General features: G+C 44.7%; 1 protein-coding gene across 2 annotated transcripts; it reads right to left on the reverse strand.

Annotated features, from left to right (window-relative positions):
- Nucleotides 1-2,635: 2,635 nt before the first annotated feature.
- Nucleotides 2,636-380,870, reverse strand: SYNE3 (spectrin repeat containing nuclear envelope family member 3). Of its 2 annotated transcripts, none has more exons than XM_069208251.1 (19): nt 380,740-380,870; nt 294,810-294,926; nt 190,353-190,513; nt 187,534-187,706; nt 184,875-185,184; nt 173,793-173,951; nt 152,465-152,809; nt 143,362-143,498; nt 140,924-141,098; nt 140,446-140,628; nt 136,833-136,976; nt 135,310-135,444; nt 109,060-109,221; nt 96,660-96,832; nt 70,068-71,232; nt 66,501-66,656; nt 44,808-44,963; nt 28,919-28,957; nt 2,636-3,492 (listed from the first exon to the last, which is right to left on the reverse strand). In XM_069208251.1, the coding sequence occupies exons 2-19, from the start codon at nt 294,811-294,813 to the stop codon at nt 3,298-3,300; spliced, it is 3,972 nt and encodes a 1,323-aa protein (XP_069064352.1). In that variant the 5' UTR covers nt 294,814-294,926; nt 380,740-380,870; the 3' UTR covers nt 2,636-3,297. The 2 variants fall into 2 exon arrangements, with proteins under 2 accessions (XP_069064352.1, XP_069064353.1); XM_069208252.1 differs by having other exon boundaries at nt 3,025-3,492; nt 70,341-71,232; nt 380,740-380,850.
- Nucleotides 380,871-576,716: the final 195,846 nt, after the last annotated feature.

The following is a 576,716-nucleotide window of genomic DNA, read 5'->3' on the forward strand; positions in this document are numbered from 1 at the left end:
GATATGCAAAACAGGATATGTGTTAGGCAATGGTAAAGCAAGCAGCTCTTTGCTTCAAAAAGCTGAGCTATTGGCTGTGTCAGTGCTTTTTGGCATTGCCATGTGAACGCACGCATAAGAATCATGATGCGCCTGTTGTGATGAATGCAGGCATTTAATTTACCACTATAACATGGTGGATGGGCATATTAAAATAGTACATAAAAATGTTTAAAAAACTGAAATTAGTCCAAGGTGTGAAAAAGAAAGTGAGCAGACTTGCAGTACTTTGCAGCTGCCAGTCTTTCTAAATAAATAAAATAAAAGAATTTAAAGGTAGGGAAGGCAGTTGGAGAGGTATCATAGGCGGAAGGACTGAGAAGAGGGAAATACATAAATAAACAAACATTTGCAATGCAACAGGTCTTGCATTATGTTAAGTTAGAGCTATTAGCATTGTAAATTCCTAACCAGACTTTTCTTGCCACATTAAATGGAAAAAAAACAAAAAACGAGCACGATCACGCTGTGTAAAACACAGCGCGATCGCGCTGTGAAATAAAGAGAAAAAGTAGTCCAGAAACTGTACAGAAAACATGGAGCCTCGTATGTTTCCAGTAGTTTACCGGTGCTCTCCAGGAGGGCCAAACACCAGAAAAAGCATGACATATGCATGCCTTTCACAAATGAAAACAAGCGGATTTTAAAAGGCAAGCCCACGAACCAATGAAAGTGACTAACGTAACATGGCTTTGGTTAAAATCCCCCTAACGAGAGATTAGAAGAGGGATCGATCGCTTTGCGCTCGCCCCTTAAAAAACAGGGGAAGTATATTGGGGAACAGGGTGGGAGCATCCAGGGCACCAGAAAAGAGTGTGATGGTGTGGGACTGGCTGGGAGACTGCAAGGCAAAACATGTACTCTAATGGAGTGTTCAATGACAAAGAAAAAAAGTCGCCTCATACATGCAGTGGAAGAATGCAATTCCGTCAATCAAAACAAAGAATGACAGTAATTCACTCAGGGGAGACAAACATAAGGATAGGGAAGAATGTCATTAAATCAGGAGCAGGAAAGTAGGACAGACCACAAAGCCAACCAACCATGAGCAAAGGCTTAACCCGAAGCACATTCACTCTAAGCATTTGTATACATTCAAAACAATGGGTCTTGCTAAAAGACAGGCAGCTGAATCTGTCTGTGGCCAAGATATAAAAAACTGAATTTTAGAAATCTGGAAGTTTCACAGTCAAATAAAAATTTATCCTTACACTGCTCCCTATATCTAAGAGTAAAGGTAGAGTGGGCATTTATGGCCAAAGTGATGTAGGGATCAAGCCGGGAGGAATTATTTTCAAAATGAGGAAGATGGGTGTCAGCTGAAGCTACCTACCCGATAAGTTACATTTTTTATTTGAAGATCATATTTTGCATTTACTAAAGACTGTATTAATTGCTGAGCAATGTTTTTTGATTAATACATCTAATAGGACTGCACTTTAAGTTTCACAGCTGATCAACAGGACATGATGGGACATGAAACTCAAATGGAATAGACAAACCGGAAAAATACGTATGGTTATAGTGGATTGTCAAACCCATTTGTTTAGATTTCTAAAAAGGCGGTGCAGCCTCTGCAACTGCAAACTCTAAAAGCATCTACAGAGTGGATAGGTCACGTCCAACCAGGGGTGGCTCCTCCAGTAGGGCGGAGGAGCGTTGGCCCCCACTAGCAGCAGAAGCTGCAACCCTTTCAACACAAACTAGGTTTATTATCCCTTTGTGGTGAAAGGGACGGGGCACTGGGGATGACGGCCATGGAGGAGAGTGCACAGAGCACTCCCCTCAGAGTTCATGGGTGTTTGGCCGGCCGTCTCGGGCTGGCCAAACACATATTAGCAGTAGGCTCTTTCAAGACCGGCAACAAAGCATTCACATAGCATTCTTTAACAACAGATACTTGAGCAGTCCCAACCAGAGGGCCCTTTAAAGACACACACCATGTACATATTTACCAGAAGATGGTATTAAATGTCGAGAAATTGTTTACTTGTAAAGGGACCAAATGGGACTGCAGCTTAATCTTGCACAGTTCCTCACTCAGGACACCGTTTTCTAGGCTTTGCTTTCAAATAAATGCACTTAGCATGGCTTCAATCTGCACTTCTTTCTAGCATATAACTTGCTGATGGCCATGAAGTCTCTGCTTTGTTCTTGAGATGACAAAACTACATTATGATGCCCTATGATTTGCCAGCCAACACATTAATGTTGGTTGCCAGTAGCATGTTATGTGGGATGTTCAACTTGTTACTGCACATTGCATTCTGGTACTTGTAGTTTCCAGCATGAAAAACTGAATGTGCTGAATGTGCTGTATACAGCAGAGGGTCTCGTGGCAGCTACGGATTATTAAAAAAATCACAGCAGACCTTGGTTCTGGCAAGCAGTGGGCTGCCTAATCAGTCTCCTTGTACGCATGTCCAGCTTGAGTACATCCAGTTTGCAGGTCTGTTATAGAGCGATCCGTGACCTAGGGAAAGTTAAAAAGTCCAGTGGAAAATAAATGAAACAATGCCCGCGATTTAAACCAAGTGTCTGCAAAAGGAAATGTAAATCAAAAGACATAAAGATACAGAATAAGATGATAACGTGATGATTTATGATGGGAATGCTTTACTTAAAGGGCAAACAACTGCAGTGGAATGAAACATGGCCTGCTCAATCAACTGAACAGGGTGAAATGTTAAGTCCTGCCACCGTTGCCTCAAATGCATTGCTATATATTTGTCACTTGTAAAACGCAGCAGGGCACACCACAGTATACGAATGCAACCCACAAATATGCAAGTGCACGTTTATACTTAAAAATATACATTTGTTTAAAATTGTGCAGCGTCTGCCTTTCTTCCTCTGGGTTGTTAATGCACCGTTCTCCAGGTCAGTTCAGGATGTACAACACAAGGAAAAAGGTAGCACAAAAGTACATTTGAAATAGGATCCAGATTAAGTAAAATAGAAGACAAGTTTTGCAAATGTAATTTTACAGTGGTTGTTTTGCTGTCCATTTATCTTTCCATATACAGTGTAAATATATACATGTATTTCCGTAGATGGGTAAATAAAGTATTGCTTACATTGTAATATGGGTTAATTTAACTTGAATACAATATTTATACAAAAGAATGGATTTAACTCAATTAACAGTTGACGTGTCTCCCTTCCTCAATTGTTAAAAGTGCAAGAAAGGCTAAAAACCGTGATGACGTCAAAAGAAAGAAGCCCTCACTCTGCGCCGAATCTGCAAGCGGTGAGGTGTTATGTTGGTGGAGGCTTCTCATACCGCAGCATCAGGCTGAAGGACCGAGCGAAGTTGTTGGCCAGGGTGCAGCTCTGATTCTCATCCGCCAGGGGGAGCAGGAAGGCCAGGAGCAGCAAAAGCAGGAGCAGGAGCTGAAGAGGAAGGGCGGCGCAGCATACTCGATGCAGAAAAGAGCATATGCCGAAAGCTTCCTGTCAACAGAGGAAATAAAAATACAGTTAGTCATTATGCAGCACAGGTAAAAACGGACCACAACATCCTGTGCAATAATTTCATCTTTCAGGTGAGGGAACATTTGCAGTACCATTTTAAAGATCTGCAATACGGGCCAATATATCTCGTAGAGAGTTCTGGTTGGAAGAACCTTAAATGAAATAATTACCCAGTGGCAACTCACAGAAACCCTCTTGAGGCCAAACACTACTGAACTATATGTTAAGTCTTTAAAAACGGGGACACGCAGAAACAGCTGACAGCTCAAGCTGCCTGGTGCCCGCCAAATAGTACTGAATGTAAACTTGAAATGTTTGTCACTTCCTTTTGAGTTTCAATCTAGATTTGTAATTTCAATGGCAACATTTCAAGTGGAATTCAGTATCTAACAAGCTTGGTACTCCCTTTATAGAGAAAATACTCTAAGGGTGACTTTTCAGACATTAACAGGACTAGTGCAAAATATTAAAATAAAATATATGCACACAACGCTTCAAATTGTAACTTTAGCTGGTGAATATTTATAATCACAAATACGAACTGCATCCCTTTCACCATTACCATTTTTTTCTGCAACAGTGAATATCAAAGGTAGAAAAAAGGCTTAGTGAGAGGTTGAGAGAGGCCAGGTAGTAGGTACATGGACATAGAGAGATGAGGCAAAGATAAAGATGAGGTTGTGTAAGAAGTGAAGTAGATGGAGGATAAAGACATGGATGCCAGATGAAACAAGCATTTGCAATGCAATGGGTTTCGCATTTGTTCGAGTTAGAGCTATTAGTGCTGTAAACTCCTAGCCGGTCTTTTCTTGCCACATAAACTGATAATGAAAAGTAAAACGGTTTCACATACGCGAGCCAACGGTCGCCATGAGCGTGAAGGAGACACAGAAGTTCACTCGCAGTGAAGCGTGTCAGCAAAAGTAAAATTATCCATGTAACAAGATTGATGTCACGCAAAGCGCTCTACTGCCCAGCGAGATTGCACTGCATAGGAAATAAAAATAAAAAGTAGTGCAGAAGCCATTCGGAAAACACGGAGCCTCGTATGTTTTCAGTAGTTTACAGGTGCTGTAGGGGAGGGCTAAACCCCCGCAAAGGTGCATGCCTTTCACTAATGAAAAAAAGCGAATTTGAAAAGGCAAGCCCACGAACCAACCAAATTGATAGGTGTGACATGGACATGGTTAAAAGCCCACAGAGAGATTACAGCAGGGGCCAAACCGCTTGGAAGCGCTCGGCCCTAAAAAAAGAGCAGTGAGGTATTGAGAGTGGGATTCACTTTACCAGGGGGCCCCATGGAAGGTGGTGTCCCTGGGAAGTTGCTTACTTTGCCTATGCCTTAAAATGCCAGCCACCAAAATGACTCAAGACCATGTGTAAATCTCTGCTTTACAACTCATCCCATTTGCCACATGGGGTTCCACACTACATGTTAGTAATTTTAATATATCCCTACGGGACCCACAATGGGGCATCAGAGGGCTTAACACAGTGCTTAATTTGAGCCGGTGATCACCTTTAGGGCCCACTGGCACTTATTTTTGGGGACCAGCACTTATTTTCCCTCACCAGGCACTTACCGAGGATAACATAGGGAAAAACAAACACAGGATAAAAGAAGGAGGAAGATAAAGATGGAAAAAACTTCTGCCACAAATGAAGAATGCAGGAGTGAGTTAAAGAGGCAGGGAGTGTCTGATAATGGATTAAAGAGGTCTGAGGTGGATTCATGACTAGCAGCCTTGGTATTAGGCGTGCCAACGTTTATTAGGACAGGCCACTGGCTTCTAAGCATAGTCTTGGGCAACAACACTTATTCTTTCACAAATTAAGTACTGGCTTAATAGCAAAGGATACACTTCTACAGTATTAGGACCAACATCTGAACATACCTTACAAAAATGAGAGTGATAAAATACCTATTCAAAGCAATCCAAGTGTGAGTAAAGTCAAATAAAGCATATGTATAGACTACTTGCTGAGCAAATACAGAAGTTAACTTAATGGAATTATGTGAAATTGAGTTTAGTTAGTAAATGCATTTTAACCTTATCAGTGTGTGTGTTGGCCAATGGCCAACACACGCACACCCTCCCTGATGCGGGTCATGACCAGTGGCCTACGCCAGGGAGGGATTAAAAAAATTCTCCAGTGCAAAGCATTGCAGGATATTTATTGTTTTTAATCCCTTCGGGAGACGTGGAAGAACCTCAGCATCACTGCGGTGCACTGACATTACAGTTTTCCCCATCTGAGGCTCGGAGGAGATGGTAAGCTTCCTCCCTCTACTCCATTGGGGAAAAAAGTCCAAAAAGGCCTCCACAGATGCCAGGGAGGCATCGATGGAAAGGGGAGAGTCTTCCTGGTACCATTTCCTGGTCGTGGACCGCGAGCCACAACCAGTAAACAGCACTAGGCCCCAGGGGTTACTTTGAGGAGGGGTGGGGACTATATTAGAAATAAAAAATAAGGATTCCCCCCTCCCAGGGGGGGGGGGGGGCGATTGCCCCCAGGTGATAAAAATATTGTGGGTTAGCCCTCCTGACACGGGCCGACCCATATGGGGACATATATATATATTTTTTTTAATAATATGTGTGGTTTTCCTGGGGGCAGGGATATGCCCACAGGGAAACCACATGTATATAAAACAAGCATTTAAAATACAATAGGTATATTTTGAACAAGTAATTGTCCTCTTTTGACAACATTGCCCACAAGCAAAAACAAAAGAAAAACATGAGTGGAAAGTAAGAAAAGACGACTTGGCGGAATAAAAGAAAGTTAGCTTAAAAAATAAATCTTTGCAATTTTATTTGTCCTGCTGTGTACATTTTATGGAAGTCACAAGCTTTATGTAGGCAGACTTTGAACCCTTTACTGAACACAACAGATTCTCGCAAGCAAGACCCATGCGCTAGCGCATGCACTAGCAGACTCGATCCTAAAACAAAATATATATATATATATTTATATATATATATTTTAAAATATATAGATACGTATCTATGAGGCATAGATAGCTTTTAGGCATCAATACAAATGTCCAGATAACTATTGTGATTATGTTCCTGCTAGAGAAAGAGAACGGACTTTTGACTTTCGTCTACTGGCAGTTTTGATGCCATAAAGTAGTGCAGAAGGTTTGTATGCCTGCTGCAAGGAACATGCTGCATTATATAGGAGTAGTTGAGTGGATTAGTAAAGCTAGCCATTACCTGTGCTTTAAAACAAGTGAATGTATGTGCGAGGGGCTATGGAGAAATGAAGGGCACTTTGATGAAGGGCACTTTTTTTGGTTGTTTTTTCAGTGTCTTCAGAGAATCTACTGATTTAGAGAAGAAACAAAGGTAAAGGGACTGACATTTACTGTTGCACACATCATACACATAAGTACAAGCAATTTTGTGACTATCTGCCTTCTCAGTAGACTAGTGCTTTAGGGGGACAGTTTAGCCAGTAGCAGAGATGGTGTCTTGTTGGATGACTGTTGCTAAAGCCATAACTTAGGTTACAGCAGACAGCTTTGAGGCAGGTTTAGAGACTGAGACAGAATCTGAGGGAAAGTACAACGAAGCAGACTCTGGGAGTGATTTTTGAGTCGGAGGAGTCCCATCCGACAACTCCTCTTCCAGTAATTCTGAGGGAGGCGATGAGGACAGTCGTGCTGTCCCTTCACAAGCACAGTCTGTGCAGCAGGACAACAGCAGGTTAGCACAACCAAGAGAGCCTGTGCGTAAGGCGGCAAGCACAGACAGAGTGCTCTCTTGGCAGCTCCCTAATTCAGTTCAGCCCCCAAATTCCACGTTTGACTGGTGACTCCGGATGTAAAGTTGATAACAGCTAATATTTTTCCAGTCAACTACATCCATCTCTTTTTGGATGTTGACTTCCTTTTGCAAATTGTGCAGCAAATAATGTTGCATGCATAACAATTTCTGAGGGAGTGTGGAGGCACTTTAGGGCCCAGTTCTAGGACATACAAGTGGACTCCCACTGCGCTGGCGGAGTTGAAGATATTTTTGAGCCTTACGCTCAAAATGGAGTTAGTGCAGAAATCCACCTTGCAGTCCTACTGGACGACTCACACGGTTTGGGTAATCCCCATCTTCACACAGGGGCGTGACAGGGAAGGGCCAAAATCATATGGTGGAGACATCAAAATTATCTATCACAAAACAATATGGTTTTGTAAGGCAGGCACCTGCGTTTTTGGTCCTTTGCTCAGTGGCTATAAAGAGAAACCTACCAAACCCAAAAGTTTCTGAAAACTAGACACCAGGGGAGTCCACAGAAGTGTGGCTTGTGTGGATTCCCCAAAGTTTTCTTATCATGAATACCCTTCAAAGGTGAAATGTTGAATACAAACTCTATTTTTCCTTGCATTTCTGCCACACAAACTCTAGGAATTAGCAGGAATCCACAAAATTCCTACCACCCAGCGCTTCCCCACTTGCCCTGATAAAAATGTTACCCCACCTGTGTGCCTGTGCCTATTGCCTGTGTCGGGACTGGATCAACCCACGGTCAACAGTTACCCTCGTGTAAGGACTACCATAGACTGTTATGTGATTAATTCGTGTCACAGGCACTAGGCTGAGCTAGAGGCTAAAATCTACAGCTAGGCGCTTTGCAAATAACACATCTGTTTTCATTGAAAAAATTTGATGTGTACATGTTGTTTTTTGGGGCATTTCCTGTCACGGGCACGAGGCCTACCCACACATGAGGTACCATTTTTATTGGAAGACTTGAGGGAATGCTGAGTAGATGGAGGTTTGTGTCTCCCCTCCAATTCCGGAACTTTCCATCACCGAAAAGTGAGGAAAAAGTGTTTTTTTAGCCCAATTTTGAGGTTTGAAAAGGATTCTGACTGACAGAACCAAGTGAGAGTCCCACAAGTCACCCCATCCTGGATTCCCCTAGGTGTCTAGTTTCTAAAAATGTATAGGTTTGGTAGGTTTCCCTAGGTGCCGACTGAGCTAGAGGCCAAAATCCATAGCTAAGCACTTTGCAAAAAACATATCAGCTTTCAATGGAAAAATGTGATGTGTCCATGTTGGGAGACTTGGGGGAACTCTGAATAGAAGAACATGTGTTATTGCCAAATGTTGTTCTCCTCTTTTTGCCTTCCAAATAAAAGACAGTGTGTAAGAAAGAAGTCATTTTCAGAAATACCCTGTAATTCACATGCTAGTATGAGGACCCCCGAGTTCAGAGATGTGCAAATTACACTGCTTTTAAACTACTTATCTTGTGCCCATTTTGGAAATACATAGGTTTCCTTGATACCTACGTTACAATCTTTATATTTTACCAAATGAATTACTGTGTAGTCACTAGTCATTTCACTTTATTCGATTTAGCACAGTAAATGATAAAAGTATATAGATATCACTATTTAAGTAAAAACATCTAAAAAACAATACGTCATATCATAAGATAATTAAGAGCTAAGAACTCCCTGCTAAATAACAAGTTAGAATGCATTGTAACTATGTAAGAGTTGAATTACATTAAAACAAAGACTTTACATGAGTTAAATTCTTCTACAGAAGCAGGGAACCAGTAGGCTTGTAATGTAAACTTGTACTTTTAAAAGATATGAGTGAGGCGGCAAATAAAGTGATCAGTGCAACCACCCTTATGCTTGTGCAGTCATCTCCAAAAGTATGTTCCGCCCAAATGTAGACTGAAAAGGCTACAGTGAACTTAAAACTGGCTTTAAATACAGCTCTGTTATACACACTAAGTCCACCAGGACATGATAAGCATAAAAGACTTTCAATCCGTAAACTTCGGCCCTTTTTACTTATGGCTACGCACAAAAGACTTCTTTGACCTGCCCGTAGGTCGCATTTGGCTCATTTAAATACAATTCATAAAGGGCAAATCATATAAAAACATGTCAGAACAAGTTGCTTAAAAAGTAAGTAAGATAAATTCTAAAGGAGCAGTAAACGTAAAGATTTTACAATGAATAATCATTTGTCAGGTTACAGAGTTATTACTTGACCGCTATCTCATGCGTGACCTTCTTGCGCTAATTCATGCTTTTTCTAGCATTAAGTACAGAACATAGATAATTTGCAAGGCAAAGCATGTTTCAATAGTCAGGAACGTTTGAAGATATAAGTATGCAGGGCGACATTGGCGAATATGAAAAGATCTAAATAATGGTCTGTTATGTTGCCTTCTCTGTCTAGCATAGAATTTACAAAACAAAAAAACATGCATTGTGGTTTGTGATGAAACACAGTCGCAAGGACAGTTCCTTAGAATCGCACTCCAGTCATTCATAATAGGAAAGCTGACCAGGCGGTGGAATGCATCTGATCTTAAACGGGTAAGAATGAAGCAGGGCCTTGCTTTTGTTACAGATGTGAAGTACGGTTGCATACTATCCTCAGTCAACATAAGCTGGTTTTTCATGACAGTATGTTTTTGGGCTTCCGCTGACCACCTTCAATCCATTAAGTGCTTAAGGCACACAGATCTCAAGTCTTAATTCTGGCTTCTCATAATAATCCAAGTGTCCCAAATCACTGAAAAAGTTCTTAATGTACTTCAGCCAGGCAATTCTCAAAGACATTCTGGAGGTCAAGCAATCCCTTAAGATGGCACGATTCAAACCTGCATGTTCCGATGTCCAAACTTTCTGCCATAAAAGAATTGGCTGTACCACTATTTAATCTCTAAAGTAGGTAACCCCCAATTCTGCATGACATACATATGATGAGGCGCCTTTTGGGAAAGATAGCAGAAATTTCAAAAAGTAATTCTCCAGTATTTACAACGTGTTACAGTTGATATAACCTAAAATCCCAGCCCCATATTTGACAGTGGGAACACATTTTTCTCTGTAAACTTTTAGCATATCCCTAGAGAAAATCATCCCTAGTCATTTGTAGTTCTTCAGGGCCATATTAGTCTTTATAAACTGCAGTTTTATCGCATTAACACACCGTGACCAGGAGCCTTCTTTATCAAACAGAATTCCCAGATATGAAAAAGACGCTATGGTGTCTACTTTTGCACCATCCACTGTAATTTCGTGGGACCTAGCTCTCTTATTGCCACATTTCATAAAATACGTTTTTGAGCGATTGACTCTAAGACCCAGATTTCACATGTGACTGACGAAAGCTGTTAAAAGTCTCTGAAAGGCTAGTGGGGTCCGTGCCATAAGAATGGCATCGTCTGCCTACAGAAGGGCCGGAATCAGCCAATGACCGATTTGGGGAAGGTCTTTACATTTACTTACTAATTCCGCATCTACCTTATTTATATATATATATAGGAAGAATAGGTAAGGTGCTAATACACAACCTTGACAAACCCATCTCTGGATGCTAAAAGGCCTAGTACATTCCCCACTTACCCCATATCGCCCCTTCGCTTTGCATCCTGAATACATTTCCCTTATGAAATAGATTATTGTCTGATCTACCCCCAGATCTTCCAAAATAGACCAAAGTGTATTGTGAACTACACAGTCGAAGGCTGAGGACAGGTCTACAAAAGCCAGGTACAGGTTACCTTATTTAATCTTAGTATATTTGCCAATTATAATGCTCAAGTTCAATCCCTGTTCCACTGTTCCAATGCCTGGGCGTCAGCCATATTGTAATTCTGACAGGGTGTCATTTGTTTCCTCCCAGACTTGCAGTCTATTCAAAATGATCCATCCAGCTGTTTTAGCCAGTGAGTCAAGGAGTGAAATGGGTCTGTAACACGCTTGATTACGGCGATCATCCTTTTTAAATATGGGAACGATGATAGATTCTGCCCAGGATGAAATAAACCCTGTGGTACAGCGGGCCGTCAGAACTTGGGTCAGCATAGGGGCCCATAAAGAAATGTTAGCCTTATTCAAATCTGCTGGAACGCCACAGGACCTGGGGCTTCCCCCATTTGCTTGCCTTAAAGGCCTCTACAACTTTCTCTAAGCTAAACAAGGGTGTAATGCTGAGGCGGTTGTCTGTGTGGCTGGTTACATCAGATACGGGCTCCTGAAAGTCCAATGCTGGTTTAAGGCTATATATATATCAGAAGAATAGTCAATCCATTCTCCCTCCATTATGGCAATCTCCAAACTGGGGGCTTTCCCCGCCCCTAACAATGGGGAGTTAATTACCTTACAGAAGGCGATATTATCATTTTTGAGGCTAGCTTCCTGGAGTAATTTCTAGGATTCTTCTTTCAGGCGATCTTTCCTTTTTTTGACTGCGATCTTATATTCTTACCTAAGTAGACGAACATCATTCCTGCACCTGAGTGGTTTACTTAGGGCCTTCTTTAACTTTTTGAGTGCCTTTGTACATACCGAATCAAACCAACAATTATTTTTGGGCTACCCAACCTCCCCCTAGTTTAGTAAGGCTCCCTTTTACACCTTCAGCAATCGAAACATAGGCACTAATACATTTCAATGGTTCTACGTCATCTTCAAGGCATACCCCAAAGTAGGTGATGTGCTCACTGATCAGCTGTTTCAGAAGACCTTGTGGCTCTATCTGAGCACATCTTAAGGTGTACCCATTACATGAGGCTAAATCAATATTGTTAACCAGGTACGGAATTTCATTTTGACTTTGTTTGCCTATTGAGAATGAAAGCTGTATGCTCTGGGGATAATGATTGCTAATTGCTATATCATGTGTTTGGTGACTGCGTAGACTGTGAGCAAAGTTGGTAGAGATGAATATAAAGTCTTTCACAGTACCAGGGCCTCTACCATTAAAGGTGGGTTTAAATTGTGAGTTATTGGTGTGTATCTTATTTGTGAAAGACAAATCAAGCCTATATATTAATTCGTTCATGGCAGTACTGTAATGATTATGTTGAAAATAGGCTACATTCGCAGTACCTTGTTCGTTTAGGCCGCAAACCTTTTCTGAGGATTCCTTACATAAGTAAGTGTTAAAATCGCCACCCCATAGTATAAGTCTCTTTCTCCTAGTCTTTGGATAAGCTTTCTCTAAATCATCTCCCAGAAGGGAAACAACACTGGTAGCCTCAAGCGAAGAGACATTATTATAAAAATTCATGATCACTAGGTGGGCTGACCTTCCTATGTTACAGGCGATCATTTGATAGCAAGGATTACAAGCTATCATGCTTTGACTGTGGGTTCTTGTTTGAGATGTATGTGCATAGGCCCCCTTTTGGCCTACCATGTCTTAAGAGGATGGCTGGTGTGCGATATGTTCTATATCCATTAATATGAATGTGTTCCAGAAGCAAAGTCTCCCGGAAACACAGAATGGAAAAGCCTCCTATAAAGCCCATCCAGTCCCTATTGAAGATCTTACTACGTAGTCCCACCACATTCCAAAATAGTCATTCTAATTCTGTTCCTGTATATCCCCTTCCCCCACTATGGGTTCCCTATTGCACCTCTTTGTTTTTGCTAAATTCAGTTAATGTATATTCCCTTTCCCCTCTTTGGGTTCCCTATTGCACCTCTCATCTATATTTATCTCAGGTACCTCAATTTTGCGCGTCCCTGTGTTATCAGTACTCAGTGGGTCCAAATCTTCTAAGGATGAAAGGACTTGAAATCTGTTATGGGTGGGTACAATGTTACTGGTCTTGGCTATTTCCCCTGAATGATGTATCCAAAGTCTATGGGGAATTTGTCCTTCATTTATTTGATAAAAATATCCTAAGGGGAGTAACGAAATTAAGTGTGGGGATACTTGCCCTGAGCTGACCTTTCAGATGATTCTTTCTACTAGGCCTGGGGATTTAAAGGAGATAACCACACAGTCTCCTAAAAGTAATTTCCGGCTGCTGCCTATCCAGTTAATTCTCCTCACCATTTTTATGTCTTCAAAAAGGGGCTCAACCATGCTAGGTATCATTCTAGATCCAATCTACTACAGGGACTTATTACTCAGGCCAGTCCATGATTCCTGTTTCTGGTTGGCCAGAACAAAGCCCAAATTACTACATAGGGGGTCGCGGCAGGAAGAAGTTGTAAAAGGTCACTTGGGTTGATGGGTGTATCCGATATTGGTTGAGAAGTAACCTCCCTACCAGGATTGCTCAATCTTATATTTATAGGGGTAGGCCGTTGCGCCCTACCTGGACAGTCCTCTTTAGTATGCGTCTCTACTTATGATAACTTGCAGAACCAGATATTAGTGGAGTTGTGTGTCACCTATGATAGGTGTTTAGGTCTGGAGTGTGCCATTAGTTTGTGTAACTGTACTGATTCCCCCTGCCATCAGAGATTTTAAAAGATCTGAGCCAGATGCAACCCTGTTCTCTACCTGTCTTAGGCGAGCCGATAAGGATTCCAGTGACCTCTTAACTGTAATTTCCAGGGCTTTAATAATTTCATGAATATTTGTTAGATGTTTTAGGGTACTTTCCCGCTGTTTTTTTGGAAGTCCTATTTGGGCTTTTTTTTTATTTATTTATGGACAGTCTGGCTAATGATTTGTACAATTTTTCCTTCGTTTCTAGCTGGACTTTCCCCTTGTTTGAATCAATGCCCTCTCGGTATATCCAGGGCTTCCTTATATGTTTCGGTGAAGGGGGTGAATCATTTTAAACTGGTATTGCATCTGTGATAAATTGGATGCACCCGTTGTTATGGTTATAGTTACTAAGTCCATCAGGTTCCACCTCAACAGGGTCTGGATCAAGGTTAATATGTCCATTCTGCGTTAAGGGGGCCGGTGGAGAGCCCCCACGTAACAGCAGCCTTTCTTCCACACATGACATTTGTCTATCTAAGGCCCCCATGGCACCTGAGATATATTGTAATATAGATGTGTGACCTTTGGGGGAGGGTTTCGAATTTGGATGTTTTCTCTTGCCCATCCTTGGGGAGAGCTTAGGATATAAGTAGGGGCCTAGAAGGTCCACTGGGCCTCGCAATTCTTCCTAACGGGTTCCTATTTGGATTATCGATGTGGTGTGCATAAGCTGTACCCTCAGTAAGTACTAGTGTTGTCTATCTGTAATACTTATGTGGGTACTGTTAGGGTAACCAAAAGATGTGTGTACACATATATAGAGATGATAATTGGGGCAGCCCTATATTAAAATAGGCTACTAAACTCCACTTTACCTTTTCTTTTTGCTTGTCGATGTTAGAGGGGTGGCCCACCCAGTCTCCTCTGGGCTCCAACAGGTATGGACGTGCCTTCCCTTGGCCCGGGCTTAGCCTGGGCACAGCCTTCGCGCCTCCCACGCTGCAAAGTGCCATCACTCGCTTTATAGCGCTCGTTGGTCTGGTCAAGTGGAAGCAGGTGCTGAGGGAAATGGCCGCCTCCTGGGGCCACAAAGCAGTCTGGGTTATGTAGTCCCTCTTACAGTTCTTGGTGCGTTTACCCGGTATATAATGAAAACCCATTGCAAGGTGCAGCTCATTTATTTGGCTCTAGGTACCTTGGATTTTTGCTGAACCTACAAGCCCCCTATATTCCAGCAACCAGAAGGGTCCAGCAGACCTAACAATATATTGCTTTAACCCCTTAGCTGCTAAGCCTTTCCCTCCACCCCCCCCCCCCCCTCCCAGTGCTGAGCCCTTTTTTGGCTGTATGGGGTAGTTTGCACTTAGGCCTTCATAACTTTTTGTCCACATAAGCTATCCACACCAAATTTGCATCCTTTTTTTTGCAACATCCGAGGGATTCTAAAGGTACCCAGAGATTGTGGGTTCACCTGGAGGAGACCAAGAAATTAGCCAAAATACAGCTACAATTTAGTTTTTTCCCAGAAAAATGGGAATGGGGGCGGCAGAAGAAAGCATGTTTTTTTCCCCTGAAAATGGTATCAACAAAGGGTTTGTGGTGCTAAAGTCACCATCTTCCAGGAACAGACAGACTTGTATCAGAAAACTACATTTTTCAACAGAATTTTGGCATTTTACTGGGACATACTCCATTTTTACTATTTCTTGTGCTTTTAGCTTTCTTAAAGTTGGTGACAGAAATGTGTGTGAAACCAATGCAGCTAAACATTTCTGAAAAGCAGACGAAAATTCTGAGTTCAGCAAGGGGTCATTTGTGTAGATCCAGCAAGGTTTTCCTACAGAAAAGAACAGCTGAAATTAAAAATATTGAAATTGAGGTGAAAAAACTGCCATTTTCCTCCACGTTTTACTCTGTAACGTTTTCCTGCGATGTCATATTTTCAAAAGTAATATTCTGTTACGTCTGCTGGACTCTTCTGGTTACGGGGATATATAAGGCTTGTAGGTTCATCAAGGACCCTAGGTATCCAGAGCCAATAAAGGAGCCTCAACTTGCAATGGGTTTTCTTTGTATACCGGGTGTACAGCAATTCATTTGGTGGAATATAAAGAGTGAAATATAGGTATCAAGTACACCTTTGTATTTCCAAAATGGGCACAAGATAAGGTGTTGAAAAGCAGTGTGTATTTGCACATCTCTGAATTCACGGGTGCCCATACTAGCATGTGAATTACAGGGCATTTCTTAAATAGACGTCTTTTTTACATACTGTCTTACATTTGGAAGGAAAAAAATGTAGAGAAGGACCATGGGCAATGACACTTGTTCTGCTACTCTGTGTTCCCCCAATTCTCCCGATAAAACTGGTACCCCACTCGTGTGGGTAGGCCTAATGCCCGCGAAAGGAAACTCAACATGGACACATCACATTTTTAAATTGAAATCTGATGTGTTTTTTGGAAAGTGCCTAGCTGTGGATTTTGGCCTCTAGCTCAGTCGGCACCTAGAGAAACCTAGCAAACCTATATATTTCTAGATGCTAGGCACCTAGGGGAATTCAGAATGGAGTGACTTGTGGGGCTCTCACCAGGTTCTGTTACCCAGAATCCTTTGCAAACCTCAAAATTTGGCAAAAAAAACACTTTTCCCTCAGATTTCGGTGCAGTGAAGGTTGGAATCTGAGAGGAGCCACAAACTTCCTTCCACCCAGCATTCCCCCAAGTCTCCTGATAAAAATGGTACCTCACTTGTGTGGGTAGACCTAGTGACCGCAACAGGAAATGCCCCAAAACACAACATGGACACATCACATTTTCCCAAAGAAAACTATCCTGTTTTTTGCAAAGTGCCTAGCTGTGGTCTTTGGCTTCTAGCTCGGCCAGCACCTAGGGAAACCTAGCAAACCTATGCATTTTTTAAAACTATATATTAAGGGAAATTCAGAATTGGGTGACTTGTGGGGCTCTGACCGGCTTCTGTTACCCAGAATCCTTTGCAAACAGCAAAATTTAGCAAAAAAAAACACTTTTTCCTCACATTTCGGTGATGGAAAGTTCTGGAAACTGAGAGAAGCTACAAATTTGCTTCCACTCAGCATTTCATCAAGTCTCCCGATAAAAATGGTACCTCACTTGTGTTGGTAGGCCTAGTGCCTGTGACAGGAATAGATCACAAAACGGTCAATGTTGCTCCTTACATGAGGGCAACTGTTGACCCTGGGGTGATCCATTCCTGACGCAGGCACTAGGTACAGGCACTCAAGTGGGGTAGCGTTCTTATCAGGACATGTGGGGAAATACTGGGTGGTAGGAATTTTGTGTATCCCAGTATATTTCTTTAATTTGTGTGACAGAATTGCAAGAAAACATTTTGTTTTTATTCAACATTTCACCTTTGCAGGGTATTCTGGGTGGGAAAACTTTGGGAAATCCACACAAGTCACACCTCTGTGGACTTATGGCATTAAAACTGCCACTAGACAAAAGTCAGATCCTTTTGTTGCAAAAACATAATCACAAGACTTACTTGACTTTTTTTATAGCTGCCTAAAAGCTACAGTTGAAACGCGCCAGTTGAAGTATGTGCATTGCTTTGAAGACGCAAGCTGCAACTGCAAGAGAACTGGTGGCAAATACATATATATATATATATGTATATGTATATATATATATATATATATATATATATATGTGTGTAAAGAGATCACTTTTATATATGGGGGTGGTTTTCCTGGGGGCCGATAGCAGCCCGCAGGGAAACCCACACGCTTAGACAAAAGTGATGGCTATATATATATATATGGAAAATGTCACTTACCCAGTGTACATCTGTTCGTGGCATGTAGTGCTGCAGATTCATATGCACCCTCCCTCCTCCCTGGAAGCCTGGACATCTCTTACTTTATACCTATATACTCTATCACTCCTTCCTTTACCCTCTGCAGGAAAACAATCTAACAATGGAGTCGATGCCCATGCGCAATGGAACCGAAGAGGAGGAGTCACTCAATCCCGTGACTTGAAAAGACTTCTTCGAAGAAAAACAACTTGTAACACTCCGAGCCCAACACTAGATATCAGAATCCATATGCACAGCATGTGTATCTGCAGCTACACACGCCATCGAACACATATATATATATATATATATATATATATATATATATATATATATATATATATATATATATTTTTTTTTTTTTTTTTAAATAGCTGTATGGTTTCCTTATTGCCCCCACAGGGTTGTTTTTTTAAATAAAAAAACTTTTAAAAACATTTTTTAACCCTCTAGGGGCGCTATTGGGTGCAATCGCGCCCCCCATGGTAAACTTACCTTTTAAAAAAGAAATTGCCCCGGGTGGCAGTGGGGTGTTTGTGGCCCATTTTCCGAGGAGGCTGGCCCCCACCAAGTGAAATCCTTGGTGTCTAGTGGGGTTTCCTGGCCCTCGATCGCAGCACAGCTTCAGGATGGCCTCGTTTAAAAAGGGAGAATCTCTCCTTTCAAACGAGGCCTTCCCGAACATCAGGGAGGCCTCTTTGCGACGTTTTCCCCAACAGAGCAGGAAGCAGCCTTACGGGCGCCTCCTAAGCCAGTGGGGAAAGCAAATAGTGACATCGCGCACTGATGACACAAAGGGGCAGGGACACTGGGTTTTTCAAATTTAAAAAAAACCTCCAGTGGCTGACGTCCGCACCCAAGAGGTAAAAAAATCTGCCATAGCTAGAAAAAGTTAAACGTAGACAGAAATGGCTGTTTTTTTCAACTCAATTTCAATATTTTTTTATTTCAACTGTTACTTTCTATAAGAAAACCTTGAAGTATCTACACAAATGACCCCTTGCTGAATTCAGAATTTTGTCTACTTTTGAGAACTGTTTAGCGGTCTGGAATCCTCCATTGGTTTTACACCAATTTCTGTCACTAACTGGAAGGACGATGAAAGCACAGAAAATAGTAACAAGTATTTGCAATGTAATAGGTCTTGCATGTTCTTGAGTTAGAGCTATTGGCATTGTAAATTCAGAACTGGACTTTTCTTGCCACATAATTTGGTCAACCCTGTCTCATAATTTTGTCTTTTCCTGCCATGTTTTGGTGGTCACTGGAGGCTAATGACATCAGAAACGTCTGAACAGAAATTGGGAAAAAAGGCTGGAAAAGTATTATGTATTTATTTTAACAGAATGAAAAGTCTTGCAAGAGTTCTTGCCTTGCGTTTCAACAAAGCTCTAAGGAAGTTAACAATAGCAGAGCAGGGTGAGAAGATTTATGGCCCCAATAAAGGAGATAAGCAATGCACTGGAGAGAAAGAGACTGCGAGGCAAAGCAATTTTCACATCACTCCTTCTACGTTTAACTACATTATTGCAGAAAGGGCATACTGGAGCCTTCGTGAGTAATGAGCAAAACAACAGTGTGTTTCTTTTGTAAAATAAGTTCATTTTAGGAGCCAGAGGAAAAGAGGACAGCACTGGAATAAAGCCAAAACATGGGAGGAACGGAATGTTGTAATAAAATAGGCAGCTACCAGCCTAAAACACCCACAGTGAAAAGGTAGCAACAAAGAAATAACAAAAAAGTCAGTCACAGCAACAGATAAAGAAAACAAAGTGGAATAATACAGTCGTTGGTCATTTCTCTGAATCAGAAAAAGGAGGGAGGTAAAGGCAGAAGTGACCACTAGCAAGCAAGATTTTGTAAACTACACTGCAACCAACAAATTAAATCGCCTTAAGCCATGAGAAGTATACTAAAAGTATACACAAGGTCGAACGCTTATGCACGACCTAAAAATGGAGTATGTGCCAGTGAAATGCCAAAACTGTGTTGAAAAATTTAGTTTTCTTATTCAAGTCTCCCTGTTCCTGAAAGCTGGGAACATGGTGATTTTATCACCGCAAACCCTTCATTGATCCCATTTGCAGGGAAATAAACAGATGCTTTCTTCCGCAGCACTTTTTTGCTATTTTTTCCCAAACACCCAAATTTTAGCTGTATTGTTTTCTGCTAATTTCTCAGTCTCCTACAGGGGAACCCACAAACTCTGGCTACCTTTAGAATCCCCAGGATATTGGAAAAAAGGACACACATTTGGTATATTTAGCATATGTGACAAAAAGTGGAGGCCTAAGTGTGAACTACCCCAAATAGCCAAAAAGGGCTCAGCACTAGGGGAGGGGGAAAGGCCAAGCAGCGAAGGCGTTAAGATGTCTTCTGCAAAAAGCTGCTGAGGAGGCAAGTTTAATGTTCACTGGGAGACCGTTCTAGGTAACAGGTGCACTGCACCATTGCCTGAGAATCCCTTTTTCTGAACCAAGTGTTTTCTCTAGATAGAATTAGTTTAATCCTCTGTTCTCATGAACTACTATAGATATTTAGCTTCTGTGTCAATAACTGGAGTTATTTTGTGTTTAGATTTTTATGCGATTCATTCTCTTTTAAAGCCACTTCTAGATTCTATAAGAGAAGGTAGAACAGGAAACATACAAAGTGTTTATTAACTCTGTTTAATTAATTTTTAACTGATAAAATCTGAACTTGTTTGTAATGCACATTCACTTGCACAGTTAATTGGCTAATGTTAATCTTCATTACTCTGATATGCTTTTCTCATCTGAGTAATTAAAGGATGAAGGGGTGGCTAGTTCGTCTAACACCACGTGTCACAAGCCCAAAGAAAAAAAATCTTTCTCCTCTCACCAACTGCCATGCCTGAGAGTCCTGACCTAGAAGGAGTAGGTGCAATAAAGCAGAGGCATATCCCCATGAAAAGTCCATCACAAAATAATAAGTATATGCTCTCAAATGGCTAGGTGATAGCAGGTTCCTTACAGGAGAAATAAATTAGCCAATCGCCTAAGTTTGGGGATGTGTGAAGATAGTGTCAGGACATTGTCAAGTGTTAAACCCATCAAATTTAATTCCATAGACATAGAAAGGAAGAAATCACCTAGTTTCATTTCATCCAGGGATGCCAACATGAGTCTGTTTTTGCAAGTGATAAGAAGAAATTCAGTTGTTTGTTGGTCTCAAAAAATCACTACTGAATTTTTATGATATCTTCATGAAACAATATGCAAGATTGTATCAGGTTAATGCTCACAATTCAGACATCTATGCAGAACATTTTCTAATGCAGCATTATGAGGTACTATGCAGGTGTGCAAGTCTAAAGATAGCAAAGGCCACCATGTCTAAAGATGAAGCATTTTTCTTTTGCACACTCTCATATTTTGGGCTATCCCCAGAAAGCACCTCCAAACAAGATTTGCTATAGTTACCCCAAAATGAGCATAACATAGAAAAATACAAAGGCAATCCCAAGGGCAGGTCAGTCGATTGGTGGGCCATTTTGTAACAACAATGACAGCAATCAATACAGACACATGCCTTTTGGATGTTATAACAAGAGGGCAGGGGGTTCTTAAATGAATCTGACAAGAATCCATGAAAAAGACATGTGGAATACAATTTGCATTACAGTCCTTCTGCAAATGAATAGCCATAAATCAACAAAACATCTACATGGTGAAAGAGAGGGAGAGGGCACACTCCACATTTTTTCTAAATCCATTTTATTTGGCAACTGCAGCATTAGTTCCACACATTCCACAACATGCCCAATCAATGCTAGCATCCAGTCATTATTTCTGCACAGGAAATCCAGACAAATATCTGCTGTTGAAAACCGGTAAGGTCTACACTCAATTGCCAGTACATATATCTTTGTTTGGAATGGATTTTTAGGTCCTGATAGAAGACACTAAGATCCACCCTTCAGCTTATTCCAACCTACATGTAAGAAAGGGGTATGGCCTCATTGGGTATACCATACCCAAAATATAAGAAGGGGATTGCCATGGCAAAGACAGACCTAAAAGACGCTTAGTTTCATATAATCGTACCTCTCAAGTTAAGAAATACCTGCACTTTACCTACTCAAACAACTGAAAATTCTTCAATATGATACAGAAAATTGCTATTGCTATAATTGTGTAAGCCCACCAACAAAACATTCCTGGAGTAATAAAAACACACATTACAGTGGTCTTCTACTAAAATCAGAAGCATTGTAGAATGAAAATGTCACTTACCCAGTGTACATCTGTTCGTGGCATCAGTCGCAGTAGATTCGCATGTTTTGCAATAGCTCGCCATCTGGTGTTGGGCCGGAGTGTTACAAGTTGTTTTTCTTCGAAGAAGTCTTTCGAGTCACGGGACCGAGTGACTCCTCCTTTTGTCTCCATTGCGCATGGGCGTCGACTCCATCTTCGATTGTTTTTCCCCGCAGAGGGTGAGGTAGGAGTTGAATTGTAGTAATAGTGCCCATGCAATGGAGTGACTAAGTATGTACCTATTTAAGGTTGAGATGATACATATACAAATAGTTGAAGGTAACTTCCAAACTGCTACAGGCTCCCGGGGAGGCGGGTGGGCACATGCGAATCTACTGCGACTGATGCCACGAACAGATGTACACTGGGTAAGTGACATTTTCAGTTCGATGGCATCTGTCGCTGTAGATACGCATGTTTTGCATAGACTAGTAAGCAGTTATTTCCCCAAAAGCGGTGGATCAGCCTGTAGGAGTGGAAGGAGTTTGAAATAATGTTCTTAATACGGCTTGACCCACTGTGGCTTGTTGTGCAGATAACACGTCTACACAGTAGTGCTTGGTGAATGTGTGAGGCGTAGACCATGTGGCTGCCTTACATATTTCTTGCATTGGGATGTTTCCTAGAAAGGCCATGGTAGCACCTTTCTTTCTGGTTGAGTGTGCCCTTGGTGTAATGGGCAGCTGTCGTTTAGCTTTAAGGTAGCAGATTTGGATGCATTTAACTATCCATCTGGCTATACCTTGCTTCGATATTGGGTTTCCTGCATGAGGTTTTTGAAATGCAATAAATAGTTGTTTAGTCTTTCTGATGTTCTTCGTTCTGTCAATGTAATACATCAATGCTCTTTTGACATCTAATGTATGTAGTGCCCTTTCAGCTACGGTATCTGGCTGTGGAAAGAACACTGGAAGTTTCACTGTTTGATTTAGATGGAACGGTGAAATAACCTTTGGCAAAAATTTGGGATTGGTCCTTAGGACGACCTTATTCTTGTGTAGTTGTATAAAAGGCTCCTGTATTGTAAACGCCTGAATCTCGCTTACTCTTCTTAGGGAAGTAATGGCGATGAGAAATGCCACCTTCCAGGTTAGGAACTGTATTTCGCAGGAGTGCATGGGTTCAAAAGGTGGACCCATAAGTCTAGTTAGGACAACATTTAGGTTCCATGAAGGAACAGGTGGTGTTCTTGGTGGTATAATTCTCCTAAGGCCCTCCATGAATGCTTTAATGACTGGTATCTTATATAGGGAAGTTGAATAGGTAGTCTGCAGGTATGCAGATATTGCTGCAAGGTGTATTTTAATAGAAGAGAAAGCCAGGTTAGATTTTTGTAAGTGAAGCAAGTAACCCACTACATGTTCTGGAGTTGTGTGTAATGGTTGTATTTGATTAATATGGCAGTAGCAGACAAACCTCTTCCATTTACTTGCATAGCAGTGCCTGGTGGATGGCCTTCTGGCTTGCTTTATGACTTCCATACATTCTTGGGTAAGTTGTAAGTGGCCGAATTCTAGGATTTCAGGAGCCAGATTGCTAGATTCAGCGATGCTGGATCTGTGTGTCTGATCTTTTGGTTGTGTTGTGTCAACAGATCTGGCCTGTTGGGCAATTTGATGCAGGGTACTACTGATAGGTCTAGCAGCGTTGTGTACCAGGGTTGCCTTGCCCAAGTTGGTGCTATTAATATGAGTTTGAGTTTGTTTTGACTGAGTTTGTTTACCAGGTAAGGAAGGAGAGGGAGAGGAGGAAAAGCGTAAGCAAATATCCCTGACCAGTTCATCCATAGGGCATTGCCTTGGGACTGTTTGTGTGGGTATCTGGATGCGAAGTTTTGGCATTTTGCGTTCTCCTTTGTCGCAAACAAGTCTATCTGAGGTGTTCCCCAGAGTTTGAAATAAGTGTTCAGAATTTGGGGGTGAATTTCCCATTCGTGGACCTGTTGGTGATCTCGAGAGAGATTGGCTGCGAGTTGATTTTGGATCCCTGGTATAAATTGTGCTATTAGGCGAATTTGGTTGTGAATTGCCCAACGCCAAATCTTTTGTGCTAGCAGGCTTAACTGCGTGGAGTGCGTCCCCCCTTGCTTGTTTAGGTAATACATTGTTGTCATGTTGTCTGTTTTGACGAGAATGTATTTGTGAACTATTATTGGTTGGAAAGCTTTTAGTGCTTGAAAAACTGCTAGAAGTTCTAGGTGATTTATATGCAGTTTTGTTTGATGTACGTCCCATTGTCCTTGGATGCTGTGTTGCTCGAGGTGTGCTCCCCACCCTGTCATGGAAGCATCTGTTGTTATTACGTATTGTGGCACTGGGTCTTGGAAAGGCCGCCCCTTGTTTAAATTTATGTTGTTCCACCACAGAAGCGAGAGGTAAGTTTGGCGGTCTATTAACACCAGATCTAGAAGATGACCCTGTGCTTGAGACCACTGTGATGCTAGACACTGTTGTAAGGGCCTCATGTGCAGTCTTGCGTTTGGGACAATGGCTATGCATGAAGACATCATGCCTAGGAGTTGTAATACCATCTTTGCTTGTATCCTTTGTGTTGGATACATGCGTTGTATGATGGTGTTGAAATTTTGAATTCTTTGGGGACTTGGAGTGGCTACTCCTTTTGATGTGTCTATTATGGCTCCTAGGTATTGTTGTACCTTGCGCGGCAGAATGTTGGATTTTGTGAAGTTGACGGTGAACCCTAGTTTGAAGAGGGTTTGTATGATATGATTTGTGTGATTTGAGCACTCTATTAACGAATGGGCCTTGATTAGCCAGTCGTCCAGATATGGGAACACATGTATTTGCTGCCTTCTTATGTGTGCAGCGACTACCGCTAGACATTTGGTAAAGACTCTTGGTGCGGTTGTTAATCCGAAAGGCAGTACCTTGAATTGGTAATGTATACCTTTGAATACAAACCTTAGGTATTTCCTGTGCGATGGGTGTATTGGTATATGGAAATAAGCATCCTTGAGGTCTAAAGTTGCCATGTAGTCGTGCAGTTTTAGCAATGGTAATACTTCTTGTAGTGTGACCATGTGAAAGTGGTCTGATTTGATGAAAGTGTTCACTACTCTGAGGTCTAGGATTGGTCTCAGCGTTTTGTCTTTCTTTGGTATCAGAAAGTACAGTGAGTAAACTCCTGTGTTTATTTGTGTGTTTGGCACCAATTCGATTGCATTCTTTTGCAATAGTGCCTGCACTTCTATCTCCAGAAGATTGGAATGATGTTTTGTCAAATTCTGTGCTTTTGGTGGTATGTTTGGAGGGAATTGTAGAAATTCTATGCAATAACCATGTTGGATAATTGCTAGAACCCAAGTGTCTGTAGTGATTTCCTCCCATGCTTTGTAATAATGACCTATTCTTCCCCCCACTGGTGTTGTGTGGAGGGGGTGAGTGACATGTGAGTCACTGTTTAGTAGTAGGGGTTTTGGGGCTTTGAAATCTTCCTCTATTTCTAGGGAATTGCCCTCCTCTATATTGTCCCCGAAAACCTCCTCTATACTGTCCCTGGTAACTGGACGGTGTTGCTTGTGAGGTGCTGGCCTGTGTGCTCTGACCCCGAAACCCCCCTCTAAAGGGTGTTTTACGGAATGTGCTGTAATTCCCTCTGCTCTGCGGGGAGTAGAGTGCACCCATGGCTTTGGCAGTGTCCGTGTCTTTTTTGAGTTTCTCAATCGTTGTGTCCACTTCTGGACCGAACAGTTCTTTTTCGTTAAAAGGCATATTGAGAACTGCTTGCTGAATCTCTGGTTTAAAGCCAGACGTTCGGAGCCATGCATGCCTTCTGATAGTTACAGATGTATTAATTGTCCGTGCAGCTGTGTCTGCAGCGTCCATGGAGGAGCGGATCTGGTTGTTGGAAATGGTCTGTCCCTCCTCAACCACTTGTTTTGCCCTATTTTGTAGGTCCTTGGGCAGATGTTCAATGAGATGTTGCATCTCATCCCAATGGGCCCTGTCATAGCGCGCAAGTAGTGCCTGGGAGTTCGCGATGCGCCACTGGTTTGCAGCTTGTGCTGCGACTCTCTTACCAGCTGCATCAAACTTGCGGCTTTCTTTATCTGGGGGTGGTGCATCTCCAGATGTGTGGGAGTTGGCCCTTTTCCTAGCTGCTCCTACAACGACAGAGTCTGGTGGCAGCTGTGTAGTGATGAAAACCGGATCTGTAGGAGGCGCCTTATACTTTTTTTCCACCCTTGGTGTGATTGCCCTACTTTTGACCGGCTCCTTAAAGATTTCTTTTGCGTGCCGGAGCATACCAGGGAGCATAGGCAGGCTTTGGTATGAGCTGTGGGTGGAGGAGAGTGTGTTGAATAAAAAATCATCCTCGACCTGTTCTGAGTGGAGGCTTACATTGTGAAATTGTGCTGCTCTAGCCACCACTTGAGAATACGCAGTGCTGTCCTCTGGTGGAGATGGCTTCGTAGGGTATGCCTCCGGACTGTTATCTGACACTGGGGCGTCGTATAGGTCCCATGCGTCTTGATCTTGGTCACCCTGGCTCATGGTGGTGTGAGCTGGGGAGTGTGATGGAGTTTGTGCTGGTGAGACGTTAATCACGGGCGGAGGAGAGGGTGGTGGGGTAACTCTTTTCACCACTTTCGGTTGTGGTGTCTGTTCAGTTTGGAACTCCAACCTTCTCTTTCTTCTAATAGGGGGAAGGGTACTTATTTTTCCTGTCCCCTGCTGTATGAAAATACGCTTTTGCGTATGGTCCACATCAGTTGATTGTAGCTCTTCCTCAAACCTATGCTTTTGCATTTGGGAGGTTAGCGAGTGCTCTTCTGTATAAGAGCCTGAAGCTGGGTCGGTTGCAGTTTGTTTCGGGACCGAAACTTTGTCTGCGTCCCTTTTCGGCTCCGAGGTGACTTTTTTCTTTTTCGGGGCCGAAACCTCTCGGCGCCGATCTTCCTCGGGGCCGCTGTCTCGGCGTCGAGCCGTGTCTACACCGGCATCTCGGTGTCGATGCTTGTCTCCAGCACTTTCTCGGTCCCGAGAAGGCTGCGTGCCGGTGTCTCGACCGGAGTCGGACGATCTCGGCACTGTTTGGGCCTTTTTCGGTGCCGACGGTCGGTCACCGAATTTATGGGTGGAGCCATGGCCTGGTGGCAGTGGCGTCCCCTGGGCCTTTTAAATCTTCCTCTGAGTGGTTTTCGACGTCTTACTCACGGTTTGTGTATCGTCGAATCCTTCGGAGTCTGAGTCTTGGATCGAGAAGGTACCTTCCTCTTCTTGTTCCTCGAACTCTCGGTGGGCTGTCGGCGCGGACGCCATCTGAAGTCTTCTGGCTCGACGGTCTCGGAGTGTTTTTCGGGACCGGAACGCACGACAGGCCTCGCAGGTGTCTTCACTGTGCTCAGGTGACAGGCACAGGTTACAGACCAAGTGTTGGTCTGTATAGGGGTATTTATTGTGGCATTTGGGGCAGAAACGGAACGGGGTCCGTTCCATCGGCGTTCTTCTGCACGCGGTCGGGCCGACCAGGCCCCGACGGGGGATCGAAAAAACTACCCGAAGGGCACCGGAGCTCTTCGATCCTTCGACGCGGTGTTGAATCTAACTACGCCGATCCCGAACGCAACAATACCGACGAAAATCTTCCGAAATTAGCTATCTTTCCGTTCCGAAACTCGGAGCGACAGGAACACGTCCGAACCCGATGGCGGAAAAAAAACAATCGAAGATGGAGTCGACGCCCATGCGCAATGGAGACAAAAGGAGGAGTCACTCGGTCCCGTGACTCGAAAGACTTCTTCGAAGAAAAACAACTTGTAACACTCCGGCCCAACACCAGATGGCGAGCTATTGCAAAACATGCGTATCTACAGCGACAGATGCCATCGAACATACTTCTTATGATTTTTCAAAATGATCAATGAGAGCACAACCAAGAAATTTCCAGTTTGACATAAACCCAGTACTAGGGAACTCTACATCAGGTGTCTCGGCAGAGGTGACCCGCCTCAGTTGGACAATACTTTTCATACTTGCCAAGTGCCTGGTAGAAACCTGTACTTCGGTAATGTGCATATGAGAGACCACCAATAAAACAGAAGTACCACACATTAATGTGTTCACAGGCACCTAAGAAAGTTAAAACATGTCCAAGCCAGATGTCTTTACCTGTCTGGGAGGGACATCATCATTATTGTGAAAGCAATGTCAGCATGTCTGATGGGAACGTTTGTGTTTCTACTGGGCGTGATGGCATGCTGCCCAATGCTAGTTGTTACTAAATATGTACCACCCCTTGAAGAAATGCCTCAACTGTTATGGGCACAATGAGCATGGCATTGAGCAGATCTAGTGGCTGTGTCCCAACATTTAAAGGTGTCCACTGGGGAATAGACAAACAAGAGGAAACGCTGTAAACAACCACTCCAGCAGGTAACTATTGTTAGAGGCACTTCCCAGCCAGACTGGTGGGTGTACAAACAACGGAATAACAGCACAGGGCAAATAAGCAACCAAAATAACTAATGCATCTCCTCAAGCTCAAGATATTCTTACAAGCCTTTAAGTTATTTGAAATCTTCATCAACAAAAAAAAGAACAAGAAGTACCTGGAGGCTAATGACATCTTCATATGCACTTTTCTAAAAAAAAGCAATCTTATGCTTAACGTGTTTGTCTTGCACTTCTATACATTGACCCCAACCCCCCATCATTTCAGGTTTTCTCTGGCGTGCTATTCCAAATCCAAGGGCACTAAATAGTGCCCATACTGAAGTGAGTGTTGTGAATCTGATTGTGGTTCACTTGCATATTGTGAATTGGATCTCATATGTATCAACGTATTTCCCCAAAGCTAAGAAAGAGTAAAACCCTTTGATACTTGAGGCTTCACATCCATACATGTGACCTGACATCAGCAACATAAAAAATAAATAGTAAAATAAAAGTTTACAGTTCTATGAGTTTATAATGCCACATTCACACTCGGGCTTGTGGCAAAATCTCGTATTATGGAAATGTAGTTCAGAAATGATGTAGTGGTACATAATTTGTTTAAAGTTTCACAGTACGTCACGTCAATGTTAGAACACAGAAGATAATTTGGTATACTTACTTTTTGTAATCGTGCTGGTTTCTTCAGCGAACCCAGAGCCTGTAAAACACAAATGACTGAATGTAAAGGGGAGGAGACTCTACATAACAACACACTTATAAATATTTGTATTTCTGTTAAGTTATATATGTACGTTTTGAAAAAGCGAATTATTCTGGAGCAGAAAATGAAAATGAGCTGAAGCACAATGTTGTTATGGCAAGCAAGCTCTTACCCCAATTACTGACTCAACTTTTGTTAATTGTTACGTGTTGTGCAAGGAAAATTTTAAAAAGGAAGTCCTGATCAGACCATCACAATGGAGTACAAGGTTCCTGACCTGTTCTGGTTTTGCCCATGGGAACCACTAGCACTTATTTCTCGAGCACCAGTGCACTTCAAATGTTTCACTGATTATGCATTTAGGTAGCAACCTTATAAGTCTTGAGCAACCCATGTTATCAGCACCACTTGAGGTGGACGGATAGAGAGGGAAAATATGTGACAGAAAGTCATAACTCTTTGCCTTTTGTGAGTTTCAACTCCACTCCCAAGATACCTTGATATAAATGGACATGTTTTCCTAATATTTATTACAGTGAAGTTTATTATCAAAAATTACAATTACAGTAAATGTGATTATATAAAATTATAATAATTCTAATAGTAGTTATGATTATATTAAACTACACAAAGTGAAATGTATACATTTTTTACATTAATTTATGTTTTCAGAGCTAGGGGTGAATGACCGAGCAGCATCATGAAGAAGACTGAAACAAGCGCATCCCGTCCCTTTGCTCCCCAGAGTATAATTCATTTACGGTCAAAAGTTCAACATGGAGTTACGCTGATAGGACCATGGACTACTCATCATGGAAAACTTTGTAAGAGGCAGCTCAAGTAAGGAATCACATTCCACTGTTAGACATTGAGAGAAATGTGGAAGCAACACCGAAGTGCAGGAGCCTGTTTACTCTGAAGAGAGATTTACAGACTCTAAGTGAATAGCTGAAGTAAGAATCAGTGATGGTGCAAGAACAAGTGAGTGCATGAGTAAGTGCTTAAACAATAGAACATCATTAAAGTAAAACATGTATGCTGAAGAATGTATATGTTGTGAAAGATAAAATATAGCAGAACTGCAACGTGTGAGAAATTAATCGATGCTACGAAGTTTAGAGTTGACAAGAGGCTTCAAGAGTGTGCAATCATTAATTGTGACTCAAAGATCTTAGCAGTTTGTAGTAGGGACATAGTGGCTGCAGAAGCCCATTGTCATGGGTCTTGTTATAGGAACTATACAAAGGTTAAAGCAAAGGAGGAAGATGATGCACCTAGCATTCAAAACAATGATCACTACAAAAATAAGAGAGATGAAGCAGATGATGAACCATTTCAATAGATTAGAATTGTGATTATTCCTAACGAAAGGATAAAACGTGTGACAACTCTTACTAAGAGGCTTGAAACCCTAACGACACGCAGAGGAATACAGGGAATAGACAAATTAGACATGAAGCATAATAGAAGAAAATTGGACTCTGAGTTCATTGACACCCTCCACATATTCCCAGACAACCAAGGAAAATTATTGGCCCGACCTGATAGTGTCATGCTACAGGACGTTGTAAGTGAAAACTAGAGTTTGAAAAGAGAATTATCAGTTTTAAAGGTTAAGGCAACCAACATGAACAAATTCAATGATCAAACATCATCGCAAATTAAGAACAATGATTAAAACAAACTTGTCCATCAAACGTACAAAAATATTAATTTACAGTGCCTGATTACTGTAAACAGTTCCTATTAGGACTTCTGACTGGAGATCCAGAAAACACAAAGCCATCCAAAAGGGTCATTTTACTTATGCAATCATTTAGTCAGGACATTATATATGCAAGCATAAATGGCCTGCAGAACCCCCCCCCCCCAAAGCAATTGTTGCTCCCATACACTGTAAAAACACTGACAGGAAACTTTGAAATCATTCCCACTCTAAACAGACTTGGTCATGGGAGTTCATACTCACAACTGGAAGAAAATGATACCGCCTTGTGTCTTCAGAAACCTGCTGCTACCTTAAATGAGCAAATTGTTCTTCCAGCCGACATTCAGCCTCATGTCTTCACTTAGCATGGGATAGCACTGAAAGGCTGGAAGATCCTATTACTGGTAAGGGAACAATTCATCAACTCAACAGTATAGCTGTGCAGCCCAAGTTGTTTGGACCACAACCTTTTAAAGCTCCTCTCCCAAGCATTGAGAAACAAAAGCTAAGACCAATGGCCACCACAAATACTGAAGAATTCTTTATGTATGTTTCTGGTGAACGAGTTGGGCCTCAGCCATTGATGACAAGTACCAACGTAATGCTGGAATGTGTTGTCCAACTGAAGCTTGCACAATATAAGAACATAATCTGGGTTGTTACAAGACAATAAGTGATCCTCGCACAGATAATACCAAGTTGGACAGGGTTTAACATCAGTACTAGAGACCTAGTTAGTGTATCACAGGATTCCACTGGCTACTTGCCCGCCATTCATGTCCCTGCAACTGAGTTGACAACTATTTCTGAAATTTTGATACAGTCAGAGCTAATAAGGGAATCACTGAATTTGGCAAAAATTGTAGTGGTCAGAGATCACGCTCTCTATGCAAAAGCAACCAAAATAGTATGGAAGAATAAAGCAATGTACGACAGAATAATTCTTCAAATGGGCACCTTTCACACCATTTGCAATGACATGATGTAGTGGTGGAGTAGAAAAACACAATCCAGGTCGGAATGTAAATCCAGAACAATGTTTATTCTAACATCGTAATAACAACAAACCTATGACAAGAAACATCCCATCAGCTCTCCGTCCACAGGAAACTGTCACTGTGAAATGAAGAGTCCATTGCACGCTCTTAGGAGAGTTCCAAATTACATCACACAAGAAATTCCCTTTCCAACATATACTAAATACGTATGTTACAAATGTTGATTCTTGGAAAACGCTTTCAAGGCGCTGGCCTTAGCGACCTTTGCAATGAAGCAGACATGATAGCAGAAGGATCAATATCATCAGTACTTGAAAGTCATATGTACAGTCATGCAGTTCAAGTACACATGTGCGTGTATGAAACTATGTTGAGACTGGCTTGGATGGAATTTATCCCATTGGTGGAGAAGTATTATGAAAAGAACATTCAGGTAATCTACTCCTTCACTGAGGATGTTAATGATTTTGCCAAAAACCTATGCCAACAGAGGTTAGATGACCTCATGAAGAACACTTCCTTTGCCGAAGTAAAACAGTTTTGAGATATATTCCTGGAACATCTTCATCATGACAGTGGAGATCTCTGAGCATTTTGGATGTTGCTTGTGGATATTGTTAAAAATATCTTGAAGACTGTTGTGTGTTCCTCGAGAAGGAAATTGGCATTTACATCTTACCACCATACGCACTATGATACCATGGTGTTTTTCGTATTACAGGATGAACTATGCTAGTTATCTTCCTGTATTCTATGCCAAAATTATATTACTTGCAGTGAAACAGAGATACACTACTACGTCAGATGTTAGTTCGTTTGGATGAATTCTGGTTGATCAAGTGATAGAGGTAACAATCAACAAAGACACAAAGACTCCCGGTGGTACACATCAAGGCGGGTGCTGTGAAAATATATTATATGATGGCTGAACACAGAAGCACCTTTTTGGGTCAGATAAGGGAAATTATTTGTAACAGATCAGATCTTACTCACACAGACCTACATAAGTTGTGAATTGAAAAAGACAAAGATACTGTTATGAGAGCAGTTAGTCTGGTTCATAGCTGGATTAATAAACCCATTTGTTGGGCGACATGATCTCATTAGTCTCCTCACAGCAAAAAAAGCATCTCAAGACAACTTTGGCGGTCTTGCAAAAAGACCGCCGAAGCCGTGGGCGCCACAATACCAGTGCTGGCGGTATTGGTGGCTCCCTATTTTGACATTTCTGCTGGGCCAGCGGAAGGAAACAGCGTTTCTGTCCGCTAGCCCAGCGGAAAAGTCACATCAACTTTGAAGCCGGCTCATAATAGAGCCGGCGGCCATGTTAATGTGCAGTGGGTGCAGCAGCACCCGTCGCGCATTTCACTGCCTGAAATTCGGGCAGTGAAATGGACAATGGGGCTGTGCCTGGGGGCTCCTGCACTGCCCATGCCAAGTGCATGGGCAGTGCAGGGGCCCCCAAAGGCACCCCGAGTCCCCTTTACCACCAGCCTTTCCATGGCAGTGTTTACCGCCATGGACAGGCTGGTGATTGGGGAAGCCTGCCGGTATAGTGGAGGGGTCGGTGGTATGGCCGTGGCTAATGCGCCACAGTGATAATACACTGGCGGAACACCGCCAGCCTGTTGGCGGTGTTACCGTCAGTGTACCGCCGAACTCCAGGGTCGTAATGACTCCCATAGTATCCGACATAATGAAGGCACACATAACATAGGTGAACAGAGCTATATAGACTAAAATTGAGCAACTTGAGAATAGTCCACTTATTAAGAAGTTTTATGACCCAATGAAAACGAACACACTAAAAACCGTCACTAACATGTCCAAGAAGAAGGCAGTTAACAGCAATGGCAGGACAATCATTATGAAAGCAGACAAAGTACTATTTGGTTGAATCATTGTGACAGCACAGAATCAGAACCTTCAAATGGCGGATGTACTCTCTCATCCCTTAGGACATTTACCATGGGCTTAAGCAACTCCAGAAGGGCTGTTGTGAAAGACAAACAAAACAGTTTTAGCAACATACTTGCAGAAAAATGTTGCCCCTGCTGAGCAATACCTGGAAACTCAGCCATGCTGATTGATGGTGTGGTTCTTGTTCAGAGAGTGAAAGGATAGGAATCAAACTTTGATGAGGTGACTGTGTCTGTCTTGTCCATGGCTTTGCAGAAAGGAAACAAAGGTCAAGGAATTGATGTTGTCTTTGATACGTACAATGAGACATCTATTAAGAACAGCGAAAGAACAATCAGAGGGGAAGAACTCAGGCACCAGTTACAGCTTCTCACCTTCCCAGATCGTTAGACAGTGGGGAAATTTACTAAGCCACGTGAGGAATAATACAACTCTCATCGCATTTCTTGTTAACAAATGGAGGAAACCAGAGTATTTTGTAAAACTTGAGAATAAAACACTGTTTGTGAACTGTGAAGATTAATACTACAAAATTGTATCTGAAGGGAGCCATGAAGTGCCTGATCTCAACAGTACTCCAGAAGAAGCAGATGTTTGTCTGCTGCTGCATGCTGCAGATGCTGCTAATGAGGGTTATGAGGTATTAATGATAAGCTCAGATGACACCAATGTGTTTATAATGTGTTTGGGATTCCATGACAGATTGGTGGCTAAATTGTTTTTGAGATGTGGTACTAAAATACGCGTGCAAGTCCTTGACATTGGGAAAATAGCATCAACTCTTGGTGAAAATGTTTGTCGAGCTATGATAGGTCTCCACAAGTTTACCGGATGTGACACAGTAAGCGCATTTGTGGGAAAAGTAAGTGCATTCAAAATCCTGTCTGCCAACAAACATAAAACATTTTTGCAGCTTGGAGACTAATGGGATCTCTCTGAAGAACTAATGGACAAATTGGAGCAATTCTTGTGCTTGCTGTATGCACAAAAATGTTCGGTTCATCAAGTGAATGACTTGAGATATCACTTATTCTGCGCAAACAAGAGTGAGCTAGACAGTCATCAACTTCCACCTTGCAGGAGCTGTCTGAAAAAGATACTGAACGTGTGGGTTATCAAGCCGCTACAAGCAAGAGATGTTTTCTGAATGATCCACAGGCACCTAGGCCAATTGGGAGAAGTATGAAAAACACGAGGGAGCAGAGCAACTGGTGGTGGACTGGATGGAGTGGCAGCCCGCACCTCGGGTAGTTTTAGATCTACTAGCTTGCTACTGCATTAGGAACTGCAAACTGAGAATAAGTGTCTGCTGTCTAAATTATCTCAAGTGCACTGACGTGCAGACTTCCTGCCATTGAAAATCAAACAGATGCAGAGAATGATGACACATAATCAGAAGAAAAAGAGGGTGATGATGAATGTGAATGATAAAATTGTGTTTATGTTCGCTCATGACATACATTGCCTATGGAAGATGTAACAACTATTATTATTTGAAATTGTAAATGAAAATTATGCATATAATCTCTATCAATCTATGAGGAATACAATGAAGTGTTATTGTTATTATTTTTAGGACTATATTGTTATTATTTCAGTTAATAATCATAATTATTTTAAAATTATATTGACATTAACCAATCTGGTGAAATTAGATTTATTCTTCCACATATTATAATGAATTTGTATGTTATTTATCAAAAATACAAAAACCAATATTTTTTTTCGGCTATGGTTGCTAATCCAATAATATCAGACAAAAGGCAAAGAGTGATAACTTGCTTTCATGTATTTTCCATCTCTGTGCATCCATACCTCACAAAAAAATCATGTTTGAACTCATCCCCCCGAGTGGTACCAATGGTCTTAATTTTGGGTCCTGGCTCATGGCCTAAATTTGTAAACAAGTCCACCAGGATCAGGCTGAGGCATGCTGCTGTGTTAGTCGCGTCATATGACATACAACATACTGACAAGTAGTCAACAGAGCCCATGGCACAACAGACAGCAGAATGTCCACGAAGAAGGAGCGAGCCATCATTATCCTGGTGATGTGCTGGTCCACCCATGCTTGTGGGTTGCAGCTGCTGGGATGACTGCTCGGTGAGGAAGGTCAAACACAGATATATCGATCTGCCCTTCACGGTCGCACTTCCCATGCCTGGTGCAAGCTAGGTCATCAGCCAGACCCCCTGCCGGACTCCAGACTTCACTCAAGTGTTGAACCCACAGTCTTGGACCCTGATTGCAAGTACAATTCAAAATGTTGACTCGTGCAAATCCCTGTTTGGGCAATAATGGGACTTCTACGTTGAATGGCATTTGCAACATGTAGTCAGTACTGGGTATGGTAAAGTTCGCTGTAGAAAGCACCAGGTAAGGTAAAGCCAGCATGTCTGCAATTTTGAAACAGTAAATATCAGTTGGTCAAACCAGCCAATATAGTATCATGGGAAAAATCCTAGTAAACACTGGGGCATGCAGTCTTTGGTGTGGAAATCACCAAAAGCCACATGTGATGACATATTTTGTAGGGCTATTAGCCAATAGTTATTGCACCAAATATATACTATACCACCCAGGTAGCGGCCTCAAAGTACAATGGAAAAGACAGAAGCATCATCAAAACGTAAGCAGTGGGCAGAAGTCTTCTGTGGGTGGCATCAGCGATATTGCTACATTGCAACTATCAGACAGGTTTTTCAATTTTTCCTGCATTCCTAATTTAGACAACTCCCAAATCGTTGCTGTGAGGTGCATCTCCCTGCTTCACGTCATGCATGCTTTAGTGATATAGGAAATTGATCATGGAGGCCTATCTGATAAATGTTATATTGCCCATAAAAGCATCAGGGAGGTCGCAATTGGATTCAGTAAAGCACTGGCCCTTTGTTTCTAAGTAGTCTACCACCATGATATCACCTCACTTCCCCTCGGTAACGGAGGTGCATAAGACATCAGCAGACAAAGCAGCTTCTACAGTAGTGGTGTGGAATCCGGAGGAAGGTCAGACACAGATGACCTCTCGCCCTTATTGTGCATGCTCTTATTTATGGAGGGAGTGAAGAGTTTGAGAAGAACCTTGTGCTATTGTAATATTGTAGACATATGCCGCTTTTCACGAAACATTTGTTAATCTGTTGAATTTTGACATATGCTTTGCTTAAAGTGACAAACTTATTTATATAACATTTATTTCACTGTCCAGTAAGGCGAAGGCTGGATACTTTAAACGCCTCACCTACTAATGATAAATTCTCACTTAGCACCTGAGTAGTGTGTGTCGGAAAATTAACTGCTTGCATGGGGTCAGAATTCCAAGTCGTGCAGAAATTATCACTTGTAGTCTTAATTGGGTGCGATAATGTCTTCATCTTCCGATAACGTTTGGCATGTCAAACCTATTTAAATTTCAAGGGGAGAAACAGTCCAGTGGTGCTTGCACCAAAATCATCTTAAACCCAAGTAAATTGAAAAAAGGTGGAATTTATAACACCTGATAAATTCTGCAACGAGGTGTATTATTTTTTCATCAAGCGCAACAAAATCAAAGCTCCCATCCGGTGCACTTATATTCAGGCCCTTAGGAGTAAAATGAATGTGACATTATTTTACCCACCTCAACATGTATTCTAGTCAGAGTAAGACACAAACACACAGTAAATTAACCTGTGCTTGCCCTCTGGTAGTTTGGCACACAGCAGTCAGGCTCAACTAAAGAGGCAATGCGTAAAGTATTTGGGCAACACTTCAAACAGTAAAACTGTGAAAACAGCATCAAAAAGATACCAAGCCTGGTTATAAAAATAGAACTTAAGTTAAGAAATAAAACAAGACTAAAATGACAAAAATCCAATAAGTAGAACTTGAGTTATGATTTTTTTGAAGAATAAACTGTAGAAAAACGCTTAGAAGTAAAATGCGCCAACCAGGGTATCTGGTTGTGCAAGACCAGGACAAAGTCAAAAGCTCATGCCGACCACAATGGACCGTGGGGTGGCTACAGGGACCCAGTTGGTCCCAAGGAACAAAGTACTTTAAATTCAAGTGCGGTATCACTGAGCTGGCCCCGAACCACTCCATTGAGCAGAAGCATCGATTTTCCGCACGCATTCGAGATGCGTTGAAGTTCCCCACGCAGCAGTGATGAGATGTCAGAGATGAGATGCGAGGGAGCTCGGGTGCCAGTGGTGGCTGCGTCAACGTCGAGGCTATTAGCTGATCTGACGAGTGCAGGGACTGTAAAGCGGAGTTCATCTTTGTCATTGAGGCTGTTGTCAATGGAGATGTAATGACCTTGCGCAGGGGGAAACACCACAGTGCTGGTTCAGAATGTGGTATGCTGGTCCCAGATGTGATGTGCCAGTTTTATCCCCGCAACAGCAGAGATGCGCCAGTTCTGTTCATGCAACGATGGACATGTGGTGGTTCTGCTGGAGCAACATCTGGAGAGCTGCCTCTAAGGGCCCAGGACTGGAGTGACACCACTTGGCAGGTCAGGCTCATAGCTGACAGAATCCAATTGCAGTGAGGGGGGTGGTTGGTAATCTTTTATGTCCCTGAGCCTTCAGATCAGGAGACCACGCAGCTGGTCATTTGAGTCAATCTGGGTTGGAGAGCTGCCAGCCCAATCCTTCCCACCCAGGCAAGGAGGGAAGTAGGCAGCAGCGCAGCAAAGCCAGGTAGCAGTTCTTCCAGAACAGCAGTCCAGCAGAGTGGTAGTCCTTGTAGCAGCATAGCAGTCTTTCCTGGCAGGGTATCCACAGGTCCAGAAGTGTACTCAAGTTGTACTCTTATACCCAGTGGTGGCTTTAAAGTGGGGGAGACTTCAAAGAAGTCTTTGAAGTGCACAGAAGTCCTCCCTTCCTACCCTAGCTCCTGACCCACAAAAGGTTTGTGCAGCCCTTTGTGTGGGGACAGGACGTGGAAGGTGTAAGTGTAAGGCCGTGGTCAGCTCCTCCGTCCTATCCTGTCAGATTGGCCGATTAGGGCCCATCAAGTCACATCTAAGCTCCCCTTGTGTGTGGCTGTCTAAAGGGAACACAATAAGGCCAGCTGTCACCCATCCCAGACAAGTGGTCACAGACAGGCTCCAGGCACACAGAGCTAAGAGCAGGAAAATGCCAACTTTCTTTTTATTCACTGGGTCCTATTCACTGGGTCCTCCAGTCACGAGAGTCACGGCATGGTGTACAATCTAAGCCACGTTGGGCAACGAAACTGAACACATTTCTTCCCTGTTGGTGCTGATCCAAATGATGGTTGTATTATTTGGTACTCAACAAGCTGAGTCAATGTTTATTTGAACAATTCATTGATTATTCTTGGTCCACATTGGATATACAGATGTTTTAATTAAGTTTTCAGCACAATGACTTGTCCACTCGTTCTGTGCCCTGATGAGAACGCTTGAACTGTTATAGGGTTAGAAACACATTGACTCTACACACCAGAGAGCACTGTTAAAAAGACTGGATAAGCACACAAGAAATATTGGACTCAAATTTATAGCAGAGATTATCCCTGATGGTGGATTAATTTTGATTTGTGTTTTGTGATGCTCTTTTTGGTGTTTCCCATTGATGATGGACATCAAGTGGATCATATTGGAACCCCTGCTGGGACTTGAATTCCAGAACCCGTTCACATCCGTTTGACCATTACAAATGGTGTAATGTTCATGATGTCTTGTTCATAGTCAATGTATTGACTGATGATTTCTCTTTCATACAGTATCTTTTTACCTGAATTTGTTATAGGTGGTGGCTCTCCTGTTGATGACAAAGCATCCTTTAAATATGGTATATCACAATGCATCTTTTAAATATAGGATATAACGGATTCAGATTACTTTATTTGAGTCACGTGATCTTGGGTATACAATATTACCAAATAAGTTAGGTGAGCATTGGCATTTTTCTTGTTGCTTTGATTTTTGTGGCTCAGGCCTAATGATCATAAAACTTTCTAAAAATGGAATTTTCAAAACTGTAACAATAAATCCGACTTTAGCATTAAAGATGATTTATCATTACAATTCCATAGGTACTAAACATGACAGATGTACCACCTCTCAATCAGAAATGTCAGCTTATTAAATGTATAAGGAATCCACAATGTTATCCAATGATAGGTGTAGATCTCACAGTAGTGAACAATGAGTTTGGGAGTTTTACTCTACCAGGACATGTAAAACTGTTAGGCACATGCCACACCTTTTAATTACAAACAACCCTTCCCTATGGGCTAATTAGGTCCTCCCTTAGGGTTGACGTATATGTAATAAAAGGGAAGTTTAAGGCTTGGCAAGGGGTTTTAAATGCCAAGTCGACATGGCATCAGGACATGTTGAAAGGGCTACTTAAGTGGGTGGCACAATCAGTGCTACATGCCCACTAGTAGCATTTAATTCACAAGCCCTAGGCACATGCAGTCCACTTTACTAGGGACTTATAAATAAATTAAATATGCCAATTAGGTATATACCAATCAAACCATGTTTAGGGGAGTGAGCACAAGCAATTTAGCACTGTTCAGCAGTGGTAACGTGCTTAGAGTCCTGGGCTAACAAAAATGATTTCAGCAAAAGTGGAGGCAAGTAGGCAAAACGTTTGGGAGAAGACCCCAAGGCTGACAGGTCTAACACAGTACCTGAGAGGCACATACAAATAAACCATTATATAGGGTAGTAAGAGGATTATGTCTTCCCCTGCATTTGTAAGAAACCTAGATATGCCTCACTACAAACTGATAATTATACAGTTGTAAGGAGAGTGTGATGTTATGTTCTAGGCATTTGTATTGTATATTTTTGCCATTTATAGGGACCTGCAGCACCCTGCCACAGATACTCCATGCAGGGCCTTGCTGATAACTGGACCAAATGCAGGCAAGAGTGGTGCCCACATGGACCCCGGGCAGTGAGATGGACCAGTGGTAGAAGGGGCAGCCTGGTAGTGGCAGTTGGTGATGCCCTCTTCAGGAAGATTAGGTCCCTGTCACATATGTACTTGTACACTCTACAATTTAAGCACTGATGCTCATCTTATTAAAAGGCATCGTTTTCTGCAAAAAAACGCTAGCTAATGCTCCTTGTTTCGTCCGTAAAACTCTAAAAGTGTGTTTGTACAAAGGAAACAGTGTAAAGAACATAAGGACTGACATAAATTAGACAGTTACAACAACCAGTCAAAAGTGTAATTATATTTGTGAAAGTCCATAGTTTAGAAAATAAAACTAAATATTTCTGTGTACAAGCCACAAATGCTGCAACACAGATGCTTAGTTATTTCCAATACAGGCAGTCATTTCTAAACCAATAAATGTCTGACACACTTAGGATCAAATTGACTGAATTAGGTCAAATAAACAGTTGCAAGAACACAAGGACCGAGTTCACGCACAGGTTTGTCCTATTTGACACCATACTGCTAACTTTCCATGGAGTGCTAACTCTCAAATTTATTTGTAAAAAATTAAGTCTTACTTTAAAAAAGTGTTTTAGAAGCAGCTGAGGTGTAATGTGTTCCTTTATTTGTCACCCCTTAAATAATTTGTTCTTTTGCGAAGTGTGGGCAGATAGAACTGTCCTTTCTCCCCACATCTTATTTTAGTAACAGGCACACAGAAACTTATCTTCCCAGTAACAATTGAATAAAATTATCTTTGGACTGATGTCAATCAGCAAGATGAACATATGGATGATTCCTCTTTCCCTTTAAACCACTAAATTATTTCACAACAACTATCTAAGATGTAGGACTTTGTCCACCATTTTACACCTGTTTTTTTCATCTATTTATAGTTTTTTTCCTTCTCCAGGAAATAGCAGATCAACAATTGTATGCAATTTAATGAAAAAACATAGCAGTTTACAGTTGCCCTCATTGGCTTCACTCTCTCTTCCAGCCTGGATCTTGCTGTACTCACTCAAATGAATCTGCTCTTTTAACTTCTGCAGGCCAGTTCCTCTCTACTCTGCCACCATGCCAGCCTCTCTCACCACCTTCCTAAAGAATGACCTGTTTTCTTTCACATCTCCCATTCTTGATTTTTGCTGTGATGTTTCATGTTTATGGTGACATAACATCCATTAATCCAACTGTTTGTATTACATTTTTAATGCTGTAGTTAATTTTGGGGAAAACGCCCTACATTCTTATAACATCATTAAGGATTTTCTTTTAAATTAGTCTGCTCCACTGTAGCAGAAAAATAACAATTTACATAAATACACAGTAGTACAATGACCGATATTAAAAATAAAAAAATAGAATGATGTTGGATAAAGAACAAACGGCTAGGATGTAGTCATAAGTGGAACCTCTGGATGGCTCATAACCCATTACAACAGCTCACTTAAACACAACATGAGTGGAATTGGCTTCAGATATTGTTTAGGCTGTTTCAATTTAGAAAGTTAGTATTATGATTAGAAACACCTATTTCATTACAACAGTGCTTAATTTGAGCTGGTGGTTGCCGGGGTGGGGGTGGCGGGCAACAGCACTTCTTTTTGTGGACCAGCACTTACTTCCCGCATCAGATGTTTACAGAGTGCAAAGTAGGGAAAACAAAAAGATCGGAAAGAAATGCTTACAGATCAGAAAGACGGAAAAAGAGAAAGACGGTAAAACAGTCACAAAAGGAGAAAACAGGACCCTGCAAGAGCGAGAAAAAGGAGCAGGAAAGGTCTGGTAGAGGATTAAAGACTACTGCCGCTGGTATTCAGTGCGCCGACATTTAATTGCACCTTTTTTCGGTTTCTGAGCAAAGCTTTGGGCACTTGTACTCTTTCTTTCACAAATTAAGCACTGATACATCTGGGATAAATACTATTGCTTACCTTTGGTAGAGGTGGGCAATCCCCCTGAAGCCTGAGTCTGGCTGGAGCCAGATACTTGGCTCTTGCTCACCTTGAGGTCCCCTTGGACGAGAAAAGCAGAGTTTGGTCCCTCTTGATACAAAGCTACAGTGGAGGCTGTGTCAGTGGTGGGTGCAGACCTACCAACTCACACGATGCCACCATGTGATACACGGTATTGGCTCCTTTCACGCGGTCACTCAAGTAGGAGCTGATATCACACAGTGACAGGGAAAACAAGCTGAAAACCGCTGTGAGCTGACGTCCATTAAGGGGTGTCACAAAACCCCAGGACATATGCAACAGCCTCAGCAAGCTTATGTTCTTCGTTTCTTTTTTTTGTTTTTGAGGTGAGGGTTTGGGAGCAGGGTGTGATTTTTTTTAATTAAGGGGAGGGTGTGTGTGTCTGTGTGTGTGTGTGTGTGTTTCTATGTCCGCCTAGCCCAAAAAAGCGTAATGAGCACACAGCATGCATGATGAGTACTAACGGCTTCAGAGTTCTTCAAACCCAGACGTAAATCAGTTGAACAGTGCACACATCGGCTTTACATATCTCTTAATTTATTGTATCTGATCAGAACACCTCCACAAAGACTCTAAACGAAGGCTTAAAATCGTGAACATTTCACAATCACTTGTAAGAACATGCATAATGCACTAACATGAAGGCAGCGAGCTAGATGCAGCAATGCTTTGTTTTAAGTTAGTGGGAGATTATCATCTCTGCCCGGTCAAAAACTACCTGGACTCCACTAAACAGCACAAAATAGAAAATAGTACACATATGCTAGTGATTTGTGCCTCAAAGATTAAACCTGTATGAATGGAGTTAAAATAACTCCAAACCTCCCAAAGAAACCAGCTATATTTTTGTTATTTCATGAAATGATGATTCAGAAGCTGAGCTGCTGTACATGTGCTTTTCTAGTTCCATAGACAATATTTGTCTATGTGTAGGGCTTTAAATGGGCCGGTATTGTCAGGTACTGCGTACCTGCACTTCTTTATTCGGAGAGGGAGAGTACCTGCACTTCTCAGCAGAACTGGAATACTTTTATTTAAAAAGCACATGCACTTCTGAGAAGAAAGCACGTACTCTGGTACAGGGCACCTGCAGTTTCATTTTTCCATTTCAAGCGCTGTGTATGTGTGTTTGTTTGTATGAACAACTTTACATTATAGATTTGCAGAACATAGTCTGTGCGGAGATGCTTGGGTGAATTGAGACATTACATGACATTTATTTGGAGGGGGGTGCAGACTTGTGGTCGAGTGCACTTCTGAGGTTCAGTTCCATACCGCCCTCTTCTAAATAAGCATTTAACTCTTTAAATTATATAGATCTCACTGGACATTGGGCCTCATTCACAAAGGCATGCAGGGCTTTAAAACCAGTAAACTGCAGTTCTACCGCCCCTTTCCTGTTCTTTTAAGCAATATCACTCCAGGCGGTAATACTTGGTATTATCCACTCTAAAGGTTGATCTGTTGCGAAAAAGAAACTCTTTGTTTTGTGCAATTCCTTCCTGGTCACGATGTCAGCATATTCTGCCACTTGCATGCTCCTCTTCACAAGTCAAGTTCAGTGCCCCGTCTGGGGACCCACAAAACACTCAAGGCTTCACTGCCAGCCCATTTGCTTTTCATCCTTTGATTAGCAGCTCTGAGAAAATTTATTTCTCTACTTAGAGGGCTTCTAAAGTCAATGAGCCTGCACCAGTGGCGTAGCGTGGGGGGTGCAGGGGGGGCCGGCCGCACCGGGCGCAACATCTTGGAAGAGACTAAATCCACGGGTTAGGGGGCGCAAATTACTTGCCTTGCCCCGGGTTAGGGGGCGCAAATTACTTGCCTTGCCCCGGGTGCTGACAACCCACGCTACGCCACTGGCCTGCACCATCCCGTGGCAGGCAAAAAACAGGTAATTTGGTGCCTCAGTCTAGTGGGTGTGGGAATTGGGACAGACCTGTCTAATGCAGGACACACCCAGTGAGCAGCTGCTCAGTTAAGACTGATGACATATACATATGTGGCAATGCTTAAAACCTTCACATCTTAAAGTACTGACCTTACTGAAAGCAAACTACAGCTATTGTCAGTGAAAGCTGAAACACATATATTTAGTAAATATATTTTTAAGGAGTCTTGGTTGATCTGCACATTTAATTACCACGACTTCCAAAATTTCAATAATTTGCATTTTTTTCAGTATTCACACAGCCATTTTTGGCCGGCTTGGCTCATAAATTGTTTATTTCCTCCTAGATCCAAGCTGGACCTCTGGCTCAGCTTTTTCCATTAATTCTTTGGCTTGCCCAGCTCTAACCTTAGTCAATAAAGCAATGCTCATTATTTTCTTACCAAAATATTGTTGGAGTCTTTCAATTTAGATTTATAGAGCATCCAGTGGTACCGCAAATCTTCCAACCGCAAATCCTCAGTGATCCCCATAGCTGGGCGATAATGACGCAGAGCTTCAAAAAGACGCTGCCCTTCTGGAACATGGGACTGCAGTACCTGAAAAATGAGATCAAACATGCTTTACATTTTATTGCTGTCCCTCTATCCTTAAACATCCAGAGGGCCTTTAATTTTGATTGTTTCATGTATAGCATCTCTTTGTGGACTTCTTTACAGTTTTAGCTACTTGAGGTTCGCCATACTGATGAAAGAAACACTCTCTGAATGATCAGTCCAAGCAAAAATAATAGGCTCTAGAACATGGGTACTCGCAAACATTTTCTCAGGGGACAAAATGTTGGACCAGTGGTGTGACCGAGGGCCGCATTAATGCCAGTAGAGGGGTTTTGGGGTGGGGCTGTTTGGGAGGGCTTGGTTGTAAGGTAAGTGTAGGGGAAGCGAAGCATATTCATCTAGTGGCTGAACTGCACAATATGAAACCAGGAAACCTGGGATTAGTCCCGGCTTCCCCACTTTAATAAATTGTGAGATCCTAGGTGATTGTTTTATTTCATTTTCCCTCATTTTTCTTCACATATGAGAGGACCCCGAGATACATGGCTTCAAGATGTGCGCTTTAGAAATCCTTCCATGGAATGCACATAAGAACTAACTTGCCTCTTGGTTCACTATTGGCATTGACATCAGGGAGGGGAAAAGAATGTTTATAAATTCGAGCTTGAAAACTTTCACTTTAAAAAAAATATTTCTCACCACACAGATATAATCTAATTTATATCGGTAAAAGGGTTCGGCATGTTAATAAAATACACTTTTGGAATTTTGAAGAGAATTTATCATATTTCTAAACATTTCCTGGAAGCTAGTTTTAAAAATGAAGGTGTTCCTAAAGGTAAATGGTGCAGGCAACACCCTAGTTACATCCTTCCTCTGAATTCAAGTTACCTGACGTTAACCTTAAAATAAATGCTTGCAAGTTTGGATACCATTTTGTTATTGGTGGTGAGTAGATATACAGCAGGCCTGGTGCTACTGTTGACCAGGCAGGTGGATGCATGTAAAGGTCAGGAAGGATGCATGCGGCCCCCGGGCAGACTTTGAGTATCACTGCACTAGAACATAAATGCAACGCTACTGTCACAATTCTTAACAAATGTGGTTACTTTTGTAACCTAGGAGAAGCATTGCATAATTTTTTAGTTCATCCCCTAAATTGGAAAAGGGAGGAATCCATGTGCAAATCATGTTAATTCTGCCACAAAAGTTGCGGACTGCCACAAGTGGGTACCCCATGCCGCTTCTCCATGACTTAACAAGCAATCCCAGGCATGTTTTTCCATCACTGGTCTTCATCGGGGAAGTGCAATTTGGGTCCCTGAACGAGTAAGTTGTATTACTTTATTTCACTTAAGAAGATACAATAAAAAAATATAAAATCTGATGTAAAGACAGGGTAGAAAAGTAATAGCACAATAAGTTAAGAACTGTTGGGATAAGCGGTTACACACTGCGAGCATATTATAGGGTGCCAAATAAAAAAAGTACTTTTTCAAAGCGAAAGTAGTTATTTTGCCCTGGAAATTTAAGTATGTGTCTAGCGAGTTATTATACCAACGTGGTTCTCTGCTGTCCCAAATAAGAATAACAGAAAGGTGAAATTACTACCGGTGCCACAGTCAAAAATTAATTTATTCTTGGGTCGCCGCAAAAGATTAAGTTTATGCTTTACCTGAAAATGGCATCATTTAATGTCTCCTGCTGCTGGCACTTTGAAGTAGGTGCCCTACCTTAACATATGGATGTCCAAGTCCGACAAGCGTAGTACAGATTTACCACCAGAATATCAATGTTATTATTATTGACTTGTCAAAATATTAAGCCAAAATATTGATGACCAGATTATTGTGAAGTTATATATATATATATATATATATATATATATATATATATATATATATATATATATATATATATATAGTTAAGGTTGGGTTGACTATACTTAACTGTACATGTATGTGTCTTGATAAGACATATATCTTCACGGTACGTAGGTGTGGAGTTAAGAATAGTAAATCTAAACCTAACTCAATATACTTCAATTCATGATATTTTGGTAATCAACATTTTTGCCACAATATTTCTGCAGGTCAATAATTTGTTTTCGATATTCCAACATACAATTGTGGTTAATTTAGTAAAATCTAGTAACATTGTTTAGCTGACTACTGATCAATCAAAAAACAATGTAGAAAAAAGTATATGGGCTAATTATATTGGCTTACAACTTTATTACAAATGTATAATGGCCAGAATGCTTCAAGAGATAATTACCATTGTGCCAGCATGTTGCCAGGGATTACTACCACAGTGCCAGTTTCAGCATGCTGCAAGAGATTACTAACAACTGTAATACCACACAGCTAATTTGAGTTCACTATTTTTGACTGTTGACGCATTGAACTCTGGGGTTGCTTTCATGCCATAAATCCTGTACTCAGGGAAGAAGCCTATCACCCCAACATCTGAAGAAGATAGTGAACAAAAAGGCCAGGGCATACCCAAAGTAAAACTCCGTGTGGTGGATCCAAGTGGTAATTCAAGAATTGAGTCGAAGTCCAACGAACAGGTGACACTGGATATTTATTACAGGTGAGAAAAAGTGGTCAGTATACTTGCCTGTTAACGACGCGACCGGCATGGTGCTACTCAGTGCTTGATAAGGCTTATCATGGCCCTCTTTGCTACCTGTTTTCCATATTAATGATCTACCTGGAGATCGACATCAATCATTATTTTGGAACTCCTTTTAATTCTTTCTACTTGCATATGTCTATGTCTGCATAGCTGAAGCCTTGACAAAGTCTATGAGACGAAACACGTGTTGGCTGTTTGCTGTTTGGACTTGTGTTTGATGTGGCCATTGACTGGAAAACTGACCACTTTTTCTCACCTGTAATAAATATCCAGTGTCACCTGTTCGTTGGACTTCGACTCAATTCTTGAATTACCACTTGGATCCACCACACAGAGTTTTACTTTGGGTGTGCCCTGGCCTTTTTGTTCACATTGTACAGGCAACCACTCACTGGTTCCAGTGTGTGGTCCTTTGACACCTGAGGTGGCAGGTGCATGGCTAGCCTGGCAACCACAACTAGCTGTTGCTTGAAAAAGACTACTACTGATGGACATTAGATGAAACCTGAGTTGATGTGCGAGCGCCTTTGGCATTCTCCACGTTCTTTCGCTTATATTCTATCTGAAGAAGATAGCCTGGAAAACATCAGGACTGGCTAGGACTCACTCACAGTGATTGGCTAGTTTACTTTGGAAAATACTGCATTTCACCCGTCCCAAGAATATAAACCTGTAACTGAAGAGAAGTCTTCCCCCACTGTTGAATTCCTATTTACCTAAGTTTGGAGAGAGTAGCTTTCATTTCTATTGTGAACTTCTGTTAAACCATTTTGCTACAGGACTTGTGGCATCAGTTGTAGGAAGCGGTTCTATATATTCTATACCAAAGTAAGGTATAGTGTGCACAGAGCCCAGTGGATCCCCAGAGGATTTACAGAGGCTAATGTAGATAATGCTAATGCTCTCTTTTGTGGTAGTGTGGAATAGCAGTAAGGTTTATCAGAGGGTAGTGCTAAGCATTTGTTGTACACACAGAGTCAAGAAATGAGGCACACGCTCAATGACTAACTCCAGTCCAATGTTTTATGTATAAAAATATACTTTTTTACTTTATTTCTAGAACCAAAAGTATCTCTGTTGCAGGTAAGTACAGTTTCAAGAATGTATCAATTTCAACTATAAAATGCAGTTAGTTTGTAATTCACAGTTAAGACAGTTTTCAGGTATGTAATACTTTTCAATATCAAAAGTAGACAGTGCAATTTTCATTGAAGACAATGTAGTTCTTGGGGGAACTACATACACAGTTTACATGTAAGTGCTAGACTTACGGTCCAAATCTTCTGGAGTTAAAGAGTCCACAGGACAAGGTTCGATTTGACACCAAGAGTGCACCACCAGCAACACAGGGCCGGCTGGGTGCCGAAGTTGAAGCTGCTGTTGGGCGCCCAATGGAAACCAATGGAGAGTACCCCCAGGGTTGGGTCATGGGATCAAGGGGGTTTAGATCAGCACCGGGGGGGGGTAAGCACCAACCTTACACTGTCAGTGGCACAGGGGCAGCTGGGTGCAGGGTGCAAACACATTGTCAGGCACCCAATGCAATCCTATGAGGAACTCCTGTTTCCTCAAAGAGGCTGCAGGCTTGGTCCAGGGGGTTGGCTGAAAAGGACCAATGGCTGGACAGGCAAGTTGAGGCTCCCCTACATGTCGAAGGACTGTCATCTGGGTTCCCCAAGGCCAGGGGACTGCGGGTGCAGGGGTACCTTTAGGCGTTGGGTATCTTCACTGGAGCCAGTCCAGGGGGGTCATCTGGATTCAGGCTGCAGGCACTGTCATGGTGCCCAGGAGAGGTCAACTTGGTCAGGTGGGCCACCTGTACTCAGGCCATGGGCATTGGGTGCAGAGTGGGCAGGACTCACGGATCTGAAGGACTCTGGAGTCCTGGTTTGAGGTTTCTTTGTGGACAGGGCCGCTGTCCTCAACAGATCCAGTCTTTAGGGAAGGCAGGCAGTCCTCTGAGGGTGTAGAGGTTGCTGGTCCTGCAGAACAAGTGGTCTTCTTGTAGAAGGAGTCTTGAAGCTGCAAACAGACCGGTAGAGCTGTGGCCAAGTTAGTTGTCATCTGGGGACTTCACTGAGGTGCGGCTATTCAGTCCTTCTTCTTCTTTAGGTTACCAGGAATCTGAAGAGCAAGTTTCAGGGTTGCCCCTAAATACCCAAGCCACTGGCTACTGACCCTGAGGGTGACTACACCCTTCCTGTGCCCACTCCCTTTGGGGAGAGGGGGCACATACCTAACCCTATTGGCTATCTCTCTCCAAAACAAGATGGATGATTCTGCTAGGAGGGGTTCACCTCAGCTCTGGGCACCTTAGGGGTGGTCACAGCTGGTGTGGACACTCCTCCTGGTGTTTACTAACTTTCCCACCAGACCTGCCGCCAAAAAGTGGGGCTTGGTCTGGGGGGCGGGCATCTCCATTGACTGGAGTGTCCTGAGGCATCATAACAAAAAGCACGAGCCTTTGAGGCTCACTGCCAAGTGTTGCTGTTCCTGCAGGTGGGAGGTGTCAAACACCTCCACCCAGAGCAGGCTTTGTCCCTGACTCCTGAGAGCACAAAGGCTCTCACCCCATGGGGTGAGAAACTTGTCTGGTGGTGTCAGACTGGCAGCGACCGGTCAGCCACACACTAGAGAGTTGGGTGAATTATGGGGGGCATCTCTAACATGTCCTCTATGTGCATTTTTCAATAAATCCAACACTGGCATCAGTGTGGGTTTACTGAGCTGATAAGTTGATACCAAACTTCCCAGTCTTCAGTGAAACCATCATGGAGCTGTGGAGTTCATAATGACAAACTCCCAGCCCATGTACTCAATATGGCTACACTGCTCTTACAGGGTCTAAGAATGGACTTAGACATTGTAGGGGCATATTGGTCATGCAGCTATGACCTCACCTGTGGTGTAATGCACCCTGCCTTAGGGTTATAAGACCTGCTAGAGCTGTGACATACCTTATCTATGCCACAAGCAGTGTTTTATAGGCATGGCACCTAAGGAGGGATGCCATGTCAACTTTACCTTTTTCTCCCCACCAACACACATAATCTGCAATGGCAGTGGGCATGTGTTTGGTGAGTGGTCCCTTACGGTGGCATGATACATGCTGCAGCACGTAGGCACCCCTCTCTGGTCACAGGGCTCTTGGTACCGCTTGTACCTTTTACAAGGGATTTAGCTGTGTGCCATCTGTGGAAGCAATGATGCAGTTTAAGGAAATAACACAGGTGCTGGTGCCTGGTTAGCAGGATCCTAGCACAAACTCAGTCAAGTTAGCAGCAGATATCAAGCAAAAAGTGGGGTGGTGACCATGCAGGGCACTTTCCTACATCAGTCTCTTGCTAACCCACAGGGTTATAGAGTATTAAGGTAGTGCAAGAGAACAGCAGTTGCCCATATGAAACTTCCCTCAGATGGTTTTAAGAAACAGAGGATGCTGGTGCCTATCTGGAAGAATTCCAGAGGGCAAATTGGAAATGGCATCAACAGCCATGCTGTGGAACCACTATCCTTGAATCATTCATTGCCAAATCAACCTTTTGTACAAAAAAACAGGAACTTGTTGAGTGCATCCATGTGTGTCTTCTGAGCACAACACTGGTGCTAACAGTTATGCAGATGCAATCTGTAGTGTCCAGGCCACCTCAGATGCATACTTGGCTGCATTCTGGCCACGCTCTACTTTTTGGGCTAGTGAGGCTTCGATATCCCCCTGGGTGACCGGCAAGATGCCACTGGCCAGTCTCATTGCATGTCAATGCACCTCCCCAAAAGGCAAAATGTGTTAACTGATCTAAGTGCTACATTAGTTAAAAACAATCTCTTTCAGAAAGCAGATATTTTTTGCAATTCAATATCTAGAGGGTCGGTTGGAAAGGAATTTAGATTAACCTTACTTGTTGAAGCTTGATTAATCTGGCTCCCTGATGAAGAGTTTTTACATAGGAAACCCAGGTCACGGGGTCAGTCTATGTCATCTAACCACAGGTAGACTGACTGGCAAGCATGACTGAGCAAGTAGCATTTGTTATGGGGCCAGGAGCAGAACCCCTGCCAGACGTCCAGCTAGATACCTGCAACTCCATGAGGCCCAAAGGCATGCCAGAGAGAAACAGAATCTCACTGAAGATCTGCAACATGGCCTCTTCGAAAGCAACTATTTTCTGCGGGGTCAGCAATGGTCCTAGAAAGTCACATCACACTGGAATTAACTGCAGGATTGGTTTGGATTACACTGGAGGAATTAGATCTTTATCTTGATGCCCTCACACCTTCCCACTAGAATGGTGGTATGGAGAAGAGTCCAGCTTGACTTCTTTGTGCTTCTGTCAAGACATCGACTTGGAGTTACAGGAGGACTTCTAATGGAGAAGTGGAGTTTTCATGGGAGGGTCCTCCAGGACAGGACAGTGACCAAGCCCTCATCCTGGACTGAGATTATGACTTATGCTTCAAATGTGACCTCTTCCTGTGTTTCACTTCCTGGTCCTGAATAGGCTTGAGGAACATGAGAGCCTGTCATGCCTGGAACCCATCCACCACATACATTCCTCATGCAAATCTGTGACTTACATCTGCTTCCTGCCTTCCTTGGCACAGCTTGAATCCTGTAGTTTTTGGTTTGGACATCATGCTCTAGCATACTGTGAAAGGTTTTATAGTTGTCAGAAGACAAAGTTAGAAGAGCCTCTGATCCGCTCATAAGGCACAGAACGAAAGGTATTGACATCAGCACATAGGCATCATACTTATATGCTGCTCAGCTCCATCACTTCTGAGGTGTTACAGTGTCACTGCATAGCCACACTCCTCAACCTACCAGCTTGAGGAGCATTTCTGAAGAATTTGCTGTATCTGTTCTGGCTTCTGCTGATATTCTAAGGTGAGGAATCAGCATTTAAGAGTATCACTCAGACCCCAAAAGTTGGAAAACCTAATCTCCTATAGCGGTGTTAGGGGTACAAATTCTTAAAGCTTCATCCCCACCTATGCAGCCTAATTCAAGAAAATATCTATGGTGGAAGGTGGTTTCAAAATGGAAAATATTAGATCCGGACCTAGAAACCAAAATCCTCGATGACAAGTACATTGTGATAACCAACATACCAAAAATGCCAAGAGCCATATAGGAATAAAGTATAGCATGGTTGTAAGATCATGTTGGGCCAGGGTTAGTGTGGTGCAAGGACTTGAGGAAGGTATAACAAATTCAGATTCCTTGTTGGACTGACACTGGGAGTGGGTCAAGGTATATCAATCAATTTCTGTGGTGTAAAAGTGATACAGTTAAAAAAAAAGTCTATCATCTGAAGATGTCTATGGGATGTGAAATACATTCAATATTCCAAATGTAGTAAAATGCTGTTCTCTGTTACCAATGTTTTAGTATAAATTAGTCAGTGACATGATATTTTTACCGAAGACTCCCTTTTTCATCATGTTCTATTTTCTTTTACTTACATTATGGTATCCCATTTCCTCACATACCTTTTTGATATCCCGTTATGCTCTCAGTCTTTCGTTTGTCAATTTAAAGGACAACATGTTTTGGAATGCAACTCCTATACACTTCCCACAATTCACTTTCCCAATCCAACTTATCATGAACTTCCTTTTCCTTTAACTTTTTATGGTTAATTACTTTAAGTGCTCTGTTTTTTAACTGTTGCATGAAAGGCAAATCTGATAAAATAAACTTGAAACTTGGCTTAGAAGGGCCTTTCACCCAAACCCATTTATCCAAGTAACCAACAACATCTTGTGCCTCCAAAACAACATACCACACCACTTCCTCAGACTCAGGCCTAGACCAGGCACACATTCATGTGACACTCATATGGCAAATATACACAACCTTATTTAAATCCTAATCGACAGCAAACATAACTGTCCAACACAAAACACTATCCACTTTATGCTCACCAAATCTCATTCTGCAATTCCCCATACCCCTGTGACCTCAGGTATCATGCAGTGCAACCTGGATGCAATCATCAGCAAAAACTAGCCGGAACCCACACATACCTTAAACGCCTTCATGCCATAAGACTACAGCATCAATCTCACTGACCATACACCCAAGACAGGAGGAAGACTTAACATAATACACAAGTCCACCTCGCCTTGCCCCTTGAGGAAATCCAGCAACATTTAAGTCATTCCATGTCTTCACCTACCACTCTCTGCATTACAATCACCCTCAGTGTCATCTTCCAGCCTTTTCTGAAGAAAGATGTAACAGAATAAATATTAGACTTAATCACCTTCGTCTCCGTTCACAACTATTTTATATTGTGCAGAGACTTCAAGCTCCCTGCAGATACATAGTGTAAAAAATGAAAGTATCCCTCTGCACACTTCACAACAACCTGGACATCAATCAAGTCATCATTAAACCTGTCCACTACAAAGCAGCACACCCAGCTTCATCAAACTATCTTTGCCATTAACAAATTCGGAGCTTTGAAATGAACCATTCCCTTGCCCATCTTCCATGCCACAACAAACCAGTCATAAAGCCACAACAAACCAATCATAAATACAAATGCAATATACCACTCTTTCATGGGCCTCTCCATAAGCTCTCTCAAAGACTGCTCATTAAGCTTTCCAGCTCCCAATAGTCCACATCAGATGTCAACAAACTCCTCAGCATATGCAATACTATGCTGAAAAACCTTATAGGTGCCCAATCATCACTAAAAACATGATCCTTCAGAACCAAACCTTCAGTACTAAGGTACTCCAAAGTGCTCCACAGACAATCAATACAAGAAACAGTGATGTGGACTGTGCTAAACTTTCAACTTTGGAACATGGGAACCTAGGTCTAATCCCAGCTTTGGCATAATATTGAAAATCATAAGAATCTGATAACATCCCTTAATCTCATCGCTTCTTAAAGTTAAACTGTTTATTGGAACTGTAAATACAGGCATGTAATTTAAAATATTCTAAATCTCTGCTTTATGAACATGGTCTTCTACTGCCTCCTAACACCGCCTGTTATGGATTCTACAATTTTTGACCCGTCAACCCTACTCTCTGGGAATGCTATATGAAATGTTTCTTTACTAATGAATTTATAAAGTAAAAATATTTTATTACCAAATAATTGTCATTTGCTTCTCCATATAACATGAACATATAGATTTTTGTACTATTATTTACATTCAGAAATATTATATGCATGCCTGCTATTGCTGATATTAACATGCACTATCAATGAATTACTCTTTGAGGTAATAAAGGCAGATCTCATGCTTTCAAAGTGAAAGAGTGCATAAACACCAAGGACATTAGTGGCTCAAAGCGAGTCCTCTGGGTTTCTGGGGCACGCTTGTCCCTGAATCTTGAACAGTAGATCAATATAGGCTGCACTTACTATCGCTGACCAAAGGTGAAGCATGAGGACATTTAGGCCCTCATTACAACCCTGGCGGTCGGCGATAAAGCGGCGCTAATACCGCCAACAGGCCAGAGGAAAACAAAATGGAATCACGACCGTGGCGGAAACCGCCAACATAGACAGCCACTTTAACACTCCGACCGCCACGGCGGTACAAACAAACAGCGCAACGGTCACCGCCAACAGACAGGCGGAAGACAATGTACCGCCCACACTATTATGAGAGGCCAATCCGCCACCTTTTCCGGGGTGGAACCAACACGAACAAAAACACGACGGAAACAGGACTTGGTAGGGAAAACACTCACCACTCCACACCCCACGAGGAACCAGGACACCTTGGAGCCAGAACTCCAAATACTCCCTGCAATGGTATTCCTGCTCCTCTTTCAGGAGCAACAAAGACAGCGGCGATGACCACGGTGAGTACTGCACCTACAACACAGGGGAGGAGGGAGGGAAAAGAGAGTGATACACACACGCAACACCCCCACCCCCACCCTCACCCACAACAACATACACACAAATACATGCTGCAACATTACATTTACACCCCCTCACTCCCCTTTCAAGAACGCAAGAACAAAAGGAAATGAGTTGAACGATTGTCATCATGGAAAAAAACAGTAGTCAAAACTCGAAATACAGTATAGACAATTATGTACACCAACTACACAAGTCCGGATAGTGCACCAATAATTGTCCGTGGACCACTAGGCCCAAAATGCATGGGCGAGGCCCACACTCGATACCAGACTTCAAATGTAGAGAACACTGCAGGGGCATCAGATCGAAATGAAACAGGCAGCCCAGGGGGAAGTAAAAGGGGGGCACCTAAGCCGGATGAGTGCACAATGCCACTGCTCCACGAGGAGGCTCCATGCCCACTGCTTTATCCTGGGTAGTGCAAAGCCACAGTATCTCAAGTCTCTCCAGTAGATGGTTTGCCCATTGCTTTATCCTGGGGAGTGCAAGGCCACAGTCTCTTAGGTCTCTCCAGTGGGTGGGTTGCCCACTGGTTTATCCTGGGGAGTGCAAAGCCACAGTCTCTCAAGTCTCTCCAGTGGGTGGTTTGCCCACTGCTTTATCCTGGGAGTGCAAAGCCACAGTCTCTCAAGTCTCTCCAGTGGGTGGTTTGCCCACTGCTGTATCCTGGGGAGTACAATGCCACAGTCTCTCAAGTCTCTCCACTGAGTGGTTTGCCAATGCTTTATCCTGGGGAGTGCAAAGCCACAGTCACTCAGGTGGATGCCTTTCTCCACTGGTTCTGGAGGGGGCTTTGTGCCCAGAGTGCTTCATCCTGCCAAGGACAGAGGTAGTGGATGTGATTCTCCAGTGGTTCTGGAGGGGGCTTTGTGCCCAGAGTGCTTCATCCTGCCAAGGACTGAGGTAGTGGATGCCTTTCTCCACTGGTTCTGGAGGGGGTTTTGTGCCCAGAGTGCTTCATCCTGCCAAGGACAGAGGTAGTGGATGTGATACTCCACTGGTTCTGGAGGGGGCTTTGTGCCCAGAGTGCTTCATCCTGCCAAGGACTGAGGTAGTGGATGCCTTTCTCCACTGAAGGTGTTTCATCATGGAAGCTGCCCAGGCTCCTGGAACTGACCACCAGGCTCGGTCGACTGACCACTGGGGATGGCAGCCATGTCTGCGGTGGTGCCACTGGCTCAGGATGTCGCAGGGCCGCTGGCGGTGCTTGCGGCAGTGTCAGTAGTGGCGGTGCTGGTGGCGGCCTCTGTGGCATCGGTGCTGGTGGTGGACTCTGTGGCATCGGTGCTGGCGGCGGACTCTGTGGTGGCGGTGCTGGTGGCGGACTCTGTGGCGGCGGTGCTGGTGGCAGGCTCTGTTGCGGCAGTGCTGGTGGCGGGCTCAGTGACTGCGGTGCTGGTGGCGGGCTCAGTGACTGCGGTGCTGGTGGCAGTGCATGTGGCAGTGCAGGTGGCGGGCTTCTCCGCTGTACCAGTTGGCGTCGACGTGGACAGAAGGTGTGACACTGGTCCCATAGTCAGTGCCACCATGCCCTCTCCTGACCTGCCCATGATTTTCTGACCCTTCCACACCTTGGATGGTGGCGCAGCTGTCTTGCCACTATCCCCTTTTGTTTTCCCTGAGCCCTTGGTGGCAGGTGTTTTCACCTTCTCCCTCCGGGTTATGGGCAACTTTTTTACTTTCACAGGTGGCGGAATGTCCTTGCCCTCGCTCTGTGGCACACTGGCTGCCCTGATGCTTGGTGCACTCTAAAAGCCCGCTGTTGCTGGGACCACTGTGCCCGGTGATGTGGTGGCTGAGGTGCTGGGTTGGGACCTGGAAAGCCTGGCCCTAGGGGACGGACGGGGAGGGAGGTGTAGGGAAGAGGTCAATGTTAGCCAGGAGTTTTTTTTAGACACAATGGGACGGGTAGATGGAGTGGGTTTTGGGTGGAGGAAGAGGTAGTGGTTGTAGGAGGTGTAGGATTGCTGAATGTGGGTGTAGGTGCATGGGCTGGAGGCTGTTGTGAGGTGGATGGCTGTTGGGTGGTGTGTGCCTGCGTTGTGTGCTTTGGGAGGAGGGCTCACAGACACACTGGTAGAGGACACGGGATGTGTGAATGGTAGTGGGGGTGGTGAGTGCACGTGAGCAGTGTGTGGTGATGGGCGTGCTGGTGATGTAGGTAGTGGCTGAAAATGTAGTGCATGCAGGTGTGAGTGGAGACAAGACAGGGAGTGAGGAGGACGACGTGGAGGAGGGGGAACACAGTGGATGCAGTGGATGTTGGTATGTCTGTATGGGAATGATGCTTGTCTGAGTGCCTGTGGGATGTGTGGTGCTTATGTTTGCCTGAGCCACCCTTGTGTGATGAGGTGTGTGCATGCTGGGCTGATGGTGTGCTTGGGATAGGCTGAGGCACAGGGGATTGGGTCTGGGTGGAGGAAGTTGGAGGGGGGAGGCTGGACACAGGGACAATGGCTGCCTTCAGTGCTGAGGCCAGAGCCTGAAATGCTCTCTGTTGGGCTGCCTGGCCAGAATGAATGCCCTCCAGGTATGCATTTGTTTGTTGCAAATGCCTCTCGACACCCTGGAAGGCATTCAGAATGGTAGATTGCCCAACAGTGAGGGATCTCAGGAGGTCAATAGCCTCCTCATTGAGGGCAGCAGGGCTGACTGGGGCAGGGCCTGAGGTGCCTGGGGCGAAGGAGATACCCACCCTCCTGGGTGAGCGGCCACAGGACAGACGCTGAGGTGCTGCTGGGAGGGCAGTGCTGGTAGGGGGGGTGGCGGCTGTACCTGTTGATGCGGGGGGCACAGAGGGGCCCGCCACCACAAGGGAGCTCCCATCAGAGGAGGAGTCGCTGTCGCAGATGTCACCTCCTGTCCCTGCAGTGGAGCTACCCTCGCCGTCCATCCCACTAGTGGCTTCATACTCCGTTGTCTTGCCCTCCAGGGCCAAGTGGGATGCAGCTCCCTCCTGCTCTGGTGCCACTGCTCCTCCGCCTGATGATGCTGTTGCACACAAGAACAGGGAGACCACAAAAAGGGTGGGGGAAAGACAGAAGAAATACATGTTCAATGCATGAAATACCACTACCGTTGGCGGACACTAAAGACACAGCAGCCCTCTGCACTACGCCATGCACTTAGAGTTCCTAGATTAATCACATGCCCATGGGGTACAAGGCCTATGCCCGATTGCTGCACACATGGAAGTCACAGGGGCCTGACTAGGTGTAGATGGCTCTTACCACTCGTAGGGTAGGGGTGCCACATATCCTGCCTCACAAAGGGTCCTTGCCTACAAAGCTCGCCTTGGCCTAGGGTAACCCACTGCCCACCTCCCCCACCCAGACACCTCGTAATGCGCACAGAGTCAGAGGGATGTGACGGTACTCACCCCATTGTGGCTGCTGTGATGCCCTCAAGCGCCCATCCAACTCCAGATACGCCACCCCCAGGATCCGGAACATCAGGGGGTTCATGGTGCGACAGGCACCCCTCCCACATTGGGAGGCCATCCCCAGCTGGGTCTCCGCCGTCTTCTTGCTCCAGCGGCGAATGTCCTCCCATCTTTTCCGGCAGTGGGAGCTCTGTCTGTGGGTCCAGACGTCCTTGGCGATGGCACGCCAAATATCCTTCTTCTGGTGGGCGCTGACCTAGAGGAATAGTACAGGGGAAAAGGAAAGCCTTAACCGTCCGGACCATCACAGTCATTGGCCCACGTTCCCACCCTTGCTCTGACGCACATACACTCACACACATGCAGGCCTCATTCCACCCCCCCACCATCTATCTTCCATCCACACCACTCCAAACAGGCATTGCCCAATCAGCATGCTCACAGTGTACTCTCCTGTTTGTCTGGAGGACCGTAGAGTGGCGTGTACTGGGGGAGGACCCCATCCACTAACTTCTCCAACTCCTCCGAAGTGAAGGCAGGGGCCCTTTCCCCAAACATATCAGCCATCGTCGCTTCCAGACTGAGGTCACAGCAGCACTTGCAGTGTAGGTCATCTCCTGTCGAAGGTCAGGTATCAAGTGAGTGAACAGACAGAAAATGGCAGTCACGTCCGCTGCGGTGCGTACCGTCACCGCTGACGTACATCGTCATTGGCACCTGGGATCCATAGGGTCCAATGTTAACCAATGCAGGATTGCGCTGCGGCCTTCAACCACCTACCGCGACGGTGTAGAACACCAGCGTAGTTACCTCATATCCCCTTGTCCCACCTTACAGGTCAGGTAGCCACCATTTCAGGGGGCCACATGGCATTAATATTAACTGCGTCACACCTATCTAGGCCTTGCATACACACAGTAACAGGCACATTGCGGATTTACAAATGTTTGCAAATGACATTTAGTAAAACCTGAGTGTTGGCTGACTCTCTGCTCGCTGGTCTCCTCCATAGGGCACATCCGCTGGGGCAGGTGGTGAGATGGTGGCATCCTCCGGTGTACAGACCGCTGGTGGACCTGTCGACAATGGAAGAGAGGCACGTAATAGTCACCTACAGACTTGATCGTGCAACAATCCATGAACTGTGTGCCCAGTTGGAGCCAGACCTGATGTCAGCAATCTGCCATCCCCCCTCTAGTGAAGGTCCTGTCAGTACCCCATTTCCTGGCAAGTGGGTCTTTTCAAACAACAGTGGCCATTGCACCAGGGATTTCCCAGCCTATGTTATCAAATGTGTTGTCCAGAGTGTTGTCTGCCCTGCTTAAACACATGCACAGCTACATCGTTTTCCCTCAGGTGGAGGATTTGCCTACAGTGAAAGGTGCGTCTATGCCCTGGGACATATCCCCAACCTCATAGGTGCCATTGATGGAACACATGTGGCCTTGGTACCCCCCGCAGGAGTGAACAGGTGTACAGGAACCGGAAGAGCTACCATTCAATGAATGTGCAAATGGTGTGTTTGGCCGACCAGTACATCTCCCATGTGAATACCAAGTTTCCTGGCTCAGTGCATGATGCTTACATTCTGAGGAATAGCAGCATCCCTTATGTGATGGGGCAACTCCAGAGGCACCGTGTGTGGCTAATAGGTGAGGACAAGGACCCTATACCCTGTGAATAGTTGTCTGGGGTTGTCCCTAACGGTTAGTGTGTGTCTAACAGTTGTCCCTCGACATTTGCAGGTGACTCTGGTTACCCCAACCTGTCATGGCTACTGACCCCAGTGAGAAATCCTAGGACAAGGGCAGAGGAACGCTACAATGAGGCACATGGGTGAACTAGGAGAGTGATCAAAAGGATCTTCAGCCTCCTGAAGGCAAGGTTCCGGTGCCTCCATATGACAGGTGGTTCTCTCTACTACTCACCAAAGAAGGTGTGCCAGATCATCGTGGCCTGCTGTATGCTGCACAACCTGGCTTTGCGACAACAGGTGCCTTTTCTGCAGGAGGATGGTCCAGAAGGAGGTCTTGTGGCAGCTGTGGAGCCTCTGGACAGTGAAGAAGAGGAGGCAGAAGAAGAGGATATCGACAACAGAAACAACGTTATCCAGCAATACTTCCAGTGAGACACAGGTAAGAAGATGTCACTGCCTCACACCTCTCATACAATTGTTAGACCTATCATATGTCTGTCACTTTCACCCAGTGTATGGACCTTGACTTGTCACTTTGCCTTTCCATTTCACAGATGTGGGTCCCACTGTGTGACCTCTGCTATATTACCTCATGGACTACAGCTGTGTTACATCGGTATGTCGACATTGCTATATTCCATGGTTATTGCAAATATACATTTGTGAAAGCACAGACTGTCTCCAGCTTGTTTTGTGATTCAAGGGTGTTTATTTCAGTGCAAAATAGTGGAGGGGATGTAAAATGGGCAGGGGTGATGGTGGAGGATTGTCCATGGCAGAGTCCAGTCTATTTGTTTCACAGGTGCATCGTCCAAATGGGCATAGGAAGTGGAGCTAGGGCAGTTGAGGTATAGTCAGGGTGACGATTTGGGACAGAAGGATGACATTCAGGGGGGTCTCATTTCCTGGCGGGGGTCTTGGCATTGTTCTCTGTCTTTGTCCTGGATCTCAGGGACTGTTTGCGGGGTGGTTCTTCTTCTGCAGGGGGTGGGGTGCTGGTGTCATGGTCCTGGGGCGGTGTCTCCTGTCCACTAGCGCCGGCAGAGGTGGTGGGCTGTTCATCATCCAGCCTAGTGTCAGGGGCCCCTTGTTATGCCACAGTGTCCCTCCTAGCGTTCACAAGGTCCTTCAGCACCCTTACAATGGTGACCAGGGTGGTGTTGATGGACTTAAGTTCCTCCCTGATCCCCAGGTAGTGTTCCTCCTGCAGCCACTGGGTTTCCTGAAAGTTGGCCAGTACTGATGCCATCGTCTCCTGGTAATGATGGTACGCTCCCATGATGTTGGAGAGGGCCTCGTGGAGAGTGGGTTCCCTGGGCCTGTCCTCCCCCCGTCGCACAGCAGTCCTCCCAGTTCCCCTGTTTTCCTGTGCCTCTGTCCCCTGAACTGTGTGCCCACTGCCACTGCCCCCAGGTCCCTGATTTTCTTTGGTTGGTGGGTTTGCCTGGGTTCTCTGGAGTGGGGGACACACTGCTGCTTGATGTGTCCTGGGGACAGAGGGGTGGGCCGGCTGGGTGGGTGCTGTGCTGGTGTTTCCTGAGGGGGAGGCTCTGTGGTGGCTTGTGCCAGTGTCAGGGGAACCGACTGTCCCGAGGTCCCAGATGTACCGGGCTGGTCATCTTGATCCAGTTGGACAGAGCTGCTGTCGCCACTGTGGGCCTCTTCTTTGGGGGGAGTGGACATGTCTGGAACCTCCTGTCCGGTGACGTTGGGTAGTGGGGTCCTGCAGGGGTGTAAATATTCATGCAGGGGCATGAATATTGCATCTGTGTGTGCCATTGTGTGCAATGGGTGAGTGACCCTGTTCTCCACTGCTTGCATTCTTGTGTAGGACCTTGTGTGATCATTGGTTTGGGGTCTGTGTGGGTATCTGTAGTGGACATGCTTTGGTGATGGGTGTCCATGCTTTGGTGTTGCATGCAGGGCTTGGTGTTGGGATGTGTGGGTTGTGATAGTGGGACATTTGTGAGGTGTTGGAGTGATGGGGGTGAGGGTGGGGTATGTGATAGCATGCAGGTAGGGTGGGGGATGTAATAGTTAAGATTTGCCTTACCAGAGTCCATTCCTCCTGCTTTTCCTACGAAGCCCTCAGGATGCAGTATAGCCAAGACCCTGCTCCTCCCATGTTGTTAGTTGTGGGGGAGGAGGTGGGGGTCTGCCGCCAGTCCTCTGTACTGCAATCTGGTGTCTTGAGACCACGGAACGCACCTTCCCCCGTAGGTCGTTCCACCTCTTCCTGATGTCATCCCTAGTTCTTGGATGCTGTCCCACTGCTTTGACCCTGTCTACGATTCTGCACCATAGCTCCATCTTCCTAACTATGGAGGTGTTCTGCACCTGTGATCCGAACAGCTGTGGCTCTACCCGGACGATTTCCTCCACCATGACCCTGAGCTCCTCCTCAGAGAACCTGGGGTGTCTTTGCTGTGGTATGGCGTGGTGTGGGTGATGTGTGAGGTGGTTTGTGTTGTGATGTGTGAGGGGATGTGTTTGTGTGTGTTGTCTGAGGTGTGTGGATGTTGTGTGAGTGATGGTGTTGTGTGCCTGTGGATGCTAGTATTGTTGATGGTGATGTCTCTCTCTGGGCTTCTTTCTCAATTTTTGTCGTAGGGGTTTGTGGGTGATGTGGATGTGTGTTTTATATTGTATTGAGTGTGTGGGAGTGGTGTGTGTATGTGTATCACGTATGTGTATTTGGAATTGTCCAATGTGGTTGTGTTTGTAAGTGTGTGTGTATTTTCAGCGCGGCGGTGTGTACCGCCAATGGAATACCGCGGCTGAATGACCGCCACGTGGATTCGTGGGTCGTGATAGTGTGGCCGTATTCCTGTTGGCGTGACGGTGTCAGTTTATCACCGACCTTTGGTGTGGCGGACTTGTGTGGGTGTCTGGTTTTTCGTGGATTCTGGGCTCTGGGTCGTAATAGCTGAAGCGGTATTCCGCTGCCGCCGCAGTGTGTTGGCGGTCTTCTGCACGGCGGTAAGCGATATGTACTGCCAACGTTGTAATGAGGGCCTAAGTGATGTACATTTCTACCAAATCTTGAGAAACAAATACAGGCGATGGAAGCTCTTAACAAAACATTAGGGGGGTCATTCTGAACTTGGCGGGCGACGGGAGCCGCCCGCCAAGCGGGGACCGCCAGAATACCGCTGCGCGGTCAAAAGACCGCCGCAGTAATTCTGAGTTTCCCGCTGGGCGGGCGGGCGACCGCCAGAAGGCTGCCCGCCCACCCAGCGGGAAACCCCCTTCCACGAGGATGCCAGCTCCGAATGGAGCCGGCGGAGTGGAAAGGGTGCGACGGGTGCAGTTGCACCCGTCGCGATTTTCAGTGTCTGCTATGCAGACACTGAAAATCTTAGTGGGGCCCTGTTAGGGGGCCCCTGCAGTGCCCATGCCATTGGCATGGGCACTGCAGGGGCCCCCACGACACCCGTTACCGCCATCCTGTTCCTGGAGGTGGTAAGGGGGTCGGAATCCCCATGGCGGCGCTGCAAGCAGTGCCGCCGTGGAGGATTCCCTAGGGCAGCGTGAAACCGGCGGGACACCGCCGGTTTCCCGTTTCTGACCGCGGCTGTACCGCCGCGGTCAGAATGCCCATGGGAGCACCGCCAGCCTGTTGGCGGTGCTCCCGTCATTTTAGCCCTGGCGGTCGTCGACCGCCAGGGTTAGTATGACCCCCTAGTTGTCTTGTACTCATGTGTTTCTAATTTCCATAATAATAGCCTTGCTTTTAGTGACTTCTAGGTCAATTATAGTGTTGAATAAGTTATACATTAAAATGCGCTTGTTTTGACATCTCAGATTATAGTATTGGGTCCCATGAATCACAAGGTACCCTGCTAAGTCTCTGGCAAGTCTGAGGCAGTCTCAAAACTAACTCATCCGTGTGGACTATGCTCACAGGAGCACTCCTGCGACCCTTGTCTGCTTTTCCTGCTCTTTGGATGCATAGACTTCATAGACCTCTAGGGGAAATCACTTAAGAAGAATTCACTTAAAACTGTTAAAAGCTCTTTAGGTTCATGTAACATACAGCTGTCCTTAGCTCCATAGCTATGTTTGTTCTATAAAAATACCAATACATTTATGCATACAAATAAACATACAACAATGCCCCCACCAATCTCACCCAACTCAAAACATTTTGTTCTTATCACAGTCAAAACCACCTTTTACAGGAATACGATCAATGAAGTGACCAAAGGATTTGGAGGAGTCATCAAGACAATGAAGCAGTACACCAATGATCTGCCTACCCCCCCAAGCCTTTTAAGTTGACAAGTGCAGTGTCATCACTCACTTCTTCACTGAAAAGATAAATGGCATCAGAAGCCCTCTTAACATCAAACAATCACACTGCCTACAATCTCCCATTATTCAGTCCCGAAGTGGACAGCATCATCCACATCTAGCACACTAAAATCAGATATCGTGACCTCCAACAAGGCCACCTGCTACAAAAAAAAGCATTCTGCCATCATTCATCATGAAATCACTCAATGAAGATGCCTTCAACACACAACAGGACAAGTTCCACCCCTTCTAAAAAGTCCACCCTGAGCCCAAACAATCTCATTCACTATCTATTTTGAGTGAGCTGCGAACGAGGCCCAGGCCTGGATCTACCACACCCTTTATACTTACATTGTTTTCCCCCCTCCCGTTAATTTTAACAGAAAGTTTTGTCTTTGCTATAATTCTTGATCACTGTATCTGTGTTTTCTTTATTTTATGAAAATGTACTTTTATTTCTAACTTGGTTTGGGGATTTATGTTTTTGTTTTTAAATTTCTTAAATATATTGTGGTTTTGGGGTTGTTGCACAGGTACCAAATCCATTCTATGAGAAAAGCCAGACTGCTTGATCAAGGTTACTAAACATAAGCTAGGTAGTCCTCACTGAATCTGCTTTAGGAGTCACAATCTGTTTCACCCTCGTGGTACAAAAGTCAGAACTCACATTAAGGGTGTGGCTTCTCTCCTCATACACTAGGAATCCAATTTTGTGCAGGAGGAGCATACAGTATTACTGCTGCCCCAAGGGTGGATATAGTGGCCAGGGATATGCAGATATTTTGCTGTGGGACAAAACAGATGCACTTTAGGCACAGATGTTAGGCCTGTGCAGGTTGCAGCATGATATTTTATTATTTATGGAGGGTGCTCCCAGCCTGTGCGCCTACTCCTACAACTCCTTCCTCCCACCTGGCCAACAGGCAATTTGCCACCCGCAACTGCTGCCTGAATATTACACACTGCATGCGGGTGATGAACTGCATATTGGCAGGAAAGCACAGCACAAATGTTGCAAACAACCAGCAGGACCTTGCCCAGATGGCAGAAGATCTCAAGGAGATCTGCCAAAGTCCCCTTATGTAAATAAGAGCGGAATAAAAGAATACAAAGCTGCTCTATTTACAGGTGGTGTATTGGCTCTCACTTCTAGTTGCATAAAGCTGATTTGGCAATAGATGACAGTGGTAAAAGAAGTAAGGACCAGATATGGAAATGTACTCATGCAAATGAGGTGCTGCTCACCCATCTGCATGTTGGTGTAAAGGGCAGACGTAGACGCCAGTGGACAATTCCCACAGGATGTGTATCTCAATAGCCGGGAACCTTTGTGTAATATATTGGTAGCTCATATCGATGGTACCCTTGCCTTCCACTGGATGGGAGAGTAACAAGAATATTTGCCTATTCTACATGTCACAAAATAAAAACTGTATTGCACCCAGAATACTTAAATGATTTCCATGACAATAAATTGACAACGACAAGTTCATATTTTGCTTCTTGGTATATCTAAAAGTCTATAAGTGCAGGTTATGACAGAAAAGCACGAAATTGTCTCTAAAAAGTGTAAAAGACCTGATCATAGTATGTAATGGAATTAAAGAGGGCTCGTTAAATTCAATTTATGCCAAATATTTCAAGAGCATGCCACACGGCTTGACATACCAGCAACTTTCGGTGCCTTGCTTCCATATCGTCATCACTTGTGGAAGTTCTTGTAAGAATTTTGTTCAGTTTGGTATTTTCCGTTAGTAACCATTCCTCAAACTCTTTGATGAGTCTACTGTAATCAGCACCATCTTTCACTTCTGGAAGAGTCAACTGTAATATAGAGTAAAAGAAAAAAATTGTTTACGTCAGCCTTCTACACTCTGTCAATATGACTGTGCATTTTCATGACATAAGTGAGTTGGATTACTGTGGCTGCCTTTATAATGATGAATTATTCAATGTACTAAACAGTAAAAAAGTAAGTATTAAGCATGGAGTACACCTACCAAGTACATGCTCCAACACACATCCCTGGTGCCAAATTTTAAATAAGTGAAAGGTTTCTCAAATTCATTTTCAGGAAAAAACAGGATAATTAAAAGTGAAAATTGTTCTAGACTTGAAGTGATTTTGAAAGGTTTTGTCAAGGCGCTGGGTAAGAAAATATGTAATTGGGGATTATTGAATATAATGTTATGAGGCATGAAGGTGTTAACACTGACAATCTTTTAAATTATGCACCTCATTCATACATCAGTACAATTCTGCATATGGGTGTAGCATGGAATATGCTCATTACAGTGTCTATATCCTAACAAACGAACCTCTATGATCTCCATACGTGTATAAACGTAAATGGGAGATTGAAATAGAGCATACCTTAAATTTGTGTGGAAAAAAAAAACACTACACTGCGCTTTTGTTAGAATAGAAATAAGAATAGGAGAGCAAAGGGGGATTTACTGAATAGAGTTTGAAGATATATACATGATTACTATGAAAAATCAGCAACGTCTATTGATAATTAGTGCTTGTCTTCAATGGAAATGCAGCTGTAATTACACAATCACCTTGGTGGCAGGATTTCAAAATCTATTCTTTATAGAAAACAGGTTAGTATAGCAAATCTGCAAGGACATTTTCAGGTTACGAGAATATCAAGGATTTACTATCAACCTGCCAAAATATTGAGGCTAAAAATATTGGCTACCAGAATATCATGAGGATACGCTTACACAAACACATGTTTACCACAATTAACTCCATAAATATGCTTGCTGTGCAGTACTCCATTTACCATGCAGCAGATATTGCATACCTCACCGCCTACCAAAAGCCTGACAGCTTCTTCAAAACAGAAACATGATTAACATTCTCATCCACACACATCTTAGACGTTTGTTTTCCTCAGGCTACAGCATCCACCATGTGGACCATGCACATAAAATGGGAGGAGGCCTTGGTGTAATCCCCAAGTCCTCCTGGTCCTACCATATAGGCAAGCAAGTGACACTCCATGGAACTACTGACATGAGACTTCCCACTCTCTGCAACTCAGACCACCATCTCCCATCCAATCCACAGGTCTCCCGGGTAGAACAAGGACTTCACTGATGAACTTATGAATTCGCAGAGCTTCTTACCACATCATTCACCCAAGACACACACACAACACTCTTGGTTGACTTCTACCTCCCACACACCACAAGCTAAAAAAAGATACACTCTTAAATCTCATTAATACTGTCAACGTGCTACTGCACATCACCAAGACATCACACTTCTAATGTCACATCCTTGACCTAGTTTTTTCATCATCCCCAACAATCCAATGCAAATCACCAATACCCCTTCACTGGGCCAAACAATTCGCCATCCCTGCCTCTCTTCTCAGTATCCTTCCGAAAAACAGAGGTCAACCCAAAAGAGAAGAGCAATCATTCAGATCTTTTAAGCACTGCTCCACTGACAAACAAAGGCATGAACGTATCGCTTGCCCTGCCAGCTCCAAATCCAAAACCAATACCCTTCTAAATAACTTTGTTTTTGGAAAACAAAGTGAACATCCACGTTCCAACCAAAACACACCTGAATAAGCTAAAACCTTCAGCACCTTGCTAATCTAAAGACCTTGCTAACATTAAATACTCCATCCACTGACAGGAAAAAATGGGAGAAAAATAGAACTTCAAATGACCTCATGATACTGAAGCCTCTTCTCATCAGCCAAAGCAAAGTACTAAACCAACAACATCCATGAGGCCACCAAAAGAAGTAGTTAACTTTCCAAGACAATCAATAACTGCATCAACAACATGCCTGACCCACATAACACACACTCCAGACAAGTGCAATGTCATCAGCTTCCTCTTCAGTGAAAAATAAAAAGATCCGACAGCACATCAATAACACTAGACCTGCTTCTCCTCTTAGACCCACCCTGTCTCATGGAATGCTACAATAGTCATCTTTCAAATAATTTTCTCTCACAGATCTTGCCTACACATACTGAAATCCCTTAAAGCCATCTCCTAAAAAATGATGCCTCACACTAGTCTTTCATCAATGCTCTTTCTTGGGAAACTCTCTCACCCCTACTCACCATTGACAATGCCTCATTACTCAACATATTCTACCAGGAGTTCTGAAGCCAGGCAATATTTGTTCATGCCTCAAGAAACCTACATTAGACATTGATGACTTTGCCAACTACAAGTCCATCCCTCACCTGGATTTCATTGGCAATATCATTGAAAAAAGCAGTCTATGCTCAATCCCAAGAACCGATCAGTGCTAACTATATTTTTCTTGATTTACATCGTGGCTTCAGATCATGCTGGAAAATGGACACTACTCCCTTACACCACATAACCAATGCCCTCCTGAGCACAGATGACGATGACCCCAGCCTCCTAAAGTTGCTTCCTTTGACCCAGTTAATCATCCAACCCTCTTCCACATGGTATGGTATTCATCGTAAATGGCCTTCACTGGTTTTCCTCCTACCTTTCTCAATCAACATCAAGTTATTCACATGAACACCTACAGGTTCCAAAAGATCGCTATCGCCTGTGGATCACCCCAGGGTTCTGTGCTGTCTACTGTCATCTTCAACCTCTGCAAACAGCTGCTTATTGCTCTAGACACAGATAACAGCATCAATATATTACCAGTTGTTCTGGTAGTCAATATTTTTGCCACAGCATTTGGCCAGGTCAGTATCTTTGGATTCAATATTCTGGCATACAACAATCTTAGTTAATTGTTCAGTTTTATGTCTGCAAAGCATGCTATGGTATTATTCACTAAAAATTCGAATCTATATAATTTTATTTAACATATTGTGCCATTCTTTTTCTTACATCTAAAAAAGCTACCATGCTTTGTCAATGGTAATTACAACTTTAGCTATTTGTTTATTAGTAAAATGAAATGTAACCATGAATTGTTTTGTTAAGTGCCAGTGGATTATTCTACTGCTTAATACATTTCATCTATAGGGTGCTCAACCAGATTTGTTATCAATAATTTCAAGTGGGGGCATTGGTAGATTATAGTAATGACTGGTATCAAATATGCCTATGTTAATGAAAAGTTTGATCCAGTGTCAAAGTGTACACTAAAGTGACTTTTTAAACACCTAGGAACTTTTAGGGGTGTTATGTAATCACGCTTTATTTTATGCATCACATTTGGCAGGGCTCTGATGAAAATACGGTAGAGCAAGGAAAACAGTTCCACCTTTTGTGTTCCTTTGATATGTCCAGAAAATGCAGACTTTCCTTTTCCAGGATAAGAAGGAAACTGGATTGTCCATTTACTTTTCTCTGCAGCCTCTGAGTAAGGGGTGAACGTATCTGCCTCTTCTCCATTAGCTACAGGCATCTTCTCTCTAGCTGACAGAATATTACCCTCAGTGTGAGAAGAGTAACTGGCTTGCTTTCGCACCCTTGTTCCCATTCGATGTCTAAGTGCTATCATTTCATCATCATTGAAAAAGGTCAATTCCTGTACCTTTTCTCCTCTTGCTGCTTCTATAGTCGTGTCTGATTCTGTTGCTGCACCACCATGGGTGTCTTGCTCAATTGTCCTTTCAAATTCACCTTCATCAGTGTCTTTTTCAGGTGTGGTTATATCCTGAAGAGAAGAAGAGGATATCCCCTCAGTGTATCTACTTCCATGTGACACATTTTTGTCAGCTATTTCATCCTCAGCAGTGAACCCAAGTTTCCAGTTATGTCGAGCTGCAAACATTTGCTTCCCAGGTACAGTAACACCATGGTCTGTGGAAGAGTTTAACCCTGTGTCTGGATTAATACCTCTTTCAAGAATGTTATTTTTAGATAATTTACTCTTTTCCACAGAATGAGATTTTAACCCAAATGTCCTTTTCCCTATATCAGTTTCATTCCCCGGTGTAATCCTTTCATCCTCTGAGAAAGATGCCAAACCAGTTCTATGTTCTTGTGTACCGGCAGCCATTCCCTTCCCTGTTCCTTCAATGCTGTCTCCTAAAGAGATGAAAGCAGTTCCTTGTTCACTGCTTCCTATTGTAATGATGTTGCCTATCCTGTCAAGGTCATCCACAGAAGGTGTAGATCCAGTTTCCTTTTGTCTTCTCTCAGTAATCATTTTCTTCCCTATTCCACCAATGTCAACATTGGAAGAAGTTATTCCTCTTCCATGGTCTCCTCCTCTAAAAGCCACCCTCTTCTCAGTTCCACTACGGTCATTACTGAAAGAAGTTATTTCCATGTCCTCTTTTTCTCTTTCAATATCCAGTCTTTTGCCAGTTTTGCCACTGTCGTCCGTTAAGAAAGAGGGAAAGGTAGACATTTCTTCACATTTCACAACAGTTTTCCCAGCGTCCATCTCAATGTGGTCAGGCTGACTTCCTTTGTGAAACCTAGTAAATAACAAAGCAGAGAAATGCATTTTAAAATTTATAGATGGGGTGAATTAAACAATGAAAATAATTTTCTGATCCCACAAAAAATATATATAAATAACCTGCATGCTATTTTGGCATGCTATATTTGAATTTAGTTCATAATTTAACAACAGTATCGTATTTTCTAAAAGAATTTAGGGAAGAAATAAAGGTAAAAGTTTAGAAAAGATCAAAGTGAAAGCATGACACTAGAATGTCAAAAATGTAAAGGCAAGAATGAACAAGAAGTGTGATTCACCATTATTTGACATAGAAGCTAGGTATATGCAGCTATGCATAGGCTTCATAATAAAGGAGTCTTTCCTATGTGGGTCCCATTCTTGTATGCACTAGGTTTCACATGACACTTGATTGGACAGTCTTAGTCCTTAGCAATAATAAAAAGAAAACATTAAACTAGTGAGGTGGTGATGCACTGGTGGAAGCCTCCTGGAATGACTACCTTGGGGTTAGGTAAAGAATGAAGCTCTTCTTATAGCTGAGACTCAATGCAATGGTGCAACATGGAACACACATTTGCATCACTATAGCTGCTGGTATAATGGAATGTTGCTTCAATTCCGGGGCAAGATCAACTAACATTTGATCAAATACCTCAACAACCACCAACTCCTCAACACCACTAAGTCTGGTTTTGATCTAATCAAAGCATGTAAATTGTGCTCATCTCCGCCATAGATGACGTCCGCATGACTCTGGACAGAGGAGACATGGTACCGCTCATCCTTCTGGACCTTTCCGCAGAGTATGAAACAGTCTCCCACTGCACTGTCACCCCATGCGTACACAACATGGAATCTAAGAACAGGCACTCCAATGGACCTGCTCCTTCCTCAATGGATGGGCCCAGTCAGTGTGGCACCGTAGATCTCAGACACCAGCGAACTCATCTGCAGAGTTCTCCAAGTATCCTACATGAGGCAGAGCCTCTTCAATGCATACATGTCCCCTCTAGCTAGCATCATTCACTCTCACATCAACTTTCTGTCTTATGCTGATGACACAGAACTAATTCTTTCCCTTGCAGAAAAGACACGCAGATCAACGTCAATGCCTTCATGACTGAAATCGTCCACTGGTTGAAGACCAACTGTCTAAGGGCAATCAGACACAAGACCGAAAATTGTGATCTTTGAGAAGGGCACATCACCGTGGGACTCCACCTGGTGGCCAAAAGACCTAGGACCACCCACGCCAAGAACCTGAGGATCATCATCAACACCAAACTCGACATCGCTGTCCTAATCAATGCTTACATACCCTGGAGATGTTGAGGAAGATTTTCAAATGACTTCTTCATCAGCACCCTGAAAACCGTCATGCATGCCCTGGTCACAAGCAAGCTTGATTACTGGAACACCCTTCTTATGCCAGGATCAACAAAATACTCACTAGAAGGCAGCAGATCATTCAGAACTTACAAGCCAAAATCACTCTCAGTCTCCCATGCCGCAATCACATCACACCACACCTGATGAAGATTCACTGGCTACCCATTCACAAACAAGCACAATTCAAGCTCCTCCCCCACACTTTCAAGGCACTACATAACACTGGACCATCATACCTCAGAAGTTTCATCTGCTTTCGCAAACCTTTCAGACACTTCTACTCATCCGGACTCCTACTTCCACAAATCCCATGCATACAGAAAACCAGAACTGGTGGTCAAGCCTTCTCCTACATTGTTCCTAAAGGAATGACCTGCGGCTATACATAAGAGCCTCCTTCTCACTTCCTAAATTCTGCAAGAAGCTGACAACCTGGCTTTTCCAATAGTCCAACTAGACCACAGGTGTTTGTAGACACACATCTGCTTAGTACCAATATACACTACTGGGAGACAGTGCACTCAACAAATTTGCATAGTCTAACATAACACAACATAACATCAGAACTCTCTCCGGTTCTTATTATAGAAAGATTTTTTTGCACAGGGACAAAATTAGAGGTATTTGAATGTCAAACAATCTGCTGCTTGTGTTGGTTATAAATCATTTTAAAAGAGTAACAATGTTTAAGATAAATAAATATTTGTTACTACTTTTAAAAGAGGGAGCAAACATATTTTGTAGCATTTTTTCTTCTTTTCTTCTTGAAGAGATAAAAAATGGAACAAATTGCTTTTGAATCCAAGTTTCATGTGTCCTCTTTAAAGCACGAAGATGTGTATGTTCCACTGACTATTATGAAACTGCATTAAGTTGTTTAGTTACATGGAATGTTTGATTAGCAAGCATCCATGGAATGTTTGTGTTCAACTATGTTAGGATGTTTGGCGTCAGTTGAAGGCTGGACACGAGAAGTGAAGATGTGTTGAGATTGTTCCTCAGCTACAATAAACACTATTACTGATTCGTAATCTGAGTGTTTCATACATAACACTGGCGGCGAGTGCTGAGGAGTTAGAGGACCTACGCGGCACTGGAAACACTATTTCAAGATTACCGACTTAAGGGAACCACAATGGAAGCATACTACATGCAACAACGCTGGATATAGATACAATTAAGATTAATTATTTGAGGAATACACTTGCCGTTAAATAAGGATATCTAGTTTTGACTGTTGGAGAATCTACACGCTATTTATATTTAACGCACAGCTATGAGCCACTGCAAACGATTTATGTTTAACACGCAGCCACAAGCCACTGCACCCAATTTATGTTTAACAGCAAGCCACAAGCCATTAACTTACTATATTCAAGCGAATCTTCTTTATTACGCAAGCTCAAGGAGTGTGCTAAATACGTGACAATGTAGAAGTGACGACGACATGGCAGTGACGACGTGGAAGTGACGACCATGTGGCAGTGACAACTTGGAGCCTCGTAAAGAGCATGCACGTTAAAAACAAGTACCATCTCTTATAAAAAAAAACGAAGTAAACAACATACTGGCGGCCTTTTTAAGTTGTTGGGCCACTTCATATTTAATCAAATCTAAAGCACGACTACAACATTATAGTTGCCTGGGGAATTCAGCGACAGTCATGCTTGATTTAACAGCATTAACCATGTCTGCGAGAATTCAGCAACAGTCACACTTAGAACACACATAATTATTATCTACACTACTGTGCTTTGGAAGTCCAGCGACAGGCCCACTCCCTTTTCTACTTCTTGTTGTTTTATTCAACTCTACGGAAGGACTAAAATCATGTGATACAATCGTAGTAAGAGGATTTTTTTTTAGTCGTTTTAGCTTCATTTATTTGTTTTAAATTGATCAATCTATGATTCTGTGTGTGGTAATCTTAGCGTCTTCATATGGCTACTGTTGTATCTACACACAATTATAATATTAGTCCTCCATATGTGTTTTGGTCATCTGGATCAGAGCCTTCCTTGAAGTGGCAAGAATGGAAGGCGTACTTCATAAACTATGTTGATGCTATGGATGAGTCAGGCAAAATGGCTCCAGACCAAAATAAAATAATTCTACTGATCTAAAAGTGTATAATCAAATGTCTAAAGTGCAAACGGCTGGTGACATAAATGTGTATAATCTAACATTATTAGATCTAGATAACTATTTTGCACCAAAGGTCTGCATGGGTATCACAAGATTTAAATTATTTCAAAGGAAACAAGGTAAATCTGAATGAATAGATAACTACGAATCTGAGTTAAAAAATTGGCACAAGATTGTAATTTCGGTACTTTGCATGACGAACTGATATGGGATCAAGCTGATATGCATCCATGTAACCCTGCGATACAAGACAGACTTTAGGTGAATGGGGATAGCTCATTAGAGGACATTCTTGCCATTGTAAGTAAAGCAGAGATTTCTAGTAGATGTGCTATAGCTTTCAAACATGGCACTGTTGAACATGAATTAGTGAGAAAAGTGAATGTGAGTACAAAGAAGAAAGGACTTTCAAAATCTAACATTGATAAAAGTAAAATGATCAAGCAAGACAAACAAGTAAAAGAACAAACAAGATGTTATTAACGTGACAATAAAGACCTTTTAGCTTCTAGTAGAAATTGTTCTGCAGCCAAAATAAAGTGCAGTAATTGTGGTATTATAGGCCACTTTGCTAAAGTATGTAGGAGAAGGAAGAGAAAAGTCAAATATGTGAATAACATAAAGGCAGAAGGGGAATAATTAAGCAGCTAAGACGAGGAGGTGGATAAAGATATAAATAATCTTGTCATGAATGTTAAGAGTAACATGAAATTTGATGGTTGGCCGAAGAAAGGTCAAGGGTTGGAAACCATTTGGCACATTTTAAACATGTGACTTTCGTTAATTCTGGGAAGGGGAAACTTATCTATTACAATATTATTATTAAAATGGCGCAAATCCACACACAATGTTATCTTCTTACAAGAACTTCTTGTATATGTAGTGAGTGGTTGGCCAAGGAAAGGAAAGATTCATTAAATCCAGCCGTTAAACCGTATTGGGAGATAAGATCAGAGTTGACAGTTAATAAAGGAAACTTGTCAAGAACAGAAAGGATTACCCCCCCAGAAAGTTTACGTGGAAGTATCATGGAGTTATGCCATGAAGGACATCCTGGTATTGATGGAACAAGTCGATTCTCAAGAATCTGAACTGGTGGCCTGGGATGGATATACATATTGAGAGGAAAGTAAGAGAATGTGGTGCATGTTCTACCACTGATAAATCCTTACACTACGCCCACCTATAAGCGAGGGATTTTTTCCTAAGGAGCCATGGGATAATGTTGCCATTGACAGTATCGGACTAGTAGGGGAAAAGCAAAAATGTTTGTTAGTATTAATAGACTTATTTTCTAGATGGCCTGTGGTTAGAGTAGTGGACAAGGCAGATACTGATTCAGTGTTAGAATTCCTAGATAGTATGTTCAAATACAGTATGAATTCCTGCTTCTATAGTAAGTGATAATCGAGTTCAGTTTTTAGCTAAAAAAGCTAAAGCATATTTTGACAAACTAGGCATAAAACATAGAAATACCTCTTTATATAATCCCAGTGGGAATGGTATGGTGGAAAGATTTAACTGCATGATAAGTGGTACCATTCAATTCAATATAAGGAACAATGAGGATTGGGTTAATATGATGGGAAAAACTGTTTGGGCACATCGCATCACATGTAATGAAGCTACTGGGTTACCCCCGTTTGTGATTATGAGAGCTAGGAAACCAAGATCTAAGTAAAATCATGGATGGTTATTTTCTACTGGGGTAGAATTTTGGTTGGAAGAGGAGGTAAAGAATAAAATACAACTTGCCTATGACAAAAGTAAAGTATATTATGATGCTAAACATGGTGTGAAATCAGCAAGAATAGAAGTTGGAGATTGGGTACATGTAAAAAAACAGGATTGGTACAAAAGGGGGAGAGTCAATTTTATGACCCTGAGGAAGTGGTGGATGTTCTACAAAATGCTGTGAGATTAAGGAGAGGCAAAGTGTGGAATTTAAACAGAATAGCAATTGGAAGAAAGATTGAGTTTAAGAAAGATGGAGAGTTTGAATGGCTTCAGGATGAAGTAGACACACCATGTACTTCTGGAATAAATGAGCAGAGGGATGCTATTAATTCATTTGTATATGCAGGAGGCTAATATAAATGAACCGCAGGGCCTTTTAAGGAAAAATAAGGTGAGTGTGAACACACGATGTACTCAAGATGACAAGTCCAACTCAAATGTTTTGGGAGACCAGGATTCCAATCAAAACACTAGTTGACAATAATAAGTGATTTTATTCCACACTCTATATAATTTGCATTTTCTTTAGTATTACAATTATAATTTATATGTATGTTTAATGAGGAAAAGGTGGTGTTATGTTGCTTAGTTTCCTTGAATGTTTGATTAGGAATGTTTGAGTTCAACTATGTTACGATGTTTGGTGTCAGTTGAAGGCTGGACACGGGAAGTGAAGCTATGTCCAGATTTCTCTTCAGCTACAATAAACACTATTACTTATTCCTAATCTGAGTGTTTCATACATAACAAGATGCCATAGACTCGTGTACATCAGCCCGTGCCATATTTGCCCTTGTGAAAATCCATTGTTTTAGCATCCCTTTTCAGTGAAACAGCAAAATCAGTGCAAATTGGCTTGTTCTTTTATTTGTACTAGTGCAAAGATTCTGTACTATGGCAACTGGGGTAGGGGCTCCGAATTTTTGGGAACAAACATTTTTCTAGCACTAGCACTAAACAATCCCTGGAGTTGAGTTACTACCTCTGCATGTGTTTCAACTTAGTATGAGTTACAGTGTTATTATGTTACATTATCTATTTTCTGCACCTGGGTGGGAAAGTGTTTCTTGCCAAAGGTATTGATCTTGTTACAAAATAGACTTTATTGACTCTTTAGGATTGAAAACCCTGAGGAATAAATGAATGGAATTTATAAAGCGCTAAATGGCTGCCCCAAAGGGTGTCCTGGCGCTACCTATCATAACCTGCACTGACCCTCCTATCTGTGTTACGGTGTAGAAAACAACCAATTTGTAAGCTTTTTTCTGAAAGTTCTTCACTGTTTATAAACCAAAGATCAAGGGGCACTATATTCCATGCCTTTGCTGCTAAAAAGTAAACAAATGTCTTCCTCTCCTGACAAGTGTGATCTTTGGAATGTAGAAAAGATTAGAGTTGGAAGATTTCACGTTTCTGTTTGTGGTATAATCTTTAAACTTTTCAGTGCAATATTTGGGACTTGTAGAAAGCTGGCTCTGTATATACTGTATCAAAATGAGATACAGAGTCCAGGAGTTCCCCCAGAGGCTTACCATAGGCTAAAGTAGATAATACTAATGCTCTCTTTTGTGGTAGTGTGGTGTAGCAGTTAGGCGTATCAGAGGGTAGTGCTAAGCATTTGTTGTACACACACAGACAATAGAAGGAGCACACACTCAATGACTTAACTCCAGACTAATGTTTTTTTATATAGCAAAAATATATTTTCTTAACTTATTCCTAGAACAACAAGATTAAAGTTGATAAATTATACAGTTTTTGAAATATTGGCACTAATCTGTTTTAAAAGTTGGCACTTTATTGGAAATTTTTCAGAAACAGTTCCTGGGGGGTAAGAAAAGTTAGACTGATTAAAGTACAAAACTTACAGTTCCAGTCTCCGTGGTTTAGGAAGTCCACAGGTCAGGGTTCAAGCTAACCTCAAACACCCACCACCAGTAACACAGGGCCATTCGGTGGCAGAGGTCAAAGTGGAGGCAAATTTTATAGGGGCTCCTATGGAGACTGGGGCACTCGGTTTCAGATCTGCAGGCAGGTAAGTACCTGTGTCTTCGGAGGGCAGACCTGGGGGGTTTAGAGAAGCACGGGGGCCACAAGTAGGCAGCAAACATACACACTCAGGCTAGGTGCAGGGTGGCCAGGTGCAGGGCGGCCAGGTGCAGGGTGCAAACAAAGCATTGGGTCTCCAGTGATTCTCTGAGGGGATCCCGAGGTTCACCCAGATGCTGCAGGCGAGGTCCAGGGGGTTGACTCGGGTGAACCACAGGCTGGACAGGGAGGAGGGCAGCCTGCTGAATGTAGCTGCACCGGCGGATTGGTTCTTATAGGCCTGAGGGCTTCGGGTGCAGTGGTCTTTTAGGCATCGGATATCTTCGTCCAGAGCTTTTGCGGTCAGGGGATCCTCGGGATTCCCTCTGAGTCGAAGAAGGATGGAGAGGTCAACCCAGGATGGGCACTTGCTCGCAATCGCCTAGGGATCCTCTATAGTTGGTTGGGCAACCTGGATACGGGCCGTGGGCGTCAGGTGCAGAGTGGGCAGGACTCACGCATTCGGAGTGGTATTGGAGTCCTTGGATGTTGTTTCTTCTTGGACAGGGCTGCTGTCCACAGGAGATCTTGGTCCTTTTGGGTGCAGGGCAGCCCTCTGGAGCCTGGTAGAGATCGCTAGTCTTGTTAGATGCATTGCAGTTCTTGTGCAGGTTCTTTGAAGAAGGAGACAGGCCGGTAGGGCTGGGGCCAAGTCAGTTGTCGTCTTCCTTCTTCTCTGCTGGGGGTTCAGCTTAGCAGTCTTGCTTCTTTCTTGTCAGGTCACCAGAAATCTGATGATATGGGTTCAGGGATGCCCTTAAATCCTGGATTTTGTGTTGGTACAGGGGGTCAGAGGGCAGTAGCCAATGGCTACTGTCCTTGAGAGTGTCTATACCCTTCTTCTGCCACTCCCTTTGGGGAGGGGGACACAAACCTAACCCTATTGTCCCTGTCCTCCAAACCAAGATGGAGGATTCTGCAGGGAGGGGGTCACTTCAGCTCTCGACACCTTAGGGGTGGTCCCAGCTGAAGTGGTCACTCCTCCTTGATTTTCCTAAGTTTTCCACCGAACTTGCCACCAAAAGTGGGGCTTTGTCCGGGGGCGGGCAACTCCACTAACTAGAGTGCCCTGGGGCACTGTAACATGAGGCCTGAGCCTTGGGACTCGCCACCAAATGTACAGTTCCTGCAGGGGGGAGGTCTGAAGCACCTACACCCAGAGCAGGCTTTGTTTCTGGCCTTAGAGAGCACAAATGCCCTCAACCCATGGGGCCAGAAACGTGTCTGCTAGTGCAGGCTGGCATAGACCAGTCAGTCCTACACCAGAGGATTGGGTAAAATGCAGGGGGCATCTCTAAGATGTGTGCTTTTTAGAATAAATCCAACACTGGCATCAGTGTGGGTTTACTGTGCTGAGAAGTTTGATACCAAACTTTTCCAGTAGTTAGTGAAGCCATTATGAAGCTGTGGCGTTCATAATGACAAACTCCTAGACCATATACTTAATATGGCCACACTGCATTTACAATGTCTAAGAATAGACTTAGACACTGCAGGGGCATTTTGCTCATGCAGCTATGCCCTCACCTGTGATATAGTGCACCCTGCCTTGGGGTTGTTAGGCCCGCTAGAGGGTGACTTATCTTTGCCACAGGCAGTGTTTTGTCGGCATTGCACCCTGAGAGGGATGCCATGTCGACCTTGCCTTTTTCTCCCCACCAACACACACAATCTGCTATGGCAGGTAAAGGAGGGGTCCTTTAGGGTGGCATAACACATGCTGCAGCCCTTATAGATCCTCCCAGGCCACAGGGCCCTTGGTACCACTGGTACCTTTTACAAGGGACTTATCTGTGTGCCAGAGGTGTGCCAATAGTGGAAACGATGGCACAGTTTTAGGAAAAGAACACTGGTGCTGGGGCCTGGTTGGCAGGATCCCAGCACACTCTCAGTCAAGTCAGCATCAGTAGCAGGCAAAAAGTGGGGGGGGGCAGTAACTGCCACAAGGGCCAGTTTCCTACAGGGCTTCTATGAAAACATGCTCTGTAAGCAAAAAACAGACCTCAGACTTTACTAATTACTTGCATTTAGCAGCTTTAGCATAGCAATTGCATTCTCAATAGAATACACAGGAGTGCTGCTTCAGGGACACCCTCACAATAAATGCTGTTTTGGCTTGAGAATTGGGTGTAGGGGCATGAGTGGAGTCTTCTATGCCTTTGTTTGTTATTCTGGTCATTCTTGTTTGACTAAAAGGTTGTTATTTTTTTATGAACTTAGACAGAGGTCCACTTAATGCAAATAAGTATTTAACTTGTTCCCCACGGGGACAGCCTTTCCCAAACCTTGGTCATCCCTCCACCCTTTGGCATACTGTTTTTAGTTGGGAAATGTGCAATTTACAGCCCATGAATCTCAATGACTAAGCTGCCATTTATCCACATTGTTTATCAACCTAAAGGGATGTTCAACATCCCATGCCATCTGCAGCACATTTCTCTCTGAGGCCCATTCCTATTCTAAAATGATTTGCTAATAGGGTTGCAGCCCCATCTAAGCTGTCTCTTCTTGGAATATCACACCTGCCACTCTATACGCTGGGGTACTCTAAACTGTTTATTTTCTCTCATTTGAAAGTCACTAAGGCTAATGCAGGCATCTCCAATGAGTAGCTTTTGAGCTACAGATAGCTCTCCAGCTAGCTGTAAGCAGCTCTTCTATGTGCAGCCCAGCCTAATTTATTTTGAATCCTTTGCTTGGCTGAAATATTATCTATGTCAACACTGAGAATGTATACTCAAGATGAAAATGTGTGTATTTTTAGAACTAGTAACCTGATGTTTGAAGAATTTTCAAAATATATTTAAAGTTGATGTTCGAGTAATAAACTGTGTTTTGTCTGGGAGGATAATTACTAATATTATTACCTTGGCGGCACAGCTGGTATATATCATAAAGCCATTCCAAATTGACAAAGCTTTTTTTTTTATTTACCTTACTGCTGGCAGCTCCTACTGGATGCAATGAGATGATCACTTCTAGCAAACTCTTATATGGTGGCTACTAATGTATTCTTGTCTGATGTGGTCACTATTTCAACATTAATATCATTAGTAGCTCGGGATGATTTACTTTGAACACAAGCAGTTCCTATTGAAAGAAAGGCTGGAGAACCCTGAATGATTTAAATCAGCTGTGGTATAACAGTTACTGAAAAAGAACACACCCAACATCTTCCTATGAATACTGTTCAGTAGGATCCTTAGCTGCCTCATCAGTAATACCACATTGCTTTTCTGGTCCTAGTTCTAGTATCTTCATTGAAGAGAAAATGCTCTTTTATATGTCACTAACTCCATCACCACAGCTCGTTGCAACAAATCTTAATTCTAGTTAGCACATGGACATGAGGTCTGGATTTTGAAGCGTGTCAACACTTCTGATAAATTGGAGGGGTACATAGATACGTTATAGGTGCCTTTCTGGTCCAAGTTGGATATGGCTATATTTGCCTCTGTAGTTGCAAACCTAGGTGGTTCAGATTAGCTTAGGCACATTGGTAGTTCTTCTTAAGGAAGAACAGCATACGATCTTAACAGTGTGAGAGATGGGAGCTTGGAAGAATATTAGAGCCTATTAGGTTAATGGTTCTTGAAGGGTTAGCATGGAACTGACAGCTGCCCAATTTAAGAAATTGGTTTGGTCTCCTAAGGATGCTTGCTTCAACAGATTGCATTTCTCTACTACACAAACAAACCATTGTGAACTATGCCTATTTTTGAGATGACACGAGTGTCTGATATTAGTGCCCTTATTTATATTTAGGCCTTCCTGCTAAAGGATGATGCATGCATATTGAAAGGTACTGCAGTCAGCCACCTGAATTATTCTCTTCCAACCACTGAATTTAGATGTACCCTTAATCATGGCTCTTGGCAACTTCACTCTCACCAAATCGCCTTCCTTCCACTCACTCTTGTGGTTACACGTCTTCTGTGAATTTGACGTATATCTCTGTTGAGCAGTCACACGTTTCTCCACCACGCTATCAACTTTGTACCATGGTACACTAAAATGACCCATCCATTCTCTGGATAGTTTTGAGGACGGAATGCGACCACGTAATAGAAAAAACAGTGAAACATGTGCATCAGAGTTATTCGTGGTGCGCACTGCCCACAACACTTTTGCCAATTCAGACTTGTAATGTAGTCCACTCGCCTTAGACAACTGAATGTTGTCCTTTAGGACCCTGTTGAACCTCTCCACAAGGCCATTACTCCTTGGATGGTACAACAAGGTTTTTGAGTGTTTGATGCCTAAAAACTGCAGAAACTTTTCAAATTGCTCAGAAGTAAATTGAGGACCATTATCGGTCAAAATTTCATTAGGAATGCCCTCTCTAGCGAAAATACCTTCCAACCATTGAATCACATTGCTTGAGTCAGGGATCTTCACAAATTTCACTTCAGGCCATCTGCTGTAATAATCAATCAGTACCAACCCATATTCTAGGATCCCGTTAGACAACTTCATTGGCCCAATGATATCAATTGCAAGTTTACTCCACGATTTGTCTGGCACACGCACTGCTTCTATCGGGGTTGGTACAGTAACTTGGGACTTGTCACTGGTGGCACAATATATACAATCTCTTACAAAATGTTCTATACACTTATCGACCCAACGCCACCAAAAACCTTCTCTTATCCGCCTCTTCATAGCTCGCATCCCGATGTGACCTTCATGTGCCAAACATAAAACTTTATTCCTCATACCACTTGGCACAACTATCTGCTTGGACCTAAATAATAAACCCCTAATAACTGACAACTCGTCGAAGACATGTTTATACTTATTCCTTAGTTTACTTTCAGAGGACCATTGTGACCACCCGAGACCACCGCATTCATGACCGATTTCATATCATGATCTTCTTCACAAGCTTCCCTCCATTCCTGTTCACTCAACGCACCATCCAATTGTTCATTAACTGAGCATACAACGATATCACCATCATCATCCTTAAGGCCACTATCGGAAGAAGAGTCTTCTAAAGGATCAGTGTCAGGCAATCTAGACAGGCAATCAGCCAAAACATTTTATACCAGGTACATACTCCATTTTAAAATTGTGTTCTCACAATCTATATTGCCACTTAGCAATCCTAGGAGTGGCTTTCTTAGCCCCCTTGGCTGTGAACAATTGAACCAATGGGTTGTGATCTGTTCTCACAGTGAATCTTGAGCCCCACACAAATTGTTTAAAGTGATTAATACCCCACCAGCATGCTAAGGCCTCATGTTCAATAACCGAATACGTCGCTTCGGCACCCTTCAGACTCCTTGATGCGAACGCGACCACTTCTTCCTTGTTGTCCCTTCTTTGCAATAACACTGCTCCCAACCCTTTTTGGCTAGCATCAGTCATGATGATGGTATGATCCCTGGTGTCAAATGGTTTCAGGGGAATTGCCTGAGCTATTTCACGTTTAATAAGTTCAAACTCACAGTTACAGCATTCATCCCACACAAACTTAACATTCTTCCTTAGGAGATTCCTTAAATTATACATTTTTTCTGAACAATTTGGTACAAATCGGGCATAAAACTCTACTAAACCCATGAAAGACCTCGATTGATCCTTGTTTTCTGGGCACCCAAAATCTTGAATGGCTTTCACTAAACTTCCTTTGGGTTTGATGCCATCAGCCGACAATTCAAAACCTAAGTAGTTGACAGCTGATACTCCAAAACGATATTTAGTAGGACTTAAGGTTACGCCTTTCAATTTCAACGTGTTTAATACACAACCCAATCTCTCATCTCTTCCTGCACATCCTTCCCGTAAACCAAAATGTCGTCCTGGAAAGCTTTCACACCTCTCAGCTCCTTAAACATACTTTATACTGCTCTCTGAAAGACTGCGGATGCAGACGCCAACCCAAATGGCATGCGTTTAAACTGAAAAAGAAGGTGTAATAAAAGGCTGTGTAATGTCTAGAATTAGTGTGTAGACTAATTTGGTGGTATGCCAACATCATGTCGAGCAAAGAAAATACCGTAGCACCTTTAATAGAAGATAGCATTTCTGATATGTTCGGTAAGGGAAATTGGCCCACCCAAATCTGATCATTAAGGTCACGTAAATCGACACACATTTGTAACAGACCATTAGATTTGCGAGCCAGGACTACAGGTGCTACCCAGTCAGAAGACTCAATTGGTTCTATTATATCTTGAGAACACAAATTATCCAGGTCTTTCTTAAAATCATCTCTCAAGGTGAAGGGAACTTTCCGTACCTTATGAACTTTAGGTTGGGCATTCTTATTAATTTTAATTTTATGAGCGAATCCTTTGAATAGACCCACATCACCTTTAAAAATTTCAGGATAACGCGCTTCCCATTTATCGCTCATGACAGTAGACACTTGCATGAACTCATTTTTCAGTATAACTTGTTCCGGATTATTCGGATCCAGTATTAATTCTAATTTACCTTGATCAAACCAACCTAAAAAGCATGCATCATCTTTAGCTACGTACAAGGTTGCTCTTATGACATTGACCTTTATGACCTTTAAACAAATCGTTCCACTTATTCTCACTCAAAAGTGTGAATGGTGACCCAGAATCGGCCATCTTCTGGACTTGAACACCATTTATTTCTACCGAACAAAACGGTCTTTTCTTGTAAGAATTCTTTATCTTGTTCCCTTGCACCATAAATATTTCCCCCTCATCGCTACTGGAAGAAATGCAATTATTAGTAACCACGCTGTTGACCCGGTTGGAATTAGCTCATTCAGCATTATTAACCTTATTTCATTTGCACACTCTCGCAAAATGACCTTTTTTGTAACACTTGGCACACATTTTATCAACAGCCGGACAATATTTAGCATTGCCTAAATGGGAAGTGCTGCCACATCTGTAACATTCTAAAGGTTTCTCAGTTTTTTCTCAGTTTTTCCTCCGGTAGATTGTAAAGTACTCTCACTCTTCTTGTTACCTTTTTTGAATTTAGATTTTACAGCAAATACATCTGATCATGGGGGTTGATTCCTGTTGTCTGAGACTGACATTTGTTCCATGAAGGAAACAGTGCTTTCTATTCTGGTGGCAATCTCCAATGCCTTTTGTAAAGTAAAATTTGGCATAGATAATAAGGCCTCCTGTACTTTCTTGTTGTAATTTTTTTCTACTAGCTGATCCTTTATCATTTCTTCTTTATACTCACACGAAACTGCCAAGAGTCTAAAAGCTCCAACGTAACTGGACGCAGATTCTCCTTAGGCTTGGTCTCTTTTGTAAAATTTGTGTCTTTCTAGAGTGACGTTTCTGCACTTTTAAATCTTACATCCAGAGACTTAATAGCAGTAACATACTCATCTTCAACCCCGTCACCTTCACCTTCAATAGTTAATACAGTTACTTTAGGTATAGATTTTAAAATGTTCCGCCCTTCGTTACCAAGGCAATGCCTTAAAATTGCATATTTTCTCTTGTGGGTGAAAGTTTCACGCTCAAGAGCGTCTAAATATGCCTCATATGCCTCTTTCCATTGTTCCCAATATGCGTCAGGAGAGGCCGGATTGGGAACAAAAGGAGGTGGCGGAGAAATAGATTGCTGCATTAGTGATGCAATTACCACAGCGTTTAAATACAACAATGAAAATGAAATGTGCACCCAAAACCTAAAACAAAAATGTGAACGTGACGATACGGACTGAAATTTTCACTCAACTAACTGACAACGTGTGCCACACAAGGATATATTAAAATAACAAGATGAACTCGTCCGGTAAAAGTTAACAAAATATGTTCACTTAAGTGCCTCTCTTTTCTTCTTCGTTTTTTTTTTTTTTTTGTGATGTGCGTATCACCGTGGACACGCAATTCCTATTGAAATATATCAATATGGTGAAAAATTCTGTGGAAATATCACCAATAGTGCTTAAGTTCAGGAAAGGTGTGCGTATCACCTTGACACGCAACACAATTCCAGTAAAGTTCCAGTAAATGCACTCTCCCGTATGTAGATGTGCTTTGAAAATTTTGAAAAGCAAGGTGTGCATGCCACCGTGACGCGCTGTAGTTTACATGATGTGGCCGATTGAAGATGCGCGGTCTAGTTTTTCCTCACGCAGTGACTTCAAAATGGCCACTGAAGGTGTGCGTGTCACCGTGACACGCTGTCCCAGGCATACAGTAATATGGTTGCCAGTATACGCGCGCACTAGCCGTGCGATGACGCGCGATGAAGTACTTACATAGGGGTGGGAGAGAGTTTCTTGAAATGCTACTCTCTCCCTGAGGCACGTCAACAGCGGGAAGCAGTTCCACTTTGAAGATGAGAGGCACGTCAACGGCGGGGAGCGGTTCCACTTTAAAGATGCCTTTGTAAATGAAGAGGTAACACCAACAGAAGAAGAAGCTGAGAAGAATTCTTCACGTTGCTGAAGGATCCTTCACATGTAGTCGATACTTCGACCCTCGTCGCCACTGAAAGGTACTGCAGTCGCACACCGGAGTTTGGTGAAATGTTGTTTTATTTTTCAGTCACCGAATAACAGCTTCGACCTCCGTCCTCCCGCTTCAGCCACCTCGTTACAACTGACCTGTAACACTCAAAAACACACCAACATTCTTTATTCGCCCATTCCACATTCCCTTTGTCCTGTTGCGCAGAGGCGCCCGAAGTACACATCCCAACACATATGGATTTTTTGGAAGAGAGCATTTTTAGAAAGGGAGAGTATCCCCTTTTCAAAATTAGGAACACTTGGTCCAAAATCCCTGAAAGGGCAGGAACGAGCCACTTACATGGTGGCAGGTAACAGTATTCTGTTCTACAATGTGTTGCTTTTATATCTAGCAAAAGACTATGGCGGTCATTACAACATTGGCGGTAAAAGCCGCTTACTGCCGTGCAGAAGACCACCAACACACCGCCGCGGCCGCGGATTTCCGCCACAGCTATTATGACCCACATTTCAGAATCCGCCAAAATTCAGACACCCACACAAGTCCGCCACACCAAAGGTCAGTGATAAACTGGCGAAAACAAAACCTCCACCGTCACGGCAACAGAAATACGCCCACACTATCACGACACACGAATCCACGCAGCGGTCTTTCAGCCGCGGTATTCCATTGGCGGTACACACCGCTGCGCTCAAAATACACACACTCCTACAAAACACAACCACATTGGACAATTCCAAATACACACACCTGATACACATACACACACCACTCCCACACACCCACACCACTATAAAACACACACCCACATCACCCACAAACCCCCACGACAAAAAATTCCAAAAGAAGGCCAGAGAGAGAGCACCAGCAAGAACAATAGCAACCACAGGCACACAACACCATCAACCACAGAACTTCCACGCACCTCACACAACACACCACTACATATCAGCACACATATCACCACACACTCCACCCCACACATCACCTACACCACCCCATGGCACGGCAAAGACACCCCAGGTTCTCGGCGGAGGAGCTTAGGGTCATGGTGGAGGAAATCGTCCGGGTAGAGCCACAGCTATTCGGATCACAGGTGCAGCACACCTCCATTGCAAGGAAGATGGAGCTATAGCGAAGAATAGTGGACAGGGTCAACGCAGTGGGACAGCACCCAAGAAATCGAGAGGACATCAGGAAGAGGTGGAACGACCTACGGGGGAAGGTGCGTTCCGTGGTCTCAAGGCACAACCTGGTGGTTCAGCGGACTAGCGGTGGACCCCCCACCTCCTCACCCACAACTAACAACATGGGAGGAGCAGGTCTTGGCGATTCTGCATCCTGAGGGCCTTGCAGGGGTAGGTGGAGGAATGGACTCTGGTAAGTCAAATCTTAATATTACAACCCCCACCCTACCTGCATGCTATCACATACCCCTCACCCCCAGCACCCCAACTCCTCACATATGTTCCAATATCACAAACCACCCATCCCAACATCAAGCCCTGCATGTAACAACAAAGCATAGACACCCATCACTAAAGCATGCCCACTGCACATACCCATACAACCCCCTAAACCATCCTCACACAAGGTCTCACACAGGAATGCAAGCACTGGGGTACACGGTCACCCACCCATTGCACACCATGACACACACAGATGTAATAACCATCCTTTTATACCCCTGCAGGACCGCTACCCAATGTCACCGGACAGGAGGGTCCACACATGTCCACACCACCAACAGAAGAGGCCCACAATGATGACAGCACCTCTGTCCAACTGGATCTAGATGACCAGCCCGGCACATCGGGGACCTCGGGACGGTCGGTTCCCATCACCCAGTCACAGGCCACTACAGACCTTCCACCCTCTGGAAACACCAGCACAGCACCCACCCAGCGGGCCCACACCTCCATCCCCAGGACACGTCAATCAGCTGTGTGTCCACCACTACAGGGAACCCAGGATAACCCACCACCTGAATAACAACAGGGACCTGGGGGCAGTGGTAGTGGGCACACAGTCCAGGGGACGGATGCCCAGGAACACAGGGGAACTGGGAGGGCTGCTGTGCGACAGGGGGCGGACAGGCCAAGGGAACCCACTCTCCACGAGGCCCTCTCCTCCATCATGGGAGCCTACCACCACTCCCAGGAGACGATGGCAACGGTACTGGCCAAGTTTCAGGAGACCCAGTACCTGCAGGAGGAACAGTATATGGGCTTCAGGGAGGAACTCAGAACCATCAGCTCCACCCTGGCACCATCGTAGGGGTGCTGAAGGAAGTACTCAACACCAGGAGGGACACTGTGGCACTACAAGGGGCCCCTGACACTAGCATGGACGATGAACTGCCCACCACCTCCGCCGGCGCTAGTGGACAGGAGGCACCGCCACAGGACCACCACACCAGCACCCCAACCCCTGCAGAGGGAGAACCATCCCGCAAACGGTCCCTGAGATCCAGGACAAAGACAGAGAACGATGCCAAGACCCCCGCCAAGAAATGAGACCACCCTGATTGTCATCCTACTGTCCCACTTTGTCGCCCTGTCCATACTGAAACTGCCCCAGCTCCACTTCCTATGCCCATATGGGCAATGCACCTGTGAGACTAATAGACTGGACTCTGCCATGGACATTCCTCCGCCATCACCCCTCACCATTTCACTACCCCCTCCAATATTGAGCACTTAAATAAACACACTTAAAGCACAAAACAATCTGGAGTCTGTCTGTGATTTCGAAATAGTGTATTAGCAATTACAGTGACAAAATGCTCTTTCAAGTTTAATGTCAACATACCTATGTCACACAGCTCTAGTCCATGAGGAATCTAGCAGATGTCACACAATGGGACCCACATCTGTGAAATCGTAAGGGAAAGTGACAACTCAGTGACCATACATTGGGTGAAAACGACACACAGTAGAGAGGTAGTAGTGTTAAAGTACATGTAGTAGGCAGGTTTGTATTCTTACCTGTGTCTCACTGGAAATATTGCTGGATCACTGAGTCCCTGTTGTCATTGTCTTCTTCCCCTGCTTCCTCGTCTTCACTGTCCACAGGCTCCACAGCTGCAACAACACCGCCATCTGGACCATCCTCCTGCAGAAAAGGCACCTGTTGTCGCAAAGCCAAGTTATGAAGCACACAGCAGGCCACGATGATCTGGCACACCTTCTTTGGTGAGTGGAATAGGGATCCACCTGTCATATGGAGGCACCTGAACCTGGCCTTCAGGAGGCCGAAGGTCCGCTCGATCACCCTCCTAGTTCGCCCATGGGCCTCATTGTAGCATTCCTCTGCCCTTGTCCTGGGATTCCTCACTGGGGTCAGAAGCCATGACAGGTTGGGGTAACCAGAGTCACCTGCAAATGGTGAGGGACAACTGTTAGACACGCAGTAACCTGGAGGGTTATCCCCGAACCCAGACAACCATTCTCACTGACTTGCTTCCAGGTGCTCACCTAATAGCCACGTACGGTGCCTCTGGAGTTGACCCATCACATAAGCGATGCTGCTATTCCGCAGAATGTAGGCATCATGCACTGAGCCAGGGAACTTGGCATTCACATGGGAGATGTACTGGTCTGCCAAATATACCATCTGTACATTCATAGAATGAAAACTCTTCCGGTTTCTGTACACCTGTTCACTTCTGTGGGGGGGTACCAAAGCCACATGTGTCCCATCAATGGCACCTATGATGTTGGGGATGTGTCCCAGGGCATAGAAATCCCCTTTCACTGTAGACAAATCCTCCACCTGAGTGAAAACAATGTACCTCCGCATGTGTTTCAGAAGGGCAGAAAACACTCTGGACAATACGTTGGACAACATAGGCTGGGGCATCCCTGATGCCATGGCCACTGTTGTCTGAAAGGAACCACTTGCAAGGAAATGGAGCACTGACAGCACCTGCACTTGAGGGGGGATTCCTGTGGGATGGCGGATTGCTGACATCAGGTCTGGCTCCAACTGGGTACATAGTTCCTGGATTGTGGCACGGTCAAGCATGTATGTGATAATCAAATGTCGCTCCTCCATTGTCAACAGGTCCACCAGCGGTCGGTACACCGGAGGGTGCCGCCATCTCCTCACATGTCCCAGCGGACGGTGCCTATGAAGGACAACAGCGAGCACAGAGTCAAACAACTCAGAGGTACGTACCCACAGTTTACACAGAACACCTATCATACACAAAAGGTGGCCTTTATGTGTGTTGAGTCTAGGCCTAGGTATGAGTGACGCAATTGGAAATGAAGCCATGTGGGCCCCTGTACGCACCGCCACTGACGTGACCGCCATTTTCTATCAGGAGAGGACCTACACTGCAAGTGCTGCTGTGACCTCGGTCTGGAAGAGACAATGGCTCTAGTGTCTGGGGAAAGGGCCCCTGCCTTCAGCACGGAGGAGTTGGAGAAACTCGTGGATGGGGTCCTCCCCCAGTACACGCTACTCTACGGTCCTCAAGACCAGGTAAGTACACTGGAAGCATGCTGTATGGGCTATCCCTGTGTGGAGAGGGCTGGATGTAAGAAGGAAGGGGGGAGAGTACTGCGTGCATGAAAGACGGTGAATGCATGTGCCAAATGGCAAGGTTTGACGGTGAAGTTGGTAATAACTTCTCTTTTTGCCCTGTACATTTCATGTAGGTCAGCGCCCACCAAAAGGAAAGATATTTGCCGTGCCATCGCCAAGGACGTCCGGACCCTGGGGGTCTATCACAGACGGAGCACCCACTGCCAGAAAAGATGGGAGGACATTCGCCGCTGGAGCAAGAAGACGGCAGAGGCTCAGCTGAGGATGGCCTACCAACGTGGGAGGTGTGCCCGTCGCACCATGACCCCCCCTGATGTTCAGGATCCTGGCGGTGGCCTACCCGGAGTTGGATGGGTGCTTGAGGGTATCACAGCAGCCACAAGGTGGTGAGTACACTCTCATTCTGCTGACTTTGCATGCAGTGGAGGTGTCTGGGTGGGGGAGGAGGGCTGTGGGTTTCCCTAGGCCAGGGCGAGTTCCAAAGGCAAGGCCCCTCCGTATGTCAGGCCATGTGGCACCCTAGCCCACCTCTGTAGAGTGGCAAGTACAGCTAGTCATGCCCCTCTGTCATCTATGTGTGCAGATGTCGTCCATAGCCCTGTGGGCCATTTCCCAGGAACTGAACAGTGGAGCCCAAGAGCGCGGCGTAGTGCAGGGGGCTTCTGTGTTTGTCGTGTCCGCCAACGGTAGCGGTAATGCATGCACTCAACATGTCTTTCTTCTGTCGTTCCCTCCCCTTTTTGTGGTCCCCCTGTTCTTGCGTGCATTAGCATCATCAGGCGGAGGAGCAGTGGCAACGGAGCACGAGGGAGCTGCATCCCATATGGCCCTGGAGGGCGACACTACGGAGTCTTAATTCACCAGTGGGACGGACGGCGAGGGGAGCTCCACGGCGGGGACAGGAGCTGACACCAGCGACACAGACTCACCCTGTGATGGGAGCTCCCTTGTGGTGGCAGCAACATCTGTGCCCCCCGCATCTACAGGTACAGACGCCACCACCCCTACCAGCACCGCCCTCCCAGCAGCCCCTCAGCCTTTGCCCCGTGCCCGCTCACCCAGGAGGCTGGGCATCACCTTCGCCCCAGGCACCTCAGCCCCTGCCCCAGTCACCCCTGCTGCCCTCAGTGAGGAGGCCATTGACCTCCTCAGGTCCCTCACTGTTGGGCAGTCTACCATTTTGAATGCCATCCAGGGTGTAGAGAGGCAGTTGCAACAAACCAATGCATTCCTGGAGGGTATTCATTCTGGTCAGGCGGCCCTTCACCGATCTTTTCAGACTCTGGCCTCAGCACTGATGGCAGCCATTGGCCCCGTCTCTAGCCTCCCCCCTCCAACTTCCTTCACCCTGACCCAATCCACTGCACCTCAGCCTATCCCAAGCACACCTACAGACCAACATGCACACACGTCAACACCCAAGGGAAGCTCAGGCAAACATAAGCACCACACATCCCACAGGCACTCACACAAGCATCACATACATGCAGACACACCAACATCCACTGCCTCCACTGTGTCCCCCTCCTCCTCGTCTCCCTCCTCCCTCCCAGTCTCATCTAGACTCACACCTGCATGCACTACCTCTACAGCAACTACGTCCCTCTCCAGCACACCCACCAGCACACCCCGCTCACGTGCAGTCACCACCCCCACTACCATTCACACATCCCCTGTGTCCTCTCCCAGTGTGCCTGTGACGCCCCCTCCCAAGATACACAAACGCAGGCACACACCCACCCAACAGCCATCCACCTCACGACAGCCTCCAGCGCATGCACCTTCACCCAAAGTCACCAAACGTACACCTCCTACAACCACCACCTCTTCCTCCACTCCCAAACCCCCTCAAGCTACCCGTCCCAGTGTGTCCAAAAAACTTTTACTGTCCAACCTTGACCTCTTTCCCACACCTCCCCCACCCCGTCTGTCTCATAGGTCCCGAACTAGCACCTCAGCCACAACCTCTCCGGGACCAGTGGTGCCTGTAGTCACCGGAATCGGGAGTGCACCGGCCACCAGGGCAGCCAGTGTGGCACGGAGCCACAGCACAGACAGTCCCCCACCTGTGAAGCATCAGAAGTTGGCCAGTGCCCGGCGGGAGAGGGTGAAGACTCCAGCCACCAAAGCCGCTCCCAGGGGTCCCGTTGGGAGTGTGGAGTCAGCTGTGACACCTTCCAAGGTAGGGAAGGGCCACAAGAAACCCAGAAAGTCTGGGAAGAGCAGCACGGCGGAGAAGGCGGCCATCATCCCCGCTTCCCAGGAGGCCAGCACCAGCCCAGCTGCCCAGGAGGCCACCGCCAGCACAAGCCCAGCTGCCCAGGAGGCCACCGCCAGCACAAGCCCAGCTGCCCAGGAGGCCACCGCCAGCACCAGCCCAGCTGCCCAGGAGGCTACCACCAGCACAAGCCCAGCTGCCCAGGAGGCCACCGCCAGCACAAGCCCAGCTGCCCAGGAGGCCACCGCCAGCAAAAGGCCCGTTGGGCCATGAAGGACCGCCAGCAGCTGAGACCCTGCAATGGAGACCACTATCTGAAGCACCGCTGAACAGGGCACCGCCGTCTGAAGTACCGCTGAACAGGGCACCGCCATCTGAAGCACCGCTGAACAGGGCACCGCCATCTGAAGCACTGCTAGCCCATGAGCGGCAGGGGCACTGACGCAACTGAGTCCGTCACGGGGTGAATGATGCACTCTGGGCACCATGCCCCCTCCAGAACCAGTGGAGACTGACATCCACTACCTCTGTCCTTAACAGGATGAAGCACTCTGGGCACCATGCCCCCTCCAGAACCAGTGGAGACTGACATCCACTACCTCTGTCCTTAACAGGATGAAGCACTCTGGGCACCATGCCCCCTCCAGAACCAGTGGAGACTGACATCCACTTGAGGGACTGTGGCTTTGCAGTCCCCAGGATTGAACAGAGGGCAGACCACCCACTGTAGAGACTTGAGAGACTGTGGCTTTGCACTCCCCAGGATTGAACAGTGGGCAGCCCACCCACTGTATAGACTTGAGAGACTGTGGCTTTGCACTCCCCAGGATTGAACAGTGGGTAGACCACCCACTGTAGAGACTTGAGAGACTGTGGCTTTGCACTCCCCAGGATTGAATAGTGGGCAGCCCACCCACTGTATAGACTTGAGAGACTGTGGCTTTGCACTCCCCAGGATTGAACAGTGGTCAGACCACCCACTTGTGAGACTTGAGAGACTGTGGCTTTGCACTCCCCAGGACTGAACAGTGGTCAGACCACCCACTTGTGAGACTTGAGAGACTGTGGCTTTGCACTCCCCAGGATGGAACAGTGGGCATGTGGCCGCCTCGTGGATTTGGCATTGTGCACTCATCCGGCTGAGGTGCCCCCACTTTCCCTCCCCCTGAGGTGCCTGTTTAGTTGCTCTCTGATGCCCCTGCAGTGTTCTCTCCGTCATGGTCGGGGATCTTGTGTGGGCCTCGCCCATACCGTGTGGTCCCAGTGTTCCACGGACTATCTTAGTGCACTACCTGGACTACTATGCTTGGTATTTATTTTGTACATGGTGTATATATCTATTTCTGCCTACTTGTTTTTAATATATTACAATGGTTAAACTAATTTTCTATTGTCTTTGCATTCTTCTGGGGGGTTTGGGGGGTGTTACTGTGATGTATTGATATGAATTTGTGTGCGTTGTAGTGGGTGAGGGTGGGGGTGTTGTGTGTCCCTGTTTTTTGCCTCCTCTCTCCCCTGTGTCATAGGTGCAGTACTCACCGTGGTCTTCGCCGCCGGCGTTCGTGCTCCTGGTAGAGGAGCAGGAAGAGTATCGCAGGGAGAATTTGGAGTTCCGGGTCCATGGTGTACTTCTTCCTCGTGGAGTGTGTAGAGGTGAGCGTTTTCCCTTCGAAATTCCTGTTTCCGCCGAGTTTTTATCCGCGGTGAATCTGCCCCGGAAAAGGTGGCGGATTGGCCTGTCATAATAGTGTGGGCGGTACATTGTCTCGCGCCTGTCTGTTGGCGGTGACCACCGCGCTGTTTGTTTGTACCCCCGTGGCGGTCGGAGTGTTAAAGTGGCTGTCTTTGTTGGCGGTTTTCGCCACAGTCGTAATTGCAATTTTTTTACTGCCGGCCTGTTGGCGGTTTTACCGCCGCTTTAACACCGTCCACCAGGGTTGTAATGACCACCTATGTTATTATAGCCTCACTGGTCAAATTGATTGGTATTGACAGTCCAAGGGATGAAATGTTGTCAGCACTGTTGAAATTCCGTAGCCATGGATTTGCATTACAATCTCAACATATAAATTAAATATATCTTATATACATCTTCCCCAACAAAGACTTCCTTGACAAGAACATCTCGAAACAGATCTCCCTTATCTGTTTATTGTTGGTGTGAAAAAACCAACTTACTAACAGTGCAACGGAGTATGGTTCTCGTCCTTATTCTCTTTAAAAATGCAGTTAATGGTTAGTTATGCTTTCTTCTGCTTATAACACATTAACATATATTTTTTTTTTAAAGCTCAGAAATTCCCCTAAAATTCACTGTTCAAGTGAAGTTAAGAAATGAAGAGAAAACCTTCCAAAGTTGGCCAGTTATAGTTACCTACACAAACCGAAGCCTGAGGCCTCATGATGGAAGCCATAACGCACTGCACAAATCAACTGTCCATTATATCATAATATTCATCAAAATAGGCGGCAAAGCTTAATCAAACATGATAATGAAAAAATAACACATATCAAAAGAAATAACACTGCACCCACAGAACTGAAACTGACACTGTCAAGTGAAAGATGATATCAAATAATATATGACAAAATTAAATACTTTCCTGTGTTGCAACAAAATCATAGTTTTCTTATGCCACACTTAACCAACATGTAGCCATAAAGTGTGAACATTAGAAAGGTTGTTAGGAAATCCATATCTTTAATAACATCTTACATTTCAGGTGACCATAAAAGACTTTGGTTTAATGGTTTATGTTGTCACCAGATCCCCCTAAAGGTTAACAATCCTGTCATTCACGCTCATGTCATTAATTCTGTATACACTAGGACTCATCAATTTTTGCATGTGTATGAATATTAGCCATTGACGTAAAAGTTTACCTTGCCAGGGTTCTAGCTAGCTGCAACAACGAATCCCAGTAAGTATTTAACTGTTTCAATTCTGATGCAATGTGATCCGACCCCTCAACAGATGAGTTCTCCATCACCCTGTGACCTTGATTTTCCAAATGATGCAGTTGAACCTCTTTCTCTGGGAATCCATCAAGGAATCCCTAAAACACAAATGTTCAGAATGCCACTCAAATTAATGAACACACAGGATAAATAATTATAATGAAAAGAATACAGAAGTCTATGGTATAGGAGAGCTGGAAGCCCTAGGTGAGTCTGATGATGGTGTTAAATGTCAATTTCGTATTGTTAACATTTTGCATTTCAAGAGTGATACATTTTTTGCTATTCCAAACAAAATAAATAAAGCCTGAAACTATTTTGTCAGCCCTCTGGAAAAAGTGCAGGCTCAATGACAACGAACCAACTAGAGACAGAAAAGAGAGTAGACTATGGCTCAAGAACCACCTGAGTAATATATGAGGATTGTGCATTCTGGGCAATTTCTGTCATGTGATACTCACATGATTATCTGTTGTTAGTGAGCTCAAACCTCATCTCACCATGAATTAACATTCATGAATACACACCAGGAATACTGTTAGAAATGGGTTCTCTAGTTGGCAGTCAGTTTACACCCTGTCCAAGTAGGGAACCTCACTCTAGTCGTGTAAGGGAGTCACACACCTAAGATAACCCCTGCTGACTCCCTTGGTAGCTTGGCACAAACAGTCTGGCTTATCTCAGAGGCAATGTTTTAGGCATTTGTAACCATATGCAGTAACACAGTGGAAACGCTACAAATGGACACCACACCAGTTTAGAAAAATAGCCAATAATTATCTAATTAAAACAAGACAAAAACAACAAAAATCCAACATACATAATTAAATATATCACTGTTCTAAGTTGAAAGAGTCTTAATCCATAAAAGTCAATGGTTGCGTTTTTTTAGCACAAAGTACCTGGTATGCGTTCAAAATAAAGCCACAGGAGGCATGATGCATCGGAAAAGCAAGCAATGCATTTATTCCTTACTCGCAACTGAGGCAGTTGGACGATTCTTTCCCCGCCAGGTAGGCAATGCATCGATTCTTTCCCTGCAGGAGAATGATGCGTCAATTTCAGACGTGCAGCCTCAGCTCCATGCGGTGATGTTGAAGATTTGACGCCCAGAGACGATGTGTGGAAAATGCAGACGCACGCCAACAATGGATCTGCGCTGAAGCAGGCGATGCATCGATTTTGCAGCCACAAGACAGGCACTGCATAGATTTTTCAGCCACAGTGGAGGCGATGCATCAATTTTTCTGAAAGCAGCTCCAGTGCGTAGATTTTTACTCAGGTTACCAGCTTCCATTTCCATGGCCCCAGGTTCTGGATTTGGCACCACCTGGAATGCCAGGACGCCCAGCAGAGGAGCCCAAGCACTGGCAGATGGAGTCTTTGATGTCCCTGAGACTTCACAACAGGAGGCAAGCCCAGTCCATGCCCTTAGAGAAACTTCACAAGCAGGATACAAAGCAAAGTCCAGTCTTTGTCCTCTCCAAAGCAGAAGCAGCAACTGCAGGCCAAGCCAGCAAATCATGCACAGCAAAGAGGCAGTACTCCTCCTAACAGCTCTTCTCCTTGGCAGTCTCCTCTTGAGCCAGAAGTGTTCTAAAAGTCTGGGGTTTTGGGTTCAACACTTATACTCATTCCTGCCTTTAAAGTAGGCAAACTTCAAAGGAAAGACTTTGTAGAGCACAAGACCTTGCCTTTTCTGCCCTGGTCTCAGACACATTCTAGGGGGTCGGAGACTGCATTATGTGAGGACAGACACAGCCCTATTCAGATGCAAGTGTCAGCTCCTCCCACCACTCTATAGCTCAGGAAGACCCATCAGAATAGGCAGGGCATACCTCAGCTCCCTTTGGGTGACTGTCCAGAGTGAATTAACAACCAGCCCAGCTGTCATCCTGACCGAGTCGTGTATTCCACAGCCAGGCAGAGGCACTGAATGGGTAAGCAAGAAAATGCCCACTTTTTAAAAGTGGCATTTTCAAACAGGCAATTAAAAAACGCCTTCACTAAAAGATGTATTTTTAAATTGGGAGTTCAGAGAGCCCAAACTCGACATCTGTATCTGCTCGAAATGGGACATCACACTTATAATATATTTCAAGGCAACCCCCAAGTTAACCTACGGGAGAGATAGGCCTTGCATTAGTGAAACCAAATTTGGCAGTATTTCAGTATCATGCCATGTAAAACACACCAGTACATGTCCTACCTTTTAAATAAACGGCACCCTCCCAATGGGGCTACTTTGGGAATACCTTAGGGGTGCCTTACATGTATTAAAAGGGAAGGTTTGGGTCTATCAAGTTAGTACACTTGCAGGTCGTCATGGCAGTTTACAACTGCACACACAGACACTGCAATGGCAGGATTGTGACCTGTTTTCAGGACTACTCATGTGGGTGGAACAATCAGTGCCACAGGCCCACTAGTAGCATTTGGCTTACGGGCCCTGGGCACACATAGTGCACTTTACTAGGGACGTACTGGTAAATCAGATATGCCGATCACGGATAAAGCAATTACCAATCCAATTTAGAGAGAGCACTTGCACTTTAGCACTGGGCAGCAGTGGTAAAGTGCCCAGAGACCTAGAAACAACAAAAAGAGGCCATAAACAAATAGGAGAAACAAGGAAAAAGTGTGGGGATGAAACTGCAAAAAGGGCCAGGAACAACACAGACCCCACAAGCCTCAAGCCAGGGGAGACCAATCAGTACCTTGATGGACTTCCCTGATTGGGGTGATAGAACATCTAACCTTGCAGCAACAGCAGGGGTACGTTCCTGTTCTACCACGTTTCTGAACCCAGCTAGACCCCCTGTCCATACTCTCAGGGCACACTAAGCCAAGCCAGGGGGGACCCCTCTCCTCACCTGCGGATACCATCGGTGCAGACTCCTAACTTTACTTCACTCATAGATGTAGACCAGTGGGCAGACAGTACCCCCTCCCATGACTAACACAGCGGTGTGGCCCACTCCACCTCTGGGGTGTGATTACTGCCCCCCCAGGACAGCAAACAACAATGATCACTGACAGCTGTCAGTGATGAGAGCCAGGCCCTAGGCCTTTCAGGGCTCTCTAATCACTGTGACTTTGGCGAGTTGGGGGCAGTAGCCCCAGGTGCCATGCACCCTTTGCCCACTCTCCCTACCACCAGGTCAGGGATGGCAGCCTGACAATAGAGATCTCCTCTGAGGCCCTGTACCCTCCCCCCAGCGTCCATAATTGTCAGGGTGTTGGTAGAAGCAGTCCAGTACAGTTCTCCCACCAGTGCAGGGATGACATCCTGCACTGGTGGGCCTGTATCCATATGCTGGGCAGGAGTCAAGGGCAAGGCTTCCATCCCCCTGCCCCTCTCTCTGGAGCTCTGCATCCTCCAACCCAGAGTGGTACTCCCAGAAGACAACACAGTAGGGACACTGTTAGCAGTTGCCTCTCCCTGCAGGTCGGGGGACACCTTAAACCTGGTCCTCCAACCTAGGGTCTGTACCCTGGGGTTGGACCTATGCTTGGCAAGCCAGGACACACAGGAGGTTAACCCTACACCCCACCAAGGGAAACAGCTTCCTCATGTGTTGGGTAAGAGTTGGCCTGGCACAAGTCTCCTGCTCCTGTCCATCAGACAGTGTATGAAGATTCCCTAGGCCAGAAGTGGCCTCAACAGGGTCATCCTTGGGGTTCTCTGACTTCAGAGCTGGTAGCCCCTGATCCCCCGGTCCTCCCATTTGAGACTGTCTCACCCATCTCACCCCTTTCGCTGGACTCCTGCACACTTCCACCAGGAGCGGTACTGCCAGACACCAGAACTGGTGGGACGCTTGTGACAGCCATCCCCCCAAGATCTCCTGAGATTAAGGGGTCCCCCTCTGTAGATGGTCTCCCGGTACAGACTAGGCTTCCTGCTAGTGTTCCTTCATTCAACCCTCCAGGCTCTGGGACTGGGTCCTGGGCAACCTGAGCCTCTGCCCACCACCACTCCCTCTCTTCTGAGACAGGACATGGGACCCCTCACCCATCCCTCTACACTGCGACCTACCTGGGTCACTGCAAACCTCCCCCACCTCCCTTGGTTGAGGAAAACCTGAGCCACTCCCTTCAGGAGCACCCCAAAATATCTCTGCAGACTCTCTGGTACTCACCCAAAGGTCTGTCTCCAGTGCAAGTTCCCTGGGGTCAGAACTCATACTCCACCTGGTGTTGGTGTAGCTCTGGGAAACAGGGACTGAACATATGCTCTGTAGCAATCACATCACACGGCCCCTCACATGTGCTAACCAAACTACCCTCCACATTACCATTCAGTGTCTTGAAAAAGTACTGGTGAGACAGTATCTGACTGTCCCGACACTCAACTCAAGCTCTTCTGTGATGTCTCCATACTTCACAACCAGGACTTCTACCAGGGGAGAACCCCTCTCCCTGTCACCTAGAGCCAGTGAAGAGTCCCTCCCATCACTAGAAATATGACTTTCCATGCCAGTTCCCCAATCCACCTAAGGGATCCTGTTCACCACTGGAGCTACCTCATAAACCTGGACCTCCTGATGTATGCCATCCCCCTCCTTCAAGTTAGGCACCAAGTCTCTGGCCATGTGCACTTCTCCCTTAGTACTGGACGTAACACTTTTGCTGCCACCATCTGAAATGGACTCAGCACTCATGGCTTCTAGCTTCAGGTCTCCAAGGCTCAGTTCATGAGCTACAAACATTTCTTTTTCCTTGTCTAAGGCTCTCCCAGCCTCCGCTCTCTCTCGGCATCTTCATCCAACTCTTTCAGCCTCTGCTCATGAGCTAGAAGCCATCCCTATTTCTCTGTTTCCCTCTCAGGGCCACTGTTCTCACTTTCAGAGCAGTCCTCCTCAGAATCATCTAGCAGTGTTGCTTGCCAGTGTTTCAGCTCATAACAAAACAGGACTGTCTTAAGATCCTCCCATGTAGATCTTTTCTTCACAGCCAGCTTCTTTTCCCTTGCAGAAAACGTTTAGCTCCCTCATTCTATAGATGTACAGGTGCCAGAAGTTGATTTCTATTTTGTCAAGGCCTCACTGGTGTAACCACTAACCAGAGTCCCAAGTATCAACAACACATCCAGACGGACACCAGAGAACTTAAAAGGGAAAAACAGTATGTAGCTGCTTAATGGTCTGCAATAAGACAGTAATGCACACCAATCACTATATATCAAGTACAAATACAACTCCTATCCCTCCAGTGCCACCAATGTTAGGAATAGGGTCTCTAGTTGGTAGTCAGTTTACACCCTGTCCAAGTAGGGACCCTCACTCTAGTCAGGGTAAGGGAGTCACACACCTAAGATAACTCCTGCTCACCCACTTGGTAGCTTGGCACAAGCAGTCAGGCTTATCTCAGAGGCAATGTGTTAGGTATTTGTACCTACATACAGTAACACAGTGAAAACACTACAAGTGGACACCACACCAGTTTAGAAAAAAAGTCAATATTTATCTAATTAAAACAAGACCAAAACGACAAAAATCCATCATACACAATTAAAGATATCAAGTTAAAAGAGCCTTAATCCTTAAAAGCGAATGGGTGCGTTTCTTTACCACACAGTATCTGGAATGCTTAAAAAATAAAGCAGCAGGAGAAGTGATGCATCAGAAAAGCAAGCAATGCCTTGATTCCTTACTCTCAACTGAGGCTGTGCGCTGATTCTTTCCTTGCCAGGTAGGCAATGCATTGATTCTTTCCCCGCAGGAGAACGATGCGTTGATTTCTGGACACGCAGTCTCGGGTCTGGGTGGTGACATTGAAGACATGATGCCCATGGATGATGAGTGGAAAATCAGGACGCATGACAGTGATGGATCCACACTGAAGCAGGCGATGCATCAATTTTGCAGCTGCGAGCCAGGCACTGTGTCAATTTTTCAGCCTCAGTGCAGGTGCTGCATTGAATTTACTGTCGCAGCAGCTCCAGTGCATGGATTTGCACTCAGGTTACCAGCTTTCACTTCCAATATACCAGGGACTGGATTTGGCACCACTGAGCAAGTCAGAATTCACAGCAGAGGAGTCCAGGCACTGGTAGATGAAATGTTTGACATCCCTGACAGGAGGCAAGCTCAGTCCAAGCCCTTGAAGAAATCTCACAAGGAGGATACACAAAAAAGTCCAGTCTTTGTCCCCTCCAAAGTAGAAGCAGCAACTGCAGGCCAACCCAGCAAAGCACACACAGCAAAGGAGCAGTACTCCTCACGGCTATTCAGCTCTTCTCCTTGGCAGAAGTATTCTCAAAGTCTGGGGTTTTAAGACCAATACTTATAGTCATTCCTGCCTTTGAAGTAGGCAAACTTTAAAGGGACGCCTTTGTAGTGCACAAGACCCTGTCTTTCCTGCCCTGGTCCCAGCCACACTGTAGGGGGCTGGAGACTACATTGTGTAAGGCCAGGCACAGCCCTATTCAGGTGCAAGTGTCAGCTCCTTCTACCACTCTAGCCCAGGAAGATCCATCAAGATAGGCAGGGCACACCTCAGCTCCCTTTGGGTGACGGTCTAGAGTGAATTCACAACCAGCCCTACTGTCATCCTGACACAGTACTGTATTCCACAGCCAGGCAGAGGCACAGTATGGTTAGGCAAGATAATGCCCACTTTCTAAAAGTGGCATTTTCAAACACTCAATTTAAAAACTACCGTCACTAAAAGATGAATTTTTAAATTGTGAGTTCAGAGACCCAAACTCCATGTCTGCATCAACTCCCAATGGGAAATTACACTTAAAATATATTTCAAGGAGATCCCCTTGTTAACGTATGGGGGAGATAGGCTTTGCAAGAGTGAAAAACTAATTTGGCAGTATTTCACTATTATGGATAAAGCAAAAACCAATCCAACTTAGATGGAGAGCACTTGCACTTTAGCAGTGGTAAAGTGCCCATAGTCCTAGAACCAACAAAAATAGGTCAGAAAAATAGAAGGGAAAAAGTGTGGGGATAAACCTGCAAAAAGGGACGGGTCCAACAAATTTGTTTTATGATTTTGATTAAAAGCAGCATCCTACCCTAGGTCATAAAATGTGTATAGTCTAACTGTCAGAAATGGGGTCTTTGGTTGACAGTCAGGTTACCCCCTGTTCAAGCAAGGACCCTCACTCTAGTCAGGGTAAAAGAGATTCACCCTCAGCTAACCCCTGCTTACCCCCTTGGTAGCTTGGCAGAGCAGTAGGCTTAACTTCAGAGTGCTAGTGTAAAGTATTTGTACCAACACACACAGTAACTTAATGAAAACACTACAAAATGACACAACACCAGTTTAGAAAAATAGGAAATATTTATCTAAACAAAACAAGACCAAAACGACAAACATTCCACAATACACAAGTCAAGTTATCTATAAAAATGCAAACCGAGTCTTTGAGTAGTTTTAAACACACGCTAGCGCTGCTAGCGTGAAAATGTACCTGGTGCGCATAAAAAATAACCCTGCACATGCAGGTGTGTGTCGAAAAGGGCTTGCGGTGCATTGATGTCGATCGCGAGTGAGACCTTGCGTCGTTTCCCCCTTCTGTCGAGTCGGCGTGCATCGGTTCTTCTCTCCACAGGTGAGCGTTGCGTCGATTCGGTCCGCACACGGGTCCAGGCAAGCCTTGCGTTGTTTTTACACAATGGTTCACGTCAGAAATTCAGCTGCACGATGATCTGAAAACCACGCAGCGCGGGTTGCGATCTCCCAGCCTCCGTCAGCGATGCTGTGCGTTGTTTCTCCTGTGTCGATTCTTCGGTCGTATTTCGGGCGAGCGTCGATTCTCAGCCGCGGAGCTGGCGGCACATTGTTTCTTCAGCTGCAGATCGGAGTCACGTCGATCTTTTCCCCGCAAAGCGCTATGTGCGTGGATTTCTTCCTCTTAGGCTGCCAGCTTCTCCTTTCAGGGTCCCAGGAACTGGATGGGCACCACAGGGCTGAGTAGGAGTCTCTCCAGAGACTCCAGGTGCTGGCAGAGAGAAGTCTTTGCTGACCCTGAGACTTCAAACAACAGGAGGCAAGGTCTGAATCAAGCCCTTGGAGATTTCTTCTCAAGATGGAAGGCACATAGTCTTTGCCCTCTTACTATGGCAGTAGCAGCAACTGCAGGATAGCTCCACAAAGCACAGTCACAGGCAGGGCAGCTCTTCTTCCTCAGCTATTCAGCTCTTCTCCAGGCAGAGGTTCCTCTTGGTTCCAGAAGTGTTTCTCAAGTCTGTGGTTTTGGGTGCCCTTCTTATACCTAATTTCTCCTTTGAAGTAGACCTACATCAAAGTAAAGTCTCTTTTGAATGTGAAATTCTGCCTTGCCCAGGCCAGGCCCCAGACACTCACCAGGGGGTCGGAGACTGCATTGTGTGAGGACAGGCAAAGCCCTTTCAGGTGTAAGTGACCACTCCTACCCTCCCTCCTAGTACAGATGGCTCATCAGGAATGCAGACTACACTCGAGCCCCCTTTGTGTCACTGTCTAGGGTGAGGTGCAACCAGCCCATCTGTCAAACTGACCCAGGCAGGGAATCCACAAACAGGCAGAGTCACAGAAATGGTATAAGCAAGAAAATGCCCACCTTCTAAAAGTGGCATTTTCAAACACACAATCTTAAAATCAACTTTACTAAAAGATGTATTTTTAAATTGTGAGCTCAGAGACCCCAAACTCCACATGCCCCTCCACTCCCAAAGGGAATCTACACTTTAATCAGATTTAAAGGTAGCCCCCATGTTAACCTATGAGAGCTATGAGAGGGACAGGCCTTGTGTAGGAAGTTGGCTCTGTATGCACTATTTCAAAGTAAGGAATAGTATGCACAGAGTCCAAGGGTTCCCCTTAGAGGTAAGATAGTGGCAAAAAGAGATAATACTAATGCTCTATTTTGTGGTAGTGTGGTCGAGCAGTAGGCTTATCAAAGGAGTAGTGTTAAGCATTTGTTGTACATACACACAGGCAATAAATGAGGAACACACACTCAGAAACAATTCCAGGTCAATAGGTTTTTGTTATAGAAAAATATATTTTCTTAGTTTATTTTAAGAACCACAGGTACAAATTCTACATGTAATATCTCATTTGAAATGTATTGCAGGTAAGTACTTTAGGAACTTTGAATAATCACAGTAGCATATATACTTTTTACATAAAACACAATAAGCTGTTTTAAAAGTGGACACAGTGCAATTTTCACAGTTCCTGGGGGAGGTAAAGTAATGTTAGTTTTTGCAGGTAAGTAAACCACCTACGGGGTTAAGATTGGGGTCCAAGGTAGCCCACCGTTGGGGGTTCAGTGCAACCCCAAAGTCACCACACCAGCAGCTCAGGGCCGGTCAGGTGCAGAGTTCAAAGTGGTGCCCAAAACACATAGGCTTCAATGGAGAGAAGGGGGTGCCCCGGTTCCAGTCTGCCAGCAGGTAAGTACCCGCGTCTTCGGAGGGCAGACCAGGGGGGTTTTGTAGGGCACCGGGGGGGACACAAGCTCACACAAAAAGTACACCCTCAGCGGCACTGGGGCGGCCGGGTGCAGTGTGCAAACACGCGTCGGGTTTCCAATGGATTTCAATGAGAGACCAAGGGGTCTCTTCAGCGGTGCAGGCAGGCAAGGGGGGGGCTCCTCGGGGTAGCCACCACCTGGGCAAGGGAGAGGGCCTCCTGGGGGTCACTCCTGCACTAAAGTTCCGATCCTTCAGGTGCTGGGGGCTGCGGGTGCAGGGTCTATTCCAGCCGTCGGGATATTAGAGTCAGGCAGTCGCGGTCAGGGGGAGCCTCGGGATTCCCTCTGCAGGCGTCGCTGTGGGGGCTCAGGGGGGACAACTTTGGTTACTCACAGTCTTGGAGTCGCCGGAGGGTCCTCCCTGAGGTGTTGTTTCTCCACCAGTCGAGTCGGGGTCGCCGGGTGCAGTGTTGCAAGTCTCACGCTTCTTGCGGGGATTGCAGGGGTCTTTAAATCTGCTCCTCTGGATACAAAGTTGCAGTCTTTTTGGAGCAGGTCCGCTGTCCTCGGGAGTTTCTTGTTCCTCCTGAAGCAGGGCAGTCCTCTGAGGATTCAGAGGTCGCTGGTCCTTGAGAAAGCGTCGCTGGAGCAGGTTTCTTTAGAAGGCAGGAGACAGGCCGGTAGGACTGGGGCCAAAGCAGTTGGTGTCTTCTTTCTTCTTCTGCAGGGGTTTTCAGCTCAGCAGTCTTCTTCTTCGGTAAGTTGCAGGAATCTAAATTCTTAGGTTCAGGGAAGCCCTTAAATACTAAATTTAAGGGCGTGTTTAGGTCTGGGGGGTTAGTAGCCAATGGCTACTAGCCCTGAGGGTGGGTACACCCTCTTTGTGCCTCCTCACAAGGGGAGGGGGTCACATTCCTATCCCTATTGGGGGAATCCTCCATCTGCAAGATGGAGGATTTCTAAAAGTTAGAGTCACTTCAGCTCAGGACACCTTAGGGGCTGTCCTGACTGGCCAGTGACTCCTCCTTGTTATTCTCATTATTTCACCTGGACTTGCCGCCAAAAGTGGGGGCTGTGTCCAGGGGGCGGGCATCTCCACTAGCTGGAGTGCCCCGGGGCATTGTAACACGAAGCTTGAGCCTTTGACGCTCACTGCTAGGTGTTACAGTTCCTGCAGGGGGGAGGTGTGAAGCACCTCCAACCAGAGCAGGCTTTGTTTCTGTCCTCAGAGAGCACAAAGGCTCTCACTGCATGAGGTCAGAAACTCGTCTCTCAGCAGCAGGCTGGCACAGACCAGTCAGTCCTGCACTGAACAATTGGGTAAAATACAGGGGGCATCTCTAAGATGCCCTCTGTGTGCATTTTTTAATAAATCCAAAACTGGCATCAGTGTGGGTTTATTATTCTGAGAAGTTTGATACTAAACTTCCCAGTATTCAGTGTAGCCATTATGGAGCTGTGGAGTTTGTTTTTGACAGACTCCCAGCCCATATACTCTTATGGCTACCCTGCACTTACAATGTCTAAGGTTTTGCTTAGACACTGTAGGGGCATAGTGCTCATGCACATATGCCCTCACCTGTGGTATAGTGCACCCTGCCTTAGGGCTGTAAGGCCTGCTAGAGGGGTGACTTACCTATGCCACAGGCAGTGTGAGGTTGGCATGGCACCCTGAGGGGAGTGCCATGTCGACTTACTCGTTTTGTCCTCACTAGCACACACAAGCTGACAAGCAGTGTGTCTGTGCTGAGTGAGGGGTCCCCAGGATGGCATAAGATATGCTGCAGCCCTTAGAGACCTTCCCTGGCATCAGGCCCCTTGGTACCAGGGGTACCAGTTACAAGGGACTTACCTGGGTGCCAGGGTTGTGCCAATTGTGGAGACAATGGTACATTTTAGGTGAAAGAACACTGGACCTGGGGCCTGGTTAGCAGGGTCCCAGCACACTTCTCAGTCAAGTCAGCATCAGTATCAGGCAAAAAGTGGGGGGTAACTGCAACAGGGAGCCATTTCTTTACACCTTGCAACAGAGAAAAACGAATTTAGCAATATTTCACTGTCAGGACACATTAAACACATTACTATATGTCCTACCTTGACCATACACTGCACCCTGCCCTTGGGGCTACATAGGGCCTACCTTAGGGGTGTCTGACATGTAAGAAAAGGGAAGGTTTAGGCCTGGCAAGTGGGTCACTTGCCAAGTCGAATTTACAGTTAAAACTGCACACACAGACACTGCAGTGGCAGGTCTGAGACATGATTACAGAGCTACCCCTTTGGGTGGCACTACCAGTGCTGCAGGCCCACTAGTGTTATTTGATTTACAGGCCCTGCCACCTTTAGTGCACTTTACTAGGGACTTACTAGTAAATCAAATATGCCAATCATTGATAAACCAATCAACAACACAATTTACACAGAGAGCATATGCACTTTAGCACTGGTTAGCAGTGGTAAAGTGCTCAGAGTTCAAAAGCCAACAGCAACAAGTCAGAAGAAATAGGAGGCAAAAATATTGGGGATGACCATGCATAAGCAAAAAAGCCCAACACTAACTCTAAAATTGAACAAAACAGGAGCAATCAAAATAGAGGCAATAAACATTATTATAAATCAAAATATTAAAAAGAACTGAAACAGTTATATGGAAAGGCTACATTGCCTGTATTAAGGACTGTGATGCAAATGCTGATTTTGGAATATACAATGCACAGGTCATTGTCTTCATTTTTTGTTGACAGTGTAAACAACACAGTCACTGAGAAAAGTATACTACAAATTCACTCCTGAACTGGGAATGTCAACAACAATGCACACCTGCCAGTGTTCTCTGCTCTGCACTGTGCTAAGCCAAAGACAGTTAAACCTACAAAAATTCCAGCAGGCATCACAAGGCATTTTTACCTCAAAATCAGACTCTCGGTCCTTGAAGGTCCACTCTCCATTGACACTTTGGTAAGATTCCAGCTCTTGCTGCGTCGCCATGATCCAGCTCTGAAAGTCCAGTAAGTTGGTATTGAGGATTCGGTGGTCAATAATGTACTGCCTGCTCTTTTGGATCGTAGTCTGCAATAAAGGCAGTGTTTGGTATAACATATTACCAAGAGGAAAACACCCACACAAGGACTTTCTATTAGTTCAACCTTCAAAGTGGACAACTGAGAGCACCAATGCAGAGATTGGGTGGAGAAATACATTCTTCTCTCAGTGTTAATACACAACTGACTTTCAGAGCCTTGATGCAAGGGATTTTTCTAAGAATCCAATACGATATTTTGCAAAGTCAAAGCCCTGCTCTTTAGGAGAGTCTTACACTCTATTATAGTTTACTTTGAGGACACTGGGCAAAACTGCCTTTTGAAATGTAGATTTTCTGTGAAATATGCAAGTAGTACATAACACATGCTTTCAGGCATGCTTTCAGCTGATTATGGTATATATTCACTGGACCGGCTGCCCCCTCTGATTCAGGGGAGGAAGAACTGCAATTTTAGGCCAGTGGAAGCTGTAATTGTATTACTATAGCACTTACTACCCCTGACCAGGAGTCAAAGCGCTTTATGTGACTAGTATGCTACTCTGGAACCCAAAAGGATTAGTGGTGGGTTAAAATAGGAAAATATGAGTTACTTTGATCGGTGGACATGTGAGACTCTTAGTTCAATATGAGATAATAATGGACAGATAAAAGAGGAAAGAGTCTAGTAAGTGTTAGTTGGGAAATCATAGTAGTAAGATGAGGTTTGGGATGAATAAAAGGAGAGATGGAGGAAGGAAGAGTCTGTAGAAAGATATTAGGGAGATTACAGTAGTAAAATGAGGTTTTGGATGCGTTGAAGGAGAGATACGTGAGGGAAGAATTTAGTAGGTTTTGTTTGGGAGATCATAGTAGTAAACTGATGTTTGGGGTGAGCCAGGAGGGATAGAGGCAAGAAGGGTCTAGAAAGGGATATTTTTGAGATCATGGTAGTAGAATGAGGCTTAGGATGAGCCAGAGAGTGGAGATAGAGGACAGATTGAGACAGGTCTAAGGTGAGGCAGAGTAGTGCATTGCAGAGAGCGATTTATTTTCTTTTGTACAGTAGACGTAAAATATTGAATAGATACATGATTACATAGAAAGGGAATATATGTAGAAGGTAGATAATCTACTAGGATTTAAAGTTGTATAAATTCTGACTTTCAGGTGTTGCAGTATTTGGAGGTAATTTATTTGTGTATTTTTTATAACTCACTTTATTTTCTTAATGTTTTCTTTTCTTCAATATTTCAATAGCGACATGCTTGTAGATAAATAGTTATGATAATGTTTATCTATTGTGATAGATACATAAAGCAAAGACCCATATGCATCTACTCAAACAACTTATATAAAAATATGCAATGACCTATGAATGTTTTAAACATAGAATAAAATGTATGTTTATTTTTAACCATAAGTAATATACATTTGCTAAGCAGGTCTAAAGAGTATCTATATACTTTAAAACCATAGTAATATACATATTTGTACAAAGAAATTCACATATCTAGATATATACATATAATTAAATTATAAATGTTTACATACACAGGGATATGCTGTACATTACTGTTTGAGTATAGAGGAAAGAGCCAACTTTTGAGTGGTCTTCTGAAGATAAGATAGTTATCCATGGATCTTATTTTTGGGGGTAATGAATTCCATAGCGAGGCAATTTGAACAGAGAAAGATGTACTACCTTTTGTTTTTTATCGTGAATGGTGGGGTTTTGAGGCGAGGTGCCAATCTTGAACAGAGGTTCCTTTGTTGAATGTATTTGGTGATTTTAGTCCTGATGAAAAGCGGTCCTGCTCCATGTATTGCTTTGTGGGTGATACAAAGCAGTTTGAAGGTGGATCTTCTGGCAATCAGTAACTACTGTAGGGCCCTCAAGGCAGGGGATGTGGGCATGTGGCATTACATGTGGGAGTAGTCTAGCAGCAGAATTCTGAATCCATTGTAGTCTTTTCAGAGTTGATAGAGATGTTCCGTGGGAGAGACTATTGGTGTAACCCAGTTTAGACAGTACAAGAATGATAGCAGCCTGGATCTTGTGTGGAAATCCATTGTGGGGGGAGATGTGTCACAGAGTTTTCATGGTGATGAAGTTGATCTTGATACCTTGTTCACTTGAACATCCATTGTTAACTTGGAGACTGTTGGTAATTCCAAGGTTTCTTACTTCCTTAGATATTTTAGGAGGTGGCACCAGATTGTTAGGCACGGGGCAGATTGGGTCATAATCTTTCCAATTGCCAAAAGTGAATATTTCTGTTTGGAAGCATTCAGTTTGAGATGGCTCTATGTCATCCACTGATCAATGGGTCAGAGGCACCTGAAGATTTCTGAATTTCCAATGTCTTTGTACCTTTCAAGTTTGAGGAGTATTTGTGTGGCATCTGCATAGTTGTAGCATGTGAGCTGAAATTCATTGATCATTGCCGGTAATGATGTCATGTAGATGTTGAAAAGCATGGGTGAGATGATTGAGCCTCGAGGGACCCCTGCTTTTGTGAAGTACGGTTTGGCGAGAAATGGGGAGTATGGTTGACATTTGTTCTGTTTTGAAGGTAGGATGCAATTAATTTGAGAGCAGTTACCTCTTTGCCAGCTTTGTGGAGTTTTTGTATTAGGGTGTCATGGTCAACTATGTCAAATTCAGCTGAGAGTTCCAAGAGAAATAGTACAGCAACTTTATTGCGGTCTGCACGTCATCCCAAATGGCGATAAGGCCAGATTCTGTGCTTCTTCCAGGGGAGGCCCCAGTTTGGTAGTCTGGAAGTATGGAATTATCTTCAATGAATTGTAACATCTAGGCAAATGCTGCTCTGTCTATCAGATTGCCCAGGAAAGGTCCATTTGTAATTGGTCCATAGTTGTTGAGGTAGTGCCAGTCCAGTTTGTTTTCTTTAATAATGGGCACATGTATGCCTTTTTTAGTTCTTCTGGAAAGATTCCTGTAGTAAAAAAAATATTGATGATTCTTCTTACTGGTGTGGCAGGAGACGGTAGATAATAGAATGTTGGATAAGGATCAGAAGGTCAACTGGAAGGCTAGCTTGCTTTTACCAGATCCATAAACTCACTTTGTGATATTTGTTTGACGGAATGCAGAGGCTGGGTCGGCTTACTCTTGGAGGGGATTTTTGGAAATGGGTTGGTGCTGGTGGTTTTCCATTGTTTTAAGTAGGAGTCCAACATGTCACCTTTGGTTGTGTAATGATTTACCAGTTTGTCTGTGGATTCCTGAGTAATGGGATGAGTTCCTTCTGTGCATTTTATTTAGGTTAACGAAATTCAGTGAGAATTTGATAAAATTCTTTATTTGCACACTTAGCAGTTTGAATTCTGTCGGAATAGTATCTTTTTTTCTTCTTTTTTTAGCTTTTTTGAATGTTGATGTGTATATTCTGTTAAGTTTGTGCAGAAAAAGTATGTCTTCAGTGCTGTTTGTTTTGAGCCTGGCTTATTGCAGCTTTCTGATTTGTTGTTTTATCTTTTTTACTTCTGCATTTCTCCAAGTAGCTTGTTTTCTTTTTTCCTGTTTTGTTGTTCTTAGTGGTATTAGGATTTTGAAAGTTTCCTGTAGCCACTCAAAGTTTATATATGTATATATATAAATATACATATATATATATATGGAAAATGTCACTTACCCAGTGTACATCTGTTCGTGGCATGTTTCGCTGCAGATTCACATGCTATGCATTATCCTGCCATCTAGTGTTGTGCTCGGAGTGTTACAAGTTGTTTTTCTTTGAAGAAGTCTTTTCGAGTCACAGGACCGAGTGACTCCTCCTTTTTGGCTGTATTGCGCATGGGCATCAACTCCATCTTAGATTGTTTTCGCGTAGAGGGTAAGGTAGGAGTGATATAGTGAGAATAGAAAGATGTCCATGCAATGGGATAGAGATGTATGTACAAAGTTTAAGTAAGGAATGTGTATATACATATGTACAGTTTTTATTATAACTTAAACGGCTACAGGCTCCCGGGGAGGAGGGAGGGCGCATGTGAATTTGCAGCAGAACATGCCACAAACAGATGTACACTGGGTAAGTGACATTTTCCGTTCAATGGCATGTGTAGCTGCAGATACACATGCTATGCATAGACTACAAAGCAGTAATCCTCCCCAAAGCTGTGGTTAGCCTGTAGGAGTTGAAGTTGTTTGAAATAGTGTTCTTAGTACAGCCTGTCCTACTGTGGCTTGTTGTGTTGCTAACACATCTACACAATAATGCTTGGTAAAGGTATGAGGTGTGGACCAAGTAGCTGCCTTACAGATCTCTGTCATTGGTATGTTTCCCAGAAAGGCCATTGTTGCTCCTTTCTTCCTAGTGGAGTGTGCCTTTGGTGTAATGAGTAGTTGTCTTTTAGCTTTTAGGTAACAAGTTTGTATACACTTAACTATCCACCTGGCTATTTCTTGTTTGGAAATAGGATTACCAGTATGGGTTTTTTGGAATGCGATGAACAACTGCTTGGTTTTACGGAATGCTTTTGTTCTGTCAATGTAATACATTAGAGCTCTTTTGATATCTAATGTATGCAGTGCTCTTTCTGCCACTGAGTCTGGCTGTGGGAAGAAGACTGGGAGTTCCACTGTTTGGTTTAAATGAAACTGTGAAATGACTTTTGGCAGAAATTTTTGGTTTGTACGGAGAAACGCTTTATGTTTGTGTACTTGCATAAAGGGTTCTTCAATAGTGAAAGACTGTATTTCACTAACTCTTCATAATGAAGTGATTGCTACTAGAAATGCCACTTTCCAAGTTAAGAATTGGATCTGACAAGAGTGCATGGGTTCAAATGGTGGAACCATGAGTCGTGTAAGTACAATATTAAGATTCCACGAGGGTACTGGTGGAGTTCTTGGAGGTATGATTCGTTTTAGGCCTTCCATGAAGGCTTTAATGACTGGTATCCTAAATAGGGATTTTGTCTGTTTATTTTGCAAATAAGCCAAAATTGCAGTGAGGTGTATTTTGATGGATGAAAAAGCTAGATTTGCTTTTCGTAGGTGTAGTAAATAACCTACGATGTCTTGTATGGACGCATCTAAAGGTCTGATATGTTTTGCTTGGCAGTAGAAAACAAATCTTTTCCACTTGTTAGCATAACACTGCCTAGTGGTAGTGTTTTTTTGCCTGTTTAAGTACTTCCATACACTCGTTTGGAAGATTCAGATAGCCAAATTCTAAGATTTCAGGAGCCAGATTGCTAGATTGAGCATTGCTCGATTGGGGTGTCTGATCTGTTGTTTGTGTTGCGTTAACAGATCTGGTCTGTTTGATGTGAGGTACTACTGAGTAGTCCAACAGTGTGGTGTACCATGGTTGGCGTGCCCACGTTGGTGCTATAAGTATTAGTTTGTGTTTGTGTGGGAGAGGGGGAAAAGCGTAAGCAAATATCCCTGACCAGTTGATCCATAGAGCATTGCCCTTGGACTGAGGGTGCGGGTACCTGGACGCAAAGTTTTGGCATTTTGCGTTTTGGTTTGTGGCGAAAAGATCTATGTCTGGTGTCCCCCACTGACGAAAGTGACTGTGTAGTATCTGGGGATGTATTTCCCACTCGTGAGTTTGCTGGTGATCCTGACTGAGGTTGTCTGCTAGTTGATTGTGAATCCCTGGAATGTATTGAGCTATTTGGCGAATGTTGTTGTGAATTGCCCAATGCCAAATTTTTTGTGCTAGCAGGCAAAGTTGGGATGAGTGTGTTCCCCCCTTTTTGTTTAAGTAGTACATCGTTGACATATTGTCTGTTTTGACAAGAATACATTTGTGAGCCAGAAGAGGTTGAAAGGCTCTTAGTGCCAGAAAGACTGCTAGCAGCTCTAAGTGATTTATGTGTAGCTGTTTTTGCTTGTTGTCCCACTGTCCCTGTATACTGTGATTGTTGAGGTGTGCTCCCCACCCAATCATTGATGCGTCTGTAGTCAGAATGGCTTGAGGCACAGGGTCTTGAAAAGGCCGCCTTTTGTTTAAATTTGTGGGATTCCACCACTGAAGCGAATAGTGTGTTTGGTGGTCTATCAACACTAGATCTTGAAGATGACCCTGTGCCTGAGACCATTGTTTTGCAAGGCACTGTTGTAAGGGCCGCATGTGTAGTCGTGCGTTTGGGACAATTGTGATGCATGATGCCATCATGCCTAGGAGTTTCATCACAAATCGGACTGTGTAGTGCTGATTTGGTTGTATTTTTGGCACCATAGTGTGGAATGATTGCACCCTTTGTGGGCTTGGACTTGCAATCGCCTTTTGACTGTTGAGTGTAGCTCCCAAGTACTGTTGAATTTGGGATGGTTGCAGTGTGATTTTTTAATAATTTATCGAAAACCCTAGTGTGTGTAGGGTATCTATTACATAACGTGTGTGATGTTGACACTGTTTTTGAGTGTTGGCCTTTATTAGCCAATCGTCGAGATATGGGAATACATGCATGTGTTGTCTCTTTATGTATGCTGCTACTATGGCAAGGCATTTTGTAAATACTCCGGGCTGTTGTTATTCCGAAGAGTAATACCTTGAATTGGCAATGTTTTCCTTGTATAGCAAACCTGAGGTATTTCCTGTGAGCTGGATGGATGGGTATGTGAAAATACGCATCTTTTAAATTCAGTGTTGACATGTATTCTCCCTGTTTCAGTAATGGGACTACATCTTGCAGTGTCACCATGTGAAAGTGTTCTGATTGAATGTATAGCTTGAGAGTCTTGAGATCTAATATTGGCCTTATCGTTTTGTCCTTTTTGGGAATGAGGAAGTACAGGGAATAAACCTCTGTTCCTTTTTGTTGATGAGGTACTAGTTCTATGGCTTGTTTTGTTAATAGTGCCTGCACCTCTGTTTCTAACATTGCTAGATGTTGCGACTATAGTTTGTGTGCTTTTGGGGGAATATCTGGAGGAAAATGTGTGAATTCAATGCAGTAACCATATTGGATAATTGATAGTACCCATGAGTCGTTTGTAATGTGGGACCATTGATTGTGGAACATTTTCAGTCTTCCTCCCACACGGGATGTGTGTTGGGGGAATGTGATGGCAAAGTCACTGCTTGTTGTTAGTGGCTTGCTTTGTTGATTGGAATTTTCCCCTGGATTTGGGAAACTGCCCTCTGAAGGACCCTCGAAATCCCCCTCTTTGATACTGTGGGGGTCATTCTGACCCTGGCGGACATGGACCGCCAGGGCCAACGACCGCGGAAGCACCACCAACAGGCTGGCGGTGCTTCCTGGCCAATTCTGACCGCGGCGGTAAAGCCGCGGTCAGAAAAGGGAAACCAGCGGTTTCCCGCCGGTTTTCCCCTGGCCATAGGAATCCTCCATGGGGATTCCGACCCCCTTCCCGCCATCCTGTTCCTGGCGGTTCTTACCGCCAGGAACAGGATGGCGGGAACGGGTGTCGTGGGGCCCCTGGGGCCCCCTGCACTGCCCATGCCACTGGCATGGGCAGTGCAGGGGCCCCCTAACAGGGCCCCATAATGATTTTCAGTGTCTGCTTAGCAGACACTGAAAATCGCGACGGGTGCCACTGCACCCGTCGCACCCCAGCAACTCCGCCGGCTCCATTCGGAGCCGGCTTCATCGTTGCTGGGTCTTTCCCGCTGGGCGGGCGGGCGGCCTTTTGGCGGTCGCCCGCCCACCCAGCGGGAAAGTCAGAATGACCGCCGTGGTCATTTGACTGCGGTGCGGTCTTCTGGCGGCGGAACTTTGGCCGGCGGCCTCCGCCGCCCGCCGAAGTTGGAATGACCCCCTGTGTTTGGTATGAGGGCTTTGTTTGTGAGGTGGATGGTTCTGAGGGTTGTGGCCTGAAACTCCCCCTATACTGTGGCTTCTGAAATGCCCCTATATATTGGGAAGAGTAAAGCACTCCCGTCGCTTTAGCTGTGTCGGTATCCTTCCTCATCTTTTCTATGGCTGTGTCTGCCTGTGTGCCAAATAACTGCTGTTGGTTAAAGGGCATGTTGAGGACAGCCTGTTGGATCTCAGGTTTAAAACCTGATGATCTGAGCCATGCATGACGTCTAATGGTTACTGCGGTATTTATGGTTCTTGCGGCTGTATGAGCTGAGTCTAATGCTGACCTTATCTGGTTATTAGTTATTGCTTGTCCCTCCACTACTACCTGCTGAGCTCTTTTTTGGTGTTCTTTGGAGAGATGTTGGATAATGTCCTTCATCTCATCCCAATGAGCTCTGTCGTATCTTGCGAGGAGGGTCTGTGAGTTTGCTATGCGCCACTGATTGGCCGCTTGTTGCGCTACCCTCTTTCCTGCCGCATCAAACTTTTTACTTTCCTTATCTGGAGGGGGTGCATCTCCAGAGGACTGCGAGTTCGCTCTTTTCCTCGCTGCGCTGACCACTACCAAATCTGGGGGCAGCTGTTGCGTGATAAATACTGGGTCAGAAGGTGGTGTTTTATACTTCCTCTCAACCCTAGGGGTTATGGCCCTTCCTTTAACAGGATCCTGGAAAATCTGTTGAGCATGTTTGAGCATTCTCGGGAGCATGGGTAGGCTTTGATATGTTGTGTGTGTTGAGGATAACGTATTAAAAAGAAAGTCTTCCTCTAGTGTGTCAGTATGCATGCTCACATGGTGGAAAGCTACAGCCCTAGACAAAACCTGCGTGTAGGAGGTGCTATCTTCTGGTGGAGAGGGTTTCGACGGATAGCACTCTGGGCTGTTGTCTGACACAGGGTCATCATAAAGATCCCATGGATCTGTGTCCTTATGTGACTGCATAGTGTGTGTGGGTGACTGTGCAGTATGTGTATCAGGTGAAGATACAGGTCTTTGAGGAGAGTGAGGAGGAGACTGTTCTGGAGAAAACTGGCGTGGCGAAGTTTGCTCTCTTGGCACTTTAGCCTTTGGCTGATTAGTGTCCATACGTCCATGGAATGCCAGCTTCCTTTTAAATTTGAGGGGAGGTGCTGTTAGGATCTTTCAAGTATCCTTGTGGATCTTTATCCTGGCTTGTGTTTCATCAAATTCCTCCATTTGTTGAAGTTCTTCCTCAAATCTATGGCTTTCTTTAAGCTGCTTAGAAAGTCCATGTTCCTCAGTATATGATGCTCTTTTCGGCTCCAAAGCTGTTTGTTTGGGTACCGAAATGCCCATGGTGATAGTAGGCCTCAGTTCCGAAAGAGTCTTTCGGGGTCTTGACTCGACGATTCGGTGTAAAAAAAATTCGGAGACTGTGTCTCGACTCGAGTCCGAAGACTTCAATGTGGGTGTGGTCTTTTCGGTGCCGAAGGTGTTACTTGGTCACCGCTTGATTTTTTCCGAGTAGAGCCATGGCCTTCTGGCAGTGGTGTCCCCGAGGCCTTTTGTTTGGTCTTGGTCTGGGTTTGGGTCGGGGCAGGCGTACTCACATGCTGGCCCGCTGTCGGTGGTCGGTCGACCTCAGATTCATCCAAATCAGATCCTTGAACAGAGATGGCAGTGTGGATCATCTCCTCTTCTTCCACGTCGAGGTGTTCGGTGCTCTTGGACGCCATTTGTAGCCTTCTTGCCTTCGTTCCCTCAAGGTCTTCTTAGAACGGAAGGATCTGCAGGCCTCACAAGTATCCTCTCGGTGATCTGGTGACAAGCACAGATTACAGACTCAGGCCCTCATTCTGACCCTGGCGGTTTGTAACCGCCAGGGCAGAGGGCAGAGGAAGCACCGCCAACAGGCTGGCGGTGCTTCCGGGGCAATTCTGACCGCGGCGGTAAAGCCACGGTCAGAAAAGGGGAACCATCGGTTTCCCGCCGGTTTTCCCCTGCCCCAGGGAATCCTCCATGGCGGCGCTGCATGCAGCGCCGCCATGGGGATTCCGACCCCCTTCCCGCCAGCCTGTTCCTGGCGGTTTACACCGCCAGGAAGAGGCTGGTGGGAACGGGTGTCATGGGGCCCCTGGGGGCCCCTGCAGTGCCCATGCCAGTGGCATGGGCACTGCAGGGGCCCCCTAACAGGGCCGCATTAAGATTTTCAGTGTCTGCAAAGCAGACACTGAAAATCGCGACGGGTGCCACTGCACCCGTCGCACCCCAGCAAATCAGCCGGCTCCATTCGGAGCTGGCTTCATCTTTGCTGGGGCTTTCCCGCTGGGCCGGCGGGCGATCTGCTTGAGATCGCCCGCCGGCCCAGCGGGAAATTTGTGATCACCGCCGCGGTCATTTGACCGCGGTGCGGTGTTTGGGCGGTTTCCGCCCGGCGGGCAGCGCCCGCCGCCCGCCGGGGTCGGAATGACCCCCTCAATGTTGATCTGTGTCGGGATACTTTGCGTGGCATTGAGGGCAGAATCGGAACGGAGTCCGGTCCATGAGACTTCGACGCTGCTTGCGGTTGGGCAGACCCGCCGCAGGTTGGGCACGGGTGCCCCGAAGGGCAACTGAAGGTATGTGTCCGCCGATACTGTGGTTTCGATGCAAGATGGGGCGCGATCGCAAACAATACCGACGAATGTCAGTGATTTGTCTAAGTTTTCTGAATCGAACAACCGGAGTGAAGGGGAACACGTCCGAACCCGATGGCGGAAAGAAAACAATCTAAGATGGAGTCGATGCCAATGCGCAATGGAGCCGAAAAAAAGGAGGAGTCACTCGGTCCTGTGACTCAAAAAGACTTCTTCGAAGAAAAACAACTTGTAACACTCCGAGCCCAACACTAGATGGCAGGATAATGCATAGCATGTGTATCTGCAGCTACACATGCCATCGAACATCAATAAACAACAACAAGACAATATCTCAACTGTCCCACTCTCTCTCCCCTCCCCCAAGGAGGAGAAAGCCACAGCAACTATCATTAAGTGTCAAGTAAGTTCTGGCAGCAAGTTAGTGCAAGAAGGTTCAATAGAAATACATCAGGTACATGCACATCATTACAAACATCATAAGAATAATGATACACGGTTAATCTTCTACAAGTCATCATCTTCTTCTACCTCCGGAGTGTTCATGGTCTGTTGTAAGTGTATCTCCACTAGATCCCATTCCATCCTCCCATCTTGACCTTGACCAGTATATATTAGTTTGCGTCTCACCCCGCATTCAGCACACACCCATATAATGGGTTCCCACAGCCATTGTTTACCAGTGGGTAATCTGGCTGTGATCCATCTTTTAGCTATAGATTTCTTTGCCACCACCACCAGCCCCAGTTTAGCAATTTTTTCCGCATACTTGGTGTGTTTGGCCCAGGATACCAAGCCCAAGAGGCATAGTTGGATGGAAGGGTGCTGTCTCAGTTCAGTCAGATCCTTCAATACTTTAATGGCATCCTTACAGAAGTATCGCACGCCTGGGCATTCTCACCACATGTACCAAAAAGTCCCTATTGCAATCTTACATTTGGGGCAGCACTCAGGCTTAGAAGCATCTATCCTATGCAGCCAGCTCAGAGTGACAAAATCTCCGAAAATGCATTTATAATTTATCAATTTGAGCTGCGCTTTAAGCGCAACCCTCCTGCAATTACCAAGAATGTGGGCCAAGTCCTGCTCCTGTATCGCTTCATATGCATCATTTTCCCACTGTAACCTCAATGAACCTATACGGGAGTATCTTTAGGCATAAGCAATGTGTATAATCTACTGATTAATTTACCTTCCTCTCCTATATGTGGTAAGACTTGATTCAACATATGTGCTTCTGGTTCCTGTGGGAATCACTCCCAGGTCTTGCGGCCAACCCCGCATAAGCTAGAAAACATCCCCCAGTCATATCCCATTTGCAACAGAAGGCTGCATAACTCATTAGTCTGCCGTCTTAATATAAATCGCCCAATGTTTGCAGAGTATCGTCCCTCTATGTGGCATAAACAGAGGCATCATTGGGTTGTTTCTAGTATACCATGGTATCAGACACTGGGAATACATTCAGTCATCTCTTTTGCCTTTCGACGCCTGCTCCCATGTACTCAGTAGAGTATGGATCTGTAGCAGGAGTAATCCTCTCTTTTGTCTCTGGACTAGCAGTAAAGCTAAGAGCTTGCATGGCGTAACCAATCTCGCCAGTATGTCAGTGGCCGGATCAATGTGCAGTTCCATGAGCCATGCTTCACATGCTGCAGATGGGATGCCCAAACACTGCAGAAATGCGGACCCTGTAGCCCTCCACTATCCCATGGTATCTGCACCACCCTTAAGTTGATATGCACTTTCCTGTTATCTCAGTATAGTAGCCAAAGCAGTTCATACAGACGCCTGAAGCATGCAAACAGTATTCACATCAGCATATGCTGTAGCACATACATCACTTGAGAGAAAACAATAATTTTGCTAATTACTAAGCCACTCAAAGTTTTTGAATGGAATCTATTGTGTCTAGATCAATGTTGGATGTTAGTTGTGCTTCCAAGTATTCAAAATTGAGTTTGCTCCATGGTCGATAGGTGGATGCATGTAAGGTGGTCTTGGGCGTGTTGATTTGTGGTGGTTTATGTTGGAAAGCTACTAAGTGGTGGTTTGACCATGTGACTGGAGTAATCCTTTGAAAGGTAAGTAGTTCTGGATTTTCTAAAATGACATCTAGGATGTGTCCAGTGATGGGTTTAGGTTCAGTATGACTAGGCCACTGATGGCAGTTTTTAGACAGAGCATATTGGGTTTGCCAAACCAAATATTTAGGTCTCCAACAATGCATAGGTTGGAGTGTAGTGTTACAAAGTTTGAAACGTGTCTGGGAATGTTACATTGCTAGATGGCGCTCTGTAGAGTTGGAGGAAGTAGATGTAGGGTTGCATTTGGTCATTAGGCACTCAAATCCTTGTATGGAAATGTTATCAGTTTTGGTGAGACTGCTTGAATATAACAGCTAGTCTACCTCCTCTTTTGCCTATATGATTTTGCTTTATAGTTTGACATCTTCGAGGAATGGCTTCTTGCAACATTGGGGCCATGTTACATCCCAACCATGATTCAGTTATGAAGAGTAAGTCAGGTTTATGTGTCAGTGAGTAGGTCGTAGATTTGGTGCTTGTTTTATAGAGAGTGATCGAAAATTCACTAGTAGGCAGTTTAGAGACTGTGTTTTGGTGGCAGTGTGACTTTGTTTTCTAGAAGAGTGAAGCAAGTGTGTCCTTAGTGCTGGTATTAACTGTAGGAGAGCTGCAATAGTGTTTCTTTTCTATATCATATTCCTCGTCCAGCAGGCTTAGACGCATTTTTGGGTATTTGGGATTGTGTGTGTCGGTGGTGGAGAAAGTGGTTGAGAGTGAGACGGTGGGTTGTGTTGATATTGTAGAGTAGCTTTGTTGTGTAACAGACTTGGAAATGCAAGGTTGTGAAGAGAGGCATGGCATTTTTTTGGCTTGAATTTGTTTAGGCTGGAAATTGTATAGGTTAGGGGTGGTGGCAGATCATGCGCATCATATTTTAAGGCTCTAAATTATACAATGGATGAGAGGTGGGTGAATGGGAGTTGTTGTGTTGGTGTATTTGTTGTTGGTGAAGATAGAAAATGTGGGAGCAAAGATTGTTTAGAGTGTGTGTTATTTGGGTAGTCATAACAATGGGAGTGGGTGTATATTTCTAATTTGTATCAGTAAGTATTATGAAAGTGCGTGTGAGATTTTGATGTGTTGGTGTGTTATGTGTTGTTTTTGTGGAGTAGTCATAGGAAAGCTTAATGCAGTGGTTTTCTGAGAAGGATCTGTATGTAAAGGACTGCTGGTGAGTGGATTTTGAATGGTACAGGGCTGGTGATGTGTTTTGGAGAAGAGTGTATGTGGTGTGTAAGAGGGAATGGACAAGCGTTATGAGTGTTTGTATTAGATTTGATATTGCACGAGGTAATGTGTGCGTTGGAGTGGAGTGTAAGGGTTGTTCAGTTGTGTGTTTTTGTTAAAAGGAGGAGGAGGGTGTTGGTGGATGATATAATGGAAGGCTGAGTATGGGTTTTGTGGTGATAAAAAGGAGTCTGTGAAGAGGAAGTGGAGGCTAGAGCTGATCCTGCACCTTGCTCCCCCGACTCCTGCTGGTCTCTCTGAGCTCTAATCTGAGCTGAGTCCGTGCCCTCTGCTCTCTCTGCCCGCTTGTTCTGTTCGATTTGATCTGTGCCATTCTGTGCCCCTGTATTGACTTTCTCATCTAGTTGTCACCTACTGCCTGTTTGCTCTGCTCATTTTGTTCTGTGCCCCTGTACTGTCTATCTCATCTAGTTGTCACCCTCACCTATTTCTGTCCTTCTGTAGTTGTTGCTTCTGTGTCCCTTCACTTTTGTCTGTTCTGTTTCATCTCTTTAGTGCTGTATTCCTGCGTATTTGTCCCCAGGACCTACCTAATGGTGGTCGCTGCGCAACCCCAATGAGCATTTTCTGCACCTCGCTCCCCTGCTGCTCCTGGTGTCTCAGAGGTTTAATGTGAGCTGAGTCTGTGCCCATTGGTCTCTCTGACTGTTCTGTTCTGTGCCTCTGTATTGTCTAACTCGACTAACTCGACTAGTTGTCACCTTCTGCCTGTTTCTGTCCTTTTTCGATCTGTGCCATTCTGTGCCCCTGTATTGTCTATCTAAACTAGTTGTCACCCTCACCTGTTTCTGTCCGTCTGTAGTTGTTGCTTTTGTGCCCCCCTAGTTTTTGTCTGTTCTGTTTCATCTGTTTAGTCCCATTTTCTTGGGCATTCATTTGATTCTGCCACCTCCCTGCGTTCCCTCGGCCCTGCCACCAGTTTCCTGCCATTTCTTGTTTTGCTGACCTCACCCACCCTCCTCCCACTGCTCCCGCCCTCCCCAGGACCTACTTAATGGGTCGCTGAGTGACTCCACTGGCACGCCAAAGGTAAGCCTGTCTACGCCCCGCAGCTGGGGCGTGCCCAGCAACAGAAGCCCTGGTTCTACAGCCCTCCACTGGTACACCCCGATGAGATCCGAAACCTCAGGCCGAAGACTCCAAGCACCGACTGCAGGCTCACTTCACTCCACAAAAGGCCCCTTCTCCTGTTACTACTGCCGTTTCTGCTGCAATGTAGAAACTACAGCAACCCCCACACAGCAGACCCCCAGCCACAACTCCACTGTGCTCTACTCAATGCCTGATCCCTCTGCAAGCACACCATAGCGATCTGGGACACCATCTCCACCCTCATTCCCAACTTAATGTTCAGCACAGAAACCTGGCTCTCACCCACATCTACTCCAGACACCACCACCGTGACACCTCCTGGATTCAAGATGATCCACCACAATCACCTCAACAGACACGGCGGAGGCATTTCCATTACTTATAAGGATTCACTCCACTGCACCGCCTCGTACAACAAAACTACACCGATCATGGAACACCTCAACTTTCAGATCAAACCAGACACCAACACCACCAAAAGGGGAACCATCACCTACAGACCACCGGGCCCCCGACCAACCTTCTGCAACGCCATACCGGACTTCATTGCCATCTTGCCAGTCGACTCCAACCACTAAATCTTCCCAGGGGACCTGAACTTCCATCTAGATGACCCGAATGACGCCAACTCGACCTCTCTTCTAGAAAACATGAGTATCATCGGCCTCACTCAGCTAGTCACCACCCCCACCCGCAGTGAAGGACACACACTGCACCCCCTCTTCTCCACCAATGACAGAGCCAAATTATCCCACACCAACTAAGTAACATGGACAGACCCCTACATCATACACTTCACTATCGACATACCGCAGAACATCTGCAGTATGACCCTCCCCTGCTGCAACTGGGGAAAAGTCACAGAATCCCACTGGATCGCCAGACTCAAGGACACCAGACCCTGCTCCACAGACACCACTGAACTCAGCATACAGAATCTCTCAAACTGGCTTTCATCTGCCAACGACACTGTGGCCCCACTTAAAAGCACCACCAGCAACAAACCCACCAAGCAAGCCACATGGTTTATCCCACAACTCCAGACTCTCAAACAACATTACAGGAAACTAGAGAGACAATGGTGCTCCAACGAAACCCCTGTCAACCATCAAGTCCGCCCTCAAGGCATACCACCACTGATTCAGGGAAAGCAAGAAAGAGGCACTCGAGGCTAGCTCAACCATACCAGGGAACTCTTCAGCATCATCAGAGAATTATCCAGCCCTTCTGCCAAGACGAACACAATACATCCCTGTGACAAGCTATTGGACTACTTCCACCACAAGATCTCCAACATCTACACCAACTTCGAGACCCAGCCCACGACCTTGAGCCTCCTGCACCCTAACCCACAACACCCTCCCCCAGGTCTCCAAATTGAAGCAGCTCTCTAAAGAGGACACCATCGCCCTCATGACCTCCATCCACTCCGGATCCCTGCGTGGGTCCCTGCCTGCACCACTTCTACAACTTGGGAAAATAAGTAATCGGAGCAGCCCTCAGAGAAATCCTCAACACCGCCATCATTACAGCCACAGTCCCCAACACCTGGAAACACGCTGAGGTCAAGCCACGACTGAAGAAACCCTCAACCAACCCCAACAAGATCAAAAGATTTCACCCAATCTCGCTCCTCCAGTTCCCAGCCAAAGTCCTGGAAAAAGCCATCAACCGCCAGCTCACTGACTAATCCAAAACACAACAATCTGCTTGACCCATCCAAATCTGGCTTCTGGCCAAATCACAGCACCAAGACTGCACTGATCGTAGCAACCGATGACATCAGATGCCTCCTCAATCTCGAGGAAACAGAGGCCCTTATCCTCCTCAAGCTATCTGCAGCTTTCGACACCATCTCCCACCACACTCTGATCACTAAACTCCACACTATCGGCATCCAAGGAAAAGCACTCAACTGGATCATCTCCTTCCTCACCAGCTGAAAACAGAGGATTCTCCTCCCACCCTTTGATTTTGCCCCAAAAGACATCCTATGTGGCGTACCCCAGGGCTCCTCCCCCAGCCTCACCCTCTTCAACACCTACATGACGCCACTAGCCGACATCACTCATACCTACGGACTCAACATCATCTCCTATGCCGACGACACCCAGCTCATCGTCTCCCTCGCGGACAACACCATATCCACACGAACCAACTTCCAAAACACCATCACAGACATCGTCGCCAGGATGAGGTCCAACTGCCTCAAGCTAAACTCAGCCAAATGGATACCTCATCTTCAGGAACAAGCCTTCTCTCTGGATGACACGTGGTGGCTCGCCACCCTCTGTCCTCCACCAGCACCCACAAGCCACGCATGCAACCTTGGGATCATCCTGGACACTCATCTGACCATGAATCAACATATCAATGCTGTTTCCTCATCCTGCTTCAACATCCTTCACACGCTCTGCAAGATTTTCCGTTGGATACCCATCTCCACCAGGAAAACAGTCACCCAGGCCCTCATCTCCAGCCGCCTTGACTATGGTAACACACTCTAAACCGAAACCACCAAGCAGCTCCTGAACCACCTTCAGGTCATCCAGAATGCCACAGCAGGACTCGTCCTCAACCTTCCCAGAAGGACCAGCATCACTCCCCTCCTCCGGGCCCTCCACTGGCTCCCCGTACAGCAAAGATGCCTCTTCAAACTCCTCATGCACGCACACAAGGCCCTCCACGACTCTGGACTCATCTACATCAACAACCACCTCACTTTCCACAGACCATCCAGAGAACTCCACTCAGCCACCCTCCCCCTGGCTCACATCCCCCACATCCACTGCAAACACTTCAGAGGACGCTCCTTCTCACACCTCGCCACCAAGTCCTGGAACGACCTCTCTCTCCACCTTCTCACAGCCCCCTCCCTGAAGGACTTCAGAAAACATCTCAAGACCTTGCTTTTTGACCACCACTAATGTCAGCCAGATGAGTCCCAGAACACCAATCTAGCATTTGAAGACACCCCGGCGTGACAAGCCCGCGCTCTACAAGAACCCCCTGACTGATTGACTGATTGATGTTTTGTATGAATAGGGAATATGTGTCTGGGTGCATGAAAGTTATGTATGCTATGGTTTTGTATTGTGTTAGTTATGTGTGGATTTGTTAGGGGTATGGACAAAGTGGTATTTGGTGTTAATGAAGATGCCATAGTGTTGCAGTTGGGGTAGAAGGGTGTATAGGTACGGTTTGAGGCCCAAAGCTCCAGGGGTTCCCCTTAGCTAAAGTGGTAAGTGGTGGGCAAGGGAGGGGAGCCCCCTCCATGTACGTTGCAGGGGCCCCTCAAGTTTCATTACAACACTGATTTGTGGGGTTTAAAAGTGGTTGCTGAGTCATGGAAACCAGCATGAGATTTGTTTGTGGTATATGAATATTTTTCATTTGCTGAGACAGTGTTACTATGTTTGTGGATCTGGATGGCTTAAGGTGTTTGCTGATGAATGACAAAATGGGCAGCATTTCGGGTCCTAGGCCCGACCTGGTCCAAACGCACAACTGCCCTAGGCCTCCAGGCTCAGGCTGAAATACCCTGAACCCTAGGCTTATATTGCCCTATTGGCCAATGGGAATCCTAACCCTAATGCTAACCAAACAGAACCCTAACCCTAAACCCTAGAGCCAATGAAAGACCTGGCCCTATTAACCAAATACAGCCCTAGCTCTGGCAGCCAATCAAAATCCAAACCCTAAGACCATAGCCCAACAGAAACCCTGTTCCTAGCAACCAGTCAGAAACTCTAGCCCAAACAGCCAATCAGAATTCAAACCCTAAGCCCTTAGTCCAATAGAAACCCTAATCCTAGCAACCAATCAGAGCACAAGATGCAACAACAAGGAAAAACTAATATAACAGAGAAGAGACCTTAAGCACAGGCTACTGCAGCAGGGAGGTGCTCCTGAATGCAGAATCTCCTTGGATACAGAAAGGCTCAATCCAAACTTTGTAGCTGCCTGATTCAGCTCTTCAGGTAAGGTCCAATTATGAAGCCACTAAAATACTGCTTTTTTATGCATTTAAACTAATCACTTTTTCAATCCAAATATGAGTGCTGCACTTTCCAAAGACAGTTAAAATCGTAAAGCGATTGAGAAGTCTTTTAAACACACACTGATCAGCCACTAAGGTGTATTTTGCCTTTTTTACCTTGCCGGGCACGGGGGATGGGAGAAGGCTTAGTACAGTGTAGGGGAAAAACTAGGAGAGAAATGTAAACAGTCACAGGTAGAACAAACAGCAGTTTTAAAGTACAACATTTGCAGAAAGCAATGCCCAGTCTTTCCACACTGGCGGTCAAGTGGCGGTACGACTCATAATGAGGGCCATATTGTCTCATATGGTATGCAAGCTATGCCAATTAGTTTAGATACCCCAAACCCCTGGCTGTGGCTCATGGAATTGTAGCAAAACATCTTACCCATGCATACATCTCTTCTAGGTCACACTGTGCATCAGACCTCACTTCACTAAGGACCAACCCTATGAACTCATCCGGGTTTTCTTTACTCAGTGCTCCAGCTGCTCTGTTTTTCACAAGGTCTGATCTACCTCTTTATTCTGGGATGAAGTGATATTTGAAAGGTATAGCCAAGAGAGCTGCTATTGTGTCATTCCCAAAAGAGTGTCAGGGTATGGAACTACTAATACCTCCCTCAGCCACACTCACTCTCAAATGTTGCTTTATTTTCAACTACAATGGTCAATTTCTGAAGGTCAGCTGATAATTTCCCTCTACTCAATCCATGTTGGGTCTGTGTCTCGAAAGTCTATGCTCCGGATTTATTGAATTTCCTTTTCATGATTTTACAGCCAATCTTAAGAAGGTTGGTCAATGGTGAGTTGGGGCCTGATTAGTATCCCCTCCGCCAGGGTTGTAATCAGGCCCTTAGTGTCTTAAAAAGATTTGGGGTTGTGATCTTCATATCTTCCATAGCGGAAGTGCCCTGAAGTTTAGCAATCTATCACTTTTCTTGTAATGTAAATGTTTATTGTCTTCTGAAAAACAAAACTAAGGACACCTTAAAAGCTTTAAGGATGGCCCTAATGGAGGGTGGAGGTACTTTGATCTAGCATCTGACTGCCCTCGTCTTCTGGGATCAGGAAATATGACAGTACTCAAATGATCAATACCCTCTTCCCTAATGTGATTTAGCTTTTTTAAATTAGGCAGCCATATTCACATGTAGTCCCTTAAGCAGTGTAGTGTCATCTCGACCAATGTGACTATAAAAAGGAAACCTTTTAGTTGAAAATCTACCATAAGCCCTACCTGTTAATGAAAGAGATGAGACACTGTGCATATCTCTAGAGCCAGGATGGTAACCAAAATCAGCCCTGGCAAAAATGTCCAAATCAGCCTTTTACTGGAATAGGCCTGCAACCAGGATGGGACCACGAGAAGTTTCATGGATGGGTCATGGCAGTCCATCTAGCTCTGAAGGCAGCCCTCTCTCCAGCAGCCCACCAGGAAAAAGTCGGAGTGGCAGAAAGGCCAGGACAACTGTGTATATCTATGAAACAGATCTGGTGAAGGAACTAAATAGGTACTGGTGTTAAGGCAGAAGTTGCATGATCAGAGCTGTGTTAAGCTTTTGTCCAGAGCTGAACTAAATGTATGGATACAGAGAAGAAGAGAAGAAAGACCCCTGCACAAAATGACCAATCACTGGTTAAATTATACAATTACGACAAAGGTGGTTTATGAGACTGCGGGAAGGATGAATACGAAGGGAATTAATTATTTGATCTGCAATGGTTAGGTAATATGGTTCAGAGTTAACCGGATATTCTCTCATTCCTATTATCCACAAACATCGGGATAGATAATAACTTTAAATACAGCGACTTGAGGGTTATGTCATAGTTCGAGGTCTTCTAGAACAAATGCGCACTGCTGTGAAATACCAATATATTAATAGTGCAGATCTCTGTCTGGACACAAGGTGGGGCTGTATGAATAAGAAATGGATCCACCACATAAACGCAGCAATGTAACCCAAAAATGGACCATAAGGATTTGTCTCTTTCCCTTCCCCTGGAAGTCAGTGTCTCCATCATGGACGCCAATCCACTAAAATTCCAGGAGTAGTTCAATTACGCAAACGTTATTCCCGATAACTTCAGAGGTTTGGCGCCGTTTCACAGATCTAACCACTAAAAATTCTCCCATTTGCTGCTGCGGGGGCATGGGGAAAGCAGGGTACAGAAACTAAAGCAAGTTAGCTTGGCTACCCCTAATAACGTCCACGGTCACCATGTTATGTGTTGGCATATCAGTGACAATAAAAGGGAGCTTCAGATGACTTAGAAGAGAACCCCTACCATGCACCCGACCTTGAACAATGCTATGTACAGTGCTTCTCGGTCTCAGATGTGCACCAGTTATGTTCCATCACATAAGGATGAAACTTGTTCCTCAATCAATGCAAACATGTTAGTGTTCTACATTACAAGCCGCAGAGCCCCCGCATCAGCTCCTACCTTATAAGCCCTGGGTTCAAGGTTGGTCGGCAACAGTGTTTAGCACTCTCTGTGGTCTGTCACTGTATGTGCCTTGCTAGTGTGTCGTAATTAGCTTTTGAATCGAGCTCATCCATATGTAAGGGTCCATAAGTGAGACTTTAGAATGTAAATATTTGACTTTTCCTATTCATTCATGAGGGATATTATGGTGGGAGACTGTGAAAAGGGAAGGCTTTTCGTGACATTATTTTCAAAAACATCTGAACCAAAACCAGGGAGACAAAATGGAATGCTAGTGGAAAAAAGGGTATGAATTTATGGGAAAATAGGATGGGAGTTCATAAAAATACCAGCATAACTAGGTAATTTACCTTACAGAGATACTTGGGGCCTTCATTATTGAAAGCGAACATTGCTATCCATTGATGATTATCACGTTTAACTCTTGCAGCTAACAAACTATTATGAAACCAAATTAGGCACTGCTTCCGATTTAGTGGAAGGGAGTTATGCTTAGGCGAGACAAGTTACTAGACAGACTATGAGTGCTAGAAATCTCAAATGTTGGTTCTGTCTATAAAACCACAATGTCAGAATGATAAACCATAACAGAAGAATGTTGGATTAGTATGGTACTGTGTGCCCACACACTCCCAAGCATTGAAGTGACCAGTTTCTGAGAAGTAAAAACCAGAAGAGGCCAGACATAGAAGTAGGAATAAGGGCTGACAAGATATATATATATATATATATATATATATATATATATATATATATTCACCTATTAGAGTTATCTCAAGTAACTATATCTCATGCCCGAAGGTAGCTATAACTCGCGCACCCTCTATGCACATTGTTTTCTTCAAACAGTTTACTGCAAATATTATATTGATATTATCGATGATGTTATCAAATATGTAAGGAGTGCCGTAATTTGTGGGGTGATTAGCAGTGCATGGCGAGATAACTCTAACTTTAACAGGTGAATTTCTATAGTTTTGTACGTTTAAAATGTGAGTCTAACTAAAATGTCCCTGTAATCTTTGGATTTTTAAGTGAATTTCTATGGGTTTTTTAAAAAATTCTATTTCCTAACTATAACGTCCCGGTAACCTTTGGTGTTTTCAGTGAATTTTTTTTTTTATGTTGTCATTTTCATTACCATACGTTAATCCAACCACCGCTGCACAGTGCCTTTAGCCAGGCCCTGAAGTCAACCCCCTACAATCACTCAACCTTGCATCATGTACAGCCTTTGGCCGTGCGCGGTGGGGATGGATGCAGAGCATGGCCTGTGGCCAACCCCCCTAACCACCTGACCCCACCCTGCTCATGGCCTTTGGCCATGCACAGCATGAGTTGGGCTCAGATCCACGTGGCCCCCCTCCTCCAGCTGATTTTGGCCCTGAGGACCCCATCCTCCTGAGAACGGCGATAATATATGTATTGTTTGGGGGAGAGGGTCAATCTTGGCCGCAGGGACCCCATCCTCTGGGGCCCGCATCAATATATATTTTTTTAGGGAGAGGGGTCGCATGGCTCCCCCTCCCCATGCCGAGTTTTGCCCCAGGGACCCCATCCTCTAGGGCCCAGTGTTAACATATGTTTTTTTGGGGTGAGGGGGCCGTGTGGTCCCACCTCCCCATGTCGATCTCAGCCCAGGTGTCCCCATCCCCCGGGGCCTGGCAATTTCACCTAAGTGCCCCCCAGGGTACCCAGTCATCACCATTGGGGACTGGGCGGGAGCCTGAAGGCCCTCCCGTTCCCAGCCAGATCCCCACCTCCTGGAGGAACAGGCACTGCTGTCACAGACAGGGAGCTGCTAAACATGCAGCTTCCTGTCTGTGAGAGCATTGTTTCATTTGTTTCCCTGCCTGCAATTGTACAGGCAGGGAAAGAGAGGAAACCTCCACTTGAAGCAAGTGAGAGCTGTTTGACAGCTATCACTTGCTGGAACCGGAGTGTTTGCTTTGATTTAGCAGGAGCTGTCGAAGCTCCCATCAAGTCACTGTAAACAGCTATGTCCCAGGGGTGGGCACCCCAGGCCATAGCAGGAGCCGGCCCTGGAGTGTGGTGGTCCCCAGGGCCATTGTTGGCTCCAAATAGGGGCCGTGTGGGCTTCCTCCAATCCTCCAACATTTCAATTAACCCCAGGGAGCTGGTGGTCCCTGGTGCCAGGGGTCTGCAACTGACGTCCCCCATTCAAAATTTCAATGCCCCTGGGACCTGGCCCACCTGGGATCTGTTTACAAAACAAGCTCAGGAGCCTGTGATTTATTTACTTATTTATTTATTTTTTAATTTACACCAGATCTGCTGTGACTGCTGCTGATTTTGTTTTTTAATGCTTTTTTGCTCTGGTGGAGGTCACCAGCACCAGAGTTAAGGGGTCAGGATGTACCTACCCTGCCCCTTTTCTTTTTCTTACATTTTTTTCTGGGACTCAGCTGAAGCCAAGTCCCAACATAGCTACCAACACTTCCTTGTTCCTTATCAGCCAATCAGATCTCAGCATGAGATCGGGAAGGTTCTCGGGGCCTTCACATCCCTAGATATTTAATTTTTGTTTTTTAATTTCTCAAAAACTACTGAATGGATTTACACCAAATAACAAAAAGGGTGCTTTCCGGACCAAGAGCTACCTTTCTGCCAAATTTGGTGTAATTCCATCCAGTGGTTCGGGCGCTATCGCTCTTCAAAATCCCTATGGAAAAATGAATGAGGAAACCATGTTTTGGGAGCCCCCCCCCCCTTTTTCTCAACCCCTACTTGACAGATCGCCATGAAACCTTCTAGACAGAAGCTGAATTGAGCATCATATTTTTATGGAGAATTTTGTGAAGATTTGTAGAATGGCGCCAAAGTTATTAGCAAAATAAAAAATGCTTTTTGTATAGCAACTAGGTCCTAACTATAACTACCTACTGGTGACCGCCAGTAAGTTATATATATATGTATATGTATATATATATAAAATATATATGTGTGTCAAAAGAAATTCACTGCACTCCAGGAATCCAGTTTTATTGCCTTTATTGATGAATGGCAACCACCAACGCATTTCAACTCTTGTGAGTTCTTTCACAGTATATATATATATATATATATATATATATATATATATATATATATATATATATATATATATGCACATATATATACACACACACACACACACACACACACAATCCATCCTGCCATTTAAGAGGCATTATGGATCTTGTAGTTTTACAACTGTAACACCAATTAAAACAACACACAATCCCATTCCATGATGGTTTTGCCCATATATCCAAAAGTCAGTATAACCTAACCCAATTTTCTAGTTATGATGGGTTTTCATATTGTAATACATACATGACCCTTTCAATACATTTTGTAGGTTGGCAGTCAGTAGCTGACTGACACCTCGATGTCATGTTATATCTGACTGCCTGATAACATCATTTATACATTCTGCACCCGTGAATAGTCTGTACTTTTATCAATATTAATTTAACTATACTTTCTTGAGCATGTGTACACTGTATGCTTAATTCAGTGTAGATTACATCACATTTTACTATATATATGCCATAGCATACCCACATTTGCATATGTTAGGGCTGAGTGCCCTTTCATTATCATTGTATCGCAGTAGGGCTGGACCTTACTGAAGCATTCATTATTTATTTTTTTAACTTTTGCCCTGCAGGCCTATCCTATTCCACCTTCTCCATTTCAACATAACAAGTCAAACCAATTTTCTTGAAAACCCCAAGTTTTTTCGTATAGACTGGATATAGCTGAGGCAAACTGAAGAATAGTTCATAACACTGCATCTTCTTATACAATGTCAACAGTTCTGGAATTAAATCACAGTTTTATAGGGGAGCATAAAGCTCCTCATCAGTGTTCAATCCTGAGGGTGACTTTGTGCATAACTTAACAACATATCTGCTTTCAAGTTGCCGTAGTTTCAAAGTTCTGTCCCGCCGCGTTCAACTTTGGTGACCTGAGCTATGCCAAAGAATTCTTTAGTACTCGAGTCATTGGAATGTTCGTTCATATAATGTTTTGCAATAGCATAGTTCTGGTCTTGATGTTGTAGTGCACTTATATGTTCTAATATTCTTTTCTTTAAAGAGCATATTGTACTACCTATGTACTGTAGTTCGCATTCACATTCTATAATGTAGACCACATATTGGCTGGTGCATGTTATTCTCTGCATGATGCTGGTCTCTTTACCCTTGCCATCTTTACTTTTTTTTTTACATTTTTGGCCACTTTGCAAGCTTTACAATTGCTGCACTTGTAGAATCTCTTGTTGTCAAGTGTCAACTAATTAGAGACCATCTGCCCGAGTCTAATTTTAACATACAATAAGGAGAGCAGAGAAATTGTAAAGATCTTTAAAAAACACTGGAATATCTTAAATAGTGATGTGGATATTGCACAAATCATGAGCCCCAAACCACAAGTGCCATATAGAAGATCAAGGTCCTTAAGGGACACGCTTGCTAAAAGCTACTGCTAATTATTGACATCTCAGAAATGGTTGACACATGACAATGGAGGTTTTACAAGTGCAAGAATTGTAAAGTTTGCAAAGTGGCCAAAAATGTCAAAAAATTTAAAGATGTCTGGTTTTCATTGTCAATGGAGGGTGATCCACTTGACGGTGTGCACTGTGACTCACAGATTACTCATTTGCAACAATGCATACTAAAAATACTTAACCCGCATAAGATGAGTTTTCTTCAACAACAGGATTAACATTAGAGGTAGCACAGTCTATGTCAACAATGTTCAAAGCTGAATTTGCACACTGACAGCAATTTTACCTCCAAAATTCTCTTTAAAGCCAAATAGTCTGAGGACAACTGGTTCATTTTATGTTTGTGGACAGGGCTGCGTTGAGCAATGGTCTCCAGCTCTTCCATCTGAAGTGCTAGTTTCATTAAGTCTTCATGGAGCATCTGAAACACACAAACCATATTGAACATGAGATATATGAAACAAAGACATATGTCTCACATTCTCCAACCACTGACACTTATCTCATTCATGCCTGGAACAGGCAGATAATTAAGGGGGGTATTGGGTGTGAGGGAGCAAGAAAAAACATTGAAAGTTAAAATGAAATCAAAGGGCTTGACTGTCACCATCTGAAACAAATGGGGAACTCCTGCAGCTCATCATTTATGTCTCATACTGGAAGAAGGTATTTAACAACCAACCAATGGGTCAACTACAATTGATGGCAGTACACAGATCCAATGGCAATGTTGCATAACCTGCAACTCTTAACAATAAAAGGTCCCACTAGAATCCAATGTACCACTGCAGGTAATAATGACACACACCCCGCTGATGCTAGGACAGTTGTGACTGAGTGTAATGAGCAAAGTGGTGCAAGCTGTGTATTAAAGTAAGTGAACACTGCAGCTGACCAAGTCAAGTTTCTACTACTGGATTCAAAGAGGTAACATAGCACCTTGATTGTTCTTTTAAACACTGATGTTAAGTTCCGCATTTCTCTCACCACCTTAGTAAAGTACTGTAAAATGGGATATGTATCGACCTAAAGAACTTAGGAAAAAACTGGCACATCTGCATTAATGTTATCGATGAATCAACGCGCAACGTCCCAAATGTCTTAAAGAAATTTTGCCACGCGTATGTAAATTACCTGTAAGCAGAGCATACATTTGTGCACATAATAGTGCTCATTAGTATGAATAATATTGTGCTGCGTAAATTTCTTTGGTTGCACAGGGTGTGGTTAGGTCTCACATCATGGCAGTGCACACAAATGATATCAAATGTGTCAAGCCACACAAATGATATCAATTTGTGGATGTTCCATGGTCACGGTATTGGCATACATTCTGAATGTTATTACCAGGTCGCAAACCATTGATATGGGCTTAACATACATATCAGGATTTCACTCCATCACTCTTGACATTAACACATCAACAAGAGAATTGCCCGTTGTATTTTCTATTCTCCTTTGCTTCCTTATACATCGTTCATCAACCAGCACAAATACAATACAAAAGCCCAAATAACTACTTCAACAAGTTGTAAACTTAAATATCAACTTTGGGTACAGTGCTGATTTTGGATCGCTTAGATATAGATTCATTTTTATACACAAGCAGATTACCTTTTCTTCAAGAAATGGTGCCAGTTATTGAACGAAGTTACCATTTACAAACGTGGATTAGCCTTGTCCTTCAGTTCATTCATTCCTTTTGTATAAAATATGCTCGTGAAACAAAAGATATCTCGACCAACAATACAATGAGAATATAACCAAAAAACACTTTCTTTGAGGAACTGTAAACCAATACAAACTCACCTGCAATCTCTGAAGTTGTGCTTCTTTACCGACCAGGTCAGGCTGGGGTTGATTCTCTGCTGCCACTTTTACTCTGATGGCATACAAACTCTTCTGAAAGGGCTGGAACACTGCATCAAAGTCTTCACTCTGCGACACTGACATCTACACAGGTAAAGAAAGAATACAAGGTAATAAAGAAAACACCTCTGGCACCATCCGATTATTCCCCTACTTCCAGAACTTAATTTGTAGATAAAAAGGTGCCGGTGCTCAAAGCCCTCCTCTTAAACACGCGGCTGCTGCAATTAAATGTGTGAACATGGAATACTGAGGCAGCGTAATCCCAAAGCCATCTCGGCCTTTTTAATCCATATAAAGCCACACTCCGCCTCTTCCGCTCACTCTTGCAGCTTTCTGCTTTCTCCCTTTGTGACGCTTTTTCGTTTTTCCCGTCATCCATCTTTCCCATATGGGTCTTTTGCTCGCAGCAAATGCTTGAGGCAGAAGACTAAGCGCCGGCCCTCAAAAATAAGTGCCGGTGCTCAGCGCCGGACACAAGCAGCACAAATTAAGCACTGCCTACTTCGTGTGCTGAATGAACCGACGCTGAATATGTAACCTTAAGGGCTGTTATTGTAACCAATCAGATGAGAAGCACACAGGTTAACTAGTCACACATTTTTTATTACACTTGTAAGCCTTCCAGGACAACACTGCAGCCCGCTCTAACTGCATTTTAAGGTATTTACAAGTACCTTACTCTGTCCATTTTAGTTAAGTTATTTTGTACAGTTTACATACATACCGTTTCGTTAACAGCCTGCCCAACAGGCAGGGCAGGGAATGAAAACCGACTGTGGCAAAAAACTTAACATCAAACCCGCAGTGGAGGGAGTGTAGTCAATGAGCCCTCCCCAGAAACGAATCTTTTAGAAAGAATGCCTTCATGGCGGGTCCGTCCCTGTCTACGGAACTCAAAGAAGACTGCTATGCATTTTCACATTAAAGACGTTATATTACAATGGTTCTCTCTAAAGGATATTATTAGGTAACGGATAATAACACCAACTAAAGGTATCTCTAAATAAATAAAATGAATGAATGGTTTGAGGTTTGGTAAAGCTACCACATAGAAAGTTAAATGCTATGCAAAGCGTTCATCTCGCAGCAAATCATGTAGGATAAATCAGGTGGATGCTTCCGTTCATTTCACCACAGGAGAATGCATGCAATTAGCTTAATTTGAGCCATTGGTTTCCGGAAACAGGAAGCCACACGGTGGAGCTGTCTGTCTAATTTAGAGACAAGCACAATAACCATTGTTTATAAACTCAATATACAAAGAAATGACTAATACTCACCACCAAAGCTATTCTTATAGCTTTGGGGGGCTGGAACAGTCAGAACTGTCACACTTTCAGGAGTGTGATGGTTAGTAGTTGTGTTGATACTGTAATAGGCAGCTGTGACACCAGCAATGAGTGGTGCAAGTGGAAGTGGCCTCCTGAAGAGAGCCTTGACACATTTATTTATTACAAATAAAGCACTTGGTGACTGAATCCCCACCGGAGTGTTTTAAAGCATGAGGACGGGTCTTGTAGCAATGTAAAGGAAATCTTACACCATGCTGGAGACAGAACAGTCACAAGCTGCATATTTTCATAAAGAGTTCATCTTTGTCAGGGCACAACCATTTTCAAATTCGAGACCCTGACTTAATCTAGAAGCTGTAGTATACTATTCCACTTAGTGCCAATATTCCCCTTTATTTCAGGTAGAAAAAAACGAGTTGTTTTCACAAATTGTTCAAGGTCTGTGTTTCTTAACAAAAAAACATTGCTGCTGATGAGAAGGGATGGCTCAATGGGGAATGTTAGGATTTATGAAGGAAATTACCATTTGCTGGCGTTAAATAATTGCAATATGAACAAAAAACGGACGTGGGAGACTACAACACATGCTCCATACAAAACCTTTGATTCCTAGAGAAACAACACAACAAAGAGACACTTTGCGTGATGAAAGAGAAAGTGCGTTTTAAAGCGGCCATGACACCTTTTCACGCTCCATTTAACATTCCAAGTGCGCTGTTAAGGGCTTCCCAATAGAACACGTTCCAAGGTCCTCCGTTCCTGTTACTCTTTAAACAAAGCTGGGGATCCGGCCTCCCCTTGTCAGTCTGCTGAGAAATGATTAACAGACACCGAGGAAGGAGGTAGCTGGCAGCAGAAATGTACGGGACCAGGAAAGAGCAAGAGCATATCTATGCAAGTACCGACTTGCTCAATACAAACGCACTTGGTTCATTGATTAAACCATAATTATTTTAGTTTTCGCGAGCTGCTAATCCTGGTTAGGCTAAATGACGCACATACGTGTAATGCAATGAAAAACGCCTCCACAAAGATGCAAGACTATCAGCTAATATTTCAACGATATTCCTCTTAACAATACTTTGTGTGTGACTGAAGATCAAGTGCAGCAGAAGGACATGCTACTGAGAAGGGAGCAAAAACAGCACATTCCTTTACATTTCACCAGAGGCGGCTTTCTCGCTATGACGAAGGAGCGTCGCCGTCCTGGCCAAGGACCAATAGATTAAAAATAAGTAGCACTAGTTGCACTATTGTTTTATTTGTCATCTCCTGGCTCAGCCAACAGTAGAGGGAAGGGCAGGGCCATAAGAGGTGGGAGTGGGGAGGAGGGAAGAGTACACCTAAGTGTGCATGTGTGTTTGGCCTGCTGTCTCGGGCTGGCCAAACACATATGTGCACTTAGGTTTCTCAAGCCCGGCTGTATTTAACTGCCGAGCTGGAGAAACTGCACAGACCCCAGGGCACTGTCTGAGCAGCACTGACTGCCAAGACCATTCCTGATGCTGCTTTCATGCTATGCTTAGCATGAAAGCAGCACCAGGATTGCTGGGGAGCCCGTGCTGGTGTCCCAGTGAATGCTGGGACCCCACATGGAGGGAAGAGGAGTGTGAGGCGGCAGGAGACGGAGATGGCAGTAAGGTAAGTTTATTTATTTTTTATTTTCCCCCCTCCTTCCCCGTCCCCTCCACCCCGCCCCTCCCCTTGAGAGTTGTGGCAGCCAAACAGTGGAGGTGTGCTATTTGCTCCTTTATGGCAGGTTTCACATGCTGCAAATTGCAGCGGCTAATAACTGCGATTTGCCCCAACACCTCAATTTCCTTTTGGGTGCAAATGCTATTTGACACCCCCAAATGGGATTAACTCCACCATAGCAATTGGGATATATTCTACATGGATGGCTTGTGAGTTCTGGCAGTGGATCTTCCATGTCATGCTCTCCTACAACACACCAGCTGGTGCTCTTTTTTACAGACAGAGATTCACACAGCAAAATAAATCTATCATCATATATTGGGATAAGCAACATTTTGCTCCAAATGCACATCCTTAGAATAATTTACAGCACTGGATCATACAAATATTAAATCAAAATGAAGCAGTTTCCCAAGGTGGTTGCTGTTGCCAAAATGTGAACCCACTGCAGCGTGCTCTTCACTCCCAGAGGGCCAGCAGGCTTGCGAAGAAATCCACATTTCATTTTGTGTATATGGAGGTGTGATTATAGAAGTATAAAGCAGGAAAGGTCTACCCGTCACCTTGAAGCTGTTTCTCCTTTGCAGAAGGCTGTTGTGCAGGGCCTCCCTCTCCTTCGCGGCATTCACAACCTCATTCAGGAGAGACTCTGCTTTCTCATCATCAAAGATACCTCTCACGAAATCCTTGTTCAGCTGTACCATCATCAGCCTCTCCTTTAGGCGGGAGCTTTCTTCCAGCAATATCTGCAACACAGAAGTTTGAGTGTCACAAAGTAATTGTAAAATGCAGTTTAAGATTTGCTCATTTGATTTGGGGCGTATGGCTACATTCTTTGTACACATCTAAAAAACTGACCAACACTATATTGCCTCCTTAGGTCATAATTGTGATCCCCATGCTCAGCCTATATTCACCCTGCCAACCTTTCTATAACTTTTTCTTAGGCTACAGTAGTTTGACAAGACAAGCCCAGAACATGGGAGCCCTCAACCAGGTAGTATCTTAGAAGTGTATAAGATAAAACAGTTTCTGCATTACCTCTATCTGTGCGGAGAATTCCTGTATCATCGGAAGGTCAGTCATGTCAGTGGTGGTGTCCAGGACTTGCTCGGCTGCTGGCTTCCACTGGTAAAATTCTCGCAGGGGGTTTTGAAAACACTGTCTGAGTGTAGATTCGGTCTCTGTACAGCGCTTGAAGGCCTTGTTTTTAACACTGGAGAGAATACACATGGCGTCAAATGGAATACAAAGAGTAAATCGCAGGTCACAGTTTAAGATTTGGATTGGATATATTCTGCTGCACACAGATTGCAAAATATAATTTCCACATTGTACCACACCGATTTTACAATTATTATTTAGAACTGCTGCAGTATTTTGGCAGCAGATTTCATGGAATCTAATAAATAAGAGGTGAATAAATTTTGATGAGTGAAACATTGTATTTATCAGAAGGAATGGCAAGAAGTATTTTTTTCTAGTATTTACATATGCAAATATCTCACAGTGTGGCTGTATCAGGAAACTAATAATGCAAGATTGATGAGTTGGAATTTAATTCCTTCATGGAACCTTACTTTGGTCACTGGGCCAACAAGACAGGAAAAGTCAAGCATTTATTTTGTGAACAGTAGCCAAAATCTTTTGTAACACCATCTGACACTATATACCAACATCAGTTCAGAAGACTGGTGTGGATCGAAGTCCCTCTTTGAAAATGCAAAATACTGTGCGTGGTCTGGTATGTATCACTTTGGCATCTGGGCAACATTATTCAAGTTGTGTCAGTGGTTGCAGGTGCTTGGCACTGGTGCTCATTTTTGGGAAGAGGGGTCTCATTTTTGGGGACTTCTTTTTCATCACTATTCTTTAATCACAGCAAGACAGGCAGAAAAGGTAGAAAGGGGAGAAAGCAGGGATTAACAGTCATTTGCAAAGGAGAGAGAGAGAGAGAGAGAGAGAGAGAGAGAGAGAGAGAGAGAGAGGGAGAGAGAGAGAGAGAGAGAGAGAGAGAGACAGAGAGAGAGAGAGAGAGAGAGAGAGGGGCGTTCAAAGAAAGGGGCAACATTTGAAATTAAGACTTAAATGATTGCTGCTCAGAGAAAAAATATCTCCTGTTCTCTGCTGGATTGCGATGGAGAAGGTCTGACAACAGGCAGAAGAAGGGAAGTTTTGAAGATCTAAAACGAGATGTTTTGCCAAGGCCTTTCAAAATCATCCATGCCCTGGTCAGGGCCCGATTTGCAAACCTTCACGGAAAAAACAGAGTTATTTACTCCTGAATAGTTACTCCTGTGTTTTGAGTATGTTTATGTGCTTTTTGTTTTTTGTGATGCAAAAAGGATTCCAGAAGTACTCCTAGTTAACAACGCAAGTCATTATTATCTACAAGGATTTAAATTGATAACTTGTTCTGCATTCAGGTGTGTAACACAAAAGGACATGCATACTTAAATGTACAACTTTATTCCCTCCATCCTGAAAACAGGCTTCCCCACGCAGAAACCTTTTTTCATACATACCATGAATTGTGGCTGTGTTTGCTCTGCCTTCTACCATGATATTGCATTTACTCAGGTATTAATAAACATAACTTTGCATGGCAACCACCAGCAAATGTTTGGGGAGTACCCAAAAACTTGGAAATTTTGCTGGTTAACCCAACCTGAAATACCCACAAGTCACACCACTGCAGCTAGATTTGCTCACGCTAGGATTTCTGATGCACAAATTGTATTTGTGAGGCTAAAAGCCTACCATTCCCAGTTCTGTTCATCAGACATGAGAATTTGCCTATGCACATGTACCTATTTGCACATCCAAGGTGACCTTAGGTTCAGTCATAGCTTTGTGATAGAGTCCTTTGTCCCTATGTCAGAGGCATGGAACAGAAATTAAATGATCAGTCTTAACATTCACTTTTGCACGTACTCTTTGCTATTGATAACGGGGCCAATGTATTACATTTTGTGCTAAGAAATGGATTACCCCATCTTAGGTACATCACAAATCTTTCCCTAAACACACCTGTGCACGTCAAATATACATAACAAGGACAGGGAAGTCAGTGTTACTATAGTATTTATTAGCATATTTTGTTAGATGAAACACAGCTAGCAGAAGGCAAGGTAATTAATGTCACAATTTTCGGATCTATGAAAACAACTGCCCACACCAGCACAAACTTCATTAAAAAAGAAAAGAAGTCGAGAACCTATGTGTCTTAACTGCAAGTTACCTTTGTCATGGTCAAATAAACAGAAAACCACCACCAGTGTCTTAACATGAGCAGTAATCCCCATGGCAAATTCTCTCATCAGTTCATGTGAAATTTCTAGATGCTGCATACAACACAGCTAAATATGTGTTTCACTTGAAATCTCCACATACTCATTACTTTTGATAGCTTGAAACTGCAGATATACAACAAAAAAGCGCACTATCTCACTACTCTGATTACTCCATAAACGGATTACCTTTGATACTCTCGTATGGCAGAGATGACGCTGTTAGAAGGGTCCTGTACATCCTGTGAAAACCTGAACAACTCCTTAAGTTGTGACTTCAGTCCCTCTACTCTGGGCTCCTCTGCTGCAAGGGCTGACCTGGTGGCCTGGGTAAATGAAATATATATGTATATAAATGTATATAAATGAAAAATATATATGTAAATCTATGAAATAAATTCATTTGATACTGTAATGTGAAAAAATAAACAGGATGTGCGCATGACCCCTCCCCACTTTTTGAAATGCCCAAAAATCTTCTCCAGCACCACGATAGCTTACATTTAAAGAACACTCATGTTAGTATATCTGCAGTGCTACAAACAGTACTATTTGACTAATTCATAATTTGTACTTCCTCTATTCACTGTGATTTTGTGTTATGTTTTAAGTACAATGGCAATGTGGGTGGAGGCATGTTGTGAGGGTTCAATGGAATGTGGGGATGGTAACTGGGGGGGACACTCCCTGGCGCAGCATTTGGGGATGGACGCCGTTAGCTGATGGTCATCAGTGTAGTTGTGCTGTCTTTCATTATGGAGAATAGATCTACATGATCCAATCAAACTACAAGTTTGATTGTGTGTCCACATTGAAAGAGCCCTATACAGAGTGGCGATGAGTGGGTCCTCCTGACAGCACCCTTCAACAATAGTGAAGGTAACGTTTCTATTGGTTTCGGCAAGACAAGGTAAGAGAAGGCTCAGCACCACATAATTAAATACATGACAGAAGCTGGGAACTGCTTAATCTTAAAGGACATGGAAAGTGGGCTAGATTTTGACGTGTTTAAATAAACAGGAAAATTCAAGGCTTAATGCTTCGTTATCACCAATCTGACAGGCCCAAGGCTGATGTGGAGGATCTGATGAGTTAGTGCGAGGTGTGCGCATGCATGTGCTCAAGCCTTTTAGCACTGTTTGTTACTTCAGAGCAGCTGTGAGTCACGCTCACTCAATATTTCAGCAAGTTAAAGGATTAACACACAATGGTTGCCATATTTTCAAGGATTATCAGTGATACACACACTACTAAGCAAGTGGGGATTTAAAAGTGTATTATCCATTGATACGCACACTAAGAACTGCATATTGTGATATTTCACGGTACTCAATTGTGTGTCACTCAGTGAAATGCACAATAGTAATTTATGCGCAGCTTTCAGTGATACGCACACTCACATATCAGAAACTACTATTCTCCAATACTAGGAAACACACATGGGTTACCCCTAGAAGCAAAGATCCAATGAAAAAGCTGTTGCTAGGCATATTTATATATAAGAGAGATTAACTTATACAAATTGTAAAATGACATATTGATAGTTTATATGTTATATTACAGTGAATGTGCATATAATTAATCCCGATGATTGAAATGCTACAGATTATTAGCTCATGCTATTGGATTGTCGCAGCCAAGAGCACTGAATACTCACCATGCAAAACACACATTGTCCTACACAATTTTTAGCAGAACCTGGAGTACAAAAAATAAAATGGAAGCAATAGTACAAAGGTTTTGAAAACTATTTATATGTAATTGATTGAGCCAAATTTGAACCAGTCCGGAAGTTAGCACTCCTTTCCAATTGTTTAGCATCAGAAGGTCAACACATATTTGACCATTTACATGTGACTACTAGAAATGCTGAGGTGGAATGGAATGTATATAGAGAAGCTGTCTCTAGATTGACACAACACTTTAAAGAAGAAACAAGCGTGATAGTTGAGAGGCACAGATTCAATAAAAGATGAGAATTTCAACATGAATCCATAGACATTTTTTTAGCTGAATATGATGTTCTAATATCCACCTGTGAACTGGATGGAAACACTGACCCATATTTGAGAGACCAAATATTATAGAACTGCTTTGGTAGGAACATTTAAGAGCGAATATTGTGCTGCAGAGACTGAAGTTTATATGAAACATTAGAAATTTCGAAAGGAATTTAAAGAACTGTAATGGCATCAAAATGTCTAAGTAAAAGCATAGAGGACTCTGACAATGTAAGTGCGATAACAGTTACGCCAAAGGCATTAATTTCAAATATGACCAAAAACAAAAAACAAACAGGTGGGCTCAATCTCATCAATTCTCAAAGCAAAGACGCAAGTAATTGCTTTAGATTTAAAACTAGCGCACACATAGCGAATGCAAACAAATAATTCAGGCATTGGGAAAACATGTCTCAAATGTAAAAATGTTGTCAATAAAAATGCTGGAAAAGGATCAGAAAGTCGGTGGGGATCCAGTATGCACAATTTCAATTTGTAAAGTGCAGGTCCAAGTCACTGTGGATTCAGGTTCACCTATTACTTTTGTAACGGATGAGCTGTATTACAAGGAATGGAGTAACATACAGTTGTCACCACCAGATGTTGCGTTTGGTGAACATAACATATACATGATGGATTATTTTTCAGAAAATTTGTATTTTAAAGACAGATCCATTGTCATATGTGGCCAAGAAGAGTTAAAATATACAAGGATGAGATGATCAAGGCAAGTTTGGAATGGTGTTGAGACCAGGCACGCCATGTCCTATTTAATTGATAAACATGCCTTCTGCAAAAGAAAACCCACCTGCACTGCAAACTCTGCAACAGGTCCTATCAAAACATGAGTCATTATTTGAAGACCTGTTATGCACGGTAAATTGATTTGAGCATAATAGTTCTTAAAAAGCATGCTGTGCCAATCATTCACAAAGTGAGGAATGTGCCTTTAAGTGTTCGTGATCAGTTTAAACAACATTTAAATAAATTTTGTACAGACAAAGTCATTGAGCCAATTGACTCTTCACAGTTGGTGCATCCATTGTAATGGCTAAGAAGAAAACAGGTGAAGTCAAACTCTGTGTTGATCTAGGGTCTCATAATAAGAACATCCTGATTGCTCGTTTCCCATTGCCAAAAATCCAGGAAATACTAGCCCAATTGGGAGATGCTAACATCTGTTCATGTCTTTATTTAAGAACAGCGTACCACCAAGCCAAACTAGCCAAGGAATCATGCTCACTTACAGCTTTCAAACCACCATTTGGAGCACTTAGATGCTTAAGAATGCCTTTTGGGTTAGCTTCAGCAGCTGCAGTGTTCCAAAAATTGATGTTCACACTGTTTGGCAACAATAAGCACGTCCTAGCTTACCAGGATGACATTTTGGTATTCACAAAAGATTCTGAAGAGCACTTAGATGTGTTGAATGAAGTTTTGAGCACCGTAGAGTAACATGGCCTTACAGGCAAGAAGGAAAAATGCAATTTCATGGTAAAAAGCTTGGATTATTTAGGGCACTAAATTATCGAAGAAAAAATTCAATTTAAAGCTGATTTAGTGAATGCCATTTAGAACAGTCTGAACCCTGAAAACAAGAATCAACTGAGATCCTTTCTTGGCTTATGTGAGTATTATTTGAGATTCATTGACAATTTTGCCTTACAAACTAAACCTCTTAGGAAAACGCTCAGGAAAGGAGAACAATTTGGATTGGACAAACAAGAAGAAATAGCATTCGTGAATTTAAAGAAGCTAACAATGGCAGCACCTACTCTACAAGCATTCATTGATGACATTCAGTCCATCATAATGGTGGACGCCAGTAGATTTGGAATGGATTAAGTACTCTCACGGTTCAAGAAGCACATTATAGCATTTGCATCAAGGTGTCTATCTTCAACTGAACGCAAATATAGCACGATTGAGAGGGAGGCACTAGCTTGTGTCTGGTCGGCAAAACATTTTGAGACTTTCCTATGGGGTAGGAAATGTATTTTAGTGACTGATTATAAGCCTCTTGTATATCCACAAATGCTCACAATAAGGTTAGCCCAAGATTGGTGACCTTGTTGTAAAAAATGTTTGAAGTTAATTTTGAAATCAAGCACGTCCAAGGTGGTAAAAAACTCCTAGGCAGATTTTCTTTCCAGATGTCCCACTGCAGATCAAGAAACCTGATTGAGTGAAGAAGTGGAATGTGTGGTGGGGTTGGTGGATAGATTGACAGTGATACAGGGAGTGATTGTAAAGCATGAATGCAAGGAATGCTCTAAACATGATGATTGCCAGAAAAGAGTTGAAGAGCTCATTGTTGCAGGACGGCCAGAAGAGAGAAAAGTGAATAAAGATCTTCGGTCCTTTTACAAAGTTAAGGATGAGTTACCATTGAGGATGATATCATATTAGGAGGCAACCTGTTAAACCCTCCGCTTGAGTCGAGACATAGGTTATTTGAATTTGCGCATCAAGGACTCCTTTGGATGACAGGCACAAAGAAACTGTTACAAATGTATCACTGGTGACCTGGTATGGATGCTGAGGTAGTAAAGTGTAAGTAGGTGCAAAGAATGTCAAGATGCTGTATGAAAGTCAACCTGTGCAACACAACTCTTCATCCTGTAGAATTTCCTGATAATCCATGGGGAAAATTAGGTATGAATCTTCTCAATATATGATCTTGAGGCATAGAAGAGGTATGTTTGGTTTTAGTAGATTATTTTTAAAAATGGGCAGAATGCGCCATACAAGCATTGTAAAACCCAATAGCTCAGACTTTTGGAGCCCAAATCTCTTGGCTTTGCCATTACTTATTATAGTCAAATACATTACCAATAGAAACAAATTATTTTCTTATGGCAATGTGTATATATATTTTTAAACATATGGCTAAATCCATTGTCAACCCCAATAGGTCACAAAAGTTCTAATATTCGGCTTTGCCAATGCTTGTTACACTATGTTTGCATTGAAACTCAGTCCAGAGATTTACCCATCTTAACAGCAGTTATAGAACTGCCATTGGCAGAACGGGAATGGCAATGGCATGACGGTATACTCCAAAGACACAATACCACCAAATATCAACCTTAAGGAAGATCAGATGTTTAGAACCATATAGAACATATGCTGTTATCTTCTCGGCTACTTTTTATCTGCAAGTCAGTTGCTACAATGTATCGAGCTACTCCACTGAAGTATTTTGCTGGTGGTCCAGCTGCCACAATACCTTCACAATAGCTTTTAGAAGGAGTTAATAAATCAGTGGACTTCCCTAAGGATTTTTGACAAATAACAGCCAATTTGTTTTAAGGAGCAAATCTCAAATGCATAAAATGTCAGCGCTCTTCCTAACGTGATCTCGTAGATGTTCCTATAACGAGGTGTTTCACGCTGCAAATTAACGAAAATAAGAAACATAGGGCCTGATTCTCCGCCGTCCGCCAAGGTTCCGCCGCCAAAAGACCGCACCGCGGTCACAAGACCGCAGCGGCCATTCTAACATTTCCTCTGGGCCGGCGGGCGCTCTCCAAAAGAGCGCCCGCCGGCCCAGAGGAAATGCCCCTGCAACGAGGACGCCGGCTCAGAATTGAGCCGGCGTAGTTGCAGGGGTGCGACGGGTGCAGTTGCACCCGTCGTGTATTTCAGTGTCTGCATGGCAGACACTGAAATACTTTGCGGGGCCCTCTTACGGGGGCCCTTGCAGTGCCCATGCCATGGGCATGGGCACTGCAGGGGCCCCCAGGGGCCCCGCGGCACCCCCTACCGCCATCCTGTTCCTGGCGGGAGACCCGCCAGGAACAGGATGGCGGTAGGGGGTGTCAGAATCCCCATGGCTGCGGAGCGCGCTCCGCAGCCATGGAGGATTCCCCCGAGCAGCGGAAAGTCGGCGGGAGACCGCCGACTTTCCGCTTCTGACCGCGGCTGAACCGCCGCGGTCAGAATGCTCGTGGGAGCACCGCCAGCCTGTTGGCGGTGCTCCCGTGGTCGGTGGCCCTGGCGGCCACCGGCCGCCAGGGTCAGAATGACCCCCATATTCTGCGATTTTAAATTACAAATGTGTCAGAAATATAAAATAAAACTGACAAGTGTAAGGTGCTCCACCATTCATATGAAAAATTGAACTATTACTTCCGTCATTAAGAGGAACTTATCACTAGTTGATTACCAAAAAGTATGTCATGCTAACAAGAAAGGAAGCCATTTAGGTCATAAGGAGCATAGTAACATGCCTTTTAATTCAAAGGAGTTCCTTCTGAGGACAAAAAAACGGTTTATTATTTGGTGTAGGACAAGGACACAGGTGTGAAAAGGCGGTTATTCTAGATCCTGGATTTAGTATTTATAAACATCCAAATTAGATGCTTGGCCACCTTTCTTAACAGACACACAGCTGAGAGGTGCATACTCATCAATGCATTTTTGAATCAATGTGGCTTCAATGCGTTGAGTTATTTCAATTGGGCAAGGCACATTTCTGACTTCTGTGTGAATATATTGATCTTGTTAAAGGTTTCTAGCAGACGTGTTTAATGACGTGAATGTTTAATCAGGTGTTGTTGCAAGAACCTAACCACCAGGCGGACATTGTAATCACGGAAGCTCCGAGCTGTGGGTGAGTTTTAGTGGTGATTCTCTTAATAGCCTATGATTACATTGTTTGTGGTACGACAGAGAATGAGTGATGGATGTCCCCAGTTAGAGAAGGTTGCTTCCTCAGCAGCGGGCTGGAATGAATGGGTGGACTGTTCCAGTAAGACATGGTGGAAGCTGAGGGCCCTTACTTCCAGGCACTGGGAGGACACACAAGCAGGATATATGCTGGTATTCAAGAGGCAGCACGAAGCAGTCAGATCAATCCTACCTGCACTTTGCTCAATACTTTCTCTATAAAGTTCTAGTTAGGCTTTCCGTTCAGTGGCATGATGGTACTCATATACCTACCCATGAGCCCGCTCCCTGATTTAACGAGAGAAAAGGAATCTGTGCTCATAAATACTGCTATATAGATGTCCATTTGGTAATATTCATCTTAATCTCAGGATGTTTTTTTCGGAGCTGTTAAAAGATGCTTACTGTTTGTCAACTCAATGTACACATGTGGCCACACCGTTAAATACAGGCCCACGTAGGAAATGCAACTGGATGCTGATCCACCAGATTCCCTCACTATCCACTTTGAGTAAAACTTTCCTAAATGGGGTGAAGTTTTAGGGGAGGAATAGCTGGGTGCAGCAAAAGGCACTATCAAATAGGCGTGAGGCTCATTCAGTGGGTCTTCTCCGTGCAGCGATCTGAACCTGACTGCAGGCCACTCTGAGGTCTGCTAGAATCCTTACTGCAATGGATGTAGAGATATGGCAGACTGGGCACCTCCTAGTTCATCACATCCCAGCCTTGCCTGCCTCCCCTACTAATGGTGCAGTTAATAACCATGTATAAATCAAGGCAGCAGGCTGAACCAGCAGCTGGAGCACTGCGAGTGTAATTGGCGCAACAGAAAAAAAAATGTTTATTTGCCCATGTTGCAATTCCTTCCTTTCTATTACGATTAGTTTCAAAACATTTTTCAAGCACGTTTTAGGGTCGAGTGGGCATTTTATGAGAATGAAATGCCATTTTGCATTTAGAAAAAGGCTGAAAACGTGTTTTTATCCTAAATGGTGTTTTTTTAGCTCTGTTATTGCCGGTATCAACTTTGGATGTGAACACCATCACAACACTGAGTAACAGTGCGCTCTAAACACAACACAACACAACTCAGTGATATGCAATTTAAGTATTAATGTATTGTGGAAATCAGTAATTCTGATCTTGGGTTGGACTATACTGTGCACAACGGCCTGTACCTTTAAGGAGGTTACACCATTTTATTATCGTTTTCCAGCATTGTTTTTTTTAAGCATAGCAAAGAGGCGATTATTTGATTCAAAATCGCCTCTGCCTTCTGTCTTTAACAGGAACAATTGCAATGAGAGCTAGAATTATAGATGGGTAACTGTGAATAATGGAGAGCTGTTCACACCAAAGAGCTAGAAATGTGTTTTGAAGCTCTGCCCGTGATCTTCAAAAAAGATAATAAAAGCTCTCTTAGTGGTCACATATGCTGTCACTACCTAGTAGGATTTCACTACACAATCATCTGGAGGATATGTAGACAGAGGGCAGGATGTGGGATGACTTCCCTCTCCCCTGACATAAAATCCGGTAGTGTCACTGTAGTTTCAGTTTTTTTGTAACTAGCATTCTTCCCAAAACAGATATGCAATATGCCTTGTAGATCTTGAGAAGAGGTTGCTGCCAGGATAGAATGATGGTCTTTACAATGTAGCAGGTGGATTTCTGGCAATCAGCCTAGAAAACACTAAGGACCAGATGCTTCAAGCAATTTTGCATTCGTAAACGGTGCAATTAGCAAAATTCGGCCGTTTGCGAATGCAAAAATGCTTTCAAGATGTAAGAAAGACATTTGCTGGGCAATTTTAAGGAATCATAAAAATAGCGATTCCTTAAAATTGCGACCCCATTTAGAGAATCGCAAATTGCGATTCTCTAAATAGGAAATCGCAAATAGGGAATTCCTATTTACGATTTCCAAAGCACATGTATCAAGCATTTTCTAAATGCGAATTGGGCATTTAGGAAATGCAATTACCACCAAAACAAGCATGTGCAATTTTTTAAAATGCATAATAAATGCATTTTTTTAAATGACATGTAGCGCACACATGCCCCAAGGGCATGTGTGTGCCTCACATATCCGCAAATATTTTTTTTGGGTGCATCAGAGGGGGCCTTAGGCCCCCAGCACCCTGGGGTTTGCATTACCTAATTTGCAAATTCCTAACTGTAATTCGCAAATTGGGAAATGCAAAACCATTCACACCTATGGGCCTACAGGCCCATAGGGATGAATGGGGTCCCATTCTCTAATCGCTATTACCGAATCGCAAATTTCATACATCCCATTATGTGTTTCTTAAATAGCGATTTCGTAAAATTTGCTATTTAAGAAATGCAAACCGGGAGCTTGATAAATCTGGCCCTATATGCTTAATATACATAAAGAGTTGCACTCCTAGAAGGCTCGATCTACCTTTCTCATTTTCATCTAGACACCTCACGGAAGACCAACCACCACCAGAAGAGTAGTAAAAGCATTAAATATGTCAGACCAGTAAGTGAATCTAACTTAAAAGATTGATCAATATATCTATAAAATGTCTATATCCAGTAGAATTTGCCTTCTCTGAGTCTGTTTGCAGTAAACAACTTTGCCTCCACAAACTTACTGTGTATTTCCTCCACCGGGCTATCAGCTCCTCTTCAGTCTTCGCTCTTTCTCCTGTTTCCAAGCTACTATCCAGGTTCTCAACCACTTTCCTCAATTCACGGATATCAGCTTCAAGCTGCTGAAGCAAGGCCTGGTAGGCGCTCTCAGACTGATGAGCCTTCATAAGATCGTCAACTTCCTTGTCATTCATTAATTTTAGCTGTGCCAGTGCTTTTCGGAGATCTTCCAACTCGGCCTTGATTTTTTCAGCTCCTAGTGGTGATGTGTGTGTTATCACATGCGCAGACTGACCATCCAACCACTCCAGTTTCTGTTCGCCGGTTTTCACATCATTAGCAATATCCTAAACACAAAACAAATGGAAGAGGGATCACACAACAGAAAATATTTCTAATCTACCCACTAGTTAGACGGCCAGTACTGTCAGTGCTAACATTGTTGTCTCATTTTTGATAAAGGGTAACACAGTACTCCTGGCTTGAGAAATGCTTAAAAAAACAATTCTGGGAAACGATTATAAAATGGTATAACTTCCTTAAAGGTACAGGCCGTCGTGCACAGTATAGCCCAAACCAAGATTATACTCACAATAATGTATTTTTAACAAAAATAAAATATGAATATTATTTAAACACATTCATATACTGAAAGAACACTGCAAGTACAGCACTAAGTAGTTGGTCAAACAAATCATAAAATACAACAATTTTAATGCTATGCAGTATCCTCGAGTAGGATGTTTATGGATTTGTTTTTCACAGCATAAATCTTGTCATGAGGGCTACTCAATTTTGTACAGTGTAAAAATTGCAAAATTAAGATTATAAAATGTATTCGTAGTATACATGGTTATACCATATATTACTGAACCAACAGATTAGACATTGGTACTTACACCAGGTATTCTACAAGAATTTGGTAACTATATACGCATGCAGTTATACACGGTGCTCAGTCTTTAGGAAGCTGCATACACAATAGTTGCATGTACACATTATAATAATGACGTTGTAGCATAAAAATACTTTGCTTCCCCTGTATTTCACACGCGATTAATCGAATGTCTGAAATCGACAAAAGGGAATATGACGTCGCAGCTAAGCTCCCACTGTCCATGGCCAATCAGGATTTACAAAACTTTGATTTAAATTTTCACACTACGTAGAATCAGTTTACATGTATTTCATGAAGGTTCTATGTATTTTATGAAGGCGTTAAAATAGGATTTAAATTTACCACACTTGAAAAACACACTGACTTCCTTTCTGAAGAAATGTGAAAAGTGAAAATAGTTTTACATTGAAAATACTTATCTATTCAACGAAGTGTAGGGTCCATCCTGCTATATACCTCAGTGCTTGAAGTGGGTTGAATTTAGTGCAGGGGAAGGGAGTTAAAACTACACGACAGAAAATAAAACTAGGAGGAGAGTCGTAGGTAACTAGTGGAGTTGCCTAATATGTGTGGACGAGAATTCTGTTTGATACATTTCAAAATAGAACTTTAGTTGTAAGATAGTTTAGAGGAAATAGGCAAACTAAACTATGAACCTTATCTTGGGACGTTTTCAAAAAGTGTTTTCGGCCTGTAGTGAACCCTGTAAATAGGAATAATCTTGCATATTACATTACTGGGATTCACCTCCAAATAAATCAAAGGGCCCCAGAACTGCATACAGTTGGCTAAAACACCAGGGATTACTCACAGTATGAGTTATGTCTATTATTGTGCAAAAAGGCAATGCCCATTAATGTGATGGGAAAATGATCAGGAATACTAAAGTAAAGCAGACAATAAGATACTGTACTTGGTCAATACATCGTATGCAGATACCTCTATGATAATGTATCCACCTACTACCAGAAAAGTGTTATGGTCTGCTGCTGTGATAATAACAGATCAATCGTGGCAAAACTTTTGCACACTTAAGTCAAGTTTACAAGAGCAGAAAGGGGTGACTGTCAATGGAATTCACAAATCTCAACACAGAATGAGGTGTTTCCATCCACATATTCCAGATACATATGTGAACAGTAATCAAACACATGAGATTTACTGCTGTGGTGAGTGAGCTAGGCTTCATGGTATCAACGAATCCAGGAGATTGTCACGGTTGTAGAAAATGCATATTAACAGCCATAAATCTCAGGCTTCGAGAATATTCATAATTACTTGCATTAACTTCACCCTCACTAACTGCATTCCAACAGAAGACCACAGAATTATTGTATTGCACTAGGGCATTCCATAACACTTGTAGGAATCCACCTCTCCACAGGGAAAATATGCTTCATGTTAAAAAATACATATGCTTTTTCCCCAAATCTACTGCAGAGGATTTTCCACTCAGTGAAAAATCTGTAGGAGCAAATTTAGGGGGAAACACGCAACATCAATCAATCAGGAATTTGTAAAGCGCACTACTCACCCATGAGGGTTTCAAGGCGCTGATGGGGGGGAGAAAAAGGGAGGGGAGATGCTGCTACTGCTCAAACAGCCAGGTCTTGAGAAGTTTCCTGAAGGTAAGGAGGTGTTTGGCCTGGCGCAGGTGGGTGGGAAGAGTGTTCCAGATTTTGGTGATGAGGTGAGAGAATGATCTACCACTGGTTGTAGTTCTGCGGACGCGTGGGACGGTTACGAGGGCGAGGTTGGCAGAGCGGGGATGCCAGGTCAGGGTGTAGAAGGAGAGTCGTCTGTTGAGGTATTCTGGTCCGGTGTTGTGCAGTGCTTTGTGGGCGTGGGTGAGGAGTTTGAAGGTGATATTCTTGTTGACTGGAAGCCAGTGCAAATTTCTCAGGTGGTCTGTGATGTGGCAGTGGCGGGGAATGTCCAGGATGAGTCGTGCGGAGGCGTTCAGGATGCGTTGCAGCCTCTTCTGGAGTTTGGCCATGGCTCCTGCGTAGAGGGCATTGCCGTAGTCCAGTTTGCTGCTCAGGAGGGCTTGGGTGACTGTTCTTCTGGTTTCGGTGGGTATCCATGTAGATCTTTCGGAGCATGTGGAGGGTGTTGATGCAGGGGGAGGAGATGGCGTTGACTTGCTGGGTCATGGATAATGAGGAGTCCAAGATGAATCCTAGGTTACATGTGTGGTCGGTGGGAGTCGGAGCATCTCCGAGAGTGGCAGGCCACCAGGAGTCATCCCATGCGGAGGGGGTGGAGCCGAGGATGAGGACTTCCGTCTTGTTGGAATTGAGTTTGAGGCAGCTGCTCTTCATCCATTCAGTGATGGCCTTCATTCCTTCATGGAGGTTGGTCTTGGCGGAGTCCTTGGTGAGGAAGAAGATCAGCTGGGTGTCATCAGCGTATGAAATGATGTTGAGGTTGTGGGATCAGGTGATGTTGGCGAGCGGGGCAATGTAGACATTGAAGGGGGTCGGCCTGAAGGACAAACCCTGGGGTACGCCGCAGATGATTTCAGTGGCCTCCGAGCGGAATGGGGGGAGGCGGACTGTCTGGTTTCTGCCGGTGAGATAGGAGGTGACCCAGTCCAGGGCTCTGTCGCGGATTCCTGCAGTGCTGAGGCATGTGCACAGGGTGTGGTGGCAGATGCTGTCTAATGTGGCCGAGAGATCCAGGAGGATGAGGGCCGGCAATATATTTTGATTTCCAGGTCGCTCACCTGGAATATATGGGAATTCAACATCTGCATAGATCTCACTGAGTTTTGCAAACTAGGCCCAACTTTGTGTTTTAGGAAGGTGCAGTACTATGCAGAGATGCTGGTTACGCCTCACTGTGTAACACTTTCACAATACCACAAAGACAGTCCCTCGGATTCATAATAATAAATCTTTAGCGGAGTCCTGGTAGTGTGGCAAAGAGCAGACAGGCTTTACTAGAGGAAAAGGTGTTAAGCATTTTAAAGTACAAACAAGGGCAATAAGTAATTGACACGACTCAAACAAAATATGACACCAATTTATAAAAATATAGCAGGGTGAACTCAGAGGAACACACTCAAGGCTAAGGTTGTGCAGGTCCCAAGACCAAGCTACAACAGTCAGACCAATTTTACCTGGCTTGTGGGGTCCGGGTGCAGAGGTGTCCTGGCTGTCCTTGGTGCTGAACGTAGGAACTGTAGGTGCTGAAAATAGATACTTGTGACATTCGGTCACCTGAAGGTCTAGCTTGTGGTAGCCCACTGGACCTTAAGCTTTAGTGGGCTCTGGGACCAGGATTCACCAGGCAGAACAATTCACCAATTTGAGCATCTAGGTGCAGAGGTGTGCTTGGCTATCCTTGGTGCTGAACAGGAGCTGCAGTTACTGGCTTTAAAACTGAGATGGTGAGGGTGAGGAAACAAATGCAAAAACTCGACACCGGAGCCACAGGTGACGTTGGTTGAAGGTGTTGCAGTGTACCCTTGAAATGCAGCATCAAGTAAAGGTGGTGATGACTGGACTGGCCACCAAGAAGCCTTGAAAAATGTAAGCTGGAGGAGAAGTTATCTTCCCTTCTGGAGGTCTAATGGCAGCCAGCTGTAACTTATCAGGGAGCTGGACTACACTTCTCACCATGTACTGGACAATGTCTCTTTGGACAATCCCTTAGAGGGCCCGATGGCCTGCGCTTCTTCAGTTCCAGTGAGTACTTTTGAACCTGCAGTATGCAGGGAACTAGTCCCACTAGTCCAATGGAGTCTGTCCTTGCCTTTGGCTCACAAAGGGTTTCTTCTTGCTCAGGGAAAGAAGTCTTTGGTCCGCAACGAGCCGCAGTCGAGCAGTTCCAAGGAGATGCCATATGTTCAAGGTATCACACCATTTTTTGTCAGGTCCCTCTTGTCGTTGATGCAGACTTCGTTTTGTCTCTTATCGCAAGTTGTTGGAGTTCTAATGTTCTGGTGCCAGGGGAGCCCCTTAAATCCTAGATTTATGGGTGTTAGGGGTGTGGGTGCAAGAAGCCAGTGGGCTAATAGCCCCAGCAGCTTATCCGCCCCTGAGGTGACAACATCTGGTAGGTTGTGACACCTTTTCTACCCAGAAGCCTCAATTCTGCCTCTCTCCAAGGTAGCAGAAGTCTTCCCGGGCAGTACAGATCAGGCTGTCCAGCCTAGAGATTTGGCTAGCCTCCTGGGAGTTTCCCCCTTCTGACTAATTAATTTCTCCACATGCACGGGTGCAAATGTGCCTGGGGCATGGAGACGGCTTTGTCCTCACCTGGAGGACAGCCAGCTTGCATATCAGAGACGGTGTGCTCTTTGAATCTCACTGCCTTGATTTGCTACTTGACAAGCCTTCCTGGGAGGAAGGGAGGTGTGACCTCCTTCCTGTCCAGGCCATTGGCCTGACTCCTGGGAGTGTTTGCACCTCCTGCCCAGGGGATCAGAATTCTGTCTTTGTGGCAGTAGATGCAAGCTGGCAGCCAGAGCACAGGAATACAGGGGTAACTTGGTGGGCAACCTACGGAGCTAGTGACCTCGGGTTTTCCCAGGTGCCAGCCCATGTTATTCTATGGACCGTTGGTCACTTATAGTAGTCTTTAAAGGGAACGGTCAGTATATAGCTTGCGCTTATATGTCCACATCCTTAATATTATGCACCCTGTGTCCTGGGCTCTGGAAGCCTACCTTAGGGGTGTCTTACATATATTAAGGACAGTACTGGGACTGTGCCACACCCATGTGGGCACAGTCGAATTCGAGCAGTTTGCACGGCTTCTGCAGTCTGCAATAGCAGGCCTGCTGTCTGTAGTTTGCTTGGGTCATGCAGGATGGCACAATTATTGCTTCACGCCCTGTTGACCCCTTTAACATCCATATCTTGGGTTCCACTGGTACTATATTCTAGAGACATATAAGGGGGTTTAAAGTACTTGCCAATTGGGGATACCAATTTACAGTTACCAAGTTAGGGAGAGAGCACTGGCACTGAGGCCTGGGTAGTAGGCTCCAGTGCACTTCAGAGTCATTACCAACCGAATTTAGAGCAAAACATGGGGGTGATCATCTGAAAAGGGCACTATCCTACATGTGTTCTGTTTTGTCTATCATACCTATTACCTTCTATATAGAAAGGCCATGACAAAAAGCTGAGGGTCTGATTCACAAAGGGCCTCCGCACTCGTGGTGGAGGCCCGCAATCATGGCAGAGTCTCTGCAATTGTGGCGGAATCTCCACAATTCTCTGCACTCAGGCAAAATCGCTGCAATTCTCATTGCGGAGATTACGCTTAAGTGTAGAGACTCTGCCAGTACTGCAGGTCCACCACCACGAGTGCAGAGGCCCTTTGTGATTCAGACCTGGACTGCAGGCAAAGACCACCATTCTCATTACGCCTGTGCATGTCCTTGTCCGCTGAACACATCTAGACTCTATTTATTCTCCAATGCTGTCATATTCTCACAGTAGGAATATACTTTCAATAGAAATAATATTAATAGTACTACTAATAAAAATAATACAACATGTAAAGTGCATGGCTACTTCTAATGAAGTGTCCCAGTGCAGGGATGCCGACTGCTGGAAGAAAAGTTGCTCAGTGACTGGGAAGAACTTAGACAGTTTCAAAGAGCCAAGTTTTCAGCTTTTTACTGAAAAACGTTTCAGAGGGGGTTAGTTGAAGTTCAGAGAGTTCCAAATTTTTGGTGTCAAGTGGCTAAAAGCGTAACCACAAATTCAGACTTTTTTAAATTTTGGAATGGAGGCCTGTTTTGCAGCAGCCAATCTAAAATTTCTAGTTGTGGCATAAGGGGTGATCGTGGACTGTAAATAAGCAGGCCTTGAAGACAGGTAGCCTTGGAACAACAACAAAGAGCCTTAAAGGTAATTCTTTGTTTCACGGGCAGCCAGTGTAGTTTGTTCAATGCTGCGCTAATAGAGGCACATCTAGGAATTCCAAACAGTATCCAGGCTGCTCCTTCTGGACCCACTGAAACCTATTCAACTGTGATTGGGAAATGGCCAGGGACAGAACATTACAGTAATCTAATCTGGATCTAACTAGAGCCCAGACTACCGTTTTTTGGGAGGAATCAGGGAGGAGATGGAAGAGTTTCTTAAGAGATGTCAACATACCGAAACACTTGGGCATTGATCTGGGCATCTAAAGAAAGTATCTTGCCAAAGCAGATGCCCAGGTTCTTAACCTTGGGATTAGGAGGTGGCAAAGGACCGAGACTGTCGGGCCACCAAGCATTGGACCGGATTTTAAGATGCTTGCTCAAAATCAAGACTTTTGCCTTCCCGGCGTTCAGTTTCTAGCAATTAAGAGCCATCCAAGTAGCAACCTCTGACAAATGCATGGACAGAAGAGGCCATGAGCTCCCTGTTCTGAGATATGGTGATGGCAAGTTGAGTGTCATCAGCATATGAAATGATGGTAAAACAATAGCACTCAATGAGCTCAGCCAAAGGGCTACCTTAAACATTAAAAGGGGTTAGACGCAGTGAAGAGCCCTGTGGCACTCTTTGCTGCAGAAAGCGAACCGTCGACTGAAATTGTTTTTGTGAAATCTGAAAAGTGTGTCCCTGCAAGAATGAGGTCAGCCAGTGCGCTGCTTTGCCACCGATGCCACTGTTCCACCGCTGCTTGACCACCGTATTATGGGATGCAGTATTGAACGCATCACTGAGGTCAAGCATACAAACAGCTGCAGTGTAATAAATAAATAAATAAATATTGATAGCAGATTGCATCAAAGGATAACTTGGTCTGGCTGCTTCAAGTTGGAACACTGCAATCAGGCCCATTCCTTTCCTTAGTCTTACAGTACAGAGATGATAGATATATTAATGCTCCTGCAGACAAATAAATAATATGTATGCCGAAGTGCAGTGTAATTTGGTCTTTATTACCACTGTTCAGTGTAGGGAGGGGCTATGACTCACCAGAGGGGAAGCCTTGAGTGAGTCATGATGCCACTCCATCACACACAACAATTTTAATGAATACCATATTATAATCTGCACATAAGCATACACGGTTTATGCCACAGGGTTTGTGAAGTGTATTTGTTTTAGGAAAAGGTACTTTTAAAAAGTGTCTCCAAGGGGCTAAATTTGTGCAGCAAGGTAAAATCACACTACAGGGATATTTTGACAATTTGGCAAGTTGTTTCTCTAAATAAATTATTGTTAAGTGCAATCTGTGTGGCAGGAATGGACCTTTTCTCATGTAAGTTTGCTTTACTGTGATAATTGATTGGAATTTGACACTTGCGCTGTAGAAATAAAGGTGTGCATGTGCGTTCTTTAGTACAGTTGTTCTAAAGCACTTATTTTCACCTCCACGCCTCTGCAGAGAAGGACCACAAGGCACCACCTTCCTCCTGTCCAGCTCAGTGTATACCGCACAAGGTCCTTTAGAAAACAGAGCTGGGTGGAGGGGAAGTGAGGGAGCATCAGGTTTAATCCTTGGTGAGCCAGGACACCAAGGACCCTCTTTCTTTGCATGACAAACACACATGTGGCACTCTGCAGAGTACAAACCGACATGCAGTCACACTCTGTAAGAGAAGCCATACCTCCTTCATTTTGTCCACCGAAAATATGCTTACAAGTCTATTGCTAGGGTTAGTGTGTACGTTTATTCTGTGTTCATACTGTAAGGGAAATAGAGTGAACTGTGTTCACAGTGAAGAAAAATCTCTACATGATGTTATTTATATGGCACTGTGTGCCATCTTCTTCTTGCTTCTAGGTGATTTAATATAAATTAATACTATTATCGAACTCAGTGATGCGCAATTTATCAACTTCAGAAGGATGACAGGCTATTTTGCCACTGCTAGATTTTAACCCTATAACTGCATGCTGCACTTAAAACTTAGCGGGTTTAGTGGGAACTAAACTTGCTAATTTATTTTACTGTCTTAAATGATCAACAAAATAATAGTTTAAAAAGACATCTGTATTTATATGTTTCAACAGCGGTTTATTATATTGTTTATTCACTGTAGGAGCATCATGACGGAAAATCATCATATTCCAAACAGGTATATATCTGCAGTGAAACCTTAAACGCAAGTTAGCTCGGTGGGTTATTCACTCTCTGCTGAGGTCTGTGTTTCAATGCTGGCACGGCTTCTAAATCTGCCATGGTGAAATGTATCTTTCGTCGTTCGGGAAACAAGGGAATACGAACTAGCAACAATGGCTAAGTGATATTTGTATGGTAAGCAATTTTATTTTTAATAAATGTACTCTATAAAAAGCATTTCTATCATTATAAACTAAAGGTAGATTCTCTACACTGTGAAACCTCTGTGCCTGGGTTATAACGAGGACCGGAATTTAAGAGTTTTCGGTGCCTGTCGCAGCACAACTATTCCATTTAGTTGCCAGAGTCCCTGCAACCCACTACCATTGAGAATACAGCCTTAAATTAAATTAACTATACTATCAATAAAACCAGATACTGGGAGGAGAGGTCATTCGGCGCACGGAATTAAGAAATACTGAAACGGGACACTCCTTTCATTAATATATTTTGTTGGGATTTAAACATGCTGACTGGGTGGGGGGGAGCCAAGATGGCGACCAGGATGGACGGCTAGTGCGAGCGCTCCATCCCGGACCCACCGTAAAAATCCTGTAGGGCGCCCCCAGTCTGGGGTGACGGAGGTGTGGAGTCGGCCCTCGGCGAACCGGCGAGAATCGATGGAGCCCGGCGCCACCGAGCCTGGAACCGCCAACCCGTGTCCTCCCCCTCTGTCCGGGAGCCGGCGCACGGGGCATCCGCCATTTTGGGGCCAGGAGAAGGTACGGAAGGCGTCCAGAACCCCGGGACGCGAGTGCTTGGCTCGCAGGGCCAGGGAGCCGCCTCGGTGCTGTTAATGCCTACAAACCACTGTCAAGCACGACGTGCCGGGATCGGGTGGCGATCCCCGCCCGGACCCCCGCTGGGCGGTCGCTAGAGTGTAGGCGGTCGGCGAGGGTCCCAGAGTGCCTCGGGAGGAGTAAAGTCAAGGCGGGCGGATCCAGACGCCTCTAGGCCCCCCACAGCACCGGAGTAGAGACACACAGAATTGACTACCTGCAGCACGGTGTGGAGGCGGATGCCCTGGGACCTGCTCTCTCCCCGACTGCTGGACCGAACGCAACGCAGCACATGGCGGTAAGATGGGGCCTGATGTGACTACCGCGGCCCGCTAGTCACGGAAGAAACAGTGCGGCCGAGCCCGCGCTTCCCCCTCACCCCCCCCTGCTTTTGGCCCTCACCTGCGGATCGTCTGCCCCAGCGCCGGCCTCGGCCCAGCCGGGTGCTGGAATCGGGGCCCCACAGGGAATGGACTTGCTCACAGGGGGAACAAGCACCTACATCGACCACCCTCAGCCAAACTAGACTAGACACTCTTCTCCTGAATTGGGGGCCTCTGGACTTTGCATGTCCCCCCCCACTGAAGCCCACAGATATTCCAACTCGGTCCCACGGGCGCTCCCGCCCTCACCGGATACGGTGCGCCAGCCGGGATCGCTATCATCCTGGAGGGGCGTCGGCGTCGCTGGGTGATAATTAATTAGGGAAATTGGTGAAGCGCATGTGGTAATTCCAGGGAAAAATCAACTGGGATTGCCCGTCTGATTTGCGGGCTCCCCACAACACCCCGTGAACAAGCTGGGATAAGGCTAAAGATACCAAGTACGTAAACCCATCAACAGGGGCCCACACACTGGATCAGTATAGAGGGGCAGCTCATAAGACCCCCCCCCTGAAAGAACATAATGGCGGGCAGGCTTAAATCAGACAAGAATCAAGACCGATCTACGCATGGCCCAGCGCTCACCGATCAACAGACAAACCCGACCCTACAAACACTGGAGAGTACACTCGCGTCACAATCCGCGCAACTGGAGAAAGTACTACAGGCGATAATGGACACTAAAACCTTCCTGGAAAATAGAATAGATGCGATATCGCAAGACTTGAACCTACTCCGTTTGGATCACCGCAAGTTATCAGAAAGAGTCAAAACGGCGAATGAGGGGCTGGCCGAGCTGTCTCCCACAACCCAGGACAACCAAAAACAGATCCAACGTATTGACGCAGAATTGAAGGCATTATGGAAATGTGTGGAAGAGGCCGAGAGCAGATCACGCCAGAATAATATCCGTTTCCTGGGGTTCCCCGAAAATACGCAACAACAAAGCATGGAAATATCTCTAGAACAATGGCTAATCAAAGAGGTGCTAGGCGTGGCCCCCTCCAAGCTTTTCACGGTGGAAAGAGTGCATAGAATTCCGGGTAGGCCCCCGCTTCCTGGACAACTACCTCGACCATTGATTGCCAGATTCTTAAATTTCCGGGATCGAGATGCAATTCTACAACAGTTTTGCAACAAAGGTCCATTCAACTACGAGGAATCAATCATCAACGCATACCCAGACTTCACTCAAGAGGTGCAAAGAAAACGTAATTCATATGTTAAGTTCAAACAACGCCTACATGAACTCAACATTAAATATGCATCACTGTTCCCCGCCAAACTGAGAGTGATGTCAGAAGACCGCACTCATATATTTAACTCCCCGGAAGATGCCTGGACATGGCTACATGCTAAAGGCCTTGCGCAAATGTCCGATGACGCGGAATGAGAAGAGGAGTGGACGACCACGGCGTCAAGGAAACGCTCCAGGAGGCGCACGAGGGTCCAACCGTCTGCTCAACAGGAAGCTGAAGAAAGAGCAAAAGTGCTGAAAGAAACCCCCCTGCTAACACAAAACAACTTTGAAGTAATTAAAGAACTACCCGAGATTAACTTGGACTCAGACACGACCACCTCTGCCTCTACTATAACGGATGAATCAAAAGGCCCGAGGGTCACCCCTAGAGCAGCGGACGATCTCTGACTACGAGGCACAACACCATCCTTGCTTCGTCACTCAGGGGAGAGTTGGCTGGACGACCCGGGGAGCGCCAGAACTCGCCACCCGATCCCGGGACTCTCACACCGGCATTGCTAGTAAACCCAGCAGCTCCGGCTGTTTGGGGTGGGGATTTTAATAGCATCCCAGACGTCACCTTAGATAGATCCAGAGCTCAAGCGAGCTCAATAGCGAGAAGGAACACCACATCTCCAATGCAAAACTGGGCGGGCGACTCGAGGCTCTACGACATATGGCGCATCAGACACCCCCTTCAAAGGGAATACTCATTTTACTCAGCCCCACATAGAATACACACTAGAATAGATATGATATGGGGTACCCAGGATATAGCCGCTTTGGTAAATAGAACGGAATACCTAGAGAAGACAATATCAGATCACTCGCCGTTGAGAGTAACACTAGGTTCGGGCAGGACCCGACAGGAGATCCCAACCTGGCGCCTACAAGTAGTTGCGCTTCAGGACCCGGCATTTGTGGACACTTTGAACACCACACTATGTCAATACTGGGAAACCAATGATTTAACTGCAAATTCACGTGCCGCGGAATGGGATGCCCACAAAGCGGTAGGCAGAGGGCAGTGTATCACTACAAGCTGGGGAGTAAGGCGCACCCTACATTCTGAAATTTTTAAAATGGAAAAGGAACTAAGAAACGCGGAAATAGCAGTCGCACGGGGGGAAACCCCTTACACAACACTAAAAGCAGCCCGTGTAAAATATGACGAAGCAGACAGTAGACTTCGGTGCCACGATCATAACTATCACTTAATGCGGTTGCAAATGGAAGGCGACAGGTCGGGTAAAATGCTGGCTTGGTTATTGCGTGAGGACAGACAGCACTCTCCCATAGGTACCATCCGGGTTGATACTCATACCACGGTCACCACACAGGTAGAGATAAATGAAACGTTCAGAGACTATTATAAGAATGTATACAACAAGTGCACCTCGTGCACGCCCACACAATTTGAGTCTTTCCTAGGGGGCTCCTCCCTACCAAAACTATCCCAGGCAGACAGGGACACACTTGAAGCCCCTCTCACGGCAGAGAAAATAGAGCTAGCTTTAACACAGATGCCCAGGAATAAATCGCCGGGTATAGATGGCCTCCCAATAGAGTATTACTCCGCATTCTTGCCCCCCTTTAAGCCCCAACTACTGAAGGTATTTGAGGAGGCCTGGACTGCTGAACTGCTGCCCCCATCTCAAACAGAGGCCATGATAGTGGTACTCCTCAAACCGGGACGCGACCCCACGGATGTCAAAACTTATAGACCACTCTCACTTTTAAATTTAGACTGTAAAATACTGGGCAAAAAACTGGCCAACAGACTTGCTCCCATCATCCATACCATAATCCACGAAGATCAAAACGGCTTCATTCGGAAGCGTAACACTTTTTTAAATATCCACAGGCTACTGAGCGTGATAGGGGACACCCCCCTGACGCATATGATGAAATGGTGCTGTCACTAGACATTGAAAAGGCATTTGATACGCTGGAGTGGGATTTTCTCTTGATTACAATGCAGCAGATGGGAATAGGTCCTAACTATGTGCGTTGGGTCCGCACACTATATTCAAATCCACGAACCAGAGTGAAAACGGGCAGAGTGATATCTGACAGCTTCCCGGTATTGAGGGGTACGAGACAGGGCTGTCCCCTCTCCCCATTATTATTTGCCATAGCAATGGAGCCACTAGCAGCTAAAGTGCGCTCCATGGCAGATAATTGGGGAATATCCAGGAACGGAGCATACCACGCGATCTCGCTGTACGCAGATGACGCTCTTATATACACTCGGAAAGGCACGGAGTCGCTACCCTCCATAATGGCACTCCTAACTGAGTTCAGAAGGATATCTGGCCTAGCAGTAAACTGGGATAAATCGTGTGTGCTCCCACTAACTAAATGCCACCAGGAAGGCAGGAAGAGGCACCACGCGGGCGCCTGAAATGGTGATTTGAAACATTTAAATACCTGGGGGTTCACATATATCACAGCGCAAAAGACCTCAGAGACGGTAATCTTGGGAGAGCACTAGCCTCCATGAAGGGTTATTTACGCTTCTGGAACAAACTGCCACTTTCCCCACCGGGCAGGGTAGCAATTGCAAATATGCTGATTCTGCCCAGGCTATTATATTACTTTGCGGCTTTGACAATTATCCTCCCACGCAGCTTTTTCAGCAACCTAAACACAACGCTGCTACAGCTTATATGGGGGGTGGCAGAGCGCGGGTGGCATTATCCACACTGCAGCGACCGGTAGACTCGGGTGGACTGGGAGCCCCCAACTTCGAGCTTTACTATGCAGCAGCACAACTACAGTGGCTGCAGCTCTGGTTTCACACACCGACGTCAGCTGAAGGTGTATGGATGCAGACTCAGATAAGAGGAATCCAACTGTTAACATGGCTGACAAACAAACACTCCAAAAGTGAATTTATCAACCCATTACTAGCTGTGGTGCATGCATGTTGGGGGAAGTATGTCCAGAAGGGACACAGAGCAGTCCCATACACCCTGTATATTCCGCTGGAGTATCTCTTGGGGCAGCAGACGATTGCGCCACACTCATCCTTAGTGTGGTCAGAAGCGGGAATACGACTGGTGGGCGACTCTTTTGAAGATGGCAAACTAATGCCATTCGTAGTCATCCAGGCCCTCACTGCTGTGAACCCAGGACAATTCTTATTGTATCATGCTATGTGCCACGCAATTAAAAAAGCATGGGAAGCAGGGACCCTAGAACCAGAGACCTCCCCCATAATACATCACATACTACAGAACGACGCTCAAACTAAGGCTATCTCTAGCCTATACAAAATACTTAGCAAAACTCCAGAACCTTATCTAGAGAAAGCTAGGGAGAGGTGGAACACTGTCCTCCCCGCCCCGATTCCCCAGGGAGACTGGATGAGAGCACTGTCCTATGCCTGAGGGGTATCAAGGAACCCCAGATTCCGCTATACAGGGAGTGCAGAATTATTAGGCAAGTTGTATTTTTGAGGATTAATTTTATTATTGAACAACAACCATGTTCTCAATGAACCCAAAAAACTCATTAATATCAAAGCTGAATATTTTTGGAAGTAGTTTTTAGTTTGTTTTTAGTTTTAGCTATGTTAGGGGGATATCTGTGTGTGCAGGTGACTATTACTGTGCATAATTATTAGGCAACTTAACAAAAAAAAATATATACCCATTTCAATTATTTATTATTACCAGTGAAACCAATATAACATCTCAACATTCACAAATATACATTTCTGACATTCAAAAACAAAACAAAAACAAATCAGTGACCAATATAGCCACCTTTCTTTGCAAGGACACTCAAAAGCCTGCCATCCATGGATTCTGTCAGTGTTTTGATCTGTTCACCATCAACATTGCGTGCAGCAGCAACCACAGCCTCCCAGACACTGTTCAGAGAGGTGTACTGTTTTCCCTCCTTGTAAATCTCACATTTGATGATGGACCACAGGTTCTCAATGGGGTTCAGATCAGGTGAACAAGGAGGCCATGTCATTAGATTTCCTTCTTTTATACCCTTTCTTGCCAGCCATGCTGTGGAGTACTTGGACGCGTGTGATGGAGCATTGTCCTGCATGAAAATCATGTTTTTCTTGAAGGATGCAGACTTCTTCCTGTACCACTGCTTGAAGAAGGTGTCTTCCAGGAACTGGCAGTAGGACTGGGAGTTGAGCTTGACACCATCCTCAACCCGAAAAGGCCCCACAAGCTCATCTTTGATGATACCAGCCCAAACCAGTACTCCACCTCCACCTTGCTGGCGTCTGAGTCGGACTGGAGCTCTCTGCCCTTTACCAATCCAGCCACGGGCCCATCCATCTGGCCCATCAAGACTCACTCTCATTTCATCAGTCCATAAAACCTTAGAAAAATCAGTCTTGAGATATTTATTGGCCCAGTCTTGACGTTTCAGCTTGTGTGTCTTGTTCAGTGGTGGTCGTCTTTCAGCCTTTCTTACCTTGGCCATGTCTCTGAGTATTGCACACCTTGTGCTTTTGGGCACTCCAGTGATGTTGCAGCTCTGAAATATAGCCAAACTGGTGGCAAGTGGCATCGTGGCAGCTGCACGCTTGACTTTTCTCAGTTCATGGGCAGTTATTTTGCGCCTTGGTTTTTCCACACGCTTCTTGCGACCCTGTTGACTATTTTGAATGAAACGCTTGATTGTTCGATGATCACGCTTCAGAAGCTTTGCAATTTTAAGAGTGCTGCATCCCTCTGCAAGATATCTCACTATTTTTGACTTTTCGGAGCCTATCAAGTCCTTCTTTTGACCCATTTTGCCAAAGGAAAGGAAGTTGCCTAATAATTATGCACACCTGATATAGGGTGTTGATGTCATTAGACCACACCCCTTCTCATTACAGAGATGCACATCACCTAATATGCTTAATTGGTAGTAGGCTTTCGAGCCTATGCAGCTTGGAGTAAGACAACATGCTAAAGAGGATGATGTGGTCAAAATACTAATTTGCCTAATAATTCTGCACTCCCTGTATAGAGTTCAACTTTATACACCAAACATACCTATCACCGGCCAGGTTAAAACGTATGTTCCCCGACACAACACCGACATGCCCCAGATGCGCGGAACCAGTGGCCCACTTTTACCATATGGGTTTGGGAATGCCCCCGGGTGCAATTAGAATGGAACAAGGTGCTGAAGGATCTATCAGACTGGACGGGGCTAGAGTTGACAGTGGACCCCAGATCCTGCTTATTGGGAGTGAGGACAAGGGCAAAAAAACACAGACACTTACACAAATTTGTAGACCTAGCCTACGTGATTTACAAACGGTTGATAGCAATGCACTGGAAAGCACCAAACGCCCCGGACCTGAAATCCTGGCATACCCTCACATTGAGGTGGGCCCGCACAGAACATCAGGTGCTCGTAAAATTGGCACGAGACGGCCAAACGCACACGGGATGCGACACCTGGGAAACACTGGTATCCAAGCTAGAAACAAAAAATGACGACAAACCCCCATGAAGGGGGCTATATATTAAGTAAATTGCATTAACCAGTAACCCACCCAGACACAACATCGCAGGGTATCATCAGGACAAGAAAACCGCTGAAGGGGCACACACCTCCATACCCCTCAAAGAGGGCCCAACTCGTGTGAACACACTACCATAGGAGTATTAGTAAGGGCACTGGGCAAATCAGGCGCACCCATTACTTTCCTTTTCCGAATGCGAGAGAGAACACCTTAACCCCCCACAGGGGCGAGATCACAATAGGCAGAGGTCCTTTAGCTACTATAAGTGCGGCCTCCTTGATATGCAGCGTAAGAGCAACATTTTTGTGTAAGGTAGTGGAAGCAAAAAAAATAAAAAATAATAATACTGAATGTAATAAATGGCTAGTTAAGTGTGTAAAAGGGGGGGGGGGGGTTGGTTGTTTCAACGTAATATTAACCAGATAAACGTGATCCTGTAGTATTTCTGATTTATGCCTGTACTGTGTATGTACCGTATAAAACCAATAAAAAATATTTTAAAAAAACAAAAAACATGCTGACTGGGTGGTCCGCTCATTTTAAAAGGTTCATGGGGTCGTCGTAAAATACTTGAAAGATAATAAACTTAATTTATAAGAAGTGTTGTAAAGTGCAGCTACTTCCTGTAAGGAGTACAAATCCTGGGACTTATGGATTTTGCATCCTGTTAAGTATGTGATAGGGTAACTTTGCTTGTTTCTAGCAATCGTTTAGCTTCTGTACAGGGAAGTCCGAAGGGATACTTCTTAAACATGTTTAAAGGATTTCAATATAATTGTAAATAAGATGTCGTTAATATAATTTGGTGTGTGATTTATTTTAACTGGAATGGCTTTGATTAATCATCAGTTTAAAAAAATGAACAGTAGCATTGAGTGATGATGCATTTGTGCCTGAGTTGGTTGGTGCACGACCACTCCCTATCGTGGTATTGCCCCATGCCACTGAACCATCCTTTCCTCTGAAGTGTGAAAAAATGCGCATCAGAATCTCACTGCAGCTACTGCGGGGAATCTCTCTCTTAAATAGCCCAGGCACCCTCAACTTTAAGAACGCTGTCCCAGAATGCATCGTGCTGTAGGTAAACAGGTAAGGCTGTCTGAGGGTCTCTCGCCTGACACAGGCCCACCCGGGAGCTACTACTTGTCACTGGTTACAAGAGAGCCAGGTATTCTGACACGTGTGAACACCTCTGTTTGTATAGGAGTTGAAGCTATGAGTTTTTTTGGGTTAGTGAACCTTGTAGTTAGCGGTTGGGATAAAGTTCGCAGCCCTGGATTACAATTTCGACAGGGCCAACCTGCTGAAATTGAACGTGGCAAAGGGCCTTTTATTTTGGTGTAGAAAGCGCCAAAACCTCCACGTTATAACCCATATGAAACGGGGACTACTCGTTCAATCGGAGGTAATTATTACATCCCATAAATACCGAACTTCACAGTATCTATTTTTATCTGTCTGATAACTATATCCAAACCCTTGAGAGCACTCGAACTTAGCGCCTTACAGAAATATTTGTAATATTTCTTGGCTAGACTCAGTCGGTCTTCTGCAAAATGCTAAGATTTCAGAGAACAGCTGCCTCCTGGCAACTAAGCGGCCGGTTGTAAACGAGAAATGGTACAGGAGGGAAGAGGGTAAGGAAAGGGGTTAGGAATTAGGGAAGGGAATCAAGACAGAAAAGAGCCGGAAATCATGCCACGCTGTTAGAGATATATTAGGACAGGCCACACAAATGGCCACTGTTCTGTTAGAGTACAAAGTTTCAGTTAAATACAGTAGCTGCTGTGCCTCACTAAGGCTGCTATTTTTTCATAATGTTTCCACTTGGGTGATAAACGTTTGCTGCTGCAGAGGAATAAAGCTAGACCGGGTCAGTGGCATCACAGCAAAGCGCTCCCCTCCAACACCGCCCGTATGTTTTTTCAGTCAATCTACTTTAGCACTATACTTCCTATTCTGCCATTTACTCCACTTTCTGAGAAATCGTTGTAGGGCGTCCATTTTTGTGGCGCTACATAACCATTAAGTGATCCTGGGACAGTCTTTAACCACTGGAATGACTACACACCGGAAACACCTGCTTCCAGTGAAAGCCTATGAGAGGGACCTGCACGGACAGGAACACCCGGCCAGCTGCGCTGATTGATTAATAACCTCAATAAGATAATATGTTTACGGTGTCGCTATGGTGGCGTTTTCACTAGTAAGTGACACGTGGATTACATTAAACACATGATGCTTGGTCCATCTTGCATCAAACTGCCATGCTGGAACAGGGCCGGCTGTAGAGTTGGTGGCGCCTGGAGCGATCATCTTTCTTGGCGCCTCCCTCCCCCATACAAACGTGTTTATTTATGTTGAGAGAATGTTCGATGCATAGTGCATGGAGGTGTGTGCATGTGTGTTCATGTGTATGTATTTAGGCATGCGCTCCATGTGTAGTAGTTACGTGCGTGTGATCGTGTTATGTGCGTGAGAGGGTATGTGCACGTGTTTGGTGTGTGGGTGCCTGTGTATTCTTAGACACGTAGGATTGCAACATTAAGATCGAGGGTTTGAGTGTTACCGTACTTTGCCAGTGGTGCTAACTTCACTACCGATACAATTTAGGCATCTCTTGGTCAGACTTGGGGAACTCTCGCTGGATGATTAGCGTAATCCTCTCTGTACGTGCAACACAAGTGTGGGGACAACGCAGAACATGTGAAATTGAACCCAAAAGTGGACTCATCTACCTGATGCTACAATTTCAAGTTTTATAAAACACTCATTTTGTACATTTATATATACAAAAATATGTGTAATGATTAACACAACATCCTTCAAAAATCCGCAATAACACAATTCGCTATGTTTCCACACGTAGAAGTAACCATATGAAATAAGACAACATTGCTGCAAAGATTAGACATGTTTACTCGCGGAAAATAAAGTGTATGTGAGCTTTTATGTTGGTACCACACGTCTTCCTCAGTGTCTGTGTACTTGATAGTCCGTTTGTGTACCTTAGTGGACACACCCATCTACAAATGTTCTTGTTCACCCATGTACTTTTGTATGGGTGTGTTTGCACGCGTGTACATCTGGGATAATAACTGTAGGTATGTTCGCAAGAGCATGATTGTGTGATCGTAAGTGAGATTGTGTGTATGCACACAGCAGCAGGTGCATTAACCCAGCGGCTGCACTCTTTGTAGGGAAGAACGGCTGCGGCGCTGCACAGACACTCGCTGTGTTCAGAGAAAACGCTCAGCCGTCTATTCTCATCCCCGCAGGACACGACTTGCAGCCCACTGCAGCACGTGGATGCATGCGGAAACCGTGGCCTGTACCTGCCCAGCTGCTGCTCCCTGTGTCTCCTCACATTCTATCCGGAGACTCCACAAACCATATCCCTTCTAGAAATGTGGAACTTAAAACCCAAGCAAACATTAGGTAAAAGGCTCGGACTGTCTAAAGGTGTCACACATGACAGAGCCACCTATGCAGCAATTATATATGGTGTACGGTACCACCTACTGTACAGGCAGCAGAAAGGTATTTCCAGTCAGAGGAGTTCAGTAAGCATTCAAAGGCCCAAGGAAATAGGCCATATGATTTTATCTGTCAATGAACACAAGGGGAGCAGTACCTAGGATGGTGAAAAGCATTTTGGGGGGGGGGGGGGTAGTTCATATAATATGTAAGGTTTGCTCTTTTCCCGACGCACTTCGTAACTGTCAAATGTGTAACTTCAACCCCACCCTTCCATCGGGCATGACCAAGCCCACGGGAATTAAGCAGTTTTGCGGTTAAGGTGTTTTCCGCATAATTATAGATCTTCCGTCATCTTCAGACTTTAATACAAAGATGTTTGTAGCTTGAATGGCTCAAGAGTTACTAAAATGCAGCAATGAATTTGCTGTGCTGCGGGAGGGGGACTAGTCATCTTTCTTTGGCTTATTGCTGGACTCGGGGCTTAGACAAGTACTATGAGGTTAAACCTTTGCATAGCTAGTGTTAACATGTGTGAAAATAACAAGATTATGAGGTAAAACAATCACAACCTTGCCACATAAGTTGGTCCTCAAACGTCCACCTTGGCATAATTCCAGTGGCCCTGCGTATGACACCTTCAGCCAACCCCAGCTTTTTAGCCAACAGGACTTAGGATGTTGGTTTTTTTTTAGGTCATGCTTCCAAGCTTGAAAGCAAACCTACATGTCCCAGAATGCACCGTGCTGCAGGCTAAGCAGGCACGACTGGCTGTATGTGTTACACATGACATTAGACCACTGGGAAATTAAAAGGGAGGCTTTCCTCTGATAGACCCTCTGGTCTCACCTGTGACATGAGTGATGACTGCTCCGTGTACAGGGCAGCGCAGCTGCTTCCTGGAGGCTTCCTACGACTGCTTGCTTTCTGGAGATGCTACAGCAAGAAGAAGCGCCATAACACTCAACAAGAAGTACCTGTAATACTTTCAGCCTGGCCTCCGCTGACTCGGCCGTGGCTCCTACGCAGTTCTTTAGCTTCTCGATCACGTCGTTCAGCCAGGCTCGGAACTGGTCGACATTGCCCTGGTACTCCTTGTGCTCCGACATGATCCTCGCGAGGAGGTCCACTCTCTCCTGTAAACACGGAAGGACAGTCAGAAGAGCAATGGCTGCAGGGCTTGGGCTCCCCACAGGTGACGGTTGAGAGACAAACCACCCCTCCACCCCTGCCTTATCAGAGGCCTCCAGCCGCTGTCTGACAACGCGTCGCACCACTCAGCCATCCTGACGCCCATTGCAGGCACGCACTGCCAAAAACGCATTATGTATTTTGTACATTACTCTCGTTTTTATTTGGTGAGGCATGACAATATGTTTTATGCTTCTGTTTGAAACAAGAATGATTTACCTCATAGCAGTGTTATACCAAATGTCATCGGCTCTACTCCCTCCATAGTAAATTGAGTGCACAGAATTAGATTGCAGTATGTTTCCTTCATTGACTTAAAAATAGGCCTGACGGCTTTGTTTTAATTGTATGGCTTGGTTCTGTTTTTTTCACAAGGTAAGAAGAAATCAAAGTACAATCAAAATAACTGAAAAAGAGGAAGATTTTTAAAAAAGTACATACACAATCTTCTTTCTACTCAAAGCAATATTCAATTGAACGAGATCAAAGGCAAGGAGCATAAAATAAGTATTTGACCAATGCATCCTTCCCAACATCAGATCTATGCAAATCACAGCACCTCTGGTCTTTGTAGAATTTTATTTAAAAAAAATACACAAAATCCAAAGAAGTGTCTTTTTGATTACCTAATCCGGCTTTACCTGTTGTCAGTTTTAGACCAGACGAGTGACTTCTTTCTTCTGAGGGCAGGTCACATTCATGGAAATGACTTGAGAAGGTTCTGTCACAACATATCATGTTCAGAGTTCCTAGCTGCCTAAAATAAACTTTCCAGCTATATAATCAGTGCTTAATTTGTTCTTGTTGTGTCCGGTGCTGAGCACCGGCACTTATTTTTTAAGGGCTGGCGCTTATTTCTCTGTCTCAAGCAGTTACTGCGAGCAAAAGACGCACATGGGAAAGACGAAAAAAAAAACGAAAAAGCGTTATATTAGGAGAAAGCAGAAAGCTGCAGGAGTGACCTGAAGGGGCAGGGAGAAGCTTTAAATGGATTGAAGAGGCCTGAGATGGCTTCAGGATTATGCTGCCTCAGTATTCTGTGTTTGCACATTTAATTGCAGCAGCCGCGAGTTTAAGAGGAGGACTTTGGGCAAGGCACGTTTTTATTAACAAATTAAGCACTGTATATAACCCAAGATTTTCTAACATTAACCACCTTTTTGAATACCTAACTCAGATCCCTGGGCAATTCATTAACTGTCCAGCCTTTGGTTTTGTAATGTATGTGGACAACATGCAAAGTTAATTCAGATTTGGTAAAAACAGCCTTGATAGTATAAATGACTGGCTGTCCTGGATGACTTTAGTAATTAATGAAGTATAACACCACCTGTGGCTCAGTAGAAAAATCCTATACTTTCGTTTCCCACTGTTGCACTTCATAGGCCTGATTTAAGTTATTAATGGCTTGCCTTTTGGAATTACCTGTGTTCGAAATGTGTTGGTGTTTGCCTGTGTGCATGCTGTAGGTGTTTGCATCCATGAACTGTATGCTTCTGTCTGCTGACATGCACTATACAGCCCTCTGATTTTGTCAAAGCTTGTTTGTTTTAAAGAGAACTCATATGTTCCTCATTCTTACTTACATTAATGCGCAACATGAGGAAAGCGGGAGGCAAAGGGAGTAACAAACTTTATTTGCATATAAACATAAAACATACGCTTCTATGTTTTGAAAATCGTTAGTTGTTGAATTATGCACGAAACACATGATATTTTGTGGCTAGCCTTTCACACATCGTTAGCTGTCTCGCCAAGTTGTTTTTTTTTCCAAAAACCTATACATCAGATGCATGCAAAGAGGGGCTTTTGGTTTGTGGGCGTCTCCCATTGTCCTTTGACATTCACATTTTGCTTCTGCCTATTTGCAGCATGTTGAATGGAAAAATAGGTCAGGCCCCTTTACCCAGTAGCTCCCTTCACTTTGAGTGACTGCCCATCACATCTGTCTAAAATAGTTCCTTTCTTTTCATTGACACACCTGGTTCAAGTCGTGCTTTATTTTATTTATTATTATTATCAGGTTTAAATACTGGCTAATTATTTTGTCTACGAGTTGGGTGCCCAGTTTGATGGTGACCTATTTTCCGTCTCCATTTTAAAATTTCCGAAATAAAGTGTTTAAGTGGCATTGTGAGAGCTTGGTCTGATGGTGACTTATTTTTGTCTCTTTGACAAATAATAATAATGATAAAAAGAATGGCACAACAAAAAGGCTATTTAAAAATCATCACTAGTAAAGCGGCCACCCCAGTGAATACTTTCTAATTTCAGCATTTGTATTGCAAGCATATGGCAGCCACATTTAGGTGGCTGCACTTTTTTCATTTTTCTTTTTGTGCAATATGCTGGCAGTAACAAAAACATTAATGCTGGCACAAGCAGAGGCAAGATCTTTGTCATTGTAATGATTCCGGGAATGGAGCAGGAGTGAGCAGGGTGGGGGTTACACGTTTGACAAACATTTGAAAAAGTTCAAAGTCCTGGGATCTACAGAAAGATAAGCTATCCTTATGTGATTAATTACTGAGCAACCCTCTCGCCTTGAATTCGCTGTGAGGGAGTAAATATTAATGGGACCATATGCTTCAATTAATCCACCAAATACCTACAAATATTCAGTCTGACTATGCTCTTAAAGCTAATGGCTATTAACTTTAAATATATAATTTTCTAGAGTGTCCTATGTCACTGTTTTGGATTGTTAACATTTTGAGACATGTGCAGCAACACATTTTTGTAAAAGACCAGAAATATGGTCTGGAGACATGCACCGTCCACAGCCACCCGGCAGCTTCAACTTTTTAGGTCTGAGGGAGAAATGCTAGGTCCCACTCAGAATGCATACTTCCAAAAACTTAGAAATATGCTCATGTCCAACTATTAGTATGCTTCCTACACATTTTTGACTTTTCAGGGATTCCTAATGAACGGTTGCAGTAAACAAGGAAATGTACAACTTACGTAGATTTCAGTTAATACTCAAATTGTAAATACATTTACCCATGTATATATTGCATGAAGTGGAGTAACATCCATGTGCAAATTAGATATGCATATTTGCGCATATTAACATTTTTGTTTATGGAAAATGTTTCCTCATGGATAACCCTTTCCCTAACTTCCCAATTGATTTTTTGGTTGTTCCTAAAATGGACATAAAGCAATAAGTAATACGCAGCAGCTCAGCGATTTGTGATCTACAATCATTGCGAGGGGCTCAGAACCCCACCAGAAGAGTGAATCACATTTGCTTCTCTATTCATACAAGAAGCTCAGATAACCCTATCTTGTATGGACAGGTCAAGTGGTACTCAGATAGGCATTAAAATGTTACTAGTGCTGTAGGTAGCCGTGTAGTTTCCTAGCATAAACTACTGTGAATTTCGAAGACTCAGCACACAAATTTAAGATTCCCTAATTTCCTCAGAATTAAAATACCAGGTTGTCCTCCATTGCCATCTATTTCCCCCATAGTACCAGGTTCACAAATTTAAGTGCATCATGTGGTAATGACTTGCACAACTTCTATAAATTCAATTGGGGAAAAAGCAGCATTCTTAATATTAATGTAATATTTGTATGTGCAGAGGACCTAGCCTGTACTGTTAACTGGAGTTTAAAGAAGGGGATTTAACAGCTTGCAGAATATTTTACATTCCATGCAAGCGATCCATGTTCTGCAGATCCTTACCTTATATCAACAGAAAATTGGTCAGGAGTCTGTTCACGCTAGGGTATGACTTTGAGACTTCAAATATTTCTCAAGTGTATTGCTTACTTCCTCTTGTAAGATAAATTTAATGAGGGCCAAAGCTGCTGTGATGGACTGAATGATAAATTCATTAAGATCACCTAAATTGCATTTTAGAGATCTGCTGTTAGAGGTACCTTAAGCTCTTTTAGCAATATCATTACATGCTATGTTCAGTTTAAGCTGCAGATAAAGAATCTAATGAATGTATCCAAGTATGAATAGATGTTGAAAATCTTGAACCCCAAATCACACTTCAGACAGAATAAAGATATGACCAAGTAAACTAGCTTTAGTGGGGAAGCCATGGTGGCGAACTGATAACTGACCGTTAATAACTGAGGGGGCAACTGATGGTTATAGTTTGAAGCCGATCACTACTATGTGAAAGACATAAGGAAAATGGGAAGATAAACTTCAAATGGCCCTACCTTTTTTACATCAATGCAGATCATGAGGATACAATTAGTAATCTTGATATGTATAATTAAAATCACCCACCAAAATCTGTATAGTTTCTTGGAGCTGCTGACGCTTTTTAGTGTCGAGCTCACAAGCGCTACATCCCTGTTGTAATCTCTCTTTGAGCTTTTAACCACGGCCATGTCAAGCCTGTCACTTTCATTGGTTCATGGGCTTGCCTTTTAAAATTCACGTGATTTCATTAGTGAAAGGCATGCATACGTCATGCTTTTTCCCGTGTTTAGCCCTCCTCGAGCGCACCAGCAAACTATTGAAAACATACGAGGCTCCACGTTTTCAGCATGGTTTCCGCATTACTTTATCTTTTAACATAGCGCGATCACGCTCAGTTTTTTAATTTTCAATTTCAGCTCAATAATGCTGCGTTTTACATAGCGCAATCGCACTCGTTTTTTTTTCTTTTAATTTGTGGGGCAAGAAAAGTCTGGTTAGGAGTTTACAACGCTAATTGTTCTAACACGAGCAAATGCGAGACCTGTTGCATTGCAAATGCTTGTTTAGATTTGTAGTATAATACTTTTATACAAGAAGGAAGATTGTCTGACCTCAATTTGCAGAATTGTCATTAAGATTTTTTTTTTAAACGTATCCATGTTTCAACGAAAAATTTAAATCCTGCTTGAAACAGACCCCAAAGTTGCTCTGTTTTGCCTTTTTTAAAATATCAGTTTTGGGACTTTCTCTCTCCAGTTTTTTTCTATGAATGGAATATGACGGGCTGATGGTGTGGCTGGGATTTCATGTGTAGTTTCAAAGTGATGAGTTTGCATAGTATCAGTAAGTATTTTTTTTCAAGCATATGCTTTTTAAACTGCACATGCAACCCACTTCTCAGCTTTACATGCAGGAAAAAGACTGGGGAGGGGACAGTTGTAAAAATTAGAGAAACAAGCATTTGCAATGCAATGGGTCTCGAGTTTGCTCGAGCTAGCGCTATTAGCATTGTAAACTCCTAACCGGATTTTTCTTGCCACATAAATTGAAAATGAATAGTAAAACAGTTTCACATAACTAACCAGACTTTTCTTGCCATATAAATTGAAAAGTAAAAGTTTCACATAAGTGAGCCGATGGCTGCCATCAGCGCAAAGTAGACACACAAAGGGAAATAAAAGTTTGCTCGCAGTGAAACCTATCGGCAAAAGTGCAATTATCCATGTAACCGGCAAAAGTGCAATTATCTATGTAACCGGCAAAAGTGCAATTACCTATGTAACAGGATCGATGTCATGCAAATCGATCGATTACTGCCCAGCAAGATCGCACTGCAAAATAAAGAGAAAAGTAGTCCAGAAACCAGACAGAAAACATCGAGCCTCGCATGTTTTCAGCAGTTGGTCGGTGCGCTCGAGGAGGGCTAAACACCAGAAAAGGCATGATATATGCATGCCTTTCACTAATGAAAGCAAGTAGATTTTAAAAGGCAAGCCCAGGAACCAATGAAATTGACTGACGTGACATGAGCATGGTTAGAAGCCCAAAGAGAGGGACAGGGGACGGAGCGCTTTGCGCTCACCCCTAAAAATGGTGGAAACTGAATGCCTTCAGAGGTGAATTAAGGCCCTCTTTTGAACAGGAAGTGTATGTCTGGTTGAAAACAAGGTCCAAAAAATGTTGCCAGCCCTCTCCTTCAGCAGCTTACCTGGCTAAAAAGGTCACAGCAGTCCAGTTTTCCACATAGTGTCTTTTGATGCTTATATAACCTTCTATGACTCGTGTATACCTTTAGGTTTATGTTGTTTGCATAGGTCAACCTCTAAAACTGAATTGCTTCTAGGCACACGAGTGAGGTGGGTAACATAAGCATAAATGGGACAAGATTCTTGTTTTATATAGCCCTTAGTGATGTAAACTTCGCAATAACCTGAAGGGCAATGTGGCTTACAATGACCGTAACTGGAACGAGTAAAAAGGTTAGGAGTGTTTGATGTATCTGGGGTTCACCAAGAGGGTTCAAATGTGTCAAAGATCACCACAGGGTAGAATACAGGCCTCAGTAGACTCTTTGGCCTTCAGTCTTCGGCTTCTGGGAAGACACCGAGCCCACAAGTGTCTCTTCATGACAGGTGCAATGGTGGTTTTAGTGGCATGGCCTTCTAACCTCCCACTCTTTTTTCAAAAGCCAACAAAATGTGATCGGGTTTAATTAATTGTGTGATACTTCCCCTAGCTTACTGCCGGGTCTGGCATCCTGGATGTGGAAGTGCTGAGTGTCTGTTTCAAATCGAGAAGACATCTATTCCAAGAAAAGCAGCAAAACAAGCATTATTGCTTTCACCCTTCAAAAATGACCATGCTACTTATCTGAATTATTTTTAAGGCACATATTCCCTAGAGTCATTTGTTATTGGGGAGTGTACTCAGAAGTAATTAAGTTGTCTTAAGTAGTTACATTTACAAATCTGTACCTCTGTAGTGCCTCATGATTACTTTTTAACCAGTATTTGTTTATTCACGTGCGTTTAGCTGCAGTTTCCCAAGTGCATTAATCAAATCAGACTCATGGCACAGCTTCAAAAGGGGATTTGTGCTTTCAAAGGGAGAGTTGGGTCTATCTTTTATTTTGTGTTAGTAATTTCGAAAGAAATGAAAATGGTTAATACATCTCGTCCTCGTTTGTATATAGGACAGTGGTGACTCACAAATGTCATTTCTAGGACAAAGCTGAATAAAGTACATAAAACTCACTTTAGTTGGTATATAAGAAGGCTTTGATCTATGATATCTGCAAAGATTGCAGAACTCACACTGTTCAAATATACTTCATAGAGCAAGGCATTGTTAGGAAATTCATCCTGGTAAGGCTCATTTACCATTCTTCGAAGGCCCTATTCATACAAAAGGTCTCTGGTTTCTGCATTGAGTAACATAACTCATTTATAAATGGATATGACGGGCAAATGTTTGGACAGGATCAAATGAAATGTACAAGTGATTAACACAAACATGGCCATCTGTCTCAACGAATGCACCTATGATTCTGGCCCTCTAGAGCCTATCACTGCTACTGCAACGCTTTTTAAAGTTAACTATATTCAGTGTGCTCTTATGCTGTAGTATTATTATCTGGATAGTTAATCCGGATAGTAAAATCGGTAGTATTATGATCGCGAATGGAATTAGCCACCTGAGGCTTCACTCAGCTGTACAGTTCTGAAAGCATTTTAGTGTGTAATGAAATTTGAATCGCACCTAGCTGCAGATTCCATTGTTATTAGTGCACAAGTCATTGGAACCCATTTCTTGAGATCAGTAAGATAAAAAAAAATCTAAATCAATCTTAATCTGTCAGGATTTCAAACAGTTTGTGCATTAATCCACTGACCTATGTAATAGTTTTACTGGGCTATAGTAGCTTTTTGTGGTTAAATTAAAGATTCTGGATAGGAAAGATCATACCTCCGGTCTTTCAGACAAGTTTGCAGGCACATTCATCTGCGGCAGCGTTTAATGACATAGAGAGATCTTGAAAGTGCAAGTTTTCCCACTTTTTAATATTTTACAGTAAGGCTATACTCACATACATTTTGACAACCAACAGTGGCAGATTCCAGCAAAATGCATACTTAAGCCACACATTAGTTCCATCATTTAGTCTCAGCCTGGCATTCTACCTCACTGAACAGTTTTCATGCGCTCCAGCACCCAGTCCACCAAACTATAAACAGTGCACATGAATGGCGACATTCAAATATGTCCGTGTATTACAGTCTCTTCATTCCATACCCCCACAATGAAGCAAACCAAGTATGCCTCAATCTTGCAACATTTAGGACCCCATTTTTCTTCCAAGTTGTGAATTAGTAGATCTATCAATATTCTGCAACTGTAATCTAGTTGCAAAACATTAAAAGATTATTTACATTCAAGCAAGGTTTTTTAAAGCATTTGCAAAAGAAAAGGGGTCCCCTTGCTCCCTCCCCAACCCCCCACCTTGTGAATCTTAAAAAACTTTGTTTGGGAATAAGCATTGTTCTAATAGACAATTGCCCATTCTTAGACAATTAAAGAAAAAAGGGAATGGGCTGAAATCTAAAAAAAAATTTTTGAGTGAAAGGCAATCATACGGTAGTCTGCAGACTAAAGCAGGCCACCATCCCTGTGACTGCCTCCAAATGGAATGAGTTTTAATTTGCAAACTACGCCATGTTTATTAGTGAGGAGGGCAGATTGTGACATACTCTGAATCCTTTATGTGAAAACAGGCCTACTCATACAAAAGTTAGTTCGTAAAAAAGTTGTTTTAGTTGCAAAAATATTGGTCACAAATTGCGACCAGTATCTGTGAACAGAAAAAGCAGTGACTCATGCCCAGGTTTACTAACAATAAAACTCTTGCCTGCTGACTGTGCTTATTATGAAATATGTTTTCTGCTCTGGAAACTAACAACTATGATATTTTCTGTCACAGCTCGCCAACCTGTAAAGGGACGGGCGGGTGCAGCGTGCAGAGTGAGGGTGGGGGGTAACATTTAACTAAAAAAAACAACAACAAAAACGTATCTTTGCCGCGCCGCTCCTCTCTCCGTCGTCGTCACTGCAGGCAGGCACAGGCTCCCAGATTGCCCTGCGGCCAATCCTGACACTGCTCAGAGCAGCATCAAGATTGGCTGGGAGCACCCTGGCTGGGCGCTCCCAGGCAGACTGGGAGCCTGTGCAGGCTCTTTCCAGCTTGGCAACACAGTGCCAAGCTGGGGAGAGCCTACTGCGCATGTGTGTTTGGCCGGCCCGAGACAGCCGGCCAAGACCACACATGCGCTCAGAGCACTCCCCTCACTGCCCATCACCGCCATGGCCACGCCCCTTTCACTACGAAGGGATGATATACCAATGATAATAAACCAAGTTTGTTATCCCTTCATGGTGAAAGGTTTGCAGCTTCTGCTGCTGGTGGGGGTGGGGGTGGGGGTGTGGGGAGCCGCCCCTGGCAGAGGCAGCTGGTGAACTTTGAAAGTTGAGGGGTGTAAGTAACTATCTTAACTCGGCTTTTATCTTTCTTTAAAATATATATATATATATTTTGAATATGTGCTTTTTAGAGATCCATCCACTCATAAAAACATTTTTAGCTTTTCCTTTAACATAAATTATGAAAAATGTTAAAAGAAAAGTGTTTTGCACTCTCCTCCAGCAACTCCCAGCAGATAAGTAATTCAAAACGCCTGATCACAACTGCTAACATTCATCTTGCATTGCACGCTGACACATGTTTTTATACAGAAGTTCACTCCACACATTTAGCACACAGACTGCTTACCTCTCCCGATGTGCACAAAGTGATTTTTGAACGTTAGTTTATGTCTCAAGGTTGCCCCAAGCAGTTTCCAGTTGAGGACCTAGCGCTGGCCAACGGGCCAGACAGTGCTAGGCCTCACCTAGCTACCAGTGCAAATAAGAACGGCTGTGACAGGGAGTGGGCAGGGGGGTTGTGCGGTAAGAGGTGATAAGACTCTCTAAGGGAAATGTTATGGGCCAGAGGGGGGAATAAGGAGCTGATGAGCTGGCCTGAGGGGGCTGAGGGCTGCAGAGGATAGAGAGCTAAAATGCGAACAGGAGGCAAGAGGATTCAAAAACGTTATGAAGGTACATGTGAAACACTTTGTCCTATCAAAATTCTGTCTCCTATTATCATAGGCTGACCGTATCAAGGGTCAGCCAGTCAGAGGAGGAGGCGGGATCTTGGAAGGATACACTCATAGCAGATCCGGGCGAGCCGATTCTCGACTGAAGGCCTGGAAAAACTGCTGCTTTAGGCAGTGCCTGACTGCCCTAAAGTCTGCCTCACAGACACACACTGCGCATGCAGGGTTTGAGTGATACTGAAGTCATCCACCCCACATGTGCAGCGGGTTTGTACACTGCTATGCTCTACTGCTAATTCCAGACTGGGCAGTACGTGTGTCTCACACCAGTCTTCCAATCTCCTTCTCCTTCCTCCAAGACGAGTGGGCCCGCCAACAATGCTCTCATACAGGAACCACCCCATGAAACACTTAAGTATTATTGGAGTTTTGCAGATTATCAAAATAGAGGTGATGTAGTCTATGCGTCACCGAGCGAGATCCATAAAATACGAGATAAGCAAAACAAGTCTAGAGTTAACATAGAAAACAACTGATAAATCGTGCACTTTTGGGACTTGATTAGATACAAACATGGCTCTAATGGACATCAACAGGAGCCGAGGCCTAATACATACTCTGCTGACCTAAAAGGAAACACTCTGGAACCCAGACACGGAGCAAACACAGCTAATAATAGAGATGTCTGACATTTAAAAAAGAGATTCATTAGCCTAGCATGTGTTTGTAAATACATACTCCATGCCAGCCTATGTGTGTGTTCTTGGTTCAAACATAACTCAGGCTCTGCCATATACCATAAGTTATAATTTTATTTTGAAAATCCATTAAAATTGAAAGTAAACAATTAATCAATATAGCCCAAATAACACTTTAAAACCCACATAACATTACAAGTTGTTAAACTCAAAGAACAAAAGACTTATTGCATTATTTCTATTTCCCTGCACCTATTTTTAATAAGCATTTAAAACAAGTATAATACATATGTTGATACTTTTTTTGCTTGTTGCTTCCAGTTTCCACACACAGACACCTTCCAATCTCACCTGTGCTTTTTTCTTTATTCCTTCATAATCGCTTTTCATCTGGCTCTGTACCGCCTCATCTACGCTCGGGTCCCCAATCCGATTGTATAGGGCGGCCGCCTCTTCCAGGAGCCGGTCTAGCAGTGTGGCCTGGTTGTGGACATCTTTAAGCAGGACCTGGGCATGGCTCAGCTGCCATTGCTTCTCTTTCAAGCCAAGCTGCAGTTCTATGTCTGGTTCCAGGGTCAGCCTCATGGTGTGGAGCCACAGAGCGAACTCATCGCGGGCTTTCAAATACTCGCTCCAGTGGAGCCACACCCACTCGATGCGGCTGTAAGGGAAATGGATAACTGATATGTATGTAAGTATGTGCAGTAAGTAAATAAGAATATGGAATGATAATCCCAGGTGGGGCCCAAGTCACTCAAATGGGAGTGTATACAAATTGGAGAGTTCCTATACAAGAAAGTAAAAGGTTTGCTAATTTGGTGTGTTCTTGGAGATAAATGCACTACTCTCATAGCAACACAAACCACAATAAAGAAACATAGAGCAAAAGGGAAAAGTCGAGTTGCCTACTTTGCAGACCACCTGGTTCTGTTTACACACCCCTGAAACGGCATCGTAATGAAAGCTCCAATGACAAGTAAAGTATATGACAATAGAAAGGCTAAAGGTTTTCAGATACGTGAGCAACCAACAGTGTAAAAATGTAGAAACTGCTGTAGAATTTGCAGAGTCAATTTTTCTTAACATTACATAGTTAAACTCCAGATTAAGGTCTGATCGTTTCCAAATCGAGATTGACTCCTTAATGTTAGAGCATCGGGGTTATAGCAGTTGTTATGTATTTTGTATCTCAGTAATCATAAACTCAGTATTTTAAGATAGATCTATTAAAACACATACATGTAATACTAACAATATGTGTTGGTAATAAATTGATGAAATTAGAAATTACTCCGGACATACTGTACATGGTATCATAACATACATAATGAGATTTGCAGAAGATTGATGGCATATTGAGTGGTGTAGAAGACTGGTGTGGAGTGGTGCAATAGAGTGCCACTTAATATTCTGACATTTACAAGAACAAGTTTGAATATGCAAAGTAAGTGTCTCCAATGCTGTAAAAAAGTATGAGAGTAATTTTGCTTGACACATCCCTGATAACATCAGTAGGACTGCTTCAGTGAAACTTATCAAGGAGTTTTAATATAAGAGATTTTGATGTCTATTTTGGTACAGTTGGAGAGATAACTTAGTGAGTTGCAGGGGCGGCTCCTCTGTTAGGGCGGAGGAGCATCGCCCCCTCCACCACCCCATCAGCAGCAGCAGCTGCAAAGCCTTTACAAGAAAAGAATATTAAACTATGTTTATTATTGTTTTCTTGTAAAGGAGCAGGACCACGGGGTGACGAGCAGTGAAAGGGAGTGCTTCAGTACGCATGTATGTTTCGTGCCGGCCAAACACACATGCGCAGCAGGCTCTCTCCAGCCCAACAACACAGTGGCGGGCTAGAGAGCATGTACAGGCTCCCAGTGTGCCTGGGAGCGTCCTGGCTGGGCACTCCCAGCCAATCCTAATGCTGCTCTGAGCAGCATCATGATTGGCCGCAGGGCAGGATGGGAGCCTGTGCCTGCAGCAGAGGAGCGGATGGAGCGGTGCGGCGGCGATCGAGGTTATTGTTTATTTTTCAAATGTATTAATTTTATTTTTATTCGCACCGTGCACTGCCCTGCCCCTTCCGCACACCACGGCTGGTGAGTTGAGTTTGTGTTGCTGAGATTTTGTGTATTGCACAAGACACAAGTTTTAACAATATAAAGTCTGGCTCACCATTTTCTTCTTCTTAGCCCAATAAAATGTATATCACTGAGATGGACATTCCTCTGTGGTAGGTGGTGCATTAAGTTTTCACTTGCTTCTAAAACACCTGGAGTTGTGCAGGTAATTACTTTGCATCTCACCAAGACGACTCAGCCTTAAATCCTTCCAAGGTAGGTAAATTGAGTACCACTAACTAGGATAACCCTAACATTTGCTATTTACTGCACTCCAAAATGACAGCGTGTAGCATGATTCGCTTTATAAAAAACAAGACATTGTTAAAACCAAAAAGTGAAAAATCAGTTTTGGGGTCCTTTATTTCAATGGTCAATATAATTATAAGCTGTGTTGTTTATAACATGAGGTTACATCGTTACTCGTGTAGTCATATTTATATTTCAGAGAGGAAAGCACTTCAGTTGCTCATTTACTGAGACCATTTACTTTTCAGTCACGCTGAAAGGCTTCTGAAGTTTGGTGTTTTCAGCTTAGGTCACTCTAGAAAAGTTCACCCGTGTTCTCCAGACCAGGCGTTCCCAACCTTTTGACTTGAGTGGACCCCCAATTTATCATTACTGGAACCCAGTGACCCCCACTGAATCATTATTGGAATCTGGGGACCCCCCCACTGAGTCATTACTGAAAGCTGGGGACCAAATCTGTTAAATTTTCTAAGCAGTTGCGGACCACCTGAGGAGGCTTCGTGGACCCCCAGGGTTCCCCGGACCACAGGTTGGGAACCTCTGCTCCAGACTATTTGATAACAGTCTGAAAATGAACTAGGACAGTCTTTCACTAGCATTCATCTCTATCAATTTGAGGTTTTCCCTAATTTAGAGGCACTTACCTATGGCAGTGAGTCATGTATGTTGTGGTGTCTTCGAACATGGACTTGATGTGTTTAAGCTTGGTCTGTATCTCATGCTTCTCGTCCTCACTGCTCTCCTGAAGAAGAACCTCAGCTTTCATTAGTACCAAGTCCATCTTAAACTGCCCTTCAGGCTCCAATTCACAAATTCTCTGTAGCATAAATAAGAAGAAAGAGGCAACTAAAAAAGTTCATTACGCTGAGTATCCGTAAATATAACCTCTCATTATATATCAGCAGTAGTACTCTACTGATGGACGTGCACAGTGGTTAGGGTTGGGATCTGGATTTGCAGGTACATTGCAAAGGGAAGCTTTATGTCATGTTAGTTACTTAATATGAGGTGACAAAATCATACTGTTAGTTCAATGGGTTCCTCTGTTGACAACTTTGTTGGATTTCATGAGTTTTAGTGTTTCAGGATTAGAAAGTGTGCCATTGCACCTTAAAAGAAAAGCATTTTTAGGACAATAGGTCTGGCTTTAACATATCAGTGTATGTGAGCATGGCTTTCACAAATATTGTTTGCATGTATTGCATGCTGACATGCTGCCTATTGTGTTAAAGCAGGCTTTGATGTCTTTGACAATGCTGGGGAAGTAGTAGCAAATGTGAATGCTGTCTGTGTGGAATACACGCAGGAGATAATGAAATGAATGTGCCAACAAGTGTAAAATAGTCCCTCATGTATTCCAGTGCAAGCACTCCCCGGAAGGAGCAATGATACACCAACAGCACGTAACATGAGGTCACACAGCAATTCTCCTCAGTGGTGTCAGAGACCATTCTATGTATATTTTGAAGAAGTGGTAACAATACGCTCTGTAGAAAGTTACGTTGTCATGCTAGACCTAAGTAAAAGAAGACTGGGAGGGCCCAAGGAGTGCATCTTCATCTATTGGTCTATTATTGAGTCATTCACTTTAAGCTTATACCCACTACAGCATACAGTATGGGACAGTTAGCTAACTAAACTGTGAGTTATGGCATTCTGCACTTTCAAATGGAGAACGTAGACAGAAAATCGATTCCTTAAGAGCCAAGAAATGGACAGAAATGGGTGCTCTTTAGGACTAAAAATAATTTACTTCTACCCATTTTTTTCTTTTTTAGATTAGAGACTGACAGCTTTTTCACCAACAACGTTTTGCAACATCCATAGCACAGAAAACAAGTATTGACAAAGCCAAAAGGCCTGTAACCAACAACTGAGCTAATGTCTTTGTCAGTGCAATTATGTGGTGTAGGGAGTGGAAACAGTCCCACAAAGGACATATGGCAGACCCACTTATTAGACATACATAATAAAACAGGTAAAGCTCACATTGAGACACTTCCCATATTCTCTACCTGGGAATGGTGGGATTATTATCTAAGGAAATTAGTTTAAACATTAGAACTACCCCTCCAGGTAAAAGATACTAATGCTCTCTTCACATTCACATCAGAAGAGTCTGATAATTAAAACATGGCCAGATTTTTGTACACACCACCAAATTATCCTACTTCAAACTCCTCTCAATATTTGCAGATGAGGGAACAGATGCATAGGAAGCTTAAGGATACCAGGTCCCAAAAAGTCTTGCAAACCAATGTTTTAGCTCAAAATGTGCAATCTCCTAATGTGCATGAACAATCCTGGTTTGAAGATCAGGATCTGTGGACATCTACAGATAAAGATGAACCTTATATGTGTGGAACATCCACCCGGGACACAAATCTTCTGCAGCTGTAATTGAACTGCAACACAGGAGTTAATCCAGAAACAAATGAAGTAGGAAAGTAAAAGGATTTCTTCACATGCAAAACAATTTTCCAGGTGGAGAAAAAATCTGGGGAAAATTAAATTTCCCCTAAAGGTAAACCCTTAGATTGTTACCCCGTGAACAGTTCTCAGGCAGAAGTTTAGGGAAATGAAAAGGATGTTTAAAATGTTCATAGGTTTCCAGGAGCATTCCGGGGAATTTTAGCAAATCACCCAAAAGTATAAATCCATTGAAGATGAAAGCACAAATCTATGATGCTTAAATTGTACAACTTCTTAGAAATTGGACCCAAATTAATTTTACCCACATTAAAGGAACTTGCTCTTTGGAGAAGATGGGTTAAGATTAATGGTCTGCTGGTTTCATAGTGAACAACTTGCACGCTTTCATACACCTAGTTTTTACACCTGTACTCTACTAGAATCTTTTTTATGCCATTGACTCTGCTTTTATAATTCAGACAGGAACTGCAGATATTAAAACTAATGTTAACCTACAGACAAAGCAGATGTTTGCAGAACAGATCAAATTAGGAAAGCAGGGTAACTGCAATCCTGGTAAGTTAGCACCATAAGGCCCTATTTACGAATGGCATTTTAATTCCAGTTGGCCTGCTAAAAAAAGCGACAAGGTATAGAAAAGGAAAATGGCAGCTATGTGCCCATCTGCAGTGTGAAGGCTCACCCTCTGTGAGTGAAGACAGAGATGAGTAAGATGGCGGGGTTTTTTATGGGACAGTTAGGAAATTTAAGAAAGTGAATAAGAGTAGTAGGAAAACGGACAAGCTAGAGTCCTGTGGGGAGAGACATGGAAAAACCTCCCTCAACACATCAGAGCCTCTTCCTCACTTCCTGAGTTCTGCAAGAAGCTGAAGGACCGGCTCTTCATATAAGCCCATTGGGGACCACACACCTGTCCAAGCCCCTGGAAGCCCTCTTTGATTGATAAGTGCGCTATATAAATCAACATAACAAGGCATGTGATGATTTATGAGAAGCACCTTCAAACAGGGTGAAGTCCACATTTTCTTACCTCAGTCTCCCTCAGCCTGGCTTCCAGCGCCGACCTGGGCCCCTGGGTGTTGTCATTCAGCCGCAGTCTATCCTGGATGGCCTTCATCCATGCTTCAGCACTCTCCATACTGCTCTCAAACTCATCATGCGGCTGCTGGTCAGTCATCTCATTGGAAGACACTGGAAGGACAAAATTGGACAATGAAAAACATTCAAGAAACAGTTGAAACCTTCAGGCTTAAATGCCTAGTTCATGGCTCACAATGGAAGTCGGTGGTAAAGTGAGGAACACAATCATGCATGACATAAATATGTATGCAGATATTGTTCTACATATTTAGTATGCAATCAGTCGTTTTCTACTACCATGTCATTCTTGTAGCTACCATCTCCACTTTGTCAGATTATTTTCTATGATCTGAGCCACAGTTCCCATGTGGGATTCCAAAGTGGCTTATTTGAAAGATAGGACTAGTGGAAAACAAACAACATTAACAATTTTGAACTTCGAGCTGCAGCAGTTCTAGTCAACCTACAGTGGCTAACAAACTTCTCTAGAGTTCATTGCCGCATCATTCACATCACCAGCAACCAACTGTCTCACAATAAGTCACCTGCATCCTCCCACACATTCTCAGGTCAAGGGCCTATGATTGGAACACCAGGAAATACATGCAAGATGTTCTCAATGGAAAACTGTTCTCCATACTTCTTTCTTTCAAAGAAAAAAAGTGACAACTCTCTCTTGCTCCAGAGTGTGTTCACTCAGAGAAAAGGAACAGTTTCTTCTTTCCAGAACACAAATTCCATTATGTATGGTCCCAGAGATTTATTTCACTAGCAGGAGCTCGCAACCGGAGACTACCTAAGTGGCATGTCAAAAGGAATGATTCTTTTACATTTATAACACAGTGCAATTGAAAAACATACCAGCAACTTCCAGTAAACTTTACAAAACTTAAAAGTTAATCATAGTAGCAACAACTCTGATGAAGCTCTGAGAAAATAATGTGTATGCTTGTCAGTTGCGCACTAATTCACCAAACTGTAAATCTTTATAAGCCCAACATGCATAATCCCAAAAAAGAAGGAATCCTCGAAAACTATTTACATACGAAAAAACTCTTCATAAAAGTTCTTGACAATTTTGCAGAATAAGCTCAACAAGTGACTATTTGGGAGAACGGTAGAGCATGACTAAAACGCACAGCAGAAGCCTGGGTCACAGAGTGAGTTTATAACATGATCCTCAGGTGGCAAATGACACTGGCAATGGCAAGTGTGAAGGTGTGGCTTCACACTTCTTCATTTTGTAATGGCAATGCCTGCCCTGTTAACTTAAGTTTCAGTAGCAGAATGATATAAATTAGCATGTTTTACATATATTACATGCAAAGCATTTACTTATCATAGCTGATCACACTGAACAATTGGGGTTTTCAGAAACTTACTCTGTGAATGACTAAGTCCAAAATTGATCAACCCAAAGAAGAACGGGACACAGGGAGGAAAGACATATATATGTGTATGTGAGTGTTTGCTTACAGCATCCGTGTCTCTGTGTAAAAGTTAACTTTATGGCAAAGGGTCCTCCACCTTGGGGGAGCCGGACATATGGCAGAGTGGGGATGGTGATGACCTGGAGAGGGCCAGGCGATTAGTAGCGCACATTAATGGCACAGTGAGAGGTCACAGTAAGCAGATGACCGCTGCTTTTGTTGGGGGGCACCACTGGGAGCAGTGAGGTGCTACCAGTGATTGCTACAACCCCGTCATGGGGGATATGTGGGGGTTGCTCCTGTGGTTGGTGTTGGTGGGGCCCCTTAGCTAGTGGTGCAGGTACCTTCTGCGCCAAACGCTGCTTTGGTGGGCTGTGCGCCTAGGGGCCCGACTGCGATGGTGACAGCTCCCCCTACTCAAGAAATCATGACTACAGGTACAGGAGCTCCATTACCGGCCATTGGTTTGGGTGATGTATGGTCTGAGAAGGAGCAGCTGGGCAGGCATGCCTCAGTGGAGGTGAAAGAAAAATTCTAGAAGGGGACATACATAGACATTTTTTAGTTGCTTGTGGACAAGCCAGAGAAAGAGGAGGCCAAGTGGTGCAAGGAATGTTCTCACTGTAGGGACTGTAGTCACTGGCTGTACAGAAAGAAGTTAGAGGAAACACTGGTGAACTAGGTGAGAGGTTTCTCAATATACCAGGCCATTCTAGCTGAGCGCTTCAATAATTTGGATGCCCAACAGCGCTATCAGAATAGAATTGTGTGTGCTCATGATGAGTATGGTGATTTGGCCTTGAATAAATATGATAAAGAATTCTGAAGGTTTAAGGCCACAAAGCCATCATTGGCCTGGGATCTGATTGTCGTCATCATGTGCCTGCAGTATATGAAGCCGCACAGTCCTGACGGTACAGCTGATCAGCCCCTTCACATGGGCTCAGAGTCTGCTAGCAGCCGGAGGGGGGGTAAGAAGGGTGCCTGTTGGGACTTCAATAGGTAGACCGGTACACAGCCTGTAGGGGCGTGTAAATTCAAGCATTTTATCTCATTCTGTGGCTTGGCCTCACACCCTGAATCTAAGTGCTTTAGGAAGTCTAAAAAGAAAGATAGCAAAAAGCAGGATCGATCAACCAAAATTTGACAAGGTTCCCTTACCAGTTAATTTTTGTCAGTGGTTCCATGGTTTAATGTGTACAAAATTCATCTGGCAGCGCAGACTCTGTATGAGGGTTTCAAGGAAGGTTTCAGGATCCCAGTCGAAGGATATGTAGGCCAACAGTCACTCAGGTCTAATCCGGGTGTAGCTAGGGCTAAGATCCTTACGGAGATGAGTCTGGGAAGGGTGGCAGGCCCTTTCAAAGCAATTCTGCTTGAGGGTTTCATTTGCTCTTCCCTGAGGGTGGTACCTAAAAATGAGCTTGGCGAGTTTAAACTTGTACACAACCTATCAGCTACAATGGGTCAGCCAGTGAACAAGGCTAGTGACAATGCTTTTTGTTTGGTTAAATAAGCTTCCCTTGACCAAGCAATTCAGATGCTACATAAACTGGGGATGGAGACTGTTGGCAAAGTCTGATACTGAGACTGTCTTCCAATTGCTTCCTGTACATCCACAGAATTTTAATCTGCTGAGGTTTCAATTTGAGGGTGCATTTTGTTTTGATAAGTGAAAGTCCTTGGGCTGCTCAGTATCTTGCTCCTACTTTGAGAAATGCAGCATGTTCCTTAAATGAGTCTTTAGGTGGAAGTCAGGCCATTAGTGGGTGTTGCAATACCTCAATGACTTTCTCTTTTTAGGGCCACCTGGAACTGAGGCTTGTGCAAAGGCCTTCTGAGCCTTTATGGGAGAATTTGGGGTTCGACTGAATCAGGGCAAGACACTGGGGCCTGCAACAACAACTGAATTTCTGGATATAAAGTTGGATTCTGTGGCAGGGATCTTGATGCTCCACAATGAGAAGGTTTGTGCCTTTTCACAAGCCTTACTGGGAAAGTCACACTGCATTAGTTACAAATCTTGCTGGGGCAGCTTAACTTCACCCTGCGGATCATCACCCTGTGCATTCCCTTTTCCCAGTCCATTGCCCAAGCTATGTCTAGCCAGAGGGAGAAGCACCATCACACCAGGTTGTCTCGTGAGGTCACGTAGGATATGAGGATCTGGGAGACATTCTGACAGGAGTCTAATGGGACAGTGTTGTGGCCCAGCCAGTCGAGAACCAATGAGGAGATCAGTTTCTTAACTGATGCAGCAGGCAGCAAAGGTTTTGGTGCTATGTTGGGCACTGCTTGGTGGGCACAGCGGTGGCTCAGTGAGTGGCTGCAGACTGAGTTGGTGGCTAACATTGGTTTCCTAAAGCTGTTTCCAATTCTGGTACCACTGTCAATTTGGCCAAAGAAGTTCTGCAGCCAGTCAGTTTTCTTCTGGTCGGACAGTATGACAGTAGTGGAATGCACCAATCAGCAGGCAGCAAAATGCAAAATGATTCTGAGGTTACTGAAGGAGATTGTATTGCATGGTTTTAAGCTGAATGTGCTGTTTAAAGCCAAACAACATGTCCCTGGCGTGTTAAATAACAGGTTCATTCACCCAGGCGCAGTAGCTTTTCCTATGCCTTTCCTGGACCATATGTTGCAGCTCAGGGCCCAAGCTTACAGGCCTTGTGGCAGCCAGCTTAACGCCCAAGACTGGGCATTGAACACATACTGCAAGTTTGTGGGGCACGTCGGGTTGGTTTGCTTCCACTTCAGTCCTGACATTCCTAGGTTCGCTAAGGAGTAAGAGATGGTCAGTGGCCTGCACCAGGTGCCACACTGCGGCGATATCCTTTCTTGCAAAAATGTTGGGTCGCACAGATATGACCAAGTCTTTCTTGGTACAAACAGCCTTGAGGGGTGGCAATGTCTAGAGGGAGCCAGGCTAGACTACATGTACCCCATCGACGCAGGAAAGCTAGCTGCAATTCTTGGATCTCTGAGGGCCATCTGCAGGTAACAGGATGAGGTCTGACTCTTTTGGTGGCTTTTATCCTTGCTTTCTTTGGGAACTTCAGGGTGAGTGAGTTAGTGGCCATGAACCAGAGGTTTTTTTGAGAGGGTTTACAGCTACCTGATATTCAGTGGCTGTAGGGGTCCCTGACGATTAACGTCCTCCATTCCAAGGTGGCCCAGTTTGGTAGAGTTGACTACATCTTATTGCACGTGGCCTGGGAACTCCATGTTGCCCCTTGAGTAACGTGAGTAATTTCTAGCTCATCGGCCCCAAGGTGTGGGGGCCCCCTCTTGGTCCATGCTGATGGGACGCCTTTGACCAAATATCAGTACTGCAGGATGCTTGACAGAGCCCTGCGGATGGAGAGTTATGAGCTGGCTGAGTTTAAGTCTCACTCCTGTAGGACAGAGGCAGCCACCACAATGGCAGCAATGGGGTTCACAGCCTCTGCAGTGAAAAGATTTGAGAGGTGGTCCTCTGATTGCTACAAGCGCTACATTATATTGCACGTGTTGTAGCATTTGTACCTAATCGCAGTCTCCACTCCCCCAATTCTTTTTTTGTTTTGGGTGCAGGTCGGGCACGGAGTTTCAAGCCAGCTACTGGGTTTCTTGATGACCCCTGTGGTCACTGAGGTGACAGAAATCACTGACATGCTGGTTTTGGGACATTCGTATGCGCAGCGAGCTAAAGAGGTTTATTTTGTAGGTGGTTTCGCAGCCAAGGTGCAGCAGGCAGGTTACCGCCTGTCCTTTTATTGGTTGCGGTGGGCTGCTGCGGGCCCAATTGAGGGCCTCCTTGGACACAATGTTACCAAGGGTGTACGCTCCCCCTGAGGTCATCATAGGGCAGCCCGGTGGCAATGATCTGGTACACATTGGCAAGAGGGATCTGTTTGAACAGTTGATCTCTGAGATTAGTTAGCAGGCAAAGAGGTTTCCTCAGGCTGTGCCTGCATGGTCTAACATCATCCCAGGGCTGCAAAGGAGGAGTCATAACTCACTCAGAGCTCTGAATGAATCAGTGAAACATTAAGTTGTTCAGGTCACCCAAGTTATAGTCCATACCTCATGGCTTGATTAAAGGTGAACATTTTTTCCTACGAGACGGAGTTGATTTATCGAAGATGGGTAATGAAATGTTCTTAGAAAATCTAGTGGCCTGGTTGATTCACCACCTGCGGTACTAGCATTGATCGGGGGTCAGATAGGGAAACTATTCTAGTCTGTGGCAGGTGAGGTCATGATTGGTGGGACAGTTTGGATCCATATAAGGCATACCTTATCCTTACATAAGCCTAACAGCGGTGTCACGGGCCCTCCAAGAGGTGCTGGCAGAGAGCCGAAGAATCTCTTTACCCCAGGCCCACATTTTGTGCGGCCTGGCGCTCTTGTTACAAAATACATTTAAATAAAAACAATGCAAAAAAGAATTGGCAAAGCCAATAGGTCTCACCTATACAAGAGCTATTGGCTTCGACAATGTGTTCTGCCATGTTGTACACTAGTATGGCTGCTGTTCAACGTGGCTAAAAGTTAGTGGCATGAGTGTCAGAGTGGAGCGGAGTAGCAGACTGTTGTATACTGGATTTGTTGGAATATCGTAAACTAGAGTAGGATAAGTACACTGTCATAGAGTTGAGGGGAGTAAACTTCAGTGGTTCAGTGACAGAGGGTGTCATAGAGAAGAGTTGGTGGGGTGGATTGGACTGGGGCAGACTGGAGTGGGACAGATTGTTTTGGAATGAAATAGGGTGGAATAGGGTGGAGTGGGTTGGAGTGGATTGAGGTAGCGGGTGGACTAGATTGGAGTATAGTGGGGTGGATTGGCGTATACTGGGGTGGACTGAGTGGAGTGGGGTGGACTGGATTTGAGTGGGGTGGATTGAAATGGGGTGAGGTACATGGGATTGGGGTAGATTTGAGTAGAGTGGATTAGACAGGGGAGGGTGGTCTGGACTGGAGTGCTAGGAGTAGGTTGGGGTGGATTGGACTGGGGTGGGTGGAGTGGGGTGGATTAGATTGGACTGGAGTGGGGTGGATTGGTTCAGATTGGATTGGAGTGGGGTGGATTGGTTTGGGTGGAATGGATCGGTTGGCATGGGGCGGACTGGATAGATTGGAGAGGGGTGGACTGGGATGGGATGGGTCATTGGAACAGAGTGTGGTGGATTGGAGTAGAGTGTGGTGGATTGGAGTGAGTGGTGTGGATTGGAGTGGGGTAGGGTGGACTGGAATGGGGTCAGTGGATTGAAATGTGGTGGGTTTGATTGGATTGGGATGTGGTGGACTGTAGTGGGATTGAATAGTTTACAGTGGGGAGGGGTGTGTTGTGTTGGATTGGGGTGAACTGGAGTGAATTGGGGTGGGGTGGGGTGGATTGCATTGGGGTGGGGTGGATTGGAGTGTGGTGGGTGGATTGGAGAGGGGTGGGATGAACTTGGATTTGGTGGGGTGAATTGGATTGGGGTGGTGTAGATTGGGGTGGAGTGGATTGGAGTGTGTTGGAATAAAGTGGGGTAGCCTGGATGGATTTATTTGGAGTGCTGTGGACTGACCTAGGAGGGGGTAGGGTGGATTGGGGCAGAGTGGGGTGGAATAGAGTGGAGTAGGGTGTACCGGAGTGGGGTGTACTGGAGTGGAGTGGAGTTGAGTGGAATTAAATGGGGTGGGGTGAATTGGGTGGGTGGATTGGATTGGGTGGGTTGTGGTGGATTGGGGTGGGGTGGATTGGAATGGGGTGGTTTGGACTGGGGTGGTTTGGACTGGGGTGGATTGCACTGAGGCGAGGTAGATTAGATTGGCATGGGGTGAATTGGATTGGACTGGACTGGACTGGACTGGGGTGGATTGGCGCAGGGTGGACTGAAGTGGGGTGTATTGGATTGGGCTGGAGTAGAGCCGAGTCGATTGGAGTGAGGTGGATTTGATAATAGAGGGGGTTAGGGTGGGGTGGATTAGACTGGAGTGAAGTGGACTGAACTAGGATATGGTGGGGTGGATTGGGGTAGAGGGGTGGATTGGAGTGAAATGGGGTGGACTGTAATGGAGTAGGGTGGAGTGGATTGAAATGGGTGGGGTGGACTGTATTGGGTGGTTTGGCTAGGGGTGGAGTGGATTAGATTGAATAGGGATGGGGCAGGGTGGAGTCGATTGGAGTGGGGTGGAGTGGATTGGAGTTGGGTGGATTGAAAGGTGTGGGGTGGATTTGATTTTTGTGGGGTGGAGTGATTGGAGAGCAGTGCACTGGATTGATCTGGGGTACATTAAAGTGGTTTGGAGTGGCGTGGATTGGACTGGAGTAGGGTGGATTAATACGAACTGGATTAGACTGGAGTGGGCAGACTGAAGAGGGACAGATTGTTTTGGACTGGAATGGGGCAGACTGTATAAGGGTACATTGGGTCGGAGTGGGGTGGATTCGATGGGAGTGGAGTGGATCGGAGTGGAATGAAATGGGATGGAGTAGGGTGTATTGGATAAGGTTGAGGTGGATTGGAGTGGGGTGTATTGTTTTGGATTGGTGTGGGGCAAATTGAAGTGGGACAGATTCTTTTGGATTTGAATGGGGCAGAATGGAGTGGGGTGGATGTGAGTGTGACAGATTATTTTGTATTAGAGTGAGATGGATTTGAGTGTGATAGATTGTTTTGGATTGAAGTGGAGTGGATTGGAGTGTGGCAGGTTGTTTTGGATTAAAGTGGGGCAGATTGAAGTGAGGTGGAATGAAGTGGGGCAGAATGTCCTGCATTGGAATGAGGCAGGCTGTTTTGCATTGCAGTGGGGCATATTGGAGTGGACCAAATTGTTTTGGATTGTAGTGCAGCAGATTGCAGTGGTGCAGTTTGCTTTGGATTGGGGCAGACTGGAGTACTACCGATTGTTTTGGATTAGAGTGGGATACATTTTTTTGGATTGGAGTGTGGCAGATTGGAGTGGGGTAAAAGGGAGAGGTGCATATTGTTTTGCAATGGAGTGGGGCATATAGTTTTGGATTGGAGTGGGGCAGATTGTTTTAGATTAGAGTGGGGTGAATTGGAGTAGGGCACATTAGGCTGGTGTGGGTTGGTAGGATTGGAATGGGGTGGGCTGAGGTGGATTGGATTGTGGTGAGTGGTTTGGATTGGAGTGGGGTGGATTGGTGTGGTGTAAAGTGGGGTGGATTGTGTTGGATTGTAGTGCAGCAGATTAGAGTGGATGGATTGGGCTGCACTGCATGATTATGTGTTAAAGCATAATTTGAGAAATTACACATAAAGAAACAATGCCGCATTGCAATATTTCAAAAAGTTAATTGTCATCTTTTGAGAAAAGCGCCCATGAACAAAAACAAAAGATAACATGAGTGTGAAGTGAGAAAAGACGACTTAGGAAAATAAAAGAAAGTTAGCTTTAAAAACTAAAAATTTGGGGCCAGATGTATGAAAGCATTTTGCATTCGCAAACGGTGCGAATGCCCGTTTGCGAATGCAAAATGCCATTTCAGAATGCATGAAATACATTCTGAACGCAATTTTAAGGAATCACTAAAATAGCGATTCCTTAAAATTGCGACCCTGTTTAGAGAGTCACAAATTGCGACTCTCTAAATTAGAAATTGCAAATAAGGATTCCTTATTTGCGATTCCTTAGCACATGTAAGAAGCAATTCCTAAATGCGATTTTGGCATTTAGGAATCGCTAATTACCACCAAGTTGAGCTTGGTGGTAACCATGTGCAAAATCTTAAAATGCACTTAAAATGCATTTTTAAATTGTACATGTAAAGCACACATGCCCTTTTGGCATGTGTGCACCTTACATGTCCCCAAAAATGTTTTTGGGGTGCAGCAGAGGGGGCCTTATGCCCCCAGCACCCTGGGGTTTTGCATTTCCAAAATTGTAATTTCTGGTTCAGAAATCGCAATTTTGGATATGCAAGGCCCATAGCTGCGAATGGGGCCGGTATCGCAATTTGCGATTCGGTAATAGCATTTGCGATTTTTAAGAAATCGCTATTACCGATTCGCAAATGTGATACATGCCACTTTGCGAGTCGGAAATAGCGATTTCTTAAAAATCGCTATTTCCGATTCGCAAATGGCCTTGATGATATATCTGGCCCCTAGTATGTTGTTTATCCTGCTGGGCACGTTTTTTCCAGCCACAAGCCTTCTGTTTGAGGGGCAGTAGTAATTAAAAAGAACAAAATAGTGCCTCGATCACACTGGGAGCAGCGGACGGGCACTAATTATTATTATTTTTTTATTTGTTTTTATTGATTTTCAAGAAATGACAGACAGACAATGAATGCCAGCTAGAATATTCCACATCATCCACAGTCTACAAAGAGACACATTAGCCGTACTCAAAAACAAGCACCGGTAACAAGGCAGGAAATAGCAGAAGTCATACATGACAAAACTGTAATGAAACAGTGCAGGGAGGTGTATGAACCAGCAGATGCAGTGGGTGAATGGACATAGCTAGCCCGAGAAGCCAGGTTCAAATGTACAGAGGTAGTCTCAAAAAAGCTGCCAAATGTCAATGGGTTGAGATGTGGGGGGTTGTAGGAGCGCATAATCTTCGCTAACTTTATCAAAACATGTCATGCTCCTGAGCCACTCCTAAGAAGTGGGGACCCTGCCACTGCCCCAGCGCAGTGAAATCTCAAGCTTGGCCAACAGAAGGGCCATGGAGGCGTGATGAGCGTGGGACATCTCTGGTGTAACCCACTAGAGCAATGAGAGGATCTGGATACAGGATGATGTCCAGCATAGTGGAGACGTGTTCGAAAACAGGGGTCCAATAGGAGGAAATCTCTGGGCAGGACCAGGTGCAAAGTCTGCACCAGGGGAGCGGCACTAAGGGCAGCTGTCTGATCTATCGGGGTCAAATTTAGCAATATGAGATATTGAAAGATAACAAATGTGGAGAAATTTAAAGTATAATAGTTTGTGTCGATAGTTTACCGATATGCGCTGGGACCAGATGCTAAAATAATTCCACATCTTGTCAGTTAGGATAACGCCCAGCTCCTCTGCCCACACCCCTCAGACTTGAATCGTCATATCTGGTTTCATAGTAAGGCACATCTGATACAGCCTAGAGATCAGTCGACTACCACCATCATCCGTCACTACATGTGGTACCAGAGGAAAGCCCTCAGGGGCTAGTGGGTATAATGGGAGAAAGGACCTAAGAATATTGTGCAGTCTGTGAAAAACAAAGAGGTCCATGTGTGAAGCATTCTGTTTGTGCTGATCAGATGTGGGCTGCAGAACATGGCCATCAGGAAAAACATCCCCCAATTTATGCAAGTTATGACAGAACAGCGTGTATCGTACCAACGCCTCCTGGCTGAGGGGGAGCCACGGATTATTAAGCAGAGCAAGGGAAGCAGATTAAAGGGATCCGCTACCGAGCATCCGGTGCAGTCTGCGTCATGCCCAGCAAGTCGTGGACACTGTTTGAATGTCATGGGCGTTTAGCGAAATACCCTTAAGTAAACGCTGAGAATGGAGAAGCCTCCCCAGCTGACCACACTTCAGCCTCAAATATGGGACACAGACATTCGGGTGGTACCATCGATATCAATATTGACACTGGGCAGTGAGATAATAAATATAAAAGTCGGGAATACCAAGACGCCAGGTTCAACAGGGAGAGTTAGAGTATTCCAGTGGACCAGGTTGCGACCACCCGCCCAGACCAAGTGCAAAAGGTGTCCACATAGCATTTGAAAAAATGCAGACAGGCCCTTATTAAGTTGAATCAATCAGTTATTTGTCCCTGCTCCACACAGAGGGACGAAAATTATGCCAGGCCTGTCTTGTCTAATTACGAGGCTGTAGAGAAGAGTACCACACAAACCATAAAATAGTGAGTGACAGGCGGTCCTCCAAGCCCTTGCTTTCACACCATTAGGTGGTGTCAAATACTATGTTCTCTCTTTGCACAGTAAACATTTTTTTTTTATTACAAGGTGTTCGATAGATTATGAGGGCCTGCATGAGTTTTTGCTAGAAACCCCACACCGGTGTTTGCAGGGTATAAATGAAATAATCCAGTTCTAGGGAGGGCAAGAATGGCAAGCATTTAGACAATCGTGGCAGGTTTGTGGGTTAAGAAGGACCGGTTTAGTAGGTAGTCAGACACAACATCACACAACATTCCTCCCAGCTTTAGTTTCGTTTTTAAAACAGAGTGCGTGGTCCCTCTGTGAGTGACACACCTACACATCCTGCTCGTGTGCGGAACCTTTGATGAAACCGCTTGAAACAGCCTGAAGGAGAAGGCAGAGAGGTGTATATGACCTTGGAGACATTTTCTTTTAGGTCGCACTTCAATTGTGTTTCTCTATTGTTTGCAGTTGCCATTACACAGAAGGTGTTTCGGTTGCCCACGATTCAGCATCCATTAGTCTTAAACAAAGATACTAATTATACTGTATGCGTGCTGCTCACCCACAAAGCGCTCCAGATTTATCCCAGGGGTTGATAGCACTATATGAATGTTAGTACACAAAGCATTGTCTTTCAGAGATGGTTCATAAAGGTGCCACCGAACTGGACCTTGGTATCTGCACTTATTTGGTATGTCTTGGGGATGTGCTGGCCTCTTCAAATTTTAATATACATTATTTTTTGTAGATCCTTGACCATTCTATTTTACTACGGCATTAATGTGTAACTGATCTGGTGACCTCTTTAATGAGGTACATTGCGGTATAATGTATTCTCGAGTGGGGGTGTCAAGTTATTCAGATTTTAAAAAATGTTATAAATTTTGACTGCTTCGAGGTTGAAATAGGTACGCAGTTGTCTTCCACTTATTTTACACAAAAATTTGTTTTATTGATGTCCTTATAGCTGTCAAATAAAAAGGAAACAGCGACACCTGTTTTCAAGGTGGTTGGATTTCAGGGCTAATATATTCTTAATAAATTACAGCAATCGCAGGCGTAGAGTGTAAACTATAAAACATCAACATTGTAATGACACGGGCAAAAAGAAAACATCCCACTGCATAACAGACTGCTCCAATCTTACAATATTGTGCCAGCCAGAGCTAATGTTGGTTATCGACAAGAAAAAATGTGCACCTAATTTCTTGATTTGTCTTTCTTCTGATTTTAGTCTTAGGCCTATGCCAGTGTTTTCTAAGTACGATTTAAATGTGTAAAAGTGTATTACTTTTGGAAGAAAAAGGGATGCAAATCATTAAATCACCAATAAATGTCCCGTTCTTTGGTTAATATTCTATAACTCAATAGGACGTGAACTATTCTCTTTGACATCAACCTACATTGAGGTCGCACTGAGATGTTAAAAGGTTCGCTTTGTGAAAAGGATGCAGTGATCAACCACTAATGACATATTTACTTCAGAAACTCGGTACCACACGGTGTCCTGCTAGAGAAACAAAGGACCACAACACTCTACATCCGGTATAGAGACTTCAGTTAGGCTTCTAACCCGCTGCCCTTCCAGCCCCGGCACTTTACGACCTGTCCAACCACTAAAACACTGACCCGGCTTCCTCCAAAACCTCCCATTATATGGACACTCTCACCAACAGAAGGACACTATAAATCCATGTTTTGGAATCATCTACTATGAACCCTTGTACACAATGACACAAACACATTCTTCCTACTTTTTTAGGTCTGGTGTTAACAGATAGGGGCTTGCAAAGACAGCCAGGGGATGTATAGACAGATAGTGTTGCAAAGATAGTGCTGCAAAGACAGTGTTGCAAATATAATGTTTCAAAGATAGATAGTGTTGCAAAGACAGATTTTTCTTATACCCAATACAGCGTAAAGAATGGGACAGCGGACCAGCCACTGGCTAACTTTACTGGGGGTGACTTTCCCAAGGAGCTCACCCACAAACAAAAAAGTTTCCTTCTGTGTCAGGGACTACACTGGCACTGTGTGTTTTTTTCAAAACAAAAAATATTTTTTACTTTTAACTATTTTTTGATAATGTGGAGCGCTCCACAGCTCTCCTAACAAAAGTTACAAAAAGACAGTGACAAAATAAAACCAGCATTGACAAAACCAAAAAAATCGAAACCAGTGCCACACCTATTTGTTTTGCGAGTTCTTGACTGAATAGGTAGAGGGCCTGTGACAGGCAGATGCTAATGAATCTCTGAATTTGGGATTTCTGCCAATACTTCTGCAAACTCCCAAAACACTGCTAATGCAGAAACGTGAGAAAACAGAGAGGGAGACCTTGAAGAACAGGCACATTAGAAAGGCTCCAAGTTTGAAATGAGATTTTTAAAAAAAATGTATACAAAACTCCATTCTATGTCGTCATTGAAATATAAGCCTCGTCAGTTTGTGGTTGTTGTGGGCGGCTGTGAGAAACTATTGTAGGGAACAGGCATTCACTGTTCAAGAGATGCATTAGTGTCTGCCAGAACAGCACTTAAGTATTGGAAACTTTTTGTGGACAAATATTTTCATTAACAATGTGAGGACTAACGTGGTGTGGATCTGGCTGGTGGCTGCAACATTTCAGAATCTGGACATGCCAGTGACGCCTCCTCACAGTGGTGCCTCATTACATGAGACAATCTGTAACAGGCTTGTCACTAGCAAAGATGAAAAGCACTAGCTTAGCCACTGCATGGAGCAAAAAATGATGTCCAGTTGTCTGCAGGCCTTGCAAGTAGGTTACAACACTGCAGTAACCGATGCTTTACATGAAACCTAGTCTTGAAAGGACCATGCAGGCCCATCTGAGTGTCCACGCCTCTGTCTGAACGAGCCAGAAATCAGTATATGTTGGAAAACGCCTGGCTGCAGACTGAAAATCAGTACCTCGCTCATCAGCTATCGCTTTGTCTTTCTGGAAAGGATAAAAGTCAAAACCCACGTATTTTCATAAACAATCCTTTTACAGAGGTTTTAGTGAATGTGTCTTCATCTTTCCACCTTTACACAACAGATGTCAACGAGGCGGGCTAAAAGCTTAGCGATATGACAGTTTTTGGGGTAGGCTATATATAACATCTTTAGTATATAAACATAAAAATACACAAAAACACAACATTGTTTATCTATCAAAAATTAAGTCCATGATAGTGTGTGATGGAAAGAGAGAGCGAGAGAGAGAAAGAGAGAGAACATATGTAGCGGGCTTGTTGTGGTCTTTAGAGTCAGACTTTCATTTTTCATCTGATGTGGTGGCAAAGTGGATCAATATCATTGTGTGTGAGAAAGTTGAAAGACGTGCCGATAGAACTCGGTCAAGGACACCTCTGTAGAACACAACTAGCACTGGAACACGCCAGAAGAATAGCGCACTGATGCGGATATGGCCTGCTTTCCCAGCTGGACTAAATATTTACAATCTTGCAATGACAGAGGCATGCAGGCCACTCTTTTACTGCACAGGTGAGACCTCGAGATGCACAAGCCAAATTTCCTACGTGATTACATTACAGAAGTCTCCACTCTCTAAATTATGGCGATTTAGTCTCATGACTCCGAGCTACTTGGGTTTGAATTGTTTCCTGGTGCTGGGCACTCAGACCCCTGGGCCGCCATGCTACTGCACCTGCTTCCTATTGGTAGCTTGTCCCTGGAATGATGCATACATCCAAGAAATCTTCTGGTGAAGCAGAGACTTTCATTTACTGTTTCTTGTCTAAACTGTATTTTTATCTAGCGGAGGGCGTATGAAAAAGCGCCGCAGTTCGAGAAACCAGTTAATGGTTCTCCAGTCTTGATATCTCTGCAGATATTCTATGCACCCAGGAGTGTCTCAGTGCATAGAAGAGCTCTGTACCTCAGTGAGATACTATTATGCATTACTATGCAAGCAGTGGAGTAAGAGTATGTTGTTTAACAGAATGGGGGAGCTCGAAGTGCCTTTCAAGCACTTCCTATGCCTGCATACAGCTTTTGGCATATAGGGTACCAGCTGTCTTTGTCTCGCTCCAAAGAAAAAAGTTTCCTTTGCCTCTGCTGTGGTTGCTGAAGGAAACAAATGTCATGCTTTACCAAAAAAGGGAGGGAAACAGAATTAGGCAAATAATAACTTTTCCTGTGAAACACCACCTTGTGTGCAGCATAAAGATGACTAAGACAGAAGTGTAGAATATACCTAAATACGTACGATCATATATTTATACATATGACACAACAGCGCCCAGGTGTACACAATGGGCTGCCAATGGAGAACTTAAAAACTTAAAAGACGTATGCTACTACTAACCTTTATGGTTAAATAATCAAGGTTATTTGAAATTCCCTAGATTATTCACTTACAAGCCTTAGATGCAAGGCAGAAGATGGCTATATGCTACATACAGTGTGGAGTTAAAGCGCCATGCAAGGGTTCTGGAGGGCCACTCAAACCATATGTAAAGAGGTATTAGACATTCATGTTACTCTTACTCCACAGATAGCTCTTATGAACATTCTAGGACATCGACCCGACTAAATATAAAAACATATTCCTGGGTAAAGCTCAGGTAGTGGCTGCTGGAAATGACCCTCTCTACAGGGTCACCCAAAAACGTTTTACCTTCCTCCTCCTACTTTTTGCAGGATTTTTGCTTTGCTGGCCTTAGGACTTTATGCACTTTACCACTGCTCACCAGTGCTAAAGTGCTTCTGCTCTCTCCCTAAAAGATTGGCTTATACCCAATTGGCAAATTTTATCTACTTATAAATCCCTTCTAAAGTGGTACACCACATTTTTGGAGCAATTATTGTGCCACCTACTTAAGTAGCAATATAAAACATGTCTCAGGCCTGTCTGTGCAGCCTGAATGCAGTGTCCTACTGCCATGTCGACGTGGCATGTAAAACCCCTTCCCAAGCCTTAAGCTCCCCTTTTATTACTTTTAAGTCACCCATAAGATAGGCCCTAGGTAGCCCATAGGGCAGGGTGCAGTGTAATTAAAAGGTAGGCTATGTACTTTTAAGTTTTTCATGTCCTGGTCACTACTGTGAGGCCTACCCCTGTTATAGGACAACAATGGGGATCTCTTATTACATTTAATAAGCTATAATACCCAAATGAGAAGAGGAAGATATATCATGTTTTGTACCTATGAACTTGTAATGATAAACCTTCTTTAATAGTAAAGTCGAATATATCATTACAAGTTTGAGAATGACACTTTTAGAAACTTCACAACAATAAACGTAATACCAAGGCTGACCAAGCTTTTAATAGCAGTCTTTAAATGCCACCTCACATGACTTAATCACGGTGATCTACGTACTTTATGTTTTTTATATGAAAAAACAGATACTTTGTCAATAACAAAAGAACCACCACCTACATAAATTCATATACAATGATATATGCCACACAGGAGGCAGAGGATCTTTGCCTGGGGGCAGGATGGACTTCACAACCCAGGAGCATCTGCAGTAGGAGGTGGCTTCCTGCACTTTTTCGCTCCAGGAGGCGCATAAAGCTATTCTCGCGCCCCTCCTATACATGACGCACCGGGTGAAGAGCGAGCCAAGACTGGACCTGTCTTCCCCCATCATCGCCTGGAGGAGGACAGGCTAGACAACCCTCTTAATATCTGAAGCTGTCCGGGAGTTTGCTGTAAGTGGCGTTTTATTAGTATTTTGACTTCTGCTGAGTTAAGGTGTTTAATCCCAACTACTTAATCTTGGAGCTTGTTGTTTAGAATGGGCAAGCGCAAACAACCTCCAGAAGCTGATAGGTCAACTAAGAAAAATACCTTAGATGGGTTTCTACAGAAGGCGGTGAGTGTATTTGAAAGGGAAATTGAATCTGTAGAAAGGCGTCTTTCTACCATTGCTGTTGCTTTGGCATCCGCATGCTCTTTGGCCCCTTGACAAACACATTTGAATTTGAGTGGCCAGGATGCTGCTCAGGGCAATTCTCTGCAGGGGATTGCTGCCTCCATCATAGTTGCACCTTTGACTGAAACCTTAATAGAAGAGACTTGTTCAGTAATCCATCAGTCTGACAATGCGGACACCAAGGGAAGGGAAAACGAGTTGAAAAATCTCTAATGTAACATCTATAAGGCAGGGAAATGATATAAGGGGTGCTGAGGTGCCTCTTCAGGACATTGTAGAATCTTTGACTGAGAAGTTTCTAGAGGAGATTTAGAGGAGGTTGCAACCAGTTGTAAACTGTTTAATGGCTATTGAGGAGACTCTGGGGAACCTTGCTAAAATGTTCACTAATGAACCTTTGCCAAAGCCTGTGCCTCATTGGTTGTCTACCCTGCTTAGGCCTGCTTCAGCATTGACATCTTCTAGAATCCCCCCTTCCCTCAAATGGAAATTAGGTTCATCTGATGGTCAGCAGTTATGCTGATCTTTTTGCTCTGGACACCGCTGCTGAGGCTAATGTAACTTCAGCTGCTATGTTAAATCCAGAGCTCAGGTGGTCAGTTCTATTCGATCTAGGTCCGGTGGTGAGGGAGGTAACCAAGGTGATAGTAGAAGTATGTGTGTTACCAATGGTAAGGACGATAAGGCCAATAAGGGGAAAGGTAATAGTGAAATACGGCCAAGTGCATTTAATCTTCCTCCTGAAGCTAGCCTTTTAATGGCAGTGATAGTAAATGCTCCTAGTTTGCATTTGAACAGTACAGAATCTTTTGTGGAGCTAAAAAATAAGGGTTTACACCTGCTGCATTCTAGGGCTGACTTCCCTTACTTTCTGACATCTGTTATACTAATGGTGAAGAGCATGGCATGGATGGACATTCTGCACAAACAATGTGAGGGGGATTGTAATATTGTAAATTTTAATTCACGATTAATTGTTAATCAGGTTTTTCTAAACTGCCAAAAGGTGGGCTTAAAGCCTAGGAGTCCATTTTTGCAACCACTTGTGACATTTTATCCCATCCCAGGCTTTGTTCACCCTACTGAGGCACGGCAAGTAACTTGGGAACCTACCATACTCAGAGGTTTTAGACGTGCACCAGCCTACTAAAGGAATGGCCGAAGGAGGGATTTTCCTTCACTGCCTGAGGTGGATTTATGTCTGGGGTTGGAGGGCAGAGGGCAACAGGCAGGGACCATGCTTGTGCAATCCACTCCCTTATATTAATGGGGGGATGTCTCTGGGGTTATCCCAATCAGGTATTAGTAGCCTTCTGATGAGATCCAAGAACTCCACACTTTGCCCCTAAACCAATCTCTCCCGGGGGAAAGCCCAGGCTTCAATTCAACAATTATTCCTCAGGCACAACATCAAAGCACTTGTGATGACTTGGTAAGGATCTTAAGTTGGAACATAGCAGGAATAGGGTTGAAGCTTACCAATCTGGACTCGTGGGATTTTGTTGATAAATATCAAAGCTGTATCTTTCAGGAAATGTGGGCTTTGGAGTCCAAGTACATACCAGGTTTTAAAGGTTTCTGGATTTCTGCTTGTGGGTCAACAGCAGGGAGGGCTTCATGTGGTTTATTAATTTGGCTCAGTGGCACTCTTAAGTGTAGCGTGAGGGAGTTGAATTTAGGTTCTGCTGATATGCAGGGCCTTGTCTTTCAACTAATAAAGAGATCCCTCGAGTGCTGATTAATTTGTATTATAGAAGTGTAGGAAGAGTAGTGAATCCGAAACTCTTCCTAAGCTAGACAATCTCCATGAAGGGTTCAAAGGAGTTTATCATGTTTTAATAGCAGAGAATTTTAACACCACCTTTGGGCCTTATTCAGAAGGCCCAGGACTGCTCTTGGGAAGAGGACAGATTGTGGAGTGTACTTGAATTGATAGCGCCTAGTAGGTGCAGGCCAACTACAGTAGCGCTACAGGCCGTGGACATCACACTGCCTCATTGCCTCCAGGCAGGTAATGGTCGCTCAAGCTCGGATGCCCAATTAGCCCCCACACTTAGACACGGGTTGTACGAGAGCCGTACAGATTATATACTTTTAGATATCCGATTGTGGGCCCATATGGCTGATATGGATGTAGTGGAGCACATAGAGAACAACTATGATCTCTTCTACTCCCCATCAGCAATCATTTTCCCTGTTTTGCGGCTTTTACCCGAGGTGACTTTGCTCAGCAACTTAAGTTGTCCAATAATAGGCGGAATGTTAAATGGAAAGCAGTAGAAAGTTCTCCCTCCACTACTGCCACTTTGTACCAATCATTGGCCAAGCATATGGAAATGATGACTTTATACTGTCTGATTACAGAAAGATAGTTGATGAGCATTTGAGTTTTTATGATTTTCTTAAAACACTATTTGTCACAGACTTCAGACAAGTCTTGGACTAGACTGAGCAGTGGGTGGAACACCAATAAATGTAGAGATACTAAGACCACTTTACTAAATGCAAGAAAAGGAGGTGATAGATGTGACCTAAGACAAACTAGGGCAAAATACAGACAGGAGCTATCACAGGCATGTAGGCAGTGGGAGGAGAAACAATGGGATGACTTACTTGAAGCAGCTAGGAGAAATGACCAGAAGCGTTTCTGGAAGCTGGTGTGCAATTAGGATAGAAACTCCATGTCCCCGACAGGGTTGTCAATTTTGCAGGGTGAATGGGTGTCACATTGTAGTTCCCTTTATTCTGCCCCTGGTGAGTCTATGTATGAAGAGGTTGGTGTTATTGGGGCCGAGGCAACATTCTCCCTCGAGTTCACTTTAACTTAAACTTTATCAGCTGTTAACTCGCTTAAATGGGGTAAGGCCCCTGGCCTTGATAAAGTACCGGGTGACCTATATAAATAAAAAGTGAATATTTGGGTACCTTAAATTAATACTGTGTGTACCGCGGTAGCTGCCGGCGCCCAAATTCCATCAACATGGAGGGGACTGAGACAGTGTTTTTTATAAAAAGTGTAATCCAAGCGAGCCATTCAATTTCTGGCCGACAGCCTGCTAGACAGTCTGCGGAAGATTTTATCCAGGCAGATTTTAGATCAGCTATTGGAATGGACTGAATAGAGTGGTGCTATTTCAAGTCTCCAGGTTGGTTTTAGACCTGTGCCCTGTGCCCTAGACCAAGTACTGAGATTCTTGCTGATCAAGTGGAAGATTGTGGAAATTGTTGGGGCAGACTTGTTTGTGGCCTTCATAGATCTTCGTGCAGCGTTTGATTTAGTACCCAGAAAGAAGCTTGGGTGTACGTTGCAAAGGCTGGGAATCCTGTCAGAACTACTAAGCCTTATTATTTGCCTACATGAGGATACATTTGCACGAATTAGGACTGGTAATAAGGGGGAGTTGACAGATCCAGTCAGGGTAGAGAGGGGGGTGCACCAGGGCTGTGTCCTGACGCCCACTCTCTTTGGTTTGTATGCTAACAATTGCATTGACTATTTGAACAACTGTGTGAATGACTCTCTCAGTCTGGCTGGGCAAAAAATAACCAGTTTTTTTTACGCTGGTGACACCCTTTCATTGGCCAAAACAAGGAAGGGCCTACAGAATTTAGTAAACAACTTTTGTGTTTTTTGCAAGGATTTTTGGCTGCAGACTAATGCAGTAAGAACGAAGCTGAGGATTTGTTCTAGGAGGAGGAAGCTGAATGCTAAGGTGACCCTGAACACTGTTAGCTTAGACAGGGTTACTGAGTTTGACTATTTGGGCATCAGACTAACAGACTCTGGTGACTGAGGAGCTCAAATAATGAAAAGCTCACACACTATTAGCCACAACCGGGGTGCGTTGGGCAGGATGGCCAAAAAAGCCCAGTATTTCCCAGTTAATACCGCTATAGACATATACAAAATCAGGGTAAGGGGAGCAGCACAATACGGGCTGAGTTCTGGGGTCTAAGTAATTTAAGCACCCTTGGTGGTAAAGAAAATAATTTCCTTAGATATATCATGGGGATGGGGAAGAGCGCTCCGTTGGAGCTCCAACCAGTAACAGATCTGGCGACCTTAAGGATCCTATTGTAATGGATTCACATCTGGAGAACTGAGGAACTGGGAGTCCTAAAGGGTTGGGCAGGGATATACTGGGGCGAGCTTATGCTATATAGTTGATAGGCTGGTTAAGGAAGCGTAGGTCCACTTGGGCAGAGCTTGCTTTCTTACAGTTTTGGGACACCCCTGAAGCAATTCCGTTGAATGCCTTCCTTATTGTCAAGCAGAAATTTTGAGAGGAGGTGTCAGCTCAGATTTTTACAAGCCGCGATTATGGTTGTCTGGTTAGTGTTTTTTTACAATTAAAGCAGGAACTAGTAGCAGAGCCTTTTATGTATGTGATCAGACCAGCCTGTGCTTGTTCTCTGTTTTAACAGTTCAGATATGGTATCTTACCTACATCTGTTTTAACTGCCCATCGGGCCCATGTGGGGGATGGTGACAGAAAGTGTAAACTGTGCTGCTTGGCTGATGAAACAGATGAGCATTTGCTCTTTTATTGCCCTAGATATGCTGCTCCTAGCCGGAGATGGATTGTGTCCTTCTGTGGACATTTTTTAATATTTGATCGTGCAATAACTTTTAGAATATGTAAGAGTGATTCGTCCCCGGTGGTCGTTATAGCTGTAACTCAATTTATATATGTGCCCTGGACCATTAGACAGAAAAAACTTACGGCACTAAAAACACACCTGATTGAAGCACGTGGGTCATCTTAGCGCTGGGCTGTCAATTGATCTGTTTGGGCATTAATTGTGTTTCATGTTTTATCACGCTGTTTGAGAATTGAATTTTGCATTTTATAGAACCTCTATGCATTTGTTTTGCTGGTATGCACAATGTATGACGATGAAATTATCTATTTCGAACAGCCAATAAACTTTGAACTCTGAAATGCACACAACCAATTATTAACAACCTACATAAAACAACCATTTGCCAAACACGTGTAAATACAGAACATTGACAATAGAGAAGCTGTCAAAGACGTTTTTGATTTTAAACAATCTAACAAATGTATGTAGGTTCTGGATTTTCTAATCCAATTGGGGTATGAATGTGATTCAATTGTCATCCCTCATCAATGGAGAATTACCAACCAGAGGGCCTTGTGACCCAATTTAAGAATATATCACTAACAGGGATAGTTTCATTAAGAAATTCAAGTTCATTGTTCCTGTATATTGATCAAATATTGATGAAAAAGAAGCTGGCGCTTTAGAGGACGGACATTCAATTACCACGGATCTCAGCCACTGACATCAACTCTTGCTTCATTGACTGCCTTTCAACCACAAAGGCCCTCATTACTACACATATCAGAATCTATTGCATCTACTTGCGCACAAATACACACAGAAGTCATAATTCACGAAAATCCCAAAGGAAATCCAAAATAACTCTTTGGGGCTGCGGAAGCAAAGTTTTCCATCTGCTAAACCGCTTCTAGCATCTCAAAGGCATGTCGTCTCAGGGGAGGTTAGAATGCCCAGCTGTAAGCTCCAGGCATTGTGGCAATCACTGCATTCCCAGACTCGGGCAGTGTGATCAGGCTTCCTTCGGGATCCTGAAAACAACTATGATTCACTGCAACGAAAAATGAACCAATAGTGTCTCAGTGTTTAAGGACGGTGGCCTTTACAGCTGGAAATAGGGCTGGAAACCGCTGGTCCGTCATCATTGATGCTTTGCTTACGCTTAAATTAAAGAGATGCAGGTCGAGTGGTTAAGCAACTGTCAACCTAACAAGGATAGCCGAGTTCCAATCCCAGCTTCCAATCTACAAAATGTGTGAATCTGGGCAAGCTAACTGATTTTCTTTTGTCTCCGATCACATATATGCCAACAGTATGACTTTTTAGATTAACAGCTAGGTAAACAAGTTTTGGCAAAGCCACTAGGTCTGGCACTGGCTTCCAGCCTTTTGCCTTTTTCAGTACTTGCTTTTTCCTCGTTCTCATAAAACTTTATGGTTGAGAATTCTGTGTGGTTCCTCAACAGTAATATTTTTGGTCTCCAAATACCTGCACTGTCATAGTAGAAAATAAAGGGAACTACTTTCTGCACCGACTGACTCCTTATGAAAGAGCCCAGCATCGCAATAATACCAGCTATGCAAATCAAGAAATACAAGCTCCAAAATTTCTCTCCAACATTTCCAGGGTGTCCCACACCCTGCTAGTGTTCAACTTGGATAGCCGCGGTTCCAGGAAATCAAATGAAAGTGGCAGAATGCAAGGCACATCGTCTGAAAAAAGGAATATGAAAATGGACTGTGAAACAAGCAAATATTTGAGGAGACACATATTTCAAACACTTCAAAAGCATAAATCACTCTTTCTAAAAACGAGGTCCTATATGCAGACAACCTATTTTGGCAAAAAAACACGTTAGAGAAAGCGGTCGAAAGACAAGATGGGAGCCCAAAAGAAGGATTTAACCTCATCCGTGCCTGTGTACTTACACCACCATTTCACTGTTTACTAGGTCTATGATCTTGCAGCTTTGCTTCCCTTTCAAACCCTGACAACAAAACTAATAGCTAAAGGGGGAGCTAATCCCATACTGCCAGACTTAAACCTGCCACATTACTCTTTTATATTCATTGCCCTTATCTAGCGACCTAGTACAAAGTGCAGAATACCCTCTCCTCCCCAGCCCATAGACAGGATTCTATAAAGGTGTAGGAATCACCAATCCTATCATTGCTAGGTGACCAGAACACAAAATTACTACTTCCCCCCTAGCCACACTCTTTACTTTTCATATGTTTATTCCAAAAAAACACTGCTGTTAACAACATAGTTCAAGTATGAGTCTCTTCCATGTGTGTGACTCATCCATTGCTTACATTTGAAAAGAGTATAAGGTAATGGGACCTGAGTTCCTTAATGCATAGATATCACAAACCAGATGAAGTAACAGGCACAACACATTAATTCAAATAAAAGGTGCCATCCTAAGATGAGGACAATGTCCGAGAAAGGGTAAATAATAATTCTAAAAGTACCTCACCCATGAAAAGGATCAGACTTTCTCAGGTGTAGTAAATATCCGATTAGTGGAGTGAGAGAACCTGCCAGGCGGAGCAGTGCAAGGCACCACTGACAAATCAAGAGCTAACAAACAATGTAGAAAGTGTAAATGTTTTACTGTGGAGCTGCAAAGTATTGGCAAACTATACACTTTGCGAAGGATTCAGAGTTTCCTAACTTTGTCTAATACTACTTTTCAAGACAATTCTTCCACATAAAGTGATCTCCTGCATTATTTTGCACCACTCACCCCTCTTCATTATGCTAATTTCACAAAACTCACAATGACTGTGAATCTCTACGAAACACCCCTATTTGTGAAGGAAAAAACTTCACACACCCATAATCCTACAGGGCAACACACACAGAAGAAAGAATACAAATTAATCCCAAATTCACGTAGCTTCACATTCGCTGGCTTGGGCATCAAATCTAATGAAAGCAACTTCACATTATTTTTTATTAAATTAATTTAAATTGTTTTGTAGGTCTATATGGCTAAAATATGCTATTTAAATAAAGGAATGCCGCATAAAAGTTAATATTTCCATTTACACTCACAATAAATGTACGTTACAATTTCATTTCCAATAGATTTTTTATGGAACCCATAAAAATCCTCCCTCCCCCTCCCCACTCCGCTCCTACTCTCTTCCCGCAAGGAGATTCAAACTTTTATCAGTTGCCGAATATGGGAGTTTTTGAAACTGAATGGTTAGTCGGTTTTCAGTAACTTTATCATGCTATGCTGAAAACATACTCCTGCACAGAGAAACCTCTCATTTGCAAGGGTCAGCCTGAATGTGGTCCAACTATGTGCAATTTACAAGACAAACATAAAGAACTGATTGGACATAAAGCCAAATGTTTTCTACCAGAAAGATCCTGTCAGTAGCTCTAATGAAAAACCTCTAAAAGATAAATCTCGGACAATTGCAGCAACGTGATAGACAAGAGGTGCTTGTAAATGAAGGAAAACGGCATCCAGGTGCAGTTACTGTTCCTGGCACTGCCTGGCACCGGTGGAACAGTACAGTGTTGGCTCATTAAAAACCTTGAAGCCTTGTTTAAAGGTCTCTCTTTAAAGTGTAAAACAATGCAGGTACTTCGAGCCAGGCTCCCAGGCCCTACGAGTGTCTGCAGATTTAAGTCTTCTACTTCCCAGACTCCTACCTTCCCTACTACTGTAGTCTGCACTGACAGAAATCTTACTATAGGATGGAGAGTAACAGAAGCACCAAAGGAATTTCTATTGCGGCCAAATCATGATAATAATGTCATTTAGTTGGACCACCTGCACTCTGGTGAAACTTGTGGACAGCCTTCTGAGTTCTCCATCACCTGTGTGATGCTAAGATGTGCCCATGCAGACGGTGATGCAAAAGTCTTCTTGTTGTGTCAGTGAGGAAGACAGTGTGGCCACAGATGAGCCAGATATAGTGTGCCTTCACTGATACAATGGCTATTCTTAAGGCGGAGCAAGGGGAGCAGGTTGGCCCTCTCAGCACAGTACACTGCACAGGCGGCAGGCCCCTCACTGGGTCCAGCTTGGAGGGGGGGGATCCCTCAAGGTACTATAAACCCCCTCAAGTTTCATTAGCCACTGCTTCCAGTTTTCTGTTTTTACTGATTTTTACAGATAAATACAGACAGAAAAATATCATTTGTCCTGTCTGTATTTATTTTTAAATGCAGATAAATACGGAAAATATGTTTTCTTTTAGACAATACTCACTACTGTTAAATCATGTGTGCAAGGTCAATAACTGTTCAGATCACAGAGAGGGAAGTAAAAAAATGAAAAATATTTCAGACTGAAGCTTAATTACCTGCAGCACTTCAGCTGGTTAAGTTGTTCCACAATGCAGATGGTTTCCAATTACTGTATGGTACTGTGATTCCTTACGTTTGAATGTCCAATGGATTTTAGCCAAACACTTGTTGCTAAATAACTGTGGACATATACTAGTTGCAGATATGTTTTTACACTAACCACTAAATGTAGATAAATACTGCTAAAATTAACAGAAAATAAATATAGATAAATACAGAAGGAAATGTCAAAAAATAAATACCATAAAACCGGTAGCCCTGGTTTTACTCAGCCCTATATCAGAACTGTTGCCAGACTAAACATGGTGGTAAATAGCATTTCCACCTCAGTGCTGTGGCGCAGTTATGGACAGTACTTCCATTTAGTGAGGCCAGCCTTATGGCAACAAGTGGTGCAGGTGCCAAATGGCAGGAAGGCTAACAAGCACTGGCAAAGCTAATAAGTCTTGCCTAAGCAAGCGCTATTGGATTTGCCAATAACATTTAGCCATGTTGTACACCAGCTTGGCTGCTGTTCAGCATAGCTAAGAGTTAGTGGTGTAGAGGAGAGTGGAGTATTGTAAAGCAGAGTGCTGTGGAGCGGCATGGACTGCTGTAGAGAGGAGCTGAGTAGCGTGGAGTGGAGTGAAGTGGAGTGTTGTATAGTAGAATGACACAGTGTTGTTGAGGGAGTAGAGTGTCTTAGAGTGGAAGGGTGTAGAGTGGAGTACCGTGCCATAGAGTTGAGTGGTGTAGAGTGGAGTGGCATAGAGTGTTGCTGAGTGGTGTAGAGCAGAGTGGAGTGGCGGAGAGGATGTTGTGTAGAGTGTTATAAAGTAGAGTGGTGTAGAGCAATTTAGACTGTCATAGACTGGAGTAGTGTAATAGAGTGGGGTAATGTCGTACAGTGGAGTAGCATAGAATGGAGTAGTGGAGTAGGGTAGGGTGTCAAGGAACAGAGTGAGTAAAGTGGCATGGAGTGGCATAGAGGAGTTGCATAGAGCATCGTAAAAGTAGAATAGTGTCATATAGTGGCATGAGTAGAATGTTGTAGAGTTGGGTGGCATATAAAGAGTGCAGTAGAGTTTTCTAAAGTGGTGTAGAGCAGAGTAGATTGTCAGAGTGGAGTGGCATAGAGTGCAGTAGTGTAGGTCAGTGGAATGGCATAGAGTGGGACAAAGTGGAGTTGAGTGTCGCTGAGTGGAGTGGCATAGAGTGTCAGAGTGGAGTGGCACAGTGAAGTGATACAGAGTTGAGTAATGGAGTGGTGTAGAGTGGAGGAGTGTGTTGTAGAATAGAGTGGAGTAAAGTGGCATAGAGAGTTGCATGGAGCATCACAGAGTGGAGTAGTGTTGCAGAGTGGCATATCGTGGAGCAGAGCTTAATAGAGCAGAGCCTCCAAATGGAGTGTTGTGGAGTAGAGTGGCCTAGAGTGAAATGGCGTAAAGTATAATGGTGCAGAGTAAATTGGCATAGCGTGTAGTCACTTAGAGTGCAAAGGTTTTCAGTATTTCAGTGTAGAGTGTATTGTGTAGACTGCAGTGGTGTAGAGTCTAGTTGCATAGAATAGAGTGGTGCAGAGCAGAGTGGCACAGAGTAGAATGGTGCAGAGTGGTGCAAAGTGCAGTGGTGCAGAGCAGATTGCAGTGATGTAGAGTGCAATCACGTAGAGTGGAGTGGCGCAGAGTGGAGTTGAGTGGTGCAAGATAGAGTACAGAGTAGAGTGGAGTAGAATGCAATGGTGTAAAGCCATGTAGAGTGCAGTGGTGTGGAGTGCAGAGTAGATTAAAGTGGCATAGACTGTAGTGACATAGAGTGCATTGGCGGAGAGGTGAATGGTCCAGAGTAAAGAGCAGTGTCTTAGAGTACAGTGGTGCAGAGAAGAGTGCAGTGGCAGAGTACAGTGGTGCAGAGTAGAGTTCAGTGATGGAGAGTTCAGTCTTGCAGAGTAAAGTGTCTTAAAGTGCAGTTGTCTACAGTGCGGTGGCGTAGAGTAGTGTTTCAGAATAGAGTGCTGTTGAGAACAGTGGCATACAGTAAATAGGTGCAACTTAGAATAGACTGGCACCGATTGCAGTGACGTGGAGTGCAATGGTGAAGAGTGGTGTGGCGTGCAGTGGCATAGAGTGCAGTCTTGCAGAGTGTCTTACAGTGCATTGGTATAGAGTGCAATGGCGTAGACTGCAGTGGCACAAACTACAATGTTGCAGAGCAGAGTGCTCTAGAGAGCAGTGGCATACAGTACAGTGGTGCAGAATAGAATAGAGTGGCATATAGTGCAATGGTGTTGAGTGGTGTAACATGGAGTGGCATTTAGAGCTGTGGCAAAGAATGTTGCAGGGTAGAGTATAGCGACGTAGAGTGCAGTGGTGCAGAGAAGTTGGCATAGAGGGTGATGGCATAGAGTGCAAAGGATTTGTGTAAAGTGGTGTAGAGTACATTAGGTAAAGTGCAGTGGTTTAGAGTAGAGTGGCATAGAGTCCAGTGGCTTAGAGGCGAGTGGTGCAGAGTGGCGCAGAATAGAGTAAAATGGAATAGAGTGTAGTGGTGTAGAATAGATTGCTTCAGAGTAGACTGAAGTGGCACAGAGTGGTGTGGTGCAGGGTAGAGTGGAGTGGCGCTGGATAGAGTGGAGTGGCACTGAGTAATGGCATACATGGAGTGGTGCAAAGTAGAATGGAGTGGCCTAGACTGGCACAGTGAAGAGTGCAGTGGGGAAGAGTGCATTGGTGCATAGTAAAGTAGAGTGCACTGGTCTAGAGTACTGTGGTGCAGAGTAGAGTACAGATGCGTAGAGTGAAGTGGCATAGAGTGCAGTGGTGCACAGTAGATTAGAGTAGTATACAGCACAAAGGCACAGAAAGGCAGAGTGCAGTAGCACAGAGCAGAGTTGTGGAGAATGCAATGTGGCAGAATAGAGTGTCATTGGACGCAGTGTGAGAGTAGAGTGGCTTAGAGTGTACTGACATAGAGAGCAGTGGCATACAGTAGAGTGGTGCAGAGTAAAGTGGCAGAGAGAGCAGTATCGTAGAGTACAGTGGTGTAGAGTAGAACAGAGTGGCATAGAGTTCAGTGGCACAGAGTGCAATGGCATAGAGTAGAGTGTTGCAGAGAAGTAGAGTACAGTGGTACAGAGTAGAACAGAATAGAGTGCATTGGGTTAGAGTGCAGTGGAGAAGAGTGCAGTGGTGAAGAGTGGAGTGGCGTAGAGTGGAATAGTGCATGGTGGAATACACTGGCACAGAGTGCAGTGGCATAGAGTAGATTGGTGTAGGGTTCAGTGGCAGAGAGTGCAGTGTTGCGGAGTAGACTGTTATAGAGTGCGGTGGTGTACAATAGAGTGCACTGACGTGAGGTTTTGTTACCGTTTACAGGATGTATCTACCTCCCAATATAAAATCAACCCGGGGTGTGAGACGGGGTGCATTTTAGCTCCTTTCCTATTTCTCCTCTACATAAACAGGGTTTTCAAACATCTTTCCCAGGTAGGAAAGGACACTCCCTGAATAGGTAGCCAACTCATCCCAGTTTTGTTGTATGTGGATGATGCCATGTTGATTGCCTGTACTGCTTTATTGAACTGTGCACCACTCCACTTGATGCCGCTTCTCTCTACACAGGAACCATGTACTTTGCACCACTCCACTCTGTGCCACTCCAGTGTGCACCTCTCTGTACCTCTGCGCTCTACTGTGGCCACTGGACTCTATGCCAATGCAGTTTATACCACTTTAATCAGTTCAATTCAGATCTTTATTCGGCAGAATCCATAAAAATCAGTAAAAACACAACTAAAGAATAAAACATTTTCATCTAAAAATATACATTTTAAAAATATCAATGCATTGGCCTGTGCAAATGTTATACAGTGTGTAAGCAGCATAGTGAGAGGGTCAATAATACAATTACAAAAAGAAGGCCTCAGACCTTTTTCTGATTACTAATGCCTTTCTAATAAAATGTAATACCGCATGGCATGCCTCTATAGTAAAAAGATTCTGTAGGAACATCAGGCCTTCCTGGTGGGCTCTTAGTTTTGATCTATCCAGGACTGGGATCAGAAAAGAGTGTCTAAGCTCTGCATATAGCGGGCAAAGCAATATAAAGTGATGTGCTTTGTTTTGCAATGTTGTTACAACGACATGGAGATAAATCATGTGACCATAAACATTGTAGGTGGAAGGCAACCTTAAAATGTATCACGTTAAATCTCTAAAGAGTTGGGTAGCAGCAATACAAAGGATTAGTAATCCAAATGAGGTATGATTCTAAGTTAGTAAGGTAAGTTTGAAGTCATTACATATCTTTCATCTGTCACCATAGACTGCACCCTGTGTAGCTTTAAATCCGACCAGTGGTTAAGAAAATGTTGTTTACCTTCCTCTTTACATTTTGAAGCAATCATAAAGGGGTTATCAAACAGCTCTATCATGCTTATTGACTTAAACATTTTCTTCAAATATGCCAACCAGGGGATCCAAGCAGCCCCATTCAAAGATAAACAGTCAGTAATACAAGATCTAACCAGAGCTGCCTCCGGATTTACCAAAGGTTTGACCCACAACAAGAATCGGGGCAAGACCCATCTGGTCCTCGAGAAAGGTGATACCTCATTCCTCATGGCATATCAGAGTAGCGGTCCCCGAGAGAACCCCAAATAGCTGCTGTAAGAAACGGTTCTCCACCCATTGAAGGATTGTCACATTTGCATACCCCCTGAAACCTGCTCCATAAAGCCGCAGCAATACATTTAGTTTTATACAAGTAATACAATTCTCTGACGGTTTCTGGACTACCTTATGCAAAAACCTGAGAATAGCTTCTAATTTCCTACTAAACTGCTGTGCCCTGGTAATTAAGAGTTAATTCCATTTAAAGTAAGAACTAAAAAGAATCCCTAAATAATTAAAATCATTCACCTTCTCAAGAGCTGTTGCACTGTGACAAAAGTTCTTGATTGTTTGCTACGGGCGCTGCATGTCATTATAAATTATTTGGAATGGTTGGCCTTTAGATCCATATCTTCCATATATGAGGAGGCATTCCAAAATCATACGACACTCACTTCAACGTCTGTCTGGAACGTTTCAGGGTGATCTGTCAATTGGGGGCCAAGAAAAAGGGAGAGTCCCAAAATGCTTCTTTCCCATGCATTTTTCCATTGGGATTTTGAACAGGAATAGCGCCCGAACCACTGGACAGAATTACACCAAATTTAGTAGAAAGGTAGCTCTTGGTCCAGAAAGTCCCCTTTTTATTAATCCATTTAGTACTTTTTGGGAAATTAAAGAAAAGAAAAAACTAATTTGTATATATCGGGACGCAAAGGCTTCACAAACCCTCACGATCTCGTGCTGACATCTGATTGGCTGACAACACTTTATTAAGGAAGTGTTGGCAGCCGAGTCCCCAAAAAAAGATTAAAAAAAGAAACATGGCCAGGGTAGGGACACCCTGACCACTTGCTCTGGTGCTGAGGTCCCAGAGGGAATCCCCCCCCTCGAAGCAACCTACCCATGGCAGAATGTCTAATAAAAAGTGGGGGGCCATCTGGCCCCCCCATAGTCCTGGGATCGCCATCTCCCTTGAGCTGCTATGAAATGAAATGCAGGAGGGGCGGCCACCCCCACAGCCCCGGGGACCACGACCTGCCTGAGTCTAATATGTAATGAACTGCAGGGGGGAGCAAACAACCCCCCCACGCAGCCCCAGGGACCACCTCCTCCCCAGGGCAGAATAGCTAATGAAACCTGGGAGGGTTGCCCAGCCACCCCACAGCCCTGAGGACTGCCACCTCCCCGGGGCTAATAGCTAATGAAATGCTGGAGGGCCATCTGCCCCTTCCCCTCCTCCCTCCTTCCCCAGCAGGCCTCAGGCACCGCCACCTCCCCAGGACGGCAAATGATGGCCCTGGGGACCACCACCCCCCAGGGCCGGCTCATCCTATGTCCCAGGGTGCCCACTCCCGGGACATAGCTGTTTGCTCATACTTGGCAGGAGCTTTGACAGTTCTTGACAAGTCAGACCAAACACTCCACTTTATGCAAGTGGGAGCTGTCAAACAGCTCCTGCTTGCAGAAAGCAGAGATTTTATCTGTTTCCCCTCATGCAAATATGCGTGCACAGAAACAGATGAAAACATTTATTTTGCAGGATGTGGGGAGCCGGCTAAGACCACAAGGCCTTGAGGCTTCCCCTGCTGTCCTGTCACTCTCTTTCTCTACCATAATGGGGTGGAAGGGAGAGAGACACTATTATTGCAATGGTCTATCCATACATGACTACAAAGTATCACACGTTTTGGTAGACAGCAGATCATGGTCACTTCTGGCCTAATGGTAAAGCTCTTGGACTGTCATTCAGAAGGCTGAAGGTTCAAATCATTGTATCTCGTGGCAGTGTGACTGTTTATTATCCAGTGTTTTGACTGATGAACAAAACTGTATTGTTTGCGAATCAAGCTGGGTTATGGGAATGCATGGACTTGGAGTTCAACTGTTATAGCATAAACATTAGATTTTTTCATGTCATTGGCGAAAGGCATTAAACAGGTTTTATCCTCACAGATGCTAAGATAGGACAGGTTGTTTCTGTAACTTACAGGACGCAGTCCAGAGAAATTCCGACCTGAAAGAAGAAAGTGCGTTTTTATAATTTCCCAAATTAGAGCCAAGATCATCTTTACCTAAAGACCACATTAGCAACTGTCGAATATTTTATGTGAAAGGTGTCGATGCCCAGCCATGATGCTGACTCCAACTGAAGATTTTTGCCCAGCCCTTTTGACATTTTTATCTTCCTCTCTGCAAGAGTAGTACAAAATCGGGGCACTGGGTGCGTTTCAAGCCTTCACCAGGTTTAGATGCTTCATTTCTGACTATACGGATAGCAATAATTTACTTTTCTGATGAACTGAGCTCATGTCATTGACCTGGCGGACCCAGTTTCGAAGGTGTTTATGGTTGGTTTCCCGAGGTGAAGTCTGTACTATGCAAGCAAGTTTTTAACACTCAGTTAATATTTATTTGTATTGCTCCATTTACACAAAACCAAAGCATTATTATTATTAAAATAAAAATAAGTACATTTATTCGTTTCATTACAAAGCTATCAGTATCATTTTATTAAAAAACAAGCAAATATACCTTTACAAAACAACTACGTAGCTACCATGGCCTGCCTCCAAAATGGCGATTCCCCTTCCACAAAGTAGAAAAACACATCCAGTTTTCCAACATAATAAGTGTCACGCATATTGTATTTGGCTCTCATGTTGGCAAAGCAACTGTAGGGTGATCTCCTCCTCTAGTGTCACAAAGCATTTCCCTCGCCACCATCACCATGTCCATCCTTTCCGGTAGGTAGCAATCTTCACGAAAACAGACCCAAAATCCTCAACCTTACACGACAACGCAAATGCCGAGGTGACTTATAAAAAGTAAATGAATAACAATTTGAAAATAGCATCAAATGTAGCGACCTTCCCTAGCATATTAAAGGTAAATACCATCTCAAGAACATTCTATAGACACCAATGCCGTAGGCAATGTCAATGGGCCTGGCTTCTTCCAGTGCAAAAGTATCAGAAAGACATTGCCATTTGAAGAGTCTTTAATTTCTCATTACACCACTCAAATAACAAGGCCTCCATCCCAATAGCACCCCTCAAAAGGACATATAGTGAAGCTGAATAGGAGTGTAGTATAATCATAAAGTACTTCTTTGGGCACTCCTATAAGACTGATGCACTAACGCTTATTTGAAGGAAAAAAAACATTACAGTATCAAATTGTCACTTACACGCACACACAATTTTTTTCATATATTACACACTGTCTGCTTTGGTCCTATTACCTTTAGAATGTATTAGAACTTCAAATGTCTTTCTAATACCGAGTACTAATTCAGTTCTAGAAGAAGAATACATATAGGTTAGTGTATGTATAAAAGTAAAAACAGGTGAAGACCCAGGCCAGTGTCTAAACTGCAGGTTGTGGATCAGAAAACCTGAGGTGAGATTCCAACTTCCCATGCTAAACGAGACTGTTTAATACTAGGAAATTCACTTTGCATTTATAGTCCTTATTTTTTTTAACTGCCAATCTGGAGAAGAAGTGATTCCATTCACATATTTTGAGCTATAACGAAGCACCACTAATATGTTGTTAAGAGGACTATAAGGGTACTCTATATATGGTAATACAATTGCATGCTTTTATAGCACATACTATGAAATAGATTATCTCGTGGCTCACTCACAGCAACGTCACATAATGATCTATTGGGTTAAATCATCTGTAAATGTTATCAATTAGATTATTATCAACAGCATGAAATATGCACAATCAACAAATACCTATTTGTCTATAATTATAAAGCTCTTTATAAGGCCCCGTGGCACAGGCTCTCCAGGAATGGAAAAAAACGAGATGGGACATCAAAAAATAAGTATTTCGCCTATGTTGACATATTCTCTTGAGCTAGCCCTGATTACAGAAAGTTGTTGTTAGAAGCATAATTTACCTCACAATTTAGTGATTCTTCTCTTGCTCCATGTCCCATCATAGTGTATTGTTGTATATTTTCGCTGCTGGATGATCTCATGCTACAATAAGGATTTTATACCTCCTTCTGAATCTTCTCGCGCACTCATCTGTGCAGATTTGAACTCACAGATGCAATGGGCAATAGTTCAGCTGAGTCTCCGAACCTACTTGGCCAAGATTGCTATTTCATTCACATTGTTGCCTCCAGGGACAGCCTTTTCACAGACAGGGCAGATTTGACACCACTCATGGTCCTCCTCATCCATCTCTCCTCCCGGCCCCACTGATGGTCTTAATGAGGGCTCTTTTGCGCCCATAGGTCTGGTCCTGGCTGATTACCTTAGAGCAGTGAACCGCCTATGAATACACATTCCCACTCATCTCCTCACTGTATCACGTATTCAGCTGCCAACTGGAGGTGAGGGCCCAAGGGAGGAGGGGAAAAGCATCACGAGACAAGAAACATAGAAAGGCTAATGAAAATAAACAAAACAATTCGATTTTATAGACTAGAAAAAAATTATTCTAAGTAGCTGTTGAGGTCAGCTCCGTGTGTGCCCTTTTAAATCTAGGCACTCGGGCCTGGCCCCTGCACACCCATGCCAAAAGCCGATCCCATTTGCCTCACAAATTGTTGCAAATTGTGAATGTAGGAAACACAGTGCCCCGACACAGCAAAAGAAACACCAGCCTAAGAGGGTCATTTACAGTTGGATATTTGAAGATTTAAGTACTGCATGTGGAAATTCATGGTAGATCCTGAAAGCATGCATGGAACTGTCAGCAGAATCCCTGGGCCGTTTTACGTACAGCGACCCGAGGGGGGCATAATGGGCCTATGCATCCTCTCTCTGCACCCTGGGGCACTTTGGTAGTACAGAAGTGTTTTTAGAGACTTGTTTGTCCCCTACTGAAATACAAATAGCGCAAGCACACTAGTAGCACTGGCACTCTCTTAACAGGGCATTCCCTCATTCGCAAATGAGCGACACACACCTTGCATCTGCTCCAGTGTTCTATCATGATCCAGGCGCAGAGGCAGCTACGCCACTAAGAGGCATACTGACTTTGCATAAGTGAAGGCAGCTTTCTGGAGGTACAGACAGCCCCCAGCAAGTAGTTCCAGTCACTCACTAGCTCTGTTCCCCATTTGAAGTGTAGGCGGATGCCCTTGCACAGTGAAAAACAGAGCAGCTGCTTCAAGTAGCCACTCTGTCATTTACTAATACACTACTCCCAGGGCAGCCATGAATTTGGGTCTGCCCTGGGGGCAGTGCATTATCAACAATTGGGTGCAGTGTCCCTATTTATTCACAGTGTACCAATTTGAAGGTGCAGCACAAACAGGGACAATTTACTCCTTATATAAGGACTTGTACAGATGTGGGTGATTTGAGGTGCCAAGGTTTGACATAGTGGTACATTTTGTAATTCATTTTACATCCATCAGACACTCCCTTTAGCCAGCAAACCAGGTCTTAATAAACCTACAAGAAAATGTGGCATTGGCATGCTGCATGTAAGCGATTGTGTTAGAGCAGCTCAAATGAAGCCCACACTTGATGGGCCTTGTTTGACCCATGCTAAGCCTGGGGTCAAGGTAGTACGGATCAGAACACATACCTCATTGCAACATGTACTATAGCTCCCGCCTAGATTTACATAAACCCATATATTGGTAATAATGCTGCTGGAACATTAGATTGTGAAGGTGAGGAACATTTGGGCCACTTCCTACCCCTCCCTGATGTCCCCATCTTCGAAAACCTGGAGTTTTCTTTTTCACTCATGGAGTTTCAGAATTCACCACACACACACACACACACACAGTGACATGCTTATAGGTGGTGAATTAATGGGGAGTTAAACAAGCTTTCTATCTTTCTCCAGGGGATAATTATGGGCTGCTTCAAATCCTCCATTGGGCTAGGAAAGAAAAATGCAAAATGAAAGGTGGTAGAGACAAGACAGAATATCCAGGTTATATGCAATTCGACATAGCCAGACTGAAGATGATAAACATAATCATATGTTTAAATGGGAGGCAAACCTGGGCGAAGAGGCGCTGGATGATGTGTGGGCACTCATATGTAGAAGGGCTTCCGTATGCTCCCAACACAAAAAAAGCTCTAATAAGCTTTTAACACTGCTATTTCAAGCTAATCAAACTACAGGCGATGTTCAAGCAATGTTGGAGGGGATGCCAAAACAAAGGAACGATGACCCATGAGTGGTGGCGATGTATCGATATTCAAATATAATGTATATCCATATTTAGCAAATATATAACCGCCATAGTTTTAATACCTGAACCATTCATTATTTTGTTGGGCTAGTTTGGGGGTGACAGTTCTTATGCCTTACAATCTCCATGGGGAAGCTACTCACACCTATGCTCCTAGATGCATGGCCCTAAAGCCACACACTATGCCACCATTGACTATTTGGAGGACTAAACTATGGAATGTTTACCCCATGGAGAAGCTCCCAGCGATAACTTGCAACGCTCAACAAATCTGAGAGGCTGTGGGCCTCATTTGTTAGATATGTGAAGAAAAACTCAGTGACAAATGCGGCAGCCTTATTTATTCCTGAAATAAGGTTAAGTTTGTGGAGAATGTTCACCACATACATTCTTGACTCTGCAGTACCCTCCTTTGGTGTGGGTGAGATAAACATGCTGTTACGACATTTACGCATAACACCCCTAGCCCTATTAAGAACAGAACTCAACTCCGTAGCACACTTGGCTTAAGGCGTCAACAAATGAGACACCTCACGGTGTCTGCACCTTCAATCTTATCACAACAATCTGATCCCCTTCAGTTGGATCCCAAGCAAAGCCAGAAATCAATTCAAAGTAGCAGGTATAACTCACCAGTAAAAATCCAAAACTACCTAGCCCACAAACATATTGTTTCAGGAATCACAAACTCTCAGAAGTGTGAACGAACTATGGGCCTCATTCCGACCCTGGCGGTCATAGGGTGGAGGCCGGAGGTAGCACCGCCAACAGGCTGGCGGTGCTACATGGGCAATTCTGACCGCGGCGGTAAAGCCGCGGTCAGAAAAGGGCAACCGCCGGTTTACCCCTGCCCAGGGGAATCCTCCATGGCGGCGCTGGGATTCCGACCCCCTTCCCGCCATCCTGTTCCTGGCGGTTGTTACCGCCAGGAACAGGATGGCGGGAACGGGTGTCGTGGGGCACTGGGGGCCCCTGCACTGCCCATGCCACTGACATGGGCTGTGCAGGGGCCCCCTAACAGGGCCCCATTAAGATTTTCAGTGTCTGCCTTGCAGACACTGAAAATCGCAACAGGTGCCAGTGCACCGGTCGCACCCCTTCAACTCCGCCGGCTCCATTCGGAGCCGGCTTCATTGTTGAAGGGGCTTTCCCGCTGGGCCGGGCGGGCGGCCTTCTGGCGGTCGCCCGCCGGCCCAACGGGAAAGTCGGAATGACCGTCGCGGTCTGTTGACCGCGGAGCGGTCTTCCGACGGGGTTACTTTGGCGGGCGCCTCTGCCGCCCGCCAAAGTCGGAATGACCCCCTATGTCTCTAAACACCTCTCTACAAACAAACGTTGCTAACTGACCCAGAAACACTTCTGAGAAGTCATCTGACGTGCCGTCTTCCACCGTGCTCCAACTAAAGCTGTCCCTTCGACCTTCATATAGCACACCCACTACTTCACAAGCCTCAAACAATAGATGAGCTCAGATTCCCTCTGCCTGTGCTCTGTCTCCCTGCACCTGATATCGTTTCGTGCAAACATCTCCCTTCTGTGTAAACACCTTTTACATTTCTAAATTTGTATTTCTATTTAAAGTTCTATTTTAGTGTATAATCACTCTCTTACATCAACATCTCAGTCACTACAGAACGCTTTGCGTTTTTACCTTTTATGTATTTATACACCTTGTTTAATGGGAATAAAGTGCTCTGATACCCAATTGGGCCTGGTTCGGGCTAGATAAAGCAGCACATAAATAAGATTGACGATAACAAAGTACGCTTACCACCTAATGATGACGATAACAAAGTACTCTTGCCACCTACTGATGTTAATGGACCCTTCTGATGCAAACGTAAGCAATATGACATTGTGATGAACGCTTTCTCTGCACCACAAAACCTAATAAAGATAATAGTAACTCTACTGTAATGATAACAGCCTTTAACGTAAAAAGCAGAGGGGGGATCTGAGAACTTTCTTACTTTAATGTACATCCAGATATTCCGCAATTCACATGCAATCATTGCAAACTACTTAACTGCAGTTCTAAGCACACTTTAGAGTTTTGCTGGTATCTAATTTTCTAATAAAAGCAAAAGCCAGCAGTTTTAAGTCTGCACAATACCTTTGAAATGTATTATTTTTGCGAAATAGATCAAATACACTAAACGTTGCCCATCCAATGTTATCAACTATCTGGGTTAAATATATTAAGACCTTCAATGCAAAAAGAAATATCTTTCAGGTAATACAAATGCATTCTTGTAGGCGCAGCGCTTAATTTGTGCTGAAAGTTGCAAGTGGCGACCATTAACATTCATTTTTGGGGCCCAGGAGTTATATAACAACATCGACCTTTGACCCAGAGCACGAGAGAGAAAGGAATAAAAGGAGAAAGTGAAATATAAGAAAACGGGGCAAATGAAGGACGCAGGGATGAGAACGGACCTGCAAGAGTGTAAAACGAAGACAGGAAGTGTAGGGTGATGAAAGAGGGGGCATGAGGAGGAATCAAGATTAGGTAGCCTTAGTACTTGGCGACCAGATTATTTGTCAGCAATAGCTCCTAAGAAAAACTTTGCTCCCCTGCACTTGTTAAAAACAAATTAAGCACTTTGGATGGGGTGTTTCTCGTGCAAAGCACTCTCTTCTCTGGAGAAGTAACGAGGTATTCTTTTCGAATGGAAAGAAAAAGAAGTTAAGCCAATGCAAAGTTTGAAACAATGGAAACCTGAGAAAGGTACATTTCAACTTGTCTTGTGCTCCGTGTCCTGGTCAGGTAAAAAAAAAAAACTGCGGTGCTCTGGTGTATATTCAGGCTACCACTATCATTGCAAATAGGAGCCTCATAATTAACCTGAAAAAAACATGTCAGTACTTTTATTATACATTTGTAGATGTTGGGTACATTGAAAAAAGGTCCCAAACCTTTACTCCCAAACCTTCCTTTGAAACAATGCCTTAAATGTGATTTCAATGAAAAACAGGGCTAGAGTACTGTATATGAAAACACAGTTGTAAGTTTTGCAAGTCTAAAAAATCTTTTACACATTTAATGTCATTATTTTTTATGAGCATTCTGCAACACGTACTGTTGCGGAATTATTAGACAACGGCAAAGTAGTAATAAAAGCATTAAGAAGCAAAAGTGACTGTCCTATAATTAAGGATGTGCAATTTGGAATCAGTCTAAAGCGTTGAGTCCCTATTTTTAGGTAATAAGTGGTTTAAGGTTGTTTAAATGGTCTTATGAAAGCAACAATAAGCTATTAATAAAATAAAAAAAAATACGAACATCGAAAAAATATGTAAATATAGTTGTGCTAAGAAAAAAAAAATGCCTTTTGTTCCAAACCGTTGGATTGAAGCAAGCCCTAAAAAAGACTTTAATGCAAAGGAACTAGCTAAAAACAAGGCATGAAAAGGGTTGTAGATTTGTAATAGGACAAAATTAGTATTTGTCACAAAGTCCTAAGGCATGCTACAAAGAAGTGGGGTGGCAAGCATTGTAGTTTGTAGTCTGCTTCCTTTGTGGTGGACATTGGGCGGGACACACTGAGCGTGTTTGCAAGGCTTCTGATGGAGGATCTGTCCCCCTGAGGATCGTATTTTTTTGGCGGCGGGGGATATTTTTGGAAGGACATAAAGTGGGCAGCTTTCCTGTGACTCATTTTATCCTGTACTTTAGCAGTTTCCACTGGTTAGTCATTCTTCCTCCTGCCTTTTTTCCGTTATATAGAGTGATTGTTTGTAACTGAGAAGGCATCTGGTTTGCGAACGGATTTTATAATCGAATAAGCCAAGCAAAGAGATTCCATTGGCTGAGCAACCATGTGAGTCTTGACTGCCCTGAGGCATGCTGGAAACAGTGGAGCAAACGTTTGGATGCAGAAATTTGTATCCGAGGACAATAATAGCAAAAAAATATGGTTTCACAACCTTGTTTTTAAGGTTATTTAAGACACTCGTGCAGACTGCACAACATTGCATCTCGCCCCACACAACACAAAGTTAATGAACTGCGAAAAGAGTGACAAAGGTCTTGGAAGAAGCACTGTGTTCCTCTTGCTGGCAGGGACTCATCTGGCAGAGGCGGCTGTGGGCAAAGGCTCTTGTTTACTTTAAATGCTTTCCAGCTGTTGGTTAAATTGAGATCCATTCTCCAGGATGATGGCCGCTGGGCGGCTCTGGACTAATAAGGTTACTCCAGTTACACTTTTGCTACTCCACCCAAAAATGTTTTCATGAAGACAAAAAAAGGATAAGCATTTTTCAACCGATTTACTTTTACTGTGTAGCGAATAATCTATGCATCGACAGTGCACTGGAAAATTACAACAAACTGCGGAACATATAAAATAATTTTCATAAATGATGCTTAATGTTAACCCCAGTTAGCATTTACATCTTTGAAATCCGTGGGAGTCAAAAATCTTTTGTCCTTAAGCACTGCTAGAATGGTCAGCCGGGCCACCCAGGTAACCCCCAGTAGGTTGCTTGCTGGAGGGTTGCTTCCTGCATTAGGTCTGTTCATCTTCTTATCAAATAATCCATTCATTCAGCTCGCCCAGTCCGGCTGATCTCCCCACTGCTCAGTTCTGGTGCGGATATGACACTTATATCTCCTCATGATAGAGCCGTGGGCCACTTGGCCAGCGGGGACGTACTGTAGGATCCAAAGCTGTGGCGTGAGGTGGCACCCTCTCTGCATGCATGTTTGCTAAGGGTAGGTCATGTGTGGATGATCCTGCCCGGCCCCAATGTGAATTTGATGCACTGCGCAGGAGGCAAGTAGCGGCATCGTGCAAGTGGCAAAAAAGGAGCACTGTGGGGCAGAGAGGAGAAAAGAAGGGCTCACCAACATGGTGGAGAAACATAAAGTCTGGTTTGACTACAGATGTTTACATACGGGGGGCAGTGTGGACCTGGTCCGCATATGGTGCTAAACATAATGTTAAAATTTAAATTGTGGTCTATGCTGCATTATGTACTAGGATAATCTGGAACTGGCCTGGTTAGTGTACTTTCAACATGACAGCAAAGCAGACCTAGCTAAGATGCTTTTCCTGTTGGGATGATAAAGAACTTGAATGACTATGGTGCTTAACATACTACGTCTGTGTTAAAAAAGACCTGGATATTTTCCAGGCAAACTATCCTAGTCCTGGTGCTTTCCACACTGAAGCTTTATTTAAACTAGCCTGTTTAAGATGCAATACATAAATGAGCAATACGCACCAATCTATGGTTCTTGCACACTGGAGCAATGTGCTTTATGTATTGAGGCAAACCTGGACTATATATACTCTTCATATTCTCATGCACTGTGAAAACTGGCCTGGTTGTGTTGCCTTGCATTCAGATGAACTGCAGCATTGGGACTGGATAGGGTGCTTTTCATACTGAGCAACTAGGATATGTGCTTGACTATGGTTTCTGTACATTTTGGGGCAATAAGAATGTGACTGGAGTCTGGCACTTTAAATGCAAGGGTGATGGAGCAACCATGGCGCATTCCACACTGGTAAAAAATCTAATAGATCTGTCTATTGAGCTTTACATACTGATGCATCTCCTGGCTATGGTTCTTTACTTAAGAAAAACTGTGGAAAGTAGCCCTGTTTAGTACTTCTTTACATAGCACCCCAATAGCAACAATGGTTCCTTCAGGGTTGAATTAGGCCTGTATGCAATGGGGGTTTGCCACATGTGGTGGGTTGGCCATTGGGCCTGGCCAAAAGCCAAGCTTAGTGGCCAACGTGTGCTGTGTATAGCAGAGGTTGGTTGCTCGAGGCAGATTGGGTGTCCCTGGACGAGGGGGTGGCAGATTTGTCCACTTGGCACGTTTCAAACAGTATTTAGTATATTATGAAAAAACTGAAAAAAGCGTAGTTAAAGTGAACTTTACATAACTTTGGTTGTAAGACCGTAACATAGGCCACTCACGTTTCAAATAAAACACATGAATTCACCTAAAAACACATTTAAAGGGCGGTCATAATTACAGCTTATACTCGTCAGTTGCGGTTAGCTCCACAATCCATAACTCACACAATGGCCATGACCCTGGTTTGGTGGAGATGTACGTCTTTGTAGTCTCGTTGGCCTCTCTATAGGAGGATTCATGTTATCACATTTTTCTGGATAAAGAAGCACCAGGAACAATCATATTTCCAAAACACACACTTTTCCTTGCGCTTCATTATGCAGCTGTTGTGTAGAATACATACTGGACATTTACCCAGGGAGTCAGAAAGAAGCCCACTTGGGTAGATATTTTGCGCAAAACTGTGGACTCTTGTTGGATAAAAGGGCAGGTGAGGTTCTTTTGTAGCTGAGTCACTCACACAGCTACTGACACACCCACACAGATACTGATGCACCCACTCACAGACCCACTCAGGCACTCATGCACCCACTCACAGACCCACTCGGACATTCATGCACCCACTAACATATCTACTCAGACTCTCATGCACCCACTCACAGACCCACACAGACACTCACACATCCCTCACAGACAGACTCTGACACCCTGCACCCAGAAACTCCCTCTCACATCTACTCTCACACCCAGACAGACATTCCCACCCACATTGACCCTCTCACACCCTGACACTGTCCCACCGCCTCTCACACCCAGAGACACACTTTCACATCTATTCTAACACCCAGAGAGACAGGCCCTGTGGCCAACCCCCACCAAGCACAGTCAAAGTCTGTGTGCGGTGCGGGGATGGGTGGTTATGGGCATTGGGCTGCAGGCCAGGCCCTGTGCCCAACCCCCACTGCACATGTCCAAAGGCCGTGTGTGGTGGTGGTTGGATTAGTGTATAGCAATTACAATTACTTTAGTTAAAAAAACATAGAAATTCACTGAAATAACCAAAGGTTATGAGAACGTTATAGTTAGGTACTGAATTTACTCGCACAGCAGTTATTGTTAGAGTTATTTCAAGAAACTATAACTCGCACCCTAAGATAACTATAAGTCACGCCCTCCCTATGCACTGCTAATGACCTCAGATATTACAGCACTCATGAGAACTTTTATGTCAATAACAAATATCAATGAAACAATAGTAGTCAAATTATTATTGAAAAAGAAACTGTGCATGGTGGGGGTCCAAGCTATAGTTACCTTAGGATGCGAGTTACAGCTATGTGAAATAACTGTAACTATAACTGATGAATTTCTATGGTTTTGTGCGAGCTAATTCAGAACCTAACTAACGTCCCTGTAATCTTTGGCTTTTGCATCCGGGTGCAATGGTTGTGAAGTTTGGTGAATAATTACAGACTCTATTAGGGAAAGGTAGTGCGATCCATGCAGGGTTCAGATGGGAAGGTGCAACTCACCATTGAGTGGATGGGGAGCGGTAGGTGCAGAGTCCAGAGTGAGCATCACGGGGCTGGGGGAAAGTAGCATAGACTCTGGAGGAAGCTTGGAGGGTTCAAAGGTGGCAATTGTACATGGTCCAAGAAGGAGTGACACACAGAGTCCTGAAGGTGGGGAGACACTAACAGTTCAGAAGTCAAGTGGGTGTAAACAGAGGGTCTATATAAGTGGCTGGCAGTGCATGGTTAAGGGGTTGAGAGAAGTGCAGGGCCAAGAGGGTCTGGGACAGTGTTGGGAAGAGCACATGTGCAGGGAAGTAGCAGAGGTGTAGAGAGTGTGCAACATCTGGAGAAAAAAGTGCAGAGCCTGCAAGGACGGGAGTGAGCTGCAGCAGCATGGAGTCCAGATGGAGGAGCAGCACAAGGTCTTCAGGAATAAGTAACAGTGCAGGCTCCAAAGGACTGAAGGGCAGGTGAGGGTCGAGTGGGCAGAGAGAAGGGCAGGCAGCAGGGGAGGTTCAGAGGGCATGGAGTAATGCAGAATCTGAGGGACGTGCACAGAGTATCATGGATAAGCAGGGGGTCCAGTGAAGAAGAGGTAATATAGGGTCCAGAGTGAGAGCAGTGCAAGGGCTAGAGGGGAGGAAGCACAACCCAGTCCAGTGCGGATAAGCATCTAGTCCAAAGAAGAGGCGCTTCACACAGTCTGGGTGAGATGAGCAGTGCAGGCCGTGGAGCGGGAGGAGCAAGGCAAGGTCTAGTGGGCAGGAGCAGGGTAGGATCCCCGGTGAAGCTGCTGCACAGAAATCAGGGGTTAAGAGTGTTGCAGTGTCTACAGTAAAGCACAGTGCAGGGGGCAGATCGGTCGAGTAATGAAGGGTCCAGAAAAGAAGGGCAGTACAAATTCACGTCCGGGAAGCAACAGTGGTACCTTAGGATGCGAGCTGCTCTGGGTTGAGTGCAGCGCTAGCCTGCACTGGTGAGGAACCAACTCACTAGGCAGCAGAAGTGTAATGCTCCCTCCCTTGCCAAATAGGTACCGCAGGGTATCATCTGGTCAAGTGTGTCTCCCTCTCAGTAAAGGTACTTGAGCTGCAAGAACAGTGCAAGCTTCCTGTCATTCTCAAAATGGATACAGTTGGCAGCAGTGGTGCAACCTTTCCACCATCCAGATCCATCTCTGCTCACCGGGGTCCGGACGATGGCCAGGAGCTGTCTAGAGATGGGGGGGACTGCATATTAACCAGTTAAGGGTTTCAAGCCATTTCACTGCAGGGCTTCCCATTTCTCTTTGTAAACATCAGTAATGGTAGGCGCGTATCTGAAGTTAGGTTGTGGCCTACGCGCTTGCAGTAGTGCAAGCATCCTTCCTCTGGGCAGGGTAAGTCAACAAGCAGCAGCAGACAACTTTATATTTGCTGGCACAAGTTTCCTGTGAGCACTGACACTTTGTTAGGCAACTGCAATATTCCGAAAAGGTTCCGCGTTAATCCCCGACATCTGTGATCATCAATGAGATGTTATTAAATATTCATAACTGTAATTTCATACTAGGTTGCGAATTGTTAAATCTCTTAACCAAAAGCAATATATTCAACTGTAGGGGCTTAGATCAGTTAAAAAAAACAACAGCTGCAGTGCGACTGTGCCAAACTGACGAGCAGAAGGAAAACAGAGAATCCCCCTGCCTTATCGGAACTATTCTATCGCCATGAAAGCGGCAGGTGCCTAACATGTAGCTGTCAAATCATCCACAGAACTGCTCTCACTTTGACCTAACCACAAAATAATTTTGGACAAATCGACTTATTGTGGATCAGCAAAGAATGACACAGAACCCTCCCCTCCCCCCCAACGCATACCTGGTGTAAACCAATTAGGATGTGGTGCTTACTGTTTCATTTAGCCTCCGCCTCCCCCCATCCCTAGCCACCCCAACATACATAGGCCTTAGCAAAAAGAAACAAGGCATGAGGGTCCAAGCTAGCACGAACTTGTTTATGAAAAACAAAAGTCATGGTGGCTTATGTTTAGTTTTCTCTCAGCTCGTGGGAGTGCATTATTTGTTTTTTCCTGTCCAGTTTGGCCTTGAGATGCACAGCAGTCCAAGAAAGAGAAGCCACTTGGCATTAGAACACTCTTCCCTATATAGGGCAGGCCTCCCATGGCCATATCAGATATATCTGTTGGGCATCGGTAAGGGAGTTTCCAATAGTAGGAAGAGCTCCAGCTTGGCTATCAGAAAAAACATAACTTTTATTGCCTGTTGAATGAGGCTAGGGTTCAGTAGGGTTAATGAATGGAGCATCTGACAATTTCAGGCAGATGCCTTGTGAATGTCAACATCTATATGAAGCCATTTATATCTACACCTCACCGACCGACATCTTCATTTTGAATCAATTAGGACAACAACACATCAACATTTCTCCAACCACCATGCAACAACCCCAGCTTAGACCTCCATTCATCCACTATCACTACATTATGCATCTCACCTCCAATCAAAAACACTAGTAACACCTCCATTCATCTTCTATCCAATTGCTCTGCTCCACATCCACAAGTCTCCAACCATATCACCTAACTTCTACCAGTTTTATCAAGTGTCATTGAAGCAATCATGGCAATAAACAGTTTTTAAACTAGCCCATCTAAAAATCTATTTCTACTTAAAAACAAGCTAATACTCAAACACAAATTATCGCAGCTTTTTATCTCACAAGCTAATCTCACATTAACCTGTCATTCTCAGAACGAATTATCCCAGACAAATGTACAAAAGTATGGGCAGCCCTCTGCACAAACACACAAAAACAAATATAAAAAATCCTAATACACCCCAAAACCTTCCCCTTCAGGTCACTACTGAAATGTCAGAATAAACAAGCATCTGCAATGCAATGGGTCTTGCATTTGCTCGAGTTAGAGTTATTAGCGTTGTAAACTCCTAACCGGACTTTTCTTGCCACATAAACTGAAAATTAAAAGTAAAACAGTTCCAGATAAGCGAGCCGATTCACAGCGCCATGGTCACTATGAGCATCAGCGTGAAGTGACACACAAAACAAAAAAGAAGTTCACTCGCAGTCAAACTTATCGGCAAAAGTGCAATTAGCCAAGTAACAGGGCCGATGGCCAAGGTGGTAACAAAACCTCCCCAAGGAGGGACAAATATAAAGCATTTACTAATGTCATCATAGGATTTTTGAAGGGCAAGCCCAAGAACGCGTGAAAGTGATGGGCATGAGGTGGGCGTTGTTAAAAGCCCAGATACAAACCAACACGTCGGAAAAGCAGCACTTGCGCGCTTCCATGCTCGACCTAAAAACAGTCCCACTAATTATCCTCTTTACTCACACTCATTATCAGAATCTGCAAAACCGACATCTATCTCATACACTATGCAAAAATACTGGAACTCATTTTTGACTGCTTCCTCTTCGCCACTGATAATGACACTAAAGAACATACAAAATTATAGATTTGTGGCTGGAAAAAATTAGGGTTGTTTTCCACTGAAGGCCTCCAAGTGACATCCAATGGACAACAAGAATGAAGCTCGAGTTATCTACGATGTCACTTGAAGCCCCGAGATGGAAAACAACATTATTGACAGCTACCAATGTTCAGAACTATGTACGGCTTTAACTTTTTTGAGCCCCTATTTTCTAGCTTCATATTAAAAACAAGCATTTGCAATACAATGGGTCTCGCGTTTGCCTGAGTTAGAGCTTTAGCGCAGTAACTTCCTAACTGGACTTTTCTTGCCACATTAATTGAAAACGAAAAGTAAAACAGTTGACAGAAGCCAGTCAATTCAAAGCACCACAGCCGCCATGAGCGTGAGCGCAAGAGTTATTTGCTCCCTGTGTGAATGTCTAGAAAGTATTGCGGCTGGGATGAAAGGCAAACCAGAGAAGGGGCCATCATACATTATAAAAGGAGGAAGCGTGACGTGGTGTGAGGCCCAACAAAAATGCTCACTTAATGAAATCGCCTGGGAAGGAACTCTGCACACAAAGGAGGGACATTTCACAAAATGTAGCAATAAAAATGAAGCATTTAAGACACTCACAACAAAGAATGAATAGCGAGAGTGGGCGGTGTTAAAAGACCACAGGGAGATTACAACAGGACAGAGCGATTGCGCGCTCGACCCTAATGATGCATATCTAATGTGCTGCCACCCTCCCACATGACACTTCACATTAGCCTACCCATTCCCATCAATGTATACAAAAAAACAGAGCTTAATTTGGAAAAGAAAGAGTTCCGGTAGCCGAAGCTCTGCACATAAACCAGAGCAATATAAGTTTGTCGCAACAAGTACCAGGGCTGGTAGTCTTAAATCCACCTTATGCTGCTTTGATCCACTACCCCAGATTCCCTGCCCCTTTATCTCACTCTTGCAGGCTCCTGCTATCTCCCTTTGTGACAATTTTTCTTTCTGATTTGTATATTTTTCACATTTCTTGCTCTCCGTAGATATATGATGTAAAAAATAAGTGCTATCCCCAAAAATATGTGTCGGTGGTCCACTCTGACAATGACCAGCTCAAATTAAGCACTGCTAAAAAATCTCTAGCATCCTACAAAACAAATACCTGGCTTCCTATTAGCTTCAGTAACTCCCCTCGCCATACTAGGATAAAAATAAATAAATACATGTCACAATATCACATTCCTCCACCACTTTCGGGGCATTGTCTCTACCTCCATGCCCGCAGCTAATCTCTCCACTCTCTACTGGAAAACAAAGCAGAAGCTCCTTCTCAGTCTCGATCTGCCTACCCTGTGGTTAATGGGGCAGCAATAGTTGATAGCAAGAGCCCCATCTGCATTATGTCAAATTCCTTCAGGCTTCAGAAGGTGCTGAATAGTCAGAGCACCCTCGTTGCAGTCCAGGTTTTTTGCTGCTCTGACATCTGAGCATTGGATAACCTGGTTTCTAAGCTTTGTTCATTATTACAGATTATTAAGGAAGCCACACATGAAAATATGAATTCATTACACTCCATCTTCAGCCATTACTGTCATACACTCCTTATTTACATTATCTAATGACTATCTCCAACTACTGACTCCTACAATGCAGAACAGCCAGCTTAATGACAGGGATGTGGAATTCCTATCGCCCGACGCCCGGGACATCTTGTTTGGGGTCAAGGGCAACAAGTTTTTATGTTTACTTTGTCCTTGGGACAAGTAGACCCAACCCTCTGCAGCACAATCCCTTTGGCTGCCTGTTTACAGAGAGTGGAACTCTCTGCAGTTGAGGTAATGTGTTTCCAAAAGATAATGCTGTTCGAACTTGTATTTATGGTTCATTATTTGAAATCCTTCATTATTAGGGTGAGTGCTGTAAATAAATGTTTTAAGGTCACACTTCACTACTGATTGGTTCCAGTACAAAAAAAAAAACGTGTATACAGGTTTGAAAAGTTTAGGCTATGAGGCTAAGTATAATGCTCCCAGAATGCTCTCTGATTAGATGCAAATGAAGTGTCATTTAGTAAAATGTGTTGGTGCATGCTAGTTTTTCCCAAAAATATTTCTAATGGAAAATCAGTGTAACCATTTTCAACACGATTATGGCAAGCATGAAAATAAACAAACACTGACAAAGCCAACTGATCTGACATATTTTTAAAAGTCTTTTAGTTTCATCAATGCATGTCTTGTTTTGACATGGCTTTTGTAACACTTTATTGTTGTGGGAGCTATCAGGCCCTCAACACTGTAACAAACACTGGCAAAAAAAAAAAGAAAAACGTTTTTGAACTCTAAAAGCACACGTTGCCACCAGTGGCATAACAAAGGGCTGCAGCCGCCCTCCTGGGGGCCCCTTCAGCACAGCACCTGGCCTGAGTGAGTCTGGAGAGGGGGCTCCTCCATGTTCTTTGCAAAGGGGCACCCTCCAGTTTCGTTACGTCAATGATTGCCACTGTAGTTCCTGACACTGAACAAAACTACTTTATGTGCCAATATGCTCCTTGTGGAAGAGCAGAATGCGATCGCTCACAGTAAAGCCAGCCGAAAGAGAGAGAAATAGAAGTTTAATAAAAACAAAATGTTTTGTTAACACCAGTCCTAATTAGGAACCAAGACCCACATGTAGGTAGCTTTTTGCACATTGCGATGCACAAACCCAGTTTTGCCATTCGGTAACCTGGTTACCGAATCGCAAAACGGGTTTGCAACTCGCAATTAGGAAGGGGTGTTCCCTTCCTAATTGCGACTCGCAGTGCAATGTAGGATTGTTTTGTGACCGCGAACGCGGGCGCAAACCAGTCGCAGTTTTCACCCATTGTGAATGTCACTGTAAACATTTTTTCAGAGCAGTCAGTGGTCCTGCGGAACACTGCCTGCTCTGAAAAAATGAAACGAAAACGTTTCATTTTTCGTTTTTGTAATGCATCTCATTTTCCTTTAAGGAAAACGGACTGCATTACAAAAAAAAAAAAAAAAAACAGCTTTATTAAAAAGCAGTCACAGACATGGTGGTCTGCTGTCTCCAGCAGGCCACCATCCCTGTGAGGGCCGCCATTCGCAAGGGGGTCGCAAATTGCGACCCACCTCATGATTATTCATGAGGTGGGCATTTGCGAAGCCCTTGCGAATCACAGATGGTGCCATCCTACATTCGGATTTGCGACTCGTAAATTGCGAGTCTCTCTGACTCGTAATTTGCGGGTCGCAAATCTGAACCTACTGACATGTGGCCCCAAATTCTTAAAGAAAGTCACAAAAGTGCACCCATGGTATATGTCGTACCCCTATAAAATATTTGTGAACTGTATTTTAGCATGGGTAAATACGATGTGTAGATTTGCTCATGTGAAAATCTATTGAGCATTTGCAAGTTCATTTTCCCTCCAGCCACTTTCTTCCCAACCCTGGAAGAAGTTCTGATTCTGCCATTGTCAGGAGTAAATGTCCAACCTTTCTTATTATGGGAAAATATTAGAGAGAAGCTGGTGAAAATCTTTAAAACATGCAGGTTAGTAGGTTTGCAGACTCAAAGGCATTTCAGCCCTGGAACTATTGCTTACTGCTTCCTCCAGCCCCAGTATGCAGATCTGCAGAAAGGTGGAAAAATAAGGAAATTGCTACAGTAGGGATTGAAACTGCAAGTATTCAAGCCCTACTAAGGTAGTAGCCCTGGCATAATCAGAGAGGCTATTATCAGAGCTCTTACATAATGAGATTGCTGCCATATTTGTCGCCACGCTACATGGCACCAAAGGGACAAGTAGATCTTTTTACAGGACAAGTAGATTTGAGAAGCAACCTGTCCCCTGGACAAGTAGATATTTTAATAAATTCCACACCCCTGAATGACAAGTGCCATTAAGTGGGACACCATTATATGGAGCGTCAATTTCAAAGGCTCACAGTTGGATAATGGAATGAATTCCAGAAAACTCACTTAAATCTATTCACCACAACCCGGGTAGCCCTTTGTAGATCTTCTAGAAAGTACCTCTACTAAAAAAAAAGCCCATCAGCAGAGCTCTACATTGCTCCTATATTGATGATCTTTCAAAACCATAATGAAGCCCTTAGTGCTCACTTAGACCTTCAACATTCAAGAGAAATGGAAGCTTTTCATGACCGACCATCACCTTGTCTTCATGCTCATGGACCGCTCATGGGCCGATCATGGTTAGCACTGGTTTATATGTGGTCTGGCATGGATGACCAAACTGAAACATACTTTGTGACCACAAATTCGATCACTGTATTATTATTACTATCTTTCATAGATTTTAAAGTTTAGCTTTATCCACCTAATCCCAGAGCATTAGACTGAACCAATATTTGACACTAATTTACGCCGAACAGATTGTCCTGATATTTATATGTACTTGACAAGCTACCTGACATTTATACCTCATTGGGTTATCTTCAACAGAAATCGATGCCCTTATCTCACCCGGGACTTGACTCAGAAATGGGCGCTTTCAATGTGCTTATAGCAGAGACACTTCACTTTTTTCAGAATTTCCAGTGCCACCCCAAGCAACTTACCAACTCCCCCTGCCAACCTTAACCTCTTCATGGCTTCACTGGCCCTCTTACCCGTCTTTCCCAGTAATCCACAAATTCCCTCCAAACAATCGTTTTCGACACCAAGTTTTCACACATTTACAACGTATGCACAATAATTGCTCATATGTTATTACAAAAGCAAAATATTTAACCTAACTATGTAGGAAAGACAAATGGGCTCAGCAGAAGCATGTGGCAGGGTAGACACACTACGAAGAGCAAACTGTCTGCTACAATGCCAAGAAAAGTCTCTCTGACTCCTTGCCAGCCGCCCATCTGTTCACTGTAACTGTGTTAAACGCTTCCTACATGGATCACTATATTCATTCATCATTCCTGATAACTGCCAGTGTGCTAAAATTAGCAAGATATAAACCTCTGAGTGCTGCATTTTATCTCTGAGACTCGTGCCTCTGACAATACTGATATTGCCTTTCCTGTAGAACACTGGAAGTAACAAATGCGTTTGACCACCTAAAAAAATCTCAAGTCAAAGTAGGTTATTTATATGGTGGAAAATAAAACTCAGGATTGCAGGTCCATGACTCTGATGAAATATCTGTATTTATTTATTACTTGGTGTATTTATTTAATGGATTTATGCAGTGCAGTACGCAGATAGATATGAGATATGAGAACACTATAATAGAATAACCCAGGAGCTTAGTCAAATGTGAACAGTGCGTAGAACAAATACTTCTTCAGAAAAATTGGCAGATGTGCCACACTTGGCAGTCTGCTTTTCTCAGCCTTACATTCTAAAAACCTTGTTGATTTTAAGTGTAATACAGGGTAAAATGTTCTCTCATTCATCTTCATCTAAGCCAATGTTACAATAAACAATGGTAAGTTAGCATTTCCCCAGGAGCTCCCATTAGGTATATTAGAGATGAACTAGTGCTGTGCCATCTCCTTCCCTTCAAAGTTTATTTATAGTATAATTTTAAACAATACCAAAGACCAACTCCAAACGAACTTGAATGAAACAAAAGGTAACTCAAGTCTGAGACAAACTGACTGCATTGCCAGGAAAATACTACAACATACCACATAACTATCCACTTTTATTTAGCATTTGCCAGTCAATTCCGGGAAATAAGACGTTCTGAATTATCAATAACTGTGAAACCACAACTCATTCACCACCACGGCAGGGGCTCCAATAACTGAGGAGAATCTATTGAAGATGTCCAAGGTCAAGATTCCCATTCGGTATCAATCAGAATATGCCTACCGACATATACCAGAATATATGTGAACATACAGCTAGCTGCAACCACCCCTTACATACAAATACCAGTGCATGTCATCCTTCATCCAGTTATCACAAAAGAAAACCCACCAATTTCAAACCTTTAAATAAGACTCTTACCAACATTTTAATTTATTTGCAAAAATAAATACTACAACTGAAGTACATTCCACCCCAAAACACCTAATCAAACGAATTATCTGGTTGATACACAACCATGTGTGAACTCACACAATACAAATAGACTTTCCCCTCTTTAACCAACCGCAAACCGCTTATTCTGAGACGGATTAAAAAACTAACTTAAAAACTAAGGGGGTGATTCCAACCATGGCGGTCGGTGATAAAGCGGCGGCCAACCCGCCAACAGGCAGGCGGTCCAAAAAATGGAATTCTGACCCTGGCGGGAACCGCCAACACAGCCCGCCACCTTAACACTCCGACCGCCACGGCGGGACACACAAACAGTGCGGCGGTCACCGCCAAAAGGCAGGCGGCAGACAATGTACCGCCCACACTATCACAACTCACCAATCCGCCACCTTTTCCGGGGCGGGAGCCCCGCCGATAAAAACACGGCGGAAACAGACTACGAACGGGAAAACGCTCACCTATACACACTCCACGAGGACGGAGAACAGCATGGAACCCGAATTAAACATCCTACCAGCTATTGTCTACCTGCTCATCTACCACGAGTACGAACGCCGGCGCAGACGACAACGGTGAGTACTGCACCTACGACAAAGGGGAGGGGGGAGGAGGAAAGCTTACGGGCACACACATATGCGACCCCCCCCCCCAACTATCTACACACCAATGCAGAGCACCAAGTCACAGTGACACCACCCAAACCCCCCGGAATAATGCAAAGACATAATTAAAGTGAGAAACAAAATTTATGTATAAAAGAGGTTCTTTGAAGTCATGGTAAAATAGCAATATGAATTGTAAAAAATCAAGTAAGAACATTGCGAAACCGATAAACATAGGCAATAAGTCCTGCACAGTCACTTAAATTTCCACTGTCCGTGGGCCAAAGTGTATCAACACATGGGCAAAGCCCACACAGGAGACATGAGTCCGTTGGAGAGAACACTGCTGGGGCATCAGATGACAAAACTACAGGCACCTCAGGGGGAAGGGAAGGGGGGGCACCTCAGCCACATGAGTCCACGACGCCAGATCCACGAAGGGTCCACCATGCCCACTGTGCCATCCTGGGGAGTGCAAAGCCACAGTCTCACAAGTCTCTACAGTGGGTGGTCTGCCCACTGTGCCATCCTGGGGAGTGCAGAGACACAGGCCATCAGGTGGATTACAGACTCCACAGGTAATGGAGGAGGCAGGGTGCCCCGAGTGCAGCGTAAACACTAGCTCGACACAGAACCTGCACTGTCAATGGGCCAGCGGTGCTTGACAGGAAGGGCCCAGCAGAGCGGTGCTTGACAGGAAGGGCCCAGCGGAGCGGTGCTTGAGACGGCGGGGCCCAGCGGAGCGGTGCTTGAGACGGCGGGGCCCAGCGGAGCGGTGCTTGACAGGAAGGGCCTAGCGGAGCGGTGCTTGAGACGGCGGGGCCCAGCGGAGCGGTGCTTGACAGGAAGGGCCCAGCGGAGCGGTGCTTGAGACGGCGGGGCCCAGCGGAGCGGTGCTTGACAGGAAGGGCCCAGCGGAGCGGTGCTTGAGACGGCGGGGCCCAGCGGAGCGGTGCTTGAGACGGCGGGGCCCAGCAGAGCGGTGCTTGACAGGAAGGGCCCAGCGGAGCGGTGCTTGAGACGGCGGGGCCCAGCGGAGCGGTGCTTGACAGGAAGGGCCCAGCGGAGCGGTGCTTGAGACGGCGGGGCCCAGCGGAGCGGTGCTTGAGACGGCGGGCCCAGCGGAGCGGTGCTTGAGACAGCGGGGCCCAGCGGAGCGGTGCTTGAAAGGAAGGGCCCAGCGGAGCGGTGCTTGAGACGGCGGGGCCCAGCGGAGCGGTGCTTGAGACGGCGGGGCCCAGCAGAGCAGTGCTTGACAGGAAGGGCCCAGCGGAGTGGTGCTTGAGACGGCGGGGCCCAGCGGAGCGGTGCTTGACAGGAAGGGCCCAGCGGAGCGGTGCTTGAGACGGCGGGGCCCAGCGGAGCGGTGCTTGAGACGGCAGGGCCCAGCGGAGCGGTGCATGACAGGAAGGGCCCAGCGGAGCGGTGCTTGAGACGGCGGGGCCCAGCGGAGCGGTGCTTGAGACGGCGGGGCCCAGCGGAGCGGTGCTTGACAGGAAGGGCCCAGCGGAGCGGTGCTTGAGACGGCGGGGCCCAGCAGAGCGGTGCTTGACAGGAAGGGCCCAGCGGAGCGGTGCTTGAGACGGCGGGGCCCAGCGGAGTGGTGCTTGAGACGGCGGGGCCCAGCGGAGTGGTGCTTGACAGGAAGGGCCCAGCGGAGCGGTGCTTGAGGCGGCGGGGCCCAGCGGAGCGGTGCTTGACAGGAAGGGCCCAGCGGAGCGGTGCTTGAGACGGCGGGGCCCAGCGGAGCGGTGCTTGACAGGAAGGGCCCAGTGGAGCGGTGCTTGAGACGGCGGGGCCCGGCGAAGCGGTGCTTGAGACGGCGGGGCCCAGCGGAGCGGTGCTTGACAGGAAGGGCCCAGCGGAGCGGTGCTTGAGACGGCGGGGCCCAGCGGAGCGGTGCTTGAGACGGCAGGGCCCAGCGGAGGGGTGCTTCACAGGAAGGGCCCAGCGGAGCGGTGCTTGAGACAGCGGGGCCCAGCGGAGCGGTGCTTGAGACGGCGGGGCCCAGCGGAGCGGTGCTTGACAGGAAGGGCCCAGCGGAGCGGTGCTTGAGACGGCGGGGCCCAGCGGAGCGGTGCTTGAGACGGCAGGGCCCAGCGGAGGGGTGCTTCACAGGAAGGGCCCAGCGGAGCGGTGCTTGAGACAGCGGGGCCCAGCGGAGCGGTGCTTGACAGGAAGGGCCCAGCGGAGCGGTGCTTGAGACGGCGGGGCCTAGCGGAGCGGTGCTTGAGACGGCGGGGCCCAGCGGAGCGGTGCTTGACAGGAAGGGCCCAGCGGAGCGGTGCTTGAGACGGCGGGGCCTAGCGGAGCGGTGCTTGAGACGGCGGGGCCCAGCGGAGCGGTGCTTGACAGGAAGGGCCCAGCGGAGCGATGCTTGAGACGACGGGGCCCATCGGAGCGGTGCCTGAGACGGCGGGGCCCAGCGGAGCGGTGCTTGACAGGAAGGGCCCAGCGGAGCGGTGCTTGAGACGGTGGGGCCCAGCGGAACGGTGCCTTTCTGCACGGCGGGGCCCTCTTCAGCTGTGTCTTTCTGCACGGCGGGGCCCTCTTCAGCGGTGCCTTTCTGCACGGCGGGGCCCTCTTAGCGGTGCCTTTCTGCACGGCGGGGCCCTCTTCAGCGGTGCCTTTCTGCACGGCGGGGCCCTCTTCAGCGGTGCCTTTCTGCACGGCGGGCCCTCTTCAGCGGTGCCTTTCTGCATGGCGGGGCCCTCTTCAGCGGTGCCTTTCTGCATGGCGGGGCCCTCTTTAGCGGTGCCTTTCTGCACGGCGGGGCCCTCTTCAGCGGTGCCTTTCTGCACGGCGGGGCCCTCTTCAGTGGTGCCTTTCTGCAGGGCGGGGCCCTCTTCAGCAGTGCTTGTCCAGTCATTCAAGGGAGCCAGACCTGGCCAGGACTCCCTGCTTAGTCGCCCTCCGACCGTGCAGTTCTGTGACGGAGTCCTGGGCCCGTGGGTGTCCTCCCTCACACCCGGGATGGGGCTTGTCGGGCCCTCCTGGTCCGCGCCCCTGCTGGCTGACTTCTCCGCCCTGCTGCCCTTGCCCTCCTTCGATGAGGCTCTCTGGCCCTTGCCTCCCCTGGATGTTGTGGCAGGTGACGGCCCAGGACTTTGCTCCTTGGGGGCAGCCGTGTCAGTCTTCTCGCGGCGGCCCTTGATTTTACGGGTCCTCTTTCCAGGGGGGGGGCTGGCTGTCCCCTTGCTGCTGGCCGATGTATCAGTGCTGGGAAAGGGTGGACTCCAAAACCCGTGCACAATGGTGACACTTGAAGCAGGGCTGGTGGTGGCTGAGGTGCTCTTGGGACTCTTAGCAGATGGAGGGGGTGGGTCAGGTGGGGCAAAGAGGTTAAGTTTGGAGAGGTAAAGTTTTTTAGGACCAATGTAAAGGGCAGGTGTAGTGGGTATGGGAGTGGAGGAAGAGGATGTGGTTGTAGGAGAGTCAGGTGTGCTGTCTTTGGGTGCAGGTGCTTGTGACGTAGGCTGTCGTGAGGTGGTTGGCTGTTGGGTGGGTGGCTGCCTGCGTTTGTGTGTCTTGGAAGAGGGGGTGACAGACACAGTGGGAGAGGACACAGGGGACGTGTAAATGGCAGTGGGGGTGGTGACTGCACGTGTGCGGACTGTACTGGAGGGTGTGCTGGTGATGGAAGTACTGGCTGATGGTGGTGTGCATGCAGGTGTGAGTGGAGACATCACAGGGAGGGAGGAGGGAGACGAGGAGGAGGGGGACACAGAGGTGGTAGTGACTGTTGGCATGTCTGCATCTGGGTGTTGCTTGGGTGAATGCTTGTGTGATCTGTGGTGCTTATGTCTGGATGAGCTGCCCTTGGGTGTTGAGGTGTGTGCAGGCTGGTCTGATGGTGTGGATGGGATAGGCTGAGGAACAGGAGACAGAGACAGGGTGGAGGCAGTTAGAAGAGGGAGGCTGGAAACAGGGACAATGGCTGCCGTCAGTGCTGAGGCCAGAGCATTGAACGATCGTTGATGGGCAGCCTGACCCGAATGAATGCCCTCCAGGTATGCATTGCTCCGATGCACCTCCCTCTCTACCCCCTGGATGGCATTCAAAAGGGTAGACTGCCCAACAATGATGGTCTGTAGGAGGTCAATGACCTCCTCACTGAGGGCAGCAGGGGTAACAGGGGCAGGGCCTGAGGTGCCTGGGGCGAAGGAGATGCCCGCCTTCTTGGGCGAGCGGGCATGGAGCGAAGGCTGAGGGGCTGCTGGGAGGGCGGAGCTGGTGCGCTGGGTGGCGGCTGTACCTGTAGAGGCGGGGGGCCCGGATGTTGCCGCCACCGCTAGGGAGCTCCCTTCCGAGGACGTGTCGGTGTCGCTGGTGTCACCACGGGTCCCCGTTGTGGTGCTCCCCTCGCCCTCCGTATCACTGGTGACCTCGGTGTCTGTACCATGGCCCACCGGGGCCTTGTGAGTTGCAGCTCCCTCGTGCTCCGATGCCAATTCTCCTCCGCCTGATGATGCTAATGCACACATGCACAAGAAGATAAAGAAAAAGGGTAGGGGGAGAAATAAAAACAGGTTGAGTGCATGCATTGTCAACACCGTTGGCGGAGAGGACAGACACAGGAGCCTCATGCACTACGCCGCGCAATCTGGGTACACTACTCAGTACTTGTGACTAGGCCAACAGGTCTATGGACAACAAATGCGCACATGGGTGATGCTGGACCATGGATTGCTGTACTTGGCACCCTACAGAGGTGGGGGGCGGGGGCACAGGGCCATGCCTAAAGGAGGGGACTACACTACAGAAAGCGCCCTGGCCTAATGTCACCCACAGCCCTCCTCCCCCACCCAGACGCCTCCACTGCGTGTAAAGATAGCAGAATGTGCTGGTACTCACCCCCTTGTGTCTGCTGTGATGTCCTCACGCGCCCATCCAAATCGGGGTAGGCCACCACCAGGATCCGGGACATCAGGGGGGTCAAGGTACGACTGGCACCCCTCCTACGTTGGGAGGCCATCCCCAGCAGTGACTCGGCGGTCTTCCTGTTCCCGCGGCGGATGTCCTCCCACCTCGTTCGGCAGTGGGTGCCCCGTCTGTTGTGGACCCCCAGGTCCCGGACTTCCTTGGCGATGACACGCCAAATGTCGACTTTCTGATGGGCGCTGACCTATTTGACATGTACAGGGTGGGAAAGGAAATTAAAAAAAAATTCTGCATGTTAGATGTGATTGCCCCCCCCCCTCCCCAACCCTGCCATGTGGCACATGCTCTCATCTGTCGTGCCTTGCACTCCTCATTCGCTCCCCACCCCACCATCTTACATCCACCATACACAACCCAGGCATAGCCCATTCAACGTGCACCCAGTGTACTTACCTGTTGGTCTGGAGGACCGTAGAGTAGCGCATACTGGGGCAGGACCCCATCCACAAGTTTCTCCAACTCTTCTGAAGTGAAGGCAGGGGCCCTTTCCCCAGTCGCAGCAGCCATTGTCTCTTCCAGACCGAGGTCACAGCAGCACTTGCAGTATAGGTCCTCTCCTGTGGATGGTCAGGTCTCGAGTGGTTAAGCAGATAGAAAATGGCGGTCACGCCCGCGGCGGTGCGTACCGCTGCGGTGCGTACCGCGACCGGCGGCGCACATCGTCATTGGCTCCTGAGACCCATAGGGTGCAATGTTAACCAATGCGCCTTCGCACAGCGGTCTTCGACCGCCACGGTGTGCCACGCCAGCGCGTTGACCTCACATCCCACTGTCACACTTCTCAGGTCAGGCAGCCGCCATTACAAGGGCCCACATGGCTTAATTGCTACTGCGTCTCACAGGCCTAGGCCTTGCATTGCCACTCATACAAGCCTTTCAATGCATAGCGATTCGTGTACTGTGCAAGCTGTGTGAACGAACCTGTGGGTTGCTTGACTCTGTGCTCCATGTTGTCCTTCCTAGGCACCGTCCGCTGGGACTTGCGAGGAGAAGGATGAATCCTCCTGTGTACCGACCGCTGGTGGACCTGTCGACAATGGAAGAACGACATATTATACTTCGATACCGACTTGACAGAGCCACTATACATGAACTGTGTGCCCAGCTGGAGCCAGACCTAATGTCCCCCATCCGCCAACCCACAGGGATTCCCCCTCTGGTGCAGGTTCTGTCAGTACTCCATTTTTTGGCAAGTGGGTCTTTTCAGACAACAGTGGCCATGTCATCAGGGATGTCTCAGCCTATGTTTTCTAAGGTTTTGTCCAGAGTGTTGTCTGCCCTGATGAAATACATGCGGAGATACATTGTTTTCCCTGAGGAGGGTGATTTGGCCACTGTGAAGGGTGATTTCTATGCCCTTGGACATATCCCCAACATCATTGGTGCCATTGATGGGACCCATGTGGCTTTAGTACCCCCAAAAGACAATGAGCAGGTGTACAGAAATAGAAAAAATTACCATTCGATGAATGTCCAGGTGGTCTGTTTGGCTGACCAGTACATCTCCCATCTAAATGCCAAGTTCCCGGGGTCAGTGCATGACGCGTATGTCATGCGAAATAGCAGCATCCCTTATGTGATGGAACAGCTACAGAGACACCGTGTGTGGCTAATAGGTGACTCTGGTTACCCCAACCTGCCTTGGCTATTGACCCCAGTGAGGAATCCCCGGACCAGGGCAGAGGAACGGTACAATGAGGCACATGGGCGAACTAGGAGGATTATAGAACGGACCTTCGGGGTCCTGAAGGCCAGGTTTAGGTGCCTGCATATGACAGGTGGATCCCTAATGTACTCACCAAAGAAGGTGTGTCATATCATCGTGGCCTGCTGTATGCTTCACAATCTTGCATTGCGACGCCAGGTGCCTTTCCTGCAGGAGGATGGTCCAGATGGTGGTGTTGTAGCAGCTGTGGAGCCTGTGGAGAGTGAAGAGGAGGAAGACGACGGGGACGACACGGACAACAGGGACACAGTTATACAACAGTATTTTCAGTAGCACACAGGTAAGAATCACCCACGCCATTTTACATTTACTTCTGGCCTCCTGCATCTCTACTTTCTGTGTTTCCCCCCAGTTCCTTTTAACTGATTTTTGACTTTCCCTTCCCTTTTCAGAGCTGTATGACCCACAGCGTGACTTCTGCTTTGTTTGCCCATGGACTAATGCTTATTGACACTGGTATGTTGTCATCACAATGTAAATGAACATTATTGCACCGTTATGTGTAATACATTTGTAAAGAATACAAGCAGACTCCTGACATTTGAAGTGCAATTGGTGATTTATTTTAAGTGCTGCGTATAGGTCCTTGATAGTAAAACGGTGATGGGTGGGGGTGGAGTAATGTCCATGGCAGAGTCCAGTTCTCAGTAGCCCAGGTGCATTGCCCATATGCCTGTGGAAGGATGGAGCAGGGGCAGTTCAAGGTTGGACAGGGTGACAATGTGGGACAGTGGGATGACATCAGGGGGTATTGTTTGCTGGCGGGGGTCTTGGCATCCTACTCTGTCTTCTTGTGTGATCTCAGGTTCCGCTTGCGGGGTGGTTGATCTTCAGCAAGAGGTGGGGTTCTGGTGGCCTGTCGTTGTGTGGGGGCCTCCTGTCCACTAGCGCCGGCGGAGGTGGTAGGCTGTTCGTCGTCCGGGCTGGTGACAGGGGCCCTTTGGGGTGCCACATGGTCCCGCAATGTGGTGACTATCTGGTTGAGGGCCAGGACGATGGTCCCCATTGCGGTACCGATGTTCCTGAGTTCGTCTCTGAACCCCATGTACCGTTCCTCCTGCTGTGCCTGGATCTCCTGGAACCTGGCCAGTACCGTCGCCATCGTCTCCTGGGAGTGGTGGTATGCTCCCATGATGGTGGTGAGGGCCTCTTGGAGAGTGGGTTCCCTGGGCCGGTCAACCCCCTCTCGCACAGCAGCCCTCCCAGTTCCCCTGTTTCCCCGGGCCTCTGTCCCCTGGACGGTGTGCCCACTGCCACTGCCCCCAGGTCCCTGTTGTTGTTGGGGTAGTGGGTCAGCCTGGGTGCCCTGTAGTGGCGGACACACCGCTGATTGATGCGTCCTGGAGACAGAGGCATGGGCCCGCTGGGTGGGAGCTGTGCTGGTATTCCCAGAGGGGGTTGGGTCTGCTGTGGCCTGTGTCTGTGTTTGGGGAACCGACTGTCCAGAGGTCCCCGATGGTCCGGGCTGGTCATCAGGTTCTAGGTCGACAGAGCTGCTGTCATCACTGGGGGCCTGTTCTGGGGGCGGGATGGACAAATCTGGACCCTCCTGGCCGGTGTGTTGGCGTTCGGGCCCTGCAGGGGTAAAAGAGTATGGTTATTGCTTCTGTGTGTGCCATGGCGGGCGATTTGTGGGTGCCCTTGTCCCCCAGTGCTGGCATTCCCTTGTGGGAGGAGTTGTGAGGGTGGTTTGTGGGGGGGGATGGGTATGTGCAGTGGTCATGCTTGGGTGATGGGTGTCCATGGTTTGTGTTGGCATTCAGGGATTGGTGTTGTGTTGGGTGGGTTGTGCTGGTGAGACATTGGCAGGGAGGATGTGTGCTGGGGGGTTGGGGGTGAGGGTGGGGGTGTGGGTTGGCATGCTGGTGGTTGGGGGGGGGTGAAGTAGTTGGGATTAGACTTACCAGAGTCCATTCCTCCGCCTACTCCAGCGAGGCCCTCAGGATGCAGGATGTTCAAGACCTCTTGCTCCCATGCTGTGAATTCGGGTGGAGTGGGTGGGGGTCCGCCGCCAGTCTTCTGCACAGCGATGTTGTGTCTTGACACCATCGACCGCACCTTCCCCCGTAGGTCGTTCCAGCGCTTTCGGATGTCTTCCCGGTTTCTGGGATGCTGTCCCACAGCGTTGACCCTGTCGACGATCCTTTGCCATAGCTCCGCCTTCCTGGCTATTGTGGTGTGCTGCACCTGTGTGCCGAATAGCTGGGGCTCTACCCTAATTATTTCCTCCACCATGACCCTGAGTTCTTGGTCCGAGAACCTGGGGTGTCTTTGGGGTGCCATGGGGTGGTGTGGGGTGGTGTTTGTGGTGATGAGTGTGGTGTGTGTGGTGGTGTGTGGTGTTTTGTGCGTGGATGTAGTGTGGGTGATGATGTTGTGTTCCTCTGTGTGTTGGGGTTTTCGATAGCTGTGCTCTCTCTCTCTCTCTCTCGCCTTCTCTCCGAATTTCTAGTAGTGGGGGTTTGTGGGTGATGTGGGTGTGTGTTTTATAGTTGATTGGATGTGTGGGTGTGGTGTGTGTATGTGTATCAGGTGTGTGTATTTCGAATTGTCCAATGTGGCTGTGTTTTGTAAAGGTGTGTGTATTTTGACCGCGGCGGTGTGTACCGCCAATGGAATACCGCGGTTGAAAGACCGCCGCGTGGATTCGTGGGTCGTAATGGCATGGGCGTGTTTGTGTTGGCGTGACGGTGGAGGTTTGGTCATCTCCAGTTTATCGCTGACCGCTGATGAGGCGGCCTTCCGTGGATGTCGGGTTTTTGGCGGTTTGGCAGTTGTGGGTCAGAATGACCGTGGTGGTTTACCGCGGCCACGGCGGTAGAATGGCAGACTTCTGACCGGCGGTAAGAGCCTTTTACCGCCGAGGTCAGAATGACCCCCTAAGTGTTTGCCACTATGAAACAGCATCATTCTGTTGCAGTTGCACACCCAATGGTGCACATCAAAATACTATTCTAATTCTAAACCTAACAGTTCGAGATACTAGAGAAAGCTGTTGTTGCAGAATTTACAACCATGGTCCCTCAAACATCCAGGTCCTCATCAACCTATAAATTGCAGTGTACACTATAGATAAGTTCACACTAGGCAGGCCTACCACAGTCATTGACATTTTCAACTGCAACAGGAATGTGGATCCCCGTCTTCCTCTATAGGGTATTTCCCATCTCACAGATGAAGTGCACAGCTCAACCATGTACAAATAAAACCCTGATGTCCCTAAACATCTTGTCTTCCCCTTTCTACTTTTAGCTTTAAGACTAACCCCGCCTGCTAACCATTTCTTAATAGTGTCTGTATTTTTTAGCCTCATCGGGTTAGCCAACAAATCGAATCAGGACATGTTCACCTCAGTGAAGGATTTAAAGAGCATATTTTTTCAAGGCACGTCCGTAATCGCCAAGTCTATTCACAAGAAAAGCCAACTCTACTCTCTTTCCCACCCTTGACTTTAGTAGTATCTGCTATCCCACCTCACAAGCAGCAACATCTCAAAAGGTATCTCTGTATCTGGTTTGTTCTTCCATGCTTACAATGCTGGCCCAGATTCACCTTTCAAGTCTGAGTCAGTTCATGTTCATAACTATATTTCAACTGTGAATAAAAACCGCACTGGAAGCATCTGCTCTCTAAAAAGGTTGTCCATAACAATTTATACTGTGTACCTTTCTCTGAATAATGTCATATATATGCATTATATAATGATAAATGATCGTTCAGACACTCTTATTTGCAACAGCAACTCTCAGTCTGAGCTGATGGCCTTAGTCTCCCAGAAAATCCAATCTTTAGTGAACATATGTTGCGTCCGACTATATGTATCCATCCTCGATTTACTTTTCATTGTAAAAAACAATCTCCAAACGTGAACTGTTACAACCATTCTAAACCCTCTGCCTAATCAACACTCTCCACCACCACCACACAATCAAAAAATGTGTAGCTGGACTAGATCTCCAGCATGAAGAGCTCAGATCACAAAACAACCACATTAAAACCACATGAAACAACCATCTTCTATTTGGGAGTAAGGCAAGAAGATTCAACAGTGAAGTTCAACATTTATCTTGAGATCAGACAAAAATGTCACATATCACCTTTCAAGGTAAAAAGAGCTTTGTAACACGTATGCACACTTTTTGGGTTAAGAGTTCCAGAAGCTTGGAACAAGTAAGACTGAAAGCTGACTGAAACAACAAGACAATTACATGCAAAACCAAAGGTTACAGGAACGTTATAGTTAGGCTCACATTTTAAACGTAAAAAACATAGAAATTCACCTGTTATAGTTAGAGTCATCTCAAGTAACTATAACTTGTGTCCGAAGGTAACTATAACTCGCACCCCCGCCATGCACAGTTTTTTCGTATTTTTTTTTATTTCAAGTATTACATTGATATTGTCAGTGATGTTATCAAATATGTCAGGAGTGCTGTAATTGTGGGGTAATTAGCAGTGCATGGCACATATCACTAAACATGCACATACGCATGACATACAAATAGGATGCCAATGCAAGGTTGAGCCTCTGCACACTTGCTAATTTTAGCATAAAGGAAGGACAAAAATAAAAAGTCAGACATGCAAACAGTGGGGAACTCAGAGCAAGGGAACATACTGTACACCTTGCAGGAGACATTTCCACCCCAACAATACCCTACTCACTTAGCCCACAACTTTTATTGTAACCTCCCAATGGCAACTTAGTGCAAGACAAAGACACTCCCAACAATCACGAGTCTCTCCGACTCCCAGTATCCTTATTTACTTGCATACATTTAACATCAAAATAGACTAAATCTACAATATGTATGCTCATGTAAACAGAAACTCGAAGACGATGTTCACTAGAGTTGATAAGCCAAAGTAACAGCAATCAACATCCAGCATGCCCAGAGAAAGGCGTGTTCTGCACCATAGGTACCCTTCAGCCAAAAGATACAATTAAGATGTATATTCATGAAAGCACACATAGACTTTGGCACACAACATACAGGAACACCAAAACTTGAACTTTTAGCACTGAAAGTCATGTAGAATTGTGTTCATCCGAGACCAACATACCTTTAACACCCTTAATGTGCCCGTTCTCTACTACAGCAGCAGAAATCCTGCTCTTTAACTCTTGTTACCAGGAAGTACTTTAATTTTTTCTATAAGCATGGCTCCCACAGTGCCAACTTCTTGACTTTCTGATAACATTCTGTATACAAGTTAGTTCTCCTTAATCATCACCTGAGCAGGAGCCGCGATTCTTAAGAGGGGATGCAGCTCCAGGTCACTCTCCCAGGGCTGACACATGGAACTAAATCTAACCAAGGGCTGAGCAGAAGAAGCACTCTTGTATCTGAAAGTCCTGTTACCTCGCACATGCCAAGGATAACCCAAAATGAGCAAAGATGCTACTGTATCACAGTTGCTTGTCTAACTCATGACCCCAACTGAGAGAGTCAGAGGGCACAACCACATTACCCTCAACGTACTGCACAATCACTTTAGTAAGGGCTAGCAAAGACGGACAGGGTGTAGCCTCCTACGACAAAAACACAACAACGAAAGATGCAACAGTACTGTCAGGAAGCCAAACGTTGAAGTGTAACGTTTTCTATGGTATCTATTGTAAATAACAAGAATAAACCGCATAGTTCTCCTAGATACACTGCTAAACACATCGATAAAAACTGTATGACTACATAATACATGATTTAAATTTAAGATCACTTTAGCAGAGTGGATGGGAAATTATTTTTTTTCATGGGAGAGAAAAAATGAAAGTACACCAAAATGTTACGTTTCAATATACACACGCAGTTGCAATGAAATTCCCGTGCTTACAGCACTTCCATATGGAAAGGTGAGAGTGGCAAAGTGTGGGCTTTTAAAAATCCAGTTTGTTGGGGACGAAGGGAAAAGGAATTGTTTACATGGATACATGTGTTTTTTTACATGAATATTAAATAAGACAGTGCAATCCGATATCTTCCATGACCCCAAATTTGTGGATTTACCATTCTCTGGACAATGCCTAAGAATTAGATTAGGAAACTTTCAGAATTAGGTGAAACTATTGTACATGGCAGAAACTCAGGTACAAGTCTATGAGCAGTGTCCCACTCCTCAGACATAGCAAATATTGTTCTACTTGAATTACTTATTTACAAAGTGAAAATGCAACGTTCGCCTAAAGGTACCTCCTCTTTTCAGGAGATCCTGTTTTTTGGTCTGCCTTTCAGAAAATACCTTTCTGGTGGTCCTAATGTTACTAGAAAGGTTCTATTATTTTATTTTTATGAATTCATATTTATTTTGTTTTAGGTTCCAGTCTAATGTGGATCATGAACTGTGAAATGATGGACTTTAAATAATATAATCTTTTGGCCTAAGAAGGCTGGAAAGGGGAACATTGCTTAGCATGTGCATTTTATGAAAAAGAAGGCACTGTGCGCTGAAAGTAATTAACCATGCATTACAAAAGCACCAGGCAGCTCAGCCAGAGCTGCCTTGCACTTCAAAACTCCCCCCACACTGTCATTAAATGTCTTCATCTTTCCTGATCTCAATTGCTTTTCATTCGCAGCTAACCACAACAGACTTCGATGTTAAGCTTTCATCTTGGAAAGGGATTTCTTTATACTGTGCCTATGGGAAGAGCACGTGAAAAACAGCCGCTTTGTTGATGTCTATATACAGACTAATGCCTATACATTCATCGGATTAATTCAGTTTAACACTCAATCTTCCTATGATTACATGTTGTCAGTTCTTTTAGTACGTTTCCAGCTGGCACAGACAAATTAGGATGAGACCTCCAGTACAACAGATCAACTGATGAGTGAATTGCGAATGATGGACCTATGCTACGATTGAGCTGTAGATATGCCTAGCACTCGTTCCACAAAAAGACAATGTGTCAGGGACTTAAGCTCAAAATAGAGAAGCAATGAAAAAAACAATAGGTCTCACCTATCTATGCAAGCTGTAATGGCTTTGTCAATATTTTTTAGACATGTGCTGCTGTGTAACATGGCTGAAAGAAAAAAAAGAAAGCGTCAAGACTCAGTCAAAGCAGGCTGTGTCATAACACTTTCTTTTTACATTGTTAGGTGTGCAGGAGTACAACATTGCTAAAGACACCTTTACAATGCGTATGCAAGAGCTATGTGGCTTTGTCAACATTTTCTTTTGACGCAGGATGGGAGTGGCAAGCAAAGTGGGATGAGGTACAGCTGCAAGGGACGAGCAACAGAGCAGGACAGGTGGAAGGGGGTAAGCAACAATGAAGCAGGGTGCTGCAGCTCAAGTGAAAACAAAACAAAAAGCATATTTTTTTATAGTGGGTGGGAGTGGGACAACACGGACAGTGAGAGGAGGGCTGGAGGGGGCAAGGAAGATGAGAGACAGCTTGAAGACGGCAGGAGAGCGCAGCACGGTAACCGACAGCAAGAGGACAGTGGGAGGCGGCAACAAGGTGAAGGACAGCAAGTAGTGGGTGTGTGCAAACAATAACGCAAGACTGGGAATGGGGGAGTGGGAGAGAGAGAGATGGCCTCCAAACAAATGCACTATTATGGAGTGTTGCCACTAATGTCTTTCAAATGCTGACCTTTGTCTAACATCCCAGATTTCCTCACTTTTTTGTTGCAGAATCTGGGGGATCCACAAATTTTCTAAATCCACCCCAACATTTCTCCAAATAAAAATGGGAACCCACTAGAGTGTGTGGACATACCATCCGCAGCTGGAACCAATCAAATTTGTGACCATGCGAAGTCAATGTAATATGAATGTGGACTTCACCTGGTTAACGTTTTGGTTTGTTCCAATAACATGTATTAGCTCCGCCCACATACAGAAGGCAGAATTTCAACTGGAGGCAGAGGGGGAATGCAGGGTGCTTAGATCTTGTCCCTCGTTTGGTGTGATTGAGTCTTCTATCACCTAAACATGTAAATAATAACCTTTTTTAATATACTTTGATATTTGAAGGGCATTCTGGGTAAGAAAATGTGCTTGAATCCATTGAAGCCACACCACCCTGGATTAAATTGAACCTCTAAGTTAAAGATATGCCCAGAGTTGGTAGGGTTTCCTGACTGCTGGCAGGCCCCAAGCTTGTCTAGTGAGATGAAGCTGGGGTTCCTATGCGTGTAGTTTTGATATATCTGCCAGCAAGGGAATAAGCTCCCCCATTCTGCCACCCCTGACTGGCAGAAATAATTTCTGGTGCTAAAATGTTAGAGAGTGTTGTCAAGGTAGTGCAGCCCCTCCCAACCCATTCCTTTTCTCACTATTTCCCCTTTAGTCTTGTGAGCTTTCAGCTACCCCTGTATGGGCAGAATGGGGAGTGTATCACCTCTCTGACCATTCCAGTGTTGTCTGAAAACCCATCAGTCCATGGAATATGGAATGGAATAAGTGAAAAACAAACTAGAGTGCTGATTTGCTGTTCCAGACATTGCACTAAACCTTTTCCCCTCTGCACTAGTCTTTCTGCCACATATGGGAGGCAAAACGAAGATGTTAACCCATTTGTCAAAACTCTACCCAAAGGAATACAATTTTCCTATCAAACACCATGGGGAAGGGGATGCTCTAGGCCCCAAAAGAGCAGAAAGATTGTGGGGTGCTTTAGAGGTTACAGCACAGCCTGATGCCTGGATGGGCCAGCTCCCAGCACCTTTTTTCACAAATATAAAAATGTATGGTGTTTAGAGGGATTTCTACCTCCAACACCTCCACTGTGGAAGGACATGTTGAGAGTAACCACACATACATGCCCCCGCTATGGGCCACAAAGACACTTGGGGCCTTTAGGGGAGGGTTTAAGGCCTGAAGTCTGGACGGGCTGATGACCACTGAAATTATTTTTTATATTTATAAAAATTCCTGATGTCAAGTGACCTTTCTGGTCTCCCTTCCTTGGGCAGGGCTGTTTGGGTGTAAATTACCAATATGCCCCACAGGTGAGAGGGTGGGGGAGTGGAGCCAGAATAACTATTAGGGTCTTTAGTGGTCAAGTATAGTCTGTTGTCTGAATGGGACAGGCTACCAACCCATTTATTTTCAACAAATATGAAAATCACAGGTCTCTAGAGAAGTTCTGCGCCCTGGGTGAGGTCAGACAGATGTTAACCACTCAATCTGCCCCACAGGGTGGGGAGAGGAGAAGGGGAAAGGTTGATGGTGATATATATAAATATATATATATATATATACATATAGTAATGTATAATAATTTTCATTACTATACATTAATCCAACCACCGCAGTGCACCCAACCTTCCACCGAGCACAGCCTTTGCCCGTGCCTGGCAGGAGTTGCCCGCAAGGCCTGGCCTGCAGCCAGACCCTGCGGCCAATTCCCCTAACTACCCAACCATACACTGCACACACTCTTTGGCCATGCGCAGCAGGAGTTGGTGGCAGCCTGTCTCTCTGGGTGTGAGAGTAGGTGTGAGAGGGTGTATCTGGGGATGAGTGTGGCTATGAGAGTCTCTGTCTGGGTGTGAGAGTGCGAGCATCAGTGCCTTAGTGGGTGCGTCAGTGTCTGCACAGGTCTGTGAGTGGGTGCATGAGGGTGTCAGTGGGTCTGTGAATGGGTGTGTGAGAATCTGAGTGGGGTTGTGAGTGGGTGCATAACCACCTGAGTGGGAGAAAGAGATTGAGAGAGAGAGAGAGAAAGAGTGAGAGGGAGAGAGATAGAGATAGAGAGTCTTTTAGGCCTTGATGGATGATTTACTTAGAATGAGATATTTCTTGACAAATTGAAAAGAAAAAATGTATTTGTATTTGTCAATTAAAAAGAGTGAGATCGCCTTTCAGTATGAACCTTAAACTTTTTAAGTTTAAAAGAAATTAAAGGACGGAAATGAACAGAGACACACCTGGAGTAGAACCCTCAACTGTCAGTGTGATGGTCTGAGACCTTAACCATTAGGTCATAGGTGACTCCTTATTGTGCTTTTTCAGACATTACTTTGACATTCAGTCCACACACTTCAAGAAGAACGAAACATGAATGTTCCATTACTAGGAACGTTTATCAGTATAAACAATAGTAAATAAACAGACCCACTGGCTTGAGATACTAGGCTTTGAACCATCAACCTACTGAATGACATTCTAAGACCTTTACCAGTAGGCCAGAAGAGACTCTGTTCTGCTTTGCATCAAAAAGTAACTATAACATTATAACCACACATCTTGCTAGTCTAACTCTTTGCATGGAGATAACATGCAATAACAATCTCTCTCTCTCGCTCTCTCCTGCATCCCATTATAGGATGAGAGGGAGAGGGAGCGGGAGAGGGAGAGAGAAAGAGAGAGAGAGGGAAAGGGAAAGGGAGATGGAGAGGGAGGGAGAGAGAGAGAGAGAGAGAGAGAAACAGGACTGCAGGGAAAACCTCAAGGCCCCTATGGTCTTAGCTTGTCCCCACGTACTTCAGGAGCCAGCACTGCTGCCAGAAGAAGGGAGCTGCTTCAAGTAGCAGCTCTCTGCTTGTGGGAACAATGTTTTCATCTGTATTCCCTGCACGCATATTTGTGTGCAGGGAAGACAGATGAAAACTTGGCTTTCTGACACCGAAGTAGGCACCCAAGGACACAGCCCCTCAGGTGTGGGGGTCCCTAGGGCCATCAGTGGCTCTCTGAGGGGGGCCGTGCTGCCCCCCTCCAATGTTACACAGCCCCGGGGAGGTCCCCAGGGCTGCAGGAGGGCTATGCACCGCCCTCACATCATAGTTCAGTAAGGCACGTGGGGAGGTGATGATCCCCGGAGTTGGGGGAGGGGCCATGCGCCCCCCCCCCCAAACCATATAATAGTAAACCCCTGGGGAGGTGGAGGTCCCCAGGGCCATGGTGGGGGCTCAGTGGTCGCCGCATCATAGTTCAGTAAAGCCCCAGGGAGGTGGTAATCAACGGGGCTGAAGGGGTCCACGCAACCCACCCCACTCAATATGATAAAAGCCCCAGTGAGGTGGCAGTCCCCGGGGCTGCGGGGGGGAGCTGGGCGGATGCCCCACATTAAATTAACAGTGTCCCCCGGGCTTGGCCCACCCGGGGGCTTCCGATTTTTATTTTTAAAAAAATTTCACCAGATCTGCTGTGAATCGCAGTGAAAACATTTTTAAAAAGTGTTTTTAGCTCTGGGGGGAGGAACCAACAACATGTTTAAGCACAAGCCTTGGTCACTTAAAACGGTTAGTTCCTCATGAAATTAAACGCTATTTACTTTATCCCTACCTGGGTGCTGACCTCTTATTTACCTCATAGGAGTTTGGAGAAGATGTGACATATGCATGCGGGCACATTTGTGAGCACCGCTGACAGTAAGCAGCACACCGGCACTGCAAAGAAGTATTGGATATATATATCTGACACTGGTATGTATACTGCTGCCCTTCCTCCCAGGGAGGGTTGGGGGTAAGCCACACAATCTGTCTCTAGGGGGTGGGGAGGGATCAGAAACACTGTTTGGGCCATTAGATGTGGGGGTACAGCCTAATGCCAAGATAGGCCACCCCTACTTCATTGTGGGTGTAGTGGGGTTTCTGCGCAACACCTCCCTCTCCCGGGGCAGAATGAGGGTAAATCCACCAATCATCATCCCTGGGGAGGCAGAGAGACTGAATATGACCCATGTTTTGGGGGAGCACTTCATAAAATACCCATCCCTGGTGGTTAGTGGGCGGATCCCTGCTTGGGGATCAGACTCCTGCGGTGATACATAAGCAGGGATCAACCAGGGAGAGGTACCATTCTCCCCTTTCAAACGCTATTCTGCTACCTTGATTGGTTCTCAGGGAGTTGATATATGCCCGCCAAGCAGCAATCACAATGAAAGCAGCCGGAGGCTAATGGCTCTGGCTGCTTTCACTTTCACCTATTATACTTGTGGTTGTAGGGAGATTGACCCTGGGATACGTTCCAGTCACTCTTCCTTTATTTTTCACTCATAATGTAAATCTTGGACACCTTAGAACATTTCAAATATAATCCCTTGTCATCCTCTTTCCTCCTTTTTTAGGGTCAAGCCTGCGAGAGCATGCACTAGCCAGACACTATTGTTTACAGGGCTTGGAACCTGCCTATTGCTTACCTTTCATTGGCTTCAGTGTCACTTCTTCCTTGCTGCCTCCTAACTGGACAGCGCAGACCAGATGTCACTTCCTCTTTCTTCTCTAGCGCATGGACCAAGCACAGAATGATTCTTCTTAATTAGTGTCTCTCTGTTGGCTTGTGCTGAGATTCCGGTACTAGTTTACTTATTTATTTCTTCCCCTCCCCCCTTTGTTTGTGTTTGCTTTTGCCCCTCCCTCTCTCCTAGCTCCGTTGGGCTTCCTTCCATCCCAGTGCCCCTTGACCCACCCCGCTCCATGTTATTCCTTCACCCCATGCAACAAGATGAAGTTATACTATAGGGAAACTGTGTGTACATTTTTCACAAGTCCGAAGACTCGCATGAGGATTCACGACTGTGGCATACTATCGGGGTACAACTTTATTTCTTCCACTTCCACCCCCGCCTTCGTCTGTGTTTGCTTCTTCCCCTCCCACTCTCCTATCTCTGTGGTGCTTCTTCCTATCCCGGCACCTCTGCCCCCCCACGCCACCCTTCGCGTTACTCCCCTTCACTTAGTGAAAGGATGAAGTTAAACTATAGGGACACTGTGTATACATTTTCCTTGAGTCTGAAGGCTCACACGAAGCCTCACAACTGTGGCATGCGATCAGGTATTGTCTTGTGCTTGTGTGATCAGGTATTGTCTTGTGCTTGGCATGAGATCGGGTATTGTCTTGTGCTTGGCATGCGACCCGGTATTGTCTAATCTTGGCATGCAATCAGGTATTGTCTTGTACTTGGCATGCGATCCGGTATTGTCTAATCTTGGCATGCGATCAGGTACTGTCTTGTACTTGGCAAGCGATCAGGTATTGTCTTGCGCTCAAGGGTACTTGATGCATGGCCCAAGTGCAGAAACGGGGTTTGTTGCATCGCGATGCAATTTACTGCCCGTGCATTGCCGCTGGTACTGTTGGGCTTTTACACGCCTGTGTGTAAATTTTTGTCCCTCGGACATATCTGAAAATAAGCACGCATCTTGTGACTTCTGTTGCACCACTACCCAGGCAACAGAAGTTTCTGGCTGGTTAACAAAGCATGCATGCATTAATGAAACAGCCATGTTAAACGTAATGCTTGCATAGTTTCTACAAGAACCCCTGGCATTTATTACTGAGTCAGGGGCACGTGGGAGCCTCTGCAAAGCATAATAGTGGGATGACTATAAAAAGCACAAATTAAAAGCCTCTCCATCACGCACCATTCTGTGTTATTGCATTGTACGAAATGATATAAATTCTGAATATGTAAACCCTATTTGGGGATTAGCAGGGCTGGCACGAGTTCGTTTCTTTTCTTGTTTTTGTCTCAATTGTGCTGGCTTCTTCCTGCCAGTTCAACGGATTTTCCCTGTTTCTGTCTTTTTTTATACTCTACACAACCCACATCCAACCCCCCTCCTGGGTTGATCCCTTAATCTGCACCGCCAACCGAAACCCCGCCCCCTGTGCCCTATTTTTGCCGCACCTTCGAGATTGGTCTTCCTAAATAATCTTTACAGCCCCTACCCATCTCCGCCCTTGCACCCCCGCAGTCCCTTGCTGTCCCACTCATCAGCATTAACTTTCCACGCTTCATGATTGTGCCCTACACAGATTGGTGGAGCCTTCCCTGAAACTCTAAGAGGCATCTTGAGTCTGCTGAAGCATTCCTTATATTCAGCGCTGTTTTTATTTTTTGGTCTGTTTTTTTACATAAGGCCAGTCTATTCGCCTGGGGCTATAGTCGGGAGTTCATGCTTGTGTTACACATCCGTCACCCAATTTCAGTGACTATATAGTGACATTTGGTGTGTATACATAAAACACAGCTGTGGTGGGAGATGTGCACACATTTTGAGCAAGCAGCACATGTGCACATAGATATATATAGAGAGGAAAACAAAGGACTCAAACTGAGTGCAAGGCACCACTGCAGCCCTTATTGTCTACTGCTCGCGTCCCTTCCATTCTCCATCCATACCTGTGTAACAGCATCTGTGTGTGGTTCTCAGAATGACTCACTCGGCTAGATACGCTCACTCTTCCGTGAATATGAGTTTTGTTGGCATGAGACCCGCACCGTTCTTGTTTATTCTTACTCCGACCAGCAACCTTGTATTCACAGGACTTGACAGTAAGACTTGAGGTAGGAGACTGACCTGTGGTGGGGTTTAGGAGGGGAGGTGTGAGTGACAGTCGTTAGTACAAATCCAAGATGTATGAAAAATGACATGACAATCACCACAAGTAAACTGCAGACTGTGGAACCGGGAATCAGGTTTGAGTCTTGGCGTCGCCTCAACACAGTGTGATTCTGGGCAAATCACACAATGTCCCCCATGCCCATAAAAACAAAATACATATTGTGTACCTGTGTAATGTAACTGGTGTTAATGTAAAGCACTACAATACTTTTGGGTCAAGTTTTCACTATAGAAAACTGAAGAAAAAAAACACGTTTCCAACACACTGCAGCTTTGAGTGTTTTCAAACCAACATTTGCAGAGGATGCTGTTTAATTTCACTCAAAAGACAACTTTATGGCTCGTACAGAACATAACAGTAACCAAAAGACCACTTCAATTGTAGGGAGATTACACTATTTTTAGTGGTTTGGTAGTAGATTCATCCTCTGTCTGGGCCGTAAGAAGATTCTTTTTTTTTCACTTTTCCACCGATATCATTAAGAAGCTGTGTGAAAACTCCTTTCATTCTTTCTAGTAGGCCATAGAGATGGGAATACTCCCCCGACTATGCGTGAGGTGAAATATGCATGCTCCTTATACTAGGGGGCAATGCAGATAACCCAGCTGCCTACAGACCCGTAACAATGATCAATACTTATGTCAAGGTACTGAGCAATGCGCTGGCCAATCGACTGACACCCCATATGCCGCTATTGATCCACAAGGACCAATGCAGTTTCATACATGGTCGCAACACTGGCATCAACCTCAGATGCCTGACTCATATTCTATACGAAACCAAACACTGCAGAAGAGATCTTGTGCTCGTGTCGATTGACCTGGAAAAGGCGTTTGACACTGTGGACTCAGGTTATTTGCTCCAGGTATTGCGGATCATTGACTTCTGCTCTAAGTTCAACGGATGGGTTCAACTCCTCTATACTGAGCCAAGTGCAAGAGTGTGAGTGAGGCGTCATTGCTCAGAGGCATGGTCATAGGCAGGGATACACAACAAGGGTGCCGATTGCCCCCACTCTTGTTTGCAATAGCAATATAGCCACTAGCCATATGAGCACATGAAAAATTAAAGACCTGGGGAATACAGGTTGGTGAGTCTTGGCATGTCATCTCACAATATGCTGACAACGCCCTGTTTTAACTCTACTTTCCCAGGATCGCTTTGCAATGCCTGCTTCAACTATTAAATGATTTTGGCAACATATCTGGACTTCGCCTTAACTGACACAAATCTTTGATATTTCCACTGGCCTCTTTAGTGGGCTTGCCACTAACACAACTGCCGACCTTGGGCCTACGCTGGGAGCTTGAACAATTTAGGTACTTAGGGATCCAGGTGGCACATGAGAAATGGTTGAAGCTGTGAGTAAATGCAGGAAGAGTGATGGAGGCCCTGCAAGTGTCTGTGGCCTTTTGGAACACACTGCTGTTCTCCTTCATGAGCAGGATGGACATAGCAAAAATGGTGCTTCTCCCTAGATGCCTGTACATGCTGCAAAATTCACTAAGCCCAATCCCACTCAAGTATTTCAGGCAGCTGGACACACTCCTCACCTCACTCCTTTGGGCGGGCCGATGCAGTAGAATTGCGCTATCTACACTGACAAAATGACTTTAAGATGGGGGAACTGGAAGTGCCACGCCTTCATCTATACTATTGTGTATCACATCTTCAACACGCTGCTAAATGATTAGATGTCAACGATAACTGGAAGAAAAGATTGCTCCTAGGCAGAGTTGAGGTTCCATGTCTGCCTGCATTATTAATGGAGGGCATGAGGATATCTAGGGTCCTCCCTTACACAATCCAACATACAGCTGGAATCTGGCAGCACTTTGTACAATCTGTCCTGAAACCGGCACCCGTTCACAGAGAACTAGAAGTATGGACACTGAAGCCTATTACACAGATGATGGAACACATGTCCTTTCAGGCGTGGCAGGAGGGTGGTTGCTCTCCACTAGGGGACTTATATACTGGCGGCTCGCCAAACATTTGAAATCACCCCAGGCTATTTCTGAAAATATGCTGGCCTGGCTGAGGTAGCTGAGACAACCTGGCCCACTTATCCGGTGGCCACTCCAATCACATATACACTCAGGATATTATTGTGTGGCTCTGGCTGACACCTAATAACACTCCTGTACAGGGCTATGAATCTTGATGCAATCAGGCCCCCATCTCGAGCATGTGTGGCATGGAATCTAGACCTTAACACTTGAGTAGACGAGGCAGACTGTTGACGGGTCACAGAGTTAACACACACTGTATCATGTAATACCCGCTTTAAATTGATCCATTATAACTTCCTTCATCGACCTTACATCACACCCAAGCCCATAAAACATCTGGCATCTTCCCACACAGACCACTAACCATGGTGTGGAATCAGTGTTACAGACTTTTTGTATATGGCATGGCACTGTGGCCCGGTCCAAAGCTTCTGGAGGCAAGGAGTTGCTGACATAAGATTCACACGCTTACTACTACCACTTAACCCCCAAAGCTGCCTCTTAGTCAACGTTAAGCATCCGAGAAAGGGAGGTAAAATTAGGTATAAGTTGCCACAACTAGCTTTGGTATTGGCACAAAGTAGGATAGCCATCATCTGGATGAGACAATGGGCCCTGACGCTGTACACTGGCACAAAGAAGTCTCTGAATGGTCCCTGTCTGAGGAAATACACATGAAACTCTCTAGGAATGACAACCAAGTGTATGAAGATCTATCAGACTGGAGAGATTTATGGGACAAATTCTTAGACTCAAACTTACAAAACAACATCGTGAAAAGCGACTGAACTATAGGATGGGCGAGGGGGGACGCACTGACAGAAGATCTCAGCTCAACATAAATATGTTCCGGAGTGAACCCTCACACACTCGAAGTGTGATTATTGAGTACATAGTGGTGTACCCACAGTGCTCAGGACCTGTATAATGCAAAAATATGTCAACACTATGTACGCAAACCTCTGCTGTATGCACTATTGCTTACTGATTTCTTTAATTTTTCTGTACTGTTTTTTCTGAGAATTAAAATAAAGGTTATTTAAAAGAAGAAAAAAAATCTGTGTGAAATTCTGTGGCACTGTAAATGCCAGGGAAACAGTTTGCTGTTCAGGAAAACTTTCTAGATTTCATGGAATCTGTTCACTTCTGAGTCACTTCAATATTTGCAGCTTGGCAGTGTGGCCTTTTTAAGTGTGCAAGAAAAGAGAAGCATGAAACTGAAGGCAGCCACTGATAGCTGCCGGGGCCCATTTGGATAACGCCGTCAGCCCCAGACACACACTTTAAAACACTTAGGGCATAATTTAGACATTGGTTGCTACCTTACAATGGTGACAAATATTCTGTCTGCTGAAATATAAATAAGATATAACGGGATTTAGATTATGGCAGACAGGATACCAGTCACCGTTGTGATGGAGTTACTCATCTGCCAATATCTAAATTAGGCCCTCAATGATTTAGATATTGTGCCTCGATGTGCTTCGAGTGAACCTTCTAAGCCTAACACTTTTAAAATGCCCCTCAGTGATGTATATAGCAACTGCCTCCTGTCATTAATTACTTTCAGCACCAAACCCTGTAACAACTAGCAGCCCCTATCTCGCTGCTCCCACCCATCAGTAATACCACTAAAATGAATCATGTCAACATCAACACAAATGCCTTTCACGATTCAGAAGTTTGTATTTGCTGCCAAGATAACCCATTAGATTCATGTGCCTGCTGCACAGTGCTGACCCTAATCTCCATACTTAAAAGTTGTATTTCAAAATCTGTCACTACCCTTTAACCATCGTTTGCAGCAACCTATCCCATGTGTTTTTTGCAGCCCATGAGAAAAAAGAGGAGATGGGTGACAGAAAGGAGTCCTGGTTTGAACGATACCAAACTGATGCATGCATTTTGAGGGATCTCATTAATATTATTTTCATGTGCAAGGCCTATTAAGTTAAATGGAAGGAGATGTTTGGATTTGGTTTCAGCTCACATCTAGTCCTGTCCAGATTGTGGTAAGTGTTATTTAAAAATTCATTTGACATGTTATGATGTAGAATGTTGTGCAGCAGCTATGCAGTATGGTTGAAAATAAACAAAAAAAAGTGCTACGATCTCGTCATACCTGTGCTATACAACATGGATAAAACATTGAAGACCCAACAGCTGTCACATAGTTGAGACCTATTGGTAATGCTTAATTTGTAAATAAAAACGTGCTGGTGCTCAGAGCTTTCCTCTGAAACATGCAGCTGTTGCAATTAAAGGTGCGAGCGTGGAATACTGAGGCAGCATAACCCTGAAGCTGTCTAGGGCATCTTTAATCCATTTAGCGCTACTCCCTGTCCCTTCAGCTCATTCTTGCAGCTTTCTGCTTTCTCCCTTTGCAACGCTTTTTCATGTTTTTTCTTCCTTCTCCTTTCCCATACGTCTCTTTTGCTCAAAGTAAATGCTTGAGGCAGAAAAATAAGGGCCAGTGCCCGCACCGGAAACCAGTGGCTCAAATTAAGCACTGCCTATTGGTTTTTGGTATGCATATTTTATTATTTTTCATCTCCCACAATCAATAACCTTCTCCGACCCCACCCTTGGAAGCATCTCCTGGTTCTCAGGTAATCTGTGAGGGATGTCCTCTCAAATTCATTCAGGAGTTTGATACTCAGCATTCTGTTGAAGATACAAGGCTACTAAATATGGGATTGTACCCTCTTTAAATTCTGAATTGAAAAAAAAGAAAAGAAAGAAAACCTATTTTCTGTGATAGACCAAAACTCATAAAATCCCTTTCTTGTTGGCCTCCACAAAACCGATAGACTCTCAAAATCAGGCATCAAATCGTGAAGGTTCAAAAGTTAATCAAAGGACTTATTGACCTTGACCCAGACTTTTTTTTATAGCATATAGAATATATGAGTGGATAATATTCTGGTTGCACTAGTTTCTAATTCTATATGTAACTAAAGAAATGTCAAGACCATGGGAAATGTGAAATGATGACGGACCAAGAGCTGATGAAATGAGGAGCAAATATTCGTGATATTGCTTTTAATTCTACTCACAATTAACATCTGTAGGGGGCATTCTGGTTCTTTTAGAAAACAAAAAGTAAACTGCAGACATCGAAAGCCTAAATCATATAACTGATAGTTTAAAGACCTTTTATTTAGTGTGTCTCTCGTATACCAAAAAGTGTTCTGATGCTGGAGAAGGCAGTACTGTGCATTCAGCAGTGCTAAAGTAACTGGCGTACAGAACCTTCCTTTAGCTCCTGTGTGAGCAGTTTGACATAGAGCAGGCTTTATTGTATAAGATTTGCCTAAATGTCTCCTAGGTCTTAGCTTCATGGCTAAGACAGATACCAACCGATAATTCTAATTAACTGGAAAGCTCCACTCTTCACCCTGTATGGTGTCTTTTTGATGATGTAAAACTGGTAGCAATGTATGAAATCCTTCAATAAACTGATAACCGAAGATATTGCCCTGATATAAATGTTTTTCTCAACAAATGGTGCCCTCTTTTCCAGTTATGCTCTGGTTTGTGCTCCATACAGTGTCAATGGGGGCATAAACTAAGGGGTTGGAACTAGAGCACTCATTAAACTTCCTGCACGCCTTTGCTCTGGTAGCACTTTCCTTGTTAGCAACTTGGTAATTTAATTTTCTCTAATATTGACAATATGCCTTCTCAGAGTATCATACATGAAAACATTAAATATTTCCTTTGCTGAAAAAATCAATAACTGACCTAAAACATGCCACTATAATCAATATTCCTGTTTCACTGAATGCCCCTACATAAGGTAGACTTGGTGGAGCTTTGCACATTCACTGCACAACGCCAGTCCCTTTTTTCTGAGGATCTGACACTACTGACACGGCACACGAGGTGCCTTGCTGGATGCACAGACTAGGACCTTGACTACCCTGATGCTAGGTGAATCCACTCTCATGAAAGTTACATACCTCCAAAACACCTTTGTATTGTATTGTATTGTATTGTATTGGTTCATTTATAGAGCGCATTCCGGTAAAAGCATCGAATCGATAATCAATCCGAGAGCAAGGGAAAAAGCACAAGCTACCAGCAAGAATGCCTATTGAGCAAAGAGCCAGGTTTTTAGGCTTTTCCTAAAGGTAAAATGAGTCACCATTTGTCAGAGCGTAAAAGGCAGGGCTTCCAGAGCCTAGCCGCTTCCACCGTAAAGGCACGGTCTCCCCACCTAGCCTTATTGCAACGAGGAACTGTGATCAAATATTTGAAAGAAGATCTCAGATATTTAGTCGGTTGATAAAATTGTAGAGCGGACTTCAAATAGTCACAGCCATCCGATTGTAAGGCTCTATGGGTAAGACAGAGTGTCTTGAAAATGATTATCTTTTTAATTGGTAACCAATGGAGAGATATCAAGCAGCCGCTAGCTGATGTGGACTGGGGGAGATTCAAAGTGAGGCGTGCTGCCGTGTTCTGAATAGACTGAAGTTTGTCAAGGGATGTTTTGTTCGCATTTAGCAGCAGCGCATTATAGTAGTCAAGTCTTGAGGTGACTAACGCCAGCACAACCGGCCGCCTTAAGTAATCCTCTAGAAGGTGTAAGATTTTCTTGAGCGTTTTTAATATCCAAAAACAGACCATGACTGTATGGTTAATTTGTAACTTGAAAGAGAGGGTGTCGTCAAAAATGATGCCCAAGTTTTTAGCAGAGGGCACGGGAGAAGAACAGCCCCCACAAACCAGGGGCCACCAACTGTTCTTCCAAGGAGAATTATTGCACCCAAAACACATAATCACCGTCTTGTCCCCATTGCGTTTAAGCCAATTATCGGCCATCCAGGTGTTGATTGCTGTCATGCCGCATTGGAATTTCTCCTTTGGGTCCTCCCAGTTATGTGAAACGGGCACAATCACCTGCGTATCGTCTGCATAAGAGACAATCTGGAAGCCAAAGGAGCGTACCAGATTCGCCAGAGGCACCATATATAAATTAAAAAGCATCAGACTGAGGGAGGACCCCTGCGGAACTCCACACGGAAGATGAAAAGGAGAAGCACGATGGTCGCCACAGGCCACCATGATCGTTCTATCCGTGAGAAAGGAGCTGAGTAACTTCCAAGCCTTCCCTCTCACTCCAGCCTGGGACAAACGATTAAGCAAAATGGTAGGAGAAATAGTGTCAAATGCTGCAGACAAGTCAAACAGAACTAAAATCGTACCTTCTCCCAAATCACCTCTTCGGTGGATAATATCTGAAGTAGAAATTAATGCCGTTTCCGTGCTGTGAGCACCACGAAAGTCGGGCTGTGACGGGTCCAGTTTGCCATTCCCTTGAAGGAATTCGGACAGCTCATGATTAAGATGTTTTTCTAACATTTTGGCAAAACACGGCAATAACGAGATCAGGCGAAGATTTGTGAGGTCAGCAGCATCTTTTCCAGGTTTTTTAATGAGAGGAATAACTGTTGACTGTTTCCAGACAGCCGGGAAATTCCCTTCCCAAAGAATTTCTGCAAACAGTGGCTCCAAAGCAGCGGCCACCGGTGAAGGGGCTAACTTTAAGATGCGAGGCGGACAAAGATCCGTAGGTGAGCCTGATTTCACTGCCATAAGAAAATCAAAGATTCTATTGGCAGAAAGGGGTCGAAAGCAGTCTAGCGAGTTAACTGACTCTGCATAGCAAGAGGGCGCTTCACCCTCTAAATCAAGAGGGGGGGACTGAAGTCCGTCAGCAATTTGGTAATTTTATTATTAAAAAAGTCCACCACCAATCGACAGTATTGTGGAGAATTTTCTAAAGGGGAGAATCCTGGGCTCGTCCTAGAAGACGTCAAGGCACAAACTGTATTAAACAATTCTTTAGAGGAGTTCAGGGCCCCTCTAATCACTTTGGAAAAATACGTGGTTTTCGCTATCTTAATGGCCACTTTATACTTCCCAAGGGCTTCCCTGAGTTTTCCTCTTTCCAATTGGGTTTTATTTAGTAGCCATTTCCGCTCCTGCCTGCGATAGGTTCTTTGTAAATCTTTCAGCGCCTCCGAGTACCAAGGTGCAGACTGAACACGTCGGGCTTTAGTAATTACCACAGACTGTGGTGCAAGCACATCAATGGCCCTTTTCAGACCCTGGTCAAAAATCCCAAGATGTGAGCCTTCTACTGACTTCGCCTGGACCCAGCCTGCTTTCAGTGCCTGTGAAAAATTAGTCTTATTAATTTTGTGCCATGGCCTTTTTAGGACGTTGCTCGGAGGCAATTTAGGAGCAGGGGGCAGCCAAGATAACTTAATAGATAATAAAAAGTGGTCTGACCAATCAAACTCCCTGTTACCATTTCTCGAGATCAATCCTGATCTAATAAAGATAGCCTTTGAAGTACCACACCTCTCACTTCATCCTTCTGGCCACTTTTTCAGCAATGGAATTGATATTTGAGTCCAGTAAGAGATGTGTTTCTACTTTTTTTGTATCTGAAGATGTATAATCATACCAGGAACTGGTTAAATATGGGAAAGCACAGGAATCATGTCTATCTACATTAGTTGTTTAATCTGTATGTTGAACCTGTGTTGTCTGAGTGTAACATTTCACGTTTCTTTTGACTTTATACTGATGTTTAGGATCAGTATACAGCTTCAGAAGAAATTATATAAATCCAACACATGTAGAGGTATCAAGAATAAATAAAATTCAAATGGTCGGATTTGAATATACCAAACAGACTTCAACAGGATGAAAAAGGTCACCACCGCTAACATCGATAGCCAAAACTCTTCAAAGCCCTGAGAAAATCCTGGATACATCACTACACATCTACGGAGACCCAATATTTTGAGGGGTTTTGGCCCTCCCTACATTATCTTGCGGATTTTCAGCCCATTCTTGGAGCAAAGCGCTTGATCTAATATTGCTTGACTTAATTATTTGCTCCAAGCTTGTGTACTGCAATTCTTTGTAACACACTATACCAAAGGTTAGCACACTTCCTGAAAATATTAAAAAACTTGGAAAACAATAATGTTATGAGCAAAAGTACGACCGCCTATATAACATCTGCTCCTTGTTGAACGCACTGGCACCTGTTTTTTAAGAGATTGAGTTCAATGTATTTACCCTCAAGCAAATAGTTCACTGCAATGCTCCTATGTACATCAAGAACAAACTGCCAGTACTAGTCTGACTATAGTGCTTTAAATACAACATGCACGAGCCAGTGAAAATCCTTTTTGCAAGTAGTTTCAAGACTCTGGACACATTAAGATGGACATAAAAAGTTGAGCAATTCATAAGACTTTTTAAGACTCATATGCTCTGTTAATTACTCAATGGAATCCCCCTTTTATACACCTATGAAACTGCAATTTTCACTCAAGTGATGCAAGTGAGGTATGCACCTGATAAATATAAATCTAAATGGAAATATGATGTTTCTTTCCAATGCATCAAAACAACAAATCTGGAATTGAGTTCTGCTACTAGCCTAAAGGGAGCATGTAGTTGAGACCCTCTTTTCTTCCATTTCCACACAGTTTTACATAGACCAACGAAAATACCAGGACTGCTGCCGATATAACACAGTCTTTAACCACGAGTCCTAGGTATGATGTACCCATGCAAGTTTGCTATGAGTTAGTCCACACTTTACCATAACACCAATCACAATGGTACGAAATTCAGTGCAAACCTCCAGTAAATCCTATCGTAAGTCTGTCTTATTTCTATTGGTACTTAATGTCGTTTCTAGCTTCTTGAGCAATGTAAATTTAAATTGATCCCTTCACAAGAGAATAAAAAGGATTGAAAGTTGTCAGTAGGAAAAGGTAAATAAATGCAAATATTTATTATTTATATAGCTCCTAATCTGCTATTTTTTTTTAATGTAATGGAGCATAAGCTAGGAATCCACCAACACTTGAGCGCCATTGGAAAGACAATATGGGTGACCATAGATTACTAAAGGTTACAATGGCAAAACAACGAACATTCTCTAAGGTTAGTAAACTCCGAGTGGCAGACACACATATAAAAATATGGATACCAACAAATGGCCTTTAGGAGGCATTGGTCATACATTGGTTCCAGAAAATTAGTAAAAATACAAATGAATTGATACATATTAATTTAAAATACAAATCCTATAGAACGCTTAAAAAACTCACGCAGACTACACCACAAACCAATAATAGAAGGCTGGGTAGAAAATTGCGGAATACCGGTGAGAGAGGTCCTCGGCTTTAACCCTGAACTGGGAGAGATTTCTGGGACAAGTGTAATCTTTTTAAAATTGAAAGGAAGTAGATGGGAACTAGGATACAACAGCACCAACCGTGAACGAGCCACATCTGACTCAACGAAAAATGTAATTAAGATGGCGATTACAAACTTAAAAGGAATTAATCATTTTTTGACTGAATTCGACATGTTATTTTGTAAATGTAAGTGGTGAATTCTAAAGTGAATTAAGTAGCACTTCAGACTATTTTTTTTGTTAGATGCAAAAGAACAATGTTAGATCAAGCACGTAATGTTAATCGCACATTTAAATTAAACTACATGTTTGGAAATGTACACGGTGAAATGTGATTGAAATGAAATCTATGTAGTGAAATCACACCCACATTTGAGGGTACAGATCGATTTCACTGTAAGAGAGTATCTATTCTTGCTTTGTCACCTCTTACAGAGATAGAGGGTAGAACCATGAGGAAGCTTACAGGGCATAGACGAGTTCCTGGGGAAGTTCCTTCCTCAAGCTCGCATTTCTATTACATAGCCTCAAGTCATCAAAAATGTTAGAAGGTGTAATCCTGGCGAGCAACAGAGTGGCCATCATCGGTCATGGATAAAATGAGATCGGACGTGTCTAGATAGAAGTTTATGAAATATATCCAATATCACCTGTGAAAGCGGAAAGAGAGAGGTCATCTGAATGGCACAGGCAAATGGCACGGGACAGACGGAAAGACTTCCCCCTGTATGTTGCTCTTTGCATTGACATCCAATCACGAGTGGCCAAAGATCATTTCCATTCGGCAGCTGTTTGGAGTCCAATGTAAAACCGCTGAGTTCCCTTTAGGAAAATATGCCCACCTCACAAAAACATCAATATATTTAGGAATAATTAATTGATTAAAGAAGTCCCCCCAGCCTTGGTCTGGAGGCAAAAGAAAAGTAAGAAATGGATTTTGGTGGGCACTCTTCTGTCGATCCTGACTCAATCCAGAAGCAGCCGAGTCTGACGAACAAGGAGCAAACCAACATTAAACAAACATTGGCAAAGCCAAAAGGTCTCGTCTATACAAAAGATATTGGTTTTGGCAATGTGTTTTGCCATGTTGTACACTAGTGTGGCTGCTGTTTAGCATGGCTAAAAGTTCGTAGCATGGACAGTCAGAGCTGGGTGGGGGAATAGAATGTCAGAGTGTATTAGTTGGAATGTCGTAGAATGGTGTAGGAGAAGTAGAAAGTCATAGAGTTGAGAAAAGGGGAGTAGAGTTAAGTGGTTCAGTGGAAGAGAGTGTTGTAGAGTGGAGTGGAACAGAGATGAGTGGGTTGGAGTGGATTGAGGTAGTCGGGTGGATTGGAGTGGGGTAGGGTGGATTAGATTGGAGTGGGTGGATTGATGTGGGGTGGATTGGACTGGAGTGGGTTGATTGAAATGGGCTGCAGTGGCTAGAATTGGGGTGGATTTGAGTGGGTGCATTAGACTGGATGGTGGTGGGTAGTTTGGATTGGAGTAATGGGCTGAGGTGGGGAGGACTGGACAGGAGTGGGGTGGACTGGATTGGAGTGGGTTTGATTAGATTGGACTATAGTGGGGTGGATTAGATTAGAGTGGGTGTATTGGATTCACTGGATTGGAGTGAAGTAGGCTGGGCTGGATTGAGGTGGCTGGGGCTGGAGTGGGGTGGATTGGAATGGAGTGGGTTGGATTGGATTTGAGTGGGGTGGACAGGATTGGAGTGGGGTCGGGTGGGATGGATTGGATTTGGGTGGCTGGATGGATTGGGGTGGGCTGGATGGATCGGAGTGGAGCATGCTGGAGGGATTAGAGTGGGGTTGACTGAACTGAGATGGGGTGGACTGGATTGGGATAGAATGGGTGTATTGGAGTAGAGTGTGGGGGAATGGAGTGAGTGGAGTGGATTGGAGTAGGGTGAGTGGATTGCATTGGAGTGGGGTGGATTTAATGGGGTGGATTAGATTGGAGTGTGGTGGGCTGCAGTGGGATGGATTGGGGTGGGATGTTAGATTGGATTTGTGTGGATTGGATTGGGGTGAAATGGACTGGATTGGAGTGGGATGGATTGCATTACGGTGGAGTGGATTGGAGTGCAAGGGGTGGATGGATTGGTTTGGAGAAGGGCGGACTGAACAAGGATGGGGTGGATGGATTGTATTGGGGTGAGGTGGGGTGGATTGTGATGGAGTAGACTGGAGTGAAATTAACTGGATTGGATTGGAGTGGGGTGGATTGCAAAAGGGTAGGTTGGATGGATTGGAGTGTGGTGGACAGAACTAGGATGGGATAGGGAGGATTGGGAAAAAGTGGGGTGGATTGGGGCACAGATGGGTGGATTGGCATGGAGTGGGGTTGATTGGACTGGTGTGGAGTGGATTGAAATGGGATGGGGGGATTGGGGTGGGGGTGGGGGTTTGGATTGGAGTGGGGCATGTTGGATGTTTCAGAGTGGGGTTGACTGAACTGGGATGGGGTGAGGAGGGACTGGATTGGGATAGAGTGGGTAGCTTGGATTTGAGTGTGGGAGATTGAAGTGAGTGTGGTGGATTGGAGTGAGATGGGTGGATTGGATTGAAGTGGGGTGGATTAAAATGGGGTAAGGTGGATTGGCTTGGGGCGGAGTGGGCTGCAGAGGGATGGACTGGAATGGGTGGAGTAAATTGGTGTGGGGTGTTGGATTGAATTGGTGTGGGTTGGATTGGGGTGGGATGGATTGGAGTGGAGTGGATTGCATTGAGGTGGGATGAATTGGAGTGTGGTGGGGTTGATGGATTGGATTGGAGTGGGGTGGACTGAACTGGGATGAGTGAATTGGATTGAGGTAGGGTGGATTGTAGTGGGGTGGATTGGAGAGAAGTGGATTAGATTGGAATGGGTAGGATTTGAGTGGGGTAATCTGGATGGATTGGAGTGTGGTGGCCTGATGGGGTGGGTTGCAGCGGAGTGGGGTGGATTGAGTGGGATGGAGTGGAATGAAATGGGATGGAGTGGGTTGGAGTGGACTGGAGGGGTGGAATTAATTGAATTGGGATGTATTAGATTCAGGTGGGGTGGATTGGAGTGGGATGGAGTGGAATGAAATGGGATGGAGTATATTGGGGTGGGGTGGACTGGAGGGGTGGAATGAATTGAACTGGGGTAGATTAGATTTGGGTGGGGTGGACTGAAGTCTGGTGGGTGGACTAGAATGGGATCGACTGGACTGGGGTGGATTGCAGTGAGGTGGATTGGATTGGGGTGAACTTGAGTGGGGAGGACTTGATTGGGGTGGTTCGGTTTGAGGTGGGGTGGGGTGGGGTGGAGTGGAGTGAGGTGGATTGGATTGAGAGGGGTGGATTGGACTGGATTGGAGCAGGCTGGATGGATGGATTGGAGTGGGGCAGGCTGGATGTTTTGGAGTGGGGCGGACTGAAATGTGGTGGGTGAGGACTGGATTGGGATAGAGTGGGTAGATTGTAGTTGAGTGTGGTAGATTGGAGTTGAGTGTGGGAGACTGGAGTGAATGGGGTGGATTGAAGTCAGGTGACTGGAGTAGGGTCGATTCAAATGATGGATTGGCTTGGGGTGTGGTGGGCTGCACTGGGATGGATTGGATTGGGGTGGGGTCTTGGACTGAATCTGTGAGGGTTGGACTGGAATGGACTGGAGTGGGGTGGATTACATTGAGGTGGAGTGGATTGGAGTGTGGTGGGGTTGATGGACTGGATTGGAGTGGGGTGGAATGAACTGGTAAGGGGTGTGGTGGATTGGATTGGGGTGGATTGTAGTGATGTGGATTGGAGTGAAGTAGATTGGATTGGAATGGGGAGGATTTGAGTGGGGTAGGCTGGATGGATTGGAGTGAGGTGGACTGCAGTAGAGTGGGCTGGATTGGAGTGGAGTGGGATTTATTTAAATGGGATGGAGTGGACTGAAATGGGATGGAGTGAAATGAAATGGGATGGGGTGGGGTTGCGGGAGTGTACTGGAGGGGTGAAATTAATTGAATTAGGGTGGATTGGATTCAGGTGGGATAGGGTGGACTGGAGTGGGGTGGGGTGGACTGGAATGGGGTGGATTACATTGAGGTGAGGTGGATTGGAGTGGGGTGGATTGGAGTGGGGTGGGGTGGGGTGGGATGGACTTGATTGGGGCAGATCGGATTGGGTTAGGGTAGAGTGGAGTGCACTGGAGTGAGGTGGACTGGATTGAGAGAGGTGGATTGGATTGAGGGATGTGGATTGGATTGAGTGGGGTGGATTGGACTGAGTGGAGTGCATTAGGGTGGGGTGGATTTGATTGGAGTGAGGTGGATCTGATTGGTGTGGGGTGGACTGGATTTGTGTGGGGTGGACTGGATGGGAGTGGGGTGGATTGGATGGGCTTGAAGTAGATTGGATTGGGGTGAATTTGGATGGAGTGGGATGGGTTGGAATGGGGTGAGGTGGAGTGAACTGGTGTGGGGTGTATAGTTTTGGATTGGAGTGGGGCAGACTAGAGTGGGACAGATTGTTTTGGAGTGGAATGGGGCAGACTGGAGTGGGGCAGATTGGAGTTGGACAAATGCCTTTGGCTTGAAGTAGGGCAGATTCAGGTGGGACAGATTGTTTTGTATTGGAGTGAGGCAGATGGAAGTAAAGAGAATTGGGGTGAAGCAGACTGTTTTGGATTAAAATGGGGCAGATTGGAGTGAGGTGGACGGGAGTGGGGCAGATTGTTTTGGGGTGCAGTGGGGTGGATTGGAGTGGGGCACATTGTTTTAGATTGGAGTGCAGCAGAGTGCAGTGGGGCAGATTGTTTTGGAGTGGGGTAGATGGCAGTGGGGCATATAGTTTTGGATTAGAGTGGGGCAGATTGTTTTGGATTGGAGTGGGGCGAATTGAAGTTGGGCAGATTAGCTTGCTGTGGGTTGGGAGGACTGAAATGGGGTGGGTTGTAGTGCACTGTGGTAAGTAGCTTGGTTTGACTGGGGTGGATTGGTGTGGGATAAAGGGTGGATTTTAGTTGGGTGGATTTGAGTAGGTTGGATTGGGGTGTACTGCCCGATTATGTGTTAAAGCACAATTTCTGAAACTACATATAGTAAAGAAACAATGTTGCTTTGCAATATTTCAAACAAGATAATCCTCATCTTTTGAGAAGAGTGCACATTAGCAAAAACCGTAGAAAACATGAGAGGAAAGTGAGAAAAGACAACTTGCTAAAATAAATGAAAGTTTGGTTTGTCCTGCTGAGCACATTTTTGCCAGTCACAAGCCTTCTGTTTCCATGGCATTAGAGGTTAAAAAGAACAAAATACTACATCAATCACATTGGGAACAGTGGACGGGCACTGATTAAGATGAATCAATCAGTGCGTGGTCCCTGCTCCACAGAGAAGAACGAAAATTATGCCAGGCCTGCAGTGATGAATTACAGGACTGTAAAGAAGAGTGTCACACATGCCAACAAATAGTGAGCAACAGGCGGGTTCCAAGCCCTTTACTGTACACAACAGAGTCTTGCAAGCGAGACGCATGCACCAGCACATGCACTCACAGGCCTGACCCTAAAAAAGGGTAAGACTGAATGGGCAGGTCAGAGCCTGGGAAGGGACGGAAAGGTAACAGAGAGAGAGGACTTCTGGGAGCACACAGAAAAGGCAGAACAAGACTGTGGTTGAACTCAAATACTGCTCAGAAGGGAAGGAGACAGACGAGAAGGGTCTGAAAAAGGATGAGAGCCCCCATTAAGTGAAGCGGGGATGTTGCATTATGTCAAGAGCTGCCAACTTTAGAACTGATGAACCAGATTTGAGTCCCTGCGTCCGCTCAATATATTATGATCCTGGGCACATCACAAAATCCCCCCTTTCCCTCAAAACAAAAAAGTTACCTTTTGTACTGTAACTGGTGATCATGTAAATTTCTCCAATACTCTAAGGTCAAATTTGCGCTATACAAAACTGCAAAAAAAAATAATCAGATAATACAGTGTCAAAAGGCACAGCAAATGGCCTACCTCCTACAAAAAGGAAAAATGGCTTAACCTGATCTGGCAATTCAAGACACTTTTTAACCTATATACATTAGGATGAACATTTGTCAAAACCACATAAAATTCATGAACAGAATCAGGAGTTTAGTTAGGAGACTTGGGTCTCCTCACAAGATACAAGACTTCAGTTTCTTTTTAGAAGACCATCAGAAGATACCACGACAAAGACAACTTGCAAAAAGGGACCATTCAAGGACATCATGGTGGAAGACAAGCTCCACCAGTAGTAAAAGAAGTACAAGCGAGAATATGGTAAAAATAAAGAAAAGTCTAGCAGTTTCCAAGTGTTTGTGGCCTTCTTTTGAATGGATCCCAGATACATCATCTTCCTACTTACCTGTTCAGCGTGATAGCTATCGAGAGACGCTCGATCAGCTCTGGATAAATACAACCAGGGCTGGCTTTAGGGCGGTGCGACCGGTGCGGCCGCACAGGCACTCACCTCAGGGGGTTGCTGTGTTTAGCAATAACTTTGAATTTAAAAGCACCTGCTGCAGAGTTCCTTGTACGTCCATCTTTGAGAAAGCAATAAAAACGTCAAGATAACTCTTGTGATTAAAGTTTCTGTTAGAAGGAGAGATCAGAGTTTTGTCTGGTGGCAGTTTTGACTCGCAGTAAAGTAGCACAGAGGGTTAATGTGCCTGCTGCAAAGACCACATCTGTATTTGATGTGGCTAGCTTGGTGGATTAGTAAAGCCGGCTTTTACCAGCGCTTTAAAATAAACGAAATGTATGTACGAGAGGGGCTATGGAGAGGTGAGGGGCACTTTTGCCAGGTGGTAGTGAGAAAATCCAAGGGGAAGGTAATGGGGCGGGGGCGCAAAAAATATTGTCGCACGCAGCGCCACCAGTACTAAAGTCGGCACTGAATCCAACAATAGTTTAAGGCAAAAACTATGCAGCTGCAAAATTACAATTAATCCTGTTTTACCGTCAAAACCATCCGTCGCTCTCCTCATCATTCTAATACCGAGTATGCAGCGAATTCAGGACTGGACAGTGCTCGGACTTGTTCAGCCATTCCTTTTGGAAAGTTCTGAGGTTGCTCAAATATTTTTCAAATCGCGTTAAACTGTTCTGCCGACCGAACAAGCAAGATTATCTTGCAAAGAGTAATAGAAGCACTGTGAAAATACCTGCCCAGCTGCACTCTGACCTCACCGCAATCCAGCAGACCCCGAGGGGACGAGACACCAGATGGAAAATGCAAGAACAGGGCTCAGGCACGTACATTTGACACTTCAACAAATCATGCGTTACTACTTTCATCTCCAGCGACAGTAAATAGTTACCAGGGGCTTGCAAATGAACCTCAATTCACCAAAATGCCAGGGGTAGCAGGAAGTGACATCAAAAGTCCTTTGAACTTCAACTTCACTCATACTCACATGCTTACACTTACACACATTCAAACTTAACACATGTAAACACACTAACCCGCAAGCATGCACAGAACATATATTTAAAAGCATTGTGTTATTGCCAAGGAAGGTCATATTCCAGTTAGTTGTACACCATTTTATTACACTAATGGTGAAAAATGTTTCATTATTCACTATTAGTGTAATAAAAAAAAATAGCTAAAACAGAGTGGAGCGCCAGCCGAGCCGTAAGGACTAGGGACAGGCTTCCACTGTGCTCCTGGCACTGAATATGCCACCTCTGAGGCCGGGGTCACCAGTGCCAGAGGTCGCAAGGGGCAAGTTAGGGGTCGCAGATGCGACCTCTGGCAACCCCTAAATGACTTCCATGGATATTTCTGGTGTGCGTCTTCAAGTCTTAGCTTAGTCATATTCTCTCAGTGTATTTATTCTTAGACAGCTCGATATTACCACTGTCTCACTTTTTGAGGTGGTGCAACCCGAACAGGGAGCCACGTTGCATATATAATCATATACATATATTCAAGATAGCTTGGACGGTGTGTAGAAAACTCGCGAAACCTTTCAATATATATAGATATATTTCTACACAGCTTCCAAGCTATCTTGATTACATTTCCAACACACCAAAACATGCATATTTCAAGGAAATGCAACACAACATGTGAGTGCAATGAACCAAGAACAACTGACCTGTGTCGAGAACCATGAGCACCTGACCTGTGTCGAGAACCAGGAACATGAGAGGTGTATGAGTTATCTTCCATGTGAAATGCTCTTTATATGTCTGCTGACATATTCTTAACAATTATTTGGGCTTTGGCTCCCCAGAGGAGTAAATTTAATATTACTAGTAGTTGTATTGTTGTGGTAGTAGTTGAGTAATATTGTTGTCATATTGCAGTAGCTGTAGTAACAGCAGCATTATTAGTAGTAGTAATGTTATTACATAGAAACTATATTTCAGATGTAAACAGAATTATTTGTAAAACTGCTTCCCTTTCCTTCAACAAAATGACAACACCAGGGTTTCACCTCTAACATAAAAAGACAACCACAGTGGTCACAGGCCTGGAATGGGGTGGGTGCAACAGGGTACCCTTTGCCAAAAAATGTAAGTGACTTTTAAATGCTCCTCATTTTGATACAGACGAGAAATGCAGCACTGGGAGACAGAGTGATAGGTTCAAGATCACCCACATTTTGTCATGGAGAAAGTCAGGACTAGAGGTCAGACCTTTGCTCGCTGTGTAGCGCTCAACATTGGGAGTCTTCCCAGAGATTAAGTTTTGGTTTATTTTTGGAGAGTAGGCCCATTGAAATCAATGGGCATTTTTTCTAAAATCTGGCATTGGCCAAGACATTGGTCTGTTACTGTGCTGTTCACATTTTTCTCCCACCCACTACGGCATTTATCATAGGTCAATGGGTCAGCCCACTGCAGCAATTGGCTTGCATCACCGTGAGTTAAGCATTCTGCTCTTTCACACAGAGTACATTCATACACAAAGTAGTTCTATTCAGTGCAGAAGCTGTTACAGGAATATGTGCTTTCTGAGACCAAACTACAATTTTGGTTTTAGCCAATGTTTTTTAAGATTGTTGAGGGCCCAGCAGCTTCTCTACATTAATGGTTTGCAAAAAACATGACAAAACAAAACCACTGACAAAGCAAAAAGGCTGGCAGCCAGCACTAGACATTTGATTTGCCAATGCTTGTTTCTTTTGAAGGGTGAGGCGGGTTTTCAGGGTGAATATTCCCACTGAAGTCTGTGGGGGTGTTTTGCTTGTCTGAACAGTGAAAGTGAATCCAAGGAAGGCTACACTTTCCAAATGAAGGGGAGTCAAAAGACATGCCTCTGTAACGTGGAACAGTCTGGACATGGCCATGATGTTCAAAGGGTGTGGCTTTCGCAATGCCCATGCTGAAGGGCAAGGACAGGGCAATGAACTAGGTGGTGAATGGCCTCACATCTCTCCTAGTGCTGTTGGCACTGTTGCCATTCATAAGCCCCTTTGAGTGTTAGGATTTCAGAAAGATTAGCAGGTGTTGCGGCAGTGTTGGACAGTTAAGCAGGAGAGTAGCTTGGTCAGTAAGACTGTGGGAGTGAGGTTCAATTTTTCCAGAAATCACGCTGGCATATAATATTAAAATACAGTAAATGACAAGCAGGGCGCATGAAAAGGGCTTAATGGGTAGTGGAGAGGGAGAGAGGGAGAAGAATGCGGATTGGTAGGAGTTCTGAGAGAAAAAAAACAATATTTTGTAAAATAACCAACATTTTTAGGACTTTCGAATTAGAGAGAGGGAGAAAGTGTGTGTGTGTATTTAGTCTCTGTGTATGCAAAACCCCAGGTGAAATCCAACAGACACCTCACTGTACCCGACTGAAAGCACCTGGGCCCAACTTCTGATCAGAAATACATTTATTAGGGAGGTGCAACACCCCAAACACCCCTCCTGAAGCTACGCCCCTATAGTTGAGGTAGAGACACACGTTAGGTTGTTCATCCAGACAATTTACCATTCGAGTGAGCACACTCAGTTGGATAACATCCCCAGCATGTCGTAGTTGAAAAAAATAAGTTTTGAAGAAGGCTATTATTAGCTTACATCAACCATGCACCTATGTGGGTAGATTACTACTCCGTAGAAAATAAGACTAGATCACTTAGGTCTGCGAGGACAAAGGGCTGGTAAACTCAGTTAAAAGGGCTAGGAGAGGAGAGCAATTAGTAGCCCCAACATAAAGTGCTGATTGGCTGTCAGTTCAAGAAACTCTAAGGGTCCGATGGGAGGAGAGGGGCTGTTGCTTAAAAAACAAAGACCAGCCAAAGATGTCCCTGATGCTTTAGGTCCACTCCAGTTAAGAACGGCGTCCATTTGTAACAAATGCGGCCTTTTCGCATCCAAACCTGTGGCACTGCAGTGCCTTTCGATATGTAGTATACCCTAGGAGGCCAACGCTTCAAAGAGCATATCTGGATGTCAAAATATAGATTTCAAAGAGGCTTTGCGCCTTTATTGAACACTTACAAAAACGTTCTCCACAATGTAGCACATCACAACTTATGAAGTAATAAACCGCACTCATACCAGGGCTCCGTTTTCAGAATTCCAAAACCGCAAGTGGAACATAGTTTCCCGGCTCAACTGCATTCCTTCCCATTGGTTTCGTTTGCCGCGTTTTACAGTCTGTGTAATGGAGCTTGGTAAAGGTAGATGTTTTGCTTACTTTGGCCTCGAGCGGCCATTTGTGAATAAGATAAACAAGTCGCGTGATCGCGGTTCGGTGTCCTGTTCAACAACTGTCTTTACTGGATGGAAAATGTCTTCTCTAACAGAAAAAATAAAGATTTGACTCGGGAATGTAAGCGCAGAGACACCTCCGGTGAGAGGGACATACAGAACAGAGATGGAGAGGAAAAGAATCGATGGAAGGAGAAATGAGAAAAAGAGGGACAACTTTGCATGAGTTGGAGAGAGAACAAACACAATTCGTGACAAGGAGAGACACAGACCAGACAGAAAGAGAAAAAGAGTGGAGAAAAGTATGAGAAAAAGAGGGAGAACACAGAGAGGGGGGCTCAAGTGAGAGAGGAGGGATTGACACCCTCAGCAGAGCAGGCGGAACCGAGAAGACAAAATGAGCGATAAAAAAGGGCGTGAAAAAAAGGAAAAGATGGATAATGTCATGACAGAGGCCGGAGGAGAAAGTTCATGAGTAAGAGAGGAGTGAAAACGCATGCACAACGTGGACTTAGTAAAAGGTGTGTGCTTTGTGCATGCTTTGGGTGCACTGTGTGCTCCTTGAGTGGTGTATGTTTTGTAAATCTGTGCGTGTATTTGTGGGCTGTTTGTGTTGTGGGGACAGGTGTCATAAGCTTTGGTTTGTGAGTGCACGCGGCGTGGGGTTTGTATATGTATGCTCGGTGTACATGTCTGCGTCCTTCGCTCTTCGTTGATGTCATATGGTTGTGTGTTCCATATATATATTTAGGGATTGAGTGTGTTAGGTTTTTATTAACGTAGTGCACACTGAAAAACATAATGGCTTTTAGGCGCAGCCTATGTTGTTATTTTTTATTTCTGAATGTTGAGTATGGAGTGCATCATTGCGTGTATAAATAGATTTTGGTTTGTTGTGTTTGAAAACACACATCTCATCTCTTCGCGGCAAGACGAAAGAAATGTTAAGAAGCCATTGTCATTGTCACACAAGGTATAATTATGTTCGTTTGGACATACTGATGTCTTACTCTGACAAAAGCCGCATTGAGCCAGTTATTGGGCGAGGCTGACGCGTTAAAGTGTAGACACAAATGAGATGTCGCATGCCAAACCACCCATGTTTACAATATAGAACAGAAAGCTGCGCGGGTGGCTTCCCCCCAGCTGCCCTGGCAGGGTGCCCGCATTCATTTCCAGCAAACAGACTCACAGATCTCATAAAACATCAGCGTCTGCCAACAATGGGCCCTTGACGGAACCCACACCTACCGAATTCCTTACACGAAATCAGATATATCGAGCGCACGTGCGTTTCTTCAGAAAGGCTGTAAACCGTTCAATGAAATGTACCCGCTGGGTGAGTACGCAGCCGCTGCCACGCACGGGCCCAGGGGATTGAGACATTACGGAAGGAGACACAGTATTCAACCAGGCAGCAACTGCATAGTGAGCTCCGAGGGCCGCACCCATCACGAGACAATCGCAGCTGTAACAGCCTCAATAAATAAAACATTTGGGAAATTAATATCCATCAAGAGGGAATATAAAGACTGGTTACCGTCACCCGGGCAGCTTCAAGTGCCACAAATAAAATGTTTAACAGTGGGGTTGCATCAAAGCATAAAACACACTTCTTAATTGCTTTTGTCTAAATGAACAAGCATTGACAAAGCCAATAGGTCTGGCCTTAGGAAGCTGGTTGGAAAGTTTCTGCAAGGCCTTTGTCACACACAGACTATCAAATTTGGTACCAGAATGTATTCCATCACTTTGACCGTCCAAAAGTGTTGACCCTCTAAATTAATCTTGGACACTAGATGGGTTAGATTGTAGACAGGTCCAAACATCAACATTTCCTATGTATAAAGAAAAAAAATGTTTAAAAAAAAAAGAAAACAGAAAAGGGGATCTAAATTCCAATAAAGAGATGAGGTGTTATGGTATGTTTGATTCATTTTGGTAAATCCCTAAAATTAATATAACTACAATGCAGTATAATACATAAAGCTTCTATATATTTTGTTATGTTTGGGTAACATGCCATGACATATATATACACATTACTAGATGGAAAATATTAGCAATAAATAAAAAAAAAATGATGACCGCAACAAAGATAGTCTTGGTCTGAAATTCCAAGCTAAACATATATAATTCAAGGTTCTGAGTTGGACAGCCGTATCGAGGAATCTTACAATCTAAGAGCCTTGCTCCTAGACCACACCTCATACATTATATGGCTAGGTACTGCTGAGGCCTCCCGCCAACCCCACAGTCCTTCCTCCCAGGGGCCCAAAATCACCTTTAGACAATAAAAACACATCTTTTAGTTAGGGGTCGTAAACCCCTGGCCGTATTTTATTTTTAAACAAAAAATCATATATCAATCATCACATTTTACGCGTTAACCCCATCATATTTATAGCTTAATTTACATTTGTAGATGTCTAGCCTTAACAGAGTACTCTAGTACATCCGGTTTCCTAGCACTATCTAAAAATTCAGTTCCTGCATATACACTTTAGTTACTGCTGATGAGATCATGACTGTTTCCCATTGAGACACCCCAGTCCCTGTTCCACCCACAGCTAAGTGGCCCTGGGTAGGCCCTCCATATGCGAAAACCCTCACCCGCACCTCTAACCTTCAGGGTACAATCTCTGTGCAGGGGGTCTGCCTTCCCATCAGGATGCCTACCTAGGGTGCCCCCTTCACCTCCGACCCACACCCCACCCAAGGGCCAGTGCTAGCCTTGTGCCTATTGCATATACGCAGGTGGTTGGCCCTAGAGACCAGATGCCAGTGATCGCTTGCAACCCTTTGCACCCAAGGATGTCACCTTTGATTCCCAGCCAGCACCCCTTGGAGGCTTCCATGACCTTGGTCTCCGGTTCAGGTAAGAAAGGTAAGTCAAATTGCCCCACCAATCATGATCTCACCTGCCAAATTACATAAAATATTACAAAACAAATTTTCATGGCACAGCCATCCGCACTGTCAGGGAGGAACCTTGGTGAGTAGCATGTAATTAGCAGTTCTAGACAAGCTAAAGAAAAGCACGATAACAGCACAACAGGATCTGACCAATTGCCATGGGGAGGTGGGTGGGTTTTGAAAGTTTTTGATAGGGCACAGCAGAGATCCTGTTGCAGTCAGCGAGAGGGAGAGAAAGACCTGCTCACCGACCATGACCCCTTATATGGGCGGGGTCAATGTGCATGTTTCGTTCGTGTGGCCCCGAAGCACTAAAAGTTCTTCCAGGGCCACCCCAGCACATTCTCCAATGGCTGGGATTCTTGTCGGGATTCAGAGGAACGTCGTGGCCCCACCCTACACACAAGGTGCTCCTGGCGTGGCCGCCATATGTGGGCCCCCTCTTATGGGGGAGCCCTGTACAATAACAATGGTGTAAGCCACTGAGATCTAAAGTGATCTAAATCTCTTGCAATACGTACTACGTACAGAAAAGTAAAAATGCATTTCATACTCCAGACATGTGCCTCACAGGCACAAAGCCCCAAAATATCCTTATTTCTCTTTTAATCAAAACTTCTAAGGCAAAGAACACTTAGACATATTTTAACATAAAGAGTTTGTAAGTATGATGGGGAAGTAAGATAGCTTTCCACACACACTCTTACACTGCAAATATGCTGGATCCATTTAGGTGCCCAGTAATTTATTGCTTTCAACAATTTCAATCCAGTCTCAAAACCAATCACATACCAGTTTGAGGCCAGTTCCTATAATTCATCTTGGTTCAGCCTACATGTTTTGAAATCTCAGAAATATCAATGTCTTGCAAATGTGTGATTTCCATGGTTGGTGGTACACACTTTCCATTCTCAAAATGTCTTGTAGGCCACAGTGAAGGTAGTTTGCAGCCAGGCTGGTCCATAAAGCATCTTAAAACAATAGGTGTGACAGCAGGTTTGGTTATGAATGTTGATCCTTATTAACAGCAGATAAAGGCTTAAATGAGGCTAATAATTCAACCTTCTCAAACATTTGTTCTAGGGGTACTCATAAATAATCAGCTTTGGAAGAGCCCCATAACTCTACTCGAATACATTCCAGCTTGAAATGTGTTAAATGCAGCTGATCAAGGGTACTCTTAGAATTAAAGTTGTACAACAAGAAAAATACATTGAGTGCCAATAATGATCTTCTTATGGGCAAAGCTAAATATTACGACGACCAACATAAAACGGGTGAATTGCTGTTGAATTCTGTACAAATTATAAAATAATGCAAATTAAATAAATCCATAATTACTGACTTTGATAAATGTGTCTTAGATTCAGATAATACTATAGCAAAAATATTCAAACACTATTATAAATTCCTGTTTCTGAAAGAAAGTCATCCCTTACAGCCTACCCTTGATCACAGTTTAAAACATTTCTCTATTCAACTGGGTATTAATACAAAACTTGATGGATGGAAGGTTATATTACTCCATAAGATTCTTGTAAGGAAATGTCTCTTTTTGTATGGTCACCCTCAGGTTTCTGAACTAATGCTGCTGGTTTTTCGACTCTGAGAGAGCACAGGGACCTGCTAACCAGACCTCAGTGCCTGTGCTCTCACCCATAAACTGATATGCTAAATTGGCTTCTACCCAACTGGCTGAACTAGCTTACCTGTAAGTCCCTAGTAAATGGTACTTAGGGTACCCAGGGCATGTAAGCTAGATGGCCCTCCAGAGATTGCAGCACTGGTTATGACACCCTGGGTGTGACACGATTAAAACAAGACTCCCAGACCACCATTTGCAGGCTGGAAGGGCAGTTGTACTGCTGGTCTGACTCTCCCATTTAAAGCAATGCAAAGCCAGAATTCCCACTGGTATATGTGTAAGTAACCACTATGGCAGGTGTAGCGGGTCCTAAGGCAGGTTGAACCATATCTCATGGGCAGAATCTTAGATGTTCTGGTAGTAAAATCAGTAAACTGTTTACTATGGAAAAGCTTGGTTGCCCTATTGGTGAGTGCAGAGTTAGATGCTGACCACTCAGTCTGTGCTGACTCTGGCACAGTGTGACCAAAATGGGTCATCCAAGGTATTAAACAACTTGTTACATTAAGCTCGATCTGATTTTCAGGTTGAAATTAATGTAACAAGCTGCAGTGTGCAACGTTAGTAAAGTGGCCACTTTGCTGCCTTCAGTCACCTGCTCATACTGACTGCACATGGGGACCTGTAGCTGAGACAGCTTTCTGCCCTCCTAAGGAGACATGCTAACAACTTCCAGTAAAGGATACTATAGGATCGGCCCTGGAAGGAGGTGTCACCTCCCTCCTGCCAGAAACCACATGGGTGTTGGCCCAAAAGACAAGCTTGAAAGGGACGCTGCCTTTGAAGGCAAATGGTTAACACTTGGGAGAGGGGCAGCACCATTTTTCAGGCAGACAGGCTGTCACTTGGGACAAGAGAGGGGGAACCTGTTGCCAAACTGGTTTACCTGGGGTGTTTAGCCCCCTTGGTAGCACACCTCTGGGTTGGGCTAGGGATTTCCACACGTCAGGAAAGGGACCCTCCCATATCGGGAGTGGGAAGAATGGTGCATTCTGGGATGCCCAGATGTCACAATTGTCAGGAAGCGGTCATCAGTTGGAAAGGACCCTGGTAGACCATTGGCTACCAACCGCATCCTGCCCTAAAGGCATTTTCTAAGCATAAATAGGGCACACCTGACATGTGGGACTCAGATCACAACTGGACTGAAAGAAGGACCGAAGAAGACTACCATGCTGCACTGTGGAACATGCAAAGAGAGACCCCACTGGTGTGGACTGCACCTGCTGAACTTGGTGACTAGCAAGCAAGCAGGGCAGTTCCTGCTGTGTTGTGCTCAAGGAGAAGCCATATGTAGAGCCCTGCCAAAGCCTAGGGACTCCAAGGGACAATGAGCTGGCCTCCTGGTCACAGCACAAGGACACAACAGCTGAGAAGCCTGCTGAGGCAAGTTGGTAGTCCAAAGTCTTCAAGACACTGTCAACTATCGCCATGCAGCACCAGGGACCAGGACCTGATGAACAAAATTTCACCCAAGATTTCTGAGTCTGGGAGTGTCGTCAAGGTGCAGCATAGGTCCACATTATTCAGAGTTTCCATATCTCGTGTTGTTCGGCCCATCTGCTAACTTCCTGAATTTTCCGAAAGAGACAGGCAATATGGGGAGGCACTACACAGGCTTAAATCCTTTCTGCATCTGCAGAATTAGCAACCATAAGCACTCTTGGAAGGCAATCAGTCTTCAGACTTCTTTCAAGGATTTTTGCTATTGCCATTATTGTTTTAGTTTATTCTTCTCTTCAAGTGCATGAATGAGTTTGGCTACTATTCACTATAAATATGTTTTATTTATTTGTCTCATCATTTATCCAGCACCATGCACCAAAAATTCAATGTTCCATCTTCCCCTCTGCCAGGCAGTGCTCTACTTGTATCATCCCCCAATTTGAATAAAGTCCTTCTCCTTCCTCTGCTGATTCCGCTTTCAGAGTTTAAATAGCAGAGGCAAAGATGCGTGGTTGAATCATTTACCAGAGGCCAAACACGAACACCAGCAAACATAGGATCTCGTGCATTTTTAAACATCTGGAGTACTCCAAATAAATGACTCAACCACTAACAAAAACGAAAGAAAACAAACATTGGAAACCCTGGCTGCCATGGTAATAAGGTTTTACTTATTTACAAAACTGCATGTATTTTCTATTTTTAACCGCAATGCGTTATAATAAGTATCTGTTTTCCTTAACCAGTAGAATTGAGAGGGTGATCAACAAAATAGTTGCATTCCAGAATAGAAAGTGTGGGGTCCGTCCACAAAAGTATTTATGAGTATGGGAAGTAATACTACAGGAGTACTCTTTTACATATTCTTTCAAATAGTTTGTTTTGGCTCCAAGATGTTCAACTCCATATTAGCAACAGAGCAAACAGGGCAGCGTCCTAATATCTGTACAATCTCTATAGGAACAATCCCCGTTTATTCACATATTGTTCCCATGTTGGAAGTTTTGGAGGCCAATTCATAAAGGCATGTAAGTGTACTGAAAAAGCTATATATGAGTTCTACTGTACAGTACTCGAAAACCCTTTTTTGAATTGGGCTCAAAATACTTTTTTGGTAGCCAATATATTTCTCAGTGAGCCTCGAGACACCAAAATATTGTCCTTACAATATCTCAACAGTACATCATGACAAAATTACACTGAATACGAGAATTGTGTATCGTTGACTCAGTATTTGCATTGAGATTAGGTAGGTATTTTAGCGGCACAAAAAGGATTTCGACTTCCATGTCAGGTGATGACAGTGAGCCGAAGTGACATTTTGTGCAATGCAAAGAGATAGTAAATGGATAAAACGTGTGAGGAGTTATATCACGATGTGAACTTCACACTCTCTAATCCCTTGGTTTGTATTGTACTTGTGTGTGGTGCCTCCGATTAGGAATCATACTTTAAATGCTTACTGGCACTGTCACATGAAAAATGAGATTGTACAATTTATGGTCATTCTAGTGTTCGGATCATCCAGATCACTGGATCTTGTGCTTCTAGCGATCTGCTGTCATGTTTCTGATTTTTGAAGTCATGTTGTTAAATCAAGTTGGAAGTAGCTGAGCTCAGGTATCTGACCTGAAAATTGTGTTTTGCCAGCATCTGTACATCTCCTAGGCCTATGCACCAGAAAGCTTTGAGTGTGGTGCACAAAATATTGTAATTATTCCTTGACACCACAGGGAGTCAAAGGAGTGATTTTACGGCATGTTTCATGTAGTCTATTTTTCACAGTCCTGCTGCCCAGCTCCCAAAATAAAAATTCCAGAGCCCTGTTAATGTCAAAGTCCAAATAATTACAGCCTGATAGCTACATCTATCAAAGCCTGAATGTACCTAAATTATTCTGATTAAACTGTATAAATAACCATGATAACTGAAAATATATATTTCTTTAGCTTCTGTATTATGACAGCGATCACTGGAAATAACAAAATTACAGTATCTTCTTTGGGTTTGGTCTTCATTTACTGATATTTTACAGAGCATTTTAAATTTCATTGTACTCCAAACTCATTCATGCTCTATGATATTTAATCCTTAGAACTAAAAATGTAACTACTGTACACCTCTCTCGCCAGCCAAAAATAGCATAAAATCCCAGGGTTTTTGTAAGGCTAAGTTATCATCCATTAATACATTTTCAACTGTAGTCAAAAATCTTAGTGTAAGTCTTTGAAAACAGATTATCATACCCATTCCACAGCAAGGATGAATATGTGATCGGTCTTCCCACACGCCACTGGATGCTTACAGTAAGCCACTCCTTATTCCACAATGCATATCCAGGTTACTGCTGTTGTATGGGAAGCCTAAAAATTAAAAGAAGGAAAAGGTTTGAAATACTGTAGATACAGTGGAAAACATTCTCCTTGATGCTGGCAAATCAAGAACCCTTCTAGCAGGAAGTGATTAAGACACATTTATAGTGGTTCCCTGAGGCCATTTCATAAACCCCACACCTATGCTGAGAGATCCTCTCATGACAAAAAGGACAACCTGAAAATGTAAAACTGCATTCATAAAATCATCCAAGGTGTATGCGTTCAGGAATGTCAATGTAGGCTTTAAAAATCCCAGCAACCATCTGTTTATTAAATATTAGAAGAAACAACTAGTGTTTCCGAAGCACAGCTTCTTTCCATGTCCATTATGTAGTCGGGAATTTGAAAAGTCACTCTAATTGTAGCCTCTGTATAACACGCATTGGCGAGTAATGTCTGGCTTTATGTGCTAACAAACGTAAATACAGGAATGTTTAATATTGTTTCCGTGAATTACTCCTCATAATCCAGTTCCTTTGAGAAGAGACAAATATTTAAATCCTGTTATCCCATTTGTAACCTTTATTGTAACCATGTAAATCCTATTTAAACTGAGGGCCCTGAAAACTTGAGATGTTTAATAAATCTTTTCATTTCATCCCCGTGAAGGTAAGACTAACAAGTATGAGATCTATGTTATGTATTGTCAGATTCAGTTCACAATATAATTATGTAGCAGAGCTCAGTGGGTGAGGAGCGCTTATTTAGCTAACAACCTCCATTTTTTAAATCAGGAAAATACCTTTCAGTTTTTGGTATGGCATTTGCAAATATTTGCTATATTTCGTAAATTCACTTACTCAACAGGGCACTAGGAAAATAATGTAATTAATCATTGATGCCACGAGTAAAGGATGGCCATTATCTGAAACAATTTGTGCACAGTGAATTATCTTCAAGAAGAGAAACACAAAATCTCAGAAGTGAAATGCGCTGGTTAAAATAGGCTCTTGCCCAGAGACACCACTCCGTGGGCGAGGTCACTTAACGCAGAAGGACGAATGAAGGGCATGGGAGTTTTATCACTGTTTGCCTTTGTATAGCAGGAAAACCAAGATGAAGAGCGTGATGCTGGTACAGACTTGGGAGCCGGTCCATTACTTTAGAGAATTGAGCACCGCAGAGTAACCATAGCCCTCAAAAGTACACACCGACTATAACTTGATGTGAATGTTTAAATATCTAGTACAATTATCATATACACTTGTGCAAATAGCACACCTCGATTGTGGACATTATGAGGACAATAGGCATGTCTCAATGGGCGAGATAGTGGGATAAAGCTACAGTAACAAAGACTGACTTCAAGATGTCTGCATCACAACCTTCAAGCATTCTTCGTACCAAAACAATTTACAGTTTAAATGCCTCCAAGCTACCCAAGCACTCCAGTGCAATAATCAGCATCAGAGAGCCTCAAGTACAATTGCACAGCAAGGAGTAGTGTACTTCAACAGTCGAAACAGAGCACAGAACTACGAAAATAGTTGTGTGATGTGTGGAACTATTCACTACGGAAAAAATGATGGATTTCAGTTCCCATTAGTCCCCACTCACTTAAAAAAATATATATATATTTTTATTAGTTTCAAATAACATAGGGTTACAAGACAGTATCATTGCATCAGTGCAAGGGAAAAAATCACACGGTAACAGTAGGATACAATTTCTCAACTATAGCAAGAGAGATGTTATCAGATATCCATGTGTCTGTGACACCACATTCAATTGCTTTCGCTTGTGTATCTTGATGGGGTTGTGGGCCTATACTATATTTGAAGTATACATTGCCGCTTATCAGGTGAGTCCAGCCTTACTCCAATGTCCCCAGTCTATTATTTTCCTTCACCATGCAGTTGGCGGTTTCATCTGAATCAGGCCCTTATACAGGGAGTGTGGGGGTAAGAGGGCCCAACTGGGTGATGAAATGGGGAGAACGGGAACTATAAAATTTTAGAGAACTTTAAGTCGTGCTTGGTGCATGTGGGGCAGACCAGACGGCGCTCCTATCTAATTTCCAGTGAGATTACAGTTCCTATATCTAAAGGTGCTCATCAGAGGCCGGTGGGGGGGGGAGACAGGTGATTCAGGGTTTATATTCTTAATACTGGCTTCAGTGTGTAACTACTATAGGCATATCGGGTCCCTGAGTACCAGAGTCATGGCGTGATCCCCAGATGTTACCTGAAATCTCCCCACAAGATTATTTGATGCCCAGATGGTGGGAGTTGGGATTGGATTGGATGTCTGTATATGATTAATTGTAGGAACCTGCTATTCAGTGGTGGTACATGTGGTGGGCGTATCTAGTACTGGCTGGGAATTTTGAGCTGCTACAATACTTCCGGCTTTTTTGTGAGGTCAATGTATCTTCTAGTTTCCCTATGTAGGTGTCCCAAAGTGTTACCTCACCTCTTCCTCCCTGAGTACTTCTATCCTGTTCCATTGCACTAGCTTCCGCCGTAGCCCAGCGAAGCACCATTCGTAGCCAGTCCTGTACATCAGGAGGTCGGGATTCCTTCCATGACATAGCAATAAGGCGTTTGAACAGCGCTATGGCGAGGTCTACAAACTTCATATGGCATTTGGTCTGTTTGTTCCTCTTGGTTACCCCCAGCAAGCAAAGGTGTGGGTCTAATGTCAGATGTACATCTATGATTTCCGATACATGTTGTGTAATATGGGTCCAGGAGCTGCATATATCTGGGCATTCCCATGTCACGTGTAGGAAGTTGGCGTCCTCTTGACCACATCTGGGGCATGCCGGAGAGGTGTTTGGAAATATAATATGTAGACGGTGGGGGGGTCAAGTATGTTTGGTGAATATAGTTGAGTTGCGTATATTTCAGCATAGTATTGCAAGATACATATCTCACCCGTTCTAGAGTCATTTTCCACTTGTGGTTTGTTAAATCAATTCCTAACCCAGTTTCCCACCGAGCCTTACTGCGGGGATGCGGTATGTCCTGAGTCTCCCTTAACAGTACATATAAGTTAGAGACTGCCCACCTTTTCTGTCCCCTTGGTAAGATATAATGGAGTCCGTGGTGTATTGTGGGTTCTAGGGGGCCCGTCTGCCAAATTCCACCCACGACCGCACGCAGGGCCGCATGAACAACAAACTGTCCAGGGTCTAGTTTAAATGTTGCGCTTAAGTCTGTGAATGAGCGTAGATCCCCCTCCACATATAGCTCACCGGTGTGTAGCAGCCCACCTTCTCTCCATGTTCGAAAGTCATGTATTTGGGTAAGATCTCGTATCTGAGGTATTTCCCATAGTGGGAGTTTGGGAGAGTAGGGTGGTAGTCGTCTCCGATGGATATATCGAGTCCATGTCGCCCCTGCTGTACGCAGTAACAGTCCGGAGTCTTCCTTGTATCTGTCTTGTGTAAGAAGCCATGTGAGTGACCCCCCATCCCCTGTTGCATATTGCACCATAGCTCCTTCTATTGTCTGATTCCCAGTTAGCCAGAACATAATCCATTGTAGTCGTGCAGCCACATAATATCGCTCCATGTCTTGGATCGCCATACCGCCGTCAAGCAGTGGGTACTGCAGCACGTCTAGAGATATCCTCTTACATCCTGAGCCCCATATGAGTGCTATCAGTGTAGTACGGGCGGCCTGGAAGAAGGCCTTTCCAGGTGGGATCGGTAATGCCAGGAACAAATAAAGCAATCTAGGGAGTATCAGCACTTTGATAATAGCTGCTCTACCCATAAGGGAGAGGGGCAATCGCGTCCAAAAGGGCATTGACCTACGTATTGAAGCCAATGCTCTGTTATAGTTGCCTTCTACTAGGTCTATCTCTGAGCGGTGCACATCTATCCCTAGGTAACGGAAAGTTCCTGTGGTCCATACCAAGCGCCCACCGTCAATCGACCGGTTTAGTGTGTCACCGGTCTCACGTAGGGGGAACGCACAGGACTTACTCCAATTTACTTTAAGGCCCGACACTTCACTAAATTGCTCCAACAGTGTGAACAACCCAGTGAGGGCACAGCCAGGTTCCCGGAGATAGACTAATACGTCATCTGCATAGATAGATGCAATATGCCACCGTCAGTCTACCTGCAATACCCAGTCTAGGTCTTTCGTTCGGAGGCGTGCCGCTAGAGGCTCCATGGCCAGGGCAAAGAGTACTGGGGACAACGAGCAGCCCTGACGTGTCCCTCTCTGGATGGGAAAAGTGCTAGATATTTGATGACCAGTACGGCCTCTTGCTTGGGGGAGCAGTATAGAGCAGCTGTATCCACTGCAAGAATCAGGGGCCTAGCCCAAAGCTTCTCAGTGTCCACATCAAGTAAGCCCAGCCCACTGTATCAAATGCTTTTTCGAAGTCCAAAGACACCGCCAGTGGGTGCCCCCGCCTTAAGAAACTGCATCTATGATGTGGCATAGCCGTCTGGTGTTATAGTAAGTAGCTCTGTTCGGCACAAAACCACTCTGGTCAGGGTGAATCAAGGTGGAGAGCAGAGGCAGTAATCTATTTGCTAGTGTTTTACTTAGGATCTTATAATCTATATTAAGCATAGACAGGGGTCGATATGAGCCCACTACCAGAGGGTTCTTACCAGGTTTCGGAAGTACTACAATAAGGGCTTTATTTAGCGAAGGAGGGAGTTCCCCTTGCCGAAATGATTCCCTATACATTTCTAGTAACCTGGGCACAAGGGTGGTTCCGTATGCAGTATAAAACTCAACAGGCAGCCCATCAAGGCCTGGGGTCTTCCCTCTGGCCATCTGTTGGATCGCTAGTTTCACTTCATCTAGCTGTATTGGTTGTTCCAAATCTTGTTTCTGTTGTTGTGTCAGGATAGGTAGGGGGAGGTCATGTAGTATTGGGTGCCCGTGGAAAGCAGCAGGGCCCGGCGGTGTCTTATACAACGTTTTGTAGTATTGTGCAAAGGTGTCATTAATTGCCTCCTGTGTATTGACCACCTCCCCTCTGTCATTCCTAATCGCTCCCACTACTGTGCGTGGTATTTCTGATCGCAGCAACCAAGCTAACGTTCGTCCCGGTTTGTCTCCCTCCCTATGTTGTTGAGTCAGATATGCTTTATAATCTACTTTTCTTAGCCTGCTCAACTCTTCTCGGTATTGAGAGCGCTGAGCTGCCAACAACCGCCGTGCTGAAGGATCGGATATAGCTTCCTTTTCCAATTGATGTATCCCCTGTTCGAGAGTTAAGATACTGTGTGTGAGGGTCGATTTCACTCCCCATGAGGTGGAAATACATTGGCCCCGTATAACCACTTTCATCGCATCCCATTCTATTCTAGAGTCTTCTACCAATCCCTTGTTATGTTGGAAATATTCTGTGATAGTGCTGCCTATCTTAGTTCTGTATGCCATATCCTGCAGAGCTTCTGCACGTAGTCTCCATGTTGGAATTATCGGTTTGGATTGACCCCATCCAAACACGACTTTAAGAGGATTGTGGTCAGATAAGGTCCTACCCAAATATTCAGATCCTCGAATAGCGGGCCACATGAGCGAGTCACATAAAATATAATCTAATCTTGTGTGTATTTGGTAGCCTGGCGCATAACAAGAGTATTCCCTATCCATGGGGTGTTATAGTCGGCAGATATCATGTTGATGCATAGATTGTGACCACTGTTGAAAATGTCTAGTGGTTTGCATCCCTGGAATGTTCGTTAGGGGAGGAATCGATCAATCTAGTGTGGTGTTTTGAATACAGTTAAAGTCTCCTCCCACAAACTAGGAGCGCTTGGATCTTGAAGCAGTGTCGGATAGTTTGTTTAAAAAGGGCCCTTGGGCAGTGTTGGGACCATATATTGAAGCCAGAGTGATGGGGCGACCATTTAAGTGGCCTTCTAATAGTACGTACCTCCCTTCGCGGTCAATGTGTGTCTTACCTTTAACGAATGGCACTTCAGGCACTATCCAAATCAATGTGCCCCTGGCGTAAGCTGAGTATCCTGTGCCATAAATTTGGCCCCTCCAGCGATGACCCAATTTAATTTGTTTCCCCTGAGTCACGTGTGTCTCTTGTAGACAGGCAAAATGTGTCCGGCATCATATGAGATAGGAATATACCCTATATCACTTAATGGGATTACCCATGCCTCGGATATTCCAAGTTAGCATATTAAACTCTGCCGCCATTAGTTACGAGTGAGTGTGTCTTCCTCTTATGTCCTCCCCCTCGCCTCCTACCCCCCCATCTGTCCACATCCCTCCTAGTCACCAAGCACTTAAAAACAATAAGAACATGTAGAACAACTCCCTGAACCCAGGCTTGATCCGTACTAAGCATCATGCCAAAATACCCTAGATATATAACTAGCTTAGAAAAAGAGCTGTAGTGGTTACTTATCTGTTCGGTTAAGGCACTGTGCCTACGACCCCTATTTCCGGGGGGGGGGCGACAAGCATTGTGTTCCAAGCGGATATTGCTTTGTAGACCCTGGGGTGATATACTGTAAAGGTCGCCTCGAGGACCCAATGAGGTTGTGCGACTTTGGAGATGCATGATCTCGCGCTACGGGGGTCCGGTGTCTCCAGCAATCTTATTAGTTCATAGCCTATTGATTCTTCAAAGGTCGTCTGCCATGCGTGGAGTTAGTGTTGCGCCTTCTTCCTCGAGTGAGCCCCGAGAAGGCGTGAGACTGTCTGTGTCACAGGCGATCAAGGGATTGTCTGTTAAAGCAAAAAAGGGGTTGCTGATAAACTGTGACGTTTCTTTTATCGCCTTTTCTTGTTCCCGAGCCGCTTGGGCCCGAGATGGTCTCGCTCTGCTGCACTTGCGCCTGCGTCGTTTAGTTTGTGGAGTCAGCCAAGTTGCTTCTTCTATAAATTCCCGAGTTGGGTGCATTAGTCCCTTTGCGTGCAGCCAGGTCCATACATCCTCTGGTGAGTTCAACATTCGTGTTGCCTCACCATCAATCACTCAAAGTTTTGCAGGAAATAGTAATGCATATTTATAGTTCAATTCTCTTAAACGCTGTTTCGCCTTGACAAAGGAATTGCGTTGTTTTTGTACTTCGGCGGTGAAGTCTGGATAGGCTGAGATCTCTGCGTTGTTGTGTCGCCATGGTCCATGTGAGCGGGAGAGCTGCAGTATGGCGTCTCGATCGCTGAAATTCAATAGTCGGCGATTATAGGTCGTGGAGGTGCACCCGGGTGCAGCTGTCTGCCAGGTACACTGTGGGCTCTTTCAACAGAGAAGAATTACAAAAAGTTCGGTATTGGGGCCTTCTACTTGTTCAGGGAATCCTATCAGTCTAATGTTGTTGCGGCGGGATCTCCCTTCGGCATCTTCAGCCCGTCTGTGTAACGCAGTTATGTCCAGTTGTACTTGCTTCATTTGGGTTTGTAGGTCTTGTATTGTGGGGCAGAGAGTTGCAAGTGAAGATTCTGCTCCTTCTACTCATTCCGTTAGGTTATGGTGGTCCGCTCGGAGTAAGTTAACCTCTGTGGCTATTGTGTCAATCCTAGTTTCCAGTGACGGTTTTGTGTCTAGGATAGCTTGAAGGACTTTGTCAAATTTAGTAGAGTGTAATTTAAGCGTGGCATCTAATTGTGCTAGGGTTTCCAGTGCTCCTCCCTCTTTCAAAGATTGGTCTGGGTCAGATCCAGCATTTTTAGAGCCCTTAATTTTGCCCATCATCATCTGGGTTCCAGGACTCTGTATCTGTATCTGTATGTGGTAGTGACAAGGAGGCCTTTGGAAGGTGTCTAGCGATTCCTGTTAGGGCGCCGTAAACCTTAAACGAGGTATTTCACTATCAGTCTAGGTTTCCGTTTGCCTTCTCCTCTATGAGGCAGGTCCTTCCAGTAAGTATGTCTTCGTGGTTAAGGTCATGTACACAGGGATACCTCTAATTTATACCTCTAATTTATAAGGGGGGGTTTCCAACATAGTTCACCCAACTTGTATACAGTGCCTCAGGTTCCCTTTTGGAGGGTGCATTCAAATTTGGCTCCGTTCAATATTGGTACGCATCAATGAACGGCTCCCGTATCATTGACCGTAGTTTATGCTATGGGCTGCCGTCAGTATAGCCCCCAGGTGAGCACCCACCTCGTTGTTGCGGATCTGGCTTCTTCCAGCGCTCGCTTCCGTCGATCCGATGTCCTATGAGAGAGGCTCGATCTCCAGAGCCTCTCTGGTCTCTGTCACTTTTCCTTCCCCGTCACTGTGAGTGTGGCCGTTTGTTTCACAGCACCAGGGCCCTCCACTAGATCACGTTTCGATCATCAATCGGTAGGTGGAGTCCTCCCGTCCTCAGGTCCGCCGATGTCTCCAGAGGCCGACTCGGTCATCCAGTTTGTGCTCCAAGATCAGGGCCCAAGGTGAGCGTCTGTTTCACCGCCGCTGGCCGGGCAACATCTCGGTTCCCAGTTCCCTGTGTGATCGTCTATGTGTTCACTTCTTCCATCTATCTGGCATGCTCTGGAGGACCCAGGTTCAAGTGCTCCCCAGGTCACAGCTGCGGCTTTCCTTCCTACACTGCCTCGGATATGGCTGCCGATCGCAGAGATACCAGTTGAATCTTCCCGGAAGTCCCCTCGGAGTGTCTCTACGTCTCGGATCCTGGCCATTGTTATATCAGGGTATGCTCCTCCGGGGCCTCTGCGGGGTCTTCCCGTTTTTAGGTCTACTGGTGTTGTCTGAAGCCGACTCAGTCCACCCGAGTCACGCTCCAAGCTCAGTTCCCAAGGTGAGCGTCCGTTTCACCACCCCCGCACCTATGTCCGGGTGCGGTCACCTGCACCACTGTTGCTGGTCCGGCAACTTCTCCGGCACCCAGTTCTCGGCGCCATCGCTCGCGCAATCGCACCCCTCTCCTATCTGGCACGCTCCAAAAAACCCAGTCCTCGGAGCCTCTTAGGCCTCAGTAGCGGCTCCTCTATCTCCGTTGTCCCGGTCACAGCTGTCGATTACAGAGGCATCAGCCGCACCCCCGCTGCATTATTTAGGTGTTTTCCGTTTCTCGGGTCTTGGCCATTGTCGTGTTAGGATATTTTCCCCCGGGGCCTCTGCGGAGCTCCGATTCAAGCGTCCGCTTTGGCGCCATCTTGGCTCCACCCCCCCATTATTCCCCACTCACTTCATACACGGTTAAAACGATATTTGGAGCTTCAAAAGTTCTGTACAGCTCTGTAGTTGTTAATACAACTCCAATGTGCTGTGAGCCACAGGGCTTTTGCAAAGCGAAGTTTAAACATAAGGAACAAGTTACTTACCTTTGGTAACACCTTTTCTAGTAGAATCTCTAACTGCAGATATCTCACCGACCCACAGTCAAATTAAATTAAATCAGTAATCAAAATCTATTAAAAGATATACTACTTTTATGAAATGATTGGTTTACTGCCAAATGGCCTTTTCATAAGTGTAGGCTGGTGATATCTGACATTGGTGGGGCATAATACTTGCTCTGAATTGAGAGCAATGGCAGTCCAACTTACCTGTGATGTAAGTTGAGGAACAGGTATATTCTTCTGCAGGACCAGTTCTCCCATCCTTAGTGATGTTCACTCTAGAGAGCCAAGCGAATGAGAGGCACAGTGGAAGCAAGGAGAGAGTGGAAGCAGGTACTTGTTTTAACAGATACTGTTAGAAATTGGGCCTCTAGTTGGCAGAGGTAAGCACCCTGTCCAAGTAGGAACCACAATCCTAGTAAGGATAAGTCACAACACACCCTTAATTATCCAGTGTTCACCATTTGGTAGTTTGGCACAGAGCAGGCGGTCTTATCTTAGAGGGCAATGTGTAAAGTATTTGAGCAATAACTCATACAGTAACACAGTGAAAACACCAAAAAACGTACTCCACACCAGTTTAGGAGAATAGATAACATTTACCTGAATAAAATAAGACCAAAACGTCAAAAATCCAATATGCGCAAGTCAAGACATCACTTTTAAAGGTTTAAATGAGTCTTAATCCTTAATAATCAGTGTTTGTATCCTTTTAACACAGGGCACCTGGGGTGCATCAAAAATAACGAAGCAAAGGGTCAGCAGAGGAGGAGATGCATTGAAATGTAAGGCGATGCATCGGATTTTGTAGCGCAGCAAAGATGATGCTCTATTTCTTTCCACTCTACAAGGCAATGCATAGATTTTCAGAGGCGCAGCCTTGGTTCCTCACTGCGATGAGGGGATATTTTGAAGCTCAAGGATGATGCGTTGAAAATCCAGAACATGCTAAGGAGCAGGTGCTGCGTTGATCCGGTAGGCGATGTGGCAATTTTCCAGCCACGAGGCAGGCGCTGTGTCAGTTTCTGCAGTCGTTTCATTGATTTTTCGGTGCACAGGAATTTTGTTCTCATTTGTGAAGTCTTTGTTGACCCTGAGACTTCAGAATAGGAGACAAGCTCCATCCAAGCCCTTGGAGAGCACTTGTGGAGGAAGGCAAGAGTTTTTCCAGCAGGGTCAGGGACCAGCTGGAAGCAGGGCAACAAGCAGGGAAGCAGTCCCTCAGCAAAGCAGTCCATTTGGGCAGCCAGGCAGCCCCTCTGACAGAGTTCAGTTGCAGGACCCAGTACATAGACCCAAAAGTGCATTTGTAGTGGAGAGAACTTCAAAGAGTGGTTTTGAAGTGCACAAGTTCCTGTTTCAATCCTGCCCTGTCTGCCAGGAGCCCTGTGGAGGGGGGGTTATCAATTATTTGTGTGGGGGCAGGCCACTGGCCTTTGAAGTGTAAGTGAGAGCCCTCCACCCTTCCTGCCCAGGGAATCCCATCTGTATGCAAATAAATGCAGATGAAGTGGATTGTCCTGTGTTTGTGGCTGTCTGGGTGCAAATTACAAGGGAGCTATCAACCAGCACAGACCATACATGGATTGGAGACAGGCTGTAAGGCATAGATTGCAGTAAGTGCAGAGAAATGTCTACTGTCTAAAAGTGGCATTTCTGAAATAGTACTGTAAAATACAACTTCACCAGTAAGTAGGATTTCTTACTACCATTCCAACCATACCAAATATGACAAGTCTATTTTCCTCTCAGATCAGCTATTACCACTTAAAAGCATATAATGGAATCTCTAATGCTGGTCTATGAGAGGAGCAGGCTTCACAGTAGTGAAAAACGACCTTGGGGAGGGGGGTTTCACTACCAGGACATGTAAAACTTATAAGTACATGTCCTGAGTTGTACGTACAATGCACCCTGCCCTAGGGGTTACTTAGGACCTACTTTATGGGTGACTTTCATGGAAGAAAGGGGGGGTTTAAAGCTTGGCAAGTAGTTTTAAATGCCAGGTCGAAGTGGCAGTGAAACTGCACACACAGGCCTAGCAATGGCAGACCTGAGACATGGTTAAGGGGCTACTTATTAGGGTGACACAATCAGTGCTGCAGGACCACTAGTAGCATTAAATTTACAGAACCTGGGCACATGTAGTGCACTTTACTAGGGACTTACTGTTAAATTAAATATGACAGTTGGGTATGAGCTAATGTTACCATGTTTTAGGGAGAGAGCACATGCACTTTAGCACTGGCTAGCAGTTGTGAAGTGCACAGAGTCCTAAAGCCAACAAAAACAAGGTCAGAAAAAGAGGAGGAGGAAGGCAAAAGGCTTAGGATGACCCTTCAGAGAAGGCCATTTTCCAACAGATAAACTGTGTGTCCAGTGTATCTGTGTCTGTTTGCTACATGTGATGTCACAGAGTCAACAGCACTCAAGCCTATTATGCCAGACCACATAGTAATAGACTGTCTCGCCCTGCCAAGGCTTCCTACATAGGATGCCTAAAAGACCAGAACCACTTTGATATTGATAGACAGGTCTGGGCTGAAAGTTAAAGCATCCAAGGAACCCATCAGTAAATGACAATTGCTTTCCATCAGCTAGGAATGTAGCGAGGAGGCCCTGAGGAATGGCAGGGCAGAATTAGGGTAAGCCCTGGTTTAGCCAGCAAAGTTAAGAAGGATGGCAGCAGAGTACTAAAGCATTTGCCAGTGATAAGTTCCTCACTGTTTGACTCTCACTCAAGCGAGGGTCCTAAAATGATAGCCCGGTTTCCCCAATTTTCCAATTACTATTATAATATTATAATAGTAAATAGAAAATTAGTTGTGTTTATGAACCAGGAAATTGAGTGTGCTCTGCCCAACAGCCCAAAGTAACCAGCAACCCCTGCTTTCATGTAAAGTAGCTGCGCTTCTACAAGTGGACTCAATAGATCAGGCACATGTGTGCATATGTGTGTGTTGCACACCATGTCTTTCAAGCTGCATGTGTCTGTTCAAAGATCCTCTTTTGTTTAATTAGTCAGAGTCTTTGAACTATGTCGGGAGTATTTTGATCCTAAGGCTTCTTGCTGCTTATGTCCAGTGAATGAGCTGGTGTATGTCTGCAGGTGTATGCGCTTAAGTGGTTTTGTCATAAAATATATGTGCCTGTTCCCTATCCAGACGTGCATGCTTGAGTTTGCACATATGTGCATGCAAGTATGAGTGCATGTGCACATATGTATGTATGTATGTCTGTATGTGGTTGCCATTGTGCGTGAGCCTTGCTGAAATGTGTGCAACGGAACACTTTTTTGGTATGCATATAGATGCTTACCTCAGAGTGAATGAGCATTGTTGTTTGCATATTACTGAGTATGAATGTCCGTGTGGTTGTGCACAGCTGCCTCACATATGGTTGCATTTTTACTAGCTGGATAGTGTCAGTGTGTTTGGATAATGATGTCTCTTGTAGTTTCTCTGTGGAAACATGTTTGTGCATGTCTAAATGCTAAAACGTATTGGCATGTGCGTCTATTTGTGACTTTGTGTGCTAATCCCATTTTCACAGGGATTTCTATAGATTCAACACAAACCAAAGGGAAAAAAATCAACATGGGCTTATACACGGGGCTGTTGCCAATACTTGCCTACTTAGATTAGTTACCGCATGGCATCTGACCAGGCAAACTGTACAAAACCAAATTTGGATGTGTCCTCAAAAATTCAAATATTCAAAATTTGAGTTAGAGGAGAATGCATATGGCATTAAAATAGTACATTATAATCAGTTAAGAAATCGGAAGTGAGCGCATCACAAGAGCAACCCTAGATGCACCAGACATTTCTGGTTTGGTGCACCAAAGGATATTTGCATCTTTCTGAGACTGCAAAAAGGAAGTAATTAAGAAGATATGTAAATCACATTGTGAATGAGTGAAATGTCGAGGGCTCGAGTATTTGAGTTAAACATTTCGTCACAAAGGAATTGGTTAACTCAAAGGTTTACCACACGGAAAATCCTAAATCACAATTTCAAGCCCAAGCCTTATCTGTGGAAAGTATTTGCCTTTGGAGGATATTTAGTGGAAAATAGGAAATACTTTTAGGGTTTACGTCTAGTCCGTTGTGAGAGAGGGTGTCTCTGCTCTGAAATAACAGGTGAGGCAGTTGGTCTCTGGTAGGTTCTAGAGCCCCGGAACATATCAGATTGCCTTATTTATAGTGCACTCAACCCATCAGTGTCCACAAAGCAGGAAACATAGGTGCAAACATAAGCATCAGTAAATGAACAACCATGAACTAGATAATTCGGAAGGGAAGCATCTGTAGGACAAAACATGACAAATATGTAATGTAAGTACAATACTCTCTTACTGCATGCCCTCGGTGTAAAGTAAAAGGTGTAGTTCATAGCATAATACAAGCACTGGCAAAGCCAATAGTTCTGGCCTCCAAGCAGATGCTATAAAAATATAAAAAAGGAAAAAAAAGGAAACATGCCACCACTGAAACGTGACTAATAATAATAACAATAATAATAAAATATACTTTTTTTAAAAGAACTATTCAATAGAATGATGTGTGCTTCCTTCCTGTCAGGTGTACTAAGAACAGATTTAAAAACCCATATTAGTTTCACTGGACATCAAAGGGAAATATGATTGTTATTGGTGCAAAGAAACACTAGTATTGGTAATGAATTACTGTAACCTGAAGACAGTTTGAACACACAAGGAGGACTAAAAAATAAAAAAGGATAAACAATGGGAAAAAAATTTGGCAAAGTAAAGTATAGGCAAACCAGCCTGGGCACTGAAGTGCACCTCTTTTAACGTGGATGTGTGCGACTGATCATAAAAATGCTACCACTTGTGCATGCTGAATGTTGCGGTGGACGGAAGCAAAATGTGAATGACAAATAAATAGACCCCTGCGTGACGAAGGCTGGCCTAAACCTCTTTAAGTATGAATATCAATCACTCAATCAATCAGGGTTTGATAAGCGCGGCTACTTACCCGTAAGGGTCTCAAGGCACTGGGGGGGATCGTGCAACGTCCATCATTGAGATGGTTTTTCAAAAAGCCAAGTCTTCAGCACCTTCGTGAAGTTGAGGAGGGGGTAATCTGTCTGAGGTGGGGCGGGAGGGCGTTCCAGGCTTTGGTTACAATGTACGAGAAAGATAGGCCCCCTGTTCTTGTTTTCCTGATGCGGGGTACTTCGGCGAGGGACAGCTGGGCTGATCATAGGGTCCTGTGGGGTACGTGGAAGTTGAGTCGCCTGTTCAGGTTGGCTGGTCCGGTGTCGTGGAGGGCTTTGTGTGCGTGGATGAGGATCTTGAAGGTTATTCTTTTCTCTATTGGGAGCCAGTGAAGTGTGTGCAGGTGTTGTTCTTTAATACTATTTTAACACACTAGGCTGTTGAGAAAGCTGTAGCTGCCTCTAAGGCATACATAAAACCAAATGAATAATATGTGTTAAATTTGTCCCGAACACCACATTAACTTTTTAACTGATAATTCATTGTATGTGTGAGTGTGAGAAAAAAGTTTGGACAACACAATGCATCTTGTGCCCATATAGGCTATGAAAGTTGCTCAAACAGCAACTATCAGTTTGTTTTGTAGACTTCATTCCAACCATTCATTAGATTATGCATATTAATATTGCTGTGAGACAGATGTGTTGCCATACAAATAATATCATAGAAACTACAAGATCATTGAGTTAAACACCTATTTTAGGAAACTTTCTAGAATTCATTATTAAGGTACAAATTGCAGCCCATATACATACACCTAGCAAAACCACTGTTAGTCAGCATGGCTCTGCCAAGTCCATTGGCAAATGTTTTGAGTAGGTAAGCAAACATCACGCCTTGAAATGAATGTGGACTATGTCAAACCTTTCAGCACAATGCAACACGTTGACGATTTTAATTGTGTATGCATATAGATTAAGAAAATGTTGAAAGGCAGGACTCTGAGAAATCAGATTTAATGTAGGCATATGCATTATGATGCATTTTGTCTACAATCGTGTAAAGAACAAATGCAAATAAAATGAACTGATATGTGTCAGTGCATGTTTGAAAAAACCTGGTGGATGTATGCATACATGAGAAACTAGCCGTACATGCACAATGGCATGGCGCTGTTGACATATTAAGAGTTGTGTACTTTAGCGAGATTAGAAGAAAGGTAGAGACAGAAGCAATTTCACCACTACACAGTACCCTCTTCATGCCATGTGTACAATAAACCCAAATGTGAAAACGAATATCACAGATTTGTAAATTGTTCCAAATTAAATAAACAGAAAGAGGACTGGACTATGAGTAAAAAAAATCTACTTTCTTAGGTTGCTTTCTTTGGAAAAAAAGATGATTAAGCAGTTCTGTTATCTCATATATGCCAATTAATATGCCATATCTCCTTTTGAAAAGAGATCCGTATATTCATCTCTATGGAACAGCAGGGTGACACCGACTTACAATGAAACCTGGATGCTCAATCGGCATTAGACAAATTTTACAGTGAGAATTGAGTAAACTATAGAATAAGTGTAACACAAATTCAGTGATTTTTAGCCATAATTAACATTTTGAAAGCATAACTGGAAAATGTGCTAGATGTGTGCATCACTAGTGGGTATACCTTTTTTAGAGAAACTGTGTTTTATCTTCGTAACAGAATTCAGCTTACAACACGACGCATAACACCTTTGTTTCCAATTAAAGATGACACATTGAATAAACGTATGCTTTGTCATGAGTAGAAGTAAAATCCATGTGTCTCTCCTGCAACGATTGCCTTACCACATCTACTATCCTCGATAGTGTATGTTATTTCTTCTGCTGCCATGTTTTTTTAGCCCCACCAATGTCCTGTCAGTATCCAAACTCAGTCTCTCCACTATCAGTGTATGGTAAAAGGTAAAAACTTTAATCAAAGTCCTGGCATATTCAGATCCCCCTTCCTGTACAGATTGCTCCCACTCGAATCTAATGACTTGTTTCAAGTCTATCTTCCGTCAACTATAATCTCCTCTCCACAGCCCAAAAGAAGTGCACAACGTCCCTTGCAACGCTCAAGAAAGCATGTATTTCTGTTGTACCAAACCAGTGCATGTGCCGTTTTCATGGTCCAGTGCCCTTCATCCTCCACATCACATCAGTCTAGCTACTCCTCATGACTGCTGGAGAGTAGTCTGCCGCTCACCCTGGAGAGAGTACATATGAATGTCCCTCTGACCATGTTCTACTTCCCAAAAATACACACAAGATGTGCCCAACCATTCCTTCGCCTCTTCTCTGTGCACTGTCTTCTTCACAGTTCACCCAGTGGATGTCCTACGACCCCTCTCCATTGAGGATGTAGCATGTCCTGACCACCCCTGCGACTGCATTCATGCTGCACCATTATTCCTCGGGGGACATAAACTATGCAACCTTTAATGGAGGGCATTTAATAGAACACTTAGTATTAGGGGTAGTAAATGTAAGCCACATACAAATAATTGAAGAGTAACAATAAGGAAGTATTAATTCTGAGCCAATGTTTGTCCTAAAAAGGATATATATGGAGTCATGTGCAAATGTAATGTTTTCTTGTTTTGAAAGGTTAGCTAACCACCCACAGACAACTGTTCTTCTTGCAGATGGACTGCCAACAAGAACCGTATTTTTCAAATTAGAAGAAAATTGAGGCAAGCCTTCAGCCTTATTTACTACATAACTTGCTCCAGAGGTTAGGTTTGGGGTGTGTACTGACTGACTTGCGGTAAAGAAGGCACTGGACACATATCAAAGGGGGAAAACAATTCCAAAAATAGAGCTGAAAAAACAGCGAAGACTGATAAAGACTACAAGCAACCTTGCAACCACTTCCTCTTTGAGTGACAGATTCAAATTCACCATGAGGGATTTCTAGAGCTGCAATGCGATAACGGCGGGAGGGGGAGGGGGGGGGGGGGGCTGGATTGCTTCCCCTTCTTTTCTTTTTTTTTTAAAGCTTTTGAAGAAGATCTTTTCTGTGCCATGACATGGTCCACGTTTCCAGGACGGCAGAGTACATACAACCGGGCGGAAACTCCTTTACATGATACAACATCAGCATCTTGAATTTAATACCAGCAGAGACCTGTGGCTCCATGTTTCCTGTGATGAGTAAGAGAAGTGGCAAAGAATCGATATTTCGGACCATCTGGAGTTTATTTAGCTAGAGTGCGCCCTTTAAATAAACAAGACATTTCCTACATATAGTTAGAAAAGTACATGACATTTACAAACCGTAGCAAGTCCAGGAAAAGTAAAACTAGTAAAGTTTATGAACCCAGTGCATTTTGCAAAACTGACTTTGTGCCGTAGAGCCTCCTGCCCCCCAGGCCTATCCTCGTATTAAAGATGAAACCCAAATCTCAGACTTTGAGCAGGCAGCAGGAGGAACATCCAAGGACTAAAAGCTAAAGCGTGATTGACAAGAGCCTAAAATGAAGATTCTTCTCCACCACCACCCCTATGAAAGGCTTTAGGATTGCGCATAGGACACAACACCGCATTCCACAAAAACATGAAGGCGGAGGTCCATAAATATGTTGATGGTTATCAGTTTAATTCTTCTGTGGCATTGGCATGCATTGCCTCGAACACTGTACCTCACAATATTCTAGACCAGACACGTGTAAGCAAAGCTGGGGCTGCTCAGACCAACTATATACAGGGCTGGTTTCCAACATCAGTGCAGTCCAAGACAGCTTGTATTGTTATGTAAGAGCATGTAAGGTATTTGTAACATGCCTACCATTTAACAAATCACCTCTAGGCGTCTTCACCTATTGCCTGATGACATGGGAGGTGATACTACAGTATGCATGTTCTGAGAATCATCAATCAACTCACTGCTTCCAAAATGTCCGCCCTTCCTTTCCAGTGTCAAGCCACTAAGCATCAGCAAGAACGATACAACAGGCTCATAGATAACTAACTAGACTGTCAAAGCATTTTTCAGACCTGGTGCATCTTTTTGTCCAATTTGTGTAGTTTTGGCGTCAAGCATGTAAGGTTTAAATCCTATGTTTGTTTACTTTCATTTTTTCGAATGTAGCATCTATTATCTTTACTCCATCACGCCAGTTCACATCTGCTCCTGGCTAGGTTGGCTCTAATTTCCTGCATTTGGCAGTCTTTTGTTTGCACCCCGTGTACTGTTACCACGGCACTGTGCTGCTTGCTGCAGAGGCCTGCGGACAAGATTGCAATGTCACCATTCGTTGTGAAGTCTTTGGTGCAACACTCTAATATGCAGCGGGATGCTGGTGAGGCAGGTGCTGCATGCGTCAGACAGAACCCCATAAACACCCCATTGATCACTACACAGGATACCTTTCAGATTTTGACTTCATTCTGTGGAGCTTGTGAAAAGAGAAAAACTCACCACATAGCAAAGCAAACTATACTATGTCTGCCTAGGGCATCCACACTCGGAGTCAGCACCACTGATCAAACTCTGCTGCAGAATGGACAACTACTGGACAGCTTCTAGTTTGGACTCCGCAACTACGTACACAGCGTTGTCAACTCGCTAACCAGACTGAACTAGCTATAACTCTGCCCTCTATCACGCACACTGTTCTCATAAATGTTGTCATCTCGGATGTCATGAGTTTCTGCTATAAATGCTATATTTTAACATACTGCAAGTAATATTTTATTTAAAGGGTATAAGCAGTGCATGAGGCAGGTTTGAGCTATAGATAATGCAGTGTGGGTAGCAAGTTGACAACACTATACAAGGAGATGCATGAGTAACAGTACATTTACACATGCCGTAGAGTGGTGTGTGGTGGAGTGGAGTGGTGTGTGGTAGAGAGGAGTGGCGTGCCAGAGTGGAGCGCTGTGTCATACAGTGTTGTAGAGTTGAGTACAGTGGTGTAGAGTGTGGGGCATAGAGTGGAGTACAGTTTTGCAATATGCTATGACAAAGAGTGGAGTGGTGTGCTGTAGAGTCAAGTGGCATAACATTGTGTTGTACAGTGTTGTAGAGTGGAGTAGACTGGCACAGAATGTAAGGGCAGAGGGTGGAGTAGAATATTGTGGAGTGGAATGGAGTGGCGTGTTTTGGAGTAGAGTGTAGGGGCATAGAGTGAAGTCCAGTGTTGTAGGGTGCAGAGGCATGGAGCGGTGTGGTGTGTTGTGTTGTAGAGTAGAGTGGGAAGATGTGTAATAGAGCTGGGTCTTGTACAGTATCATAGAGTAGATTATATTTGTGTAAAGTGGAGGGGCACAGAGTGGAGTAAAGTGTTGTAGAGTGGAGTGGCACAGAGTCGAGTGGCCTAGATTGGAGTGGTCTGTTATAAAGTGGAGTGTGTGTCACTGAGTGGAGTGTGTGTCACTGAGTGGAGTGTCTGTCAGAGTGGAGTGAGTGTCAGAGTTGAGTGGAGTGATGTCTCGTGGAGTAGAGTGGAGTGGTGTGTCAGAGTGGTGTTTTGTAGTGTGTTAGCATGAGTGGCGTAGAGTTGAGTGGCATAAAGTTGAGTTGAGTAGTTTATCAGACTATAATGCAGTAATATGTCGTGGAGTGATGTTGCGTAGAGTGCTGTACAGTGTACAGTGTCACTGAGTGGCACAGAGTGAAGTACGGTGTCAGAGTGAATAGACAGAGTGGAGTAGAGCTTGGTGGCATACAGTAGAGTGGTGTGTCATATATTTTCTTACAGTGGAGGGCTGTAAATTACACTTGCATGTTGTAGAGTAGAGTGGCGAGGCGTAGAGAGGATTGTTGTGCTATAAAGTGGAGTGTGTGACACTGAGCAGGGTGTGTGTCAGAGTGGAGTGGAGTGGCATGTAATAGAGTAGAGTGGCATGTCGTACAGTATCATAGAGTGTATTACATTTGTGTGGAGTGGAGGGGCATAGAGTGGAATAGTGTCTCATGGAGTAGATTGGCGTGTTGACAGTGAGTTAGAGTGGAGTGGCGTTGAGTGAAGTAATGGAGTGGAGTAGAGTGCAGTAGTGTGTCAGAGTGCAGTGGAGTGGAATGGTGTAAAGGGAGTTGTGCTGTGTTGTACAGTGGAATACAGTGGCAGAGTTAGAGTGGAGTAGTGTCTGAGTGGGGGGTGCAGAGTGAAGTACATTGAGGTAGAGTGGAGTGGCAGACTGGAGTGCTGTACAGTGTATTGTCGTAGAGTGTCGTGTTGTAGAGTCTAGTAATGTAAAGTGTTTTGACAGTGTTGTGACGTACAGTGTTGTGACGTAGAGTGTTGTTGTGTGCAGTGCAACAGAGTAGAGTGCAGAGGAGTAGAGTGGAGTGGTGTAGAGAGGAGTGGGATAGACTGGAGTGTCGTACAGTGGGGTGGCGTGTTGTTGAGTAGATTAGAGAGGCGTAAAGTGATTTGGTGTGTCACAGAAAAAAATTGAATGGTGTATCGTAGAGTGGCATGCTGTTGTGTGTCTTAGAGTGGAGGGGTCAAAAGTCGAATGCTGTAAAGTGGAGCAACATTTCATAAATGTAGTGCACTACAGTTTTTTTTTTTTTTTTTTATTACACAATACCCCTGAACTACCTAGAAACTTAAAAGTTACAAAGAATAAATATGTTTAAAAAATGTCATTAGTCAAACAGTGGCAAAGATATTACTAAGCAAAAATCTGGGGAATTCCAGCTCTCTGAGTCCTAACTATAACTACAAAATGGCTATTGCCACCCTGTAAAATACATAAACATACAAAGACTGCTGGGTAAATACTAATAGTGCATTAAGGGAGGAACAAGTTTGAGGACAACTGTCACTTAAGATGGTGAAGTAAACATCTCAAATCTACAAATCCCTGGCAGGCCGACACTTGCTGGAATGTCATTATGTTCTTCATTAAAGCCTGCTTTGCACTCTAAACTGATTTGGTGTCAGCCCAAACTGTAACGCTTGATCATGTACTGTGGTGTTTTCATTTAAAAACTCCCAGCGTGAACATATTGTTAAGAGTATTTTTAGGTCAACGCCTTCTATTTTAATGCATATATATTTAATTATTGGGGCTTTCAGTTACCCAACGCCTTCTTATTTTAATGAATGTATATTTATTTATAGGAGCTTTCAGCCAGCTCTCTTCGTCCACTGGTCTTTCAGCATGTCATTTGCTTGTTTGTTCTTTTCACCACAGCTAAAAGCATTGGAGCACAGCAGGTTCATGAAACATCAGCCACTGCCTTACCTTTCTCAAAGTGACAGAATTTTCCTGTTGCACAATGTGCACTGACACCACAAAGGTGTCCCCTTCAAACGTTTTTACTAAAAATATTAACAAACATCAGCAAAGTCAAACGTCGGCAGCCAAACCTAGATCTATTGGCTTTGCCAATGCTCGTTTCACTTAGGCATTTATTACTAATATACAAGTCTGGAGTACAACGAGTTTCTCTGCATCCACAGCAATTCACAATAGCCCTTGTATGTTAGGCAGCGTGTGTAAACGTATTTCATGGAGTCATGTGTCAAAGAGTGATGGCCTGTGGTCGCCTACGAGCTAAGCGAGCACTAACCTGACTTGGCCACGCTCTATTTTCACATTTACTTTGTTTTGCAGCTCTAGCTCTGCGTCCTGATATCATCCAGGTGTACTGCATCCCGTTATGTGATAGTTATTGCACTACAATTCATATGTGTATTGCGTTTTTAACGGAGAACTGATGTTTTCATTGGTATTGGGTGCTGACCTCCCTCCGACTGAATATGTTGCTGGGTGTGATTTGAGGCAACTTGCTTTATTATAGCAGTGTGGGTGGCTTTGGGAAAGCCGAGTGAGGTGCAGGAGGAGGAGGAGGCTCAGGTGACCCATCCAGGGAAGGGATATGAAGTAGACGAGTTGAGATGTGACGGGGCAACCGGAGGCAGGTTGTGAGTTCCTGAAGTAAGGTGATGGTGTCTTTGGCAGGCTGGTGTAGTGTTGGGATAGCTGCCAAGAATGGGAGGTTGAAGTCAGACTTAGGTTCGGTTGGGTGGATGTGTTTAGGGGTGGCTGAGCTAGTTTATCTAGGAAAGCCCTGGGTACACTGGGACACAGTTTACAGTCCAAGGCCTGTTGGATGTGATTGATGGGTAGGTCACATCAAGAAGGCTAGCGCAGGTTGGGGCTGTTTTTGTAACGTCTTGCAGTGCTAGTATCTTCTAAGGGCAGTCAAACTTTCACTGTTTATTACAAGATACCTGATTTTTAATACGATTTAATGTCGCACACAGGCATCTTCCTCTCTCCCAGTAACACAATGCAGCAAAAAAATTACAGCATGCTTCATTTTTGTTCTCTGCTGTTTCTGCTAAGGAGCACAGACTCCATCACTCTAAATATGTTTGTATACTATCAATGTGCTCGCAGCTTTCAATCAACATGTAAGTGCTGTTCTTCCCTCGGGGAACCCATTTATTGGTTGTGTAGGTAACCTTCTCATTTCTTACTTTTCCATGACACCCAACATGTTTCTTCAAGACACTGAACCTTCCCATCGCTCAGCTCCTTCACATGGCTAGGTAGCATGGTTGTCATTGGACAGAGACTAAGATACCAAGCGATGTACCATCTCCAGAGCCTCTATTTATTGGGAAACAATGCTGGGACACATCTGTTGCATGACTGATGTGTTCTCTGCAGCTGTGCCAGGAACCAGCTTTTCTGTCTTCTAGGCAGGGATTTGTCTTAAGACCTATGGTTTTCAAGCAGAAAACACTCCCAAGGAAAGGCTGTTAAACTCCATTTGTGAAATTAGCATTATATTTCCACCAGTCCACAGAAAGGAACAAAAGTCACAGAGGGAAGATTGTGCCAAGCACAACCCCCATGAAAGGTGCCAGATAAGTTGCCCCCGGGTACGCTTTTTCAACTGCAATGATGGCACAGATCTCGCTGGCATGTAAGCCAAGGTAATGCAATATGAAGTATTGTTTTTTAAACAGGAGAGTCTTCAGCCCTTTCCTAAATTGAGTCAGTCAACTATGGGGCAGCCCTGATGGTTGTGAGGATGTTTTCCCAGATCCAGGGTTGAAAGAGAGACTAGGCCTGCTGCCTTGTTTTTTACTTTTTTTTTTTTTTTTTACACTTCTTACTTGGAGTCTGATGGTGTCCTGGCTGCGGTATGTCGAGAACCACCAGTTATGGTGAGCTTGCCTGCAAGGTAAGCAGGGTTGGTGGCTGTGACGGCTCTGTAAATGATGCATCCAGTTTTGAAGATGGGCGGGCCAGCAAGATGAGCCAATAGAGTTCCATCAGGATGGGGATGTTATCATATTTCTTAAATTAAGGGCATGGATGAGACACGCTGCGGCATGTAGGATGCTTTTAAGGGGCACCAGTATGGAGCCTGAGAGACAATGGAGCACAGCAGTCCCATTATCCAGATGCAGAACAGCAGTTCTGAAGTTTCTTTCTGGAAGAAACAGTTTCACTTTCTTTAGCAGAGAAAGCGACACCAGGCTGTTTTGGTTTTATTGCCAATGTTTTTGCCCTAGTTACCTGCTTCAAGACCTTAGAATCGAAAAATTAGCTCTATAAAGTAAGGTATTCCTTTGTGCCTGTTAGGGTCCAGTGGTTAACTTCTATGTCTACCAAGCTGTTGTAATGGCTTTGTGGGTGTGGTGTAAAGGAAAGAATGAAGCTAGGGACATCACACAAGCAGAGACCACTAGACTCATTAGTTATGTTACCTGGCATACCTTGTACAGAGAGTGTGGGAGTGTGTGAAAGTGAGTACCATTTATTTTGTGAGCCCAGCTGTCCAAAACCATTTTGTTAAGAGTATGTGCCTGAAAGAGGAATGTTTGTTTAAAACAGGAAAAAGGTTTCTCTTGCTGAAAACTAAGCACGCAGAGGAATTCGAAGTTTGTCTCACTGGGACTTGGCAGACGTTCCTGGTTCCCACAATGAACAGAGTTACTTTTGCACATGAAATGAGTCTATTGGAATGGACTGGTGCCACAAGTAATCACATTACAACTTAAAATGTGCTAGTGTTGACATCCAGCAATCAAAGGCGAAAGGCCGGATGTGCCGAAGCACGTGCAAGGCGTCAACGCTCCGACTTTTAACCATTAACGCCACACCTTCTTCCGGAATGTCCTCTTGGGGACAACTGGGAGAAGGTTAGCACATTCCCACTAACCCGGTCAAACCTGATCTCGAGCTCAGGAACTTCAAGTGTGTCGACATACGTCATCTTGGTGTTCAAAATAAATGCTTCACCTAGAAGCAAAACACGTGTAGTTCTGCCCCGGTGCGCATTTTAGATGCTGACATAATTCCGAGCTTTGACTTGGAAACAAATGAGGCAAATTTGGGGTGGGGCTTGCCTCACAGAAAATTTGCTAATCTGATCTCTCTGTTGGAACCTTATACTGAACACTCCTATGCATTCCCACTTAATTTACTCAACATACCACTGAAAGTGTCATTTTAATAGCGCTTCCATTCTATATGTACTATATAGCTGAACTCTTGGCCATCCTCCATGATCCTCCAACCCTGCTAGCTTTCTAAGCATCCAGCTAAGGCGGAAGAACGCTATATTGTGAAGGCACTACACTCTGGATTAGCCTCAATCACACCCTTATGTTCGAAAGAGAATTTCTAAGTTTTAAGTGACAGCTGAAAATACACCTTTTCAACCTAAAAAGGCCAGCGCACCACACTGCCCTCTCCCCCCTGCATCCTAACACCCCCACTCACCCACTTGACCTGGCAAACTCCTAAGACCTACTCCCCTAGAAAAACAAATAAGCACTGGCAAAGTCATTAGGTCAAGATCAAATTGAGTAGGGCTCACTGTCCTTTTAGCTCCAATTGGTCAACACGGCTAAAATAAAAAAAACAAGCATTTGCAATGCAGTGGATCTCATATTTGTTCCAGTTAGAGCTCCTGGTATTGTAAATTCCTAACTGGATTTTTCTTGCCACATAAATTGAAAATGAAAAGTAAAACATTAGTTACCATGAGCTCCACGGCCGTCATGAGCACGAAGGAGAGACTCAAAAAGGAAAAAGAAGTTTGCTCACAGTCAAACATATCGGCAATCGTGCAATTATACATGTAACCGGGTCAATCTGCAAGGCGGTAACAAACCCTCTCCAAGAAGTGACAAACGTAAAGCATTTACCAATGATAACAAAGGACTTTTGAAAGGCAAGCCTAGGAACGAGTGAAAGTGATGGATGTGAGGTGGGGGTGGTTAAAAGCCCACAATACTTACAATAGGTCAAAGCGCTTGCGCTGGGCCTAAAAATAAATTAAACAAAATTGACAGTCAGTAGCTCACACATAGGCAAGACCTACTGGCATACAAATGCTTGTTTGTGTAGCATTTCTTAAAGTGGTAGTGTCACCTTGAGGTGGCGTTAGAGTGCTACAGCATTGGATGAAATAAAGTGTTTTTGTCTTTAATGTGAAACATGACCATTCTTGGTCTTTGCCAGAAGGTGTTGAAAGGGTTTCCCTGGGACTGAGAACAAATGAGGGTCCTGTCACAACCCTGCATTTGTTTCAGCTCATCTTTCTTGTAGTAATAGCCGCTATGTCATCCCCTCTGTTGGTCAGCAATGAGAAAGCAACCCTGATTTAAACTGCTAAACACAACAAGTAAATCAGATAACAGCCAAACACATGTCTGTCCGAGTGCCCTAAGACCCATTGATAAAATGTTTTATGCAAACGTTTGATTCGAAGCCGGATCTGCTCGACCTTTCATTCTTCCTAAGTCGGTAAAATGAGACCCCGTTGAATAACAGTGAAGCGAGGTTTTAGAGCTACGCAACGGCAAGTCTGTGGTGAAACGCACAATTCAAACTAGTTATTTTTACAGCTACAGAAAGATACTTAACCCAGCCATAGTCAAACACAATCTTTAGTCACAACGCAGCCTTTCCATAAATTTGGCGCGTTTCTGGATTATATGAAACAATATACCGCCGTCAAGAGGATTAAGAAGGATAAAAGGCTGGTTTACCAGCAAATCTCTTCTGTAGGCACCCCACCTGTTTTTTGGATCCCATTTAAAGCACGTGCTCAGTCTAAATGTCTTTGTCCACTGCATTTTGCTGTGGTTAATTTTCTTCCTTCCTGCTTTTTTAATCACCCACTACCCAAGTAAGCCACGCTCACGTATGTGTTCGTTGTAATGTGACTTACAAAGTGCCATCGTGCTGCCTTCTAACCACTATTGAATCCCAGCACAACCAGCGCAGGATGCGGGATTTTTAACGTGCAGGTGCTGGCTACATATGCGCCCACAGTCAATTAAGCAATGTCTAGCGACCTGGAGCATTCTTGTCAGGTGATATGTAAATAATCAAAGACAGCATTCTGGGAAAATAAAGACTGGAGCCGTAACTGAAGGACGTCACACAACACTAACAAAGTAATCACATATAAACAGTGCACATCATTACAGCCATCAGGGAATTAACTGAGATGGAAAAAAGTTAAGGGACTCTAAGACAGTCTCATTCGCAATAGCCCACGAGCTCAGCTGCCTCCTGGAAATTTAAATAATGTGTAACCATTCTGGCAATTTTGAATCGCGTGGTTATGGTACATGTTGCCCTGCAACACAGGCAGGGGTAAGCAGCAAGGCGGGAAGAGCGAGTGCAAGTAAAAGAAACGAGAGGGATAGGGCAGGCAGCAAGGCGGGAAGAGCAAGTGCAAGTGAAAGAAAGAAAAAAATACTTGCAGAAGCATTTGCCAGTGGAAAGGCAGAAACTGGACAAGAAAGCAGCACGTGGTCCTTGCTCTAGGGGAGGGACAAGCACTTGAATACAAAGTAAAGCCGGAAAGCGCTTATCAAAGAGGAGCAAAGAAATGCGAGTGACAATGAAGCCACCCAATGGTAAGCAATGGGCGGGCACTAATGAAGGAAAATTTCTCGCAAGCGACAGCGCATGCACTGTCTTAGGTGAGACTGTAAAGGTGATGGGGACCTTACAAGTGATGGGGGATTGGTTGATTAACCTAAGACACTGGTTTGAATTCCAGTCCATTGTTTTTGCCCACTGTGCCTACGCCAGGCCCGTCAACCTTAGAAGATTTTCCATCCTATGATCGTTCAAAGAGAAACTGGCGCGGCCATGGAGAACAGGTGCTTTGGAGCCCCTGCACTGACTAACGAGGTACCCCTAGTCTATTTCAAGCAAAAACAAAATCATCAAGAGGAACCTCCTATGCTCTGGGTAGGTGGTAAATAGAGCTCAGCTGTGAAGAGCATTCAAACCTGAGCTGGAAACCTATTCTGGGTGAAGGTTTTCAGCTCACTGTGAGAATATACCTCTTCACCACATCACCAAAGGATGAAATCATTTGTCACATGTCGGCACCATGTGAGTTGGCAGAATTGCTATTCTCTTCGCCTGTATATCATTCCTGATTTTAGGATCACAGGCTCATATCACCCACTGCTTAATTTGTAAACATTTAAGGGTCAAGGCTCAAAGTTTTGCTTTGGAGTTTGTAGCAATGCTTCCAAATGTTGGAGATGTAGAATATAAAGGCTGCATAGTCTTCATTCATCTCAATCTTTCAAGTTCATTTTCGTCCCTGGTTCCTTTCCTAATCACTATTTTCCCGTTGTTAGGTCTTGCCTGAGACAGCGTATGCAGTGTTGCTTGGGAGATATTTTGTTAGCTTAAGGGGGGGTTTTGAGTCCGCCCATTGCTTACTATTTGTTGGCTTCATCATCGGTTCTCTTTGGTTAGCCTGTGCCACTTCACTTCCTATTCGTTTGTTTGTCCCACCTTTGGAGCATAGCCCAAGTACTGTTTCCATGCCTGGTGAGTGTCCTTCACCTGCTTGTGCTTTTGGTCCCAGGCTACCTTTTTCTTTTACTTCCAGTACGCCATAAGAGTGTTTGTGCTTGCAGGCCCTCTCCTTCCCTCTCTTCTTCACCCTACTCCTGCTGTCCGTCGTGTTTCTTGACCCCTCGTGGGCTCCTACGTCAGTCCCTTGTGTGGTTTGTCCTGCTCTGTGTTGTTGGTTTCCCTGTCCTCTTCCCACACTGTTGACCCATCATTGTTGCTTACCCCGTCCCACTCAGTGTTGCTGCTTCACTAGCTCCCCCCTCCACCACGCCCCACTTCCCCTGGCCCTCCCCCTGCCACCCTTGCTTGCCCGGTCCCCTCCCTCCTCCCAAGTTGTTGCCCTGTCTTCGTTGCTTGGATAGTTCCAGTCCCCTCCCCCCCCAGCATTGTTGCTTGACCATGCCCCTCTGCCACATCTATTGCTTCCCACGCGCCCACTATCCTCCCCAATTGTTGCTTGCCCTGCACCCCACTGCTCCCCATGTCATTGCCTGCCCCACACCAGTCTCACATCGCCATCATTGCTTACACCGTGCTCCTGCCCCACTTGCCCTGTTTTTACTTAAAAAATCACTAAGAAGCACCCCGTGCTTGCCCCATTATGTCATCATTTTCTCTAACTTTTAGACATGCACTGATGTACAACATGGCTAAAACACACAGAGAAAGCAATTAGCTCTTTTCTATTGGCAACTCCTATTAGCTTTGCCAATGCTTGGTCTCTTCCTCCTTTCCCCAAAATTTTCTGTTCTAGCATTTGCTCTGGATGAAAGTCTGAGGAGAAAAATAAGTGTCGGTCCCCACAAAATGAATTCCGATGGGCCTCACCTCCAACCCCCGGATCAAATTGAGCACTGCTAACACCAAAGGTTTTTGCCTCTTCCATCCATCATCACGAGGAGGCCGACTGCATGCGGACTCCACCATAGACTTTGACTTTCCTAGACTGTCCTTTATCGTCAGGACAGTCTCTGGGCTCACACAACCTTCCCACTGCAAAACACTAGCCAACAACTAAAGTTGGGGCATTCTGTGATTTATAAATAACAAACGCACGCACTATTTTAGCAAGGTAGCTTAGTGGGCTCCTGCAATCGCTGCAGAGATCAATGTGCAGCCTGCTGATACGTTCCAAATCCCAGTAGGCTGCCAAGCCTTTTGATTTTTCACCCCCTGAAGAAGGAAAACCCGCGCACCACATGATGGTAGTAAAATAGTGGTGCTAGGAATAAAAGCAAAACACATCACTAGCTCTTTTACTCGTGATGGAATTATTATGAGGGTCGGACACTAAGGAAGGGTACTGTATCCGTTTGAGGGACTTGTGTGTGACCTCAAGGTCACAGGTTAAATACCAGTGCGTTAACTCCGCCTTTTATTACTCTGAGGCTGATAAAATGAGGATCACTGAGCCGGGTAACTATGAAGGTCTGTAGTATGGCAGCAGCGCCGAGGACTTCCCTTTAGGGTGAATGTGTGCTCAACGTTGGGGCCTGTTATGTTCTGTGCCTCGTTAGGTTATAGATACCACAGAGGCACAAAGCATAGCACTTGTAGGGGCAGTGGGGGCTTCAGCGACCACCCTACCCCTCAGCCTCGCTATAGGGACGGCCCCTCCAGAAAACCTCAGTCTGCATGACCCTTCCAAGGATGGGCCCACTGCTGACTCTGCCACTCACGGAGACATTAACTACTCTGGCGGGACATTTAAAAATAACAAAATGCAGCGGGCTCTGGAATAAATCAGCAAGGTGGCACAGCGAGAACAAAAAAAGCTGCAGTTGGCATCTACTGTATTCTGCAAGTAAAGAAACTGAACAACTAGGATACTAAGACATTTATCTATCTATCTATCTATCTATCTATCTATCTATCTATCTATCTATTTCGGTTTTATACAGCGCGAACTCGACCCGAATGTAGTGGGGCGCCTTACAGAAGCACCAGCTACATTATAAAATGTCCCTTTTTTTATTTTTTTAGGTAAGGGGATATTAAAGTGATTTGAACTGACTCACAGGACGTTGACCCGACGATGAGACTCGAAGGTGGTTCTCGAAATATTAAGTCAGTAGGGGCCATATGTACGAACATTTTTTCCCATAGACACAGAATGCGTAAAAACCTTTGCTACATCTAGCCCTTGGTCACTTCCTACCGCCACAGCCTCTCTAATTCAATAAAGTACCGAGAGCGACAAACGTTCTACCTGTGTCTGTGTGGGCGACGAAGAGAGAGGGTGTTTCTATGACATAGTGACCCTCTGCGGTGAATAACTGGAGTGCGATACCTTGTGCACTAGTAGCAACCTGTTATTTGCAGCGCTTATCAACGGCCGGTGTGGAATTAAGCGCTATCTCATGCGTATCTGTACATATATGAGAAATAGAATGCTGTAAGATTACCTGTTTACTTAGCGCCTAATGCTGCAGTTAGTTCCTGGCTCATCTTTCCAGCACTGCAGGCTTCTTTCTCCCACCTACAGGCACAGGCAGGGCGAAGTACACAAAGCAGCAGCGACTAAACGGAAGTGAAAGCTGTGAGCAATGATTCTCATCTGCAGTGCATCCTGCCCACGTGAAGTGGTCGTCATAGCAGAGCGAGGGGGCCGGTGCACATGACACCTCTCTCGGCCGTGATCTCCAGCTCCCCGGCGTGACAGCACGTCACACACTGCCGTGAAGCGGCCTGCCGCTGTACGTCACATACCACAGCGATCCACCAACGAAACCTCGGACGGGTGGGGGCCCCTGGGCGAGAGCAATTACTACAGCAGGTTTACAGAGACAGCCAGAGAGCTCCACACACAGCCTAGATTGGGGACAATCCTCCTATCCCCGTGTGTCACACAAGACGGACGCTCCTCATGAATAGGGACCACGCGAAGGAAAGCACTAACGAGTGACAATAACGTTAGTCCCCTGCAGAGAGCTGGAATCTACCTACAAGCATGTGAGAAACTCATTACATAAGCATGCCTCCGAGCAGGTTGGATTAAACCTGCCAGGGTAGGTAATGATTATACACTACGACGCTCTGGAGACGCCCATCGCGTCCGACCTCGGCAGTGAGCGTGAGATTAAGAAGTGTCTGTCACGAGTGTGGTGCACCTGGCTCGGGTGAAAGTTTAAACCAGGGCGACTTGAAGGTGCATTTTTATAATATTTGACAGTGGCTCGCAATGATTAGGTGAAGTATAATTGTGTAAAAGCGCATTACATAGACCGGGAGGGGGTCGGAGGAGCCTCTCCTTTCATGAAACCTCGGCTCACCCACCAGCTATGTTCATATCTGATGTTGGGAGACTAAGTGAAATTGTGTGGGCTCGCTGGGCCTTGTGACTCCAAACCTGTGAGGAATTCCTGGGCGGGGGAGGGGGGCAGAGGTGCTCCCAAGAGCGGGAAGAGCAAGACCGTTTATAGAGCCAGCGTATTATCCCGCTTGTAGCACCAACAGCCAGATTTACCAATGTCAAAAGCCAAACAGCATTAGTCCTCGCCCTGGGGCCCCGGACACTGTCCTCGGCCCTTCGATTTCAACCCCACCCCTTCCTGCCTTTACCGTCCCCAATCTAGATTATTCTGCACTGCTGCGGGCCGCGTTTGCTGTGCAGATAACTTTATGGGCTCACAATCACAGTGCCTTTCAGATTACTTTACAGCACTTGCCACTGGAAGGCAGCACCGAACACGTGGATGGGAAAGAGGGGCAAAAAAGACAGAAACAGATGGGGAAAGGCAACAGAACAAGAGGGAAAAGAATCAGACACACAAGAGAAAGCTGTGCAAAAAATAAGGCCGACTAAACAAAACTGCGAGAAAGTGGGCAAAAGAAACCGAGCAAAAAGAGAATAGTAAAACTAAACTCCTATACATACAATGGCGCATAAATAGGATACAGCTAGACAGGTGAAACATAAGAGAATATAGTGAAAAGAAAATTGCGAAAATGTGAAAAACAAAGGGAACAAAAATTAACGGAGAGACTGCACACAGTTTACTCAATTAATGGGGATACTGCACCCAGAAATGACTCAAAGCTTTAAAAGAGGGCAAGCAAGAACCTGGAAAATGAAGTCCATAGAAAGAAATGATAGAAAAATAGACTCTGTATGATACAAGTAAAATGGAATTGAGAAAACTCATGGGATTAATGTGTCTAGCGCAGAGTTCCATTTGTGACCTTCAGATCATTCGTTGCAATATTTCTGAGACAGTGTCGACCATGTAACTTTCAGGTCATGGGTTCATTACTCTCAAAATAACCCACCAAGTAAACGGACCTCGGGTATCTTCTTTGCCTCCTCCATATTCGGACTCAATGCCCAGTGAGAAAGCTCAGAGGGTCAGTGCACCTCCTGCACAGATTTGTGCGTACCAATACTGGTCACAGGTTCCAATGCTATCGGGATAAAATCACGGGTTAAAGTACTTGCTGCAGAAAACCACGTTTAGCATCTATGTCACAGGCTCAAAATCAACGCAAGATTGCTCTTTCCAAGCAGTGTACTCACGGTGTGAGTGAGCCCTCTCTTAGCAGAGTCCAGGGTTCAAAAAGAGGAAACGTCAACAATATTCAAATAATTTACCCCTAGAATGAAACAATGTGACATGCAAGACCAGTTCAACCTCCGCCCACCCTAACCTTCCCCCCACTCCTGTGTACCACTGGAGTCAGGCAATCATAGCGGTCATGCAAGGGCTGGGGCGCATGTTTGTTACCCTGGTTGTGTGACATGGTAATGCTCATCAGCACCCTTCCAAGTGTGGTCAATATGTAGTGTTTGCAGGGGCAATCTGACATTCCTGCACGGATGCTGCTACCTGCCCAATAAGTGGCCCAGCTCACAGTCTAGAGGACAAACTAATAAAAAAAAAAACACAAAGGGAGATGATTACGTGGGAGCTCTAGGATAAGGGTCAGGTGACACCACCATGTGGAAGGGTAAGGCTTGAAAAGATAGGATAAGCATTAGGAGTGCCATATTGCCGATGACCAGATAGGAGGCACCATCTACCCAGTTAAAAGCATGTGAGGCACTGTGCAACCCTTTATCCCAAAACAAGGGCACAACACAGGGCCGGACTCGGAACCCAAAGCAGCCCTGGAAAGTTTTGTAAAACCAGCCCCATAGGGTGCATAGCGAGCAAGTTTGACCACTACAATGGAGCTTTGGGGTTTTCTTCCATCAAAGAAATTTCGGAAAAAATGACAAAAACTCTGCATTTTACAACACATTTATCATTATATATTGAATAGTATTAGTTTTTAAAGCATAGTAAATGATGACCTTAGAGTGCAACAGGATATGTCAATCTTCATTGGGGGTCTTCAATGCTTCCCTCTAACAGTGCCTCTCATCTCTCCATAGCCCCTCTCTCACATGTATTTAATTTATTTTATAGCACCTCTCTTACCAGAGTAGTGTGTTGGTGCATTTTAGATAGAGAGTGTTTTACATTTGTGGGTTTTATACTTTTAAATGTAATGATTTTTATTAATTACTCATGTTTTCCAAAAATTACTAATTAACATAGATTGGTTAATTACCAGACCAGATAGGGATTTGTTTCTGGCATAAGGTGGACATCAAGCTCTGCTGAATCAGAGAGTTAATTAAAATACAGGGGGCAATGGAACACAATGCCTTAGTTTGCCAGGAACAAGTGCAGTTACCTCAGACCAAGTTAAGTGCTGCAATTATCATCATAATGTTGTCCTGGCCTTATAAGATCACCCACCCCTAAGCAGCAAACAAAGTGCTTGAAAAGAAGTGCAAAATGCAGAATAGCTTAGTTTAGTTTGGCAAAAACAAGTGAGGTTACCTCAAACCAGACCGAGGCCCTCATAATGACTTCGGTGGTCTTTTTAAAAGACCGCCAAAGCCGTTGCAGCCTGCATACCACCAGTTTTGGTGGTATGCTGCCTGCACTATTAGGAGTTTTCTGCTGGGGCACCGGGCGGAAACAGCGTGTTTTAAGATTTTTGGTATACACACTGGTGCTAGTTGCAGGAGCAGCCTCCAGTTTGGTGACACAGACGGACAGTTGCATTAGATGTGGGCTATGGTCACTGCTGAGGCAGTCAGACTACCAAGTATTGTGAATGGATTATTAAACAAACTGCTCTGGCTTGATGCTATCAGAGGCAGACTGATGCATTCTGAAATTCCGTGGACAATACATAGGTGTAGAAGGGGCAACTTGATGGCTAAAAGGTTCTAGTGTGCCTCTGGGGGAGAACAAGGTGACAGAAAAAGGAAACACTGCTTTAAATGAGCCAGTACTGTCAGGTACTGAGTACCTGCATTTCTTCATTTTGAGAGAGTGTAAATGCACTTCTCAGAAGAGGTGCAATCATGTAAATTGTAAACAACTGAAAACATTTAATATTGGTGACTTCCATTTCAACAAGTTTCGTTGATCCTTATTTTTTGCAGAGATGGGTTTAGGGCGGTGTGACAGGTGCAGCTGTACCTGGTGCTAACTTTGGTGGGGGCGCTGTGGTTGAAAATAACTTTTGGTTTGAAAGCAAGTGAACTTCCTTGTGCATCCAGCAGTTTTCAGACAACAAAAAAGATGACAAGATAACTCTGGTGATTAATGTTGCTACTGGTGGGAGTTTGGAATTTTGTCTAGTTGCAGTTTGGCCCATTATAAAGTAGCGCAGAGGCTTAATGTGCCTGCTGCCAAGAACGTGTAGCGTGCAGATTACAGAACTAAGTGTGATTGAACTATGAGTAGCGTTATAAAAAAATGTATATCATAGGAAGACTATGGAGACCGGAGGTGAGAGTGGTAATAAGGGAACTTTTGGCTGAGGAGGACATGGGGGAGCCAAAAAAGAGTGTTGCATCAAGCGCCACCTGCGCTAAAGACAGCCCAGATTTTTTGACCCTAGTACTCTTGCTTTTGTTCATTAGCCTGTTACTTTCATTTTCTTCACCCAACACACTTCTAGTATGTTAAAACAAAATAACAGGTCTGGCGTTACAGAGAAGATTGAGACTGCAGGTTACGAGTACCACGAATGACAAACTAAAGTGATGATTTGAATTAATTTTCTGGAATCGTTTTCATAGACATGATAGCAGAAAGTCTTTCGGAAAAGTTGGAAGCCGGATGTGGGCTGTGAAGTGCACCGCAGATCAACTTAAAGAGGGAAGACCTTTCATGGGGTAGATAAGGTTACACTTTAAACAGGACCAAGTTAAGTGTAACAGTGGTGGAATATGGGATAGGACCAGTGGATGCTGAAGGCTTCAGGACTGAATGGCTTTCAGGAGAATACCAGACGTCATGGTAATGTATATGTGGAAAATGATGTGCTACAGCTAAAGTAGTTGGATCTACTCATAGTCATTATAGGAAACCTCAAAACACTTACAACGTAAACAACTGGCTGGCCGATCGACCTGCCAGTTCCTCCTTCTAGAGATGGCCTAGCGCAGGCCCAGAACTGCTATTGACAACACTTAGGAGATTGGAACACACAGACTAGGCCGGGGATTCCAATGATGGCAAAAGATGCTTCCAGCATTACACAGTTAAGACTTCTCTGATTTATTTTGTTGGGATGGTGTGCAGTTGTCATTTAACGGGATTTAGATTTAATTGATAAAGGTGCCTGGGGAATTAAAAAAAGTCTACAATGCATTCACAGAGGGGACGGAAGTAACATTATTTGGGGATAGTCTGTATGGGTGCCCAAAGCTTTGCCAGCATGTTAGGACACAGGCAACATGACTGCTTAAAGAAGAACAATGTGGACAGGAAGAGTTAACTTTATCACAGTGAGAGCAGGTTAGGAAGAAGACAATTACATCACATAGATACAAAACGTAATATTTGGTTAAGAAACTATTGCTGTTAAGTTATACAATGGACAGTTAGGTTAGAAAGGCCATAAAGTCTAAGGGGTTTGACCATTAGCTCATACAATGGCGACCACTGGGCTAGTAAGGATGTGGTACAAATGTTCTAGGCATGTGTTGATATTGTTATGGGTCACCCCTGATAGGTTAGTAGATTGTAAGGCAACACAGTCTGGGTGTTGCACCTCCAGCTCAGATCTACCCACAAAAAACGGTATTTCTACATCTAACTCACTGTTGCAAAAATGGATCTTAGAGATGTAGAGGCCTATTCCCACTCGCCCCAGTGTCTTGGGGGTCAGGAGTGGAGTACCAAGCTGAGGCCTACTCCTACTCTCCTAGGTGTCTGAGAGGTTATGAGCATAGCCCCCACACATCATAATCTATTGCCTGTTTCCCAGTGTTGGAATTGGAAACAACTATCCCAGGCTCCTCTAAGTTAGGGGTAAATTAACTCTGGTGGTTGCTGCCTCTGGGAGAGTGCTGTGTTTTGTCCAATCACAGTTGTGACTTGTAAAGTAGCATAGGAGGATTAAGGTGCCTGCTGCAAAGCACACTGTCTAACATGCACATCACAGATTTGTATTTTGTGTAGATAGGTAAGTAGGCTATTGCCGTTGAAACCAAGTGCATATTGTTTCTTCCAGATCATACGTTGTAATCCTTCTAATATAAAACAGTGATCTCCTTACCAGCTTGAAGAAGCTGAACACAACTGTAAGTCATGTGGTTAGATCCTTATTACGTTTTTCTCAGGTTGTTGTTACTATAAGATTACAAAGAAGGGCTTACCTGGTAATTAAAAAACAACTGTTAGTAGTTACAACCCCAATAAGTGTGTTACGTTTTCTATCCTAACTTTGTGTTTATCCCAACAGTTCACTCTTAACATTTAGGCTGTTATTACAACCCTGGGGGTTGAACCGCCACCAATGTGGCCTCCACATTTTGGCTTTTGCCACAGTCCAACTGCCAACACCACCAGGTTGCCGCCAGTTGACAGCCTGGCGGTGCCAGCAGTCTTAATCCGCCAGGGTAGCACTGTTTGCAGCGCTGCCCTGGGGATTACGACCGGCGAGTCCGCCAGCCTTTGCATGGCGGGTCCATGCAAAGGTTGGCGGAGACAGGGTGCTGGGGCCCCATGGGACCCCTGCACTGCCCATGCACTTGTCATAGGCAGTGCAGGGGCCCCCATGTACAGCCCATCGCTAAAGCACAACATTGCCGCCACCTCGATTACGAGCCGGTGTCAATGTTGTGGTGAGTTTCCCGCTGGACCAGCGAGATACTCTTAATAGGGTCAGCAGGCGAAAGACCGGACCGTTGGTCTTCCGTCCTAAAGAGTCAGGCCGCCAAACTCTTAATGAGGCCCATTATGTCTACAAGTATGGACAATAGGTAATTCCTACACCTTGGAACACTCATTGGGGGTTATTACAACTTTGGAGGAGGTGTTAATCCGTCCCAAAAGTGACGGTAAAGTGACGGATATACCACCAGCCGTATTACGAGTTCCATAGGATATAATGGACTCGTAATACGGCTGGTGGTATATCCGTCACTTTACCGTCACTTTTGGGACGGATTAACACCTCCTCCAAAGTTGTAATAACCCCCATTGTCTTAAGTAACATGTCCAGTACACTGATTTACACACTTTTATAATTTACTGTGTATCTGTGTGTGATGTAAAGTGCTCTATTATGAGTAGCACTATAAAAGGACTACATAAAAATAAATGAGTAGGTGCCATTTAAACCTAAGTGTAATTACTCATACACAAAAAATAAATCTTAGTGAAATTACTCATACACTTAGATAAAGTTTCCATTCCTATAGTGCATGAACAGTTGGGGTTGAACAAAGTCAAACAACTGCCTCCAAGCCATAATTTTTGTGAAGTACTTATGAAGTGACATTTGTAAATTGATTTAAAAATAGAGTGTTACAACGTTTTGTACACACATGCTGCCGCTTAACTTTATGATATCTGGGAGAATCAACCGCATTTAGGCAAAGTGAAGATATTAATTTTGGAAGCTCGTGGAAATAATAGCAGCCAGTGTAACAAAATTATTGGTGTGACGTGTCACCTAATCCAATTTTTAAAAGAAATATCAACGATAATTAGAACAGTGACAGACATCCTGTTCAGCAAAATCTAAATCCCATTGGATATAATGGGATTTAGATTTCGGCGGAAGGGACGTCCATCACTGTTTTGACGGAGTAACCTGTCTACCAAGTTATAAATCAGGCCCTTTATCTTAAGGCTAGCAATATACTCAATTAGATTACCAAATGATATACACTGATAATAAAGATTTTGCATCCCACTCGTATTTGGGATGTATAACCAGTTGCTGTAAATTAAATAAAAAAGGAGGAGGTGAGAAAGCTTGGACTCGATACACACATTGACTTTTCAAACTATTATGTATAATCACTATGTTTTCCTTCCTCGCGTATGTTGCAGAAGAAAGGTACAGTACTTTTAGCACTGTGAGGACTTTAGTAGCTGTATGAATAGGAAGTAAGTCTTGCTTATAAGTGAAACATCTGCAATAATGCTTAAACCCCTAAAACATACCTCCAACGTACGTAGGGCCCCCGATTTCATGGGATTTATTTTCTTACAAGTCTGCCTGTTTTTATCCGTATTTATTTTTTGCTTATTTTACCTACATTTATCCATATTTATTTTGGGTTCTGTGAAAAAATGAAGTAGCAACCAGTAAACTTCTGTATATGTTTAGCGTACATTCATACGTAAATGCTTGAAAGGTTTTGATGCCACACATACCTCTATATGATACATAAAGTCTCACACTTATTTATATCTGTAGCTGTTATACTTCATTAAAAACTTTTTTATTTTTTTTCACAGCTGTCATCCCACACATGTATTGGCATGGTAGTATTGGCTGACAGCACTGAGAATCACAAAAAAAAAGCTTTTTCTTTCCATTTTTACCCACATTTAAAAATACAGATGGAGGAATAGATGGTTTTCTGTCTGTATTTATCTGAAAAAAACTGTAAAACATAAAATGGCTCCAGCCTCCCACCCTCACCTTTCACCTGTTGTCTGGTCATCCTTCCCTCTTTTCTGTTGAGACTGGGAAAATGGTCGACAATTAACTGATTACACCACCGCTGACCCCAGCCTTTCACTCACACCAATACTTAGCATCCTGGCTGCCATCCTCCTCCTGCCCCCAAACATGACTGCTTACCTGGTGCCCTGGCTCCATCCCCAAACGCTACCCCATATCTGCCATTCTGCATCCAACCTCTACAAAATACACTGGCATTCGAGGAATGAGGAGACTAGCATCCAATGATATATATTTTTACTGAAAAACAATAAGGTTATAGGGAGGTTATAGTTAGGTTCCTAATTTACTTGTACAAAACCATAGAAATTCAGCAGATATAGTTAGAGTTCTTTCAAGTAACTATAACTCGCTCCCCAAGGTAACTATAACTTGCTGCCTTGCCGTACACAGTTTTCCTATCAACAATTTTATTGCAAATGTTGCAGTGACAATATCAAAGTCACCATGTACTGCTAATTTCCCCACAAATTACGGCACTCATTACATCTTTGATAACATAATTGATAATATCAATGTAATATTTGTAGTAAAATTTTTGATGAAAAAAACTGTGCATGGTGGGGGCGCAAGTTATAGTTTCCTTAGGGCACGAGTTATAGTTACTTGAGATAACTATAACAGGTTTATTTCTTTGGTTTTGATGTTTAAAATGTAAGCCTAACTATAATGTCTCTGTAACCTTTGTTTTTTTTTAAGTGAATATATTCCCCAGGACCTAGCGTTACTATACTTTATTTTGGGGGAATGGAGGACGGCCCTCCTACCCAGGCCAATCTTGACTCTGGGGACCCCATCCCACAGGGCCCAGCCTTCTAAAGTTTGTTTTTTGTGGTCGGGGGCGGGTCGCCACGTGGCTCCCCTCCCGAGTCCGCTCTCGGGCACAGGGACCCTATCACCTCTTCTTGCCTACTGGTAGAGCTTTTGGACTGTCTCTCAGTAGGTTTAAGGTTCAAATTTTGGAATCCCATGGTAGTGTATCTGCTTATTTACTAGAGTTTTGAATGTTAAACATTCCTAGTGATAGAACAATTATGTCTTTTTCTATTCAAAATATTTGGGTTGAACGTCAGAGTTATGTCTTGGGACTGCAGCCAAGAGAGTCACCTGTAGCTTAGTGGTTAATATCTCAGAAACTAACACTGAAAATTAAGGGGTCAAATCTAGGTGTGTCAGTGGTCACTTCCTTGTTCTGATTTTTTTTTATTTTAGATATTTCAAGTCCATACTGAAAGGTGATCACACTCTATTTATGTGACAAAAGCATTTTTTCACTTTGTCTGATATTTCATTCTAAGTATATCATTCATCAAAGCCTAAAAAAATACCCCTCCGTCTCAATTTATGTCTGTCATTGTCTTTCTATAAATCCCTTGCAGTCTCAAAATTTCTCCTTTTCTCTCTCTCTTTCGCTCTCTCTTTCATAATGGCAGGTTTAGCTGCTTATATTCCGGGGGTGCTCCTCCATTAGGGTGGAGGAGCGTCGCCCCCCGCCAGCAGCAGAAGCTGCAAACCTTTCAGCACAAAGGGATAATAAACTAGGTTTATTATCGCTTCGAGTTGAAAGAGGCGGATCATGGAGGTGACGGGCAGTGAGGGGAGTGCACAGAGCACTCCCCTTAGAGCACAAGTGTGTCTGGCCGGCCGTCTCATGCTGGCAAAACACACATGCGCAGTAGGCTTTATCCAGCACGCCCTGTGTTGCCAGGCTGGAGGGAGCCTGCACAGGCTTCCAGTTTGCCTGGAAGCTCCCAACCAGGGCGCTCCCAGCCAGTACTGACGTGGCTCTGAACAGCGTCAGGATTGGCTGCAGGGCAGGCTGGGAGCCTGTGCCTGCCCACAGCGTCAAAGAGGGAGAGAGGAGCGGCACGGCAACAGAGGAGGTAAGTTTTTATTTATGTTTTAAATTAAATGTTACCCCAGGCGCGCTGCACTGCCTCGCCCATTTTCAAGTCAGCGAGCTGCGACTGCTTATATGGGATGGCTCTCAGGACCTGCAGTCAACCCCCCGGCACATGGGGACATATGGTTGTATTAACGTAAAGTAATTAAAATTACTTTACATTTTAAAAAACATAGAAATTCACTCAAAACAAAGGTTACAGGGATGTTATAGTTAGGAAATAGATAGATTTTTTTTTTTAAACATGGAAATTAACTTAAAAAAACAAAGGTTTCACAGACATTATAGTTACGTTCTGCATTTACTCAAACAAAACCATAAAAATTCACCAGATATAGTTAAATCAAGTAACTATAACTTGCGCCGTAAGGTAACTATAACTTGCACCTTCACCATGCACTGCTAATTACCCCACATATTACATCAGTCATAACTTCTTGTATGCCATCATTGATAATATCACCTCAACATTTGCAATAAAAATTATTGATGAAAAAACGGTGCATGGTGGAGGAGCAAATAATAGTTACCTTAGGGCGTGAGTTATAGTTACTTGAGTTAACCATAACTATAACTGATACATTTCTATGATTCTGTCAGAGTAAATTCAGAACCTAACTATAACGTCCCTGTAACCTTTGTTTTTTTAAGTGAATTGCTATGTTTTTTTAAATTCTGTTTCCTAACTATAACACCTCTGTAAACTTTGTTTTTTCAGTGATATATATATATATATATATGTATATATATATATATATATATATATATATATACACACACACATATATATGCATATATATATCTATACATATATATATATATATATATACACACACACACACACAGTTTAGGGGGTTAATAGTGGTAAAAGCATGTGTGTGGTAAGTGCAAGTATGGTGAACGTATTGCATGGTATAGGCGTGTTCATAGGTTTCAGTTCCTTTCCAAGCTGTTTCTGTCATGAGGATATGGGGCCGTTGGGACATGTGAACTGTGCTGCAAAATTGTAATTGGATTTATATAGCGCTTACTACCCCTGACAAGGTGTCAAAGCGCTTTTCGGCGAGTAGCACGCTACTCCGGAATCCAAGAGGAATTAGTGGTGGGTTAGTATAGGGAAATATGAGTACAGTATTAGTATGAGTTAATTTGAGCTGATGATTTGTGAGTTTGTTAGTTGGATTGACTGGAGTAATGGAGGGATAGAGGAGGAAAGAATCCAGAAGTGTTAATTGGGAGTTTATAGTAATAAGATGAGGCTTGGGATGAGTAAAGGAGAGGTGGAGGAAGGAAGAGTCTGTGGAAAAGGGTTAGGGAGATCATAGTAGCTGAAGGGGTGTTTGATGAGTCAAAGTGGAGATAAATGAGGGAGAATTTAGTAGGGTTGTTTGGGAGATCATAGTAGTAAACCGTGGTTTGGGGTGAGCTAGATGCGGTAAAGGAGGGAAGAGCTTAGACAGGGGTTATTTTGGAGCTCAAAGTAGTAGAATGGGTATGGGATGAGGCAGAGTGGGGATGGAGGATAGAGTGATAGAGACATAGGGTGATGGGGAGGCAGAGTAAAGCAAACAAGAGAGTAATTTTTATTTTTATTTTTTTATTTCATTATTTTTTTTTTTAATTTTATTTATTTAATTGTATTTATTTTTATTTATTTTTTCTCTAGTAAAGAAGGACTAGATTAATAAATAAATAGATATGTAAATACATAGTAAGGGAATATATGTGTAAGGAATATAACAATGGGTATAAAAATATGAGAAGTAAAGTTGTATTGTATAAAAACAGACTTCCAAGATTTGTAAAATTTGATGTTAATTAATAAGTGTACTTTTCTAACATTCATTTATCTTTACTCAATTTTTCAATAGCAAAATGCTTGCTGTTAAATTGTTAATATAACATTTGCTCATTGTGATATACAAAAGAAAGCAGGGATTCATAAGTATCTAATATAACAACGTATCTAGGAGCTATGCAATGAACTATGAACATGTTATGCATTGAATAATATACACATATATATGTATATATGCACAAACACATATACACACATGCACACACACGCAGACACACACATGTACATCTAACTGTGAGTAATATACATTTGTTAAACAGGCTTAAAGAGTATGTGTATAATGTATTATTATGAAATAGTAACTATACCTATTTCTTAAAGAACTATACATGTCTGGAATATACACATAATCAGATTATAAATATTTATCAACACAGGCATAGGCGGTCCATGTTCTCACTTGGTAGATATCTTAGCAAGAAAATGTATAACACTGGAAAAAGGGGCCTTAATTCAGGAAATAATTGCTGTATGATCAGAATGGAGACAGTTAGGTGTGGATCACGAGTAGGTCCAAGGAGTACAGCTGGTAAGTGGGTGGGTTGTGGTGCCAATTGCAGGGAGCGTGACTGGTTTAACTATATGTTTGCTTCTATTAGTTTGTGTGCAAATGAGACCAGGATATGAGATTGTACACTCATATCTGTTTGACAGAAAGCAGAGTTTTTCATCTATAAACCACGTCAGTGGTGTGGCGAGACATACCTCTCAATGTAATGCCTGCTACTGAGGTTTTCTTATAGGCAGTCAGTTACACGCTAGACTCCTGGTAGGAGCATGGTCAGCCTCTAGGCCTTTTGAGGTCGATAAAAAAATGAGACCCATAAATAGATATACCTTTAAAAAAAAGTTTATGTCTATGTGTTTGATAGCCCAGGGCTTATGCACTTTCCAAACCTGCAATTTTACATGGTATTATAAGTTATAATTACCTAATATGACAGCTAAAAATGTGCCGCCTGGTAGGTTTTCCATGCACTGGGACTTGCTCTGAGTGCATTTTCTACATATTGAGAAATCCACCCTTTCCTACTCTCCCAAAACGCTTAGTCCAGGGAATTGGGACACTTGAGAAACCCGCTGCTAAGCAAATGAAGCCTGCTCTTTCTTAAGAGCTCTTAATTAGATGAAGTTTTTATTCACATAGTTGTCTGGACAGGTTTAGAGCAGTCTATGAATCATATTTCTAAAAGTACTCTAAATAAGGACCTTTCTGGCCGTCTTGGGATCATGGGCTACAAGTGCTGTTTCCCTTTTTCATGTCACCTACGTCTTCAGACTTCCTATGCACCCTCCAACAACGACAAGGTGATGGATCGAATGTTTGAATTAATCTCAGCCACTGGCAATCACTCAGGGTCACATTCCAGTCCATTTTTTCACCCACCATGCCCCCTCCAGACAAAGGCCTGTCTTATGCAAATCAGAAGCGACCCTGCTCCTCATGGGAACAGTCCGTACGAACTTCCAGGCAACGACTCACAAGAGGCAACCTAAGCACCCTGGCACAACTTTTGTTCAATGCCCAAACACATCTCTGACCAGCCCATCACAAAGTCTGAAATTGATTGCAATCAAAAGTCGATGGTTTCGTTTGAATTGGCATTCCAATCTTCTACAAGCACAAGGGGGCCTACCCACAAAGGCATTTTTGAAGCCCTGAAAGCATTACTCCTGTGGTTCTGTCTTACGTACTGTAATATTCCTTTGCGAATTTGCCCTAAAAGCCCTAAAATGGGAATAAAATAGAATATTCATTATTTTGACTACATTGATGAACAGCCATCTGAATAGTGCAAATTTGCGCAATGCAGGGACAGGTGTGAGATGTACGAGTGATATTGAGGTGTAGTGATGAAAAAATTGGATCTAGAAAATACATTTGTCACTTTATTTTCTCGATTCAAGTGTGCACTTTGGTGCGTACTCATTGCCTAAAATTAGTACTAATATAGCGGTTACAACAGATGCAAGCCACTTGGTTTTTAGTCAGATTTTTGATAACATAATGTTTTCAAACTATAGTTATTTCCAGTTTGCTTTCAGTCATTTAAGCGCTGCAATCCACCAACATAACCTCAGAGCGCTTCATGGTCTATCACTTTCTGGTTCACAATACAACAACTTCAGGCGAGTGCTTAGCGTGAGTTCAAAGCTTGGCTTCTAACCTCGGATGAGAGTTAGTGAGAGTTTTGCTGGAGTAGGGTATTTGCAGGGAACATATTTGCATATCCTGCACCTGTTCGTTTACTTTCCCGTCTGACTGTAATAAACCCATCAGCCCCTTAAGCTCGTGACTCAGATATTGCAGCTGCCGCACCTGCTCCCTGATCACACAGACATGTTAAATTATGCAAATTGGCATGAGCGATTTCCTTTGTGTTGGACTGGGCTTCGAGCCTCCTTTCGAAAATGTGTACTTTGCACCACGGTTTTGGACTTCAGCTGCAGACTGGAGAAAAGGGAAAATGCAAAAAAGAAGAGCAAAGTAATTTCGATAAAGCCTAACACTTGTTTTGCATGACTTTTTTTTTTCAACAGAGTTTGTAAGGGGTGTCTGGCACCACCAGGGAAACGCAAAGGTGTTTCTCCTCACCCCAGGCTCTATAACATTCTCTCCCTGGGCTGTGGCTGGCATGGAACCCAGCCAGCTTGGAGCATGGCATTCCTAGTGGAAGGAAAGACGTTGGAGAGCGTCAAATGCTGGAATCAGGAAGGTAGCACCATGGCTGTTTTACATAGGAAGAGTTACACCCAGTAGTACACGTAGACTAGGCCCTGTGCCCACTCCTGTGCATGCTTCTACCAGTCCTTCACATAGAAAGAGTGCCACTCGAAGGACTATGGAAGAGCGCCCCCCCAAAACGGGGGGAGCGCGGCCCCTTAGGGGTCGGGCGCTGGGGGCCGGACCCTCCGCACTAGTTGTGCACGGGCTGGCCAGTTTCTTCCGCCTGCACGCCTCGCAAGTTGTGTAGGCGGAAGTAACGCCTTGGGAGACACGTTGGGCCAACGTTGTGGCCATTCCGGTTTGGGCCGCCGCGTGACAGTGGGGGGCTAATAAGCACCCCCCTCCCCACCCAGAAGGCTCGGCCTTCTTCTTTGCAGCACAGCAGCCCGGACTGACGGAGTCACTTTTGTTGACCCACCCACCCTCTCCCTAGTATTAGGCGGAAGAAGAGGCACTAAAGTAACCTGAAGCAACAGAGGCCCCGGTATAACAACAGAGATGGGATCCTGAAGTCCTGGACCAACCTGCGGATGTACACACCAGATTGGGGGTAGGGAGCCCAGATCACAGGGGTGGTCACGGGGCTCATGCCCTGGGCCGCCCCGTTATACCCCTTGGCAGATTGCTGTTGGAGAGGGGGCGGAACCCTGAACATGTGGGCAAGGAACAGAGGAAGCAGGGGTACCGCCCCCCCAGGGATACAGGTGACGTCCAGTTCCTGTGTGGTCCAAAGGTGTTTCAGGACTGGAAGGGATCCTGTCAAAATGATTTATGGTTACAGATGTAAAATGGTACGAATTCTTTTGATATTAATTTTGGATTTGCAGTGAAAAGTTTATTGGAGCAATTTATAAAAAATGATTAATGTTTTGAATTTAATGAAAGTAAATAAATAAATATTTCTTCAAACGAAATGAGGTGTCGGTCTGTCTATGACCGGTGATGGGGCAAGGGCCTGCTGGCGGCTACCGAGTCCTAATTAGAACACTAGCTGGGAAGCAAATACTGCAGCTGCATCATGTGCCAGTGTGTTAGCATGAACATGCGCAAGATTTGGGCAACTGTGGCATGTGACAGAGCCTGCTAATAACTGAGAACATTAGAACATAGCACCTCGTGTGATATAATATGCATGCATGTAAATGTACAAGAGAATAAACAAATATGAAATGCTGAGTCACAGGGAGTCTTAATTTAAAAGAAGGCCAAAGTAACACTATATGGGACGGCATGGAGTATGAATGTGGCATGGCGTATTGAGTAAATGTGATGGTGTATACTAGTGTGAAAGCGCCCAAGCGAGTCAATTTTAGTGTATCTGCTAAGGTGGCAGAGTAATAGTGAGCTGATATGTCATCTTCTGACAATGTGTGTGCTGGTGAGGCAACTTACAAGTAAGATAATGTGCCATCTTCTGACGGTGTGTGCTAGTGTGACAGCATAAAAGTGAGCTAATGTGACATCCTCTCACTGTTGCAGCGTGGTAGCAAACAAATTAGCTTATTTGACATCCTCTCATTGTGTGCCAGTCTGGGGGCAAACAAGAGAGATTATGTGACATCCTCTCATTGTATGTCAGTCTGGGAGCAAACAAGAGAGATTATGTGACATCCTCTCATTGTGTGCTAGTCTGGGAGCAAACAAGTGAGATGATGTGACATCCCCGAATAGAGCGTGCTGTTACAATATACCATAACCAAAACTGAGCATATGACACTGACATTATGTTCACTGCTGGGTCACATTCTGGTGGCCTGTCTGTAGCTCCCTGCGTTCCAGATCAGCTACTCCCAAGTCTGAACAAGCTTTGACAAAGCCAAAAAGTGTAGTGCTGAACACCAGCCTAGTGGCTTTGTTAATTCTTGTTTTGTTTTAGCATGTTTTTGTAAACATTTATTGTTAGAGGAGCTGCTTGGCCCTCACCAAAACAGAAACACATTGGCTAAAAAGCAAAAATATTTTTGGTCCCAGAAAGCAGAGACAGTAGTCACCAACACTGAAGAAGATGATTTTGAGTGTCGGTGAGATCATTTTGAAAGAGAAGAATGCCATCACTCAATTTAAGTTAGTCACTGGTTGATGTACGTTGCATTGCCCCATACTGGTCGCCGTAGTGGGCAGAAGAAATTTGTGACTGACACAATACAGACCAATAGATGAAGAAACCTGGCTTAAAGCCCCATACATAATTCAGTACATCATATATGAAATTATATTTAAAACAAGCGTTCCTGGTTAACTCAAGACGTAAAAATATCTGCAACAATGGATATGTTTATGCGGGGTAAACTGTCACTGTTCTCTTACCTTGTCGCGACTGGCACAGTACAAAAAGCATTCCCAAAGACAATAGTTCTGGCCGTAGAAACATGCAATTTGTTTTATTCACCCTTTATCACCCACTGGTAATATGCAAAAAAGGGCAAACGTATAAAAAATATACATATAAAAGAGTCGGCCAGCAGCCCAGGTACCACTCCCTTGGCAGCCTGTGCACTCCTTTACAGACCACTAGTTGCCTGTGATCACACAAAATGACATTCCTCACAATACAAGACAGCCAGTGGATGGAGTGGTCTAAACCACTGCTGCATGCTGTTTAGGGTAGAGGCCAGAAGCGACACTTAAACACACCAAGGAATGAAGAGCACTAGCCAAAAGCCCTTGTATATATGTTCACGTGCAGATATTTTTCTTGTCATTTTTCTGAAAACCTTGATGCTGGCGAGACAACGAAAGCTTGTCCATAGGCAAGTTATTGAGCTATTTCGGGAAATAAAGTAACAAACAGGGGCGTAGCTGGGTCAGCAAAATTGGGGGGAGGGGGCGCTTCATATTTTCCGACATTCAGGCCGGAATATAATGTTTAAATACATTACACGACAAGCAGGGTGCATGGGAGGGGCCTAAGGGAAGTGAAAAGCGAAAGGAGTGTGTAGTGGTAGGGGTACTAAGTGAGGGGAAACAGAGTATTTTGTAAAATTACCAATATTTTAAGGACTTTAAAAACTGAGAGGGAGGGTGTGTGTGCGTTTTATTCTGAATGTATGTAAAAAAAAGTCATCGTGAAATCAGGCAGACAGCTCTCCACACCCGACTGAAAGTATCTGTACCCAACTATTTATCAGAAAATTAATTTATTGTGGTGTTGTAGCACCGACTCAATCCCTCCCCTCCCCACCCCTATCCCCACCCGCCCCCGAAGCTACTCTCCGGGCAACAAATGCACATCTTCACAGCAAACACCCCACTCCGGCCGCTTATGGCTAAACGGGATTTTTGGTCGTGTTGCTGTGAGAGCACAAACGCAGTTATTACACTTCAAAAAACTGCATCTCTAATGAACGACAATTAAATGTCCTACTTTTCCATTCAAAATGGCATCTATTGTCAGGCAAATCGTGAGCTGCCAAAGCTTAACGACATGAAGGGTTCAGCACTCTGTTCCGCGCCATTTTTAGAAAAGCCCCCTCCCACTCCGGTAATTCCAGTGACGGCGGGATTCCAAATCTGTCAGACTGGCACTGTTCCCAGTAGAAAGCTCCTCAATCGCCCAAGTCTGTCGGCCTGGCACTAGTCCCAACAGAAAGCTTCGGTACATGCTACACATGGTGCAGCCCGTACCGTGAAAGCGCTGCTCGACGGTTCTGCGCGGAAGGGTGGTATTTGGCTGCCAATCAGTTAGTCCAGGCTGTTTCTAATAACGCCTGCGGTGGCAGAGTGTGCGTTGGCACTGGGAGGGTGACAGGAGAAGGGCGTGGGGGAGGTCTTTGATTAATTATTCCAACCAAAATAAAAGTGCCATAGGTATCATGTACTTCCTTTATGCTTTCTGGATCACACCACTGAATAATTGATACCAGAGCTGTTAAAGGCTCAGGAGAGCCTCTGGGTCCCACCCCACCTCCAATTCAAACGAATCAATGGCAAATCGCAGTTCTCGTCGTTACTGCGGGTACACCACCAAACATGTTTATACTACATCATAAACTTAACAAAACCTCAACACAATTTAAGCTTAGAAACATAATTTTGCTTCACATTACAAACCTGTTGCCCAAACCAGAGCACCTGTTTAACACTCGCCAACTGTCTAAGGATAACGACACTCTGCATTTACATTGATATTATATTTGTTTCCCTGAAAGCTGTGATAGCACTCGGGTCAGCGCTCCATTCTACCTAGACAACATACGTGAAACCACCTGCTTCACCAAAGGGTCGGTCCCCTACCTCTGAACCTCTGGGAACCTGCCCTGGCCCACACCTCCAAACTCCAGGCCACAAGAAGGGGCTACACAATGCTGTGAGACCAGGAGCGACAGCCCCATGTCCTAGATCAGTGGTCTTCAAACTTTTTTTGGCCAAGCCCCCCCGGAATATTTTTTGGGGGGTTGGGCCCCCCCACCACTACCAGAGGAAAATTTCTGTATGCTGGTACTTTGCATCATCGACAGCTATCTCCACCTGCATATCCCAGGTCACATCTGAGTATATTTGGCAAATAATATTAAATATAAGAGTGTTTAGCAGACTGAAGATTTGTGAGTGCCTGTGGTTAGATGACAGAGACTTATTACAGAGTTCAAATCAGGTTTCCAAAAAAACTTTGCCCACAAATTTACACTGTTACTTTATTTTCTACAGACAGCATGCAATTTCATTTGATATAGATAAAAACACTTTCAAAACTAATGTGACAAGTGTGCCTGTTTATCTCCACAGAGACAGTAACTCTGTGGCTCTATCCTTGCTACTGCCATCCTCAGGCTGTGCTCCACTTCAAGTCTTGAACTATACTTTGTTTTCAATACTGCAAGAGCTGAGAACCCAGTCTTGCATAAACACGATGAGCTGAAAGGCAGGAGAGGTTTGACAGCAATTTCTGTCAAAGCTGAGTGTTCTGTAGGCATTTTCAGCCAAAACTCCCACAATGACAGGTTGCCGAGTTGCATCTGCAGTGTACAGTCACTCTGGAGCTCAAATAGTTCTTCCTGCAGATGAATAGGGAGATGGGTCCCCACCTCCGCCATAAATGGGTGAAAGACCCAATCATCCATGTGGTCATTGTTCTCCGGAAAATACTTTTGTAAACTGTCCGTGAGAGATGTCAGGTGATTTTTTTTTTTTTTTAATTAACAGCAACTCTTGAAATGTCATATTTGGTGTCTTCAAGAGAAGCTGCTAGACATGGGAATGGCTCAAAGAGACCAGCTTCAATTATTCTTCTTCATAACTACAGTCTAAGAATGATCAGGTAGAAGCAGCAAAAGGCAGTCTTTAACTCCCCTTCACCACTTCCCAATCTCATATGCGGACGCAAAAAAAAAAGCCCAAGGCACTACCAGTATTTTGGTGCCTCTGTGTTAATGCATCAGAAAATATTGGTTTGGAACTAATTTAATGTAGCATTTTAAGAAATGTGTGCTTTTGCAATGTCTGTATCACCTCTGACAATAGATTTTTTCATTTAATTTTTCATAATTCCGCGGCCAGTGCAGTCTGGACTTTGAGTGAGTTGCAGCTGGAAGGCCCCATGCCATGTAAGACACAGCCAGAACTGCTATCTTAAGATGGCTCTCTGAGTACTGCATAACAAGGATTACCTGAATGGGCTATGCTGGCTAACAGGTCCTGCTGTAGCCTGGGTGTGCCGCGGGTTTCAGAGCAATCACCCAACCTGAAGAGAGGGCTGATCAGTGCACTGAGCGCCCTAAACCTCTCTTCACTGTTTCATCCCATATTATTTCCTCCATTCGTTCGTGTCTTAGTACTTGGTGACCACAGGAGGGTCAGAGTCTCTTGGCAAAAATTAAAAATTAGGCCAGGACATTGAAAGAAAAGGTTGGAAATTGCACCGTTTTGATTGTTTCAAACACACATGCAGAGACAATGCATCATACATGTGTAAATCAGTGTAGAGAAAATGTTACATAAGGCAAAGGGGACTACAGAGTGTAGGATTCACATGCCATCCATACTGGTAGGCACTTTTGAAAAGTGCTTGGTTTGGAGTAGCATCAACTCATGATTCACAACCTAACACAGTGGTTTACTTTAATAAAAATAATTTATTTCCACCAGCCAAACCTCTTTTTAAGCAACCTCACGATAATGAAAGACTGGGAGAATATGTAACTTTATAACCTGTAGCATGTAGTTTGCATGCAGTTCTTTGATGGCAGTTCCTAACTCACTGCGCTAGAATACGATTGTATCTTATGAACTGCACAGTAACAGAAGAATCTCTGTGTCAAAAGCAGTAACCCAGTGAGCTATGCACATAAAATATTGTTATTTGATGTGCATAGTGCATGTTCTTTGCAGGAGGCATATTAACCCTCTGTGCTACCTTAGATGAGTTAAAACTGCAGCTAGACCAAACTCCCTTCTCTTTCCACCAGGTAGATTAATCACCAGAGTTAACTTAACACTTTTATTGTTGCTCAAAAAAGTGCTGAAGACACAAGGAATCTTGCAGTGCTTCTAAAACTACTGCACTGCTACAAAACCCTTACACGCTGCTCAATCAAAACAACTTTAAAACTGTCAAGGGATAGTTTCCACATATAAAATGTGTCCCAAATTGACATTACTGGAAATTTAGGAAGAGAACATTCTTTTCTACCTACCTGCTAAACACGCAGGACTCCTGGGCCCCAAATGCAAACCAGCCACCCTAACAAAACTGCCTCCTCGACAACCCTTCTAGCCTCCCGGGAAACACCCGATGTGTGGCTTACATGCAATTAATTTGTATCTTCTCTATCTCCGAACCAGCGAGGCAGTGAAAGGCAGAAGCTACAGCGTTGGCAGGAACCAAGAGGCCAAGGGCAGCAACCACGAGGGGAAAGGCAGCAAGCAGGAAAGAAAAGGCAGCAGTGGAGAAGAGCCACTAAAAGCAAAGTAGTGACCATTCTGTAACTTTATAAAGGTAGAATTTGCAGCATTTCCCGCTCCTGCCGTGCCATTCTCGCTGTCATTGGTGCAACCTCACAGCCAATAATGCTGGCTCATGATTGGAAGCTATGACAGTGCAACCAATCAGAGAGCTCCATTGGAGACGAGGGAGAAAGGAAACAAATGTATTTTCGACGTTCGAAAGTACACAATGAAAGGTGAGGTTTTCTTATGAGGTGAGCGCCCCCCCAGGGATGATGCCGCGCCCCCCCTGGGGGGTGCGCCCCACAGTTTGAAGACCATTGTCCTAGATTATTGAGCTGTGAGCCCACACCCCGAACCTGGTGTGAATGACCCTGTAGAATGACTATTGTGATCTGTCACCTCACTTCTGTCCCATACAGCAACTGATGGAGTGTATCTGTCTATGTGAATTATTACTGGATGAGTGCTGCCATGGAATGTCCACCCCCAGGCGTCTTCGGGCAAGTGGGAAATCCCAGGCTCATTGGGATTTTCTTACTGGCTGTCACGTTAGTTGCTGCTCCCTGGCTGTGGTGAAGAAGTGCTCTCCAAGGGCTTGGATAGGGCTTACCTCCTGTTCCCTGAAGTCTCAGGACCAAAAAGACTTCTCTCTTGCAACCGGACTCCTTGTGCTGTGAAAATTCAATGCACAGCTTGCTAAAAACGATGCACAGCCTGCCCTACGGTGAGAAATTCACAGCACGCCGAACCGGAACGACGCAGCCCGACTTCGCAAGGAGAAGATCGACGCAGCGCCTGCATTGCGACCGGAACTTCGACGCACGGCCCAACGGATCGACGCACAGCCAACCTGGGACGACGCAGCCCGACTTACAGAGGGGAAATCGACGCAGCGCCTGCCGTGCAGAAGAAATTTCGACGCAACACCCACCGGAACGACGCATCGCTTGTGACTCCGCTCCACAAGCCCAGGATTCCACTCACAGACCCCGGGGTGCCTGAAAACCCCGCAACCCGAAGAGGATCCACAACCGAGTGCCGGAAATCAATGCACAGCCGTCCTTGCGTGGAAACTAAACAACGCACCACCGTGTGCGGCCCGAGAAATCTAAGCACACCCACTTTGTTTCCATGCTTCTCCTCCTCTGCGGCCCATTGCAGAGATTTTTCACACGAACTAGGTACTTTGTGCTAAAAATAGACTTTGTTTGCTTTTAAATGACTTAAGACACTTTATATCACTTTTCAGTGATATCTCTACATTTGCTTATTGCCTCTTTGATCGTTTTGACCTGCAAATATCCAGATAAATATTATATATTTTTCTAAACACTGTGTGGTGTATTTTTGTGGTGCCATATTGTGTTATTGTATGATTTATTGCACAAATACTTTACACATTGACTTCTAAGTTAAGCCTAACTGCTCAGTGCCAAGCTACCAGAGGGTGGGCACAGGATAATTTGGATTGTGTGTGATTTACCCTGACTAGAGTGAGGGTCCTTGCTTGGGCAGGTGGTAACCTGACTGCCAACCAAAGACCCCATTTCTAACATACTCCAATTAAATTGGAGGTACTGAGTTACTGGTTGAAATTCTATCCCAACTGAGAAGATGCAGTGAAATTAGAATGGGGGTTTAGAGAAGGTTTTAGGGTGGGTTACCAAGGTCCAAGATCACAGAGGTTTGCGGATAATCTTAAATCAGCAAAAGAGCATCACTACATTATAAAAGAGAAACTGGGCAAAAAAGTGGCAGAAGGCAGAGCAGCAGGCCCTTTTAACTATTAGCCCCTTCCTGATTTAATGATCTCTCCTTTGGAGGTGGTCCCAAAGAAAAACAAGGGCGAGTTCAGGATGATACATCATCTGTCTTGGCCAGAAGGTTTATCTATTAATGATTACTTAGCAAAAGAGGATGCTGTGGTTCTATTTGCATCTGTAGATGTGGCTATGACACTCGTAAGAACAGTGGGCACTGGACCTGAACTGGCTAAATGTGATATTAAGTCAGCTGTCAGATTACTACCTGTGCATCCCTTAGATTTTGCCTTGATGGGTATACAGTTTGAAAATCAGTTATTCGTTGACAAGGTTTTACCAATGGGTTGTACTATTTCTTGTAGTTTATTTGAATCTTTTAGCACTTTTCTACAGTGGTGTTTTACGTATACAATGGGAAATGAGCTCATTAGGCACTATTTGGATGATTTTTTGCTGGCAGGTTCAAGCAAGAGTATGGAATGTGCAGAGGCATTGAAACAGTTTCAGGCCATGGCAGGAGCATTTGGTATACCTTTAGCTCCAGAGAAAACAGAGGGGCCTAGTTCTTGTTTAGTGTATCTTGGCTTTGAGTTGAATACAGTGAAAATGGAAGCAAGGCTCCCACAGGAGAAAGTTAGAGAGATTATTGAGACACTGGAAGAAGCAATACAAGTACCTACGTTGCAACTGCATCAAATACAACGCTTGCTAGGTCTACTTAATTTCCCGTGTAAGGTGCTACAGGCTGGAAGGTCTTTCTGTAGGAGGCCTTGTTTTCGCTATTACAGGTGTGAGCTTGTCACATCTTAGAGACAGGATTACAGCAGACATGAGAGCAGATTTTGAGGTTTGGGTAGCATTTCTGTGAGGTTTCAACAGGATGGCCATGTGGTTGCCGGAGTTGGATTTTGTTTGGATGGTCCAAATTTGTTCAGATGCATCAACTGCAAATGGCTTTGGGGTCTTTTGGGAAGGAAGATGGTGAGATGGATAAAGGAGAAAAGAAGCATTGCATTATTTGAGTTTTTCCCACTATTAGTTGCTTTGGCAGTGTGAGGAAAGGATTTATAGAATAAGACAGTGACCTTCAATGTAGACAACAAAACAGTGGTAGATTTTGTCAATAGCCAAAAGGTCAAGGATAAACACCTTTTACAAAAACTGCAAAGATTTATACTAGGTTGCCTGATGATTAATATCGTCTTCAGAGCCAAGCATGTGCCAGGAGTGAACAATAATACAGCGGATGCATTATCTTGTTCAAAGTGGCAGATATTCCTTGGTTGGGGGCCCGGAGCAGAGTTACAGAAAACAAGGGTTCCACAGGAGGTATGGGAACATGACAATTCAAAATGCTGACATTGATTGAAAAATCACAAGCGGAGCGCACTAGAAGAGCTTATAGGAGAGTTTGGGAGGAGTTCTTGAGCATAGGTGCGGCTCGGAGGAGCTGTGATGAACAGGGATAGTTACAAACGAGAGATGATGTGCTGACCTTCATAATGAATAATATTGATAGGAATATCTCGGCAACAACTATTGCTGGTAAACTAGCTGGTTTGAGATTTTATGGAAATTCTTTCTGGGGTTATGACTGTTCCGCTATTGAAATGGGTAGGAAATTACTTCAAGGATGGGAAAAGGAGAGTCAGAGACCATGTCCATCTAGGGATCCTATCTCCAAGAAACTGTTGGTAAATGTGTTAAATAATTTGGGGCAAGTATGTTCTTCAAGTTATGAACAAACATTGTTCAAGTTACGTATGTCTTGGCTGTTTTTTGGTGCATTTAGAATACCTGAGCTCCTGAGTAGAAATCTGGAGGGTGGGCTAAGAGAGGAGCATTTCAAGATTCCTGGTGAGTATGTGCAAATACTTCTGGAACAATCCAAGACAGACCAGAAGAAAAAAGGTGCAACAGTGTTATTGAGGAAGATTGGAGGATTGGAAGCCCACCCTGGCTCTTGGGCTTAGCAGGGATGGGGCGGGGCGGGGCTGTGCGCTCAGAGATCCCATGGCGGAGGGGATCTGGAATCCTTCCTGGAGGTGAGCTGATGATGTGCTGGAGCGTGGTCTGTGTCTGACTGGGACGCGCGGTTTCTGTCTTCCTCTGCTGGAGACACAGAGTGGAGGGTTTCTCCCTTTGTGGAGCACCTGTGGGCTCCGCCCGCTGGGCCACGCCCCGTCCACCCTCGAGGTAGGTGGGGGAGTTCCCGCCTTTTTACCAGGATGATGGATGGACGACTAAGTATTTTTTACCCATGTTTCTAATTATGTATTGTATGTGCAGATGTGTGTGTATAGTCATGTGTGTGTGTGTGTATAAATATATATATATATGTGTATATGTTGTTTCTGTGCCTGGCATGTTTCTATGAATTTCTGCTCTCTTTTTATCACACTTATCTACTCATCGCTCTTATGTCATGTCTCTATCAAACTATCCTCCATTCTCACTCGGACTCATCCCAAATCCCTTCGACCACTTCCATCTCCTAAATATCTCTGCCTAAGCTCAACCCTCCACCCCCACATCTAACTCACCAAACCTCACTCTACCTCTGTGACCTCCCACACAACCCTACTAAATTCTCCTGCATTCATCTCACCCTGCTACTATGCTCTCCCTAACCCTTCCACATCCTCTTTCCCCTCCGCCCCCCTTTTATTCATCTCAAGCCTTTGGATTGAGCAAATGAAGGATAAACTCCCAATTAACACTTCTGGATTTCTTTCCTCCTCCACCCCTCCATTACTCCAGTCAATCTAACTAACAAACTCTCATATCCGCAACTCAAATTAACTCATAATAATACTAAAACTGTACTCCTTATTAAATTATACTAATCCATCACTAATTCTTGTTGGGTACCGGAGTAGCGTGCTACTCATCGAAAAGCGCTTCAACGCCTCGTCAGGGGTAGTAAGCGCTATATAAATACGATTACAATTACAATTACAATTAGTGTGCCCAGTGGATAACTGGCTGAGTTTCAAGGCAATTAACAGAGGTGTGTTGGGTTTTATATTTATTCACTAGGATGGTGGTAGACTGACAGCCGCTCAAGTTTTGGGTGTCATGAGAAAAGCGCTGTGTTAAATAGGTTTAAATCCATTTTGCTTCGGCACACATTTATTTCGTATAGGCGCAGCATCTGAAGCAGCCAGACTGGGGATTTCAATCAAAGAAGTAAAAAATTGGGTCGATAATCATCCAACTGTTTCTTTCGTTATATTAGGCATATTGAGGATGCTTGATTTATATGGTGTATCAAACAATTTTCTCGTATTTCAGGCTGTATAGCTGGCTCAGCAGCGGCTTTCATGTCAGTCTGGATAGTTGGACATTCGTTCGTTAAGTGGGCTGTAAAGCAGGCGGATCACAGACATTTTGGAAGAAATTTGGGTTTCAGAAGCGATGATGTAAAGATTGAATGGTGGGGCGAGGGGGCATGAATTGGGGACAGCTCCTTCTGTGTTTATCAAATTTAGTTTCTGTTAGAGCCTGTCCCGATGTGCTTTTGTTGCATTTAGAAGAAAATGATTTGGTGCAATTTTCAGGTCTGCAATTGATTAAAGAGATGAAAAAGGACTTGGATATCATCAGGAGGTCTTGGTCAGGAATGAAAATGGTGGTCCCAGCGTTAGTACCCAGAAGAGTTTGGAAGGGGTTGGTGAAATACACAGCAGTCAAAAGTCACGTTTTTGCAGGGGGACTGGCTTGGTTAGAACATCATGATATTAAGAAGGAAGAGTTTACATTTTTTAAGGAGGGTGGGGTACATCTTTCTTTCATAGGGAATGAGCTGTACTTGCTAGAAATAAGAAAAAATTGGCGTCAAGCTTGACCATACAGAGGTGGTGCTAAATAAAAAAAAAAAAAGGGACATTGATCACTTTTCCTAATCAAATGGCAAGGCATTTTGCGATGCCTAGCTGCTTTAGCGGCGGCTTTTGCGTCAAACAAGAGGTTGGGTTTTAAGTTGAGTTAATGAACTTGCCAGTTTAAGCAAATTTAGTAGGGGCGGTCAGGAAATAACTCCGCATCAGGGTTTTTCCTAGTGGCGCAGTAAGCAGGAAGGAATGCAGGCATTACAGAGTAGAGGTTGGCAAAGGGGACACCGGGGAGCGATGGGAGAGTGACAGGGAAGCTCAGTGGATGAAAAAAAGGAATGGGGAAGATTGAAGCCTGGAAGACTGATCTGGGGATTTGTGTTGTTTGGGGGGGGGGGTTGTATTAGTGAGGCCATGAATTATATATTGTAAAATGTTTTAAAGGCTTCAGAACTGCTTACCTGTCCAATAAAGCGGCCTTTTACTCTCTTGGACCCTGCCGGGTTCATTTGCCTTCTCTCCCGACGTGACTCCCTTTTCTGCTGCTGTGCCCTGCAGTCTGCCCCCGCCGCTGTAAACCTGCCAAAGAGTGGTCATAGAGGTGACCCTGCAGGAAACACTCCCTGGCCTTCGCGAGAGACGGGGTGCACGTGAAACAACACTTACAAGCTCACCTTCCGGTCCCTGTCCTGCATATATCGCAAGTAAGTTTCCCAGAAATCTGCATGCCAGAGGCACCCACAGCTTTCTCCTGGCAGAGATTTGCAAAAGCAGAGGAGGAGCCAAGACTTACAACCGTCCCACACCTAACAAAGTGGGCCACTTATAGGGGCCATAATCTATGCTCTACTCAAACAATCTAATCCATTTGTTTTACATACAGATACACATGCACACACCCAAAAACACCCACACCTACCCGGTAAATTAGCTTGTACTGTGCAATGGCACATTTAAGTAAAAAAAAAGTAACTAACTTTGGGGGTCAGATTCTCTGCTGCATACATTTACGATCCTCTTAGTGAAAAGCGCAGGGAATAAATAAACTGGAATAAAAGAGAATAATACCACTAATGAATAGCAAAGACTTTTTCTCATAAACGTTTTTACTAGGAAAAAGCCATGATCATCTATGTCAAAGTATCTTGGGCCAGATGTAGGGACCTGGCAAATTGCAACTCGCAATTCGCGATGCAGAAAGGTGTCTCAGACACCTTCTGTGACTCACTATGGGGTCACGAAGACCCACCTCATAAATATTCATGAGGTGGGTCGCAGTTTGCGACCCCATAGCGAGTCTAGGCACTCACTGGGATGGTGGCCTGCTGGAGACAGCAGACCACCATGTCCGTGACTGCTTTTAAATAAAGCAGTTTTTTTTTCTATTTGCTGCCCGTTTTCCTTAAAGGAAAACGAGCTGCAAATAGAAAAAATACCGAAACCTTTTTGTTTCGGTTTTTTTCAGAGTAGGCAGTGGTCCATGGGACCACTGCCTGCTCTGAAAAAATAATCTTGTGAGCATTCACAAAGAGGAAGGGGTCCCATGGGGACCCCTTCCCATTTGCGAATGAGTTACCATCCACTTCAAGTGGATGGTAACTGCGAGTTGATTTGTGACCGCTTTCGCGGTCTCAAATCAACTCTACATCGCGGTGCGACTCGCAAATAGGAAGGGCACACCCCTTCCTATTTGCGAGTCTGAAACACATTTTGTGAGTCGGTACCAACTCGCGATATGTGTTTCTGCATCGCGTGAGGGCATTTGCGCCTCGCAAACGGCGTTTTTCGCCGTTTGCGAGGCACAAATGCCTTCCTACATCTAGCCCCTTATTTGCAAATTTCCCTTATTTCCTTTTTTTTTAACCTCATATATAGTTTTAAAATTATTTTAAATGGTGTTTGACCTTTTATTTCACAAAATACTACGCAACCATTGATTAAAAAAAATACAAAATTTATCAGAAAGACTGAAATACTTGTTAAACCCACATGAACCCACAATCCATTTAAGCATCACTAGTACATCACCTACCCTAATTCTAGTACTTTTTCATCACAAAGGTCTAGGCAAGCAATCCCAGAGCAGTAACACCACTTAACAAGCACAAACAAAGACGATAGGCTTTGCCTAACTAAGGTGGGCTGTTTTTGTCAATATGTTTTTAGCCATGTTGTATAGGAGCACAGCTGCAAATCAGCATGGCTGAGAGTAAAAGAAAAAAGGCTGTGATGCACTTAATGCTGGCCACCTCACTGCCCTTTTTTGGGTCTTTCAATGCTGCTGGACAACAGCAGTGTGGTTGTACACTATGGCAAAACGTATTACAAAGCCAAATAGCCCTACTACACTGACAAAGCCAAATAGTAGATTTATTTGGCAAAAAGAGTGCTATGATGCGGCAAATGCTGACCACAGCATAGTGTTATTTTGTTCTTTTTTACTTTCAGCCATACTGCATAGCAGCAATGCTTCTATACAATAGAGCTAAAAAACATTGACAAAGCCAATAGGTGAGACCTACTTGCTTTGCCAATACTTGTTTTTATAAGTTGAAAGCTCTGTTGCTTCCACCTCTATGCTTTACACTTGCCTACCAGTGGTGGTGGTTAATGACTTAACTTGGCCAGAGTATTTGTTTACACAGAATTCATAAGAAATTTCAAGGCGTTTGTGACTCTGAAAACTACTTTTGCCTTTTTAAACACTTGGCGTGCATCATCATCAAAAGGCCACCTCCTTTCAGTCAACATCATGAACAAACCATGTAGTGCCGCCATTTCTAGAAAGTTAAAAATGCTGAGTGTCTACCTGAGTTTGCTTATGGTGCACAGCACAGTTTGTCTGAACAGTCCTAGTGTTTGATAGACATGCATTTTTTGTGTTAAAGAGGAATTTGCAGACAGTTATATGTCTTTTCAATTTGATTGATAACACTGTTGAATACACTTGGGGTGGGGTGCGGAACAAGCAACGATGAGGGAGAAGTGAGGAGGACAGAGGAATCAATGAAAGTAGGCAGTGGGGTAGGGGAATGGGTAAAGCAACAACACGGGAGAGGAACACAGGGCAAGTGATGGGGCTACAATGCAGGAGGGTGGGAGGGCAAGCAACAACACAGGGTTGGAGAGGGTAAGCAAAATGAAGGCAGAGAGAGGAGAGTGGTCGGAGGCAAGGAACAAAGCAGACAGGAGGAGGAAGAAGAAGGTGAGGGAGAGGTCCAGCAAACATATAGACTCTTATGGAGTACTAAAGAAAAAGAAAAACGGAGCCATGGAACAAAAGCGCCTGAAGGACACTCACTGAGCACGGAAATAATATTTAGGCCATGCTCCAAGGAAGGGACAAACACATGAAGAGAAAATGAAACTGGTACAAGTTAAGCAAGAGAAGCAACTAAATGAGATTGATGATGAATGGTACACAATGGGCAGGATCAAAGCACCCTTTAAGCTAATAAAATATCTTGCAAGCGACAGACCATTTGCTGTCTCAGGTGAAACCTAAAAAGATACAGACTTAGAGCTCTCCAAATTCCATCTAGAGCAAAAGAACAAACTGCATCTAGGTATGAAAATACACTTAACGTGTATTTCCTCACTTGTTTAATAATGTTATATTATGCTAAATATATTTACAGAGCGCTCGATTACCCGGAGGTGTCCTGGCGCTAGCTTAAGTTCTGAAGGAAAAGACAAGGCCTAATTCCTAAAGATCCAGGTTTTCAGCTTTCCTGAAAGATAACAAACTTGGAAAGGATCTGAAGTAGAAAATCGGGTGATTCCAAGCCTTGGCTGGGCAACTAACAAAGTTTCTTCCACCCCAGCTGAATTGCTTGAATCTGGGATCAACAAGGTCTTAGCAACAGAAGAACAAACGGTTTTGTTGGGCTCATGCCATATAAAATTTGGCTTCAGGTGAAGGGAACCTATGTAATGTAGTCCCTTGTAGGCAGTACATAGAGCCTTAAACCTAATGTGATGCCTGTCAGGGAGCCAGTGAAGATTCTGAATGGCAGTAGTTACCGATTTAAATTTGGGGAGTCCAGGTAGTAGGCAGACAGCTGCATTTTATAACATTTGCAGCTTGTTCAGGTGTTGGTGCTGCATATTTAGGTACAGTCCATTACAATAGTCAACCTAGAGAGAACCAATGAAGTGACAACAGTTTTTTCTAAATCAGGGGGTAAATAATGGAGAATTGTTTAATCATCCTCAGGGTGGCAAAGAAGGGATGAGGTGACTGCATTAAGTAGGTAGCAAAGGTGAGTTTATTGTTCATTTGGAATCCTACATTTCTGGCCTTCTGCAGCAGTGCTGGAAGGGTGCCTAGTTCCTCTGGCCACAAAGATTGTGACCAGAGGGATGTCTGATTTCCAAAAAGGATGACATCCATCTTACATGAATTAAGTTTTAAGCAATTATTTCCCATCTATTTACTGACGGTCAGCATACAGTCATGGAATCTGGATCCCATGTCTGTATCATGATTCGATAACGACACGACAATTTGAGAGTCATCAGCGTAAGAGGTGATTAACAAATCGAAGGATCTTATCAACTAGGTCAGTGAAGACACTTACACGGTAAATAGCATGGGGTTAAGCGAGGATCCCTGAGGGACCCCGAAAGGCAATGAAAAAGGCTCAGAAACAAAAGAGTCAAGTGCCACTGATTGCACATGCTGCAAGAGGAAGTAACGTAACAAGGTCAGTTAATTAGGACATTGCTACTTTCTTAACTTAGTTTTTGTTTGGAATGTAATGGTTTATATCCATATACATGGTTGAAAAAACAGATGGTAGAAAGAGAGAAGGTTTTTCATATAGTCTTGTCACGAGTTATGCTTCTTGATAGGTCTTAGCCAATGCTGGTGGTTCTAAGACCTCCTGTGTAGTCCCAATAAAATCCTTTCTCCTTCAGTATAGGAGAGCATCAGGGAAAATCCTTACTGTGCGTCATGGAGATACCCAAGTTTTTTTTGGTTAAAATCAAAGTTAAGGTAAGTTATTTGTATTCTCAGTAAATGTCGACGGTGAGGGATGTGGGGCAGGAGGTGTGCAGGAAGAATAAGATGTGAGAGGGCAAGGGCATAACATTATAGCTGCTCGCAGGGTATGGACTAATAACTCAAAGTTAGTGAGAGGCATGTTATGTTTAAATGAGGAAAGAAAGGAAATGAGTTATGTGGGCGGCTGCTTCTTTTTCCCATGTATCAAAAATGTGCTCCTCTCAAGACGATGCATCATCCTTTTTTTTTTTCTTCAGTCATGTGCAGCTAACCCACCTCAGTACCCAGTTTTTCCTTTATCGTTTCTGTTCTTCTCCATCCCCCAGGTTGTAAAGAGGCTTCTGGCATCTTCCAATCTTTGCAACGAGGCTTCCCCTCAATGGGGGAGCCAAAGTTAAGAGCGGGGCCTGTGGGTGATTCGGGAATGCCATTGGGAATTGTAGCCTCAGTTTCGGGGGGTCCCCTTGGATCAGCGGGTCAGACTGCAAAAGGTGCCCTTCCAGCCGATGACAAATTTGGGTGGGGCTCTAAAGGGACAGGGGGAGTTGTCTACATTTATAAGGTGGGGGTCAAGGGTCTTCCGACTTATTTGCTGCCTTCAGTTCGCAGCTACGTCCCTGCCCCCTGGCCTCTTGTGATGTTTTCTTCCCGAGCTGCCATGCAGCGAACTCTGAGTCCCTACCTCTGTTTGGGCCAAACTCCAAACTTTTGAACATTTATAGCTGTGTCAAATCCACAAGCGTGCTTTACTCGGTATAGAATGCTACCCGATGATCCCTTTCCTTAAATTCTATTTTCACTTCTCAAAAGTCTTTCCTTCCAAGGTCTGTATCTAGTCACCCACCCAGTTTATATCACAGAATTGACCCATCAATTTGTCAGTAAAATGCTTTCCATTCATTTCGATCTAATGTTGCTTGTTAACTTTTCAATTTTTGAAAAAGAGCTACCATGCTTATTTTGATAGGGTATAGTTCATATATAGAAGAAGGCCCTGACATAAGGAATTATCCCAGAGTCACCAAGTGTAGTTTAGTTTAACTGTATATGGGTGTGCTGATTTCCACTTTGCTGGACTGGACATCGTTTCCCATACAAACACATATAAGGATGAAGAACATTTCAAAGCACAGTTATTAGCGCAAATACAATCTTCCCTTTTTAAAATTAATTTTCATAAGCAACATCATTTCGTTTTAATATAGAAATGTATTTTCATTCCCTCATATCTTGTGGATTACATCTTGTTCATGTGAGTGAATACATTTACTTAATGCAGATAGAGTAACCACATGGTTAGCCTCTTGGCATATTCACCTGTAGCTTTTTCAGTAGTTAGCTGCGGCTTGTCTGGTCTAGTTTTACTAAATGGCATATTGTGCAAGTGCTGGAGAGGACAGAAAATGTGCACTGTCGTACATTCTCTTTAAAAGTCTAATGTGTTCGGTAGTGTCAGTCTCATAATTGGATTATAGACAGGTAGGGTATAAGCTTTGTGCCTCAGCAGAACCAGAACAGTGGTCTTTCTGTTCTGCAATATTCTTGTAAGTGATGCTTCTCTGGTGGAAGAAAGTCTTGTACCCTATGTACATGACTTCCTTTTTGGCATTATTATGGGGTCCTCTAGTCTTGTCGCCTTCCCCCTCCAACACACTGTCTGATGCAATGCACAAGGGATGTGTGGGAGCTCAAGCATTTGTTGATTTGATGGGCAATCACACTGCATGCTTCTATTAAGTATTTGGCACTTCCATACTAATGGGGTGTACTGCCCTTCGAGTGCCCCTCAGATGGTTTATTTGATATTTTCCTGCAATCACTTTCTTTTTAGGTCAAGCGCAAGCGCTCTAGCTTGTTGTAATCTATCTTTAGGCTTTTAACCACGCCCACCGCACGGCCATCACTATCGTATCTAACTCGAGCAAACGCGAGACCCATTGCATTGCAAATGCTTGTTTTGTATGTGCATGAAGAAGCACTTGGTGTGTACTTGAAATGTGATCCTTTTTTGCCTGTTCAACGGTCCGGTCATCTCTTCACAGACTGAGTAGGTCCTGGTGACCCTGTCCTCCAGGTCCTCACCCACTTTTCTTTTCCACAGTCAACACTGTTCTCATCACAGCTTCTCAGTTCACTTTCTGTTTTGTCTCTTGTTAATACGTCACCGATGATGAGGGAGAAGGTCTGCCTCTCTTACGCCATAATTTTAGCATAATCTCAGCATTTTATACAGGTAAGGTGTTTTCACTCAGCACGCTGTTTTTACAGCACCCATTTCTAAGTGGCTTCTCTGGCGAAATTGTTTTTACTGTGTTATAACCATGTGCAGTTGCATACAGCCTGTTTTGACATTTCTTTGTGCATGTGTTTCTTGCAGCTGCATACAGCCTTCATCTATCTTTGCCATCTTGCATGAAACTTCCCATGCTCACCCTTGGTAAAAAAAAATTAAATTACAAGAGCCATTCACTAAAATGGAATGTGGATGGAGGTGTAATGCTTTACTCCCCACCCACTTTACCTCGTAATCTGTGTTCGCCATTATTTTAGTGCCCTTGTGTGGTTTTTCTGAGGGAGATGGTTTTCAATCAAGCAGAGTTTTTGAGAGTATAATCATGAATGTATTGTATAGGTACTAATCAGAATCAACATTGAAAATAAATTGTGAGAAGACAGACGAGATACCCCTGAGGCTTTTCTACAGTCATCCATTCTTAGCTGACAAACAGACAATATATGATGTTGGATTTCATGACTAGGCCAGATTATGGTTTTCATAAAGGCTATATGGGTGGTTGTTGTATCGGGATTGAGCGTATGTTCTATTTTCTTCATTAAATATATGAGCAAATTATAGGGGTCAGAACTGATATGGTTTGAGTGGATTGGAGGTTTCCAATTCAAACCTGATAAGGAAGTCAGCTCATCTTCCTAGATTGGGCATATAGATGTCCTAACAGCAGATCATAGGTGGGAGATTGAACAACAGTATCAGACTGGATGCATTTGTCCAACAGTTGTATCTAGGCTGTCCCCCCACATGTCCACAAGTAAAAGGGAAGGATCTCGTCTGAGACTTGGAGAACTTGAGTGTTAGAAATGGGGTCTCTAGTTGGCATTCGGTTTGCACCCTGTCCAAGTAGGGACCCTCACTCTAGTCAGGATAAGGGAGATACCCGGTCAGATAACCCCTGCTCACCTTCTTGGTAGCTTGGCACGAGCAGTCAGGCTTATCCCAGAAGCAATGTGTAAAGCATTTGCACATAACACACAGTAACACAGTTAAAACACTACAAAAGGACACCACACCAGTTTTAGAAAAATAGCCAATATTTATCTATGTAAAACAAGACCAAAACAAGAAACATCCAACATACAGTAATAACGATATTAATTTTGCAAGAATTAACATAAAAATACGGCTCCTTGAAGTCAATAACCAAACCTGAGGCTATTACGGCGTAGTGATCAACAAAACCAACAGTTCAGGCCGGCTGTGGCGTCCTGGGCCAACTACGATGTTGGGAAGACCCGCAAACAGTACCTTGGAAATGCAGAGCATCTTGATCCTCGCGATGAGATCCGGAGAGCGGCGTCGGTTCCGGAGGTCGGTGCTGGGGACGTTGGTCCCTTGAAGTCACACGCGTTAAGGATCAAACTCTGGGCTGATGAAGCCAGAAACAATGGCGTTGGGGCTTTGGTACGAAGCAGGACGATGCGACGTGTGGTGCCCACAGGTCACGGTGCAGGCAGCGGCTCAGAGATGGTGTCCAGCAGTGTCGGTGAGACCAGGGCTGAAGTGTGAAGCAGGGCAGTGCGACGTGCAGTGTCACCAGGTCACGGTGCAGGTAGCGGCATCGTTGTGGCTGAAGCACTGTCGTCGGCCTGGTAACGGCACTGGAGTCAATGGTGCTGGCCTCGGTGGACCGGGGCTGCAGTGGAGGACGGGACAGTGCTTTGTGTACCTCACGAGGGATGTCCACAAGCCACAGTGCAGGCAGCAGCGCCGGTGTCAGAAGAAGCAACGTCGTCTGGGATGCCCAGGCTGGGGTTTGAGCAAGGCGATGTCAGAGTGCGGGCCCACAGGTCTTGGTGCAAGCAACAGCTCAGTGGCAGCGTCAGATGGCAGCGTCAGTAAGACAAGGGTTGCGGTGTGAAGTGGGCGGTGCGGCTCCATGCGCCTCAGCAGGTCATGGTACAGGCCAGCAGCTTTGTTGGCGGCGTTGCTGTGGTTTTTCTTCTTCAACAGCACAAAGCACACATTCCCAGTGCTGTAGGCAGATAAAACTGAAGTCTTTGGTATCCCTGAGACTTCCAACAGGAGGCAACCTCTACTCCAAGCCCTTGGAGAACTTTCTCAAGCAGCATACATAGCAAAGTTCACACTTTGCTCTCTTTTAAGGCAGAAGCAGTAACTGCAGGTCAACCCAGCAAAGCACACACGGCAAAGGGGCAGTACTCCTCCTCTAGCTCTTCAGCTCTTCTCCTTGGCAGAGGTTCCTCTTGATCCGGAAAGATTCTAGAAGACTTCTGTTTTGGGTCCACTACTTATACCCCTATCTGCATTTGAAGTAGGCATACTTCAAAGGAAAGCCTCAGTTGTTCACAAGATCCTGCCTTGCCCAGGCCTAGCCCCAGACACACTCCGGGGAGTTGAAGACTGCATGGTGTGAGGGCAGGCACAGCCCTTTCAGGTGTAAGTGACCACTCCTCCCTCCACTCTAGCCCAGATGGCCGTCGGAATATTCAGGCTACACCCCAGATCCATTTGTGTCACTGAATAGAGGGAATTCACAACAGCCCAACTGTCAGTCTGACCCAGACGTGGAATACACAAGCAGGTAGAGGCACAGAATGGTTTAAGCAAGACAATGCCCACTTTCTAAAAGTGGCATTGTTAAACAAACAGTTCAAAAAACAAATTTACCAAATTATGTATTTTAAAATTGTGGGTTCAGAGACCCCAAACTCCAAGTCTCTATCTGCTCTCAAAGGGAATCTGCACTTTATGGATAATTAAAGGCAGCCCCCATGTTAACCTATGAGAAAGATAGGCCTTGCAACAGTGAAAACCGAATTTGGCAGTATTTCACTGTTAGGAGACGTAAAACACACCAGGAAATGCCCCATCTTTAACATACAGTGCACCCTGCCCCTGAGCCTACCCAGTGAGTACCTTAGGGGTGCCTTACATGTACAAAAAGAGAAGAATTGGGCCTGGTAAGTGGGTACACTTGCCAAGTCGAATTGGTAGTTTAAAACTACAGACCCTGCAATGGCAGGTCTGAGCCATGGTTACAGGGCTACTTATGTGGGTGGCACAATCAGTGCTGCAGGCTCACTAGCAGCATCTGATTTACAGGCCCTAGGCACCTCTAGTGCTCACTACTAGGAACTTGCTAGTAAATCAAATATGGCAATAATGGATAAACCAATCACCAATACAATTTATATCGGGAGCACCTACACTTTAGCACTGATTAGCAGTGGTAAAGTGCGCAGGGTCAATAAGCCAGCAAAGAGAGTACAGTATACCATAAAAAAGGAGGTCAGAAGGCAAAAAGAGAGGGGAGGCACGTCAGAAAGCTGCCAGGTCTAACACTGAGTATACCAGCAGCAGTTATTTCATTTGACCTTTGAACACAATGTTGTTGATAAAGTGTCTAAAGTCCAGCTACATCTGATTGTGGATATTTGCTTTGTCTAGTGTTGTTAAGATAATAAATATCCTTGCTGGGAAGATATTGCTGCAACAACATCTATTAACTCCAGCTGCCATATTTAATTACCCAGGCTGCTAGTGGGAACAGAAAAAGCCAATCTGCAGATGTATTGTTGGAGAGACCACGGCACAGTCCAAAATCAGTAAATGACTTGGTGCATCTGTACAGGAGTCTTCAACGGGACATGCCCAACTACTAATTCATGACAGCTCTGGCTTCACTGCAATTCAATGCACAATTCTATTCAATCCAAGTTTCACTGGCTTTACTTCAATTCATTGTAAAGTTCTATTATACCTAAGTTATTTTAACGCAGTGGTTGAGATTTACAACAGTAATTAAAGATACTTTGTGGGAATTACTTTTGTAACTTTCGCAGGAGCCCCCTAAGTGGCTGCTGTCCTTGTATTACCTTTGTATACCTCCACTAGTGCACAGAACCCCCCCACCCACCAATTTACCAGAATTTGTATCTGTACTTTAAGTTAATTAGTTGTAATTGAAGTTAGTTAACTCAACTTACATCACTTTGCACCTTTCGGTCAAAATCTGCCACCTCCTCTAATGGGAAAAACAGATACCCAGATAACCAAAACAAGTAAGCTGCTTGATTTCTTCTTTATTTATCAGGAACTTTTTAACCACAAAACTTTTCACTGCTGGGCACCATAATCTTAGGTTTACGAACATTGATTACAGGTGATTACAGGTCTCTTCTGTACACAAGAGTCACGAAAAGCTGAAAGAAGGCTAAGAAAGACAATTTATTGTGTAACTCATCAGCGCAGTAACACCGCAAGAAAAAGAGCAGGTGTTTCACATTATGTAAGACAGGCATATGCGTCAATGTGGCTTCAAAGTACGTCTAGATAATTTATTAAAATATTCACTATGGCTAGTAAGGATGTAGTCCTGGCAAACACTACAAATAGCATGTTACATTTTGGTGGATTTACCCTGTGGACCACGTCTCACCATGGCCTAACTGCCCTCTTGAAGCCTCAAGGCAGAATTTGCCAGGCCGAGCCTACTCCTGTTATCTTAGGTCTTACAGCTTTGTGCATGGTCATGCCAAACAAGTGAACTTTTAATTGTGATTCGGTTTAACACTCTGACATATTTTCAGGGTCAAATGGGCAATAAAGTATAGGAAGCTAGCCTCTTTCTAGCCTTGTTACCCCCACTTTTAGCCTGTTTGTGAGTATATGTCAGGGTGTTTTTACTGTCTCAGTGGGATCCTGCTAACCAGGGCCCAGTGCTCATAGTGAAAACCCTATGTTGTCAGTGTGTTTGATAGATATGTGTCACTGGGATCCTGCTAGCCAGGACCCCAGTGCTCATACGTTTGTGGACTATGGGCCTGATTCTAACTTTGGAGGACGGTGTTAAACCGTCCCAAAAGTGGCGGATATACCACCTACCGTATTACGAGTCCATTATATCCTATGGAACTCGTAATACGGTAGGTGGTATATCCGCCACTTTTGGGACGGTTTAACACCGTCCTCCATAGTTAGAATCAGGCCCTATATGTGTTCCCTGTGTGGTGCCTAACTGTATCACTGAGGCTCTGATAACCAAAACCTCAGTGTTTATGCTCTCTCTGCTTTCTAAAATTGTCACTGCAGGCTAGTGACTAATTTGACCAATTCTCATTGGCACACTGGAACACCCTTATAATTCCCTTGTATATGGTACCTAGGTACCCAGGGTAATGGGGTTCCAGGAGATCCCTATGGGCTGCAGCATTTATTTTGCCACCCATAGGGAGCTCAGACAATTCTTACACAGGACTGCCGCTGCAGCCTGAGTGAAATAACGTCCACGTTATTTCACAGCTATTTTCACTGCACATAAGTAACTTATAAGCCACCTATATGTCTAACCCTCACTTGGTGAAGGTTAGGTGCCAAGTTACTTAGTGTGTGGGCACCCTGGCACTAGCCAAGGTGCCCCCACATTGTTCAGGGCAAATTCCCCGGACTTTGTGAGTGTGGGGACACCATTACACACATGCACTACATATAGGTCACTACCTATATATAGCGCCACAATGGTAACTCCGAACATGGCCATGTAACATGCCTAGGATCATGGAATTGTCACCCCAATACCATTCTGGTATTGGGGGGACAATTCCATGCATCCCCGGGTCTCTAGCACAGAACCTGGGTACTGCCAAACTGCCTTTCCGGGGTTTCCACTGCAACTGCTGCTGCTACTAACCCCTCAGACAGGTTTCTGCCCCCCTGGGGTCTGGGCAGCCCAGGCCCAGGAAGGCAGAACAAAGGATTTTCTCTGAGAGTGGGTGTTACAGCCTCTCCCTTTGGAAATAGGTTTGAAGGGCTGGGGCGGAGTAGCCTCCCCAGCCTCTGGAAATGCTTGGATGGGCACAGATGGTGCCCATCTCTGCATAAGCCAGTCTACACCAGTTCAAGGATCCCCCAGCCCTGCTCTGGTGCGAAACTGGACAAAGGAAAGGGGAGTGACCACTCCCCTGACCAGTGCCTCCCAGGGGAGGTGCCCAGAGCTCCTCCTGTGTGTCCCAGACCTCTGCCAACTTGGATTCAGAGGTGTTGGGGCACAATGGTCTGCTCTGAGTGCCCATTGCCAGGGGTAACGACCCCTCCTGATAGGTGCTTACCTCTTTCAGTAACCAAGCCTCCTTTCTTAGTAGCCAAACCTCCTTTTCTGGCTATTTAGGGTCTCTCCTCTGGGCTATTCCTCAGATAACGAATGCAAGAGCTCACCATAGTTTCTCTACACTTCCCTCTTCGACTTCTACCAAGGATCAACCGCTGACTGCTCCAGGACGCCTACAAAACCGCAACAAAGTAGCAAGACGACTACCAGCAACCTTGTAGCGCCTCATCCTGCCGGCTTTCTCGACTGTTTCCTGGTGGTGCATGCTCTGAGGGCTGTCTGCCTTCACCCTGCATTGGAAGCCAAGAAGAAATCTCCTGTGGGTCAACGGAATCTTCCCCCTGCTAATGCAGGCACCAAAAGACTGCATCACCGGTCCTCTGGGTCCCATCTCATCCTGACGAGCGTGGTCCCTGGAACACAGAAGCTGGGTCCAAGTGTCTCCCACAGTCCAGAGGCCCTTCTGTCCAAATTTGGTGGAGGTAAGTCCTTGCCTCCCCACGCCAGACAGCAAACCTATGTACTGCGTGATTTGCAGCTGCTCCGGCTTCTGTGCACTTCTCCAAGGATTCCTTTGTGCACAGCCTAGCCTGGGTCCCCAGCACTCCGTCCTGCAGTGCTCAACCCTCTGAGTTGGACTCTGACGTCGTGGGACCCTCCTTTTGTGACTGAGTTCACAGAACTTTCAAGTGCCTGCTCTGGTACTTCTGCGGGTGGTGCCTGCTTCTGCAGGGGCTCTCTGAATTGCTGACCACCCCCCCAGTCTCCTCCTCCAAAGGGGGACATCCTGGCCCTTCCTGGTCCCCAGCAGCACCCAAAAACCTCCACCACGACCTTTGCAGCTAGCAAGGCTTGTTGGTGGTATTTCTGCATGGAAACACTTCTGCAATACCCAGAACGCTGTGGGACATCTTCCGTCCAAAGGAGAAGTTCCTAGCCCTTTTCGTTGTTGCAGAATCTTCAGCTTCTTCCACAAGGAGGCAGCCCTTTTGCACCTTCATCTGGGGTTTCCTGGGCTCCTGCCCCCCCTGGACACTATCGCGACTCTTGGACTTGGTCCCCTTCCTTTTCAGGTCCTCAGGTCCAGGAATCTGTCTTCAGTGTTTTGCTGGTGCTTGTGGTTCTTGCAGAATCCCCCTATCACGACTATTGTGTCTTTCTGGGGTAGTAGGGTAACTTTACTCCTACTTTCTAGGGTCTTGGGGTGGGGTATTTTGGACACCCTTACTGTTTTCTTACAGTCCCAGCAACCCTCTACAACTTCCATAGGTCTGGGGTCCATTTGTGATTCGCATTCCACTTTTGGAGTATATGGTTTGTGTTGCCCCTAGACCTATGTTCACCTATTGCATCCTATTGTGATTCTACATTATTTTCACTACTTTTCTTACTGTCACTTACCTGTTGTGTACATATAACTTGTGTATATTACTTATCTCCTAAGTGAGGGTATTCTCTGAGATACTTTAGGCATATTGTCACTAAAATAAAGTACCTTTATTTTGGGTAACTCTGAGTATTGTGTTTTCTTATGATATTGTGCTATATAATATAAGTGGTATAGTAGGAGCTTTGCATGTCTCCTAATTCAGCCTAAGCTGCTTTGCCATAGCTACCTTCTATCAGCCACCTAAGCTGCTAGAAACACCTCTATTCTACTAATAAGGGATAACTGAACATGGCACAGGGTGTAAGTACCACAAGGTACCCACTATAAGCCAGGCCAGCCTCTTACATTGGTGGTGCAGCGGTGGGATAAGTACTTGCAACTGCTTTTCCACTTTGTCATTTGGTGCTTTTCATAAGAAAATCATATACCAAATAGTTCAATATATGTACATTTAACCAAAACAGTTTACTTTTCTATTCTAAAACGTTTTACTAAGTTTCTGAAAAGTTCTGAAAACTTTTAAAAGTTTTCTAAAAGTTTGAAAAGGTTTTTCTCTGAACTTTCAAAAGTTCTAAAACTTTTTCTCTCTCTGTCTTAAACCTTTTTCTATCATGTCTGCAGTAGAGGCTACTTCCAAAGTTGTTCAGGCAACTTATGAAAGTTTAAACTACAAGAGTTTGAGGGGTCGCTGCCTGGATAGAGGTTTAAGCATAGGTAAGAATCCAACAAAAGAGTTTCTCTTTAACCTGCTCTTACACGATGAACAGAACCAGCCTGGCCCATCTCAGGAGAGGGAAGAAAAAGGGGAGGCTTCCCAGTCAGACTCAGAGGAGTTCCCTGAAGATGCTGGGGAGGGTTCTTACAAAGTCCTGCTCCCTAGCAGGCCACCTAGTGACACTGGTAGTGTTAGAGGGTCACATATCAGTAGGGCATCTTTCACTCCTAGAGGCCAGGTTACTAGGGTCCAGACAGTTAGGGACAGGTGACAGGGACTCTGCCAATTCCCACATTTCCTCTCTGTCCAAATATTCCCAAGCCTCCCACACTGAGGATAACTTAATGGAAAGGGAACTCAGAAAGCTGAGGATGGAAGAGAACAGACTGAAGCTTAAACAGCAGCAGCTGGCCCTAGACATAGAGAGGGAAAGACAGAGATTGGGGTTAGTTCCCCATGGTGGCAGCAGCAGTATTTCTGATAGCAATCCTGTTAGAGAGCAAGATTTCAGGAATCTGCATAAGATTGCCCCCCCTTACAAGGAGGGGGTGACATTAATAAGTGGTTTACTGCACTTGAGAGGGCCTGTATGGTACCGTTGGTCCCTCAAAGGCAGTGGCCTGCTATCTTGTGGCTATCTTTCACTGGAAAGGGTAGGGATAGGCTCCTTACTGTCAGAGAAAGTGATGCTAATAATTACAAAGTTTTGAAGGATGCTCCTTTGGATGGAGTTGGCTTAACCACCAGAAAAGAGTCCTCTCAAGACTGGACAGATTTTGTTGACTGTTCGATGAAGGCCTTGGAAGGTTGGTTACATGGCAGTAAAGTTTCTGACTATGAAAGCCTGTATAATCCTATTCTGAGAGAGCATATTCTTAACAATTGTGTGTCTGATTTGATGCACCAGTACTTGGTAGACTCAGATCTGACCTCTCCCCAAGAATTGGGAAAGAAGGCAGACAAATGGGTCAGACCAAGAGTGAACAGAAAGGTTCATACAGGAGGTGACAAGGATGGCAAGAAGAAAGATGGTGAGAAATATCAGGATAGGAATGGGGATAAAGGTAAAACTAAGGATCCTTCTTCAAATCCTAAACACTCTTCAGGGGATGGGGATAAATCATCTTCTTCCTCTTCTTCACATCCCACACACATTAAAAAGCCTTGGTGCTATGTGTGTAAAAATAAAGGCAATAGGCCAGGGGATAAGTCCTGCCCAGGTAAACCCCCTGAGCCTACCACCACTAATACATCAAACTGTAGTGCCCCTAGCAGTAGTGGTAATAGTGGTGGGACTGCTGGCAACAGTCAAAATAAAGGTGTAGTTGGGTTCCCTTATGGGTCCATCATAGAAAATGGGGTAGTCAGTCCCAAGACAGTTTCTGTCACACCTGGTGGCATTGGCCTTGCCACACTGGCTGCTTGTCCCCTTACAATGGATAAGTACAGGCAGACAATTTCAATAAATGGTGTTGAGGCTCAGGCCTACAGGGACACATGTGCCAGTATCTCCCTTAGCTATAATTCTGTTTAGTTGGGGTGGAGTTACTGGCCCTAAGCAGGTGGTAGTATCACCTAGCTTACCTGTAGACTGTCTCTTAGGTAATGACCTAGAGGTCTCAGGTTGGGCTGAGGTAGAGTTTACTACCCATGCAGCCATGCTGGGTATCCCAGAGGAATTGCTTCTTCTCATTTCAGCTGAAATGAAAAAGCAAAGGAGAGAAAAAGGCCTGAAAACTCAGGATCCTTCAACAACAACAGGTAAAAAGGGCATCAAAGTATCCCCTACCCACCTTGCCATTCAGAATACAATTCCTTTGGTGGGAGAAACCTCTCCTGGGGTGGCACCTGTACCAAGGGACTCATCAGCTAGCACATCTGTACTCCCTGAGGTGGAAGTACCTCTCTTTGGGATAACTAATATTGGTGAGAAAAAGTGCACCATTTTAGTTAACATGGAGCATCCGTCCAACCCTCCCAGGGAAACTTTAGTGCAGCAACCCTGCACTGCCTCACAACACTTAGGACAGCAGCCCTGCCCTAGTGTGGAGCTCATAGGACAGCATCCCTTCTCTGCTCCAACTCAAGAGAAACAGCATCCTAGTCCTCTCTTACAGCCATATGGACAAAGGTTTTGCCCATCTATGGCTTTATTGAGACAGCATTCCTGTCTGGCATTCTCATCACTTGATATAGGTCAAGTGGACAATTCCCACTGCTCTAAACCTAAACATACTAATAGGAACTCTGAGAATATAACTTCACATTGTTGGCTAGCTAAAAAACTTCAAACAGGGTAATTTACATCCCCACAGGGAAGTAACCATATAGTGGATGATAAAGGGAGTAACCAAGCTATTGCAGAGCTACTCTCTACTTATCACCACTTAGACAATAAAGACTCAACTGGCCAAGGTTAGCCTTATTGTCCTTCGTTTGGGGGGGTTGTGTAGGAAGGTAGCCTCTTTCTAGCCTTGTAACCCCCACTTTTAGCCTGTTTGTGAGCATATGTCAGGGTGTTTTTACTGTCTCAGTGGGATCCTGCTATCCAGGGCCCAGTGCTCATAGTGCAAACCCTATGTTGTCAGTGTGTTTGATATGTGTCACTGGGATCCTGCTAGCCAGTGCTAATAGGTTTGTGGCCTATATGTGTTCCCTGTGTGGTGCCTAAATGTATCACTGAGGCTCTGCTAACCAGAATCTCAGTGTTTATGCTCTCTCTGCTTTCTAAAATTGTCACTGCAGGCTAGTGACTAATTTTACCAATTCTCATTGGCACACTGGAACACCCTTATAATTCCTTTGTATATGGTACCTAGGTACCCAGGGTATTGGGGTTCCAGGAGATCCCTATGGGCTGCAGCATTTCTTTTGCCACCCATAGGGAGCTCAGACAATTCTTACACAGGACTGCCACTGAAGCCTGAGTGAAACAACGTCCACGTTATTTCACAGCCATTTTCACAATACATAAGTAACTTATAAGTCACCTATATGTCTAACCCTCACTTGGTGAAGGTTAGGTGCCAAGTTACTTAGTGTGTGGGCACCCTGGCACTAGCCAAGGTGCCCCCACATTGTTCAGGACAAATTCCCCGGACTTTGTGAGTGGGGGGACACCATTACACGCATGCACTACAAATAGGTCACTACCTATATGTAGCATCACAATGGTAACTCCGAACATGGCCATGTAACATGACTAGGATCATGGAATTGTCACCCCAATACCATTCTGGTATTGGGGGGACAATTCCATGCATCCCCGGGTCTCTAGCACAGAACCTGGGTACTGACAAACTGCCTTTCCAGAGTTTCCACTGCAGCTGCTGCTGCTGCCAACCCCTCAGACAGGTTTCTGCCCCCCTGGGGTCTGGGCAGCCCAGGCACAGGAAGGCAGAACAAAGGATTTCCTCTGAGAGAGGGTTTTACACACTCTCCCTTTGGAAATAGGTGTGAAGGGCTGGGGAGGAGTAGCCTCCCCCAGCCTCTGGAAATGCTTGGTTGGGCACAGATGGTGCCCATCTCTGCATAAGCCAGTCTACACCGGTTCAGGGATTCCCAGCCCTGCTCTGGCACGTAACTGGACAAAGGAAAGGGGAGTGACCACTCCCCTGACCAGTACCTCCCACTGGAGGTGCCTGGAGCTCCTCCAGTGTGTCCCAGACCTCTGCCATCTTGGATTCAGAGGTGTTGGGGTACAATGGACTGCTCTGAGTGGCCAGTGCCAGCAGGTGACGTCAGAGACCCCTCCTGATAGGTGCTTACCTCTTTCAGTAGCCAAGCCTCCTTTCTTAGTAGCCAAACCTCCTTTTCTGGCTGTTTAGGGTCTCTCCTCTGGGCTATTCCTCAGATAACGAATGCAAGAGCTCACCAGAGTTCCTCTGCACTTCCCTCTTCGACTTCTGCCAAGGATCGACCGCTGACTGCTCCAGGACACCTGCAAAACCGCAACAAAGTAGTAAGACGACTACCAGCAACCTTGTAGCGCCACATCCTGCCGGCTTTCTCAACTGTTTCCTGGTGGTGCATTCTCTGAGGGCTGTCTGCCTTCACCCTGCACTGGAAGCCAAGAAGAAATCTCCTGTGGGACGACGGAATCTTCCCTCTGCTAACGCAGGCACCAAAAGACTGCATAACCGGTCCTCTGGGTCCCCTCTCATCCTGACGAGCGTGGTCCCTGGAACACAGGAGCTGGGTCCAAGTGTCTCCCACAGTCCAGTGGCCCTTCTGTCCAAATTTGGTGGAGGTAAGCCCTTGCCTCCTCACGCCAGACAGCAAACCTGTGTACTGCGTGATTTGCAGCTGCTCCGGCTTCTGTGCACTTCTCCAAGGATTCCTTTGTGCACAGCCTAGCATGGGTCTCCAGCAGTCTATCCTGCAGTGCTCAACCCTCTGAGTTGGACTCCGACATCGTGGGACCCTCCTTTTGTGACTCTGAGTTCACAGAACTTCCAGTGTTGCTCTGGTACTTCTGCAGGAGCTGCCTGCTTCTGCGGGGGCTCTCTAAGTTGCTGAACGCCCCCCCCCCCCTGTCTCCTCCTCCAAGGGGTGACATCCTGGTCCTTCCTGGTCCCCAGCAGCACCCAAAAACCTCAACTGCGACCCTTGCAGCTAGCAAGGCTTGTTAGCAGTATTTCTGCGTGGAAACACTTCTGCAACATCCAGCACGCCGTGGGACATCTTCCATCCAAAGGAGCCCTTTTCGTTGTTGCAGAATCTTCAGCTTCTTCCACCAGGACGCAGCCCTTTTGCATCTTTATCCGGGCTTTCCTGGGCTCCTGCCCCCCCTGGACACTATTGCAACTCTTGGACTTGGTCCCCTTCCTTTTCAGGTCCTCAGGTCCAGGAATCCGTCTTCAGTGTTTTGCTTGTACTTGTGGTTCTTGCAGAATCCCCCTATCACGACTATTGTGTCTTTCTGGGGTAGTAGGGTAACTTTACTCCTACTTTCTAGGGTCTTGGGGTGGGGTATTTTGGACACCCTTACTGTTTTCTTACAGTCCCAGCGACCCTCTACAACTTCCCATAGGTCTGGGGTCCATTTGTGATTCGCATTCCACTTTTGGAGTATATGGTTTGTGTTGCCCTTAGACCTATGTTCACCTATTGCATCCTGTTGTGAATCTACATTGTTTGCACTACTTTTCTTACTGTTACTTACCTGTTTTGGGTTTGTGTACATATAACTTGTGTATATTACTTACCTCCTAAGTGAGGGTATTCTCTGAGATACTTTTGGCATATTGTCACTAAAATAAAGTACCTTTATTTTTTAGCAATAATAAAGTAATAAGTAATAATAAGTATTACTATACTAATAATAATAATAATAATAATAATAGTATTACAATAAGTAATTTTTGAGTATTGTGTTTTCTTATGAAATTGTGCTGTATGATATAAGTGGTATAGTAGGAGCTTTGCATGTCTCCTAGTTCAGCCTAAGCTGCTTTGCCATAGCTACCTTCTATCAGCCTAAGCTGCTAGAAACACCTTGACTCTACTAATAAGGGATAACTGGACCTGGCACAGGGTGTAAGTACTACAAGGTAACCACTATAAGCCAGGCCAGCCTCCTACATAAAGTGATACTGCAGTTTTACCACACATTAAGTTCACATTTCCCCCTTACCAGCTAGGTATCCCTAAACAATTGCCTCAGCACTATACCTGGAGTCATGTCAATGAATAATATTTAGGATGCAATACTTCTGTCAGACAATGATGTTGCAGATAATGATTTTAAATACAACCATTACAACATATATAGGGGCCTCTCGTTGTCACTGTCAGTACCAATGCATCTGTAGCCCTTTGTGATGGAAATAGAGGGCCCGCTCTAGGGCCGTGCAACCAGTGCACCACACCAGGTGCTGACCTTGGGAAGGAGCGCAGTCTTTGCAAGTATATTTTAGTTCTAAAGACCCCTACTGCAGCATTCCTTGCCTCCAGCAATATTCAGGCAACAATAAAAATGTCAAGAAAACCCTGGTGATTAAAGTTCTGCTTGGAGACAGATCAGAATTTTCTCTAGTGAACGTTTTAAGGTCGTGCAGGGGGTTAATATGCCTCCTGCAAAGAACATGTACCATGCAGATCACAAAGTGCATTTAACGCAAATAGGTCAGTGGGTTGCTACTTTTGTCAGAGAGGCCCTTTAGTTACTTACAGTTTATATGTTAAAATCCTAATATGAAACAGTAAACTATTAACTATCATCAAAGAACTTCATGCATTCTGCAAGGTATAGAGTGTCATTATTTTTTCCCCAGTTGTTCATTATCCTAATGCTGCAAAAAAGGGTTTTATTGGGTATAGCCATGTTGTTACATTTGAAATTCTGACTTTGTGCTTCTCCAGACCAAGCACTCTTAAACTATACTGCCTACTAGTATAGATGACATGGGACTCCTACACCTTGTAATCCTCTGTCTTATGTGACATTTCTTCTACACTGATTTACCCACCTATGATTGGTTGTCTCTGTGCAATGTGTGCGAGATGTAATGTTCTGTGACACCCTACTCTGGAATAAGTGGTGCTATAAAACTCATTGCATGCACCTGCAAGAGATTGGTTATGGAGACTTGAGGGGCACTGTTAAATGGTGGTAGTGAGGGGATCCGTGGCGGGGGTGATCAATGGGGTCACCAACAAATATTCGCACACAGGGAGCCGCCAGCACTAAGGCCGGCCCTGTGGAAATATTCTGAACCAAATACACAGTATGTCCCAGTCTCTGAAAAATGTTGTAACAGTCATCAATAGTTGATATCAGGGATGATCTGGGTATATCCTAAACAGACGTGTAAGACAGCAGGGGAAATTAAATAATTATGAATGTAAGTTTATGTACTGTATGTCCATGGACGTCACTTAGGGGACACCAAAGGTCGCAGCTTCGACCCCCGGCCTGCCCTTTGCGACCCCTTGCACTGCCTTGGCATCCCCAGGCCTCAGAGATGACAAATTCACTTCCAGGAACACAGTGATAGTCACTCCTTATGACCTCAGTTGGGGATCTACTCTCTTTTCTGTCAATTTTGGATTAAACTGATAGAAATAATAAAATAGCATTTCCTATTAGTGTAATAAAAATGGAGTACAATTTGCCTGAATATACCCTTCCATAGCAACTGAGGTAAGTAAAAAGTGCTTTTAAGTTTATGTTGTGTGCGTGCTAGTGTGTTTATGTGGGAGATAGCGTATTTAAGTGTGAATTTGTATGTGTGTGAGTGAAAGTAGCGGTCAAAGGGCATGTGATGTCAGTTCTGCTACCCCCGGCGTATTGACCTCCATGTGTACGTCTAGGTGTAATTTTGGTGAGAGGTTTGAATTGCAATCTCCTCATAAATGCTATTATATTTGTTGAAACTAACCGCTGATGAAGCAAGGAATCCATGCAAGTCCTCCTCAAAAAATATACGGAAACCTTTACAGATAAATGTGCGGCCTCCAGTTCACAACTCATCGTGTCCTGTCACACGTACATTTCTAGCCCTGTTCTAATACCTGCCTGGTACCATTACACTCCTCCTCTGGCGCGTGCACTCTTTGGTTCAGTTCTGTCTGTCCTGCCTCCATCTCTTCACTTCAGTTGCGGCTGCGCCACCATGCTCCAGCTGGATATGTTCTAGTACATTTTAGATCTGTAATTATATTATTTCATTGAAGGTCCCGATAAGGTATCTTCTGAAAACATTGTGAACTCTTCTGGCACTCTGTCACTACTGATCTAATTTGGCACAATTACAGTTCTAGCAATAATTTGCTATTTCGGCACGGTCACGCTGCTGTTCTGGCACCGTTCGGTTGTTGGGGTTTGGCTCGGTTTGTGTTTCTTTTCCGGTTCTGCACTGCTCTGGCGCCACCCTGACTTATTCTGAATCTGTTCTACTCCGGCTCTGTTTTTTACCTAGTACGGTTCAGGCACCACCTAGCTTTGTTCAGTATTAGCACCGGCCTGGCTCTGGCATTTTTCTTGTCTATTCTGAAGCAGATATTACGTGTTTCCAGTTGTGTCGCTTTTTTCTGGTCCAGTCCTAGCACTGGTCCCTTTTCGCTCGAGCTCAGGCCCATTCCATCTCTGTTCTGGAGTTGCTGTAGCTCAGGCACCCCTCGGTCTTTCTGTGGTCGCTCCTCTTTCATGTGCCGTGTTTTGTTCATACTGGGAAAGTATCAGGTTTCCAAATGAAAAACACCACCATAGCGTGTTCCGTTAAATCTGCTGGAATTTGAACGGCTGCAGTAAGAGAAACATGACGTGTGCTCCATTCCCGTAATTCACTGAAAACAAAAATGCTTGACCCACGTGACGTTGTTTGTAATCCTGTGTCTTTCTGTTTCGCTTTTTTTCTCAGTTTGCAGCGTATAGGGTATGGCTGCGGCTTTAAAGGGCATGCCCTGGAGCCGGGACATGTCTCCCGGGCTGGCTGACGCGCAGGAATGTTGAATATTTACAGCCTGGGCTGGCTGGCTCCGGAGAGGGCAGTCTCCTGCAGACAGTGGGCTCCCTACATAAACCCACACCACATGCTCACCAGCACATGAGCCACCGCAGATACAATTACACTCAACGGCAAGGAGCACTTTGGGTCAGGTTCTTTGTGAACCAACAGCCTCCACTCCGCGGTCTGGCGTGTTGGCAGCGCAATCTGATTATGGACGGTCGCAAGCCCCTTAAGAGATGTTTATTCGGCATGATCCGGCTAAAAATATACTGCGGACGGAGCATGCATGCACATGGAGGAGGGCGTGCCTGCTGCCGGCGGCCGGGCGCATGCAGAATCACTGAATGATTTATTTAAGCGCTGAACGCAGCTGCACCAGGGCGCTAAATCAGAGCCCAGGCAAAACATAAACATCCTTGTTATCAAAGAAGTAGCAGATATTTTTTCTGCGTTTTCACGTCAGAGTCGCTGCGTCAAAAAAAGAAGAAAGCAAGTGAACGATGTACATTTCAAGAAGTTTTGACAGGCTAGGGTTTGTGGGGCGAAAATAGAGGACTTCCGGTGGGGACACATTATTACACTTTTGAGAACTCTATGTATAGTAACAAGAACTCGTAAGCATGCAAGATAAACCTCCCTGACCCGCCCAGTCTGCCCATTTCCTGCGTGCTCGAGACATGCTGTACAGTTCCTAGATGAACTCTTCCGTGCCCATATCCACCACACGGGCGGTTTTAAAATCCTGTGCCGTTTTGTCACAACCTGCTCCAGCAGGCTGAGGGTCTGAGGCATGAATCGCTGCGCTTCCTGTGAGTAATATTACGATATTACTCTCACTAGACTCCCACTCATACGTCTCCCTCTCCATTACAAAACAAGAAGTATTTTAGCGACTGCCGCACTGAAATTGGAAACTGTATGGTTTTTTCAATTATTCTACTGCTTTCACGATAATAAAAAAACAATTCCTGCAGTGTGCTTCAATGCAGTTTAAGAAAGTTTACTGCCTCTACGGCCCCTCTCCGATCTCAAATACTGGCTAGGACACCGTGGTTTCGTTGATGGCGCTTGAGGGTGGGGCTTCCCCTCGAGAGACGCCAGCTGAGGACAGCTCTGCAGACACCCTGTTTCATTTCCCTCTTCATGCTTCTGTTTCCCCTCGCTGCTCACAAACACAAAATGCTGTGCAAGAACATTCTTAACGAATGACAAAAATAAACCAGCAGCACCAACGAAGAAACGGACAGAAAAAGAATCCGCAAGTCTTAACTTCGTGAACAGCGGCATAAAGGCCTGCCTGAATCCTTCCCCCATTACCTGCGCAGAAGACCCCTCCCTGGTCCACGCACCCAGTACTGCCAACCCTCCCATCCAGGATACAGACAGTAAGTAGCATGTCAATGGGAGTACGGGCCCTAATGCAAGCTGAGAACACGGGCCCTAATGCAAACTGGGAGCAAGCATAGTCCCTGATGGATGCTGGGAGCACGCGCCCTAATGCAAGCTGAGAGCACGGGCCCTAATGCAAGCTGGGAGCACGGGCCCTAATGCAAGCTGGGAGCAAGCACAGTCCCTGATGGATGCTGGCGGCACGGTCCCTGATGCAAGCTGGGAGCAAGCATGATCCCTAATGCAAGATGGGAGCACGGGCCCTAATTCAAGCTGAGAGCACGGGCCCTCATGCAAACTGTGAGCAAGCATAGTCCCTGATGGATGCTGGGGGCACGGACCCTGATGCAAGCTGGGAGCAAGCATGATCCCTAATGCAAAATGGGAGCATGGGCCCTAATGCAAGGTGGGGGCACGACCCCGCTAACACAGGTTTACGTAGCAAAATACAGATATATTTGGGATGCCCTTGGCCCCTCACGCCACGGGCCCAGCTGCCACTGCACCTGTTGCACTAGCGATATACGCCCCTGGATGCTCGTCTGTGCACTCACTAAACAGCTGGGTCTATCAGCTAAACGACAGTCGGACAAAACGGGAAGCTCAATAAACTGACTGGAACTTTAATTACAGGAGTATCTCGACCACATATGGCCTTGTGTTGTGAATCTGTTCTACTGGAGGGGTGACACGGTGCTCAGGTTCAAGCTAGGACACCAAATAGGTCCGTACAAAGTAATAAAAGTGCCTCCATTAGTAAATACGATCGCTAAAACAGCGTGCCACGTTTGGAAATCGAGGTGGTTTTTAACTTGCAAAATATACTGTAGGTATGTTATGAAATATATGGGAGACTGCATGCATCTGCGCCTGCTGTGGTAATATCAAAGAACCAACAGTAAAATCCGCCCTGCGCACCAAAACACTGGCCTAAAAACAGCCAAAGACGACCCACACAGTGAACTACTAGATCAGCCCTTCTGGCACTGCCATAGGTAGTCCGACCTTCACCGTGCTATGGCACAGCTCTGTACTCGCTCGCCATCACCCCGTATGCCCTTTGCCGTGAAAGAATGCTGCTGGCACTGCACTATTGAGGCGGACAGGCCTCCCTGTGCACGCCAATCACCCTTCCACGGAAACGCTCAAGGAAACCAGCCTGACGCTAGCTGCACTTGTTGTATTTTGTAATAAGCAACCTGGAATCACACCAAGACACCCTTTATTGACTGGCTGGGCACACTTTCTTAGCACCCCCTGCACATAGCTCAACGTAGCAGGGAACTACGTGAACGCAGTTCTATTACTTTAATAGTTATTTATTCTAACTACGTTTTATGACCAATTTCATAGGCAGGTTGTTTGCTTTTTGAAGTCCAGACATTCCTTTGGCCGCTGCACCTGCATCCAAAGTTAGCCAAGCGGATGTACATTACCGAGCCCTCCCTTAAACTAAAGGAGCAGCATCAGGGCTAGGCGAGTATGCCTTGAACTAGCCGTGCAACATACGTCCAGGACCCCGATGTGTTCCATTCACACCCTGTATTAGTTGACAAGCGCCCCCTGAATTACCAGACCTCAGGCTCGGCATTAACCAAGCACCACCATTACCTGAGCACACCGGTCCGGGTGATAGACGAAGGTCACCTGCACAGGCTGGACACCTCCTGCATTAGCAGTCTACCCCCGCCCCACACATACACTCTGGATTCACGAGGTACCGCGTTTTATTGTCATAGCTACAAGTCCTTGAGATTTTACCAGAGCACCGTGTATCCGCCGAGCACATCCTTTGTAGCAGGGCAAGCACATCCTGCTGAAGGGGCGCTGGGGTTGACCATGTCCTGCATAAACTGAGCAGAAGCTGAGCATCCGTGCATTAGGCGAGCGCCCGGCATTATCTGGGACTCCCCGCATCAGCTGGGCACCCCGTGAATCAGCGGAGCGCACCGAGTATACACTGGACACTCACTTATTAGTTGAGCACCCGCATCCACCAACATTTGCAGATCGACGCCTAGTTTTACCGACAGCCCATGGACCATCAACGCAGTGCATGCCTTGGGTGAGCATCCTTTGAATCTGCCAAGCGTCCCCTGCATAACTTGACATTCCCCTGCATCAACAGAACACCTGCTTTAGCTGAGACCTCCTTGCATTAGCCGAGCACGTCCTGCTAGAGGGGCGTTATGCTCACGAGCACATCCTGTATAAAGCGAGCGCTTCTATGCTGATAACCCGAGCCCCTCTTGTACTAAATTGAAAAGGACGTGACAGGTGAACACACACCCTGCATGGTCTCAGTACCCCTGGCACCCTCTGAGCAGCCAATGCTTTATACCGCCGGTGTGTCTCTAGCCCAGTGTGGCACAGCGCATGACCCCAGCCGCCTGTCAGTGATGGGTAACAGGGCTGGCCTCCCCAGCCCACGCAACAGACCCCAAGAAGTGCACGTCAGTGTCACATGTGTCACCTACCCGAGCTTCCTCCTGAGCCGCCTCACGCCCTCCCGCGAACCCGCAACGGACGTGGATAAGTGGCGCTCTGAGCCTCTCCCCTCCAGTGACAGGGAGCCCTCCCGCTCCTCCTCCATTCCCCCACTACACCCTCCCTCCTGCGAGGACACAGGGAGCGGCTAGGAAAAAGTAATAGAACTCAGAGCGCAGGAGCACACCCAGGGCTGCTTGCAGCTGTTTCGCGACCGCCACAAATCCATTTACAAGCCTGAGGCAGGACTAAAGGATGCTGCACTCACATCTTCTCATCATGGCCTGACTACATTACAGCTATTAGGACCAGGTAACAGTTAAGAAACCCCAGTAAAAGTGAGCAATCAAAAAGAAAAAAAGTACCAGTTAAGCAGCACAAGCAACATCCAACGTACAGTAAGTAATAGTGCATCGAAATGACTGCCAAGCAACTGTGTAGCCACCCGAAGACCAGCCATCAATTCAAGGACCAGCTAAAAACAACGATTTGCAATGTAATAGGTCTCGCACATTTCGAACAAGTTAACTGTCATCTTTTGACAACAGCGCCTACGAGCAAAAAAAATACGAGTGTAAACTGAGAAAAAAACGAGTTAGCAAAAAAAAAAAAATTTAGCTTAAAAAAAAAAATGTAATTTTGTTTGTCCTGCTGGGCACGTTTTTGTGGTCACAAGCCTTCTCTTTGCAGGGCACTGGAAGTTAGAACAAAATAGTACCTCAATCATGTCAGGAGTAGTGGATGGGCTCTAATTAAGTTGAAATCAATTAGTGATTGATACCCGCTCCACATAGAGAAACAGAAATGATACCAGACATGCCTTGACAAATTACGAGGCTATAAAGAAGAGTGCCACACAAACCAATAAATGGTGAGCGACAGGCGGGCTAAGGTCCTCACTGAACACACCATTCTCTAGTCTGCAAGGCGCATGCACAAGCGCATGCACTTGCAGGCTCGACTCTTAAAATACAGCAGCGGGAGGACCCACAGTGCAACAACAACACAACACATAAGGAGAGGATGTGGTCTAATGGCCAGAGCTACCAGCTTTGGAGCTGGGGAACAAGATTCAAATCTCAGTGTCGGCTAAACATCCTGTGATTCTGGGCCAACCACTTAATCTCCTTATGTCTATCAAAAAAACAAGCATTTGCAATGTAAAAGGACTTCCATTTGTGAGAGTTAGAGCTACTGGCGTTGTAAATGACAATGTCTTTTACCTATATGTTTTGGTTTGGAGTGTAGTGGATGTATGCCAGGTGCTGCAGCATCCCTCCCAGGCCTCTCTCTGCAGGAGAGAGGACACAACATCTTGGGAGTGTTTTTGTCTCATTCCTACAGACTGGCTGTGATACCCTAGAGATACATCCCTTTCTAGTGTGTTTACCTAAAACTTTATGGCACCAAACAAGCCACAAAAAGGCACCTTCATGGCATTTAGCTTGGAGAATGAGAGGGTCAAAAGAGTAAAGAGTAAAGAGCAAAGAAAAGGGGGCAACCATATACTTGTGTGTGTTATACGTTTAAAGGAATTTTTCCTCTACATTGGCAATACCAGCCTAACATTTAAAAACATTGACTGTGTACAAAGACAATAACAGAAGAGGCAGCTTAACTGCAAATTAATTATAGCAATTTTGTTAAGAATGCCGCCTGTTTTGCAGTGCTATGAAATGGCAGAAACTGTATTACCAAGCGCTATATTTAAAAAAATGAGTTAATACACACCAGACGGACCCTAGGGTAGAGGATGTGGCGTAAGAGCCAGAGCTGATGACCTTTGTGCGGGGGAACACAGCTCGAGTCTCGGCACTGGCTGAACATCCTGTGATTCTGGGCAAATCACCTAGGCTCATATTTACACTTTTTTAGTGCCGCATTTGCGTAATTTTTTGACGCAAAAGCGGCACAAACTTGCAAAATACAATTGTATTTTGCAAGTTTGCGCCATTTTTGCATCAAAAAGTGGCGCAAATGCGGCGCTAAAAAGTATAAATTTGGGCCTTAATCTCCCCTTGCTACCAAAAATGAATGTGTTTTTGTGTAATGTAAGCAGTGCTCCTTTAAAGCGCTCTAATATGTTTGTATCGAGTTTGCGCTAACTGAACTTTTTTTGAAGAGGTCCAACTTACATCCAAAGGCTAGATGTTTTTTGCTATCAAACTTGAGGCAGTGAAGGGCTTGGGTCTAGAGCCACGACTCCTTTTCCACCATTTTGGAGACAACACCTTTCGCCATCTTCTTGCCTAGAACTAACCTACGTGCTTGGTTAATGACCCTCCAGAGGTTATCAAGAGCACATGCTATTGCCTAGTGTTAAGATCTACTCAAGTCATTTGGCTAATGCACCCTCAGCAGAGGCCTTGACAAAACAAGAATGTCACAGATTACAATTCTGACATAGCTTTTTCTCTTCTTCATCTCTGCAAGGTCACTGCAAGTGAATTATAGAGATTTTGTTAAGAATGGCACCTGCTTTGCAGCACTATGAAATGGCAGAACCTGTATTACCAAGCACTATAGAAAAAAACAAATTATTCCTAGACTGCCCCAACACACACCAGACAAAGAACCCTAGGGGAGATGATGTGGCCTAAGGGCCAGAGTTACAGACTTTGGAGCTGGGGAACACTCTGTCTCAAGTCTCTGCACTAGCTCCACATTCTGGGATTCTGGGCAAATCACTTAATCTCCCCTTGCTACCAAAAATGAATGTGTTCATGTGTAATGTAACCAGTGCTCATGTAAAGCTCTGTTATGCCGTGTATCGAGGTCACACTATATAAAACTGTCAAAAAAATGTTCCAAAACCTTCCTGTCAAGTTAGTGTTACATAAAACAACAAAAACATAAATAAATAAAAAAGCCCCCACAGACATTAGGAAAGAAACAGCAAGATACCTGGAACTAAGGAAGATGAAGAAACAACATGCCGCCATGAGTGAAGTGGTGAGGCAAAAGAAAATATAGTGCACCACACTAAGGTACCTTCCCGATTGTGCATTAATCCATGTAACAGGGTCAGTCTCCAAGGTGGTAATAAAACTTTCTCAAGACAGTACCAACGTGAAGCTTTTACCAATGACATTAAGGACTTTTTTAAAGGAAGGCCCAGGAACAAATGAAAGTGATGGGCATGAGATGGGTGTGGTTAAAGCCCACAGAATAGATTACAACATGTTGAGAAGTGCAGCGCTTGCGCGCAGCTATGCTCAACCTAAAAATGAATGTGTCCTTGTGTAACGTAACTGGTGCTCGTGTAAAGCACTCCAATACCTTCCGGGTCAAGTTTGCGTTCTATAAAATCGCAAAAAAAAAACCACTTGCAACAGTACAAGCTGCCCCATAATATGACGACAAGACTGTAATCATAGCGGATCTTCACTAAGATAGCACCCAGGGTATGGGCGGAGAGAAATGTGACGCCCATGCTGATGGTAGTGAATTAAATGAGCAGCATGGGCGTCTGCAGAAATGTTTTTTGGGGAGGCATTATTTTAACGCCATCCATCCTGAGGCAGCATAAAATTACAGCGGGCGTAGTGTTACACTGCACTGTGAACCAGCACACCAGGCTGTACCTAAATCCAGGGGGTGCAAGCGTCCCCCACTTTTCATACCTGCGGACACCTATGAGCAAGGGGTCCCTTTTGTGTTCACTGGTCAGTACCTGGATGAGCAGCAACTGGCCCCTAAACACAAACATTCCCAGACCTCCCCCCAGCTCACCTCAATCACTGATCCCTTAGCTGCCTCACACTAAGGTGATGGTTTTGTTTCTGTGTGTCAGCAGGGGTCAGAGGGTGAAGGGAGGGCAAGGAAGGGGATTAAAGGGGTGATAAAAACATCACTGGTGGTAGAATAATGAAGGACTAAAACCACCTTAAAATGGAAACACAGACCTAAACAGACAAGGGCAAGGCTGGAGCAAGAAGAGAAGGGCACTGCTGTTGGCATAACCTTAATGCACACAGCTCCATGTGCCCCTTAGAATTTTGGCGCCCTGGGCCCAGCTCGAACATGCTAAAGGCCGGCCCTGGCTGTAATGTATCAGTCAGGCAGGTCACCCGCACCGACGCACGCCGGCCACAAGCAGTTACAACCTGAGGGCTGCATTTGCAGAAACCCCATGGCAAAACCCCTCCCCAATGTCTACAGCTGAAACATTTTCGTCTGGCTTTAAGGGACACCAGTTGGGGGACACCAGGGTTCTGTAATGGACAGCGATGTAGAAACAGGCCCTATGAGAAACAGAAATACCACCCGACCAGAAGATGTCTCAGCGGACTGTAAACCGCAGCACGTCATGAGGTTTAAAATGTTTCATTTCTTCCGGGAGTTATGTAAAATAGGTCATTTATAGCAGAACGCTACTATGTAGCGGGAACATCTCACAATTCTTTTAAAACCGCCCACACGTTTGCAAGCAGTTGGCTTACTCTTTCTGTCGAGGGAATGAAACATGGCCACTGCCAGGGAAGTGATGATGTTATGTTTTGTGATACAATGTCACTTACTGTTTTAGGGTGTCATACGTCGTCAAGTTATGTTATGTTATTCTTGGTCGTGTTATGCAAAGCTATGTTATGTTATGCAGTGCCGTTTTAGACAAAGCAATATTATGTTACGCAGTGCCGTTTTATACAAAGGTAAACTGTGCTACGCTGAGTTGTGTCAGATTGGGTTATGTTATTCTGTATTATGTTATGGCGTATCTAGTTATGCTAGGTTGTGTCATGCTTTCATACGTCTGGTTTTGGTATCTGTTCTGTTTATTATCTGTTCTAACACATTTACATGACGACTTTGAAAGACATCACATCTTCCTCTCGTTCTTTAGTGATGTAAACAACACAACATGCAGTAAAGCATGAGCAACTCACACAACTCACAGCTACAGATACTGACATTTTATATATCATGGATGCTGACCTCTTACTTTGTGCCCATATACATGAGTTAAAGTGCATCTTTGTGAGTAGTGAATTTGTGATGTGACATGCCTCAGTTGGCATTGTTCCCAGTGGATGGGGCCAGAAACAGAAGAAAGAGATCACTTCTGTAAACACCTATTGTTTTTTTTCAGTTCATATAGCATGAACTCGACCCGAAGATATTGGAGCGGTTTACATGAGCACCTGTTTTATTACACAAGGACGCATTCATGTTTTTTGTGGGCACATGGAGAATGAGTAAGTTGCCCAGAATCACAGGATGTTAAGCTCATGCCAAGACTCCAACCTGGTTCCCAAATTCCAGAGTCAGCAGCTGTACGGTTACCAACACCCTCTTCCTCCACTCATAACAAGGACTCACCTGTCACTGACCTTTTGTGGTGGGGGGGTTGCGGGGGTGGGTGCTGTATTTAGAAACCACTTATGGCTTTAAAATCACCTGCTTCAGAGTTCCTTGTGTTTCCTGCAGTTTTTAGACAACAATACACATGTCAAGTTAACTCTGGTGATTAATGTTCCTACTGGAAAGAGATCAGAGTTTTGTTTAGTGGCATTTTGACTCATCATAAAGTAGTGCAGAGGGTTAATATGCATACTGCAAAGAAAGTGTACCATAACTGTGGTTAAGTGGGAAAGTGTACTGTAACTTTGTGTTACTTTTGTTGTCACAGAGATCCTTATGTTACTTGTAGTATGGAAGTTTCAATCCTAATAAAGCTCAGTGAACTCTGAATTGTCATCAAAGGGTATGCAAACTGCACAGTATAGGTTAGAACGTTATGTTTTTTTTTCACCAGTCTTTCATTATCTATTTCTAATGTTGCTAAAAAGGGTTTGTTTGGGTAGAAATACATTTTTATTGGTAAAGCCAACCCCAACGACTGCTTTAAAACAAAGGAAATTCATGTGAAACAAGGACTATGGAGAAATGAAGGGCACCGTTAGAGCATGTTAGTGAGGAAATGCATGGAGAAGGAGTCACGGGGGCTCCAAAAAGACACTTGCATGGGACGCCACCAGTGGCTAAAGCCAGCTCTGCCTAAATAGATACAAAATGGAATTCTGAGTTTGATTTTAATAACCATGCACAACAAGTGCTGGCAAGCCAGTAGGTGGGGGGGGGGGGGAGGGAGTGTAAGCCAGGGACTGTGCTCAACTGTTCAATGGGGAATGAGACAAAAATATAAATTTACTAAAAATACAAAGCAAAGTGAAGTTATGGTTCACTATACTTATAACACTAACATATGTTGAAAAATACTTCAAAAATTCACTTAACCTTATTATAACAGAATACATTAGTTGTATATTTGCAACATATGCATAAGTTGTAACTAACTGAATATGCATAAACAGTTCCAAAGAACCAACACATCATTGGACTGAGGTAATAAATAGCCCATGGCCCCAGTTAGTACATGTATCAGTGGTCCCATTTTTCATAGGTAGCATATGTTGCTGTACTCTTTCTATGCCTCTTTGACACCATCAATGATACCAGAGAGTACTTGTGTTAATGGCCTCAGTTGCCATCGACTTGCCCACCAAACTCACCACTTATTACCTGACAATAGTTAAACCTATAAATGATAGACATTAATACCTTTATCCTTAAATAACAACACATATTAAATAAATAAATTATTCTGTGTCCGTAGACATGCTATCCATATTGTCAACAGTAAAATTGTCTGTAATTTCTGCAGTGATGTCATTGAAGTAACCTGGACATGTCTTCTATTACTTCATGTGTTAGGCCATGGGCAAAGTGCCTTAACAAAGTTATGTTATGTTATATTGATTTGCTTAGTGCACTAATCACCCGAGAGGGTACCCAGACGCTTGTGCATGAAAAGTTTGACTTCGTTGTGCCTGTGAATGGGGAGCCAGTGAAGTTACCTGAGGAGCTGTGTGTTGTTGGTGGGGCATGGCAGGTTAAGTATAAGTCTTGCAGCGGTGTTCTGGAAGGTCTGGATTTTGTGCAGGAGTTGTTTGGAGATTCCAGCGTAGAGAGTGTTGCTGTAGTCCACTGTGCTAGTGATGAGTGCTTGTGTGATGGTCCGTCACATGCTCTTAGGCAGCCATTTAAGGATTTTTTGCCGCATTAGTGGGTAAAGGCAGGAGGTGCTCACTGCATCAACTTGAACCATCATTTTGAGCTTGTCGTCTAGGATGATCACTAGATTTCTTGCGTGGTCTGTGGGTGTTGCTCTTAACTCCAACAGCCACCAGGTGGTGTCCCATGGGGAGGTCTTGTTGCAGAAGGTCATTACTTCCATTTTGTTGTAGTTGAGCTGCAGGCAGTTGGTTGACATCCAATGTGTTACCAAGGTCATGCAGTTGGTGAAGTTGGTTCTGGTGGTGGTTGTTTTTGCCCGTCAGGGAGAGGATGAGTTGGGCATCAATGGCGCTGTAGGAGATGACGGTGATGTCTTGTGATTAGATGATAATGGCGTATGTTGTATATGTATATGTTGACAAGTGTGGAGCTGAGGGACGATTCATGTGGGACTCCACATCTCAGTTTTTATCTCTGATCTGAAGAGTGGCACCCTAACACTTTGGGTTCTTCCTGTGAGGAAAGAACAGATCTGCTTGAGAGTGTATCCTTATATGCCAGTCTTGTGGAGTCCTCTGATGAGGGTGTCATGGTAGACAATGTTGAAGGCCACCGAAAGGTCGAGGAGAATGAGGGCTGCTGTTTTTCATGGTTCAGGATGATTGGAATGTCATCAGTGGCCATGATGAGTGCTGTTTCTGTGCTGTAGTTCTTTCTGAATCCAGATTGTTGAGAAGATGGTGAAGTTTGAGGTGGGCTGTGAGTTGCGTGTTGATGGCCTTCTCGATCAGGTGCTTGCAATTAAAACCAGCTTAGCAGCCATGCACTTGGTCTATGAACAAGGGAGGCGATGTCTGGAATGCTTTTGCACTGGCTGCACCTACTGAGGTGAAACACTACAGACTACATTTCTCTGCTGATGAAGGGATGAACCCAGAAACACATGACCAGAGATGAATGAAAATATAAGGTCAGGAATAATGAAAATGTCAAAAGAATTCACTGTAATTTGCTGGCTTTGCCATAGTGCCTAATAAATAACCTGTTGGTTGGGGAGTGCGCTTTCATAGAGGACACCCCTTGTTTGCATGTATATATATATATATATATATATATATATATATATATATATATATATATATATTTATATATTACCTAGTGGCAGTCGCCACTAGGTAGTTTATAGTTAGGACCTAGTTTCCATAAAGGAGCGTGTTTTGTTTTGCTAATAACTTTGGCACCGTTTGTTGAATCTTCCTGAAATTTTCCAAGAAAATACGATGTTCACTTCTGTTGCTGTCTAAAAAGTTTTGGGGTGATCCATCAAGCTCGGGTAGAAAAAAGGGGGGTCCCAAAACACGTTTCCCCCATTCATTTTTACATAGGGATTTTGAACAGCGATAGCGCCCAAAGCACTGGATGGAATTACACCAAATATGGCAGAAAGGTAGCTCTTGGTCCAGAAAGCAACATTTTTTTCATTTGGTGTAAATCCGTTCAGTAGTTTTAGAGAAATTAAAGGAAATTAAAATTTGTATTATATAGGGACGCAAAGGGTTCACAACCCCTCCCAATCTCGTGCTGAGATCTGATTGGCTGCCAACACTTCAACAAGGAAGTGTTGGCAGCCATGTTGAGACTTGGGTTCAGCAGAGTCACACAAAAAAGAATAAAAAAAACAAAAGGGGCTAGGGTACTGACATCCTGATCTGGTGCTGGGGGTCCCAAAGGGCACCCCAAAACTAAAAGCCATTTCTTTTTTTAAATTTACATCATGATTTATGGTGGAGCCGCTGATCGAACGAAATGAAAAAAAAAAATGAAAAGCAGGCTACTGCGCTTCGCTATTAAGAAACTTCTGGGTGGGCCAAGTCCAGGGAGCATTTTTATTTTAATGTAGGGGGTTTTCCGCCCCCTGCGCCGGGGACCACCACCTCCCCAGGGCAATGGAGAAAAAAAATGTGTGGGGGCACGTGGCCCCCTGCAGCCTCCTACTGATATTATGTGTGAGGGCTACACAGCCCCCCCGCAGCCTCAGTGACCACCACCTCCCTGGGGCTAGAAAAATAATAATAAAGATGAGGGTCCGTTTCGGACCCTGGAAGCCTCGGGGACCACCACTTACCGGGGCTACACAGTTTGGAGAGGGACCATGCAGCCCCCCTCATGGAACCACTGATGGCCCTGGGGACCACCATCTCAGAGGGCCGGCTTCTGCTATGTGACGGGGTGCCTACCCCCAGGACATAGCTGTTTGCTGTGGCTTGGCTGCAGCTTTGACAGCTGCAGTCAAGTCACAGTGAACACTCTGCTCGCAGTGAGGGAAAGCTGTCTCACTGCCTGCAAAGTTTCAGGCAAGAAGATAGAGGAAACAATTGCTCTGCTTTAGCTGCTCCCTCTCTGTGACAGCAATGTGGGCTCCCACAGGAGGTGGGCAGCCAACAGGGATTGTGGGGCCTTTGAGGCTCCCCCCACAGTCCCCAACATTGTGACTGGGTGCCCTGGGGGACACCCAGGGCACATGACCAGGCCCCAGGGGATGAGGTTCCTGGGGCCAAGATTGGCCCTGGGGATGGGGCCATGGGCCCCCCACTCCCAAAATTAAAAAAAAAACTATTAGGCCAGGGGTCAGTAACTATAACTCAAAACACCACCATTCACAGTTTTTTCTTCATTAATTTGACTCCTAATGCTTCATTTATATTTGTAATAATGTTATAGAAGCTGTCATGAGTGCTGTAATATATGGAGTAATTAGCAGTGCATGGCGAGGGCTCAAGTTATAGTTACCTTAGGGTCCGAGTTATAGTTACTTGAAATAACTGTAACTATAATTGCTGAATTTCTAAGGGTTTGTACGAGTCAGCTCAGAACCTAACTATAATGTCCCTGTAACCTTTGATTTTTTAAGTGAATTTCTATGTTTTTTTCATTCTATTTCCTAACAATAACATCCCTGTAACCTTTGTTTTTTTCAGTGAATTTCTTTGTTTTTTTAACGTAAAGTAATTTAAATTACTATACGTTAATCCAACCACCGACGAGCACGGCCAAAAGCCCTGCGGCCAACCCCCTATAACCACCCAACCTCATCCTGTGCATGGCTTTTGACTGTGCTTAGCGGGTGTTGACCACGGGGCCTGTCTCTCTGGGCATGAGTATAGGTGTGAGAGAGTGTGAGAGTGGGTGTGAGAGAGTCTATGTGGTTGTGAGAGCGGGTGTTAGAGTAGGTGTGACAGGGAGATTCTGGGTGTGAGAGTGGGCGTGAGAGTGCTTCGTTGAGTTGGTTTGTGAGTGTCTTTGTGGGTCTGTAGGAGGGTGTGTGAGAGTTTAAGTGGGTCTGTGAGTAGGTGCATGAATGTCTGAGTGGGTATGTGAGTGAGTGCATGAGTGTCTAAGGGGGTCTATGAGTGAGTGAGTCTCTGAGTGAGCCTGTGAGTGGGTGTGTGAGTGCCTGAGTGGGTCTGTAACTGGGTGCATGAGTCTCGGAGTGGGTCTGTGAGTGAGTCTCTGAGTGGGTCTGTAAGTGAGTGTGTGAGCCTTTGAGTGAGTCTGTGAATCTCTGAGTGGGTCTGTGAGTGGGTGCGTGAGCATCTAAGTGGGTCTGTGAGTGGGTGCATGAGTGTCTGAATAGATCTCTGAGTGGGTACATTAGTCTCTGAGTGTGTTTGGGAGTGCATGAGTTTCGGAGTGGGTCTGTGATTGAGTGCACAAGTCTCTCGGTGCGTCTGTGAGTGAGTGCATGAGTTTCTGAGTGGGTCTGTGAGTAAGTGCAAGAGTCTCTGAGTGGGTCTGTGATGGGTGCCTGAACCTGGGTGGGTCTGTGAGTGTCTGTGTAGGTGTGTCAGTTGCTGTGTGTGTGACTCGGCCACAAAGGATTCTCACCTCCTCGTTTATCCAACAAGAGTCCACAGTTTTGCACAAAATGTCTACTCAACGGAAGTACTTACTTCTGGTTAGTTAGTTAGTAAGTGGTACCTCTTTGGGTAAAAGTCCAGTGTGTATTCTACACTACAGCTGCATAATGCACCACAAGGAAATGTTTCCAGATGACCTTGGGTGCATTTAGAAATGTGGTTGTTCCTCATGCGTCTTTCTCCAGAATTCTGTGATAACATGAATTCTGCTCCAAAGAGGCCAACAAGACTACAAAGACGTAAATCTACACCAAACCAGGGTCCTTCCTCATAGCTAAATGATATAGGTGCTTCTTTGTTTTGTAGAGAAGTCCTTATATTCCTCGGCATCAAGAATGCACCACCAAAACCAATGGGAAATGCACTGGGGGCCTCTTGGTAAGCTGTCCATCATCCTGGTAAAAGACAAGAAGACCTTTGCATACTAGTAAGGAGGGCGGGCCAAGCAGAGAGAGCTTTCAGGTGATTTGCACATGTTCATACTTGTAGCAATTTAAAGGGAGACCCATGGACCTTGGGGGAGGAAGGGCACGCAGCCCACCTCCCCGGGCCACCTGGCCTTCATTTAATATGGGAGGGGGGCCATATGGCCCCCTCCCTGGGATGATCTCGGCCCCAGGGACCCCATTCCCCAGGGTCAGGACTTCATTAAACAGAGAAGGTGGGCCATGTTGTCCCCCTCTCCGGGCTGATTTTGGCCCTGGGAACCCCATACCCCGGACCCCTGGCATCTTTCCAGGGTGTCCCAGAGGGCACCCAGTGTGCAATGGGACCGCAGGGGGAGCCTCAAGGACCCCACAGTCCCAGACAGCTCCCTGCCTCCTGCTGGATCCGGCATTGTGTTTGCACACAGGGAGCTGCTAAACATGCAGCTCCCTGTGTGCAAGAGTAATAGTTTCAGCTCTTTCTCTGCATGCAACACTGTGGACAGGGAAGGAGATGAAACCTCTGCTTCCAGCGAACAAAAGTACTTTGACAGATCTCGCCCGCTGGAAGCAAAGTGTTTGCTCTCACTTGGTGGGAGCTGCCAAAGCTCCCGCCAAGTCAGAGGAAACAGCTTTGTCCCGGGGGTGGGCACCCTGGGACATGGCAGGAGCCGGCCCTGAGGTCGGTGGTCAAAAAGTCCATTATTGGCTCCATGAAGGGGGCCGTGCGACCACCCTCCAACCTTTCAATTTAGCCCCGGAGAGGTGGTGGTCCCCGGGGTTCTGCAACGGACCCCCTTCATCAAGTTATTTCAGCCCCAGCGAGGTGGTGGTCCCTGTGGTGCACGGGGGCAGTGCAGCCCCCCTAATTGCAATCAGTTGCCAGAGGGAAGTGGTGGTCTCCAGGGCTGTGGGAGGGCCACGTGGGCCTCTACGCACAAATTCTATATTTAGCACCAGGGAGGTGGAGGTCCCTGGGGCTGTGAGGGAGGCCATACTAGCGATCCCCATTTAAAAAAAATACTTTACCCCTCGGAGGTGGTGGTGGTCCACAGGGCGTGGGTGGGCTGCATTGCCCCCAGCACATTTCTGATTAATGGCCCTGGGGAGGTGGGTGTCATTATGGCTAATATAGGCCCTGGGTGGGGGGCCCGTGAGTCCCACTCCTTTTTCAATCTCCAATGACCCTGGGACCTCGCCCACCGGAGGCCAAATAAAAGGTAGTGGCGGGAGACTGTCCTTTCTTTTTTTTTTAAATCTCAGAAAAATCTGCAGATCTGGATTTGCTGACTTTTTCTGAGATTTAAAAAAAATGCTTTTTGGTCCTGCAGGGTCCATGGGGGCCCGCTAGATCAAGGCTAGGGGCTCAGGGTGACCCTATCCTGGCCTCTTTTCTTTTTTTTCACTGTTTTTGTGGGACTCGGCTGAAGCAAAGTCTCAAGATGGATGTCAACACTTCCTTGTTGAAGTGTTGTCAGCCAATCAGATGTCAGCAAGGAGAGAGTTGGATCCATGGAGGATCCGCGTCCCTGGATATCTATATTTTTTGCCCTTCAATTTCTCTAAAACCACTGAATAGATTTACACCAAATCACAAAAAGTGTGCTTTGTGTACGAAGAGCTAGCTTCCTGCCAAATTTGGAGTAATTCCGTCCAGCGGTTAAGGCTGTAGTCATGTTCAAAATCCCTATGGGAAAATGCAGGGGGAAAACATATTTTGTGATTACCCCTTTTTCTCGGCCCCTGCTTGACAGATCACCCCGAAACTTTCAGGACAGCAGCTGAACCCACTGAAGTACAAGTTTTAAAAAACAAATTGTGAAGATTCGTCAAGCGGCGCCAAAGTTGTTGGCAAAACAAAAGTGCTTTTCCTATGGAAACTAGGTCCTGACTATAACTACCTACTGGCGACCGCCGGTAGGTAATATATATATATATATATATATATATATATATATATATATATATATATATATTTTTTTTTTTTTATAGAGTGTCGCTGGTATTGTAGGGTGCTCTATACCGGAGCTGCTCTCCACCTAAACTTGGGAACTACCCAGAGTTCTCTGTTTTCTTTTTTGCATAATTTATGTGGCACTCTAACCCTGAAAGGGTTTTGTTTTGACTTATACTGGGTGGTCCTTTGTGTCTGGACAAAGCTGAAGCTTTCTGAAGGTGCTATAATGATAGCGAAACACGTGCCAGGGATTGCTTTTGCTAATTCCAATTTTATTTTATAAATAAAACAACCTACTCTACTGGTTGTTGCCAGTAGGTAGTTATAGTTAGGACCTAGTTTCCATAGGAAAAGCTTCTTTGGACCAATCAACATGAAATTGTCCAAACAAAGTGTCAAGTTAGGTCTTGTTGTATATGGAAAGTTTTGGGATGATCCGTCAAACGGGGGCCAAGAAAAAGGGAGGGGTCAACAAAAATGGGTTTCCCGTATGAATTCCCATAGAGTGTTTAGACATGACTACACCTCAAACTGCTGGACAGAATTACACCAAATTTGGCTTCAACCAGGAAGTGTTGGAAGCTATCTTGGGATCAATATATTTGATTGCACCCCATTGAAATACATTGTAGTGAATAGCAGGTTTTGAGGGTCACATAAAGAAGACCATATAAAGTAATAATAGATTTTAGTTACAATATAAATCATTTGTTGATACTACCATACTAATTTTATGAACTATGGTGTGTTCTAAGATGATTTTACCCAGTGAAAAAGCCTTCTAGTGAGGTTTCGGGAATCATGTCTGAGAGAAAACTGTTTTCTCATGATTTTCCCATAGAGGTGATAGAAGGAGCTCCAGAAGCTAAAATGAGAGCATATTTTCTGTAAATTCACATTATCTTTCTCAGCCATATGAGAAAGAAATCTGACATTCTCAGTAAAACAGGTACTTCCAACAGGAGCAGCCTGTCAGTTGATTCCTTTGTGTTCTACTGTAGCCTCCCAGAGTATTCTAAAGAACAACTAGAGCACTATCAGTCTTACTTATGACAAAAGTGTGGCGCACCTAAAACCATCTTTATCTAATCAAACTGGTAAAACTTAAAACATTTAATTTAGAAAGGAACAAAATTAGGTAGTTCATTTTGTCATAGAAATTATGGTTAATGCTGTAGAAAGAAACATCAGGACATGTTTTAAATGAGTTCTCAAATATCTTTGTCTTCTACTTCATTAAAACATTTTGACATGCGGACTGAAACATGCACCTTCAACACTAGAAGCAGACTGCCAGTTAACTCACTGGCGATCCGCAGCTTACAGAGTTCTAATGAGTAAATAGAGTGCTAACACTGAATTTATAAAAAAAAGTGGCACATCTGAACACCATCTTGATGGAATTGAAGTGGAAAAGTGAAAACATTTTCTACTGAGGATACTTCAGTAAATAAGGACATTAGGAAGCTTCATAACAAATAGGTCTCCCATGATGGCACCCAGAGAAAAAAGAGGCAAAATGTAGCACACATATCACCCATAATGACAGAAGTGTGCAAACAATACATTTTTTAGTTTTTTGCAGTTTTATATAGTGTAGACTTGACTTGAACGTACAAGAGCATCAGTTACGTTATACAAGGAAACATTCATTTTGGTTTTAGGTATGGGGAGATTAAGTAATTTGCCCAGAATCACAGGATGTTGATCTGATGATGAAACTCAAACCTGGTTCCCCAGTTGCAAAGTCTACAGCTCTCGCCGTAACTCTTCATCCTCTCCCCTAAATGTAACAAGTAATTAAGTGATCAACTGCATAAAAACATAAAGATAGCAAATAATTTAAAAGTTGTTTGGTCAATTTGAGAACCCAGAAAGAATGTTCTCATTTTAGTTTTTTAGAGCCCTAACCATAATTTCTATGGGAATAAGACCATTTCATTTGTATAATTTCTAAAGGAAATGCTTTATGTATTACAGTTTTAATTACATCAAGATGATATCAGGTGTGCCACACTTTTTAATACATATAGAATGTTAGCAATCTAGTTGTTCATAAGAATACTGTGGGGAGGCATAGGTCAGGTGCACGGACACAGATAATTGAGGGCAGTGAGGAGGGTCAGAGGTAACAAGGCAGGCTGGAGGGGCAGTGGCAGTACAACGGACCATAGCGGGCGGAGGAAAGGGGGGCGGGGGCAACAAACCAACCATGCAGGACAGGCAAGAGAGGCTGTGGTAATATAACAGACCATTGAGGACAGAAGGAAGGGGCACCGGCAGTAAAACCATATATGCCAAAAGACCCGATTCAGGCAGGAGACTCCTGATGTTTTTAAGATAAAAGTGGCATCACATCAGGTCATGCAGGGCGGGGGGGCTGGTGCATGGACTCAGGCAGCAGAGGGTAAGGTGGAGGTGGATGGGGCAGCAAGCTAACTGTTCAGGGTAGGTGGGAGGTGCTGTGGCAGAAAAACAGTCACCCAGGGATGTAATGAGGGAGCAGTGGCATGGACCTGGACAGTGGATAGCAAGGAGGATGGAGGGCTGGAGCAGCAAGCTTGGGTGGGGTGGCAGAATGCCATGCCGGCCCTGCATCCACCCCCCACCACCGTGCATTGCGATGGGCATCTTATTTAATGTTTATATTATACAAAACGTAGAAATTCACTAAAAAAACAAAGGTTACAGAGACATTGTACTTAGGTTCAGATTTTACACACACAAAACCATAGAAATTCAGCCGTTATAGTTAGAGTTATTTCAAGTAACTATAACTTGCGTCCTGGGGTAATTATAACTCCCACCCAATCAACATCATGGAATGCTCATACAGATAAATTGATTTATTCTTGAAAATATGCTTGCACCCCTAAATCAATTAGAAATCTAAAACAGCAGTTGTTCCATTACGAGAAACTCTTATAAAAGGAAGCTAACAGATGGTGGGAAGTATCCACTCTTAATAAATACAATGAGGTGGGGAGGGTCCGGCACGGACTTCGTATTCTCATTACACCAACTTACCAGCATCACAATCCAAAATTACTAGATGAGTGGTCACTATTGGTGGCTTTGACTTGTAAGAGCATGCTGGGTCTGCTCTCCAAGTATACCAACCATGAATTAGTGTGAAGAAATAAAAAAAGGTTAAAAAGATGCTGGACCCACCCCCCCAGAGCCCACCCACACCATCCACAGCTGGTCCATGCTCACCACGCAGCAAACAGTCAGCATCATGAACAGCACCCACTCTGGAGCCCTCACAGACCCCTACCCACGCCACATATACATCAGAGCCAGAGCATCCATCGCCCCCAAGCTCCGGAACACAATTAACTACTCCATCAACACTGGCATCTTCCCCGAGGACAGGAAACATGCTGAAATACGCCATCTCCTAAAGAAACCTTCGGCCGACCCATCAGAACTAAAGAATTTCTGGCCCATCCCGCTGATACCCTACCCCGCCAAAGTACTGGAGAAAGCAATCAATGTACAACTACAGAATTTCATTGAGGCCCACAACTCCCTAGACAGTTCCCAGTCTGGCCTCCACAGCAACCACAGCACAGAGACAGCCCTCCTGGCAGCCACCGACGACATCCGATTACTCCTAGACCGCGGCTACATCGCAGCGCTCATATCCCTTGACCTTTCTGCAACCTTCAACATGGTCTCCAACAGCACGCTACGCACCAGACTCCACAACAAAGAAATGCACATAAGAGCCCTGGAATGGATCCACTTCTTCCTCTCCGGGAGGACACACAGGGTCAGACTCCAGCCCTACACATCCAGACCCACAGGTCCTCACTGAATCCCACGCTGTTCAATATATACATAGCTCCTCTCGCAGCCATCGCCAGAAGCCACGGTATGAACATCATGTCATTTGCCGATGACACACAGCTCATCATTTCCCTCACCGAAGACCCAGACACGGCCAAAAGGAACTTCCACTTGGGAATGGAAGCTGTCACCACCTGGATGAGAGAAAGCTGCCTCAAGCTCAACTCACACAAGACTGAGCTCATCATCTTCGGAAACACCACCTCAGCTTTGGATGACTCCTCGTGGCCCACATCCCTCAGCACCCCCATTGCACTGATTGAGAACGCCTGCAAAAATAGGCATCATCCTCGACTCCTTCCTATCCATGACCCGCCAGGTAAACTCAGTCGGCTCCTCCTGCTGGCATACACTCCACAAACTTCAGAAGATCTTCAGATGGATCCCAGCAGACTGTCGCAGGACAGTCACCCATGCCTTAGTCACAAGCAAGCTCAACTACGGCAACACCCTCTACGCGGGCCCCTCGACTAAAAACATAAAAAAACTACAACTCACCCAGAACGCTGCTGCCAGACTCATTCTGGACCTCACATGCTGAGAACACATCTCCCAAGACCTGTGGACCCTCCAGTGGCTCCTGGTCGAGAAATGAATCACCTTCAAGCTACTCACCCACACGTACAAGCCCATACACAGCGCAGGACCAGCCTCCCTAAACCACAGCGTCTCCTTCCACATCCCGCCAGATCTCTCCGCTCTTTCCAGATGGCCCTGGCCACCATCCCTCGCATCCTCAAAACCTCCTCTGGAGGACAATCCTTCCTTAAGATTGCAGCAAAGAGCTGGAACAACCTCCCCCTGCACCTCAGACAAAGCCCGTCGCTTACCATCTTCAGGAAGTACCTCAAGACGTGGCTCTTTGGATGAGGCCCCTCCCCCCCAGTGCCTTGAGACCCTCAGCGTGACTAGCCGCACTTCACAAAAACTGATTGATTGATTGATTGACATACACCTACCAAAATAATAGATTACAGCTTTCCTCACTCAGACAGAAGAGAGACTAGACAAATACGAAGATGAAATAAAACAAAAAAAGTGAAGAAAATTCCTCAGCGACAAGCAGGATTATGCAAGTGGTCATATTGTACCTTTCACAAGAAAATATGATGGGGTGATCAGACAATACAAACAAATGGGGGCTCTGAGGCAGCAAGAGCTAATTACATCAGAGTTTGGATCTGAGTCCTACTCGGACATGGACGAACAGCCGGGCATGTCCACAAAGGATACCTTACCATTTACCTCACTTGAAGAGTACTGTTTTATTCACAGGCAAGCAAGGCACCACACAAGAAACCCCGAGATGAAGGAAAAGGAGGCATCAACGCAAAAGGAAAGAAATCCGGAGAAGGGGGAGCCATTCCAAAAGACACTGTGTCGCAAGGGAACTCAGCACGGCAGACCAAACAGCAATGATGGGTGAGATGAATTTCACTGTCATTAACTTACCAGCTCATGAACTAACAAAAGATGAACAATCTCTCCTTGAACTGGGACTCTCTTTTTGCCCTACTGCAAATATGGATTATACATAGACGAACATTGATTTGTTTCTTTTTTTTTATAAGGAAATTTAAACTAATTAAATGTTTTTTATGGCAGGAGAAAAAGCACAGCAGGAGGCTTGAGATACTAGACACCTTCTTCTGTGACCCCATTCTTGCCTGTGTCCACGATGTGGAGGGATTTGCCAATTTGGTTGAATTTGAGGGTGAGGTTACAGGTTGGGCCTCAGAGGGGGATCTTTTGAGTCAACTTGGTTTAACAACTGATGGTACGGCTCTGAGTGGTTTCAAACCTAATTCCAAATGTAATCCTGTGACACTGCACAATAGCATTGACACCTTTCACGAGGTAGCTACACGTGAATTGATGCGCATTTGGAGTAACACTAAAAACAACCATGCACATAATCTCACCAGAGGGCAGAGGATATCCTTAGGCACACTGAATAATGACCAGAGTTTCATCATTAAACCCTCAGACAAGGGAGGGAATGTGGTACTGTGGGACATCAATCAGCTACAGGCAGGAGGCTTACAGGCAGCTCATGACTTCGGGCAGCTTTGGAGCTACTACTTAAGAGGCATATAAACAAACCATACAGGCATACCACATGTTGCTTCTGGAATGGAGGGAGAGGGGTCTATTTGACATAGAGGAATATCATTTTTGCATATTAGCAAACTCACCTCCCCCTGTTGTTACATGCTACCCAATGTGCACAAGGATAAGATGAACCCACCAGGGTGGCCAACTGTTTCTGCCAACGATAGCTTGTTGGAAAACACATCCATGTATTTAGATTCTTTCCTATTTCCGTATGTTTTTGATCTCTCTTCTTACTGTAGGGATAGTACAGACTTTATAACAAAGACGGGGGGCTCCCCTGGCACCCTGATTATTCACTAGCAACCATAGGTGTGGTCTCCTTGTACACCTGCACTGAACACTAGGGGTGAAAGCTTGCAAGCTTTTTTTCAGGAATTAGTCAATTTACCTAAATGAGCATTCCATTATGTTGACTGACATGTTGCTATTCTGCTTGGAAAATAACTTTTTTCCTTTTGAGGACAAATGGTTCAGACAGTTGGTTGAGACCTCAATGGGCAGCTGCTTTTCACCAAGTTATGCATTGATCTTCATGGGCTGGTGGGAGCACAGTATGGGTGGACGGAGGACAATGAACATGTGACAAAACAAATAATTTTCTGGACTAGGTACATCAACGATTTGTTTGTAATCTGGGACAGTCCTAGGCAAGAACTTGAGGACTTTTTGGCACCCATAACACAAAATGATCTTTGATTTTTTGGATGTGACTGTTAGAATTGTGAATTGTGAATGGGGCAGTAGAGACTAGTTTGTTCAGGAAAGCCACCTCAGGGAATAGTGTACTGCATGCCAACAGTCACAATCCACAAAGGATCAAGTGGAGGTTTCCATTTGGCAAGGTTTTGAGGGCCAAGCGTAACGGCAGAACACAGGAGTCTTTTGAAGGAGAAGAAAGAAGGATGACCAGTAGGTTCATAGCTAGGGACTACCCCACAAGAGTACATAGAATAGCTAGTGCCAAAGCAGCCAACCTTCCCAGGGAACATCTTTTTATCAAGAAGCAGAGGGGCAAAGGTGAGGGAAAGAAAGTAAGAATGATCACCACATTTTTTTTTTTTAATTTTATTAAAGGTAAAAACAGTACAAATATTTTCGCAATTTTTCCTTTTTCACATTAAATATTTCTGTAATGGGTACATACACGAATGCAATCTAACAACAATTTCTAGCCCATTAAGTGTGACATCATAAGCACATTCGGGATGGTAGTCTTGCATAAACGGAGCGATGAATAGGAGTGTCTTATGGGTTAAGAGTGGTGGAAGATAAAGAGAAAAGGGGGAGAGAGGGGGGGATTAGGAGGGTTAGGGGAGGGAGAGGGGTTGCTGAGTGTGAGGACTATTGGATGTATAGGAGAGGGGGGTTTATTGTCCCTATGTCAGTCGTTATGCTCCGTCCGTCGTGGCTTCTCTCTCGAGGACAATCGGTTTTAAGGTTTGAGCTCCCTTTTTTTTTTTTTGATATAGGATGACATGAGGGTAAGGGTTCTTGTCTCTATTGGGGATTGGTGCTGAGAAGCGACTGCATAGGAGAGGGGGTGGTGAGGCCGTCCGTAGCGGACTGTTCATTATTACAAAGTCTTACTTTAAGTTGTACGTTCTTCTTCCATATTTTGGTGTTCTGGAATAGGTTATATGGGGGGACCGGGAGAAGATGTTTCCTTGCACGATCCTGAGTCTAATGTGGTTATCTAAGTGGGACAGCTGGGAAGTGAAAAAAGAGAGGGGAGAGAGTGGGGCGAACAGTCATATAGGAGAGGGAAAGAATAGAGGAGGGAGGTGTGAGGAAATGAACGATATAGGCTATAAGGGAGGATCAGTATTTCTCTCAAACCTTTGGTCATTGGCCCTCCGCCAGCTGTTTTATGACTTTGTCAAAAATGGATGCCAGACTTCCTCGAATTGTTCTGTTTGGTCCTGTAAGTTATAGATCACTCGTTCATGGGTGGCTGTTTGATACATGGCAGTCATCCATTCTGTCGGCGTGGGGGCAGTGCTAGCCCTCCAGTGCCGGAGTACACATATTTTGGCCGTGGCAAATGCGGTGTGTAGTAACCTTTTTTGGGTACGTGTTAGGGAGGGGAATAGGCGTATATCATGTAGGAGAATAAGTGATGGAGGAGTCGGGTTTGGGATCTGGATAATATCCAGCAGGGTATGACGTACTGCATCCCATAAGGGCTGAATCGTCAGACAGTGACATAGGATGTGGAGTAAGTCGCAATGGGGTTCTATGCATCTCCAGCACTTTGCATGTGTTAGCAATCCAGCCCTAAAAAGTTTGACGGGGGTCCAGTACCAATCTTGTAGAACTTTAAATAGGCAGAATTTTATTCGGGCTTCGCGTACTCCCCTATCAAGGGCTTCTAGTATGTCTGACCATTCTTCTTCTGTGTAGGTTAACCCTAGTCTATCCTGCCATTTTAACCGTAAACGTTCAAGGAGGGGTTGCGAGTAGAGATGATTTGTTAGTTCGGCGTAAAGGCCCGCCATAACGCCTTTGTGTCGGCCCCATTTCTGAAGATAAGTAACAATGGGTGAGGTTTTACACGTCCATGGGGGAGCCCCTAGTGAGCTGAGCATACAATGTTTGAGCTGCAGGTATCTCCATTCTTGATTACTATGGATACCGAACTCTTCCTGGAGAGAGGCGAAAGTTCGTAAGTTATTTCCGTCTATTATATGGGATATGTTATGGATTCCTGCCTCAGTCCATTGGGGCCACGAGAGGGGTCTCCCTCCTATTTTTATGTTTTTATTCCCCGCTATAGGGGCCTGGGCGTGTAGAGAGGGATGTATGTCCAGCAGGCGATGGGCTCTGCGCCATGCTGTGTCGGTAGCTTTGAGGATGGGGTTAGGCGGGGAGGGATGGTCGGTGTATACCCCTCCCATCGTGTGCTGCCCTCTTAGGAGTCTCTCTGTGACCACCCATTGTGGTGGATCCGGCGTATTTGGGAGAGTGTATGCTAACTGTGAAAGTTGTAAAGCTAGTGAGTATTGTTCTATTGAGGGTAGGCCTAAGCCTCCATAGGGGCGTCGGGCTAGGATAGTTGCCGGCTTCAGTCTCGGGCGGAGGGAGCCCCACGCAAAGGCCCTCATAGATGCGTCAATCGAACTGAGTATCGGGAGGGGTACCTGTAGGGGGAGCATGCCCAAGACGTATGTAAAGCGTGGTAATGTAGTCATTCTAACTGCTTGAGTCCTTCCCCACATTGACAGACCCAGTAATGACCATTTAGCAAAATCCAGTTTCATTTTTGATATAAGGGGATCTAGGTTATCTCTAACTATATGTTCCAGGCCTCAGTTGATATACGTTCCTAGATATTTAAGGTGAGTCGGCATCCATTGGAATGGCAGACCATGCACTGCTGCTCTCGTTGTCATGCGGGATAGAGGCAGTGCCTCACTTTTATCCCAGTTTACCCGGTATCCAGATATAGGCGCAAATTCCTCTATGGTGGAAAGCAGTGTGGGTAAGGATGTTTCTAGGTCAGTCAGGGTTAGTAGGATGTTGTCTGCGTAGAGATAGATTTTAGATAAGCCCCCGGTTATTTGGATACCTTTTATCTGTTGGGAGTTCCGTATAGTAGCTGCCAAGGGTTCCATGGCTAGTAGGAATAGGAGTGGTGACAGGGGGCAGCCCTGACGAGTGCCTCTTCCTATGGGGAAGGGGTCTGATAAGAAACCTCCACAGTTAACCTGTGCTGAAGGGTGGTCATATAATAAGCGGACTTTAGAGATGAATTGTTCTCCTAGGCCAAAGTGTTTCATGGTGGCGAATAAATAGGGCTATTCGATGCGGTCGAATGCTTTCTCTGCGTCTAGGGATAATGCAAGGGCTTCGTTGGGCATATTTAGAGCTTCCAGTAGTGTATGATAGAGAGTGCGCATATGGTTTCTGGAGGAGCGGCCAGGTACGAACCCCACTTGGGTGTTATGGATCAAAGATGGTATCACTTTACGCAGGCGTGCTGCTAGAATGCTAGCTAGGAGTTTTACGTCTCCATTCAAGAGGTAAATGGGGCGATAGCTGCCGCAAAGAAGGGGGTCTTTCCCTGGTTTAGGTAGTACGACAATTGTGGCCCTGTTGGATAAGGCTCCTAGGGAGCCTTCCTGGCATGCTTCGGTTAGTGCTCCATGGACTGCATTGATTGCCTCTTCTCCGGCCCACTTATAGAATTCCGCAGGGATCACCACATTTTTAATACTGAGTCTTCCACTATCAGAGGCATGCTTATGTCAGAGTCACCAGATCCTCGGGGTCTGCGCACGTTCCCAACACGTCCACCACTGAACAGCTCTAAGACTCTGATAGATAAATCACAGAGGTTAAGAGAGTTCAAGAGGGGAAGAGGGGATTAGGAAGGGAAACAGCTGGGAAGGAGACCTGTAGTAAGAAAAAGGTTAGAACACACAATATGAAAATGATATCTCCTGAAATCAATACTACACTATGATTCTAAGCATAGTCATTCTGAAAACATGAACAATCTAAGAATTAAGTTTAAAATGACTAAGTTTCAAGATGGCCAGATACCTGTAAGGGAATCAAGATGGATTAAATGAAAACTTTCTTATTCAAGTACTTTCCTTTACATGACAATCAGAAAAACATTCTGACTACATTTTAAACCAGTCATATAAATCCTTTTTTTAGAATGCATACTAGAACCATACAATATTGCCTCTAGAAACTCTGATCTTCTGTGTACTCTTAAAATGTTTCAACAGAAATTGCCCATATTGTAGATTTATGTATATATGTATATATATAGTAAACACCATAAAAGGAATGTGCACCATGAAAAACACAATATGGATTCAGGAAAACAAATCACATAACTTGTCAACTCGAATATTACATGATAAATATCTTAAAATAGTGGCATACAATAAACAACATTAATTAAACTTGAGGAGAGAATCGTGCGCCTTGCCGATTCGAGTGTCACCATGTAAAATGCCTAGAAATGATAGTACGCAATGAATCTCAAAGTCAAATCATCATTAAACGAATCGCGCGTCTTGCCGATTAGTAAACCATGATGTAAATGGCAAGAAATAACAGCTCACAATGAACAACAAGATCAAAGTACAATGAAACGAATCGCGCGTCTTTTGCCGATTCTAAAGCCACCATGTAAATGTCAAGAAATGGTAGTGCGCAATGAACAACAAAGTTAAAACACCATAAAACAAATTGCGCGTCTTGCCGATTCTTAAACCACCATGCAAATGTCAAGAAATGGTAGCGTGCAATGAATAACAGGATTAAATTATCATGAAACGAATCGCGCGTCTTGCCGATTCGCAAGTCACCCTGCAAATGTCACAAACACTCAAGCGCATATTTCACACGCACAAAGTACTCTGTCAAATAATAAAAGAATTAGGCCCAAGAACATGAGAGTTCTCAATAACGGTGTTGGAAGGCCAGCCCAACCACCGTCTTACCGCCCAGAACAAGGATCTCCAAATGAAGAATGAAAGTCAGATGTCTGGAAGATCAAATAGGCCACCGGGACGGGAGCTCAGGAAGTAGCTGCTGCTCTGAACCAGGACCTCTAAATAGTGAGCACTTGGAGCTGGGCTGGCTCCTTTTTATAGAGTCTTGGCCCAGCCCACAACCACACCCAGGCATGTTGCAGGGAAAGTCTCTAGAAGGCCCTGGAAAGGGACCACACCCTAACACACTCTGAAAGCCTGCAGCAATACATTGCAAATGAACAGCATTTGTAAGCACATTAAAAATAAGTCTTCAGGATTGAACTTTGTAATGCAAAAGGTTAAACAACAACATATCAGCACAATGCATAAATTACGTTGTTTTGAGAGTGCTGGGTTTTTGCATTCTAGTCGCCAATAGAGCGCGCACTGGCCTGGTGTTGACAGCTTAACAAACTCTAGCACATAGTGAAGAATGATCTGGTTATAGGAGGTAAGTTCACCCTTCATCCACAGGTGACTTATCGCAAGTCAAGGTCCCTGAAGGATACGCTGGTGAAAAGCTACTTGAGCTACTGGGCAAACATAAGCAAGGAGGGTGGCTACAGGAAAAGCAGGGCTTTTACAAATATGGGCACTGCAAAGCCTACAAAGCTAGCAAGAATGTAAAAACATATACCTTACCTACGGGGAAAACTGATCACATCTGTAAATTTATTACATGCAATAGTGAATTCTGTGTGCATGTTCTGTTTTGTCCCTGAGGTCGTTGTTACGTAGGCAGCACCATGTTCCCAGTGAAAAGGAAGATCTTAGAACATCTGAGGGCCATCAGAAACGGTGACCCTAATTATCCCATTGCAAGACATTGGGGCACTGACCATGAGAAGAATCCTGACACTGTCTAACTTTGGTACATAAGGATTGAATGGACCTCTGGGGGGGGGGGGCAAGAGGGATAAGAAGCTGAGGATTCTCAAATCAGAATACAGTGTTCTCCTTGACAGCAAATCTCCGAGAGGTTTGAACAAGGATCAACAACTGTTCGTGCATATTGGATGCGTACCAGTTTTAGACTGTGTTTTACTCTTGGAATCCAATTCCATGTTTCAGCCCCACTGTTTGATACCTGTTTTATCTCTGTCCTCTAGCCTCTTCCCTTCACAGTATTGCTTGTTTTTTGCTTCTTAGAAATATACCAGGTACCTTAGTTTCCCTATTATGTTTCCCACTCTACAGCAATTACCTCGCAGTGGCCCTCTCAATTTTTTAGAATCCCCCTTACCCTAAATTTTGCACGGTGGGCCAGTTTTTTCACATTTAAGTACGCTTTTGATTACATCACCTGTTTTTTTAAGGGATGAGTGGCTCATTTGCACTCTGATTAAACATTCTTTTGATAAATGATTATTGAGATGTTTGAATGCTGTGCCTGCATGAGTTTGTGTTTGTTCCCAATTTAGGGATGGCTTGATTAAATAATTTGATTGCATTATATTTATCATATGTATCTGGAAATCTGTTATGATATGACGCCTATGCCGATTCACTAACACAGCAGTTTGTTTTGGCTATTGAGGTTCTTAACTTGTAAAGTCACTTGACTCCATTACTTCATTGCTGCACATTAGTTGGTGAAGCTTATGGTCACTAGACCTTGATTGGTTCAATGTTATAAAACATAACTGAATTTTACTTCATTTATTACTTATATTTTTGGAAATTGAACTGTAGACTACTGCTTTTATGAGGCACTGCCCAAGACTCATTACTTTGAAAAGCTTTATCCTGGAGTGCGAACAGTTTGTGTTCTGGATTCGAGACACAACCTTTCTTTGCTGGATGCAAGAACTATATATATATATATATATATATATATTTAATTATATTTACACTTATATGTATATTTTCACTCAAGTTTTTAGTCCCTGAAATTCATAAGTTATGGTTAGCTGTGCAATCAATAACTTGTTCAACGACCATCCAAACCATGAATCGCATGCCAAATGTAGTGCTCATGACCTCACCCATGATGTGACAGATGCAATTACAGTGAGATTACACATCACATTACTCTTAACATTATGGAAGGGCCAACTATGAATGTTGTGTAAGTTAGTGGTTGTAGTATGTGTCATCATTAGTTACATTGTGCTTTTAGGTGTTGTTATTTATTGATGTAAATATAGTGAGATCATAAGCATTGCACTTGTGTGCACAATTTTGTGTTACGTAGCAGTTCTGCGAGCTATGGATTGATGAGTTTATGAAATTAAATCGTTATTCAATACTAAATGAACACCATAATTGTATTTTAACTGTGGTTTTTAAGTGAATTTCTGAGCTTTTTCTTAAAATACGTTAGCGTGTTATAACCAAAGGTTGCCATGCCTTTACTACAACCTCGGTTTTTCAGTGAATTTCATTTTTTTGTCATATACAACATCCTTACTTTGTTATTTATTTTGGTTCACAGGCTTACAGAGCATTGAAGGAGACACTGCAAAAACTCACCTGATGCAACATAAACCATTGCCTTAAGATAACTGTAACTACTCCAGCATTTGTTTCAAACTCATTCTAACTGTGTGTAAGCAGATGTGCCCCTCTGTCATGAGTTAGAGCCTCTCATTCACATCTTGGCTCTTAAGACAAGAACATGATGATTAGCTTGTTTACTCGAAAACATTTACATTGTTGTGCCAACTGAAGGGTGACCCTCTCTTTCTGATTACCTCAGTCTCCGGGACCTGTTTATTCCTTTTGCTTCCCCACAAACCATGTGACTGCAAATGAAAGCATGTTTGTGAAATACTATATATTTGTGTCTTGTCTTTGCTTAACAGTGGTCACTTTTATTCAGCTGTTAGGAGACCTTTTTGTCGATCAATTCTGTGATCGCAGTGCAATATGTTTCTTCTGTTTAAAACATTTTAAGACTTTGGTAGGCCTGATCTCGGAACTTCTTCAACAGACATAGGGCATTGTTGCTGTGGAATTCCTGCACTTGATCGTTGGCAGGGAGAGGAGCTGGACCAGAATCCAAACTAAGGTAAGATGGAGAATTCTCCATTGAATATGGCTTAGTGGTCAACTTCTTAAATAGGTCAAACATTATTAGCATACTTCAATAGTTATGAAATATGAAGTCCGATTGTGTTTATTAACTATATAAAAAGTTAAGGAATTGAAGATTGGCTAAGTACGGGATGGTCCTGGAATATCAGGACTTAAAGGTGTGAATTTATTCCGCAGTTTAGACTATGAGCCTTTAGAAGAATATGTAGAAGAGAGAGAGCAAAGGAGTGCCTAGCCCCACTAGCACAGATTCTACTGAGTCAATGTGTGAATCAAAAATATGCACTGATTTAGTTGCCTAAACAACTCTGCGAGCTCCAAAAGGTTGCAGCCAGAGGTTTCTGCTTGCACATAGTTGAGTGTACAAGTGTAAAATTACTTTCCTACCTTCCCTCCATGAGAACAGATGGTAAGAAGTGTTAGACTCATATCTATCCTTCTTACCTGTCTACTCACTCTCTGTACAGATGATTATCTGAGGCACTGGGCCAGTTGGTAGCTAATTATGCATCTGGTCTTTAATGAAAATGTACAGTATAAAGATTCAGCAAAAATAAATCCCACCTATGTTATCTACCACAAGTATGTAAAAAAGCATGTGTGTTTATACTGAAGAGAAGGGTAAGTTCAGTACAGGTGAGTATAAGAAGTATTTTCCGGAAGGAGGTACCTTTGATATTGAATTCCTAAATAATCCGCAGAAATGAGTGAAGGATCTTGGGTATGGATCAAGTCTAGACCAGTGGGCAGCATTCTTAAATTGGTAGGGAGAATCCTTGAAATGTAAATAGGAATATCAGGTTCAGGGAAGGAAAGACACCCACGAGAAACTGAGATATAATAAGCCTACTGAGGGAATAAGATTAGGGCCGGTGTCCTCACTACATCATCCCCTCCATACAATGCATTGCATGCAATGTATAGTTAATAGAAGAAAAGAAGGAAGATGTGCAAGATGTTCAGAATTTCCCCATACATACAGGAGATGCAGGAGTCCTTTGTAAGTCACCCGGACACACAGCAGTACCAATTAAGAGTTGACGGGTGGAGCACAGGAAAATCCAGTGCAAACAAGCATGGTGGCTGCAGCAAGCAACAGCAGGACTGGGGGGTCAAGGGCAAGATAGGAAGCTGGCAGAACAGCACCTCACTTGCCCCCTCAAATGCAGTCTTGTGCCGTACCTCTCCATTCCGAATAGCAGATCTGTGTAATCAGACCTGCAGCCAGTTGTCACTCAGGATAGTCTAAAGAAGGCCGAAGGCCATAGAGGGTAAGAAACCGAGACAACACTTCAGCTCAAGCAGCAAGGCACCTCAGATAGAGAGGAAGACAGTGATGATCCCTATGATATTACCTGCATCCAATCAGATGTATTTTCGCCCATGAGAGAATATTCAGGCACTGGGGTAGGAGGCTTAATCACGGTCCATGTTACCTGGTCATCAGCTGACTTAGTAAACCTCAAACAGTAATTTCCTAGTACAAGAAAAGGATGAAGAGATACATGAATAACAGACTATATTTGAATGTTATAAAGTTAATTGGGTTGATGTTAATTAATTAACTGCTATATTGTATCAAGAGGTGAAAATCCATTGTTATAGAAAGCCAATTGGCTACACGCAGCATCTTTTGATGTAGCTGTTCTTGTTGCTTCTAGAGATCTTTTCTTGAATTCTGCCTTTGAGGTATGCCCAGTCAAAACTGATTGCACAAAAGGAAATAATTAAAAAACAAAGGTAAAACTCTTGCCAATTATCTTGATCTTTCAAAGATGTACTTGATTGCTTTTCTGAATATGCTTGAGAAGCTGTTGGTGCTGTATTTGTTCAAGGGCAGGTAAGATACAAGAGCAGCTGCACACCGTCTACATATGGTAGCAGACTAAAGGTCCTTCTGAGTTGGTTCTTATTGAAAATTATTGTGCTGCTATGGAGGAATGCTAGAAGGAACCTAGGGAATTCTAAACCAGCATCTTTGCAAAAGCAATCCGTTGAGCATGTGGTACAGGCTGGTGAAGCATTGGAAGGCAGAATGACCATGATGAGAAGGGGTAAGAGAGGTCAGGGTGGAACCAAGGGCAAGGAAGGAAAGATTCTGCTCCACTCAGTTCCTCATGTGTCAATTGTGGACAGTTGGGGCATTGGAAATATCACTGTCCTAATCCACCTAAGAGTTCACACGAGCAACCCAAACATCCTGGATTCAGTTAGAGTCCTCAAAACCGCTTACAATCCTTTTGGTATAGCTCGAGTGGATCTGGCTTCTCTGTAAACACTTTAGTTCATGTACATCAGAATGGGCAATGGGCACAAAAAGACATCAAGAGAATGCTTCCCTCTTGCCTTATTACTATTGGTGCTAGTAGAGCTACACTTAAAACCCCTGAATTCTTTTCAGTGCCACTCTCAGTCGAGATTGTTAATGCATTTGGTATTTCTAACAGTCATGTTCCTCATTATGTTACCAACCCATTGTTTGTTTCTCTAAGACCCATCACTGATCAATATGCTTTCCTTCTAAGTTCAAACTCACCAACAAATCATCTAGGAACAAATCTCTTATGCCAGTTGAAATGTACAATGTATTTTACCAATGGTGGTGTCTATCTGATTGTTCCTAGTGAAAATGAAAATGCTATTTTAGCTGTTCTTTGTGAAAATAATGACGTATGTGAAATTGATGATTTTTTTTTTAGTTTAATCAGCTTTATTGTTGAATAGATATGATGTAAACATTAAAATATAACACATATACACAATAAAAATATAGAACTGTTAACAGTTATACGGCTTAAAAGCTGTTTACAATTTAATGATGCAAACGGGAAAAGAAGTGGAGAATAAAAAGAAAGAAACAATAAAGAAAAAGGGTAAGAAATAAAAATCTACAATTGGAGATCGGGATAAAGAGACAGTAATATACACTTATAATGGGACAAACCAGAACCATGAATTTGAAAAAAGAACAGAAAGATTACAAATTAAAGTGGCTTAAAGTTCTCAGAACTTGTGGATTGAACACATTCTTTAGCGTTATTATTGACAAAAAGCATGAACCGAGGCCACTATAAATCTCTATTAACAAATGCTCAGCATGAAGAAGCAAAAGTGATATCTAGTCGGTGATAATGGCATACATTATTCCACCAAGCTGTAAAAGATATGCTAGAGGAATATTTACAATTAATTGTAACTTGCTAAAAAGGTAAGGCCAACATGAGATCAAGTAACCCTTCTTCATGTGCTTGTAATGTGATAGTATCTGATAAGCTACCTAAAAAAATAAAGGCTACTCACATAGGGCAATTTAAGTTAAAAATTGTTGTAAGTTGGGACCAAATTTTCTGCCAAAAAGCAGAAGAAGTGGGACATAAAAAGAGAACATGAAGTAAATCTCCATGTCGGCATCCACATGACCAACAAGCAGGGCTAGTCGTGTTGCAAAATTTGGCCAGGGTTGCTGGTGTATGATACAATCTATGTTAAAGAAACAACATAGATTGAGTTGTAGAGGCTGTTCTTGTAAATATTCTAGAACATATTTTGTTCCAGAAAGAAATAGACCAATCACATTCCAGATCCAATTTCCAAGTCAGTTCTACCTTGGTTTTAGGTCGAGAAGGGTCTGGAGCCCGAAAATATTTGTATATAAGAGAAACTTTAGGATTCAATGACAATAATTTTAAAAAGTGAATCTGAGGGAGAAGGGGAATAAGGTATGCAATCTGGTAGAAACAAACAAAAAATATCCAAAACAGTCTCCATAAGAATTGAAAATTTGTGCCAAAAAGATCAAGGGAAATCAAAAGAAGTTTAAAACTGAGGAAAGGAGTTAGGGTTTAGGCCATCAAATAGATCTTGAACCCAAACAATCCTTCTGTGCCTCCACATTCTCCGATATAAAGTTATATTATTTATAGTAATAAGATGGTTATACCAAAGGGGGAAGTGTAAAAAAGGCTCTAGATGGAACTTTTATTTGTATTTGGTAATAAGGTTTCAACAGAAAACAAGTATGATTAAAGAGCGGGAAAGAAATTATGTTATTTTGTGAAGAAAATTTTAAAATGTCTTTAGTAGAGAAAGGTGCAAGTAAGGAAAGTTAAATATCAAGCTATATGGGAGTAAATGGGAAGGAACAGAAGATAACTGTTTGGCAGCTTGTTTCAGTCAAAAAGCTTTATGATATGTCCGAAAGCCTGTGAAAATTTGCGCTTCAACTAGTGTTAGACTTTTTAAGATGTGACAGGGAAATTCGTGACTTTCTCTTATTCCAACGAAATTTGGAAAGAAGCGAATCAATTTTTTAAAAGTACATATCTGGTATATGAACTGGGATAATGGACAGAATGTATAATAAAATGGGCATAATCATCATTTTATATATAATCCATATGACCCCACCCACCATGATAAATAAAGGGGATTCCAGGAGTGCAGTGATTTATCAATTCTACTGAAACATTACTTCATATTTATTTTAACTGACTCTATAATTGAGTTAGTAAACCAAATGCCCAGGTATTTGATTTTAAAATCATTCCAATGAAACCCAGAAGAAGAGTTTTAGTGCAAAAACTAGTAAGAGGCACAATTTCTGTTTTCACTGAATTGATTTTATAACTAGAGACAGATAAAAAAGTCTGTAATCTATTTAAGCACAGCAGGGATTGAGATATCAGGATTAAAGAGAAAAAGAAGAATATAATCTGCATAGGCGGATAATTTTAAATGTTTATCACCATATTGAATCCTGATATAAGATTATTTTTACGAATACGAGAAAGATTATTTTTACGAATACGAGAAAGGAAGGGTTCAAGAGCTAAAACGAATAAAAGAGGGGGCAAAAGACAACCTTGACCAAAACCTTGTTGCAGGGAAAATAGTGGGATACAAGTCCATTAATTAATACTGCAACTTGTGAATCTGTATAGAGCAAAGAAATTAGTGAAATAACTTTTGGGACCGAAACCATACCAGTTCAACACTTTAAGGGAAAAGGCCAACTCACTCTATCAAAGGCTTGTTCAGCATCTAGTGAAATAGCTGGTAGGGGATAAGAAAGAGAAGAAGCTTTATTTAATACATTAAAAAATAGTCTAGAGTTATCTGAGGTTAATTTACCTTTAACAAATCCACATTGTTCTTTACTTATTAATTTGTGCAAAAGCGGTTCAAGTCGTAGAGCAAGAAATTTGGCAAAAAATGTATAATCTATATTTACGAGGGATTTGGGATGATAATTTTTACATTGTGTAGAACCCTGGCCATCTTTATGAATTAGACAAATAGTAGCTTCTTGAAAAGTACATCAAGCTTTGCCAGTAAGAAAGAAAAACTGAAAGAGTTGCAAGAGTCTAGGAACCAAAATATTGGAGAAATGTAAATAAAACTCTACTGTAAAACTAACTAGGCCTGGTGATTTCCCTCTTTTAAGTGCATTAAGTGCTTTGATTAACTTTGTAATCGTTAAATCACATTCAAGAAGATCAACATCTAATGAATTATGGACAGGAGTTGTAATAGTATTAAGGTACGTCTCGAAAAGACTAGAGTGAATTGGATGTTCCGGAGTATATACATTTTTGTAAAATTTTGTGAATTCATCCAAAATATCACCATCTTTAAATAAATGTTTTCTGTCTGATGAGTGAATGGATTCAATAAAAGAGCCCTCTTTTAGGATTTTCAAATAATTAGCTAAGAGTTTCCCTGATTTATTACAACCACCATAGTAACGAGCACCACTGTGTAATAATATGGAGGAGGCTTGATCAGTTGATTTTTTTCTTAAAATTTAATTTGGCTTGAACAAGTTCATGTAGAGAGGGTTCTCAACACGAGGAATTCAATTTATGTTCTAAACGTTTCATATTAGATAGCTAGAGTTTCTGCTGATGAGAAAAATATTTCTTCCTTTTAGAAACAAAATCTATATTGAAGCCACACACTGAAGCCTTAAAGGACTCCCATAACAATTGGGGAGTTAGATCCGAAGTAGTATTGAACAAGAAGAAATCATTAATAAAAGAGGTAAAGGAGGTGGAGAAGTTTGGATCTAACAAAATAGTATTATTAAATCTCCATCTAGCTGATTTGGGATGCGCTAGAACCAGATCTAAATCGACAACAATTGGGGCGTAATAAGATATAACAATGGGCTCAATAGTGGAAGAAATAAGGTTTTGTGCTAATGATTTACTGAGAAAAATATGATCCAAGCGAGAGAGCGAACCAGGTGGGGAGGAATAGAAAGAATATTCTTTAGCAGTGGAATTACATAATATCCATGCATCAACTAAAGAATTTTGGGAAATAGTTGAGTGAAATTGCTTCTGATATTTATGTGAAAAACAAACGAATTTGAGATTGTAAATCAATAAAAGGATCCATAATCTGATTGCAGTCACCTCCTAAATAAAGAACTCATCTTTATATGGAAGACATTTCTTAGTAATATTAAGCCAGAATAAAAAATCTGGTTGAGTAAGACCATATACATTAAAAACAGTTAACTGAACATCATCTATAAGTAATTTGACCATCAACCATCTACCTTCAAAATCATTTTCTTGAGATATAACTTCACAATTCAACTTTTTATGGCAAAGAACAACTACTCCATTTTTCTTATTAGAGATAGGGGAATCAAAAACTGATCTCATCATATTTCGTTTAAGTTTTAATGCCTCTTTTTCTCTAAGATGAGTCTCTTGCAGTAGTACTAAATCTGGAATATAAGAGGCAAGATGAGATAATATTCTCTGTCTTTTCACAGGATTAACAAACCCTTTCACATTCCAAGACATTACCCTGAACGTACTCAGCAATAAATAAATATACAACTACACGATCAACAATAATGCAAAAATTGGAAATAAAAACTAAAGGACAAACAGGTAAAGAATGGAAAGAAAAAAGAAAAACAGAGGAAACAAGAAGAAAAAAAAGAAGATGAAAAAGAAAAGGAATCAAGTACAATAAGAGATGACAGTACATCTCAAACAAAGACTAATCAATGTACATTAATGGGGAACAAGGAAGAAACAATGAATGGCAACACACAGGAGACAGCACAGCCAACAGGAAGGAATGCGCCACACCAGAACTCTGCATGGGAACAAGTGGAAAACGGGTACATGAGGGATTATGATGTTCTGCAAAAGGATTGAAGAGATGTGAGTTGAACCAACAATAAATATTCTATAATCTCTAAGCTCCTAGACAACGTAATGCAGGATGAAGTTCAAGGAAGTCCTTTCTTCACTAAGCAGTGGCTGTAGAAACATCTTGAGTCCAGAACAGTTTGGCACCAGACCAAATAATTTTTTTTAAAATTTTGGCTGCATTTAAAACTTGCAAAAGACCTATTTCAGAAATAAAATAATCACACCACGGGGTCTTGTAGGAGCAGATGACGATGTAAGTCGGGGTCCCAATCTATGGGCTCATTTAATATTTAAGTTAGAGGTTGAAGGCACATCCAGCATTTTTGGCAGAGAAGAAGTGAAGAAAGAAACCGGATCTCCACACTCAATGCCTTGTGGAAGACCATATAAACGGTTGTACCTATCCCTGTTTTCAAGATCTTCAGCGTGTTTTTTCAGCAATAAAACATTCTTATCCAAAGTTGCAATTTTAGTGGAAGACTCCTGTATGATACTAACACTTTGTTCAACCAAAGTCATTCTAGAATCATAAAGGACCATTTATCATCAAGATTTTGAAAACAAGTGGTAGTTTTTTCAATACATTGTCTAAAGGCTCGAATCTCCTTTATTACAATATCCAGAGATATAGGATATGCAGATTTCAGAGGAGAAGGAGGGTTCTGTTCGTGTCTTTTATTGACCAAGGATGATAATGGTTACTTCAAGGATGGAAGCGTAGAGATCACTGAAAGAGAGGAGTTAGTTTGAGTCATGTCAAAAGAAGAAATTGAAGCTTCCATCAAAGGAGTCATAAAAAAGTGATCCGAATCCGAGATAATAGTCTAAGAAGCTTTAGTAGGCTGTAAACATTTTTACTTTTTCCCATATATAAAAAAGTTGAGGACAAATCTGAATAAAGTAGTATGTGAAACAACCCAACAAGATCCTGAATACAGAAAATAATAATTCTTCAAAGAATTAGCATTTTAAATTCAAGAAGAATCTACAAAAATAGATATCCAACCTTCAAGTGTCACTGTTGATATAGGAATTACAGAAAATATCTGAGGAGCATCAAAACGACTGACTTATAGAAGCAAAATAATGTTCCATGAAGCACGGAGAGAAGACTAAGCAGCGTGATGGACAAACAAAATGGTGGTCATAATAATCTAGTCAGCGAATTCTCAATATTTATGCATGTAAGTACCTTATAAAGTCACTATTTTTGTCATGATCCGCTCCAGGCACCTTTCATTTTAATAAATGCTCATTGGAGCGATGTTTACGAGTGGAGAAATGCAGTCGGATCCCCCCAAAGGTCCGGTGAGGCGCGGAGATCCGTATCTAGGTGGCCATCTTAGGTGGTGTCCTGGCCACGCCCGCCCTCAAAACCGATGATGTTAAACCTTTACATCAAGTACTTTTAGATGTGCTTAACCAATTTTCTTCCACCTTATGCTTCGAACATGCTAAAGATGTAGGTTGGTTACTCACTGCTGAACCAGTAAAGATATGAATGTACTTAATGAAAAAGATTCCCTACAGACCACAGCATCTGGTACAGCCTGTAGCATATGCTGCAATCTGTTCAGTCATGGCTGCTCTGAGAAACAGGGAATTTTGGCATCTACTGCAAGGGTTTGTCTAATACGCCTGTTTTGCCGATTAAAAAGACTGATAAATAAAAGTGATTTACATGCCATAAGTGCTTCTGTACTGCCACGTTTGCCTGTCATTCTTAAAGCTTCTACTACTCTTGTCATGTATACCAGCAGCAGCATGGTTTAAGAGTGTAGAATGATTTATGTTCTGTTTTCTTCTGTATTCTGCTGTATTTTGAGAGTCAGTATCTCGTCCCCTTTAAATTGTCCAGTGCCAAATCATGTGGCCTCAACTTTCTCAAGGGTACCCTGAATCTCCAACCTTCACACAAGCTTTCAAGAAGGATGGTGACACCCTCATCTTGCTGGACACTGATTCAATATGTTATTGATTTATTAGTTACTTCTAGTCGTCCATTGGGCCAATGCAATGATGACCTCCTGTGCCTACTCACTAAATTATGTAAAAATGAGCATAAGGCATCTAAAGAGAAATTACAATGCTGATCACACCATGTTCAATGTTTAGATCACAAAATCTCAACCGGGGTGTGACACCTGTCTTCTGCAGACCCTTATGAAGCTATTTGTAAGCTACCAAGACCTGTTAATGTCTTCCAAGTATGTACTCTTTTTAGGATGGCCCCCCTGTACTGGTGATAACATCTTTTGGGATTTACTAATATTTTCAAACCATTGTAAGATTGTGTGTGAAAGGACACCCTAGAACCTATTACTTGTTCCAAGGAGGCAAACCTATCTCTATAATAACTTTTGTCTTTTGCATCTGGTTAGCATTACCCAGTTACTTCATCCCTCTTCACATTGTATTGTTATGAGAAAGAGGGCTTTGCTTCAGGTGTTCCGACTCAGGATCACGGTGATAAAAAGAAACTAATAACTTACTATTTCTTTGCTTTTTATGCTGTTGCTGCTGAGATCGTTTCGTGTCTGAGTAGGGGAGCTGAGGCTATCCATTTATTTGATGTTTCAGAAAACTTAGGGGGTCATTACAACCCTGGCGGACGGTGTTAAAGCGGCGGTAAAACCGCCAACAGGCCGGCGGTAAAAAAATTGCAATTCCGACCGTGGCGGAAACCGCCAACAAAGACAGACACTTTAACACTCCGACCGCCACGGTGGTACAGACAAACAGCGCGGCGGTCACTGCCAACAGACAGGCGGAGGGCAATGTACCGCCCACAGTATCAGAACCTACCAATCCGCCACCTTTTCTGGGGCGGACTCACCGCGGATAAAAACACGGCGGAATCAGCCATTTCAAAGGGAAAACACTCACCTCTACACACCCCACGAGGAAGAGGGTCACCATGGAGCCGGAACTCCATATTCTTCCTGCACTAGTCTTCCTGCTCCTGTACTAGGAGCACCAACGCCGGCGGCGAAGAGCACGGTGAGTACTGCACCTACGACATAGGGGAGGGAAAAAACAGGGACACACACAACCAACATCCCAACCCCCACCCCGACCCTCACCCACTACAACACACACACCAATGCATATCCATACATTACAGAAACCCCCCTCAACCCCCCCAGAAGAATGCAAACACAAAAGGAAATGAGTTGAACTATTGTAATATATCAAAATACAGGAAGCAAATATATACATGCATACACTATCAACAAAATATACACCACGATTAGTAGTGCAGGTAATGCACCATTCATTGTCCGTGGACCACTGGGCCCAAAATGCATGGGCGAGGCCCACACAAGATACCTGATCAAAACGGAGAGAACACTGCTGGGGCATCAGATAGGAATACAACAGGCACCTCAGGGGGAAGTGTAGGGGGGGCACCTCAGCCGGATGAGTGCACCACGCCAGATCCACGAGGGGGCTCCATGCCCATTGATGTATCCTGGGGAGTGCAAAGCCACAGTCTCTCAAGTCTCTACAGTGGGTGGTTTGCCCACTGTACCATCCTGGGGAGTGCAAAGCCACAGTCTCTCAAGTCTCTACAGTGGGTGGTTTGCCCACTGCTTTATCCTGGGGAGTGCAAAGCCACAGTCTCTCAAGTGGATAACAGTCTCCACTGGTTCTGGAGGGGGACTGGTGCCCAGAGTGCAGCACACACCCCATGACGGTCCCAGTTGCGTCACTGCCCCTGCCGCAAATGGGCTAGAGGTGCATTGCATGGCGGTCTTTGCCCTGTTCAGCGGTCCCTGGCCTGTTCAGCGGTGCTTGCGTTGCCAGTGTCAGACCTGGTCAGCGGTGCATTCCATGGCGGTCTTTGCCCTGTTCAGCGGTTCCTAACCTGTTCATCGGTGCTTGCGTTTCCAGTCAGACCTGTTCAGTGGTGCATTCCATGGCAGTCTTGGCCCTGTTCAGAGGTCCCTGGCCTGTTCATCGGTGCTTGCCAAGGCAGTCCTTCATTGCCCAGCAGGGCTGTTGCTGGCGGTCCTTCATGGGTCAGCTGGGCTGTGGCTTGCGGGGCCCTCCTGGCCAGTGACTCTGGGGCTGGCGGTGGCCTCCTGGCCAGTGACGATGGGGCTGGCCTCTTGGGTAGTGACTCTGGCGGTGGCCACCTGGCCAGTGACTCTGGGGCTGGCGGTGGCCTCCTGGCCAGTGACGATGGGGCTGGCCTCCTGGGCAGTGACTCTGGCGGTGGCCTCCTGGCCAGTGACTATGGGGCTGGCCTCCTGGGCAGTGACTCTGGCGGTGGCCTCCTGGCCAGTGACTCTGGGGCTGGCGATGGCCTCCTGGCCAGTGACGATGGGGCTGGCAATGGCCTCCTGGCCAGTGACGATGGGGCTGGCCTCCTGGGCAGTGACTCTGGCAGTGGCCTCCTGGCCAGTGACTCTGGCGGTGGCCTCCTGGGCAGCGGGGATGATGGCGGTCCTCTCCGCCGTGCTGCCCCTCCTAGACTTTGGAGATTTCTTCTGCCTCTTCCCCACCTTGGGAGGAGTCACAGCTGAGTCGACAGTCCCCCCGGGACCCTTGTGAGCGGCTTTGCTGGCTGGAGTCTTCCCCCTCTCCCGCCGGGCACTGTCCAACTTCTTGTGCTTCACGGGGGGACTGGCTGTGCTGTGGCTCCATGCCACACTGGCTGGCCTGGTGGCCGGTGCACTCCACATACCTGTAACAACAGGCACCACTGGTCCCGGAGATTTTTTGGCTGAGGTGCTAGTACGGGACCTATGAGTTGGGCGGGGGCATGTGGTGGGAAATAGGTTAAAGGGGGCCAGGAAAAGTTTTGGGGAGACACTGGGACGGGTAGATGGAGGGGGTTTGGGAGTGGAGGAAGAGGTGGTGGTTGTAGGAGGTGTACGTTTTGTGGATTTGGGTGCAGGTGCATGGGCTGGAGGCTGTCGTGAGGTGGATGGCTGTTGGGTGGGTGTGTGCCTGCGTTTGTGTATCTTGGAAGGGTGGCGTCACAGACACACTGGGAGAGGACACAGGGGACGTGTAAATGGTAGTGGGGGTGGTGAGTGCACGTGAGCGGGGTGTCGTGGTGGGTGTGCTGGTGCGGGACGTAGTGGCTGTAGTGGGAGTGCATGCAGGTGTGAGTGTAGACGAGAGTGGGAGGGAGGAGGGAGACAAGGAGGAGGGGGACACAGTGGAGGCAGTGGATGTTGGTGTGTCTGTATGTGTGTGATGCTTGCGTGAGTGCCTGTGGGATGTGTGGTGCTTATGTTTGCCTGAGCTTCCCTTGTGTGTTGACATGTGTGCATGCTGGTCTGTAGGTGTGCTTGAAATAGGCTGAGGTACAGGGGATTGGGTCGGGGTGGAGGAAGATGGAGGAGGGAGGCTAGACACTGGGACAATGGCTGCCATCAGTGCTGAGGCCAGAGTGTGCAGGGTTCGATGAAGGGCAGCCTGACCAGAATGAATGCCCTCCAGGAATGCATTTGTGTGTTGCAATTCCCTTTCTACACCCTGGATGGCATTCAAAATGGTAGACTGCCCAACAGTGAGGGACCTGAGGAGGTCAATGGCCTCCTCACTGAGGGCAGCAGAGGTGCCTGGGGCGAAGGTGATGCCCACCCTCCTGGATGAGCGGGCACGGGGTGAAGGCTGAGGGGCTGGTGGGAGGGCGGTGCTGGTAGGGGGGGGTGGCGGCTGCATCTGTCGAAGTGGGGGCACAGATTTTGCCGCCACCACAAGGGAGCTCCCATTGGAGGACGAGTCTGTGTCGCTCGTTGCAGATCGTGTCCGCTGTGGTGCTCCCCTCCCTCGCCCTCCGTCCCACTGGTGTATTCTGAGTCCGTGGTGTGGACCTCCATGCCCATGTGGGATGCAGCTCCCTCGTGCTCCGGTGCCACTGTACCTCCGCCTGATGATGCTGATGTACACAAGAACAGGGAGACCACAAAAAGGGGGGGGGGACAGAAGAAAGACCGGTTGAGTGCATGGCTTACCGCTACCGTTGGCGGACAATACAGACACAGCAGCCCCCTGAAGTAAGTCGTGATGTTGGGCTCTACAGATGCAATTCCTGGGATATGGCCTACATGGCTATGGACGACATCTACACACATAGATGACACAGGGGCATGAATACCTGTACTTGGCACTCTACAGAGGTGGGCTGGGGTGCCACATGGCCTGCATTACGGAGTGGCCTAGCCTACGGAACTCGCCCTGGCCTAGGGAAACCCACAGCCCTCCTCCATCACCCAGACACCTTCACTGCACGCAACGTCCGCTGAATGATAGTGTACTCACCCCCTTGTGTCTGCTGTGATGCCCTCAAGCGCCCATCCAACTAAGGGTAGGCCACCGCCAGGATCTGGAACATCAGGGGGGTCATGGTTCGACGGGCACCCCTCCCACGTTGGGAGGCCATTCCCAGCTGAGCATCCTCCGTCTTCTTGCTCCAGCGGCGAATGTCCTCCCATCTTTTACGGCAGTGGGTGCTCCATCTGTGGTGGACCCCCAGGGTCCGGACGTCCTTGGCGATGGCACACCAAATATCCTTCTTCTGGTGGGTGCTGACCTACATGACATGTACAGGGGAAGAAGAAAAGTCATTAACAACTGCACCGTCTAAGTGATTGGCCCCCATCCCTACCCTTGCCATGTGGCACATGCATTCACAGTCCTTCATGCACGCAGAACTGTGCCCCCTTCATTCTTACAACCAGCCCTCTCCACATAGGCATAGCCCACACAACATGCTCCCAGTGTACTTACCTGTTGGTCTGGATGACTGTAGAGTAGCGTGTACGGGGGAGGACCCCGTCCACGAGCTTCTCCAACTACCCCAAGGTATCCCTTTATCAACAGGGAGAATGGGAAGATTAAAAATAATTATATATGAGGGGCAGTCAGGATACTGTGGTCCTATTACGCATTACAACGCTAACGTTTCTGCCTTTCACTAATGACATTACTCGCTGTTGGACCTGGCACTTTTTGTAGGTTTATCCCCTATTGTTTTGCCTTACTCGGTTTGTCGGCTTTAGGACTCTGGGCACTTTACCACTGCTAACCACTGCTAAAGTACATACGCTCTCTGTCTAAAATGTATTGATGATTGCTTTCTTCATGACTTGCATATCTGATTTACTAGTAAATCCCTAGTGCAGTGAACTGTGTGTCCCCAGGGCATATAAATCAAATGCCACTAGTGGGCCTGCAGCACTAGTTGCACCCAAATGAGAAGCCCTGTAAATATGACGAGGCCTGCCACTGCAGTGTCTGTGTGCGCAGTTTTAAACTGCAATTTTGACCTGGCAAGTGCACCTACTTGCCAGGACCAAACCTTCCCTTTTACCTAAGTATCCCTATTTTGTTTCCCACTCTACAACAATTACCTCACAGTGACCTTCTCCATTTTTTAGAATCTCCCCTTCCCTAACCTTTGACCGGTGTGCCAGTTTTTTCAACTTTTTGTACGCTTTTCATTTTATCACATGTGTTTTTTTAAGAGATGAGTGGCTCAGTTGCACTCTGATTGACAATTCTTTTGACAAATGATTATTGGGATGTTTGAATGCTGTGCCTACATGAGTTTGTGTTTGTTTCCCAATTTGGGATGGCTTGATTAGACAATTTGTCATATGATACATATTTATCATATGTATCTGTGAATCTGATATGATTTGATTCCTATGTTGATTCACTAACGAAGCAGTTTCTTTTGGCTTTTGAGACTATTAACTTGTAAAGTCACTTGACTGCACTACTTCATTGCTGCACATTATTTGGCTATGCATATAGTCACTAGACCTTGATTGGTTCAATGTTATGAAACATGACTGAATTTTACTTCATTTATTACTTATATTTTTGGAAAATGAACTACCTGCTGGAGACTATTGCTTTTATGACACAATGCTTAAGTCTCATTATTTTGACAAGTTTTATCCTGGAGTTTAAGCAGTTTGTGTTCTGGATTTGAGATGCAACTTTGCTTTGCACTACATATTGGCTCTTGCACCCATAACTCGCACCAGCTCCATTTGGTGGAGATGACTGGCTGGATGCAAGAACTTTATATATATAGATAAATATATATATATATATATATATATATATATATATATGTGTGTGTGTGTGTGCGTGTGTGTGTATATATATATATATTTATACATACACATATATGTACATTTTCAATCAGGTTTTTAGTCACTGAAATTCGTAAGCTATGGTTAGCTGTGCGACCAATAACTCGTTCAAAGACCATGCAACCCATGAATCGCATGCCAAATGTATTGCTCATGACCTCACCCATGATGTGACAGATGCAATTACAAATGTAAAAAACTTTAAAATTAGATTCCACATCACATTACTCTTAACATTATGGAAGAAACAACTATGAATGTTGTGTAAGTTAGTAGTTTTAGTATGTGTCATTATTAATTACATTGTGCTTTTAGGTGTTGTTACTTATTGATGTAAATATAGTGAGATCATAAGCATTGCACTTTTGTGTGCAATTTTCTGTTGCATGGCAGTTCTGCTAGTTATGGTTTGATGAGTTTATGAAATTAAAGTTTTTTTCAATTCTAAATGATACCATAACTGTATTTTAACTGTGGGTTTTTAATTTATTTCTGAGGTTTTTCTTAAAATACATTAGGGTATTATAACCAAAGGTTGCCATAACTTAACTTTAACCTTGGTTTTTCAGTGAATTTCATTTTTTTATCATATACACCATCCAACCTTTAATATTTATTTTAGTTTACAGGATTACAGAGCATTGAAGGAGACACTACAAAAACTCACCTGATGCAACATAAACCATTGCCTTAAGATAACTGTAACTATTCCAGCATTCTTTTCAAACTCATTCTAACTGTGCGTAAGCAGATGTGCCCCTCTGTCATGATTTAGAGCCTCTCATTCACATCTTGGCCCTTAAGACAAGAACATGATGATTAGCTTGTTTACCCAAAAACATTTACATTGTTGTGCCAACTGAAGGGTGACCCTCTCTTTCTGATGACCTCAGTCTCCGGGACCTGTATATTCCCATTTCTTCCCCACAAACTATGTGATTGCAAATGAAAGAATGTTTGTGAAATACTATGTATCTGTGTCTTGTCTTTGCTTAGCAGTGTTCGCTTTTATTCAGCTGTTAGGGAACCTCTTTGTCAATCAATTCTGTGATCACAGTGCTATATGTTTCTTCTGTTTAAAACATTTTAAGACTTCGGTAGACCCGATCTCAGAACTTCTTCGACAGACCTAGCACATTGCTGCTGAGAAATGACTGCACTTTATCATTGGCAGGGAGCGGAGCTGGACTAGGCTCCAAATGATGACCCATGGTCCAAAGGTAAGATGGAGCATTCTTAGCGTTCAACTTATCAAGCAGGTCAAACATCAATAGCAAGAACGATTGTGTTTATTGACTATATAAAATGTTAAGGAATTGAAGATTTGGTTGGTACTAAGAAGCCCTGGAATATCAGGACTTAAAGGTGTGAATGTATTCCACAGCTTAGACCATGAGGCTTTAGAAGAATACGTAGAAGAGAGAGCAAAGGACTGCCTAACCCCAGAACAGATTCTACTGAGTGAACATGAATATGAAAAATATGCACTGATTTAGCTGCCTAAACAACGCTGCGAGCTCCAAAAGGTTGCAGCCAGAGGTTTGAGCATGCACGTAGGTGAGACTACAAGCGTAAAATAACTTTCTTACCTTCCCTCCATGAGAACAGATGGTAAGAAGTGTTAGACTCATACCTAGCCTTCTTACCCTTCTACTCACTCTCTCTACAGAAGATTATCTGAGGCACTAGGTCAACTGGTACCTAATTATGCACTTGGTCTTTAATGAAGACTTTAGACAGATGATGGGGCAAAAATGTACAGTAAAAAGATTCAGCAAAAAGAAATCCCACCTATGTTATCTACCACAAGAATTTAAAAAGCATGTGTGTTTATACTGAAGATAAGGGTAAGTGCAGTAGTGGTGAGTATAATAAGTATTTTCGGCAGTAGGTACCTTTGATATTGAATTCCTAAATAACCTAAAGAAATGATTGATGGATCTTGGGCATGGATGAAGTCTAGAACAGTGGGCAGCATTCTTAAATTGGTAGGGAGGATCCTCGAAATGTAGATAGGAATATCAGGTACAGGGAAGGAAAGACACCCACGAGAAACTGAAATACCATATTAGCCTACTGAGGGAATAAGATTAGGGCCTGTATCCCCACTACATCATCCCCCCCATACAATGCATTGCATACAATGCATAGTTAGTAGAAGAAAAGAAGGTTATGTGCTAGATGTTCTGAATTTCCCCATACATACAGGAGATGCAGGAGTCCCTTGTAAGTCACCAGGGGACACAGCAGTTCCAATTAAGAGTTGATGAGGAGGCACAGGAAAATCCAGTGCAAACGAGCATGGTGGCTGCAGCAAGCAACAGCAGGACTGGGGGGTCAAGGGCAAGATGGGAAGCTGACAGAACAACACCCCCCTTGTCCCCCTCAATTGCAGTCTTGTACCATACCTCTCCATTCCGAATAAGCAGATCTGCGTAATCAGACCTGCAGCCAGTTGTCACCCAGAATACAGTAGTCTAAAGAAGGCCGAAGGCCAAAGAGAGCAAGAAACTGAGACAACACTTCAGCTCAAGCTGCAAGCCACCTCAGGTAGAGAGGAAGACAGTGATAATCCCAATTATATTACCTGCATCCAATCAGATGTATTTTCATCCATGAGGGAATAATCAGGTCCTGGAGTGGGTATCTTAGTCACAGCCGATGTTGCCTGGTCATCAACTGACGTAGTAACCCTCTAACAGTAATTTCCTAGTATAAGGAAAGTCTTAAAAATTACATGAATAATTGCAGACTATGGGGGTTATTACAACTTTGGGGGAGGTGTTAATCCGTCCCAAAAGTGACGGTAAAGTGACGGATATACCACCAGCCGTATTACGAGTTCCGTAGGATATAATGGACTCGTAATACGGCTGGTGGTATATCCGTCACTTTACCGTCACTTTTGGGACGGATTAACACCTCCTCCAAAGTTGTAATAACCCCCTATATTTGAAAGTTATAAAGTTAATTGGGTTGATGTTAATTACCTGTTATATATGATTGTATCAAGAGAGGTGAAAATCTATTGTTATACAAAGCCAATTGGCTATGCGTAGCATCTTTTGATGTAGCTGTTTTTGTTGCTGCTATAGAGCATTTGTTGAACTCTGCCATTGAGGTATGTCAAGTCAAGACATGTTTGGTAATAATTACAAGCCAAACAAAGGTAAAACTCTTGCCAATTATCTTGATCTTTCAAAGATGTATTTGATTGCTTTTCTGAAAATGCTTGAGAAGCTGTTGGTAACATTTGTTCAAGGGCACGTAAGGTGCAAGCGCAGCTGCACACCGTCTGCATATGGTAGGAGACTAAGGGGGTCATTCCGACCCCGGCGGGCGGAGGGCGCCGCCTGCCGGGCGGAGACCGCCAAAAGACCGCACCGCGGTCAAATGACCGCAGCGGTCATTCTGACTTTCCCGCTGGGCGGGCGGGCGGCCGCCAAAAGGCCGCCCGCCCGCCCAGCGGGAAAGACCCAGCAACGATGAAGCCGGCTCCGAATGGAGCCGGCGGAGTTGCTGGGGTGCGACGGGTGCAGTGGCACCCGTCGTGATTTTCAGTGTCTGCAAAGCAGACACTGAAAATCATGATGGGGCCCTGTTAGGGGGCCCCTGCACTGCCCATGCCAGTGGCCCCACGACACCCGTTCCCGCCATCCTGTTACTGGCTGTAAAAACCGCCAGGAACGGGATGGCGGGAAGGGGGTCGGAATCCCCATGGCGGCACTGCAAGCAGCGCCGCCATGGAGGATTCCCTGGGCCAGGGGAAAACCGGCGGGAAACCGCTGGTTCCCCTTTTCTGACCGCGGCTTTACCGCTGCGGTCAGAATGGCCCAGGAAGCACCGCCAGCCTGTTGGCGGTACTTCCGCGGTCGTTGGCCCTGGCAGTTGGTGACCGCCAGGGTCAGAATGACCCCCTAAAGGTCTTTCTGAGTTGGTTTCTAATGCAAATTATTGTGTTGCTGTGGAGGAATGCTAGGAGGAATCTAGGGAATTTTAAACCAGCATCTTTACAAAAGCATTCCGTTCAGCAAGTAGTACAGGTTGGTGAAGCATGGAGAGGCAGTATGACCATGATGAACAGGGGTAAGGGAGGTCAGGGTGGAACCAAGAGCAAGGAAGGAAAGATTCTGCTCCACTCTGTTCCTCATGTGTCAATTGTGGGCAGTTGGGGCACTTGAAATATTACTGTCCTAATTTACCTAAGGGTTCACACGAGCAATACGAACATCCTGGATTCAGTTAGAGTCCTCAAAAACGCTACCAATCCTTTTGGTATAGCTCGAGTGGAGCTCTGTGAACACTGTAGTTCCTGTAGATCAGAATGGGCAGTGGGCACAAAAAGACATCAAGAGAATGCCGCCCTCTTGCCTTATTACTATTGGTGCTGGTAGAGCTACACTTAAAACCTCTGAATTATTTTCACTGCCTCGCTCAGTCAAGACTGCTAATGCATTTGGTATTTCTAATAGTCATGTTCCTCATTATTTTTCCAACCCATTGTTTGTTTCTTTAAGACCCATCACTGATCAGTATGTTTGCCTTCTAAGTTCAACCTCAGCAACAAATCATCTAGGAAGGAATCTCTTATGCCAGTTGAAATGTACAATGTATTTTACCAATTTGGTGTCTATTTCATTGTTCCTAGTGAGAGTGAAAATGCGATTTTAGCAATTCTGGGTGAAAATAATGACATATGTGAAACTGATGATTTTTTTTTAGTTTAATCAGTTTTATGGTAGAATAGATTTGATGTAAATATTAAAATATAACAAATATAGGCAATAAAATATAGAATTGTTAACAGTCATGCAGCATAAAAGCTGTTTACAATCTTATGATGCAAACAGGAAAAGAAAGGGAGAATAAAAATAAAGAAACAAAAAAGAAAAAGGGGGAAGAAATAAAAATCTACAATTGAGATCGGGTATAAAGAGACAGTAATACATAGTTATAATAAGACAAACCAGAACCATGAATTTGACAAAAGATTAGAGAGATTACAAATTACGGTGGTTTAAAGTTCTCAGAACTTGTGGATTGAACACATTGTTTAGCGTTGTTACTGAGAAAATCCATTAATGGAGGCCAATATAAATCTCTATTCACAAGTGGTCTGCATGAAGAAGCAAAAGTAGTATCTAATTGGTGATAATGCATACATTATTCCACCAAGGTACAAATGATATGCTAGAGGAAGATTTCCAATTACTTGTAACTTGCTGAAAAGCTAAAGCCAACATGAGGTCAAGTAACCATTTTTCATGTGCTTGTAATGTGATAATATCTGATAAGCTACCTAAACTTTTCTGCCAAAAAGCAGCAGTAAGGGGACATAAAAAGAGAACATGTAGTAAATCTTGATGTGGACAACCACATGACTAAGAAGCATGGCTAGTCATATTGCAAACTTTGGCCAGGGATGATGGTGTATGATACAATCTATGCTAAAGAAAAAACGTAGATTGAGTTGTAGAGGCTGTTCCTGAAATATTAAATATTCTAGACCATATTTTGTTCCAGAAAGAAATAGACCAATCACATCCCAAGTCCAATTCCCAAGTAAGTTCTACCTTGGTTTTAGGTTGAGGCGGGTCTGGAGCCCGAAAGTATTTGTATATAAGAGAAACTTTAGGACTCAATGACAATCATTTTAAAAGTGAATCTGGGGAGAAGGGGAATGAGGTACGGAATCTGGTGGAAACGAACAAAAAATATCCAAAACAGTCTCCATAATAATTAAAACTTTGTGCCACAAAGATCGAAGGAAATCAAAAGTAGCTTGAAATTGACGAAAGGGGTGAGGGTTTAGACCATCAAATAGATCTTGAACCCAAACAATCCCCTGTGCCTCCAAGTTTTCCAATATAGGGTTCTTTTATTTATAGTAATAAGACGATTATACCAAAGGGGACAGTGTAAAAAAGAGGCTCTAGATTAAATTTTTAATTGGTAATAAGGTTTCAACAAAAAACAAGAATGATTAAAGGGCGGGAAGAAATTCTGTTATTTTTTTGAGAAAATTTTAAAACTTCTTTAGTAGAGAAATGTGCAAGCAAGGAAAGTGAGCGGGAAATTCGTGACTTTTCTTATTCCAAAAAAATTTGGAAAATAGTGAATCAATTTTTTTAAAGTACATATCTGGTATATGAATTGTGATCATAGACAGAATGTATAATAAAATGGGAGTAATCATTATATTTATAGAATCCATATGACCCCACCATGATAAATAAAGGGGATTCCAGGAGGACAGTAATTTATCAATTCTATTGAAACATTCCTTTGTATTTATTTTAACTGACTCTGTAATTGAGTTAGTAAATCAAATGCCCAGTTATTTGATTTTAGAATTATTCCAATGAAACCCATAAGAGTCAAAGGATTGTTTAGTGCAAAAACTAGTAAGAGGTAGAATTTCTGTTTTCTCTGAACTGATATTATAACCAGAGACAGACAAAAAGTCTGTAATCTTCTTAAGCGCAGCAGGGATTGAGATAGCAGGATAAAGAGAAAAAGAAGAATATCATCCGCGTAGGAGGATAATTTTAAATGTTTATCACCATATTAAAAGCCTGAAATAAGATCATTTTTACAAATACAAGAAAGGAAGGGTTCAGGAGCTAAGGCGAATAACAACCTTGATGAACACTTTGTTACAGGGAGAAATAGTGGGATACTTGTCCATGAACTAATACTGCAGCTTGTGGATCTATATAAAGTGAAGAAATGAGTGAAATAATTTTGGGACCGAAACCATACGAGTTCAAAGCTTTAAGTGAAAAGACCAGCTCACTCTGTCAAAGGCTTTTTAAGCATCTATGGAAATAGCTGCTAGGGGATAAGAGAGAGAAGAAGCTTTATTTAATACATTAAAAAATAGTCTAGAGTTATATGAGGTAAATTTACCTGGAACAAATCCACATTGTTCTTTACATATTAATTTGGGCAAAAGCGGTTCAAGTCGTACAGCAAGTCGTACAACAAGGGATATAGACTATTATTTTTACATTGTGTAGAATCCTGGCCATCTTTATGAATTATACAAATAGTAGCTTCTTGAAAATTACCTCCAGCTTTGTCAGTGAGAAAGAAAAACTGAAAGAGTTGCAGGAGTTTAGAAGTAAAATATTGGAGAAATGTAAATAAAACTCTACTGTAAAGCCATCTGGGCCTGGTGATTTCCCTTTTTTAAGTGTATTAAGTGCTTTGGTTAACTCTGTAATTGTTAAATCATATCTAAAAGGATCAAAATCTAATGAATTATGGACAGGAGGTGTAATAGTATTAAGGTACGTCTCGATAAGGCTTGAATGAATTGGTTGTTCTAGAGTATATGCATTTTTGTAACATTTTCTGAATTTATCCAAAATACCACCATCTTTAACTAAATGCTTATCATCTAATGATTGAATAGATTCAATAAAAGAGCACTCTTTTCAGATTTTCAAATAATTGGCTAAGAGTTTCCCTGATTCATTATGACCACCATAGAAAAGAGCACTACTATGTGCTCGTTTGGAGAAGGCTTGATCAGTTGATTTTTTTAATTGAAATTTAATTTGGCTTGAACAGGTTCATGTAGAGAGGAGTCTGAAGATGAGGAATACAATTTATGTTCTAAACATTTGATATTAGATAGCAAGAGTTTCTGCTGATGAGCAAAATATTTCTTCTTTTTAGAAACAAAATCTACAATGAACCCACGCGCTGAAGCCATGAAGGACTCCCATAACAATTGGGGAGTTATGCCCAAAGTAGTATTGAACAAGAATAATTCATTAATAAAAGAGATTAAGGAGGTGGAGAAATTTTTATCTAACAAAAGAGTATTATTAAATCTCCATCTAGCTGATTTGGGATTCGATAGATCCAGATCTAACTCTCCAACAATTGGGGCATGATCAGATATATGGCCTCAATAGTGGAAGAAATAATGTTTTGTGTTAACGATTTAATGAGAAAAAAATTATCCAAGCAAGAAAGCGAACCATGTGGGGGGGGGAATAGAAAGAGTATTCCTTAGCAGTGGGATTACATAATCTCTACGCGTCAACTAAAGAATTTTGGGAAATAGTTGAGTGAAAATGCTTGTGAGATTTATATGGAAAAAACTAATTTGAGATTGTCGGTCAATAAAAGGATTCATAATCTGATTACAGTCAACACCTAAAATAAAAAATAAAAATCTGTATATTGAAGACATTTCTGAGTAATGTTAGGCCAGAATAAAAAAACTGGTTGAGTCAGACCATATACATTAAAACAGTTAAGGTATCTTCATTTATAAGTAATTTTACCATCAACCATCTACCTTCAGAAGCATTTTCTTGAGATACAACAATGCAATTAAACATTTTATGGCAAAGAACAACTACTCTATTGTTCTTAGTAGAGGTAGGGAAAACAAAAACTGACCCCACCCATTTTCATTTAAGTTTTAATGCCTCTTCCAAAACTACAGCATGGGTTTGAAAACACACACTAGTCTGTGGACCCATTTTGGTCTTTCTGCAAGGTTCATGTGCCTAGCACTGGGTCTGTGAACCCTGTGGAAGATCCAGCCTAGGTCCATGGAACTATGTGAATTAGTGAACCTCAAAGCAGGGTTTATGTACCTTGGAACTGTGCTGGGGTGAGACAGCCCTGCCTTAGAGTTTGTAAACCCAGCCACATTGAGGTTCCTTCGTTTTTATTTTTCTGGACCCTAGTACCAAATTTGAGTCTTGTCATGTTGGGTCTGCAGCAGGTCTGCAATTCCAGGTATGCAGACTTCAATGGACAAACGGTCCAGATGCTGTATGTTTGAGATTTTTAATGACTTAGGCAGGAATAAGTCTTAATGAGCATCAATGCCCACATGCAATCATGGACCTCAGTTGCACTGCCCAGTCATAAGTATCAATGATCCTAGCCTATAAGGTTACTAATATTGGCAATAAACACCAAGGTATCCCTCTTTTTAAAGAAGGCAACTCACAAGAAAGACAATATTGAGCTACACCTAAACACCACCTCACTCAGAGGTGGGGAAAAGGGGGAAGCACTTTTTTTTATATATAAGCTCACCCACTCTAGTACTGGCATGCTTCATCGAGTTCACCCTGCCTTCTAAAGGTCAGGGTGGGATCAACCATCTTCCAGGGAGTACTTTAAATATTGCTATGCAGGGGATTTGTTTTAACTAAGAAAAAATCCTCATCCTAACCTAAGGTATCCCTCCTTTATCAACAGGGAGAATGTGAAGATTAAAAATAATTATGTATGAGGGGCAATCAGGATATTGTGGTCCTATGACCCCATTAAAACGCCAACATGTTTCTGCCTTACACTAATGGCATAACTCCCTGTTAGACCTGGCACTTTTTGTAGTTTTATCCTCAAACATCTTGCCTTCTTCCTACTATTTGGTCTGACCTGGTTTGTTGGCTTTAGGACTATGGGCACTTTACCACTGCTAACCAGTGCTAAAGTATGTATGCTCTCTGTCTAAAACGCATTGGTGATTGGTTTCTCCATGATTGGCATATCTGATTTAATAGTAAATCCCTACTGCAGTGCATGGTGTGTCCCCAGGGCATGTAGATCATAAGCATAATAGATTACTTACATCCCCACAGGTGCCTCAGCCAATCTCAGTGGAGAGGAGGTGCCACAACTAACCAGCCCCCCAACAGAAGATGCCCCCAGTGATGACAGTAACTCTGGACTTCAGGATCTGGATGAACTACCTGGCCCATCAGGGACCACTGGTCAGTCGGTCACCCGAGCCCACTCCCAGTCAACCACAGAGCCTCCCCCATCAGTATCCAACACCACAGCACCCACCCAGCTTACCCACACCTCTGTCCCCAGGACACATCAATCAGTAGTGCGCCCACCTGAACAGGAACCCCAGTCCACACCTCACACCCAAGACAATCAGGGAACTAGGGTCAGTGGCAGTGGGCACACCGTTCAGGGGACACAGGCATAGGGCAACAGGGACATTGGGAGGACCACTGAGTGCCAGGAGAAGGACAGGCCCACGGAACCGACTCTCCAGGAGGCATTCACCAATGTACTGGGGGCCTACCAACAATCCCAGGACATGATGGGCCAGATCCTTAACAACATGCAGGAGAACAAGCGGCTGCAGGAGGAACACCATCAGGAGATTAGGGGGGACTATAGGCTCTCAATATTACCATGTTCTACATAGCAGAGGTGCTGGCAGAAATGGCCAACATCATGAGGGAATGGACAGCACACCAGCGGGCCCGTACCACTAGCCAGTCTATTGACCAGCCCTCCACTTCCACTGCAGTTAGTGGGCAGGATGCCCCACCATAGGACCCACAGGCCACCAGCACCCCTCCCCCTGCAAAAGGTGAACCACCCAGCAAACTTTCCCTGCGATCCAGACAGAAGCCAGAGACACTTGCCAAGACCAAGACCACCGCCAGGAAATGAGACTCTCCTGATTGTCCCCCTAGTGTCCCACCCTGTCACCTTGTCCACTTTGAACTGCCTTTGCTCCCCTTCCTACAGCCCCTTGGACACTGGACCTGTGGTACAAACAGACTAGAACAATACCACATCCTTGACTTCCTTTGACACAATTTGAGGGACACCGTTTTATGTGTTGCAAATGTGCATTTATGGGAACAGTCACATCTAGTGCAAATGATCGGAACATAAATAATGACCTGTAGCTGTCTGCAGTAAACACATCAGAACACTGCTGTCATATCACCAACGCCTGTAAAAGGACAAGCCATGGGTGACAGTAAGTTGAGATACCAAGGACGTGAATGCCTTCATGCTACAGTCACACAGAAAACATCAATAGTCAGAGTAATGGTCAGTTGCACTGTCTCACCTGTGTGTCATTGGAAGTATTGACGTATAACTGATGTTCTGTTGTCCACATCTTCATCCTCTGCCTCCTCATCCTCACTGTCCTCAGGGTCCACTGCTGCCACAGGGTCATCTCAAGTCCTCTCCTCCTGCAGAAAAGGCACATATCGTCTGAGGGCCAGGTTGTGCAACATGCAGCATGCCACTACTATCTGGCAGACCTTCTTGGGAGAGTAGCACAGGGATCCACCTGTCAGATGCAGGCATCTGAACCTGGCCTTCAGGAGCCCGCAGGTCCTCTCAATTATTCTCCTGGTTCGCCCATGTGCATCAATATAACGGTTCTCATCCCCTGTCCTGGCATTCCTCACAGGGGGCAGGAGCCACAATAGGTTTGGTTAGCCAGAGTCACCTGCAAATATTGAGGGACAGAATTTAGCCTTACACAATCCTATGGGGATAACACTTGAAGGCATACAGTGACATACAGTGGGTGGGGACTCTGGATCACCTATTAGCCATACCCTGTGCCTCTGTAGTTGGGCCATTACATTTGGGATGCTGCTATTCCTCAGAATGAAGGTGTCATGCACTGACCCTGGATACTTGGCAGTGACATGGGAGATGTACTAGTCCGCCAGGCACACCATTTGCACATTCAGTGAGTGGGAACTCTTACGATTCCTGAACACCTGTTCCTTCTGGCGGGGGGAAGGGAAAAACACAATATGTGTACCGACAAACGCCCCAATAATATTGGGTATATGTCTCATTGCATAGAATCCGGCCTTCACAGTGGCCAAATCTTCCACCTGGGGGAAAGAAATGTAGCTGCACATGTGTTGCATCAAGGCAGACAATATCCTTGCCAGCATGATTGAGAACATTTGCAGTGACATTCCTACTGCCAAGCCAACTGTCACTTGGAATGAACCAGTTGCCAAGAAATGGAGCACTGATACAACCTGCACAAGAGGGGGGATCCCAGTTGGATGACAGATAGCTGATATCAGGTCAGGCTCCAATTGGGCACACAGCTCTGTGACTGTGGCCCTGTCCAGTCTGTAGGTGAGTATAATGTGCCTGTCCTCCAGTGTAGCCAAGTCCACAAGAGGTCTGTACACAGGAGTTTGTCTCCTCCTCCTATTCATCTGCAGCGGTAGGTATCTAAGGGACACAAGAGTGAGTAGGCTGTCACAATTCGAACAATGGAACCACCGCCTCAGTGTGTATACAGAACTAATGTGATGGGACCGATGGGAATGGCAGTGTATATGCAATTTTCGGCAATGACCCAGTTATGGAAGATCTGTATGTAGTCCACCACCATGAAATGGCGACCGCCTGTCCTGTATCTAGGGACAGGTGAAAGTGAGGTAACTCCGCCGATGTTGGGCGTCGTAGCGGAAGACGGTCTTGCACAGCCGTGCAATTACTCATTGGTTAATATAGGGCTCTATGGAGTACAATGGTCAATGGGGATCAGAGGCGTAAGCGATGGTGTACACCGCCACAGACGTGACTGCCATTTTCTGTCTGCAACTTCACTTGATTCCTGACTTTCCACAGGAGAACACCTACACTGCGTGTGCTGCTGTGAGCTGTGTCTGGAACCTACCATGGCCCGTGTGACCAGGGAAAGAACCCCTGCCTTTACTTTGGAGGAGTTGGAGCGCTTGGTGGATGGGGTCCTACCCCAGTATGGACAGGTTTATGGGCCTCCAGACCAACAGGTGTGTACACCTTGGGCACGATGCATGTGGGAAGGTTGCATGGAGATGTGTGTGCAGGCATCGTGTCATTTGGGGGGGATGTCTGCTGGTAGTGTACATGGTAGGTGCCAGGCGATATGTGTGCCAACAGAGTTGGAAATGGGATTTGTGGGCCATATGTGTGACAGGCTGGATTGTATGTGTAATGGTGTCCTCATCTCTGTATTATCCCTGCAGGTCAGCGCCCATCAAAAGAAGGGATTTTGGCATGCCATCACCAAGGACCCTGGGGGTCTACAGCAGGCGGAGAACCCACTGCAGGAAACAGTAGGAGGACCTGAGACGCTGGGCATGGAAGACCGCGGAGGCCCAGCTGGGCATGGCCTCCCAATGAGGAAGGGGTGCCCGTCGGAACCTGACCGCCCGGATGGCCCACATACTGGCGGTGACCTATCAAGAGCTGGATGGGTGCTTGAGGGCATCACAGCACCCACAAGGGGGTGAGTACAGTGGGCATTACTACAATAATTGGTAGGTGGCATGGGATCTGGGTGGTGGGTGTGAGTTAGTGGGTGCCCCCTAATGCCAGGTCAGAGTTTGCGGCGTGATCCAGCTCAAGGGTTATGGGTGTCTAGCAAATTCAGGTAACCTAGCACGGTTGCATTCCATGTCAGTCAGGGCTTTGTGGGTCCCAGTAGGGGTGCAGTTGGTGGTGGCTGGCCCTCATCTTCCTGTGGCATCCAGCCAATTGAATGCCAGTGCAATGCATAGTGCTCATTCCTGATCCCTGTGTATAACAGTACTGTGTATGCCAACTGTGGTGCTCGTGCTGTAATTGACCCAGTGCTCCCTTTCTCTCCCTCCCCCTTCTCCTTCTGTCATCCTGTTCATGTGTGCATTAGCATCATCTGTCCCCCCCTCCCAAAGGACACAAACACAGGCACTCAGACACCCAACAGCCATCCACGTCACATCAGCATACTGCCCATGCACCTGCACCCAAGTCCAGAAGACGTACTCCTCCAACAACCACTCCCTCAACCTCCACTCCCATCCCTCCTCCCACATCCCGCCCCAATGACCCTAAGAAGCTTTTTTTTGCACGTCTTGACCTCTGCCCTCCCCCATCCTGCCCATAAGAGCAGGGTCCCATCAACCCAGCCCAGGCACCTCAACCAAACGGTCCACGGGGACAGTGGAGGCACCTCCTAGTCGTAGAGGTAAGACAGTGAAGGATCCCACTCCACCAGCCAGGAAAGGGAAGGGAATGATCCCATTCCACCAGCCAGGAAAGGGAAGGGAAGAATCCCACTCCACCATCCAGGAAAGGGAAGGATCCCATTCCACCAGCCAGGAGGGGTAAGGTTCCCACTCAACCACCAATGCAAGAAAAGTTTCCCACTCAACCACCAATGCAAGAAAAGGTTCCCACCCAAACACCAATGACAGGCAAGAAGCCCTCACCTCCAGCTGGGACACAGCAGCCCTGACCTTCAGCAGAGGCTGCCCAGGAGACACCTCCTCAGCAGAGACAATGCAGCCCTCACCTCCAGCAGAAGCTACCCACGAGACACATCCCCCAGCAGAGACAATGCAGCCCTCACCTCCAGCTGAGACACTGCAGCCCTCACATCCAGCAGAGGGCATGTAGGCCACCCTCCAGGGACTGTTGTACAAGGATCTCCCTCCAGGATCAGTGGGCAAGTTCCCCACCTCAAAGACTGTGACCTTGCACTCCCCAGCATTGGAAAACGGGCATGGAGTCCCCTCCAGGATCAGTGGGCAAGTTCCCCACATCAGAGACTATCACCTTGCACTCCCCAGCATTGTGAAATGGGCATGGAGCCCCCTCCAGGATCAGTGGGCAAGTTCCCTACCTCAGAGACTGTGACCTTGCACTCGCCAGCATTGGGAAATGGACATGGAGTCCCCTCCAGAACCCTTTCCCCTTGTGGTGCCTGTCCACTTCTGTGCTGTTGTCCCTGTACAGTTTTGTGCGTAGTTAGTCAGGATCAAGTTGGGGCTTGGACTGTGCCCTGTCGCCATGTGGGCCTTATGGACTTTAGACTGGGCATTGGCCTTTTCAGGACAATTGTTTATGTATCTCTGTTCTAAAATTGGTTCATATGGTGGCTTTTGCCTTGCAACTACAATTTCAGTACCGCAGACCTGTAGTCCTTGTATTATTATGCCGTGTGCCCTGTGCCATTGATTTATGTCTGCAGCTGGTTGTGTGTATGGTGTGTGTGTGGGTGTGAATGGTGTGTGTCGTGCGTGTGTGTGTGTGTGTGTCGCTCTCCTTTTCCTCCCTCCCTCCCTTGTGTGCTAGGTGGCTGTACTCACCGTCATCGTCTTCGTCGGCGTTGGTGTTCCAGGTGGAGCATGGTGTAGAAGAGCATTGGGAAGACTTGAAGTTCCGGTTCCATGACGGCATTGATCTTCTCTGTGTCTCTGTTGGTGAGTCTTTGGGCTTCTGTGATGTGTTTCCGCCAGGCTTTTGATGGCGTTGGTACCGCCCCGGACATCGTGGCAGTGTGCTGTGTCATAATACGGTGAGCGGTACCTTGTCTTCCGCCTGGCTGTTGATGGTTGATTTCACTGAGAGAGAGAGAGAGAGAGAGAGAGACTTATGGACTGATAGAGAGGACTTGTGAATTACCAATCAAATACACATCTTTCACAACCTCAAACCCCAAGTTGCTCATATGACCTTACCGCTACGCTCACTGCCACAGTGGGGACAGAAGTGGGATCTGGAAGTAGCGGCTGAGTACAGGAGGACATACCCAACACCGGAATACCATGGAGGTGAAGCCAACCATTGAAGACATGATCCAACAACTGGCTGAAGGACAACGCCACCTTCAAGTAGTGTGGGAAGCCCAACAAAGAGAGGCCAAAGCCGATAGAGAAGCACTCCAAAATGCCCTGAAGAGCCAAGCCACCATTATCGCGAATAATCAGTTGGTACATGAGACGGTATTACAAAAATTTACAGATACTATCGCCGCCAGCAAAGTTCACCCCAACGTCCCAAGCTCTGTCCTCCAAGAATATCAGGAGGGGGAAGATCCTTACCCGTTTTTTACAAACTTTGAATGAGTGGCTTTCTCTGCCACATGGCCCGAGGAACGATGGGGTCAATGTGTGGGTCTGTTACTAACTGGTACACTACAAACCGCCTATCAGGCCGCTAACCCAGATGGAACCACTCCATACAAAGAAATAAAGAAGAGCTTACTAGAACGTGTGGGACATGATGCAGAACATTACTGACTGAGATTCCGGAAGACAAACTGGTCACCTTCAGAGGACCCCAGGACATTATATTACAGAGTAAAAGATCTAGGGCTTAAATTGTTAGGTCCGATTGGGACAGAACGGGAAGACATCATAAAAACTATTCTTTTCGAACAGTATCAAGAGACCCTCCCTTCCCTTACCCGCAATTGGATCTGACAACATCCCAATGTAGACACCAACATGGCTATTGACCTGGCTTGTGCGTATCATCGGTCAACTGAATTTAAAGCAGGACCTTCTTGACGACTTCCACTAATCGACCCCCAGGTTTAACCTACCGACCTACTACTCGAAAGAATATTGAAGAAGCTCCCCTTCCCCGGACAGTTGAAAAGCATCCTATGCAACAGACTCAATGCTATAGTTGCGGCGAGTGGGACCATATAGCCCGAATATGCCCCCCACAAAGAAGAAAAGGGTGAACTTATGGAGATCGGGATGACCCGAGGGCGCGTCCTATGTAGGGGAAAAGACAACTCCAGATATATTCAGGAGATAACGGTTAATGGTCAGAGCATTAGGGCCTTAGTGGACTCTGGGTGTAGCCAGTCTGTTATTAGGGCCGACTTGGTTTGTCCCAGCGTCCCACATCCAGAGCAACTAGTTTCCATCTGCTCCATACATGGGGAAATGACGGACTATCCCTTGGTTTCCATTCTCCTCGAGTGGGAAGGGAAACGGGATTCAGTAACAATGGGTGTTATTGAGCACCTGGTAGAGGAATGCATTGTGGGCACAGACTATGTACATTTCACTGACCTACTACAGAGCGTAGAGCAAAAGAATTGACTAGAGTCATGGTGAGCGGAGTTCCCCTTTTCAGAGACCCCGATAGAAACAGGAATCATACGATATAGACCTAGCAAGAGGGAGAAAAGAGACAATAAAAAGCTTTATTTCGTGAGGGAAGAGAAGAAAGATCCAAGAAAGGTGCAGGTTGTAACCTTCCTCCCTCTACCTTCATTCCGTAGTAGCCAATGAGAGGTCTCCTCCCTCCAGAATGCTTGGGGAGTGGCTAAATCAGAGATCACTGGTGAGGTGGGTCCTTATTTTTTTATACAAAAAGGCCTCTTGTATAGAATCACCAATCATAACAATCACGAAAAAACAGCAGCTAGTCGTACCAGAGCCATTCTGAGTACAAGTACTACACCTTGCTCACAGTCAACCCGGAGGGGGACATTATGGTAGAGATAAAACTGAAGAATATCTATTACGCCATTTTTACTGGCCAGGAGTCTATGCCCAAATACGTTGTTTTTGTATGCAATGCCCTAAATATCAGATGGTAGACCCAGGACCCCAAAAGAAAGCACTAATGCAGCCATTGCCTATAATAGAAATCCCCTTTTCAAGGGTGGGAATGGATTTGGTAGGTCCCCTCCTTCCATCAACAAAAGGGTATACATATATATTAGTCCTTGTAGATTATGCCACAAGATATCCTGAAGCTATACCCCTCTCCAGCATGACAACCAAGAATGTGGCTCATGCTATGATTGGTTTCTTTTCCCGGGTGGGTTTCCCAAAAGAAATCCTGACCGACCAAGGGACTCCATTTATGTCAAACTTACTGGCACAAATCTGCCAAATCTTGGGAGTCAAACAGCTCAAAACCTCAGTGTACCATCCACAAACAGACGGTCTTGTTCAGAGATATAACCGCACTCTGAAGTCCCTTTTGAGAAAAACGGTCTCAGAGTCGGGACGGGACTGGGATAAGAATTACCACTCTTCCTCTATGCAATGAGATCCCTTGTACAAGCATCCACAGGCCATAGTCCCTTTGAATTGGTATTTGGCTGCCAACCCCATACCCTTCAAGATATGTCTGCCAAATTATGGGAGGAAGAAGGGGGGGGAGACCCATACTAGAGTATACTCAACAACTCAAAGCCCAGCTACAAATGGTTTGGGAAGACGTTTGTTTACATATGGAAAGGGCACAAGGAAAACAAAAACAGTACTATGATAAGGGTACTAAATTGCGACAACTACAACCAGACGATAAAGTTCTCCTTTTACTCCAGAGCTCAGATAATACATTTCTAGCTAAATGGCAAGGCCCATACAATTAACAAAGGCAATAACCCCTGTCTCTTACCTGGTTGAGATATCGCAAAACCCAAGGAGGACACAGATCTACCATATTAACTTGTTAAAAAAATGGGAAGAGCCAGCTACCTCCCTTCCTCCAATAGCGACGGGGTTTCTGGTAACCCCTAACAAAACATTAGACATAGAACTATGCCCCACTACTCCACATTCAGAGCTGAAGTGACCTCAAATCAGTCCCACACTACAAGACAAGCAACAATGACACTCTTCCAAAACAGCATGCAAGGTTCTTTTCCTCGAAACCCGGGAGGACCTCACTGACACAGCACCAGATCAGAACCCCAGATGGCCAAATCGTATACCTCTGCCCCTATCGTATCCCAGAAGCCAAAAGAATTCTAGTAGTGCAGGAAGTAGAGAAAATGCTCCAAATTGGGGTTATTAAACCATCCATCAGCCCCTGGTGTTCTCCAATTGTACTAGTCCCAAAGCCAGATGATTCGGTTTGCTTCTGTATTGATTTTCGGTGACTAAACGCAATATCTCAATTTGATACCTACCTTATCCCTCGGGTTGATGAGTTGTTAGAAAGACTAGGTAAAGCCCAATACCTGTCAACCCTAGATCTGACCAAGGGATATTGGCAGATACCGTTGGCCCCGGCAGATCGAGAAAAGATAGCTTTTTCTACACCCTCAGGGCTATACCATTTCACTGTGGTTCCCTTCAGGTTGCATGTCGCTCCCGCTACCTTTCAAAGGTTAATAGGACCAATTCTTGAGACCTCACTATAAATACGAAGGAGCTTATTTAGACGATATAGTGGTCTATAGCGAATCTTGGGAAGACCATCTTAACCACCTAGATCAAATATTCCGATTGTTATATTCTGCTGGCCTTACGGCCAACCCCGCCAAGTGTCACCTGACCTACAATGACATCGCATATCTTGGGTATTTTATAGGCAAAGGACAAATCCAACCGCAAAGAGCAAAGTAGAGGCCATACACCAAGTACCAGTCCCAGGCACCAAGAGGGAACTTCGATCTTTCCTAGGCCTGGTAGGCTATTATGAGCAATTCATACCGAACTATTCCACTTTGGCGGCCCCTCTTACCGACCTATTACGAAAAGGACAACCGTCAAAAATACCAAACCTAAACCCAGGTCAACTATCTAGTTTTCACACCTTAAAGAACAGCCTCACCACCGAACCCGTCTTACATTGTCCAGCCAAAATATTTCATCTCCAAACTGATGTCTCCGATGTAGGGATAGGTGCCGTACTTTTCCAAACAGATCAAGCAGGCCATAACCACCCTATAGTGTTTATTAGCCGGAAACTTCTACCACGTGAACAGCGTTATCCGCTAATCGAGAGGGAGTGCTTAGCTATCAAATGGGTCATTGAAAATTTACAATATTATCTTTTGGGTCATCCTTTTTTATTATATACCAACCATGCTCCCCTCACCTGGTTGTCTACAAACAAAAACACGAATTCCTGCGTTCTGCGGTGGTTCATGGAGCTACAATCCTTTTTGTTTCAGGTACATCACATCCCGGGGGACCAACAATATACAGCGGATTACTGATCCCGTTACCCCTTAAGCACGGAACTCCACCAGTCCCTTTCTAGGGAAGGGGGATGTAGCTGGGTACCAACAATGGCGGCCTCCAGGCAACCCGATACCCCGGGGCGGAACAGGAAAGCACACACCTCGGGAATCCAGATATCCGGATTCCCGTAGTCCAAAAACCCGCGGAATGCCCACAGCAAGAGGAGGAAGACGCGAGAGCAGAAAAGGAGACAGAGAAGGAAGACGGAAGAGCAGAAGAGGAGACAGAGCAGGAAGACTCGGAAGTAAGGAAGAGACAGAGCGAAGGAACACAAGTAGAAAGGAGCCGCCCAGAACAGCGAACTCATGAAGGGAACCTCGACAGCGGGCAATGAAGCCCCGAAACGTGGAGACTCCGCCACGTCCCTGGAGGGGCGTGCCTCCAGCAGGTACTGTCCTGCTTACAAAGCAGGATAAACGCTTTGGTAGGTAAGGAGGAGAGAGAGAGAGAGGAAAAATGGTGAAGGATGAAGGAGGAAGAGGGAGGAAGGGAAGGGACTAAAAGGGATTAACTGGCAGAGATTATCATAGAATTATTTTCCCATACCTGGTTATCTTATTTGCTGCTGTTGTTGCTTGCTTGAAGAAAAAGAGAACTATTTGATAAGCGTGACCCCCTTTCACTAATACCCACACTTACCTTTTTGACACAGGTGGTGTGATTTTGACGTGTCTTCCATAGGGATCTAGCCCGATAAGGTGCTTGCACTATCTGGTTAACCCCCCTTTTTCCCAATACACCGTTTTTCTTACTATTTCACCGTACTCTCTCACCGACCCCTCTCACCATACTAAAACAGTCAACGAAGCAAATCCAGAGTTAAGACTTACCTTACCTTCTTTCCTTTCCCAGTTTCCCCGACGACGCCATTCCACCACTAGATCTTCGGCGGGACTACAGAAGACCTGAAAGAGAGAAGAGGAAAGAAAGGATTATTTCACTGGAAGAGAGAGAGAGAGAGAGACTTATGGATTGATAAAGAGGACTTGTGAATTACCAATAAAATACACATCTTTCACAACCTCAAACCCCGAGCTGCCTCATATGTCCTTACCGCTACGCTCACCGCCACACTGCAATTAAAACTTGCATAAGATCTGTGAATTTCAGCAATAAAATAATCACACCACTGGGTCTTGTTTGAGTAGATGACAATGTAACTTGGGGTCCAAATCTATGGGCGCGTTCAATGTTTAAGTTAGAGGTTGAAGGCAAATCCAGCAATTGTGGTACAAAAGAAGTCAAGAAAGAAACCGGATCTCTACCCTAAATGCCCCCTGGAAGACCATATAAACGCATGTTATTGCAACTATTCCTTTTTTCAAGATCTTCAGCATGTTGTTTTCAGCAATAAAACTTCTTTCTCCAAAGTTGCAATTTTACGGGAAGACTCCTGTAATATACTAACACTTTGTTAAACCAAAGTCATTCTAGATTCCATAGAAGACCATTTATCATCAAGATTTTGAATATTAGTGTTAGTTTCTCCAATAAATGGTCTCAAGGCTCGAATCTCCTCTATTACAGTATCCAGCGATATAGGAGATGTAGATTTCGGAGGAGAAGGAGGGTCCTGACTGTCTTTTACTCTCCGAGGATGATAATGAGACTTCAAGGATGGAAGCGTAGAAAACATTAAATGAGAGGAGTTAGTTTGAGCCATATTAAAAGAAGAAATTAAAGCTTCCATCAACGGAGTCATAAAAGAGTGATCTGAATCCGAGATAATATTCAAAGAACCTCTAGTAGACGGTAAAAGTTTCATACGTTTTCCCATATATAAGAAATTTGAGGACAAATCTGAATAAAGTAGTGTGTGAAACAAGCCAACAAGACCCCAAACACAGAAAATAATGATTCTTCAAAGAATTAGCATTTTAAATTTAAGAAGAAACTGAAAAAAAAAATATCCAGCTTTCAAGTGTTACTGCTGATATAGGAATAGTAGAAAATATATGAGGAGCTTCAAAATGACTGACTTATATATAAGCAAAATAATGTACCATTAAGCACTGAGAGAAGAATAAGCAGCACAATGGAAAAACAGAATGGTGGCCATAATAATTCAGTCAGTGAATTTTCAATATTTATGCATGTAAGTACCTCCTAAAGTCAATATTTTTGTCATAATACGATCAAGGCACCTTCCGCTTTAATAAATGCTTATGAGCGGAGAAACGCGGTCGGAATCCCCCAAAGGTCCGGTGAGGAGTGGAGCTCCGTATCTAGGCAGCCGTCTTAGGTGGTGTCCTAGCCATGCCCGCCCTCCCTCAAAACTGATGATGTTAAACCTTTACATCAAGTACTTTTAGATGTGCTTAACCGATTTCCTTTGCCCTTCTGCTTCAAAAATGCTAATGATGTAGGTCGGATACCCACTGCTAAACCAGTAAAGATATGAGTGTACTTAACTGAAAAGCTTTCCTACTTAATACAGCATCTGGTACAGCTGTGGAATATGCTGCAATCTGCTCAGTCATTGCTGCTCTGTGGAAACAGGGAATTTTGGTATTTACTGCAAGGGTGTGTTTAATACTCCTGTTTTGTTGATTAAAAAGCCTGATAAAGAACCTTATAGATTTGTCCAATATTTACATGCCATAAGTGTTGCTGTACTGCCACGTTTGCCTGTCATTCTTAAAGCTTCTATTATTCTTGTCATGTATACCAGCAGCAGCTTGGTTTAAGGTTGTAGAATGATTTATGTTCTGCTTTCTTCTGTATTCTGCTGTGTTTTGAGAGTCAGTTTCTCATCCCCTTTACATTGTCCTGTGTCAAATCATGTGGTCTCAACTTTCTCAAGGGTACCATGAATCTCCTACCTTCAGATAAGCTTTCAAGAAGGATGTTGACACCCTCATCTTGCTGGAAGGTTCCACATTGATTCAATATGTTGATGATTTATTAGTTATTTCTAGTCCACTGGGCCTATGCAAGGATGACCTCCCATGTCTACTCACTGAATTATGTAAAAATGAGCATAAGGCATCTAAAGAGAAATGACAATGCTGATCACACCATGTTCAATATTTAGATCACAAAATGTCAACTGGGGACCTACTCCTGTCTTCTCCAGATCCTTTTGAAGCTATTTGTAAGCTACCCAGACCTGTTAATGTCTTCCAAGTATGTACTCTTCTGAGGATGGCCATCTACTGGTGATAATATTTTTTGGGATTTGCTAATATTGTTAAACCATTGTAAGATGTTGTGTGAAAGGACACCCTAGAACCCTTTACTTGTTCCAAGGAGGCAAAACACACATTCGTATCTCTATAAAAACGTTATCTCCTGCATCTGGTTAGCATTACCCAGTTACTTCACCCCTCTTCACATTGTATTGTCATGAGAAAGGGGGCTTTGCTTCAGGTGTTCCGACTCAGGGTCACGGTGATAAACAGAAACTAAAACTTACTCTTTGTTTGCTTTTTATGCTGTTGCAGCTGAGATCCATCCATGCCTGAGTAGGGGAGCCAAGGGTATCTATTCATTTGATGTTTCATGAAACATAGTGTTAGAATCCCAGGCAGGCGAGATAGACATTTAAAATCCCAGAAGCTCAACTAGGAGAAGAGGACAGAGTGAAAGTAGGGTGACTAACTCCTACTCTGTATGGGCTGCAAGCAGTGGGGACTAGCCCGAGGACCTGGTCTTTAGATAGGACCTGGTCTTTATCCAGGTCCTGCACCCATCCCTTATGGCACACAACCTTTGGGTGACCAAGTGAAGGATTTATTTATTTATTTTTGGTTTATTTGCTCCAGTTTGGGTTCAAACACACACACAAGTCTCTGGACCCATTTCAGACTTTTCTGCAAGGTTCATGTGCCTAGTACTGGGTGTGTGAACCCAGCGGAAGGTCCAGCGTAGGCCCATGGAACTATGTGAGTTAGTGAACCTCAAAGCAGGATTTGTGTACCCTGGAACTGTGCTGAGGTGAGACAGCCCTGCCTTAGAGTCAGTAAACCCAGCTACCTCGAGGCTCCTTCATTTTTATTTTTCTGGACTCTAGTACCAAATCCAAGTCTTGTCAGAGCAACTAAAACATTTTTCACTTAAGAAAAGAGATTTGGATTTACAGATATAAAATGGACAACAGGAGAAAAAAAGCCCTTGTCCAATCAGGTTTGCATATTTTTAAGTTGGGTCTGCAGCAGATCTGCAATTCCAGGTACGCAGACTGCAATGGACAAACGGTCCAAATAGCTCTAACCCCATTAGGCCCACTCAAAAAATCTTTTTTTAAGTGCTAATTTCTCAAAACCTACTGAATGGATTTACACCAAACCAAGCAATGGCTTTTCCTTTAGTAAAGGTATGCTGCCATGCCAGGTTTAGTGTAATTTGTTTCAGCATTTTTTCCATCAGAGAGCAAAGTGGTAAAATCTCTTTTTTGACACACCTCTTTTTTTTGCCAAAACCCAATAAGATTAACTTTCTTTATGGAACATTTTCTGCAGATTTGTCAAACAGTGCCAAAGATAAACAATCATTTTAAATGGTCTGCAGCAGAGGAATCACACACAAGAGTAAATCAACAAGATGACAAAGTAACAGAGTATATAATTGAATGGAATGAATTGGGTGTAGTTTTACGAACCTTTTTTTTAATTTTTATATACAAGCGGTGTATTAATTGCTAATGTCTTTTTTCTATTTTTCTATTATGCGATGGTTTATGGCTTCCATCCTTTTGTATGTATGATCACTTTTAACTTCTCAAATGGTCCAAATCTGGACCGAATAAACTATTGATTGATTGATTGAATTGGGTGACACTTTTCTAGAGCTGGAGATGGAACTGGCATCTTCAGATAGCAAGGACACTGAGGCTGAGGAGAGTGATGAAGAATCAGTGACCGGGAGGTAGCTTCCTGAGAGAGTGAAAATTTATTGTGTTGCTTGGTTGTATACGCTGATTGCCTATGTACAAGGGACTGGGTGGCGGGACAATCCTCTATCAGGATTGATGGATTATAGTTATGTCTACTTAAATCACTTTTGCCTATCTGAATTGTGACTTTTGACACTCAAAATTGCTTTAATGTTTATGATAAAACTGAAAATAGATATTAAAAGATAAACAAAAAATGGCTCTAAGATACTGAGTGCATGATGCTGTATGTTTGAGATTTTTAATAACTGAGGCAGGAAGAAGTCTTAATGAGCAGCAATGCCTACAGGCGGTCATGGATCTCAATTGCACTACCCAGTGATAAATATCAATGTTCTTAGCCAATAAGGTTAAATAATATTGGCAATAAACACAAAGGTATCCCTCTCTTTTAAAGAAGGCAGCGCTCACGAGAAATACAACACTGAGCTACACCGAAACACCACCTCACCCAAAGGGAGGAAAAAGGGGGGAACACTTTTTTATATAAGCTCACCCACTGTAGTACTGGCATGCTTCATGATCGGGTTCACCCTGCATCCTAAAGGTCAGGGTAGGATCAACCATCTTCCAGGGAGCACTTTAAATATTGCTATGGAGGAGGATTTTTTTTAAACTAAATAAAATTCCTCAGCCTACCCCAAGGCATTTCTTTATCAACAGGGAGAATAGGAAGATTGAAAATAATGATATATGAGGGTCAATCAGGATATTGTGGTCCCATGACTCCATTAAAACACTAACATGTTTCTGACTTACACTAATAGCATAACTCCCTGTTGGATTTGGCACTTTTTGCAGGTTTATCCCCAAACCTTTTGCCTTCTTCCTCCTATTTTGTCTGACCTGGTTTGCTGGCTTTAGGACTCTGGGCACTTTACCACTGCTAACCAGTGCTAAATTACATATGCTCTCTGTCTAAAATGTATTGGTGATTGGTTTCTCCATGATTGGCATATCAATCCACAGTGCAGTGCATGGTGTGGCCCCAGGGCATGTAAATCAAATGCTACTAGTGGATGTGTAGTACTAGTTGCACCAAAATGAGTAGCCCTGTAAATATGCCTCAGGACTGCCACTGCAGTGTCTGTGTGTGCAGTTGTAAACTGCCATTTCAACTTGGCAAGTGCACCCACTTGCCAGGCCCAAACCTTCCCTTTTATTACATGTATGTCACCCCTAAAGTAGGCCCAAGGCAGTCCCATGGCCAGGGTACAGTGTATGTAAAAGGTAGGACATGTACTGGTGTGCTTTACATGCCCTGATAGTGAAATAATTCTAAATTCTGTTTTTACTTTTGCAAGGCCTCTCTCTCCCATAGGGTAACATGGGAATTATCTTGAAATATCTTTTAAGTGTAGTTTCCTATTGGGAGCAGAAAGAGATTTGGAGTGTGGGGTCTCTGATTCACAATTTAAAAATACATCATTTGGTGAAGTTGGTTTTTGAAATGTGATTTTGAAAATGCCACTTTTAGAAAGTGGGCATTTTCTTGCTTAACCACTCTGTGCCTCTGCCTGTCTGCTGATTACACATCTGGGTCAGGATGACCGATGATCTGTTTGTACATCCACTCTAGACAGTCACACAGGGAGCTGAGGTGTACCGTGCATATCCGGATGGGCCAACACCAGGATGATGGGCCTTCTTGAGCTAGAGTGGTTGGGAGAATCTGACACACCAGAATAGGGCTGTGCCAGTCTTACACAAAGCAGTTTCCAACCCCCTGGAGTGTGTCTGGGGCCAGGGCAGGGAAAGGCAGGGTCTTGTGTACTACAAAGACTTCTCTTTAATGTTTGCCTTCTTCAAAGACAGAAATGGGTATAAGTACTGGACATCTGAACCCATATAGTTAGAATCCTTCTGGACTGAGGATGTTCTGCCAAGAAGAAGAGCTGGCTGCTGTAGGAGGGACTGATACTCTGCCTGTTGCTTTGCTGTGCTGACCTGCTGTTTGCTGCTTCTGTCCTGGGAGTGGAAGGACTAGACTTTACTTTCTACATCCTGCTTCCAAAAGTTCTCCAAGGGCTTGGACTGAGCTTGCGTCCTTTTAGGAAGTGTCATGGACATCAAAGACTTCATCTGCCAGCACCTGGGCTCTCTTGCTGAGAGTGCCAAGTTTGTCAAGTAGTTTCAAATCCAGTTCCTGGGCCCTTGGGAGTGAGTACTGATGTAACCAAGAAGAAACAAGCACATCAATTCCACCTCAACTTTGGAACAGGAGTCCACACCGCTGTCAGCACTGAAGCCGTGGTCCCTGCTGAGTGCAACGATCGTGACCGATACCGCAGGCCCGACACTGCTGCAGGACATCTGAACTCGCACCACAGCGTGTGTCCCAAGTGCCATGGCCCTGACGTCCGGTACAGCTGACTTCAAGTCATCCACAGCATCTGTACCCCCATGCTGTGATTTCAACACCATAAAGCTGATGCCTTGTGTCTTGACCTGCTGGATTCATAAACCCTTCCAAATCATAAGGAACGGACGCCTCGTCACCTATGCCGCATCACCTCCCCTGCAACTGTAAGGAACCGACGCCTCATCTCTCTTGCCTACCAGTAATCAACTGACGTCTGACCTCCTTGGTAGCAGTGAGGAGCCAACGCCATTCCGTCTCTAGTGACACCTCACATCTCTGACTCAGTGCAATATCTTTGTTTCCTCGTTTTCCAAAGTCCTGTACCTGAGGTCTGTCCAACTCCATGACCGACCTGTACTCCCTCGTGAGTGGTGTTGTGCTGTTGGAAACAACTCCGTCAAGACATTGTGACAGCCCCAGTTGGAGCTATTGTGTTTCTAAGCACTTTACTATGATTTAATCTTTGAAAAATTGTATCTTTGCCTGTGTATGTTGGATTTTTTCATTTTGGTCTTGTTTTACTAAGATAAATATTGGCTATTTTTCTAAACTGGTGTGGAGTACATTGGTGGTGTTTTCACTGCGTTCCTGTGTCTGTATGTGCAGAAATACTCTACACATTGCCGCTGACATAAGCCTGACTGCTTGCGCCAGCTACCAAGTGGGTGAGCAGAGGTTATCTTAGCTGTATGGCTCCTTTGCCCTGACTAGAGTTAGGGTCCCAACTTGAACAGGGTGCAAACCTTTGCCAACTAGAGACCCCATTGGGGCATTTTTGTGTCATGTGTGAATAATGTCTGGCATGCATACACAGATATTTGCAAGCAGTAACTCTGAAGTACTTTTTTGGAAGTACCTAAAACATAAAACAACACATGGCAAGGAAAGCTATTGTGCCAAAAATTTGTTCACCAGTGGTGCGTTAATAACCCTCTCATGAGAGGTGATCCACTTAGTGCTAAAGATGACTTGTAATATATGAACTTCGGATGCTGCACCTGTATATCGTTTAACTTCTCGCATTGCGCCAAAATGTGCTTGTCAATCTCCCTTCGTTCTGCTTTGTGGTCTTATGCCCTTCTTCCAACCTAACCAGAGTTTTTTAGGTAGAGTTGGCAGGAGAGGAAGACGCAGCAGATGAGGGGGCAGGAGAATACAGTGGGAGAACGAGAAACCAGAAGGCATGAATATGCGCAGCTGCACATGGGACAACCAACAACCAGGCCTGAACGGCCTATAGATACAGTGGTTAACCTTACCACAGAAGTCTTGTTTTTAGATGAATTATCAGTACTCAATAAAGGATTGGGGTTTATTCCAACTGCACAGATGGATAAGTTCAAGATGCAGTGGGAACTAGCTGAATTTTTCCAAAAATTCTGAGTAAAAGTCTATTTTCATAATTTTCCATTTACCAACAGAGATGATGGATAAACATATCTAAGAAAGAAGTCAAGGTTCAATCCACCTCTGACTCCTATAAGGCCAGACGTACTGTCATTTGAGGAGGCAGTCATTAAATAAGTAGAAGATTGTAACCCCAGAGGAAACATCTTCAAGAAACTTACCAGAGAAGAAAAACTAACTTTGGATTCTCTTAGCAAGAAGAATAACCCTGTTTAAAACCTGCAGACAAAGGAGGAGCCACGCCATTCAAAATGAATCAACTCTCACGAGAGGGTTATGAACGTTCCTCTAATGACACATGTTGTTGGCACAATGTGTAGTTTTGTGGTTCAGGTACTTTAAAAAAAGCAAGTATTTCAAAGTTACTGCATGCAAGTATCTTTGTATGCATATCACACATTATTTGCACAAGACACAAGAGTGCATCATTGGGGGGAGTAATAATACAGTTCCACCCTGTTGAATTCCCTGGACCTATTTGGCCCATTAATGTAAGGCAGAAACATGTTGGCGTTTTAATAGGGTCATAGAACCACAATATCTTGAATGCCCCTCATATATAATTGTTTTTAATCTTCCCATCCTCCCGGTTAATAAAGGGATACCTTGGGGTAGGATGAGGAATTTTATTTAGCTCAAAAATCCCTCTCCACAGCAATATTTAAAGTGCTCCCTGAAAGATGGTTTAGGAGTCAGTGTGAAACCGATGATGAACGATGCCACTAGTGGAGTGGGTGAGGGTTATATAAACAAATGTTTTCACCCCTTTTTCATACCTCTGAGTGGTGTGGTGTTTAGGTGTAGCTCAATTTTGTCTTTCTTGAGAGAGTTGCCTTCTTTAGAAAAAGGGATACCTCTGTGCTTAGTGCATACATAGTGGGGAGTACGTATCTCCCTCATTCTTTTGCTACACTAAAAAATCTCCCCACCCTCCCAGGTCCAGGAGCTCTTTTGACTACCTACACCTAGATTTTGAGCAATTAATATTGGTCCCAGGGAGTAATGAATTCTATATTTCCACCTGAGGCGTAGTAGAAGCAGCCACATGTGATTTCTCATTCCCATCTTTTCACGAACCAGTATGCATTTTCCAGCTTGCAACACTCTTTGTTTGCCCTTCGCCTCCATTCACCTGGATGTCATTTCACCATCACCTACTTATCTGCAGGCAGTGGAGCAACTTTGTGCTGTAGTTCCCAACTTTGTACAGCTTAGGTCCCTGTTCAGCTTATGTATGTGCTTATCTTCTGTAAACTACAGCTAAACCTCCGGAGCTGCGGAGGCAATATAAGAAACCGCAGGCAATTTCTGCTCACCTCTGCCACAGGAGAGGTAAAGGGAATTTACCACAACAGGGTATGGTTTTTGCTTTGACCTCCACTTTGGATCTGTCTCTTGTTTTATCTGCCATTTGATGGTAGCAAGCAATACAAACTGTTTTTATTTTAGCAACAGTAATATGAGGGGATACCTTCCATCAAACTTTTGACAGGTGCCCCCAACCCGTGATGACGTAGGCAATGATGAAGGCAATGACGTGGGTGTAGGTATGTCACGTTGGTTGTGACATCATTGGGTCATGTGCTAGTCATGTGCCAGGGTCCTAGCCCCTGTGTCTAGGTCTATGGGATGTGTAAAATGAGGGCCTTGCTGGTGTGCAACCTGTTTCAGAGCCTAAGAGGACAAGTATGGACATGTCAAACATTCAGGACCAAGTGGCTGCTTGGGGGCTTCCTCACAGGGCAGAGCATTGGGCGAGTAAGGCCAAACCTCCACACTGCTGGCTAATCCAAAAAGAGGGGATGGGCAAATATTGCGTGAGTTAGACCCAGACCATCAATTCAGAAATACAAGCCTAAAGCAGATGTAGTACTAATAATTCCCAGACCAGGGTTTAAAGGTATTCAGCATATGTCAAAGTATAATGTGACCAATCAATTACAAAAATAAAAAAAGTTTTGTAATTGACAGAAGACAAGCAATGCAATCCTAAAACAGATGTAGGCCTAAGTGTTCCCAGACCAGGGTTCAAAGGTGTTCAGCATATGTCAAAGTATAAAGTGACCAGTCAATTAAAAAAATTTTTTTTGAAAAAGAAAGAAGATAAGCAATGAATCCCCCTAAAACAGATGTCTATTTATGAGCCCCACCCAACACAAAGCCCATGCATAATTAGCACAATGAAGGCCATATAAAACACTCCCACATTTACAGGGCTCTTTTCCTAAATGACATATTTGAAGTTTGCGGAGAACCTGAGCTTCCAGAACCCCTCAAGGAGAAAAATATGAAGGGCAGAACACAGACTGGTGATGCTAACCCTTTTCTACTTAAGGTCTGCAATGATGTGCTGCATGTATGTTCTAGTGTAGTTTAACATAGACATTATCCCCAACCTTTTTAGCTATACCTAGCAGAGCAAAATTCATGTTTTTGAACAGGTTATTTTGAGACATACATTTATATTATGTTGAAACAGCTGTTTAAGTTGTATAGTAGTACATTATGTTTATAGTCATAAAACAAATGTTTTGGTAAACATAGAAGTGTCTAACTTTATAGGACAATCTACATGATGATTAAATGTTTTCTAATATTGTAATCCTTAGCTATGTAGTTTAGACCCCCACAATTTTATTACTCTGCTGTTTTTAAAAAGGTTCATCAAACACTCTGGGGGTCATTCAGACCCCGGCGGGCGGCGGGAGCTGCCCGCCTGGAGGGAACCGCCATATGGCTGCTCCGCGGTCGAAAGACCGCGGAGGCCATTCTGGCTTTCCCGCTGGGCTGGCGGGCGACCGCCAGAAGGCCGCCTGCCAGCCCAGCGGGAAACCCCTTCCCACGAGGAAGCCGGCTCCGAATGGAGCCGGCGGAGTGGGAAGGTGCGACGGGTGCAGTTGCACCCGTCGCGGATTTCAGTGTCTGCTGAGCAGACACTGAAATCCTTTGTGGGGCCCTCTTACGGGGGCCCCTGCAGTGCCCATGGCATTGGCATGGGCACTGCAGGGGCCCCCAGGGGCCCCACGACACCCCATACCGCCATCCTGTTCCTGGCGGGATGGGGTGTCGGAATCCCCATGGCGGCGCAGCAAGCTGCGCCGCCATGGGGGATTCCCAGGGCAGCGGAAAACCGGCGGGAGACCGCAGGTTTTCCTGTTCTGACCGCGGCCAAGCCGCCGCGGTCAGAATGCCCTGCGGGGCTGGCGGTGCTCCCGCATCCCCGGCCCCGGCGGTCCTTGACCGCCGGGGTCGGAATGACCCCCTGTATGTTTTAAAAAGGTTATTAGCAGTGTCTACTTTAGGGTTGGTGTTTATGTGGATTGGGTGGCGCAGGTCTCAGGGGTCGCTATGTTTAGCAATAACTTACGAAACTAGCAATTTAAAAACAACTATTGAAAATTGTCTTTAGGAAATATTTATAATGCCAAGATACCTCTTGTAATTAACGTTCATGCCTGAGTTTTGTCTAGAGGCTGCTTTTATTCCCTATAAAGTAGCACAGAGGGTTAATATGTCAGCTGCAAAGAGCAGAACTATATTTATGTGTGGACAAATTTGTGGATTATTAAAGTCATACTCGACAAACGTTGTAAAACAAATGCGTGTATGTGAAAGGGGGGTATGGAGGGATGTTATGCACATTTACCCGATGTTACGGCTAGGGTTCTGATGGGTGGAGCGGAGGAATGGGATGGTGGCCAGGGGGCCCCTAATATCGCTGTCTGTAAAGCAATCCGGAGACCCGTGCCATGATCGGGCCGACTAGACCAAATAGGATGATACACCTGTAAGATATTGAACCTATTTCTTTTGCAGTAGATTGTGTCTGCTTAGAAGTGTACGCATAGAAATGGCACAAAATAGGAATTATTACAAAGACATTGTATATGAAGGGACAGCAGCACTTTGCTGAAGAGAATGCATAATTCTTAACATATGAAAATGAATGTAAAATATTTGCGAGGGCACGAGTACCGGACGCCATTATAGGCATAATGTTGTTAGGACCACCCGGTCCTAACAACCATGTGTGTAATGGGGGTCGGGGACCCAGGCCGCGCGATGCTCGGATCCCCGACCGCCATTATATACATTATTGTTAGGACCATGCGGTCCTAACAACCAATGCCGATATTGAAGGTCGGGGACCCGGGACCCTCGAGGCTTGGATCCCAGGCTTCCATTATATACATTATGGTTAGGACCTAGCATCAATGCCTATAATGGAGGTCAGGGACCGATCCCCAAGCGCCATTATATACAGTATTGTTATGATGGCGCGGTCAGGAACCCCAGTCCGTTTAAAAAAAAAATAATTAAACAGCTGATATGGTCAATTACACGGGGCCACCTAGGCCAAATATGAACTGGGGGCCCACAAACACCCACAAGTACCCCTGCAGTGCTCAGGAGGGGCCCGAACAATGTCTGAAATGGTGTTTTGTTTGTTATACAGTCCCCTTCACGAGTGGGGGTTTTAAAAAATAAAATGTAAAAATAAATTTGAAAAAACATAATAAAAAACTGTAACCCAGGTTGGGGGCCCCATCAAAGGGGGTGCCCCTTTACTTACCTGTGGTATAGGGGTGCAAAAGTAGGACTTTCAAACGTGGGGGGCCCTAGAGTTCTCCATGGGGCCCAGAGAGGCCTGTATTAACTCCATGGGCTTGGGAGGAAAATGGCTGTGCAGCAGATGGCTCCACCCTTCTTCCTAGCAAGGCACCCCCACCCCAATGCACATGGTTGAGAGTGAGGGTAAAACCTGGACCAGACTCCAGGATCAGACATCCAATGTATTATATATATATATATATATATATATATATATATATATATATATATATATATATATATATATATATAGATAAAAACACTTAGTACAGCATTTCCTTGCCGCGCCTGAACGCCAATGGTTCCAGAATTTGACGCGTGCCACCACGTCTAACATCCAACCATTCCTTAAAAATTATTAAGGCAAACAGCACTCCACGAATGAATAAACAAAAGGTTTGAATTTCACAAAACAGGAACGCGTTTCGGCATTATTGCTTTCATCAACCCACGGGCCACCATTTTGGCCCTCTTTATATACCATGTGATATTGGAAACAACTCATATCAGTTAGTTCACTTAAGGAAACACGATAAATGTAAAATACAATGAATAAAAAAGCAGCGAATGAATAAATTGAAAAAAGACAATAAATAACTAAAGAAAAAACAGTGTCTGTGAAAATTTCCACCTAATTTAAACTTGATAAAATAAAAACATATATTTAAAATTTAAAGAAATGTGTGTAGTTCTACATATTCCCATTTACATTCAATGGTTCTCACCGAGTCTCATACTTAATCTATTTACCAACATTGTGAACTATTAACATAGGTGACGTTAGGAAAAAAAATGGTGAAATCCTTTAACTATCTAATCTGTAATTGTTTAACAGGCTTACTGAGACAAGTCTTATTTTAACCTTAAAGAAGGGCTATATTCATCCGATAATATCCTTATTCATCGACTCTATAATTAAGTGTCAGTGCAAAGTTTCCATTTGAAAGGAGAAACATGTTACAAATGTGTACTGGATATTCATACAATAATTCAGTACAGTGCTTCCACACTCTAGTGAACAACTATTTAATTGTTTATTTATAAAAAACTCCTTAATTCAAATGTATGTATAGTTCCTCACTGGAATTTAACCCCTGTGGTTCTCTGGAATCTAATGCCAGTATATATCTGGACTCTAATTTTCTCAGATTTTTCTCCCTGTCACCTCCGCGAATGTCTTTTCTTATCCCATCTATTACACTGTATTTCGCATCTTCTACTCGTCCTCCATGAAACTCCTGTATGTGTCGAACAACCGGGTAGGAATAATCTTTTTTAACGATTGCTCTGAGATGTTGTAATATCCTTTTGTGTACTTGCAGTTTAGTACTTCCTACATACAAGTTAGGACAACTACATTTCAAAATATAGATAACGTATTCACTCTTGCAATCGTATCTACCTTTGATGGTATGTACTGTTCTATGTCCTTGCACAATGGTTTTGATATTTTCCCCATTCTTGCATGCCTTACATTTGGCACATTTATAGAATCCATCTTGTGATTTAAACCAACTGGTTTTAGAGGTTTTACATTGTCTCATATCACAATTTATAACCACTTTTAATACTGCTCATGTATCAATGAGAAGGTTGTTACAGAAACATTGGCACATGCTAAAAAGTGATCCTGTCATGGCACTGAATTAAAGAACAGGCCGGTGATAACTTATAGGAAAGGGACATCTATGAGAGACATACTAGTTAAAAGTGATGTGAGACAACGTAAAACCTCTAAAACCAGTTGGTTTAAATCACAAGATGGATTCTATGAATGTGACAAATGTAAGGCATGCAAGAATGGGGAAAATATCAAAACCATTGTGCAAGGACATAGAACAGTACATACCATCAAAGGAAGATACGATTGCAAGAGTGAATACGTTATCTATATTTTGAAATGTAGTTGTCCTAAATTATATGTAGGAAGTACGAAACTGCAAGTACACAAAAGGATATTACAACATCTCAGAGCAATCGTTAATAAAGATGATTCCTACCCGGTTGCTCGACACATACATGAGTTTCATGGAGGACGAGTAGAAGATGTGAAATACAGTGTAATAGATGCGATAAGAAAAGACATTCACGGAGGTGACAGGGATAAAAATCTGAGGAAATTAGAGTCCAGATATATACTGGCATTAGATTCCAGAGAACCACAGGGGTTAAATTCCAGTGAGGAACTATACATACATTTGAATTAAGGAGTTTTTTATAAATAAACAATTAAATAGTTGTTCACTAGAGTGTGGAAGCACTGTACTGAATTATCGTATGAATATCCAGTACACATTTGTAACATGTTTCTCCTTTCAAATGGAAGCTTTGCACTGACACTTAATTATAGAGTCGATGAATAAGAATATTATTGGATGAATATAGCCCTTCTTTAAGGTTAAATTAACACTTGTCTCTGTAAGCCTGTTAAACAGTTACAGATTAGATAATTAAAGGATTTCACCAATTTTGTTCCTAACGACACCTATGTTAATAGTTCACAATGTTGGTAAATAGATTAAGTATGAGACTCGGTGAGAACCATTGAATGTAAATGGGAATGTGTAGAACTACACACATTTCTTTAAATTTAAAATGTATGTTTTTATTTTATCAAGTTTAAATTAGGTGGAATTTTTCACAGACACTCTTTTTTCTTTATTTCTTTATTGTCTTTTTTCAATGTAATCATTAGTTTCTTTTTTGTTCATTGTATTTTACATTTATCGTGTTTCTTTAAGTGAACTGACTGATATGAGTTGTTTCCAATAGCACATGGTATATAAAGAGGGCCAAAATGGTGGCCCGTGGGTTGATGAAGGCGGTAACGCCGAAACGCGTTCCTGTTTTGTGAAATTAAAACCTTTTGTTTATTCATTCGTCGAGTGCTGTTTGCCTTAATAATCTTTAAGGAATGGTTGGATACATATATATATATATATATATGTATATATATATATATATATATATATATATAAATTAGATGTATTTTGTTTTTCAAAATGTTATGTGGTCGCTGATATCTATCTATCTATCTATCTATCTATCTATCTATCTATCTATCTATATATATACCTGTATATATATATATATATACCTGTATATATATATATATATATATTTATAAATATATATATATATACAGATATATATTATTCACTGTAATTATGTGGTAGTACACGGCCTATAAATGAGTAATAAGTGTAAATAATATTTTGAGAGGTCTAGAGCCAAATAAATAAGGGCCTATTGATAGATACCTGTATTTTATGGTATGCACCAGCGCCACCATGTGGTCTTTTTGATAACATCTCAGGGTAATTGAGAAATGTAAACATTAGTTTTTTTCTGGCTTGTACGTTTGAGAACCTATGTATGGATTGCAAGGATACTGAACAGCTAGCAAGAATGTTTAAAATTAATTTTATTTTTAAATGTATATGTAAAAAATCTTGAATGTGACATATGTACTAGTATATACCTCTAAAAGTGTGTGTATACCATGATAATTAATAAGGCTTACAGTTGTGAGGATAGGTAACACTCCAACTAATATTTATCTGCATGGCTACCTTGCAATTATGAATGTAGCATAAAAAAGCATTAGGGGCTAAAAGTCCTCTTTGTCTCCTGTACGTAGGTTCACCAAGAGCCAACGCCCTCCCCATAGGATATGGAGGCATTACAAGAAGGTATATGTATCTAGAGATTTATATATCAGAGATCCCTGCCATCGGCCATCCTAAAAAAAGATGTCTTGATTGTTATTTTTTATTTTATTTTACCATTAACCCCTTCGCTGCCATGCCTTTTCCCCCTCAGGTGCCAGGCCTTTTTTTGGCTATTTGGGGCAGTTTGTGGTTAGGCCCTCAAAACTTTTTGTCCACATAGGCTACCCACGCCAAATTTGCGTCCTTTTTATCCAACATCCGAGGACTTCTAGAGGTACCCAGAGTGTGTGGGTTCCCCTAAAGGAGACGAAGAAATTATCCAAAATACAGCGAAAATTTTGTTTTTTTACAAAAAACAGGAAAAAAGGGCAGCAGAAGGAGGCTTGTGGTTATTTAAAGCTGAAAATGGCATAAACAAAGGGTTTGCGGTGCTAAAATCACCATCTTTCAGGCTTTCTGGAACAGGCAGACTTGAATCAGAAAACCCATTTTTCAACACAATTTTGGCATTTTACTGGGACATATCCCATTTTTACTATTTTTGTGCCTTTATCCTCCTTCAGTTAGTGACAGGAATTGGTGTGAAAGCTAAACATTTCTGAAACAGACAAAATTTTGAATTCACCAAGGGGTCATTTGTGTAGCTCCTATAAGGTTTTCCTACAGAAAAGAACAGCTGAAATAACAAAAATATTGAAATTGAAGGAAAAAAACCAGCCATTTTTCTCCACAGTTTACTCTGTAACTTTTTCCTGCGATGTCAGATTTTTGAAAGCAAAATACTGTTATGTCTGCTGGACACTTCTGGTTGCAGGGATATATAGGGCTTGTAGGTTCATCAAGAACCCTAGGTACCCAGAGCCAGTAAATGAGCTGCACCTTGCACTGGGTTTTCATTGTATACCGGGCATACAGCAATTAATTTGGTGAAATATAAAGACTGAAAAATAGGTATCAAGGAAACCTTTGTATTTCCAAAATGGGCACAAGATAACATGTTTAGAAGCAGTGGGTATTTACACATCTCTGAATTCCGGGATGCCCATACTAGCATGTGAATCACAGGGCATTTCTCAAATAGATGTCTTTTTTACACACTGTCTTACATTTGGAAAGAAAAAATGCATAGAAAGACAAGGGGCAATAACACTTGTTCTGCTATTCTGTGTTCCCCCAAGTATCCCGATAAAAATGGTACCTCACTTGCATGGGTAGGCCTAATGCTCACGACAGGAAAAGCAACATGGACAAATCACATTTTTACATTGAAAACTGATGTGTTTTTTGAAAAGTGCATAGCTGTGGATTTTGATCTCTAGCTCAGCCGGCACCTAAGAAAACCTACCAAGCCTTAACATTTTTTAAACTAGACACCTAGGGGAATCAAAGATGGTTTGACTTGTGGGGCTCTCACCAGGTTGTGTTACCCAGAATCCTTTGCAAACCTCAATATTTGGCAAAAAAAAAAACTTTTTCCTCACAGTTCGGGGACGGAGAGTTCTAGAACTTGAGAGGAGCCACACATTTCCTTCCACCCAGTGTTCCCCCAAGTCTCTCCATAAAAATGGTACCTCACTTGTGTGGATAGGCCAAGTGCCCGTGACAGGAAATGCCCCAAAACACAATGTGGACACATCACATTTTCTGAAAGAAAAGAGCTGTATTTGCAAAGTGCCTAGTTGTGGATTTTGGCCTCTAGCTCAGCCGGCACCTAGGGAAACCTACCAAACCTGTGCATTTTTTAAAACTAGACACTTAAGGGAATCCAAGATGGGGTGACTTCTGGGGCTCTCATCAGGTACTATTACCCAGAATCCTTTGCAAACCTCAAAATTTGCCAAAAAAATAAACACTTTTTCCTCACATTTCGGTGACAGAAAGTTCTGGAATCTGAGAGGAGCCCCGAATTTCCTTCAACCCAGTGTTCCCCCAAGTCTCCCAATAAAAATGGTACCTCACTTGTGTGGGTAGGCCTAGTGCCCATGACAGGAAATGCCTCAAAATACACCGTGGACACATCACATTTTCCCAAAGAAAACAGAGCTGTTTTTTGCAAAGTGACTAACTGTGGATTTTGGCCTCTATCTCAGCCGGCACCTAGGGAAACCTACCAAACCTGTGCATTTTTTAAAACTAGACACCTAGGGGAATCAAATATGGGCTGACTTGTGGGGCTCTCACCAGGTTCGGTTACCCAGAATCTTTTGCAAACATCAAAGTTGGGCAAAAAAAAACACTTTTTCCTCACATTTCGGAGACAGAAAGTTCTAGAATCTGAGAGGAGCCACAAATTTCCTTCCTCCCAGCGTTCCCCCAAGTCTCCCGATAAAAATGGAACCTCACTTCTGTGGGTAGGCCCCGTGCCCCCAAAATGAAATGCCCCAAAACACTATGTGGACACACCAAAATTGTCAAATACAAAACTACCTGTTTTGGCTGGGAGGCGGGGGGTCACCTACGTTTTTGGTCCTGGGCTCAGCAGCCATATAGGGAAACCTACCAAACCCAAACCCTCCTGAAAACTAGACACCCAAGGGAGTCACGGGAGGTGTGACTTGCGTGGATGTCCCAGTGTTTGGGTTTTCTTACCCAGAATCCTCAGCAAACCTAAAAATTTGGCCAAAAAAACACTTTTTCCTCACATTTCAGTGACAGAAAATTCTGGAACCTGAAAGGAGCCACAAATTTTCTTCCACCCAGCATTCCCCCAAGTTTTCAGATAAAAATGATATCTAAGTTGAGTGAGTGGCCCAGGTGCATGCAACAGAAAAAGGCCATAAACCTGTAGAGATTGAGGGGATAGCATAGCGAGTTGATAGGCACATATTTTTCTTTTTTACATCTTTAGGCTGACTCTGCTTTGTGGACCCACACAAGTGAGATATCGTTTTACTAGAGAGACTGAGGGGAATGCTGAGTGGTAGGAAATATGTGCCAGAGAGGTGATCCTACAAAGAAAAGTTAGGAAAATATGCTTTTTGAAAGAAAATTAGGTTTGCAGAGGAGTCTGGGTAAGAAAATGTTGGGGAATCCATGCAAGCCACACCTCCCTGGACTCCTTGGGGTGTCTAGTTTTGATAAATGTCTGTGTTTGGTAGGTTTCCCTAGATAAAGGACCACACCCGGAGCTAAAAACATAGGTGCACCTCCCCCCCAAACATAGGTAGTTTTGTAATAGATCATTTTGATATGTCCACATACTTCTGTGATGTTCCAAACACTAAAATTGTGAAAAAAGACACACTTAGTTTATGTTTAAAAGACCCCTCACCCACCAAGTTTGTGGCATGCTTCATCATCGGGTTCCCACCCAAGACACCTAGCGTGTCACGGGTGTGCTGCGACGCCTGATTACAGCGGAGCAGGTTTTGTCATTTTTACCGTACATACTGGTTGTATTTGGCATGAGGGTGAGTGATGGTTCAGTAGATCGAATTCAATTAACAAGAGATTTCACAAAAATGAAATGCACTGTTAATAACTGAAAGTACAAAACTACAAACACAAAAGCTCTAACTGAATACATGACAGAAATGCCGTGAAACTGAACATATGAAAACATAAAACAGGCAGCTTACGCTCACGGTATTTCCCAGAAATTTGTTTTGGTGTGGTAACTCATGAAACAGACGGCCACACACAGCCCACGCTATGAAGGGCAATCGGGGCAGTACAGCCTCGGTCACAGACTCTACATTACTTAGTGGGCAAGTTTTTTTGTGATTAGGAGGAATGTGATCAGGAAAGTGGCGATCTTTCAATCTAGCCACATCCTCCCCTACTGCTACTCTATGAACTCTTGCATGTTCCACCACAATAAGGCTCTCTATCATTGACTCCTGAAATGTAACAAATGTCATCCTTGACTCAGGGGAACAATCCTTGAACACAATGAAAGCATTAAAAGTTGCCAAATGAAATAAATGTATGGCCAACTTTTTCTTACAGACATAAGACTTACGAAGAGCAGTGTAAGGTTCCAACCTCCGATCTACTCCATCAACACCACCCACGTGCTTATTGTAGTCCAAAATGTTTGCGCACTTCGGCAACCTTACCCCAAACAGTCACAGGGGAAATACTCTCATCATGGATGGTAGTTATACATACTTCCTGTCTGAAAATTTCAGAGCTAGCAGCTCTTTATCCGCAAGGCATTGCACTGTCCCCTCTCAAGTTTTTTACAGAGAAGCTCCCTTGGATAGCATGTCCGGTTAGAACCGATTGTGCCACAAGCAACAGTGTCCACTCTGAACAACTCCTTGAACAACTGCACTCCAGTGTAGAAATTATATACGTACAAATGGTGACCTTTGTTAAACAGTTGTCTACCAAGTTCCCACACAATTTTCTCGCTATCTCCAAAAGTGGGCGGACAATCAGAGGGGTCAATACTGGAATCCCTACCGGAAATTATACACGTATCCTGTACTACGTTCTGACAGCATATACAATTTAATTCCATACCATGCCCTCTTGCTAGGAATGCACTGCTTAAAAAACAAACGCCCCTTGAACAGGACCAAAGACTCGTCCACACTTGTTTCTTTGCCTGGAACATACACCTCTGAAAAACGATCTGCAAAATGATCAACGCCTAACCTTAAAAAGACAATCACAATCAGGGTGATCTCGTGGGCAAGGCTAAAGCATTGTCAACAAAATGCAGAATCTGAAGAGGAAGCAAATAGCGATTACAAGTCTTGGTTGCAGGAAATATAGCCATTGTCATAAAGGGACTTGTAGACCAATAAGAAGCCACTGACGGCCTCCTTATCAACCCCATCAAAAAAGTCAAACCTAAGAACTTTTTCATCTCTTCCAGATTTGTGGGAACCCACTGGGTAGCCCTAGACTGAGGCCTACGTCTGGCAGCGTTGTCCCTCAAATACTGCTCTGCATACAATTTAGTCTGCTCAACAATCTCTTCCAAAAATACATTGTCCAGAAACAACTCAAAGAAATTGACAGGCAAAAAGTTTTCTCTATTTACTCTACAGTCTGGTAGACCAGTAAAGACAGGCAACTGTGGCTGCTCCATGTTTGGGGCAACCAAGGTGTCAGGTCTTCCAAAGGGAAACCTTTCAGCCCCAGGCTGCTGCAGTATTGGCACATCAGTGTCCTCCTCTAAAACAGGCCCTTCATCTGCAGTGAGAGTGGCTTCCTCATCAAAAGAATCCTCTCGAACAGAAAACTCACTGTCAGAATCTCTCACTTCCTCCTCTGCCTCAGATGTACAGTCAGTCTCATAATCATGGATAGAAGATGACTCAAAAAGCATGCCTACAACCTGCTGAGCAGTCACTCTACGGCTAGCCATGATCCTTTCTAACAACAAATGGATTGGCAACAACAACCAGCACATCTAAAACAAGTAATAAACAAAGGCCCTCTTTATGACATTGGCGGGAAGAGCTGCTTACGGCTACATACCGTGGCCTCGCCGGTTTACCGCTACCCATATTATGACACACTTAGCAATCCGTCACTACACAACCACACACACAAATCCGCCAGCCCAAAGGTCACTGATAAACTGGTGGTATCAAAACCCACACTGTAACGCCAACAGAACTACGCCCACAGCATTATGACCACAAATCACCGTGGCAGACATTCAATGGCACTAAACCATTGGCGGTTCATACTGCTGCCATCAAAATACACACACACACAAACAAAACAACACCACGTTGGACAATTCAAACTACACACATCTGATACACATACATACACCACACACACCACAGTAAAAAACACACCCACAATACCCACAACCCTTTACAACTAGAAAGAACTGCCACCAGACAGACAGCAATAGCACACACACAACCAGAGCCACATAGCACTGTCACCCATACACCATCCACGCACCTCACAGCATACACCCCAACACATCACCCCACACACCCTCACCCACACCACTCACACTACACCCATGGCACCACAAAGACACCCCAGGTTCTCAGAGGAGGAGCTAAGGGTCAAGGTGGAGGAAATCATCTGGGTAGAGCCACAGCTATTCAGATCACAGGTGCAGCAGACATCCATCGCTAGGAAGATGGAGCTATGGTGGAGGATTGTGGACAGGGTCAACGTCATGGGACAGCACCCCAGAACACGGGATGACATCAGGAAGAGGTGGAACGACCTACGAGGGAAGGTGCATTCTGTGGTAGCAAGACACCAGATAGCAGTACAGAGGACTGGTGGTGGACCCCAACCTCCTCCCCCACATATAACAACATGGGAGGAGCAAGTCTGGCAATCATGTATCCTGAGGGCCTTTCAGGAGTAGCAGGAGGACTGGACTATGGTAAGTCAAATATTTCCTACTATCACCCCCCAACCTGCATGCCATCAAATACCCCCACCCTCACTCCCATCACTCCACCACCTGTAACACACCCCACCATCACAACCCACACCTCCCAAAACCAAGCCCTGCATGCAACACCAATGCATGGGTACCAATCACAGACATGCATGGACAACTATCACTAAAGCATGCACACTAGAGACAATCACCTAGCCCTCCAAATCACTACTCACACAAGGCAAAGCTGCCAGGGCAATAACAACCATACATGGCAACACACCCATGCACAAGATGTCACACAGAGAAACAATAACACTGCATTTACATCCCCACACGCCCCCAAGCCAACGTCACCGGAAAGGAGGTGCCAGCATCATCCAGTGCTCCCCAGAAGAGGCCCACAGAGATGACAGCAGCTCTGCACGCCTGGATCTGGATGAACAACCTGGCCCATCAGGGACCTCCTGACAGTCAGTTACCCAGGCACTGTCCCATACCACCATAGAGCCTCCCCACAACAGCACCCACCCAGTGAGCCCATACCTCTGTCCCCAGGACACATCAATCAGCAGTGTGTCCACCACTACAGGGACCCCAGGACACCGCACAAACACAGGATGATCAGGGACCTGGGGTCAGTGGCAATGGGCACACGGTTCAAGGGACAGAGGCACAGGACAACAGGGAAGCTGGGAGGACTGCTGTGAGACAGGGGGAGGACAGGCCCAGGGAACAGACTCTCCAAGAGGCACTCACCAACATCCTGGGAGCATTCCACCATTCACAGGAGACAATGGGCCAGATACTGTACAAGTTGCAGGAGACCCAGAGGCTGCAGGAGGGACAGTACTTGGGGATCAGGGAGGACCTGAGGGACATCCACACCACCCTGGTCACCATTGCGGGGGTGCTGGCAGACATGGTCAACACCATGAGGGAGGCAGTGGCACACCAATGGGCCCCTGACACTAGCCACACCGATAAACAGCCCTCCACCTCTGCTGCCGCTAGTGGACAGAAGTCCCCGCCACAGGAACAACAGGCCACCAGCACCCCTCCCCCTGCTGAAGGAGAACTACCCTGCAAATGGTTCCTGCGATCCAGGCAGAAGCCAGAGAACATTACCAAGACCCCCAACAGGAAATAAGACTCTCCTGAATGTCACCCATGTGTCCCACTCTGTCACACTCTACACCTCGAACTGCCATTGCTCCACTTCCAATGCCCCCTTGGACAATGCACCCGTGATACAAATAGACTGGACTCTACCCCGGACTTACCTCCATCAACACTCCAGCCCATTGCAATACCCCCTCCACTTAGTAACACTTAAATAAACACCTTTGGAAAAAAATACAAGTATGGAGTCTGCCAAATGACTGAACTATGTATTTGTTTAAAAAGCTGTAAACATTGCAATTAAACTGTACAGTAATGTATACATAGGTATGACCAGTAGTTGGCTGCAGTCAACACACCAGGAGCCAGAGTGGGGCACAAATATCTGAAAATAGAGATGCCAAAGGGTACAGTAAGTGGCCATAGAAGTGGGAAAATCAGCCTGCCATTATAGGAGGCTGGCATGGCTTATAGTGGGTACCTTGTGGTATTTACACCCTATGCCAGGTCCAGTTATCCCTTATTAGTAGAATAGAGGTGTTTCTAGAAGCTTAGGCTGATAGAGGTAGCTATGGCAAAGCAGCTTAGGCTGAACCAGGAGACATGCAAAGCTCCTACTATACCACTTATATCATATAGCACAATATCATAAGAAAACACAATACTTAGAGTTACTAAAAATAAAGGTACTTTATTATAGTGACAATATGCCAAAAGTATCTCAGAGGATACCCTCACTTAGGAGGTAAGTAATATACACAAATTATATGTACACAAACCCAAAACAGGTAAGTAACAGTAAGAAAAGTAGTGCAAACAATGTAGAATCACAATAGGATGCAATAGGTAGGCATAGGCCTAGGGTCAACACAAACCATATACTCCAGAAGTGGAATGTGAATCACAAATGGACCCCAGGCCTATGGGAAGTTGTAGAGGGTCGCTAGGACTGTAAAAAACAGTAAGGGTGTCCAAAATACCCCACCCCAAGAACCTGAAAAGTAGGAGTAAAGTTACCCTACTACCCCAGAAAGACACAATAGTCGTGATAGGGGATTCTGAAGAACCACAAGCACCAGCAAAACACTGAAGACGGATTCCTGGACTTGAGGACCTTTAAAGGAAGGGGACCAAGTCCAAGAGTCACCAAAGTGTCCAGGGGGGGCAAGAGCCCACTAAACCCCGGATGAAGGTGCAAAAGGGATGCCTCTGGGTGGAAGAAGCCAAAGATTCTGCAACAATGAAAAGGGCTAGGAACTTCTCCTTTGGGTGGAAGATGTCCCACGGCGTGCTGGAGGTTGCAGAAGTGTTTCCAGGCAGAAATACCGCAAACAAGCCTTGCTGGCTTTAAGAGTCGCAGTTGAGGATTTTGGGTGCTGCTGAGGACCAGGAAGGACCAGGATGTCGCCCCTTGGAGGAGGAGACAGAGGGGGTGCTCAGCTACTCAGAGAGCCACTGCAAAAGCAGGCAACACCCACAGAAGTACCAGAACAGGCACTTAGAAGATCTGAGGACAGCGTTCAACTCAGAGTCACAAAGGAGGGTCCCACGACGTCGGAGCCCAACTCAGCAAGTTAGGGAATGCAGGACGGAGTGCTGGGGAGGCAGGCTAGGCTGTGCACAAAGGAAGTCCTGGAAAAGTGCACAGAAGTCGGAGCAGCTGCAAATCACACAGTACACAGGTTTGCTGTCTGGCGTGGGGAGGCAAGGACTTACCTCCACCAAATTTGGACAGAAGGGCCAGTGGACTGTGGGAGACACTTGGACCCAGCTCCTGTGTTCCAGGGACCATGCTCGTCAGGATGAGAGGGGACCCAGAGGACCGGTGATGCAGAGGTTTGGTGCCTGCGTTGGCAGGGGGAAGATTCCGTCGACCCACGGGAGATTTCTTCTTGGCTTCCAGTGCAGGATGAAGGCAGACAGCCCTCAGAGCATGCACCACCAGGAAACAGTCGAGAAACCCGGCAGGATGAGGTGCTACAATGTTGCTGGTAGTCATCTTGCTACTTTGTTGTGGTTTTGCAGGCATCCTGGAGCAGTCAGCGGTCGATCCTTGGCAGAAGTCAAAGAGGGAAGTGCAGAGGAACTCTGGTGAGCTCTTGCATTTGTTATCTGAGGAATAGTCCAGAGGAGAGACCCTAAATAGCCAGAAAAGGAGGTTTGGCTACTAAGAAAGGAGGCTTGGCTACTGAAAGAGGTAAGCACCTATCAGGAGGGGTCTCTGACATCACCTGCTGGCACTGGCCACTCACAGCAGTCCACTGTGCCCCAACACCTCTGAATCCAAGATGGCAGAGGTCTGGGACACACTGGAGAAGCTCTGGGCACCTCCCCTGGGAGGTACTGGTCAGGGGAGTGGTCACTCCCCTTCCCTTTGTCCAGTTTCATGCCAGAGCAGGGCTGGGGGATCCCTGAACTGGTGTAGACTGGCTTATGCAGAGATGGGCACCATCTGTGCCCATCAAAGCATTTCCAGAGGCTGGGGGAGGCTACTCCTCCCCAGCCCTTCACACCTATTTCCAAAGGGAGAGGGTGTAACACCCTCTCTCAGAGGAAATCCTTTGTTCTGCCTTCCTGGGACTGGGCTGCCCTGACCCCAGGGGGGCAGAAACCTGTCTGAGGGGTTGGCAGGAGCAGCAGCAGCTCCAGTGGAGACCCCAGAAAGGCAGTTTGGCGGTTTCTGGGTTCTGTGCTAGAGACCCAGGGATGCATGGAATTGTCCCCCAATACCAGAACGGTATTGGGGTGACAATTCCATGATCCTAGATATGTTACATGGCCATGTTCGGAGTTACCATTGTGATGCTACACATAGGTAGTGACCTATGTGTAGTGCACGCGTGTTATGATGTCCCCGCACTCACAAGGTCTGGGGAATTTGCCCTGAACAATGTGGGAGCACCTTGGCTAGTGCCAGGGTGCCCACACACTAAGTAACTCAGCACCTAACCTTCACCAAGTGAGAGTTAGACATATAGGTGACTTATAAGTTACTTATGTGCAGTGAAAAATGGCTGTGAAATAACGTGGACGTTATTTCACTTAGGCTGCAGTGGCAGTCCTGTGTAAGAATTGTCTGAGCTCCCTATGCGTGGCAAAAGAAATGCTGCAGCCCATAGGGATCTCCTGGAACCCCAATACCCTGGGTACCTAGGTACCATATAAAAGGGAATTATAAGGGTGTTCCAGTGTGCCAATGAGAATTGGTGAAGATAGTCACTAGCCTGCAGTGACAATTGTGAAAAGCAGAGAGAGCATAAACACTGAGGTTCTGGTTAACAGAGCCTCAGTGATACAGTTAGGCACCACACAGGGAACACATACAGGGCATACATTATGAGTACTGGGGTCCTGCCTGGCAGGATCCCAGTGACACATGGACAAAAACAAACATACATACAGTGAAAATGGGGGTAACATGCCAGGCAAGATGGTACTTTCCTACAGCCATGTAAAATGTCCAACACAATACTGTCAATGGAAGGTGAAGTTACAGTGTCTTACCTAGGTGTCACTGGAAGTACTGTCTTATGATTGCTGTTCTGTTGTCCTCATCCTCATCCTCTGCCTCCTCTTCTTCACTGTCCACAGGGTCCACTGCTGCCACACGGCCATCTCCAGCTTCATCCTCCTGCAGAAAAGGCACCTGGCGACGTAAGGCAAGGTTATGCAACCTGCAACATGCCACAATGATTTGGCAGACCTTCTTGGGTGAGTAGTACAGGGATCCACCGGTTAGATGTAGACAACGAAACCTGGCCTTCAGGAGGCCAAAGGTCCTCTCAATAATCCTTCTTGTCCGCCCATGAGCCTCATTGTACCGTTCCTCTGCCCTTGTGCTGGCATTCCACACTGGGGTCAGTAGCCATGAGAGGTTGGGGTAACCAGACTCACCTGCAAATATCGAAGGATACCTGTTAGACACACACTAACCCTTATGGCCAACACCATACCCATACACCAACATCCACTGGGTGGGAACCCGGGCTCACCTATTAGGCAACCCAGTGCCTCTGGAGTTGAGCCATCACATATGGGATGCTGCTATTCCTCTTGAAAGCTCTTTTGATTTTTGAACACCTGTTCATTTCTCCAGGCGGGGACAAAAGCAATATGTGTACCATCAATCGGCCCAATTATGTTGGGGATATGTCCCATTGCATAAAAGTCAGCTTTCACTGTGGCCAAATTTTCCACCTGGGGAAAATGATGTAGCTGGGCATGTGGTTAAGCAGGGCAGACAACACTCTGGTCAGCACTATTGAGAACATTGGCTGTGACATTCCTGCTGCCAAGCCCACTGTCACTTGTAAGGAGCCAGTTGCCAAGAAATGGAGCATAGATAGGACTTGCACAAGAGGGGGGATCCCGGTCGGCTGACAGATAGTAGATATCAGGTCAGACTCCAATTGGGCACACATCTTTGTGATTGTGGCCCTGTCCAGTCTATAGGTCAGGATAATGTGCCTGTCCTTCATTGTTGCCAAGTCCACCAGAGGTCTGTACTCGGGCCGATGTCTCCATCTCCTATTCATCCGCAGTGGTTGTAATCTAGGGGACAAAACGGGGAGCAGCTGGTTCAGTATACCACATTTCCAAACACTACACTGCATTGCATGTTGTGACTGATATAGTATATTGTTGAATAGGCCCAAATGGTGCCTATGTGTACTGTGACACAGTGGGGTGCCATGGCCTGCCCCCTAACTGAAGTGGCATCCGCCTGTCCTGTAGGGAGGGACAGGTGGAAATGAGGTAATTTCGCTGACTTTGTGCGCCGTTGCGGGAGGCTGTCGAGTACCGTCGTGCAACTCCTCATTGGTTGTCATTGGCCCCTATGGGTTTCAGTGGCCAATGGTGATGTACGCCGGCGGTGACGGTACACCCCGACGCGGACGTGACCGCCATTTTCTATCTGTTCACTCACTTGCTGCCTGACCTTCAACAGGAGTGGATCTACACTGCAAGTGCTGCTGTGACCTGTGTCTGGAACCGACAATGGCTTGTGTCACTGGGGAATGGGCCCCTGCCTTCACCGCTACAGAGTTGGAGAGACTGGTGGATGGGGTCCTACCCCAGTACCAAATGCTGTATGGGACTCCAGACCAACAGGTGAGTACACTGGGAGCACGATGCAAGGTGCATGGATGCATGAAGTGCTGTGTGAGGGCCTCGTGTGGGGGGGTCGGTTCTCAGGCCCTGCCCCAGTTAGCCCTGCTGCCCTGAGTGAGGAGGATATTGACCTTCTGCGATCCATCTCTATTGGGCAGTCAACCATAGTGAATGCCATCCAGGGGCTGGCAGCCCATTTACAACAAAAACATGAATTCCTGGAGGGCATTAACTCTGGCATGGCAGCCCAACAGAGATCAATCCAGGCTCTGGCCTCCTCCCTGATGGCAGCCATTGTCCCTGTCTCTAGCCTCCCCCCTCAAACTTCCTCTACCCTGTTCCATTCCCCGCATCCCCAACCTATCCCAAGCACACATTCAGACCAGCATGCACACAAGACAACACACAGGAGTGGCTCAGGCAAACACAAGCACCACACATCATCCCACGGTCACTCACACAAACACCATCCAGATGCAGAAATACCAACATCCACTGCCTCCCCTGTGTCCTCTCCTCATCCACCACCCTCCCAGTAGCATCTCCAATCTCACCTGCATGCACTACATCCTCATCCATTACCACCATCACCATCATGCTTACCATTACACAGCCCTCACTGGCAGTCACCACCCCCCATCCATGCACATGTCCCCTGTGTCCCCTCCCACTGTGTCTTGCCCCCTCCTCCCTAAGTACACAAACGCAAGCACTCAGACACCCAACAGCCATCCACCTCACAACAGCATCCAGCCCATACACTGGCACCCAAACACAGCAGACAGACACCTCTTACAATCACTCCCTCTTCCTCTACTCCCAAACCTTCACCCTCTTCCTGACCCAGTGTCCCTAAGAAGCTTTTTCCTCTCTGCTGTTGACCTCTTCTCTATCCCTCAGCCCCCGTCCTTCACGTCAGGCCAGGGTGGTCAGAACCCAGGAGAGCACCTCAGCCACCCAGTCCACGGACACAGTAGTGTCGACAGCTCCTGCAGGTGGGAGAGGCTCCATGGAACCAGCCATCAGCATTGACAGTGTGCCTGCACCAGCTGCCAAGGGGAAGGGCAAGGAGGCACCACCAGCCGCCAAGGGGAAGAGCAAGGAGGCCCCACCAGTTGCCAAAGTGAAGGGCAAGGAGGCACCACCAACTGCCAAAGTGAAGGGCAAGGAGGCACCACCAGCTGCCAAGGGGGAAGTAAAGGGAGACACCACCAGCTGCCTAGGGGAAGGGCAAGGGTCCTGCAGGCAGGAAGGACAGGAGGCCTGGTGCTAGGACTGATTCTGAGCCCCACCACCAACCATGGCTGTTCAGCCATTCGAGGCTGCATGGGAAGGGCTGGAGCCTCCCCCCACCACTGGCATCCCCAACACCAGCACTGCCAAAAGGAGCAGCCCCAGTGGGAAGCCGTCTGAGACTGCAGGGGAAGGGCTGGAGCCTCCCCCCACCACTGGCATCCCCGCCACCAGCAGCAGCAGCCCCAGTGGGCAGCCGTCCGAGGCTGCAGGGGAAGGGCTGGAGCTTCCTCCCACCACTAGCATCCCCGACACCAGCACCGGCAATGCCACTACTGAGCAGCCGTCACCACCGGTAGGCAGTGTACAGTCCTGCCTCCATGGGCTGTAGAGCGTCCTGGCTCCTGCAAATCCTGTAGGTGTGACACCCAGGTGAGAGTCTGACCTTGCACTCCCCAAGTGCTGCATCAGAGGGCACACTTCCCCCTCGAGAACCAGTGGAAGAAGCCATCCACTCATCCCCTCCTTGCCAGGATGAAGCACACTGGGCACAATGCCCCCTCCAGAACCAGTGGAAGAAGTCATCCACTCACCCCCTCCTTGGCAGGATGAAGCACACTGGACACAAGGCTCCCTCCAGAACCAGTGGAGGAAGCCATCCACTCACCCCCTCTTTGCCAGGATGAAGCACACTGGTCACATTGCCCCCTCCAGAATCAGTGGAAGAAGCCATCTACTCACCCACTCCTTGCAAGGATGGAGCACAGTGGGTACAAGGCCCCCTCCAGAACCAGTGGAAAAAGCCATCCACTCACCCCCTCCTTGCCAGGATTAAGAACACTGGGCACAAGGCCCCTTCCAGAACCAGTGAGCAAACCACCCACTTGAGAGTCTGTGGCTTTGCATGTCCCAGGACCAAGCAGTGGGCAAACAACCCACTTGAGAGACTGTGGATTTGCACTCCCCAGGACCAAGCGGAGGGCAAACCACTCACTTGAGAAGAGACTGTGGCTTTGCATTCCCCAAAACCAAGCAGTGGGCAAACCACCCACTTGAGAGACTATGGCTTTGTACTCCCCAGGAGCAAGCAGTGGGCAAACCACCCACTTGAGAGACTGTGGCCTTGCACTCCCCAGGACATCGCACAGGGCATGTAGCCCCCTCCAGGACCAGTGGTGTTGTACCATCTGCCGGCTGAGTTGCCTACCCATCCCCTGTCAACCTGAGGTGCCTGTGTATTTTCGACCTGATGCCCCTGCAGTGTTCTCTCCATGTTGTTGCAGGAGTCAAGTGGGGCCTTGGCCTATCTGATGTGGCCCTGTGGCCCACAGACATTGTGGTCTGGGCAGTGCCCATCCATTTGTATATATGTATATACTGTTTTGATTTTGTAGCACAACTTTCTACTAATTTATCTTATTACACTCACTTTATTCAATTTGTGTAGTCCTTGCATTATTCCTGAGGGGTACGAGGTGAATATGTAATGTTACTGCATCTGTTTGTGTGTATGCTGTTGGGGGTGGGGGTAGGGGTGTTGCGTTTTGCGTGTGTGTGTCACTCTTTTTCCTCCCCTTCCCTAGTGTACTAGGGGGCAGTACTCACCGTGGTCGTCTTTGCTGCCGTTGGAGTTCATAGTGAAGAAGAAGATAGACAAGCATGGGGAACACCTGCCACTCGGGCTCCATGGCGTCGCAGTTCTTCCTTGACCATCCAGAGGCAACTCCTTTGCCTTCTGTGTACTGTTTCCGCTGTGGTTTTGATGACGTTGGTACCACCCTGGAAAAGGTGGCGGATAGGCCTATTGTAATAATGTGGGCAGTACATTGTCTTCCACCTGGCTGTTGTCGGTTACCGCTGCGGTGCTTGTTGCTACTGCCGTGGCGGTTGGTGTGTTAAAGTGGCTGTCTGTGTGAGCAGTTTCCGCTGTGGTCATAGTTCCATTGTTGTTACCACCAGCCTGTTGGCGGTCTTACTGCCGCTTTATCACCGACTGCCAGGATTGTAATGAGAGCCATATGTGGCTTTATCACAAAGACTTATGTACTAAACAACTATACCACTCCCTTGCCTGCAAAACTAGACTCACCAGCAACTACTATGCACAGACACAGCAATCACCAATGATATCCCACTAAAAATAAAAAAATAAAAGCAAATTGGACAAAAGACAACACAAATGTCATTGTGCACAAATCTAAGGACATTTTCACACACAATCCTGCATTTAGTACACCACCTACAAACATGTTATTCATGCATGTTAACAATACTCCTTTGGAGTAAATTGCTTTTACTTACCTAAAACATGCAACTACGCAAACAGCAGGTCAACTACGGCAAGAACCGCAAGGATCCACAGAAAAGGAAGCAAAAGCTTTGAACTAGAACAAAAAGAAGAAATGAACTGTTATAATCATATATACAAATACTTTGTCAGTTGACAAACACCCCGCCACCAAGAATTTACAAATTTCCCTGGAGCCTAAGTGGATTCTGCCCCCCTTGGGGGCAGATGGGCCTAAAAACAAATAAGCTGATCTTTCCCCAAAAATGGGTCCATCTACCCCCAAGCCAATAGTTCTATGCCCCCTTTGGGGGGCGACACTTACCCAAGGGGTCGCTCTCCAAAATAAACCTAAAACAATCCCTGGTGTCTAGTCCCTCGATCATGGAGCAGGAATCCACTCAAAACAGACACAGGGGTAAAGGAAAAACTCTTTCCTTTCCCCCGTCTCTGTTTCCCTACTCCAAATCCCCCAGGAGAAGGAACTCACCTTGGGGACATCCTCTCTCCTAACGCACTGGAAGCTAATGGCTTCCAGGGCGACCTCTGCTGCATTTGAAGACGTTGGCGCACTGTGAGCGCGTTGACGTCATCAGATTGCCGAGGTTGCGGTCGGTGGAAGGGGAAGCGATTCTCCTTCCATCCCTGACTGGGGGTGTGTGGGAGGGAGGCCCACGGGGAGCACTAGAGCTCTCCCCGTGGGCCCGGTGCAGGACAAGGTGGTCTTTTCCCCGGCACATGGGAATCATATGCGAGGAAGAGACCAGCTCGCCCCAGGCACCGTGGGGGTTAATGGCTTCCTATGTCTTTGTGTGCTTTTACAGGTTATGATAAGGAACTACTGCTGGCGGTTGGTGCTCTGCAACAAATCCTCCAGGCTCAAGATGGTTCAAGCACAATGTCTCAGGATGCAGCTTTTGCAGGTAAATAAAAGGAGTCCTTGTGTAAACGCTGTGAAAACCTAAAAAGCCCCCATAAACATAGCATAGAAGGAACCCTCAGAGATCTTGCATAGTCTGTGTATTATAATGTAAATGTAAAAAAAAAAAAAAAAATTAACCCATGGCCCCCTGCGGTACAAATTACTCCTGTGGTAACGACCCAGAATGTGCTAGAGGGCATTAAAAAGATGGTCCGCAAAAGGAAACACCCAGCGTCTAAGTAAGGTCCGCCTATAAAGAAAGGGCCCTCACATTAGAACACCTCAGGTGAGTTTTTAGGAAGTGTAGAGCCAGATGAATTCAATCCTTTGTGTGTCTCAAACCTCTTTCGCCCTAAGATATAGGGGCTACAGCAACACCTAATACGTATTTTGTTATCTTTACTTCCTAGAGTCAGCACAAAAGAGTTCTGTAAGAGTCGGCCATCAGACTACGCGGACTGCTTTGTCTTTAAAGGACCGCAACGTGACCCTTCAAAACCCCATGCACCTGCCGCGACTGTGAACACCGCAGGACACCAGGACAAACCGTGCATCGGCTCTACAGACAGCGGTCATGGCCCAGGTACAGCTCCTAACTACACCGTATCAACAGTAATAAAGGCTATGCCCAGTACCGTAAACACTTCTACAGTAACTACCTGTGTACGAGGGTTTGGACAATGTGACAGCGTAACGCTTACAGCCATAGACGCACACTATCCTGTACCATGTAGAACCTCTGGCGGGGACCCTAACCAGTGCAATAAGCCTAAAATAAATTGGTTGTCCTTAAAGAACCGCAAGAAGAAACTGCAGACCACTGAGCTACAAACCGTGCCTCTAGACCTGTCTTTTAAAAAAGTTGTTAAGGCTCAGCCTGTTCCACCTAGCCCACCGTGTTCTAAATGTTCAATGCTTGAGGGGTCTAATATAGTCGGGTCTGTCAATGCCCTAGTACCAGCAGCCTGTATAACTAGCCCTGCCCTTTTACATGACAGACGCATGGAAACAGATAGCCCCATAGAGGATCCATATTCTGGGTGTATAGGACTTCTAAAGGCACTAGCAGGTCTGACAGAGAGTTCTGAAGCCACAGCAACACCATGCGACCTTTCAAATGCACTCCCCGACAGGTTGCAATCACCAGGGTCTCAATCACCCTCACCAGAGGCCTTGAGTTACTATGATCAACATCTAACTTCCCCATGTCTGACGTCACCAATTACACCCCTGGAGCGTACGACTCCACCAGCCCAGCACCATGTGCCTGCGTGCAATGGTCTTCGCCATCCTCCTCAATATACCCTGATAGCAGTACAGGATGTAGCGGTTCGCAAAATCAGAGTTTTGGAATGCCATCTAGCGAGGATCAGGCCTCCCATGCACCTGGGTGTTCACACTGGGGCCCAGTTCTTTTGACCCGACAACCCACCCGTTCAAAAAGGGCTTATTGCAGTTAACAGTGATTAGACCCCCGGGGTGGTTGTGAGCAATATACAGCACACAGCTAATGACACACGTAGAGTAACAAAATGTGGTGCCCTGACCCCTAACAGGGTTTTGGATACATACCTGAAAGAAATACGACAGGCCGTTAGGAAACTAAAATCACACCTGAAGCTCAAGACCTCAAAACTAGGAAAGTCGGGGGTCAATACTGGGTCCTCCAGACCAGCCCAGAGAGCGTTAATTCTACGGTTAGCAAGGTGTAGAAGGGAGGTGGTCGTAGCTTGTGAATCAGCCATGGCAGACATAGACAATATATAAGCGTGACTAGGCAACTGTGTACCCCTAAGGAGTGCACTAGCTGCTTTTTGTAAAAAGGGTGTCCATAGGTCTAAATATAAAAGGAAGTCCCAGGATTTAGTCAGGGAAGCTCTACGTGTTTTATGATCGTTCAAAACTAAAAAGCTGCTAGGTTCAGCCCCCAACTGTTTAAAACTCCTAAAAGCATCACCCTCAACACCGAAAACACTCCCTATAAGGCCTCAAAATATAAAGTTAGGAGAGAATATAGGCATTTTCAGGGCCCCATGGGGTAAAGTTCAGAGCCAGCTCAACCTCAAACATCTTGAAGGACCCCCACCCGTATTAGCTGAAATGACAAGGACACCTCCTGTAAATACACCAACTATTGTTCAAATAGGCTGGGGTTGGTTGCCTAAAACCAGTTGGGCTTGTAAGAAACAGAAGTGGGCTAGTACCGCTAGAAACCGTTAGCTTTTAATAAGAAAGTTAAAGAAAGCCAGACTAAGCATTACATGGTGGTATAAAAATAAACCAACAACGATTTAGTCAAATACCGCCCAATGATACCGCAGGGAACCCTTCAACCTGCAGCTGAGGATTCAGAACCAGTGTTTTAGAAAGTGTCAGAAGGTATAGTCGTACTGTAGAGAGGTTTAACGCTACAGAGCACTATGAGGAGGTTAGGTTCGTTAACCTAGACCGTCTAAACTCCTCCGATCATGGTGTTATAGCTATACACCAGGCCGTACAAATGCTCATATAACGATTGTTACACGATGTGGGGCCTAACGATTTCTTACAGCTACGTTTTCAGGGCAGGGTCTCAATAGTCCTCTGTTCACCAGACGGTCTCCTCGAGATGTGTTTGATGCTGTGATGTTTCTAGAAAACTTGTCTAAGCAGTTATAGAGCAAGGCTGAATTACTGGCGTACCGGACCTTTAGAATCATCACCCTCGTTGTTAGGGGTCATGAGGGCGGTGCTTCCAGAACCTTAAAGAGCATCATATACAGTAAAATAATTGACAAGAAATATCGATGGTTGCTCAACTTTACCGGAGCTACCAATATATGTCTGGCGGCGAGTATTGCGGGGTTGTTGGTGGACTGAGCTACCCCAGACAACGTCATTAAATCTATGGCAGGGGCAGCCCACAAGGAGTTTCAACTACTTCCCAACAGACTGGTTGGTTTGGGGGACCTAGGCCTTTTTGAGAATCATTTTGCCATTACGGTAAAAGTTCTGTACCACAGCGGTTCTTGGAAGTACTTCACAACCGATAAGCGTGTGAAAAACAAGACCGTTTATGTGCTACATCATGAAAAACACTTTTACGGCATCTTGAACCTGAAGGGTTTTCTAGGAGCCAAGTATGTGTGTGAGCATTGTGACCACATACACAACAACCGGACCAGACACCAGTGTGAAATGCACTGTAAAATGTGTCAGAGGGACGGGTGCGTCGACAACGACGCTCAGAAGGTGAACTGCTCGACGTGTAAGATGTTTTGTCGGTCACAAGACTGCTTGAATGTACACATCAACCTTGCATAGTGTGTCCGTAAATCAGACTGTCAAGCTTGTGGGCGCTACAAGGCCGGCAACCACGATTTTCATGGTATGCAATGTCCCAGGTATAAAGCGTATTTGTAAGGAAATGCCTCCTTGGCATGGTTACCCCCTAACCTTTTGCCTTTGCTGCTGCTAAGTTATGATTTGAAAGTGTGCTGGGACCCTGCTAACTAGGTCCCAGCACCAGTGTTCTTTCCCTAAACTGTACCTTTGTCTCCACAATTGGCACAACCCTGGCACTCAGGTAAGTCCCTTGTAACTGGTATCCCTGGTACCAAGGGTCCTGATGCCAGGGAAGGTCTCTAGGGGCTGCAGCATGTCTTATGCCACCCTGGGGACCCCTCACTCAGCACATGCACACTGCCTCACAGCTTGTGTGTGCTGGTGGGGAGAAAAATGACTAAGTCAACATGGCACTCCCCTCAGAGTGCCATGCCAACCTCACACTGCCTGTGGCATAGGTAAATCATCCCTCTAGCAGGCCTTACAGCCCTAAGGCAGGGTGCACTATACCACAGGTGAGGGCATATGTGCATGAGCACTATGCCCCTACAGTGTCTAAGCAAAACCTTAGACATTGTAAGTGCAGGGTAGATATAAGAGTATATGGTCTGGGAGTTTGTCAAATACGAACTCCACAGTTCCATAATGGCTACACTGAAAACTGGGAAGTTTGGGATCAAACTTCTCAGCACAATAAATGCACACTGATGCCAGTGTGCAAGTTTTTGTAACATGCACCCAGGGGGCATCTTAGAGATGCCCCCTAAACACCTACCCGACTTCTAGTGTAGGCTGACCAGTTTCTGCCAGCCTGCCACACACCAGACATGTTGCGGGCCACATGGGGAGACTGCCTTTGTCACTCTGTGGCCAGGAACAAAGCCTGTACTGGGTGGAGGTGCTGCTCAACTCCCCCTACAGGAACTGTAACACCTGGCGGTGAGCCTCAAAGGCTCACACCTTTTGTTACAGTGCCCCAGGGCATCCCAGCTAGTGGAGGTGCCAGCCCCTCTGGCCACTGCCCCCACTTGTGGTGGCAAGGCTGGAGGAGATGATGAGAAAACCAAGGAGGAGTCACCCACCAGTCAGGACAGCCCCTAAGGTGTCCTGAGCTGAGGTGACCCCTGCCTTGAGAAATCCTCCATCTTGAGTTTGGAGGATTACCCCAATAGGATTAGGGATGTGCCATTGTTTACTGCCCTCCCAGACCTAAACATACCCCTAAATTCAGCTCCCCAGATCCCAGGAAATCAGATTCCTGCAACCTGAAGAAAGAAGAAGGACTGCTGACCTACAAGCCTGTAGAGAAGGAGGAAGGCGACAACTGCTATGGCTCCAGCCCTACCGGCCTGTCTCCAACTTTGAAAACCTGCTCCAGCAACGCATACGACAGGGACCAGCGACCTCTGAAGCCTCAGAGGACTGCCCTAGACTAAAGGACCAATAAACTCCTGTGAACAGCGGCCCTGTTCAAAACCAGCTACTTCTTTGCAACAAAGAAGCAACTTCCAAGGACTTCACGTTTCACGCCGGAAGCGTGAGACTCTACACTCTGCACCCGCGCCCCGGCTCGTCCTGCAGAAAACCAACACCTCAGGGAGGACTCCTCAGCGACTTCAGGTCCGTGAGTAACCAGAGATGATCCCCTGACTCCCCCACAGCAACGCCTGCAGAGAGAATGGACCCCAAGGGACCCGACGCCTGGAACCAACACTGCACCTGCAGCCCCCAGGACCTGAAGGAACTGAATTTCGATGCAGGATTGACTCCCAGGCAACCCTCTGCCTCACTCAGGTGGTGGCTGTCCCGAGAAGCCCCCCCCCCTGTGCCTGCCTGCACCGCTAGAGTGACCCCTGGGTCCCTCCATTGAAACCTATACAAAACCCGACACCTGTTTTGCACACTGCACCCGGCCGCCCCTGTGCCGCTGAGGGTGTGTTTTACCCCCCCAGTGCTCTACAAACCCCCCCGGGTCTGCCCCCGAGGAGGCAGATACTTACCTGCTGACAGACTGGAACAGGAGCACCCCTGTTCTCCATAGGCGCCTATATGGTTTGGGCACCTCTTTGACCTCTACACCTGACCATCCCTGAGCTGCTGGTGTGGTAACTGTGTGGTTGCCTTGAACCCCCAACGGTGGGCTGCCTATGCCCCAGGACTGAGACTTGTAAGTGTTTTACCTACCTCTTAATCTAATCTTTACTTACCTCCCCCAGGAACTGTTGATTTTTGCACTGTTTCCACTTCGAAAATAGCCTATTGCCATTTTTACAAAGACTGTACATGATATTGTTTTCATTCAAAGTTGCTAAAGTATCTAAGTGAAGTACCTTACATTTAAAGTGTTTGATGTAAATCTTGAGCCTGTTGTTCTTAAAATAAACTAAGAAAATATATTTTTCAATATAAAAACCTATTGGCCTGGAGTAAGTCTTTGAGTGTGTGTTCCTCATTTATTGTCTGTGTGTGTACAACAAATGCTTAATGCTACCCTCTGATAAGCCTACTGCTCGACCACACTACCACAAAATAGAGAATTAGAATTATTTACTTTTGCCACTATCTTACCTCTAAGGGGAACCTTTGGACTATGTGCACACTATTTCTTACTTTGAAATAGTATATTCAGAGCCAACTTCCTACAGTATTTTATAGACGGAACAGCACAGAAGTGTTACATGCTCGAAGGCTTCCCCCAGAAAATAACAGAAGACTATAACGTATTCGACATAGAGTTTACGAAGGAGACGGGTGTGCACCAGCCTAACTACTTTTACGCCCATCATCTAACGGCCGATGAAACTAGGAGTTTGAAGGCCGGTCGTGTGCGAACAATTTCCTCCACACATTCATGCAGCCGAAATACTACGACTATACAATACTGGCTCACAACTCGAAAGCGTACGACTCGATTCGTGAAAAGCTGAACGTGGAGCTCATCACCCAGGGTTCCAAACTGATGCTGTTAAAGGTTGTGCCTTTTGAAATTAGGTTCATTGACACCTTGAGTTTTCTGCCAATGAAGTTGAGCAAGTTGCCAAAAGCCTTTGGTTTTGAAGGATGTAAAGGTTATTTTCCTCACTTTTTTAACACATGGGCTAATCAGAATTACAGCGGTCCTATGCCTCCGCCCGACAGTTACGGCGTCGAGTACATGATGCCGTCTGAAAAAGAGAGCTTTCTACAATGGTACGATGAAAACTGTGAAAATAGGTTTCATTTTTAAACAGAGTTGAAAGCTTACTGTCAGGCGGATGTAATGATCTTGCGAAAAGCGTGCAACCTTTTCAGAGACGTTAGACTGGAGATGACGAAATGGGTCAGGAATATCAAAACCAAATCTCGTAAGAGGAAAAAATCGTGGAATACCTAGACCCCGCAAGAACATTACGCATGCTTCCATGTGCATGTCTATTTATCAGCACGTTTTTTAAACCTGAAACTATAGCTCTAGTACCGCCTGACCTCTATAACGGTAAACAGAAACATTACTCCACCCCGTCTATTCAGTGGCTCATGTATGTCTCAGAGAAAGAGAACATTACTACGTTACTACCTCGACGATTATGCGTTAATTAATGGGTACCAACCGCCTTTGAGTTCAATGGTTGCTCTTACCACGGTCGTCTGCGTTGTTACAAACCCCACAAGTTTAATAGACTGCAGGGCACCACGTTTGAACATCTGTACGGTCGTACTCTAGCAAAGTCGCAGTATATTGAAAACAGCGGCTTTGTTCGGAGAACCCTCTCGGATCACAAGTGGTTAGACAAGCTAGCAAAAGATGCGGAACTCAGTGCTTTCATTAAGAGCCGGTAGTTACCAGCACCATTGGAACCCCGCGACGCCTTATTCGGCGGTCATACAAACGCCATACTGCTGTACTGGGTCGCTGGTGAGGGTGAGAAAATACACTACTATGACTTCACAAGTCTGTATCTGTTTGTGAACAAGGTGAAGTTGTACCCGGTGGGGCATCCTAGGATCCTATATAGGAACTTTAAGGCCCACATTTATACTTTTTTATCACCACAATGGCATCATTTTTTTAAGCAAAAGCGGTGCAAACTTACAAAATACAATTGTATTTTGTAAATTTGCACCACTTTTGCGTCAAAAAGCGGCACAAATGCGGCGCTAAAAAAGTATAAATATGGGCCTAAGTCCCTAGACGAGTACTTTGGTCTTGTTATGTGTCAAATCCACCCTCTGCGGAAGCTTTACTTCTCAGTGCTTCCGTACAGAGTTGACGGCAAGCTGATGTCACCCCTATGTCGAATATGCGCTGAAAGTAAAAAGACTAGCGAATGTAGACATAGTGATGAGCAAGGGCTGCTGGAGGGGACACGGTGTACCATCGAGGTGCAGGCGGCCCTCGAGAAAGGATACTGGCTCGGTAAAATGCTGGAAATTTGGCACTTTCCACACACCACAACCCAACTCTTTTCTTACTACATCAACTTGTTTCTCAGAGACAAACAGGAGGCAACGGGGTATCCCAACTAGTGAGTCGATGAGCCCTCGAAGCATAAGTACATAGTTGATTAGCAAGCTCACAAGGGAATTATACTGAGGCCTGAGTTAATTGAGGTTAACCTCGCCAGATGCCAGTTAGCTAAGCTCTGTCTCAATTCCTTGTGTGGAAAATTCACACAGCGTACCAATTTGTCAAACACATCCATCATCGCAGATCCAGATGTTCTTTTTAAGTATCTATTTGCCCCATCCAGTTGTGAATTTATTGACGATGAGATGGCCGTTCTATACGCCAAAGAGTACCCCACAACGTGTAACAAAATAAACATCTTCATAGCGTGCTTCACAACCGCTCAAGCTCGTCTAGAGCTTTACAGGTTGTTGGATAAGCTTCAGGATCGTTGTTTGTACCACAAAACCGACTGTTATTTTTGTGAGTAAAGAGGGTGATGAAGATCCTCCGCTAGGTGATTATCTAAGGGATTTGACCAGCGAGCTCGAAAAGGATGAGTACATACTCAAATACACCTCCTCTGGACCCAAGACCTATAGTTACAAAACTTCTAACAACAAGGTTTGCATGAAAGCCAAAGGTATCACTTTAAAAGTCAGCAATACGGTTAAAATAAATTTTGACAGTCTGAAGAGCCTGGTGCACGAGTACTACGCATCAAGCGATCACGAAAATAACAAAGAAATAGTCATAAATCAACCTAGCATAGTCAGGTCCTAAAAAAGTTTAGAAATTACAACATAGTTGTTTTATAAAACCCTGCAAGTGGTGTTTAATAAAAGGATACTGACTGAGGACTCCAAAACACTGCTGTTCGGTTATTAAAAGACATTAGAGGGGCGAACCCCAACCGCTATGGACACCAGGAGGCAACATCCATTCTCCTGCGTTTTAGCAGGTCCCTCAAATAGCGGTAAAAGTTATTTTATAAAGAAACTGTTAGAAAATGTTCCTGGTGTTTTACCTCAAACTCGTAACAACATCGAATGGCTTTACTCCTGCTGGAAAGACCTTAACACGGAACTATCACTAAAGTTCCCACACATCCGATTTATAGAAGGCATCCCCAGTAATCTCAACGACTTGTTACCTATACAACCTGAAATCAAAACCATTTTGAACTGAACCGATTTAAAACCACATGACAAAGCGGGGCTTTACTCAGGAGCCCTTCAAAACTTTTTACAGTATTATAAACAATTGACCACTGAAAACAACAAATTGACTCTATATAGCCTGACACTGAACAGCCGCCCGAGACCCAGTAGCACCTCTAGACCCAGGACGCGCCTCAAGAACCAGAATCCCCAACCCCAAGGACGCCTTTGTCGAAGACCTTTTAAAAAATATAATTCAGCAGTATAGAGGGGCGGCGTAAATGCTGCTCGGTAAAATGACTGCTACTAAAGATCCAACCTCTTGGAACGACAGGGGTGAATTTGTTTACAAGGGACAACCGGTTGCTGGATCACACATGTACGATATGGTCAGAGGTCTCACATACAGTAAAACACTATTGACACAAAACGCTCCTAGAGGATGGGAGCACTTCCTAAGTGCTGCTACGCAACTCAACATTCCCTCCACGATCGTCGGTAACGTAAACCACGGGCAAAGGCTTGAAAGTTTGAAAGATCCGACCTCTGGTGTTTTTACCATGAATCCCACTGTGTCGACATTGCCTTTCTTTCCTCAGCTAACGCCGTCTAGGAGTAGTGATGCTCTACATTTGAAGCCTAAAAATAGACTGTTCAAAATGAACACATGGCTATCGCTCTAATGTAATCATGACATTTGAACCGTTGTACAGTTTTGTTAAATGGTTTGGGTATCGAAAGATTTCTGCTTCATTTATTTCTTTACCTGTGTACATGTTTGTGCTGAAAACTGTTTGTAATAAACACTTTAAACTTTTCAACAGTTGTCAGTCATCTTTTTAAAAATGGTTTTAAAATGTGCGGTGGGTGAATAAAAATGCATAGTCTGAACTTGTGTTTAAAATGTTTTTATTGTGGACAACCATCAGTACAAATAGAGGCGTTACAAGGCCTTACACTTTTGACAAATGTGTAACATCCTTGTAATGCGGGTCGCGTTAAAGACTAGGGTGTGGGGTCTTTCTGGGCCTATCTCCCCTGGTAGCCCATCGCTAGGAAATACACCTAAAAAGTATTTCTTAGCGTATTTATGCCTGCTTAAGAAGTCACGTATCTGCATAGTGTCCATTCTACAATCTTTTAATGATAGTCAAACATAAGGGGCCACCGGCATGGCGGTCTGAACCGCCATATTACAAACACAGGGAGGGCCGCCTGTGGCGGCCCTCCGCCACCGCCAGGCTACCGCTGACAGGCAGACTGACAATGGCGGATTTCATTATCCGACAGGGCAGCGCTGCAAGCAGAGCCACCCTCCGGATAATGAACCCTGTTTCCCCCAGCCTTTCCCTGGTGGGTTCCCCTACCAGGAAAAGGCTGGTGGAAGGGGTGCTCCAGGGCCACTCTGGGGGTCCATGCACTGCCCATGCAGTTGGCATGGGTAGTGCAGGGGCCCCGTGCAGTGCCCCTTGCCAGGTCACTGCCCGATTTACGGGATCACTGCCCGATGAGGTATTGACGACGGCTCCATGTGGAGCCGTCGGCAATGTCCCAGCCCTGCATTCTGCTGGGCCAGCGGGCAGAAACACTGTTTCCGCCCACCGGACCAGCAGATTGTTCGTAATGCGGCCGGCGGGGTCTCAAGGAGGCTGGCGGTCTACGGAAAGACCGGCAGCATGAACAAGGCGGTGTGTATCGCCATGTTCATAATGACCCCCATAATCTTCCGTGCGTGATTGACTTGAATGACGCTGTCGAATACAGAGAATAAAACCATGTTCATGTTGGTAGCCAGCACCTGTGGAAAGCATATTTCAGCTTTTAGATTTCCGTTTTTGGCCAAGTTGTAGTGGTCACCATCTTCCATGTCAGGAGTCAGGTCAAGCGCAAATAGCGTATAGCCAGTCCCATACCTCTCTCTTGAAACAAAGACTCCTGAGATGTTTCCCCATTATAAGACCAGACTGAGATATTCCATGACAAAGTTGGATGTTCCAAAACTCGGGGTGAACAGTTTTGCGGGGATAACAGCTCCCTCGTGGACATGAGCAGCGTAGTTGATGTCGTAGTGCTTGAAGTTGAACGGGTTAGAGGTCTAGAGCCCACTAAAAGTTGTATTGTCCACACACCCTATGATGTGTTTCAGGAGTTGCCCCAGAAATAGATTTTGCTGCTGCGTTAATCTAGTACCGGCGGGGATGCTGAATATCTTCAGAGCCACTCTTTCAATGGTGTACTTGGCGTTCGATAGTTGTAAAGCTTCGGCGTGGGCCAGTCTCTCACTCGGTGACACTTTCACTGTCTTTACAAACAGGCCAGCGGACAATATAGCCAGTTTATACTGCTCCGCATCGCCGCTGATGAGACAAAACGCATCCTTGTTGCTGTTGAGTTTGATCTTAAGATCTATACCGTTGACAAGATGCTAATATTGGAAGAAAAGGTCTGAATGTATGCACCCTAGGAGGTCAAACTGTCTACTGCCGACGGCAAAGCTGGCTCTTTTTTTAAAACCATTTTTGCCCCCGTCCAACGCAGTGTCCTCAAAATGCGCTTGAGTATCTTTGTAGAAGAGCCCCGCTGAAAGCTGTGTGTCCAGGGCTTTGCAACTGTAATTTAGAGTACTCCCTATGTAGGCCCTGTAGGCGTACATGTTATCACTTTGCCTGACAAGTCAATCGTCCAGGTTAATGTCCACTTGATTAAACATGGGGTAGGCGATCGGCGCCACTTTAGCATCAGCCTCGATGTTGGTGCCGTTCGCTTTGGTCATTTTGCAGACAAGGTGTAGCAGAGTGTTGTTGAGATCCAAATACATATCCGTAGACCCTGACACATAAAACTCTATTGGTGCCAGAGGCATTAGAGCCACTAGAGGCAATACTTCCATGAAAAAACTGTTCTTGATGCTGGTCTGTGTATGTTTAAGAGAAAACAAATTTAGCTCAGATTTGACGCATTCACCTAAGGTGCAGCGTACAAAGGCCATGATCGCTGATTCAAAAAATATTTGTGCTAGAGCGTTGTCTCTTCTTCTTCTTGGAAGATCTCTTCTGTCTTACAACTCTTCTGATGTGTGGGCCTTTTGAAGAAGTCCTCTGTTTTTTATTGGGCATTGGCAGGCCCCTGCACCTCGAAGCCCTTTGCTTCCTTTTAACACCTGCAAGCGCCTTGTACAACAACCCAGCTCCTTCTTGGGTCTGTGTGTTCATGCGCTCGGCGACAGCCGACGTTACAGAGCCCAGGACGTAATCGGCTATGTTCATAGCAGCCGCTTTAACTTGAGTTTTGGAAATTTCGTACCCTCTTCTCAAAAAAGGCATGGCTCTTCTAAACAAACTCAGAAAAAAAAAAAAAATCTGGCCCGGACCATAACAGGTTGAAAGTAGAGCGGCGGTCGTCCATAGCCGGCCTGAACTCTATAATAGTCCCTGTACATAGAGGGATCCCCGTATGTTTTCATGATGACCATCGCAACTGCCTAATAGTCACTGTCAAGGTGCGGCCTTAAATGAAGCTTAACAATATTTTTCCCATATAAAAAGGCCACCGGCTCTGACTGATCATCGTACACCATGATGGTTATAGTGTTAAAATGGTTTTTGGAAATTGCCACGTAGTCCAGTTTGTGATGTTGTATATTAACCATTGTGTTACTTTCTCCCTTCATCGGAACCCAGCTCAACAACGGTGAATAACTATCCCCTACCCTCTCTGAGGTTCTACGATGTCACTATACACGTAAAGTGTATAAAATCCACTGTTAATATCGGGACACGTGGGGTCTAGATCCACCTGTCTTTTCACATGTTGTACGGTCCCTAAACCCCTTTGTAATTTACCTGAACAGTTAAAGATGGTATCGAGCTCCAGGGCTTTAAGAAACACTTTTCTTCTAACGTTATCTGACACTAGATTAATATTCGGATACGTTTCAATGTTTCCTTCAGATTTGTTGATGGCATCGACCACAGCGGTAACGGTTGGGTAATAGGCATGAGGAAATCCTGTGTGGATGCTCAAAGGGTTCTGCTCACGCTTTATATTAAATTTAGCCTTGTGCTTTGTAAATGTATTCCACATTCTAGGGTACTGTATCTCCGTTAGGGCCACCTCCCAGGACCCTTTCAGGTCCACCGGTTTAGCCAGTTTCACAGTATAATTAGAAATCTGATTGTCGGGGAACATGTCCTTTGACGCGTTGGACGGTAGCATAATATAAAAAGGTGAGGTCTCCATCTCAGCGCTTATAGTGCAACCTCACACTCTGTGCAACAAGCTGCCCAAAACCCAGCTGTTAAATTTCTCAGTCCATCCCCACCATTTGACCATCGCCTGTCTCTTAGCTCTGCTGCCTTTCCTTTTCAGAACTTTTTCAACCCTGTACTCTCTGTTCAGATCGTAAGGCACTTTTTGTAACTTTTTGTTGTAAAAGACACCTGTTACCTTTTCCCCATCGTAGTCCTTCAACTCTGCACTGTCCACTATAAATATCTTGTCGCTAAATATTTTCCAGCATCTGTTTGTAGTTTTTGAGGTAATCAACCTCTCGCGAAGGTGACTTTAAAGGCGGCAGTGACGTTGGTACCACTTTTAGTGTTTAACGCTTCTGCATAGGCGTACTTGGACAATACGTCTATGACTGTTAATATATACAATGCCCCTGATAATCTAGCTGTGTGCTAACAACTGTGGCCCTCCTCTTAAAATGTGTTCTGGCTGGTTTGTGGAGGGAAAACGCCTCTTCCCCTGATAACCAAGTCTTCACCCGTGATCGGTTTACAGATTCATTTTCAACTCGAGCCCTTCTAAACAGATATTTGGCGCTTCCGAAGCTTCCAACCCCTAGTGTGTCATAATAAAGCTTCCTTAAACCAGCCCCTGTCATGCTGTCGCACACCGCAACCATGAAATGAAAGCTGTTTCTTTTGTGTAAGGTTGTTTTATTAAACATAAAAAAATAAGTGTGCACTTGACATTTCGCAGAACATAGCTTATAGCTGTCAATGCTGCTGGACACTGTCAGGCCTTTTGACTATGTATACATAGTACGGCACATATTACTCAGATGTGTTCCTCTTACTAGGTCCCAGCGTCACAAGCTTTGATATTTTTATAGCTATACACTCAATAGATCTAGACGTGACTTTCCACTCCCCCCGCCTATAACTCTGGACGCTCAGGATACTGACAGTATTCAACAGTTCATACAGCTCTAAGTTGAACAATACAGAACCTTTATTTGTGAAATAATCTTCAGTCATGAGTTCCAAAACACGGTGTACACAGTCACTGCTGAAAGTCTTAACTCACGTGCACGGTCTTTGTACGCGCTCCAGTATTTATCCTTTGCCGGGAGCCACGCGTTGATACACCAGTTTGCGATACACACAGGGTTGTGGCACTGCAACATAGCCAACGGTTCTGAAATGTTCAGATAACGTAGAGTGACAGGGTGTATTTCAGCTATTCTTTCTTTAATTCTTTAACCAGCACATATATCTGTCTCCCGATACAGATGTATTGTGGGTGTAACTCATAGACATCTTGCACCGCGAGACTCTGATTCTCGTCCTAAAAGTGAGTAAGTATGTAGAGTTAAATAACACAGTTATGGTCTGCTATCCACGACCTCTGTATTTGTTTTTTTTAAAACAAATTTCTTGGTGGTAAAGACCACATTCTTCTATTTTTATAATAAATATCACACATTCGTCTTTATATGACCCTTTCAATCAAACTTTTGTTAAAATAGTTCGAGTTTTGAGCAGGGCTCAACAGTGTATCGGATCTCATTGACCGCTGTTGCCAAGAGCTTAATCATATCAGCATGGACACATTTCTTCACAGCTGACAGCCTGTACACCACTCTTAACAACTTATATACCTTGTGTGAGTCTAACCGGCTACATATGTGTTGAATTGTTCTTGCAGTGTACGACTCGTATAGACAGTCGTGAACCTCCTGCCATGGCTCATTAATTTTATGCCTGTAACACAGGTTATAATAGTCATGTTTAACACAGGTGTTCACAACAGTCGACGCAAAACCTTTAACAGGCCATATGGCGTCATAGGGTACGCCTGAAATTTCCTTTTCAAAATCGATGCTATTGTAGGTGCAAACACATTTCTTATGCAGCTCTTTGTTCTGGCTTGTAATACTTTCAGACTGTCTGGAACAGCATAACCAGTAAATATTTACGTTGTTAACCTTTGGCGTAGACACCCTCTAGAGCATCTCTTTTTGCAGTTGTTTTCTACGGTTCAGACAGAAAGCAAAAGACAAACTATTAGTTAAAAGTATGATATCAGCGTATACACGATAATTGTCTATAGAGTTTTTTACTAACCTCAGCATTTTCGCCACACTCAGCGGCTGCTCTGAAATCTTGCGAGTCGCATAGGTCCATTGGTGCACTGGTGTAGTATTGTGTTTATTTCTAGAACAATATTGTAGGTAGTGTTTTGTTATAGTATTTCAATGTAGGATCATGTTCTATGTTTTAGGAGTATTTGTATTATTTATGATCTATTTGGTATCTCCCAGCTTCACCTGTGGCATTTGGTATCCTCCTCAGCTGGACAGCATTCTGTGCTGGACAGTTGATGGTGCTTGAGGTTTGAGTGAAGAATGGAGTTCCTGTTTTATTATTTATGAATGATAACTGAAATAAATCTGATTTCAACTTCATCTGCTTGGACCTACTCTCATCTTCAAGACTGATACCACAACAAGCGGCTTTGGAGTTTACCCTTGCCGGTTGTACGACGACTGCCTCTGTATCAGGGTCCTCCTGAAAGCTCATGTCTTCATAGGCTGGTGAATTTGGTGGTATTATACCTTCTTCATCATCTTCAGTGCCGCTGAAGTTGATTGCATCATTTAATTTGTCTTTTGGAGCTTTGCTGCCGCTGCTGTCAACCTTAATCGGGGATATCAGTTGTGGTAAATCCTTGAGGCTGAGATATTCAAGCTGCTGGCAAAGTTCCTCATGAAAACCGGTAACGTCAGAACCCCCATATTTAGGGGCCTGCTGTAAATTCTCATCTAACACCAGCGGTGTTAGAGTCCGATAATATCTATTGATAGTGTTCTGGCCCTCTGAGGAGGCGGCTTTTCTGGTGAGCGGATTGTATCTCTTCATATTGCCTTGACAACCTATTTCAGCAATGGTTCACGGTTTGACATGCTTCTCTAACCAGCTCCTTATATGTATTCAATGGTTCAAAAAGGGCTTACCCCTCTACAACACATAGCGGTCACCTACTCATTTTGATGGCTCTGATACATTGGGGGGTTACGTAACACTAACCATATGTCACTACCTATACAGCATTTGCCCAGCCCTTCTTTTTGGATTAGCCAACAGTGTGGAGGTTTGGCCTTACACTCCAAATGCTCTGACCTGTGAGGAGGCCCCCAAGCAGCCACTTGGTCCTGAATGTCTGACGTGTCCAGACTTGTTCGCTTGAACTCTGCTCTAAAACAAGTTGCACACCAGCAAGTCCCTCATTTTACACATCCCATAGACCTAGAAACAGGGGCTAGGACCCTGGTACATGACTAACACGTGACCACATGATGTCACAACCAACGTGACACACCTACATCAGTTCCTACACGTCAGTACAGGGCAGAACACCCACATCATTGCTCACGTCATTGCCTACGTCATCACGGGCAGGGCACCTGTCAAAAGTTTGATGGAAGGTATCCCCTTACACTATTAGCAACGTACTGTTGACAATTCCTGCTTAACTGGCAATTATGGGCTTGGTCAGAGCTGCTCTAGTAGTGAAGCTGTTCTATTTGCTGTCATAGTGCTGCTTTAACTCTAAATGCACCCAGATCTAGAAGTATGCTTGTTTGCAGTGCCTATTTAATCTTGAGTGCTTCAGATAAATCTTATAACCACAAATTACTTGAATTAGACTTGGTCAGCTAGATCTGTTTGAAGTTATAACAGCCTGGCATAGAAAGAAATGGGGAAGAAGAGTAGAGATAGGTATCGAATGACTCTGATTACTCTGGAGAGTAGCTTCTCTAACATTTCAGGGTCCCAGGAGTCATGTCCAAAGACAAACATCACAGCGTCTTCTTGGTGGGATCCACAGAACAAAAAGAGGAAATTAATTAGCAAATCATAGTAATATATATTTCATAGGAATGGTCTTGACTTACAAAACAGCCTTTCAGACAATTCAGATGGGATGAGGGACAGTGGGATTTTGTTTGCATTTCTGCCTAACTCGTAGCTGCAAGGTGTTCGATGAAGAGGGTAAATTAAAATGGGGACATAGGTCATCTCCGAGTGCACCCAGTGACTCAAATATCTCCTTGCTTTATAAGAGTTAATCAGCATAGCAGATGATGCTGCGCTATACAGATTATTAAACCCTTATGAGCTGGAACAAGAATCCAAGCCTTTTCATAATGGGAAATATGCAGTACCAGCTTTACGGGGTCAAAGGCTGTTTCATTATCCAATGGTATAGCTGCTTCCTGATTCTGAGAGTTAGATAAATAGTCCGTTACTTCAATGACATAATTAGTATTTAAAGCGAGATGTTAGCCAGGGATAAAGTCGTTTTATCAAACACAACAAGTGATGGACGGAATTTGCATATGGCTGGATTCAAACTGGGGTGGCATGGTGAGCAAAATAATGGATGGATTAAACCCAGATCTGTGACTGGGGGTGAATGTTTGATTGGTTCCGCATTCCGTCCATCCAGTTATGCTATCCCACAGCGTTTGTGTTTTGTTTTGCTTTTGCCGCCCTAAGTGCGCCGGGTATGCCCAGACGTGGGTCCCGGGCTCACTGTGCCACTGGATTCAAGCTAGCCTGGCTGATGAGGGGTGAAACCCCGAAACCGGTCCCAGGATGCTTGTTTCCGGTCCAGGGAGAACCTGGCCTGGCAGTTTGGGCTGGACTGTTCCCATGAGGAACAGGGTCAAGACTGATTTGCATATGGCTGGGTTCAAACTGGGGTGGCATGGTGAGCAAAATAATGGATGGATTAAACCCAGATCTGTGACTGGGGGTGAATGTTTGATTGGTTCCGCATTCCATCCATCCAGTTATGCTATCCCACAGCATTTGTGTTTTGCTTTGCTTTTGCCGCCCTAAGTGCGCCGGGTATGCCCAGATGTGGGTCCCGGGCTCACTGTGCCACTGGATTCAAGCTAGCCTGGCTGATGAGGGGTGAAACCCCGAAACCGGTCCCAGAATGCTTGTTTCCGGTCCAGGGAGAACCTGGCCTGGCAGTTTGGGCTGGACTGTTCCCATGAGGAACAGGGTCAAGACTGATTTGCATATGGCTGGGTTCAAACTGGGGTGGCATGGTGAGCAAAATAATGGATGGATTAAACCCAGATCTGTGACTGGGGTGAATGTTTGATTGGTTCTGCATTCCGTCCATCCAGTTACGCTATCCCACAGCGTTTGTGTTTAGCTTCGCTTTTGCCGCCCTAAGTGCGCCGGGTATGCCCAGACGTGGGTCCCGGGCTCACTGTGCCACTGGATTCAAGCTAGCCTGGCTGATGAGGGGTGAAACCCCGAAACCGGTCCCAGGATGCTTGTTTCCGGTCCAGGGAGAACCTGGCCTGGCAGTTTGGGCTGGACTGTTCCCATGAGGAACAGGGTCAAGACTGATTTGCATATGGCTGGGTTCACACTGGGGTGGCATGGTGAGCAAAATAATGGATGGATTAAACCCAGATCTGTGACTGGGGGTGAATGTTTGATTGGTTCCGCATTCCGTCCATCCAGTTACGCTATCCCACAGCGTTTGTGCTTTGCTTTGCTTTTGCCGCCCTAAGTGCGCCGGGTATGCCCAGACGTGGGTCCCAGGCTCACTGTGCCACTGGATTCAAGCTAGCCTGGCTGATGAGGGGTGAAACCCCGAAACCGGTCCCAGGATGCTTGTTTCTGGTCCAAGGAGAACCTGGCCTGGCAGTTTGGGCTGGACTGTTCCCATGAGGAACAGGGTCAAGACTGATTTGCATATGGCTGGGTTCAAACTGGGGTGGCATGGTGAGCAAAATAATGGATGGATTAAACCCAGATCTGTGACTGGGGGTGAATGTTTGATTGGTTCCGCATTCCGTCCATCCAGTTACGCTATCCCACAGCGTTTGTGTTTTGCTTTGCTTTTGCCGCCCTAAGTGCGCCGGGTATGCCCAGACGTGGGTCCCGGGCTCACTGTGCCACTGGATTCAAGCTAGCCTGGCTGATGAGGGGTGAAACCCCGAAACCGGTCCCAGGATGCTTGTTTCCGGTCCAGGGAGAACCTGGCCTGGCAGTTTGGGCTGGACTGTTCCCATGAGGAACAGGGTCAAGGCTGATTTGCATATGGCTGGGTTCAAACTGGGGTGGCATGGTGAGCAAAATAATGGATGGATTAAACCCAGATCTGTGACTGGGGGTGAATATTTGATTGGTTCCGCATTCCGTCCATCCAGTTACGCTATCCCACAGCGTTTGTGTTTTGCTTTGCTTTTGCCGCCCTAAGTGCGCCGGGTATGCCCAGACGTGGGTCCCGGGCTCACTGTGCCACTGGATTCAAGCTAGCCTGGCTGATGAGGGGTGAAACCCCGAAACCGGTCCCAGGATGCTTGTTTCCGGTCCAGGGAGAACCTGGCCTGGCAGTTTGGGCTGGACTGTTCCCATGAGGAACAGGGTCAAGACTGATTTGCATATGGCTGGGTTCAAACTGGGGTGGCATGGTGAGCAAAATAATGGATGGATTAAACCCAGATCTGTGACTGGGGGTGAATGTTTGATTGGTTCCGCATTCCGTCCATCCAGTTACGCTATCCCACAGCGTTTGTGTTTTGCTTTGCTTTTGCCGCCCTAAGTGCGCCGGGTGTGCCCAGACGTGGGTCCCGGGCTCACTGTGCCACTGGATTCAAGCTAGCCTGGCTGATGAGGGGTGAAACCCCGAAACCGGTCCCAGGATGCTTGTTTCCGGTCCAGGGAGAACCTGGCCTGGCAGTTTGGGCTGGACTGTTCCCATGAGGAACAGGGTCAAGACTGATTTGCATATGACTGGGTTCAAACTGGGGTGGCATGGTGAGCAAAATAATGGATGGATTAAACCCAGATCTGTGACTGGGGGTGAATGTTTGATTGGTTCCGCATTCCGTCCATCCAGTTACGCTATCCCACAGCGTTTGTGTTTTGCTTTGCTTTGCTTTTGCCGCCCTAAGTGCGCTGGGTATGCCCAGACGTGGGTCCCGGGCTCACTGTGCCACTGGATTCAAGCTAGCCTGGCTGATGAGGGGTGAAACCCCGAAACTGGTCCCAGGATGCTTGTTTCCGGTCCAGGGAGAACCTGGCCTGGCAGTTTGGGCTGGACTGTTCCCATGAGGAACAGGGTCAAGACTGATTTGCATATGGCTGGGTTCAAACTGGGGTGGCATGGTGAGCAAAATAATGGATGGATTAAACCCAGATCTGTGACTGGGGGTGAATGTTTGATTGGTTCCGCATTCCGTCCATCCAGTTACGCTATCCCACAGCGTTTGTGTTTTGCTTTGCTTTTGCCGCCCTAAGTGCGCCGGGTATGCCCAGATGTGGGTCCCGGGCTCACTGTGCCACTGGATTCAAGCTAGCCTGGCTGATGAGGGGTGAAACCCCGAAACCGGTCCCAGGATGCTTGTTTCCGGTCCAGGGAGAACCTGGCCTGGCAGTTTGGGCTGGACTGTTCCCATGAGGAACAGGGTCAAGACTGATTTGCATATGGCTGGGTTCAAACTGGGGTGGCATGGTGAGCAAAATAATGGATGGATTAAACGCAGATATGTGACTGGGGGTGAATGTTTGATTGGTTCCGCATTCCGTCCATCCAGTTACGCTATCCCACCGCGTTTGTGTTTTGCTTTGATAAAGTTGTTTTATAACTATCAATTAGCTCTGCTGCTTGAGCCATTAGCCCATTAGCTAAAATGTTATTAAACTGTTTGTTATCTGTTTATAGAATGTCTATTGACCTATACAAACTTGGGTCTTCTGGCTTTTCATTGGTTTTAGAACTTGTATGACTACACCCTGAGAAAATGAAAAAGGATCCCACCTTCATTCTGTATATTATTGAAAATTTACCAAGAATTATTTTTAGCTCACCTATAAATTGTTAATGACTACTATCCCCACTAGCTGTTTTACCACTTGCCAAATTGGCCAAATGTGCTAATTTCTCTTTAGTAAATGAACAGATTATGGGGGTCATTCTGACCCCGGCGGTCTCAGACCGCCCGGGGCCAGGGTCGGCGGGAGCACCGCCGACAGACCGGCGGTGCCCCGCAGGGCATTCTGACCGCAGCGCTTTGGCCGCGGTCAGTGCAGGAAAACCGGCGGTCTCCCACCGGTTTTCCGCTGCCCGTCAGAATCCTCCAAGGCGGCGCAGCATGCTGCGCCGCCTTGGGGATTCTGACACCGCCTACCGCCATCCTGTTCCTGGCGGTTCGCCCGCCAGGAACAGGATGGCGGTAGGGGGTGTCGCGGGGCCCCTGGGGGCCCCTGCAGTGCCCATGCCAATGGCATGGGCACTGCAGGGGCCCCCGTAAGAGGGCCCCGCTTGTATTTCACTGTCTGCATAGCAGACAGTGAAATACGCGACGGGTGCAGTAGCACCCGTCGCACCTTCCCACTCCGCCGGCTCGATTACGAGCCGGCTTCATGGTGGGAAGGTCGTTTTCCCCTGGGCTGGCGGGCGGCCTTTTGAAGGCCGCCCGCCAGCCCAGGGGAAAACTCAAAATACCCGCCGCGGTCTTCCGACCGCGGTACGGTATTTTGGCGGCTCCCGCCGGGCGCGCGGTGACCGCGCCCGGCGGGAGTCAGAATGACCCCCTATATATCCTGAGCTTGGTAATTTGAGTGTTTTCTCAAATATGACTGCAACAGTATTCCACAATTGATGACCTATCTATTTTTTAATCTGATTGATATACTTTCTAATAAAGAATTAAAAAAATATCTTGGGTTCACTCTGGATCCTTCACTATGGAGGAAGAGGAAAAACAGAACAAACTGACTTTGTAATAGTTGTTCTAATTACGTTATAAAAATAGAAAAGGAAACACAATTCATTTACCTGAAGCCTATCCCCATCTTCCACAAATAAAATATGAAGAAAATGTATTTTCTCAATTTCACATTATGTAAACAAACGAAAATCAAGGTGAAATCGGATTGATCCATATGTTTACTTTGTGAAAAAGTGGAACATGCACTGTTTGCTCCGTTCAATGTTACATAAACGACAACTTGATCTGTGTTTTTGCACCAGGTCACTGTTTTTGTAATATTGCCCCAGTTGTCTCAGGTAAGTGTTGAGACACTCAACAAAAAACTTCTTCATGACATGATTTTACAGGTAACGATTCTGTAACTAGGAACTTTACTTTGGATTTGAGGGCTATTTATTGATTACATTTGCACTTTGATCATTGCATATTTCAGACATCCTGTACAGAAGAACAGTTTGAAAAACGGCTATTTTATTATATGCCTAATATCCTTCAATCTTTTGGTGCTAACAGGCTGATTTCCATAGAACTCTCAATTATTGTAAGCTTGCAATTGGTGAGAAAAATCATGTATTGCAAGAGCTGTTTGAAGATGCCGACTATATTGTTGAGGTGTCCACAGAACTTTGTGAACAGTAACTGCTAAATCCAAACACACCGTTGACACTTTTTGCTAATTCATCCACTGATCCAAGTGGTAGTACCAGTTCTGGTACACTCCTGTGGCAAGAGGATTCTAGGAATTATATCTTATTCAGTATTAGACTTTTTATTCTTGGCGTGATCTCCCTTATCTTTTTGCCTCTGTCTCCCAGGTTGTTGATGTGTGCTGGACTCTGTTTTTACTGTTTCTGTTACTCTGCGCAATTTACCACTGCTAACCAGTGCTAAAGTGCAAGTGCTCCTATACAAAATGTATATGTAATTGGTTCATCCATGAATGGCATATTTGATTACTAGTAAGTCCCTAGTAAAGTGCACTAGAGGTGCCCAGGGACTGTAAACCAAATGCTACTAGTGGGCATGCAGCACTGTTGTCCCACCCACATAAGTAGCTCTATAATCATGTCTCAGACCTGCCACTGCAGTGTCTGTGTGTGCAGTTTTAACTGTAAATTCGACTTGGCAAGTGTACCCACTAGCCAGGCCTAAACCTTCCCTTTTATTACATGTAAGACACTCCTAAGGAAGGCCCTAAGTAGCCACAAGGGCAGGGTGCAGTGTATGGTTAAGGGAGGACATATGTGTCTGATATGTCCTAACAGTGAAATATTGCTAAATTCGTTTTTCACTGTTGCAAGGCCTGTCCCTCTCGTAGGTTAACATGAGGGCTACCTTTAAATATGATTAAAGTGTAGATTCCCTTTGGTAGAGGATAGACATGTGGAGTTTGGGGTCTCTGAGCTCACAAGTTAAAAATACATCTTTCAGTAAAGTTGATTTTAATATTGTGTGTTTGAAATGTCACTTTTAGAAAGTGAGCATTTTCTTGCTTAAACCATTTCTGTGACTCTGCCTGTTTGTGGATTCCCTGTCTGGGTCAGTTTGACAGTTGGGCTGGTTGCACCTCACACTAGACAGTGGCACAAAGGGAGCTGGGGTGTAGTCTGCATTTCCTGATGAGCCATCTGTGCTAGGAGGGAGGGGATGAGTGGTCACTCACACCTGAAAGGGCTGTGCCTGCCCTCACACAATGCACTTTCCAACCCCCTGGTGAGTGTCTGGGGCCTGTCCTGGAAAATGCAGGATTTCACAATCATGAGAGACTTTGCTGTGAAGTAGGCCTACTTCAAAGGAGAAAATGGGTTTAAGAAGGGCACCCAAAACCACAGACTTTAGAACACTTCTGGAAACCAAGTGAAACCTCTGCCTAGAGAAGAGCTGAAGAGCTGAGGAAGAAGAGCTGCCCTGCCTGTGACTGGGCTTTGTGGAGCTATCCTGCCGTTGCTGCTTGTGCCTGTGCTAGAGGACAAAGACTGGACTTTGTGTTGCCTTCCTTCTTGTGAAGAACTCTCCAAGGGCTTGATTTAGAGATTGCCTCCTGTTTGAAGTCTCAGGGACAGCAAAGACTTCTCTCTGCCAGCACCTGGAGTCTCTGCCAAGTGGTGCCCATCCAGTGCCTGGGACCCTGAAAGGAGAAGCTGGCAGCCCAAAAGTGAGAAATCCACTCACTGACCTCCATGCGGGGAAAAGATCGATGCGACTCCGATCTGCGGTTGAAAAATCGACACGCCGCCGGCTTCGTGGCTGAAAATCGACGCTCACCTGCAACGCGACTAGAAGATCGACACCCGGGGCTCAAGAAACGACGCACAGCATTGCTGACGGAGGCTGGTGAGATCGCAACCCACGCTGCGTGGTTTTCGGACCATTGTGTGGCTGGATTTCGAATGCAGACACATCAGGGCATGTAAAAATGACGCAAGGCCTTCCTGGACCCGAGAGTGCTGACCAAATCGACGCATCACTCTCCTGCGGAGATAAGAAACAACGCACACCGACCCGACTAAAGGAGAAACAACGCAAGGTTCGCTTGTGAGTGAAAACGAAGCATTGCAAGCACTTTTTGATGCACACTCGCCCGTTTGGGGTTATTTCTGAAGCGCCCAAGGTACACTTTCACGCTAACAGCATTAGTGTGTGTTTAAAATTACATTAAGACTCTTTTTGCATTTTTTTGTGATAACTTGAATTGTGTATTTTTGTTGTTTTGGTCATGTTTTGTTTAGATAAATATTTTCTATTTTTCTAAACCTGTGTTGTGTCATTTTGTAGTGTTTTCATTAAGTTGCTGTATGTGTTGGTACAAATACTTTACATCTAGCACTCTGAAGTTAAGCCTACTGCTCGTGCCAAGCTACCAAGCGGGTAAGCAGGGGTTAGCTGAGGGTGACTCTCTTTTACGCTGACTAGAATGAGGGTCCTTGCTTGGACAGGGCGTAACCTGACTGCCAAAGACCCCATTTCTAACATTCAGCTTTTCATTTTGCTTTAAATTCAACTAAGGTATTCCACATGTTCTTTGTGTTAGAACCACAACACTGACCCTGGCAGGGACTGCCACGCGTAACCTCAGGTTTGAGATGTCTTCAGTCAGAAATTCAATGTCTCTTTTTTTTTTTTTTTTTTTAACCATTTACAGTTTGTGTTGCTTGTCTGGCATTTTCAAAATTAAGTTGTGTCCTGATGCTGAGAAGTGTAAGGTGCATTATCTCTCTTCTCTGAGTAAACTCATGTGGATCATTGATGGAGTGTAAGTTACTACACCCTCAAGCTGTGTTCATCATTGTGTAGATTGCTTCCTTTGGTTTCTTTGAATGTTTCCTCTAGCATTTCCTGCATACTCTGGGCATGCCATATGCTGTTTCTCTTGTGTGCTTATTCCGTTTCAGTGGTTGCCAGATTCTGTATTACTGGTACTCCTCTCTCACTGGTTGCGGCAATTTCATTTTGGCCTATTAACTGAAAAAATATAATAATGCCGATTGTATTCCAGTGACTCAAGTGGAAATGGTAATAACCCAGATCCGTGTTTTGCAGAAATGACCTTGTTGATCATTATATTGGCAGAATACAGACAGTAGTAAGATAGATTGCAACTAAACTTTTATAAGACACAACACATCCAGAATCTTAAAGAAGGCAATCAAGGATTACTCAAAAATCACCATGAAAAAACAGGCTAAATGAAAACAGAGAAAACAAGCATTGCAGAGCCAATAGGGCTGACTCTGCCAAGCTAGTGCAATTTTTTTTTTTTAAACTGTTCTTAGTCGAGACATTTGCCACAAAACTATTAATAAAGAAAAAAAAACATGCTGATGCTTAAACGTGTTCAACATATGCATGCAATAAATTTTTTAAATTAAAAACATAACCATGGTATTTAATTTTAATAGAACTTTATTGGTGCTTCATAGCAGGTAATGTTTTTTTCATAACAGTTTTAGAAACCCTTTTTAAATTAAGCATATCGATATGCATGCATTTTATCTATACATTTTTCTTTATTTCACGGGACTGATAAGGCTAAATCTGATAAAAAATTATTGTATCAGCTCTACAAATTTCACTGTTTCCGAAATTTGCCCTAAAGATCGATATGTGTTGCAAAAGAGTCTGGAGCAGAGAAAACACTGAACAGATTAAAAAGCACCAGAACATGCTACATCACGGAAAGGTGCACAGCCTGGCAAATGTTTGGTAACGTAGTGTGTGAATCTTGGGAGCTATGTGTGATGTGGGCAATATGTTTGATGTGAGTGACGTGAGTGATTGGATTAGTCTGCGCAAAGGAGTTTGAGTGGTGAAAAAGGTGTGCGAATGCGAGGTAGGAGGGTAAAGTGAGAGGGTGCATGATGTAACTAGATCACGTTTTGACAGTTATCAAAAAACTCGTATAATGTGCATTACTCTGCGAAGTGCATTCATCTTTGTGTCCTTGGTTTTCAATAGACTAGCGTAGTTTAATATTTGAAGTGACTTGTGAGAAAAAGCAACTATAGATGACTCTAGAATTTTTTTTCTCGAAAGAGACGGCCAATTGTCACAGCACACAACATTGACTCCATAATGTTTTATGAAATATTTAGATCTTTCTCTGGCAGTCTTGTCCTTTGTGTAAATGTTCTATCGACCTGTGTTTCTCACTATGATGATAGAAATTGCTGTATAGTGAAATATGCCGTATTGCATAAGCCTTGCTGTATATCGAATAATCTATCGTAGAGGTGGAGATATAGGCAGCACCTTTACTTTATTAATAACTTGCAAACATGTGCCATCAGTAAACTGCTGCTTCTGAATACTGCAATACCCCAACTACAGTCTCGTATTTATGAATTACAGCTGCCTCCTTTGTTTAGAAACATGAAAATTAAGTTGACCAAGCTGTGTACTCTTTTCAGAAGCCATAAGGAAAAAATGTTATGTTTGATCCTCTTGGCACATGACTAACAGGCTATAGTCCTGAATATCGACTACACAAATATAGTCCTACAATAATACCAGGGTCACAATATAGATAATCTCGATATTAACAACTAATTTATTATTAAAATTAAAAAAATATTGATTCCAAAATGTATTGGCCCTCATTACAAGCATGGCGGTCAGCGGACCGCTGCAGTGGAGTGAGCGGTTGCACCGCCGCGGGCCCAGCGGAGAAGACCACCATATCACAAGTACTGCGAAGGCTCCCGCAGAACACAGCCAAGTTATTGTTCGGAGTCTGGCGGAAATGAACAATATAAAAGGGAACACCCACCTTCAGGAACACAGGTACGGCCGTAGGTGCCATGGCACGTTAATTGCAACTCCTCCCAATGCTCTACCTGACCATGCAACTCCCGGACGAGCGACAGTGACCAAGTTACCAACTGTAAGTACACCAGCCTAGCACACACTGGAGGGAATGACGTTAGTACATGCACACAACACACATACACGACACGGGAAGCCACACCGATACACACATGCAAACAAACTCCCATACCAACACGCATACGCGCAAATACCCACAACCACTACTCATACATGTGGAAGGAAAGCCAGGTCTAGTTAGGTAACATCAACACCAATGGTGTTGTGCTGCTTATATATAATAAAATTTAAAACTGTGGCTAAAACTATTAACACAAAGGCCCAAGGGCCAGTCCAAAAGTCCAACAGTGCTCTGAGTTCACTGGGCACAAGGTGACGCCCCAACTTGACTCCTGACTGGAAAGTGCAGGACTCCACAGGGTAGGGGCATCAATGAGGTATGCAGGCACCTAGGGGGTGGGGCGGGGGGTATTTGAACTATGAGGGGGGTCCTTTGCTCTGTACTTGAAAGGGGGTCCTTGGGCTTACCCTTGAAGAGGGGAGTTATAGCCAGGGGGGGAGTTTGGGCTTGGCCTTGGAACTGGAGGGAGGGAGCTTGACCTTGGAAGTGGAGGGAGTGGGCTTGGTCTTGGAAATGGAAGGAGCGGGCATGGACTTTGGTTTGGCAGGAGGAGCAGTGGACGTGACAGGGGTGGAAGTGGGAGGTAGTGGAGGGGCATGTCGAGGGGCAGTGGTGGACTGAGAGGTGGAAGGCAGGGGTCTCGGAAGGGTAGCATGGTGCCTGGGGGAACAGGGACTGGGGCAGTGGTGGGGAACAGGGAAAACTCTCTGAGGAAACATTTTTTGGGAACACAAGGGCGGTCAGGGTAAGGACGTTTGGGAGTGAAGGGAGTGGGTATGGTTGTGAGGGGTGTGCGTGTAGATGCCTTGGTTGCACGTGCATGGGTGGATGAAATGTGTGGGCTGGCGTTTAGATGTACTGGGAGGAGGTGGGGAGGAGATGCAGGGAGATTGAAGGGGGGATGTGTGAGTATATGTTGGGGTGGTGTCTGCAGGTAGGGTAGATGTGCTGCATGTCAGTGTGTTGACAGTTGTGGTTTCTGCGCCAGTGGCGTATCGGGTGCATGAATGGGTGTCAGTCAATGTGGTGACTGGGGCAGTGAGGGCACAAGTGGCAGGATCAGTGACTGATGTAGTGCTTACTGCAGGTGTGAGTGGTGTACTGACTGTGAGAGGGAGGTGGTGGGGGAGTCGGTGCAGGGTGTAGATGTTGTCATGTCTGCATGTGTCTGTTGTGTGTGTGTTTGGTGGTGGTGGCGTCTGTGGTGCTTATGTCTGTCCTTGAAAACCGTGTCTGTTGCTGTGTATGCATGTGCATCAGTAGGTGTGCCTTGGATGGGTGGGGGTAGAGGGATGTGGGCTTGGGAACAGATAGATGGAGGGGAGACAGAAGAAGAAGGGACACTGGCTGCTTTCAATGAGGAGGTCAGAGCCTGAAACGATCTCTGTAGGCCAGACAAGGCACTGTGAAGGCCTTCCAGGAACGCATTGCTCTGTTGCATCTGGGATGCCCAGTCCCTGGTTGGCAGTCTCAGTAGTTGTCTGCCCCACAGAGATGGACCTCCGGAGGTCAATAGCCTCCTCTTTGAGGGCAGCAGGGCTGACTGGGGCAGGTGCAGGGGTGCCTGCGGCAGAGGAGATGCCTACCCTCTTTGGTGAGCGGGCACGGGCAACTGCGTGGGGAGCTACAGAGAGGGCAGCGCTGATAAGGGGGGATGGCAGACAAGGATGGTGCTAGTGTTGTCCCAGATTGGTCAGCCACTGCCAGGGAGCCGCCGTCATAGGAGCAATCGGAAGATGGTGTGCTCGATCATGTTTTCCCCATGGCAATCCCCTCGCCCTCCGTCCCACTGGTGTCAGCCTCCTGGTTCCTGTGGGCTGCAGCTTCCCCACTTGCCAGTACCCCTCCTCTTTCGCCAGATGATGCTGATGCACACAAAGACGAAGTAGGACAGGAAGAGAGGGATAGAAAGAGCGACAGGGTGAAGTCGGTCAATGCCAGCACAACAGTTACACAGGATAGAGCATCAGCAATTGATGCCATGCCATGATACACTATGCCCACCCCTGCACATCCTACAACTAGGGAACACCATGGGGAAAACCACAACAATGCACATGTCAAACGCTGATGCCGTGACTGATGCAAACATCCGCATATTCACCACACCTGTCAAGTACCTGCCCATGGCCGTTGAGACAGGCATTTGATGGACTGCCCACCAAAAAGAATACTGCACAGCTAGTTGGCGGACCTACTTGCCTATAGTCAACTAGCACTCTGACCACTTGGCGCACCCATCCCACCACACAAGCAGTGCCTGCCAGCTTATTGAGGTCCAGGAATGCACCCCTGGCACAGTGTTTGGGAAGGACTCATCACAATGGCCTGACACCCCAGGTCCAATCATCCTGTTGCCATGAGCTGGCAAGCACATCTAGCTAGTAGGTGATGTGGCCACACAGTATCAACGCTAGAGAAATCTGCCCCGCTACCACTGACTGCATGGCATTACCCACACCTGTAATGCCAATCCTGCCCAGATGGACACTACCCATAATGGACAACATTGTACCAAGTACCCACGCCACAGTTACCCAATGGTGCCAACCCAGAGCCACTATGGCAACACATGTAGCAAGTGAGAGTGGGAACTTACCCCCATGTGGCTGCTGTGCTGCCCTCAAGCACCCATCCACCTCAGGATAGGCCACTGCCAATATGCGGGCCATTAGGGGGGTCAAGGTCTGAAGGGGACTGCTCCCTCATTGGGAGGATGTCCCCAGCTGGGACTCTGCGGTCTTCCGGGCCCAGCATCTCAGGTCCTCCCTCCGCTTTCTGCAGTGGGTGCTCCACCGGGCATGGACCCCCAGGGCCCACACTTGCTTGACGATGGCAAACCAAATCCCCTTCTTCTGATGGGCGCTGACCTGCATGGGGACACAGACAGAAGGACACAGTCATGTAAAGTGGCATCTCTGGGACAGCAGTGGACAGCACACATCACACTTCCACACCCACATGTCATCACCCAATGTAGCCCTAGGCCCCTCACCCATGTCCATGCTCAGGACACACTGCTGCCCACCAAAGCCCCCATCCCCATGTGTACAACTCACAAATAGGACAATGACATTCGGCTCACTTGCTGCTCTGGTGCCCCATACAACAGTCCATACAGGGGCAGGACCCCTTTCACGAGCTGCTCCAACTCTTCCTGGGTGAAGGCTGGTGCCCTGTCTCCTGCAGGATGTGGCATCTTGGCTACCAGAGTCAGAACACAGCAGCACATGCAGTGGAGGTCTTCAGTGAACGAGGTTCAGGAGTCAAGTGAGCTTGAGCACATGAAATGGCAGTCACGGCTGCTGCGGACATTACTGTCAGTGCCGGTGGTGATCACCATTGATTCCTGCCTCCCTTGGGCAACAGTGTTAACCAATGGTGAGTTGTGACCACCTATCACTATGACATGTTACGCTGGCAGGATGAGCTCACTTCCACCTGTCCCATATATGCAGGACCGAGGGCTGCCATTTTACATGTCTAATCTCTGTTTGGGTGAAATGTTAGTGCGTCATGGGTGACTTTTGGTGGTGTGTGGCCACATCAAACCAGTCTACACAGTCTATGGTGCACAACATAATACCCGCTCTCTCGCGTTCCCAAGTACGATGCAAGGTTAAGGATGAGAAATGCACTGGTGTACAGGCCCCTAGACGACCTTGCCACCCTGGAAGAGTGTCAGGTCATCCAGACCTATCGCCTGAATCGTGCAACCATCATGGAACTGGTGGCCCATTTGGATCCGGATCTGTTACCTGCCATTCGCCATCCCAATGCCATCCCTCCCATAATGCAGGTGTTGTCAGTCCTCCACTACCATGCCTCAGGCTCCTTCCATGTCACAGTGTGCCTGGCAGCAGGGATGTCACAGCCCAATTTTTTGCAATGTCCTCAGGGATGTACTATGTGCCCTGCTCAAACATCTGGCCAGCTACATCCGGTTCCACCAATGTGCAGAATTGCCCACTGTGAAGGATGCATTCTATGGAGTGGCACACATCCCTCAGGTCTTTGAGGCCATTGATGGCACCCACATTGTCCTGGTGCCACCCAGGAGGAGTGAACAAGTCTATAGGGACTACAAAAACGTTCATTCTGTTAACGTGCAGGTGGTGTGTCTCGCGGACCAATACATATCCCAGGTGACGGCCAGGGTCCCTGGCTCTGGGCATAATTCCTTCATCCTGAGGAACAGCAGCATCCCACATATGATGGCACACTTACGAGGGACCGGGCTAATCGGCATGTACACCTGCATATGTGTGCCCCTCAGCTCTCTGCACTCTTGTGTCCCTGTCCTATCGCACTCCTGGTCTTGACATGCGTCTTACCTCTGTGCACTCATGTGACTCTGGCTATCCCAACCCTCCCTGGCTCCTGACATCAGTGAGGAATCCAACTACTGATGCAGAGGACCATTACAATGAGGACCACGGTCGTACCGGATGGGTCATTGAGAGGTGCTTCGGCCTGCTGAAGTGTGGTTCTAAAAATTCTGGACCCATGTAATTTACTTTGCCACAGCAGTACGATTTTAGTATCAAAAGACCGATAATGACTAGTACACTAAGCATGAGCATTTTCGCTCAATTCCAGCAGCGTTTTCACCTCGAAATTGCCATTTTCCTCCTGCACTCGTGGCTCCCATTTTATACACGGCAGCCATTTTTAAAAGTTGCCCTCACATAGGCTTATAATACAGTCAGATTTGATTCCAAGGACACTTACACCTTGATTGACTTTTCTCTGACCTGGGCAAGCTGGAACCATTGCCTCAGGCCAAACCTGTTTGGTCAGTCCCTCTCCCAGTGGCCGAATCAGATAGCATCAAGGCACACCAAGCCATAAAACCCTTATTATCGCTCACACACCCTGCCTAATCTTGCTCACACCTGCACCTGCTCTTTTCTTCTTCTTACTTTACGAGGGGGAGGTGCCCGTTTTTATTGGGGGTCCACACTTATCTGATGTAAAATACTAGGCCTTGCCGGGTAATTTATTATGGATTGGATGACATGAAATATGAGGTTTCATCATGACACTGTTTTTTCCTTTGTAGTGAAAACATGTGAATGACCAACCAAAATGTCAAGAATGTTTGCCTGAAGCTTAAAAAACTGTATATAAGGAAACCTGACTTTGAATTTAAACACAGTCTCCTGAGAACATACAAACCGTGCTGTTGTACTTCTAGGACGCTTGTTACTTGGCTGCAGCCAATAAATTCGATCTTTGACTTCACCTAGAAGACTCTGAGTTTCTGTGGTCTGAATCAGGAAAGTACCCGAGGTCTTTGGGTGTACCCTGGCACCGCTGGGTTACCGGATCAGTACCGGTTCTGAAAAACCCAGTACCTCAGTTGGCGCCCAACGTGGGGTGATACCAGCGGTACCGGTCCAAGCTTGAGGTCCGTGGGAAGCTTCGTGTGAAAATTCTGGAGGAAGGCCGCCACTTCATCGACCCCTGCATGTCGACGTGGTCCGAAAGTCTTTGCTGCGAGGTTCCCCGCTTCCCGACGGCTACGAAGGACTGCTGCCCTGGCTGTCGCCCTGATTTGGACCCTTGATGTTTGGTAGAGCGAAACGATAAGACGAGTCTTCTGGTGACGTCATTGATATTTTCAGTTAAGTATAAGTGGAGCGTCTCCCAGTCCTTAGTTGGACACTTGGTTTGGTCCTTAAGTTGGACATTTGGTTTGGTATCCCTTTGGGATCACTTTGATTTGGAACTTGCAAGTACCAAAGCCGAAGGACTCGTGTATTCACGAGACTATCGTAAACGATAATCCTTTGAAGTTTGAAGCTAGACTAGTGAGCGAAGATGCCTGGTCTTAGCAGACTTGGAAATTTGTTTTGTCTTGGTTGTAAAAGGGACTCCCGGTTGGAGGACTCATGTCCGGTTCCTCCGATTGGAACTCCAACCTATGAACTATATGTGAAGCACGGAGTGGGCCCCACCACGTTTAATAAAGTATGGGTCCGCTATTCTTGGAAATAAATGTCTGTGAGGCTGTTTTTGCAGTTTTTTGGAACACTATTGAGAAAAGTTTTCTTTTCTCTTGTAAGTATGACTTACAACTAGGATCTGCAAACGGTTCTGTAAGTAAATTGCGACGGCGCTATTTATGAAAAATGGCGAAAGCGCGCTGTATTGTGTGTCCTGAGTGTTTTCTGTTTATATCTGAAATGAGCTCAATGTGTGTTTGTGGGTCTTCTTGATGTTTTCAGTTTGTTAAGTAAAATGTTGGTTAATTAATATTAAGTAGAAACTTAGAAAAAATCCAGAAATGAACCATGTGATGTGCTAACATAGCTATATGTTGCTCTTTAATTTATAGAATGAGCAATTGTGCACATATACAAAACTGCCGTTAAATGCTTAATAAATTAGAAAACACATTCAATAGATATAAATAGGGCCCCAAAAAAAAAACGAAATTATCTATTTTTGCAAAAAAATACATTTACAGCATTTTTCTTAGATGCATTGTATTAGATGTTCACAGGCAAACTTTTCAGCTGCAGTATATTTGATAGGAATGTTCAATTCAGCCAGCACTTTCCCAGTTAAACATGGGTGGAATTTTGCATAACTTTCCTTTTAAATGAAAGTGGCGCAAAAATGTGACGCATTTCAAGTTAGGCTTATGCGCTTAGGCTTGTGAGTTAATGTATCCCAAATAATAGGCAAGGGATGCAGCTTGCTTTTATATGTGGAATTATCACAAAAAAATGAATAATTGGGTTTAAAAAAAAAAAAAATCTTTTTATTAATTATGGAAAAATTAGTTAAAAAATAAGTGCCTTTCAAAATCGTTTTTTAATATTTATAAAGCTTAATACCTATACTATGACCTCCTAGCATTAAAATTTAATTTAAGTTATGTTGCACCGCTAAAATGACATTTGTATGTGCAATTTTCCCTTGGCGCAGGAGCAAACAAGCTAATTTCTATAAAGTATAAGTTAATATTTTCAATGGCTGACTCATGGATTGTGTAATAGACATTCTGGTAATGCATATTATGCAAGAAAATTGTAGGATATTGATTTTTAATGCCTAAAATATCAAAGTCGATTTTGGGCAAAAGCACTGTTTAAACTGCATTTTCTTTCATTCAGAGTACTTTTTAAAGTGTCTCAGGCTTCAGTAAATGCATACATTTAGGTTTGATATATATTTGCAGGTTGTGCCTTCTTATGATTCAATGAGTCAATGTGCCAGTACAAAGGCTTGTTTTAATATCGAGGTTGAAGGTTCTAACTTCAGCTGGGCCTACTGAGACGTTCATTCATTCGAGGTTGATGAAATATGTACCATTGCATGGGATTGCAACAAGCATTTATTCTAACAACTGGTATGTGTGTTATTAAGGTTTGTGAATTATTCACAGTAAATGTAGTTTAATAATCTGGAAATAGAGATAATTTTTTTTAGCGCCTAAAAAGGAAAAATGTTTTTTTTTAAAAATAGAGTGAATTATTGCAGGTTAGAAGGAAAACAGGAAGGCCTACTGTCTTTGACAGATTCAGAGTGGCAGAAGCTAGGAGAGCTACAGAGGCTGGCTCAAGTCACACTGCTGAGATGCTATATTTAGTTTTCCCATAAACAATGGAGGAGGCTGTCATGTTGACACTTGTGACCTTTTAAATTAGGGCCTTGTCTCTGTGAAATGCAGAATGACCCTACGGGCCTCTAAAAGTGGGATTTCTGGTTTCTCCAGAAGAACATCAATACAATTAAAGAACTTAATTCCAAAGGGAAAATATAAAAAAAAGGGGTTTCTTCGAAAGTCCCAACATCATGTTAAATGCTCTGCAGAACTGATACATTTGTGTCTCCGCTCTAAAAAAATAAAATGATGCCTGCTAGTTGCTTTTATTTGACAGAAAACGAAGTGTTGCATTAAGTCTTAGACAGAAAATAAGATGCAGCCCTTTTCTAAAATTTTGAAGGCTACATGCCTTAATGAGAACGATTTACCAATTAAGACTTATTTTTCACAGTGGAAATTGTAGGTGCCAAATTAATATGGAGTGTCAGTGTAACAATTTTTACTTTTAGAAAGGTAAAACTAAGGTGGCTTGATGTTGCGAAGTAACTGACAAGAGGGTAACAGTTAAGTAATGGAAATTTATTTTCATGTATTTGGTCCTATCATGAATTGTTCTTGCTGGTCCTGTATGTTAGAAGAGAAACAGTAAAGTTATATTTGACAGCAGATTTCCATTGCCTGGTGATCTACTGTCAAAAGGAGGGTAAGGATTTTAAACCTGACAAATTAAACAGGCCCAAATATTGGGTTTTGGGCTGCAGGTTTACAGTGCATAAAGTACATGACATGGTGTTGTGTGTCACCGCTTATTCACACATGCTATTGTTTTGTCTATGCTTTTTGTGCTTGATACACAGCAAGTATATCTGATAGCTTGACGTTTTGTGCGTTTTTATTATTTTTTATTTGTTTTTTTTTTTGCATGTTTGTTGCTGCTTTTGATACTATTACAAGCTCCCCTGTGTTGTGAGGGGATGGTCATGACGATGCCCATTGCTACGCAACAGTTGGTTGAACTTGTTCTGGTTACTAAATTCCACAGATAATGATATTTCATGCTGTGAACATAAGAGACAACACTTCACCAGAGCATGTCTATTTGGCTATAATGGTATTGAAGGAAAATAAAAAGAGATATACAGGATCAAAGTGTGTCACCTGCACTTAGTCACGTTACTGCCCCTTCCCTTAAAGGAACAGGCAGCCCTACATTTATGTAGCCTTGATTGGACCTAAGGATGAAATTATAGATCTGTGACTCAAGGTGGCCTAATTTCTATATTACATTAGTTAATGATGTTCTGTTTCCTAAGTAGCATATGGCTTTTGTTCCTTAAAAGAAAACCAGGTTTTCATTTTTTCCTGAAGAAGGAACTGAAACATTAGCTAGGAGTACCGTATATGGTGTATTCGCCAACGGTAGAGTTAAAATTTGTGTAACTTTGGCCTTTGTGTATCACCCGTACTCTCGGTGTTGTGTCACATGCCTGACTATCACCCAAATAATTTTTTTGTTCTTCCTATAGATTTTTTTCTTTTGTTACTTCCCCTGACCAATGTCGCATCATGCTTAGTTATTGAGATTTTAGCTATGTCCTAGTCCCATTTCTCTTTTTCGAATTCCTTTCACCAGTCAGCCCTTTTATTATTATTGATGTATTGTTCAGGTTCACATTTCCAGACTGCAGTGATGTACCAGGGACCCCCATGTTATGTATAATTCCCTTTGGTATGACCAGACTGGTTTTCAAGAATTTGCCTTAGGCCTGCTTCAATGTTTTCCAGCCTGACTGTCAGGGTAGTGATAGACTGGTTAACTGACTCAATATTATAGTAAGACAAGTTTTCCATCTCAATAGGAGATATCTTATGTTTACCTTTTTGAACATGACGAATTTTCAATGTCTATTTTAATTTAGTTCTCGGTTCCCTTCTGTTCCTGCTACTTTAATTTTTGGTGGGATCAGATGTGTCCTAATCATGCAAATATCAGGACCCTCTAGTTCTTGTCTTTTTGTTCGCACATTTGACTATTAGCCTGGGTATTGCATAGTGCACCTGATGCACAGTTTTTAAAGGAAGGTTTCTACATGTCCCTGATAATCGGTATCATGTGATTTCTCTATTGAGATGTTCTAAGATAAGGAGGAACACCTAGACTTAATCATTGAGGAAAATATGTGTTTACCCCATTAGACAATGCCACTGTGTGAGGAAATCCATTCAGATAGAATTCTCATGTAGCTATAGATGGCAGAGAATAATGGAGAGAACCCAATTAAAGATGCTAGAGACCCTGTTTTGCCCTTCTGCCTTTGTCTTTGTATTTTATGCCCATGGTGTATGGCTACTCCTTTGAAGATTGCAGACCACCTGCTTGCAGTCCCCTTGTTAAAAACCATGAACTTTTTTTTTTACTAAATTGAAGGAAACTAACAACTGTGGCACATTTCCTACGTCACTAGATTCTGCGGGTATCAAGTCATAATAACCTGCAGGACATTGATTTAAGCCTAATTCCCATCAGTGACAGCTACAGATGAGAGACGGACGTTTTGGCCCTACAGTCTCAGCACCCAGAAAGTAGCAAAGCTGGACAGCGATCGCCAGCGCATGGTATCGTACTTGCTCCATCAGACGGCGTTGGACATCACAAAACCAAAGTTTCAGTGTAAAAGAGCTAAAGAGAAGGATTCCTGTTGTTGATGGCAGAGCTGTTTTGAGGTTTCATTTCTCTACCTGTCATGTGCTGGTAACCTCTGACAGTGTGCAATCCCTTGAGCCCCTTGGCCTGAGTTTTGGCCACACACCCCCTTTTCTTTGCTCCAACGGAAGAAGGGCAGTGCACCGGAGATTTCAAGTTTGGAAAAAGGCACTATATTGTGGTGCCCATGAAAGAGCAGCTTGAGCGTCCTCTGACACTAAATAATGAGTGTTGGAGTCTGAAAGTGCTGCTGAGCTTGAGCTATTTCCCAATTAATGGTGCTTGGGTCTGCACGAGATGATTTGTGCCCTTGATCAATGAAGAGCACATTGTTTGTAGTGTCTGCCACAGAGGAGAGACACTGGTGCATTGCTTTAAGACATTGAGACTTTCGAGTGAGCTGTGGGTGTTTGCCAGGAGGGCACTCCAACTAAGCAGTACTTTTCTCACGAAGAGGCCTGAATTGAGAGGCCCATGCGAAAGAAAACAACAAAAGAAAATTTGATGGACAATAGAAGCCTGCCAGAGAGGCTTTTTGAACGGACTCTGGGCATAGTTGGTTTCACAAGAGGTTTCCGTGTGATTGTATAGACTAGGTGTTAGGAGACTGATTGTTTTGCTGGCATTGTTTTAAAGTACTATTCTGTTTAGTAAAAGCAGAATAAAGTCCATTTTCTGTGGAAAGAGTACCCCCTTTTCACCTTAGAGCATTGATGAGAGTCACCACTGTTCCACCTGAACATACCAAAATTACTGAAATGCAGAGGAGCCCTAAAAATGTTACTAGATAATTTTAGGATTTGCTTTTTGGTTAGGGTTGTGAAAAATGATTATTTCATTTGTAATAGTGGTCACTACTTTCTCCCGTTGTCTATATGTTCTTAATAACGTGTTTTCTAGTGTCTTTTAAACATGACGTTGTCATTTATGGGTGGGATTGTTTTTCTCTACTCAATTGACTTCTGCACCCACTTCCCAACCTATGTCTTTTCCTACTATTGTTTCTTTGCACTCTTTTCACCCTTTTCCTGAACATGAGCAGGTTAGAAGATCAGAATTCGTAAGCAATTCTTTTGTACAGCTTCTGCATCAACACTAGTTAGTAGTGAACATCACTAATTGTTGGGTGTGTGATCTTATGCCACCTACTGCAGATAGAGGTATTCCTTACTTTGTCCTGCCATATGTGGCCTCTGTGTTACATCATGCATAAGGAAACCTGCACCAAGAGACGAGCTAAATACTAGGATGATGTTACAGCAACATCTCAACGACTTTAGAAACATAGACCTGGACTCAGATTAGCATGAGAATAGGTTTATTGCCTATGTAAGGGCAAAAGGAGGGTTTGTGGTTCTAAAAATTCTGGACCCATGTAATTTACTTTGCCACAGCAGTACGATTTTAGTATCAAAAGACCGATAATGACTAGTACACTAAGCATGAGCATTTTCGCTCAATTCCAGCAGCGTTTTCACCTCGAAATCGCCATTTTCGTCCTGCACTCGTGGCTCCCATTTTATACACGGCAGCCATTTTTAAAAGTTGCCCTCACATAGGCTTATAATACAGTCAGATTTGATTCCAAGGACACGTACACCTTGATTGACTTTTCTCTGACCTGGGCAAGCTGGAACCATTGCCTCAGGCCAAACCTGTTTGGTCAGTCCCTCTCCCAGTGGCCGAATCAGATAGCATCAAGGCACACCATGCCATAAAACCCTTATTATCGCTCACACACCCTGCCTAATCTTGCTCACACCTGCACCTGCTCTTTTCTTCTTCTTACTTTACGAGGGGGAGGTGCCCGTTTTTATTGGGGGTCCACACTTATCTGATGTAAAATACTAGGCCTTGCCGGGTAATTTATTATGGGTTGGATGACATGAAATATGAGGTTTCATCATGACACAGTTTTTTCCTTTGTAGTGAAAACATGTGAATGACCAACCAAAATGTCAAGAATGTTTGCCTGAAGCTTAAAAAACTGTATATAAGGAAACCTGACTTTGCATTTAAACACAGTCTCCTGAGAACATACAAACCGTGCTGTTGTACTTCTAGGACACTTGTTACTTGGCTGCAGCGAATAAATTCGATCTTTGACTTCACCTAGAAGACTCTGAGTTTCTGTGGTCTGAATCAGGAAAGTACCCGAGGTCTTTGGGTGTACCCTGGCACCGCTGGGTTACCGGATCAGTACCGGTTCTGAAAAACCCAGTACCTCAGAAGCCAGATTCCGGTGTCTGCACATCTCTGGGGGTGCCCTGCTCTACAACCCACAGAAGGCGTGCCAGATCATTATAGCCTGCTGCATGCTGCACAATCTGGCCCTGAGGGGTTACATCCCATTGCTGGATGCAGAAGAGGGTGTAGCTGCACCAGTAGATGATGAAGGGGACATGGGGAGTGATGAAGAGGAGGATGATGAGGATGCAGCTGACTCGAGAGCAGAGCTGATTCGACAGTACTTCGACTGAAATGCAGGAATGTGTCAAATGCCTGGTATGTGTCCTTGACGACGGTCTGCCTTGTCCCTGCTACCACCTATTCTCTGTGACCACTGACGGTATTGATTTCAGCTCTGCCTTGGCTAGGTTGGGGGGTGTCACTTGTGCCTATGATTTAGGTACAGGTCAAGCTTATAATCAGGCAGATATTGAGCTGGTGCACTAGTGCCATCAACGTGTATGTTCCCTGAGCTGCCAGTTCAAGTGCTTATCTGTGTGCCACGCAGGGTTGTTGCATCTGTGCAGCATCTATCCTGGGAGTCGACATTGGGTGGCAGTGATAAATTGTTGTTGGTGGCAGTGGGTATAGGATCAGGTCTGGCGCTGGGTGCTGTGAGGGTGGTACCATAGGGTTGGTATGTGTGCCACTGGCGGCTCCACGATTGATCTCCCTGCATTTTGCCCCCCCCTCTGTCACCCTCCCATGCATGTGCTGGGCGATGGATAGACAGTTGCACATGTATTGGCAGTTCCATTCGTACTCATGACAAATAAAGACGTAGTTAGTAACTGTGCTCAATAGTGTTCATGTGGGAGAGACAAGTGCAATGGGTGATGTATGGGGTCATGGTGGCTGAGACCATCAGAGTGGTGAGTCCAGCTCTGGGTAGTCCAGGTCCTGTATGCTGGCTATGAGAAAACGGATACATGAGAGTGGACTGTGGATAGGGTGTCTCAGTCACATACAAGGGAGAATGTTTAGGAGAGGGTCACTTTCTGGTGGTGTTCGTGGTCTTGGTATCATGTCTGGATGGATATCTGGCAGGACATCCTCAATGGTGTGGGGGTTTCTTAGCTAAAGGGGTAGGAGTGCTAGAGTCCTGCGGGTTCTGTGACGGGCATCCATACCACTGGTTGCCGCTGAGGTAGAGGGCTCTGATGGGATGTGGCCAGTGGAAGGGGCCTGCTGGAGGGTGATGGACTCACGCATGATGGTGGTCAGGTCCTTGAACACCCCTTCTATGGTGGCCATGGTGGCATTGTGGGCCTGCCACTGTTGCATGGCCTCCTGATGGTATTCCCCCTGCAGCCTCTGGGTCTCCTGCACGGTAGCCAGGATCTGGGCCACTATGTCTTGTATGTATGTATGTAGGTAGGATCTTTAGAGCGCATTCCGGCTCAAAAGAGCATCGAAGCGCTAGACAATAGGTGAGAAAAAAGAAACAAAGGCGCGATGCAGGAGGTACAAAAATAAAATAGAAGGCCAGATAGATGAGACATCAATTAGCGTGGAAAGAGAAAAGTTTTGATAAGTTTTCAGCAGTTCAAGTAGTTAGATTCCTTCCTAATATGGATTGGAAGAGCATTCCAGTGTCTAGCAGCGGCCACAGTGAAGGCTTTATCTCCCCATCTGACTTTCTGAGTTCGTGGAGCCTGAATCCTAAAGGCTTCAGGGGACCTTAGATTTCACCTGGGCCTATACCAACAGAGGTGAGTGACCAAATAACGAGGGCCAATACCATACACTGCCTTGTGGGTCAAGCACAAGATTTGAAAGATTACCCGTTGGACAACTGGGTGCCAATGCAACAGTTTGAGACTGCCTGTAGCTGAGGCAGAGTGGGGGAGATTTAGAATAAATGTTGCCGCCATATTCTGGATCAGTGGGAGTTTTTTCATAGAAACACTGTCCAAATTAGATAGGAGGGCATTACAGTAATCGAGCCTAGATGTAACCAAAGCTAATGTAACAGTAACTTTCCACTCCTGTTGTAAGTAGGGGGAAATTTTCCTTAACATCTTCAATATGCATAGACAGGTCAAAACAGTCTGAGTGCCTTGGGCTTTGAAGGATAGATGGTCATCAAAGATGATCCCTAAATTTCTGCTGGAGCTAGTGGGAACAGGGAGAGATCCACACTCAGCAGGCCACCAGCTGGAATTCCATCGCTCTAGCCTGGATCCGAAACATATAATTTAGTTTGTTGCCCCATTCAATTTCAGCCAATCGTTGCCCATCCAATTATTAATGGCTAGCTGGCAATTGTGGCAGCAACCAGCCGCCTCCTCCCAGTTCTTGTCCATGGGTATAATAAGCTGAGTGTCATCAGCATAGGATGTTGGCAAAAATCCAAATGACCGTATTAGAGTGGCCAAATGCGACATATAAATATTAAACAAGGTAGGACTTAAAGAAACGCCCTGGGGGACCACACACGGTAGAAGATAAGCCACTGATCTAAAATCCCCGCAACTGACTGAAGTCCATCTGTCCGTCAGGAATGACTCCAGTCATCAATGCTTGATCTCTAATGCCTGCCTGGAATAATCGAGTTAATAGAATTTGGGGTGAGATGGTGTCGAAGGCTGCTGACAGATCCAGCAAAATCAGAATAGCCCTTTTCCCACCATCCACCATCCTCCGTATAGAATCCGAGGATGTAATAAGGGCAGACTCCGTGCTGTGGGATTTTCTAAAGCCATGTTGTGAAGGGTCTAGTACAACCTTGGGTCTGCGGGTATACACCCAGGACTTGGTTGAGCACCTCCTGGGCAGTCAGTTGGTGTGGCTGCCCTAACAGATTCCCCTCCCACTACTCCTGGCCTCCTGTGCCCACTACCAGTAGCAGCCGGGCCTTCATTTTTCTGGGGTATGTGCCCTTGACTCTGGCCCCTGTACTATGGGGGGCACCTCTGACTGTGTGGTCCCTAGGGCACAGGTTTGGGATCCAGGGGCTGGCTTTGGTGTTGTTGCCACATGGATGGGGGCGTCCAGTGTGTCCAGGTTGGGTCTTTTGTTGGTGGACTGTCCAGTGGCCCCAGATTGTCCAGGCATGTCACCCCCATCCAGACATCCAGTGGGGCCTTCATCCTGGGGAGGGCTGTCTGAGCCTGGCATCCTCTGCAGTGTGGCAGTGGCAGGGGTACCTGTGGATGAAACGGTAGAGATTAGTTGTGTGACTGTAGCTATGTTCCTATTGTGATGCATGCAGTGGCTCAACGTGCTTCCCAGTGATGGCAATTACAACTGCTGCACTGCAGACATTGATTTGGAGTAGGGGTTTGTGGCATGGTTTCCATGTGGTATGGGGGTTGTGGATGGTGGTTGGCATTGCTGTCATTGCCATGTTTTGGGACGTAGTAATGGCAGCCAGTTGGTGTGGGCTGTGGTATGGTTGTCCATACAGATGTTCCACTGTGCAGTTGGTCTGTGGTGTGTTGCACTTCGGGTTGTGCTGGATTGTGGGAGCTGTGGTTCTCCACATTGTGGTTGTCATCCGTGCATTAGATGTGAGTGAGTAGGAATGGTGGGAGTGGGGTGGTGTGGCATGTAGAGGAGGGGCCCGGGGTGATTGGGACGGGTGCAGTGGGGTGGGTTGTTGTAGGTTGGAGGGTGGTGGGTGGTGGGTAGGCATGAAGGGGTGGTTGGTGCTTAGGGGTATTGTTGACTTACCAGAGTCGAGCCCTCCACTGATGCCAGTCAGGCCCTTAGTCTGCATGATGTCCAGGACCTTCTCCTCCCAGGATGTCAACCGAAGGGGAGGAGGTGGGATCCCACCGCCAGTCTTGTTGATGGCTATCTGATGCCTGGACGCCATGGAACAGACCTCCCCCTGAGGTCGTTCCACCTCTTCCTGATGTCTTCCCGTGTGTGTGGGTTGCTGCCTACTGTGTTGACCCTGTTGACGATCTTCTGCCATAACTCAGTTTTCCTGCATATGGATGTTTGCTGTACCTGGACTCCCAAGAGCTGTGTCTCTACTCTGATGATCTCGTTCACCATGACCTGTCGGTGAACCCTGGGTGCTTCTGGCAGGACATGTTGTGGGGTGGGTATGTGGTGTGTGTGTCGGGTGCAGTGCAGGGTGTGTGGGGATGTGGGGATGTTTGGCTGTGGGTGCTGGTGGGCTGTGGTGAAAATTTGTACAATGTGTGCAGTGTGATTCTCTTTGTTGTGTTTGGGGTGTGCTTCGTGTCGAGTGTGTCTGCTCGTATTTTTTGCTAGGGATTGTGGGTGTGTGTTTGGGGGTGCTATATAGTGGCAGGTGTGCGTGGTGTGTGTATGAGTTTCAGGTGTGGGATATTAGAACTGGCCAATGTAGTGTTGGCTACTGTCAGCGGTGCCTTTTCATACCGCTGCGGTGCGAACCGCCAACGGTTTATCGCCGTGCATGTACCGCTGTGCTGGAGTTTGCCTCGAAATATGGCGATAGGAATAGTGTTGGCGTGGCAGGGCCGACGGTTGATCAGTCACTCTTTTGTTGTGGGTTGGCCTGGCGGTGATGGTTTTGTGCAGTGTATGTTTTGTGAATCATGAGCTGATGGGTGCTATACTGCCACCACTGGCGGTATGGTGGCGCCATTTCGCATGACAGTCTTGCCCAAAAATTGCCAAACTTGTAATGAGGGCCATTGTCTACAAAAACTTAGAGTTAAAAAATATGCACAAATATAGATTACAAAATCGACTTTTAAAATTAAGAAAAATATTAAAAACCAAATATAATGCAAATTATTGCAACTATAATGTCAAAATATTAAATGTATATACTAAAAATCAATTAACATTTTTTAAAAGGTGCAATCATTTAAAAAATATATTTTTATGAATTTATTTTTCTAATTATTCTTTAATCATTATGGCCCTCATTTCAACCTCAGTGGTCTTTTCCAAAGACCGCCAAGGATCCGCTGAGCCGAAGACCGCCAGTGTTGGCGGTCTTCCGCCAACCATATTATGACTGCTGACAACCCTCCGCCCTTTTTCGGACGGAGAGCCGCAAGCAGCCATACTGGTGGTCAGCGGTGTAGTAGGGGCTGCTCCTCCGTCAACGCCACGTCATTAAAACACCGCCCACCGTAATATGACCCTGTATTCGGGGTGGCGGTTTTCTGGTGACGTAGTGCTGATGGTGGAGAAGCCCCCTTGGATCCTGTTCCCTTCCGGAGAATCACCAAAACAGGTAAGGTGATCGTCCATTAGGGGAGGGGGTTGGAGGAGTGTTGTGTGGTGTGTGCATGCATGGGGGTGTGCATGTGAGTGTGTAGAGGGTGTGTGTGAGTGCGTGTATGTATGCGGGGTATAATGTGTATATGGGAAATGTTGCGTGTATGTATGTGTGCATGTATGTGCGCGTGTTTGTGAATGAGTGGTGTGAGCGTGCATGAAGAGGAGTGTGGGCTGTATGTTTGGGGGTCTATGGGGGTTGGGGGCAGGAAGGGGGTCCTACTACCTGTGGGGGGCGGTAGGGGGGTCATGGGTGTTGGGGGAATACTCTGGGGAGGGGGAGAGAGAGAGGGCGAGACCCCAATCAGTGCCAGGGAATGGATTCCCTGGTACTGATAGTGTATACCGCCATGGATTTCGTGGTGGTTGAAAACCCCACGAAATCCATGGCGGTCTGCGCGGTCCTGATACCGCCGGAGGACTAGTGCCAGCTGCCGGCCTGGAGACCGTTGTCTCCAGCCTGGCGGTCATTACAGCTGTGGCGGACGGTGCCAAACCGCCAATGTCATAATGGAGCGGTAATGACCGCCGGCCTGTTTGCGGTCTTACTGCCATTTTTGCACCGTCCGACAGGGTTGTAATGAGGGCCAATGTATTTTAATTTGCAATTAATGAAAAAATAATGCAGTGTTTCTACATTAAAAATATTTAATTATTTACCCTACAAAACATAGATCAGTTAAAAATGTAATTATTTTTTGTAACTATCAATCAATTTATCTGAAACAACTACAATTAAATCTCTTCAGAAATACATATATTTTCCACTTTTAACAATATGAAATATTTTCATATATAACAATAAAAATTGTAAAACATATACGGGGTCATTTTGACCTCGACGGTCTTTTGACAAGACCGCAGAGGGACCGCCGTGCTGAAGACCGCCAGTGGTCGCCACTCAGCTTATTATGACTGCTGGCAGCCCTCTGTCCTTTTACGGACGGAGAGCCGCCAGCAGCCATACTGGCGGGCAGCGGGAAAGTGGAGGTTGCTCCACCTCCACCGCCACGTCAACAGAACACCGCCCACTGAATCACGTTGTGTGATTCGGCGTGGCGGTGTTGTGTTGACGGTGTGGTGGCGGCGGAGCAGCCCCCATGGACCCCGTCCCCTCCCGGAGGATCAACGGACCAGGTAAGTTGATCGTCCATTAGGGGAGGGGGTGGGGGGGTGTTGTGTGCGTGCATGGGGGTGTGCGTGTGTGTATGTAGAGGGGGTGTGTGAGAGCGTGTATGCATGAAGGGGTGTTGTGTGTTTGGAAATGAGTGCGTGTCTGTCTGTCTGTATGTCTGTATGGATGTGTGCGTGTATGTCTGAATGTGGGTGTGAGCGTATGACTGTGTGTGAGGCTGTTGGCATGTATGTTGGTGTGTGTGTGGGTATGTGTGTTGGTGGTGCCTGCGTGCGTGTCGGGTGTGAATGTGTAATGTGATGTTGGGGGTAGGGGTGGGGAGGGGGGTCCTGCCACCTTTGGGGGTGGCAGGGGTGGTGGGGGGTGTAGGGGAAGGACTCGGGTGGTGGTGGGGGGTGGGGGAGAACCCTATCAGTGCCAGGGAAGGAATTCCCTGGCACTGACAGTGCTCACCGCCATGGATTTCATGGCAGTTCCAAACCCCATGAAATCCATGGCAGTCAGCCGGGTCATGATACCACCGGCAGTATTGTGACGACCACCGGGCTGAAAACCCAGGTCTCCAGCCCAGCGGTCGGATCGGAGAAGTGGCGGATGTGCGGTAACCGCCATGGTCATAATTCCAAAACTTTTACCGCCAGCCTGTTGGCGGTAAGACCGCTACTTCTCCGCCGACCGCCAGGGTTGTAATGAGGGCCATAATGCACTTAATTTTTTTAAAATAAATTAACTTTTATTTCAGGGTTGGGCGTCACAATTACTTTTTTCATTTCAAACAAAAAAATGCTGGGAAAAGCATTGGACTCAGGGATAGGGACGGTTCAAGGATTTTTGGGCCCTAGGCAGAACAGGAATATGCGAGGCTTCTCTAATTTGTGACATCATAGGAAATTAGATCACAGGAAGTGCAACAATTGACTATTAGCCCTCTGACATTGTTATAGTGACTTTGCAAGAAGCAACTTTCCTGCTGCAGCTATCAGTAAAACAATAAAATATCAGTGGTAATAAAATAGGAACTTATATTTTAAAGTCCTATTAAGTGAAAATACATTGCATTACATTAGTCACTTTTGGTCACTGGTTCTGAAGGTGGGACAGGCTGGTAAGGGGAGCCTGTGAAGTTCCATCAGGGTTGGGTGATGTCATATTTCTTCAGGCTATAATGAGATGTACTGCACCTCATTAGTGGACCACAAGACATCCTTGTGACAGGTAAGGGATGAAAAGGTAGGGGGAAGATCTCGTGGTGCACTGGTCAAATTAGGTTTGATTTCGCTAAGGCTATTTATTTAGCCATCCCTTAAAAACTCCTTTATTGACTTCAACTCATACAAAAGCTGTTGCCTGCCCCATATTCGGCATCTCAAGTCATGGCAGGATATCACCATTCCCAAGTATCCTTTATTAGCTACAGCTGGATCGAAAAGTGCCTTTAAAGTCCTTATGGTCATACACAAATTTCATATCTCCATTGTCCTGCCATTCTGAGTTCGAAATATTTACTTTTTACAACAAAATAAAACCTGATGCTCCACCAATTATGTATTCCTAAATGTGGCATGAAACCAGTTACGTATGAGGACAGATTTTTCTCTATTGTGGCTACCAAATTGCAGAACTCTCTCCCAGTTGCCATTCGTTCAAAATATATTTTAATTACATTCAGAAAATACATCAAAACCTGACTTTTTAGCTAATAACTTTTATTTCTCTTTTTCATGCTAGTTATTTTACTGCTTTAGCACCAAGAAGCTTAGCATAACTACACTTTTCAAATCAATATGGCACAACATAACATCCAGACCAGTGAGCAACAAAAGTGAAAAAACCTGAAGACCATAGGCTAATTATATCAAGAAAGTGTGAAACTGGAAGACTGTATATTTCACTATTCAATACATGCCTTCAACTCGTTCATGGTCATATGCTTGGTACAATACCATATATTGTACAATTTAAATCAGTAATATCTGGTAAAAGTATGTGAGCAGTCGTTTAGCCTAACTTGGATGATTAGATTCTTTTTCACACAAACAAAGCAGCTCTGGGAGATGTGGGAACATGGTGGGCAGCTAGCAGCAGGTAGCGTGTGCTCACGGGTGAGATGCAGAATAAGCGTCAGCAATGAGAGATACACATCCGCATTACAGTGCAGAGGCCCAGAGCTTAACTGGAATAGAACATTAGTCTGGGGGTGGCAGAGTACCCACCAGCAAAAAAGGTGTATGAGGCAGCAATGGGAGAAGCCGACGCAGAGGGGTGGCTGAGGGCTGCTCAGGAAGTGAGGAAGGCATGAAGAATTATGCAAGGCTCTCATTGTGGGGGAAGGGTGGCAGCACACTCATGCTGGCTTCCCAGTATCTAGGTGCAAGAGGGGAAGGTCAGTGTCTACAACCTTTCGGTGAGGTTGCGGTGGAGAAAAGAGCTGTGTCGGCCACCGACACACAGGAAAGCAAAGGTGGGCCAGTGAAGGAGGAACAGTGCAAAATTCCTCACAGAAAAGCCTCAGAGGAAGGTAGGAGGTTTGAGGGGGAGATGGAGGGATGGTCAGTGAAAGGTAGCCAGAGTAAAAGTGATAGAAACGCCCTGAGGAGCACAGTGAGAGATCTACATAAAAAAATGGCAGAGTGTGAGCCCATAAAACAGAAGGTAAACAAAGGCCGGAAAAGGACGTGCAATAACCTTCTCAGCCAGTACAGTCTAAGCCTGCCAACCAAATATCCTCATAGAGAGGATCCGGGGAAGGAGATTAAAAAGGGTGCACCTTATAAACAGCAGCTCCTGAAAATAACTCCATCACTTAAGTCTTTCTTTAAGATCCAACCCAAAATAGCAATGCCCGGTGATTCCGTGGCTGCACTTGGCATAGCTAAGACAAGGTCGGTGGAAGAATCAGCAGACAGGGTATCAAGGGGGGAAATGCCATCTACAGAGGGGGAAGAGTGAAGGCTCTTAGCACTGGAGGCTCAAACACTGGGACGGGGATGAGTAGAATCAACAGAAATGTAAACTTCCTTGACCCTAATAGGTTTCAGTGCTTTGTCGAACTGGGGGAAGAGGGGTTAAAAACACTGGTCTGGAATGAGGAGGAAACCAGTGCTAACACAACCTCAACATCAAGGGTCACTCTCAGTCCTCCAGGCAGAAAGCAGTTAGCCCATACCCTGGATACAGAGGGAGATACACCCCAATTATCTTTAAATGCAACCTCATCTTCAACTAATGCCGTGGATCGTATATTGCAGTCCCTCTCAGAAGAGGTCAAAAATGGATTCTCTACCTCTCAAGCTAATCAAATGGAGATACAGGGTGTATGAGAAGGTCTGGCAATAAGGCCTTCATCGTTGTATTGCTAAAGTCAGGGGGAGATGGGAGGAGACAGGGCATGAGCTGTTTAAGGAGAGGCAAAGAGTTCATTGAAATCCATTTAAAAGGCACCCTAATAAAAGTAAACCATGCAAATTCCCGTAAACGTACTCACATATTCAATAAATGAATGCATCCTGAATAAAGTTTTGAAACAGAACTCCCTGCATGGAAGCAGCTTCTCCTTTGAGATCTGGTCAGACATCTCATACACCACCCAGAATAGGCAGTGGGAGCTGGGGAAAAGAATAGAAGAATTTAAGAAACTAGTGGCCACCACCCAGTTGAAATTCCCTGCCACCTTTTGGGTAATGTTTGGTAATAAATAGCACAACTTCAGGGACTACGAGGAGATAGACAAGCTGTTAGAGCAGATAAAAAAGGCCAACTGTCCCTCAAGATAGAGGTGCCCGGTTCCAAATTTCCTCTATCTCTTCTCTCTTCACTCTTGATACAAAATTTAGCCTTCATGAAACAATTAGGATGGAAGAAATGGAGAAGGGGGACTGGGTAGGGTGATGCCTTTAGCTTTGATTCTTAGAGTTTCTCTCACTGTTTGTGTTTTCCTATTTCTTTTTCTTTCTTTCTTTTCATTATTCCTGCCATATCCCAAAGAGCACTCAAAAGGCTGTTCAAGCCTCAACAACATATGGGAGGGTTCTCCAGGGAAGGGAGGTTTGGGGGTTGAGGGATAGGGAGCACTTGGTGGGGAGCGTAGACGGAGAAAAGAAAAGAAAATATTGTCATCAGGAACACCCGTCAGGGTCAACTGATCTCCAGATTATTTGTGCTAATGACATTAACATCATAGATGAGTTGTAGATTGAGGAGCGAGAGATAAACATGGTGCAAATCTTATCTTCGAATGTAAACAGGCATCATATAAAAAAGGCAAGCATGAATACTACAATACCTGAGGGACTCACCTGCTCAGATTACAGTACTACAGGAAACACACATAACCAAGATAGAGTGCCTGGAGGTATTTAGTACACCGACGTGGGTTCAGCAGGTGATATTTTCAGACCAAACCTTTCACACTAAAGGACTGGCCATCTTGATAAAAAAGCAGGCAGACTTCTCTATTAAGGCGTGTAATACAGACAAGAGGGGCAGATGGATAATTGCAAATCTGAGCTAGATGATAGTACCTATACTCTAGTGGGATACTGTGGCCCAAATGTGGAGGATGTGGAACTCCTCAAGAAATTATGTTCAGAGCTATCAGAATGTTCCTACCCAATAATAATCACAAGAGACTTCTATGATATGATGGCAACAACATAGGCAAGAAACATGTCAGCTTTCATATACACCACACCTTGACCTATTTTAGATCATTAAATCCATACTCAGGCACGCACAGCTTTTAGTCATAACAAGAGGACCTTCACATTAAAATTCCCTTGGTACCTTTTAGTTATTCTTAAGTCACTCTACACTGATCTACATATAGAGCACTTCCACACACACTTTACCACAGGGGCTCATCTTCAAAAGACCATCTGCAATGAGCCCCTTCAGGGGCCCGTTGGGCATTGCAGCGCCGGCCCAAAACAGAGCTGCCCGATGCTGAGCCATGTCACTTATTAAGGTATGGGAGGGCTCTTGCTTCTGAGCAATCAAATCAGTCTTGATCAGCTTGATTTCCTCCACACCAAACCTCTGCCATTTTCCACTCTTTATTTCAAAAGGAACTGTATACTCTTTTGTGATTATCTAAGTCAAGTCCCACTAATGCTCAATGGTTAGACTCTGTTATGTACACGTGTAAATTGGATACAAACACTACCTGTGTAAGAAGAGCCAGGATGTGGACACTGCTGATAACATGGATGGGGGAGACAACCAGGAGAACAATTGGGAGGAACAAAGCTGTATCTAAAAGAAGCTACAGTTTTCCCACTGTCCTATGATTACACCCAACTTGGATCTCAGATACACAACCGGGCAAAACCTGATCCATAAGAGTTGTAACTATCAGAATTACTGCAAACCCATTTGCTGACTAATGGACTAGTTGGCAATATAAAACCAGGAAGCACAGTCTGCAATCCCAGCCTCACATTTGGCTAAATTGTATGCTCTTGAGCAAATGCTTTTCTGAACTAATTTCTCTGCTATATTTTTTGACTTTAGTGTGGGGAAGCATATGGCTAAAAAGGGGCTGAATATTGCATGAGGGATGGGAGAATTGCTCAGTCACATGGTATAATCACCTACATGCTATACAATGGTAAATGCAGAGCCTTTGTTGAAGATTGCTGTGTGCTGCAGTCTTGAGGCTACTAATTTTAAAAAAAAACAGTTTAATCCTAGTCAAATACTCTCTCTAAGCATTGATCCACTGATTTGACAATACAATAACACTTTGAAATAGGGCTAATGGAATAAATAAGCACCAAAGGTGTACTGCCTGGACAGGTCTCCAGCATGATATTCACCATCACCTTCAGTACCGTTTATCAAAAAGTGGCTGGATTTGCATCTCAACAGATGAACGTGCTCCTGAAACTGCCCTGTGCAAGGCTCCTCCCGTGCTGAGCGAAAGATGTTTGTCCTTTGAGAGGGTTAAAAGAGGTGGGAAACCAAAACATTAAATAATGGTGTCCCACAGTGCCCCTCTGTAGGCAGTGGGTTGGGAGCCACAACTGCAGGACAAGCCAGGAAATGGGGAAGGGCGGTTGGCCACCTTATGGCCCACATGAGGGGGCATGGTGCCTCAGGTAGGTGGGGAGCCCTGGGCAGATGCCTAGACTGCCCATGCCTAAAGCCAATCCAGTCAGGGTGGAAAGGGTCAGGTTTAATATTCCAATTCCAAACTAAGCAACATCTGGGAAAGTTTTGGACTATTTTTGTTTGGGGGGGAGTGTGGTTTTACTATTCCTGCTCTGAACTAAGCAACACAGGGAAAAGTGTTGAACTCTGGGAAGGATGGTGCACCATTTCCATTCCAAACTAGCATTATGGTGGAAAGTGTTGAATAGTGGTGGGGGTGAGGGGTGAATTAATGGATTCTAAGGGGTGCAACATTTACTTTTCACACTCCAAATTAATCAATTGTAAAGGAGAAAAAATTGAAATTATATACACAGATAAATCTAAAATAAAATAAAACAAATCTATTATCATTTAAGTGAAAATAGCAAAATAATGTTATTATTTTTTAAACCTGGAAAGGTAGTATAAACATAAATGATTTAAGAAGTGTAATAATATCTGATAAACAGTTTTAGATTAACCCAATAAGTTAGTTCACAAAACATAACTTTAAATGTGCAACAATATTTTCCCTTACAAAAAAATGAAACATTTTACAAATCAAAAACAGATTTTATACAGAATTTATAATCTAAACAAATGATTATTTTTTATTAAAACAATATATTTTTAAACATTTTAACCAAAAAACACAAATATTTAAAACAAACAATTTACAATATTTAAATTGTAAAACACTGCTTTCCAAAAGCCCTACAAAAGCAAGGTTTCGAAATGCAAAAAAAAAAGTATATGTTTAAATAGTAAACAATTTAAAGGATGTAATTATCTTCAGAAACATTGAAAACAATACTTTAAAACACCTCCCACTTAAAACTCCTACAAAGCCCAACATCCTGAAAAATAAATAATTTTAAAAGTAAAACAAAGTAAAAAAAGTAAAAAAAATTAGAAATATAACATATTGTTAATAAAAAAATATATATTTTAGAAGACTACTCACCTACTTAAAAACAGAATAAACTAAAACATTAATAAAAAAACAATAAAACACAAAACAATTAAAGGATACTTAGAAAACATTACTCAACTAAATTACACATTAATTAAAAAAAACACATTAAATCAATATAAAAGCCTACAATAGTAATGTAAAAGTTATGTAAAACTTTAATGTTTATGGTAAATAAAGAAAAACGATATATACTTACTATCAGTAATCAAAACTTTGATGTAGTACCCAAAATATCATACTTCGATTTCATTACCATAGTTATTCGGCCATTGGTGTAAATTATCCACACCTCTGCCATCGATAGTAACTAGCCACACCTAACTTAACAAAGTGAAAAGCTGAGAAAACATTTCAGTGTGCTCAATGCTGACACTGCCCATGGAAACGAAAAGTAACTTAAAAATGCAGCATAGACCCCTTAAACTTAGAGAAAAGGGATCTTTTTTCTAGCAAACAGTTACAGACTTTTATGCAAATTACCTTCTTCTGTTTGTTTTATAGCCAAGCCTGGAGCTTTCATCTAGCTGTGCGCAGTCATAACTGTAATGGGTTTGCAAGCAGGGAGAAAAAAAACAACAGACTGCAGCTAAAAATATCTGAGTGGCATGTTGTAGTACCCTATGCAGTGGCACAGCCAGGGTGTCATGTGCTTTAGTGCAAAGAAGGATATGCTCCTCTGGCTGTTATTTCAACTGTAAAATACAGCAATAAGTACGGTTTAATGGGTACCTCAGGCACCTAGGCCTGGTGCCACTGTAGGTGTTGCGCCAATGAAAGTTACTCCCATGTCGGTACAATCACAGTTCTGACAGAAGCCTTCAGGGCACAATGCTATCCTTAGTTAGGTAACAGAATATGCCTCGCGCTGTGACAGAGTCATGTATTCTGTATGGGAAAGTAGTAATTTCATTTTAATTTATTAAACAAATTGAAAGAAACCCAGTGCAGCTATTGATCTGCGGAGGAAAAGAAAAAGCTCTTAGAAAATTGCAGTTGTGAACACAAGTTTGTTCTCTGGCTGTACTTCTTGTCTTGTAACACAAAGGCAGAATAGTGCCAAACGTAATAAATACACTCAGGGCACAAGTCCTTAAAAAACAAGTCGGGGAGGGAACTAACCAAGTTAGGTAGTATGCCAAGTGACATCATGGCACTTCACATAATCTTGTGTGACATCATGGCATGTGTTCTCACAGGAAGTAGAATCACAATCTATTACCTCACAGAAAGTGGCATCACAATAGTGACATAAAATCTTAAGACTTAACACATATGTTTAGCAGGTCTATCATGAGTACATTTGAGCACATTGCATACTAAACACAAACATATTGAAACAGACAGAAGGATTTACAGAAAAGAAAAAGAAAAGCTATCAAGCCTCGCCACGAATGATGCACACCCCTTCTGAAGTGACCACAACACTAAAGAAAGTCTGAGGTGAAGGAACAGCTGATTTTTAAGCCAAAGTGGCTCCAAAATAATTGTAATTTGTTTTTTATACAAAAGTAAAAACTCTTTAGTTTATAGTGAGCTGACAGTCTCTCACTAAAAATGTTTAACGCAAGTATTTAAAAGTGAAAAATAATGTACTTTTCTTAAAAAGAACTGATGAATGAAAAAAGGATCCAAGGATTGCTGCCAATACAGTACCCACGAGGACTGTGGTACAGTGCAAGCTGCAGCGAGAGTGGGGAGCTGCTGAGCCCTTGCAAGAAAACTTTCAAATGGAGTATTTAAAAGAAAAAAATATTTTTTTTTTAAAAGGGTTATATGCACGTTTACTTAAACATAAAACCATCACTCTCAGTTATGAGAACCAGTGGCTGAAGTGGGGAATCCCCTTGCTGAACGTTTTATTGGGTGAAACCAAAGAGTGAATGACAACTGAACAGACTTATTGCTGAAGAGGGTTGAAAAGAGGCTGAATACGTATATGTACCCACAATATGTTTTTTTGTAAAAAAAAAAAACACAATAGCCTGGGGAGACACATCTCTAATCATATAACCTCGTATAATGTTCTTGAGAATGCAAATGATTCAGCCACTGACACAGATATCTTACTGCCTGGATACCGTGACTCATAACAGTTCTGGATCAAAAAGGAAGTGGCAGACGTTGCCTTTAGATAGTTCCCCAGGCCTTCAAAGACCCCAGGGAGCCCACCCATGTGCCCATTTATGTAACTGAAGGGGGCGAGACTGTGGGTACCCCCTCCCCAAGCCATTATAGGCCCTATAGAGCCGATCCCCTGGGCTGGAACTTACAACAAAGGGGAGGGTGGACTCTGGGGGTGGTGGTGTCGCAGTGCTTGGCCACAGGAGAAGCCCTGCAGACAACCGCCCAGGGCTAAAGGCAATGCCTGGCATGGGCTGGCTTTACATATGGTAATAAAATATTACTTTGAGTTAAAAAAAAAAAAACTAGAAATTCACTGGAAAAAACAAAGGTTAAAATAACATGGATACTGGCAACCGCCAGTAGGTGTTGCCAGTAGATACTAACTATAATTACCTACTGGCAGTCACCAGTAGGTAGTTATAATTAGAACCTAGTTTCCATAGGAAGAGCATTTTCTGGTTTGGATAATAACTTTGTCACCTCAAAATCTTCAGGAAATGTTCACTCACACACCCACAGAACCACTCTTACACCCACTCCCACACACATACAGCCACTCACACACCCACTCACAGACCCACACAGTGCTTCACATACCCACTCACCCACCCACTTGCACATCTACACAACCACTCACACCCATATAGCCACTCACTCACAGACACACAAAACCACTCACACACACACTCACATACACAACAGCGACTCGCACACACCCCCACATACCCACTTACACACCTGCACACCCACTCAGACACCCATACCACTCACAGACCCACAAAACCACTCTACACCCACACAGTCAATCTCACACCCACTTTCATACCAACACAGCCACTCACACACCCACATACAGGCAGTGTTACACTTATAGAAATTGCAGTAGTGTATGTTTGCATTAAATGTGTTGCTGTTTTAGTACTGAATATGCACATTTGGTTGAGAACGGATCTGCAGATCTGTCACACCAAAGAGAAAGGGTCCAAAAACAAGATAACTTCCTGTATAAATGTCAGTTCGTATCACATGTGTGGGAGCTTAAACCGGAGGACATGGACCCTAGTCCTCCATTTGAAATATATGTTGCTGGATTACGGTAAGGTCTCACTTTAATAATAGATCTTTTCAAGCATACAATTGCAATTTTAGATCTGCCAAACATCATCCCCAATATAACTAGCAGACCACTTTTTTGTCCTAAAATTAGGAACAGATCTACGGCAGCATCACGGCTGATCCGCAGATTCATCAAACTCGTAAAATAAGTAAATGTGTTGTAAAACATAGATAGGCATCAAAACATTAAGAAATCGTTAAGTTTCTTCTGGTGAAAATCTACAATTTTGTGGGGCCTTTATGTGAGACTCATATTTTTTTTAACATCTTATAGAATATGCGGATCCACTGTGATTTCATCTTAGGAACTGTTAACAATAGAGTACTCATATGGGCTTTCTTGTCGAATTTGTAGCTGACCCACGGGTCCATAAAATAAATTAAAAAAGAAAAACTTTGTGTACTGCAGTTATAGAAAGACTACAAAAGTTATTTTACATTCATTTATTAATTATTAGTTTTAAAATATATAATAAGAATGAATGTGTGAATAAAATGCATTTATAAACTTGTGAAAAGTATATTAGTAAATTGAACTCATGGATAAAATTATAGTACAATTTATATAAAAAAACAATGACATTGACTAAAACACCAAAGGTACAGGGACGTTATAGCTATGAAAAAGCATTAAAAAAACACAGATATTCATTAAAAAAAACAAAGGTTAGAAGGACACTATAGTTAGTAAACAGAACAAAAAACCTTAGAAATTCACTGAAAAAAATAAAGGTTACAGGATGTAACACTTAGGTTCAGATTTACACATATAAAACCATAGAAATTCAGGAGTTATAGTTGCCTAAGCTAACTAAAACTTGCGCCCCCCACAATGCTCTGCTTATGACCTCATATGTTAAATCATTCATGACATGGTCAGTGTCATCATTAATGACATCACTGAAGACATAACTTTTGATCTCATCCAGTGAGTGTGAGTGTCATTTTCTAGCGTGGATTGCACTGTGCTAATCTCATGGTTAAAGACTTTGCTAGAAAAACAAACATTTGAGGTGAGCAAATCTAAATGGTCGCTGGTGTTGTAGGGTGCTCTATACCGGATCTGCCCTCCACCTAAACTTGGGAACTACCCTGAGTTCTCTCGTCTCCTTTTCCATAATTTATGCATCACTCTAACCCTGAAAGGGTTTTGTTCCGGATTATACTGGATGCTTCCTTGTGTCTGGACAAAGCTAAACCTCTCTGAAGAGCAAAAATGATAGAAAAACACATTTCAGGAGTTGTTTTTGCTCATTCCAGGTTGGTTTGGATTGTATTTTACCAATTCACAGCTGTAATACTGTGCGTGGATTGGGGAAAGGCTTTTGCCATTTACAGCTCGGCAAGAATGGCACTGTGCCAATCCTATACTTAAAGACTTTGCTATATAAATGGCAGAAGACTTTGTCATTTTCTAGCTCAGCATGGATGGCAGTGAGCTAATCCCATGCTTAAAAACTGTGGTAGAAAAACAGACATTTGCGGTGAGCAAATCTAGAGTGTCGCTGGTGGTGTAGGGTGATCTATACTGGAGCTGCTCTTCACCTAAACCTGGGAACTACCCAGAATTCACTCTTCTCCTTTGCATAATTTGATCGTCACTAAATTATGCGAGCTAAAGAGACTGCTAGAATGACTCTGTGACTTTAAGGACACAGGATATAAGGGTGGCCTACCTTACCACGTGGTTCTTTTTCAAATCTGACTAAACCAACTACCTATGATTAAGGCTTTTGTGGATAGCCGAAACGCATCAGGAAAGGAAACAACGCTGGTTATTTTTGTCGGAATTTGGTGAATAAAGTGCCTCTCAATGCTGCAAACTGGCGTAACGGCGTATCACTTCTGTTGGAGAAATGTGTTTTGATAAACAGCGGGGTGCTCCGTCCCCGCAACGCCGAGGCCGCCCTGTTGGTGATTAGGCTGTATGCGGAGAGCCTGTGTTGGAGTTATTGAAAAGGATCCGCCAGCTTTTACTGCAAACCAATTTTGAAAGAAAGGTACGGGATTTCCCAAACGTGATATTTATAGTGATTTGAGCAGTAAAAAGTTGGAAAGAGATGTGATTGGGGTATGGCCGACAATCCCATTCACTGTTTGTTCAGCAGTAGGGGGCACGGAATGCAACGTGAGAACAAAAAACAGTCAAGAAGATGATTTATATCACCTTTTTGGAACACACTTTTAAAAAGAACGATAGTAGGAAGAGCTGCAGTGTGTTTGTGAAATTGTGATCATGAGGCAGTGTATTCAAACATGGAATTCGCTCAAAGAGTACCAATTATATAATTTTGAAATCAAGCATCTGACAAAGTACAGATTAGGTGTAATAAGATTGAATGCGCTTTGAAAGAAAATCTGTAAGAAGACGGTGAACATGAAAGTTAATTGATTTCGTACTGATGAGATTAAAACGCATTCTTTAACACAAAAAGTGAAAATTAATAAATGTTAGTGCTTTCTGAAATGAATTCATAAACTGTGAACACTCGGCAATGGTATAATTATGATATTTGTGTATACAGTGCATGTTGAAGAATATATGAACATGACTCTGCAGAGATAAACGAGGAAACCATTTTATTTCAAGGAATGCGAGCTAAAGAGACTGCTAGAATGACTGTGACTTTAAGGCCACAGGATATAAGGGTGGCCTACCTTACCACGTGGTTCATTTTCAAATCTGACTAAACCAAGTACCTATGATTAAGGCTTTTGTGGATAGCCGAAACGCGTCAGGAAAGGAAACAACGCTGGTTATTTTTGTCGGAATTTGGTGAATAAAGTGCCTCTCAATGCTGCAAACTGGCGTAATGGCGTATCTCTTCAGTTGGAGAAATGTGTTATGATAAACAGCGGGGTGCTCCGTCCCCGCAACGCCGAGGCCGCCCTGTTGGTGATTAGGCTGTATGCGGAGAGCCTGTGTTGGAGTTATTGAAAAGGATCCGCCAGCTTTTACTGCAAACCAATTTTGAAAGAAAGGTATGGGATTTCCCAACCGTGTTATTTATAGTGATTCAAGCAGTAAAAAGTTGGAAAGGGATGTGATTGGGGTATGGCCGACAATCCCATTCACTGTTTGTTTAGCAGTAGCGGGGCACGGAATACGACGTGGGAACAAAAACAGTCAAGAAGATGATTTATAGCCTTTTTGGAACGCACTTTTAAAAAGAACGATAACAGGAAGAGCTGCAGTGTGTTTGTGAAATTGTGATCACGAGGCACTGTATTCAAACATGGAATTCGCTCAAAGAGTACCAATTATATAATTTTGAAATCAAGCATCTGACAAAGTACAGATAAGGTGTAATAAGATTGAATGCGCTTTGAAAGAAAATCCGTAAGAAGACGGTGAACATGAAAGTTAATTGATTTCGTACTGATGAGATTAAAACGCATTCTTTAACACAAAAAGTGAAAATTAATAAATGTCACTGCTTTCTGAAATGAATTCATAAACTGTGAACACTCAGCAATCGTATAATTATGATATTTGTGTATACAGTGCACGTTGAAGAATATATGAACATGACTCTGCAGAGATAAACGAGGAAACTATTTTATTTCAAGGAATGCGAGCTAAAGAGACTGCTAGAATGACTCTGTGACTTTATGGCCACAGGATATACGGGTGGCCTACCTTACCACGTGGTTCTTTTTCAAATCTGACTAAACCAAGTACCTATAATTAAGGCTTTTGTGGATAGCCGAAACGCGTCAGGAAAGGAAACAACGCTGGTTATTTTTGTCGGAATTTGGTGAATAAAGTGCCTCTCAATGCTGCAAACTGGCGTAACGGCGTATCTCTTCTGTTGGAGAAATGTGTTTTGATATATATATATATATATATATAAATTTATTTCTCTGCAACTGGCCACGTCTTAGCCTGCACACTTTGACTGTTGGTACTCACACAGGAATTGTGGCCAGGCCTCCAATTAATATTAACCAACAACCAAGAAGCTTTGCATTCTAAGAACAATTGCTTGAGCTGTATTTAATTAACCATAACAAGTGTCCCCACCACCAATGCGCTTCAACCAACATGGTCTTCATTACGGATGAGGCAGTCCCTCCTCGATTACCTTTATATAGTATAAAAGCCCTCAGGAATTCTGGTGTTCATAGTCCTTGTGTTTTGTCTATTGAGATGTATAATATAGATCGGCCTGCTATTATGCATTATTTTTCAAAAAACATGGCAAACTGCTACATTGTCAAACAACCCTCCCTGTGAACATATATTTCCATATTTTCCCATTTATCAAGGTATTGTACAATGTGTACTTCACAAGTGCAGTAACTCAATTGTCACTGTTAAATTCAATTAATAGCTAAGTGCAGTTCTGCAACCATTCCATTGTCTGACATTTCTCATATGCTTGGATAGTAGAAAAACATTCTTCATCTCATGTTCAAAGTGTTTGCGTGAACAAATTTCTCATTAGGGGCTTCTTAATATCCAGAGTGAGGGAACATGCCTCTGTTCAGTACCACCCAATCTGAACTAAAAAGCAACTCAACTTCAGAAAGGGACTTTCAGTCTTAAAATATTTAACTTATACACCTGTTTCGCTGTATTGGACCAAATCCACGGAGGTGTTTATGAAGTTCTTCATCGGCGTTAAGACCAAATGGCAACTTGGTTCGTAGCTTTACAATATATTTGGACTCTTCCTGAAGACGTTTTAAGGTCCTATTTCCACCCCTTTCACTCATTGGTATGTGGGCTATGCCAAAGTAATGAAACATTTTCCAATCAGTACTGTGACATTGTGTATAGTGTTTTGCTATTGCATAACTTAGGTCCTTATTGCAAATTGTCTTTATATGTTCCAAAATTCATGTTTTCAGTTTGCATGTGATACTCCTCACCTATTTTAACCCATATTCACATCTTAGTATATAAACCACATGTGTCATTTCACATGTGATTCTTTGATGAATTTTGTATGCTTGTCCCAAAGTGTCTTTGACTTCTTTTCTATTCTCTCCTATGTGACATGCTTTGCATTTCAAACATCTCACAAAGCCCTCGCCTTCATTTTCCAGCCAGGTTCTATTGCTGCCAACCAAGAAGTGGCTCTTCACCAATGTGTCTTTTATTTTAGGGAGCTTTTCTATAAGAAATATTGGGCTTCATTCCTATCGAAGGTCCTAAATCTGGATCATTTTTAAAAGGTTCCAATGTTTGTCCAAAATATTTAGAATTTTCTTGTGTTCTATGTTGTATGTCATACTCTTTCTTACTATTTGTTACTTAATTTCATCAGATTTGATTGAGTTTCTTGGTATCTATGTTTCAATTCTTGAGAACCTTTGTGCTTTTTTTTTGGTCCTTGTTTGATATGCCATTTAGAGTAGCCCCACTTTTTAAATCTTTGTTTTACATCCTCAAACTGTTCCTTCATGACATTATCATTTGAGAAGTTCCTTCTTACTCTTATGAATTCACCATAAGGTATATTTTTGATCAGACTTTTCTGGATGAAAACTGCTCCCATCCAAAACACTGTTCGTCGAAGTGGATTTTCAAAACATTGTAGTTTCTAAAGTATTCTCTCGTACATAGACTCAAATATACAATTATACTATTTCTGTTTTACTGTTTTCATGTGTAAACTGTAAACCACTTTCATTATTATTCACAATTGTGAAATAGTTTTGGAATTCCACTTCACTTCCTTACCAGATAATGAATAGGTCATCTATGTACCTGAGCCACAATACCACTTTATCCATGTATTGGTCATTTTACTTTCTCCAAGCCACTTCCCTCTCCCACCAACCCATTGTGAGTTTGGCGTAGCTTGGAGAGAAAGAAATTCCCATCGCTGTCCCCTGTGTCTGTAGGAACAGTTCATGATTGAATAAAAAGATATTATTTGTTAGACATGTCTTAATCATAGATAACAGCATCTTAGAGTGTTGTATCTTTTGTATACTGTGTTGTTTTTTGAAAATATTCAATTGCTTGTAGGCCCATATTATGTCTAATTGAAGTATATAAAGACACCACATCTATTGTGATCAGTAGGTATTCACTCTGCCATAGGATGTTTGTCAAGATTCCCAGGAAATCACCAGTGTCTTTCACATAGTACTTCTCAATATTCTCCCGTTTTCTGTTTCTGTGAAACATGGAGGAAGTAGCTGATGACAATGCTGCTACGGGATACGTGCTCCTGACGCAGGTACAGACTGGGTGGCTCCTTCCAGCAGAAGCCCACCCGCCGTCTCCTTCACGCCACAGAGGCCTCCAGCTTCCTCGGTCCGGGTGCGCCCATCAGCGGTCGGAGAGCTAGGCGCAGCCCGCTGGGGGAGTTCACGTGGTGACGGTCCTTATAGAGGATAACGTGGCCGCACCAGCTGCGCAAACACCCACCGGGGAGCACCAGAGCCAGCTCCTCCCCAGGGGAGCGCACCAGCTTCCCGACTTCTCCCAGCCCACGAGCGGCAGCTGCAACACCACATCATCCACATCACCTCCAGGCAAGCGGCCCCCAGCAACCCCCCCGCGGACCCCTGCGAAAGTGGCCCGACCGTGGGTGCGGTTTGCGGGGGGGCAAGGGGGCGAGGGCCCTTACCTTAAGATCCTTTTTAGCTGGGGAGCAACCTGAGGGGACAGACGCCTTGAAGCCAAGCACCAAGCCCCTGCTTTAAAAGTTCAAGGCTCTAATCCATCTCGCCTACCCCCAGCGGGCCCCCAGCACCTCAAGTACTTTTGGAGGTAGGCGAGCGGCGGGGGGGTAGCGACACCCTGGGCCCCACCCTGGGCTCCGGAAACATCGAAATGCCGGCTGTTCACTTGCAACCCCCTGCAAATCCTGCAAACCCTGCAACGCCTGCCCCATCCCCCAACCTTGCACAGTCCAACCTAACTTAATCTGGACCTGGTCCCGGACGAGGGCAACTCCACGCCTAGGGCTGCCTGCTAGGCACGTGCAGGCATAGCAACTCCGCGACACTCAGACACAGCAATCCCTCGACACTCAGCCCGAGGCAGTGCAACCACAGAGCGGAGCGTGAAAGTGCACGTAGAGGGGCACGTAGAAGAGCGCCAGCTCAGCGTTCGGCAATAGCAGCAGCAAGCAGTGGAGCAGGAGCTTAACCCAGACATAAGACTCCACTGACAGATCGTGTACTAACCACAAACTACGGTCGCAACTCAACTCATCCCCCATCAGGAACAGAAAGGAGTGAGAGGAGGCCTGGCGGTCCGGCAAATCCCTGAGAGCTTCTGTACCAGAATCACCGTACCCGCACTTCGGTGTCACAGGCTAGCAGTTCCACACCTGCCCGTCCCTCAACAACGCAAGGAGAAATCAAGCAAAGTGGCATATCACCCACAATTCAAATTCCAATAAGGAGGTTGCGCAGTCAGCAATAGTTGGAGTGTCCTCGGGGCAACTCTGCACTGTGAGAAAAAAGAGCGTGCGGACACTCCCATTGCCTATCAACAACCACTCTCAACTGAAAGCCTTCTGAAGGTCTTTTCGAGTGGACCACCTTCTCACAAGTAAACTAGCAAACAGATTGACCAACCAGGGGTAGGAGCATGTGATCAGGTAAAGCACGAAGTAATGCCGTCAGTCAACCCACAAATCAAACAAAGATGAAAAGGAAAAGAGAACCGGCTACGGATGGAGTGGCAGTAAAAAGGAGAGCAAGCAGCAACTTAGACTTGGATCACCCCATTCCGTGCAGGAGACTCTCCCCAGTCAACGGCCCAGGCAGGGGGCAGGTTGAACAATTCTCTATCATGGAAGAAACAAACTTGGGGGAACCGGACGCTCGGGAAGGTGGGAACCCTCCACCCAATCACCGCAAGATAACTGACTACTTCACTGTTGTAACAACTTATGGTGCCAGAAAAAGGACCACATCACCGGCACCAAGCAATCAATCCATAGGGGGCGGCCTATCACCCATTTTTGATCTGCAAACGCAAGGAATCAGCGGAGAGAGTCCTAGAGTGAACTCACCTGTCCCCGTCCCTCTTTCGCCAACAATAGTGTTCATGAGGAAACAGCCTCTGAAATCAGATGATCCGGACACAGCTCAGGAGCCCCGCACTCAGGCACCAGGAGCATCCCCCACTCTTGGGCAAGAGAAAACCAGAAGGAGCACCAGCTCAGATCCCGCCAATCTCTGTCGAACATCCGGCTCAATAAATCAATCGATTCTGGACTCAGAGATGGGAGCAACTGCGGAAATCCTAGAACAAGAACCCCGGCAAGGCGATCCGCTGTGCCAAAGCCTGAAACTCCATTCCTTCCCAGCATTTGGCCATGAAAGTGAGAAATTAGAGCTCTGGAATAAGGATCAGGGTGGTCCAACTAGATCACCCAAAGAAGAAACCGAGATAGGCGCTCAGACCATGCCCATAAAGCAACTAAAACTGAAAGTACCCTAAGCAGGGATTACAAATACAACTTGCAAACACAATCACAAACACGACCCCCGGATGTTATAAGGGCAGATGACATGTGGGCTGCAATCCTAAACTCAATGCAAGCGACGGTTATGGCTCTGCAATTCCACTCAAATAAAATAGATATCCAAGTAGGCTTGTTAAATACAATGGCAGTATTTGTATCCGGTATCGACAGCAAGCTGGAAGAGTTAAACACCTTAATTAGAAGGGCACAAGTTAAACAACCCAATGACTTTACCATCTGCTCCTGCAAGGAGGTGGTAGATAAATTGTCTCAGCTGCCGCAAATCCTAGAAGGAATACTAAAAGAAATCGGCTCCGCCCAGAATGATGAACACACACATACAACTCCCCTCGCTACCTTGCTAACATCTGCCCCGCTTCTGCAAAAACAAGAGGATAGGCTCCACTCCCCTCAAACAACCTTACCGTCGACCATAAGAGAGAAAAGAACTCAGGCAGATAGTAATGCTTCAGCAAGTTTCAGAATGGAAAATATGGAGAATCACTTTTCTTCGCAAGCTACCGCCAACCCCGGAACATCTGAGAAACCCTCAACATGGGTTCTACCGAAAAGAGAACGCAAACGGGCAAGAAAAGGAAGGAGGTCTGCACGATCACTTCAACTATCCATCTTAAAAACCTCTGAAATTATTTTAAAATGATCAAAGTCAGGAGCATATGGCACCAAGTGAAAGGCAAAACAGCGATATCCACGTTCAAGCAAGTACTAGCACCGACACAAAGGCTGGAGTAAAGACCACTTCTGACCCAACAGGGGTCATCCAGCCAACAAATTCCCCTTTGAAGCCCGCCGCTGTGCCTGGCAAACAAACGGACAATTGTACAAGTCCCCAAAGGGTCCAGCAGACCACAAAAAAACCCTATGCTCAGACAATTCAGACAGCCAGCACAGGCAAATCCAAGCGGCAAGAGGAACGTCCACGGCACAAGGCTGGGTGAAGTGGTCTACATGGAACATATCAAGCACGCAGAGCAAATCCAGGCCCCTCATGCAGGTACCCAAAACGACGAACTAAACCTCCAGCTGCTCTGGGTTCCGGAATTCATCTCAAGATCTTCAACAGATGTTCTCAATCGCTCTACTATCCTAAGACTCATAAAAGCACTCCCGGATCTACAGCACGTGGCCTCAGATGACATCACTGCAATTAAATTTATCCAAGCCAGAGGTAGCCAACACACGGACCCAACGCTTAGTATCTTTGCAGAGCCGGTCCTACCCAAACAGATTATGGAAAGAAGGGACCTTTTGAAAGCCTGGGGTATTGAGGTGGTCATCTACAAAGGTGAACGATATCCACCCCCACTATTAGACTCTCAACATCTGGAAATGCCAAAAGGCACGCGGTCCGTCTTGCATGGAGTTTGCGCAGCCACCCCTGACAGCAGAGTCTCTGAAGAAACGATTATCGAGAGAAGGATTCCCAAATCCCCGTTGAAAGTCCACATATGGAAGGAAGAAGGTAGGAAAAGACTGGTTCAAGGTCAGAGATCCCACCACGGAATGGAATGGGTAGCATCGGCTCCTCCCCCAGTAGCGATGGGTAACAGCTGAACAGCTGAAGAATCATTCCTACAAGGCGTATTGAAAATTTGCTTGTGGAACATAGGTGGCCTGCGGGCAAAAATGGAGGACCCAGAGGTAACAAAGTTTTTTAGCACCTTTGATATTATACTCCTACAGGAATCCTGGGTGATGGAATCAATACCATTATTAGGATTTATAGAATATCTCAGTCCAGCCACAAAAACGAACAGGCCCGACCGGCCAAAGGGAGGCCTAGTGACATATATTAGCACAAGCATCCTAGCAAAGATCTCAGAGTACAAGGAGGAAGATCTACCTTTTCAACTAGTCTGGCATGAAGGGTGGGGAAAGAATACACAGGAACCACTGATCTTAGTCAACATATACATCAACCCAAAATCCAAAACAATTGAAGCAAATAAGTTATTAACTGAACTGATAAGGATGAAAAGTACGGTACAATCAGCATATTGGCTAATATCGGGTGATTTCAACCTCAACCTATTCCATATTCCTGGTGAAAATCACATCCAATCAGGGGCAACAGCTGCGAAGGGGTAGGCCTTTTTGCGTTAAATGGTCGAGAGCGGCCTGACATCCCACCGACATGGACAAGATCTTCTGGGAAAACAGTCTCCCACCTTGACTTTACACTGGTAACACCCACCCTGTATACATTAGGGAGTAATTTCAGCATTTTGGACCAAGTGGAAAGTGATCACAAGCCACAGGTAATCGGGATCTGCTCATCACCATACAAGCCAGAAAAAGCAGTAGCCCTGGAAGGGGTAATTGGCTCCGAAAACCTAAAGCGACTTAAATGGTCATCCAATACCATTGAAAGCCAAGCGGAAGGGGTTCTACTAAGGCTAGAATAAATGGCCACGGGCAGGGCGAATTTGACAACGGTCTGGGAGAACTTTTCCATAAACCTTATTAACAAAGTCAACGTAGGAAACACGAGAAAGGGAGCACAATTGATCCACCGAAAGCTACCACAGCCTGCACAGAGAAGGAAAGCAACCGTAGCTAAACTACTAAGGCAAATGCAAAAATACCCAGACAATAGACCACTATTGGCTGCCTTGTGAGAGCAAAGGAAGCTATTAAAAGGTGAAATATGGTCCTTTAAAAAAACGCAGCAGGAGACGCTTTGGGCCAAACTACAATATGCATCTAAATCATCTGATCCCAAAAGATTCTAGGAAATCATCAATGCAATGGACAAGGGCCCGATGGCAGCTAATAATGCAAACATGTCAGAGGAAGCATTCGTGTGCCATTTAAAAGTCACACCTAAAGGAGTTGGACACCGAAATCGTGCCGCAAACCCAGTAGAAAGCCTGAAGATCTCAGCATCAGAATTAATAAACATCATTGGGAAGTCACAAACTGATTGCGCTCCAGGGCCTAATGGTTTACCACAGGCACTGTTTAAACAGGAAACAGAAAGATGGGCCAAGTTCCTGGCAGCGATGTTCAACTGTGTGCTCACAACGGGAATTGTCCCGGCAACCTGGAGAGGCTCAATAATTCACCCCATCTACAAATAAGGGAACACAGCTTCTCCAAGTAATTACAGACTCATAGCTCTCCTAGATGTCGACCTTAAGTATTTTTCATCTTGTGTGTTAAACCACCTAGAAACTTGGATTACAGACAACAACATTCTGCCGTTCAACCAAAGCAGTTTCACCAAACATCAAGGAACACTAACAAACCTCATGGCACTGGGACTCATTACCAACAGAGCAAAAGCAACCAGGACTCCCTCCTACCTGTGTTTTGTTGACTTTAAAGCTGCCTTTGATTGTATTCCCTGTAGTAAACTGTGGGCTAAACTACAGCTTTGGGGGCTACCAGTTACTATTTTAAAAGCTATCGAAATGATTTATTCTGATACATGGGTGAAGGTAAAACTAGGGGGCGGCTCACATCTATCCAGGGTGGTTAAAACAACAGTAGGTGTTAAACAAGGCTGTGTATTGGCCTCAACACTCTTTACCTGTATATAGCGGATCTGTCTGCAAAGTTAAACGTGGAATCATCCCATTCTCCCTCTCCGGGTGGTCAGCAACTATATAATATGTTATATGCAGATGACCTATTACTAATTAACAACACCAGAATAGGCATGCAGAAACTGCTAAACAAACTAGAAGAGTTTGCAAGGATAAATGAAATAGAAATCAACCACAACAACTCTAAAATGATTACCATAAATTGTAGACCCTCCACCCAGCTTAAATGGTACCTAAGTGAAAAGACTTTGGAGGAAGTAAGCACCTATAGATACCTAGGTGTCGTGGTTGATGCCAGGTGCAACTTCGAGCCACAAAAAGAAGCAATAAAAAACAAGGCGCAGACACTTGCTTATGCCTTTTGCAAGCTCTCTAATTCAATCTGTGGCCTTGCCTTGAACCCCTTGACAGCCATAACGAGAGCAAAATTATTGCCAACCCTCTCATATAGGGCAAAAATAATGAGGGGTATGGAGGTAGTTCTTTTGGAGAAGCTTTTGATAAAGACATACAAGCGTGTCTTTCGGTTACCAAAGCATGCCTCCGCCGCCCAGGTCAGATTAGAATTCATGTTGGTTAAGCAGTCGCTGACTCGCCCGGCAGCATTCATCAAATGTTGTTACAAACTGAGTCGCGCGCCAAAAGGGTCTTTAGCCACCCTAGTCTGGCAGTAAATCACCCTAGAAAGAGGGAATGGAAACTACAAAAGGTATCTGAAAAGAGTATAAGCCTCTTGAACCTAGGTGAGGTATGGGATCAGTCGCTTCCCACGCAGGCTTTTAACAAAGCAGTCAACAAGTCAAGTAAACTACAGAGCTGGTTAAAAGACAGGGAGGCTCTGACCAAAAGGTCGCATGGCTGGTTGACTCTCAAATCGTATAAAACTTTTAAAGAATCATCACTTATGGCTGCCCCCTATTCATGGAAAATTAAGCAACGCTTTCTAAGGCTCAGGCTGTGTGAAGTTCCAACGCCAGACCTCATGCCAAATTGGAACAAGGGGCCACGAGCGGGCATGCATGTGTGCCGCCTTTGTCATCTGGTGGTAGACAACTTGGTGCATGTGGTCTGCATTTGCCCAGCCCTAGCTGTAGAAAGAAAACACCTACTAAAAAAGAACTAAATGGCTTAGGGTTTAGATCCTGCAGACAAGCACTAATTGAAGCATTCAATCCACAAAACACCATACTGAATATTAGATTGTTTCAATTTTTGGAAATCTATTCTGGTAAAATAACATCTGCTGAAACAAGCGTGTGATAGGGTGGGCGCACATAGAGACAAAATCCATCTACTCTGAGTAAACACATCAAAGAAAGAAAGGTAATTTGGTAACATCGCTGGCCACGCAGCAAGACCGCTATGAAGTCTTGCACCAGTAACCGGAGTCAAGTAGGAGTATTTCAAATTTGTAGAATGTATTTAGCTCTCCTCAGTTTTATATATTTATGTAATTTATATATTTCACTGTACTAACATGGTTCTGTCAAATTTTATGTTGAAGGATTACTTTTATGGTTTTAATTAACTAATAAAATAAACATTCTCTCTCCCACATAGGAACTTAGTGTTGGAACTTCAGGTGCCAGGAAATTATCAATGTACAGTGAAAGATTCTCATATAAAGAGCCACAACTTGTAATAATAGGCCTGCCCGGTGGGTCCTTGAATGATTTATGTATTTTGGGAAGAAAATAGATTGTGGATATGATTGGAAATTTGTTGATGAGATACTGATTTCCCTCCTCATTGATCAATGTCTCATTGCAAGAAGTCTGTTTCATGCGTATTTTACAGTGTCCTTGTAATGTTAGTTTCCTTCTTTTTTCAATGAATTTAGCCAATTTGATCTTTGTCACAAATTTATAGAAGTCTGTTTTTAATTCCATACAGTCAAAATGTGTCTGGGGACAGAAAGATAAACCTTTATTCAGTAAACTAATTTCCTCCTTCGTGAGTTCATAATTCAAGAGGTTGACTACCAAAATATTCTCTATTATTGGCTCTGTTTGTGTCGTTTGAGTAACTGATATCAGTTGTTCATTCTGCTTCTTTGCCCTTTCCAGTTTTTTCTTTTTTGTACATGTTCTCTTTTTCACCCTCCTCTTGGCCTCTTATTCCTTGGAGTTTGTTGATCGATGTACAGGAGTTGCATGTCCTCTAAAAAAGTAATTTTAGTGGTACTTGGAGTTGCTGTCTGTTCCTTTTCACTTACTTCTACATCTGATTCACTTATAGTGTCGCTTGATACTGTCCTAGTTGGAAGTTTGCCAGACGCATATTGTCTTTTCATATTTTCAAATCTTTTGGCGAATGTGAGAATAGTTCCATTTAGGTAGTCCTGTTCGTCACTGATATATTTGTGTTGTTTTCTTGCTTCCACTTCTTTCTCATGTTTATCCAGCCTGTTCTCCAAGGCTTGACATGACTTCTTTGTTTCCCCTCTTCTTCTGTCATTTTGACAGTTAATTCTTCTACCTTCTTTATTTCCTTATTCAGTTCCTCAATATCAGACTTGGCATACTTCATTATAATCTGAATCATGTTCCTTGAACATTGCATACTATTCTCTCCCCACTCTTGTATCATTTCAGGTCTTGTCTCAGAATGGTTGGGTAGTGTGAAAATCCTCAGACCTCCCGGGACTCTCCCTACTTCAATATATTTTTCCATTGTTATCACTTCCCAACTTTTCGTGATTTCTTTCCTTAATAGCTTTTCCAATTGGCAATATAGTTGTTTTAATGTTTGTGCATTATCTTCGCTGTTCCTTTTCCTGTTATCACCCGTCTATGTGAACATGCTAGTTTTATTAAATAAGCATTCTGCTTTTTCCCCTCCTTTTCGCTGCTCTAGCTTCCATTTTCCTATGTATTATTTTTAGTCTAAGATACAGCTCTTTAATTAATTTTGTGCCTTTTCTGCAAATTCATATAAGTTCCTATTATAATCTCCTTCCAGTTGCCAAGATAGAAAGCAAGAATGTTTTTTATACAACGTTGTTTGCCTTTGGGAAGTATTCATTTTATCTGTCAGTATGTAAAATTCTTATTTCATATACGGAGTCCATTAGATTCCTCCTTTAGCTCAAAATTTTCAACTGTTAGAATACTTGTTTATCTTCTTTTCCTTAGATGCTGTATATGACCTGTATTCACCGATTTCACTTGACTACATATATTTTGCTTCTCTAGACACTTATCACAATTTATTTTTGCAGAACTCAGTTTACAGTGGTTTCCAGTTTACACATAAAATCAGTAAAACAGAAACAGAGTTTTTGAATATTAAAGTCTATGTATGAGAGAATACCTTAGAAACTACAATGTTTCAAAAATCTTCTTTGACGAACAATGTTTTGCATGAGAGCAGTTTTCACCAGCAAAGTCAGATCAAAATTATACCTTATGTTGAATTCATAAAAGTAAGAAGGAACTGCTCAAATGATAATGACATGAAGTAACAGTTTGAGGATGTACAACAAAGATTTGAAAAGCAGGGCTACTCTAAATGGCATATCAAACAAAGTGCAAAAAAAGCACAAAATCTCCCAAGAAATGAAACATTGATATCAAGAAAAAAAGTCAGATTTGATGAAATTAAGGAACAAACGATAAGAATAATTATGACATACAACAGAGAACACAAGGAAATTAAAAAAAAAGTTGGACAAACATTGGAACCTTGGAAAAAATGATCCGGATATAGGACCTTTGATAGGCACAAAGCTCAATATTTCTTATAGAAAAGCTCCCTTAATCAATGAAAAATTTGTAAAAAAGCCACTTCCCTCCTGGAACCATTAATGGCCCTAGGGACCACCACCTCCCAGGGCCGGCTCCCAAATTTCCCGAGGTGCCCACCCTAGCGACATAGTTGTTTGCTGCTGCTTGGCAGGAGCTTTGACAGCTCCCACCAAACAGTAAGTCTGTTCCCAGCGGGCGGGAGCAGGAAAACTGCTCCTGCTCACTGGGAGCAGACTTTTCATCAGTTTTGCTGCCCAACAAAAGTGGGCAGGAAAACAGATGAGACAACTGCTCCAACACACAGGGAGCAACATTTCTGCTGACCTGTGACCTGCTTGGTCACCTGGAGGAACTGACACTTGCTTGCATCCTCTTTGTGCTGGTGCTGGCCTGTTGCGGGGCCCTTTCACTTGTATGCCTTTTTCCTATACATTGTCCCCCAGGGGCAGGGGTATGGCCCCTGACCCTTGCAAGAACCAGAAGCGCATGAGGAGCGTTCTTAATCAGGGCCCTAGCACCTCGAGGGTCGCTCATCTATTCAGTTAAAGAGAGCTCTAAAAGTGCTTGTTGCCGGAATTCCCTGCCGCAACCCGGGCTTATTACGATGCCCTAGCGCTTTAGAAAGCGCGTCGCTGTGCCTCGTTACACCGCCGCAACCCAGGCTCCTGAATTATCCGGGGGCGACAGAGACATGCTGCTTTTGTGCCCATGTGCCATGGGGAAAATACTAAAGAAGGAACTCGGAGCAAGTGTGCTCCTATCAGTGCCCCTGGAGTGAGGTTCGCTCAGAGGAGCACCCCCGGGGCACCAGTAGGCCCAGACTTAGTCCTATTCACCACAGCCAGGTGCAGGAACACTCGCTCACCAGATCAGGTGCGGGCGAGTGCTTCAAAACGGCCCTAGGGGGGAGGAAGACCTCATCGGAGGTCTCCTCTGGTTCCCAGGGCCACCCAGAGAGCAGGACACAGGGGAAGGTAAGAGTAGGACTCCTCCCCCCCCAGTCGCTGCCGTAGGAGCATGGAGCTCCAGTGACTGTGGTCACGATGAAGGGGGGTGGGGTGGAAGCCTCATCGGAGGCTCCCGCACTGCTGGCCGCCTATCATTGCTTTGGGGCTTTGTTGTGCCCTTTCCCTTTTTGCAGTGCTAGTGAAGGACCGGGGGGCCCTAGAGATCACAGGCTCCAGGAGGGGCCTGTTACAAATGGGAGGGGGTGCATGGCCCCCGTTTGGGAACAGAGGAGGACCGGGGCCCATTTTCGTTCTCATAGCGCTGGAAGTGCCCCTCTTCATAAACAGGTACTGTTAAAGGACAATATATATGTCATTGGTTTTTCATAGAGACATTATTGATTTATATGCTGCCGACCTGTTTTATGATGTATTACATATATGTATGCTAATGTTCCTTTTATGGGCATGACTTGCTAGTATGTTTTCCTGACTTACCGTACATTTTATAATATTCCTTTTATGGGCATGGCTTGCTAATATGTTTTCCTGACTTGCCATACGTTTTATAATGTTCCTAATGTGGGCGTTTATGCTATTTCTATGACAAGTGCTTTGGTGTAGTAACGTGTTTCCTGACTACTCCTTATGTTGCAGAATACTAAGTAACCTGTGTGTTATATGTGACTACTGCTAGTTCTGCAGAGTAACTAATGTGTAACGTTCTGACAACTGCTAAGGTAGCAGGATATTACTGATATGTGGTGTTTGGTGTAATAATTGTGTTGTGTACAATACAGTATATTTTCATATAACTTGGTGTTGTGTTTCCTTTGTGGTGGGGATAGTGCGTCACGTGTGTTGTGTGTTGTGCAAACGCTTTACACATTGCCTCTGGGATAGGCCTGACAGCTTGTGCCAAGCTACTAAGGGGGTGAACAGGGGTTATCTTGGAAGTGTAACACCCCTGCCATGACTAGAGTAGGCGTGTTCTGCCTGGCTTAGGTGCATACCCTAGCCAATCAGAAACCCCATTTCTACAAAGGAGGAAGGAGGCTACCCTCATATTGGAGATGGACACAAGGAACCTCTGGGTATGAATGCTGATGAGGAACTACATAGTTTTTTTTTGTGAACATTTAAATGGGATCAATATAGAAATATATTTTTTTAAGCAATTTTTGGGAAAATCTTTTTTTGAAAATATCTTTTTGGAATATTTAAAAAAAAAAGATTTGTAGAGATATCTCACTAATTTTTTTGAGTATTTAGCATCTAGGAGTTCCGATTCCTGACACTGAGTGCTGAGATAAAACATTGTTAGAGGAAGGATATCCCACTAGTTTTAGAGTGTACTTTTAGCCCTTAGGAGTTCACAGTCATGAAACTAAGCGCTGTGAAAAAAAGTTGTAGGTGTAAATCTTGTCCTTCCCGGACAATCATAATATGTTTAAGTATGTATTATGGTTGTAACACAGTTTGTTTTGGTTCACCCACTGGGGAAAGCAATTTAGATGTGGATCCAGTAATCAGGTATAGATTGGAGGAGATAAATATGAGTATCTCTGATTTTAAAAAATGTCAAATGAATTGTTTAGATGTAATTTATAATTCATGGAAAATTACCATTTTCTATGTATGAAAGTAAGCTTGAAATAGAAGTTAGGTTGGGAAATAGCATTTTAGTTACACAATGAGTCCTTTGTTAGTTTTAATGCCCACTGGGGTGAGTGATTTAGTTGTAGTCAAAGTGATTAGTAATGCGAAGTAAATTTGTTTTGAAACTAAGAAATAGGGGTGAATGAAGTCTTGTTATAATTTAACAGTGTATGCAAACTAGCTATTCGTGCATATAAGCACAGAGTACGAATCGTAACGCAAGAATGCATTACTGAGTGAATGTACTGTCAAAATGGCGACCGCTTTGGAGAACAAAGCGAGTCCGTTGTGAGCTTCATTGAATGTAACAAGGAAATTACGTGATTACAAATGGTGGCGTGACAGCAGTAACGGTATGGAACAGAGATCAAGGCTCTTTCGAGCCGAAACACATTAGTTTGTTTGTTTTTCCTCATAAACTGCTGGAAAATAAATATACTAAAATCACTGTTGGAGTGCTGGTCTTCATTCTTAAGTTAAGGACGGAGAGAAGTGAGCATGTGAACGTGCAGGCGAGCGTGTAGAGGCACCAATAATGTTTGGGAGCACGCAATCACGGCACTGTGGATCATAACATATAATATATATCAGTGGTTCCCAATCTGTATGCTACAGCACCTGGTACAACACTAGAGCTAGCTAGGGGCACCAAGCACAGTTTGGGACTAGAGAAATGTTCGGTCATCCTTTAAGTGGTTGAGTCCTGAAAACAGTGTGTTTGCAGAGCAAACGGCACATCTACCACCACCCTGGCCGTCTATCATGATTGGTGACCACCCTTTACATACGTGTTATTGATCATATGACATTTTTGTTCTATCATTATGTTGTCATTTCTAGTACGTTTAGTTTCTTTTCTACTGAAACATTGATGTAAGTATAGAAATACAAAACAGTCTACCATTTGATGTGATGTGGCTTTGGCATGGATGTATTGTGTACTACGCATTATTCCATTTTTGTTCCACAATACAGCTTACTTATTTTAGAAACCTAAGAGATGCATATTTATCCAGCCAGTGAATTAAAATATATATCGAAAGTGTGCTTGACCTATTTGGGAACATTGACAATTGTGCGTTTCACATATATTTAGAATTTGTATTGCTGAGTTTGTTTTCCTGAGTATAGACTGGGCGAACTAGGGAATATGTATTGTCCCAACATGACCACCATGTTTGCATTCAGTCATCTGTTGCAAATCAGGTCCCAATGTATGAATTATTTGCCTACGACATGCTCTGGTTTACACGCATCTTTTTTCTGCAGGGAGCTTTGTGACAGCAGCTGTGATTAATTCATGGCACTCATGCACCAGGCAGGCTACTCTGACATACCCTTAGTGTTCACGGATGGCTGCGTAGTCTAAGCCAGACAAAAATTAAAACAACATCAATATTCTATTTTCTATTTTGAGTTTTTGCCAATATGATGCTGCACATTTTGGGAACAACGCTTTTTAGTGCAGAAATTAGATCTGATAATAGGATGTTAGAGTCAACACAGATACTGGCCATACGAAGTACACTGCAACGTAGTTGGTCTTGAAAGTAATTACCACAGGAAATTAATACACATATTTTACGTACATTCAAATGCAGCATTCCCTTGTGAAATGTCATAACATTTACCCTGGTTGTCGTTCACCATCTTACTATTTGTACCATTTTTGAAAAAATTTTCATGTTTCCAAATAACTTTCCAAATCTTTTAAGTGGGGTATTTAGACATTTCCATTGGGTTTACCACGACTTTTCAAAACTCTGTATTTAAGAACTACATTTGGAAAGGAAGAAAAAGAAACAGGACTCCATTATGTCCTGTACAAGACTTGACGCTAGTTCCCTGTGGGCATGACCTTAGATGTGTGGCATAATTCTAGGGCAATGGGTGTTTTTCTAGGATTTCAGGCTAATACCTTCATCAGCTTCATCCCTATTACTTGCAGGGAGAAAAACTTAAGTATTCCTGAGGCTGGGCTTGCAACCCCCCCACCGGGCCAAAAGAAAAGTAACATAATGGACTGCTGCGGCCATGGGCAATTGGTTAAGGGAGCCGCAGGTAGAAAAGTTTGGGAACCATTGACTCAACTTCTTACACACAACATCCGTATCTCTAAAACCTTGCTAAATGCTGATGTCATGTCTTATCTCACCAATGATGTAATCAATCATGTTGCATGAGATGTCATCAGTGATGTCATGGAGCCAATGAGGAGTCATCAGTCATGCTGTTCGGGTTTATGAGCAGTCTGCTGCAGGGTTGTGAATTATGGTTTGCACAGATCATATCGTGGAAATTGTGTTTTTTAGGCTTCAAGTTGCAAACATATTTTGAGTTAAAGTATAGTTTTAAGAGCCTTTCTCACTATTACTCACCTTTAACAAAGTTTTTCAGTGACATTTTATGACATATCAGTGCTTAGTTTGTTGATAATAAAAGTCCTAAAGGACAAAAGTTGTATTACGAAGCTGCAGTTTACTTTTCCTTCCAGCACTACCTACTGCTTCTACCACTGGCATCATCTGGTGCCCTCTGCGAGCTGGGCACTAGCTACTAACATTTTTGTTTGCTACCACCAGTGCTGCCAGCAAGTGATCTGGTTAGGTGGGAAGGTCAGTGTGTGTGTAATGGTGTGCTTTACGGTTTTGAACACTGTGCCACTTGTACACAAAACAGAATATATCTTTGTACTTTAAAGGTACAAAGATACACTGTAGTTGAATATCTTGTGCAAAATACAATGACAATGTCAAATCTGGTGCATCTGAAGGAAATACTTGTAAATGATGTCAGGATTGAGTGGTGAAGGTTTCCCTCAAAGAAATCGTCATGAATACAACAAAACACTGCATTTTTAGGGAATTTAAGTTACAATAAGGTTGTGATACATTAACGAGGGATATACGACAAAAATATTATTTTGATTTAAGTGTTTTGGATTGCTTGAATTAGAACTTCCTGTTTAATGGTCTGGTTTAACGTCCTCCACCATTATGTTATAATAGTCTCTTCTTAACCTTATAAATTCCTGCAGAACAGAAACTAATGTCAATTTATTTTGTCATGCTGCGTTTCCAGGTGGGTAATCCACAAGACTGTACAACATGGTTGATGAAGAACAGGACGTGATATTGGCCTCACCACCTGGAAGGAGGGCATTCTTCCTCTGGCGTATCTTGACATAATCACAATGTCCAAGCCATAGATCATGTCTGGATTAATTCTCTCTGGTGAGTAGTGCAGCTTGGACCTAAGAAATGAACTTCTTGAAACAACAAATCACTTGTTTGAAGTATTGGAGAGTCACATCACCATCCAAGTACAAAACAAGTAAAGCTGGAGACATTGGAGGGGTAGCAGGAACGATCAAAGCCATGGACATTAAAATTTAATATGGACTTAATTTATTTTTTTGACTAGGGGAGTCTCAAATTGACCAGAATGTTAAGGATAAGGCATCAGGCCACTTAAGTACTTTATTCATAAATGTTAGACCCTTTTATTTTCATAATTCTGATGTGCCTCAACTTTCGTAGCGGAACTGAGATAGTATGCACAATGGAACTGTTCTGGAATTCCTAAAGCTCTGCATAGTTGTTGAGCTACAGTAAATACAAAGGGAGTTTCTTTATATCTCCCGATCCTCAGCAGTATGTCAAACCTAGGGTTAAAGCTTCAAAGTAGTCTCTTGGCTATGCTGAAAGCATAAACTTGGGTAACATGGGTAAGCTTTAATCAATGAAGAGAATGTGTACAGCAGAAACAGTAGATAAAAATAGAAGCAACGTTGAGGATTCTGGGGAACTTAGTCTATAAATGGTAAAAAGGGTACCATTGGGGAGGACAAGCAGCTATGGTATTTTTTATACCTTTGAAAACATAGTCGGCTTAGTAATAGAAGGGAAATGATGTGCAAACCAATGACTACCAGCAGAACATTTAATCCCATCTCAGCCAACATGTGCATTACCCTCATTCAGCCAGGCTTGATCTGGAAGCAACATCTTGGGGTTAACCACCCTTATTTGCTTTTCTGCCACAATCCATGAAGGTGCATTTCAGATTCATATCTGGCTCATGTACTCTTTTGACTCTCCGAGGCTTGATCCCGTATTTCAGGAACTTGGCTTATAATGGAATCAGGGACACAAAGAGATACCTCAGAGTTGGTGGACTGAGAAACCCTTTTAGCATTCAGCAAAAACATTGCCTTTGGACACCTCATCTCGAATGGATTGGTGAGTAGCACTTTTACCAACTATTAGGGGTAACCGGAGAGCATTAAGCAAACCTTTAACATAGTATCCATTCCTAATGTGGGTCACTGATGAAGCAAGGCACCGTCCTGCATCCAGGCTTTTAAAATCACAAGCTACTTCGAATGCATGTTTAGATTTAGCAAGTCAGGTCATAGAGTTCTGAAAGATAAAATGCAAGCTCATGTAAGAGCTATCTGTTGAAATGATGGAACTGTCATACTTGAGGTGATAGTTAATGACAAGTTTATTGCTACAAGACATAGTACATGGAGCTCCCTCACCAGCCTCCAGGCAACTGTTGCTACCGGACGCTCGACTCGTGTTCCATCCATTGGAATTCTTGGCATGTGTTGCATGCCAAGAATTCCACAAGTACAACACATCCTTTCTCTTTATATAAACCAAGCATAATTACAACATTTTAAATTTGACTTCTATAATAAAATTTTGTAGTCTAATTTACATATCAATAATAATATAACTATACACATAAAGAGAAATAATTCACAGCAACATCTTTTAATCACTCGTACATAACATAGATTTGTAGATATTTTGGAAGCCTCCTACATCTCAGATTCATGTCTCTCGTTTGGCTTCGATGACCAGTATTCTGTAGCTGACTAAAGTTTTCTCCTGCTTCTTTATTCTTGTTAAGTCTTCATCACTCATGAGTAGAAACCTACTACACTGATCACGTCCTCCATGTTCCCTTTTTCTTGGCTCACTATCATTGTCTCTACTGTAGAGAGCTACATTTCTTTTATTCCACCCTTTACTATTTTTCAACACAACACAGAAGTCATGAATTTCCTTCACTTTGTATGATTCGTGGAACTTCATAAGACCTCCCTCAATTCATCCATATCTTATTTTAACCAGATCCCCATCTTTTAGATCACCTTTCAAATTTCCCTTCTTGATGTGTTCTAACTTCACTTTTACCACCCATTACAGAAGACATCCAAGCGGTATTCATTTTTGTGCCTGCTTTTCTTCCCCTTATTACCTCAAAAGGTATTGAATCTGTTAAACCATTTTTAATAGTGTGTAAGCCCATACTGGATCATTCATCATAGTGCGCACATTTTTCCCACTGTTTAAAAACATTTAACTGACTCGTTTCACCATTCGATTACACCTCTCAACTACTCCATTTGCTTGTGGGTTACATAAAGACGTTTGAGAGTGACTTATTCCACATGAATTATAAAACCTTTCCATCTCATTTGATATCAATTGTGTACCATTATCAGTAATGAGCTTTATGCAGAAACCTTCCTCTCTGAAAATTTCCTGCAATCTTTTAATCATGTTTGAAGATGAGATTTCTCTAAAAAATTTAACAATCAAACACTTCGAATGAACATCCACCATAGCCAAAGCACATCTCAAATCTGAAGCAACCCCTCCTAATGGACCAACAAAATCCATGCATACTGTATGGCACGCCTTTCCAGGGTCTCATTACTCTCATCATAGCTTGCTTTCCTACTTTCAGTGCACACTGGGACAGTCCACACATCTCTCCACCCAATCATCACATTACTGTTAACCCCGGACCACAAAATCATTTCCTTAAGCCTTCTTTTAGTTAAAGTTTGACCCAAATGTCCTTCATGTGCCAGCTTATACAATTCATACCTTACACCTTCGAGAGGAATAAACCTATACTCTCTCATGACAATATTTTCCGCCACAAGTGACAATTCTTCCAAAACCTTTAAATATGGTCTAATGTGTACACTTACTGTACTCTCCCGTCTCCCACTTTCATTGATGATTTTGATGGCCCTATTCAAAGTTACATAATTCTCCATGCTTTTGCACCATTCCTCTTTTGACACTGAACCTTGTGTACCTTCCACTACATCCTCCACACTAGCCACCGCACCCTCTCTCTCACATTTCTGTACTTGTTCTCTGTCTACTTCTCTAAAATCTTGTGGAAGGCGTGAAAAACAATCTGCTTGGACATTATGCCATCCAGGATTATATTCTATTTCACACTGATACTCTTGTAACCCTGCAGCCAGTCTGACTAATTGTACTGAAGCTTTGCTTGCACCAGCTGGCATTAACACTCTTAATAAGAGATTATGATCCATTCGAAGTGTTATTTTACGTCCCCAGATGTATATTCTCAAATATTCCACACCCCATACCACCGCTAAGGTCTCTTTTTCAATCACAGAGGCATTTCTTTCGGTTTTATTTAGCGATCGTGATGCAAATGTTATTGTTTTTTCTGTACCACTCTTGTTCTGTAACAAAATCACCCCAATCAAATTGCATTTGCGTCAACTCTTATTAGGGTCTTGGAATTCTCATCAAATGGTACCAGCACCCTTGCTTCACACATTTCTCTTTTTATATTCTGAAATGCAATTTTTTTCTAATCTACCCACTGAAAGCTATGTCCTTTATGCAATAATTTCCTTTGGCTCTTTGTTTTATCTACAATTTTATTTTAGACATTTTGAATAATATTCAATGAGTCCTAAGATTTATCTCAATTGATCTTTGTCTGGTGATAAGGAGTTTTCCTGATAGCCTCTAGGAAATGTTTGGCTTGGCCCCTTGTTCAGATGACGTGTGTCCCAGGTACTCTATTTCCTTCACCAACAATTTATATTTACCTTTTTTTAAGGTGAGCCTTGCCCCCTTGATCCTATCCAAGACACAATTCAAAGTGTTATTATGGTTTTCCTCTGTATCACCAAATACTAGGATGTCATCTTGAAAGTAGATTACATTATTTATGCCCTTAAACACTTATCCCATCATTCTTTGAAATACTCCTGCAGAAAAGGCAAGGACAAATGGCAATCTCATAAACTGGAAGATCCCTTCCATAGTGATAAATGCCGTAAGGTGTTTTGACTCTTTGTGCAATTTAATCTGGGGATAGGCACTTCTAAGATCTAATTTAGAGAAATACTTGCCACCCTTTAACAATAATACCAGTTCATTTATGTTAAGTAGAGGATAATTGTCTACTGCAATGTTTTGATTGAGTGTGCGGAGGTCTACACAAAACCTCAAGTTGCCGTCTGATTTTTCTGTAATCACTACTGGAGGTATCTAGCTAGATGTTTCAATGTGCTAGATTATACCATCCTGCACCACATCTCTTATTTATTATTTTGTGAACTTCTTGTGAATTTCATGTGCTGAAATAGGTACTTTTCTCAATCTATGCTGAATAGGGACTGCATTTTTTTTTTTTTACTATAATCGTAAGCACATAACCTTTGAGTTCTCTCATTTTGATGGCAAAAACTTCCTTATTTTCCTCTAAGAGTTTTACAAGAGTCATGTCTTCAACTAACATAGCATCGTCCCATCCTCTTGGGTCTACCCTAATGCGTAAGTCGTATTGATGATGCCCACCTAGAATAGGGGGACACTCATAGCCACATATACTTTCCCCTCCACCTCTCTTTGTTGAAATTCAATCTTTGATAACGTATCCAACTATATCTATTTTCCCACCCTTGTACCTATCTGGATTGATATATACGACATACATGTGTCCATTCACTTAAAAACATTTCTTATGGTATAATGGTGTATAACGATTCTAATTCCACCATTAACTGAATTGTCCTCCCTCTCACCATAAAATTAGCTGTTGGTCTGGGTGGTCTAGAGATATTCGTCCCTTCGTCACCCCATTACTAATGCACAATACCTTATCTCCCCCCTCTTCAGATACAAGATGCCTTTCACAAATAACTCCTATTCTAGACTTGGATCCAGTTTTGCAGATATCTGCAAGGTGTAACTTTCTTCCATATTTCTTGCAGTCTTTTCCTAAAGCGAACCATGATTTTGATTCCGAGCTATGAAATGTGCTCCCACATCTGGTGTACAACTTACTGTTGACCATATTGGTGTTACAGTGTGTTGTATTGTTATTAGATTTGTGTACAATCTTAGTGCCTACCAGGTCCTCATTATCCTCCCTGTCTATACTGTTATGAGCCACATTACCCTTGTCCTTTTTTAACATTTCCCTCATATAATATTCTGACTGTTCCACAATTTCTGGTATTTCGATAGCATCATTCAATGTTGGATTCTTCCCTGCCCAGAGTCTTTCTTGCATTTTCTTACTACAACACTGTACAGTTGATCCTATATTAGTTCATCAGTCATTGTCCCAAACTGACACTTAAATGACAACTCTCTCAATATGGCAACAAATTAATCTATGCTTTCCCCTATCCCTTGTGGATGAGTATAGAACTTGTGTCTTGTCATAACAATGTTGACTTCTTTTGCAAATCTTTTCTCTAATCTCTTCGTTGCTTCTTTATATACATCCTCCATCTGTTGTCAAGTCTGTTCTTGAGCCACACATCTCCTTGCGGTTCTCTCTATAGGCACTGTTTGTCCTCAGTAAGTCTCATGAGGGCTTACTCATTTCAGCGCTACGCACGATCAGTTAAGTTAACTAGCCGCGTATCGTACTTTGCGATGGTCAATACTCGTCTGCATTCAGGACTGCACTTGAAATGTAAGACACGTAGTATTTCACTGCCATACAAAATACACAAGTACCTTTCCATCTTCTGATATGGTGTGAAGGAGTCCCTTTGATGACCGTTAGAAATGGTTACACATAATTCAATGATGCACTCACCTTCCTCACTCTGAGCTGCCAATCCTCTGCCTCCGCTCCGCTCCTAGGTTCGCTCCACAACATGTGTCCCTCATTGGCTGGTGCTCATCGCCAATGTTGAAATGATGGAACTGTCACACTTGAGGTGATAGTTAATGACAAGTTTATTGCTCAGGACACAGTACATGGAGTTCCCTCACCAGCCTCCAGGCAACTGTTGTTACCGGATGCTCTATTCGGTGTTCCATCCATTGAAATTCTTGGCATGTGTCACATGCCAAAAATTCCATAAGTACAACACTATCAATTCAGCAACTTGAGCAGAGTGTACTTGGAGTAAAAACCAACACTCAGGGAGTCATTCCAACCCTGGCGGTTGGTGTTAAAGCGGCGGCTAACCCGCCAACAGGCTGGCGGTAAAAAAAATGGAATTCTGACCCTGGCGGAAACTGCCAACAGAGACCGCCACTTTAACACTCCGACCGCCACGGCGGGACAAACAAACAGAGCGGCGGTCACCGCCAACAGACAGGCGGGAGACAATGTACCGCCCACCCTATCACAACCCACCAATCCGCCACCTTTTCCGGGGCGGTAGCCCCGCCGATAAAAACCCATCGGAAACAGACATTTCAAATGGAAAACGCTCACCTCAACACATCCCACGAGCAATCTGGACAGCATGGAACCCGAACTACACATACTGCCAGCTATTGTATTCCTGCTCCTCTACCAGGAGCATGAACGCCTGCGCAGAAAACAATGGTGAGTACTGCACCTACGACACAGGGGAGGGGGGGAGGCAAAATATTACAGGGACACACATACGCGACACACCCACCCCCACCCTCACCCACTACAACACACACATCAATGCATAAAAATACATCACAGTTACCCCCCCAAACCCCCCCGGAAGAATGCAAAGACAAAAGAAATTGATAATGAATTTTGGATTATATTGTAAGGCTGAGTAAAAAATATATCAAACATCTATAACTATATATATAAATTGTCCTGTCAGAATAGTGTATCAGCCAATGTTCGTGGGCCACTGGGCCATAGCACATGGGCAAAGCCCACACAGGATACCTGACTCCAATGGAGAGGACACTGCAGGGGCATCAGATAGCAAAACTACAGGCACCTCAGGGGGAAGGGAAGGGGGGGCACCTCAGCCACATGAGTCCACGACGCCAGATCCACGAGGGGTCTCCATGGCCACTGTTCAATCCTGGGGAGTGCAAAGCCACAGTCTCTCAAGTCTCTACAGTGGGTGGGTTCCCCACTGTGCCATCCTGGGGAGTGCAAAGCCACAGTCTCACAAGTCCAGACAGTGGCTGGGTTGCCCACTGTGCCATCCTGGGGAGTGCAAAGCCACAGTCTCTCAAGTCTCTCAAGTGGGTGGGTTCCCCACTGTGCCATCCTGGGGAGTGCAAAGCCACAGTCTCTCAAGTCTCTCAAGTGGGTGGGTTCCCCACTGTGCCATCCTGGGGAGTGCAAAGCCACAGTCTCTCAAGTCTCTACAGTGGTTGGGTTCCCCACTGTGCCATCCTGGGGAGTGCAAAGTCACAGTCTCACAAGTGGATGACAGACTCCACTGGTTCTGGAGGAGGCATGGTGCCCAGAGTGCTTCGTGCAGCCCTGCCCGACACAGATGCGGGCCTGCCCCTTCTGCCAATGTGCCAGCGGTGCCTGAGACGGCGGTGCCCAGCGGAGCGGTGCTTGAGATGAAGGGCCCAGCGGAGCAGTGCTTGAGATGAAGGGCTCAGCGGAGCGGTTCTTGAAATGAAGGGCCCAGCGGAGCGGTCCTTGAGACGGCGGTGCCCAGCGGAGCGGTCCTTGAGTTGAAGGGCCCAGCGGAGAGGTGCTTGAGATGAAGGGCCCAGCGGAGCGGTGTTTGAGACGGCGGTGCCCAGCGGAGCGGTGCTTGAGATGAAGGGCCCAGCGGAGCGGTGCTTGAGATGAAGGGCCCTGTTCAGCGGTTCTTGCCTTGAAGGGCCCTGTTCAGCGGTTCTTGCCTTGAAGGGCCCTGTTCAGCGGTTCTTGATTTGAAGGGCCCTGTTCAGCGGTGCATGACTCGAAGGGCCCTGTTCAGCAGTTCTTGAGACGGCGGTGCCCTGTTCAGCGGTGCTTGACTTGAAGGGCCCTGTTCAGCGGTTCTTGCCTTGAAGGGCCCTGTTCAGTGGTTCGTGACTTGAAGGGCCCTGTTCAGCGGTGCTTGCCTTGAAGGGCCCTGTTCAGCGGTGCTTGCCTTGAAGGGCCCTGTTCAGCGGTGCTTGCCTTGAAGGGCCCTGTTCAGCGGTTCTTGACTTGAAGGGCCCTGTTCAGCGGTTCTTGAGACGGCGGTGCCCTGTTCAGCGGTGCTTGCCTTGAAGGGCCCTGTTCAGCGGTGCTTGCCTTGAAGGGCCCTGTTCAGCGGTTCTTGCCTTGAAGGGACCTGTTCAGCGGTTCTTGCCTTGAAGGGCCCTGTTCAGCGGTTCTTGCCTTGAAAGGCCCTGTTCAGCGGTTCTTGAGACGGCGGTGCCCTGTTCAGCGGTGCTTGACTTGAAGGGCCCTGTTCAGCGGTGCTTGACTTGAAGGGCCCTGTTCAGCGGTTCTTGCCTTGAAGGGCCCTGTTCAGCGGTGCTTGACTTGAAGGGCCCTGTTCAGCGGTGCTTGAGATGAGTGTCCAGGTCAGCAGATCCGGCCATGCCGTGGATGTCACTCGCCACCTGACATGTGGCTGGCGGGGCCTTCCTGCCCATCTGTCCTTTCGCTTGCGGGGCCCTCCTGTGCTGCAGTACTGGGCCTGTGGGTGTCCTTCGGCACACCTGGAATGGGGCTGGTGGGGCCCTCTTGGGCAGCTGGCCTGCTGCCGGACTTGTCGGGCGTGCTGCCCTTGCCACCCTTCCCTGCTCGTCTGTGGCCCTTTCCTCCCTTTGGCGGTGTGCCAGGTGGCACCCCACTTCCTGACGGTGCCAGGGTAGGGCCTTTGGACCCTGCAGTCTTTGGCCTCTCGCACCGGGCACTGGCAATCTTTGTTTTTTTTTCCGGGGGTGGGCTGGCCGTGTCTTGGCTCCTAGCCGAACTAGCTGGCCTTGAGGGTGGGGGACTCCAAAGTCCTTGGACTATTGTCTTTGTCGGTCCGGGTTTTGTGGTGGCTGAGGTGCTGATTGCAGTCTTATGAGATGGACGGGGTGGGGGAGTTGTTGGAAAGAGGTCAACCTTGGAAAGGAAAAGCAATTTTGAAAGAGAGGGACGGGTAGGTGTAGTGGGTATGGGAGTGGAGAAAGAGGATGTGGTTGTAGGAGAGTGAAGTCTGGTGTCTTTGGGTGCAGGTGCTGGAGGCTGTCGTGAGGTGGATGGCTGTTGGGTGGGTGGCTGCCTGCGTTTGTGTGGTTTGGAAGGGGGTGACAGACACACTGGGAGAGGACACAGGGGACGTGTAAATGGTAGTGGGGGTGGTGACTGCACGTGTGCGGAGTGTTCTGGTGGGTGTGCTGGTGATGGACGTAGTGGCTGAAGATGTTGTGCATGCAAGTGTGAGTGGAGACGTCACAGGGAGGGAGGAGGGAGACGAGGAGGAGGGGGACACAGAGGAGGCAGTGGCTGTTGGTATGTCTGCATGTGGATGTTGCTTGTGTGAATGCTTGTGTTATGTGTGGTGCTTATGTCTGGATGAGCTTCCCTTGGGTGTTGAGGTGTGTGCAGGCTGGTCTGATGGTGTGTCTGGGATAGGCAGAGGAACAGGGGTTTGGGTCTGGGTGGAGGAAGTTGGAGGGGGGAGGCTAGAGACAGGGACAATGGCTGCCGTCAGTGCTGAGGCCAGAGCATTGAACGATCACTGATGGGCAGCCTGACCAGAATGAATGCCCTCCAGGTATGCATTACTCCGGTGCACCTCCCTCTCTACACCCTGGATGGCATTCAAAAGGGTAGACTGCCCAACAATGAGCGTCCTCAGGAGGTCAATGACCTCCTCACTGAGGGCAGCAGGGGTAACTGGGGCAGGGTCTGAGGTGCCTGGGGCGAAGGAGATGCCCACCTTCCTGGGTGAGCGGGCACGGGGCGAACACTGAGGGGCTGCTGGGAGGGCGGTGCTGGTGCGCTGGGTGGCGGCTGTACCTGTTGTTGAGGGGGGCACGGATGTTGCCGCCACCTCAACAACAGGTACAGCCGCCACCCAGCGCACCAGCACCGCCCTCCCAGCAGCCCCTCAGTGTTCGCCCCGTGCCCGCTCACCCAGGAAGGTGGGCATCTCCTTCGCCCCAGGCACCTCAGACCCTGCCCCAGTCACCCCTGCTGCCCTCAGTGAGGAGGTCATTGACCTCCTGAGGACGCTCATTGTTGGGCAGTCTACCCTTTTGAATGCCATCCAGGGTGTAGAGAGGGAGGTGCACCGGAGTAATGCATACCTGGAGGGCATTCATTCTGGTCAGGCTGCCCATCAGCGATCGTTCAATGCTCTGGCCTCTGCTCCCTTCCAAGGACGAGTCTGTGTCGCTGGTGTCAGCTCCTGTCCCCGCCGTGAAGCTCCCCTCGCCCTCCGTCCCACTGGTGTACTCAGAGTCCGTTGCATGGCCCTCCCGGGCCATGTGGGATGCAGCTCCCTCGTGCTCCGATGCCACTTCTCCTCCGCCTGATGATGCTAATGCACACATGAACAGGAAGAGCACAAAAAAAGGGTGGGGGGAGAAATAAAGACATGTTGAGTGCATGCATGGGCGACACCGTTGGCTGAGAGGACAGACACAGAAGCCCCCTGCACTACGCCGCGCACTTGGGGTACACTACTCAATCCGTGGGACATGGCCTACAAGCCTATGGACGACATCTGCACACATAGATGACACAGGGCCATGAAAACTAGTACTAGGCACCCTACAGAGGTGGGGGGCAGGGGCACAGGGCCATGCCTTACGGAGGGGCCTAGCCTGCAGAAATCACCCTGGCCTAGGGTTACCCACAGCCCTCCTCCCCCACCCAGACACCTCCACTGCGCGCAAAGATAGCAGAATGTGCTTGTACTCACCCCCTTGTGTCTGCTGTGATGTCCTCACGCGGCCATCCAAATCGGGGTAGGCCACCGCCAGGATCCGGGACATCAGGGGGGTCAAAGTTCGACTGGCACCCCTCCCACGTTGGGAGGCCATCCCCAGCTGAGCCTCCGCCGTCTTCCTGCTCCAGCGTCGGATGTCCTCCCACCTCTTGCGGCAGTGGGTGCCCCGTCTGTTGTGGACCCCCAGTGTCCGGACGTCCTTGGCGATGGCACGCCAAATAGCGACTTTCTGATGGGTGCTGACCTATGTGACATATACAAGGAGAGAAAAAGAATTCATCACCTTCTGCATGCTCGATGTGAGTGGCCCCCCATCCCCACCCTTGCCATGTGGCACATGCTCACATCTGTCGTTTGATGCATGCCTCAATCGCTCCCCTCCCCACCATCTTTCATTCACCCCACTCTACACAGGCATTGCCCACAAAGCATGGTCCCAGTGTACTTACCTGTTGGTCTGGAGGACCGTAGAGTAGCGCATACTGGGGGAGGACCCCATCCACGAGTTTCTCCAATTCTTCAGAAATGAAGGCAGGGGCCCTTTCCCCAGTCGCAGCAACCATTGTCCCTTCCAGACCGAGGTCACAGCAGCACTTGCAGTATAGGTCCTCTCCTGTGGAAGATCAGGTATCAAGTGATTAAGCAGATAGAAATGGCGGTCACGCCTGCGGCGGTGCGTACCGCGGCGGTGCGTACCGCGACCGCCGGCGCACATCGTCATTGGCTCCTGAAACCCATAGGGTTCAATGTTAACCAATGCGGCTTTGCGCCGCGGTCTTCGACCGCCTACCGCCACGGTGTGCCACGCCAGCGCATTGACCTCACATCCCACTGACGCACTTCACAGGTCAGGCAGCCGCCATTTCAAGGTCCCACATGGCTTAATTACTACTGCGTCACACATACCTAGGCCTTGCATCGACACTCATACAAGCCATTCAATGCATAGTGAATCGTGTTGTGTGAAAGCTGTGGGAACGTACCTGTGGGTTGGTTGACTCTGTGCTCGCTGTTGTCCTTCCTAGGCACCGTCCGCTGGGACATGCGAGGAGATGGAGGAATCTTCCTGTGTACAGACCGCTGGTGGACCTGTCGACAATGGAGGAACGACATGTCATGCTGACATAACAGGCTTGACCGAGCCACTATACAGCAACTGTGTGCCCAGTTGGAGCCAGACCTGATGTCACCCATCCGCCAACCCACAGGGATTCCCCCTCTAGTGCAGGTGATGTCAGTGCTCCATTTCCTGGCAAGTGGGTCATTTCAAACAACAGTGGCCATATCATCTAGGATGTCCCAGCCCATGTTTTCCAAGGTGTTGTCCAGAGTGTTGTCTGCCCTGCTCAAACACATGCGGAGCTACATCGTTTTCCCTGAGGTGGGGGATTTGCCTACAGTGAAGGGTGATTTCTATGCCCTTGGACATATCCCTAACATCATTGGTGCCATTGATGGAACACATGTTGCTTTGGTCCCCCCCAGCAGGAGTGAACACGTTTACAGGAACAGGAAGAGTTATTATTCCATGAATATCCAGGTGGTCTGTTTGGCAGACCAGTACATCTCCCATGTTAATGCCAAGTTCCCTGGGTCAGTGCATGACGCCTACATCCTGCGGAATAGCAGCATCCCGTATGTGATGGGTAAACTCCAGAGGCACCGGGTGTGGCTATTAGGGGACTCTGGTTACCCCAACCTGTCATGGCTACTGACCCCAGTGAGGAATCCCAGGACAAGGGCAGAGGAACGGTACAATGAGGCCTATGGGCGGACTAGGAGGGTGATCGAGCGGACCTTCGGCCTCCTGAAGGCCAGGTTCAGGTGCCTCCATATGACAGGTGGATCCCTAATGTACTCACCAAAGAAGGTGTGCCAGATCATCGTGGCCTGCTGTATGCTTCACAACCTGGCTTTGTGACGCCAGGTGCCTTTTCTGCAGGAGGATGGTCCAGACGGTGGTGTTGTAGCAGCTGTGGAGCCTGTGGAGAGTGAAGAGGAGAAAGGCGAAGAGGACGACATAGAGAACAGGAACACAGTAATAGAGCAGTATTTTCAATGACACACAGGTAAGAGTACACACCGGCATATTACATTTACTTAAAGACTTCTACCTCTCTACTGTCTGACTTTTTCCCCCAGTGTCTGGTAACTGTGTTGTGACTTTCCCTTCCATTTTCAGATATGTGGGCCCCACTGCGTGACATCTGCTTTATTTCCCCATGGACTACAGCTGTGTGACAGCGGTTTGTTGGCATCACAATGTGTATGAACGTTTTGGCACGGTCATGTCTAATACATTTATTCTAAATCAAAGCCAGACTCCAGATTGTTTGGTGCATCAAGTGTGTTTATTAAAGTGCTCTAAATTGGATGGGTGGTTGCAAATCGGTGAGGGTGATGGTGGAGGATTGTCCATGGCAGAGTCCAGACTATCAGAATCACAGGTGCATTGTCCAAATGCCTGTGGGAAGTGGAGCAGGGGCAGTTTAAAGTTGGACAGGGTGACAATGTGGGACAGTGGGATGACAATCAGGGAGGTATCCTTTGCTGGCGGGGGTCTTGACATCTTACTCTGTCTTCTTCCTGGATCTCAGGGCCCGCTTGCGGGGTGGTTCTCCTTCTGCAGGGGGTGGGGTTCTGGTGGCCTGTTGGTCTTGTGTCGGGCCTCCTGTCCACTAGCGCCGGCGGAGGTGGTAGGCAGTTCTTGGTCCATGCTAGTGTCAGGGGCCCTTTGTGGTGCCACAGTGTCCCGCAATGTGGTGACTACCTGATTCAGGGCCACTACGATGGTACCCATTGCGGAACTGATGTTTCTTAGTTCCTCCCTGAACCCCATATACTGTTGCTCCTGCAGAAGCTGGATCTCCTGAAACCTGGCCAGGACCGTAGCAATCGTCTCCTGGGAGTGGTGGTATGCTCCCATGATGGAGGAGAGGGCCTCGTGGAGAGTGGGTTCCCTGGGCCTGTCGCACAGCAGCCCTCCCAGTTCCCCTGTTTCCCTGGGCCTCTGTCCCCTGGACCGTGTGCCCACTACCACTGCCCCCAGGTCCCTGTTGTTGGGGTGTTGGGTTTGCCTGGGTTCCCTGTAGTGGTGGACACACAGCTATTTGACGTGTCCTGGGGACAGAGGTATGGGCCCGCTGGGTGGGTGCTGTGCTGGTGTTCCCAGAGGGGGGAAGGTCTGCTGTGGCCTGTGACTGCCTGAGGGGAACCGACTGTCCTGAGGTCCCCGATGGACCTGGCTGGTCATCTAGATCCAGGGAGACAGAGCTGCTGTCCTCACTGTGGGCCTCTTCTGGGGGTGGAGTGGACATTTGTGGACCCTCCTGCGCGGTGACGTGGCGTTCGGGTCCTGCAGGGGTACAAAAGTATGATTATTGCATCTGTGTGTGCCATAGTGTTCAATGGGTGGGTGCCCGTGTACCCCAGGGCTGGCATCCCTTTGTGGGGGCTGTTGTGACGGTGGTTTGGGGGGATGATGGGTATGTGCAGTGGGCATGCTTTGGTGATGGGTGTCCATGCTTTGTGGTCGGATGCAGGGCCAGGTTTTGGGATGGGTGGGTTGTGATGGTGAGACATTTGCAAGGAGTAGGTGTGATGGGGGTGGGGGTGAGGGTGGGGGTATGAATTGGCATGCTGGTGGGGTGGGGGGATGAAGTAGTGGAGATTTGACTTACCAGAGTCCATTCCTCCAGATATTCCTGCGAGGCCCTCAGGATGCAGGATGTTCAAGACTTGCTCCTCCCATGCTCTAAATTCTGGGGGAGTAGGTGGGGGTCCGCCGCCAGTCTTCTGCACCGCGATGTTGTGCCTGGATACTATGGAACGCACCTTCCCCCGTACGTCGTTCCACCTCTTCCTGATGTCTTCCCTATTTCTTGGGTGCTGTCCCACTGCGTTGACCCTGTCGACTATTCTGCTCCATAACTCCATCTTCCTGGCAATGGTGGTGTGCTGCACCTGTGTCCCGAACAGCTGTGGCTCTACTCGTACAATTTCCTCCACCATGACCCTGAGTTCATCATCTGAGAACCTGGGTTGTCTTTGAGGTGCCATGGGGTGGTGTGGGTGATGTGTGGGGTGGTGTGTGTGGTTTTAAGTGTGGTGATATGTAGTGGTGTGTGGTGTTTTGTGCGTGGATGTTGTGTGGGTGATGGTGTTGTGTGCCTGTGGCTGCTAGTTTGTAGATGGTGGTGTCTCTCTCTGGCCTTCTGTCGCAATTGTGGTCGTAAGGGTTTGTGGGTGATGTGGGTGTGTGTTTTATATTGTATTGGGTGTATGGGAGTGGTGTGTGTATGTGTATCAGGTGTGTGTATTTGGAATCGTCCAATGTGGCTGTGTTTTGTAAGAGTGTGTGTATATTGAGCGCGGCGGTGTGTACCGCCAATGGAATACCGCGGTTGAAAGACCGCCGCAGGGATTCGTGTGTCGTGATAGTGTGGGCGTATTTCTGTTGGCGTGACGGTGGAGGTTTGGTCATCGCCAGTTTATCGCTGGCCTTTGGTGTGGCAGACTTTTGTGGATGTCGGGATTTTGGCGGTTTGCCTCTTGTGGGTCAGCATGACCGTGGCGGTTTACCGCGACCGCGGCGGTGTTATGGCGGCCTTCTGTCTGGCGGTAAGCGCATTTTACCGCCGAGGTTGGAATGACCCCCTCAGTGTCTTTGTATGTTTGCCAACAGCATAACCAGCAACCAGGCTTCCCTCGTCCTTTCTGAAGCAAGAATTATCAATATGACATACAAGATCACATTTTGATAAAGGTGCATCAGTGAGGTCAACAAGGGGTCTGCATAGGTGGGCCACAGAGAAATAAAATAATGCAGTTCTCCAGCTGGGGACGTAGGTAACAGTGAGGCAAGAGTCAATATGGGGCATCATTGTAATGTGATATAGAAAGCAAAGAGCAATAGTGTTTCATACTTTGATAATCTAGACAGACATAGAAAGGCAGAAGAATAGTAAGCAATTGGTTTCTGTTTCCCACTGTAATCTTGCACCAACAGTCCTAAACCAAGCCCTTCCTCTCATGACAGAAAGTTTGGTGTAATCATTCAGTCCCAAATCAGGTGCAGAGAATAGAGTATGTTTTAAACAGACGAAGGTCTGTTCTGCCTCCTCAGGCCATGGCAATCATTTTGGGGTATTCTTGTTTGTGAATTCCTGTAAAGATTTAATAATACTAGCATATACCAAAATCCACTTTCAGCAATTACCTTTGTACCTAGGAGATGATAACAGGTTGGGGTAGCTTACAAACAACCTCAGTCCAGTCATCGAATAGATGTCTCTCTCCAGCCAAGATTATTACCTAGACATCAAACATGAGATAGACCAAATTGAAACTTTTTCTCAGAAGCTTTATGCCCTTGCTTAAGTAATTCAGTGGGCACATACAGAGAATCAACCTTCCATTGCTCCAAGGAGACAGAATCAACCAACAGAGCCAGTAGTGAGGGGCTCTCCTGGATAGGACAGGCTGTCCAAAACCTTTTTATTGCCCATAAGAAGATGAATGGTAATTTTGCATATCCCTGGGAAAACTGAATGCACATTAATTGGGATCCTGCAAAACTAAAGTTGAAAAGAAACTAGCTAGGAGCATGAGGATTTTGCTGGTATGCATGATAAAATGCTACCCCGGTTTTCTATAACAGGAACGTTTGATAGTACAACAGCATTAATGGTATAGTGGTCTTGCACAAGTTAGTATGTGCCGTTACCAGACTTTGTGATATACAGGATATGAAAGATACAAAAACTTACAAAGGGTACTAATGCCTTCTGCTTGAACAGAGCATCAATATTCAGTCAGATTCCTGCTTCTCCCGCAGGATGCAATGAGTTTTATGGAACACTAGGGAGCTTTTTATTCAATTCAGCCTAATCCTGACCAGTTGAGGCGTTAAAACACAATCCTTTATGCTGACATGCTGCATTTCCAGGCTTGTAAGCTTCAGAAGGATTGTAATTCTCACATACCACAGATAAAATTTCATTTTCAATAGGCACACTCAAATAAACACTATTACCGGTACAGTAAAATTCAATTTACATAGAAGGTCTCTCACCAGCACATCTGCAGGAGAGGTAGGACTTAGGACAAAAGCATACAGATCTGCAAGTAAAGCCATATGTGTATATATATATATATATATATATATATATATATATATATATATATATATATATACATAGGTTCAGTGCATGTAATAGGGTGAGGAACACGTGTTACAAATATCAACAGCATCAGTTGTTTTGCCTAAAAAAAGAATAGCATGAAATTCATTGTTTTTAGAGCTTTTCGGATTGACCCAGGAATAATAAGACATGAAGTGGGTTTTCCATTAATGACACAGGCTTCTGTAGCCCATTCTGATCTACAGGCTTTAGAACTTGTGCAAACAAGTAGGCTCCCCTGGAGCTGTCCTAAAATACTGGACATATATTGGTCGTGTGGACCCTGAGGTAGGATTGGACAAATCTTATTTCCAACACTCTGCTTGAGCACATTTGAAGCATAAAAATTTACAAGGCTTTTGAAAGTCTCCTCTTTCCCACTCTTTATTTCTTCCAACTCTCTGGCTTCACCTTTCCTTTCTCGCCCCTTCCGCTGACCTTTTCCAGGAAAGATTGCATCTGTAATGGTATTAGTTTAGATTAAGTAAACTCTTTCTTACACTCTTGAACTGCCACACAGTGAAATTCCTTGAGATCAATTCTGAGACATTTTTCTTCTGCCAACCAATAATATCATTCTTAAATGCTCCTGTATATTGGACTACAGCCCTTGAACGAAAACAACTCATACAGGTTCTTGAACCATTTTGGCAACATTCACAATAACAATAGCCATCAAAACATATTTCAAATAATCAAGGAAATTAAAGGGAGCATCTTGCTTATAATGTTTTAGCAGGACACACAGCAGGATTCAACAAAGCATCTCTACTAGCAAGTAAAGCAGCATCAGTTGCAGGTGATTTATGTGGCCAATCGACTTTGCTTACCTGGGGCTCTTTTACCTCTCCTGGCACCATGACATATACAAATAGTTTAACATCTGTCCATTTATTGTTAACACTCAAAACCAGTTTGCTATTATTCTTTGAATTTCAGGGGGTTTTGTCACATTTTGGGGATCTGCAGTTTAATGGTGAAGTCACATGAGGACCGAATACCAAGGATGTTGATACGACCACCTTTTCCAGGTGGTTACAGTTACACTAGTAAGAACAAGTGTGCTTTATTTTTTCACAGAACTGTTAAACAGTTTTCACATTTCAGAGGTACCTGTGAAATATTATTTTATAACACTACACTTTGCGCAATAATAACACCAAACACAAAATATGTATTATCAACATAATATGTATATATACATTCGTTGGAAAAAAAAAAGTTAAAGTCACATAATTGTTGGTTGAAAACGTCAGGTAAAAAATATAGTTTTAAATGAGTAAACAACTGAAATTCACCAGTTATAGATATCTCAAGTAACTGTAACTCGCAGCCTAAAGTAACTGTAACTTGCGTCCTCACCATGCACTGTGATGTCATCAGTGATGTAATTTCAGATGTTGTCGTGATGTTATCAATCGTATCATAGAACATGTCATGAGTGATATATGAGGTATTTAGCAGTGCATGCAAGGGTGCAAGGTATAGTTACTTTAGTGTATGAGCTATAGTTACTTGAGATAACTATAACAAGGGAATAGCAGTAGTTTTGTTGGTTTAAAAAAGCATATTTTAACTGACATTTTCACCTAACTATAACGTCCCTCTAACATTTAGGCCCTCATTACAACCGTGGCGGTGGGTGATAAAGCAGTGGTAATACCGCCAACAACCTGGCGGTAACAAAAATGGAATTATGACCACAGCGGAAACCGCCCACACAGACAGCCACTTTAACACACCGACCGTCACAGTGGTTGCAACAAGCACCGTGGAGGTAACCTTCAACAGCCAGCCAGAAGACAATGTACCGCCCACAGTTTTACAGGCCTATCCGCCACCTTTTCCAGGGCGGTACCAACGACATCAAAAGCACGTCAGAAACAGAACACAGAAGGTAAATGACTCACCTCTGGAGAATCAGGATAGAACCAAGCCGCCATGGAGCCTGAACTGCAGGTGTTCCCCATGCTGGTCTACCTCCATCTAAACCATGATTACCAATGCCAGCAAAGATGACCACAGTGAGTACTGCCGCCTAGCACACGGGGGGGAGAAAGTGTCACACACACACACACACACGCAACACCCCCACCCCCAACACCATACACACAAACAGATGCAACAACATTACACATCCACCCCATAGACCTCAGGAATAATGCAAGGACAAAAGTGATTGAATTGAGTGTAACAAGATAAAAAACTAGAAATACATCCTCAAAAATCAAAACAGTATTTAAATATATACAAATGGAAGGACACTGCCTAGTCCACAATGTCTGTGGGCTACAGGGCCACATCACATAGGCCAAGGCCCCACCTGACTCCTGCATCAACACGGACAGAACACTGCAGGGGTATCAGGTCAAAAATACACAGGCACCTCAGGGGGACGGGGAGTAGGGGGCACCTCAGCCTGAAGATGGTACAACACAACTTGTCCTGGAAGGGGCAACATGCCCTGTGCTTGGTCCTGGGGAGTGCAAGGCCACAGTCTCTCAAGTGGGTGGTTTGCCCACTGCTTGGTCCTGGGGAGTGCAAGGCCAAAGTCTCTCAAGTGGGTGGTTTGCCCACTGCTTGGTCCTGGGGAGTGCAAGGCCACAGTCTCTCAAGTGGGTGGCTTCTTCCACTGGTCCTGGAGGGGGCATTGTGCCCAGTGTGCTTCATCCTGGCAAGGAGGGGGTGAGTGGATGCCTTCTTCCATTGGTTCTGGAGGGGGCTTTGTGCTGAGTGTGCTCCATCCTGGCAAGGATGGGGTGAGTGGATGCCTTCTTCCACTGGTTCTGGGGGCCTTTGTGCCCAGTGTGCTTCATCCTGGCAAGGAGGGGGTCAGTGGATGCCTTCTTTCACTTGGTCTTGAGGGGGCTTTGTGCCCAGTGTGCTTCATCCTGGCAAGGAGTAGGTGAGTGAATGCCTTCTTTCACTTGTCCTGGAGTGGGCTTTGTGCCCAGTGATGCAGATCGTGAGGAGTGCAAGGTCACAGTCTCTCATCTGGGTGTCAGACCCACATGATTTGCAGTGATCAAGATGCATTATAGTCCATGGAGGCAGGACTACACACTGCCCGCCGGCAGCAACGGCTGCTCAATGGTGGCAGTGCCGGTGCTGCCTGTGGTGGGGGGAGTCTCCAGCCCTTCCCCTGCTGCCTTGGATGGCTGCCCACTGGTGGCTTATGCTGCTGGCAGTGGTGCTGGTGGCGGTGCTGGCAGTGGTGGGGGAGGCTCCAGCCCTTCACCTGCAGCCTCGGACAGCTGCCCACTGGGGCTGCTGCTGGCAGTGGTGCTGGTGGTCGTGCTGGTGGTGGTGCTGGCAGTGGTGGGAGGAGGCTCCAGCCCTTCCCCTACAGCCTCGGATGGCTGCCCAGTGGGGAGGCTGCTGCTGGTGGTGGTGCTGGCAGCAGTGCTGGTGGCATCCCAATGGTGGGGGGACGCTCCAGGCCTTCCCCTGCAGCCTTGGACGGCTGAAGTGCCATGGTTGGTAGTGGGGGCTCAGAATCAGTCCCAGCACCAGGCCCCCTGTCCTTCCTGCCCGCAGGGGCAGTCCCTTTGCCCTTGCCATCTGGTGGTGCCGCCTTGCCCTTGCCATCTAGTGATGCCTCATTGCCCTTCCCCTTGTAAGCTGGTGGTGCATCCTTGCCCTTCCCCTTGTAAGCTGGTGGTGCCTCCTTGCCCCTGCCCTTGCCACCTGGAGGTGCATCCTTGCCCTTCCCCTTGGCAGCTGTTGCAAGCACACTACCAGTGCTCACACCTGCAGTCGCTGCCGACACCACTGTGGCTGTGGACTGGGTGGCTGAGGTGCTAGCCTCGGTTCTGACCACCCTGGCCCGACGTGAATGACAGTGGAGGGAGGGATAGAGAAGAGGTCAACAGCAGAGGAAAAGCTTCTTAGGGACACTGGGACGGGAGGAGGGTGAAGATTTGGGAGTGGAGAAAGAGGGAGTGGTTGTTGGAGGTGTCTGTCTGCTGTGTTTGGGTGCAGGTGCATGAGCTGGATGCTCTTGTGAGGTGGATGGCTGTTGGGTGTCTGAGTGCTTGGGTTTGTGTACTTTGGGAGGAGGGGGCACAGACACAGTGGGAGAGGACACAGGGGACGTGTGCATGGATGTGGGGGTGGTGACTGCCAGTGAGGGGCGTGTAGTGATATGTGTGATGGTGATGGAGGCAGTGGAGGTGGATGTACTGCATTCAGGTGTGAGTGTAGACGCAACTGGGAGGGAGGTGGACGAAGAGGAGGAGGGTGACACAGTGGAGGCAGTGGATGTTGGTGTGTTTGCATCTGGATGGTGTTTGTGTGAGTGCCTGTGGGATGATGTGTGGTGCTTGT

Source organism: Pleurodeles waltl, chromosome 9 (assembly GCF_031143425.1).
Source record: "Pleurodeles waltl isolate 20211129_DDA chromosome 9, aPleWal1.hap1.20221129, whole genome shotgun sequence".
NCBI lineage: Eukaryota > Metazoa > Chordata > Amphibia > Caudata > Salamandridae > Pleurodeles > Pleurodeles waltl.

Bases quoted from the DNA above. Each gene is read 5' to 3' on its own strand.
- SYNE3 (XM_069208251.1), bottom strand. The intron at 185,185-187,533 runs GTAAGTGCCTCT...TTTCCCTTACAG, and splicing joins TACATGACTCACTGCCATAG to CCGCATCGAGTGGGTGTGGC. The intron at 152,810-173,792 runs GTACTTCTTGTT...TTTTGTGTTTAG, and splicing joins CCAGGCTGAAAGTATTACAG to GATATTGCTAATGATGTGAA.